The sequence below is a fragment of the Phalacrocorax aristotelis genome, chromosome 5 (genome assembly GCF_949628215.1).
Source record: "Phalacrocorax aristotelis chromosome 5, bGulAri2.1, whole genome shotgun sequence".
Classification (NCBI taxonomy): domain Eukaryota; kingdom Metazoa; phylum Chordata; class Aves; order Suliformes; family Phalacrocoracidae; genus Phalacrocorax; species Phalacrocorax aristotelis.
The window spans coordinates 20,978,144-21,496,129 of NC_134280.1; the positions used below are offsets into that span (position 1 = coordinate 20,978,144).

Genomic DNA, 517,986 nt, shown 5'->3' on the forward strand with positions numbered 1-517,986 from the left:
ACAGGTACCACAATTTGTTTTCATACTAGGATTCTATTCTTCAGGGATTAATAGTGAGAATATATCAAATTGTTGACCCTTTGCAAACAGGCTTCAACATAAATTAATTGTTGTGTAAAAAACTGAATTTAATGTTTACAGGGCAATTTGTCACCGAAATGGAGGCTCAATTAGAGTCTCAATGATTTACTAAAGACATTTTAAACATAATGTCCAAACAATGCTACATAAATTAAACATGATGTAATTGAGTGTAACACTAAGTGGCTCATCACTGTTGATTCATGTGGAAATCACAGAAATTTTACTGATCATTATGCATTCATTCAGTATTAATGTAGATACCATATGTGCTTCCACAGGGATTCTACTATTACTCAGCATTCATTAAGTTTTAATGTACCATTAAAAAGGCATCAAAAGACCAATCTAAAAATACTGCCACAAAGGTAGTTCATTTAAAGAGACTTAGAGAAACATGTTTCACTTTAACATTGCAATACAAAGTAAGTTAATAATGAATCAGCAGAAATAGTTCATGAGAAAACACTGTTTGATTGCAAGCCAGACTAGAAAGACTATTTGAACTAAAGGCAATACATTCTCCCTGTTCTAAATTTCTGGATAGCTACCTGTATTTGTAGGCAAAAGTGCTCATCATGCAAGTACATGGTCTTCATTCAACTGATGCTTTACAGTAACGTTCAGCATAATGATTGACTGTAGTGAAAATATTATTTTAAAACAGGACAGGGAGTATGAATCATGGCCATATTGCTGCTGCATTCAGTTTGGTGGATGGGGATTGAAGGGGGATGAGAAAGCCACAGCAGCGTCAGTAACTTGCTCACAGCTCCCTGTTTTTCCTGCTAGGCCTGGTGTGCATCTGCTAGCAAAATGTTTTTCCAGGCGTGAACTGTAGCGTCTCTCAAGCATTACATTGCTGTAGCTCCTTCCACTCAGGGGCATACTTTCCATCAGAGCCAAGTATCAAGGCCCTAAACACATCCTCCCTTGTCATGTGGGTTTGGCTTCCTGAGCTCAAGGCCAGGCCATTGCAGCTGGTGACCTTGGGAAGAGCTCTTCAGGCAGCTCGGTGGGAAGACAGTAGTCAGGGCTGACCCCTTCCTGGGGAGCTACTCTTGATCTGAGGCTCTAGTGCTTTGTCCCCATTTGAACTACAATTCAGGCTGCATCTATGCCTGTGTCTGGCCATGGACCTGCTGGTCTGCACCCAGAGCCACAAACTTTTCCTCCTGCTATGGACTTGTCTGGTAATCTGGACTCTTGGCTGACCCTGGCTGCTGTCTCTAGGCCTGCCCTCTCCCTCACTCAGGGATGGTGGGACAGGGCCCTGCCCAGCAGGGTTCCTGTGTTACCACACCAGGTTCTGACTTGCCATCCCTTTGGGAGCAACAGATCTTGGTGCTCAGGTGGGAGGTAGCATAAATGTTTGCTTGGCAAGGGGATTTTTTTGTTGTTGTTGCTAAGTTTCTTAATTTCTTAAGTTTCTTAATTTCTTTCTTAATTAATTCTTAATTTGTTGGAATTCTTAAATATTTATGTCTCAATAACTCCCTGGGAAAATTGCTAATGGATGAATTAGAAAGACTAGATGAGTTATTCTAATCAAACTTAGTATGTTGGTAGTGGATTTCCACAGAAATACCTATGAGAAAAATGGACTGAAATATGTAAAGGTGGCACATATTAGCTGCCAAAGCAATCTTATTATTCTAAGTTGAAACTAATGAACAGCTATCACAGTAAACTGAGCACCCTACGTATCATACCCCCAAGTTTTTAAACTCTTGTTCACTGGCCAGAGAACTGACAAGATCATCTGTGAATCAGATTATTACATCTGTGAATAAATAGGACTTAACGAGGTTCTCTTCAGCTGGATATTGAGTACTTTAGAAGCATGACACACAAGCTTCTCTCAAACTTTTGATCTTGTACAGAAGATAGGTGTATCCTGCAGGTGACTCGCTATGGCAAATAGCTGCAAAAGGAGACAGATTTGAAAAATAGATGTGGCTAAGCAAAAATATCCTCAAGATACTGAGAGAAGTGAATTATAAGGCATGCTCAGGCCTATGTCTTTGTTTTGACAAACTTGATGTCTAACAGATAAAGTGTCAAGTGTACAGGTGTCAATGCGTATGGTACAACCCCTTATGTAAAGACATGAGTGGCAAAGAGAGCATGAATGGGGATTGATGAGTTAATGTCTCTTTCAGAAGAAGAATAGGAGAGGATAAAATTAAGCTAGCAAGCGGAAGTTCACCACAAACAAAAAAAGATAGTTCTTCAGATAGTGTGTCATTAAGTTAAGGAACTACTTGTCACACATTACTGTCACCGCTCAAAGTTTACAGGAGTTGAAAGAATGAGGAGCCGAGATCTTGAACAAGACTAAGACTATTAAGTACATAGAAATCATCTTCACTTAGGCATTCTCAGAGCTAAAAATTATTGCAGCTTGAGCATACCTGGGGCAAGTATTATTTTGTGCATTTTATAATCTTATGTTTTTCCCTGGGCATGAATTTTTGATCATTGTACAAAGCCAGGTAACAGGTTAATGAACCTTCAGTTTGACCCAGTAGAGCAATTCTTCCATTATGCTCTAAAGCTGGAACAGACTATTGCTTGAAGATACAATGATTAATCACTTGCCTTGGTGTAGCAACTTTTTTGTGTTGAAACATGGTTATGTCATCCTAATCAGTCTTTTTTTTTTTTTTTTTTTTTTTTTACACTAAACCAACCTCATTCCTTTAATCTTTCTTGACATGTTTTCAAAAGGTCTTATAACTCCGGTTTTATTCTCTCTCGCCCAAATTGCCTTCCACCTTTAGATTATCAATCTAAAGAGTCAGAATTAAATATAAAATATCTGCTGCTTTTAACGATTTGGATTTTTTCCCACTTTCTGAGACAAAATCATCCTGCTGGGTTGCAGCTTGATTCTTGCTATGTTGTTTTTTTCCCACTGATGATCAGGCAACTTACATTTCACATCACCACCAAATTATGTTTTTAAGTTAATGTAGTAGTTAAATGAGAAAAGACTCACCTACTTACTTTTCCCGACAGTGTGGTCTAGCAGACCCTTCCTTACCTCTCTTTTCAGCCTTTTACCTTTAGTGGGCACAAAGCCTTTTACACGTACTGGACTTCCAAACGCACCTGACAGCCTAGAAATTTTTTTTTTTTAAATTCTAATTTTTTAAAAAAGCATTAATAGCAAAAACCATTTGAATAAAAAAAACATAAATCCACCATTTCCAGGTAGAGCCCTGAAGCCATTTCCCCCAAATCTCCCTATTTCAGGGTCCCTTGTCCTGATGGGCCAGCCCCAGGTGAACTCCACACATACAGCTCATGCCTGTGTTTGATGATGGTTTCTGGTAGAGCTCTCTTACACAGCTATGTGTAAGAGAGTTGCCATAGAGTTACCAGCAGCTACACGAACTGTAATGCTCTCCTCTTCCCACCCCTTGGTTATCTTGATAAAGGGAGGCTCAGATAAACAGTGTCTCTATCAGCTTTCTGTCCTCGGCGCTCTGGAGGTGGTTCAGGCATGCCAGCTCCAAGAGCTGGGGCCACCAGCAGCTCAACTGCCTGTTGGCTGTCTCCCAACAGACCTTCTGACCATTCAAGAATTAACCCTAGCAGTACTGCAGCTTTTAATACGCTAATCTTTGAAAGTGAAGCGTCTAGCTATGCAGCTGCCTGTGTGCCCATCTTACTCCCAGTCCTCTACAATTTAAAAAGGAAGTAATCTGCATTCCACTTCCTCAGCCTTTGCTTCACTACTTTGTATCACGTTGGTGCTAGAGTTTAGAATTGCAGCAGCTTGGCATACATACCGTAGGGACTTACTTGCTAGGTACATGTACTTTGTAGCTGCAGGTGTCCCCCGAAGTGATCCACATTTGTGTGGCCAAATACACTTCAGTTTGCAGGACACAAGTGTTTAATTAGCTTTTAGCATTTGAAGAAATGGAATAGTATTTGCTAATGGGATCATTCATGCTGCTTAACCAAACTGACCAACTGCAGCTCTCTCCGCGTTCCTTCCTGTCTCCCAGTTAAACTGTTTCATTTAGAAAACTGCAATCAGCTTAACTATTTTAAAGATGATTTTCACTGTATTTTTGATAAATCAGAGCTATATAAAGCCTTAAGCAACTGTGAAATACATTCGTTTGTCCTTGCTTTACCGCTTCAGATTAAGTGGGACTGTAGCTATCGTGTCTTAGTTCTTGCTCAGGATCACATAGGGGGAAAAAAGGGGGGCGGGGGAGAGTAAACCAACAGGCAGATACACATATATAGCTGGGGGCAAATTATGAAATTCTGAGTCCAACAATATTTTATTATTTTTTCAACTAGAAATATATTAACCATTAGTAAGTACACTAGTGTTTAATATACACCAGCACAAGTACACTAAGTACCCTAGTACTTGCAAATAGCCGCTGTTGGCCAGATTTATTCTTTAACAGCTGTTTCAGCTGTAGGTTCTGTGGACTTAATTCTCCCCCTGTCCTGAGCTGATAGTATGCTTCAAACCCTTTACTCCTCTGGATGTTTCACTATCATATACGCAAGCCCATTCTGTAACATTCCCATTCTTGTAACTGTTCTGTCACTTCTGAAAATTTCCTTGAATAGACTGTACTATAGTGTGTTCTTGTTGCTCTGGCTATGATGATGATATCAACTATCACAGGCCTGTTTCGTACTCAGAGGGAAGACTTTAAACAGGTGTCATTACCCTCTGTGTGATACAGGAGAGGGAGCTGCGTTACTTGTAGCTGGTATTTTGCTTTTTGACTGAGTTACAGATTGGTAATCAGTACTAGAAAACTCTGCTGCATTAAAATTTGCTCATTTATAAAAACAGGACACAAAAGGAGGACTAAGAGCTCTGTTCAGTCACTAGACGTGATAAAATCAGTTCTATACAGGCGGAAACATCAGCTCTCCAGCCATACTCTGTTCTAAGTATACATATTCTCCATACCCAACTTCCCCATGACACTTGCAAGACTTCTACAGCACTTTAATGCCACAGTCTACACCTGACTGATAAATACAAAATAATTATGCACAAACTTCAGTTTCAGCATTTCAAATCATTCCAATCCTTATTTGAAGAAACAACTGGCAGCTGGTAGACTTCTTTAAAGTACTCGCATAACCTGATGTTTTGTCTTTTTAGTTAAAGCTCACTATTTATAATAAATCCCTATGTTCCATGTTTTCCCTTCCCTGCTTCTGTATGAGCTTATTTCAAAATTAAGAAAATTTTCTGATATGTATATTGATGGAGTACTCTTCCCCCCCCCCATTATTACCTGTAGGAATTTAGGTATCTGATACCCACATGAAAATAAGGTACCACTGTGACCATCTAACCCAGTGCAGTGGTAATACTATATAACCTCATGCAGTAATCTCTGCATCAAGCCTACAATTTGTGATCAAATTAAGTCTCAATTCACATACAGAATGTAAATAATGACTAAACCCAAGTTTCTGTGGGAAGTTCCTTTAATGGTTAATTAATTTCTTTCATATTAGTAATGTTGACTTCCTTATGCAAGTTAGAGTGGCACTTATTGTCGCATTAGTGTTAGCAGCACACAATGTTCTTATTTGTAAATGAGAGCAGGCTTGAATTTATATCTTAAAAGTGACCGAAGACAGTTGTAAAGGAGCCATAACTGCTAAAACAGGAACAGCTTAATATTTCAAGAATCACTGACATGGTATAGACATCATCAAGCGCTGTTCTAGTTCATTTAATACGGCAATATCTCTAATCAAAGCCACTGTATACCTTCAGTGACAGTATTGCATTAATGGACAGTGATTAGGTCTACCTAATTATATACTGTTAAACATCTGGGGATCTTTTACACTTAAGACGTTAAAATATTTTAACAATTACAAATTTGTTCAACATTTAACTTCAATATGAAATTCAGATTTTAAAAAAATCCAGAGACTTAAAACTATAAAAAGGTGATGCCCCATTGCTTTGACATTTGCCAAGCATGGCAAGAGCAGAAGCAGAACCCCCTATACCAACAATTGCTCTATTTTTAACCTGAAACTTTGAAGACTGATGGAATATTAAATGAGCATTTCTTCACACAGTGCAAATTCTTACCTTCACAGTAAACTGAGATATAAGAGACTTTACAGATTTACAGTTCACATAACCTAATGCTACTAGATACCACAGCTGCATAGAAATGTGGACAAATCATAAGATTAAATCCATGAGTGTTTGATAGCTATGTAAATACTTTTGAATATTCCACATGGTGATCTATGTCCATTTTTTGCCACTAAATAACAAAGGGAATATGATAATTCATACGTGGCCCATAGTTAGGTATACTATGAAGAGTCATGCCAATCCAATGAAATCAAAGATTAAGGTTTTGAATTTTAGGTATCTCAGTTTATTCTCTCCAATGTAAGGAAGAGGGGAATGGTCCATCAGGAAGTCGTGAGTTTTTTTCCGGAGTTCAACTATATTGATCTTGAAGCTTCCCCTCCCTCACCCCAATCTCCCCCACCACTTGATTCCCACTTTTTACTGAGAGTTGGGTCACTAATACGAATAACAAAACAATGCTGCCTTACTTTTCACATAAGACTAGAGTGTATTCTTCAGAAATGCCTAGTCTTCCACTCTGACTGCATGTTTTCTTCAGCCTCTTTAACTATTTTACTAGTTGCTCTAAGAAGTATTCAAATTACTAAGGAGGAACCTAAGAATTAGCTTCCCACCCTACTCCTGAACTATTTTAAGCATTGTTCAGGAATGCCCATGCACTCATGGAAACTAATGCTTTAGAAATCACCAAGCAGATCATTTGTTGAAACAGAAGACAGTTGTTCTTCACACAAAGCAGCTGATACCAACAAAACAGCTACTAAAAATACACTCATTATACAATCATAAACTGGTACCTAGTAAATGTCACTGGCATTTGTGTATAATAGTATTGGCTGTAGTATGTTATTGGCACAAGACTGTTCTCAACGTTTGAGAAGCTCACAGAGGAATTAGCAACTTATATCCAAACCCAACTCTTCTGGACTCTTTTTGGCACAGCAGTTGTATCTATTTCTGTTGGAGATGACACAGCCCTTGTTATTTCCAGGCCGTAAGTAATACATGCAGTGTCACTCTGAAATAATGATTACCAAAAGATGTAGTTAAAATTTCCTAATAGTTTTAGTGTCCTTTCAAATACAGTTATTTCTCCCTTTCCCAATGCTAAGAGTTCTTTCATTGCTTTATTAGCAAATGCGGAACAACGCCTGTCCTACACAGGATTGCTTTTTCATCATTGCACTGGTTACCTGAATGTGGATCACAAGTTATCACTCTTTCAGAGTTAAGCTTTTCGTTTCTGGTTTGTACCCACACATTCCAAAAATGTACAGTATTTGTAGAACCCTGAAGCCAAAACAGAAAACATAGAATATGAAAGGTGTGGGTAGAAGCAGCACTTCCTATTGTAAGACACTGATGAAGAATACCAAATTCATTCAGCATCTTCCTCTGGGAAGCAAGTGAAGTAATTCCTCAGCTGATAATTTGCCTGTAGAAGATTACTCCTCTGTGCATTAAACTGGGGAGGGGCAGAAATACCCTTCTGCCTGTCCTCACAGAAGTGGTGATTCTCCAGATCAAGAAAAGCTGAACTCCTTTTTCTCTACCTTGTACCTCTCCTCCCTCTTGCCATTAATTTTATGCTCTTAAGTGTCTTGAATAATTTAGGAATAACTAAGTCAATTAACAGTTTGTGGTCTTTCCAGGGTGATGGAGGAGGGGGGAAGGAGGTGTTCATCTACTACTCTTTCACTTAAACACTAGCTGTTGTACTGTTATGTGAATGTGAGGTTTAATACAGCTAAAAAGAGAAAACTACGTCTCTTCCAAATCTGCACCTTTAAGACATATACACACCAAAAATGTTAGCATGTTAAATGCTTATGTTAACAAGCAGAAATAGCTGACAAAAAAATAATGCATCTTTATGTATAACACATTGCAAAATTATCCTGACACACAGTTTCTGTGTTACTTACCATGTTGCATAGTTCTTGCAAGGAAGACAAAACAAAATTAAGTATTTTTAAGAAGTGTAGTATCCCATTACTTGCTAATTTCATGTCATTTTAACAAGGATACCTTCCCTCACAAAGCTACCTAATCAGAAATTTTAAACAAAAGAATCCACCTTACCTGTGATTTTCAATTGGATTGTATAAAATAATCCACATAGAAAGCTTCATTTTCAATTAAAAGCAGTGAAGCATTTCCATTGATATTGCTACAAATTTGCTTAATCAAAGACTTTGTAAGAAATCCATCCATAACAAGTGATGTTTCAGATTCAGCTATGCAGTCAGCAGCAAAGCTGAACAAAACATTGCAGCGTCAGACCGCTCACAGCACCCAGAAACAGTTCTGCCTGTGAAGATGGCAGCTCCAGTGCAAACACACTATTTTGACTTCCACCTCACATTCTGTTAACACAGACACAATTAAATTAAGATGCATCTTCCCTTCTGCAAAGAGCTCTATCTGCTTAGCTACCAACCCATCAACTTAGTCATTTACAGTTACCATTCAATCTAGTTGTAGCTGTCCAACACCGGACAGATGCCCTCTGGCTAAATATTACATTCAAGGATACATACCCTACTGCTTGGCAGCATTTTTTATTTCTATTTACAGAATTCTGTCATTCTGTGTATTAAAATGGGGTTTTAAGCAGCTGTAACTGAAAATGTTTACTTTGGCTGGTAATAGGTGCCCATACAAACTTAAAAGCATTAGCTGCTCTCATGTTATATTCTCATCCTTTACTAAGTATGTGTGATACCATGCCTCTTGGTCAATATCCATGTCATCTTCATGTCTTCCTTGCTCTTACACATCCCCATGTTGTACGCTACAATATGCTAGGGCACAAATCACAAGTAACTGGGAAAAACTACGACACTGATTAGTAAATATACTTCCCCAAAATGGAGACATCCAGGAGTTAAACATCGTTCAGCTGCAAGTAGGAGAGCTCTTGCCTTGGCCTTAAAACCTCTAGTCAACAATCCAAATATTATCTGGTGATGGTCTCCCAGCAAAACTGCTCCCTTATCCAGGTACATCTGTAGTCTTAATTTTATTCTTCTGTAGAATAAATAAAAATTATATCATCTATAATAACTAATGAGATCATTTTTACTATCTCTCTCCTTTTTTCTAGCCCTCCTTTACTTACAAAGTCCTGGAGTCTGAGACCAAGATCCCACTGCGCTACATGGATATCTGCTGCTTCTTCACAGAACTCACGACAGTAAGTCATAATGCACCTTTACTGGGGACCACTATTTTGTCTGCACAAATACACTGACAATCATTTACTGCAATATCCTGACTTTCCTTCCCTAAGCATTTTGACTGCCATTCAAAAGCAACAAGGGGATTGTAAGTGGTGTAGCATAACTAGTTGCCTTCTGTTGGAAGATATCTGTAGTACAGGTTGCCCAAACTGTGAGTATTCTTGGGCCAAAAAAAAGATTCTGTTTTCCCTCATATAAGGCATCCACAACAAAAATCTACTGCTGTCTGACTTGAGCTTGCAGTTGCTAGAAACACTTACCCCTTACTGCAGCAGAAATGTTTTCTTGTTTGAACAATAAACAAACACGTCAAGGTAATCAACAAGAGTTTTTCTAGTAGAATTTAATACAAGAGTATAAGAAAAAAATGTCTTTAGATATACAGTAGCAAGATTTAAAAATGTCTTACGGATATATGTCAGAAGAAGGGGAAGAAAATGTTTTGCTAAACAACATCGCCAGCTTGTAACAGAAAATTGTATTGAAGAGTTTCACAGTACTATTGTGTGTAGACATTTCAGTTACTATCAAGCAGGTTCATTTACGAAGACAAGAAACCCTAAAATTCAAGCAAGGCGGTTTTAGTTTTAATCTCTGTTATGTAAGATGATATTTGCCTTCAGGAGTTCACATCAAAGGGCAAACTACTTTTAACATACAGGACTAAGGAATTTACAGTAGTATAGTTCTGTAGTCAAAACCAAAGAAAAACAACAACAAAGCGAAGTTATTTGATCTTTCCCCAAACCAGCATAACTGGACTCCACCGATTTGATTGAAATAGTGAAGTGTCATGTAGATTTGTATTACCACAGATGGAGATTAAATTAGTCCTAAGTAGTAACTTTAGTCACCTTGGCAGAGAATACAAAGGTTTGAGAAAAAAACATCTAACGCCCTCCCACCCAAAGTAGAAACAAGGAGATTCCTTTCACAATGCAACCTCTCTGCGGCAGTTACAAATCAGCATGTTGTATAGGCATGCTTAAAACATGAACTTCAAGCATCAAAATGAACACAGACACTAAAAATCATTACTCTCCCAGGTTTCTAAGTCTGTCCCTCAAGACACAGTAAAATCTAAAATGTAAGCCCCAGTTAGAAACTGGAAAAAAACCCCTACCTCTTCTACCTCACCATTTTCAAGTGAAGGATGAAGCATTCTTTTGCAATCAGACCATGAAACAGATCTTTTGAACCACCATCTGGGTTCCCCCCACCCTTGAAATTAGCCCTTGATTGGAGGCAAGAGCAAGGTGGAGACGGAAGTGGTAATATACACTGACAGGAGACTAAGATATAGGAGAGAAAATATGAGAGAACAAGGCGTGAACAAACGTTCATCAGCTCTCTTTATGAATTTTTATTTACTAAAATGTTCCTTGGAGGGTTTCAGCATTAAGTTAACACTGTTATTTGTAATCAATAATTGACCCTGTACTAGAAAAGTAATGAGACCTTTTTGAGATTATTGCACAACAACCTGGCAGCAAACCATTAATAACCCTCTGAAATGCACATATAGATCAGTTTCTGAAACTGAGTTACAGAATGTCTCTAAAGTACAAAATAAATACATTGTTAAAGGATAGAAACTAAATACAATTACTTTTATTTAAATCAAGTCCAGCAAGAATATATTTTAATATGGCAAATACCCCAGCACTTGCTGCATGCATCCATAATCTGGCTATTTCATCATGAGCATATTCGTATTTCCACCCCTCTCCCCCAAAAGGTATAGCCTTGACAAGAAATGGAAAATAGATAAAATATAACATGAAGCATTTTCTTTTAATATATATTCCCATTTTGGTATTTAATGCTTAATCTATAAATAGACACTCTCAGACACAAGAATGCTTTTCTAAGTGTGTTATTGTGCTGTTTTAAGATTAAAATATTTTACATGAATAAGTCTGAACCAGTTCATTCTTTAGTCATACCTCCAGTGAAAAAAAAATTATTCTAGTTCATTAAGTATCAAAACTGGAATTTGCATTTTACCAGTAAGTGACTATATGCTGATGACTAGTTTAAAATATATCAAGTTCACAAAAAGTATTGCTTATCTGAGTGCTAAGTAAATACTATGTACATGTAGTCAAAGAGATGAGAAACATCATATAGTGCTACTGTTAAGAAAAGTTTAAGTACTACAAATATTTCCAATAATTTATGTCCTGATTTTTTTGTGTGAGTGCTACCAGGAAAAAATTAAAAGAGATTAAAAAAAAAAACACAAAACTTATCCCAACTACTCTCAGCTGAAGGAACAAAACCATCAATTTTTTAAAGAGAAACAAAGTATTGCAAATAATTAAGATTTTCTACTAATCACAAATTTAATTTAACAAAGTAATATGGAGGCAGCATGTGGTAGATTTAAATTCATACAGTCTGTTAAAGTAACATTGAAAATTAATTATCTAAAATTCTTAGATTGCTTTAAATCTAATTTCAGCATAGTGCTAGATATTGTTCAGTCTTGAAGGCTAAAATCAAGGATTTTTGAATTTCATTCTAATATAAGCAAAGCTCCTCTGCACCTTCTCTTAAACCTTTTTAGCAGCATAGTTGGCTTTACAAAGAGAAAAAGGCAAAATATTACCATAATTTACATATTCTAATAATCTTTCCAAGGCATCAAAGGACCCAGCTTGAAATTCCTATAACAACTGACAAAAATATATTAACATATTCTTGCATTTACACTTTCAAAAATTTGTAGTTAGTATTAAGTTGGCCTATGAAGCAGTAGTAAAGTGCAAAATATTTGGTACAACATCTAGTGATTAGCTTTTGCTTCTGTGGAATACAAATGAGTAAGCCTGGCTCTTCCATTGACAGATATGGTGTTTGACGGAGGACCAACCTGGAGGCAGGGGAAAAAAAGAGGGAAAAAGAAAAAAAATTAAACTAACTTTTCAGATGTTTCTCTCCATAGTATGTTACACAATATTACTTCAAGGAAACAGAAATACTGTTACTTCAGTTAGCATTTTTCTCATCACAGTGAAAGACCACCTATATGTTTTCTGAATAAAACATACATGCTACAAAACTAGAAATATAATAAATTACTTAAAAACATGTTTTATCCTATCTAAAAATTCCATGTATAACTATTCCAAATATGCATAATTCTCTCCAGACCTGGTTGCAAACAATACTTGGAAAAAACATCACTAAACCAAACACTTCTTATTAAATATTGAACACAGCTGATTTCTAACAAAATCTTCTAACAATCCTTTATACCATGGTAATATTTGTTTTATCAGGGGCAAACTATAACTTCTAGATTAGATAGCAAAGACCTGATTTTCAGCGGAGCTGCGTAAACCAAACAACTCCAACTGGAGTTAATGGGAGCTGTGGATGCTCCACAGCCACGCAAACTACATACCACAGCACACAACTGATTAAACACAATGAAAACATTCTGAAGAGAAAGATGGTTAAAAAGAAACCTCATTTGACCCATTTTAGGTAAGTAATTACCGTAAGTAAGGGAGCCCTATTGAACAGAAGATACCAGCAACACAAAAGGCCACAAATCTTGTTACTGCATACTCACAATGTATGAAGTAAAACGGGAAAAAAAAAAATTTAAAGAATTTGGCTAGTGCTGCCAGCGTTTTGGTTTTTTTTTAATTATTCCCGCACAGAGCTGAAAGAAGGAAGAGTACGGTAGGAAGTAAAAGGAGAAGCAACCACCTGACACACCTCTTTCACAATTCAAACATTATTACTCCTTTTACTGAGTGCAGCATGACAGTAGAAGCTATGAGGTAAATGCATTTAAAAAGTCTTTTCAATACTAGAAATCACTTTTGGGTGCTGAGAAGTTATTGGTACAAAATGCTTCATTTCTCTGTTTGTCCTACTACTGCCAGTTCTCCATGTTAAACATAAAATGAAATAATGTTTTCATTAAATTTGCCATAGGCCAAAACACTTTCTGCTGTGAGACATACCTGTACCATACCTGTGCCCTGGGTAAGAGTGAAAAGAACAGCATGTAAAATTTTATGTTTGGCAAAATTTCAGTGGGGGTGTGTGGGGGAGAGGGGCTGTGTGTTTTTTTTTTTTTTAAGCCTGTTTCAGACTTTGGTGTTGCAGAATGCTTTTCTTTATGCTTACAGCATCTTCATTATGATAATTTCTCCTTAAAAAGTAATTTCTCCTCACCTCCAGCCTCAACAGATACTATCCTGAGCAAGAACATCTGCCCACAAAAGAGAAAGGGCGGGGAAAAAGGACTTGAGTCATTATCTCTCTCTTCTTCCCCATGCCATTCTTGTACCTAGACTGGTAAAGACTACATGGGTCAAATCTACCCTAAGAACATTTTTATTAGGAAAGAATTAACCACATAATGAAGTTTTTGTTTTCTTTCTAGTAGAAATAGACTTCTTGAATTTTGAAAAGCACATTATGAACTTTATTTTTTAAAACAGTTAGAAGCTACTGCGCCAACAGCCATGCCCATGCATATTACCCACAGAATCATAAAACAAAGTTCACACACTGTGCAAATTAAATAAAGTTCAGTATTATTCAGAATGTAATTATGCATTAAAGGAAAAAAAACCTTAATAAAAATACATGCAAACAAAATCCAAACAATATTTCTCATAGAACAGATAGATTTGACCTCTAAGTGACACCAAATGATACAGCTTTTGCTTAACCTTATCCTGTTTTTAAAGTGGCTGTGGTTAGTGAGATGTAGTTAAAAGTAATACTACGATGTATTATGTACCACTTTTACTGACCAAAGGTCAAAAACTACTTGAGCATGCTTGTAACCTTTCCGGGAAACTGAATCTTCGTATTCAGCATAGACATGATGGGAGGTCTACAAGTCTCACAGAGGCTGTTGCAGTGCTACGCTGAAACAAAACATTATGTATGAAATGGATTGTTCTAATATCTGACCATCCACTGTGAGATTCTGACCCTCGGGAATCAGAATCAAAGAATTCCATAAAACCCAAAAATAAACCTCACATCTACCCACCACACACCATTTGTTTCTTTCAAGTTTCAAGTGGGAAAGAGAAGAGAAACAAAACCTACTGAATTTCTTTAACCTTCTGCAATGAGAAATTATTCAAAGAATCACAGAATGGTAGGGGTTGGAAGGGACCTCTGGAGATCATCTTGTCCAATCCCCCCCTGCTTGAGCAGGGACACCTAGAGCAGGGGGCACAGGAATGCATCCAGGCAGGTTTTGAATGTCTCCAGGGAAGGAGACTCCACAACCTCCCTGGACAGCCTGTGCCACTGCTCTGGCACCCTCACAGGGAAGAAGTATTTTCTCATATTGAGGTGGAACTTCCTGTGTTCCAAGTTGTGCCCATTGCCCCTTGGCCTGTCGTTGGGCACTATTGAAAAGAGTCCAGTCCTATCGTCCTGACACCCACCCTTCAGATATTTATAGGTATTGATGAGATCCCCCCTCAGTCTTCTCTTCTCCAGGCTGAACAAACCCAGGTGTCTCAGCCCTTCCTCATAAGGGAGATACTCCAGTCCCCTGATCATCTTGGTAGCTCTCTGCTGGACTTGCTCAAGCAGTTCTCTGTCCTTCTTAAACTGGGGGGCCCAAAACTGGACACAGTACTCCAGTTGTGGTCTCACTAGGAGAGAGAAGAGGGGGAGGATAACCTACATCAACCTGCTGGCCACACTCCTTTTAGTGCAGCCCAGGATATCGATGGCCTTCTTGGCCACAAGGGCACAGTGCTGGCTCACGGACAGCTGGTTGTTCACCAGCACTCCCAGGTCCTTCTCAACAGAGCCACTTTCCAGTAAGATCAGCCCCAAACCTGTACCAGTGTGTGGGGTTGTTCCTCCCCAGGTGCAGGACCTTGCAACTTGCTCTTGTTGAATTTCATGAGGTTCTCCTGGGTCCAGCTCTCCAGCCTGTCCAGGTCTCGCTGGATGGCAGCACAGCCTTCTGGTGTATCAGCCACTCCTCCCAGCTTGGTATCATCAGCAAAATTGCTGAGGGTACACTCTGTCCCTTCATCCAGGTCATTGATGTAGAACAGGACTGGGCCCAGCACAGACCCCTGGGGAACACCACTAGTGACAGGCCTCCATCCAGACTCTGCTCCATTGATCACGACCCTCTCAGTTCTGTTTCTGAGCCAGTTCTCTGTCCACCTCACTGTCCACTCATCCAACCCACACTTCCTACACTTCCTTTACGCAGAACGCAAAATACTAATGCTGGGTCAAGAAAGCTTTGTGTAAGACTATCATTAAATTGGCTCATTACAGATTTAAAATAATACAGACTTTTAAAGTGTGCAATGTGTTACCCAGTGAGAGAGGTATTGGTGAATTTTAGGAGACAGAAAAGAAAAAATTAAGCCACAGTTTTAACCTGAGGGGATGGGGAAGATGGTCCTACCAGGACTGTTCACAAAACATTGAGAAATACCTTACTAATGATATCAAACAGCAGCAGGAATCTTGAAGTACATTTGAGCAGAATTAAGGACTTGTGTCTAATAAATAGAAAAATACAACCTTCAGAATTTCTGTGTGTTATCTGCCTGCAACAGATCGCAGCTACTTCAGGCCTAGGGTGAAGTTGCTTAGCACGTGTCTAAAACCATAGCACTTCAAACCATATAAACACAAACAAATAATTGAATGTTCCTGAATTTATGAAGGAGATACTTAATTGATAACTTAGAGGTTTCTAATTCATTTCAGGGAGATTCCTAATTGGACTTAGTACTGTTTGAAATTACGGACATATGAAGCTTTGTGTGTGCATTCACTAGTTTATTCTGCAAAACTGAACAATTTTCCCCACCTCCTTCCCATTGTTGAGGGACCTCCTGGCAGCGCTTTGTGCCAAAGCTAACTGCTTTTAACGTCAGGCATTAATATGGTAATTTTGAAGGAGGTACTATGAGTTTATTGTTATGGATGCAGTGATGAAAACTCACCCTTTTCAATTTGGCAGCAGCTTCTCCAGAGCGGATTGCAGCCAGCAAGCTCTGGTGGATCTGTTCTGGGTCAGAGCGCTGGAACATCATCGTGGTTTGTCTCTTAGTGACAGGGGGTGGGTGGTCAGTAGAAGCACCTGACTGCACCTGACTCTTCTGGTCACTATTCACATTGTTGCCTTTCTATAAAGGGAGGAAGTGGGAGGAAAACAAAAAAAAAAATCCTTTTAATCTGAATTAGTCAAAATGGGAAACTAAGCCAACCTGGCATGAGGTTACATACCAAACTGCCACCGTTCCAGTGTTTGCTTCATTCAAGATTTCAGAGATCAGCCACATTAGCACATAGTTTCTCCCTCAGATAATTATACCAGCAAAATTTTATACCCCCATTCAAGTGTGTTTGTGCCATGATGACTTGAAGGCCAAACTGATCACACTACTCAGAATTAAATTTAAGAAATCATCACACAGAACCATAAAGAACAAATCATAAGCACTCCCAACATAAAAATAGGTATACACAGTATACATGATTCTATTTCATTTACTGTTCTTTGAAGTAGGGGATGCTAATTATGGCAAGAAATAATTATTCCCAATAAGTCCAATGAGGTTATTTTCACTTGAATGTTCCCTGTTTTCCTGTATTTCATTATGATGCTGTGCTACTGCTAGACACCACAAGGTGTTTGCACTGTATGAACACAGTGCTTTCTGATCAGGGAGCAGTTCAGAGACTGGCCTCTAGACTAGTCTCACTAGATGACAGTGGATCAACAGTCAGCCAATATTAGAAGTAAAGTTTACCTTATCCATTAGACTATTTGGTGACCCCCCTGTTATGGTCTGTAAGGAAAGGTTTTTCACTTGAGGCACGGAGGTAGCTGAGGAGAATTCAGCTGCCGAAGCAGCAGAGGAGAGTTCAACAGGACATTCCTCTCTTGGTGCCTGGCTAGTGATTGTACGCGTCTTATTGAATGACTGTGACCTTCTGACTGCAGATGAGACAGCAAGAGCAAAAGGGGATGGTCTCGAACTGGAGTATGGCTTTGGAACTGCAAAAGTTCTTAGAGTTCTTAGGTTCAATGGTGCTGGTGGACCAGAGGGAAAACTTGAAGGTTTACTGTTTTTAACAGGAGAAGTGGAGGATTCAATTTTTTTTCCATCATCAACTTTTTCATCATCTGCTGGAGGAGAGGAACTACTGGTTTTATGTAAAGACAAAGAAGTTGGATCAGGTGATGAGATTTTTTTTTCCATCTCTGTATTTTTAGCTTCATTTTGAACAGAATTAGGAGCACAAACAGTACTTCTGGCAATTGCAGATGTCACGTAATGACCTGAAACTCTTCGTTGCATCTGCAGATAAAAAGAACTAGGCTTCGTTGTAGGACTTAATGCATTTAACTTGTCCTGAGTCTCAGAAGAAGCATTTGTATTATCAAAGCTTAGCATCAGTGGCACACGCTGTTTGGAAGACTCTGTTTCCATCCGATTGCTCTCAGTAGTTATCCCAGCTCCAGATGTCACAACATGTTCAGAAATGCTGTTCACTCTATGCAACAGATCATTTGCTGCTGCAGGTTCATTTTGTGAACCAACCTGTAAATGACCTATACTTTTTGGAAGATGAGGAGTTTCACCTTGCATTATGAATTCTTTGGGGTCTTCATGCTTCAGAGAGTTTTCCAAAGTAGATACCTCTTGATCCTTATAATCTGATGGATGTTCTGATTCCCAGCTCTTTATTATTTCTAAGGATTTTGGAGGCACTATCTTATAAGTAGTCATTCCAATTTTCGGTATGTAATCTCTTGTAATTTCATTAGCGGGCTTGGGTTTAGGTTTGGTGTCCTGTCTATAAAGAGGGGAACCTTTTACAGGAGAGCCGTCTGGAGTTTTTGCAGTTGTTTCTGGTGCAGCAAAGTTACTGCCATTTAGACAAACGTGACTCTGATCTTTTATGGGAATTACTTTTTCATGGGCAACATTTAGTCTCTCAAGATTTTGTTCTGTTGAAGTAACTTCATCCTCTTGTATTCCATGCATCACTTGAAGAAGGGGGTTGTTTGTATCTGTATTGTGTTCAAGGACCAGTCCTCTGATGGTGGATGATTCACAACCCTGAGGAATGATAACTTCTTCCTGTGTAGTCCTTCCCAAGTTGCTATCCAATGGACCTGCCTGGATTGCAACATCCTGAGTTTTTACTGTATCCAAGCTGGTTTGATTTGTTTTCTGATCTTGCTTTTCTGGAATCAGTTGAGGATACTTCCTGTGACTTACAGTGATGTCGTTTTTACATGCCTGGCAGTTTGATGTGTCAGCTTCAAGTTTGTTATTTTCTCTAAAATCTACTGTTCTAGTTTCGGCTATCTGAAGTTCTTTCCCCTCTTCTGTTCTTGGAAGGAGTTTTGTATCACTGTGATCTTTAACTTAAAGAGAGATTCCAAAATTAATACAAATGCCAAAACGATTCAACCACTCCCCCTTACATCACAAAGCCCCACATCCAATGTATTTAATTGCAAGGACTGGCTCCTCAACAATATTAAAATTTTCCTTAACATTTACTTTTCAAAGCTATTTAAAGATATAGAATCATAGAATGATTCAGGTTGGAAAAGACATTTAAGATCAAGTCCAACCACTAACCTCTGCAGGGAGGCCTGGGGGTGTTGGGTTGACAGTTGGACTTGATGATCTTAGAGGTCTTTTCCAACCTTTATGATTCTATGATTCTATGTCCCTGAGCACCACATCTACACGTCTTTTAAATACCTCCAGGGATGGTCACTCAACCACTTCCCTGGGCAGTCTGTTCCAATGCTCGACAATCCTTTTGGTGAAGAAATGTTTCCTGCTGTCCAATCTGAACCTCCCCTGGTGCATCTTGAAGCCATTTTCTCTCATCCTATTGCTTGTTACTTGGGAAAAGAGACTGGCCCCCACCTTGCTACAGCCTCCTTTCAGGTAGTTGTAGAGAACGATAAGGTCTCCCCTCAGCCTCCTCTTCTCCAGACTAAACAACCCCAGCTCCCTCAGCTGCTCATAAAACTCGTGCTCTACACCCTTCACCAGCTTTGTCACCCTTCTCTGGACACGCTCATGCACCTCAATGTCTTTCTTGTAGTGAGGGGCCCAAAACTGAACATAGTATTCAAGGTGTGGCCTCACCAGTGCCGAGTATGGGGGGACTTATCTTCACTTATATATATAAAAAAATATTTTATATATATATACACACACACACACTTCTCTAATATTTCCAAATAATAGTATTCTAACTCAGGTATTCTTCCTTAATTAAGAGGCTACTGGTGCTATGCATCAACTTAATAGAAAAATCTATTATAGAATCATTTAAGAAGTGCTAAAGTATCTCAGTTGATTATATAGACATCAGTGACTCAAGAGCTCAAGGACTATTCAGTATTAAGTTATATGCAATTCTGATTTATTCCACACCTTTGTGGCTTCTCTTCTTTAGTTTTAACATTCTAGATGTTGTCAACTACATCTTATGTATCTGTACAAGGGAACAATTTAAAAACATATGGACAAGAGCAATTTTCCAACTCTATTTTTCCAACTGTTTAGCAGGGCTGATAATTCAATTTTCTACCCCTGGACTAAACACACATAGTCGTCTCCAAAATACAGGAATATTCTGGTCAAATTGTTTTAAATACAATACTGGGAAAAAGTAAAATCTTTAGGAATAATCATTTGGGGTGGTATTTTGCAGAAGGGAAAAAGACGACTCTTCATTTCAAGTATGTTACAAAATGGCAGTTAAAACTAACAGGACTCATGCAATATGTTGCTACAATTTATAAACAGAAGTGCACTGAATATGAAAGGTTATGGAAGGCTTAATATATAAATCTGAAAATCAGTGTCACAAAAGGGTAAAATAGATCAGTCAGGTCACTAAATCCGCTGAAAAGTTTATGATCCATTAGACGCACAGAATGTCGTCATTGCTTTTCAAATCAGCGTGTCACTTTGTTCTATTTGTGTTACAAAATATTTGCATGCAGAAAACTCATGCTAATTTTGTAAGCAGAGAACAACTGACGGCCTCTCCTTCCCTGCTGCAGTGCAGTGCCCACCTCATACCACACAGCAGGATAACCTCTGTGGCCAGCCTTCCCTCTCATCAGCACTGCTCCACCCATACTGCCCTACAACACTGTGATGCAGCTTTGACTACTGCTACAGGAAGTAATAAAAAAATATTAAGACCAAAAACCCCAAACTGCAATCAATTCTTGTCACCTCATCTCAAAAAGGATAAACCAGAGCTAGAGAGAGTATAAAGAAAATAATCTGATATTAGCAGTTCAAGAGTTGACTGCATTGCCTTTTTTTTTTTCTAAAGGAATAGATAAGTTCATCTCTCAACCTTGTTTTCAAGTATTAAAAATGAGTGGGAACTACTCACCATCATTTTTATTTTGATCCGAAACTCTAAGCTTCCTGTCTTTTTCAAATGCAGCTTGCTCACTGCTTATCTTAGTCTGTAGTCCTCTGCAAAGCACAACAGTACATTAAATAAGCTGGTATCATTCATTTCAGTAAACACAAGAAACGATGCAAGAGAACTGGCAATATTCTCCAAACACAGATGGACAAAATAGAATCACTCTGCCAAACATTGGAGTACTCAACAGAAGAGATGATTTTTTTTTAAACAAGAGGAAGTGCTGCTATGATATTTTACCAAAATGACATACAGCTTCACTCTTCTGTGTAAGCAGATGATCAGTTTTCGTTTCCCTTCTCCCCCTCCTTTTGTTTACTCGTGCAGTTTGAACAAGCCCCTTTCCAGTAATAACTCAGTTTCAGTGAGGCTACAACGGTGATGGTTTATCATCCATATAAAAGTGTTCTTAGTGTGCAATGTTCTGACACCCCCAACATTTAAAATGTGTCCTTGATTTTGTCCCCAACATGATATACAGGAGGCTGCATGAGACACTGACTGCATAAGAACGGTACAGTACAGACGTTTCAAAATAGTAATGAAAAATTTTCTGTCCCTTTCAAGAGATACCTTGAGAACCACAAAGAAACATGCATGAAACGTGTTACTTGCATACTAAACATTTTGCAAATGCATACAATTTCTGTCCTCAAATCATGGAGGAAAGAGAACTGCACAAATGCTGAATAAACCCCTCATCATTTTGGGAGAAATATTAAGTTCTTTGCTTAAAAAGGTAAATGGAAAAGGCCAAAATACTTAAAATTGCTCTTTAAAAAACTTACTAGAACTTCAAGCTTACATCTCTGGTTAAGATACTTTTGTCTTCTATAGTTACAAATACTGGCATTATGAAGATTCCAATTAATTGGCCACATCAGATGTATTAGTTGTCAGAGCCAGTGCCTTGAGCTGAAACATCTGCTTTGAATGATAAATTTGAATGATAAATTATCATTTAAAATGATAAATTCCTCAATAACCATCCATCCTCATGTTGCTTGTACAGTCCAAAATATACTGTAAGTGTCCAATAAACCATTAAACAGGAGCATACGCTCTCAAACTTATTGTTGCAAGAAAGTTAAAGCTCGGTCCTGCACTCCATACTCTTGCTTATTATCTCCATTCCCTTGAACACAGCTGAGGGAATGACCTACAAGTATTTGCAACAGGCTGAGCTGTTTTAAACAAAAAAAAAAACCAACGAAGCAACAAACTAAAAGCCACAGAACAGCACAGAGTATCATTAGAGAAATCAGTGGTTTTGGCTGGAATATTACACACATCCCTGATTAAAAAACATTTCTTCACAGTAACTAGATCTTATATAAAAGATCTGAATTATCAAAAGGTTTCCAGAAATATAAAGTCAGAGAAACCCTAGTCCTCGTTCTGGAATCCCTGTGATATTTCAGGAAAGAAAGGATTGCCAAACAGTAAAGTTAGAGCGCAGTGCACGCTAGATGATACTCACTGGGATTATAGGCCATGAAGGGTTATTACAAGTTAGTGGGGGGGAAAAGAAACACCCCCTGGATAACTGGGCAAACTGGCCCAGTAACACAGGTCTGATGATTTGCAAGTTCAAGACAACGTAAAAGTAACATTTGGCTGATCCTCCTCCTCATAGATCCCAGTAGAGCAGACACACCCAAGCAACTGGTACCGTATTTGTCAGAACAGAGCACCAAAGATTTCTGCAAAGCTCCATTTGGCCTTGGACTGACAAAGAGACCCTTGAAATACAAGTCAGAGCTCTCCATACTACCTTGAGAGTTCTTGGCTACTACAGCATTTGCACATTTTGGCTTCAGTACAAGAATTGAAATAGTTCTTTCAATTTAAATTGGGAACAGTAGCTTAGTTGCCCCAGGGAACAGAAAAACAGTGAATTACATTAACACAATGGGACTTCTCTGGACAATCAACATTTATTTCAAGCAGGCACTAACTCATGCTGGAAACCTGCTGAATCAGGTAGTTTAACAAACATGCTGAAGGGCAGCATCACCAGAAAGGAGAGAGAGCAGTTAAGGAAACTAATGTGTTTGTTCGTTAAGAAGGCAGAAGTAACTTGTTTTCCTGAGAGCAGATGGATCAAGTTAGGTCAAGACAACCGGACAACATATAAGGAAAAGACAAAAGAAGAATTAAAACCAAACCAAATATGCAAGCAATAGATAACTGTGCCCAGAAGAACAGAAATGGCCAATCTACCTGTTTTTCCCCAGCTGTAAGAATGAATTTGTAAATTCTCATTTGACTCATCAATCCAAGTTTTTCACAGCATGCTGCTCTAGTAAATATGCTGGGTATTTTAGAGCCAGGTTCAGCTTTTCTAGGGTCTGGCCGTTTGAGCAGTAAGGAAAGTGAGGCTTAAACAGAATAGCCTGCAGAACACTTGTCATTTTTGTTGAAAAGCTTCATGAATTACTGTGCACAGAAGAGCGCTACAATGGAAGCTAAGCATATTAAGCTCATTCTGCTCTCACAATTCTCTATTCTGTGCTCAACAATGAAACAGCACTCTACGTTTTATTTGCCTCCCCCATTCCCTCCCCAATGCTCCTTTCTTTGTCACAAAACGTACTTACTTGCCATCTGTGCTCGTATTTTCTTGTTTTTCTTCCTTGAAGCTTTGTGAGTTGTCTACAGAAACATTGCCAGGAACTGGGGCTGACGAAGCTGGATCATTTTTTTCAGTTTCCAGTGGTACCTCAGCAGAGCTGAAGGCTGCAGTAACCTCTCCTATCCCAGGAGAGGTATTTGTACTTTCACTGTCCTCTCTCTGTTGCACACTCATCTCCTCCCTTTCATCAATTTCTTCTAGGTTGTATTCTGAACTCCTTGCGCCTACACTCACAGAAAGGAAAAAAAACAAACAAACAAAACCCAAAACAATCCATAACTCTCAATGCAGGGTGTAGACACAAAGGCACTGGTGAAATCAGCCTAAGTAGTTTGAAGTAGGAAAACTGAGACCGTTCTTCATAATTCAGGTAAAAAAACAAAATAAAAAACCCCCACAAAACCACCACTGCCAAAACAAAACACCCCCCCGCCGAATCATTCAGAGTTTTCACTTCACATTATTTTCTAGTTCTTTCCAATTCTCTCTCTTTACACGTGAGACTATGCTCATCACCATGCTACTGTCCATCTGTTTCTGCATCTATAAACTACTGTATATTTTCCTTGTTTAACCCAAGTACTGTGTTAGAATAGATCAAAATATATTTAACAATATCGTTATCCTAAGTTTCATGGAGGCAGACAGTTACTTTTACCCAGTTTTCTTAATACTTCTGTTAGCTCTACAATGAGGTTTAAAATACACGGTTCCTTTATATCAGAGTAGTTACGTTAGAAAACTAAAGAGGAAACAAAATCTCATTTTTGCCCATGGCTTGAACAAGTTTGCTCACCACTATCAAAAATTTCCCATAATTATCTTAAGTGTATTAAAACATAGTTAGAAGTGTCTTGTGCAGTACCCTGCGTTACAGCAGAAGTGCACAAAAATAAAGTACATAGACAGTGTTAATCCATAAAAATAATTAAGTTTTCAGCTAGAGCATAGCTAAACTAAAAGGTTTAGTTACTGGATTAGGACACACATAAGTCAGTGTACCTGAAGTTAAACTAATAAATCCACCTATTCTGATTTCCAGAGGGACTAACCAGCTCTAGCTTTGCTTCCCTGCCAGGAATCTTCCTACAACAAGATGATGATTCACATTTTTCAAATACTAGTAAGTAGACCATACAACTAACCTCTTGGCTTTGCATTCTATAACACAAAGAAAATAGTAATTCCATATCTATAGTGCAGTATGGTGCCATGAAAGGCTACTGGCAACAACTGAGCCATACAATTAGTGCACTTTGCCTCACCTGACCAGGGTATTCCTGCCAGCTCTGCATGCACCAATACCTGTTAGGTACAGGCCTTGCACTTGGGCAGTTAGGTTTCAGACTTTTCTAAGCTCTATCAGTAAATTTCCAAGTATAAACCAAGGCTAATAATGAAAACAGAATACTGGCTTAAAGCAAGCAATGCTGGAAAGTAGCAGATCCCGGAGTACGAAAAATCTTAGATTGACTTTTTTTGTACAGACTGGTAACCTACACTGATTCCAGTACTTCTCTAGAAGTACTCTGTTATAGAAACAAAATAGAGGACTGTATATTTTGGAGAAAATCTCAGTACAAAACAGAAACTTTGATTTTTCCAATAGGGTCAGAGTTCAGTAATACCAAAGTTACTCAGTTACAGAACAACTACAAAAGCCAAATATTTTACTATTTAACCCTAGTTTTTTGTATTGCACTCCTGCAATAATGCTTTGTAGTTACACATAAAGCAATGTGATCAATGTGTCATAGCACTGAATGCAGAGGTGATTTAGATCCCCAGGGATAGAGGGGAAGGACTGCAAAGTGGTGCAGGTGAGCTCCCTCCATATGATTTAAGCACAGGTACATACCAATAGGCCTCACTGGTATTAAAGGCACTCCTTAAGAATTTACTACTAGTAAGGGCCTTCTCTTCCTCCTCCCCCCAGACCCTTTCATTTCCATCTAGGGAAAAGTCCTGCCAGCAGCCTAATGCTTTGGGAGATGGTTTTAGTGATTGCAGGCATAAAATCGTACTGCTAAGATAAACATATATGTCACAAGGCACAAACAAAGCATAACAGAATGTGGGCAAACATCAAACCTGCTGAGACTATTTCACAGCCCATAACCAGCTCTCAAGAATATTGTCTCCTTCACTGATGAGAACTATTATGCCATGGGCCTGAGCCATCAACAGCCACAGGAACACAGACTAAGACCTTCAGTCTAAATACTCTGTGGAAACCTGAATTATACAACAGGACTTCTGAAAAGACAAATGGAAGCATTCTGGAGTTGCTGTGGCTTCATGCCCAGCCACTGCTGTCATCCCTGTCACTTTTCCTCTGGAGAGAAGTATAACAAAGGCTGAGTTGTATCTATACTGATCGGATGGAAACTTAGCTTGGGTTGGTAGGAGACATTGCTGACATTCCTGCTACGTGAAAGTGTCCGTTGCTGTGCTAGGAACAGTTCCAAGCTTTGGAGTAGACTAACCTGACCTACAAATGTGTAATACCAAAGAAAAACAACCCCCACACTTTTTCCAAAGTGCTCTACTTCATTTGTCAGCATAATATCAGCCTTGCTTGGAGTTAATTTCAACTTGTGGTTTTTCATGTGTTGCTGGATCTCATTCCAGCTCTGGGCCACCACTGCTGCCGCAGAATAAAGTCTGAATGCATTGGAGACATAAACAACATTTAACAGCCATCCTTCACGTACATCATGCAGTTAACTCCCCAGAGGAGCAGTTCAGATTTTATGACTTGTTTCCAAACCCTCAGTTTAGAATTTTCACATGTAACATATCACTAAGTACTTACAGCAACACTAGCTAAATACTGTTGCCTTATTGCTTATACGCTCTATATGTCAGTACCTATAGAATATAAATTGCATTTTTTGTCTGTCTGTGTATAATTTCTTCTCTATGAACATTAGTCATTGAGTTTTAATTAGCCCTAAGAGAACATTGTTACAACCTACAGGATGACATGAAGACATACCTGATGAGTGACATACCAACTGCAAGTCTCCTTTTAGTCAGTAAGAACACTCTTTGCACACAGAGAATAGGCTGACACTGCTCTGTGAGCTGTTATGCTTGTAAGCACCAAAGCCGGAAAGCCTGACTACATCATACAAATCTGCCAGTGTTTTTGCTCTTGACTATAATCTTTTAAAAGGTTCTTAAGAGATACTGTAACCAGGAAGATTATATCAAGGGATTTGTTTGATGAGAAATTACTTTAAAATCTGTAATTTTTAAATCATTTTTTGAAGCACCGTTTCACTCTCTTCCCTAGGAAAAAAAAAGACTGAGCATTAATTAAACTTTGGGAAGGGGAACAAAAATCATAATTGAGAAAAAAATTGATGTTTGTAATCCCAAATTTTCAAATTAATTATTTCTAAACATTTATTCTAGTAGATGTATGCCTTCAAACTACTTTTGTCAAGGTACAGTCTGTTTTTACACCATGGGAAAACTCATTTCACAACAGAAATGTTGCCTATTCCAAATTATGTACCACAATTCCATTTGATGCACATGTGTCCATTAGCTGTGCACTAGACACCAAACAACATTTATTGAACATTTGCAGTGGTTCGTTATAGGGCAGAAGGTAACGCTGCATTTGCTAAAGCACCAGTGCATAACAGAACGCCTTTGGGAATGCCAGTCACAGCTGAACAAAAACTCACAATACTTCCAGAAGCCTGACAATGAAAGCAGTATTAATCCAAATGGAAGGGACTACTGAGTTTATGTAAAGTTAAATTATGTCCAACTTAGCAATTCAAGAGATATTGAACTATTTTATCTATGCAAAACAATACCAAAATTTGCATAATTTTCAGACCAGGAATAGGACAAGTGTACTATAATTATTTTGCTGCAGGTGAAAATTGATTCTCACAGCATGATGGGCTTTGCTAAAAGAACCCTTTATAAGCAGGCCTCAGGACAGTTTCAGAGGTGCCACCAGGGAGCAGCAGTATCCCGTGAGAAAAAAAAAACAAAACAAAACAAAAAAAGGCAATGAAGCTGTTCTGTGACTTGTCTCTACATTTAAAAAAATGCATTGCATTAACTCTTCAGCAAAGGACACTGCATGAAGACAGCAGCAGCAGAACTAGAGAAAGGAGTAAATCCTAGGGCTCAACACAGACTGTTCTAAGGATGATTACATTTTTCTATTTCTTTCCATTATAGATTAAATTATTCAATTACAAAACTCAAATGCCTCAAGCAGCGGTTCCTCAATCTATGGAAAAGCAAACAAGCCATTTCTATGAAGTTCAGGGCTGTTTATCAATGCAGCACTCAGATATTACAGTGATGGCAAATGCAGAAATTCTAGCATGGATCTACAATCTTAAAAGAAACAAACAAGAAAACAAAAAAAACTTTATTCTAAATCATAGTATGATAACTATGCTCATCATCTTAGACCCATCACATGTAGACAAACCGTTTTCAACACAGAAAAATTAAGTACTAATAAACATCAAGAGCCATTCACTTAGAAGTTTGGGCAATTTACATAAATTGCCCTAAACACAAACTAAGCCCACCTTTTCTGACTACTGGTGGTTTTGGGTTTGTTTTGTTTGTTTGTTTTGGGGTTTTTTTTCCCCCTTTGCCAGAGACCTAGGATGGCAGGTCACTTTCAACTCTTGTTGTGGTACATTTGTGCTCTACCACGCCAACCAATTTGATTGGCATCCCAAATAAAATAGCTGGAAAATTACTTAAGGGTTTCTGTCAACTAGCACAGAAACTTGAGCATTTAAGCCTCATATAATGCCAGTGGCACTCCACATGCTTAGTGTTTATATATTTCATTCTTAGTGAAATGCAAGGAAGTGTTATTTTACCAGACTGCACTGGCACTGATTATTCTAAAAACTTTTAAAATTTTAGAAGACTCCTAGATGCCATGTCTTGTATCTGAACCCTACAGTCTGACGCTTACAAACAACAGTACTTAACAGTGCAAACTGCATAAATTAAAGAAGTATTACGTTCAGCTGCTGAAGAATTGTATTTTAAACAGCTATACTTTTATATATCACATCTTTTCCACAGCACCCATAAATGATTTAATGTATAAAGAACTATTTATGCATGCAGTTTATATTTACATCTTATGTTTTCAAAGGCTGTTCAGATGCAAACCAAAAGGCAGGCATAGATTTGCTCCTACCCCTAGGTTATGCAGGTCAAGGGCAGCACAAGGAGGGGTTCTGAAAACAAGACTAGGCTTTAGCTTTTGAAAGGCTTGTTATGAGGTATAAAAAAACCCACAGAAGTTCTGGCTTGTTCTTGTCTACAACTTCTTGGGAAGGAGGGAAAAAAGGGTGAATGCTTAGTTTATTAAATGTAAAGCACAGAGACCAATACAAAACGTATTGTATGTGTTTCTGTAGACAATAAAGGTAATACATCTTTAGTTTAGGAAGCCATATTTGTACTTCAAAGGAAAAGTTAATTGATCTGAAGCGTTAAAATTAGCTCTATGCTCAGGACACGTTTATAGTACAGTAATTTATTGCTATGAATTATCATAGCTTGCTATGAAGTAGATTTTATCAATGCATTTGGAAAAAGAACCAACCTGTTTCAGACTGCATTTCAGTGGCTCCTTCTTCCACCTTAGTAGGGGCTGATTCTGTTGACTCTGTTACTGCAAGAAGTCAAGTAACAAGCTTTTTTATTGCCTCCCAATTTCTGCACCCACAAAAGTTCTAGATAAAATGTTAAATTGTGAATTCTTCCAAGAAATGCACCTTCTTTTAAGCAACCAGTACTTTTCATATTCCCCTGATATTTTAATCTCACCTCTGAGGTATTGTTGAACCAAAGAGAACTGAATTTTTGTTCAAACACAATTACAAAAGAACAATACAAAACTTTCTCTAAAATTCTTCTTCTCAGCCCATTTCCTATTAAGCCTCCTCTGAGCTAGAGAAGCTAATCTTTTTCTCCCCACCCCAAGCTGTCCATCTGGTTAACTCAAACACAATTGCTGTAAGTTAACCTAACTATAATGAATTTGTTTTTTCTGCCTTTTTTTCTGATCTGCATGCCCTAAAAACTGCCTACTTTCTCACACTACATGAGCCAATCTCATAAAGTATTATTACTACTCCATACAATCTGAAGATGTTTGGCACTTGAGGTTCTTATCTCATAAATTGGTATTTCTTTAATGTTTAGCCAAATTGCCATAATTTCTGTTGCCTCCCAATTAAACAGCATAAAAAGATTACCAGTCTCATTACTGCTTTCACTTTGATCTTCTGGTGCTTTAGAGGGTGGTGAGGGTGCTTTGCGCTTCATCCTCCGTAGAGAGGAGTTCACAGAAGCGGTGTCACTGAGCGGCAGAGAGCCTTTCCGTACTAATCCTGGAGGGGCCTAAAAAAGGAGACAGGGGAGCAAGAAGATTATTAACAAATCAAAGAAAAACAGCAAAATAGCTCTAGTAATTGTTCTCTAAATGTGTTTATAATATACATTAGGGAAAGAGAGACTATATACCTGTTACCAAACGTATTATGTTTCTCATCTTAACTCTTTCAAGTAGTTTTCAAAAGAAAAAAAAAAATTTTCTAAAGAATATATTCACAGAGGTACAAGATACAGCAGTAAAAAATTCAAAAAAATCAGTTGTCACATATAGCATAAAAGAGAATTTACATTCTTTTATGCCTGAAGGCTATTCTACAAGCCCCAAATAATTCTGTTCTAAAAGTAGCTAAAAATCATTGTGGAAAGAAGCTTCAACTACACCCCACTGCAATGACATGACACAACTTCTCCTTCCCCATTCCTTCACCAGCAGTCCTAACTGGGCTGAACAGATAATTTTAAATATGTAAATAAATACATAGGATTTTGTTTCTCTACTTGAAACGCTTGAATTTTATTGAAATTTTTTGAATGCCAGCTTTCAAAACATCTTGGAAAATACAGCTCTCAAAATCATAATACTTACTGAAGTTAAATTGTAGTAAGTTGTAATAGCAATAATTATAATACCTGCTGATGTTAAATTGTAATAATGTTCTCATCATTGTAGCAAAAGACAAAACTTTTTTTTTTACTTCACAGATAATCAAAACCATTAAAAAATGGACAAAGGTTACCTACTGAACACTTTATAGTTTATGACATAGCAGTTCAATTGCATTTTAAATTGTTTTGAAAATACATTCTGTGTCTCAAAAAGACAGTGGCTGTAAATTTGCCTGCCACTCTTAACGGCAGTTTGCCATATGCTAAAGAAGCCTTGTATTTCCACATCTATTAGAATGATAACGTTCAGGACCCCAGCAATAAAGGTGTGTAGTTTGGCATTAGACACAGCTGCCTATTTGTGTAGTAACTCTGATCCCTATCACTTGTCTGCTTGACAATATAATAAAATCCAGCAGTGATGTCCATTTCTTGCTAGAAGGATCCACACAGCAACTGGATGTGGGGTCTTCTTCAGAGAACTTCTCTGTTCTTCAATTAACCAGCCCACTTCACAAAGCAGAGTATCAAGAAACAGAGATGGCATAAATACACCTACAAATTTTTGTTTCATTGATGATCCTTTCAAAAACCATCACTGACAACAGAATTGTTGACCCTGTCAATATACATGGAGTAAGATGCTTATCATTTAGAAAGCTACCAACAAGCAAATACACATCCTACAGTAAGGGGGATATTAAAGACCAAAAGCTAGAGTATTTGATTGTACACAATCAAAATTATAAAGAAAATTACTCACAAGAGGAAAGATACTGGCACAAGATGTCTGTGAAGCAGTGTTTGGCAGCTCTTGTTAGATCTCAGTAGAATACCTGAAGGAATGAACTGAGATGGCAAAAACCATCCTCTGAGCTACCCTGGCATACTCAGTCATCTGTTTTGACCCACCTCGATGTCAGGTATGACAGATCCCTTAGATACTTTACTCCACTGTCAGGAGGGACACTCTTCAAAATATTCACACAATTCTTCTACCTACCACTTTAATGCTGAAGCAAGCAACTCAAGCCTTTTACAGCAAAGCAGGAGTCTGGGTTTTAAGGAGAAAAAACAAAGCACGAGGTGTTCTTTTAAGAACAGCAGAAGATATGGACATAGCATTCCACTCCCAATTAAAAATACTTGCATGCTTGAATAGTTTTTAAGCAAGTCAGTTTCTAGATTAAAATGGCACACAAAAATCATTTTACACTTTTATAGTTTCTTATCCACAGTTCCCAAATAGTCGTGCAACAAAATAATCAATAGTATTCAGCCTCTGAATTTATGCAGGGGGGATGTCAAATATTGTATTATTTCCCCAGATGAGGCTTTTTAAATTGTTGTATCATTTTCCTCCTTGCTGTTGGGCAGTTCTGTTCTTCTCTTTGGTAGCTGCAGCGCCTCTGTTCTGCACAAAGACACTGTTTCTCTGTTCAAAGGTCTGCACCCTCATCCGCTTCACACAGGCTCCCTCAGCTGACTTGGCTGGCACCAAGTTCTGCGCATACTCACTCAGCTAAACAGATGCCACCAGAGTTCCCTCCTGCACAGAAAGAGTATGTGTGTAGGGGGAAATAATGTTCTCAGCATAAGAGCACAAATGCTACTAGAAGATTTTTATAAGCCTTTCTACTGCCCTTTGCATCCAAAGAAACAAATGATTTGCAAAGAGAGATTTTGAGAAAGTACTAAATGTTCCAGTTAAGGTTCAAGTGTTGAACAGATTTTCTCAGGAATTATCAACATATGAATATTAAGAGATTTCAAATCCTAACGAAGGCTGTAATATGAAAACAGTACTTTAAACAGATGGAAAAAATAAAATAACGTTATTAAGACGTATCTGACAAAGTTTTGGAATGTACATCTGGGTATTCATGTGTCATACCAACTGCCAATGATAACCAGTGCTTTATCAGTTACACTTAAAAATCATGTTAGAATCACTAAAGTAATTAACCATGCTTGCGCAGAAACACCAGTAAACTGTCATATCTTGGACGACATATGCAGGAGTTCCAGTTTTAACACTACACACCCCTCATCCTGGAACAAGCAAGGGGGGATATGAAGCCTCAAATGTGCACAGACAAATTTGGCACCAAATCCCACACCACCCCAAGCAAACCCTCGCAGAGGCCAGTGCTTCCCAGGTTCCCGCCTCTGTAAGTAGTGACAGACATGGTGCCTGGCCCTTCTTATCATTTCAAAAAGCAAAGGAAAGGTAATTAAGCCACAGTAATTTTTGCAGCTGGAATGGAAGGCAAAAAAGGAGTACTTGGGAAAGGACGTGGTGGTAGTGGAGCACTTCAGTGTGCAGGAAAGCATACCTCACACCAAGGGGCACTAAATACACACTTTCATACCACCAGTACCCACCTCTCTTGCTCCACAGGTAACTAGGTTTAACAAAAGATATATAGGCGTCTGGGATATCAAAGCACATTGCTAGTCATATTGCTAGTATCTCTTTCCTCCCTTTGTACAAGGATGCAGCAAATATATGACCAAGGAATAACAGGAAAAAAAATTGTATTTGCTCTTACAATGAATAATGCGCTCAATTTCCCTTACATGACTTAAGCTTCCCAAAATACTTAAACTTAGCCAAAGTGCTACTGAGGAAGTAATATACCTCTGACCTACGAGAAAGAAAGGACATACAGGATATATTTGGAGAAACTCAGCTGGTGTTGTTCTGTCCAAACACCCGATATGATTATTCTCTCTTATGATTTATCTATGTACTGGCCAGTACATAAGTAAATACAATAAGGAGACATGGTTATTAATTTGCTATGCTAAAAAATAGATGCATGCAACGTTCACCACCAATTGTGAATATCAAAATCATATCAAATGATCTATGACAAGGTTACCCACCTAGTTAGCCAAGGGAAGCCAGTCGATGTGATCTTTTTGGATTTCAGTAAATCTTTCGATACTGTCTCTCACAGTACCCTCCTGGACAAGATGTCCAGCGTACAGCTGGATAAACACGTAATGCAGCGGGTGAGCAACTGGCTGATGGGTCGGGTCAGAGGGTCATAGTAAATAGGGTTACATTGGGCTGGTGGCCAGTTACTAGTGGGGTTCCGCAGGGGTCCATCTTGGGGCCAGTACTCTTTAACCTCCTTGGAAATGACTTGGATGCAGGACTTGAAGGAATACTAATTAAGTTTGCTGACAACACAGAACTGGGAGGAGCTGTTGACACTCTCGAGGGCAGAGAGGCCCGGCAGAGGGATCTGGACAGACTGGAGAGCTGGGCAATCACCAACCATATGAAGCTGAACATGAGCAAGTGCCAGATTTTGCACCTGGGGCACAGCAACCCTGGATGTACACACAGACTGGGGAACAAGAGGCTGGAGAGCAGCTCTGCAGACAGGGACCTGGGGCTTCTGGTCAATGGCAAGTTGAACATGAGCCAACAGCATGCCCTGGCAGCCAAGAGGGCCCACCGTGTCCTGGGGTGCATCAAGCACTGCATTGCAGCCAGTCGAGGGAGGGGATTGTCCCACCCTACTCTGCGCTGGTGCAGCCTCACCTTGAGTACTGTGTGCAGTTTTGGGCACCAAAGTACATTAAGGATATAAAGCTACTGGAGCGTGTCCAGAGAAGGGCCACAAAGTTGGCGAAGCACTTAGAGGAGAAACCGTATGAGGAGCAGCTAAAAGTCACTTGGTTTGTTCACCCCAGAGAAGAGGAGACTGAGGGGAGACCTCATTGTGGTCAGCAGCTTCTTCACATGGGGAGGAGGAGGGGCAGGCGCTGATCTCTTCTCTCTGGTGACCAATGTTGGGATCCAAGGGAATGGCAGGAAGATGTGCCAGGGGAGGTTTAGCTTGGATATTAGGAAAAGGTTCTTCACCCAGAGGGCGGTGGAGCACTGGGACAGGCTCCCCACAGAGGCAGTCATGGCACCAAGCCTGACGATATTCAAGAAGCACTTGGACAACGCCCTCAGAGACGTGGTGTGAATTTGGGGTTGATCGGTGCAGGGACAGGAGTTGGACTTGATGATCCATGTGGTCCCTTCCAGCCCAGGACATTCTGTGGTTCTATGATCTTCATGCAAACTTCAGCAAGAGCAAACAGGTAGGCCTGAGCATTATCTTCTCCCAGGTAACACTAGCTCTATTCAAGACCTCCCCGGTGTTCATAGTGCTCACTGCATCACTGCCCAACTTTTCCTTTAAAGGGCTGACCATCAAGTTTCACACAACTGAGCCTCTGGTATAACTTCCTAAGTGTGGAACTCATCCCTACCAGAGATCTTAATAAAGCTGTTCCATGACAGTTGCTAATATACCTTTTCAGAAAAAACTGATGGTTTAGTTGCTTCCCACCCTTCTCCCATTCTCCCATCTTCTCCTTCCCTTTCTTTTCTAAGGGGTAGACTGGAGATTTCCATTTCTTTAATACTTAGGGTTGTGTAAATAAAAGCAAGCTATACTTCTACAGTTGAGAAGTCCTACTCATCATTTAAAACTGTCTTGTGACTAAAAATCTCTGCTTATTATTCCTACGCAAACACACAGTTCATGTATGCTCCTTTACAATAAATGAAAACAGCGTATAAAATGAATTCATGGATAAAATTAAGATATCACAGTCTAGTTTTCACAAATATAGCATTAGGAAGAAAATCAGCAGTGGCATTTTGGACATAATCAAATGCTTTTCTTTTAAAAGAAATTGTCTTTTAAAGAAGTGAAAACTGTGAAGATACACATACTGCATTATAAAACAGCACTTCGCAAAAACCCTTGAGAGTCCTCTCAACTTGCAAGTGTATTTGAACTTGCTGGTTCTAAACATACTTCTGGCAAGAGCCATCTTGCCCAAAATTAGAACTGACAAATAAGTGAGGGATTTCAATACTAGAGACTAACTTGCTAATTTCCAGTCTGATTTAACAGAAATTTGCTGGACAAACATTAACTATTTAAGCTTACTAGTCATCTTCCAAGTCCCATATAGAATGAGCAAATCACGCTACGTAATAACTTGTAAAAGCTACACTTACATCCATTGTACTAATTTCTCCCCTAAAAATAGGAAGGTGTAATTCTATAATCACTCTGAAATTGAGGCAGAAAAAATTCCAGCCCTCATACCAGAACATAACTGCTCATACAAAGAAAAAGCAATTTCTTTTTCAAGGGCAAATAAGTGGAGAAACTGTAGGAGGTAAACATTAAAAGCCTTTTTCATACTGTGAGAAATTGGACTACAATACACTGTGAATCTGAAGAAAGACAACAGTGAGAACACTATTCCCTTAAAGTTGGCTCGTTTCACTGCTGTCTGATGTTACTACTTTGGCATGTTTCTATCAAAACCAGGCAAACAGTTTATCCAGGCAAAACCGACATTTCACTTTGTCTTCCTTGTGGATGTTACAAAAGAGATTTGTCCATAATATGGCACATGCAGGTGGTCATCCTGGTACATAAAAGATAGAAAGCATGTATCCAGTCTGCCATATCCAGTTTGCCTGCCATATGAGGATAGGCTGAGAGAACTGGGTTTGTTCAGCCTTGAGAAAAGGAGGCTCAGAGGGGATCTCATCACCATGCACCAGTACTTAAAGGGTAGCTACAAAGAAGATGGAGACTCCCTTTTTACACGGAGTCACATGGAGAGGTCAAGGGGGAAGGGACACAAATTGCTCTTGGGGAGATTCCGACTGGACACCAGAGGGAAATTTTTCACAGTGAGGACAGTCAACTATTGGAATAATCTCCCCAGGGAAGGGGCTGACTCGGCCATGTTGGACACCTTCAAGAGTCATCTGGACAGGGTGCTGGGCCATCTTGTTTAGACTCTGCTCTTCCTAGAAAGGTTGGACTAGATGATCCCTGAGGTCCCTTCCAACCTGAGATTCTGTGAAATAAACTGAAGGGCAGGCTTCAGAACTTAGGCATTCTTAGAAACAATATGATTTGCAAGGAAATGATTCCTTAAGGCAAAAGCAACCCTTCAGAAAAAAAAAAAAGTATATGCTAAGTTTTGTACATTAACTTAATGGAACACTGCAATAACAGTGAAACTCCCAGACATACTAAATAGCTCAGCAAACACACCAATCAGCCTGGTGAGCAACCTGAAAAAGACTTTAAACCCTACCAGCAGGGAACACATTTTCAACAGTGGAGAATAGGAGAGACCAAACTCTTACATTGTTTACAATGAAATAATTGTCATCTGGTGTGACCATTGTACTTGCTGCACTATTGAGAACTGACTTGGATTAAAAGAGTATGAATTGGTCACTTTGGGTTGAGAAAACATTAATGCACATGATGCAGACAATGAAATGCTGTGCAACCATCAAAACTGACTTTATTCTACAATGCTTATACGTTTCATTTCAAATTCTGTATTCAGGATGTCAGTTCTTCAAATAAAGACTGATTCTTACTATGTATTTAAATAGTGCCCAATTTAATTTCTGAAGTTGCAAATCCTGTAAATGACATTTTTATTAATTAAAATTAGTTTACATTGTCCTTCACCTAACACTATGTTTTTAAGGGAACTGTCTCAATAGCTGGAGATACCTTTTGTTTATTTTAGAGACTTCAGTAGGAGCTCTGAGAAACAAGCTTCCAAATCTTCCCCTTGCCAGCATAACTGAAGCAGTGCTCAGCAAAAACAGCAAAAACAAGTATTTGTTGGTTTCTGTTAGCAGTGGAGCCCTATTGCATTTTTTCTGTTCTCCTAGTATGTGCATACAGTTTTGAAAGTCAGGAGTCTGATTCACCCATGTGAAACAGAAACATCTAAGTCGGAAGGGGCCTTTGGAGATCATTTGGTCCAACCTTGTGTTGAACACAAGGTCTTAGATTAGGTTATTGCAGGAGCCTGTCAAGACAGAGCTGAATATTTCTGGTGAGGGAGCTTCTACCACTTCTCTTGATCGACCTACTGCAATGTTCAATTGTTCTCAGAGTGATTAGTTTTCTTCTTTTATCTGAATGGAATTTCTTCTGAAGCAACCAGGGCCCATGGGCCCTCACCCTGTAACTATACATCCTTGTGAGGGGTATACGACTACTTTCCCTGCAATACCTTCTAGATATCAGAAGAATTTGATTAGAATCCATCTGAGCCTTCTTTCTGCTAGAACATTTACATTCTCCAATCTTTAAACATCACAGTAGCCCTCCACTGGACTCTTGCCTGGTTTTGATCTCTATCTTGAACTGAAGGAATCAAATCTGGACAAAGTAGTAAAGGTGTGGCCTAAAAAGTATTGAGTAAACTGGATTCAAGGTGGATCACATAGCCAGACCCTAGCCTGTACTGGTGGCTTGGGATTATTCCATTCTGGACAGAGAATTTCACATGCTTCTTTTTTAAACCTCGTGTAGTTCCAGCCTGTCACTGTATCCCTGAATGGTGGCTCTTCTGGTGACCTACCTCTCCACCCAGTTTGGTGTCAACTTCAAGTTTGTTGAGGGTGCATTCAATTCCATCATCTAGGTTGTTTATGAAAGATACTTAACAGTATTGGCCATACTACTAACTCCTCAGGAGCTCCGCCTGACAACCTGTCTGTCTTTGAGCCATTAACCACCACCATTTGAGCTATTTAGCCAGTTTTTGTCCCACCTTGTGGTTCATCTGTCTAGTCCACAACTTACTAGCTTTTCAACAAAAAATGTTGTGGTAAACTGCGACAAGCACCTTGCTAAAATAATCCTTCATCCTTGGACTTCTGCTTGCCGCTAACTTACAAAAGCCTTTCTTGTTACTCTGCACATCTCCTGCCACTTCAAGCTCCAGGCTTGCCTTTACATTCCTAACTGCATCTCTGCATGTTTCAGAAGTATCTGTGTCTTTCTTTTCGGGAATTGCTCTGTCCCCTTTCCATCCCTCACATGCTTATTTTTGCACTTGAGCTCTCTCAGTAGTACAGTTAAATGGGACTGTTTATTTTTATGCCTACTCCTTTTCCTACTTCAGGGAATGGACCACTCTTGTGCTGCAGGAAGGCTATCTCTGAAAGTATCTCAGCATTCTTCCAAGGAGCAGCTTTATCTTCCAGAAGTCTCTCATAGGATCCCTCCTAAGAGTTCCCTGATCAAGTTGAGCAGTAAGTACAGTGCAGTCCAGTTCATCCATTAGATGATATTTATCAGAAAGCAGATATTAAAGACAAAATATTTTACATGAATTAATAAAATTCAAAGCACAGAGCAAATATTTCCCCACATTTAAGTCCCAAGCTCTGTGTTATCTGATAAATCACTGTGCAATCAAATCAGAATGAAACAGACGTCATCTTAAAGAACACATGCCAAAGGTTTCTAAGGGAGCTGCACAAAGTAGTACAAAATCGAAAATACACACAAAAATATAACTTATTCTGGACTTCTGCCCTTTCTTCATGAGCTATTAGACTTCAGTCAAATCACTTTAGATGAATAAGAAATGTCAGTACAAAATAATAAATCTAAGCAATTTTGTTGAGTGACAGTTCCTAGCCTAGCAGTCACACATTACTGTTAGACATAGTAGGATATTAATAATTTAAAGCATGTCGACATTAATAAATTATTCTCAAAAAATTTGAATTCAATTAAAAGACAAACATGATGAGGTAAAAAAGATCATGACTTCCACCCCCCACCCCCCCAGTTCTTTATGGTAGAATACAGAAAGAAACCTTTGTCTTCTTCAAATGATAAAGCTTTTCAGCAGGACACAATACACAAATTCAGAACTTCTGTTAAACAGTGCTCTCTTGTGGTTCTGTGCATCAATGAAAGAGTAAATCATTGTATAAAGGAAGTCACAGTTTGAAATTTCTTGTCTCCGAGTTTAACACAAAATTAATCCCTCAGACTTGTATATCATTTAGTTCTGAATTTGATTTTTCTAGCATGCCAATAACCTCATTTATTAAAGACTACCTTTAGATACTGCATTCAAAGCAAAGTATGAAATTAAAAAAAAAAAAAAACAAGACAATTTTAGCCTTGATCTCTAATTGGAATTCACAACTGACAATATGTGCAATGCCAAGATAATACTTAATGCATCAATATTCCCAAATTCTGTTGGCAAACTTGCTGTATTGCATGGGATGTATAGGTTACTTAAATATGTAGCCCACATCTCACAGCTTCAAATTAAATACAGCCCTCTTTAAAATAAAACCTTACCTTAACTTGCTGGGAGCACAAGAATGTTAAGACTACTTCCCAAGATTTCCAACTTTTTCTAGTAATATAAAGTAAAGAACTAACCACTCTTCATCACATATAACTAAAACATTTAAAATGACTGGAAATATCAAAACATCAATTACTAGATATGATGAAGTTAAACAATGTTCTTACATTTAAATATATAAAATATTCATTGAAAAAGAACAAAAAGGTGTTCACAATACCAACTTAAGAAGTTGGTTTTGCCTTTTCAGGATACAGCAGCTACTTTGGATACAGGATATAATGTTTAAAACATCTGTTTTAATGCACCTTTCAATTTCTGTAGTTATTTTCGAACTAAAATTTTTAACAGCAAGTCCTACATTTTTGTTTCCCATTTATTTCAAGCCTCGGCAGATATTAACAGGGTTATCAGTATATTATGTCTAAACTTCTTGATTTAAGAGAAATGAAGCAAATGTAACTAACCTGTTCATTCCTATCAAGGCTGTTAGATTTCACAATGTCAGATGCTGGTCTGACTTGGGCTTGTCCAAGTTCCTGGGGAGCACTCCGAGAATTTGGCATAGGCGGTAAGGGAGCTCTCCGTTTCTTCGGCATTTCAGATGGCAGAGTGTTTGAATCATACTGCTTGCTAACAGTGTTAGATCTCGTGATAAATGTTGGCCTTGGCTTGCTCATCAATGGAGTTGCTGGGGCACTGGCAGCCTTGGGGGGTGGGGAACAACAACAACAAAAAAATCCAAGTTACTTATACTGTCTGGAAAACAACCAACAGTACTGATTGCTCAACGTGAATATGCTTCTAGAAGTTTTGCTTATACAAAGTCACATCTTACTTGTTCTCTTTTCTTCTTGCTTCGTTGAAAAAAGCTGAAAAATCCTTTGTTTTCTTTCTCCTTCAGAACATCTAAGTTTTCAGATTGGTAGGAGTCTAAAATAGAAAACAACAGTTTTAAGATGTTATTTATTGCACAGATTATTTCTCCTGCATTCTTACTATTTCACTGTCTGTCATAATCCTCCTGGAAGGATATACAAAACACATCATAAATCACCTCTATTAATAGTTTTTCGAAGTGCTGCAAAATGAACAGGTTTCCTACCATCAATGTTCTTCCTGTCTTTCTCAGAACTCTGAATAGATTAGTTTCAGCTGCTATTAATACCCCCAGCACTTAATCCAGCCCATCCCACTTGTCATATGTTATGGTTCATATCACAAAGCCTGTAAAAAGGAAAAAGAGGATCAGCCTCTCAATTCCTAACAGCTTACATTCGTGGCAAAGTGTGAGGTGGGACAAGTCAGGTGCAAGCCTGCACATGGTATGACTATGGAGAAAGATCACCGAAAGACCCGATAGGTGCTGCACACGTAACTGCATGGCAGTCATAGCAGAGAGAGTCAAGTCCATTCTGGTGTCTTGCAGGATTTATCCTCCTCATGCGGACTCATGCCGATGAACTGTAAATCTAAAGATTGTCTCCTTTTAATTTTTACCAGATTTGACTTTCTTAAAGAAAACCCACTGAATGCAAATGAATTAAGCAACAGAAATCAGTATGGCCACTATGGGGTCTTTGTACAAGTACCAATATAAACATGACTCTAAATTTAACCAATCGATCTGGAGTAAAACTATACAGAAATACTTTTTATATAGCTGGGTATATCCACTCCTGTATTATCATTTTAAATATGCATTTGATAGGACAGAGATAATTACTCATGTCACAGTTAAGCAGATGTTCTAATAGGAGCGGATGGTAATGTCACTTAAGTGCTACAGTTTCACTGCCTAGTTCAGTAAATCGTACCTTGCAAAGACGGTAAATTTAAATCAACGGGTGATGTGGCTACAGGAAGAGAAAAAGAAAGACAGAAAATATGAATCTGACTCAAGGATGCAGTTATAAGTTACAAACACAGAAAGCCAAGCGGAATCTTCAACGTTAAGAAAAAGTAACTGGGTACTTTCTTGAAGTAAAAGGATGGGTATCTTTACTACCTAATGCTATAAGCCATTTAAGAACTTGAGCCTGAAGACATGCAACACAGACTGGAATCTTGTGAATAAGAAGCAAAGAGGAAACCTAGTATATAGAATAGTTTGCTTTGTAAGTTTTGGATTGTCATGTAGTCCAAACTTGGAAAACAAAGACGAAAGTATAACTAAAATATAATCTGAATAAAATAAGATTTGAATTTAAATTCTATTAAGCAAAGGTATACCTCACTATTTACTCCCATAAAGAAAGCCAAAAGTTCAGAGCTTTGAAGTTGTCTGCAAAATTGAAATGCTGAACTACTTTGTGTGAAGAAAACTGAAATATATCTAAATTTCCTAGCAGGGCACTGCCTTGTAGAAAGCATATATGCCCCTGTAGTCTCTCCTAAGGATTTTTGGCTGTTGATTCAAATGAAGCACACGTCATACTGTGCAAGCTCTGCCAGTCTGTAGATGAAAGCAGTAGCCAGACAACAAACAAGACAATGCACTGTGGGCACATGCTGTCCAAGTAACATGTTCAGGCAAGTAAAAATGTGTTGTTTTCCAGTGAAGAAGAGAAAGATATTTCATTTTTGTTTTCTCCACGGTAAAAGGACATATTTTCCAAATCTGTCATTCTCCTGTTCTTCAAGATAACTGGCCTTTGGAAAGTAATTGACAGAACTCTTGAAACTGTAACCACCATACAATAAGGTTACCGTATTTAGGTAAAAGGGAGGGAAAAGATACAAACAAAAAACCCAATAAAAACCTCAACATTTTAGAGCAGAAAACAAGCAAATAGAATAGTGGTCAAGAACAGGAATGAACCAATACTATCACATACTATATTGAGGTAGAATTTCCTGTGAGAAATATCTGAAACAGAACAAACCCCACTGTATAGGATTTTTAATCACAGTACAATAAACCTTTCATGAAAATGACAGGCTTACAGCTGAAGTTAAGACCAGGCGTAGGAGTGTCTGTACAAACATAAGGAAGCTAGTTCAAAGTGTCCCTGTTGGACCACGATTAAAAAGAGAATTATTATTCCTTCACAATCTATAAAATTAGCAAACAGCACTCAGAAATATACATAAACGCCACCAGAATATTCTAACACTTTTTCAATTTTGAAGAATTTTAAAACAAAACTAAATTTATCTTGTCTTTCTATTCTTTTCAGCTCATCACGATTCTATGTCTCTTCCACGAGCTTAGGGAAATACAGTGCTGTTTGGGGAAGGGGTGGGGGAGGGAAAGGAAGGGGCTGCTTTTAAGTGATGATTTGTACTTAGCCACTTTTTCTGGTACCTAACACTTTGTTAGAAAATAAAACCTTTAACAACACTTCTCAAACATAAGTACAGGTAAACTTGTCCCAGTTTCAATTTTGTGGTAGACTAATAAAATATACACTAGTTTGCTAGAAATTCATTATTTCGTAAGTAAAAAAAACCCAACAAAACATACATATTATTGAAATACTAAGTAATTATCTTTTCTATAACTGCAATTTACAAAAATTATCTTACCTCGACTGATATCCATGGCATATAATTCTCTTAGTCCAAGGTCATTAAGAGATTTTGTCACATCAAGGGGTTCTTGAGACTGGTAGTTCTTAAACAGCATAGTGTGCGAAGGATCGAACTCACATTTACTGCTGATAATTGGTATGAGTTCTTGAAGGGGTGAGTGTGGACTAACTCTTACTACTGTCTTCTGTGTCTTCTTGTAGTTTATCACTACCCTTACTGTTTGCTAAAGAGAATAAAGTTCCAATAAATACCAGCACAAGTTCTGAAACAGCTAACATTTTTATAACAGCCTTATAGTAATCACAGGAATTCCCCTTACAGATTCAGTAACATTACAAGAGAAACTAAGAACTCTCTTGCAATTCCCTTCCATACTCAAGAAAAGAACACACGAAACAGTCTGCTCCTCCTTGAGCATCTGTCATTTGCCTGTCCAGCACGGTACACGCCTGGAGCAAGAGGCCCTACTAGCTTACATTAGGTAGCTGTAGAAGTCAGCCAACAAGCCACAAGTGCATGTGTGCACGCATGCAGGATGAAGGTAAAAGGGCAGCAGAAGAGCTCCCCTGGTGCTCTGTAAGTGCTTTGGATAAATTAACAAATGGTATTTTTCTATAGAGCAGACAAAGTGGGAGGGAAAGGTTTAGGAAACACCCAGAAGTTGCTTTAGTACTTCTGAAAGCTCCTGCCTTCTTAAGAGTATATAAAAAATTTCAAGTAACAACAAAAAAGTACAGTATATATTAAAGGAAAATGACCATACAATCGGACATAAATAATCACAGCATAACAGATGGTACAAGTTGATGATTTTCAGTTTGTGGAAGGCTGTATTCAGCCACGCTTCATCTGCAGAATCCATCAAAAGAACAGTAAGGCACAGGATTTTAAATAATATTGTAATGTTTCCTTCTTTCAGCAGCAAAGATGTTTGTTGCAACAAATTGTGATATATTTTACCTAAGAGGATGTTGTCAAGAATGTGGAGCAAGCATTTCACGGGGTGCATGGTGAGAGGATGAGAGGCAACAGGAAAAGCTGAAACAAGAGGCCGAGCTACCAGCTCAGCTTGTTGAATACAACAGTGATTCTAACTTCTTAATACACTTTAATTTTATTTCTCACCTCTGGTATAACTGGAGCAGGTTTCTTCTTATCCATTTGTTTTGGCTTTACAATCACCTTTTCCACTTCAAGCATTCCTACTGGTGTGTTGGGTTTGAATTTAATCTGGCTATTTTCTGCTGATACCAACTCTATCGTATAACTTGATGGATTTAAATGATACTGTGCACAGAGAAAGATCAGCAAGTCCATCATGGGCTTCCTGTAAAAGACAAATGGCATTGTCACAACAGATGACAATTAATCAGGCTATAACAAAACATGCTGCTAAACTTTGAAGCCAAGTCATCCTTTCCCTTCCATAACTAATTACTGCCAGGCAGCAACTTTAAATATCTTCAACATAAAAAAAAAAGGGGGGTGGGGGGGAGACACGACACAAAAAAAACCCACCACTAAAGAAAATGAAACTAGCTTGTACAAAAGTATGTCAGATGCTTGAACAAAGGGGGAAATTTTTGCTTGTGTGAAGTGATGCTTTTCTTGAGGTCAGCAGGGAGTTGTGGATTAGCCACCTCATTTGACATTTAATGGGAACTGTAGCAGTGGTGATAAATGCCCTGCTATTCATTAGGAACAGTCTCCTTCCAAAGCCTGAAATTTTTATATCCATTCTGAGGTTACAAGGGAGTTTATTTTCAGAAATTCTGAGCGTGAGCCATTTGGAGGAAGCAGGAGACATGAAGTCTGAGGAAATCACCTTTCAAGGAGGTCTTGCATTAGGGATCCCAAAATGAGAGCCAGGTGTTTAATATAGACAGAGGGAAAGAAGCTAAACGACAATATAGCTGAATGCCATTTCTTGAGAAGCTCTGTGGGATGCAACAGATGTCCTTTTCACAATGAATTATGGCAAACTGAACTTTTCATGTGTAGTCACTAACTGTATGTGCTTGTTCTCTCAGTGCTCAATGAAGAACATACACTGTTCTGCATTATGATCAGCTGAACACTCCCAGTTGCTACTGGAATAAATTTATTAAAGCTGTACTTTAGACCAAAGGTAAGGAGAGTATCCTAACTTTGCATGTTAGAACAACTGAATAAGGTTATAGTACTATCAGGTCGCTGGAACTGGTCGTTCCTCAATAATTTTTAGAGTTGAAAAATCATCTGTAAGGAGCATTTCGTTTTGATGCCCTTTGCCTCTCAGTTACTGCTACAAACAGGGAAATCTATCACCTGCTCTGTCTCACAAGAATATTAAAATAATTAAGTCTGTGAAGCAATCAAAGGCTATGTTGAAAAGAACACCAAAGTGTCTAAGAGAAAATTGATAGAGGGTTTGGCTGGTATGGCTTTATCAGAAATCTTAAATTTTAGATGTAATCTCGTAACAGATGCTAGTATTCTCATAGCATAGCCAAATGTGGAAATAGAGAGTTCCTACAAAGAGCCATCAAGCTAAGCAGAATTCTAGATAATATAAAGATTGTGAATACATTTATTACGTAGGAAGTTAAACCAGACTTTTCATATGATAAGGTTTTGTAAAAAGAATTAAGAATGACTCAATGTTAGAAATTACTGTGAACACTGTTCCCCCCCCAGCTTTTATTAACCTTAGAATACAATTCCTGTTTTCACTTGGTCTTAAAGAACAAATGTTCCTTAAACAAACTGTCTTTTGATTCCAGTTGTGCTTCTAGAAATCTCTGGTGGACATGCTGCACTTCCAGAAGATGGAAACAGTTTGAAAGCTGACAGCTATAGTTACTGCAGACCTGTTACTTTTCCCACCCCCCTCCCTTTTCCCAGAGGAAAGTTTCTGCCTGCTTCAGTGGCAGGAGAATACTTGCCTCAAGAGACAAAGGCAGGAGGAACAATAAAACCAGAAATGATGTTCCAAGGTGTCAAAAAGCAGCTATCAGATAGTCTGAAGAGGTATAGAAGAATGTAATATACTCCCATGCCTTCATCTAGATGATATGTATCAGCCTGAGGAATACAATGAGAAATGCATTGAGCACTGCAGAAAAATAACTATTCCTCCCTTTTCACATAGCTAAACCAGAGAGTTTATTTCAATTCTTCTCTCGCCTATATCACAACATGCTCTGATTAGAAGAAACGAGGAAGAACTCTATTTCTTGTACTTCTAGTCCATAAAAGAACAAGTATATCCATCTCAGCCCTAATAAGAAAAGACCTGCAAATGCAAATCATGTCATTCCCCATTTCACTGGGGACAGGGCAGGTGAGGGGCGGAGGGAGCCAGAGGAGACAGCAGACACCACTTCTGTAGCGACCCTTCTGGTTATCAGCCTATCCAGTAAGTTACCCATTACTTTTTTTTCTGGTGCATTTTTATAGACTGACTAGCTTTAAAAGCTGCCCTTCCTCTGGCCTTCAGTTATTGGAGAAGAGTAAGAACACCAAAGATGACCAGGACAAGAATTCACAAGCAAAGATCACAGAAAGCCTCCTATGGAAATGCACCACCGTGACAGGAGCAAGCCCTCCTGTTAACCACAGTAACAGGAAGTGACAGAATGATAAGTGAGAAACATAGCTGCTCACAAACAACAGACAGGTACATGCAAATTAGTACATGAAAACAGTGATTCAGTGCAAATTCGCTTTCCATTGGTACTTCCAGAAATAGCATCCTCCAGTCAAGTAGGTTAGACTAAGTCCCCCTTCCACTGGAGGGCAAGACACCCTCAACAACTGCTTTAGACAGATATTCCTACAGCGATACAAAAAGCAATCTTTTTTTGTAATCACATCCTCCAAAACTTGTAAAACTATTTTTTGCTAAAGCCTTCAAAGACTGCAGGTAGAGGAATGTATATATGATGGTAAATTTAGCCACTTCCATAAACAACATTTAGTACAACTCAAGAAGTGGCCATCAACTGCCCCAGAGTACATCATCTGCTTGTCCCCCTTCATCTAGTTTCAGTAAAATCTTTATCTGCAACTTCTTTAACTTCCTCACATCACTGAGTCTTCTGGAAATCTCTGATCATAAATCTATTTACGTATTCCTGCACCCCTTCACCCCTCAACTATTTTCCTCTGGTTATTCCTACCTGGCTAAATAACAATAAAAAGTGGCTAATAGCAGCCTCTCATTACATCACATAATAATTAAACTATGACCTTCACCTAGAATGTATCAAACTGTTATGTTTGTAACCAGCAATAAAAGGTGTCACTTCAAATACCGGATCAAGTGTTTAAAGGAAAAATGCATCAAGTGTCTACAGTCCTTTCCAAAAATGAGGGCTAGAAACTTGCTACTTAAAAAAAGTTTGATATTCTTACATGATCAGACTTTAGGAACAAGGTTTTCCCATCATGAGACTCACAATAAGCACAAATGAACAAACAAAACTCTGTCAGTAACCACCAAAAGTATTCCTAGGTAGGAGATGGAATCAAAAAAAAAAAAAAGAAAGAGAGAGGAAGGGGGAAAGAGCGAAACCTACACAGTTCGGCTGTCTATAAATCTCTGATTACTTCAAGCCTATAGCTTCATGTCCTTTCTTGCAAAAATATTTACTAATCCTATTCTCTAAAGAGAAAAAGAAATTTGTTTTCATGGAGAACAACAAAAAACCACGAACCCCACCCCCCCACCCCTGAATTTGTTACTAACAGATATAAGTAAAATAGGTTTTAAAAAGTAGGGCAACACCACAAAGCTTGTTATTCACTATCCGGCTATACGGACTAAACCAACAATTTATTAAGAGTACCCTAATGACTGAAAATACTCAAGAACGGATCAAATGAAAATTCACAAAGGACTCTAAGAAAACAAATTCAGCAAAGCTATGGCCTAAACATACTAACCTGCAAAACTGACACTCCATTTCCACAGAAAATGCATATCACTATCATTCTGGCCTGTGAAATCTCAAAGTTAATACTGATGCATACAACTGAAACTAATTATTCCATTTTGAAAAACTTTGTCAAACTCTGCATTTCTTCCTCTGGGAAAACAAAAAGCTAACTTAAAATGATCAGGCTGCTAAATAAAATGGTTCTTTCAGCTATTATTTTTTCTTATTTGACTGAAGAATTTTCTGCAGTCCTATGCTGTATTTAGAACGAATGGAGAAGATTCAGAAACTTCACTCTGAAGAACATTTCAATAAAGAAAAAAAAAAAAGCTACACCCATTCCTTCCTCTGAACAGAATACCTTCACTTCCTACAACTCATTGCTCTTACCATGTTTTTCGAGGGTTTTTGTTTCTTTGTTTTTAAACAACTGTTTGCCCCGACCCCCCCTGCAGGAATCCAGATGATAGGAGAGTGGAAATGCCAGTGTCAGATTCTGAACAAATGAACTGAAATCTCTATCACCAACTACTACAAAACACAAACTGGTGTCTAGGCTTAAGTAAAAGAATCTACCCATGCCTGAAGTTTCAGAATGAGGAAGGAGCTATTTCAGTCCTCCTTCCTTTTCTCAGCCTCTCAGATTTTTTGCTTTAGTTGCCCATAGAACAACTCAAGGATCAAAAAATATTCTCGCTTGTAACAAATCTTTTTCTCTAAAAGTCCTTTTGGATTTCGTTCTGATCCTCTTCTGCTTACTTGTACTCACTTGGGATATTTATCTATGTAACATCTTGCTTTGTCCTACACAGCTCTTGCTATCCACTATGCCAAAGCAGGGATCGAACCAAGCCAGCTTCATCTGAGAACAGTAGGGAAGTTTTGTCTAGTAGACTATGACATTTGATAACATGGCTGTACAAAGTCATAGTTCTGCTTTTTCTAGTATGAGATTTAAAAAGGTGTTCTATCCTCGGGGGCTTTGAAGCTGCTCATCTCTGATCATGAACAAGAAAGAGACAAATTAGCAATTTATCTGTTTATGTCATTTCTAGAGTGATCTTGCTTATTTGCCCACAAAACATGACTATCAAGACAGAGCAAAACCAGAAGAAAAGATAGTTTGAAGTATGTTTCACAGCAGACTGCAGGTCCTACCCTCATTCCGAGTGAGCCTAGCAGCACTAATAGAGGTTCTTGTTTGCAAGAGAGTAATTAATGAAATCACATACAGTATCTTGATTAAAACACAAAACGAAAACAAAAAAAACAGTAACTGCGGGATAATAAAACTGACTGGGAAATGTGTGCACTTTCTGATAAGCCTGTGAGGCCTGTCTTGAACACTGAGTAATTATACACAATGTAATTTGACCAAGTGAAGGTACATGCGACATTCTTTTCTGGCACTTTGTTCTGAGCAAAGCAAGATAGAGGGCACACGGTAGTTTTAAGTGTGGTCAAAGGGAATGAAAAGAAGAAAAAGAAGTACCTGACAGTGTACACATGGAGTCTCACATTTAAGAAATTTTAAAAACAGAGGAAGGCACTATATTTGCAGGTGGCAGTATTCCTTGCTATAAACAAGCTAGCAAGAACACTGTAAAGCACCATAGTAGTCACTGATTATTTCAGAAAATTTCTTCTGAGAAATATAGCCTCATATTTAAGTTATCCTGAAAATCACATGGAGTCTGGATGGGGTGGGGGGACAATCCACAGAAGTTCATCGATTGCAGCTCTGGTGAACAAGCTGGTATCTGCTGTCCAAGCAACGACCTCATGAACTCTAGCAAATACAAAGTGTGCAAACAGACCGGAGCCACAAAAGTCTGTCTCTCTCATTAAGAAGTGAAGTAGGTGTAACTACACATTTACATTACCTGCTTCAAATAAAAAAATAAATAAACCAGTCTGCTTGCTTTCAGTAGCAAAGACACTGGTAATACACTAACATGAGAACAATATAATATAGTTTCTTTATTTCAGCTTAGGAAAGCAGCAAACTGGCATCCTAATTGCTCTGATCCATACAAGACCTTGCATAGAAGACTTCTTAGTAGATCTGCTAGGATAATTAATATAACATTTTAAGTCCTAGGATTTATGATTTCAACTCCCCCGTCAATGTTGAGGTCGTTCTGAACTAAAGGTGACTTGAGAGTTATAGGCACAATCTATACTACCAATTAGCAGACTGAAATATGTATTTCAAATTAAAACCAGCTTAAACAAAATATATTTGTTAAAAAAAAGTTTTCCAAAGCTGTAGCTAGACACTATTTCTTTGAAGCATTCTAGATTTTTTTTCTGAAGTGTTGATACCTTTTTTAGGACTCCTAGTAGTCTATAGGTAGTAGTGCTATGCAAGTACCGAACACATGACTTTGTACCCAACTAGGATGCAGGAACTCATCTTTAAGTCTAACAAGGGAAACTTATGTGGGAAAAATCAGCAACTCATCCAAACTAGTATTTTTCTAGAGATTTGCAGTGACTAGAATGAACAACAGGTATGGCTAAGCATCCTGATAGGTGTCATGCAGAATTTCTGAATCTCAAAAACCAATCTTCCCAAAAGGTAGGTAAATGTATACGTTTCCCAAAAATCATAGTAGAATCATAGAATGATTCAGGTTGGAAAAGACCTTTAAGATCATCAAATCCAACTGTCAACCTAGAACTGCCAAGTCTACCACAACACCAGGTCCCTGAGCACCATGTCTACACATCTTTTAAATATCTCCAGAGATGGCCACTCAACCACTTCCCTGGGCAGCCTGTTCCAATGCTCGACAATCCTTTTGGTGAAGAAATGTTTCCTGCTGTCCAATCTAAACCTCCCCTGGCACAACCTAAAGCCATTTCCTCTCATCCTATCATTCATTATTTGGGAGAAGAGACTGGCCCCCACCCTGCTACAGCCTCCTTTCAGGTAGCTGTAGAGAGTGATAAGGTCTCCCCTCAGCCTCCTCTTCTCCAGACTAAATAACCCCAGATCCCTCAGCTACTCCTCATACAACTTGTGCTCTACAGCCCTAACCAGCTTTGCTGCCCTTCTTCAGACACACTCAATGTTCAGGCTTACACAACTCATGTATTTTATGAAGTGATTAAAAGCTGAATGAAGGTTGACGTAAACTGCAGCAAGAAAAGAAAATTAAACAAAAATGTCATTCTATGTAACTTGCCTCCCGTTAACTGTAGTATACTTGATCACATCTCCTGGCAGGACGACTGATAGTTCAATATCTTTATCGATTACATTCTCTTTCGGTTCCATGATGAGGTTGGCTGATGCTGTATCATCAAATGGAGAAACACCAATGGGTTTTGTTTCAGATGGAGGAGGTGGTGCTTTAGATTTTCTTCTGAAATAAATGGATAAAAATTAGAAGTATGTATTTATACATATGTTTCCATACTGGCAAAGTAACAAGTCTCAGAACAAGAATAAATCACACTTAATTCTTTGCATTTGGACTCTGTTATATGCAGGGAAGGGATGAGATAATATTTTAAACATACAATCAGCAGTGATAGAAGATACAACAGGCTAAGGCATCTATCATGTCAAGAAAAAAAAAAAAGCCCAATAAGCATCAAGCCCAAAACAAAAAGGGTTTTTAATATATATTTTAAAAGTATGTTGATTACTTTTTTCTCCCTTGGGTTATGCAAAGGACGCTATTTGTGCATTCTCCAAACAGATTTACTGGATTAGTTTAAACAGAAATACTGTACTATGCAGTATGAAGCCAAATTGCACTGACAGTATGTTCAATATATTTCCTATTTTAATTTTCTCACTATCCTTTCCCATCTTAGTGACAAGCCAGGGTACTCCTGAATGCAAAGAGTGATCACTAAAGTTTCACTTATTTCACTTTAAAAAAAAAATTGAAATGGTATAATGGGGAAACTCTGTATACCTCATAATATATACATGTTACAGTAGATTCTGAAGGCAGGACTTTCACATCCTACAACATACAGTCCACCATCTCCTTTTATTCAAATAGCTTCCCACAGTTCACTGATATTGTCACAAGAAGATACTATTAAGAATTTCACCATTGGAAACAAAACCAAAACACACTGTGGAGACACGTTACCTCATGAGAACTTTTTAATTTCTTATAAACATTCTTTTAAAAGGCTTGAATGGAGCCACATTCAAAGAAAGTTAAAATACATTTCAAACATAATACACAAAGGTTCCAAAAATATGCTTGCAATTTAGATTCCGGAGCTGTATCAAAGTTTGTTTACTTTAAACATAACCAAAGAAATTAACTTCTATAATTGTCCCACAGAATTACAACAAAAGATCTGGCATACAACAATTAGAAACACACATCTTTCTTAGGAAAACAAAGTTTCAAGTCACTCACAATGAAGAACAAACAAGGTCCAGAGCAGAATTGCAAGAGACGACTGTGTAATGAGACTTCACATGACCGATCTGTTGCTGAAAGTGCTTAAGAGTTTTGAACTTCAGAACTATGTGCTGAATAATTAACTATTCACAGCCTCTCAGAGCCAAGCCGGAGTACTCACAGACCTCCAAACACGCTGAATGAGGACTTGAATAACCAACAAAATTTACACCTCCTCTCTGTTCATGTTTTAAATTAGTTCTGATCCACTCTGTGTACAATTCAAGATATGTGGTGTTAGCTGCAAATTTAACTTTGGTCTCTACAGCAACTCGCCTGGGTTGTTTCTGGGTTATGTGAACATTGCAAAATGTATGAATCAAACTTCTTTTTACTCCTCCCCCACCTCTTTTTTTTAATCTCATGATCCCTAGCTTTTATATAACTGCTAAAAATAAATTATTAGCCAATACAGAACATCAATACAACAAAACCTAAAAACTCACCCTATGACATTAATAAAGAAAAAGAATCCAAAGCCAAAGTGAAACAGTACTGCTTTTTCACTCCTATACTCATTCTTACATTGTTAAGCAACTTCAAATGACTGTTAAATGACATTTATTGCAACTAAACTCAGAATTTAATCCTTGAAGACTACATGCCACAGAAAGATCTGTTTGTGAATGCTAGCGGATTCTATTTTCCACTAAGCAGATGAATGCGATTTCATTGCTGGAACTCTCCTATCACTAGAGTGCTCAATCACACACAGCAATAAATGCATGGTCCGCATCGGTGAAATGCAGCTATATTTATACAGCATCTGACTTACACTGTAGAGAGCGAGAACTGTTAAAATACTCCTGTCAGAACTTATATGCAACAGTTATATAGATGAAGTTCCATGTATTTAATAAACACGCACACAGAGACATGTGGGGGTCAGGCAGCCTAATGAGGTCAGCTGAATCCCCACATACACCACTGCAGAGCTGTGCACCCTACCCATCTCTAGCACATCTGCATGCTCTTTACGGTTAGTTATGCTTACATTTCCCACCCCGCAGGAAGGAGGAAAAAATCTCGAAGTATACTTTCTCGTAAGTTCTGCCAAGTTTTTGGCAACCTCTTATTAAAGAACAAGGATCCCTGATACTTTCATTTTCTGTTTCCAGATGCCGTGTCTCTTTCTTCATTTTTCACTAGTCCTCTCCACTCTCATTCTTAGCCCAATGTATTCACATCTGGTCGTACAGCTTTTTTGTTTCTTGAGTTTGTGTTTCTGCCATGCCACAGGAGAGGCTGCCTGGCAGGTAACAGAAGCCCTGTAGTCCCAGCGTCCCACAGCTGGTATTGGGCAGCAAGAACAATTCAAGCTACCATGATTACATCTACAGGTGCAAATCAAAAGTAGCAAATGACATGATGGTGGAAATATGCTTGCAGGGGTAGTTTTAACCTACAAACCCTCCCCTTTTGCACTATGGGGCCTGCAAGAAGCTGACACAGGTGACTTCTCTCACAAAGGCATCCTCCACACACCATTTTATTCAAATACTGAAAAGTAAAATCAGCATTATCCAAGTAACTCCAAGCCTACACCATCATTTCAAACACTTATCCATCAAAAAGAACAAACAAACAAAAGCCCAGTTTTCTCTTGCCTCTTCACTTCTACCAGGTACTCAGCAAACTGGGAGAGATGCTGGTTTTTAATGAACTTGCTAAAAAGACAAAGAGAGTGGTTAAGGTAGTTTCTTCTCCTGAAAAGAAAACCCTTGAATTTTAGTAAGACAAGATAAACCATAACAAAGAGAATAAATTCCTAATCATATAAAAATAACACTTTAGTGGTCAGAAAAAAAGGTGTTCAGTAAACAGTCTCGCTCACAGCACCTTTCATGTTCTGATAGGAGCTAAGCAGACCTGTTCCAATTTTCAAAGTAAACATTAGGAGGAGTTAGAACAACCAAAAACATACTCTTTATTTTCATGGCTACTGTAGTACTAAAGGAAAGCTGTGGGAAGAATCAAAGTACAGCTATTTAACTACGACATAGAGGGAGTTAAAAGAGAAACTTCAAGCAAGACAAAACCTACTTCTACAAAATAAAGTGTCATTGCTCTATCTCAACATATTTCCTGCTTGCCAAAAAAAATAATAGCGTCAGTGATCTGAACGTGTGGAAGCCCTTTTTAAAATAAAGGTCTGGCACAGTAAATAAATAAAGCATCTATTTATTTGATTTTCAAAAAATTCCTGTTAGAAAGTTAGAAGCAGTATATTTTTAGTTATCAGTAACTAGAGAAAGGCACTTTAAAATAATGAGAAATACTTGAACTGACTGTGACCTGGATATTCCAGTTATCACCAACACTTCCTTTCGATAAGGATCACTTTCCACAAGAAACTGGAGAAAAAAAGGAAAAAAAAAAAAAAAAGGAAAAAAGGAAGTCTATCTGCTAGATAGAACAACCAAAGGCTACAGCATAAAAAAAAATTCCACCTCTTCGAATCTTGATATCAAGGAATATTACTGTTTACAGCACTTAACTTCCAGTTCTCAACAAAATTACATGAGACACTATACAAAGACAGCTCAATCGCCCTCTCACTGAAATTATTTTGGATCTAACCTCCAACATTGGAACCGTCTGTCAAGTTTTCTATAGCAATCACCTAGAACAGGAGGGGTTCATAAGGGACCTCACCTCCAATTCAGTCATCTCTTGGGTACTGAAAAAGTTCATTAAACATGGTACAATAAAAATCTTCTACTGCACAACAGGTAGCCTTAAGTTTATGGCTTATCGCACCCTGAAGAACACTGGTTTATACAAAGAGCAACTACACATTTTTCTGTATCAAACATTACTAAATTATATATGCCAAAAGTACCAGCAGCATTTAATTTTATTTTCACTCAAAGTCAGAAAAGGATCTAGCTCTACTAAGATCACGTCACAAGAGGAAAAAGGCCACTGCAATAAAGCTTCTTCTAGAGCTTTTTGTTGCCTTTGACCTCTCAGCCAAAGCAATTATTATAACGCTTTCTCAGTTATTACAATAATGCTGCTCCAGTGCCATGCCGTAATAGCAGGCAGCCGAAACCTTGCACATCATCTGCTCAACCAAGGAACAGCTGAACAAGAGTTCAGGCCTACATTAAGTACATAAATTTGTTTAGTTTACAATGATATATCAGTTTTGGCCAACAGGTATACAAAATATTTAAGCCCCTACTTTCCTCTATAAGCATTCCCAGCCCAATACTCGTCTTTAATACTCACAGAACAAATTTTTCTTCTGCATTAATCAAAGATCATGAAAGTACCAACTTTCCTCCTGTTCATTCCATTCCCTCTTTGGGGATTGCGGTTTCATAGCATCACCACTGCACATCTTCAAGATAAAACACTGCTTGCTAGGAAAAAGCTTGGAGACAACTGCAGCATTACTATCTGATTCTGTTCATCATAGTCCAGCAAATGACTGAAGTTCTCAGTGCAAGTCACTCGAAAAAAATCACTGCTATACGTTTCAGGGTATATGTATCAATAACCTCTTAAAAAAAAAAAAAAAGGAGGAGGGGAAGTATTTCTTAATATATAAGTGTTCAGTAATCCACATTTTAAGTTAGTTTGCAAGTTGGAGCTCCCAAATTGGGACTTGATAATTACATAATCAAACACATGAAAAATGAACTATTTTCAATAGTGTCTATCTACAGGCCAGTCTGAAACACCAGTTTCATCTGCAGTATAATTATGGACGATGTTTTTTGGTTTTTTCCTTTAGTGAAATGCAGCTTTATTTTCATTTTTACTGTTCTTAATCTGAATACTAACAATCTCATTGACATATCTATTCTACATAGAATGTTCTTCTTTTAACCTGAGAACTGGAATACAGAGGTTTTTCTTGTTATAGTAGCTAGAGAGATGTTGTAAAGCCATTCTGCATAACTGTTTGATAGACTGAGATGAAAATACTCAAGAAATAGGACCATTACTCCTCCTACCCCTACCCCCTCCAGCACAGCAAAACAGCCTGTATATGAGCACAGGATTTCTCTTCTATGCATGTGAAGATTTTTTTTCCCTGATCTGATACTTGGCACCTGGTCTCTTAAAGCAGAAAACCCTTCTGCCGGAGATCAGTGAAAACACAGAATTTAGCAATGAATAATGTGTAATAAGGTGTGTATTTGCATTTGAGATTTCATGAAAAATCTGTATTTAAAAACAAAACCTGAACAGCTAACATCCTGCAATATATGAGTTTCTATTTTCCTGTGTACTATTAGCAAAGAGTAGAAAATTCCTGAGTCCCTAAATTACCTGTTCATTGTTATGTGGAAACGTGGCATGGTATCAGTTAAAGTCAACAGTGTCATAGCCCATACAGCTACAACAGCATATGTATGTGTTTCTTGCAAGCACACATCTTAACATTTTGCAATACTTGATGGTAACTCCACTTGCAAGCACATCTCTAAAGTGATATTTATTTCATACACCAACACAAGGTTATCTGTTTTTCTCATTTTCAGAGAGACTTCTCTTTCACATCTTGGATTCACCCATTCCCAGTCTGGTTTCTTCCAGCCCAAGTCAAGCTGACAGATCCAGCCAAGCTGAAGAAAAAGAACAGAATGGAAGTTCTTTGCTTTACACTGCCCAATCAACTGGAACTGTTCTCACAAAAAAGCACCCCACTTTTAGTTTTTTCCAAAACAATAAAAGGCTATTTTATTTATAAGCTGCTAGAGAATCTCCCCCTTAATGACTGTTACACTTAGAAAACAGAATTGAGAACATCACCTGTAACTATCTACACTACACCTTAACCATCTTTCACTGCTGTCCTACCTCTTCCGTACACACACATTTCTAACAAGTTGCTTGGAACAAATTCTAGATTTTTTTTCAGTCACTTAAAGTTTTAGATCAAGAAGTCAAAAGTTATGCGGTAGCTGTATCAAGACACTCTCTGCACAACTGTATTGTTCTTGTGATTCAGCAACTGAATTTAATACCAACTAGTATCTATGTATTTTAATCTTCAGTAAGAACAAGGACTCACAAAATCCTTCTGCCAGAGAAAGTACAGTTGCTCCTATACAACACGTTTTATGTTATTGCACACTCATTGGCAAATTACAGTTCACTGCTTAGATTCTCTGATAAGGGCTTGGAATGGGAAGTCCCTAAATTTACTTACCTTCTGCTACGTTTATAGCTGCATTGTCCCAATTTTAGCTCTAATACCCCTCCAAATAAGGCTGCAAGCCAACAGTCAAATCTAATGGAGAACAATGATTGCAAAAAAGAGTATGCTTTTAAGAGATCCTCCCGATGAAAGCAAACCTCTCAGATAAAGAATGTCAAATAAACAATTCAGAGACTAATGTAACATCTCAGGCCCTCCTTCTATTTTCTTCAGTCACTCTGTCAGTTCTGGATGTTCAGTGCTGGTTTGTCCTAAAGCTGCTACAAAACAGAGTTCGTACCACAACGATCCCGTAGCAGCACTACTACACGGGCACTACGCAGCAGAGGTACGTGAAGTGACCAAGACATTTCCTTGAATCTTTACGACTTGCTAAGCACATAAGGCTATGAAGGCAAACTCCGAGAAGTAACAGTCAACATGTAGATTTTGCTCTTCAAGAACAGGCTTCCCACCTTGAGGTGGGCATAAAGATACAAAAGCGAGGCAACTCCTGAAAACTACCCTTAGTGGTGCCGAGGGTTTACAGCAGAAGCCCGTGCAATGGATCAAGTTAAGTGGTTGCCATTTGAGAACGTGTCCTTTCTTCAGATAAAGATACTGCCTACTGGAACAGCCCATATGTGTTTGGGTCTTGCACTGAGAGACTAACACAAATGAACAGCTGAACAGGGAAAAAGGCTCAGATAAACAACGACCTGCAAGGAGATCAAGAACCAAGCTTGAAATAAACGATAGACTTGAGAAACCAAGCAACCAAGCAAACCAAAAAAACCCAAAATGCTGAAAACGTGAAGGAAAAAACCCAGAAACTGCTTTTCCTGGTCATTGTATATCTGTTGTAAAGACAATTGAACTGAAGAGTCCAGACATCTCACCTCAAACAATTATCAGACACCAAAAGCATCACAACTGCTCCCAGCCTTGACTCACCTTTTTGTAATACATGGAATAGGTATACGATTATTACACTCAGCATGAATCTTTGCCTTTGCTTAAGACCTATGGCTGTATGTATACACCAAACTTCTTTGTTCTTCCCTTCTTACATAAAACAGTCTCTAAATTTTTCTTATGCAAGAAAATGAATGTTAAACACTGAAGGTAGTCTTGAATAATGGCACATTCAACTTTTGCTTTCAATTCCAGCACTACTTGCCAAGAATCTAAAAGAAAGAGTCACAAAACTGATAAAATTGTGTCTTCTTCTGGACATTGAACAGTTTTCACATAACTGCATTTGGATCACAGAAAAGACTCCTCAGCAGTACGTTGCTTTCTTCTCTAATACTGTAATTGTCCATGTTCATCTTGTAATGAAAGTCTTAAAACAATATAGTTCTCTTAATCACAGTCTTTAAGACTAGACAACTTCTGGCACATGACAGAAAGCTATTCCAAAACACTAAGATTTGTTCTGCATATCAGAAGACTTAGAACGTTGTTTTTAAAGTATCAGCAGACCATAACAAGCAGTTTCTAAAGTGGAAACACTTCTTCCCACCCTCTAACTGTATGTCTGAATTTCCTTCTTAGGTCTGTGGTTGATGTTTTTTAAGAAGAGAGACCCACATAGGACTGTAAACATAAAATTCATTTAAGAACTATTCTCATTTCATTCCTAATGGAGCATTTTCACTATGTCTGGCATTCTCACACTAAGATTAACCTGAAAGCATTTAGTATTTATCTAAAGACTTCCACTGAGTCCCTATCTTGCCATCACCTCTACTCCTACCTAAGTCACGCTCAAAGAACAGTCGGCTGTTGCTCATGAAAAGCACCTCTCTCTTTGGTGGAACTTAATAATTCTTAACTGGAGTTTGGCTAGTTGAAATGTCACATTCTATTCATCTTGACTAAGTTCTTACCAAGCACACATGTTTCTACAGAAAATTTGAGTTGCCAGAAGTGCTGCAAAAAAAGGTTACTCAAGTTAGTTTTAACACACTGTAGTATTCTAATATTTATCTTTAGCGTTAAGCAGCCCAAGTATTTGCTGTAACACCCTTATGGCATCTATATTATGTGCCTATCAGCCTGGATACTAGGCTTTCATCTCTAGATCAATATCACTGTTTGATACGCAGTATTTCTCTTTATTTCTACGATAAAAGCACCAGCTGGATGTTAAGATCAAGGTATGGATCAATGAGAGTCAAGCACTGTCCATTCTTAGGTTATCCCTTCAAGCCAGGCTTATGATACATGTAGGACAAAATAAAAGGAAAATACTTGCACCATAGAAAAATATGAGCTTTCAGGTTCTAAACTCATCTGCTTAGTTATTTGGGGAAGATTCTGAGGTTATATTGTATGAGTATTGTGCCTAGCAGGTGGCTCAATATGTACCAAAAATTCCAAAGTCCAGAAACACATTTTAAGTTCAATTTCCAGGTAGAGGAACAAACATGAACAATTTGTAAATCTTTTGTGATAATGGGATATTTCACAGTGCACTTCTCAATACAGATTCCCAAGGCTGAAAGGAGGCCAATATTGCAAGTAATACTGGTATTTAAAAGATGTTACATAAGAATAAGATGGTACTAAAAATGAGACACTGGGTAAATAGCTCTCAACACAAAAACGTGTTGTGCAACTTGATATACCAACTGACATGCCAGGTATGGGTGATAATCTAAGATTATTAATAACCTGGTCTTTGAAGATTATCTCTATGATTTTACTCAATGAGGTTCCAGCAAACAACAAATCATCTGCAGGTGTTCTTTAACTTATGTTTATATTCAGCTGACTGCTACAATGAAAGAAGAAAAAAGAAAAAAATTAGGAAAAAAAAAGGTAAAATACCTACATTTCCACTCTCTTTCCATAAATAAATTGAATCAAGACATGTTTTCAAAGCTCTTGCTAGAGAAAAGCTTTTCCTAGTCAATGGGATATGTGGAACCCCCCCCAACTAGCCTCACAGCTCTGAAGAAAAGAATATTTTTTTAAAAGTCTTATCCTAGAGAGAAATAAATCACAGGACTAGGACAGTAACCATGACAGTAGGTGAAAGCTTAATGGAATCTTTGGATGTCTGGTTCACAGTAAAAGCAAGAAAGCAGCAAATGAATCCTGCAGTTCCCTCCAGACCATTTGGAACAGACACTTGCCCATCTGATTGTCTGTCCCCATGGCAGTGGCAGTCTTGAAAACAGAAGAGACTGTATTTGAGCCATAATTCGTGCAAAGTTTTCTCTTATTACAAGGAGAAATGGGAGATTCAGAGGCAATGTAAACACAAATCTCTATGGTACCGGCATGTTTTTAATTGTGACCCTCTTAGCATTAAAGGGGCACCAACCCCAGTATAAGCTTATGTAACGTAATTAAGTCAAGTAGAAATTTAAAACTTTTCTGGAAAAATGATTCATTCATTGCCAGTCAAAGCCTAATAATAGTTCAAAACTATTATTACAATGACCTTTTCAAGCTCACTTAAAACATATGAAAGACTACCCAACTCCTAAGGCACAGAGAGCCACTGACTTAGTGTTGTCTTACACCATCCAACAAAACATAGTTAGCTCCTCTCTAGGCATAAGAATTGCCTTGCTGTTAGGAAGACAGCCAAGAGTCCAGAATACTAGCAGGCAACAGAGGATTAAAAAATACTTTATGCTATAAATTAGCTTAAAGTTTATTATTATTACTGAGAAATTATAGAAATGTGTTCTGATACAAAAGTTCCACTACAGCACATTCTGTTGTGCCAAAATAAGTATTTATTTTTCTCCTAAGAAAAGAAGTAGACAAAAAAAAAATGCTGTAGTGGAAAATTAGTTCCAACGACGTTAATTCTAAGGAGGTTAAGAACTTAGATTTCTGAAGTAAATAGGACTAACACAAAATAAGAATACAAACTTGGCATGTCCATGTGCAATATATCTCTGCAGTAAGCAGATATTTATATCTATTTGCAACCTTTTCACAAAGTATCAAATGCAAAAAATAACCCAGTTTTACTACCAAAAGAAGGTACAAAAATCTTGAATGAGACTCAAAACTATTAAAACTTCATACGACTCAGCTTTTATTATATTTACAGTTATGAAAACAGCCTGACAGAAAGGAAGGAGAGCAGGGAAAAGAGAAAGCAGTAAATCTGTAACAGTAATTGAGTAATATATAACTGGCTGAATAAACAGGAAAAGAAAACAAAGAGCAGCTTGAACTGAGGGGGGGAGCTTAACCTTTGATACACTAATAAATCTAACAAACGCTTAAAACTCAAGCAAACATATGCCACCTCCACTAGGAACAAACCCTGAAATCTTTTTCAAGAACTGCTATAAAAAGGATGCTCATACAGATGTTTTTCTCCCATGACCAGTATGAAAAGTTCAATTGGAGGCTCTCAAATAGAGCAAAACCTGAATCTGCCCTTCTGGCTGTTAGCTCCTAGCCATAAAAGCAGGTATAACACCACTGTCTTTTCAAAGCTTACAGATGAAACAACTAGCTCTGCTCATGGCTTTTTCAGCTGCTATTCTGAACATCAATAGAGATAAGAATTGTCAATTTATCTGAGCTTTGCTGCTGCTGCTTTTCTCTCCAGTTCAAAATAATGTTTTAGAAGTAACACTGGAGGCAGGTACTGGATGGATTTAGAGGTTGGGAATGGTAAGGAAAAGAAAAGCAGAGCCACACAGTGGCCAAGAAAGAGGCTAATACAGACCCTTCCCTTTTTCTTCATACACACACCTGCCTCAAATATAGGTATGTGGGTGTTGCTGTGGGTGGGTAATAGACAAAATAATGCAGGACAGCAGCTAGGAAGCTCTGCGGTAACAACAGGGAAGTCAAACTTTACTCCCTATGACTTTTAGCTGCTACAAAAGGTTGGGTTCAACTGCGACAGTCCCATTTCCCAGCTGAAGGTTCAGCTACAAGAAGAACAATTAAGCCAAGCACAACGATGTAATTTTGGAAAGCACCGCAGTTAATTCCTGTTTTTTATGCAGGTGTTTGGAACAGAACAAGCTTTCTCCCTTGTAGAAAACTTCAGCTACCAGGAGCCTTCTCTTAGCAGTTAAATCCTTTGGCTACCTAAATTTGGTAAAACTTCAAGAAGTTTTGTACATTTGCACAACCAATAAATAGGAGGATTTAGTAAACTGGAGAACAGACATGATATTAAACATTGGAAAAGAATGGGAAGCAGCGAAAGTTTTCTATCCTGAGCAAGAAGCTTAAAATAAATATACACACACACATATATATACACACAGATGCTATGTGACACATGAAGAATGGACGGAGTTCCTACACAGACAACCATCTCAGCAAACAAGGCATCCAAGTTAATTACAGGAAATAAAATGAAAGAAAAAAGTTACGCTCAGGCTAAGAAATTGTATTAAAACAAGTGTTTTCTTTACTAGATTGCAAGAAAATAATCTTGGCAGTTAACATCCTGAAAGCTAATAAAGAGGCTTCTCCTGAAGTATGAATAGTGTGGCTTTAGTTCCCCAAACAGAAGCACCGAGCATCTCTCCAGCTAACACTCCTTGCAAAACTGAGCAGAAAAGCTTTGAGTACCTACCTGTCAAGAGATTCTTCTGCTCATCTTTCACAGCTTCTTCCTCAACACTCACTCCACTCCCTGCTTCCTCCTCAGCAGGCAAAGTGGGAAACCCTCTTACCTTAAGGAACAGGGCTGCATTTACTACCTCCTCAAATGTCAGTGCTGCTGCTGGAGCCCAAGCCTAATCTCTTACGCACTGTGTGACAGGAGATGGGTGGTATGAAGCACAGCCAGAAGTCCTATTCCAGCTCTTTTCATAGCCACCTCTGCTACTGCTGACAGTGGAAGCTCCCTCCCCTTTGTCCTACTTTAACTTGAACTCCCTCATTGGTTGGCAATTCAGGGCCCCAAATGAATGCTATCATTTCCTCCCCAAACTCATCCCCATCTACACATAAAAGCTGTCATTAGCCCCCTTCTCCGCTTTCTTCTGCACACGCAGAATCCCCCAGATCCATTGCTTACTGGATTCTTGCAACAGGCAAGGAAGAAGGAAGATATTTCTTCAAAGAAAGCTGGCTCCCTGCATGTTGTTGGTAACACCAAAGCTATTTTGGATGACCCATTATTGCCATTAGAAAGCATCTGCTCTTTCTGAAAAAAAGGGTACAGGACTTCAGCTTTAACTATAAAGTAGGAAAAAATTATTTAGAAAAGGGAGAAGCATACTTCTTACTAACATTCATAATTATTATAAATATCAGCAGCAGTCTGCTCAGGGGAATGTAGAGAAACTTTCCTATACAACTATGCTAATGAATAACCTGTTGTAACTACTATACTTCACTCCTGCATGCACCCCCTCATCCTTTTCAACTTTCACTATCGCAAGTTTACACACAGTATTTTTCACTGCCAAGTTTTTAAGATATTAACATATGATTCAGTGCCAGAAGCATACTTGCTTTTACAAGAAGTTCAACTGAACAAGATTTCTTAAATTCTTTCTTTGTTGCTGTAAGCAAAGTGCATCTTGGCTTCGTGCAGTTATTTAGGCATTCATTCTATTTAGGCATTGCAAAATTGTTCGAATGCTTTCCATGGTAAATGAAAGTGATATACAGTATTCAAGGAATACACAGAATACACAGCAAGGACTCTACTATATCAAACACTGAAGGCATTGACTTTTACAAGTTATTACAAACAACAAGTGTTTTTCTTCCAAACAAAACTTTAGATCAAAATCAGATGAAAGAATCAAAGCCAAAGTCTCACAGTCTGCATGAAATAACAATATTCCTCATTTAAAATAACCTCAGTAACTTCATTTAGGCTTCTAGGCCCCAATCATCAACTTAAAGTAAAATATGGAACACTTCTATACCCAGAAACACACAACTCACATTTCAACAGTCTGCCCACATGGATAAATTTACAGGTCTTTATACACCCTCATCTTTGAGCCTGAAACAGGATTAAAAAGAAAGCTTTTGTACCTTTGACTAGAAGAACTACATTACTTTCTCTGAAAACAGGACAACAGACATTAATTATTCTTTCTTTTCACAGACCTATGTTTGAATTCTGACAATTTATGCACTACCCTACACCCAAATTCTGCCTTCGCTCAAAGAGCAATAACTTAAATGCTGCTGCAAATATATAATTATTGGTAAATATGTTTCCTCACAACAGGTATTGGGACAAGTTCAACCAAACAAGCAAGGAAATGCTGTGTAAATACCAACATTTGCATCCTTAGTCTTGCAAAGTATGTGTCACTTTACAAACACTTCCAGAATTCCCATTTACACCAACCAGAACAGTTCTGTGGGTCAAAGTTTTATCCCTGTATAGCAAACAAAATTAGTGTTAGTATGACACTTCCCAGTAAGATAATAGAAAAGTAGTTTAATTGATTTTAGCTGTTCTTCTTCCCTCTCCTTCAGCAGAATGGCTTCAAACAAATACTTCTACTTACCTCCAAGATAACATAGGTTTTTCTTCTCCATTAAAATTGAGTTAATTTCTTTCAATAGCATCTGTAGGTAGAAGGAAGGGAGTGTGTGTGTGCATGGCAAGCTCCCTGTTGTTCCCTTCTGCTACTGGTGACACCAGTAAGCCTACCTATTTATAATCCCACCACCTGACCGAACAGCCTACAGAGTGTATCTAGAGATTTGTATAGCCATTAATCCTGACATATCTACTTCAGCCAATTCAAAAGAGTATTAAGCAGCTTTGTTATGTCTTCTGTGGCTTTATACCAGAAAAAGAATCCAATCCTGTTTTCCACGTCCCTTTTATTTTTGCAAGACAAGTTTAATGGCAAGTTTTAGAATTATGACTCTTCCTTCTCTACATGTTCTTTAGCCTTCCCTATTCCTCTGTAAGATACCCAACTAAACAGTTCAGGTGAGCGAATTTTAGTGATCAGTGGAATACTTAGGCAGGAGAGGCAAATACCCATTTACATCCAGTCAATTTGATCATCAGTACTACCTACAAAATTATTGAAGCTTAAGATCTTAAGAAATCAATTTCACAAACAAAAGTACAACATTTATGCTATCAGGAAAACAAAAAACAACTTTGCAGTCCCTGAAGTGGGATAATTTACAGAAACTTGACCTCATTGTCAATTAAAACCAGAAGCTGCTTAAAAGCAATTCTAAATTCAGTTCTCTCTTCCAAAAGTCAAACCTAATGCATGCAGCCACATGAGGACTGCTTACAGTTAAGTCTGCCCAGGGAATGGGAAGGAATACACTCAACAAACTCTTTTGGGCAAGCGCTATCATCAACGGCAACATCCTGCGGGTTCCTATCATTGGCAAATGTTGCTTCTAGGTCTGTATCGGGCAACATAGTGTGTTGAAGTGCCTTGTGTACCAACTTCAGTGAGAGGATAACATCTGCGTGAGTACTTGTGGGCTAAGTGAACAGCATTACCGACAATGCCTTATCTAGCCTTTCTTACCTGAGAAGTCCTGTCACCAGCATCCATCCCCCATTATGTCAGACAAAACAGAAATCTAAGTCAGTTTTACCTAACGTGTAAGGTTGAATGAAACAGCCAGATGAATCACTGGCTGTGTTCCAAGTCAACTGTACTCTGCAACCAAACCTCAAGGGTTAACAGTATGAAGAATAGAAATCTCTGAAGCAATTTTAATTGCTTTAAAAGCTGGGGACACCGATAATGCAGACACAGACAGATTTGCAGGACTAGACCGACAGCAGTAAAAGTTTCAGTGCAGACAGGGTATCAATGTTGTCTAAAATACCAACACGTTCCCTCTGGCTACTATGGCGTACACAGCAGAAAACATTTGGGAATTCCACTTAGAGACATTAATTACTATCTGGGTCTAAGGGCTGTAGCTAAAAATATTCAATTAATGTTCACAGTAATAAAACCTGATTTTTTTTTTTAGTCCTACTGGTATCTTGCAGTACTAAATTTTACATACTGTTTATCTACCTAGCAATTCCCTTCTTACAGCTTTCACATATTAAGCAGTAAACTTATCACTTAGAAAATAATGTGGTTTTCATTCAGGGAGTTACCAATGGAATTTAATACTACTGACCATGATAAGCAAGTGCCCAAAATTTCAGATAATCTGAAAGGGGAGAAATGAAAGGTTTTCCATTTCTACAGGTATGTACCTGGCTATTTCCCCTGCATCTCACAGAGGTTACTTTTACTTTTTCCCCTACCAATATCACTCAGCATAGGCTACTAATTTTTTTTTCCTAGAACACTTGTGAAAGGTAAAACGGTGAGAATTTTAAAAGATGGGGTATGAGGAAAGCTTAGGCAGGGTATTAGGGGAAAAAAATGCCCTAAAGGAATGGAATTAAAATGTTGTTGGAATTTCTTTAGGATTAGAGTTTTAAAATGCTTCTCATTTTTCCATAAAGTATCTACTTAAACTACTCATCTTGGCATTGCTGTGTTAGCAAATATTCCCTAAAAAGGAAACATCAACTGACCAGTATCAGCAGCAAAAGGAAATACATATGATTGGAAATAAATTCAACGTTTATAATCATTTCTTGTGTGTATGCTTTAAAAGTAGTAAACAGCCTAATTTTGCTAAATACAATGACACTGTAGTGCTAAATAGAAAACACTTTCTAAAGACACCCCTGTATAAGTCATGTTTTTAGTATAGATGTTTCATGCTTTTTAATCTACAGAATTGTTTCCAAGACCAAAAGGATATGAAGCTTGCATATACTAGTGAGGGCAGTAAAACAAAAGCTTCCCAATATTAATTTTTAGATCTTTAATACCCTCAGGTTCATTTGTCTGTGATTACCCAGAGCACTGACTATTTCTGCATTGGGGAAAAAAGCCAAACAAAAAACTCCAAAAGCCCAATAGGCTGTTAGAACAACAGATGTGTATCAATTATCTGCATATGAAAAAGCTGGTCAGAATTATCTGTTTTTTAAAAATTCCCCATAGGGACATATCTGTGAAGTTGAGAACTCTTTGAACCTATTGTCTCTATTGTTAGAAACAAAAGTCTTTTTTTAAAACTATCTGTTATTTCATCTAACCCTGAAATAGTAATGATTATTTTTTTTAAAGTAATATCCATGAGAAACTAAAGTCTGAAAGCAGCAAGAATAGCAGGAAACCTGGATTACTAGACTAAGAATAGGCATTCTTCCAGATTAAATTCCTGCTTTATTAAATACTCCATTTCTTCAGTTGCTTTGTACCTACTGAGATGACATCTCATCTGTGGAGATGGATCAACACAGTCAAGTCTCCAGGGAAAGGGAAAGAGTTTTGTCTATCAAAAAGAACTGGAGAAGAGAGCATAGACAAGAGGCTTCCAAATGGCTTGGAAGCATACCAAGAACTTGTTTTTCTTATGCAAGTCACACATCAACAAGGAAAGTTGATTATAGATTGTATAATCACTCAACATTTAGGGGGACTTAATTATTTTTCCATTTTTTAACATTTGGTTAAAGAATTTTATGCAGCTTCATTAGACAATTCTGTTGCATGTTCTCTTTTCACTTACTTGGAACAGTTAGACCACAAATGGGTACAAGTACAAATGGTAAACTTAAGAACATAAGAGCCGAGAGACCGCATCATTATGTCCCTGATGTGAAAGCCACATCACACCTTTGACCATCCCTGTCGATCCTCCCTCAACCTTCTCCAGTTTTACTATATCCTTTTTGAGATGACAGAGACCAGAACTGTGCACTGTATTGTCGTTATACAGTGGCATACTCATGTTTTCTCTTTTCTTCTCCATTCTTTTACTAATACACATGGCAAACTGATTCGTATTAAATTTAAAGTGAATTTAATCTCATTTTAGTATCCATTTATTTTTGTAAAATCCTTCTGCAAGTCTTCAGAGTCATGACTCCTCTAATTATCAAGAATAACAACTTTTTAATGTCACTGAACTGCCGCCTTACTATTCAGCCACTTTTCTAAATTATTAACATGTTGAACTAAGACTTCCAGAACAGATCCTTGTGGAACTCTGAGATGACCTTCCTTCATCTTCATAGACGACCACTTCTCATACCACTGTTCTGATTTTGGAGCAAATTATTTAGCCATGCAAGGCCTTATGCCACGGTTGTTTAGTTTTCCTAAAAGGCTTTAGGTTAGAGACTAGCAGAAGCCTTTTGAAAAACCAGAAAGACTGCATCAGCTGGCTTTTCCTCATCTGTCTGGTCAGCACAGCACTCTGATTCTTTTTATATTTTTACAGCATTAAGACATTCACATTGTAGATATACTGCTACATCACAAAGTTCCTCATTTTACTGCAGAGAAACACATTTTGTTTGTAAGGTCAGACAACAAATTTATAGTTTGTCTTGAATACTAAGGTAGTACTTAAGAGCCCTCACCAAAGCTGTGCTAGTTGCTGTGCAAATTCAGGACAAAAAGAGAGTGCCTACTCAGAAAACTTCTGGGTACAAAAGGACAAGTCCATATTTTGGGCTGCCTGTCCACACCGTGACTTCCCTGAAACTGCTGCATAACCCCTCTACCTTTCTATCTCAATTACAGCCTTTTATCCTCATTTTCATATCATAGATCACTCCTCTACCTCAAAAAATGTAATATGCAAATATTAGTATATTTTATGGCCTTACTGAGTCATATTTCATCTCAGCTGCTAAGGATCTGCCTCACTATCCCACAGCTGTTACAGCATTTTCTTCTGTGCCAACTCTCTTCTCAAGAGCAATTTTTGTAACTTTTTCAATGAGACCACCACCTTTTTCTCACCTAAGGCTCTATCTGCATTATACTACAAACATTAAGAATCCATAATATTTCTTGGTAAGTGCATAGTAATGTATTACAACTTCCCTTGTTTTTAAGGTCAAACAGAACCACAAATCAAGGGATTTGGGAAAGTTTATATGTGCTAAGCACTGTAGAGGAACCCAAGAGTTAAGGTAAAAGGAGCAGCAAAAACCCCTCCATCTGATGACTGTAAAATGCTTCAATTCATGCTCAATATTCAGAGAAAGAGAGAATACTAACAGATGTTATCCAAAAGTTTTTGTTTACTTAAAACCAAAAAGAAGTGTAAATTGCAAGATGATTCTCAGCTTTTGGGTTTTGGTGATTCAGACATGTTTGAGAAAACATGACACTGAAATTGAGGAGTCATTACCTGCCCAGAAATTACCATTTCAGAAAGTCAGCACCTTTTCCTCCCTGAATACTGAAGTTACAATATAGAAATTGTAAGCTAAACAAAATACATGATTTAAGAGGAAAATGATGGTACTGATACTACAGTGGTGGTACTGCCATGGCACTAGTGGTTGCTGCAAATAAATATCAGAAAGAGACAACTGAGGCTGTAAATTGGGGGATTTTTTTTTCTAATATTTTTTGTGTCAACTTGATATGGCTAGGTAACAGATGGTATATTATCTTTTTCCTGCTTTGACACAATTTAAAAACAAGCTACAGATGGCTATAATGAAATCCTCATTAACACACTTACATTTTCACGGTTTAGTATAGCAATAATTAAACTTCCAGGTCTGGAATTTCCTGTTAGTTAAGTAGTAGTTAGTTTAATAGCCGGAGGAAGTGCACAACCCAAAAAGTTTCCTTATTGTTTTATCATATAATTACTATATTCATATTTCTGGGAAAGCTCTCAAGACAGATTTGATGTCACAGTAAAGGTAACTTTATAACCCTCCCTCTGTTTGTCAAACAACTGCATTATTTTATTTAGCAGAGTGTGTAGGCAGGAAAGCCATGAACAGGCCTCATTCAGCTGCCTTTGGGAAGTTTCAGCTTGTTTTTATTTTAGAGATACCAACTTACAGAATTCTTCAAATACATGTTACACCAAACACTCTACAGAAAAACTAAGATCAACAACTCTTGGTCTATTGCTACAATGTTACCATAAGATCATTGATTCATTTTTAAATCCCAGTTTATAATCCTCCAGAAAAGTTTGAAATAGGACATATGCTTAGCAGCACACCAAGATATCACTAAATCTGGGATCTAGAAAGAGGGAAAAAAAAAAAAAAAAAAGAAAAAAGAATCACCACAAATCTTGTACTCAGGTTATTTCCACAAATGGAAGCTGCTGCTGTTAACACCAACAGGCATAATGCTAGCTGTAAGTTAAACAATATGATTAAAATAGTAGTGAAGGATGTGGTATTCACAGCTAAAAGCCCTCTAGGGTTTAGTAATCCACACACTAGTTACTAACTGATGACACCGCGCCTTCGTTACTGTGTTACTTATGCTAGATTAAAGCTGCAGTGAATAGCCATACCCATGCTCCAGCCATGCCTTCCCTGGGTGGTACAGGCGTATCCCCAGATAACCGATACCTGCGGTGGTGCTATGGCACAAGAAAACTGGTAGCTTGCCAGAACCAGGTCCTAACATATTATTATTGAGTGTTGTTGTTGGGTTTTTTCTTTTTTGAACTGCCACCATCAAAAACCTAAACTGAGAAAATGCTGCACCCTGAGAAAAAGCAGTAACACACCGAGTTACCAGGCAAAGACCAATGGAAACACTGTAGCGCTATTTGAAGAAGTTCAAAAGAGGATAGCTACTGCCAAGCCATCTTGAAAGGAACATAATGTGGAAAATTTGGCTTGTGACTGAAGTTACATAGTTAAAAAGAGACAGTATCCAACTATTTAAAAGCTGTAATGCTAAAAATATCTTTTAAGCCTCCAAACTCTCTTATGACAGAGAGCCACAGGGAAATAAAATTTGGATTTTCTAACAAACACATTATTATTTAACAAACACATTATTATTATGACTGTCCTGTAAGATCCTGGAGCCCTCCCATTTCTTCACAATTTATTTAGAAAACATTAAGGAGAACCGAAACAGTATTATCTTCCTTAACCAGTGGAAGCGGGAGCCACGCACAACAAAGACCTTCTGGAACACTAAATGTCACTACGGGATTCGACCATCAAATGTACCCAAAAACAAACAACTGAAAAAAACCCACAGTGTTTTTGAAGATCTGAGAATTATAGCTCCAGAGTTACCGTGCTTCCTTAAATCACTCTGAGGCCTAGAATGTTAATCAAAAAATGACAGCCAAAATAAAGCTCCCACAGTGATTTTCTTCTGGAAAATCCCATGATTTAATTCAGAAACCTTCAGATCCAGTTTCACATACAAGTTTTCATAATCATATCCATTCCTTGACAGAATAGTCTGTACTTTGATAGATCTTATTATGGCACTGTCACTCTAAGGAATTTAGACGTAGCTTTAATAAGATGTTCAACAAGTTTCTTGTTCTGAATGTTTACACGTAGTGTAATGCTGTTTTTAGAAACCTGTACCTCTGGTCAAGTTCAGTAACACTCACTCTTCTCCCAAAACAAAAAAATAATTGCTGTGTTTCATTGCTAAACAGTTTGTGAAGCAAGGACATCTTGTGTTTGCTTCATCCAGCACTCACTCACTCGTTCTTCAGAACTGCCTACCTGGTGGTGTTGTCTTAGTGTTTTGAGATCCTGTGCTTATAAGATGATAGATTAGAAAGAAGAAAAAGAAAAGAAAAAAAAAAGAACAAAAGCAAACATTAGACTACAGTTATAAACGTTGTCATGCAAGTTTCACGTACTTCCTTAAATGAAGTAAACACAGGATGATGGAAGAAATATACAGTTAAATCACACTGGGATCAATACTAAAATTTGTAATGAAAAGCCTTCCCCTTTTTTAATAATGACATCAAAGAATTAAAATCAGAGTTTGTTTTACAGGAGCTGAAACTGATTTACAGGAGTGCATTCATTCCAAAGGAGTAAGAAGCTGTCTGGGGAGCAAAAGCTCATGGGTGCAAAGATGGTACATGGGAAGGAACATGCCTCAGGTTCCCTGCTGCCTGTAAGACAGGAATGAGGAAGAAAAAAATACAGCATTCTTTCTTACTTAATATGCACACACACAAACTCCTTAATTCACATAAGCACGTATCTTTGAAATCAGTATCACAGACAACTAAACTGGGAGTGTACCACACCAACATCTGGAGGGAGCGGCTAGTCATGCTTGAGGATTCTCTCTTAGCATTCAGAAGAAGAAAGCTCAAATCAACAAAGTTGGGGGAAAAAAAAGAGAGGAAAATATGCCTTCCAAAATACAAGCTTCATTCTAGATATAGCAGAGACAGTATGCTACCATTAACAAAACAGTTTAAAATATTATCTTGGAGATATAAAATATCTCCAAGAAGATCAAACATAACAGGATAACAGGCTAGCACCCTGAAAGTGCTATTTGCGCTGTTACAATTTAAAAAACAAAAAGGTCAAGTTTGGTTTTGTCTGCTTCAAACCATAATTCTAGAGTAATATTCAGAAGTGCAAGGGCTCCAGTCATACTCAACCTCTTCCTCACTTGGGGAATTTACTTTTTTATATTATTTTTAGAAAATCTACACCATAATCCTAGAAAAATGCTCCTGCCATGAGCTGGGGGTGGGGGTGTTGTGGGGGGGGGTGGTTGTGGGGGGATGGTGTGTGTTTTACATTGGTAAAAATTGACATAGAGCATGTTTTGCATTCCACCATTCTACTATTTTGCTGGAACGCCCACTTGAATGCAGAACCCTCCTTGCACTACCTCAACAGTAGCTCACAGGCTCCTTGAAATTGCTACTAGATAAACCAGATATTCTAGAAACTAGGTACAACACCCTGTACTGCATGGGTGGACAGCTCATCACACAGTGCTGTACCACTTGTGCAGGCCGCTCCACTGTGCAATAGTACGAAACAGATACTCAACAAAATTCTGTATGTTAAAACATCCGAAATTCTTAAAAGCTCTTCACAGAGAAGGCCTGTCAGCTTGCTTTTCTACCTACTCAGAAAAGATTAGAAAAGAGGTGATGTAAGTATTCAAGCACTTCTATTTGTGTGGAGTACAAATCCTATCAAGTAAAAAAGCTTACAAAGAACAAAGTGAATGAAAGCAAAAGGAAAGAAGAAATGCCAACAGCTCAGTTTAATGAAGTTGAGTTCTGCTGGACCACAGAGAGACAGACATATTTAGTAAGAGGCCTCTTATGCCACAGTAAGTTCAAAAATGATTCTAGGTGTCTTGTCTTGATGTGCTGCTAAAAAATCATTACATTATTGTAGAGTGATATATCAGCCACAGAACATTTGGTCTACTTACCTGGTATTATCTGATTTAAACTTAGGCATATAATACACCGAGTTTTTATGATTTAGTGTTTTACTTTAGCCCTGTAAACTTCGCAAGCGTTCAACAGAAAGACAAACAGTTACAATAGGTGGCTATTTCTGGCAGGTTTTTTTCCATCAAAGAGCCCAAGTTAGACACAGTATATCACAGAACTGAAGGAACAGCACGTATCAACACTGGGGTTTTTTGTTTGGGGTTTTTGTTGTGTTTTGTTTTCCCCTCCCCTTGTGGGAAGTTTGTAAAAACCAAAAAATGTCTTTTCATAAAGATTCCTAAAAATAGCAAGTTTTATAGATGAGCTCATGTGACAATTTTTTAAATTTTATTTTAAAGAAAAAAGTACCTGTTAAAAAGATACAGAAGGGCATAGAGCACAGTCATGAATTTCACTTTCACAACAGCAAGCACAGAGTTTCTTTCCCAACGAAATAAAGTGCCGTCACAGACACTAACAGGCTTTCACTCACAACACTGAAAGTCTTACCAGAACTTGAGTCACACAGTACAAAATTTTAAAATGTATTTTCTTAAAATAAAATTGAAGTCTTTTTGTGATCTAGGGAATGAAGTGAGACATTTTGCTAGCCAAAGTTCTAATACAGGAAGGACTCAAGCCAGGGCCTGTGATACACAGGAATGTACGTGCATACATACATTTCAATACTCTGTTTTCTGTTTTAAGAAAGAGTATTCAGAATTGTCCATGACTTACATCTGAGTCATTTGAAAAACATCCACTGAATACAACCCAAGATCTAAATTACAATGAAGTTGTTCCTTCCATTGCAATTTATAGCAGCCCGACAAGATCCTGCAACAACTACCTTAAATCACAGACACTTTAGTTTACACATCCCCAATATTGCAGAAGCTGATGTGTGGCAGAAAGAGCAGACAAGCTTCCTAAATAAAGACAAGTAATGAAAAACTTCTCCACTACTTTCCCTTACATCCACTACTGCTACTTTTAGTTGTTCCTACCTGGAAATCCAGGGTTCCAAAAGGACGTATTTAACTGCAAATATTAAACTACTCAAAACAGCTGTATGAAATAATGTACAATCTTTGTTTCTTTTTAAGCCTTTTGTTGATCATTTTGCTTAGATACATACTGCATTTATATCAAACATAATTAAAAAACCGCTACACTTCTTGTCAAGGAACGGAACACTGGAAGAAGAAAACTCTGCATTTTTAATTCTCACTATTTAAGACTTTCCAACTCCACATAATAAAGAGTGCAATCTACTGGTACAGACTGTAGTATCAGATATTTCCACTGCTAGCTTTAAGATTCTGCAAGAACTCAGACCCCACATTCACATGCCTCTCCTTACAGTTTACAAGCAAAATCTGTGAATTCAGAAAAAGAAATGTTTGCCTTCTAGAAAAGGCCAAGTATAATTTCTATAATTAGGACGCAAATGTGAACATAAGCACCTGTTTATCAAAGAAAGCCTGTACATGTTAAATATACAATTTGATACTTACCATGCTCTCACATTTTACGTTTCGGTTACGGAAAACTACAAAGCCCTCAAAGGAGATGTCAAAGCCCAGGTGTCTGAACAGCACATGCGGAGGCTTTGCTAGCCCAGACTCGATTTGTCCCCTTAGTCACTCATCCTGCCTCCACACAGCGCAAGTAGCTCTGGGGCAGGCAGCAAGAGCTCTGTGAAAGCGAGGAAACCAAGGCAGCACGATCAGGCCAACAACAGCAGAGCAATGCAAGCGTGGGAAGTTAATTTCATTAAAATAAATAACTACTTTTGTAGCAAGAAAATACTGAAAGCTCGTTCAAAGCATTACGACACAAACTCTTACAACATTAAAAGCACAAATTTTAAACACTCAAAAATGTAGTCAAACACTCTCCCTGGACTGGAAAGTGAGTGGCAAGTCAGCTTTTGGTATACTGGGGACAGGTGGTGGGCTGTGGAGGTAAACCCAGGGAACTGCTGCTGACATGCCTCCACTGAGCAATGATATTAGTGCTGCCACCTAAGCAGATGGGGCAAGAGAGTTTGCTCTGTTCCCGGCCAGAATGGCAGGAAGAGAGTACAGATAGGTAAAACCCTGCCTTTCATCCAGAGATGTTAGTAAGACTAAGCTGTCTGTGAGGAAGAAAACAGGTTCTGCTCTCCAAGGCAGGCCAGGCAGGTGAAGTGCTGAAAAGTTCCTTCCTGCATGATTGCGTGGCATGAAATATCCTCAACGTTGTATTACTTCCTACACAGGAAAACCACAGTCTTAAACCTGCAGGTACTTACCCCACCAAGATTTGAGTGATTCTTTAAAATGGTGCAAGGCAAAGCACAACATAACCCTCAAAGCATAATTCTGCTTTTAAGAACAAAGTCTAACATCCTTTAATTAGAGTCAACAAAAATGCAGATGTCTTGAATGCAACATAATATCAACTATCTCCATAAGAAATGCTGTGTCTACCTAGACAATCTAATTTTAAAATGAAACCATATTCCTAGAAAACCAACTACCTAGAAATAAACTACATGTATATGTGGCATTGCTGGAACAGATGAGACCAATTAACATTTATTTGCTTTCCAGCTCCAACATGATCTTTACTTTTCAAAGACCCAACCAGCTATTGCTTAGTCATTCGATGCACTAGGTGAATGAACCAGTACTGCTCAGAAACCCTCCTTCTTTCTCCATGCAGGTTTCAGAAGGGACAAATAATGCTGCCTCACAGAAGTCAGGCAAAGAAATGGGCTGTACTATCCTGGTTAGACCAGGTCTGCAGCCCGGAGTACAGAGATTTTAGAAGTTCACAAGTAATCCTCCCACTGGGGATGAGGGAACAGAAATCGGTTAGTTTAAGAGAAGCCATGAAAAAAAAAAGCCACGGGGTGGCACTGCAGGTAGGCTATATTTTGAAACTACTTGGCTCTTTACTCTTTTCCAGGCAAATCAGAGCGTATCTAATCCCACCTGTAGAAAACAGGAGACTGGTTCATTAATTTTTCTTCAAGCATCGTGTTGTCCAGCAACAAAGATCTCTAGAACATAAATCACATCTTAAAAGAGGTACTCTACTGCAGAGATATCAGAGTATTTTATAAATCCATTAAACAGTATTTAAAAGCATAACACAAGAATGCTATTGTAAAGATACTCTAAGAATTGGTAGGTATTTTGGGTGTCAGTTGATTTTGAAATAATTTAAGACAAACTATCCATAAAGCATGTGCATTTTCATACAAAAGCTAAAGAATTTTCTTCGTACCGTAACTTTTTATCAATATTGGGACAGCAAAAACTTCTAAACAGTTCTCTCTTCCTCTGAAAGGAAGAACAGTATCCACTTCTGAGAAAGCAAATGAAAGTCTGTAGAAGTCTTAGTACTGCATTCAACACTATCATGTCCTTTTAAAATATTTTCCTTCTCATGCACAAAAGAATCAGCCATCATTTCATCCAAAATAGAATACTTAGTACAGCAATATTTCAAAGCTATACTTCGGAGTCTATTTAATCTGCTTTGTTGGCTTCCTCTCCCCCAAATTTCAAATCCCTGTCATTTGAGTTAAAAGAAAAAACATTTGCAAGAAAACCTATTCCTGTTCATTTAGTGAAGAAACTGATTTTCAAAGGAGATTTGGAGGTCATCCAGGGTTGCAACAGTTACTTTCTACTTCATAAAACAAAAGGTTCCTTCAAAGTATAAACCTGATATTTCAGTAGATTCTAAACTAACAGACAATATGCACACAACTATTTTAGTCACCTGAAGTCCTAGATCATTTTAAGTTTTCAGTTTGAAAGTATGACCAGCAACAGTCTTCCTTGTCAATGTTTCTAGTAATAAATGAAAATAAGCCAAAAGTTGTATTTTAGTTCAGTTGCATCATACTATAAACTAGAACACTGACTCATCTGCTCTCATTTTTGTTACCCCAGAGAACAAGAATTCTGAAAAACAGAAAGTTTGAACTTCTGTCTGAGGGAATAAAGAGTGGATTGGTAATTGTTCCAACTACCAAGTAACTATAAACCATGCTTTCTGCTGCAAGTTGCTCCTTGTATTTCTTAAACTGTTTGTATATGGAGATTATGCTGTCTAATAGCAAAATAACATTAATATATTGGCAAAGAAGTACACCAGTATAGCAGTGGCTTTAACATTCAATAAGGCAGATGATTATGTAAAAGCACTGATTCCTGAAGCCATACAAATGATATTGGAGCGTATTATTTACCTATTTTGCTGACTCTTACACTAAAGCACTACATTCTAGTAGTTGCAGAACACATGCCTGACAAATACTTAGTTAACAAGCTAGTAACCTGGTAAAATAAATTTATTTTCATGCCAAAAACTCAGTGCCTGGAGTCAGTATTTCTCATGAATCATCTATTTAAATAGAAAAGTATTTAAGACGCCCCCAAAAATCCCACCAACCAACCACAAAACACAGAGGAAAATACTTATTACTGAAAAGATTTAGCTATTATTATTTCCTCTGCTTGGGTTTGGAGAGCAACGGCTTCTGCTGAAGTGTTTGCTTGTAGACACTGTATAACTACGCTTACAACACTTCATACAATAACTTCCCAGTTCATCAATTACATATACTATAATATTGTTTACATATAACTCAACAAGGTCATGTGCTTATGCAACTAATGGAAGTGAGCTCCATCAATTCTAAATAAAATAAACTATTTAAGTTAAAAATAGACACTAGATGCAATCTAATAGAGATTCAAATGTTTTCTGTCCACCTCTATTGCCACCTATACCATTATTAACAGAAAGCTAAACGAAACTGTAACTATTTGGGAAGTAGGTACTTTGCTCATCAAGGCCATACCCTTAAAAGTATGGTCTCCGAGAAAGCTGTGTATAATGAGATACATGGAGGAAGAAACTAGCACATCTTCTGTTTGAGTTCTGTTTTCTTCTGCTTTTTAATTTCCTTAAGGCAGAGAAGTGTTCATGGTTAATTTGTACATATTTTGTACAGGTTTGGAATAATGCCTCAGGATGGCACTAGGAACCCTATGACATTAAATTGCTAATTTTGCTAATCATTTTGCTAACAATCAAATTGCTAATCATAATTTCAAAACTAGCCAATGCATTAAGCTTCCATAGTTGGTCATTAGTAACTTGAACAGCACTTGGTCTGTGATATGGCATTACACACACACCCCCAAGGGGGGAAACGAGGGGGGGGGGGAATCAAATACTACAATTTTAACTCACAAAAACCAAATTCCAAAGAAAGGATTCTGCCAAGCCTAGTCCTTTCTCACCCACTGTAGAACAAAACAAAAGCAAAACAAATATGTTTTCACATCTTGAGTATCTGAGAACTTCATACCTATTTATTTATGGAGATGACTAAGAAGTTCCCTTCATTTTTCAAATATCCCAGAACAGAAGTATTTGTTCAAGAACATAAAGAACAGAAGTTAAACGGCTGCACAGCTTTTGGCACTGCAACGCAAAACATTTATGTCCAATTCCTAACAACTGCAGTGTCACACAATTTTACACTCTTCCTCAAAAGTGCAATCAATATGTAGCCCAAATTGCTATACAACCCACAGGAATTTGGATATAAGAAAACAAATTTAAGAAAAGCAAAACAAAACACCGCACACAACTATTCCTAGCCAGCACTGTGAGACACATACTTACATTCCCATGGAACTTTAACAGTACAAGGAGCACGGCCACATGTTCCCTTGAGGCCATGCACAACTGAACTACTGGACAAAGAACAACTTCTGGTCCCCATCACTTGCAGATACACACAGATCATGGGAACTAATTTTCTCTGGGTCACTTGGCTACACAGCTGTGTGCGCCATTTGTTTTTAGAACACAAATGTCTTTCTTTAAACAAACAACCAATTACTGCAAGATCAAAAAAAATCAGATAGGACAAAAATATTTGTATTGCCAGTATGGTATACTTGACAGCATAAGCTAAAAACATATGTAAAGTTCTTATTTCACTGGACAGTACAAGAGTATCTTATGAGTACAAATTCTACCAAATTAAAAACATAACAGTTTAGAAAGGTGACTATTATCATCAGATCACTCCCAGGAGTCCAAAAACTATTCTGCATAAGTCCCATCACACTATGACAATCTTGTCTCTGTCTCTTGCTGACGTATGACTAAAACTTATGCTAACTTTCTGCGTTTTTCTAGGGGAAACAAATTTATTTTATTGTCTACTTAAAAGGGAGATTCATAACAGCTATCAAGATTATCTGATGGATCAAAAAGGTATTCTCACTCCTGGATTTCTACTCAGTTTTAAAATGTAGCCTGCATACATGAAGACTTCTTCAACAATTTCAGTAGAACTGGGAAGTGAATGAACATAGAGAACGGATGTAATCATGTAACTGTAGCTACCATGGTACAGAAGAGGTTTTGTGCTGAAAGTGCTGGGGCAGCCACAAAGTATGTTTGTTAGACAAACTTGGTCTACTATTGACTCAGACATACAGATAGGAATCAGAGAAATAGGCTACAGCTTTATTCGTCACTTCAGATATGTACAGAGGCCCAAACAAGCTGTGACTTACTGCTAGGAGGTACCAAAATTCACCTGTCAAATTAGGGATTGCAGTAGGTAAAGAGAGAGGAAACAGACCCCATGATTCTGAATGCCTTCATCATCCTCCTCTTCATAAGGTCCACCAATCTTTCACCATCTTCCATATCCAAGGACCAGCCATTGGCTACATAACATCATTGGATCCCACTGCTCATCACAGTATGAACTACTAGACCACACCTTCTAACTACTAACCAACAGCCTGGTTGAATCTGTTTTCTAAACAAAAATTAACATAACTAAATAATGGTTCTTCATAAAACACCTTGCAACAGTGCACTATTACCATGTGTGCAGTCACATGGTTTCTCAAGCTCACCACCATTTCTAGTCTCATAATTCTATTTTCTGCATACTTGCTGATGTGAAACAACAGGGTTGAATAGGGGATACATCTGTCACTGCAACACTGCAGGCTACGTGGAATGTTATTTTAGACTTAAATTTAAGTATGATCCATCAACCTTTAATAATATTCTATACCATTAGCTTTCTGGGGTCAAAGGCAGCTAATAAGGATACCAGGTGGCTGTCAAAAGCAGTGAATCATAATAATGACATAGGCTTCTGCAAAAATTGCAAGACAAATTTTACAGCTAGGCCGAGTCATAATTTCTCTGTCTTTTTACTGGTCTTTTTTAGCCCCAATTACATGGCTACATAACTTTACCACAATTGATGCTAAGTGATGCAGACAAGTGACTGGTAAAGGAGAAAATAGGATCATAGAATCATTTATGCTGGAAAAGACCCTCAAGATCATTTAGTCCAACAACAAACCTAACAGTTGCAAGTCCTCACCTTTTTCACTGGAGAGGTGAAACTGCCTCTTCAGGTTGTCCACTCCTGTTCATATTCTTTTAAGTTTCTTAAATAAGAAAAAGAAGAAAGGAAAATGTCCCCACTTGCTCGTAGAAGGCAAATCCACAACATCCCACTGGGTAACACTGGCTAGAAGTCCCAGCACTCCACACTTCTTACGTGATGTGGCTGGATATGAATAAGAACACATACTGAAACTAGAAATAACAATCTTTCTGCTCTTCTTGAGCTTATGTGAAGCTCCACGCTGTGGTCAATGACAGCTGGAACCACAGATTCCTGAAGAAAAATATGTATATTCAGTGTACTGGTTTGTGTACCTGGAATTCAAGACACTTAGCTAAGGAAAGTGTGTAATCAGAATTAGTTTAGCATTTGGCAGATTATTTCTACTATTGGCAACGACCAACAGTGACAACATATACAACATTGTTATCTGAAAACATGCAGAAGTTTTAAGATTATGCTCTAGAAAACAAAGGAAAGTGCTTGAATCATTGTCTGTGAGTACACATATATGTGTAAGCACATGTAGATCAAAAGAACAACTCAAATGAGTAAACAGTGATTCTGGTAGTATTTGGAGTCAGCTCCTTTCACCTGCAAAACGTACTCTTGCCTATATGCCACAAACAAATATGGATGGATGAATGAATAGCTTAATTTCATCAACACAATGAAACACAATTCCATATATTCACCAAGTCTAAGACTTGGTATTGTTATGTCTGGTCTTCTAACTAGAAGTTAAGATTAGTCTGAGGTCGTAGCAGGAGAGCGCAGTCTCAAGATATACCACAGAACTTCTTTATACAGCCTAAAATTTTTTTTTTTTTTTTTTTTGCTTTTTTTAAACATATACGTACATTGTAAAACTCAAGACAGTAGAAACTGAAATGAGCTCGCTGTTTGCCAAGACAGAGCAGGCCCTTTCTTACGTTTTGGAGAAGGTACATACAAGGTTAGCTGCCTAAGGATCCAGTTACAGGCCTTGGTACCCGTTCTGATTTTATCATGTAGACCTTTCAAAAAATTCTGAATATTTTATAGCCAAATTCCAATCTGAAACTCCCACTCACAGAGCTCAAGGGACGTAAATCATCTCCTTCCTTTCTAGGCATCCTCTGCCTTCAAATGTGACACTGTTATGTTCAAATCAGACCAAATTATCAAGTGTAGATAGTTAAGGTGACATTAAGCAGACAACATTGCAATCTACCCAGTCAATTCTTTGATATTGGCATGCAGTGACCACAAGATGGTTGAGTTTTGGATACTGCAAGGTAAAAGTAGGGCTATACTGTTGGATTACAACCTTGGACATCAAGAGGGCCAACTTTGGCCTCTTCAAAGACCTGCTAGGAGAAATACCATGAGCAAGGCTCTGGAAGGCAGGAGGGTCCCAAGACAGCTGGACAGTATTCAAGAGCCACTTCCTCCGAGCTCAAGATCGGTGCATCCCCAGGAGGGAGAAGTCAGGCAGAGGAGCCAGGAGACCCTCATGGACAAGCAAAGAGCTTCTAGAGAAACTCAGATGGAAGAGGGAGGTGCACAGTATGTGGAAAAAGGCACTGGCCACTTGGGAGGAATATAGGAATATTGTCAGGGTATGCAGAGATGCGACGAGGAAGGCCAAGGCCCACTTGGAATTAAATCTGGCAAGGGATGTCAAAGAAAACAAGAAGGGCTTCTTTAAATACATCAGCAGCAAAAGGAAGACTGCAGATACAGTGGGCCCACTGCTGAACAAGGAGGCACCCTGGCGATGCAGGATGCAGAGAAGGCAGAGTTACTGAATGCCTTCTTTGCTTCAGTCTTTACTGCTAAGGCTGGCCCTCAGGCATCTCAGCCCCCAGAGAAGAGAGGACAAATCTGGAGAAAGGAAGGCTTGACATCAGTTGAGAAGGATTGGGTCAAAGATCACCTATGCAAACTGGATCCTCACAAATCCATGGGCCCCGATGGGATACACTTGCAAGTGCTGAGGGAGTTGGCAGATGTTCTTGCCAAGCCACTCTCCATCATCTTTGAAAGGTCATGGAGGACAGGAGAGGTGCCCGAGGACTGGAGGAAAGCAAATGCCATGCCCATCTTCAGAAAGGGCAAGAAGCAGGGCCTGGGGAACTATAGGCCAGTCAGCCTCACCTCCACCCCTGGAAAGGTGATGGAGCAGTTCATCCTGGAAGTCATCTCCAGGCAGGTAGAGGACAAGAAGGTTATTAGAAACAGTCAACATGGATTCACCAAGGGAAGCTCATGCTTGACCAACCTCACAGCCTTCTGTGATGGTGTGACTGCCTGGGTTGATGAAGGGAGAGCAGTTGATGTTGTCTCTCTTGACTTCAGTAAGGCATTCGACACTGTCTCCCATAGCATCCTCACAGGCAAGCTAAGGAAGTGTGGGCTGGATGAGTGGACAGTGAGGTGGATTGAGAACTGGCTCAGCAACAGAACTCAGAGGGTCGTGATCAATGGAGCAGAGTCTGGATGGAGGCCTGTAACTAGCGGTGCTCTCCAGGGGTCTGTGCTAGGTCCAGCCCTGTTCAACATCATCATCAATGACCTGGATGAAGGGACAGAGTGTACCCTCAGCAAGTTTGCGGATGATACCAAGCTGGGAGGAGTGGCTGATACACCAGAAGGCTGTGCTGCCATCCAGCGAGACCTGGACAGGCTGGAGAGCTGGACCCAGGGGAACCTCATGAAATTCAACAAGAGCAAGTTGCAAGGTCCTGCACCTGGGGAGGAACAACGCTATGCACTGGTACAGGTTTGGGGCTGATCTACTGGAAAGTGGCTCTGTTGAGAAGGACCTGGGAGTGCTGGTGAACAACCAGCTGACCATGAGCCAGCACTGTGCCCTTGTGGCCAAGAAGGCCATCGATATCCTGGGCTGCACTAAAAGGAGTGTCGCCAGCAGGTTGAGGTAGGTTATCATCCCCCTCTTCTCTGCCCTAGTGAGACCACAACTGGAGTACAGTGTCCACTTTCGGGCCCCTCAGTTTAAGGACAGGGAACTGCTTGAGCAAGTCCAGCAGAGAGCTACCAAGATGACCAATGGACTGAAGTATCTCCCTCATGAGGAAAGGCTGAGACACCTGGGTTTGTTCAGCTTGCAGAAGAGAAGACTGAGGGGGAATTTCATCAATACCTATAAATATCTAAAGGGTGGGTGTCAGGACGATAGGACTGGACTCTTTTCAATAGTGCCCAATGACAGGACAAGGGGCAACGGGCACAAGTTGGAACACAGGAAGTTCCACCTCAATATGAGAAAAACTTCTTCCCTGTGAGGGTGCCAGAGCAGTGGCACAGGCTGTCCAGGGAGGTTGTGGAGTCTCCTTCCCTGGAGACATTCAAAACCTGCCTGGATGCGTTCCTGTGCCCCCTGCTCTGGGTGTCCCTGCTCAAGCAGGGGGGTTGGACAAGATGATGTCTAGAGGTCCCTTCCAACCCCTACCATTCTGTGATTCATTCTGTGATATGCCAGTTTTATCCCTCACCAGCCCTCTTTATTTCCAACACAATTATAATAACATAATACAATATGAAGGAACAAACAAAGCAGATCTCAGAGCTACCGCTATTACTTCACTGCATTTGCTGTATGTTAAACTTAAAAGCAAATTGAGTGATCTCTTATACTTACTACCATTTCAGTATTGCACTAATTGCAGCAATAATCTTTGCATCAGCAGACCAATTTAAAATAGAAGTCGGGGTATATAAGCTGGGACTACGAAATGCTACAGTATAATGCAAATATTCTTCCTAAAAGACAATTAGCCAAAACAGATCAGATTAATAAAATTGGCTCTGGTCAGGTTAGAGTACCTTCCAGCAAGTACACTTAAAGTTTTTCTGGTGACAAAGCCAACTTTTAACAACAGGAACCACTGGTCTCCCTGACTATTATGGTTTAAAGCCTTTCATGAAGTACCAGAGACGCTGTGAAAAACATGTTCCTTATGAGGTTTTTTAATCTTTTTATTTACTTCTTTTGACTGAGGATCTTTGCATGTCAAAATGGAGGCTTGATCAGTGAAAAATTTTATCCAAATTTATCAGCTCCTTCTACTTAATTTCTCCTTGATTTAATTCCCAGGATAGCAGTTACTTTTCTGTTAATTGTAAGGTCAAAGAGGACCTCATGGAAGCAATAAGCAGCAGGAACTAAATAAACAGAAGACCGGATCTTTAATGCAAATGTGTTTCCTGAAGGAAAGGAGTCAATCAGTGCAGATAATGTAGTACAGAAGCAGGAAAAAAGTTAAAGTCACATGTTCTAAAACAATCTCTTCAGAAGATTTCTCACTGGAACATAAGTAGCTCTTCAAAACCAGTGCCCTGCTGAGGAACTTACATACTTGCCAAAGTTTAAATTACTAATCAAAAGCAACAGCTATTTTCTTTGTGGATGAAAAGTTTTGATACGTGCTCAAAAATTTAAAGAAATCAAACAAAAAAATCACAATAATGTTCAGGTACAATACAACCTGCACAGTGAAAGCTGTCCGTGTGAGTGTGTAAGTGAGACAAGACCTCCAGAATACATCCTCCTTCATTAGAAGTTTTAAGAAAAATAATACCGGCAGCATAATTAAGAGGCCTCCAGAGTACTGAACCAGTTCAAATAATGCTTAATTCTTTTCATATCCAACATTTACAAGGTCACATCAGGGTAATTCCACAGCATGACTCCTGATAACCACGCTTCTCACCTGTTAAAGAACACCATGCATTTAAATGAAAAGCTAGAAGTTAAAATTTTTCTTTAATGACCACAGGGCATGACTACTTAAAAGTTATATGCATTTTTTTAAAAAATCACTCGTCTACCCTATATCATTACCTACCCTTTTTTGATGAACTACTGCTACAGACACTAAGACATCTGATAACTGACAAACGTGTTTTCAAATAAACTAGTGTCTCACTCCAGAAAAGGTTCTCCCTCCATAGAAATTACATATCTCTCTGTATATAATATGGTATCCTCCCAAGTACATTCAGAGTAACTCTCTCTGTACTACAGAACTCATTGCGTTTCAACAAAAAGATTTCCTACAACTGTTTCATGCAGACAAACAAATTCAAGATTTTGAGACTTCCTCCTGTTCCACCCCTTTGAAAAAGCAGAAAGAAGCAAATTAGTGAGGCCCTGCTTCTTAAGAAATACATCCATTAATTGATACTGGCATACAGTTACATCCCAGTGTTAAATCTAAAGTTATTATATCAGCATTTATGTTAAAAAGTAATGGAAAACGCTCCAATAGGTATCCCCTGAGAGGAGAGCATCTCACCTCCAGTACTTTTGACTGAATAGTTTTCTATGTGTACACTACATAAGTGTGATTTCGAAAGTAGTTCAAACACCAGGAGCGTAGCTTAACCTACTACAACCAGTTCTCTCAACTGCGAAAATATAGGAGTAATGAGTGATGTTCCAGAATAACAGCACTATTTAGCCCCTTAAAGAAGTTGCTATTTCAAATGCACTACCAGCTGAACAACAGGACTGAAATGCCTTTTGGAACATCATATTATAGACGTATTCTTCCTTAGGCATTACAACAACTTGTTACATAAGCCTAAACAGCTCCTGCAACATCCTTCTCTCAGAACTTCAGGGAAATGTAGAAAAGCAATAGTAAATAACAGAAAAGTCATTCTGAATATCAAACTCCATGAAAACTATAAATCTGAAAGATGAATTTATAATTCAGTATAAAGTAAAATCAATATTAAAACAATATTACGTTTATGCTGTAAAGCCTTCAAAAGGATTTTGAGGGCTTTCAAAGGCATTGAAAAATTTCAAAAGGCTTTAAAAAATGCTTTTTTTTTCTTTGAAAGATTCTTTCAAGAGTGAAGCATATCTGCTTTCCCTTACAGTTCTGCATAACTGACTCACCATTGCCACCTTCTCATTTTCTTATCAGACTCTCTGTTCCTCTATCGTGTAGGCATCAGCAGCATAGAGTGTTTTCAAACCTGATTCATGGTCAGGGGTCTTACTGCAGGAGGTTAACTCTGCACTCAAGTGCAAATACTAAGAGGCTGACAACTCTCTACTAACCAGGGTAAACTGCTATGCTAAAAATCACTTTATCAAAATAGACCTGGTTTCGAGGACTTATCCCAAAAAGTTTTCTATAAAAGCACATGTAATATTACAGGAACACGATTTAACCTTTGTCCATATACTTATTGTTGCTCCAGATTCGGCTACTTCTGCCTAAGAGAAACTTACTTATATTTCTTAAGTAACAATCTAGGCTATCCTACAGTGTACTACAGATCTACTGTGGGGATTAGACTAGATGATCTTCAAATGTCCCTTCGAACCCAAACAATTCCGTGATTCTGTGATTTCCCTGAAGATAAAAATAAACTGGTGGAATCCAAAACCAGAGAATTAGTTTGACATGCTTCCTTCCTAAAGGGAGAAAGTGCACTTGGATACAGTGCTCAAAGGCATAAAAAAAAAATTATTTTAAAAACAAAATTAAAGGCAACACCATTCTAGTCAGCATTGAAGAACAGTAGAACAGTACCCTAAATAGGATGTGGAATAAGGGCAGAGACACGCTTTAAAAGACCTTATGAGAATAAACAAAAAACGGCTGGCTTAGCCTGTCAAACAAAAATTTAAAGGGGCTATAAGTGAACTCTTTTTAAAAACAAAAAAAAAAAAAAGACAAGGAAAGGTCAGACACCAGCAAGGGGAGAAAGCCACCTGGCCATTTCCAGATGACATGACTAAGTGGACACAACTTGAACTGGCAGGGTTTAAGAGGCACTGGGGAAACAATCCACATACCCCCTCAGTAAACCACCTTTGGCTTGAATATAGGAAAGGTGTTTTCTATTGTATAATCTAAGGAACCATAAAGAGATAAAAATAACCACATTCTGTTTGTGCTATTGAATAGGGATTAAAATAACTGGCAGTGTTTTAAGTCATGAACTAGAGGTGGATTCACCAGGTCACAACTGGAAAAGGAGAACTGCCCGTCCTTGATAAGCATGGCAATTACCATTCTTTTATATACAGAACTACTCTAAGGGAGTACAGCTTCCTTACACAGCAATAATAGCATATCCTTTGATTTATACAGTAGTCCTCCAGCAATACAACCAACATCCTGTTTTCATCTTAAAGTACAGCTGGGCAGTTGTTTTCAGGCTTTATTTTTCAGAGTTCCTATAACTGAGTCCTTTCCCACTACGAGAAACAGCACCCTCCTATTTAGCAGCACCTTCTCTCCCTGGTTCTTTCCTTCTGAAAATTCTAATATGGTACTTACCTGATCTACAGAGTATATATATGTATACGAAGTGCTCTGAAACAATGCAACTGAAGTTTATAAATATTAACTTTAAAAAGTAACACACTTCTCCCACCCAGGAAGTCCTGTAAAAATGCCCAAGAAAATTCAGAGAAAAAGGATTGTCTTACTTTATGGCTTTCAGAGGAAAGGACAGAAATACTGCTCGAATGATCTAAGCTCTAAGACCTCACCAAGGCCTTAAAATACACACACAAATTCCTGAGATCTGAAACCATCTCTAAGTACTCCCTGGATTTAGAATTTTTCCCAGAGTAAAACAAAGAATCTCTATAAAATGCCTAAAAGAATATATAAAAATTTTATTAGACACCTCTTAGATGATTTTAAGTATTTAATAATTTTGTACCCTGTGTTATCGCAACAGTCAGAATCCAGTATTTTCCACATTCCGACCCATGAAAGTAACCAGCCAAATAGCATTTTGAATTATTTACATGCTCATACTCTGTAACCATGCAGTAACTCATGAACATGCCATTCACATGGTGTCACACTTTAGAAATAGAAGGACCAAGAGTGCTTAACTGTTAACAACTGTACTTGTTCAAAACAGTTTTAGAAGAAATTGTTGCTTCTTGAATACATTAAATCACTAAAAACATAAAATGACAACTCTATTGCTAGTTATATGTACAAGACAGAGACATTTTTTACCAATTTATCTTCAAGCAATTAGTAAGCACCATGCTAGCAGAATGCCAGTGGAAACAAAAAGGCAATATAGGGCAAACTTCTCCAAAATTAGAAACTAATGACCCTGACTCAAGAGCACTAGAGAACCTTGAATTTGTCTATACTGGTCAAAAAAGGCCTGGGGTGGAGGGGGTTGGGGGTGGTGAAGGGGGAAGGATAGGCAAAATTACCACCCACACAGCTATAACAACAGACGCTTCAGACAAGGTGCATGGATCAGAACATCACCTAGACCAGAGCTTCTACTCTTGTCCTTAATGGTAGTACCTATATCAGGAACAAGCTGCAGATAGTTTGTTTGCTAAAATCTCTCTAAAATTTATCCCCATTTCCCCAAACTTAACTGCAGTAGGTCAGTGCTTCACAGAATGTTGTGATAGAACTGAAGTTAACATGCTGAAAAACAGATCAGGTAATCAATCTGGAAGAAAAGTTCATGGGCAGCTATCTACACAGGTGACAGAAGCCCAAGGAGACACAAGCAAGACAGAACTAAAATTTAGCTGCAAACTCTGTGAAATTGAGAAGTTCACCCTCATTCTACCGAGTAAAACTCTTAAGTGCTAGTAACATAAATCCCATCCACCTCTCCCAAGAGCCACATTTTCTCTCTCCCAGTAAGTAAGGGTTGGGTTTCGAATGCCACCCAAAGGAGGAAATCCATGGCGAGAACTCTGGCTTCATATCGGAGAATAGATTCGCGTTGTGGCCAACAGCCATCCAGCTGTTCTTCCAACACACACAAAACAACAATGACCAGAATTTTTTGAATTCTTATTACGTGGATATAAAGTCACTACCATAGTGCTGTTAGCTTAAAAAAGAAAGGCTCTCTTTGGATCCAGAAATTCAAAGTTGACACTTCAAAAACATCCTCAAACTAAAAGAATATCCTAAGGTGAACACAGGCAAGGGAAGAGGGCCTAAAGCAACAAAAACCTTGCCTAACCTTAAAAAGAGAAAAAGGAATTACCTCAGAATTTTGTGATTACAAACAGCTTATCACTGACAACTTCTAACTAAAGAAAAGGACATGAAGCTGCAACAAGAAGCTTACTCTACCAGCTCAACAGCAGAAGCGATCCTACTCAGTTCAGAAGACGACACTGAAACTTCCACCTAGACTGTCCGTAAGGGAGGAAGAGAGGTATGCAATCTCTGTTAATTATTCAACTACTAATAAAAAAAAAAAAAAGGGGGGGTGGGGGCTGGGTTTCAAGAGTGAATCTCCATATCCAGTGCCAGATCTCTGAATGAATCAGTCTTCCTCATAAAGAGCCACCAAACCACTTTTTTTTTTTGCTGCCACTTCACTATTTAACTGAAAAAATTTGTTACTCAAAGCCACAGATAAACACAATGGTACATAATACTGGTACAGCGACATCAGTTTGAGGATGTGATTCACGTTTTCTGACAGGTCCCATTTCCCTGTCAGAAGCCAAAAGTTTTTTACTGGGTTGAGCTTAATGACTGAGTTTTTACAATTTCAACAAATGCTACGCCATGTTTAGCTATCCCCTCCCATCTTACATAAAATATCACATGCTCTTTTACAGACAGGAGATCTTTCTACCACGCTGAGCATTTATTCACATGATACCATAAACTGACTCAAGGAAACACCCTCAGTATATGACCAAGATGTGAAACGTGATGTGGCAGGATGTGGGAAAAGCCAATAACTGTAGATAGAGTTTTCCACATCTCATTGGTTTTTTGTTTTATTTTTAAATGAAAATTTAAAACTCAAAGTGATTACTTCTAATCTTGAAGCTTTTGTTTACATGTAACAGAACTCCTTACATACTCAATCATTTGTTCTTTCTGAGATTATGTTGTTGGCAAATGAACTGCACATTTCGCAGTTAATCAGGGTAGGATTTTACAAGGGTATTTCTATCTTAAGTTGCTAAAGTTCTTCCAAGGGGCTCTGACAAACATTTGTTTACAAAATAAACAACTCAACTCACTGGGCACTTGACTTCCTACTACAGATCTCTGCACCAGAAACAGGAAGAGGCAGCATTGGCTTGTCAGAATATAGACAGATTTCATTCAGCAAATGTGAAAGAGAATCCATTTGTTCTTCTCTAGTGGAGAGAGCATGCAGGACATCTGTCTCTTCTGCAGAGGGGCAGAGTTTTGACTGACACCATATAGATCCTTCCACAAGACCACTCAGTCAGAGTACCACATAATTTTAAAATCTCCATCTACAGTCAACATGTATAAAATACTGCTTGGCATTGTATAGGATGAAATTTCAGCATTTATGTTATGTGTCATTATTTCCAACCATTCTCAATTCTACCACAAAACTTATTCTGGATTAAGTGCTGGCAAGCAGGCTTTTTAAAAAAGATAAAAATAGAAAAAAAAAAAAAAAAAACAGAAAGAAAAAAAAATCCTGTAAACCCGTTAGCTGGCAAGCTCTACATATTGGAGCTACAGAATTCAGGAAAATTTTTTGGTAAGTAAACGCAGGAAGAAAAAAAAAAACGACTGAAGCCTATAAGCAGTATCTTAAAGAACACCATCAGAAATAAAAAAATAAGAACTGATTGATTTGGTTTTGAGTATTTCTAAAACTATCATAGCACCAAATCCCATATTTGTTTTCTAAAATAAATTGTACGTTTTTAAGGTTTCATTTAACATTTACAATTCATTGCATTTCACTCCTTCTCCTTCATTCGAGATTTATGGATAAAGAGACATCACAGCAGTGTATTTTGGGAGGAAGACTGGAAAGTTCGTAACAGTGTTTGGGCAGTGGAAATATGAGAACAGTCAAAGAACGATGCTTAGAAGTAAGACAGAGATTCCAACAGTTCAGACAATGATGTCAGATCCTTACTACTTTTCCAAAATAAGCCGCTTCAGATTCTCTCCTATCCCCCTCACTATTGATAATCAGCTTTGAAGGAGTGCTTAAAAAATGCTTTGGTTTTCCAAACTTTCTAGTTTTTCACTTTGCTTTTCTATAAAAGTGAACAAGCATCGCCTGGTGTGTTGAAACTATTTAAGTAATACTGGGGGGGATATGTGCCCCACACTGCAGAAAAACAATCAAAACAAACCACAAAAGTTACCTAGATTTGAAAATTTTCTTATCCACGTACATATCCCTTGGAAGAAAAACGGCCCCTCTCCCCACCCTCCAAAAACCCAACCAACCAACAAGAAAGAAGAGAAGCACTGAGGAGCTGAAGGACTAAAGACACATGTGACCCAGTTCCATCAGTTCATTTCTACAACAAACATCCTGATAACCTGTCATGCAGAAATCTAATCAAATATATCTAATTCTGAGGAAGGACAGCATATAATACATTAAGTAATTCACTGCTACTGGCCCAACAGAGTCATAAGTACACTCTGACTTAGTTCAAAGGAGAAAAATAATAAAATAAATCCTATTTCATGTCTCCAGCTATCACTGCTGCCTTAAGATCCCCGCTCCAAGTCCTGTGCTGTCTAAGGCATTACTCAACCATAGATAAGCGAGCAGATGAGAATAGCAACTGCGAAGACAGCCAATGACCCCCCTTTAAAGTGCCACACAAAAGGGCCTGGGAAGCCCTTCTCCCCTTAAACCCTGTAGCAAAAATAGTGTCCATGCCCATGTAAACACAAGGGAAGACAATGCATTAAGCTAGGTAAAAGGTGATATATAACATTTAAACACAAAGACGCATTTAGAAAATGGAGAACCTGTAGTTTCAGGATGAGCTCAGGGGAAGGGAAATCAGATACAGGCAGAATGGGACACAGGAAAAAAAAAATAACAGACGGAAGGACCAAGCTGGAGGGCTGGGTTCCTTTTAAATCTCAAAATTCAGAAGAATGCACAAAAAAAAAATCCAAAAATCTAAAAGCAGAAGGACCCTGTGAAAGAGTTTAAGGACAGGGACATACATTGCAGAACAGCTTAACGTAATAGGAGGAAGGAATCTCCTGTCCCCATAAAGGAAGAAAAAAAACCTGAAACACCCAAAACCCAAGTGTTATCTTCAAGAGCGCCTCCCACAGTAAAAGCAGATGGGGAAAGACCACTTTAACTTCTAAATGGTTAAAATCACAATGGTTAAGATGCCTTAGGAATTGTTACAATTCTTCAAAGTCCCTAAGCATGATCTATGGGAAAGGCGTTTTGAAAAGAAGTAGTAGCACATTGAAGTTTAAGATTCCGCAAAACAGGATTTTCTCCAACTAACGAGTACTTTAAAAACTGAATGAGGTAAAAATAGCTCAAGGAAAGCGCCAAGGATGGAATTAGTGAGGCTACTTTGTAGTTTGGGTGGAAGGAGAAGACCAAAATTGCAGGCAAGGGGAAGTGAGAGACCATCAGAGGATACAGAAAAGTTTATGTCTGGAGGCTTCATAAAGTAGATGGAGAAAGCAATAATTCTCAAGTCTGGGAACCTAGGGGCAACTTTCAACACACAGCGGTATCTGACCTTTGAGGAATTAAGTTTCTGAATTAAAAACAAAAAAAGATGAAGCCCAGATTTCTGTCACAGCTTCAATTTCTGATTTTACACAAACTCCTGAAAATCATCAGAAATTCCACTTCTGGAAATTCTACCTACTACACAGTCGCCATCAACTAACGCACGCCTTGTTTGTCTTGCAAACTAAAGAACTAAAAAGACGCCCATCCATCCATGCAAATAACTTCTATGCTCTCAAAGCCAGAATGGTTTCACATTTAATTCTGCACAACATGCATTTTTAATGAAAAGAACAAAAGGTTTAAGTCCGCAGCTAGTAGTGAAGAAAGATGTAATTCATTTTTGCCTGAAGGTGTTACAACCCAGTAGGATGAGCTGTAAACGTTAGTTTTCTCAACTTTGTTACTAACAGACATTTTGGCTCCTCCATTTTTTTTAGGAGATCCAGAGACAAAACATTATTCCTCCCAAGTAAAAAAATGCTTTCAACATTGCTGTGATGACCACAGCTGAACAATAGATACCTCATTAGATTACCTTCCACCTGCAGTATTACATCCAGTTGTTTTCTCAGTCTAGTCTGACAGTACAGGAGGACTGTACTGGGTTTTACAAAGGTCACAAGCAATACAATCATACCTCAACATATGGTAAAACAGTAAATGACAGAACCCAGACTTGACCCACTATTCTTCCCTAATGCCCTTCTAATTACCTTGAGACCTACACACAAAACCTACCGGGGCAATAGTAACACAAAGTTTGCACTGCTACCCTACTGATGCTCCCATATACTGGAACATTCTTATTTAGCTCCCTTTACTCAGCAAAGCTCCCAGCACGTCAAACTGGGGAAAAAAAAACAGTCGCATTGGGTGCAAGAAATAATATAAAACCAATTCATTTTATGAAAATTCTAGAAAAAGCAGTCCCTCCAGGCAACTTTGTCAATAATGTGTTTGTATTATAGGGACAATTGAATGAAAAGATGCTTATGCCTTTCCCACAGCAAAACATTTAAAAGGTATCTGCTAAGAGCCCCTGTACAGAGCCTGAAGGTCTGACATGAAAGCCAGGTAAAATACCAAAAGGGAAAATTAATTCCCAATAGGACACCAAGGCCCATGAAAAGAACATGATTTTTAAAACAATAAATCAACATTCAGGAATATTAAATTGAAAAGAGATTTGACTTTAAAGAAGGATATCCACGTTTCTAATGCTGTTATTTTGAGATGGAATGGTGGGTTGTTTTGGGGTTTTTTATATATTTTTATTTTTTAATTAAGGAAGTATCACTTTTTAGGAGAGACATAGGGCAAAGAAAAACTGTATCATTGTTGGTATTTGAGAGAAATTCAAGCTCACAGCACTTGTTTAGCACAGAGTAGCTGTTTGCATTGTTCGGGGAGGAAGAGAGGTTGGTTTGTCTGTCTGTTTTTAAATAAGACTGATCTATGTTTTCCAAACCAAGTTAACAATTGGTTACTGTTATCTCCAGAACAAAACAAAACTCAAAGAAACGTGCAGAAAGGATTTTTAAAATACAGCTGAGAAAGTACAGCTTGGAAGCTATTTCTTCAATGAAAACCTCTGTAAAACTAAAGCTTCCAACAACACCAATGCTTTCTCACAGAAGAAAGCTTATACCTAGCTAAAAATATTCATATGCTCTATTTTCTTTAACTGAAAATAGCAATCCTGACAACCCCAGTCTTGCAGCACAGTTGACATATATGCAAGCTCCCCAGGGAGACATTTCATACCTAGACTAGGGATCCATCCTTTAACCACCTACAGCACTTTGATCATTTACAACCACCAAAAGATACATATAAATGTATATGCCCCTGCTGTACTGGATAACCTCCTAGCAAATAAAAAACAACTCCAGGAACTCCCGATTCTTTAAAGGTTTCCACTTCTGATGCATAAAAAATGTCCCTTATACTATGAAAAAAAATGCACATTTATCCACCCGTCCATCACCATGCAGATTAAGTCAGAACACATCTACGGGAACTCCCATTAGTAACTGTTTAAGTTTACTTTCATACAAAGAGTTCCATTTTTAATTGTGGTACCTTACCGCGCAGGAGAGACTTCAGGTGAGATCTCAAGTTTTTAACTGCCTGTTACAGCTCAAAACAGCAGGGGGTGGTTTTCCCCCTTGAACTCTCCATTGTCCCATGCTGTACAGTCAGTTTCCTTTTCATTGTGCTAATGCTGGGCATGGCCACAGAACTCTACAGGAGTCTAGGAGCCAACATCTCGGCTTCTTGTGATCCTCTAATGCCCTGACGTCAACCCTCCGAGTTTTAGAGCAGTACATAGTGACAGCAAATGCTCACAGTAAAGAGCAACTCTTTCTCAAACAGCAGGCAGCTACGTGAACTTAAGTCAGAGTAGCAGGTCAGCTGTTGGGGAAGCAAGTGAGAGCCAGGTGAAAAGGAAAGAAAGCACACAAGCAGCTCTGTTTTAACTTGCAAGCAGCCATAAAAGAGATCACCCAGCATTCATCCCTTGTATCTACTCTGTTAACAGAGCAACTCATCGTATTGACTTGTTAATTTCTAGGGGGAAAAAAAAAAATATTTAGTTGAGCAGGCACTAACATTGTTACAACTCCCATGGCTGGCTGGATGATTTGGCATCTGCTGCTCCCCAGCACACATAAAACTGCAACAGTGGCAGCTAGAAACAACAGCAATCAAGCTAGAAAAACTTGCATGCATAAAAACTTTCTTCAAAGCTAGGGTCAAGGAACTCAGAAGCAGTACCGGACTTCATGAAGGAAGACCGATTTAAATGTTGCCAGACTACAGGAGAAACCATTTGTTTGTGACTTTAAAATATTCCTAGTGAGTTAATTCATCTGACAGATGACAGGAATCCTGTAAAGATCTCCAGTTTCCTCTGGAATCTAAGCTTTCGGACCCCTACAGTGGGCTCTCTTCTTCTTCCACCCAACACAGATGCACCTACTCAACATAAACAGTGATCTTCAGGTTTACATTAACACTGCAAAATCTCCTTTAAAGTTCACAAAAAAACATGCAGTAACAATAGAAAGAAAAGAACCTATCCTAAGATAACACCAAAATGTACCTTCCAGTCTCAAGCACTTTTTCCCCCTCACATGCTTTTCATACCTCACTAACAACTAGCTCTCACTTTTCCTTTTCGAAGGATACCATCACACTTAGACAAAGCTTTGAAATCACTCTGCTGATTTCTCTATTTGTGTATTACCATCCCACACATTTTTTCGCCCTAGCATCCACATTCCTCAACCCCCTAATGTTTCCTTGATCTTTTTCCCACAGCAACACACTCCAACAGTGAACATTACCACTGACTACCCGATAGGCACACAGCTATGACTTCAGACTTGATGAAGTTTGAGTAATCAAACCAGCTTTTAAATATAACATTCAGATCATGGCACCACTGTGTCATGCAACTACTTGATGTTGCCTTGCTTAGGGCAGATACATACATTAAAAAGATCAGCATAATCACCTCAAGAAGTATTAGGTGTATCTTCAGAACTCAGTTGGCAAATTAACCCCTGGAATGATTAACATTCAAGTGGCTCCTGATGGGGATCCACCCACAAAGTAGCTAACTCCCTGCTTCAAACATCCAGCAAACTCTATGGTCACAAATTCTTGAAGTTCTTTCCATTTTGTTATTGCTCAGTTAGTTGATCAGGGTCATGGGGGTGAGAAATAAATGAGCTAACTATCATGAAGTCTTCAGTCTAAGAGATAAAGCACATCTAAGATTGGACTACTTGTTAGACCCATGTCAGCCTAACTTCTAGATATCCTAGATAGTGCTACCGTTTAATATCACAAGCACAAAAGCTCTTGCATTTTACATATATATATACACACACAATATACTTATACAATACTGTAGTATACAGAGCTACAGCTATTACCAGCCGCTAATTCACTGCAAGGCAAAAATGTAGTTTTGGCCCTGACTTAAATTTCACCAAACTGAGCAAATTTAGACACACTGCCCGCCCTCCCCCACCCCACCCCACCCCCAGATCTGCTGCTGTGGCTTGGCAACAGAATGCTTGGCTTGAAGCTATCGCTACAGTTTCTGTCCCATCCCACACTCCACAACAGGGAAGACTTTCATTTATACTTGAACAAACCTGTGGCTATGTCACAAACTGACTCAACTGACAACATGAAAGAAAGGAAGAAAGCTTAAATCAGTATTCTAAGCTTGACGCCAGACACTTTTCAACACTGAGCCACAGCTGAAGTCTCCCAAGATCGGTAATCTGAAAAGATTTGATAAAAACTCAACGGTTGCATACACACGAGAAAAGCTAAATTTCTTGTTCTTTCTGAAAACATCTCTCACTTCCTCAGACAGCCCTAACCATGTGGAAAAGACTTCTCTCCTGTTCTTATTAAACTTTTCAAATGCATTCACTAGGCCAAGGTAACAGGGAATGGGAGCACGAACACACAACGAGGAGTGCTTCCCACAGTAAACTAACCAAAGCTCAGTTTGACTCTGCCCTCCCCTAATACAACCATCTCTGCTTTCAGCCCCTGGAGAGCAGCTCTCTCCCCTAAGCATGTTTTCACTAGACACACAAACCAAAGGGGATTTGCGTAGGTAAGGCAGATCAGAAGCTGTTATTTTGAAAGTAAGCATATAACTTTAAATACGATTTAAGGGAACAAATTAAATAATGTAAAATTATCAGAAACTGAATAGAATTTAATTAAACGGTGGACCTCAATGTGCATTCTAATATTTCAAAGGAAATCAATCTTCCATTTACCAAAATCCAAATTTGCTCCAATATTTTAACAGCTTATTAACTTAGAGTACCATTCTTCATGGTAGAAGCCTGTGTCAACTAGTGAAATCTACTTGGTAATGTAAAAATTTATCCACTCCAGGGTATAGGACGGCTATCCAGCAACAGCAGGAAATCTGTGTTTAAGAGGCAGGATACCAACCACAGCCACTTTTTTTTTTTTTTAAGTATTAAACCACACATTTTCCTATCAATCCATAACACAGCCAATACATAAAGCCAATTCAGCACTGTGATGAACAGGAGGAGACTGTGTCAACTGGCCTGGCAGGAGCACGCTGCACATTAAGTGCTGCTCAGACTCGAAGCAAGACAGATGAGCTATAAAATGCCTTAAAAGTAGGTCCAGCCAAGTTTCTTCTGCTACTAGAAGAAACTATGTGTCATGTCCAGCCAGTTACTGGGCACACCTCCTATTCACCGTAATCCAGAAGATTCCAGCCAGTTACTGGGCATGCCTCCTACCCAGCATATAAAAAAAAAAAAATCCAGCAGAGGCTGTTTTTAAAAATCTTTACTGATTTACTTTGATTGTACGGTGAGAATAGCACTGGCACATACCCCTGCATTTTTTTCCCCAAATTCAAGCAAACATTTTTAACCACAACCGGTTTTAGTAAACAATTTTTCAACAAGAAAGCAATCCTGCATGCAAAAATGGTGTCTTTGAGGATATAATTACAGGATCCTTTCCCAAAGCTCATCCCCATAGAACTGATAACAGAATTCCATATTGAAGAGCCACCGATGATTAAGTTATATGTAAGTTCCAAGGCTAAACATACATCAATGCCTGAAAACTTAAAAAACACCCTCAGCACCTCTAGCCTTCTTGGCAGTTCGCATAAATAGACTTTCTAAGCTGTGAAGAGTTACTGGTAATTACACCACATAACTTCAAACAGTAATTTAAGAACACACTTACTGAGGAACAATTTTCAGCTGCAGATTAACAACATTCTCCACCTGGCTAGACAGGTTAAAAAGAAATACAATGCAGTATCATATATTTGGTAATTCGTTTAAAGAAAGTTGTTACTTCAACTTAACTTCTTCCCAGATTGCACAGTGTTTCCTATCATCTCAGAGGGAGAACTGCAGGACTGCTTACTATTCAAAAATGTATCTGGGCAATCATTTTCAGTAACCTGGGAGTTGCAGTTTTTGCTGGTAAATCCAGATTTTTCCTCAAATCCAGTGCTTGGATGAGCAAATGAGATCATCTTCAGGAAATAATAAAGACTGACAATAAAGAATTCTTGTAGTAAGAAGAAAGGAATGGAAAATTGATTTCCTAAGTACCAAATTATATGGGAACAGCTGATAAAAGGCCTGAGAATATATCTGCAGGCCTAACACAAATAAGCACTTCTGTTAGCTACATGTTTTTCAAAACTGAGATGTGAATGCTGACAGATGCTTGAAGTCACATTAAGGGAACAGACTACTTTTCCTGACTTAGAGAAGTCAAGCAGCAGCCAAAATTCAGCATAACCAACAGCTTTACAGCAGGTGATAGGCCCAGAGAAGCTGTCAGAGCAACCAAAATTGTAATTGTCCTTTTTTGCTTGTTTTCATGTTCCTGTAAATATGATGGCCTTCAAGGCGTACTGTTGTAGTCACTTCCTAACCTGGTATTATGCTCTGTTATCATATGCTCAGTCCTTTCAACCGTGCTTACATACCCAAACTCCTAAAAAGGCAGTGATTATCTATACTGTAACTATACACTCTACATCGATCAACAACAGGAAATGTCACTTTTCAACGGCCATACATAAAAGTGGAACTGCCACAAGGCCCTAAGTGAAAAAACACCCCTCCTCTATGAGTCTTCCCGATTCCCTACAGCCACGGTTTCAAGCAGATCTGGTTGATACTGCAAATACCACAAAACATCACCATCAACTGCACCTGTTTATCTTGTATTCACTTGGTCAGAAATTCAATGAATCAATTTTTGCATATAATACGGAAACTTCGAGAACGTCTTGGTGTTAAAATAACCCACACTCACCATGCATTTTGCCCATTCTATTTACAGATAGCTCCAGCAATCTTGTCAGTGTTTTGAATCCCTGCAGTTCCTGCTGAAGTTATTCAGTGAATTGGTTTTCTTCAAACATACCTCACTGCTTAACTCAAAGGGAAGCCCTCCTCCTCCTCCTCCTGATCTACAACGGGGGTACTTAACTGTAAAAACACCTTCTTTAAAGTTTTCTGACAGATTATAAGCAATTCGTCAGAGGAGCCTAACATTTACAAACAAACCCTTTTACTAATCCCGACAGATGCTGATTGTTTGTTGTTTTTTTCCTTCTCCCGTGTGGGCAGTTACCAAAGCCCTTGGAAGCACCCAGCTCCCCACACCGCCGCCACCACTCGCACGCAGAAGCTGACACACGCACACCTCACAAGGGGTAAATTTCGCCATGCCGAGATTTCCCAGAGCAGCCGACCCCGACAGCGAAGCGCTCCCCGACGGGTGCCGCACCGGCGGTGTGTGGCACCCCGCGGCGCGGCGGCGGCAGCCGGACGGCGAGGCCCGCGGGCAGGTCACGGCTCGCCCCTGAGGAAACGGCGCCGGCAAGGGGCGACCGCCCAGCCCGGCGCTGCAGCCGGCAGCCGCTGCTCAGCCAGGATCCGCCGGGGAGGGCGCCGGCCACCGACGGGCTGGTCGCACCCCGCCCGAGGGGAACCAGCCGAGCTGCCGTCGGGTGCAGCGCTCTGTCCGCCCGTTCCCGCCGCTCCGGCAGCCGTTTAACGGTCGCGCTGCTACCTCTGCCCCCCCGTTACCGGCTCGGCCCGGGCGCGGCCGCCCCGCGGAGCTTCCGCCGGGCTCCCGCGCCGCCGAAGCCGGGGGAAGGGGCGCGGGCACCCTCCCGCCGCCGGCTGCCGCCCGAACGCCGCACCTCGCAGCCGGAGGCGCACGGCACGGGCCTCCCCGCTCCGAGCTGCCCCCTTGCACCTCACCTCACCCGGCCTCGGGCACGGCCCGCCGCGACGGCGGCTCCCCCTGTGGAGCCGGGGGGCGGCCCAGGCCTCCCCCTCCGCGGGGAGCCGTGCTTACCCTGCGGGCGGCGGGGCGGCCGCCGGCTGAGCGCTGCCATCCATGCCGGCGGCCGGGAGAGCGCAGGTCGGCTCTCGGGGTCAGGGCGGGCGCAGCCGCTGGGACCCACCCCCGTAGCGCCTCAGCTCGGCTGGGCTGGGCTCAGTTCGGCTCCCCACCTCACCTGCTCGGGGCGGGCTGAGGAAGGCGGCCCCGCTCCGCCGCCCCCGGCGCCACCTTGACCCCGAGCCCAGCCATTCCCCCGCTGTTTACAGCGCGGCCATGGGGCGTCTTCCCGGAGCGGCGGCCCCGGCCACGCACACAGCACCGCTGAGCCGCCTGCGCCTGGGCGGCCGCTCGCTGAGCCGAACCCTGGGCGGAGGTGGGGAAAAAACCCACAAAACGAAAGAAAAACAAAATTAAAAACCCACAACCAACCACACACAAAAAAAAAAGCCAAACAAAAAAAAAACTTCGCGGCGAGAAACTTGAAACGCGGAACCTTCGCGTTCCGCGGGGAAACAGAGGCTCCCTATTCCCGTCCCGGCTCCTCCCTCTCCCGCCGCCTTCCCGCCCCCTCACCCCCGGCTCTCCCGCCAGCGGCTGCCGGACGCCCGCCCGGCGCGGGGGCTCGGCTCCGCTCTGCTCGGCCCCGGCCCCGGCCCCGGCGCCGGGCGCGGGCTGCCAGCGACCAGCGGGGGCAGGGCCGCTCCTCTCGGCTGGAATTTTCCTCTCCCCGAGCGGAGCGTCCCGGCAGCCGCCCCGGGCTCAGCCCATCCCCATTCCAGCCGCCAGGGCGCGGGGCGAAACCCCTGCAGGTGGGGGGAGCCCGGGGGCAGGGGCGGCAGTCGGACCCCGCGGGGGAATCCCGCGCCCTCTGCTCGGCGACCGACGCTCGCTCGCCCCGTGCCCGCCGTCGAGCGCGCCGGGGACTCGTCCCGGGTGCGTTCCTTGAAGTTCCCTTGCAGCCGCCCCCGGCTCCCCCTGCCCCTCACCCCCGGCCGCCGAGCTGGCTGCAGCGCAGCCGGACCCGCTCGTGTCCCGGGTAACCAACCACCGGCGCTGAGCGTGGTTGCAGCTACATCTTCAGTTTGCTCTTTGAGCGTGACGCCACTTCAGCCGTTTCTGTGTGACAAGCTGCTCCTTCGCAATACCTGCTGAGCAGATCTGGCAGTACGTGCTACTTACCCGTGTCAGCCCAGAGCACCTTTCCAGCTGTGTCCTGTAAAATACACGGTAAAATACAACTCTTCATAGAGGTAATGTTTTGGTCAGTGCTTCACAGAAGTCAATCAATAGCCAACGACAAAGCACATAAACCTTTCAATTTTTTTTTTCCGTAGGGAAAAATTAGGGCATTGCAACCTAGGCTAAATGTCCTTTTTCTGACTAGTTCTAAGATTAAATATCTGGAATAAAGTATTATAACTGACTATTACATGTTAATATTATTCATAATATGGACATTGTCTAATATAACACTGTGTATAGCATAATACAGATATTGTACTTTAATAACATTTTTCTTGTCCCTGTATGCCCTTCTCAGTTGTACTGTGCTTCTTCAATAAAGATTTTCTTCTGCTTTCATTTTCTGCTTCTTCAATAGGGATTAAACAACCCTGAAGCTGCTTGTTTTGACAGACCCTAGAGGTTGTTCACACCCTCAGTAACCACATGCCATTTTCAGGCACGCCCCATTAATCTGCTTATGTTTCTTAAATACAAAAATTAATCGCTGATGAGTCAGATGGATTTTCTGTGGTCTGGTTTTCAAAGAGATGGTGTTCAACAAATTGATCAATAAGGAGAATCTCAAGAACAATCCCACTGAAGACCTTATGTAAGTCTCTGTCCCTTTTTCTCTTTTGACAGGCTACTTTCTATTCTCACGCTCCTCAAATTGTTCAGCCACCTCCTAAATTAGGATGAAGGCTGACAAATAATTCCGTTGTATGTTGACTGTTCCTGCAGTAAGGGCAGGGTAACTTTCTGTATTCAGAGCATAGCCTCAGTTTAAGTACAAAAGAACTTCATGCTTCCGACCAGCTACTTCTTGGGCAAAACCATTGACTTCATCTTCTAAACGGTAAAGAAACTCATATGTTGCGAAGGTGTGAGATGATTCAATGCTACAGTGCTGTTTCAACTGAACAGCCATCGTAGCTGATCGTATGTTAGAGTAATTACAAAAACTGGTGTGATGTTGTCATCCCTTCTAACCAACTTCACTGGACCACCAACAGATAAGGAACTGTAGTACCATCCTCTTTAAAATCTCATTTGAAAATTACTATATGCTATAGTCTAATTCTTTTGGCAAGTACTAATGCCATGAAGATTGCAATCTATTGAATAGCTTACATGGGCTAATAATAGAAACTCAGCAATGCCAGGGTAAAAAGTTACATCAGGGAAATAGCCTAAAAAAATTGTTACTGGTGGCAATTTCCAACAGAGACAGGGGAATTATCTATAAAAGCAGTTCACTGACTATTGCCAATCTCACTTAAGAGGGGAGAGGTTATGCTTATCTTCTTATGCTGCCACTACTTTTCGTCAAATCTCGGTGTTAACATGTCTGAAATGCTGAGCACTCGAAACACTGTAGGCTCTAAACTTGAGTGCGTGCGGACAGTGTTCTGCAGTGACAGTTTTATGATGACTAGACTTAAAATAGTGGGTTTTCTGAGATACTGGAGATACCATTTTCCCTAGGGGTCTCAGTTTTTAAAAACAAATTCTAGACCCCTGTGGCACTTTGTTTTTTAACAATAGAAGATCAGTTCTGTGTTTGAGTTTCATAACATGTTTTTTAAAAAGTTCATAACTTTGTCCTGATCTCAAAATGGTGCTCATACAAAGCAAATGTAACTCATACACAATAAACAGAAGGCTGCAAGAAGGAATACCGAGTCAATGGCCTATCAATACACTATTCATGCCTCCCCAATTGAACAGTAAAATAAGGAACATTTAAAGAAAAGTCCCCTAGCTTTTTCAAGCTGATCTGTGAAGATATCATCGTAGCAGTTAACAAAGTGGCAGGTTATTAATTGCACAGTTGCAATAATGTCATCCTTTGTCTGTGGTTTGAGGTAAAACAATCATTTAGCTGGAGGCATTAATCCGCGTGACAAGTCGCCACCCGCTGCACTCAGTGAATGTACTTGGTGCCATTGTATATTCAGTATAAATGTTTGCCGATTAATACCCAGTTCTCATTACTGTTAGCATAACCTTCAAGTTATGCTTGTAGTGAGAACTGTTAATTCCAAATGCTATTTGAAGGAGAACCTCAAACTTAGGTAGAGACGTGGCGTTCCAGGCAGCTTACTAAGTATGGGGTTTTCCTACAAGTTATATTACTAAAAACAAAGTCCTGCTTGTTCTGAAAAAGCAGTAATATCCCATGGCATTTTTCATAACAGTTTGGAGTTGTCCTAGATGGCTTTGGGAAACCCTCCGTGCCTCCACCCGCATGATAGGATAGTGCTGGTGGTTGCTCTCCTCTATTCAAGAGGGTGCCAGACATTCAGAATACAAATATTTTGGGATGAAAGATGCTTTAGAAACGTAATAGACCATATGACTTTCAAACAGGTATACCCATTATTGCCCGTGGTGAAAGCTATTAGAACTGTTAATAGGCCACAGGAGTCTTATGATATTTTTCACTATTGTAAAGGTCCGTTTACAAGGTCTGTCTTTTTAAATGTGTTCATATATGCCAGCGTATTAGTGGCATTTTGTGATTTAAGGCTGTAACCTGAATGCTCCGTTAATGTAAATTTGGACATAGAAAATCATACTGTATCACACAGTAGTTGTTTTGAATAATATTGTGCAATGTAGGTGTGAAATAGAATATGGAACTGAAGGGTGTTTTCCTTGTTAAATTAATTTTATGATGCATAATTAAAATATATTAGAAAGCTGAGCTGTTTTATTCTGCCAGTATAGCAGAGGTGATAAAAATCAGGTTTTTACCCTTATAGTATAGACGTAAAACAAGGAATTATATGACTTTTGCTTTTGTTTAAATGAAAGCTAAATCTGTATGTAATTTTGTCTACAGATCAGGCAATCAGCTTACATCGCATCCTGTTGAACAGTTGCCTTTTCTGTGTTTGCATTCCAGCATGTGGGTGAGGTTTTGGGAAGCATGCACACACATGCATGTAGCCACTGAAAGTATTGCTGTAGGCACAGGGACAGGTTTTTGTGCCCATTTAAGCTGTGTGCTTAATTGAAGAACACTATCCACATCTCATCCATAAATACACCAGAGGAATAGTAAGTATTTTGTTAACACCTTTTTTTCTGAGGAGCTCAGGGAGCATTTTTACATTACGACCATAAAGAACTTAAAATTATTATTTCTATTTCTCATGTTAAATAACCTGGGTGCCTGGAGATTAAGCAATTTGCTAAAAACACAGCTAGTTAACAGCACAACTGGGATGCCACTACTGTATATCACAACTAGTTGTATTCTCTACTTTCATCAGCAGATGATCTTAAAGAAAATTGGATTACAATAAAAAAGGCATCTGCCTGGGTGGATCCTAGATTTTTAAGTACTTGGAAAATTATAAAACCAGTTTTAAAATTAGTAGGCTCCAAATTTGCATCACAGACTTACCAAGTAGGGCACTGATACATAGATTTGCTAAACATCTGAGCGTAAAGACATCCTGTACAATATGTTGATGGTTTCAGTTTATGGTAGGGCTACTGATACTTTTTAAAATTAGAATAGAATAGAATAGAATAGAATAGAATAGAATAGAATAGAATAGAACAGAACAGAACAGAACAGAACAGAACAGTTCAGTTCAGCTGTGAGGGACCTACATCAATCATCTAGTCCAGCCACCTGACCACTTGGACTAGTTGATTGTTGAAGTGCAATGGAGTGTATAAAATAATGATTTGTCTCCTCTTACACAAGGGAAAACTAGAAAATAGTTCATGTTAGGACTGTCCCATCTATGTGACCCAAAGTAATATTAAAACTACCCTACCAGGATTACTATTTAGCCTTTGTGTCCAATGTTATATTTTAATTATTTATATGTATGTCATATCTATGCTGGCCATCTACACAAATACAGGTTTCACCGTGAGAAGGAGATGGATGACATTATTTTAAATTGTAAGCAATGCAGTTGGCTGTTTAACACTTTGGCCTGATAGTTGAACTACAAATATGACTACAAAAGGTACCCCATATACCATCAGATATAGGACTAAGGAATCTTTGCCTTTTATAGAGGGTTTTCCCAATAGTTGCTACTACGTATAATAGTAAATGTGGGGTCAGATCCAAAATATTTTCTTCTTTCATTAATACTGTCGAAACATATTTTGCTCCTAATGTGTACATTATAGGCATTTACTTTCTTAGAGAGACATTGTCCTCTTGGATCATATTTAAGATTAGCACGATCCTACAATCCATTCCCATTGCTACCGTTATGTTTTTACTCCGTTAGTGTTTTATTTTTGCCTTTGGATCATCAAGGTGAATGTTTTACCACACTACATGTCACGATTTGTAAGTTATTTTGCTTGTTGAACAGTATTTTTGGGAATGCATTAAATAACAATTAGTGAGGCATTCATGTGGGATAACTTTGCACTTGAGTAATATTAGATAGCTTCAGATGATGCAGAGTAGTGAGTGATTTAAGATATAAAATCACATATGCCCTGAAGTATCCTGTTGCTATGTTAATTATTTCTTAAAGCAGCTTTGTCTAGTGCTTTCAAATGTTAACCACAATAGTTGCAATGAAGGATAGATAAGAGTGAATTTAAATGTTAATCTTACCTAGGGTTTAGAAGAAACAAGTTCACTAAATTACTATCATGCACTACATTTACAAATTATGAATGTTCATATATAACTCGGAAAGTATGCTGTGCAAAAATCCTCAGCGCTGAAGTCTGTACAGTCTAAGCACTAAAAAACACTTATGAAGAAAACCACCTTTGGAAAAAAATACATTAATATTTGTTCAAGTGATAAATAATGCATTAGCTTACATCTTAATGTATTATAAAATAAGACTACAAGAAACATAATCTCCTTTTTCTATTACAAAAATACACTTAGATCCAAAAGAGATTTAGGAATTTCTTCAACAGAGATACAGAAGAAGTAGCAATAGCTAAGCTATCAGTAGGGGAGTTACCTTAGGTCATGAAAGCTATATTGCTGTGGTTGTACTGTATCATGAAAGCAAGATATATTAGCCCAGGAGAAACTATGCTGCACAAATTTGTATCTCTTGGTACTTTAGCTAGCTCACTCAGAACTATCCTGGGTAACTTTACAGGGCTCAGGCTTTCTGAATAACACAAAATTGAGAGGAGCTGTTGACACTCTCGAGGGCAGAGAGGCCCGGCAGAGGGATCTGGACAGACTGGAGAGCTGGGCAATCACCAACCATATGAAGCTGAACATGAGCAAGTGCCAGATTTTGCACCTGGGGCACAGCAACCCTGGATGTACACACAGACTGGGGAACGAGAGGCTGGAGAGCAGCTCTGCAGACAGGGACCTGGGGCTTCTGGTCAATGGCAAGTTGAACATGAGCCAACAGCATGCCCTGGCAGCCAAGAGGGCCCACCGTGTCCTGGGGTGCATCAAGCACTGCATTGCAGCCGGTCGAGGGAGGGGATTGTCCCACCCTACTCTGCGCTGGTGCAGCCTCACCTTGAGTACTGTGTGCAGTTTTGGGCACCAAAGTACATTAAGGATATAAAGCTACTGGAGCGTGTCCAGAGAAGGGCCACAAAGTTGGCGAAGCGCTTAGAGGAGAAACCGTATGAGGAGCAGCTAAAAGTCACTTGGTTTGTTCACCCCAGAGAAGAGGAGACTGAGGGGAGACCTCATTGTGGTCAGCAGCTTCTTCACATGGGGAGGAGGAGGGGCAGGTGCTGATCTCTTCTCTCTGGTGACCAATGTTGGGATCCAAGGGAATGGCAGGAAGATGTGCCAGGGGAGGTTTAGCTTGGATATTAGGAAAAGGTTCTTCACCCAGAGGGCGGTGGAGCACTGGAACAGGCTCCCCACAGAGGCAGTTATGGCACCAAGCCTGACGATATTCAAGAAGAACTTGGACAACGCCCTCAGAGACGTGGTGTGAATTTGGGGTTGATCGGTGCAGGGACAGGAGTTGGACTTGATGATCCATGTGGTCCCTTCCAACCCAGGACATTCCATGGTTCTATGATTCTATGGACATCCTCTGAGGGACTAGGTACATTTAGGTGGAATCTAGTGCCATATGTTAAGATGCTTTTGAAGCATTGAGAGGGAGTTAAATACTTCACTCGGGTGTTATGAAATGCATGCTCTGATTAGACAACTGAATAAATGGGGAGGAGAGAGGGAAGAGGCACTCCTCCTCTGGAATGCTAACAAAAGAAGAGACATTGCTCTGTGTGCAGCACGCTTATTCAGGTGAGCTTCAGGGACCTACTGCAGGAATGGACCCCACAACAGAGCTCCAAAGAGAAGTATTTATCTTGTCTACTTTAAACACAAGTTGGTACTGAGATGTTCAGCATAGGCAGATCCAAGATAATTCTGGTCACATAGGTGCACGCAGTGAATTCTAGGGATCTGGAGAAATCTGTTTGTCAAAAGAAAAGGCTCATGCCACCTTCAAATGGTGGCAGTTTCAAGAATACCACACTGCACCGAGTTCCATTTGAGTCACACCATAGGCACATAATGCCGCTTCATAGATCCAGAAATGATTAGTGCTCTAAGCTTTTAGACAGCTGGATTTCTTTTACCAATAAACATTTGAATAAAAGTCATGAAGAGACACTTACATAAAGGTTTCAGTCAGAGTACCTGGCCGAGTTTACCAGCTGTGATAGTTTTCACAACCTTTTCAAACATATTTTCTGAGTATGTCAATTATTTCTGTGATTCTAAGAAGCAAGAACGAACACGGATGGGAGCTCAAGGCTGTTTATTACAGCTGAATTTGGCTTTATGTCTAGTATTTGCCTCACTGGGGGAGATGAAACATTGGTTGCAGACATTCTTTGAGGTCTTCAGCTGAAAATTATTATTGATCTGAGTTTGAGAATTTGCATAAATAATTTCAAGTCATTTCAAAGCCCAGCTTTGACTGTTTCTTTTCTGCAGTTTGCTAGTGTCTCCTTACAGAATTACCTCATTAGTGAGCATCTATGTGTAGTCAACACAGCTTGTGCAGACATGTCAAAGACAGTTTGAAACCAGCAGCTCCGTGAAGCTCAGCATGGGTGAACGACTCATTTTCAGAGCCAGATTTCCTGGAGAATGTCGAAGCTTAATTCATTACGTCTTTGGCTATGCTTAGCAGCAGTATGCAGCTCAGGATAGCTCAAGGGTAGCACAAGTATATTCTCTGGTATGTATGCACCAGGATATATATCACTGTATCTGCCCTGGCCCTGTAAACAAAAGATGGTAATTGAACAGCAGTCTCACATATAACAATAAGCCCATGGCAACACAGACTAAGAACATGTCTAGCCTTTGTGTGTGTGGTATAAAAACATAACTTTTATGCATACCTATTTGTTATTGATTTAACAAACTGCAGTGTATATATTCAGCATCTTGAAACACTTCTAATTTAAGCAGTTAAGTTTTAGCTAAGTTTAATTTTATTTAAGTAATGCACGGAGCATTTTCTATTACTAGTTTTCCCATTTTTAAATTGAGGGCTTGTGTCCATACACACTCTTCCTGGAGTCAGAGCTGCTGTTATTTCATTTTTCTTCCCTCTAAACTGCTATGCTGAAGTCATGGCTTACTACCCACTGAGTATGGCATGTATTGGAAAGTTTCATTCTCATCTTGACTCAGTCAGGAGAGGGAAAAAAAGGCTTAACAATCTAGTTTGGTTTTGTTCTGTTTACTATGGCAGAAAAACAAATATAATGATACTTAGAATTCCCACATGCTAATTACTATGTATACATGCAGCAGTTTTCGTTTTACATTGCTTTTTACTATATATTAACATCTATTAATTCACTCTACTTAAGTACTGTGTACTAATCAGAGACAAAGGTTTCATGAAACTGGCCAGATATTTTCATTAAAAATAAAGTAAAAAAATAAACAACCTAGGCTAGAGCTTTAAACGCTCCATGTGGAACCAGCAAACAGAAATGCTCTGAGCTCAACCAGTTTGCCTTGGGCATTAGACCGGATTTAGAAGGCTGTGCAATGTTTTATGCATAGCAGCCCAACTGCACACTTAAAACATTTGAAAAGTCAACTTTTAAGTAGCTCGTTAAAGATATCCTTAACCTTTCACTTTGAAAAGAAAAACCCAATTAAATACAACAAAAAGATTTTGAATGCATCAGTCAGTCCCACTCCATGAACAATGTGTAGCTCCAGTGTCACACGTTTATGCCAGGACAAGTGAAATTGCCACTGTCACTCTGTACTGGAGCCGATGGCCACTCAGCTGCTATAACAGCACTGCAGCTATTTCTGACTTTGTGGAATGGGGCCAATGTTCTTCCCAGAAACACACGTTAGAAAATTAAAAGAGCACCAGTTTTATCTCCCCTATCTCTTCCTGGAGAAGACTGGGCAAGTTAATGGAAAAGAAATCCATCAAGAGTTATTAAATACAAAGCACCATCTCTGGCTCAGGAAGTTCCTGAACCACAGATTGCTTGATGATAGAAATTTGTGGAAGTATATATGCTTTCCCTTCATTCATGGTGTTCCCTCAACCTCCATTTTTGGACGTTGTCTGAGTCAGGATACCAGGCTAGGCAAGACTTTCAGTCTGACATAGAGAGGCCATTCTTATGTTCTGAGGTTCTTTAGATGTATTTGGAGGTCTAACTTTAAAACAGAAAGGCCTCATTTTTTTAATAAAGGTAAAGGAGCTATAGATAGCTGTGGTTTCTTTGAACCTACTGTAATTATTATTTCAAGATTTTGCCTTCAGTCTTATTTTTTTACATTGTAATGCACCACACCTTTCAAGCATTAGGCATTGAAAGAGCTGGTAGAGGCAGGTTGGTGGTATTGGAAGGTAAATTATAGCTCTGCTGAATGGCTTGCTTGGTTTAGAAGCTCTGTGTAAAGTGGCAATGCTGAATGGCCTTATTAACAACTCTGAGGCCAGTGTGTGTGAAAGTGATGGCACTGGGACAAGGAGATGTTTTATCTCTCCCTAGCAGTGTATTAAATGCTTATTGACCTGGTTGAACCTTAAAAGTCAGCCCATTATAGTCAGATACAAGTTCTTGGGCTTCATTCCCGGCTAAGATTCACAAAGATAAACATGTATATACTAATTAAATTCATCTGAGTCTATTTAGGCCAAACAGTTAAAGAGAAAAGCTTGAAACGGTGTTGGGGTGCCCAGATGCAGAAACAGGAGAAAATAAGGGGAAATAAGAGTCACCCTAAATAGTTTGTACTCTTTTATTTTACTACTTATGAAACTGCATTTGAGAAATCAGCAGCTGTAGACTCTGCTCAACATGATAGCAATTTGGGTTGAGTCACACAACCATTTTTCAAGTGAACTAACTCTTGTTTCTTGATTTTACAGACAGAACACTGCTGCATAACCCATTTTAAGTAACTCAAGATGCACCTTATAAAATCTTTTGCCCAAGGACAGAAAATTTTTGAAACATTTAAAGTGAATGATAAGGGACAGGGAGATAAAGCTGCATGATGGCTCAGGACATAGATTCCTGTGAGGGCAGAAGGAAATTGTATTAAAACATAGACTGTGATTATCAACATTAAAAGTAAACTTGACATTTTTCAGCATAAAATATGAAGACTGAGATGAGAGGAAGAGAACCAAGAGGTAAAAATGTCCGTCAAGGCATGGAGGTACAGGACCATGAAGGTACAGGATCAGATTCATGGCATAAGTAAAAATAACATTCTTGGGCTGTACAGATGGTTAACCTTGTATACTGAGACTTTAATCCCCAAGTCACTGTCCTCTCCAGATCAGAGTGACTATTAGACTAGACTATTTGCCATAATTTCTAGCAAATAAACTATTCCTTTTTTTTTTTTTTACTTTTTCAAGGCACTTTTTTTCCACTTCATGTGCCACTAATGAAAAAATACTGAGTCCATAAAAGAAAAGTGCAGTACAGGTTTTGCCATTATTTCATTCTTAGTCAAGAGTGAGAGTTTAATGCTGGTACTCTTCAAGGTCTGCGCTCCAGTGACTTTGATATACTGTCTGAGTCAGGAAATCATGTTTGTTACTGTCCTAATGTATGAAAAGTACAAAAGCAAAACGATACAGCTTCATCAAGCAGCTATCATTCCTAAGTAAACCTGAAAGGTAGTGAATGTGAATCTGGATTCAGGTCTTTCAAACTAAAATGGCAGAGAAAACTAAATTTCTAATTATCCAGACTACTGCAATTTTGGTTGGAATTACTGAATGCAAAATGAAATTATTTTTGCCCATGTTTTTTCAATAAAATAACAGATTTTTAATCCTTCTTATGATAAAAATTACATTGTTACAGAATAAATTTGTAACTGATAATAAGTAAACTCTAGTTCATATTTAAACCCCTGATAGTTAACCTGAATACACCTTTATTCAGTTAACATGATGCTTATGAATTGCAAGAGAGACTAAATATATGTTCTGTTGAAAGCAAAGCAAACAATAAAAGTGAATCTGTTATATTCTAAGAGTCAAGGAGTCACAGAAACATGTATTGCTTCTCCAGGAAAACATCATAGAAATTACTCTCTACAAAGAAGAGAACCTACTCATTCACCAATGCAGAACAGTCAGACACTGCGCATGAACTCCAACTCCAAGGGGAAGATCCTTTGTGATTCTTAGGGGTGAAAATTTACCTGATGTTTCAAGGTTCAAGCATAGGTGTTTTCAAGGTTTTCTACCATTCAGGTTAAGAAGTCTAATTTTTCAAAGGTCACAGATATTCAAGTTCCCATTTCTCATTAAATTAGTTCACAAAAGCAGGTAAAAAACAGGACTTAAATAGGGATCACCTAGATGGGGAATAATGGGGAAGGAGAAATTATCTTAAACAATTTCAAATGTATGTGGAAGCTTTTTCATTTTTTTCTTTATTTTTCCTAATAAATTGTATTATTGCGGACAACATGTACCTTGCTTTATACATGGCATAATACTATATTGTATACTTTTTATTTTATTTAGACTTCCAGTCCTGATGCTACTTACAGCAGTCTTTTCATGCATAGTTTATGACAGAGATTTTAATCAGAAGCCTGTTCACCTGCACGAGGCAGACAGCTGGAAACTGTTGTCCTGCCTTCTGAGTGAATTTGTACCAGGATTTCCATCTGTGCTATATACGTGCCTGGAAGGGTACCAATAACAATTACTGATCATTGCAAGGATCATCCCTAACTGATGGCTCTTTCCATGTAATTTTCTAACACATTGCACAGTTTTCTCTAAGTTCAGAGAAAGATTTGAACCACAGTGCTGAAGGAGAAAAAACAAAAAGCCAGGAGGCAGATTTCAGAGCAACAATTTTGTAATATATTGAAGTTCTATCCTTACACATGTCCATTTTTCTAGTTTTAACTGAGTCTCTCTCGTAACTCCAAATTAAATCACGAGATATATTCTGAAAGTTACTTCTGTGAAAGAATCATAGACATCTGGGGCCTATGATAAGAAAGCACATTGCAACCTTCAGCAAAATATAAAATGGGGGAGAGAGTGAGGGCAGCGTTCAGAATTCGTTATCGCAGCCACTGTAAAGAGAATCTTCTTTTAAGAGCTGTAGCAATTACGTGTAGCTAACTGTTATGAACAGGAACTTAAGTTGTACACTGTTCCTTAAAAAAAAGACTAAAATCATAAAATCACAGAGTGACAGAATAGTAGGGGTTGGAAGGGACCTCTGGAGATCATCTTGTCCAACTCCCCTGCTTGAGCAGGGACACCCAGAGCAGGGGGCACAGGAACGCATCCAGGCAGGTTTTGAATGTCTCCAGGGAAGGAGACTCCACAACCTCCCTGGACAGCCTGTGCCACTGCTCTGGCACCCTCACAGGGAAGAAGTTTTTTCTCATATTGAGGTGGAACTTCCTGTGTTCCAACTTGTGCCCATTGCCCCTTGTCCTGTCATTGGGCACTATTGAAAAGAGTCCAGTCCTATCGTCCTGACACCCACCCTTTAGATATTTAGAGGTATTGATGAAATTCCCCCTCAGTCTTCTCTTCTGCAAGCTGAACAAACCCAGGTGTCTCAGCCCTTCCTCATGAGGGAGATACTCCAGTCCATTGGTCATCTTGGTAGCTCTCTGCTGGACTTGCTCAAGCAGTTCCCTGTCCTTAAACTGAGGGGCCCGAAAGTGGACACTGTACTCCAGTTGTGGTCTCAACAGGGCAGAGAAGAGGGGGATGATAACCTACCTCAACCTGCTGGCGACACTCCTTTTAGTGCAGCCCAGGATATCGATGGCCTTCTTGGCCACAAGGGCACAGTGCTGGCTCATGGTCAGCTGGTTGTTCACCAGCACTCCCAGGTCCTTCTCAACAGAGCCACTTTCCAGTAAGATCAGCTCCAAACCTGTACCAGTGTGTGGGGTTGTTCCTCTCCAGGTGTAGGACGTTGCACTTGCTCTTGTTGAATTTCATGAGGTTCCCCTGGGTCCAGCTCTCCAGCCTGTCCAGGTCTCGCTGGATGGCAGCACAGCCTTCTGGTGTATCAGCCACTCCTCCCAGCTTGGTATCATCCGCAAACTTGCTGAGGGTACACTCTGTCCCTTCATCCAGGTCATTGATGTAGAACAGGACTGGGCCCAGCACAGACCCCTGGGGAACACCACTAGTGACAGGCCTCCATCCAGACTCTGCTCCATTGATCACGACCCTCTCAGTTCTGTTGCTGAGCCAGTTCTCAATCCACCTCACTGTTCACTCATCCAGCCCACACTTCCTTAGCTTGCCTGTGAGGATGCTATGGGAGACAGTGTCGAATGCCTTACTGAAGTCAAGAGAGACAACAACAACTGCTCTCCCTTCATCAACCCAGGCAGTCACACCATCACAGAAGGCTGTGAGGTTGGTCAAGCATGAGCTTCCCTTGGTGAATCCATGTTGACTGTTTCTAATAACCTTCTTGTCCTCTACCTGCCTGGAGATGACCTCCAGGATGAACTGCTCCATCACCTTTCCAGGGATGGAGGTGAGGCTGACTGGCCTATAGTTCCCCAGGCCCTGCTTCTTGCCCTTTCTGAAGATGGGCGTGGCATTTGCTTTCCTCCAGTCCTCGGGCACCTCTCCTGTCCTCCATGACCTTTCAAAGATGATGGAGAGTGGCTTGGCAAGAACATCTGCCAACTCCCTCAGCACTTGCAAGTGTATCCCATCGGGGCCCATGGATTTGTGAGGACCCAGTTTGCATAGGTGATCTTTGACCCAATCCTTCTCAGCTGATGTCAAGCCTTCCTTTCTCCAGATTTGTCCTCTCTTCTCTGGGGGCTGAGATGCCTGAGGGCCAGCCTTAGCAGTAAAGACTGAAGCAAAGAAGGCATTCAGTAACTCTGCCTTTTCTGCATCCTGCATCGCCAGGGCGCCTCCTTGTTCAGCAGTGGGCCCACTGTATCCGCAGTCTTCCTTTTGCTGCTGATGTATTTAAAGAAGCCCTTCTTGTTTTCTTTGACATGCTTTGCCAGATTTAATTCCAAGTGGGCCTTGGCCTTCCTCGTCGCACCTCTGCATACCCTGACAACATTCCTATATTCCTCCCAAGTGGCCAGTGCCTTTTTCCACATACTGTGCGCCTCCCTCTTCCATCTGAGTTTCTCTAGAAGCTCTTTGCTCGTCCATGCGGGTCTCCTGGCTCCTCTGCCTGACTTCTTCCTCCTAGGGATGCAAAATTATGAAGCTTTCTCTGATGACTGTGCAAGTCAGATATCATCTAGGTAAAAAACAAGAGTACAGCACAGAAAAGGACTCCATGTTCAGTATGATATGACAGAGAACACCAGGATTCTGTAATGTGCTTAAATCATGACAACTGTAACTTGATGCTGCAAAGAAGAAAGTTAAATAATATTTCTGAAATCCTTCCATGCAACACAGCTTACTCCTTGTGTTTGGAAAGGGGTACTCCTTTGTCTGGAAAGGCAAACCTGCCTTTCCAGAGATATCTCCAGGTTGCACCAGTTACCAGTGAGTATCACACATTGTAAAATGCCATAGTAGATAGCAATCTGATTAGAACTGTAGCAGTTCATTTGCAAACAGTCTACTTCAGTTACAGATTAACAGAAATTATTTAATTTATTGAAGGAGAAAATTAGTAGCTGGTAAAAGTAAGGTATGGAAAAAGACATGCTGGAAATTAGAGGAAAACCTCAGGACCTGATTGTAGTATATGTTTTAGCTTTTGCATACAGCTTTTCATTTTTATGTGAGAAGTCTCATCAAGACCAAATATACTTTCCAGAGCTTATTAATGGTTTCTCCTTGTCCAATGAAAAAACACGGTGATTTTTCTGACTTGTAGAAGTCACCTGAACACCTCTTAAGTCAGGCCTCAAATTTACATAGTAGGCATGACAAAAATAGGAACTATTTAGAATAGTGGAATTATAATCTAATCTATTAAACTTTTTACGATTGCCACCATGGAACTGGTGGTAAGGGAATGGGGTGGTAATGCCTTTTCCCACTTCTGCTAGAACTCTTACTCCTTGTCTGCTTCAGGATCTACTTCACCAGCAGATCCTGCTTGAATAGTACTTGTGTTTAATCTGCAGTATGTGAAACACAAAAGAGGAATAATAAGATGGGTAGAATCCCCTGCCAGCCTTGCAACAAACAGCAAGTTCCAACAACTCCTCCCGTCCTTCCTTTCACTACCCAGAGGCATACAAAACGCAGGTAACTGTTGCAATTTAATCTCTGTAGCAACATCTGACACAGCAGACCTGAGAGTATTTTTGTATTCCCATACCTAGTGCACTAGGCATCATAAACCTAATTTACTAGAATAACCCATTGTAAGGATGGGGGTATTTTACAGAAAGAGATCTCTGTGTCAGCCAGCAAGAACAACTTTCCTGAATTTCTTCCACCCGGCAATCACTGTAACTCTAGTCACTTTTCAAATTGTAAAAGCTCATAAACTATTTTATTGGAAGTGTGAATACGCAGAAAGGCCTCTCTAGTTAAAATATGGTTGGAAGCAGCAAGTCTTAGCACACCATCTGCGGTGATTGCACTCAAATATTTATTATGTAAGTTCCACTAAGGAATAATCAATAAGCTTTGTCAGAGAGCTGATGAGAGTTCAGAGGAGAAAGCTGTGTGTCAAGCAGCTAGTGACAGTATAAAGAGACTACAGAAATACGTGCATCCAAGGGGAGAGCTGTCAGGCACTTAGAAGTTGGAATATAGCATTCAGTCACTCTCAGTTTCACGAACACGCGCTGGATTATTACATGAAAGGAAACTGCAGTTCTAGCGATGCTGTGTTCTGCAATACAGGTACGTCTGCTGCCAAAGATGACCTTCCTGCCAAGTGCCTTATCCGCATCTCAGTGGCTCAGTGATATACTTCACAGTCAGTTTGACATAATGAATACAGACTTCCTCAGAATATTGTCTTACAGCTTGTGATAAGAATGAATGCCCAGAAGCAGAATGATTAGCCTCTAGAAGAGGCAGAACCTCGTCTTGTTCCTGTTTCTTAAAGCTCTATTCTCAACTGTTACAGACTGCTAACTTTCTAACAGTCATCTCTTCCAGAGCCATCTAAAGATCAACAGCTATCTCATGAATAGGAAGTCAACTGGTCTGTGCTTCAGCTTGTTTCTTCTTGTGCTGAAAACAGCATTGATAACACAGGGGTGTTTTCATTATTGCTGAACAGGGCTTGCACAGAGGCAAGGCCTTTTCTGCTCCTCAGCCCACCCCACCAGCAAGGAGGCTGGGGGTGCACAAGGAGTTGGGAGGGGACACGGCTGGGACAGCTGACCCCAACTGACCCAAGGGATATTCCATACCATATGACGTCATGCTCAGCATATACAGCTGCGGGAAGAAAAAGGGAGGGGGGACACACACGTTCGGAGTGGTGGCGTTTGTCTTCCCAAGTAACTGTTATGTGTGACGGAGCCCTGCTTTCCTGGAGATGGCTGAACAGCAGCCTGCCCATGGGAAGCAGTGAATGAATTCCTTGTTTTGCTTTGCTTGTGTGCGTGGCTTTTGCTTCACCTATTAAACTGTCTTTATCTCAACCCATGATGTTTCTCGCTTTTACACTTCTGATTCTCTCCCCCACCCCACTGGGGGGAAATGAGTGAGCAATTGTGTGGGGCTTAGTTGCTGGCTGGCATTAAACCACGACAGTCCTCTTTGGTGCCCAACGTGGGGCTCAAAGGGTTTGAGAAAGCTACAGATTTGATTGGAATGTGCTAGATGGTATTTGTAGCTGTTATTGCTATTTAGCTATTAATTGGCAGGCTCCTGTGCTTGCCATGGGGCTTGCCTCATTTACTGTATATTAAAGTCTAGTGCTTGTTAGTGGTTGTTTTTTTGTTCTTGCTGCTTGCTCTACTGCTTATCATCTTACTGTGCTGTGCCTGGGAACATTTTGATAACAGCAATGTCCATGTGCCTGGGCTGGCAGATGGCCAGGGCCCAGCTGCTGTTTCTGTGCTGCTGTACTGGACAAGCTGGAACTCCAGTGTGAACTTGAGTTGAAGGGACTGTGACCTGAGGATGAGTCCATGTGGGAGCAGGACACCCCAAAGCGACTGTGGTCATGAATAAGTCCACACTAGAGAAGCAGGTACACCTTGAAGCATCAGTGGCTGTGCATGAGGTCATGCTGGAGCACTGCAAAGCATGTGGCCATGGATAAACCCATGACAGAGCAGATATGCCCCTGGAGGGACTGCAGCCGCAGGTAAGGCCAGGTTGCAATAGGTTTCTTCTGAAGGGACTGTGGCTCCACAGTGGGTAAGGCCACGCTGGAGCAGGTCTATCTCTGAAGGCTTTGTGGCCCATGGAGAAGGCCACACTGGAATAGGCGTACCTCAAAGTGACTTTGACTGGGGATAAGTCTATGCTGCAGTAGGTGTACCCTCGGAGAGACTGTGGCTCATAGATAAGGCTCCACTTGGTGCAGGTATGTCCCTAAGGGACTGCAGTCTGTGGATACATCCAACCTGGAGCAGAGGCAAGGGTAGGAGTTCATTGCAATGTTAAACCCAATGGTCTGGTCCAAAGGGATAAGGGGTGGAGATTGTAATGGAAATACCTTTAAGTTGTTGTAACTCAGGATTAGAGTTGCATGTTATGGGAATTACTATAGTAGAAACCCCCTGTTGCTAGCCAGGCTGGGAGCAAGGAGAGGAGTTCATTGCAATATTAAACACTATAACCTGGCCCAGAAGGACCATGGGGGGAGTTTGTAACAGATATACCTTCAAATTGTTGTAAGCCATGATCTGAGTTGCATGGTATAGGAATTACTCTAGCAGGAACCACCTGAACTAGTGGAGGACAAACATTACAAGAAGCAGTGCAAGTGCAGCAGTGACCTGACCCAAGCTGGCTTTGGTTCCCAGTAACTCCATGCAACACACCACCTCTCCTGTCCTCAGTGACCACCACAACAGATGGAGCCCAAAGTCATTGACACAATGAACACAGTCGACATTTTGTGGACATTTGTCGATGTTTTACAGGCATTTTATAGACTTTTTACAGGGCTGGTCTACAAACTAAGGGAATGATATTTGCGTATTGTATCAAAGGATGGGAAGGGGGGTGGTGGTTAATGAGGTTGTTCTGGGTAGTGTGGTACCAGGGCATGACATAAATGGTATGCAATAAGAAGTGAAGAATGTGCTGGTTTTGCTGGGACGAAGTTAATTTTCTTCCTAGTAGCTACTCTGGGGCCATGTTTTGGATTTGTGCTGAAAGCAGCATTGATAACACAGGGATGTTTTCGTTATTGCTGAACAGGGCTTGCACAGAGGCAAGGCCTTTTCTGCTCCTCAGCCCACCCCACCAGCAAGAAGGCTGGGGGTGCACAAGGAGTTGGGAGGGGACACGGCTGGGACAGCTGACCCAAACTGACCCAAGGGATATTCCATACCATATGACGTCATGCTCAGCATATACAGCTGCGGGAAGAAAAAGGGAGGGGGGACACACACGTTCGGAGTGGTGGCGTTTGTCTTCCCAAGTAACCGCTACATGTGATGGAGCCCTGCTTTCCTGGAGATGGCTGAACAGCAGCCTGCCCATGGGAAGCAGTGAATGAATTCCTTGTTTTGCTTTGCTTGTGTGCGTGGCTTTTGCTTCACCTATTAAACTGTCTTTATCTCAACCCATGATGTTTCTCGCTTTTACACTTCTGATTCTCTCCCCCATCCCACCAGGGGGGAGTGAGTGAGCAGCTGTGTGGGGCTTAGTTGCTGGCTGGGCTTAAACCATGACACTTTTGCAGAGTAATACTGCCCTGCCAGTGTTTATTCAGCAGTTGCCATTGTCTGATACAATGGGCCTGGGTTACCATTTATCAGACCTGTTCTTCCAGCTAGTCCACATTCCTTGCCCTCTCTGCTTCCAGGATGGGGAGATCTTTTATGAAGATACTTCCTGAGCCTCCTAAAGGGGCATGCTCCCTCTTCAAGAAAGCAACAATACTCACTTTCATATGAGATTTAAATCTGAAACAAATGCATTGAAAAAATAATTTTGTATAGCCCTGATATAATGATCTTTTTCCTCTTATGGTTCTTGGTTCCAAGAAAATAAAATACCATTTTCCTACACTCTAGCTTGATTTGATTATGTCTTTTCCAAAATTTTCGTATTTGCAACTTTTGCCGCTCTCTGCAAGTTCAGTGCAGGCTCTGAGGAGTAGCTTTATTGAAAAGGAATATGAGAGTTTTACACTGTGCACAAACTAAGTGTAAAAATTTATTAAAATCTAAAAAGTTAGAAATTACTAAGAACGATAAGTTTAGAAACTTTATAACTAAAATGCAAAAGTAGTTCAGCAAATAAAACGGTATTTTTGTTTATGAAAATTTCTGGCCATCTCTTACAACTCATCTCACAACCACATTTTTCAGCTGTTTCATATTATGCAGCTGTAGGTTCTCAGAGTCTTTACAGAATGCAGGTATGCTCAGTAAACCAAGTACCACAAAGCTCCCCATTCATGCACCCTTAACCGAGATAACCATAAATAATCCTTTGAATTCACTGTCAGCCAGAGAGGAACGATGTACTGAATAGTACGAATGCCCTCTGCAGGTAGAACAAGAAACCGCTATAATTCTGGGATTGATTTCAGTTTGTCTATTAAGTAGGTACTAAATAAACAAGTCTATTTTAGTCCTTATTAGCCTGAACTGACATTGTCCGAAAATTGTAAATGGTACAGTGGTATCTCCCTGATATCACTGATAATCTATCATAGACTTCTCACCAGTCATAAAGGCAGGCTGAGTCTATACTGCTGAATCATATAGGAACATGGAGTAAGACTGAACCCTGCATCCTTGTTCCTCAATGCTGCTTAATTTTTACAAAACTCCTGGAATGATTTGGCCGTACTAGTTAGCATGCTTTCCCCTCCTCTCTGTACAATGCTATCTATGAGCGTTTTACCAGTCCCATGAGCTGCTGCACATCCTTCACACAATTTTAAATACGCCAAGTTGAAAAATATCTCTCTCTCTCTCTCTCTCTCTCACACACAAGTTATGCCTAGAGCCATAGCAGTACTCTATTTCGTCCAGGGGACATCAAGGGCCAGCTGATACATTTTGTGGATATAACTAGTTCTGTGCCATTTGGCCTCTGGTCTAGAGACCTGCCCCCTATCTCTAAAGCCTCCATAACTACTACAAGAACCAGGTTTTGAGATAATCAATACTGCATTTTCCTGAAGGGCCAGTTCAGTGTAGGGGATGCCATATGTTCAGTAGCCCACAAGCATCAGGTGGAAATAGCTTCTTGCTGAAGCTATTATCAAAACAGATGCTAAACCATCAGGCTTCTATAGGCCTGCTCTGAGCCTACTGCTGTCTCTGTCCGCTACATGTTGCTCAAGGTTTCAGAGTCTCTCTTACAGCAATCTCCTATTCTCTACAGAAAACCAGCAGTCAGCAACTACTGCATGCCTGAACTCCATGACATTCTGCCCCATGACCTCCATCTCAGCATATCCATGCTGCTTTTCCAATTGGCTAAGTCTACTGTGGATGAGATCAACAAAAATATAAATATATGCACTCAGAATGATCTCATCCCCTAGCCAAAGATGAATGTGAATAAAGCTGTTTGAAAACTATTATGAATTCAGAGCATGAAACAAAGCTTTTAAATACAGTCTTTACTGGAATAAGAGGACTGATGGACACCATGTGGAGCACAGTAAATGTCATATGCAACAAGAGTAACAAAGAAACAAAACTACTAAAAATCAAAAACAAGAAAGGATGGCAGTGTGACAAAGAAAAATCTATGTCCATGCTTAATTTTAATAGTCACCATCATCCTTGTTATTTCCTAAGGAACTCCTGATCCACTTCCATGAGAGCATGTCCAAAACATCTGGCTTCGGGGTACATTCACTCTAACAAATGGCCTTGATTTTAAGCTGCACATGAGCTGCAGGTCCAGCTTCATCTGCAGTACAGAGTAATAGCAGATTCATAGACTCTGTTTTGCAAGTTTTTCCTGTTTCTAAATTGCATTTTCTCCTTTCTGAAGAATGTATGGGTGGTTTTGTTTTGGAGGGGTTTTTTTGTGTGTGTAGGCACACATATTCTTTCTACTTCCTAAACTCCATTGTAGTGCATACTCTACTTGCGTTTTCCTGGAATTTATGTAACCCAGAATTTATTACTTGTCATATACTTCTGTATATGACAATGTATATGTAATAATCATATACATTAATCGTGAGTTCTGTAGCTGCCTCCACTGATGTGCAAGTAGCACTGCATACATTCCTGGCTGCCAAAGACCAGTCTAATTCATTCTTCCTTCACAAAATCCCATCACCAGTACACCATTTGTCATATTTTTGATTCTTTGTCAAATCTCTCTCTTCTTTCCAGTACAGCTACCTCAAGGCCAATGCTAAGCTTTTACTAGTCAAACAAAACAGCTTAATTAACTTGCCAATACATTTAATTAAAAACAGACTATACACGTTTGGTGGGGTTTACCAAAGCTCCCAAGATAGGTCCCTTTCGACACTCTTGCATAAACTGAAGTGGGTATTAAGGTGTCTGCAAGTGAAATATCTAAGAAAGCAGGCACTGTAAAGTTGCCAGATTTCTAGGTACCTGGGCACATCATTCACAGCACCTAAAATATAGCATGTCAACAGGTTGTCACAGCCGTAGACTGAGACTTAACAGGATGGCAGAGCATGTTAAGTTTACTGCACTTTAACACAGGGCAATGCTTGTTTTGTGAATATGAAATTAACATTGAATTTTCTGATCTGCAGAAGGTTTTATGGTTAATACATTGTGTGTAAAATTTCCAAGGCTCTTAAGATTACTGGCATATCTTTGCAGGGACTTCAAGCAGGGACTTTTTCTATATTTTTTTAATTTAATAACTATCAACTGCAGTTTCCATCACTCCTCCAACTCTCATTACAATTATTCTTAAATCTACAAGGCAAACCAGCTCAGTCTGATTAGGAGAAAAGCCTGAGTTTTAAGATAAAACTGTTAACGTTTGAACTGAAATTAAGATAAATGATGAAATTAAACCCAATGATTATTACTAGAAGAAAACTAGTAAGGATTCAGAGACTGGTTTCCAAGAAGTGTTGGGTATTCTGTTCTTCCCTCCTTATTCACATTTCCATTCAATTAAGAAATATGTGTAATAACCATTCTATAAAGAACAAAAAAGAAAAAAAATTAAGATGTATCATCACAACTCAGTTATGCTGCGATTAATTTCTGAGCACCATCTGCTGGGCTACTTCTAAAACAACAACGAAATTTCTCAACTACTGGTAACATCTAGATATGTACCAGGTCTGTACTGACTTATCACTTATTTTGTTACATATTTATTAAAACTTCCCAGGAGTCATGGCATTATCATCATACTAAAGGAAATAACAGAATTCATGTAATAAGGGAAGGCTATAGAGGAGGTGTGGTGGAAAGTTTAAAATAGCTGCTTTGTGATTAACATAGTTTGAGATAAACCCGTCACAGTGGTTTTAAGCTGAAAAAGTTTCTGAAGTACACTGAAAGTGAAAGCAACTTGGCCACTGTTGTTGTCTTAATGTACCACATGTCATCCCTACCACAACTCTTGTCAGCAAGGAAAGAAGAGATATCATTGCCATCCTCTATTTCTTGCAGATTCTCAGATACTACAGGAAAGAGTTGTAGAGAGATCTACAAAGACAGAACCTCACCCTCAAATATATCATCCTGATTACTTCCTGCTCGCCTCTTGCTCCTAACAACTCAATGCCATCTGTTTTTTTTTGTCCTCCTTCTTACTCTAGTCCAGAAGTAGAAAAACGTAACGTTTTCTCTAGGACAAGGTAATAAGGTGCCATGTTAGGAACCTCAATTCTGACAGGGTTAACTATTAGCAAATCTGGAGCCTTATTCTTTTCTCCTTGTCCCTACAACGCTAAATAAATATTTGTTAATCCTGCACTTACAAAAATATTTTGTAACATAAGAAATGTGTACCTACTTTCTATTAAAGATACCAAATTTATTTCCAGCTTGAATTGCTTTGCAGTGTCTGGTTTAGAAGAGAGCATTCGTATCTTGCCACTTTCTTCTTATGCTTCTGACAAACATACTTAAATACCACACACACATATAATGATGTATTTTTAAAATATAAATTAAATAAAAATTAGTTTCAGTATCAAACTGAAGGTACAATCTTCAAGGTGTAGATATAAAATGCTGGTCCGTTGTTATGCTGAACAGTTATTTAATTTGAGCATTGAATTATTGAATAGTCACTAACAACTGTCCATTGAATTATTAATTTATTCATATTTCCAAATTGCTGTGTCTACTGCCCAGAATATTGTAGTCAATCTGGATATATTCTGTGTAATGGGAATGCAGCACAGACTGGATCCACCTGGCTGGAGAGCAGCTCTGTGGAAAGGGACCTGGGTGTCCTGGTGGACAGGAAGCTCAACATGAGTAAACAGTGTGCTGCTGCGGCCAAAAAGGCCAATAGGATGATGGGTTGCATCAAAAAGGGCATCGCCAGCAGAGATAAAGAAGTCAGTATCCCACTCTACTCAGCACTTGTCAGGCCATGCCTGGAGTCCTGTGTGCAGTTCTGGTCCCCGCTCTACAAAAAAGATGTGGACAGGCTGGAAGGGGTCCAGAGAAGGGCCACCAGGATGATCAGAGGATGGGAAGCTGCCATATGAGGATAGGCTGAGAGAACTGGGTTTGTTCAGCCTTGAGAAAAGGAGGCTCAGAGGGGATCTCATCACCATGCACCAGTACTTGAGGGGTAGCTACAAAGAAGATGGAGACTCCCTTTTTACAAGGAGTCACATGGAGAGGACAAGGGGGAACGGACACAAGTTGCTCTTGGGGAGATTCCGACTGGACACCAGAGGGAAATTTTTTCACATTGAGGACAGTCAACCATTGGAATAATCTCCCCACGGAAGTGGTTGACTCGGCCACATTGGACACCTTCAAGAGTCAGCTGGACAGGGTGCTGGGCCATCTTGTCTAGACTGTGCTCTTCCCAGAAAGGTTGGACTAGATGATCCCTGAGGTCCCTTCCAACCTGTGATTCTGTGAATATTTCACATCACACTGTTGTCAGGGTAAAATCTTGATACCTACAACATTCCAACAAACACTTAAACCTTTTTCCTCTTTTTCACTTTGAAGTAAACAGGACTGCTTCTGCATTTTTAATTAATGATATATGTTCAAGACTGAGACTTTGGAGCCCTGTGAAGGCTCACGAAAATTTAAATCCAAATCGTTAAGACTGGATCAAGATGGTTCTAAAAAGAGAAAGCGCAATGCATTCTTAATACCCCTTAGTAAGTTGCAGGAATCTCAAGGGCAGAGTTTCATTTACAAGAATACTGATAGCAGAGTTAGTCCAAAAGTTAAGATCCTGGAATAACATAAATGGAAGTGTTTCTGCAATTCCTTTAATATTCCCGTTAAGACATTGTTATTGCATTTGCAAAACAGCAGCTTAACAGTTTGCCTAGGGCTCTTTTTTGTTTCTAAAAGGGGTAGGTAGACTATGAGGAAAATATAAACACACTTTTTATTTATCATTGTTTTATAGAGAAGCAAAGTTAACTAAAAATTTTAACACAACCATTTATCTAGTTTCCTGGTTGTATCTGGTTCTCTTCATCTTTTCACACTAACAACATCTTTCTCTTGGGTCACAGCAATATTCTTCATAAACTTGTACCAGTCCCATGATACTCTGTCTAGCGCCTAGTGACATCCTGATGCATGGGACCTGTTGTTTTATAATTCTACATTGGCACCATCCCACTTACTATAGGAAACAGCTAGAAGCCGTTGCACAATTTACTAAATTCATCATAAGCAATAATTGCTTGTACAACATTATCTCAACAATTTTAAAATACAGTCCAACAAAATGCAGTTTACATTGTTAAAATACTGATGTTACAAATACGTTCCAAGTGAGCTCCCAGCTTCTATCTAACTATAGCACAACAAGCACAATGTTGGGGCTTTTTTGGCTCTAGTTTTGGAAGCATTAATAATTTGTTGGGAGCGTTTTTAAATTTTCAACAAAGTTCCTTCCTCAGTTCCAGGAGGCTCCTCTTTTGATGCTCTACTAAAGCTTCAGGATGTTTTTCTTGTTGCATCCTGCTTTAGGTTCCAAGATACAAGCCCTCCTGGAAACCCCCTGCAAGTTTCACAGTCTTACAAGGAAAAAATTACAATAGAATGTCCGTCTAAGGAAGAGCTGCATCTTAATAAAAAGAAGGTGGGAACACACTACCAGCAATAAATAATACAAAGTAGCATGCAACAGAACTTGGAGAATCTTTTAGAGCTAATTCTACTCTAAGTCCACAGTTCTTTACTGTTACAGATTGAATTATGTGTATTAGAGGAAACAGTACTCCTATCTATTAAAGAAGACTTACATTTTAAATGCTTGTATTGACTTCCTGATTCAACTGACATTTAATAACAGCAGATGCTACCAAAGTGAAAGAGTAGTTTCAAGTTTCCTTGCAACTTTCTGCATTTCCCTGACTTTTTAGTCAATAGTTGCAGTGGACTTCAGAGTAGAGAGAGGTGATAAAAAAAATCAGTTCCAAAAGCCTGAAATTTGTTTACAGCAAGCAGAATTGTTAGTATCTTTACCATTGGTATTCTTAGGCAAAACAGGATTGGATACTTGCAGAAAGCAGATAAAAGTATAAATTCTTTATTTAAAATAACAAGCTTCCTGCACCATGTTATCTGTATTTTGCGTGTGGGAGAAATGAAATAGGGTCTCTTGTCCAGTTTCACAATGAGTAACTTCTCCTTGAAGTATAGTGGCATAGGTCTTCAGTGCACCTGCAGCACCTGCAGGATCAACAGCTACACCATTCCCTCTGTCAAAGCTTCTCAAACTCTCATGTGTCTGCCTACAAAGCTAAAATACTGATCCACCTCACCCACTCTCACAGTCCTTCCCTCTTACAGTGCCCTGTAAACCACTTAATGCAATAGACTGGGAACACAGGGCTGAAGGGAGGAATTAGAAGGAAGAAATGATGGATTGCCTCTGCTTTTGTAGCTGAACCTAAATTAAAAATTGGTGGCGCTTCACACCTCTAGGGTCTAGCTCCCCTTCCTCTCTCCAGCATGCTGGTTTAAGACTGCTGCATCCACATGCTCTTCCCACAGTTGGGACAAGTCCAACAGAGCCTACCAGCAATGACTTGATATACCACTGAATATATATTTGCATTTCACCTTTGAGGTCTACCCTTCTTTTATAAAACCTGGATTAAATTACATCTGGTTTCTGAAAGACTGAAAATGTCAATTATCCTATGATAACTGGGTAATTTCACATTTGTCCCACTTCTCCAGGCAGGCTTCATGATGGTTCATGAAGTCTCTGAAAGGACCAGCACACTATAAACTGTGATTTGATAATCAGATTTCTGTGCAAAATGGGCTATACCATAATCTTTTTGTATAGTTTAAAAACTACTGTCTTATTAGAAGAAACAATCTTGTTTTTCATCCCATTGCCTAGTCACTGGATGGGAATAGATTTAATATATGCTGTTAAATATACAAATGGAGTCTAAGAGCATCATTTGTCTCATACTGCAGGCAGACTAGCACCGTTACAAATGTTTGATGTCAGCATACACCATGCTGCTAATTTAAAATGCTGTAAAACACTGTGTTATGGCATTGTCTTATATCTTACCTCCTTCAAAACTTAATTTTAGGGATTTATCTCTTCTCTGGAAGACAGCTAGCTACAAGTCCTGGGAAGGTAATAATCCTTCTGTGAAAACTCATTTTAAGACATCTATTATTCTGTAGTGGGCCAATGCCAAGAATTTTAATGTAAAGAAAAATAGATGGAAAAGACTTCGCACTTCACACATCAGAGCACTAAGCTGGGATATAAAAGGAGCTGATTCAAAAGACAGACAATCCTTTCTGTGAAAAAATAAGCAGAGCAAAGATGGAAAGCGGGACAGCAAATGAACAGAAGTGAGTTACTGTGACCTGAACATTGTTTAAATATGCTCACGTTTTATCACCTCTTTCCAGTTGTTTGTGTTTTTTTTTTTTTTTAAGTTAGTGCCTAGTCAAGTGACTTCTTCAGTTAAACAGCATCGGAAGATATTTGTATTTGCCTCTTCTTAGCTAAGATCTCTTGCAATATGACAGTAAAGAGCCTCAAACTGACCCACTGAAGTTCATTAGAAACATTTTCTCTGATATGTAAAGGTAGGATAAAAGGAAAAAGTTATAAGGGAAAGAATTTTAAATATAAGGCCCTGCAATCATGTAACTTTTTGCCCTGCAGGGGCAAATAATTTAATTATTAATCACTTATGATGAATAATTTTTGTGATAAATCAAATTTATATTTATTAACAATAAATGGCTAAGATTAATAATTATTAATCATCATTTACATTTTATCCAAGCAGTCAGTTTTGGCTTTAAAAGAAAATACTTGTCTTCTGCCCTCAGAATTATCTTTCCAAATGAGTTGAAATGAAAGACCACCAAAATTAAGACAGTTGTCACTTCATCAGCTGTCACGTGGCCCCAGCCATGCCTCTGATGAGCTAATTAATGTTCCAAGAGGGACAGGACTGCCCTGTACTTGAACATATTCTGTATAACAGGCAGGGTACTGCTTTTTTTGCAAGAGTTCTCATGCAGCACTACAAAAACTAGAATAACTGCTAACCACTTTGGGTACATAAATAAGGTCCTTTTCAGAAGAGCCACAAAATGCAGCGAACCAAGTATGGAGATATCTTCTAAGCCTTTTTTCCCCAAAAAATATTTGAATCAAAAATAAAAGCATAGGGACCCTCTGTCACCCAGGGACATATTTATGTTGCTTATTAATGATAGGGGCAAAATACAATGATAAGCAGTACAACATGGCCAAAGTATAATAATTACTGCTTATGTTACTACAGCACATAGGAGGCCCTGTCATCAATCAGGAGCCACTGCACTAAGCAGTATATGAACACAGATAAAAATAAGATAGGCCCTGTCTCTAGAAACAGAAGTAATGAGAGATGCATGCAACATACCACCACAAAAATCTCAGTCAGTCAGTCTTGGCAAGACAGCAATATCACTACTATCAGATTTTCTGCTGCCATCAAGACAAAGGACACCGCTGAAGAGCCAAAGGAAATCAGGAGGTAACTGAAGCAGGTTGCGTGGAATTACTTCAGTACAATGCTTTCTACTTGCCACAGCTGAGTCTGCCAAATGTACTACTTGTGGCAGACATAAGCTTCCCATTGAAAGCTGATTTGCATGATCCCACCTAATGCATGTTTTACCAAATGACATCTGTAATTTATTCCTACAGCGTTGAATAGTCCTTTTAACTTAGTTTCTAGCTTGCTTTTTGTCTTCACCTCATTACTTCAGTACTTGTATGAATTCAGTAAGTCCATGAATTTTACTGGGAATTTCCATCGTTTAGTAGCCATTGTCTCCTCCAGTAAACCACATGCGAAAACTCAGACACTCCTGAAGTTTTCTTGAATGCCTGCTGCATGTGATTTTGGAATTCTATACAACAATTCTGGATTTGCCATATAGTATTTTCTTATGAAGTACCTAGAATCAACATTTAGCTAGGAGGGAACAGGAAAATAAGCAGAAAGAGGAATAATCAAACAATCTAATTCCTTTCCATGAAGAGTTTTGAGTCAAATGTTGAATTTGTACTAAGCATGTACCTGAATCTCATCTTCTTCAACAGCACTGAATGAGAGAAACTGGAAAGCTTCTACTTATTTCCTTCACTGGCCTAAATTCAAATCCTTTACTTTGTAGAATTTATACCAATTCTAAAAAAAAATTCAAACCACAAATGTCGCAACACAGTTTCTAGGCTGAAACTCAAGAACTGCTTTTTAAAATTAGATATTCATGTAACAGAACTACTATAAAAATATAAACCTTCTGTGCATTACCTTTGGGTTTTTTTATTTCTTCCTCCTTCCTGCTATGGGCATGTGTTCAATCTCATGTTTTGCACTCACAATACATTTGTTTAGTCTGCCACTTTTTGCCTTTCTCCCTAACTTCTATTCAGTGTTCACACCAGGCAGAGTCCAAATAAATCCTCACGCTACATTTAATTTTTGTTTGCCACCGAGTCACAAATACTATTTTCTCTACTAAATAAATATCCTTCCCATATCAAATCCAGATAATGTGTATGAAAAATACAGAGAATTATGTCCATTTAGCAAACCTGAGCCACTCTGCCCCCTGCCCCTGTGCTCCACAGAGAAACTTGAGGAGGAAGAAAAATTCTCTAGGGAGTCCACCATAGTACATGGGGTTTGCTCATCTGACAAACTTTCAGAGATAAAATACTTTGTGGATGTGTGGAAGTCTGTGACTAAGAAGAAGCACACTGCTCTCGAAAGTTAGGAACTGTCTGCTTAGCTCCTGTAAGAATAGTAATTGTACATCTGGTGTCCTGAAATGCCTTCTCAGCTGGAGAGAGGAACTTGGAAGAAATAGTGAGTCACACTACCAGCTTTTGATGCAAACCCTGCCAGCGAGCGCTTGTGGAACATTGCTGTTCTCCCTCCGTCTAACTCCATGAAGTCCTGTGACCACAAAGCATTTGGAGTTCCAGCACTCCTTCCACTTTCGTGCACAGCACACCTCTGCTTGAAGTACTATGGCAGTGGTGAGATCCTGCGCTGCTGAGGCCAGTGAGAGCATCCCAATGGATTTTACAAAGCTAGAACAAACCCCAGCCTGCACTGTTAACAAGCCAAGATAAAAAAAAAGACGACACTGAGATGAAAAAAACTTTATCCTACTGAAAAATAAAGCATCAGAGGTTGTGATTTGTTCAGTAGTTAAGCAATGCTAAATTCCTAAATTCCTCTAGCTTACCAACCAAACCTGCTTTATAACTACAAATCTAAAGCATACACTTCAGCACAAAAGTCTGTCCAACAATATAACACAGGTAATAAGTAGGTTTCATTCATTGTCAGTGAGCTGCATTAAAACTGCTAGACTCTAAATTGCTGATTTTGCCTTAATTTTTTAGTCACAGAACAACACTTCCGTTTGAAGCTTAAATTAAGTATATTTGCTAGTAATTCTTTAATGGTTGTACTTTCTTTGCTCTAATGTTTCCTTTTAAGTTTACATATCTTTCTGTTCTATTGAATCAAGACTTACCTACTGTCATATTTATAATAGCTTTATTTTTATATCCTTAAGTGCTTTCTGTATTGCTCTTGATGATAGCTACAACTCTATTTTTGGGAGTCTTAACTGCTTCCAAAAAACATTGATTATCACAATTTTATTATGAAATAAAAAGGTGCTTCTTTCTGTTTTCAGAAGGAAGGTCCTAAGAAAGCATATAGCAGGTTATTATTATTTGCCTTTTCAATAAAGGTAAGCTACACTATGTAATACTGGAAGGGAAGGAACCATAGCTTCTATAAAGCCATTAGCCAAAAAGCACTTCACTTTAAACTCTGGCATCCACGATGTCAGACTTCCCTTTTTCAGTATACTTATGGCTAGGAGAGCCCCCTCAGCAGCTGGCAAAAACACAAATGAAAACAACTGAGCAAATAATTACATGAATGCTATTAGTTTTGGCAAAAGAAACTTCAAAGAGCAAAAGAAGCTTTATCAGCAATAAAAACATTTAACTGACCTTTACTGCCTCAGACTCGATGCTTTTCAAATTCCAGAGCATCACAAAATAATTTTTCTTTAAATCTGCATTTATAAAGCAGAGAAGCATAGAAAGACTTGTCCTTCTACATAAGTACATGTACATAAAGTACATGTAAACATGTTCAATATTGACATTGCCTCAATAGAATCTTTAAGTTGAACAGGCAATACTACAATGCATCGTATAAATTATTTCATTGACCCTCTACAGCAAGGATAGCTTATAATTAATACTTGAAACTGAGTAACATACTTCAATTAAAAAAAAAAAAATCAGAAAAAAAGAACAGAAAAGCTCATGAGAGATTTTTGGTTCTCAGAAAGATATCACCAGCTGTCATGAGGAAATATTATTTAACACCATTTGGCACAGAAGAAAGGGAATCCACCCAGTGACTGCTCACCCACAGCTAAGAAAATCAGCTATTGCTGGATCTAAACTGGTAAAAAATACTCCCCAGGTACCTGGAAAGCAGACAAATTATCACCCTCAAAGTTGACACTATGTAGGGAAATTAAAGCAGAGTAAGACTCCCATGTCTAATAACTTTACAACTTAAAAAGAAACAAGCAAACAAACACCCTCCCCCAAAACCCCCTCCAACAATACTTAAAACATTTCTTATGAAAGCACTGTTTTTTAAAAGTGTGTTATTCTTATGAGTATAATCATCGTCCAGTGACCCTTGCTTAAAGATCCATTTAGCTAGAAGTTTTGAATGAAATAGCTTTGTCATGCAGGATGAACTGGAGACAAACACTATCACTACCTCATTTAGCAGCATAAAAATAGAGTAGCATTATACACCTAGTTGTCAAGGAATGGTTTGAAAAACGATCCACAATGATCACAATCACGCAAAATCTAACTCAAAGTACACAGTTTGATTTGATAACAAAACATATTCAAAATCCCAGCACTGATATAGAGGACACTCATATTACTTACTCTCAACTTCGAATTACTCATATTCTACAGGCATATATGTGTGTGTATATTTTTATATGTACATATATACACATACATATATATATAAAGAATCCTTAATGTTAAATGAATTTTGGAGAACATAACAGATGACCGAAATTTAACAAACCATGACAAAATCAATAGCCATATATTGAAAAGAACTAGAGGACTAGAATGATAAGCAAATTTAGAATGTTTTCTTACAGTGTCTGCCCAAGCTGCACATGCCTGGCAAGACAGCAATATTTCAATCCGGTTTCAGAAATAATAAATAGAATTATAAACATAAGATGTGTTTGTTACACACGTCATTTTCTTTGTCAATCTTGAAATTTTTGCAAAGGCCATTTACTTGAATCTTTCTAAGTTCCCCTGTGTGGATTTATTCATGCAAAGTCTTGTAATTAGAAGACCACAAATTGTAACAGTTACAGTTGAATTGTATCAGTTACAGTTCAGTCAATACAAAATTGCCCTTGACTCAAGGGCCAGTGCAAGGGATGCTTTCAGCACTAAAGGACAGTTATTGCAAAATCAAAGACAGAATCAATACGGGTCTTTCAATTTAACAGCAGAAGTTTAATACACAGAAAGAGACCCAGGCATACTTTTTTTTCAGGACTTCAAAAAAATACCCATACTACAGTGTGCTAATAAATATACAGTAACACATTATAAAATTAATAAAAAATAAATGACAGCAATGAAACACGGGAGATTTTTACATTCCTAAACATTTCATTTATAGCTTTTAAACAGCATTGCAGATTAAGTAAAAAAAAAAAATGCAGCCTTTTTTGATAGGTTTGCAAGTTATTCAAGTAATGTCTATGGAAAGGCACCTCTGAGAATTTGTTTCAACAGCTAAAACTCAAGTCTTATCTGGAAAAGGATGGCAGCATAAAACTAAGTATGTAAATACAGTTATACAGTTTAAAAATCTTAGTGCATATCAAAACATAAAAGCTCTTTGTTCCACACTCCTTTAACTGGCATGTATGGCTTGCTGAGAGGTGTACCTGATCTAATCTGGAGACTGGTGTGCTACCTATGGTGGAAGTGTACTGTTGTGAAAAGAAACATTACTAGGGAAGCAGTAGAACATTTCTTTTCCATGGCTACATTCTTGGGGATACAGGATAGTCAAAACAAACCCAACTGTCATCACTAGCACACCGACAGCAAGAATCAGGCAGGATATGAGGTTATCTGAATGGTTCCATCGCTCTTTGGACAGCTTTAGATAACACGCTGTTGGGATGATAAAAACAAGTGGGGTAGCACTCAGAACTCCCTGTGTGTGGGAAACAACAATAGAGAAAACCCTCATAAGCATATGTATTTAAATGTGAAGCACAAAAACCTACATTTTTAAATGGTTGTGATTAGATTGATGCAACAGTAAAGCCAGAGAATAGAGGCCTTTTCCAGTGTTGCTATATGGAAAACTTTCTTTTCTAAGTCACAAGTAACTTGCAAAAATATCTGTAAAACTACTTGAAATAATTCAGGTTTATTTTTGCTGATACAGAATAATGATTTATGTCGCACGTACTATTAAATCTGATTACCAGAATTTTCTAAGCTTCAGAAATACAGTAAAAGTCGAAACGTAATAGTTCTGCAATACTGCAACTGTCTTAAAATATTTAAGATCATTCCATGTAGGAATCTAGATATAATACTGCCTTAGGAAAAAAAGTAGAAATATCATGTAGCAGTTCAAAGAATTCTGATCAATTTCTACATTTATGACCTGATTTAGGTTGACTTCCCTATGAAAGCAAAGCTCTCAGAGAGTAAACCCCACCCTCATGTTAAAAATTCAGCTCCTCCTTAAATGCTCTCTTAGACAGGGACAGACAAAAAGCACCTGCTTCAACACTTCTTTTATCAATGCTTTTTTTTAGGAAAGCCACTGCAGATTGAAATATGAGTTACATGCCAAAAGAGAACATTTCATGCAGAAATTTTGGTCGTTTACTTTGTCACATACTTGAAGACTATGTTTCAACTTAATTATGGTAAGGTAGTAACACAGCCTGCTGAATATCTTTGCATCAATGTTTGTACAAGCTTTTGTGTATTTGTATGGTAGAGCCTGTTAACACTGATCAGTACAGATATCAAAAATAGGCACATGCACAAAGCATTTCCTTCATAAAAAACAAGACTCTTAAGTAGGTGTAGCAACACGAATCAGCATCCCAGTAAAAGAATAGCACATCAAAATCCCTGGACCCTTGACTCCCATATGATTGAACAGTTTCCCTGGGGAACTACCACAGGGCAAACACAATGGTTTGTGTTTCTTTTAAAATCAGAAAGCAGGGGAAAAGTAAGCAGAGTTGGAGAAACAGCAGCAAATGCCATCTGTGGTGAAGAGCCAGAAGACAGCTCTTCTGCTGGACAGAAAGCTTGCTGAGAAGTCTTTCACAGGGAAAGACTCTGCCTGTTCATTTTTCTCTACTGGTGGATATCAGGGCTGAACAATCTTCTAAGCACAATGATTACAGCCAATTGTCAAATTCTCTCTTAAAAACTCAAAAAACCAAGCCACAAGGTATGAGCTACCCACTGAAATGCCTGGCTATCAACTTCTATTTGTACCTGAATCAAGCTATTGGCTTGACTATTCCGTAATTGCTTTGGCCTCTTTGGGCAAAGATATTGCATTGATGGAATGTTTGCTTTTGAGTGATTATTTTAAAACAATTTCATTCCAAATAGGAATCACACATATTTATCCATTCTAGAAAGAGTTGCTGGCAATTCTCTGGTGTAAATTTATTCTTAACATATTATACCATATAATAAATGTACAACACAGATACATATATAGGTACACATAGTTAATTAAGTTCATTATGCCCGTACTCAGATATTTGGGCAAAATAGGCATGTGTGTACCCATGCACACATTTAAATACTTTTGTTGATGTGTATATATACACACTGGTGAATTTTATGCACGTGTGATGTAAAAAAGAGGGGGGAAAAAGATGGAAAAAAATTACCAACACATACCATGAATGAGAGACTTCAAAGGAACATACATCCTGACCAAACCAATAGGAATATTATTTATTTTGAGCTAGTTATAATTTATAAAGGATTAACTGAGAAGAAACTATGTTGGTAATTATTTTAAATAGAGGGTAGCTGAATAGCTTATCTGAATATTCAGACCTGTTCTATAATATCAGTGCAAGGATGACCTGCTAAATCACTGCTACAAAAGCAGTCATCATAAACTGCAGTGCAGATAAACTGCACTGTGGATCAGAACAGTGTACATGTACCATAATGTACGTACAAGTACAGGTATCATGTAACATAAAGAACAAATCCCTCTTTCCATCAATGAATGGATGGACAGGGATGTAAAAAGGCAATTTAAAAGAATTTCTATAAAGAAGCAAAGGCTGTCCTTAAAAATTCTTCTTTTATATCCTGGAGTACGGTATTTCCACATCTGCTTTATTTATTTATTTTTAATAAATAAATAAGTAAATAAACCTGAAGTTGCAGGTAAACTGTTAAGACAATATCTTAAATGCAGACTGGAATTTTGTTTTACCATTTCATTTGATTAAATGTACATCCTGTGCCAAAACAGACTGACTTCATCTGGTATGTCTACTTTTCTAGCTAGTAGTCTAGGTCTCCAGTAGACTACACGGCAGTTCCAGCCAACCAAAACAAGCAGTTACATAAATGTGTTAGAACTGGGTCAAGTCAATAAGTGCCTTGTGTGGCCTGCCTGGTAAGCTCCGTCTCTGCTATGAGGCAATACCAGACAACAGGAATGTTTACTGGCAAACAAAGCAGTTTCCTCCTAAAAATCATACACTCAGGTTATTAAATTACTCGGTTTTGCTCCCTGTTAAGCCCAAAGCAGGGAAAAATTCAGGTTACTATCTCCATGGTCTCGCTACTACTGGTTCTTTCTTTTGCCCCCTGCCCCTTTGGCACAAGGCAGCCATTAGGATCTGCCCCAGTGTTTAGTAATTTGCCAATTTCATCAGAAGCAGGGATTAGAGAAAGAAGTACTAGATTCAGTCCTGCAATACAGTTAGGATGAGTATTTTAGCGATTTCCACTGCAGTTTAAATATATTTGGTAAGTCACTTCCACTTGCCATATCTCCAGAACTGTTCTAAAAGCCCTCCCCAACCATATGAACTTTACTTCCTGAACTTCCTTTCTCCTTTAATTACACAACTTTGAAGCAGTGAATAATTCCCTTTTTTCCTATTAACAATTCTACTGTGCCAAATTACATAAGATTTTCAGTTGAGCTGCGGATTTTTCAGAGTTCTGTTTCATAAAAAGCTGTTTTATTAAATAAAAGAGTATACACGTTCACTTACATTCAGCTCTAAAACTATTCCAAGGCAATCATACACTAATGATACACCAGTCGCCACAGCAATGATAACTACTGTCACAACAACATGGAAAACTGTTGAGAGGTTCCCATGGAAAAACACATTGGCAATCACCTGAAACAGAATCACAATTTTAAACCTTGATTTTGCTCTTTATGTTAACAAACAGCTTATTCCAAATCTTCTAACCTCAGGAAACTAAAAGATGAGAATACACTAACTGGACTTTACCTACCTTGCTTCAAGAGCACATCTTCATCCACTTTCAGAAATAACTCATAACAACCATTACTAAAATTGCAGAACACTTGCAAAACTGACGTAGTTATACCTGCAGGATTTAGGATATACTTACTTTCTTCTCATTTGCCCACTACAGAATTAAAACCACTTACAATTATTTATTGAACCGATGGATTTCCTAGATGGAGATACTTTTACAAAGCGAAACTAGTAAGCATGATAAATATGCTATTTTTGGCTATTCTCAACACGACAACAATAACATTTATGTCAAACTTGGAATTTTAAGCAGTCCTGATACTATTAAGTAGTTATTAATGTAATATTGGATAGTATAGATATTGGATATAGGATATAGATATTGGATATAGTATTGGATATAGATAATAAATGTAATACATTATATGGCCAGAATCTACACAGTACAACTAATACCTCACACTCATTGCATGCAGCACGATAGGATACACTGATTTTTATTAGAGATCAACTACTAGCTTCAGCTACAATAGATATATTAATATTCATCTCACATTATTAATACATCAACACTGTTAAAGGGAGAATGTAATAAATTCTTACCTCCCTGGTCACAAAACATTCAAGGGGGAAAGTCAGAATTACAGTAACTCCATAACAAAACCTTCCAAATGTAGCAAGGTTGTCATCTCTACAGTAGTTTTCAAATATATCTCCTACAGCACAGCAAAATGTCAATTAGTTTGAACTTCATGTCATTTGCCTATTTGCAAATCGAAGTGTAAATTACTGGAGTAATTAAGACTTTCTGATCCCGTCTCCTGATACACATCAAGAAACTGTAGTTACAGCACAAATTACATCCAGGAAGAACTTTCCCCCAATCCTGCTAGTAACAGTGTTTTTATTTCAAGCAGCACTTACCTTTCAAAAATATTTTAACGCGTAAACATTAGAGTTTGTCATCTGTTATCTTCCCTTAGCACAGATTTTGTACGAGATGCTGGTGTTTGTTTAAATAATTATGTGACAAATTCAGAAAGAAAGCTCGTAAAAGATACATTTCCTTTAAAAATGTAATTCCTAGAACTACAACAATTACACAAGGAAGACCAGGGAGTTACTTCTGGAGAACTACATTTCCCTGACAGTACCTAATCACAGCTGGTGCAGTGAAGAATTTCAAATATTCTGACCCTTAGAGCCCATTATAAACATATGGATTATTACCTAGCAAATCTTTATATATAACAACAAAAGCATTGCTAGAGAATTCAAATCATCATCTTGCATAATGTTTACCACAAAGAATCTGTAATAATGATCTCTCAGGCACAAGAGAGACTGCAAGACAGTAATCAGATTATCTACCAGGTCTTTTCTACCTGATTACTATACTGTCTTATGATTCACTACTTTTAGGAGCACAATGGCACTGAAGAAGCAATAAGGTGTACTTTAGAAAAAACAGCCAAAAGATTTTGACAGGGAAGACATAAGGTAAGACGAAACCTGCTTACAGCAGACTCATATGCTGAGCGATAGCTGCAGTCAGGGCGTTCAATACTTGAAATAGCTACGTGTTTGCACTTAGTCTAGCTACAGTTGCATCTAGGACAGTAAGTTATTCTGCATAAACAGCACTGGAGGCAGGGAAAAGGAGGACAGATCAACCAGTAACCCCCGTCCTACAGTTCCCCTGTTCTCAACTACATCCTCCTGCTCATCAGGAAAGGAAAAAGCTTGGAAGCCTGCTCCTACAATTTGGAAAAGCACTATTAAATAACATAAGCTTGCTTATGAAATGTGTATTTTTCCTGAAGAAGCTGATGCACTGAACAAATTTATACCTTGTTCTTTTGAAAGCACCTTTTCCACTTCAATAAAATGCTGTTAAATAGTATGATGTAACAATGATTATATATATATTCATATACACACAGATGTGACAGTCGGATTAGTTACAGCAGAACAGCCGCTGTAAAGATAGGAAATATCTCCAAGTCAGAGCTAGGATGCTATATTAGCACAAACAGGAAAAGATACAGGAGAATGTACAAAAATACATGCCAGGCACCTTGTAGAAAAATCAAGGCAATTTTTCTTCTTTCTGCTCTCTGCTAGTGGACCATGTAGCTAAAATATAGATGCTTAGAACTCAGAAGTATTTTGATTATGGAGGTATTCACAGGGGACTTTCACTGGTGAGGCTTACACTTGTGAATCTGACACCTATTAGCCTGTAGCTGACATCTTTGTATTCTGGTTTGGTTATTGGGTAACCACAAGGAATGTCCTAACTATTTCTGTCCAAACATAGTATGATTTTGGCATTTTCACAATCACTAAGATAATAACAGCGTGCCAGACAGAAAGGCAGAAATCTAAGGATTACAGCAATCACCAAAATTAAGGGATCAAGCATTTTACCTTCTGTGTATCCTGTAAAAGTCATATATCCACATGCAGCAAACACTATACTGATAACAACAGCGAGTGAGACAGACACATGTGTGACTTGCGACCAGTTCTTTAATGTGGGTTCTTCCAGAGACCCATATATTAAAAAGCTGTTATGGTTGCAGATGAATGCTGAAACACACATAACAGTTAAAGCAAATGTATGAAATCATGCATATATGCATATAAAATAAATGTATGGGGTGAATATTCCAAGGTAGAAGAGACACAGCATAGTTTGAATCCACTCAAATACAGACATTAATCCTGCAATGAGTGGCAAAGATAAATGCCTTGACCTTTTACTTACTTATTTGATGTGGTGAAGGTTTATATTAATGCTGAGATGATTCTGATTACATTAACCTAAAATGCCATGCCTTTTCCAACCCTCCATACACCCATTCCACCTCTGTTCCCTCTTTCTGCACTTTTGCTTAAGAACCCAACAGCAGTTTTGAGGTTGTTGGTTTTTTTTAAATCCACAGAGCCATTTGCTACTTTTACACTTCCTATGACATCCATTTTCAGCAGCAGCAAGGGTTAGGAGGCCTCAGATTATCACAGCGATAACAAGTAGTAATATATCAGATCCTCCAGATAGGAACAGATTTTAGAATGAGGATAATGGAGGCGAGTTGAGACTCACCTGAATAGTTCACTGTGAGAAATGGGAAGCAACAGGCACTCTAGGGAACGTATGCATTGCAGTCTAAGATTTTTCAGTTTGAGGTTATCCAAGAGAATGCAGAATGATCACAGCCTCCCCAGTTTATCAGTTAGTCTAACCCTATTGATGCAGGTGTTTTAAGATGACCTGGACAGTTGAGCTGGATTCATGTGCCACGCCACTGTTTCTGCTACAGTGGCAATAGTCTCTAGGGCCAGATGGGCAATGGATGGGGATATTGTCTTAAACCCATAACAATTAAATTCACCTATAGATGACTCAAAGTCAACTTCATTTTCTTCTAAACAATCTTAACATGAATATAAAACGATGATTATTAAAATATGCAATTTCTAGGTCAAAAATATTAAAGCAATTTCTTACAGTTGATCTGAACATTGAAAATACAAAAAATAATACTTACCAAATGACATCACCCCAACAGCTTGCACTGCATTTGATTTTGCAAATATCCATGCGTTTTCCGATTTGGGTCTAAAACGGATATTTGTTTTAATAGATTATCCTCTTTTCAACTATCAGTTACTAAAAATAATTTAAAATACTATGCAGTAATACAGAATTGCTAGTCAGATCTCCAGAACTCTCTGAAGCAGGCCACAGTGTTCATCAACAATAAGTTGCAACTTGGGAGATATCCTTCTCACCTACCTTGTTTTGATTCAAGTATTTCTGTAATCAGTTTTCAGAGCCAAAAATGTCAGACTGTTTCAGTGACCAGTTTTGTAAATAAACTCTTCAAGTCATCATATACCAACAAACAGCAACAGGGAAGGTAAAAGCTGTTACTGAGTCTGACTAAGGTCATCTCAACCCAAAATCTCTTCTGACTATTTAGAGGCAATTTCTTCCTTTGAATTTGCACATGTATTACATACAGCCTAGAGATTTTTTTCCTAGGCTACAAATCAAATGAGACAGTTTGCCTTTCTTTACACCTGTTCCAATTCTTCCTCATAGTAAAGGAATTCTGCTAGTTCCCAAAGGAGTGATAAAATACAGTGTAAGAGAGTATATGGAGACTTTTATAATCAGGCAAGAATGTAATATTCCCCACATCTGCTCCTCTAAGATATGCCCACAATTTTGGGCCTGTGGTAATTGTAATTCTTAGAGCACCACCACAGAAAACCATCAGCATACTTTGTGAAAAACCACTTGATGCATGAACTGCCTCTCTGAATAAAGAGCCAAAGTGAAGGAAAGGAGAAGGACACAAAACATCTTTTGCCAGAACTACAGTTTGATAAAAATATAAAATTAAATTCACAAGCCAGTTGAACATTATATTTGTAATATTAAAGCACAGGCAAAGGTACAGTACAGAGAAGCTTGCTCTTAAAAAGTTGGCTGCTGCTAACTTTGATTGCTCTGTTTTTATTTAGAGGGAAAGCTGCTGCCACCTGAGGCCTTAACTGTTATTTTCCTACTGCCCTAGAAAGCAGTATGGCACTCATGCCAGCTCTGGGAAGGTAACAATGGCAGCTTTCTCTCTCCCTCTCTCTGGTGCTATCTAGCTGGTTTTGACAGCTGTAGTGGCATATGCTATGCCAGCTTTCATTTCTTTCAAATGTTTAAACTCCACCCCCACCCACTAAAAAAAAAAAAAGAAAAAACCAAGGTGTTCCTGTTTCCCCTTTCAGAACTCATATCTTACAATTTCATGAGAGCTCAAATAGTCATTCCTTCCTTTTCTATATTAAAAAAAAAAATAATTTACAGTCTAATGCTTATTCAGCTCAGACTTAGAGCACCTTTTCTGCTCATAAGCCATGGTTGCTAAGGTTAACTTTGAAGTGAAAAGAACCTGAGCATCAAAATCAAGTTCAGTTTTTTGTCCAGAATATAGAAGGCGAACATCACAACTGTTCCATTCTATAACCACTAGAGGTCAGCTTTGATATCAAACACAAGGAATGAAAACTCATTTTATTTCCCTTTGACAACAGAATTTGTGATAGCCTCCTTACCCCCTTCTCTATTAATTATTAACACTTAGATTATCTAATATCCTATACACCAAAATATTTTTTAAATGCACAGAAATAAAGAATGCTTTTGTCTGAAACATTTAATTTCTGTGAAAATGGTACATCCTGTGCAATAGTATAGCTATAGTATAAGTTCCTAGAAATAGGGGTTTAAAAAAAAGGAATGTAGAAAGCATGTGAATTCCAGTTGAAATATTTTTAATAAAGTGGCCAAATCAATTAAAAAAAAAAAAAAATCACCGAAGCTACTTTTCCCCCTCCACAGTGTTAGCTTATGCACTAGCAATATGTAACAGACCAAAATACAGCTTTGCTCTATGGAAGAACAACAAATCAGATTAGAAGTATTATTTGGGGGAAAAAGAATCCAAGAGAATCAAATCATGTTTATTTAGCAGTGTAAGAAGATAAATTCCTTCAATTCTATTTGCAGAATGGAGGAAGAATTTCAGATCCACAATTTGAACACTACCAGCAGATTGCAATGTCATACAACGCATGTTGGTATAGATGACATATGCAACACTATATGACTATTTCTTACAGTAAGTCATACACTGCTGCATGTCTTTTGAAAACCATTTTCATACTTTGGGGATAGAGGGGTCTCGCATAGATGCAATACATAAACTAAGAATTGAAAGCAACACAGTAAGAAATTAAATTTCTGAGCATTTAGAATGAAAAGTCAAAGCTCTAGAGTTCCCACTATATCAACAACAAATCACCTCCAAAGTCCAGTCTGTGTGACAGAGATTTATGCAAAGCTCCTTGAAAAGGGTGCAGGTGACATTGAAGTGTCTGTATAAAATAAGGCTTCAGACTGGGAAAGAGAAAATTTTGACAGGAAACAGTACCTGATAGTTATGGAAGAGCCATACCGTGAATAATCACTTGAAATGGCTCACAAGACAAAGGGCACCTAATGGCAATATTACAAATGTCAAGGTAAATATACATATACTCATTCATATAAATACATGCGTCTGTGTAGGCAGATGCACACATAGGCTGAGTCTATCTCAAGAATATCAGAATGTGAGACAACACCGTACATATTCTACTTTTTACTTTTTCAATACTGCTGCTGCTGTTCAAGATGGATTTTTTTCCTTTTTTTTAATCTTTTTCTTCTTTGTTTTGAGAAGGACTTTTGCTCTGACCAGTCTGACCTAGATTCTTGTTAGGAGTTGTTTGGGGAAGATTTTAAATGCTGCTGCTGCTATAAGAATAGCAGTAGCTGCAAATATCCCTGGATGACAAAAAGAGCTAGCTGACCGCTTCTCACTCAGTATATGAAAAACACAGGCTATGCCTGCATGAACACAAAGTTTTATTCATGCTAGAGCAGTAGTAGTTAGATGAAACAGAATGAAAGATAACGAAAAAATATGTTTGTGATACTAAATGCAGTTGTTGAGAGCTGTACTGTCTATCATATATATATAAGTTGTAACAAAAAGTAAAAGCTGAGAGGTGATATAACTGAATCTTGGAACAAAAATGGTAAAAGGTCAAACAAAAAGATATTCCAAGGGAGATCTCAGATAGGAAGACGTCTCAGCTGAAAGTAAGACAACAGCAAGACAGACTGACAATTAAAACTGTCTGTAGGAAGGTAGTGAAAAGTAGCAATGAAGAAAGCCTAGAGGTTAAGAAAATAACTCAGTCTTCAGTACACTTAAGGGAAAGTATAGCATAATAAACATGCTAGTGAGTTCAAAAAAGCTTAGAAAATACTAGTGTTTAGCTACATTAGAACAGGGGAAAATGAAAAGAACAAATGAACCAGTCAAATAAGACCTCCAAACAGGGTAAAAGGCATTTCACATTTAGATCACGAGTAAGAGTTGGACAAATTTGTTTGGCAGTCTAAAACCAGCATATCTTCTACTTCTTGTAAAATATTTACAGTGTAATACTCCCCGTCTTAAAAGCCATCCTATGCAAAAATCTTTTCTGTCATTTATGTAGAAATGCTGCCAAATATAATACAGTAGTGCATCAGAAGCAAAACATCTTTAAGGAGGGCAAGAAAAACATATGTCCCTGATCTCAACCCAGTTTGCAGGTACAAACCACTGACTGAAAAAAACCCCAAACCATTACTTTCTAGAGAAGAAGCAAAGTCATAGGTTTGACAGGGGAACTACATGTTGGAAAGGGTGACAGACTTCCATTGTTAGATGCTGACAAAGTTTATAGATGTTGAATATAATTTCAATCAATATAATGGAAAGAAAATGAGTAATGCTTACATCAGCCTTGAATTTTAAATTCAAAGTCACCTTGGTTGTTAAAGAACACAGAAAAGGCAAAGGTATATGTCATTTCCACTTTGTTACAGCTGCTTTAACTCCTCTTTCTTCCTTAATGAACTACTTACCAGTTCTGTAAATATACGGTAGCTTAGGTTTTAATTTTTAATTTCATCACACATTAAACCTTATCTTTGCTTACTACTGGTTTATTTATACGAAGGAAAAAATCAGCTTTCTCCTTTCAAGTTATTTTCCTGAACACTTGGTGTTTCATCCCTGTGATCAGCTGCCAGTTGAGTAATTCTCACATCCTATTTATGTGTAGCAGATGCTCTTGAAGGTTTTCCTAGAGATTTATGTATTATGCAGACACTGACATCATTACATTCTTTCCAAAAGAACACCAAATGAAAATGATCCATCTTTATAAGCTACATAAAATATTGGTTTTTTACAGCAATGAATGTTAGTTTCAGCTTTGAAACATGAAGTTATTTTATGCAGTATTAACATACTGCACATTCACCGTTTGAGATAATTCTAAGCCATTGTTTTTGATCACAGTAGAAAAATACCCAGCTATAAAGCACATAGAAATAAAGTAGAAAACAGATCATCAAAATGTATTTTTATCCAACATCTCAAACTAGTGAGGGTAATCTCTGGGTCCAGAACACTGGATTTTACCTGCAAGTTCATTATGTCCTTCAGGCAACAATAATCATATGGATGAAATAAATCAAAAGGAAAAAAAAAAGGCACCTCAGTTTCATATTTATTGTAAGAGGAAATAAATTAAACCAAGTAATACTTCATTGCAAATATTTTTTTTCCTAAGAACTAACAAGAAAATAACACTCCTGTAATGTCCCTGGACAACCTGCTCCACTCCCAAGGCAACTAAAAAAAAACAAAACAAAATAACTAACCAACACTCCAAGACTTATTGCTAGTTTTCAGCCCAGCTTCAAGAACATCGAATAATTAAAAACAGTAATCATATTTTTGATTCACTGATGGTCTAACACATTGCGGAAGGTTTCTAGGAAAGATAACATTCTCTGTTGTCCAAATAATAGATACAAATTTCAACTAGAATATGAACTGTATTTAAGCAACAAGACATTTTTATAATTCCTGGATAATCTTCTTGTACTTCTCAAAGGGAAGCAATCTTCTCTTTGAAAAATCTAAAGGTAAGTGAAAACTGATTACTACTCAGAGAGTAATTATCAAAGTGGGAAGGTATCTGAATGGGTTTCCCATGGAACCTGGCCTGATTCCAGCACTTTTGAATGTATTCAGCAGTACCTTGAATAATGGAACAAAAAGTAAATCCTTAACTGTACTTATCATGCTTTCTGTTAACACAAGCATGCTAGAGAACAGGGTGAAAAAAGAAAAATCGTAACTATGGTAGTAAATGGAGAAATCATCTGATAAAGCAGCATTCAATTGTGTAATGACAAATTCTACAGTTATGCAGGGGAAAAAATGGCTTCACTAGAACAGAGCAGGGAGGAACAAGCAAAAAAAACCCTCAAACTTCATGAGAGCAGAATAAAAGAAAGAAAAAACTGCCAGCTCACAGTTCTGCAGAGAAGGGCTTGGTGCTTCAGTTATACTGCAAACTCAAGGCACGTCCACAATATCATGTTATTTTCCAAAGAGGCAAACATGTACCTAGGTTACATGAACAGGAGCGTGGCAATCCCCAAAAGATACAGTTGAAAGGGATCTCGAGACACTCTGCATGTAAGATATATCAGTCTTTCTTCTTTGCTCCTCAGTGGGAATACCACAGGCAGCTGGGGTACCACAATATCGCTTTAATTTACAGAGAACTTAAGGCAGCCATTGAGAATGATCAGTAGCACAGGAAATGACACAAAGAGAAACACCAAAGAAACTGTGCTTGTTTAGTCTATAGAAAGGACCATCAAAGAGGGACAAGTTACAGCTCTTTACTTGTGGTTTTTTAAGCATTTGAAAAAGAATGAACAGTTTGCTGTCCGTATCCACTGCGGTTAGGCCAAGAAGCAATCAACATGAAATGCAGTAAAAGAGACACACGATACACATTTGGGAAGAATTTGTAAGACATCCTGTAGGCCATAAAGGAAAGATAATAGATTCAAAACACTTTCTTGCAATATAATTATAAAAACATTGCCACAACACATTCATGTGCACGAAATTGCCTAGAACACTCCAATGTCCAATGGTAAATACTACTTTCAGAGTACGAGTGCTCAAAATCAGTTCTGCATGCTTATATTGTTTTTTCTCAAATGACAGAATAAACTTTTTATTATTGTGTTCTTTTTTCTTTTCATTGTTTGTATTCCATTATTCCATTTTTATTATGCAATCATTGTATAAACAGAAAAAGATATATTCCTGAAACACTATCTATTTTAGGACTGTAAATACAGGCCATCTGACAATAATGGACAAAATTAAAGATTTCTCAAATGACAGACAAGCTTACATGCCTGCTCAGGAGCCACCTGCTATTAGCCATATCACACACAATTTCCAATTAATTTGTAGGGCTTTTGAGGCTTTTTCTAAATTTGCTTATGTGCAATAGAAGAAAAAAAAAGATAAAGTATGTTTTAGCAGTTCATTTTGTTTTAGTGTTAATACAGATTTATTTTTCCAAATATCTGTCTGTCTCAAAACAGCCATGCTCGAAAACTATGCAGATATATGTAACAGTGAAATAACAGATTACATATGATCAAAAATTCACTTTGTGGCAAGTGCAAGAATACTCACACTTGTGGACTGAATGTTACTGTTCTCACCATCACAATAATCAGGATGACAATGGTTAAAATCAGAGAAATAAGAGATACCTGTAAAGGTAAAAACACGAATTCAGTCGGTAAGCTGCTGAAAGGTTGTCCTCTTAGCAGTATAATGTACTTTTTTTTCCCCTAAATAATAATTAACAACCAAGTAAAGTTCTAGATATCACATGTCAAATATTTATAGTTAGAAAACTTGTCCTATATCATCATCTTTTAATTCGTTATTCTTTGAGTAACTAACCAATTGCAGCTATTTGTCTAATTTTAAGTGATAGTTCCATTTAAACATTTCTAATCAAAGGTGCTCAGCATTTCAAGATCTGGCCTATGTCACCCAGTGCTTTACAGGATTTGAGTTTTACTAGCAGTAGATGGAAAAACTCCAGCAATTCATATGGAGACCAAAGTTTTGCTTAAGCTATTCCAAGTCTTCTTATATTTCTTGGGACAGAAGACAGTCTGAATTTCTAAAATATTTAACATGCTTTGGCCAGATGTAATTGAGTTCAAATACATTAAGTTATGACTGGCACTTATTTTCTAACAGCACACAGAAAAGTAAACCAAAAACCAGCTGCTATTATGATTTACCTTTCCCAGTTTTGCTATGTCTCGATATAAAGATATAGGCAAGGTAAAGATGATGGTGCTAAGAAAAATTATGAAGTGACGGTCAGTAAGCATGTTCCCTGGTCCAACTAAAGCAAAAAAAGAAAAGAATTTATTTGTCTAAGGGACTGACATGAGGAACAGATTAGTTACATGTAAAAGGCTAGGTGTAACAAACTCTGATGTTGACCAGGCTTTTACCCCATTTATTCAAGCTAAGTAACACTGAAATAAAGACTAGGCATTAACTAACAGTGAGGAAGCCGTACACAGCATGTGCATAATCACAAGAATTCAGCAAATTCAAGCCAAATGCGTAACATATGGGACATATTATACCAGACTTTGGAAGTCTGGCATTTCTACATATAGATCACTACTAATTTCTTTCATCATGCCTGGGTCAATGTTGGCAGACTGCAAGTAAAACATTTTACTACTTCTTTCTACCATTTACGCTTCTGGATTTTTTTGGCACTGAGTGTTATCATCAATTACTGTGCAGTTGAAGATAAGCAAATTCTTAAAGAAAGGTCCTAAAATAAGTTAATTTGAGGTTTCTTTTGAGCACCTCCTTTCTTGCTGTCAGCTGGCTTCCACTTGCAAAATACAGATTACCATGAGAAGGCAACAATAATGTTATCATATTCCCTGCAATAAGTGGGATTTATGTGTACAACTGGTGGGTGGTTTTTTTTCAAGCCAATGACAAAATAAAACATATCTCAGTTTCAGTCAAGCTACCATGAATCACGGGTTTGCATGGAAGCTTGATGAATAATTATGGCTGGAAAGCAACTGGCAATTGACAGGGAAAGTCTGTGTTCAGTTCCATCTATTCTTTGGGAGATTATAATGCTTTCCCACCTCTTTCTACCAGCCAGGTGAAAAGATGTGCTATGTGAAAAAGACTTAAAAAAAAAAACCAACCCCAAACAATGCAAAAAACCACTCATACAAATACGCTTCCAGTACTTAACTTGAACAATATTTAAGAGTAATTTAGAAGCAAAATAACAGGTAGGACTTCAGATTGATGGGATGCTAAACCCTAAGTACTTACACTATATTCCTATCCAATACATTTTCCCTGTTCTGAACTTTTTAAATGCATCTTACCTCCAGGAATTCTCTGAAAAACTTTAGTTAAAGTGTCTCCTGTTATTATGTTGTAACTGATCATAGCTTAAAGAAAATGAAATTTTCTGTTAGTACAAGTCAAATGAAATATTTGATAAACGTTTAAAACACATATTTTGTAGACTTCAGGATTATGCCACTATCCCTTTTGTATGAATTCTGGCGAACACCAACAACTTCTATGTTTCAGGTTTAAAATAAACTAAATAAAATTCTTTAACACCCCCCTCTTTTCATTTCACTTTTTTTTTTTAACAGATACAACCTAAGCAAGAATCCAGTCTAATAAGCAAGGCCATTGTGCTGACTTGCCATATAAACTTACTTTAGAAGAGGAGAAAATGTTTTTTAAAAATATTTGTTTCTAACAGCAATTCTTTGCCAGTTTATTTGCAAATTCTTGTTTCTATTTAACAAAGTTCCTGTGTGAGTCTAATAATCAGTCCTGCAATCAAATGCACAGGACTTCCTAGCTTATGCAAAAAGTTAGCAAAATCTTTAAACCAGAAGAAAGGAGGAAAAAACAGATTAAGATACCAGATATGAACTCCCATTCCTTCCTCCATTAATATGAACTATGGCCTTAACATTCATATTTTATTCTTATCTTATTCTACACTACAAGTGTGTATATGTTTTCAAGGGTGTGTATAAATACACACAAAAAATATTTATATACTTACGTGATCTTCACCATTTAGACAGCGCACATAGAAGTACTGATCTTAACTAATGCACAATTTCACAACAGTGACTATTTATAAGCCATTAACACTACTTAAAGAAATAAATTCAAGCACATACATATATATATAATCAGTTCCATGGCAAGGACCGAGATCTTTACAGTTCTTTTCCATATTCTCTATGAAGTAGCAATTACGCTCTTTTTAAGTCGTGTGTAACGTTGTTACATGCAGTAACAGTAACTTGAGTCCCTTAAAAATATCACCTACCTGTACTGAATTCAGACTGATTATTCATGAAGTAGGAATTCTGAGCAGGGACTGTGCGGTCACCAAGTCCAGACTCTTGGTGTCTCAAGTCACTACTTCTTGCAGCCCCATGTGTGAAAATATCATAGCATCATAAAATGCCCTGAGTTGGAAGGGACCTGCAAGGATCATAGAGTCCAACCTCTGTCCCTGCATAAGACAGCCCTAAAATTCACATCATGTGTCTGAGGGCGATGTCCAATTATTTAAGGTTTTATTTAAATACGTTACTACTGTAGGGGACAGATTCAGAATATCACTTTATTTTAAGCTTCCAGTCTAATTAATTCCCTCCCAGATTATACCTGTTTGGTCTTTTACTATTGCTTCTTCAAAGAGGTCTTGACTGCCCAATTTCCTAGTACCTCATTGGGTATGAGGCTGAATCAATGCTTTTGAAGAGCAATAACAGTACCTAATATTCAAGCAAGATCTGATCAGTGGCTTCTCCAGTGACAGTAATACTACATCTTTGGAAAAAATACCAATTTAATATACTCCTGAAGTCATATCTTCCTTTTGTTTCAGGCACATCAGATCCATGCTCTGTTACTCATTCTAGAACAGAATCTCTTCTCTCTTATTTCCCATAGTTACTTTTGTCATTAATTTTTAAATGTGTGATCATGATTTTCTCTGCTGTTACATTTCAGTTCATTTCCACTACTCTGGTGCTCCAATTCATTCAATTCCTCCTCAGTCATTCTTCAGAACACGCCAAGTAATTTTTAATTATTTTTTTTTTTTAATAGGAAAGAGGCATATACAGTATATTCTTTACAGAGTTCTTAACATTTAAGCAGTGCAGGAATGAGGTACTGTGAAAAAGCTTGTTATTTAAAAAACTTAAACATTTATATTTTATGTGATCTTACCAATAAATGGATATAAAAATTGAAGAGTTGAAAGAATTAGATAACCTACAAGACCGTACGTTTTTCTGACCAGCTCTTGATAGGTGTTGGTATTGGAGAGGTTCCCTCCTTTGATCAGTAATATAATGGAATAATCTGTTAAAATATAAAAGTACTGTTAAGACAGTATGAACCAACTTGTGGTTGGTTACTGCTCAACGTTTCCACTCCTTAAAAAAATGTCTGTAAAACGGAAACAGTGGCACTGGGAAGCACAGGGATAAAAAAAAAATCTCAAAGAATCTCAAATCCACCAAAACCAGGATAATTCATTGTAATTCAGGATTATATTGGAAGGAAATTCCAGCTTTCCCCATTAGGGACTGCAGAAACAGACTAATTTTCTTCAGTTGCCAGTATGGTCAAAGGGAATGAGAACTGCCACAAGCACCAAGAAAGGAAAATTCAGTTAATAGTGCAGAGAGGTCCTGAATGGATGGAGCATTTGATTGTACCCTGAAAGGGGGTAAAATGTGAGGACTGCCCATGTCATGGTGCTGGAACTCTCAATCACTTTACTCAGCTACTTATCTGAATTTGTGAAAGAGAAAGCCTGGTTAGTATTTTGTGTGTTCTCCACTGTTTACAAAAAAAAAAAAATTTTATTGGAGACTTAAAATAAATCATGCGCAGAGTGGTTTATCTGGAAAATCATGAAGCAATGTCCCTTGAGACAGAGCTGATGTCACAGGGTGATGCCACCATTGAACCTCAACTTTTTATCAAGAACAGTTCAAAATATTGCTGTTAAGTCAAGCTATGCTTTAGTATTCATTTGAGCACCATGGGATTTTCCAGTCCAATTAGTTACAGCACAAAATTTATTACCTTAGCGCAGATGTCTTGACAGATAGTAGCTAGACCTCGTCTATTCCTCATCTGGCTTTCACTTAGCTTGTAGCCTATGCTGCAATAGGAACAGTTCCTTTCTGTGAACAGTATTGGTGTTTATTATCTTCTGGGAATGACTAAAATGATGACATTTTCACAGTCTTTACAAAAGAGATTTCTACCATTTGTTAATGTGAAAGCCAAAGAGCATATGCAATTCTTACACAATATATACGCACTTAAATTGTAATTGGGAGCAGACAAAAGCAGAGTGAAGTGTTCATTATCAATTATGTTGCATACTGAGCTGATTTTGTACAAGAAATATTAAGTCTTTGTAGCAAGGGATCTTAGACCCACAAAACTTGAAAAAGATTTATTGTTAAATAATGTAAAATTGTATATGTCTCTCAATCTAGGACTATACCCAGTATTATTCAAAAACATCCCCCAAAAAGAAACACAGTGACAATTGCTAAATAACAGCTGTTTGGCAATTATTCAGTAAAAACTACAGAAAATAAATGTTAATATTACATACTTAACCTGTACTCTAAATGCTGCAAGTCAAAAAGTTGTAACTATAGTTATAATTTGATTGTGTAAGATATATTGAGCCACGTCTTTAACATAATAAAAAGCTGAATTTACTTCACAGGTTCTGGGCCTATGGCCATTAAGTCTTCAAAATACTTAGAAATGCAAAGGACAAATCAGATTTCCTACAGAAAAGTTACTGAAATTTCTGAGCTATGTTTATCATATGGTTTCATTAATGTATTTTGCCATCAGCCATAGACAAAATTTTCCATTCATAAAGAACACATTCCTTGTTATACTGTTTGCCATTCAAACCTTGATCATTTATTCAGACCCTTAAATGGTATTTTAAACAATTAAAAGCATCAACTGCTGCTCAGCATCAGGTAACAGAATTTGTGTCATTCATGTTAACTTGGTTTATTGTTTTAAGACATGAAACCACAGAGTCTTTTCAAAGATTCTCCTTTGATGCCAATGGATTTACTTATGTTTATTTAACATGTGATTCCAAAACTTGCCCCTTTTTGAAGGTAAATCAATTTTTTTCTGATGAATGATAATTAAATAAAATATTCAAAATCATAGTACAACCAAAGGTTTTAATTCTGTGACATATTTAAAAAAGGTGACATACAACCTGCTCAAGGATCAGTTTCTTAATTAGGGTAAAGGCAGTGGACTAAAACAGGTAACTATGAGGCACAAATAATGGCTATTCTTCCAAATGTCACCTTGACCTAGTCTAAGAAATTAGGCTTTACGAAAATAAAATGCACACAAAAAGCAGCTTTATATGTTGCACAGTATAATTCTCAACTTTTACTAATCTGCTCAAGGGATTAGTGAGGTAAGAGAAAAAAATTGTCATTTTATTTGTCATAGATGTGTCTGTTTAAGGTATTGTTAAGCTCAAGATCAGCTAAACATTGCAAGACTAATTTTCACTTTACAACAGAAACTGCTTTTAGAGTACCTGTGATACAGGCAACCCCAAATAAAAGCAGTACTCCTAGTGGAAAACCAGCTTCCTTCATTGAATATGGCAATCCTGTAAATAAGAAAAGGAGAGATTACAGAACCACCTTTCCAAATACTTATTTGTAACGACCAAAATAAAGAAATAATCAGATTTAAATGCTACTGATCTCCCAAATTGGACCAGCACACTTAATAACCTCAGAAAGATAATTTTTAGTGGACAAAGTGTTGCCTAGGTGTGAAGTCCAGTCAGCACCTGCCCAACCAGCTCTCTTTGATGATTAAAGCAAAGAGGCTGTAGGGTATTTATCACTGAGAGACATGATCTCAGCTGACACTTCTGCATTTTTGCAGAGTAAACAAATAAAAATAGAGAAAAATCTTTAGGAACAGCAGTAGAAAGTAAGATGACACTGTTATTCCCCAAACTGGATAGTCATGTATGTAAAAACAAGGCTGAACACACAGGGTAGTGAAGAAAAGTATACTTACCTATAATGCCTGATCCTATGATAGAGTTGATAATGTTAAATCCAGCTGAAGCCAGATCACTGTTTCCTCCTTTACTCCTGGGCTTACTAACAAGGGCTGTTTGGTCATTTGTTTCTACCTGTTTCAGGAAGACAATGATAACATTATACATGAGAAAAACAGATGAGAACAAGGATTTTACAGAGTCTATTCAAGATCAAAAAAATTTTCATAGACTTAGATTTGTAGAAGTATTTTGATAACTAAATCCTATTTTTTTTCAGTGAGAAATCAAAGCGGTGTTAAGCATCTAATTCCTGTATAAGTCTGACCGATAATCTTCTGTAATTAATTCTTCTCTGAAAAAAAGTGGAAGTACAGAAATGTATATAAACTCAGAAGTAGGCTGTTAAACAAAGAGCTTTTAAGTCATGTTCCAAAGGCAGAAATGCGAATTAAGTGTTTTTGAAAATATTTTGGCTAATGCAACTGGTCAGTAAAAATAGGCCCCTGAATCAAGGGAATGGAATCAATTTCAAGAATTACCAGTAACGCATGCCAACATCTGAAGATTCTCTAATTCAAGGTTTTATCCAGCATTTTAAGTATTTCTGTGTCATCCAACGATTTAGTTCATTATGAACAGTTAATGACACTATAACATTGGCTAGTCCCAGAAAGTTTATGTGGGAAAGTCTGGTACAAACCAAAGGTCAAAGTACAATTAGTAGCCAGTAGCTTAAAAATTAAAGTTCTTATCCTCAAAGAGCATTTCTTCATAAGCATGTAGTGGTCCTCTCCTCAGATCACCACTCTGCTGTCAGACAACGTTTTAGAATCATTCATCAGAAAGCCAGTATTTTAAATGAAGTTGTGTAATTCAAAAAGAGGAACATGCATTTAATGAAGAAAATGCCCACCTGTGTTCTACAAAAGCAAAATGTTGTGTACTTACCATGAAAACTACTATTTCATCTAAGCACTAAGTCATCTTTAGATAGTGGTATAAGTGGACAAGCATAACAGCACCTCAAGGAGGGCTACATATTTAAGTGGAAGCTTTCGTCCTCAAGCATTACTAACATAAGAGTAACACGGACTCAGATCAACAGCCAGTATAGCCTGGTATCCCATTTCTAAGAGTGGCCATAGAAGGCACCTAGGGAACAGTATAAGAACATAATAACATTATAACATATATATGTATAATAAGTATAAGAACATAATAACATAGATAGTTAGCAAATAACTTTCCTGTCCCAGCTTTCATTAGCTTGCATATCTGGACTTCCCAAAGCAGATATGTTCTTGGTACATTACATCCTTTAATGGATTGCTTTTCAAATTTGCCCTATTTTGAAGCCAAGTTTTTTTTAAGCACCTGCAATGTCATGTGGCAATGAATGCCACATATTAATTATACATCATATGAAGAGATGGGTACTCTTCTGTGTTCTGAATCTACCATTAAATATTTCCACTTGCTGTCGGAAAAAAAATTTTGTATTATCTTAAACCAATCACTGTTTCCTACTTACCCTTGCCATATCACATGCAGTTTTATACTTAACATTCCTCTTCAGCTGTTTCTCATCTAGACTTACAGGTGCTACATTTAATTTCACCATTTCTTTGAGCAGCAGAAGAATCACTGTCATTCTCTCCTGAAAGTTTAATGCTCTCTACTACTTACAGCACAGTACATGTCAAATTGCACTGAACTAGAACAGTCCAGTTCCCTCTTTTCAGTTGTTTTAAGAAAATGAACACCATGTACATTGTACATTCAACAACTCTGTCGTGAACCCTGGTCCCTTCCCCTCCTGGAAGGGACACATTTGAATTGGCAAAAAGGATGAGCAAGGGCAACAGAAATTGTGATACAGGTGAAATGGCTCCCGTGTGAAGCCTAGCGCTCCTGAAGGTGCACTTCAACTGCAGACAGGGAGGGAATGCCTGCTGGGAGGCAGGCTAGCGAGCTATGCAACAGGGAAAGCTACCGAAGAGGTGAATGGGATGCATTTGCCTCTGGTAGGATCCTCTCCCAGAGACCGCCTGCAGGCCATAAGACAGCCAAGGGCCACCTGCTAACGTATCGACAGCGGCGGGCGCACCTGGAGATGGGGTGCTCAAGTTCTGGTCCTCAAGCGAGACTGAATTTTAGCTGTGCCAAGCAGCTACAGTTCCCCTACCTCACAAGAATACGGCCCCTCAGATTGCATTTTTTTTTTCTTCCTGCGTGGTACCTATGAGTTTTTCTTCCTCATACGAATTAGGGGGAAACCGAACAGAGATGGAAAATCTGTAGCTGCTGTCAGCTCGTCAGCGCAGCCGGGCTGAAGCGGCGACCGGCCCGGGACGCTTCACGCAGCTGGTCGCTGTAAAGCCTGCCAAAATCGCCCGCCGTGCCCCTCAGACTCTCACACCCCCCAAACGACGACGGGCCGAAGAGAGTGAAGAGAAGTCGGGTGCGTGTCGGCGGGCTTGCCGAGCCGCGGAGGGCCTCCCGCCTCGCCCACGCCCGCCGCCGTTCGCCTCAGCCCCCGTACCTGGTGAGCCGCGGCCGGCAGCGGCTCCGGCGCGCCGCGCTCCATCACCGGCTGCCGCGGGGGAGGCGCGGCCCTTCCCTCACAGCGCCGCCGAGCTGCTGCGGGCTGGCCCTGCTGCCGGAGCCCCGGCAGCCCCGGGAGAGGCCGGGGAGGGAGCCAAGGGCGCGGCAGGCAGGCTCTCCCGCTCCTCCCGGGCGGGCGGTGGCGCAGGCTCGGAGGGGTCCCGCGGCACCTCCGCGGGTTCTGGAAAGGCGTGGGTTTATGGGCCGGGCTCACCCGCGCCCTGCCCGGCACCGCGTCTGCACCGAGACCTGTTGAATCGGGGCGAGGTGCTGGGAGGAGTCGCCGCCTCGGGGCTGTGAGGGGGCGGCGGCCCTTCCTCTGGCCCGTTGTTCGTCTGGAGCTGGCCGGAAAGTAAGGGTTTCTGCCTTCTGTTTATGAGATCCCGAGTTTACAAAATACCTGCTTATCCTGAATGCACGAGGAAAGCTTTCTCTGTGAGATGTGCACCGAAAACAGGCTGCAATGTCATAGTCGCTTATTCGTTGTTCTTTTTCAATACCGATGTTACTTGCGAGGACTAGCTACTGCAGTCATCGCTTTTTCCTTTTCAGGGAGGGCAAGCTACTGTAGAGTGCTAAGTCAGCTAAACGGGAATCATTTAGGTAAAGACCATGCTGGGGTTGCAGTGAAAATAAAGGAAAAGGCCAAATTAATTAAAAGATGCAAAATTACAGTGCTGGAGTTTCAGAGTCTGTAGGTACCTCAGTTATTTTGAGCTGAGACCAGGCAGTCTCTAGCAGCAACATGCTTTGTAAACATAGAACAAGCCACACAAAGAAATGCACATCTTAAAAACATGTATGAATTAGTAAGCAATAATAAAAAGTTGGAGATGGTCATTAATTTTGTGAAGTGTTACTGGATGTAAAATTTAGGGCCTACAAGAGTCAAAGAATAACTTCAGGAACTTACTCCAAGTACTGTGAAGGGCCCCATCAATAGAACAGAGACCCAAAATTCTTAACAGGATTAAATCATTATGGGAAAACAACTAAATAGCAGAAAAAAATAGAGCATGCTAATTTCCTTTCTATAGTCTCAAGAACTCTTATATTTGATAATACTTTGCTAGGGTAAACTGCAGTGGTTAAAGGAGTACATATGCCGTGCATCAGTAATTTTGTCCTTAAAGATCTCTGATGCATATGATTTAATAAGGAGAACAAAGTGCACATAAAGAGCGTATATGACATTTTTATTCAATAGCTTAAGCACATTAGCTTCAGCTCCTTCAAAGAAAATCTCTAATCAACTCCATGACAGGCTACAAGCTCACATGTATTCTTGTGTGACCAGTCAGATGACATGACTCAGCAGAGAAAATTTTAAAGGCCTAAGGTGCAGAGAAAGTTCCTGTCCTTTGGTAGCAACGTTATTTTTTTTTCCTTTGGACTGTACAAAGAATTCTGTGTAAAAACAGGGAATTAAGCTGTTTTAATGCAGAGTGTAATAAAGCATATATTAGGTTTTAATGACAGTATTCTACCAGATTCTCTATGTTTAAGTACTGTAGCAACTTGGTAGCAACAAAGCCTTTTTATCTAACACCCACATGGTTTAGAATAGTCCCTTTGAGTTCTGCAATTTTGCTTTAATTCCAGTTTGGAGTGTTTATTTGTTACCTCAGAAAATAATTTTTGTTTTGTGCAAACACTTTTTCCTGCGTGTCCTTGCTATTAATCAGATAATTTGCATCAACTAAATGCCTGAAGAATATAAGTCAAGCTCCCACTATGCATCTCTTATATGTGAGGGGGATGGTGCCTGAATGTGGCACCTACTTATTTAAGATTCCTAGAATTTTACTTGTATTGGTCATACTGGAGCGATTTGGAGCAGTGTTTGTAAACTTAAAAGCATTAACTCAGTATACTAGCAGTGAATTAGGGAAAGGAACTGGCACTTCCTAAAAGGTTGTGTAGAGGGCCTTTTTCCTGTACTATGACAGTAGTCTTTGATCACTTGGATTGCTCTGTGTTCCTTGCTGTGCTTTGGGATGCGGTTATTGTATGAAAAGCTTAATACTGGTTTTAATCTTAGCAATGAGACTAGTAGTACATTATGAATAAAATTACAGGGTGCACTGAAAGTCCATAATCCAGTGTTTGCATTATGTTCTTTGGGAGTTTGCTGCAGGACAGTTTGTACGCTTGTGTACTTCTGTAGTTGTGGTAGAAGGCTAAGCTTTGAAGGATGCCAACACGGTTCAACCACAGAGGTAGGGCAATTATAAAAAAAAAAAAAAAGGAGGCATCTTCCAAAAAGAAGAACACAAGGAAATATGTGTCCAAAAAAGGAAACAGAAAGGATCATAAATCTTTGTGAAATGTGGAAACCCATTAAGGCAGGCTAAAATGGGTTAGGCCAACAACCAGCAAAGACGAATCGATATTAGCAACTTTAGTATTTATGAGCAGAAATCCTGCCAGACAATCCTGAGGATCCACAGAGAATCAAGGTTGGGTGGGAAGAGCAATCATGATAAAACCAGAACAGAGAAAGGAAGGAGGGTTTTTTGTTCACTGGAGAGTATCTTGGGAAGAATTCCGCAGCAGAACTCTTCCTGTATGGAGGACCAGACAGAGAATGTGCCTTAAACTGAATTATCAATGGAGTGAACAGAAAAGATAAGCAATAATGATTTGGGATGATCAGATGTATTAATCTTGGAATCCTAAATTAATTTGTAGCTGTGGAAAGGGCAGTGCTAAGTTTTTGCTTAATATCGGTGGTGCCAAGTGGTATTGGAAAATGGTGAATATGGCACATATACAACTGTCTAAAAGGACTTTGGGAATGATCCAGAAAACTACATATCAATATGTTTGACATCTCCACAAGGTAGTAGAATCTATAATAAATAATAGGATGAGATGGCACTGAGCTTTGTTGGCAGTGTTTTGTGGAGAAGCCTGCACCGTTGCAGCTTTTGCTTTGGTGGTGTTACTGCTTGAGAACTAAAGTTCTCAATGCCAAGAAAAACACTGTTGTCTTTTACAAGCATTAAATATATTAAAACAAACAAGGCTATAAACTCTTTGTGTACCCAAAGGATGTGGTCTAGATCATCTGAAAACATGAGATAAAAGATGCAAGAAAGATTAGACACAAAGCAGGCCTAGAAAAAGAAAAGCCACATGATGCAAATTGACAAACATAAGATATTTAATTTCCTTTTATCTCTTTCTGAAAATGAATGAATAAAATGGGGAAAAAATAGCATTTTTGGTAGGGGATTGTTATAATCACATGACACTTTAATGTCAGACTTGTTAGTCCTCCCTGAAAAGGTCAGTAACCTTTCACTTTTTAAGTGTCTTTGTCCACGAGGCAAACATATTAAAAAAGAACTACTGTTCTCAGCAGTAAATTAATTTAGCTGTAAGATACCTAACAGTCTGCCAGTAGGAGTGATTGTGGGCGACTTTTAAAAAAGATGTTGCTGAGAAATGAGCCTTTGTGATGTGTCTGAGCAAGCTGGAATGAAAACTGCCCAGCTTAATCAGGCACCCCTGCAAGGATGGTCAGGACTACAGGGGAATGCAACCTCCTAGTGTTACAGCTGTAAGGACTCAGTCCGCTTGTGTTGCTTAGTTGACCAGCTTAATAAACACCAAGCATGTGGTCTCCATGAAAAGTGTATAGAGCATTAAAGAAACTACTTAAAAGAATTATGGTTTGAGGAAAAATTTGTTTACACTCTAAAAGTTCTAACCTGGCCTTCATAAGAACTTGCAGTCCTTGTGAAGTTAATGGACAAATCAAGCTGGAAGCTACCAGTATAGCTTTTCCTCTCCTGTGGGTTGTCTGTTTCAGAGAAACATAGTCTTTAAGATATAGGTGATAAATCTTGTGCAGGCAGTGTTAGTAACCTTTTGTTGATGTTTCTTATTGTGGATCCTGAGTTTTCAGTCTTCTGTGATAACAAAAATTTTCTGCTTCATGTATAACATGTCCTGCACAGTTGTGGTCAAAAGAAGCACCTGGAGGGGGAAAAAAAAATCTTGAACTGCAACTGGATCTGCCTTACTAGTTGGTTGTGATAAATATGCTATTTATTTAATTTAAACCCCGCACAAACCCAGCTAAATAAGATAATTTGAAGTTTTACATATGAATTTTTCTTATGGCAAGTTTTTGAAATTTAAATGCATAATTTCTCTCCAACTCATTAATTCGTGGGATCTGTGTCTGTGCAAATCAAAACTAAAATTCTTCTGGTTCAAAATAGTCCCAGTGACGACCAGAAGGCAGGCATGCTGATGTGGGATGGCTGTACTAAGAACTCCTGTCTGTGACTGGGAACTGCTTTGCTTTGTTACACCCTGTAACTTTACAGGTAAACTCTATGAGCCCAAAAAGAACCAGTTATCTGCTTTCCTACATGTTTCATTCACCTTTCTTGGAACTTTGACTTTTTTCTCCCTTTTGTGTACTTCTGAATCCCAGTAGCTCTACTGTTGATTATTTACTAAAATTGAGGAAGTAAATAAGATAATAAATAGTTGCTTCATATTCTGATGACTCTAAGTGAACAGAATGTGAGTGCAGCTAACTGTGCTTATACTTAGCTAAAGGTTTAGGACTGAAGTTAGCATCACACTTTTACCTGCTGGACCACCTGCATTGGAGGAGGGGAGGGGAAGAGAAGCTGGAAACAGAAGCCAGTTATGTCTACTTGATTATTTACCTGGGTATGAGTTAGAATTTGTGTGAGGAGAAGTTGTAAGAGCTGTGATTTGCTTAAAGTGTTGATGTAGCAGGTCTGGATATCTCCTTTTTTGCTCCTTGACCAGATTTGAAAGGGTAGGAGAAAGCAGGCCAAGTGTGGCCGTTCACCGCTTTCATCCTCAGTCTTAATAGACCTGACTTTCTTACAAATCGTAACAGCAGTAGTGAACTGTTATGCCATGTCTCAAACTTGTTGCCTATGTAAAGATACAATATAGTACGGTTATCAAAGTTATGTTATTAATGTAGGTGTAAATCTTTCTCAGGGGTTGTTCCACCTGGCTAATTCCCTCTGCATCTGAGTGTTTGGTACATAGATCTCTGTAAATTGTGAGAAAGATTAAAGATATTGACTAATATATGAGAAACTTTATTTTCATACCCCTACACTATGATCCTGAACATACGAAGGAGGGCATTCAGGGCACTAATTTAACGGTACAAAGTTTGCAAACTTTATTTACTAGGGCTATTGGGTTATAGGAAAGTTTGATATTTCTACAGTTCTAGTGTAGAACTTAATATAAAATCTGCAAGTGGGGAAAAAGCACCCTAAAAACGGGTACTTTGAACTCTGAACTGGTTGTGAAACTTTCACAGACAGAACTTTTCAACAAATGCCTAAAACCTATCACATGTTACTTACAGGAATGCAGAAAATATCTGAGGGAAGAGAAAATATAAAAAAATCTTCCCCTCTCTTCCTATCCCCCCGGGTATGTGTGCCAGCTTTCACTGAGCCTGGAGCCAGGAATGTGGAAGAATAAGCTCTATAGTTGGGTAGGATTGAGCAAGGCATAAGAGAGAAACAGGGTCTGTCTGTACCCTTGAGAACTTGATAAATTGGGATGAAGTTGGGGAACATTTGGAAGAGTGTTGGGATTGATAAGTTACATTCTGCAAAGACAAACTGGTGAGGCAAAGTGTCAATCAGTTCAGAATTTCTTTTCTTCCTCTTTACTTTGCTATTTCACCCAAAATTATCAGTTTTATCTGGAGCTGGAAGTAAATGGTAACAGGCGCTGTTTTCCACAAACCAGCCAGGTTTGTAGAAAAGGAATGTTCTTGAGAATACTTTTACAGTTTCTTCTGCAATTGTTTTGGTCTCAGAAGCCAAGATAAGATTTTCTTCAGTGTTTTCAGCCAGGTCTACCAAAAAAGTATGAACAAACTATCTCAATATGCCTCATATATAGCGGATAAATTTTTATGCTGGTAGCTGGTAGGGAAAGCTGACTAGTTGTCAGGAAAAAATATTGGAACAATAATAATTCATGAAGGCATATAAGAACTGATTTATGTAGCTGCCTGAAGCTGTCACCATAATAAAGCCAGCTTACTCAGTTATGTCGCTCTGTGCCCCTTCAGTGTTGACTAAATGCAGACAATGGTATTTGGCTACAGCCTTGCGTTAAGTAGGCTGGCTTACCCTGCTTCTGCATTAGAGGCTTCAGCTTTTAATATCTACTATATTTTTCCTCTTATTCTGGTTCTTACAGTTTTATTGTATAACAATCTGTTCTTCTTCAAATGTGTTTATGTTACTGTAAGCCCTTAACATCAGAATTATGTTTTTCCTAGATGGTAGAGATTGTGTCCTGATAACGTTCAAAGGAATTGTAATGTACAGTGTATATCATAGGTTGCTTACTGAGTGTGCAATAGCAGATAAATGGGTGTTGTCATCAGGAGTTGAAGTGTGGGATCTTCAGACTTTTTATTTAAAATTCTCTTCTGACTACCACATTATAGACATTAAAAAAATACTACTATAGAATAATTTAAATGAAAGAATATAGACATAATGAAGACAAGTACGAGACCTGGAGGCAAGAGAGTAAGGTGTAAGTGACTGACAACATGCTAGCCAGAAGCCAGCCTGAAGGCATTTAGTGCTCAGAGTATGAAAGGTAAGGGCACAAAGACATGTTGGCAGGCATATATATTTATGTATAAAGGGTGTTTTGGTGAGGTGTGCTAAATTTCTTTGCTACGTGCATAGTTTTGATTTATGCTGAGTGTAATGGCATTGTAGTTACCAGTCAGTGAGCTTAATTGCTTCAATTCTCTTTCTGAACTGCAGCAGAAGCAGGTGATACTGCAAGTGCTGGTACTCTGCTGGATGTTTGTGATTCACTGATGATGTGAGCACATGTGCAATGCTAAAGCTTTTACTGTGGTATTTCTCCAGTGCCTTAACAGATCCTATACTGAAATAAAATGAGTTGCTTTGGTTACTACTTACGTGCTTTTGTTTTCAGAGGATTAAAATTGGTGTTACTGTACTAATTTCTGTTACTAGTGCTGTGTTTTCTGAGGTGGATGGTGAACTGAATGTATACTTGTAGTAGCTTAAAAAATGCCTTTAATATGATAAGCTGTGGTCTCATTTAGAAAACTGAGGTCGATTTACTCAGTATTTTTCTTGTGGTTAAGAACACAATATACTTTGAGTATAAAAAGGCTCTTTTTCCTCATATTTTGATATGCATATCCCTTGTATCCCTAATACACAGTATTAATTCTTTCCCGGAGTTCTTTGCTACTGTTTTTAATTGCTCTTTGCAGAGCTGAGCAGTTCTTACTCAGCTATGTACTCATACAGGTAATTTCTGAGCTCCATTGTGATGAACTCTCCCAGCAAGGGTTAAGGAGCACAGCTTTTTGCTGGGCCTTGGAACCATGCATTACCGCAGTCCTCCATGCTTCCGCTGCAAATTCCCATGAAAGCCTCTGTATTGTTAAGATAAAATGTTGTCAGTCGCTCGTAAACGACGTGCTTTGTCCTGCAGGCACTAGGGGGCAATATCTGACTTCTTTTAGTTGTGTACTGCAAGCCGCTGTCGACGTGTGGCTCTTACTGTAGGTGGTGTCTGGTAAGCACTGAAATCAGTGTCAGGATTCGTACTTACTTCAGTTACTGCTTGTACAGGCCCTAGTGGAAAGGTTTTCTACAAATACAGTGACAATTGAAAACAAAGGGTGAAAACAGTGCCTGAACTCAGAATGCATTGTGGGCATTTTGTTATGCTCGATTTGTCACGGAGGGAAGATAAAATCAAGTGATACTGTTCCAATTCTTTTTCTCAAAAGACAGTGTCATATTATCAAAACATGACAAAAATTAAGTCCAGTAAGTGATAATTGTGTCAGAGATTAGTCAAATTCATTCTGTATTTTGTTGGCTTGTTCGTAACAGTCTCGGTATCTTGGTATTCCTTACAACTGTTTGTCTATTTATGAGCGTTGATCATTTTCCAACTCATGTTTCTTTGTTTCTATGCAGAGGGTGAGGAGTTAAGATGTTGCAAATCTGATGAAGAAAGTTGGTGTATGAGTCAAGCTACGTATTTAAGATGTTTACAGTGTAAAATGTTAAAGACAGTAAACAGATTATAGTTTATGATGTACCAAGTGACCAAACATTTTTGCTATGATTTTGGAAACTGTAAACTCCCCATAAGATTTTGCTTGTTTGTTATTTTAAAATCTGATTTATGCGTAGGATATTAATGATGAAAACTTGGACAAAGTTAAGTCAATGGTGTAACTTCTAAATGCTCTGTGGTATTGTATCAATATAGCATAAGAGCTAACAAATTACATACACCTGTAGGATGTAATGGATTGTTTTGTTATGCTGCTTGTGTGTTTTTGTTACTTGTGTAACTGACAGAATTGTTCATATGTGTAAAGCCCTGTGGTAGGTTCTACAGTAATGCAGGTTTGCTGGGGGTTAGTAAGTAAAAAACTGGTGTGTTTTGAGGACTAGAAGAACAGGTAGTTTTTGTTTTGCCAGAAGGGCTAGCAAGGGGAAGGAGGAAAGAGGGAGAAAAGTAGAAATGGGCTGTGGGAAGTGATGATTTTAAAATGGTAGGACAAAAATAAGTAGGAGGCAATTGGACTTGTCAAATGCTGTTTTGCTAATGACTTCCTTGCCATTTAGTTTCTCCTTTGGTTGTATTTGCAGACTCTCAGGTTCTTTCAGAAATATTTTCTGATTTGTCACTCGTAACATTTTATCTTAGGTGATAAAGCGCTTCCCAATCACCATTCAATTTATAATCATACCTGATTGCTCATTTTAACCCTAAATGAATACATTTCATTGTGAAAGACAGCCAAGAAGTTTTTGGCAACAGTTCTTGATTTTATTTTAGAGTGAGTTTGAAGAGCTTCATGCAAATATGGTTTCTTTATTTTTTCATTATTATAAATAAAGAGAACTGAAGAAAGAGGGAGGGGTCTCAAGAGGGGGGAAAAAAGTCGCTAGTAGATTTCCAATGTGTTTAACATTCATTTAACATTCAGTGAAAGAGTAGATCTCTTTCATAGTATCTGCTTGGCATGATCCAAGGGATTTGGTTAACATATAGAGAGCAATGTTTAGTCAGGTGTGCCCCTGCTGTTATATAGGGGCTCCACGTAATCCAATACAGAGATTTTTTTACAAATCTCTCTTCTGTGTCAAAGCATAAATGACAGATGGTATCAGTGACACCATAGTTCTGTCTCCTGCTTGAAAATAGGCTTGCTGTCAATTAATTCAGACTAGGAGTGAATCGAATTTGGTTATCTATTTTTTTCCTGATTAGTTAATACTTAGTGTTTTTAGCATTTCTGACTTGTTAGTTTGTTAACATTTGGCAGAATGACCGGGGCTCCTACCAGTTAGGGTAGTATGATGAATTAGATCAAATCAAAAAGTTGCATTCAGCATTCCGTTTAATTAGTATTATGGAATAGCAGTAAGAATATGTAGCAATATTTTCCAAAACACTGAAAGAATTAGGAACAAGAATGTTTGTATTTTCAGAGAGGTATTCCTGACTTCAGCATAGTCTTCTCTTATGATGTTTAACATGCAGTATGCTTTCTCTGTGCATGAATTCCCTATTGCTAAAATGAGGCTAATGATATTTTCCATTTTACAGAACAAATGAAGAAAATGCCATTAATATTTTTCCTCAGATGTTAATGTGATAGATACTATAGAAAATGCTATAAGAAAGCAACAACCACAAAAAACTGTTAGCTTTATTTGAATTTGAAAAAGCGTATTTTCCGTTAGAAGTTAAAGAAAAATTCCCTTATAGCAGTGAGCTGAATTTATTTCACTTTTCATCCAAATGGAGAGTGACTTATGTAGGAAGAAATCTGAGAGAAGTTAGAAGTTGCTAATGTGGAGACTGCATGAAGTCACTAAAAAGGAAAGCTATGTAGGAAGAGCCTATAATTTTCATGCCTATCTTTGGACTTGGATTAATGCCCAGAATAGTGACAAATACAGCATCACTGGGGAAAGACTAAGAATCATCTCCATTGGCAATAACAACTAACTAAAGGATAACTGCATACAGCTATAACAATAAAGTATTTGCTAATAAACCCAAACTTTTGCTATTTTCAGTACAGATAACTGACAAGAGACTTTTTTAACACTCAAAGTAGTATTTTCAATGGGAGGAGGAGAAGGAAATGTTGATAAGTGTGTTTGTGCAACTGTGTGAATATATGCATGATATATATATACACCATACCTATTTTCAACAGACAAATTCAGCTGAAGGTACTACAAAATATCATCTTCCTCTCAGGCCAAAACCACACTTTCTCTAGGCGAGTTATTGAAGAGGCATCTTTTTGAAGAGCTTGGCGTACAAGCTGCATAATTTACCCACAAACATCTCTTTGGTAGAAACAAGGGGTGGCATGTAATATGGCAGTTATATTTATTTAATTTGTTCCCTCTGTCATTTAATCCTCTTTGTTTAAAAGAACAAAAAGTACATACAGATACACTCTGGTTTACATGCTAAGTACTTCCCCACACATTTCAATCCTGTATTGCTGTTATTGCTATCCCTTCAGAAGCCTGAATTTACCCTCTGCTCCTCAAGAAATGTTGCCTTACCTGCTCCCCCATTTCTTCCTTCCTTCAGAAGACCTACAGAAAACCTCTTTGTGCTGTCTGAATTGGTAATACCATTGGAGAAATTGGGTAATGGACTTTTCTGGCCATCTTTGGAGCCTGAGGGAGTAACAGTGGTCCCTGTAGTTCTCACCTCCCTTAATCAAAATTTAAATCATCCTTTCTGTCTGGTTTGGGGGTAGAGTATTTGTGACTGTAAGGTGCAGTGGCTCTGACTACCTTTTGGAAGGGTTTAGGAAAGTGAGGCTCTGGCAAAATAACAAAAAGGGGGTCAAATGGAGCAAAATGGAAGTATTTCGAAATGAATAACTGCATAAATTATTTTTAAGTTTTGTTGTTGTTGTTGTTTGGGGTTTGTTTTTTTTGTTTGTTTTAAATCTGGTTGTATATATGGAAAAGGGAAGCAGGGTCATACCAGCTAGGTCTGTGTATGGAACACATGTTGCTATAGTACTGCATGAACAGAAATTCCCCTTGTGTACTGAGATATTAGTTCTATTAAGTTGGGTGTTTTGGCTTCCTTGTAGCGCTTTTAAAGCGTGGTCTAAAAGGCATGTAGAATTTTAAGAAATCCACTGCTAATATTAGCCAAAAAGCATCCTGAAACAAGACATGGCATTTGAACAGTAGACATACTTCCCTTATCGAATGGAGGATTTACTTACAGAGATGTCAGCTTTGAAGTACTCCTGCTGCTGTAGGGTTCTCTGACCTTATGACTTTCCTAATTTCTGACCATAGTTACTGTCTTAGGAAAGGGATGAATTATAGATGACAGAGGGTCTGTTCAGGTTGGGTCTATGTTGAAAGACCAGCTGACTTCACTAAATCCAGTTCATGTTTAGTATAACAAAGGTAGCCTTTCAACACCTCTTCCTTTATTATATGAAAGTATGCTAATGTAAACATGTAGCTAAAGTTAGATACATTGTTTTTTAAAGTCCACGTATATACTGCACTTTTTTCCTAGTGAATATAAAATTTGATTGTCACTATTGAAACAATTGCATTTTCTATAAAGAATTCCAGTCTTACCTCCTCTATTTGGGGCACTCCCTACTGTGCACGTGGAGTAAAATTCAGTAAAATATAGTAAAAAATTTGAGTAAAATATAGTAAATATGAAGTTTTAAAATAAAAAACAGCGTTTATGTTTACAGTAATAATTTTCACTATGTGGTTAAGTATTTTAGGCAATTAAACATATCTGCCATGCTTTTACATATAAAGAGGCAGTATTTAAGACAAAACCAGAGGTATATATGCATATATATTTTTTTATACTGGAACCAAATCTTAATAGGTACCTGGCTTAGTACTAGCTGGCAAAGACACCTACTTTTGGGCTGAAAGTCTGCAGTAACTCAAGCTGGTGACATTGCTGGGGAGGTAAAGACATGTTTTAAATATTAACTGATGTGAAATATCTTGCTGAAGCCTGTTGTTGATATATATTCTTCAGCAACAACAAGTCTGTTTGCAAGCAGAAATAGGAACATGTGATGATGCAGCTAAGCAAAATACAGTTCTCCATATTATGTGCGGTTGCTAGGGCTATAAACCTATCAGTGATATCTCATTTTAGGAGTTCAGAGAATGAATAATAGTTCTATGACTAACTATTAATGATATGGAGTGAAAAAGCAGCACTGTTGGGTAACAGAAGGTAGAATCATTTTACTATATGCAGCGATGAACATTACCTCACACAAACAGTACAGCCTTGAAGTAGGGTGGGTGGAGGTGCAGCTGAGTGGGAAGCAGAAAAGAGGATTGAGAGAATATGATTTATGGGTGAGAAATACAATCCTGTAAATAAATTTTAACATTAGAAATTTAACACTAGAGATGCTGCAGACTGGTCTTTGAGTTTCCAGATGCTCCCTGCTTTCAATTTTGGATTCATGACATTGTTACTTCCACAGCAACCATTAATGACATTGCGGAAAGTACTGCAGCTAGAGTTTCCATTGTTAGATATAGTTATGGATTAGTGCTATTGTAGTTCAAACTCAAAAATTGATCCTCCATCAGTTCCTTCCTTGCTTTGTGTTTTTACTAACATAACATAAGCGAAAGCTAGCTGAACAGCCTTGCTCAGGCTTTCCAAATGTTGATTTCCTGGCATAACAGTAGAGATATCATATTATTTAAATGCTTTTAAAGATGATTTTAAGATTACTGGTGCTACCTTAAGAATATAAGCACAACTCATTCTAAAATCGGAAATGGCGGCATAATCCAGGTAGTGGCCAGCAGGTTATTGGTACAGTTAACCAGATTTAGTTCAGAAGTGCACTAATGTGGTCACAGTCATTATAAGCAGGATAAGCATAGATCTGCTTAAAGGCAAGAAACACACATTGCTGCAAAGGAGTTTAATTTCTTGATTCCTGTTACAGCCAAGAGATGGAACTGCATAATGAGTTACAGCAGGTTATTTCCACTTAAAATCAAAATACTTTTTTTCCATGATTATTCTATGGATAGTTATTATTGAACCATAATATGGTATTAAAAGCTTGTCTGACTACTTTCTCTTCTGTCAGTTTTATTTGCAAAATAAATATTTACTAGTCCTGATCTACAGAGTCAGTACAGAAAAAAAACGCTTGCAGGTGTGTTAAATCCATTTTTCTTGCTGAATCTTCCAGCAGCAGCAAATTAAGGCCAAGGATTTCTCTCCCATATATGCAACTGCTATGTCACTCCTTTCCCATTATGCATCTCTGTATTGAAGAAACTGCATACTATTGAAACGAGTCATCTGGAGCTATTGCATTACCACACTAGCTCACAAGAGCGCAGTGTAGGGGCAGGCTGAAGGGATGTCGCAGCTAAGAGTTGAAACATAATTGATATAGTAAATCTAATTTTAGGTGGAAAAGGCTCAACGGTTTCTTTACGAATAATGAGAAACAGACTTAAAGTTATCTTAGTAGGTATTATAGATGAGCAGTATTCTTTTTAGTGTTATTTTTTATCTGTCTCTAATTTGTTTTGTGTATGTATTGTATACAAATATTTTTTAAAAAAAGTTAATTCATTCCTTTTTTTCTTCTCAAATTGTAAGACATTTCAGTCACAATTTCCATAGATATTTTGCAGCTATCTGGGTGTTCCACTAAATTACATTTTTTTAAATTGTTGTTTAAGGATCTAAGCAAATATTTATTTTACTGAAGATGAACATAATCTACAAAGCAAATATCTAACATTATATATTTTAAAACCATTTTCTTGTGGGCTTTGTTTTGAATAGCTGTTTCTGAGAATTCTACTTTCTTTAAAATAACAGCAGCTTTTGTATGTACAGCATTTTAAGGTGTGAAGTCATTTAATTAAGTACGGCAACACAACTAGTATCTATATAGATAGGTATAAATAATTTGAGTGGGAAGAAAATAACACCCAGCTAGATACATGTGCAAAATGCTTGCTACAGTATTGATCACATCACGTAACATCTATAAATAGCAAGGAATCAATTTATACAATATGAATCTAGTTATTGGGCAACCTTGCCTCCAGAAGTATGGCTCACACACTTACTTTTACCCTGCTGACTGCATACATTGGACACAACTAAATGAAATTCTCTATGCCTTGAGCTAGATGAAGGACATTTTGAGTAGTATATCTTTGATAGCAGAACTCTGCTTAGTATTGTAGAAGCTGACTTAGTCTCAGTTTGGTCCTTCCTGAGCTGCCTGACAGCACTTAATGCATGGAGGATTTAAAAAAAAAAAAAAAATTTTTACAGGATATTTCTTGGACCAGTGTGTGGTGTTGGTGATTGTTTTTGGTGGTAGTTTTGTTGGGTTTTTGTGTTTGGTTTTTTTTGTGTGTATTTTTTTTTGTTTGGGGGTTGTTTTGAGGTGTGGGTTGTTTTTGGTTTTGTTTTTTTTTATATTGAGCTTACCTTTAGACTTATTTGGGCATGAGATGGAGTCAAAACTCCAGTGACATAGATGGTGTTGGAGCATCTGAACTTACCTGTTCAGCCTTGAGAAAAGGAGGCTCAGAGGGGATCTCATCACCGTGTACCAGTACTTGAGGGGTAGTTACAAAGAAGATGGAGACTCCCTTTTTACACGGATTCACATGGAGAGGACAAGGGGGAACGGACACAAATTGCTCTTGGGGAGATTCCGATTGGACACCAGAGGGAGATTTTTTCACAGTGAGGACAGTCACCCATTGGAATAATCTCCCCAGGGAAGTGGTTGTCTCGGCCACATTGGACACCTTCAAGAGTCAGCTGGACAGGGTGCTGAGCCATCTTGTCTAGACTGTGCTCTTCCTAGAAAGGTTGGACTAGATGATCCCTGAGGTCCCTTCCAACCTGTGATTCTGTGAAAATCCTGATAACGGAAATCTGATATCAATAACTTGGAGTATTCCTCTGGATAATGGTCTTAAAATACATCAGCAACTGTGCATGAACTAAATAAGCTAAAATGTGGAATTATGAATAGTTTGATCTCATGGCAAGGGTCCTGTAGCCTATAGAGATGGAATTCAAGCATGTTCCCCATATGTTGTACTAGCAGTTCTAAGTAGAAAAAGTGGTTTGTGACAGAATTTAACAGCAGCTTTGCTTTCAGAAGAAAAGGGTCTTACAATTTTGGCTTCCTGTTTTGATGCTAATATGAAAAAGAAAATCCAGCGTAACCTCCTTATGTAATACAAGGCCAATAACAGTAGAAATAATGATAATGTTTTAGCTTTTATATGCTGCCCATCATCTGAGATGTTTGTTTTCAAACACTTTTACTCTGCTTCCAGATCTGTATGTGTTTATGGAGACCTAGTTCTGTCAAAATGGAAATGGTGATAAAATATGCATGGTATTGTTAATAGTGTAAAGATAACAGAGTATAAAAATGTATTTAGAAATTAGTGCCACAGATTGAGGGCAAAGTGACTTAAACCTGTCTTTAGCTAGTCTCTATTTTAAATCCATGTGCTCTTAGGCTTTGTAGTACTCAGATTTCCTCTCCATTTTGCTGCAGAAAGTTCTTTTGGCTGCAGATGGTTAAACAGAAAAACTACTTGCAAGTTATTTAATTGATAGCATGTGTATTAATTTTTATGCAATTTGTTGAACCAAGGAAAAATATAGGTAATGCATTTGAAGAAAACACACCAACGTTCCTATGTTAATTGCTGAAGAATAATGTTATAGCACAAAGTTCAGTTGGAGGCAAGTCACTAATTGGTGCATACCCCAGTGATTGATACCGGGACCAGTACTGTTTTCAACCTTTTTGTTAATAACCTGGTGATGGGGCAGAGTGCACCCTCAGCAAATCTGCAGACAATACCGAAATGGTGAGGAGTTACTACACCATGCTATGCACCAAGTGGTTGTGCTACCATTCAGAGGGACCTGGACAGGCTGGATAATTGGGCAGAGAGGAATCTCATGATGTTCAACAAGGGGCAGTGCCAAGTCCTGCCGGTACACGCTGAGAGCCAAGTAGCTGGCAAGCGGCTCTGCAGAGTGGGATTTTGGGGTCCTTGTGGATAATAAGTTGAACATGAGCCAGCAAAGTGCCCTCACAGCAAAGAAAGCCAATAAGCATCCTGGGCTGCGTTAGGAAGAGTACTGCCAGCAGGTTGAGGCAAGTCATCCTTTTCCTCTGTATTCAGCATTGGTGAGGTTATATCTGGAGTACCATGTCCACTTCTGGGCTCACCAATATGAGAAATATGTGGAATTCCTGTAGTGAGTCCATAGAAGGACCACAAAAATCATCAAGGGATTGGAGCATCTGTCATATGAAGAGAGGCTGAGAGAACTGGGACTTTGTTGAAGAGAAGGCTTAGCTGGGATGTTATGTGTAAAGTAACTGCTGGGAAAGAATGAAGAAGGGAGCTAGATTCTTGTCAGTAGTGCCTACTGATAGAAGTGGCAAAGGGCACATATTAAAACACTTGAAATTCCATCTGATATACAGAAAAAACATTTTTACTGTGAGGATGGTCAAACACTGGAATGGTTTGCCTGCAGAGGTTATGGAGTCTCCAACTGTGAAGATATTCAAAAGCCATCTGGAAATGGTCCTGCACAACCTGGTCTGGGTGATCCTGCTAGTGCAAGAGGGTTGGACTAGGTGATCTCAAGAGGTCCCTTTTGAACCCAAATGATTCTGTGATTTCTCTTCCCTTCAGATGATATGGCAGGGAAAAAAAGAATCGCAATGGCTGTATATGTACATAAATGTCAGGCAGTTGTGCTTAATGAGACTGAAATGTGGAAAGAAGCTGTTGTGGAATCCATCACTGAAGCAGCAATGAGTCCTGTGCTCATGTGCTTCCCCATAAACTTATTGAATTGTGCTTAGAGCAGTGGATTCTAGTATCTTTCCCACCATGACTTTACTGCTCCATATAGATCCATGAAACACATTTCCCAGTTTCAGTTTTCATAGGTCCAGGTTGTCAGCTGTTGATGGGAAATATTCATCTGGCACTGAGGTGTGACAGTGAAAAGAAAGATTGGCCTAATAAAATGTTTGCACAACATGATTTTCACTTAATATAAGCAACTTTGATGGAAACATTTACAGGCAATCTGAGATTTAATGCATTGAGAAATTAAAAACTGAGAACTATACTAGTCCTAACAGCTAGGTGGCCACTATAACATGATTTCTTTGCTTCCAAACCATTAGATCACAAGTTGTCTCTTTTTCAGATTTTAAAGGCCCATTCTTACAGAGATAGGTAAAAACCTATAGTAAACATAATTTGTTAAATGTTTTTATTCATCAGTGCCAACTCGGATAAGATTTTATGGTGTATGAAAATTTTTATCTAAAAACCTGATTTTTACCATTATATTTATTAAAAATGCTTTTACTCTTTTTGCTAAGCTTTTCTGCCTAGTTGTAAGCATGTATAAAGTGTCAGTTTTCTGCTATAGTAGATAGAAATTTTCTGCACTTGTAATCCAGTGCCAGTGGTGCAGCTACTGGCAGCAGATAATGTTTTAAGCATTTGCATCAGTGAGCACATTTTACAGGCACTTTGAGCTATCCTGCCATGCATTTGAAGGAAACATTGTGTCTCTCTTGACCACAAATTGCATTTACTTGTAGATCTCCATTTCATAAAATATAAGAAGATGTTCAGTTTCTGCCAAATTCAGTTTTGAGTTTTAAAGTCTCTCTTCTTAAGCTGAAAGGCATTTTGAATCAGGAAAATTCTTCTTGCTTTCCTGCCAAAATATTAGGTGAAATATGGGAGACAAATATTTGGGGGGGAAGGGGGACACAGACGTGGAGAGAGCTGGAGAATGGTTTTAAGGAAAAACCATGATATGGTGTAGAAACTAAGAAATCCGTTTAGTTTGTGCAAGCAGCTGAAAACAATAATTTATAGTGCAATGGAATGTTCGCCTCTGCAGACATAGAGGTCCTAATGTATAAAATTCCCTGTGTATCTTGGTGCAGCCAGGTCTTTAGTGTACTGGGATCAACACTCTTGATTCTAGTTTCTAAATTTGCTATGAGTGATTAGCAAGACTTTCAGAAACTAGAAACTTAGTGGACTGCTGAGCAACAAACTCATGTTCAGAATTTTGATCAGTATGGAATTTAACTAGATTCAAATCTGTAAACTATTCTATAAACTTAGTAAGATTTCAGTCATCTAGTTCACCCTTCGATAGTTGTGTCCCATTTCAGTACAGTTAATACTGAAATGTGTATCGAATGAATCTTTCATTTTCTCCAGAAATAGTCTGCATTCACAAATAGGTAGAATTCAAACCTAGAAATTGATGGAAACCAAATATTGCTTTTTCTTCAAAGGATAATTTTGACTCCCCCTCCCCCCCCCTCCTTTTTTTTTTTAATTAAATTACTCAGACTCACTCTCCTTTACTGTCCCAGTAGGTACTGCATCATGAATAGTGAAGTTCTGGCAGGTCCAGTGCTGAGTGCCATTCACCATCTTCTATTAAAACTGACAAGGAACAAATATATGCGGAAAGGAGGAGTTTAAGGATATGTAGACGTGATGCAGTTCATTATGTGCTTCAGCAGAGTAAGTTAATTTTGCTTTATTTTCAGAGGCTATCATTAATAACTTTTTTTACAGAGACTTTTTAAACTGTGTGCAAGCAGCAATTTTCAGGCCTAAGAAGCAGAAAAAAAAGGATTGTTAGCCTGGAGAGGAGGAAGTGGGTAAGTTGGAATTCTGTGAATTCCTGGAGTATGTTAAAATTTAGGCAGTGGTTTTTGTCCTGTATTAGGGTGCTGTTGCAGAATGTTTTGGTTTTTTAACTGTCCCTGTCAGATAACTCTGTATATAACATGGTGCTTTTTGTTTATGATGATTTATTCTTTGAAAAACACCCAATATATTGTTCTGAACATTGATTTTATTTCACTCTAAAAAGACCTAGCTGCCCTTTCAGTAAGTCAGCAGACAGATTACCCTTCCTGTGGATACTGATATGTACGTAAAATCTTAAAATGGTTGGCTATATAGTCATGTAAATAAAATAGAGGGAAAAGGCACTTACCTGGGAGGAAGTGAAGTATATAAGCAGTCAGAAAATTTCATGAAGAAACTGTTCCCCTTTTTAGTATTGAGTTCATTTAAATACATTGAGTGAATAGATCTTGTAAACCTATTTACAGTGGGCAAGCATCCTTCTTGTAGGAAACAGAATTTAGGTATAACAGGAATGAAACACTGTTGTCAATGTAGCTTTGTTCTATTTGCTGCAGTAGGGTAACTAACTAGAAAGGTAAGGGCATACCAGGACAATACAAATTGTAAAGATTTTTCAACATTTAATTATTAATTTCTTTCCTTGTTAGTTCAATTATTTTTTAGATGATGTCATATGAAAATATTTCAGTTAGGTTATTGTTTAATGCTGTAATTTAATTAAATGTTTTGTTGCTATTAATTACTAAATTTGCTGACCTTCCCAAAAGGGTTATCTGCTTCTTAAAGGGCAGCAGCATTTTTTGATTCACAAAATCATGAACGTAAAAATGCACAATAAGAACATAACAGAATATTTTTGCAGATGTCCCCACAGTAAACCAGAATTTAAATATTTTTTAAACGTACTAAAATTTATTTGCATAAAATTCTGAAAGTGCATCTGAAACAGTGGCCAAATAATATAAAGCTTTTATAAATTATCAGAAGTACTATAAAGTTGTATTTGATGATAATATAGACATTATATGTTACAAAAAGTGCATTGTTTGTGTTGAAGTTGGGGAGGAGACAGTTAGATTTGAAATCTCTGTAGAACTTCTGTTCTAACTTAATTCAAATTATGTTAAGCCCATAGTGTATTAACATAGATTTTGAATTGTGTTTTGGGTTTTTACCATTTTTACCTCGTCTTCCAATGAAGTAATTTAACCTAACTGGAAAATAAGGGATTTTTTTTTCTCCTGTGTGATTTAGGAATATTGGGAGGAAATATTTAACATAACTATGAAAACTTTCTTTACTAAATTCATTTTTATTTTGTCTCTGTCATTCAAAGATGCAATAATAATAAGAAACATAGCTTTTTGAAGTCTTGCTGATTCAGAATTTTTTTTCCTGATACTAAGGTATTCTATTAATAGCGAGTCAGTCAGACTTCTCACATATTTTCCCTGTAGTGCTAAACCATGGATGATTAGGTGGAGAAATCCTTCAAATTTTCTTTGTAGTTCTCAATTTCAGGATAGAATATTGTTTATTCCACCTCCACCATGATAGCAAAGGATAATATACTTCTAATAAGGTTATAATACTGTTACAGCTTACTTAGGGACTTTTTACTCAGATCTTGCAAAATGTGAATCTTTTTGTAAACTTTTTCCATGGGTCGATTTTCCCATACACCATATTTATAACAGTCTGCATCTAACTCAGCTTGGTTTTAGATATATTAGTGTGACTCAAGGACATACCTAGCCAAATGTATTGCATCATGTATGTATCTAAGGTGGTTTTCAAAGGAAACTTATTAAAAAATACTTTTTTCTGCTGAATGAAAACCAATAAATGATAAGACCAAAAGCCCTGGACAGATAAATGAGTCTTCCTTTCAAGACTGGGAGCTGTAGAGGTAATTTTTAGCTATATCCTCCATCTGTTTTAGTTGATACCTTTTCAGAAATGTTCTATAAATAATTAAAAATAAATATATACCCAGTGTTTTGCAGCTCTGTTGCTGGTGTTACATATATTGTGCACCCTGTTTTATTGCTATTTTTTAATCCCTTTACCACTGTGTTTTGGATAACGTGAATTTCCGTGTTTATAAATCTGAGGCATCCTTCCTATTTTGAAAAATTTATGTCTACAGACTTTGAAAAGAAATGCTTAATCACTTTCCCTTTTAAATGTCCCCTATCTATTTAGTGATTTCTACATTATTGTCCAGGAAACCAGGTGAAAGAGAGGCAAATTTTCAGCATCACTCTTATTATCACTGAAAAAAGGCTGATAAGAATTATTTCCATTCTCTGTTATGATTATCTGAAGGAATTTCTTTCTTGTCTCAGAAATTTCTGAAACTAGTGGGTGATTTAAATCATTAATAGTGAATAGAAGAAAGGTATTTGAAATAGGTCATCTTTGAATTGTATCTTTTGCAACTTCAGGTTCTTGAATTAGGAAGAAAAAGTCTGTTCAAAGTATCATTTAAAGGCACAAGAAATGTTTGATTAATGTTGAAACAATAAAGAATTATTTGTAGAGTCTAATTTCTTATTTATATGCTAAAAATGAGATACTTGGAGATTAGGACTCTGAAACAATATTTTGTGTCTGCTTTTTAGAGTATTTTTCTTCTTTATCAGGTTGATTACAGGTACCAGTCAAATCTAAAATATGGGCATTAGAATTAGTTCCCATGTACTTTGAAATTATTAAGCTAAAATGTTATAGTAGTACGCACCCTGGAGGATGGAGAATGTGACCAAATAGTCATTCAGCCCTAGAGGTACTTAGTGTTTCTTTCTACATGTAAAATTTCCAGTTCAGCATTTTTAAAGCAGCACATCACATCAGCATTAAAAAAAAGTGTGAGCTGTTTCTGAGAGATCAGTGGGTAGAGTTCAAAGATAAAAGTATAGCTGGTGGTGGTTGAGGGCAAAGAAGGGAGAAGGCAGTGCTAAATATCCTGTCAGCTTTTACCTTTATAATGTGTCCTAATAATTTAGAAATAATATGATCATGATGCAAAACTTAGGTTTTTTCTTAAATATTAAAACAATCACAATTTAGCGAGTTTTTAGTACACAGCAACTAAACAAATGGCTTTCCATGGTTTTGTGTGCCATGTAATGTAGTCTAGTGGCATCAGAAGTTTACAGGTTGGTGTCTTAGAATGGTTGGTGATTGCTTTCCCCTCTTCATAGAGCACTAGTGGTCTGTTTTTATTCTGCTAACCCTGTATCTAAGCCTGTCTCCCCTCTCTCCATGTCCTGTAGGGCTTGTAAGGTTCCAGTTCTAGGAAGATTTATTTGTGTAATGCTATATGAAAGTAAGGGAGTTTTTGTGTGCTGTACACTTGAGAAACCTCAAGATTAACTTGCATAAAATTTATGGAGCTGCCAAGCATCATTAAAATTTATAACATATCTTTTTTTCTTATAGCTAGGTACTACTTTTAGATTGGGCTCTTACACTCCTGAAGTTACTTAAGTCAGTTGTTTGTTTTAAAAAGGTGCATTTCCTTTTGGAAATTCTGAGTTTATAAAGTAAAGAATTTTAGGATTTAACTGCTTGTCACTTAAGTTAAAGAGGTCTGATTTAATTTTTTTTTTAATGGAGCAAGATCTGTTCACCTCCTCATATCTGTTTTTTTCAGTACCTTAAATCTTTGCAAAATCTTTTGCTTTCCTTGAGAAATAGCATCTGTATGTGAAATTAGTATGTATCATATGACTTGTGATGCCTTTTTTCTTTCCTCAGGACCTTCTAATTTTTTGTCAAACTGAGTTTTGTCATGTAGATTTTTAATAGACATGCCTAATGTTTATACTCTGAAAATGAAAGTATTAGTAAAGTTGCTGTCTCCAGACTGTAGCAGAAAGTGAGTGTTCACCTGCTAAAGTTCCCAGCTCTAATGTAAAGAGAACAGGGAGAAAATAAAAGGATCATGTCAACAATCTGTCAGCTAACCCAGTAAACAGAGATGGAAATGTCAGCAGCTTATCTGCCAGGAGGGATGAATTACTTGTCTCCCTGTCTGGGGAGAATCAGGATAGAGCGAACTGGCTTGCCAGACCATCTGCCCAGAGGTGCTGCCCTAAAAGGAAAACAGTCTGCTGGTTAATAGGTTCCAGGATGCTAACCTGTAATCTTGTCTCAGGTGGTAACGTAAGCAAATGAATTACGTAAGAGAATGAGGGAACAGTAGAAAGCAGAAGAAATCCAAACATAACTCACACTAAGGCAGAATTCTTCAATAAAAAGAAGTATGTGATTCAAAGAAATATCTTTTAAGATACAAAGCTGTACTAACAGTGAAAAGGATATTGGAATCGGGCAATGTGAATTCCAGTGTATGTAATTTCAGGTGATGAGAGTACAGTGAATCGAAGGGGAAGTTTGTATATATTTTTTTAAATGTCTAATTCTTGTTACTTCCTATTTCTTGAATGGGTTTTGATTCTAGTAATAATTCTAATAGCTTCTGCTTATGAGATTAAAAGAAGGTATATAAAGCATACTTAAAGAGGTGATTTTACAGAGCTGTAGCTCAAACTTTTTGTATGCAAGTATTCTATAAGAATTCCGAGATTCTGTATTAGGCTTTGCATCTCTTACTAGATTGTGATATTGAAGAGAATAGCATGCAAATCGTATTACCTCATAACACTTTACTTAAAAATGTGAAAGGCATCTCTTGGGCATGTAAGAATATGTAGATCATAATCACATTGCTTCAGTATTCAGTCGAATAAATTAATTAGTATGGGAAGTAGAGTTTCCACTCTTCATTCTTTAAGATCTAAAATTGTTCCTTGAATCTTTTTTTTTTCCTGATAACTTTCAGTTTGTTAACTATTTTCTTCTCAAGTCAGTATGCCAGAATGTGATGCAAGACCATGTTTCAGCCTATGATAAAGGTGCCTATGTTTCTGTTGGCCAATTGGCCAAACCCAGCCACACAGGTTCTGAATGGGAATGCTCCATTGTGTCAGTAACTTTTGGTTTACATTTACCTTTGGATACCTGTAATTTATGTAGATATAAGTGATTTCAGACCCTGTACAGGGTTTTTAATAGTACTGGTTTGGTTTGGTTTGGTTTGGTTTGGGTTTTTTTTTGTCTCAGAATGTCATATAAGCCTATTAAAAGTCTTCTGCAAGGCATTTGATGTCAACACAGTTACTTTGATCAAATAAACCTGCATTCAGAAAGGGGTGGTGTTTGGCAAGACTTAGTTCTAAAGCTGTTCTGACGCTCATCAGCTGTTCTAGCATCTCTAATTCTAAACTGATTGCAGTCTTTACCTTCCATTCTATGATTTTACCCAGGATCAGTGTTGAAATATCCACTGTATATTTACATAGCTATTCTCTTTCATCCTTTGAAAATACTTTATATTAGTCAGAGAAAAAGGTCAAAGAAGGTTGTAATTAAAAATAAAGAAATCGGGGACAATTCAAAGAGTGAATTTAAGAGAGATATAAGGATCAGAAAGGACATAAATGTGCAGGGAGGAAATACTAATATTGACATTTTCGCACTAATGACAACCTCAGTCTCTATTCTTCTATGTACTTTTACTGCACCTGAGATCAGATATTTATATAGTCAGATAATTTATTTGTATATTGAATGATCTTTGAGCTTTTAAATGTAATTTCACAAAAAATGGCAACATATACTTAATTTTAGAGATTTAATTTCCTGTGACTGATCTGTTTTCCATCCTTAATCTTTAATTTATCAGTTATTTCTTTTATGAATTCCATAGTCTATGGAAATAGAAATCTTCAGCATTCATAGTATCATGTGCTTGTCTGTAAGATGCCAGATTTTGTCATCGAAATAGCTTGTGTAAGTACTGGCATTTGGACTGTTAATGCAGAGTGAAGTAAAGAAGGTACATAACAGTGTTGGCCAAAGGTCTGAAGCTCTGTAGAGGAGCTGATAACAAAATACAGTCCTGACTTCAGCATTTGTGCTTTAACTAAAAAGCCATCCTTTGGAGCAGTGACAGGGTTGGAGCGGAATTTACTCAGAATGGTTTGCTAGTATAACATACAATAAGCGCTGGCACCTTTGTCTTCCAGAACATTTTTCAGGACACTGAGGAGTATAAATTACTCAGGTTCTTTAGCTTCCATGAAAAATGGATGCTGTAATGCCCCTTGGTCCTTTGACAGTTTTTCCTGTATTTCCCTGTGTTTGCCTGGTTTACAAGCTCTTTGGAACAGAGATACTTTTGGCTTGTGCATTGCTTTTCAGCTTGTAATAAGTAACAGGTTCAATAAATAACAGTAAATCCATCCTGAAATACACAGTTAAATAGTAACAGATGCAAATGCCATGAAAAAAATTAGAAATAGAAGAATACAGGAATAAGTTTTCCTATGTAAATACTTAGTGATGTTTAAAAGTCACCTTTCATGTAGTGTTTTTCTGCTGCAAGTCAAGTGCCTGGATTTTTAATGAATTCCATACAAAAGCATACAGGTCACTTTGCTCATCAACTCAGAGCTTATTTCATACTTGGAGAATGTTCTGCAGAATTACATTACATGGTTTATGATTTGAAAGGAAGTACCCACTCAAGTGTCCTGAAACGTGTACCTCTACTGTTCTTGTATATTTCTGCCTATGTTTTAGTATCTTCCTGTGATCTGTTTTATTCTTAAAGAACATGACTGTTAATTATTACTGTTATTTTGAATTCTGATGTGACTTTGTATTGAGTATTAGTTAACGCATAGATGTTTTTTCACAGAAATTCAAGGAAAATAAGTTTGTTCATTCACACTTGTTTAAATTTTAATTGCCTTTTCAAGTAACAAACAAGCTTCAAGCTAAGACTTGCAGATGTTGAAAACTAGGTCATCTTGTTTATGCACAAACTCTGCTTGCTGTACTGCAGAGTGATGGTCTATAAAAACAAATTAGAAGGATTTTCCTAGGATTAGGCAAGTCAGTAAGAATGTTAGAGTATCCTTATTGTATCCTGCCATGAACTAAAGATTATTTTTTATTAGTTATTCACCTGTTATAACTCTGTTTTTTACTTACTTTGATTTAATTAACTATCAGACTCTGGATGAGTAATTCTTAAGGAATTTTTTCACTAAAAATGTAACCCACTGGTACTTAACCAGGATTGATCCAGTGCTTTCCATAATTTGGTGTCCTTTGAAGGATAACGTTACACAGGACTGGTCACAGTGAAGAGAATAGGATCATGCCTGATTACATAGATTACATGTGATGACATGAAGCTGTTTCCTTCCTTCACCTCGTGTTAGTCATACCACATCCTCAGTAAGCCATTCAGTTTACTAAAGTGACGCATAAACACGCTAATAGTTCTTGTCTTCACTGCAAAACCTTATTATTTAACCATTAGTCAGAAGTGGTAAAATGCTGACATCACAACTGGTTATATGCAGACTAAACATGAAAATGCTGTTTAACGTCATGGTGGCAGTTTATACTTAGCTTGTACTGTTTTTTAGATTTGAGCTGGCATTTCCTAAGAGAGAGTAAAAATTTCAGAATCACATGTGGTAAATTAGGGTAAACACTCATAAAGCATAGTGAGATTTTTGACAATTTTGCTCCCCCCTATTTATGCTGCCTACAGCCAGTATCATCAGTGAATTGATTCTAATGAGTTAAAACGCAACCTGGTTTCCTAATGAAGACATACTTGCAGTTCAGTTATGGGTTTTTTTTCTGAGTCTCTTGCCTTTTTATGGCAGTAACAAGAAAGATATTAAGAAAGTTTTATCAGATTTCAGTGCTTTTTATGTCAGCTTGGTAAATAGCACAATAGCTTCATTTACCCTTGATAGTTTCCAGTCTTGCTCAGAACACAAATGCAAAGTTTCATGGGAACTGGAAGAGTTAATGTTTTATTGGTCTTAAGTTTTCCATATTATGTCAGACTCTGTAAATTAGTAGAATGCTCATGCTAAAATCTGTATTAATGCCAACCTAAGAGACTGAGTGTTTGTCACTGTGATGTACCTTTCTTTTGCATTTGTCACTTTTTTATTACTCAGAAACAGTATAAGAATAGATATACTAGAATCTTACTGTAGTGCTTGGTAGGTTGAGTGTATTGTCCACATGAAAGGCTTATTATCTCTTTCCATTCCACTGCCTCCTCCAGGCCTGTCTGCTTCTGTTTTAGAAACACATCAATATATGTAAATAGAAGATCTTGTGCAATTTGTGATTTATTTTAGCGATTCCTTCACTTTCTGATAGCATGTGGGATTCGCTCAAAGCAGTAGCACTTTAAACTCAGTGGGGTGATGGAACAGAAAGGGGGAAGTTGGTTTTGTTGTTTAGAACATGGCTTCACTTGGAAAATTTATTTTATTATTTAAGAATAAATTCTCAAAAATGACTAGGCTAGGTTGATAGTGTTCTGTTTTTCTGTTTTTCACTGGATTACTGTGTTTTTAACAAAACTTTTTTTTTTTCATGGCAAATGGCTATCTCCTTTAAAACTAAATAACTAAAACCTGAAAAAGGTCCTGTTTTCATCTGAAATTTTGTGTTTCAATGTAATACTGTAGTAAGTAAATAATTAGCATTTTTGATGCCACTGCTTTCACTTTTCTTTGACTTTACTACATAGTCTGCTTTGCATACTGAATCTTACTCTCCCTTCTTTCCCCCCACTTCACCATGAGGGAAGAAATAATATTTCCTAGTTATTTTATTCATCACTCCTTTACAGATCAAGTCATATTACAAAGAAAAGCTTAAGGCTCGAGGCAAAGAGCATATTCAGTAGCAGTTATGTGACTCAACTGTCCGAGGATTAAAACAGAATTTAACCCTTGCTAGAATTTTTTCAAAGTTTTAACCTGTCATGTCTTTTATTCATTTATGCACAAACCTCAGTTGCATCACTGGAGTAACTATGCAATGCAGTCTGTGCAAATGCCATAAAGTAATTAGATAGGATGTGTAAAGTGGGGCAATAATCTCTTCATCTCATTGTCTCATTCTGAAATATTAAAACAACTACACAGAAGTTTCTGATAATACTGACTGTGTATGTCAGTCATATCTATCAGATGCTAGATTGGAATTGTAGGTACAGGTGATATCTTTTCTTGGAACATTTAGTAGAGTTGGCAAAGTCATATTTGGTCACAGAAGCCTGTTTTTCAGATCTGAAATAGAAACAACAAAGTTCAAAATTAAATACTGTTGAGAATAATTGGTCTCAGATTATATGAGAAAGCAGATAGCTGCTTCCTATGGAGGGAGGCTATAAGCAGGGAAAAGAGGTGTCAAGGTGATCATTTACTTGGGGAGAGTGATAGGTAAATTATAGCCTGTGGGACAAGAATATGTTTCAGTCAGAGTCAGTAGAGAAGCCAGAAATAACTTAGCTTGACCTTCAATTTCTGTTTCTGGAATTTGAATTTGGAAGGGAAGGGAAACAAACAGAACAGCACAACTTAGTGAATGATCTACTTAAGTTTACTCGATTTCCAATCTGAGCAAATGTAATATACATAAGAAGCACTGAAGCAACAATACTATTTCAGTGCGATTTTAAAGGCATTTTCTTCAGAGGAGGTTTGCAGTTGATCAAGTTGACCTGAAACATCTTTTCAGGCATTGCGTGTTAATTTTTTTCAAATAAAATACAAGACTGTTGAACAGGCTGGGAGTTTTGTTTGGGTTTTTTTACTGTTCTGGCAGAGATATTCTTGATGGCTTTTGTCTTGCTTGCTTTAGAGACTATGTGTCATGAGTATGTATATCGCACGTGGGCCCCTTGAAGTTCTTTGAAATCAAAGTAGTTAATAGTTAACGACAGTGTATTAGATGTTGCACTGTAATTCTTACTGCTGACTCTATTTACAGAATATCTGTTTTCTGAGCTAAAACCAGCTGACAGCATGAACCATCTTGGTTTTTCCTTTCCATATTTATTCCATATTATTTATTCCTTTTCTCAGATATTCATGGTGTATTGTAAAAGGCATTAAATTTAAGTGTCATTTACAGTGTTCTGTTTTGATACTGCTGTTCAAATTTTACTAGTGTCATTACACTGGCTTGTTCATGGCTGATTTTGTTTCAAATTTTTTTTTCATCAGTTTCATACCTTTTTCTCCTTTTTTTTTTTTTTTTTTAAGTTAAAAGAATGATGTTTTCCTAAATAGCTTGCCGACTCTGTGTGCCAGATGTTGTCAAGGATATTGTCTCTACAATATGTCTACTATATTTCAGAAGCTGTTTGGGAGAAGGATCTGGTATTTTTGTAGATCAACAGTGTTAGAACTCTACTGAAACTGCAGTATCTCTTGATCAAAATGCATCCATGAGGTATACAGTATGATTCCCTGATTTGTATAGCATTGGCTCAATAATATTTGCAGAAGAAGAAAACATAGTGCCTACCTATTTTGGAGGTTATTTCTCTTCCTTTGATTCATACAGAACTGAACTTACTACCTGTTTGCCATGGCAACTATCTCTTGATAAACCTGTTGCCTTATCGGTGTGAGTCACTCTTGACAGGTGTGATCCAACTTGTCCTAAACAGTGTAGAAACATCCTTACACTCTGACGGGTAGGCATGAGGCACGCTCACATGTAGGTGGCAAGGGGAACGGAATCCCGATGTTCAGGTTAGAGATTCAGATTTAATGTCTGTTTTGACCATGGGAAGACATCCATAAAATCTCTAGTACCCATAAAGGAGACATTGTTGTCACCTTTGTCTGTAATACTGCTGAATCCTTATATATGAAATTCTCTAAGCTGCATTTTGTATATGTGTATATATAATACATGCACATAATAAGGAAAGACAAAGTTATAGATAACTGAAGAAACTTATTTAATTTTATATTCGGTGTCATTGTGCAAAGCATTTTTAGACTATATTTATATTCAGATATCACACTAAAATCAGTGTAGGATGCCATGACTGGTTCAGAGATATGGTAAGAACTTTTATTCAAAATCACATCCCATATGTAGAATTTGGATTTGTAAACAATACTTAATTTTATCATGAACTAAAGTCATGATAGTCTTGGTAGTGCTTGGCAGTAATTCCCCTGAAAGATTAGTAGCTCAAAATCCATGTCTTAGTCTTGTGACAGACTTCCATTTCTGATGACATTTAACTAAAATAAAGCAGTGCCCCATGATGTAACTGGTACAACACTCACAAAGTGTAGCAGAAATAATCCAGGTGTATTGTACAAATAAATTGCAAAATTATACTTTTTTTTGCTGTATCTGTGTCATACCTGAATTGGTATATCTCTTACAGTACTTTCTTTTGAAAAGTGGGAAAAGATGTGCTCGTCTTTGACCTGATGGGTATAACAATTTTTTGAATGGGTAAGGCAGAATTTTGACACAACAGGCTACCAGGCTAGTCTGCTATGAAAGTATTTAATGTCATCACCAAATCAAGCATATTGGCCTATCCCACCCGCTTCTCCAAATCCGCTAGACTGGAGGTGAGAGGTGACCCAAAAGATCTGCTGATCTTTTCCCTGTGACATAATTTTTATGCCCAACTGGACTCATTTAAGGACCCAAAACCAGCTGCATATCTGCAATATCTTCTTGTCTGTCTGCTGCTGGGATTGTTATCTTTATTGGGGTAAACAGGCAAAAATCTCTGTACGCTTTTTTCTCAGCCTGAAGATACACCCCAAATGTTCATTACAGAATGATATATTTTTTTATTTTCCATAGCATTTTTTTTTGTTTGGAGGGATGTAATGAACTATCAAGCCATACTTTCTATTGCTTTTCTTCAACCTTTTTCTCACTTGGTTGAGGAAAATTTTGCTTTAGCTAGCCCATGAAGTTTCCCGATTTCTAATCCAAGTGTGCTGGTTTTGGCTGGGATAGAGTTAATTTCCTTCCTAGTAGCTACTCTGGGGCCATGTTTTGGATTTGTGCTGAAAACAGTCTTGATAACACTGTTATCAAGGGGTGTTTTCGTTATTGCTGAGCAATGATTACACAGAGGCAAAGCCTTTTCTGCTTCTCACCCCTCCCCACCAGCAAGGAGGCTGGGGGTGCACAAGAAAGTGGGAGGGGACACGGCTGGGACAGCTGACCCCAACTGACCCAAGGGATATTCCATACCATATGACATCATGCTCAGCATACAAAGCTGAGGGAAGAAGAAGAAGGAAGGAAGGGGACGCACAGAGTGATGGCGTTCGTCTTCCCAAGTAACCGCTACATGTGATGGAGCCCTGCTTTCCTGGAGATGGCTGAACAGCAGCCTGCCCATGGGAAGCAGTGAATGAATTCCTTCTTTTGCTTTGCTTGTGTGTGGCTTTTGCTGTACCTATTAAACTGTCTTTATCTCAACCCATGAGTTTTCTCACTTTTACCCTTCTGATTCTCTCCCCCATCCCACTGCTAGGTTTTTATTCCATTTCATGTGAAAGAGATGACAACTTTTCTTGACTGATCTCTCTTCCTGTGTTTGGAAGAAAGTCTGATTTGCTTTTTTTTTCTTTTTTGAATTACACTGATTTATGATGTTGTTAAGTCATGATTTATAACTATATTGTTATTTTTTCAGGGTGACCAAGAATCTAACCTAGCGTGTCTAGGCCCAACTAGAATTAGTACTATATCTTGGGCAATATTGCTCTGTGTTTGCCTCTTTAGGTCATACAATACTTATTGTGTATGTCTTGTCTGCCAGATGGTAGACTGTATTTGTATGTCCCATTTTTCATTCTGAAATCTTTTACTGTCTGCTCTTAGGCAGTTAACGTACAAATACAAGATACTAGTTTGTCTGTAGTGAACTGTATAGTAGGTATTAAAAAACAGTGTATTGTGGTATGTACCCACAAGATGGCAGATTAACTTTAGCATATGTGACCTTCAGCATTTGCTGAATTTTGTTTTTAGACATGAAGGCTTAATGTTTTATTGATGCCAGAAAGCCTCTGCCTGCCTGTTAAATGGGCATACGTCGGAAAGAGAGTCACTATAGGTAAAGTGCATAACTACATCCCCTTTTTCAGTGGTAAGGTTTATTCAGAATCAAACCAATAACATCTGAGAGCACTGAACCACTCTTTTCATTCTTCTTGACTTCATCAAAACTGTCTTCTCTGCTAACTATTTGAAAGATAAATGTTTACTGTTTACAAATGATGTAGTAAAGGATGGAAAAACATCTCCCACACTGTCTTCCACACTGAAAGAAGTCATCCACAGCGATGGGAAAGCCAGCACATGTGAGTTGGTCCATAGGGACCTCTAGGTGTCCAGTAGCTCCTGCTGATTTAGGGAAATAGAGGTCCAACCCAATTCTGCAGCGCAGCCTCTGGAAAATCTACATGTGGTCTCTGAGAGTAAATCTAAACTACAAGACACAGAATTCTGCAGCTTGCCCTCTAGGCCTCGCCCTCCAGTCGTTCCAGGTTCCAGGGAACCTGTTGAACACTGAAAATCCTTACCAGCCTGTATTTCCTTCCTGAGACAGGAGATAGTCACTATGTCTTGCCCAGTGTGAGGTCAAGCTAAGGTAGGGGCATGCACCCACCCCTGAGAGCTGTGAGGTGCTGCCCAATTCTACAATGTACACAAAACTGATGGGATAAGAAGTTTCTCTGTTCCCATTCTGTTTAGGCTGTCTCCTATCAGTGGCTGGATACATTTCGCCTGCTTATTTCATCATTTATATTGTTTACTTCTTCCGTTCACTGAGTGGTACCATGATAGTAGTTTAGCCAGTTTCTCTGTGATTTTTGGTCAGCTGATGGTTAGAGTCTCGTGAACTGGTAAAATGCTGCAAGCTGGGCACTGGTAGCTGCAGGCAAACAGAATGTAATAATCTGTGTGCATACCCCCTGAAATAAAAACAATGTGTAGTAACAGTTGCAGCCCACTGTAAAATCTGTTTCTGTAATGCCTGAATTTTAGAATTCTGGACATAAAGCATCCCTTTTAGGATTTTATGCTCAAAACTGCATTTTGAAGAACGTGAAACATGTCCATTCATGTAAATTTTCAAGCCACTGTTTGTTTTATTAATTCATTTTCATGACCCTTTATTAATAAATCTGGAACTTTCTTCAGATTTTATACTTTTAAAACTACTTTAGTTTTCTTTGGTTTCTGTTAGGATCAGGTTATTTGGTAACATGCTGTGTGCATTCAGCAGCAGGAAAGCAAAGCTTTGTATTCTGGCTCATCGCTTCAGTTGCAGGGGCAGACAGGTGGTGATGTCCTGTCACCATGACTACATACAGCCCTTAGGGAGGGCTCTTGTGAGACGATAGTAATTCCTGAAGGGGGGGAAGGGCATAAAGATATACTCCTCCTAGCTGTGGGTTCTTTTGTGTGGGTTGCACTTGATTACATGCCTACCCTGTCACATGCTTGTGTGCTCCCTGAAACGCAGGAACCGGAAAGAATACATCACCGCAGACAGTATGACGGGGCTGCTCATATTTACCATTTAAAGTCTTTACATGGATTAGAAAGGCAGGACTATTGCAGTCAGACTGCCTGAGCTTCTGTATTGTATTGACCATAAGTTTTGCCCGAGTCAGGCACTTCAGAAGGAAAGGTATACCTGTGCTGAAATTAAAGCAGGTTAATATGGCAGCAGTTTAGGGCACTAGTCTGAATGAGAAGGGAGGGCTCTGTGGCTGTGACCACATCTAGTGACAGAAAGTAGACATGCCTTGGTGGGAAATGTTAATGAGAGTAAATGGAAAAAGACCTTCAGCTTTATCTTCCCTGAGTGTGTTCCAGAAATTTAGGTAAATAAGAAGCTGGACTGTGCCTAGCACACACAGACCACCAGCTTTTGCTTGAGAAAGAGGTCTGATAGCATTTTCAGTGATTAAATGTGGTTTGACCTTGTTGATGTCATAGCTGAAAAACAGGATTGCATCATCTTCGGCTTCAGATTCGAGTGGCTCAAAAAGTGCCACCTAGTGAATTGCTGGTATTTTCCCCCTACATGCTTTTCTGTATGTAAAAGAATATGCAGAAAAGACTCCACCTAATACTTCCCTGAAGCATGTAAGTCCCCGTGGTGAGTGAATGAGAGCTACCACCTGGATCTTAGTTTCCCAAGGGAAGAGATTCTGTGTATGTTTTTCAGTGCTGTGGAGGAGTGCAGGAGCAGCAAGGAGCAGCGGAGAATGATTGGTCGCCTTTGTATTCCATCTTCAGATGCAGCCTTTCCTTGAGTCTGCTGTTTGCTCCTAATGATTTGGGAACAGAAAGAAGCAGTGACCTAGAAAATATAGAAGTATTATTTTAATATAAAATATTTACAATCGCTAGCTTCAGATAGACAAATTGTGCAGAACGATGAATTTGGAGCAGCCATGCTAGTAAACTGCATTGTCTTCCAAAATTGTCAGTTACATATTTTAACCCGAAGTACAACAAGGAGCATTCTTATATGTACTTACAATCTGTAAAATAAAAGTAGAATGGTCAGAACAAGAAATATAGGCTTGCAAAATCACTTTGAAAATTTACTAGCCTAGCCATCAAATTGCCCTGCCTGCTCTATTGACAACTAAGTAGCATAAATCACCCAGCTAAAAAACATTACTTTTTCTAATAAAACAATGGGGGGCTTTGTATTTCGGTTACCTACTAAGTTTTAGGACTTGTTCTTGCATGCTGATCAGAATGACATCCAAAGTGTCAACATCAGAGTTCTAATGAACTCAAATCACAGTATGCAAAAAGGCTATAATCATGTTGGGTCTGGTAATTGAGAATTCCCCTATAGGGCTGTCTACTGGAGCCCTACAGTAAGGAGTACCCCTTAAGGCTCTTTGCACTCAGTGTATATTTCCATGTATATGGCCAGCAAGTGGGATGTTGCTTCATGTCCCCATTTTTCTGCTGTGTATCAACAACCCAGAGGGCATGGACAGAGGATGCAGGGAATTTAAATACCACTGCTGCCTTTCCACATTTCCTGTTGCACAACTGGGATGAACCAGATAATTTGTTCTCATTCTTGGGAAGAAAAGGGGGGAAAAAAAAAAAGTGTGCTAAATGGAGCAGTTACAGGTTTTTATGTCTAAAACATATAATTGAAAATACATGTGTAAATTAAGCATTTAGAAATATAGACTCTGGGTTAAAATGCTGCATTACGAAACTAAGAAAACACTAAAATAAAAATCATTGCTTGTCCTCATTTTTGCACAAACTCTGCAACACATAAATTAAGGATGTGCCTGGTGCAGATGGGAGATGTTAGTAACATCCTTTCTACACAGTGCACATTCATGGAAGCAGCATATGCTCTGCCAGTTTTGTCCCTTGTCACTTTCAGTTTGAAAAGAATGTGCTGTTCCCTGGTGCCTGGAGTTGCAGTAGCAAAATCCCGTCCAAAGAATAAATGATACCTATGATACATGTCCCACATGTTAGGATCTGACTATGCCAATCATAGCTACCATCCCTTTTTGCTTCTGTATCTTTTTGTGCTTATGTATTTCATTTAATGTTTCTTAGTTGAGAGAGAGGATTTATACAGCTTTTCTGTTGCATACTTTCACGTGCTTCTCAGATCTTTCTCTGCTTATTTGCATGAAGAGGTAGTATAAGGCCTTTGGTATTCAGCAGAGACAAAAATCTGTTATTTTTTCTGGGTCAATCAATTTCCTTCCTTAGATCAGAGCTGGGATCTCTGAAGTATACACCAGAACTGAGCTTCCTGGAGAGTCGTGAAATTAGACCCATCACTGTCATCCCCTTGTAATAGCAACAAGAGAAAAATGTGAGGATGTGTAAATTTTTGTGACTGTTGAACTCAGTCAATCAGTTCCAGTTCTCTGGGAAAGAAACTCATAATACAACCACTTACAGTGTTTGTGTGGCATAGTTAAAAAACCTGTGCATGTTATCTTTGAATATAGCTGCTATTATATGGCATGTTATTAAACCGCTTTTCGTTTGCTGGATTTGATATCACTGCATTAGACTGAGGGAAAAAACAGCATGACCCACTTTGATTTAGGATGGCCGATTTCACCCATTAAGACTGTACTTGGCTTGTACTTTGCTATAAGCACATACCTGGGGCTATGCCTTCTGAAAGCGAACCCAACATTTCTACATTAGGAGACTGGTGGGGTGGAGTGTTTGTGATCCATGTACAGGCTGTGAGAGTTTTAGAATGAAAGGTAGATACCCCTCTGATACTCAAATTCTCATGAGAGGCTTAGAGTTTTATAAAAAACACCAGGAATTCAATGTAAGGTCTGGTAAACACTTTTTGTATTTTTTTTTTACATCTTTCCTAATGGAACAAAGAATACCTTTTAGGTCTGATACCATTTTTCCCCTTACTCCTTAATGCAGGTTATGAGAAAAAATATTAGATGGCTTTTGTTATGCAGGAAATGTACTTGAAGTGTAGAATGCTTGGGAAGGGATGCCTGCTTTTACTGCTATAAATTGTTCATGATACGTCTTTTCTTATATGCATCAAACATAGCACTTGCTGCAAAGATGCATGTGATTTGTCTTCTCTCCTGAGAGATGGTAATTGGCTTCAGTTTACTTAGGCTACTTCAGTGCAATTTATTTTCTTAGCTTAGCTGAGGCTCATGTTGCAGCATGTTTTCTTCTATGAGGGTGAAGTATTTAATTTGTAAAGTGGTGGAGAGTATGTGTTGCATTACAAAGACAAAGCACATCCCTGCTTTGTGGTGTTTCGTGGAAACAGATCACTGCACTCCACCATCCCCCTTTACCTTATCCTCTCTTGTTATGAAATTGTACATGAACTAATCATGATCTTTAGAAAACACCCATTGTAACTAGCTCAGTAATTGGAACACATGACTAATGAAATGTGGTTACTCTTTGCTTTGTCTATTTATAATGAATTATTTCTGTGGTTTTCAGCCTCAGTCACGTGGTGTAATATTTCTCTTTTCTGAGTCTTATTCCTGTCTGGATAACAAAAAGTTCTTCAAACAGGCAACAAATAGAAAATAATGAAAACTTATTTTAAGTATAAGCTTTTATTGTTAGCTCAGTGGTATTTTTTTCTGCTCAGATTTCTATATGGTTTTTCAAATTTATCTGTCTAGGTGAACAGCTACAGAGATGAACATAAAAATCACAACAAACGGCACTTCAAAAGAGTTAAGCTCTTCAATGTAGAAACATTCACACAATTGTAACAATTCATGTAGCAATAATAACGGTGTAACATATAAGTCGTACACAGGAGATGAACCCTTTTGAGTTAGGGCTTTCTTGATTTTATTAATTCCCATCATAGTTTTACCTTCTAAATGATTGATGATTTTTTTTCCCCAATAAGGTACGGTAAGCAATTAATAATGAACTAAGGAGTGCTGAGTACCCACAATTTACTTTAATGGATTAATGAATTTCACAGTAAATACATTTGACTACTGGGGATCCTAGCTTGCCCTAATGGCAGTCCCACTTATCGTTTTTGTGGCCAGTCTGCTCCTTCTTGGAGGAAATGGCGGGGGTTTTGCCACCACACACTCAGCTTTCCTCCTTTGGTAAAGTACTTCAGTGCTGAATTAGCTTCAGTTAATTCTGCAAGCTCATTACTCTTTTATGACTGTGCACATGTTAGTACTGCTGCATTAGCTCATGTGAGGCACCAGGACTTCTGGGAACACTTGCTCGGGAAAAACATTAAGCTGTGCTGCCCTATGAATTAATTTGCAATGTACTGAATAAGAATATGTCTCCTTTCTGGGCACCCATGTGAAAATTTTTTGATCCAAAAACTCATTAAATAAAAGCAGCACGTAATGAACTTACACTATGAGAGTGACCTAGCTTTACTGTCAGCATTACTAATACTCTCGTTTTGGCAATGCATGACAGGTAAAACGTTTAATACATAGTGGAAGGCATTTTGTCTGTGGTTGGACACATTGAAAATTCACCTATTCATGGACATGGATCAGTATAGTCATACAACGACGATTTTAGTAGCCAGTAAGGGATATTCCTATGCTGACTAGAAACTGTGGAGAGGAACTAGAAGCATAATGTGGTAGCAGTATAAAACCATGCTTGACTGGGATAATCATCACTGCTGGTTTGCTTAGTAGCATGTAGGGAGTTCTTTCAAGTGGCAATTCTGTTGAAATGCTGTGGAAACATAGGAGAGGAGTGTGTAAAGTCAGATTTAAATTTTCCAAAGTGTATTGATTCCTGTGGAAAAAGGAATAGGTAGAAGGGAAGAAGTTCACAGAAGCAGCAAAGGGTAATAAGGAGGACGTACATGCCCTCAAAGCAGTGAGCCTATTCCAGTGCACATTAAACCAAGACCCTCAGCCATTCCTGCTGATCCAGGCTGAAAGTATTGTCAATGTTTTCCCAGATACAGTCCTTGGTAATGAAGATGGGTATAGTAATCTTACTTTTACAGAGTACTGTAAGAGACTCCAGGTTCCTGAAAATGAATGCTGAACTGTCATTCCTCATCAGAATGCTTGACAACCTGTTCACAGAGCAGAAGCTCTGCAGATTTTAGGTGCTGTTTTGAACAGGTAGTATGAATAGGTATGAGTAAAACACAATTGTTAGATGTGAAGTCCAGGACCAAAGAAGCAGAAAAGCTCCAAAAGCCTCTGGAAGTAAATTGAATCATTTATGAGGTCAGATAAGGTAGTCACAGGAGTGGTGGAATAAATAATGTACATAACTTTGACTTCAAGTGTTTTCATATTGACATTAACACAATATGATCAGAGGATCCTCTAATTTGGGTCTGGAGGCCAGGTACTTGTAAGGGTGCCTAGACAACTGTGGAAGGCCATGTCTTGAGCTTTAACCCCGTATTCTAAGAGGGCCAGGGACCGGCTCCAGGAAATAATGGTATGAGCAGGCTAGACAATTCAGTGTGTTCTTGGTAAGGCATTGTTTGTGGTCTAGGTAAAGCCATTTCTGTAAGAAAATATGGCTTCCCTATTGCATGGTATACTACCTCAGACACTCTGCTGCAGCGATTGCTGATGGTCATCATATTTGAGATCTTAATAGACTGTAGTGTTAGAATATTCCATCTGTTATTTCATGGCTACCCAAGCAATTTACTATTTGACAAAAATATGGCTAGTATGGTGTAATATCCAGAGATTAAGAAAACACTAAAAACATGCCAGTAAGCAAAGTCCAGAAGTATTCTACTTACTGCTAATTTGAAAATATATTTTTAATTCAGTAAGATAATACTGTGTTTCAATGTACTCTATCTTTCTGTCCTTGAACTGCATGAAGACATCCTTTGTAAGTCAGAAGTTACTGTGTAACATTCAGATATTATGACTATGAACACTACTTAGCTGAATTTCAGTGCAGTCCCTTTCCTGTGAGATCAAGTGAAATGTTATTTATTACCTTTGAGAATTACTGGAATAAAAGGAATCTCTGTACAATGAAAACCAACTTCTATCTGTTTGCAATGAGCCCTCTAGCTGGACATTATACAGGACCAAACAGACAAACTTTGCTGGAGAGTGATTTTGCATATTTAAGTGTTGTAAAGCGAAGGCAGCTTTGGTAGCAGTAATGCGGCAACCTAAAACAATACCTTAGATAATGAGCAGTGCCTTCATGGTTCAGAAAGGCTCTTGAGGGTTGACAGAAAGGTTTTGGGGCAGAATGTGTAGATGTCCTGTGTAATCCCCAGACAGTATGCTGGTGAAAAAGAAGTAAAAATCAATGGGGTGTGGTCAAAGTTCTTAGATTTTTTTTTTTAAAATTGTTTTACATAAAAAAACTTAAAAGGTGAAGAATAAGGTATTTAGCTCCAGTGATAAAGAAAGCATTGTTTATTTGTACCAAAGCCAGTTTTTATCTCGCTTTAACCAACAAAAGGACAGAGACAAAGAAAAATAAATACAATAAAAAATGAAATATTTATTTTTTGGCTCATTTGTAATATTGTTTACGTTGTTTATGATAACAGTTTCCTGCATGCATTTCACCAACACATTACAAGTCAAAAGCATTTGTAAAAGAAAGATTCCACATTTAATGTAAGCTTGTGTATGAAACACAAATGTCCTGATGTCTTTGATTATACAAATGTGCCATTTTGTTCTTGGGAAATATTGCAGATCCTATTTGTACAAGTCTAGTGCAGCGTGATTCAAAAAGAATAAGAATAGGCTATGTAAACAGACACTGCAAGATAGCAAGGATTTGATGAACAATGAGACTATCTTGGAATTTCTGATGCAAACAGCGCTAGAAATTCGCACGTTCCGCTAATACTTTCCTTGCTATGTCCTGTTATCAGATATAACTATTTGGAAACAAGCTGGGTTCCAGATTTACACAATTTACTTCACATCGAAATATATGCAAATATAATATTAAAACAAGATAGTCTACAAATACTCACTTTTTTTCTCATAGTGTGATGATGCCAGTTTGAAATTACCATGGTTAGAAAGTAAGCCAAGTGAATGAGGAAAGAAATATAAGAAACAGTGATCTAAACTTGAAGACACTTTTCTTATATACAAAACTTGCCAAACGGTATTTCTTTACATTATTTATATATGCTAACCACATTTCCAACAGGTTAAACAGTTTGCAATATGGCCTGTACAGTCTGATTCTACACCATATAGTAGCCACTTCAAATTTAAAATGCAAAACTAAAGAAGCTCATAAATAGCTGCAAACTATTGCTTAATGATTTGAAAGAATGAGGTCTGGTTGGACAATTTGATTCACTTGACCACTGACACATGGCTTCCTATAGTGGAGACTGTGGACAGTGGAAGGAGCAAGATACAGCAGCAAAAGCATTGACATGCGTCAGTGATACTCTCCAAACTACCTATAACAACACAGAATACAGCATGTCCTGTTGAGCTTTTGCAAATTACCCATACTGTGGTACGTATCTGATGCAATTCAATGTGGCAAAGCCATTTAATACTATGCTCAAATATGCACAACAGTATAGCGTTAATATTTACATGGAAAAGGGTATTTTATTGATTGATTGGATGTTGGCCATAATGAGAGAAGATAGTAACTAAAGAACGGTCTAGGCAAAAAGTTGAGCTGTTTAAAAAAAAAGAAAATGAAAGGACTCCCAGGTATATTTTGGTGAAGCTATTTTTCCAGTGCAGAAACTGCACAATATTTTTTAAGCTGTGACTATTTTAACAAAAACAAGAACTTGTTCATGTTTCATGATTTGCATAAAAATAAGTCGTTGCAGATTCCTGTAAATTAGAAGAGACTTTCCAGGCACATTAATCTGGGCGCACAAAATCTGGATGCAGCCATACAAGTAGTTAGAATGCTTCAAATTTAAGAGCAACCATGAAACATGGAAGTTCTTAAAATCTTTAGGTTTGTGCAATGTCATATTTTTATTTACGTGTGATTGACAAGTGCAGCATGCCTATGCAAATCACTTCTAGCTGTACATTATAGAGAATCTGAGAGTAGAACACCTGGTCCTCATACCTCTTTCCCCAACATAAAACCTATTACAAAAATAGTCACATATAATAGTAAACAACTGGTGAATTAAAAAATGATAAATACACTAATACTGATTTTGTAAAAATATGACAAATGTAGCAGTTGCATTACAAACAGTGAAGAGAATTACTGTTCTATGTGTTTTGCAGTATGTGAAACACAAAAAAGGATCGCTTTGCACTCATTTCATGCTCCGTGTTATCTGTGGAGCCATTTTTCCCCTCATTCTTAGCAGTGTCAGCTGTAGTGAAAACAGTAACCTCTTGTCAAGTTTGTTACCCTGATTCACAGAGTCACAGTTTGATGATGAAGGTTCACTGTTTTGTTATAGGCACTGACCTTAAGTATATATATAATGTATATATACGCACACACACACGCGCGCGCACACACACACACACATATATATGTGTAAAAACTGTCAGTTTGGCATAAACCTCCTGCAGGAGTCCAGGTGATGCTTCATTCTCAAAGGCTGTAAACAAGTTGTCCCACAGCAGAATTCTTAGATCTTTATTTTTTGTTTTCCCTGACATCTTTACCTTTGTAGTTCTTTTCTGCTTTATCTTTTTCATATTTTTCTTTTTCTGGCTTTGTGACACTGTCATAAGAAGGTGGGGAGGTTGTAGAAGAACTCTCATCTGTTTTTTCTGGAGTGGAGTTCCCATTTAGTTTATCAATAATTATCTCTTTTATAACTGGTCCATCTCCTTCTTTGTTTTTATTTCTCTTATATATACTGGATACCTTTTTAACTTTTTGCCTTAAAAGGTAATGCCTGTAAGCACGCTGAATAATGACAGCAGACACTTCCTCCTGTTTTCGTTTTAATGTGGTTGTAATCGGTTCATAGGAGACTTTGGAAGGATTGGCTGCCATAAACCGATCTTCCATCTGTATTCTGAGGGCGTCCATCTCCCCACTTTCCCCCAAAACACGCTTTGTGAAAGCAAACAAGATGTCAAGGCAGTGAATTCTGTCACCGCTTACCATGGGCAGATCCATTGCAATAAGCTGGACTTTGTTTGGTTTTGCTATAAGAAGAGGAGGATCTAGCGAAGCTGCAAAATCTGATAGTTTACTGTATTCTATGAATTGTGTTGCATCGGGATCAAACTTCTCCCAGACTTCATAGAACATCTCAAAGTCATCCTCACTCAAGGGTTCAGCGCTTTCCTCAGTAGCAACACTGAAGTTCTCCAAAATCACAGCAATGTACATGTTCACCACTACCAGGAATGATATGATAATGTAGCTGACAAAGAAGAAAATCCCAACTGAAGGGTTGCCACAGTCACCTTTCACGGAGCTCCCAGGGTGGTCTTTAAGGGGGTCACAGTCCGGCTCCCCACTGTTAAGAATTGGGGCTAGCAAACCGTCCCAGCCAGCCGATGTGGTAATTTGAAATAGGCAGATCATGCTGTTGCCAAACGTTTCAAAGTTGAACATGTCATCTATACCAACTTCCCTCTTAACATAGGCAAAGTTGGACATGCCAAATATCGCATAGATAAACATGACCAGGAACAGCAGCAGACCAATGTTGAACAAAGCAGGAAGAGACATCATCAAAGCAAAAAGCAGAGTGCGGATTCCCTTAGCGCCTTTAATGAGACGCAGGATTCGACCGATTCTGGCAAGTCGGATGACTCTGAATAGTGTGGGGGATACAAAGTATTTCTCAATCATCTCAGCTAAGAACATACCTAGAGAAAAAAAGTGAATATTTAAAATAAAATTTTAAATTTATTCATTCATTAGCTATAGAAAGATTTATTTATTGCTGTCTCCAAAACAATCAGTATAGGGAGTCTGTATTATAGCAAAACATCATACAAGTAACTACATTTTATTGAAATCTGTTATTAAGGTGAAAACACCTTCCTTATGTTGAAGTGCTATCTGGGAGAAGGGGCATAAGTAAAAGAAAGAAGATGACTACTTCAAGGTAGCTAGTGTCTGTCTAAGCTTTCAGTTATTCCTAAAAAAGCCTGGAAAGAGAAGTTTCTGTCTTAGATATAATTGGTTCTTGAAGCTCAGCCTATTACCACTGTCTTTTATGGAAGACTATCTTCACTTAATTTCTGCAAATTAGTGATTTTTTTAATTGTTTTACCTGAGGACCGGCACTGTATCAGCACAGCCTCTCTCAAGGGTATCATTCCTTAAGTTTTGTTACAGAACTTATTTGCACCTTGGAAAGTCATTAGCTTTTAGTTGGCAGAAATATAAATATTGACCAAGACCTTAGTTAGGAAAAGCAATTAAAAATCTCACCCCCTCTACATAGTTTTCAGTTTTAGTACTGAAAGCAAATTTGTGGTTAGTTTGCATATACCACTAACCATTCCTTTTTATATGTTAATGTAACGTGGCAAATACTTCCTTTATGTCTTTTGATGTGGAAGATGACAGTGAATGTAACGGGAGAGATAAAAATCTTATACGCAACATTTCATATATTGTATGCTATAAAGTATGAAGATCTGAATCTACATGTAAGTCATAGGAAACAGAGAATTTCATATTCAGTATCATAACATTCTTGAAACAAATGTTCCCTTTTCCTTCCACTTGTTCTTTCAAGAAAGGGAATTGTTCTTACCTACTATGGAGAGAATCACTACCACAAAATCAAAAATATTCCAGCCTATAGTGAAGTAGTAATGGCGAAGTGAAATCAGTTTCAGGACACATTCTCCAGTGAAAAGGATGATGAACACAAGGTTAATCCGGGATAAAATTGTTTCCATTTCTTTACTCTGGTCATCTGTTTCCACCATCATTGTGACCATGTTAAGGCAAATGAGTATCATGATGCTGATGTCAAATACTTGTTTGGTTACAAAATCAAAGACCATGCCTTGGAATTTGTTCTGCAAAAGCAAAGATGGAATACAGTTTATACTCTGGAAATATTTGTCTTTACAAATGCCACATGGGAAAGCAAGTCCCTAGAAGATTTAGGATTGCAGAGCAAGACCCATTCACAATACATCTGTTAATATTCACCAAACCCTTGCTGGCTTGTGTCTTATCTTGTCGGAGCAGATCAGGAAATGTACCACTGTTGGCTGAAGGGATGGGAAGGGGAACAATGCAATAATAATAGTAATAACATTGAAAATCTATATTATTGGTGTAAAAAGGTGGTATAACTTGATACCCAGCAAGAGTAACAGCCAAATAGAAACTATTTTTCTTATCTATATTCTTAGCTGGTTTTAGAGTACTAACCCCCAGAGATGTCTCTGTCTTCATTAAACTGCTTGTACTTGGTGAGATCATTGGACTGCTGAAGTTGCATGTCTCAAACACACCATGGCTGCAATATCCTAGTTTTCCTTTAGTACTTAGCTGAATGTTTATTGTCATATGTATCTCCTTAAAAAGACTATTTTTAACCACTCAGCGCATCAGGTGCAACAAGTATAGTATTTTTTTCCAAACGTTGTTGGAATTCAGTAAATAGCAGAGTAGTTTCTTAGAGACAAATTTATCCTAGTTTATGCTTTACTCCCTAGGGCATTCTTTTTTTCTGTAAGATTATCTGCATCTGTCTGTCTTTTTCACATTAGGCGACCACTGCCCCCTTCTGTCTTCAGCAGCAAGGGCCAGTGCATCCCCATTTCCTTCAAATTCTCTGGGAGGAGAAAAAATGGAAAATGAAGTTTATCAGTGGGTAACAGGAATCAATAAATGATCCAGTCAGCCATACTTTTCTAGGACTTAGGTAAAGAATGATGAAATTTACCACATTAACCTTATTCAGTCCTACAGCTCATACTTCAGAGTGTATGTTTTTAAACGAAACACGAATGATCTAGTCCACTGAATTGAAAAAAAAAATGGACAAATTTGCCTTTACAAGAAAATAAATGGAAAAAAATATTACCTTTCCAGACATATAACCTCCTCTTGTTGGCTAAAAACATATTCCCAAATGAGTATTTAATATGGGGGTATTGAAATCATATCACTCTTACCACTGGCCTCGGTATAGGTTTCTGTGGCTTTTTGGATCCCAGTTTTTTCATTGCATTGTAATATTTCTTCTGCTCTTCTGTCATAAATATATCCTGACCTCCAAAGTAAAGAAATAATATCAAAACTAATTACTATCATGTCTACACATACAACACTTAACTACAGTATCTCTCTCTGTAATATAATATTACTTTTATATTTGATTTATATACAAAAGTGATTTTTTATGTATTTATGGTGTGGATGTTCATAGGCATTCCTAACACACAAAAATTCCCCTTACTGGTGTGTTGTCAGGCTGACGGTTGAGATTTTCCGGTGTCTTCTTGCTCACTTTTGTAGATATGGCTAAAATGGTTCTGATCTGATCATCTATACTGATGCTGTTAAATAACTTGCTGATTAGGATATGCTTAGTGCAGAGGCGCCTGACTGGTGCCTTATATGCCCTAAATTCTAGACAGGCTTTTAGGATTACAGTTTAGCCAACTCTAGAAGTGGGGTAACTTTGAGGGACAAGTTGTGTCAAGAGAGAGTATTTGGGTCTAATCTGTGGGTTTTAATGACAGCAAAAAAAAATAATCACCTTTGACACAGACTTAAGAACAGTAATCCAAATCATGCCATAGCAAATTATTAATTAAACCAGCACTGGAACCTTGACTAACTTAAATTAGCCTTTGTTTGCAGATGCAAATGCTGCCAGTCAGATATGCAACCGACTGAATTTCAGTATAAATTGTGAAACAAAATGTCAGAGTTACTGTTTGCTAAATTGGATATCAAAGCCCAAAGCAGGGCATAAGTGACAGAAATTGAGGAAGAAGTCCCAGATGTGTTTATGACTCTCTTAAGAAGCTAAAGAATATTTTCACAAGGAAAAATTTCTGCAGGTCACAACTGACTTTTACTGTGGATTCTTTTTGGTACTGCTGCTTTTTATTTGGTAATTGGATAAAAGCAAATCATATGAAAATGCTTTTTCACAGCATACAAAGATTTAGAATGATCCTGACATTCTAGGTCTTTTTGGCAGTGGAAGGTTAAGAATCGTGAGCATTCAAAATATTTTAAATGTAATTATTTGTATTTTTAAAGTTATTTTAAATAAAACTACATGCATTATCAGTATGATTATTTTAAACATACCCGTATGTTAAATGTATACTGAAAAAATATCCTTGCTTTTATACCTTTGCTTTACTATTGCTAATAAATTGTAGATTTTTTTATTTGTGTCTAAGCAGCTCAACTCGTTTCTTACGAAAGTGTTAGAAAAATAGAGCTCTTTTGTACACATTTTTACTTGTATCTTTAAGCCTATTCATATGAGTTCTATTGGACTTACTCTTAACCCCCTGTTCAATCAGTTTGCAGAACTATTATCTATTGTATGAACACAGTGCCATATTGTATCTTCATCAAGTGTCAACAGTCTATAAGAGTAATTAAAATTAATTTATCTTAATTCTTTAAAGTTAATTTTAAAAGAAACTCTTCCATGGCAGACAATATTGCATCTAATCAAAAGAATAATGCACAGTCCCTTTTTACTCTTGCATTTTAGCTCACTCAATTCGCAAATTATTATGAACCAACCGATGATTTGTCCCTCTTTGCTTGTCGAAATGCTGAAATGTAAAGGTTATATCACATCCACAGATTTAACACAGATGATGTAAAAAAAAAGAGACATTTTTATTCAAGGACTTGAAATAACTTTAAATTTTTATTAGCTTTACATAAATCAGTTATTAATTAATTACAGCTAATAATTTATAGCACTATGGAAACAAATACTTATCTTCTTTTTTTGTTGGTTGAAGTTGTCTATAATGACACCAATGAAAAGGTTCAAGGTAAAGAATGATCCAAATATGATAAAGATGACAAAATAAAGATACATATACAAGTTGTCCTCATACTTAGGTTGATCTTCTACCTGCAAGATATTATAAATTTAATTACCCATGAGAATGGTAGATGTAAAAAATAATGTATATAATTTATGAATAGGTATATGCTATCTCAGCTAAAAAAGCTTAAACTGCACTCAGTTACTAAAAAGACCCAACATGTCCGTTCCAATCAATATTTGGAGAACTGGAAGCTGAAAGAATGATTACTCATTTGGAATTTTAAAGTAAATATGCACTCAGATATGTTTATGAATGTACATATACACAAAGTTCCTTCTATAGATGGAAGAAGCAATGTGGGATTAAGAGCAGTCATACTTAAAATTTTAACACCACAAATCTAAGTATTTTTTATTGTGTTCAGTATATTGTCATGCAACAGAATCAATCAATTTCACTATTACCTAAATCTCTCTGGAACTCTTTTGGTCTTACATGAGTGTTACGTCCAGAACGGATGCTTTCAATAAATTTCTAGTGAGTATATGTTTTGTGAAATCCGTTAAATTGATGCAAATTTCTAAGGAGGATTTTGTTAATATCTCAGTTCTTCTAGATAATACATCTCAACTCCTGCACCTCTAGCGCACAATGTGCTAGAGTGTAGAAATGCTGAAGTCAATGAAACAGAATATGTTACTCTGGGAGACAAACATCACTGTGTGATGTTGGATATCATTAATGTGACTCTAACCTAGGTTGTATAGAACTAGTTCAGGCATCTGTGTTGCACGTTTTTGTACAAGGTAAACATAGTTTTAGTTTTGTAACCAAGTTAAAATTCTAATCCTGAGAAAATTCAATTGTCAACCTTAAAATCTAATTGCACTTAAATAGCTAGATAACATAAGTGCTCAACCTAAAGAAAAAATGAAATGTACAGTTACAAATTATAAAACAAGATTAATATATTCAATATATAATAATTACATTATATAATCTTAAATTAATTCATACTCATTATTACCAAAGGAAGTGGTTAAAGACATCTTATTTCTTTCATTAACGTTAGCTTTTGCAAAAGAAGTTAAGTTACTTTAATTTATTTGGCTAAACAGAAAGAAGTGGGATTAATTATTTCCACTACAAATTCTAAGATTCATGAAGTTACATAAAAGTTCCTTTCTAGATTAAATGTATCTGGAATGAATATGTATTGGTGCTGATTATAAATCTTAGTATTATTGTATGTGTAGCTATTTAAATTCTATATTCTGTACATATATCAGAATATAACCAAGCCTTACACTTACATCTCGTGAATCAACAGCAGCATACATAATATCCATCCATCCTTTGAAAGTAGCCTAGAAATAAAATACAGTTGTTTATCTTCCTATATAAATTCATAATGTGGAAAATAACTAGGTCACAGCATTTGGACCCTGACTTTTAATAAAATCAATCTAAATGTATAAACCACATCTAATAACACAGGCATAATTAAATATTTTTCACAATAATACTAGTTTTTTGACAATTTTTTTTAAGGTATTCAAAAAATATTAAAAATCAGGGTCTGAAGGTCTCAGCCAGGGCACAGTGTGTTTGGAGCTGCAGATACTTACTTTGCAGATGAAGAATGGTAGACTCAGATTGACATTAATGCTGAAGATGTTCAGGTAGAATCTACTAGAATCACTCATGGTGACAGACATTTTATCAAGTTTACAGCATAAATTGGAGTCAGCAATGCAATTTCTGGACAGATACCAACATGCTTATGAATGACTTTGCTATGGCTAAACTGTCATGGTATTTTTAGAAATGTTTTAATCCCACATAAATAAAAGGAATGGACTCTGCTCATTTTAAAAATATACATTGGTTCTTGAGGGATAAGATTTACAGAGGACCAAAAAGTGAACTGTGAAAGAGCTGTGATTAACTTTTTTAAAACTTTGGGCTGAGTTCCTATAGAGACTTTGTCTGGGTAGAATAAAGAGTAAAAAAAGAGCTGCCATCATTGGTCTAAGGAGGTGATTTTCATGGACATGGAATGTCCACTTTCAGAGGAACATCAAGGGTTTGTTGTGGCATGATAGTTTAAGGTGTGAGTGCCTGCTCACTAGCCAGATTTTCCAAGCTTCGCCAGAAAAAAAGAAGCTAAAGAAAAAAAAAGAGAAAAGAAAGAAAAAAAGAGAAAAAAAAGAGCTAAAAAAGCCTATGAAATGAAGAGATAAAAAGCATCTCTCCTGAGGAGATTCAGGAGAGGAACTATCCCAAGGAGTATATTTACATCTGTGGTTGCCAGAAGTGAGCTCTGGTAGTTTGGTACAGCTGCTAGTTTTCACTGCAGAAAATTTGCACTCCAGGAGTGTTCACATCCTCTTGAAACTTGCAGTGCAATACAGATTTACTAAGAAGGTATGCTTGGAGCCAGGCTTCATAGATCCTCTGGCTCAGTTGACAATTGACAGCTATTTGGTGCACTTTGCATAGCACCATTAGAAGAGGAGCAGAGTTTGATAAGAGCAATAAATACAAAAAAGTGGAAGGAGAACCAGGAAGTGGAACGAACAACGAAGGACTTGTTGTGGATGTGACAGTTGGGGGTAGCCTTGGCTGCAGTGACCACAAGATGGTGGAGTTCACGATCCTGTGTGGTAGAAACAGGGCGAAAAGTCAGATTACAACCTTGGACTTCAAGAGGGCCAACTCTGGCCTCTTCAAAGACCTGCTAGGAGAAATCCCATGGGATAGGGCTCTGGAAGGCAAGGGGGTCCAAGAAAGCTGGTCAATATTCAAGGACCACTTCCTCCAAGCTCAAGACTGGTGCATCCCCAGGAGGAAGAAGTCAGGCAGAGGAGCCAGGAGACCCGCATGGACGAGCAAAGAGCTTCTAGAGAAATTCAAATGGAAGCGGGAGGTGCACAGTATGTGGAAAAAGGCACTGGCCACTTGGGAGGAATATAGGAATGTTGTCAGGGTATGCAGAGATGCGACAAGGAAGGCCAAGGCCCACTTGGAATTAAATCTGGCAAGGGATGTCAAAGAAAACAAGAAGGGCTTCTTCAAATACATCAGCAGCAAAAGGAAGACTGCGGATACAGTGGGCCCACTGCTGAACAAGGAGGCGCCCTGGCGATGCAGGATGCAGAGAAGGCAGAGTTACTGAATGCCTTCTTTGCTTCAGTCTTTACTGCTAAGGCTGGCCCTCAGGCATCTCAGCCCCCAGAGAAGAGAGGACAAATCTGGAGAAAGGAAGGCTTGCCATCGAATTGGGTCAAAGATCACCTATGCAAACTGGATCCTTACAAATCCATAGGCCCTGATGGGATGCACCCACGAGTGCTGAGGGAGTTGGCAAATGATCTTGCTGAGCCACTCTTCATCATCTTTGAAAGGTCATGGAGGACAGGATAGGTGCCCGAGGACTGGAGGAAAGTAAATGCCATGCCCATCTTCAAAAAGGGCAAGAAGGAGGATCTGGGGAACTATAGGCCAGTCAGCCTCACCTCCATCCCTGGAAAGGTGATGGAGCAGTTCATCCTGGAGGTCATCTCCAGGCATGTGGAGGAAAAGGTTATCAGAAACAGTCAACATGGATTCACCAAGGGAAGCTCATGCTTGACCAACCTGATAGCCTTCTATGGTGGCGTGACTGGCTGGGTCAATGAAGGGAGGGCAGTGGACATCGTCTATCTTGACTTCAGTAAGGCGTTTGACGCTGTCTCCTATAACATCCTCACAGGCAAGCTAAGAAGTGTGGGTTGGATGAGCGGACAGTGAGGTGGTCAGAGAACTGGCTCAACAACAGAACTCAGAGGGTTGTGATCAACGGAGCAGAGTCTGGATGGAGGCCTGTCACTAGTGGTGTTCCCCAGGGGTCTGTACCGGGTCCAGTTCTGTTCTACATATTCATTAATGACCTGGATGAAGGGACAGAGTGTAACCTCAGGAAGGTCGCTGATGATACCAAGCTGGGAGGAGTGACTGATAGGCTGGAAGGCTGTGCTGCCATCCAGCGAGACCTGGACGGGCTGGAGACAACTGTTGCACAACAAATGCAAGGTCCTGCATGTGGGGAGGAACAACCCCATGCACCGGTACAGGCTGGGGGCTGAACTACTGGAAAGCGGCTCTGTTGAGAAGGACCTGGGAGTGCTGGTGGATGACAAGGACAACGAGTTGACCATGAGCCAGCACTGTGCCCTTGTGGCCAAGAAGGCCAACAATATCCTGTGCTGCACTAAAAGGGGTGTGGCCAGCAGGTTGATGTAGGTTATCCTCCCCCTTTGCTCTGCCCTAGCGAGACCATGTTTGGAGTACTGTGTCCAGTTTTGGGCCCCCCAGTTTAAGAAGGACAGGGAACTGCTTGAGCAAGTCCAGCGGAGAGCTACCAAGATGACCAATGGACTGGAGTATCTCCCTTATGAGGAAGGGCTGAGAGACTTGGGTTTGTTCAGCCTGGAAAAGAGAAGACTGAGAGGGAATCTCATCAATGCTTATAAATAACTAAAGGGTGGGTGTCAAGAGGATGGGGCTGGACTCTTCAGTAGTGCCCAATGACAGGACATGGGGCAACGGGGGCACAAGTTGGAACACAGGAAGTTCCAGCTAACCATGAGAAAAAACTTCTTTCCTGTGAGGGTGCCAGAGCAGTGACACAGGCTGCCCAGGGAGGTTGTGGAGTCTCCTTCCCTGGACACATTCAAAACATGCTTGGATGTAGTCCTGTGCCCCCTGCTCTGGGTGTCCCTGCTCAAGCACGGGGGTTGGAAAAGACGATCTCCAGAGGTGCTTTCCAACCCCTACCATTCTATGATTCTGTGAGAATGTTAATGGAGACAGTCAGCTGAGGAGGTGACATGATACATGCTCAAGGATCCCTTAACCTCTGCAGGAAAAGTAAAGGGCAGAAGGGAATATCTGAAAAGGAAAATAATGAAAAATCAGAATAAAAAGAAATAAAGAAAGAGAAGAACGAAAGGTCCACAGTAGTGATGTAGTAATTAAAGACCAACAGTTTCTGGATGGGTGACATGAATGACATTCAGACACAGCTTCAAGAGACTAGAAGTTTTCCTTATACATCTTCAGAGGCAAGTATTGGTAATAAGATGGCTTACTTTAATCTCTAGTACAGGGTTAGCAATGAGATCTGAAGACAGAGAATTACAATCATCATTCAGTACTACTACTCAGCACATGAGAGTCACATTGCCTTTAGAGGCAAAACATTTTAAGCCAGGTAGTTAATTTGGGAATCAGGGTCATCTAGGAATACTGACCTGCTCTGGGATAGAAGGGACAAGAATATAATTCTTAGATAACTTGGTGATGCCAGAGCAGTAACACTCCTGTGACATTTCTGACATCTTTTCATACAGTGAAGCTGTATGTCAAGTTATAGACAAGCGATTTGACAGAGCTCAATCATCTAAGCATAACTGCTTGCTTTCTTGCTTGTGTTTTGGGTCAGTTATCAGCAATCAGAAGCTCCATGCTAAGCCAAGGAGCCTGTAAAAAGCTAAGGCCTTTACTCCTCTGGCATAAGTAAAAGGTATGCCTGGTACCTAGAACAAAGACGTTTCTATATCACAGTGCACAGGAAAAGGACTTGAAGGCAAAATACAATTTACAGAATTTGTCTAAGTAGCAGTAATTAATATAATGAATATGCCATGCAATACAGTAACATCTAATACTTCACAAGTAACATAATATTTATTTAGAATATGATAATGACTTTAACAAGCGTTAATGCAATATGGTAGTTGTAAATCTTTTTTTGTGATAAGTATTTTACATTTTCCTATTTTACCCACAATTTAATGTCTTTCTAGTTTCAGGTACTTCTTAATGAAACACATTTATTTTAGTAGCAATTAGTGTTTATCTGCAAACATCAAGAGAAAGTGTTACATGATTAATCAGACCTACTACTCAATTAGGATCTGTCTATCAGTAACTATCCATATTCTTCCCATGGACAGCTCCTACTTCTCTCAGAGGATTTCAGAACTCTTACACAAGTATTATGATGATAAAGAATTGTCTCCATGCTACATGAAACATTGGGTGCCCCGATCTCAGATCTTGCATTATTTATGATTCCTTTCCCTCAACTCACTTCCAGATCTTGAAATCAAGCTCCTATTAAACAAATATCTGCACTGCAAACACCAGGTTGATAAATTTTTATTTTTACCATCTAACTTATGAACTGGTTCCTTAAATGAGCATAGACATTGAAAAGAGTCCCCTCTACCTTGACCAGGCTGTTGACAAAAGGAAAATTATTTCATAGTGCCAAAAGTGCCTAGATTAATGGATTTTGACTGTGAAAGATGTTGCTGTGGATGTGTAATGATACCCAGGAACAGATTATGTGGGAGGCATTGGTGGAAGTTGCTCGTTTCAGACCAGACAGTCAGTTAGGGTGTCTGGCCTCTTTTAAGTTGCTGTCTGCCCTCCTGTCTTACAAGAGAACTGAGCTCATAAAGGAGAGACCTTTTTAATAATTAGAGGGAACTATGAGCCTTCTCCGCCATAGCAAGACTAATGAAATGCATTCCTGAAGTTTATATTGTGCACCACTAAAAAGATTCTTGTACCTGTTCACTTACTATTTTCACATTATTATCATGATGAGAATGGATTCCCTAGCCTTGGAATGGAAAGTTACTCTACTATCATTAACACAACAATTACAGGTCACAATGCAATTGAGTTGTGTAAGCTGTACATCATTGCTATGAAGAAATTATTCCACTACTTAACAGCCTCAGCTTGCCCATTTTTCCTAGACTTCTTTGCAAAGAGCAAAAAGAAAATATATAAATTTACTTACTACTTGAAGCAGAGCAAGATATCCAGCTCCTACGTTATCAAAGTTTACTTTCACATTTTTCCATCGGGCACTTCGATTGTTTTTTATGAGCTCTTCACACTGAGTATAATTGTTGACATCACTGACATCAAACATCTCACCAGTTGTGGTGTTGACACAGTGATAGAATTTGCCAGCAAACAGATTTACTCCCATGATGCTGAAGATGAGCCAAAATATAAGACATACCAGCAATACATTCATGATAGATGGAATTGCTCCTACAAGGGCATTTACAACCACCTAGTGTACAAATTAGACAAAATAGCCGCTTAGTTTATGAACAGAAAAATAAAAATATTTTAGAAATGTTAAAACAGTATTGAAATGGAATGGACAGTTAAAATATTACCTTCAAAATGTAAGGGGGAAACATTATTTAAGGTTCAATAAAAACACTAATGAGTTTGCAAAAAGCAAGAAATAAAATTATATGGAAACCAAGACAATGCAAAAGTCTGAAAAAAACTCCAAAAGCAAAAGAAAACCTGTTAGTAGCAAGATGGATTCTTAGAATTTGAGTGCTCTAGAGAAAAAGAGAGAAATAAATGTTAAATTCCAACAATACAAATCAAAATCTATAAATAGAAAATAAACCAGAAAAAGATCAAAGAATGATGATGTGGAAGACTGAATAAAAATGTCTGATTTTAAAACTATCATTACCGATTATTTTATTCTCAGAAACTTTACGTATATATCGGCACCAGTGTATTTTAGCATCTACATACAATGTAACATAATTAAGCACATCTTATTTAGTTTTTATTAACAGCATCTGCTAGAAGCCTTGGTTTCAAATTGCCTGGCTCACTATAGTTGCTCTTACACTTATCTGTTAGGAGGTTTTTTTAATTGGCTGCATTTAATACAATTGAACTACTCTATATGGGCAAGTGGCAGTAAAAGATCAGCTGAAATCCCTCGACAAAAATTTTCTTTTACTTTCTTATTGTGATTGCACTAAAAGAAAGCTGCAGATATTCCGACAATAATTTTGTGCCGAAGCAGCAGAGACTGCAGTAGTTTTTTGTGTATGGTTTTGAAAATAGTAGTATTTTTCAGTTCACTAATTTGGCTGAAAGTAGTCTAAGATCAATAGAGGTTTTGCCCATTTATTACACAGGGACTTATGTGTTGTTTGCGATGCAAATCACAAAAACATAGAGGTGATGGCAATGTGCCACAGGACACACTTCCCTATGCTGGCTAGCATGGCCACCTTCAGAATATCAGCAGCATCAACCCAGACAGGAAGCACATTCTATTTGGAAACCTAAGACCTATGACCAAACTATAAACCTGTATTGCAGCACCTGGGTATCTTGAGGTGAAAGATTAAAACGATATTTCTCCATAACATTACCTTGTTAATTTTTTATGCATCGGTTTTCCAGGAAATGGCATAGTCTGCATTTTCAGCAGACAGCTTGTAATAGTTTTGGATGGGGGGGATGGGACTGGGGTTTGGAAGAATATGAAAATAATAATTTCCTCAACAGGAAGAATTTAGCTGCATAGGAGAGGTAAGATGGCAGCAGATGCATACCTATGAAGTAAAGGATACTAGCTGAGAAAATTATTTCCCATCTCTTCCCTTCTATACTTCTAACCGCTTCCTTATTTCAGGTATCTGTTCAGAGATCCTTTCCCTAATATTACAGCATTTATTGTGGGATATTTTTCCCCAGGCAGGTAGACAGGGAACCACAGGGAGACTTTGGTTTCTGGTGTGTCACTGTTGTCAGCTTCTTCACCGTTTGTTTTGTTTTGTTTTGTTTTGTTTTGTTTTGTTTTGTTTTGTTTTGTTTTGTTTTCCAGCTAATCCTGTTCCATCCTGAACCACTGACAAACTAACAGAGGATAGAAGTTAGCTACAGAAATTTATAAAATAAAGTTCCCCGCTAAACTAGAGAAAAACCCAACCCTCTGTTTTAAAATTTCTTATGCCCTTTTACTTTTCTCTGTAGGTCCACAAATTGATGGAAATTTTAAGTCAGGGACCTGGGATAGCACAACTATGCAGCAGTGAGCAGGCAAATTTAATGAGCTCAAGGTCTAATCTCCAAATGTGAGCTGTACACATCTTGTGTATAAGGACATGTTGGAAGGCCTTTTTTCACACACTTTTTTGCATGCATTCCCATTCTGGAGTTCTTTGCAGAAGGCATGAGTGTTACACTTCTGCATTAATTTTTGTATGCATACATTCAATCAGACTCATTCATTTTATCTCACCCTCATTCCTTCAAATCGTGACAAGGCTCTTAAAGGTCTTAAAGCTCTTAATGTCCGAAGGGATTTAATGGCACCAAGTTCAGAATAGCCCAAAGCATTGGCTATTAAACTAACCAATGAGACCTATAAAAATACAGAAAAAATATTATTAAAATTGTTCTACACTTTTTAAAAAAAAGAATACAGATTCAGTAAACAGAAAGATCAACAGTGACAAAAGGAAAAACACCGTTCTTGCTTACAGTGACATTGGATGCCGCACCCCACAATTTTCATACTTGCTGGAAAGGCAAGAGGTCATATGAAGGCACATTTGAAAAAGGAATATATGCTATTAAGTGTCTATTATAGTTGGATAGGGTTTAACAGTCAGATGGAAGCACACTGCTGGTAAAGGATAAAATTTTCAGAAATATTTAAAGACAACATAGCCATACTTTCAGCAGCTTAATTAAGGTTCAACCTTCCAAGAATTTAAAATTCTGAATACATTAGGATAGTTTATTAACTACTGGCAATATTATTTATATCTATAATCACTAATAATATGCTAAATAATGTAGCATTTAATTAGGTTTTGTTATAAATATTTCTTCTAAGTCAAACACTCAGTTCATAGCAACAATAGCCAGGGTATCTATGAAATATATGTTGACAGAGCTGGCACTTTCTCACTTGCCTGGCAACTCTCTCAATATTCCTTTTTCTCTTTTAAATACAGGAAAATATTATGGGATAGATACTAACAGATGCTAGCATTATAAGAGTAAGTGCTTTATTATCTACAGCAGTAGTGAGCTCCTGATTCACGTTACTGGGACTTTATTATAAGCCGATCCACTTCAGGAAGGAGCAATTAATTTGCTTCTTAAATAGAACTGAATTTTAAACAGTGTTAATGCAAAATAATTTAATTTACTTACTTTGAGCAGTTTTGGAGATGGGAGTGGGGAAATAGCATACCTTACTCATATTTTATTCAGTTCTACCACTAAAGCATAGAAGACACATGAATGAACATAGGCATATTTCAGGCTTTCAAAAACCCCCTCAAATGTTCATTTCTGTAACTCAGTCTCGAGAGTTCTTCAAATAATTGGCTGTACGGAAATAGGCACACACTGATAATGGTGGTAAGATTTTGCCCATTTTATGAAAGAACAATTACGTGAATCACAAACACAAGAGTTACAAGATCATGTCTCAAAAGCACAATCTGAGAGCAGATAGAAATCAGTTATTCATTACTATGTTGCTATGTAAATTTTTCTAACAGAAAGTAGTATTTTAGTTAATTCATATCAGGAAAGGCTTATTCTAGTGCTGTAATGGGTGAATTTATAAATGAACTTGCTGTGATTTATAAGCATATTAAGAAGAAAATCTTATTTTTTGTAGTCTGTAACTGAAGTCTGTTCACTTACAAGGGACATTGTTTCTGCCATTACATTAATTATTGTCATTAATTGCTATTAATAATTGTCATTAATACAATTTATTTGTCCTGTGATTCTACAGTGAGAGTTCTTTTTTATCCTTAGCCACTCTTAATATTTTAGAGATAACAGGAAGTCTTGTTATCTCTGTAAAAAAAACCCACAAACATTTATTTATATATTATTTATAAATGATAATAAAAATATTTGTAAAATAATAAAATAAATTATCTGTATTTTAATAGAATATTCATTGATTCACTCACATCAACAAGATACGCAGACATGACAATAAACTGTAGTGTAAAGACAGCACATCTTACAGATTATTCATAATCTATGAAATATATATTAAAAAAATCAGTCTCTCACTGGGAGAGCAAGACATCTCTTTCAAAACTGAACTCATATTAATGGCTTCTTCATTTTATACGTCTCTCCCCAAACTAGCACTGTGCCTTAGCTATCTTTCGCAAACAAGACTCCACACAAGCTAGTTACATAGCTGTAGCTCCTGTAGCTTGTGTGGCACTGTGTATATTGACAGATTTTGGGTTCTGATTGCAAGTCATTCTCCAGCCTCGACTGTGCTTTCCATTTCAACTTAATTGCAGCTTTCTTACCATGGTGCTAGTGCTCTTACATCATAAACCTGAAGTTATTTCACAGAGAAATACTTCACCTATTGTAAACAACACATTTTCCTCTGAAGGACAGTTCAAATGAGAGTCAAAGTTTTGCTTGGAATTCTATTATATTAATTCTATTGTATATACAGCATAAGTATAGACAGCTCTTCTGTACTGTTCTGGTTTTCTCAATCTTCTTAGCTTGGACTTCTGTCATCTGTTGTACCTGTTTTGTTGCTAGTAGGTGAGAAAATAAATATCTCTGTACACTAATAAATAAATTTATTTCTTTTGAGACAGGAATGCATGCAGATGCAGTAATTTTAAGAAATTAAAATGAACCCAAAATGGTGGAAAGAATTTTTACATTCATCTCCTAAAACTAGAGGGTTGTGTGTCCACATTTTTATGTATGGATCTTCTAATGTGGACTATCTGTTGCAAAAAATGTTTCAAAACATAGCATTCACAATTAGCCCTGCTTGAGATCTTCGGTCAGGGTTGCCATCTGAGCCAGATCATTGGTCATACAGCTCCACATTGACTTTATTTCTATTTAGGCCCAAAATTTTAATCCATATGAATTCTGTGTTACTTGCTGAGGTGGCTAATATTCGTGATTTGATTCCAGGTCCTCAGTGGCATACGGCCCTCCTCACTTCCAACATTGCTTATCCTATCTGATAAATGTGTTTGAACTAATTTATCAGATTGTGATTTTGGGTAGATAAGGCACTCCACCCAAATATCTGCTCCTAGCTACAGATATTGTTGCATCCAGCAGAAGAGTGGGGCAGAGAGATGGTATGATAAGGTCTTAAACTGAGGTAGCCAGATGTACCAGGAGTCATCTGCCATGGCTGTCAACTGACAGAGCTGAAGATTGCCATTTCTTTGTGTAATTATTGAAATCTAATTTGGTCACAGTCACTGAGAGCAACTATGGCTATTTCTCACAGTGAGAGACTCAGGTATGTAAGATATTGAAGGTCAAAACCCTAAAGGACTGTCAGTTTTTACTCCTGAATAATTTTAGAGGATGGAATTAAACAATTTGGTTAATGTTAGTCACTTCTTATGAAGAAGGGCTCACTGGTCTTCTCACTGGGAGAATGCCACTGAATCACACCTCTTTAAACTGCCTGTTAAAGCAGTGTAGACTCTCTGCTTTTCTATAGGAAGATGAGTTCATATATTTCTTTCAAGTGGTGTCTGGTGGTGCTAAAGGAATTGCTGAATTAGCCTTAGGCACACTAAGACTTTTTTTTACCGCTTTCTGGAACATTGAATATAATTCTTCAAAAGTAGAAGGTTCCAATCTCATTTAGTCATGCTTTTGTTTATAAAATTAAAAATTATGGGTAAAAATTTGTCAAAATAAGCTGCTTTATTTATGATGATGTTCTTTGTAATTCTGAGAGCCTGCTCAGATAACAGCATCTCTGAGGCTAAACTATTATTAAGAAACCATGGAGTATGGCTTAGAATAATCTCTTTAGGTTTATGTTACAAAAAGAATTATTAAAACATGAGTTGTAGTTTATCTAAAAAAAAAAATCTATTCTTAACATAATCCCGGAAGGGAGCATCTGTCTTCTGCATTAACATCCTCTTAAGAAAATCATTCACACAGCTCCATTCTAGTGCAGATTTTCAGGACACAGCTAGTGATTAACGGTACAACAACACTAACTTGGGCAGGTTAAAAAAAGAGGAGGTCTTCCATTTTGAGATATGGGCCAATCTAGCTAGTTTTTTTTTCCTCTGGTAGTCATAAATCCAATACATTTCTGTTACATATTCATAAGGAAAAAGTATTTATTCTCAAGATATAGGTTAGCTTGGGCAGAAATGACTATAAATGCACATTTGCCCTGAGATGCCATCTCTCAGTTCCACACTGAGGACATGTACAGCCAATGAAATGGGTCAGATAATGTGTGAAGGCAAGAGACCAAAATATTCTGGGAGTAAAACCAGCTTTGATCCCTTCTGACAACATAAGCAAGGCCTTTGCACAGAAGTATATCACAGCAGGGAAGGCAGCCAAGAAACCTTGTATTCTCTTCTATCATAAACCCTGCCAAGTCATAGCTGATTTAGCTATTGCTAATTGTCAGCCCATTAAAACTAATTAATTTTTAGACCAAATAGCCACTGTCTTTCTGTTTTACTAAAAATGATGACAGGATAGTTTTGGGGGATGAAGTTCAGAGAACTCAGATGAAATCTGGACCAAATGTATTGTTTCACTTGCAAAGCTGCAATGTTTGTAGAAGAAACTTGCACTATGTAGTATATTATTTGCTAAGGAATAAGGTAGTATTATCAGAGTCCATTAAAAATAGCATGTATCAAAATAATTATTTTCCTCATAAAATCTTAAGTTTGATACATCCTGGCAATGAAATTATTAACCATGAAGAATGAACAAACTGATGGCCAGCCATCCTTTTCCTTATGGCATATAAACGTACATTAAATAACACATCCAGATCACTGCAGGCTATTACTAATGCAGTATAACTCTACAATGTGAATTATTTTTGTATGTTAATAAGAAGATTACTTATTAGTAATGATTTTTACAACATAATGGACTTTACTATAGTGAATTTTACAATATTAAAGACGGTGTACTTACATCAACAATCAGGAAGTCCAGCCAGCACCAGGCATTAGTAAAATATATTTGAAAACCATACGCTACCCATTTTAAAAGCATTTCCAAAATGAAAATATATGTAAAAACTTTGTCAGCATATTCCAGCATAGTCTTGATAGTTTTGCGCTGTTCAATATATATATCTTCAAAAGCCTATGAAAAAATATATTCAGGCATTACTAATATTTCACAGAACATATATGATAAAAATAAGGAATAAATAATAAAAAAAAAAGTAGGTCAGAGCTAGTCTTCCCCCTTGCTCTTCTGCATCCTCTTAATGCACATATTTCCCATACGACAAAATGGAGCAACTTTATGTATTCTGCCCTGTTTGAGGTTGAGTGTATATATATCCTATTTTCCTAACGAATAAAGAAATAAACTCAAAGCATGAGTTTTCATCCACTGTGATATTAAGAAACTTTCACATACACACACAGAAAAACCCCTTTCCTACACAAAATCTGTTCCAGATACGTATGATCCATTCTGGAAGGCAGTTAGGGAGATTACATTTCTATGCTCCATCAATCAAATTTATGTCTAAAAGTCAAATTAAAGAGCAATGTATCTGCTAGAATGTACACTATGCACATTGATACTGTAGCAAATGTTCAACTTGAGTAAAGCTGGAAAGGTGGGTAATGAAATCTTGTTTGAAAGTGGTAGGTTTAATTTGCTGTCGCACTCTTCCCTATCTCCTGCCTCCAAAAAAGAAACAGAATGAAGTAATTTTTCCATTTTTTGTATGGTCTTTCGTAAGCAGAATCCAAGAAGCAGCTGAGCCAGGAAGGGATTAAGGAATTAAAATATTATATTTAGCTATATATTAACAGCCACCAATGGTCCTTTGTACTCAAATTGGCAAGCAAATTAAATTTTGAGTAGCTATGCTGGCTTAAATAAAAATTTGCCAGCTTTGCCATGGTAAACCAAAAGTATCACTAAAAAAGCACATGTGAAATTTAAAAAACTTTTTCAAGTTTGTACCAAGTTTCATTCCATCCTGAACTGATGGAATGCAGGTATTTTTATACAGCTCCAAGCAGAACAAGTCTTTCTGAAGCAAATTTGAATTTTGCTGTTGCTTCCAAGGAGATATCTAAATGTTTCAGCATCTGCAATTTTTTTCTACTTACTAGTGCTCCACTGCTGAGGAGAATCATGAAGACAATGAAAGTCTCAAACCAGTTGTGCTCAACTATGCTGTAGCAGGTTTTTCTAAGATTCCACCAAATTTTTCCTTTGCCATCCTCTATACTTACTTGACAACATGGAAATTTCTGCACACAACCTGCATTAGATTAGGAGGTATTAGAATCCAAAAGCAAATTATTTCAAAGTCAATATTTACTGTGGTATCAACATTGTTAGAAGCTTTAACAAATGCTATAATAATTTTTTTTTTTAAATTAAAGACTGGAATCCGCTTTTATAGGATGCTGAATATCTGAATTTAGATAAGTAATTTGGAGAGAAAACAGACAACAGTAGGCATAATTATGAGTAAACTCAATCCAAGAAACATTGATATTTTTGACCGTTGGCATGTAGCTGTTCCATTTGTTGATGGAGTCACACAAAAATTAATTTGTTCCAAATTTCAAGGGCCCTTTCAAATAACTGAAATGAATTTAAGAATAGGAAAGTTAATGAAGTTTCTTAGTTACAAGTTGTATGCAGTGGCCAGGCAGATAAAGTTACTCAAAGCCTAGGGAAACCTTGTTTTGTCATCTGATTTCCAGCATTATAGGCTAAGAGTGTTTTCTTTTGATTGTTGAGGTCATGAAGGTCCACTGGATTTGAAAGTCTCAAGAACTTAAATATGCCTAGTAATAACGCATTTTACTAATACATCACTTAAGTCAACAGTTATTCTACAACCTTCTGTAAAACAGGCTTCTGGTTCAAGAGCTTCTTCACTTTCAATTTCTGCTTGCTCGCCCTCTCCAGGAGGAGCAATATCAACTGTGCTGCCTTCTGATGAACTCGATGCATTTAGTTTCTGCAAGTAAAGTTCCACAGAACAATTTTTTCTCATTAGATACATACTCTGTAAAAAATGATACTGAATCAAATCATGCCAGTCTCTGACTTTTGAAGAACGCTGAATTTATACTGATAAATATTCTTCACAATAAGTAAAAACATAGTAATGACAGGTACATTGTATGGTTCTGTTTCCCAGTTTATCTTCTCATAGGGAACAATTTAACATAATCTGGCTACTAACCTGATCCATGTATAAGACTTCTGAAGTATTCTCAGTAGTATTATAACTGGAGAGCTTGCATGTACCACACTCTTGAGTTACTTCACTTTTTTTACTATACTGGATTACACTGAAAATGTGTCTTATTTTTTCCAGTGAAATGATCTAACAGAAAGCTCCACGTATATCTTCATGTCCACTACAGATACAGATGGTGCTTTCACAAACATACACCATATCTGGATTAAGAAGTTGTAAATTTAATGGCATTTAATGGCAAATTTCTGTACAGTTTAATTTTTGCAGAAAGCACAAATTACCAGATCCGAAATACCTTCTTTGCATTCCAGTCTCTGTGCATATTGGGAGACCTCCTGAGGTCCTTTCCATCCCAATTTTTTCTGTCATTCTACTACTTTTGTGTACAGTGAAATACTATAGTCCTTACTATAGTAAAAGCACTTCTAGATCTGAAAACTGCAACAACTGGAGAGTGATATAAAGCAACTGAAATTAAATAACTTTTTACCAAGTACATTGAAATTTGGATCAGGTCAAGCTGTTTATCAGTCATGCAAGACTGCCCATAATTTTGTCCTTTTAAGAATGCATATTTTGAAAGGACAAACCTGCTAAAGATGTACACAACTAATGCAATAATTGGACACAGAGTTTGCAACTTGTTTTCAGTTGTCAGTACTGTTTGTGTCTTTAATTGCTTTCATCCAAAATACATTCTCTTTTACTGTGAAATAAGGCTTGTAATCAGAAAGCAGCATTTAAAAAAGCATGGCAGTGAAATACTTCTGGATTATACCATGTAGCAGTAATACATAGGAATTTTGAGGGGGTTCTAGAATGCATGTCTAACTTAAATACTTTAAGTTGTACAGGCACTGATATAACAAAAGGGCATTTGGTCACAGGCTGGATTTGTGTTTTCAGCTAAGTAGATCCAGTCATACCCTTTGACCTATATGAAGACCTTTCTAGACAAATTTTTTGAGAGGATGATTAATACCAATTACTTTTCACATTCAGTTTTCAAGATAGTGACATTTTTAGAATATGGAAAAAATACTGTTCAGGTGATTTGAATGATTTTGCAACAAATAATAAACAATAACTTTTTAAAGAGGCACTTCCATGCATTCTATTCTTCAGAGACACTGCTGCAAATTAGAACTAGTTACTTAACTCTTCAGTTAAAACCCAGTCCCTTCAGGAAAGCATATTGGGAGCTAAGGGCTATTTTTCTGCCAGAAATTAAGTAAATGGCACATATATCTTTATCTAGTTTGGTTTCCTCATATTCAACTCTTACATGAGATGAATGAAATTTAAAAAAAAAATTCATGTTGGGTGATGGATCGTTTCAGGGTTACGTTTCAAGAAGCTGCCCTTCACACACACATGCAAATGCATTGTAACCAAAAATAAAGGATAATAGAGAAGATTTCTGATGAGCACACAGGTATGAGTTTGAAAACTATTCTTTCTCATTTTAAATATCATGATCTGTCATACACGCAAAATCGTGCTGACAAATGTGAAAAGATTTGGATAGATACATTGAGATTTAGATGCTTCCAGCATTTGATTTTTGCTTAGTAAATGTTTTTCATACTGCACTTCCTCAATGATTTCTAAAATTTATATATGTAAAATAGCTACAGCCATATTGCCTCTAAGTGGAATAATTTTATTACTGGTCATGTAGATCAGTAAGTCTGAAATAAAATATTGTGTACTTCATATAGTAACAATATTTTAAACTTTGCTTTCTATATTATATTTACAGACCAAAATACACATTAAAGTACACTATATTAAGCATTACTAGCACACCACCTTATTATCCACACATAAGGCTTTCTTCTAAAAAGGAAATAAGTTTTGTGAATTAACTCTCTTATTATATATCATTGTAATACAAAAAATACGTCTGAAACCTGTCACTGAAATTATAGGCAGTTTCTTCATTAAATATAAACCAAATATTGTGAAAATAATTATTTGTCACATTCAAGTTAGGAAAATGAAAATTCATGCCTGATCCATCATCATTAAATCAATTAGTGACTTAACAGTAGCAAGATAAAGGTTCATAGTAAGTGTCAATTATTAACCTATGTGAGTGCCAATTAAAAGGCAGTCAATTTTTTAACTGCGTCTTCCCATGTAAACTCTGTTGCAGGTAGTCCTGTCAGCATAGTTGCTAAAAACCAAGTGATAGAAGTGCAATTTATAATCAGTACAAACAAAACCTACTATAATTCTCTTCATTATTTTTCAAATAATCTCAAACAATTACATTATTAAAAAAACCCCATTAAGTTAATAAAACTCCACTTCTTTGCTTCAAGACCCGAAATTAGGAAAGAACAATTGCATTTTAAATAAGGTGACTTTAATGATTTTTTTTTTCTAGCAATAAAACTAATAAAACTAATCAGAAACTCAAGATACGGGATGGATTAACACAATCTTCTTTTCACCTCATAAATGTGGTTATCAGCCTCTAGAACACGCCATGCCCTGTAAATACTTATTTGCATCTTCAGTAATATCACATTTTCCTTTACAAGGATACATTTGAAAGCAATTGCTTATGATGCAGCATTCTCAAGGCCTGAATCAGCAAAACAACATGCTTGACTAGAGCAGAAGCCTGAGCAATACTGTGGAAATCACACACAAAAATAAAATAAAAAACAAGACTACCTCAATGGGATTATATTTTTCTAGAAAATAGTGTTGTAAATATTATCGTGTATAACATATATGTGTATAACTTAAAAAAATGCTTCATTACCAACCCAAATACTTGGTTAATATATGTATAATCAGCCTCTGTACTATCCTTTCGGAGCAGTGCATCTCTTTTCAACAGCTTAGATCATTAAAACAAGCTTTGACCAACAGCATGTTAATGTGCCCATTTACAAGAAAATGCATTCACTTAAGACCCAGTCTTGCTCTCATTTGATTTTATTCTAGATTTCAATAAGAGCAAGAGCAGGCTACTAAAATTTTAAGCTTTACAAACGGCTTCATGATTCAAGTGACAGTAAAATAAAGGGATTCAGCCATTACAAATTGCCTTTAGTAATTCAGCCATGTGTTTTTATCCTCTGAATCTTGAAAGCTGCACTGTAATTGAATGATAAAATATAAAATAATGGGGATCAATGATTCCAAAGTGATTCTAAACTGACTTGAAATCCCAGATCTTATGATATTTGACTTTTATATAGTATTAAGAAAACCACTTTTAAAACCTCTTTCCTTAGAGTTTTATTTGATGTTTGAAGCATATCTTGGTTTAAAATGTAATCAGTAAAATCTGAGAATTTTCAGAATACACACCAATATTAATTTCTTTTGTCATCTCTGGGCAATTTATACTACAATTTAATATAGGTAGACCATACTACGCTATAATCAATGGTACAAAATGAACCATTGGTAAGCCTTTTGAAGCCAGTAAGACTGCCTGAAGGAAACAGCTTTAAATCCTGCTAAAGGTCTGAAATCTCAATCCCAACAAGATTTTGATGCCTAGTTTAGAAGGATGATTTGACCTCCTTATTTCTTTTAACTTTGGCTCCTGTGCAATATTTGCTGCTGTTATTCCTGAAAGCTCTGCCAATTCTCAATCAATGGAGATTATACTTGCCTACAAAGAAAAAAACCCTAGGGTAAATACACATGGAATTTTATAAAAATTATGCCAACTACTCCATAGTCTTTCTAATTTACACCAGATCTCCCAACTCAGTCACAGACTGCTATTGTGGAACACATTCCAAAATACCACTATTTATGAAGGAATTTAAAGTTTAGAGAGTATTTGTAAAATGCTTTGCTTTGAGAGTTTTTTAAGGGGGGTTATTTGCTAAGCATAATTTTATCAATTATGAAACTGTTTGCTCTGCCTACAGTCTATAAAACTCAAGATATGCACTGCCCAAACGAATACAGAATGTAGTTTGTAGCATCTTGAAGATTTGCATTACAGTGCATTGTAGATTTAAAAGCATAATGGTGTAATTTTTATGCAAGTAGCTACTGCAATAGTTTGTTATTCATTAAGAAGCTGAAGTTGTGGCAGTAATTACATAAATCACTTAACACATTTCATTAAATATTTACATTTATAAGGGCTGAATCAAAAAGGGTTGTTTTTATTTTTTAAAAACTGTGCATGCTCCCTTTTTCTTTGGCCTCTTTAACATATAACATTCCAGTACTTTTATGATCCATACTTCGAAACCTGTAGAGCATGCAGTTATTGCTAAAGACTGTATTAAAATATCCAGAAAAATAATTAGCAGAGTTAAAAAATGTATGTCGGGGTTGCCAGTCCCGCCTGACCATGCTGTGATGTGAGTCCCATGACTCAGCAGAGAGCAGCTGTGCATGTTTCTACTATCTTGCAATGGATAGGGAAGGTACATAGCTGAATAGCATGCAGGCCAGTCAAAATCCATTAAAAAGTGATTATATATATATATACATATATATGTATAACTTGCTTAGGTAACCTGTGTGAAAGTGGTGACACGTTGCTCTACCTGGTTAAAAAGCACCAGAGCTGCATTCTTGATTGCTCCAGCTTGGTTTTACCCCTGTGAGAAGTAAGAATGGTAGGTAGTGAAGTTCAAGACACAGGTTCTCTAGTTTTCCTCTTTTTGGAATCTCTAATTCAAACATGGCTTTAACACAATTAAAGCATAATTATTAAATATTTTATGATCAGCTGGCAAAAAGGGAGATACATACCACCTGAAATGTTGAACAAACTTTTCTGCAGAACTTGTTAGTTTATTTTAGAGAAATAAGAAATGCAGAAGCTAGACCTAGTAATCCATACCTGTAATTGTGATTCATAAATAAAAATACAACGAATTAAGTTAATACAGACATGGTTAGCAGATTTGGGAAGTATTCCAGTATTTATATAGTGCTTAATGCATATTAATGAAAATTTTAAGGTTTTTTTTTAATGTTCTAGTCTTCATTTAACTGAATATGTGATTATCTCTTTTATTTGCAAAAAATGTACATACAGTAAGCAAAATACTTTGAAGATGTATGTCTTCCCATTCCTTCTTCATCCTCTAATAATGGTGGTAGAACCTATAAATCTCAATGAAAATAAACCTCCTTAATTTCTGTTCAAATTAAATGTGATGAAGTATCATATTGTGTACATTTCTAGTTTAGCATTAGTATGCTATATACTTCTGACTGTATAACCTCTCTCTAATTGTTTCAAAAGAGGTTTGGATCAGTGTCTGGGCAGTGGCCCATCAATGTATCCAGAGAGATAGTTTCGTTCATTAGTTATCCTCAGCTAGTCCATAACTTAAAGAATATGTAACTTTTCTAAGATACTGTCCCAGAATCAGTCAATTTTAGAAAAGTGGAATTTAGCTCGCTGGATATTTTAAAAGAAACATGATTTTAAAAAAATCATCCAACAAATTGATCAAGTCACTACTGGGTATGTTTTGGCTGAGAAATTTATTGAAGCCCAATGGCAATGCTTAACTTTGGGAATGCAGTAAGTGTGTGCCAGTCTTTCTACTTCATGTTGTCACAAAGGCACTAGTGAAGCCATTCAGAAAACTGAACTTATTCCTTGTTTTGAAAATTCAGTGGATTAGATGATGAAGGGTATTTTTAATTTTATGAAAACCATCTGTTGTAATTCCAGAAGTTAATTGAGCAGCCTTACTTCTCCAGAGTGAATTTGTACTTACTGTACATATATTATAAACAGAAATGCTTTCAGAATTCTGAATGGTAGAGGCCTGTAAGAATGTCTGTTTCTTTAGTTGTGAAATAAGCTTTTCCATAACTGATGGATATCTTTGAAATTACTTTTCCATGTTGAAATCCAAAACTTTATTCATAAAGCTGTGATTCAGATATAGTGAACAATTGTTAAGTGGTACAGAAATACAATAGTCAGAACACTTATGTTTGGTAAGATGAACATAGTCAATTCATTTAACTGATTTGCAGGCATGACTTATAATAGAAACAGCATCCACAATACTAACTTTAAAAACCACCAAATTACACCCCTTTAGTTACGTCTAATTTTCTTATTATCTTCAAAGTTAATTAGTTACTCGAGTTTTTTCTTTTCAGAGCAGAAATCTGTTATTTATGATGTTTTTTTCATTGGATATTGCACCCCTATTTTCTGATAGTAGATATTTTAAAAATCCTCCTTCAAAGTATCAATAAAAAGTTTGCTTCTTTCAGGTACTTTCAGCCAACTATTACTCTAAAGCAGTAGGTAAATTTAAATCTAATAAATGTTATTATGTTTCATCCAGATGAAGACTTCCCCAAATTTCTAGTGATTTGTATTAGAGAGATCTTCTTTAGGTCTGGAACTTGCAACCAGGTTCCAGAACAGATTCTGGCAGATTTGGGAAGCTATTAACTAGCAAGTTAACAGGAATGTGTTTTCACAAAAAGGGGGTGGGGGAGGAAGAACCAGCCTTCCAAAAGGAACTTGGTGGCTGGAGTTATTTTGTACCATACTACATCTTATAATAAAAATAGGACAAATTACAATTTGTTCCTCACTCACCTGCCGTTACAATTTCTGTAGTAATTACCTGCTCTTGGCGTATCCCTCAGGGGCACACAGCCGCTGCCCCACTTCTAGCACGACCTGTTACTTCTGACAGACTTGAAATAATCATTCTGCTCTTAACATCAGTGACAGTCAGTAAGACACCAGAAAAAAATGGCTCATTTTACAGTTCCTGTGCAGACCTAGTTTCTCACAGCTCTGTTGTTAAATACGTTATTAAAGGGGATACCTGCTGAGGGTATTTTAAGGGCTAAGTACTGCCATGGTTAAGGCAGGGAAAGTTCTGCCCCATCTTTTACCCCTCCTTTTGCATACCAGGCCTTCTCCTAGCAGGAATGTTGTCTCAGTGGTATCACTTGAGAGGTAAAATAAAGCAAATGATGGTGTACTGTTCTACAGAGGTAACTTAAGCACTGCGCCAGTATACTCTTTATCTTCCTCAAAAGACAATCAGAAGGCAGCAAAAGATTCAACAGTACTGTTGACTTGATAGTAGAAGATTGGGAATCTTCGCAAATTCCTGCCACATGTCAGAGCATCTGCTCATATATTACCAAAGCAGGTGGATTTTTATACACAGAATGAAAACCCCACTTTATCCTTTCTCTAAAAATCATCCAGAAGGAATGGAATAATTAATCCAGAACAAAAACTGCAATTAATATAGAATTCACAATTGTCAGGGCACTGATAAAAAATTCCTGTCTTATTAGATACTGTTCACAATATGCACACTTGCACTGTTTGAATACATGTCAAACAGTTAAATGCTGGACAGTTGTGTGTGAGCAGAACTTGAGGGAAGCCATGTTGGTCCAGCTTCACAGTGGTAGTGATTGTTACATTCTATGGAAATCTTGAGGCTCCACAGAAGTCCTAAACTTATCCTATCCCTGTTGAAAATTTCTCCACGAGTTCTTAATATAAACACCATCCGTCATTTACTGGTGGATTTCCCAGAGTCACCTGAAATTTTCACTTCCAAATTGCTTATACAGACTTTTGGATTTGGTTTCGCTTCCTGAAGACATACGGATACATCTAAAGCCAGTAACTAAAGGCAAAATCCCTCTTGATTTACTATGGTCCTGAAACTTCAGGATGGCCTTAGAGGAAAAAAGCATGATGCCTGAACCAAGCAAAGATGGGAATGAATGGAGCAATTGACTTGTGAAAGTCACCTTGAAATCAGTATCATTCAGAACTTCTCAGCACAACAAGGGCTTTTACTCCATTTTCCTGGGTTATACTTACATCATATATTCACTCAGAAAGCAGAAGAGTTTCTGCCTTTGCATTGAATTTTGTTTTGACCTCAGCTGTTCTGATACAATATATGGCTGTACACTGTAAACTGAACGATTCAATCTATCTTAAAGAAGAAATAAACAAATAAAGCCTATGGGATGATGTTATTTAACTTACAGCACTCCAGTGACATGCCTTATCATATAGACCCACAAGCACTGTAGCAGAGACAGTGGTAAATACTGACAGGGGATCAGGAGCCAGGTGTGGATGGGAACTTCCCAAGCCAGCTCTGCTGCTGAGGCTAACATGTCATGTAACCACACATTTAGCATCCGCACAGCTTATAAGCCTCCCGACTTCCTAATGCATATTACAAACTTATTAAAAAGTAAGATATTCAGAATATTTTTAGACATGTAACTTCATAAGATGGAGTTACTTGGAAGGCACTCGTCACCGTATTTATCAAAACTAACCACAAAGAAAGCAGAAACTTTATAGTAAAATGTCATTTTAAAGAACATTAGAATATATGAAAAGACTTAGAAGACTTTGCTAAAGGTTCATTGGAAAAGACAATTAACTTTTATTAGATCAGCTTATGTGAAAAATACGTAACTCTCAGACCCAGAGTCACTCTGAAACTTTTTTTTTATACTAGTTGATCTCATAAATTATATCACTTCACACTTCCTGTATCTCTCATATTCTTTAATTGTCATGGATAAGTACTACTGCTAAACTATCTTACACATCTGCATTGAAAATGTTTGTCTCATAACTGAGCAACTCAGATGACAGAGCATCTTGCTCTTACTCTTACAATTGTTATGCAGAGTAACCTTCTTTGCAGTTGCGAATAAACACACACTCTTTATGTTCCTTTATGTTCTTCAGCAAAAAGACCATGCTATGATTAACTGAATCATGGCTACACATTTATGTTATGTGGTATAGTTTGGTATTGCTGAGGAATACAGTGTGATTTGCAAATATGGCAGCTATACAGCTATGATACTGCCATGAATGCAGGGCTTCTTTATAGAAGAGCTTTCTTTATGGTAAACAAATCCTTTTGTATTAATGAGTTATCACACAACATCGTAGCTTCTAATCTAATTGAAAACATATTTCTTCATGGTTCCTGATACCTTAAACTTCACAGTTCCTACATTCTAAAGGCACTGAATATAATTATATTCTGTTAATGCATCTATTACATTGTCATTGATCATTATTCCAACATACAAAGTCTTCCTTGAATACCGTTATCACCTTTCATGATCACTTCTGGTATTTAAGCCACTCATATTTTGAGGCACACGGCTTCTGGTTTTTAGACCAACTTCTGCCTCTTTGCACAATAACAGCATAAGGCTTTCAGGTCAACTGTTTCCACATGCATCTATATTACAAGATTATTCTGCTCTCCAGGATAACTTGAGGTACTGTTTTACCATGACATTTATTGGTATCTGGATTACTTCAATTCAGCCAGCCATAGTCTCTGAACACAAAATGTGTATGAATATTACTCACAAAACTTTTTAGATAATCCAGAACACATCACTGGTCTATGATGCCTCGGGGTTCATTTCTAGAACTACCCTAAATATAGAAGAAAATACTTTTTCTCCACTTATATTTGATTGGGTATGCAAAGCTGTATACCCTTGATTGTTCCTTAGCCTTCTACGATACTCTTATTCCATAAATCCTGACGGCGTTATAGGTACTACAGAAAGAATGCTTTATGAAATATGTGCTAGTCCTAAAACCTCATTAAATTGTGAAAGAAATAATAATATTTAAAATGATACATCTTCCAAATGCTAACAAACCAAGTATTAAAAATGTAAACTCTAAGGATCCCCTAGTAGCACATCATGTAGGGTATTTTTCTCTTGAATTATAGTTACATAAAATAATGAAATAGAAAATATATTTACATGGGATAAGTCAGTTTTTAAACAATTCTAAATATGTAATTAATAAATATGTAATGCATGACTACAATTTAATTGTTAAGATATGAAAAATCCTACCTGTTTGCTTTCTTCCATATCAGATTCGCTGCTAAATTCTTCTGTATTTAAATTTTCAAAATCTGATTCTCCAACTGCAATTGGCACTGTCACAGTGAGGCCTGGGTTGTTTATGAATGACATGTAATCGTTTTCATCAATTATGTATTTTTCCACACTGCTGCCTGTGCCTACGCCACTGGTGGTTCCATTCCCGTCTTTAAGATGATTCAGATCTTTGCTTATTTCAACAGCAGTATGATTTGAAATGCAGCTGTCTTTCTTGTTTAGCTCTTCAAGTGCTTTGATTTCCTCTAAAGCTTTCTGCTTTCTAATGAAGGCTTTTTGGATGAACTCCTGTATCTTTTTTTTGACATAATCTATTCCCTTCTGAATCCTTGCCACAGCAATCTGGAGATTGTTCATTTCATTATCATCGTCAGTAGCAGCAAGATTGTCTGAACTAAATGAGCTCAGCAGCAAGGCCAGAAATAGGTTCAGTACCTAAAAGATGAGAGAATACAGCTGTATAGTAAATACATACATATAAGAACTGAGTATTTTTACATGATACTGTCAAATCGCACCCATTGTTTTGAAAAACAGCTTTCACTAATTTTAGACAACCATATAGCACCTTAAATTACAAAAGATTTCCTCACTTGTTTTGATCAGTATTCACTTAGCAGGTTACTGATCATAAATCATGCTCTGCATGTTTCTGCTGATACAATGTCAAGATTGTAAGGTCATGTAAATGACAACGATACTAACATTTTAAAATCATGTTAAAATATATCACTAAAGGAAGAGAATTTTGGCATGTAAGGAAATACAGTTTTTAGGCATATCAGAATGAACTGCAAAGATTAACAGTAAAAGACAATTTAAAGTAAAAGTGTAAATGGTGCATTCGAGTTATAATCCTGATTTCTAAGAAAATCTCACCAATTCAATATTTATCAATTGAGCCTTTGGCATTTTAACTTGTCAGCTTGAATTAAAATGTTTCTGTAACAGTTTCTTCTATAACTTTGAGTTAGAAGTTTTCAAACACATTTTTAGTGTTGATGTCCAACCACTCTGTGTTTTGTTTTTGGATTTTACATCTAAACAGGCCAAAAAGTTCAGTACTTAAATTCAAGATATTCTACATAAGAGCAGCTACATTATACTTTATTTTTATTAAGTCAGTACTGTTAGTGCCAGAATTAGATGTAATGGGTGTAGGAAAATCTCTTTGATTTTTTTTCTCTGAAGAAGCAGCTGCCCAGGACCTGGTGCAGCATAAGCTTTATTTTAAGACTAGTTAGGAAGATATTTGGATTTAAACAGCGTCTCAAATTAGCTGCTGCGGTCCCATGATAGGGTGTTTGATTTGACACTTTGGTGTATTCCTAAATTCCTGGACCCGTAGTAAGAGTACTTCAGTGCATAGAAATGAGTGAAAATGGGGAGAAGGGAATCATCATATGTTTTTACCAGAAATCTAGCACATTCAGATTTATTTTTTAATTCTAAAGAAGTACGACAAGCATTCTCATTGTCCAGCTGTAAGTTATGTACATTTTGCATCAGAGTCAATGTTTGAAACTGTTCATCACGTACCACTAGGTTTCCAATCACCATGACCAGCATGAAAACAATAAGGCACATGGTTTGGCCTGCAACCTCCATGCAGTCCCACATCGTTTCTATCCATTCTCCACACAACACTCGAAACACAATCAGGAAAGAGTGGAAGAAGTCATGCATGTGCCAGCGTGGAAGTACACAGTCACTGGAGATCTTGCAGACACATTCCTTGTAGCTTTTCCCAAACAGCTGCATCCCAACCACAGCAAAAATGAACACAATGATGGCCAGCACCAGGGTCAGATTCCCCAGAGCCCCCACTGAGTTGCCAATAATCTTAATCAGCATATTTAGAGTTGGCCAAGATTTTGCTAACTTAAAAACTCGAAGCTGAAAAACAAAAACGCAGGAATCATTAGAGTTAGTTAAGAAATAGAAGCTCGGTCTGAGATGGTTAGCAGAGCATATCAGTTTCTGTAGATTAATTTGTTCTTCAGTAGGAACATACTATTATTTCAATGAAAGCAGGGAACATGAAGTATTTGCCTAAACTGCAGTGTTCAGCATTTCATCTTAGTGATGCACATAGAAAAAAACCCATAACTTGTCTTTGTATCACATTTGATTTTAATATTTTTAAACATCCACTTACAGATGATTACTGAAAAATTCTTAAAGACATTTTAGAAGTTTGTACTCTTTTCACCACCTTCATTACACCCTCTTTGCTGGCTTGGTTCCACATTCCCCTCAGCACCACATTAGGTCTTCTAGGCCTAGTTAGAGGACAATTTTTGAAGCGACAATTTGATGCTGATATTGTGATGCCCATTCCAATCATAAACACTAAGTTAAAAATAACATTCAGTAACCAAACTATGGTATGTGAAGTCGGGTACCATTGCAACTGGTGCTAATAAACTAAGTCACTAGTTCCTGCTCTATATATTAGGGAATAAGCTAGGTTTTCAAGTAGTGTGGTAACTATTAGTAATACAGACTTTTAAATCATTAATCTTGTACCTCCAGTAAACATACCTATCAATTAGTTTGTGTGCAATACTAATTGCTGTAAAAAAGACATTTCTAGTAGAAGCTTAATAACATTTCATTTTGTTATCCTAAAGTCAGATTGTTGTAACTCTTTGTTATATGTAATGGAGTTATTAAATGTTTTTTCTCGGTGCCCATTAAAATAAATGTGAAGAGAGGAACTACTTAGGGGCTTTATGAGTAGCACAAAGTAATGTTCACAATATAAAGACTAAAAATGTTATGATTCCTTATGATGATACCGATATGTATGTTTTTACAGATATTCAGCTTTGATGAATGTTAATGAAATCAGTATAATGAAGAGTTACGAAATTCTCAAAAGGTAGCAGGTAGTCTTATGCCAGGAAAGGATATCAGTATGGTAGGATATCAATGGGATAATTTGATACCAAAAGTTGTCATAGGATATAAACTGACAAACACCTTAAACTTGTACTTATGTGGCTTGCAAATCAGGTATATATGAAAAAATAGTGAGAGCCATTTAAGTATATATCTTTACAGTACTGGTAATTGTTACAGATGTCAGCATATTTTTTTTGAGACAACTGCATGAAAATATTTAATTATCAAGGTACTTACCAATCTGAATGACCGAAGAACAGATAATCCTTCAACATTTGCAAGACCAAGCTCCATTAAACTAAGGCTAACGATAATACCATCAAAAATATTCCAGCCTTCTTGGAAATAATAATAAGGGTCCATGGCAATTATCTTTAGTACCATTTCTGCTGTAAATATCCCAGTGAATACCTAAAAAAAAGGTCATTAATAGTTGAGTTGTTATGAGAAATTTATATACCTGAGTAAATTTTTCTAATCCAGTTTGATTTCTCATACCTGTTACTTGCACCTGTTACTATAAAAACCAGCTGATTGCTATCTCCAAATGGCATCTAAGTATTTCTAAACACCAAAACCCGATAATTAAAAACAAATTACTAAATCAGGACATATACAGGAGGGCAGAGGTTTGATAAACCTATAAAAAGCTATTCACCCATCAGCAGCTCAGCTCCAGTTCATGTTTGGCTGATACATGCTGGACTGTCAATCCAGCAGACGGTGTAATATGATCCAGTGTTTGCAGTGCTGTTTCTAGAAGTTAGTTCCAGAAAAACAAAAGAAGACTTGACAGCAATTTTTATTCCTTGCTCCCAGTCTAAACAGAAGTGTTAGAAGAAATTCTCTAAGGTCAGACTCTCTAAGGACAGACTTTCTCGAGGTCTGTCTTTTAGGTCAGAGTTGAAGAGTATGGGTGGAATAGAAAGGGGAAGCTCGAGTTTCTTGCACTGGGCTTTTTGTGAGGATACAGAGGTTTCACGCACAGCTACTGTTCTGTGTGATAGCTATTTCCTTTTGGGAAAAAAACTTCATGGTGATAATGTTCTTTGAAATATCTGGAAGTGCCAAATGTGAAATTATCAATGCTTCTTAGTGTTTCAAAGTCCAGAATTTAATCCAACACTTTTTTGCAAATGAGTAGTGATCAGTGGTTTGTGCAGCATAATAAAGAAGTTTTGGAGCATAATGCAAAACCACTAAAAACATATGAATAATCTGCACAACACCAAAAGATTATTCTAGATGATCCAAATGTCTACTAAACTGCACCAATGTACTCTGCCATTGCCTTGTGATAGTTCTTTATCCAGCTTGTTCTCAGTCTTGCTACGGCAAGTTTTATGGAAGTCAAGCTGACTTTTTACAATGCTACATAGCTACACTCATGATCACCTTTTAATTTAAGAAGATTAGGAGGTGGAGATAATGCTGTGGAAATATTCACCATTGCTGGAGTGTAAATATTAACATTTTTACAAGTGTGTATTTTTGAGAAATAGAAATACAGCAAGAAACACTATACTATTAAATTGATATATGAGAGATGTTGCCATATAATCAGAAGAATGTAACAAGTATTACTATATGTGGTAACGAGAACACAACAAAGAAGATTATTCTTGACAAAACTGTCAAATTTGTCAAAATAATTGAAAAAAAGTAATAACAAACTTTTCATTTTAAAATATTTCCTTCACAAAATAACCCATTCCATCATGAGTATAGCTGCATCCCCAAATACATAAAAATACATTTTAATAGCAGTAAGCTGAAATTTTCTTGTAATTACTTAGGACTTTAGAACACTGAATGAATTTTTGTATTATGAAAATGAATCATTGAATTTTAGAACTATTTCTTCCTTCTCATTGAAATGCTACAGAAAAGGCAGAGTCATATTTATCATATTTAATTTATCCTCAAACAGACCGTGATGTCACAAGCAAAAAGTAAATTAATATATTTTGAATGGAAATCACAAAGTTAAGGTTAATGCATTAATATAGTGAGGAACAGAGAAATTAATTTAAACCAGCAGGAATAGTATTCACTGCATAACTATAGTCCTAATTAAGAATATTGGATTGTTACAAAGGTAGTTAAAATTATGACTGTTGCTAGCTTAGAGTGAAAAAAATAAAAATATGAGATGGGAAAAGGCGGAAGACATTGTAAGTATAAACGGTTAGAGAGAAATAATTCTAACAATAAGACAGACCAACATTTTAAAATACAATATTCTGTCATCTGCGTTTAATATAAGAATATGCCAGCAACTAGTTCTTTGTCCAGGAGAGAGGAAACTGTAATGCACACAAGAAGATGTAGGTAGTAAGTTGAATTTTAGTTCTATGTTTAAAAAAAGTCATACGCCAGTGCATATAAGGAAAATGTTTAGACTTTAAAACATACCCTGACTGAGAAATATATTACTGCTCTATTTAAATATTAGTGGACTTTTCAAAACTAATCTTTTTGAGTGATTAGTTCAGAATACTTGGTTGGTTTTGATTTTTAAGACTGCATGCTGTCTGAGTCAATCCAGACCTCTCCTGTGTAAACTATTGGTAGTTATGTGAGCTGACAAAAAAATTAAAAATTTATGAATCTTCTTCTGAAACAAACACTTGCAAGGTTCAGTCCTCTGCTTCCTGAGCTTTAGAAGCAAATGGAGAGAAACAGATGAGAACATTTAAGTATTATGCCATGTTTAGGTATCTGTTCAGAAAAGGAATTACACGTAACCCTAAATCTCTGTATCAGGTTAAAATTTGGAAAGGCATCACTATAAACTTAAAGATACAAGGTGCTTTTTGTTAGAGAATAAACAATTAGCTTCTAGTTTATTAAGTATTTTTTAGTTACCTAAAGTGGCATGGACATACTGCTAACAAGACATATGCCTTTCTTGGAAATATACTTTCACTGTAGCGTAAGTGAAAAAAATTCAACGAGAAATTCTGACACCTGAATATTTCATCAATTTCTTACGGAAGTAAAATATTTTCTGTGATGAAATATCAGTACCATGGTAAAACTTAATAATCTACCTTAACATTTTAAAGAAAAAACCCAAGGTAGACCTCAAGAAATCTGGTAATCCAGTGAAGACTGCACTTCCACATTTGTTCAGTTATTTATTAAAATAGTAGTTACAAAATAGATTCATGAAAGTTAAAGGCTCCAGCAAAAATCACTTTATCTATGAAGATCACCTACACAGTTTCTAAACTGATTACAAAAACCAAACCTGGAATAAATTTAAAACCAATGCAATGCATTTATGCATTTTTTCTTTTAGAAACGGGTATTTTTACACCAAGTAGTGCACAATAAACCACTTACCAGGTTCCCCACAGAAAGGACACTGCTAAACTGTTCTGTCATTGGGTAATGTTCCATGGCCATAAATAAGGTGTTTAAAACAATGCAAATAGTTATCGCAAGATCAACAAATGGATCCATCACAACTAAATTGACAATGTGTTTTACTTTTAACCATGGACTCCAGCAATCCCAGATCAAGAAAGTATTTGCAAATCTGTACCAGCATGGTGGGCATTTCTGTCTGGATTCTTCAAGCTCTGAAAAAAAAAACAAACCACAGACCAAAAAAAAACAACAACCAAATAATGAATATTCCAATTAAAGCCTCTGAAGTTCTTGTTTAAAATAGGTAAAAAGTTTAAATCATTCAAATAAACAGCTCACACTAACACTGGATTTCCCTCACCTATGTTTAGCCATTGTAAAGTTAAGCATCTAATTTATTTAAGCTCCTCTACAACCAGTGGACAGTGAAGTTACTCTAAAGACTGAATCATCTCAGACATCTATCTAAAGAGAAAAATGTGTTTGTCTCTTTCCCATGACTGTAGGGAGATTCTAGAATTTAGTTTAGGTTAGTGCACTTGCTTGCAGCAGATGTCTTAATTTTAAATGTTAAAATATTAAAAGTTAACACGACTCCATCATCAGTGAGCTGATGTATATAAATTGTGTTATTCATAAAACATACAATTTTTGTGTTAAGTATGTAACATGCACATGTATTTTGATTTGAGCTACTAAAATTATTATATTTGCTACTACACTGTACAACCACAATATCAGGTAAATGACTCAGTGCACATACCTATCATTGCTTATTTGAATCAATACTTTTGATATAGAGAATGCCTGTTTTCTTATTTTAAAAATTATAATTTGACTTTGAAAATGTTTGTAGAGTTGCAGTGACTATCAATTCAGCAACAGAACAACAATGTTAGTATTAGCAGAACAACTCCGCTCTCAATTAGAATCTTTACAAACTATTTTTTCTTCCATTTCACTGTCAATATTGTCAAAGTTACAGAAGAATAGTAACTTCTACTGAGTTAATAATAGCAAGGATGAATGTTTAATGTGATGGGATGTTTGAAGACAGCCTGGAAGGAAGATTGATATTTGCCTAAGTGAGAAATACTTAGAGTACAAAATATGTAAGAAACCGTGTAAGAAATGGCCACAACAGTTTCGATAAAACTTCTGCATGGTGGCATAAACCCAAATCTGAAATTTGCGTTTTCAGGCATCCCTTAGAGCACAGGAAGGTCTTCATCATCATGACACTTATGGGTGATTCTGCTAAAATAGCAAACATGCTGTTTTACGGTATTTGCTAATAATGATTTAGTGCTAAACTCTATACTTCGAGGACCAGTGGTTTTATTTTTGCCTCTAATATTGTCCTATATGGGTGGAATTACAAGAAGTTAAAAGGTCAGTTGCCACAGCTCAAATTCATTGAAACTAACAAGCTCTCCATTACATCAGACTGTAGCCTCCAGGCAGAAAAGTGTATTGTAAGTAGCGAAAGTCCTCTATAATCTTTATAAACCATAACAAAGACAGTGCTTCCAAAGGAATAGGTGGATTGGGTGGAATAATCACATTTCTGAAAATGTAACTCAGAATGCTGAGAGGTAGGATGGGACTGTCCTTGAACAGAAGTGGCCACTCACACTGCATGCTGAGTTGGCACAGAAGACTCCATTGCTTGTACTTAGCAACTTCTGAAATAACAGAAACCAGATGTGGTGTATTGGGTTTGCGTGGCAAGGTTTGGTAGTGGCGGGGCTACAGGGGTGGCTTCTGTGAGAAGCTGCTAGAAGCCTCCCCCATGTCTGACTGAGCCAGCGCCAGCCGGCTCCGAGATGGACCCACCACTGGCCAAGGCTGAGCTTATCAGTGACAGTGGTAGCGCCTCTGGGATGACATATTTAAGAAGGGGAAAACAAAACAAAACAAAAAAAACTGCACAATTGCAGCTGGAGAGAGGAGTGAGAACATGAGAGGAACAACCCTGCAGAGACCCAGGTCAGTGAAGAAGGAAGGGGAGGAGGTGCTCTGGGTGCCAGAGCAGAGATTCCCCTGCAGTCCATGATGAAGACCATGGTGAGGCAGGCTGTGCCCCTGCAGCCCATGGAGGTTAACGGTGGATCGGATATCCACTTGCAGCCCATGGAGGACCCCAAGCTGGAGCAGGTGGATGACCAAAGGAGGCTGTGACCCCGTAGGAAGCCCACGCTGGAGCAGGTTCCTGGCAGGACCTGTGGGCCCATGGAGGGAGGAGCCCACACTGGAGCAGGTTTGCTGGCAGGATATGTGACCCTGTGGGGGACCCACGCTGGAGCAGTCTGCTCCTGAAGGACTGCAGCCCTTGGAAGGGACCCACACCGGAGCAGTTTGTGAAGAACTGTAGCCCATGGGAAGGACCCACGTTGGAGAAGCGCATGGAGGACTGTGTCCCATGGGAGGGACCCCACACTGGAGCAGGGGAAGAGTGTGAGGACTCCTCCTCCTGAGGAGGAAGGAGCAGCAGAAACAATGTGTGATGAACCGGCCACAACCCCCATTCCCTGTCCTGCTGGGGGGAGGAGGTAGAGAAAAATTGGGAGTGAAGTTAAGCCCAAGAAGATGGGAGGGGTGGGTGGAAAGTGTTTTAAGATTTGGCTTTATTTCTCATTACCTTACTCTGCTTTCATTAATAAATTTCCCCAAGTCGTATCTTTTGCCTGTGATGGTAACTGCTGAGTGATCCCCCCTGTCCTTATATCAACCCACAAGCTTGTCATTATATTTTCTCTCCTGTGTTCTGCTGAGGATGGGGAGTGATAGAGTGGCTTTGGTGGGCACCTGGTGTCCAGCCAGGGTCAACCCACCACATGTGGGTAGGAGGTGACTATCAGGATGATATAGTTTACATTGACACGTTTTTTCTGGCCAGGATAATAGAAGGACAAACTATTCAGCTGGAGGAAGAGAGCTGCACCCTCTAAGGAGATATCCTCTCTACCTGGGAGGAGAACAAAGAATTGCAGACCAAGAATCAAGACGTACCAACAGTTCACATTTGCACTAAAGAAAGATACGTGTTTGTGAGAATGGTTTGTGAATGCTTTTAGGAGAAAATAGGCAATATAAGCCTTATATTTCTGACTACAATTAGTTTGAGATTAGTTTGTTTATCTGAGAGCAAAGGGCTTCAGAACTCACTTTAAAAAGTAGATTCTGATTCTGACTTAAAGTAACCTTAAGAACACTGAAAATTTTCTTGGTAATTTCTTGACCTTTTAGAATATGTGTTGTAGGACAGCCACAGGGATTGTCTGACTATAACAGCTGTCACACTGTGCCAGTATCCAGCAGATAGATTATCCAGCAGATAAGCTTATAAAAATATTATAATGGCATATGTATGAAGCGTGAGTTTCCATTAAATAAGCAAAACAATTCCAACAATGTATGCTTTTTCATATAGTAAATATAGAAATTTTTTATCTTTGATATACTTACCTAAGAAAGTTTAAGAAGTGCTTAAGGAAGGCGGTTCCTGTGCATTGGCATGTGTTGATTACAGATTGTTGTTTTCGTTAAAGCTACCTTTTTCATCCCCATTTCCTGGATTTTAAGTCTATAGGAGATGACGGTTCTAGCACATCACTGCCTTTATCATAGCAATTCCTGTGTATCTTAACTGATTTTTCCTGTTGATGTCTTATAGGAAGAAAATCCCTGTATTGTCTGTTTGGGGCTGTGGCAGTCCCCTAGCTATGATTGTTTTGTCTCTGTTAGTCCACTCAACAGAGTAATATTTTGGAAGGTGTCAGGAAAAAGAAACGACTAAGCATTTAGAATGTGTACATGATCTTAGGAAAGCTCAAAAGCCTTTTGTGTCTGATATTCAGAGATTTCACATGTCCAGTTTTACACCTACAAAGGAAATTATGTAAATAATTGCTCTGTACATGTAGTTAGAGAAATGCACTGAACTGCCTGTGAGATAAAATGCATCAAATACCTTCCATTGTATTTGTAAGTATGCTGGCTATACTCATTGCCCTTTGTCTTGCAACAGAATCTTCCAGCATTTCCATGGAAATTTGATAAGAACTCAGTCTTCTTTTTCTTATTTCTGTTTCTGTAGTGGTGCCCTGTAAATTAAATACTGAGGAATTAAACCGTCATTTTCAACAGCCAATTAACAATATTTACTGTATAAATATTGTAGTGATAATCAAAATCAGCTTTGTGCAGCATACCAGACTTTTCTTACACACTGAAGGTTTCTATTCCCGCAGGAAATTCTTTGTTCTTTATTGAGGAACTAAGTGGGAATTTTGTACAGTTCTACAAATAATCAACTGTGGGACCAAAGGTGGTTCTCATTTAAATGGATGAGTGAACAAAATTTTTGCTACGTATCTTTTTGCTAGTGATTAACATTATTCTTTCAAGAAAAAAATGATCAAAGTTGAAACCTGTCACCTTAATTTCCAGCAGCTAGTCATGTTAAATAAGTGCAAGTACACAAAAAGTGAACTATAATTTAAGAAAGTAAATTTGATACAAGAAACATCATTATAATTGTAGGAATTCATTACCTCTCTAATACTATGTGCTGCATTCCTAACCCAGTACATGCAGTTGGAAAATTTTATATGAAAAAGAAATCACATCTTATTTAATATTTCTTCTTCCTAATTCTCAACCACCACAATGCTCATACAGAATTTGTGATATATTCTTGCAATGAATATGCAAGTCCTCTCTGTTTTGTACGGCTTCTAATTACCTTTTCAAAGCAATAATACCCAGCCTAACATGTCACTACTCTGTAGCATGTAGATGTCCTTAGAGTTGCTTTGCTTTTCCTCCAGAGTGTGGCCTAGGTATCTAAACACATGAGTGGGATTAAAAAGTTCCTAAATCTTGGTTCCTGCTCTGCCACTGATTCTGTGATTCATGGAAACCACTCACTCTTTTTCTCATTATTCTGTCCCCATACAGAAAAGGAATAAAAATTCCTCAGAACTCATAAGGGATTTCAAGGTTATCTTTGTGTGAAGATGAAAACCTATTTTTGAGCATTCACTTGTGCTACTTCTTTAGAGAATACTCTTGAGTTAAATGGCTAAATCTTTTTTTCAAGTGAATGTATATCTGAAATAGAACCTCTAAGGTAATTTGATTGAATTTCTGGTATGAAGGTCTATATCAAGATAGGAGAGAAACAAAAATAAAGAGAAATATGTAACAGTAGTAATGAAATCTCAATACTTATTTATAATATTTTTCAATTTAAATACAGTGCTGTTATAGCCACCAAAATACCACACTGAATCCATATTAAAAGAATATGTATGAAAAAGCTTGATTTTTTTAAAGTTTGAAAGAACATCTGAGCTTACAGAAGTCTGAAACTGAGACTGAAGTGTAATGTAACTGCAAAGCTACATAGGAATTGTACATATTTTTCTCATGAAAGTTATGAGAAAAATTTTTTCAAGATAAATTCTGTAGAGGGTATTTCTATTAACTATCATGGGAGCAGTAACTGCATTCTGCTTAATTTTGCAGGTGTTTTCCTATACGTATTTCCAAGTTATATCCTTAGTTATATATCAAATGTCTACCTTTGTTGATGAGGTGGAACTATACAAATTAAATACAATTTATGTTTTCTTCTATATATGTGCTGATCTCTTGCTGAAGACAAGGCAAATATAATACTGTCCTGAGGCTCAGACATATGAGATTGAGGACTTTTTTTCCCCTTATGTTCTGTTATTTAGAAACTATTGCAAGTCTGTTCTCACAGCTCTAAGAAATGATAAGGCATACAGAAGTAAGCAGTACAAAAAAATTCCGTGCCTGAACCAAACTGGTTTACTTATAATTACCTCTGGTATAAGCTGACCAGTAGGTGAAGTTAGAGTTGAAGGTCCTCCAACCAAGGAAACTACTCCATTGCAATCCACAGTGCTGTGCATCTTCCCGTTTACTGGAAGGGCTGGTACCATTCTAGATGACACACTCGTCTGACTGATGTTACTGTTGCGCCGTTCTCCATGTCGATTTGGAACAAAGAGAGAATCTCTTCTGCTCTCATTGTCTTCAAGAGTGCTGTGCTCATCATCAGCAAAGTCATTTTCAGATCCTATATCCTTTGCTCGACCTCTGAAGCTGAAAATGCTTGTTTTGCTGTTGCGCCTTGGTGAGAACAGGGAACCACGAATGCTTAGCAAAGACTGTAAAAGATTTAAAACAAACCAAAACAGTACAGCATTAGAACTAAAGTTCTAAGTTCATGGCTTTTCAAAGAATACTTACAGTGCTGGAGGAAGAATAGTAACTTTTTTCTTCAATAGTATCAGTGTGTCCATTAAGGAATGTGCTCATTAGGGGATCTGAAGTAGAGGGGGAATATTCTTTTTAATGTAATGTAGCAGGTTAGAGGACAAGTTGTGCAGAAGTCGTAAGTAAGTTAGTTTTGAGGAAAGAAGGCAGGTTGAATTGATATGGACCTGTGACTCTGCTGGAGACAGTTCTTAACATCACTGTCAAGGTTTTGCAGGTATTTGTCTTTTATTCCTTCTTCTATTACAACAGCGCTAAAAATCTTTTACTCTTCTTGCCGTCTTCATCCCCTGGATTCCTAGGGATAACAACTGATAACGCTCACTGATCATTGTTTTGTATTCTATTTGCTAGAGGCAGAAGTGGTCTTAGGTTTGGTAGTCTACATCGATGTAAAGAAATTGTCTGCCGTCTTCACAATAGGCTCAATAGTGTGGGAACAACATATATATACTATTTATGCAGTACTATAGAAGACAGAGGCAACAGGTTGGGGAAGCTCTGGAGGTAGAGCATGAACATGACTAGTAGCGCTCTTGGACATAGCACTCTGGGGGCTATAGCAGGCTGCCCACCTACCAGAAGGGTCTACTTGGCCATCAGGCTTCTCAGAGCAAGCATTCACCAGGGACACAGTTACCTAAAGATATCCTCTTACAAATGAGAAAAATAAATCAGTGGTTGTTGGTAATTCATCTTTTAATTACAGTAGAAGCTAGTTAATGGAATGTTCTTCTCCCTTGCTACATATTTTATTAACAGCATTCATGAATAAATAAAATGATTACTAATTGTGGGAAAAAGAAACCCTGTGCTAAGCTTTCTTCAATTCTGCATTTGTACAAATCTTCCCACCTTGGTACATCAAAAACCTGGTTTGAGATGATTCTCAATTTTTCACTAGTTTTGCAGGTGGAAAGTGCTCATATGTAATAGCAGTGGTTTTTATCCCAGGATAATTAAAGTGAAAGTGAAAACTGCACTACAATATATAAGCCTATATTAATACTGTGAAAACCAAACACTGAAACTATACATACATCAATCCCTATGTAACCCTGCATATGCATACTCAGATTTATACATGCACACACATAATGTGTGTGCTGAACTGGTAGTACTGCCTGTTATAAAGGCTGGCAGGTTTTTACCATTGTGAGATGCTTTTTTTTTTCTCTTACAGCTATACCAAATTTTAATAATTTGGTCTGAAATTTTCTATGCTGGCTGTCAGCCTCAGGCTGAGTGACTTGAAGAATATCAGCCAAATGGCTTTGCTCACCCATTTATGCAAACTTGGCTGGAGAAAAAGTACTGTTTTTCTTATCCTGAAAGACAATTTTATCTAAAAAAAAGCTCTAGCTGCTATAGAGCATGACACTGATGTCTGACAAAGTGGTAAACTAATTACTGCACCCTTTGTACATTTCTTTGTAAATGTATTTGGCCAACCTACAGTTCTTCAAAAAATCACACGCTCACTAGGTTTCGTCTGACTACCACTGCTACCCTTGTTTTTTTAGAGAATGTTTCCATGGCTGCTGTGTTTTGTTTGTAGTCCAATCTTTCCAATATGTGTTATCATGCTCTGAGCACAGCTAAATGGATCAGGCTCCTCAGGGATTTGGGAGGAGTAATGCCTGCTCTGCAAATTCCTGCTGGATTAAGACAAAAGATATAAGCCAAAATGGCTGCAATTCTAACACACGTGGAGGCAGAAATATATGTGTCCACATGCTCCTGGGAAGTAAGGTCTGAAAGGAAAGCTTGTCTTTTCTTGCAGGCTGCATCATTCATTTGCACATGGAATATTGTGTCAAAGGACAAAACTTCTACAGGGGCTGACTGGGCAGATTATCTCCCCTTACCACTCTGCTGCGTCGTTTCATGCTCTGCCACCCTGTTTCACCAGGGAGCTAACTGGATGGCTACAAGACAAATCAGCTCTTCCTTTACCAGTTCTACTGCCTGTAATCCTTCCACTCTTGTGGCAGCTCAGTTTTATTTGTTATATACAAGCAGCCCTTGCCCTGAAACATTTTTACAACTGCAAAAACAATTACCAAGACAGTCTTTAATTAGTAAACAATCCTCAATTAGATTATTTGCTTGATACAATTGTCTTTGTATTTTAAAATTTTAAATTAATTAAAATATGATTTCAGATTGTCACTTATTTCCTGCCTGCTGTGTAATTCATGATGTCTCAAGATGAGCTGTTTCCTGTCTATTTCACCATTTCCTTCTTTTCTTTCAAATCTAAGACGTATATAATATTTGTTTTAACTTGACTTTAACAGATTTTAATTATTTATTCGGCACTGTGAATTCACATTATTTTTAATGTTACCAAAAGTAATTTGAAATGCCTTGCTTTCCTAAGCTTCTTAAGTTTCTGCAGAAGTTTCACAGTTCTTCATGACAATTGACAGGACGTAAGCTTTCTGAGAGTTTCAGAGTATGAACAAATACATGCAACCATGTTTTCCTGTATGTTAATAAAGCTACAGAAAGTTTATTATGTATGGAATTCTGTCTTAAATTCTCCTTCTCTTAGTATACATGCTTCTGTATTAAGTACTTTTTCCGTGCACCAAAAAGTGTATTTAATATAAACATAATATACTCCTTAATCAGTCTCTTCACCTGAAGTATATAAAAGAGCATCAGGAATTTAGACTAGACAACGGAGAGGCCTATTATCAAGCTCAGGACTAGCAGCCAGAAATTCCTTTCTACTCAGACTCTGTCAGTGACTCTTTAGCATTGTCAAGTCACTCGCCATCCTTACCTATGAAGTATGGACACATATATATGGGGGGCAGGGCTGTGCAGTCTAAGATGAGATCTTCAGCTGCAGCTCCTTTGTATCAGCCTGACTCAAAGCCCATTCCAATTAATGAAAGACTTTTTAGAGCAACTTTGACCCAAAACTAATAGTACATTTTATTAGATTGGAAATACACTTTTACAATATTACTCAAAGGAGTTGAGATAGACTTAATGATTAGTTTTTCTTACATTTTATGTATTTCTTATCCAGAGAACAACCTGGTCATTCTTCTTAATTACAATAAACATTCTTTCACTTCCTTAGAAATGCAAATGTGTTCTTTTTCAGACCAGGCATCATCTCTTATATTTGACTAATTACTGAATCTTTGTCCCAAATCAAGCTTTCCTCCCCTCAGTGCATATATTTCAGTATGAAGTGTTTCTGCCACTGAATCTCATATTTTATATGAGTCTGTAAAATAACACACTTGGTATGAACATTAAATAAGATAAACATTGTTAGTTAAACAGGGGTAGTAATGGTAGGTAAATGTCATCTATTGGCTGAGACCAGACAGGATCATTTTGAAGAGATGCATTTTGAGTGATTTTTCCACAAATACACTTACTGTGTGTACACTTGAAATAAGCAAAGGATTCATTAAGCAAGAGAAGAGATCCTTTGATTTAAGGGAGTAGAGCTTTGAAGGTTGGACAAAATTATTTCCAGGTGTCCTTCCTAAACTATTTTTTCTATGATTGCAATGATTGTCCATCTTGTATAATGAATTTCTAATGAAAAAGGAGAGTATGACTAAAATCTTATAAGCCCAAACGATCCCTATATAGTTTGTCTTTATTGTGGAGTACTAGAGCTACTTTTCTCATAATCTACTATTTAAGGAAGCTAATTAAGGAAAACAATAGAAACTAATGGTGGTGTGGAATTTCCTATGCAGGGTATTTTCATGATGTGGTCTGCTAAAAAAACCATACATATTTGTATAGTTTTGAAATGGATGAAGAACAGAGAACCTATGGTTTGTTAATGCAAATATGAGAGTACTATATCAAAGAGCCTTTGATTCTTTCTCCAGTCTACCAGATACATCTTCAGAAATACATTTTCAGAAACATTTTAATGATGTTTACAATTATCCTTGGTAGGTTCTTTTTATCCCTTTGCTAATAGAATGGGTCAAACCATATCAAACTGTAACACTGTTAACGTGCTACCACTTGATTTCTCCTACACTCACGTTTTACATAACTTCCAATATGTAAAGCTGCTGTAATGTCAGTCAAAACCAAATTGAGTAGATGTACATGATTTAATAAAAAAGAGTGCTGTACCTGGTGAGGAGATGTGAACCTTTTTTCATATGTCAGTTGACTTCCTTCTGTGGAGAAGCGGAAACTTTTCCTTCTGATACTGTCCTCTGACTCGGACTTGGGGAACTTATCAATATCTCCTTTGTCCTCTGCTTCAGACATTTCTTTCTGTCTTCTTTTTTTCCTTCTGTTTCTTCTTTCTTTAGCACTCTTCGAGCTCAACTTTGATGCTTCTGAAGAACTTTCCAAGAGTTCTCCTAATCCCCCTACACCACTGAAATCTCTTGATGCAACTGATGCTGCTGCTACTGCTGCTGTTGCCTGTCAGATTATAAAGCAAGGTATTCTTAGTAGACCAAAAATGAATAATTTTATAGGCTTTTATCAACTGTTTTTATTATCACTGTGGTAATACTGCTGGTTGTACACCCCTGAGTATCCAAATATACACAAACAAATTGAACTGAAGATAAACTATTGTGTTGTATAACTCCTCACAGTTTAGTAGCATGAGCTACTTGAAGCATTAACTTCAGCAGACCAATAACATTACTATTCCACTATTCCTTAAAGTCTTGCTGCAGAAGACACTGATCTAAAATTCAGGTAGTCAGAAAAGTATAAACATGGTGCTTTTTCATGTATTTCAGACCTGCTTCCCCATTTTCTCTCGAGAAAAGCCCCACATCATGCTCTACTTAGGCTGATTCTGAGTCCTTACAGAGAAAACTAATCCCTAATATCCACCATATAAGTTAATGCATCATAATCCAACTAGCAGCCTACAAGTAGTTGAATCCAGGCTCGCCTCACTGTTTTCACAGCAAGGACACTCCCCTTACTTTCATTCTACCTTCACTGGCAACAGACACACCCTCTAGATGTGTCTTCCAGCCCTAACTGCCTCTTCATGTTTCCGCCCCCCACGTTTCCCTCTGTAACAGCACTCTAGGTCTTTGTTATAGATACAGAAACGTACATTTATTGCCTGTTGCTGCTGTGGCCATAAAGAAGAAAAAGTTTAGGTTTCTCCTGTGATGAAATGGGATGAGATGACTTACTGGAGTGAAGAGCCATCCAAAAACTTGGGACCAGTATCTTCAACTACAGTGGTCAGCCTACCTGATTTGGTTCATTAAGGAAACTGGTTCATTTAGTCATCAAATAAAGGACTAATTGAGAGTGTCTCTAGTACTCTTCCTAGAAAGAATTGTCTGGGAGATTGCTATGAAATTCTGCATTGGAAAATATGTTTGGGAAGTTGATAGGCTGCTGTGAGCTTACAAAAAGGGTGGTGTGATAAACGGCAAGAGACTACGGTTATATAACAAAGATGACTAGTGATTATCCGGCAAAACATATTATATTCAATGCCAAGTATTTCAGGAATTGTGAGATATCTCTTCCCAGTGGGAAAGGATAGTTTGAAAGATCACAGTATGAATTAATGGCTTTCTGCACCACAATATACAACCCATGCTATATAAGTTGACTTGATACAGACTTTTTCTGCTAATTGGAGTATAAAAAGGATTCTGAAGTGTTTATTAATTAAAAAAAAGTGATACTTAAAATTTTGTCGTACTAATTTCAGAATTTAGTTCTTTAAATGCTCTAACAGAAACAAAGGCAGCAGATACTGAGTCATCACCCATCCACTTCATAATACTAACACCAAAGGTCAAACAAGTGGAGCAATCCAAAGACCACCGTGATGACGTAGGTTTGCGAACGAATAGGTTCAGCATCAAGGGAGTGAAGAGATGGGTCCCACACTCATTTCCATCTCGGCAACCAATTCAGCAGCTCAGTGATCCACCTTGTAATGCATACTTTCTGCTAATATTTTAATGTACAAAGGGATCTTGGCTGTAATACTGCTTTTCTTATAATAAATTGAGTGGGCATTCATTTTAAAAAGTAATGACTTTCTAGGCCCTTTATCCAATCTTCCTTGTAGTCTCTGTTTCATATGGTTCTATTTTTCTTCCTAATCCTGGATCAGCTTTGTCTCTATTTCCACTCTTAAAAAGAAAAACATCTACATAAGCGTCGTCTTATCTAGATCTTATCTAGATATCTTTTGATATAATGTAATTTAGTGCCTTTTATGAATGAAAATATAATTTTTTTAAAAAAAGTGCTCTGCTGATATTTGACTTGTTTTTATTTTTAATTTTGCGGAATTCTGCTTTTTCTTTAGTGATTTGGAAGAGATAAGGTTTAATGACTAAAATAGACACATGCTAATTCGATTTCACAGGTCATGCATAAAGCTTTCTTCTCAAGAAAAAGATGGAGAGTTTTAATTTCTATTAGCACCTTACAGAATCATTCTAACTTAGTGAAAGTATCTGCAAAATACTACTAAATCTATAATTTCATAGAAGATTCTAATTTGCTAGCATTTTATAAACATAGTCCTGTTGAAAATTAGTATATGCTAGATGAAAAGCAATAGATAATCAGTCCAGAAATCAGACAGATGTCTGACTCTTAGAGCTGAATTCCTGCATGTATTTTACTTTCAGATAAGAAAACCGCACACGAAAATATCTATTAAAATGTCTTTTTCTCATAAAACTTTAAATAATTTTCTTCTCTTTTCAAAGAAAACAAAGATAACTTTAAAAGAATTCTGAAGTAATATCTTTGTTACAAATATTGCCAGTCTGTTCCAACTTTATATAACGTTCTGACTGACTTCACTGTGCTTGAATTAGGGATATGCTTAAATACCTTACTGGATAGAAACCTAAAAGAACACTGACTACAATTCTTCTCTCTATTTTCTGAATACTGGGGAAGAACTATTAAGTGCAGCAAGCCTGGAAATTTCACTCAGAATATAAACCAGAAGCAATGTCACTAGACTTTCTTCATGCTGTTCATAAGACCTGTAAAATAAAAGCATCATGAACTATCCTACTTAAAGTCAGGTTCCTAGGATACAATTATCACAAATATTTTACTGTTACACCTTTTTGGTAAACTTAGTAGTGTTCTTTTCTGTACCATGAGCTTGCTTTTTTTTGCTATTTATTTGGTTAGTTCCTGATTTTCATTGGCTATTTCCACTTTTATAACTTGCATGGTAGACAAGACTTTTTTCTTTCTGTAATTCATTGCACAGCTTATACATGTTCTAATTCATAGGTTATTATCCTTGCCTTCAGAATAAGGCTGTTCAGAAAGTACAGTTTCCATCATTACCTGAGCTTCTTCTTGTTGCTTCTTCAGTTGTTCCAGCATCTGTTGAAATTCTGCCTCTTTCTGCTCTGCTTCTTCCATGGTTGCTTGATTCTGTTCTTCATAGGCCATGGCGACCACAGCCAAGATCAAGTTGATGAGGTAGAAAGAGCCCAGAAAGATGACCAGAACAAAAAATATCATGTATGTCTTCCCAGCAGCACGTAGTGTCTAGGGAGTAGAAAGCATATCTATACATTACTCCACCACTTACCATTGTTACTGCAACAGCATTATGCTTTTAGCTCATGTACAAATAAGCCTATTTATAACTTTGTATGTCACCTAAAGTTTACTTTTTATGTCATAAAAATTTCTTACCAGCTGATACAGGTTCTCCCAGAAGTCCTGAGTCATTAGCCGAAATAGTGACAAAAAAGCCCAACTGAAGGTGTCAAAACTCGTGTAGCCATAGTTGGGGTTTCTACCAGCTTTCACACATATATATCCCTCTGGACACTGCCTATGTGAAAACCAAACAGGAGGCACTTAGTCATAACTTTTATTTCCTTCTAGAACATATTTATTATCATTTGGAACAATGTGCATTATTTTTTTCCACAGCAAGTCAATGAATTAGAATTAAATTCATTCAGAAAAAAAAAGTCCTAAGAAATGAACTAATAAGAGAGTAAATGAAAAATACCCCTTCCATCGTTCACTGGTTGAAATGACCTAGATATTTAAATTCTTCTCGGTTACATTTTGCAAATAGAATCTTTATTCCAGATGAATAATTTCCTGGCAGAAATAATTGCTAAAATGTTGTTAAGGTTACAGACAGATTAAACAATATTATTAGCTAAATCCAATTGTTCAGTTAAGGATCTCCTGCATAATGCCGAGAAGTTTTTTTTAATAAGCTTCTTCACTGTTGCCAGGTAGGTTTCGGAGTTCAGCTAACAGTTCTAGGCTTACAACTGGCACAGGTGTATGGCAGAATTTCCCAGTAACGAAAAAGTGTCAGGCTTGAAAAAAAGGATTCAGACTTGAACTATGAAGTCACTGCTGTGCTTTCTTAATATTTTACGTATTCTCTTTCTCAGTTCTACCCTTTGCTTTCATCCTATGTTCTTCAATCAATACATCTCCAAAAAAGACTTTACAGGAGTTCAAATTTTATCACTAATGCCAACATCATTTTCCAATCAAGCAGGACAAAAAGCTATTAATGAGTATTTTGTTTAGCCAGAGAGTGAAATATTTTGACTTAAGTAAGAAATCATTGTTTAGCAGCAAAACTGTAAATTCTGTAACACTGCTGAATATGGACTTGCAACTGCTATGGATAGGTTTCATGTTATTGCTTTTTCTACGGAACATAACAGAGGATTTTTGAAAGGGTCTTACCCTGCATCAGAGCTATTACCACAAAGTAGGGCATCTTTTTGTCCTTCCAAAATGTAAAAATGAGCTGTGTAGAAAGCATTAGAAATATACATGAATAAATCAATCGGACATGAAAGTACTACAAACTAAAATAAAAATAAATTGTAATAAAATCAAAGTCACTATCTGCTGATCGCTCTGTAGTTTGTTTAGGAACCCTTTGGTTATTGTACTTGTTTATTATATGTAATTGATCTTTGTCAGTCAGTGACTGTAAGCAGAAATATAAACTGTTTAATATTCTTTGTTCACAAATATATTAAAAATAGATACATCAGTCATTCTTACTTTCATCCTCAATGTAATCCTTCCAGTTAAATGTGCTCACTGTCATATTAACAAATGTACCATTTTCATCCATTGTGCTATTAAAGTAGGAAATAACAGTTGTTTCAAAAGTAGAATTGTCTGGAGGCCACTGCAGGCATTTATTCCTCAAGTTGCCCATGAACAGCTGCAGCCCTATTAGTGCAAATACACTCAGACAAAACACAGTCAGGATCATAACATCCGAGAGCTTCTTCACAGACTGAATTAGGGCTCCTACAATAGTCTTTAGGCCTGCAAAGAGAAAAGTTCCATAGATTTATCAAAGAGTATCTTTGCCCTTCCCATATAATTAAGATGTCATGCAGACACTTGAAAGAAATTATTTTTTATTTCTCAAAAAGTAAAGCTTCATGAGCAGCCTCAGAGCTTGTGAAGATGAATGAAAGAAAAAGATTCCTTTTTATGAATATGCAATGTACATATATTCCAATAAATAACATCTAATGTTATTCTCAAGCAGGAAATTTTATCAATCGTGCTTTCCTGTTACAGATTTTACTTCTTAATTTTGCTATGCATTTAATGTTCTGCCAATAATTCACTTTCCAGTTAGTATTAAATATGACTTCACAATAGCATGAAGATATTATGAGACAGAATTGCAAGTAATTTGTCGGAAAAAAAATCATTTGTGTTCGATAAATTTTCCTGTGCAATATTTATCACCTTTATGGTAGCTTTTTTGTAGTTACTTGGTTGCCCTTTTAAGACTAATGTCAATTTTACGTGGTAAAATAAAGGAAAAAATTCAAAATCAAGAAAGCCATAGCGCTAAAGCTTTTTTAATGTAAAAGAGACAACTTGTCATAATAAAATGTGGAAAAACAAAGCAAAATAACCCATAGGCCTCATATTTTATGTTTCATGCAAGAATCTGTTAAACTCAAAGGCTGATTTTGCAAAATAAAAGAAGCTAATGCTGAAAAGGCAAAGAATCATAATCCGTGCTTATGATCCATGCCTTTTTTTTTTTTTTTTTTTTTGCAACACGAGCAGTGAACAGCAAGACTCATGCTCAAAAGAAGTGAATTAAACTTCAATGGAACAAAAGTCAGCCTCGGTGTTTAACCTCGCTCTCACCTGGAATGACTGATATTGTTTTCAAAGCTCGGAGAACTCTGAATGTTCTCAACGCTGAGACATTGCCCAGGTCCACAAACTCTGTCACATATCTGTAATAGGGGAGTTCACACACAAACACAATGACAGCACACAAATAACAGTTGGAGATACAAGGGGCCTAACACCTTACACCAACTACTTCTTACCTGGAATTACAGAAATAGTTTTCAAAGCTCTCAATACTCTGAAAGTTCGAAGAGCTGAAACATTGCCTAGGTTTACAAATTCTGTTACATACCTGTAGGATTAAATCACAGTTATTCAGAATTGAGGCAGAGCTTATACTAATTATGTGGGTCTTCAAAACCTCTGTGGCAATATTAGCAATCATACTTCAAAATTTACCTGTCTCTTCACTACACCTTGCTTTTAAAATTATTTATTTTCCTCAATTTTGCTTAAATGTCATTGAAGTGAAACTCACTGATTTGTATTTCAACAGCTATGTAAACTAATTAGCTTGTAATAGGACGGTGACATGAAATCAAAGGAATGGCTTCCATTCTGGTGAGCAGGAAAACGTAGGACATGAAATTAGTGTCCCTCAGCAGTAATTACACTAGCAGCTGACAGTCTGTGCTGGCTCCTGCCATATTTTACCTTGATTTATGAGTACTAATATGTGTGATACGGTGTCTAAACTTCACAGGTTGCGGAAATTAAATCCTTAAAAACCAATATATTTATTATAATAATATTTGCCACTAATTTCATGCCCTAAAAGCTTAAAAAGTTCTTGAACCACTTACGCCATTAAAATGACACTGAAGTCAAGCCAGTTCCACGGGTCTCGCAGAAAAGTAAAACCTTCTAAGCAGAAGCCTCTTGCAAGAATTTTGATAAGTGATTCAAAGGTATAAATTCCAGTGAAGGTGTACCTGAAAAGTATCAAAGCAGGAATAACGGATTTTTGCATCATTATGCTATAGACTGTGTCATTCTTTATCAAAGATGTCTTACAAGAAAAGAAAAAGTATTTAGAAGGAGGAAATCATTAATGTAACTTGTCCCAAACACTTAAGAATGTAATCATTGTTCAGTAGATGAAATTTTAACCTGAAACATATGTACTATTCATTTTCTAAAAGGTTGATTTAATCCCAGTTTTTGTGCTTTCAAATAACTTCAGGTTCCAGTATTTATAGATACATTTCGGATTTTGATATTTATATGTACGTTCTCTGGCACTACAGGGCTGCCTCTTTGCTTGCATTCACAAGTCAGGTGTATGTCTAAATGTTACAAAAAATGAATAATTTTTTTTTATTTAAAAATCAGAGTGTTTTGTGAAAATAATGTCTGGATAATGACTATACTCATGCCTATAAACCAGGTTTATTTCATAAATAATCACTGAATATAAGAAAGCATGCCCAGAGTGTTATTCTTGAAGATGTGGAGCATGATTACCGATTTACCTGGTGTGGCAACAACCACTCATTTAAAATCATAGAATAGTCAGTTACAACCAGCATAATGCAGGGACTTCCTGAGACCCATGTGGGTCTGTGTGGCCCTCCAAAGTAAAGGCAATCTACCTACAGACCCTACTGCTCTCCTTTAAGACTCTCAGCAACCCTAACAAGCCATAGTCACTGTTGAGCGTACTGGGAATGGGTGAACACTAGTGCAGTTTCTAGATATAGCATACAGAGTAAGATCCCTTAATGCAGCGAAATAAATAAATAGAAATCAATAATGGCTATTGGAGAACGTGAGGGAGTGAAAGAAACTACAAGTGGCTAGAATTAGGTTTTTCATTAGTAGTATTACTTCAAAGAACAGAATATTTTAAAGAAAAACGTGTATCTGTATTTTGTTAGAGAACAAACATGCATGTATAACCATGAACAAGAAAAAGAAACAGAGATACTCTGTCATTTCCTTACTTCAGTAAGTTCTTTGTTTCTCCTTCATAGGTAAGGCCCTTTCCTCAGTGGTTTGAGCTTCTTGCACCTTGGGTGTTGTGTGTCCTTGCTGTGGATGGCACTTGTGAGTTCACATCAGTGAGCCACGATGGATGTCCCACTGTGCTAAGATCATGGATACTCAAGCAATATATGGCTGGCCTCACCAGTGGCGTGCCACAATTTTACTGCACATTGAATTTCTGGAGCTCGTTTTCCAATTTACAGCTCAGAACACCCAAGGACAAGAGCTCGTGTTTGTAGAATTCAGACATTCCTCAGACACAATTTTAAAGACCAAGGCATTACTCTTAAACCATTTAAATTATTCAGGAGGAATCCAGAAAGACATTGATGATCTCATGGAATCTGATTCTTCATGACTCTGGAAAAGCCCATTCTGACATGCAACTTTCAAAATTTCCTTCTTGTTTGGAGCCACATGTAGTAAAAATGAAGAATTAAAAATGTTTAACTTACTCTACATTCTTTGTCCAGTCCGGGGGGTTACTCATGGTCATAAATACACAGTTGGTCAAAATAGTGCACATGATAAGCATGCTGAATAATGTAGATTATAGTCAAGGGATGTAACACAGAAAAACATGACAGTTTCATAGCACTGAAATAATTAAAAACATTAAGTGTATAAAAATATGTACAAAAAAGGTGAGATTAAATAAAATCTGAAAATAAAGCTTTGCATGTAATTTTATCTATTTTAAATGGTATGCCATCTGGCATGTTATAGTGCACTTACTGTAAAACAATGCATTACTTTTATAATTGTGGCAGGTTTAGGATTTAAATGAAACTTAAACACATCCTTAAGCCTGTAAAAATATGAAGTGGGTACCGAAACGCTGTTACTCATTGAAGCCAGGGGGATCATTCTAAAAGATCGTTAGGCAAAGGTAGGTTGTTTACGCCCAAGTTGTTCTTTGGACATGACTGAAATACATTTGAAAATATTTTCTTTTATTCTGACCTGGATCTTTTATAGGACACCCACCCCAATGCTGAAAACACAATGCTGAAAAAGTATGCCTGAAAAAGCAGCTCTTTGCTCACGCTCTTTTGTCCTTGCTAAGTGAGTCTAGTTCATGAATGGTACTACTGGTCTTGGTAAAAGTGTGACCTTAGATATGTTCAAGTGCAATGGTTTGTTACTAATTTGGCTTTAGCTGCAGGGCTTAATATGGGATCAGGTCTCCTTTTGTATATAAAGCCTGATATTTAAACTCTGACAGCTTTAGGTGGTTCAGTAGAGAATTCTCTTGGTAGGAATGAAGATCATACTGCAATTTACATGTGATATTGCTGCTTTTTAAGTGTGATCAGCATATGTTTAGTTAGCATAATAAACCCACATGGACTTAATTAGTATATCCATATAAAAAGTATTATTTCATTAATTATAAAGTTTTAAACTACAATCCTTAAATCAACATTAAGAAAAAAGGATATGAATGTACCAAAATCTTGATAGCAATTTTTCTGATGGGATTAAAAGGAGTTAAAATGTACAAGGCAGATGTGGCACTGAATCGGAAAATTGCCTTTCCCTTATTCAGTACTATGAAAGTCTGCAAAAAAGAAATACAAAATTAAAATACGGTGTTGACTTCATAAATGCCTTTACCTCCTTCTAAACGATTCCATTTTCCGCATAGGACGTTCAAGTTCCATTCTACAGTCTACCTGTGGTAGGAAAATAACTGATTTCTATGAATACAGTGGATTAAGCCTTCCACAGCCAGTTTTCCAATGTGCTACATTTCCCAGCACGTGGACTGAATTCCGATATTATTAAAATTGGTAAGAATTATCAGTACCAATGTCAGTTCATCAGTAGTAGCAAAATGTGACATTTCATTACTAAAACATTTTCAATTTTATTTAATGATGATTAAAGTCAGAGTTACAAATTAATGAAATACATTCTACCTTGTGAGCAAACACTAACAAAACCAAAACAACAAATGGGTAATTCTAAATGCCAGTTTGTATTTGGAATAAATACTTGACAGAATTATATACATATATACGGTGACAAGGACAAATATCTGTCACTAAACAATTAACAATAATTTTAAAATACTTTTGCTTTCATTTTAGATTTTTAAACACTGCCAATATAAATTATATGTATCTTCTAAAAATGTTTCCGCAAAAAAATAAAGAGTATATCGCCAGCTGACATCATTCTGAGCAGTCTGAGACAAACACACACCAGAATTTGGCATCTTATCACAACAAATTTTTTATTTAAAAAAATACTGTGGTTTTTTTTAACAATATGCTCTTATTTTCCTTATATGTGAGCACCAAAATTAAGTAGTTATTGTCTTTTGAAATTTGACCTGATAAAGCTACAGTTCGTGTTCACTTTCATTCTGTTCCTGTTGGTGGTCATCGCCTAAGTGTTTTCATTTTTATTCCAAGTGTATTTGTGTGTGAGGTTTACTTGCATCTTTGGTGCTGTTTGAAATTTCTTCAGGACATGACTATTCATTCCTTTTGCTCTTTGTCAATGGTAATGGCTCTGCTTTGTGCTACCATAATAGAGTCTTTGTTATGCTCTCAGCAGAGCTATATAGTATCACTGTTCTCCATGTTGATTTCCATTCTCTGTAAAAACTTGGCTGTGATTATAAAAATGCTGCCCTCTCTGTGGCCTTTACTGCCTATCTGGTCTGCCATTCCTGGGAGAAAAAGCAAACCTCCCTACAGTGGGAGAGAAGACAGGTAAAGGAGTGTTGCCTGTTCACAGAATAACATCAAGCGTAGCATTGAGAATGACAGAGAGCGAACTTGCACTCACTGGCATTTCTCTCTGCCCTACAGTTCATCACCCAGCTAGAAATGGTGGCAAGATGTTGCCTGTCCCAAGGTCACCGCTGCAGCAGAGCCTGAAGACAGACTCCAATTCACATACGTTTTTCCCTGCATTGACAAGTCAATGACTGAGAGCAGTTTCTGCTATAAACTGGAGGAAGGATGACTAATTCTAGTTCATCATTTAAGATGTCCATTTGTTTTCTGTTGAGCACATTAGGCTGGTACGTAACATAAGTACAGATGTCACTCGTGACAAAAGATTTGCTAATTACTCTCACAGACTAACAAGCCCACCAGTAGCCTGAGTTCTTACTTTTGTTCCAAAAAATCTGACTACAATTTCTGATCCCTGGAGGTTAGAAAGTATATTTCAGTACTTCTCAGGTTTTTTGATACTTCAGTTGTAGAAGACTTGTTTAGAGAACTTTAGTCCTGAACTTATATATGCACCTTTATGCCTGAATTATTTTGCGGCTAGTCAAGAAAAGGGCTTAGTGCACACGATTCTATTGTAAGTGAGAATCTGTACGGAACTGTTGATATAACCAAAACCATATAAGTGAAAATAACCCTTGGCAACACTCCCTCTCTGAGCTTTCATTTCTTTAAATTTCCTTAATAATGTTAATACTTGTATTATCTATAGCACTGTTTATTTAACTTTGGCAACTGTTAGGTTATGCAACTACACATGGATTCTGCCTTATTTTCCATTCCTATTACTGAAGCCATAATTTTAAACACAAGTTTTGCAAACCAAAGCCAACCACAAGTTTAGCCACAAAATTGACAGCACTGTTGGCATGATTTTTCCTAACAAAATAACTCTCTTTACAGTTTAAAATAGTTTATGTCTTTTTTTTTTTTTATAGTTGCTCAACATCCACATTCTTATCTGGATGGTAGCCTGGAATGCCTCAAGCTGCCACCAAAGCAACTGTGTCCGTTTCCTTCTCTGTTTCAGAAAGATGAGGAAAGACAATCCCAAGCACTTGCCCATAAAACACCTTCCACATTTTTGAATTTCTGATTATTATCCACTGTTTCATCTTCCTTCACGTTCCTTACCCACAACACTTTGCAGGTCTATCATAAACTGGGAGAACATCTTCATGCTGCTAAAGGAGCATGCAGAAACAAGCGCACAGATTACAGAGGAGAACCTGCTCTTACTATCAGCTGTACCTTTTACTAATCGGCGCAGGACATACGGTATTTTTAACTATTCCAAGGCTGGACTATTTCAGATCCTGGAATAATTTAACAGAGTCTGCAACTAATCCCAGCGATATGCAAATACGCTTGTTTGTTCCTTGTCTTTCTCTTAAGTCGTATAAAGGTAGTCTGTTTCCAGACTCTATGTATCATTGCAACAAGACCAAAAACCATATACTTTACTGCAGAACCTGACTTTTAAAAAGGTCAAGGGGCAAACTTTTTACTTGGATGGATTTGTTTGAACTAACCTTTCTATCTCCAAATCCCTGGTTTGCGGATCATGTGAAAATGTGGACTTCGTATGACTGTGCAAATCAGAAGGGGAGTTTAAATTCTTCATGAAGCATGACTATGACATTAATGGTCCAACTGTGTTTATAGCCTCACACACATAACTCAGGAACATTACTTTTCTCTCAGAACACCTAACTCTTTGCTCTGCTCTTTCTGCATAAAAACTCTGTTAGTCTTCAGAACAACAAAACTGGTTTTTTTTTCAATTTTTCTCAAAACCTAGCTTTTCTGTGGTGTCTGCCAGAAAATTCTAATTGACAGCTGTTGACAGAGAGCTATCATAGCAATCCGAAGCACCTCAAGCAATAGTTTTCACTGTGGTAGTTTTATATGACCCAAGATTTACAAAGAGTCTCTACATGCTACAGATATATATAGATAGATATTTTATACATATATAGATATACGTTTACATATGTTACATAGCTATAACAGAAGCTAAGAATACAGTTACAGTCCTTTATCTCACCAAATTGGATGGATGCTACAACCATCTCCACTGCAAAATCATGCTTGGAACACTTCGTTCATCATATCCAGTCTCACTGCTACATGGAAATCTGGAAAATTCAGTCACGTTCTCAAGTTCAGGCAAGCTCAAGGAAGCTATATATTCCTTACACTAAGGTAAATAACAGTAACTCAACGGAAGCTGAAGGATTCACAAGATAGAAGAGCATAAATTAGTTCTGCTAGATGAAAGGATGTTTCTCTATATTTAGTGGCTTGATGGCTCTAACCATCATATTTTGTGATTAAACTTTTCTAATGTAGAGAATTATATTCTATTTTGTACAAAAGATTATTCACTCACTTTTTTATTGATATAATATGGGTCCAGGTCTTCCAAAGGTTCAGATACCATTCCTGGAGGTATGTCACCATAAATAAATGGCAGTGTCTTTCCTGCCTCCAAGTCACTGTTTGGTTTTGGACCATTTTCATCATCATCATCTGTATGTTCTTGCTTAGGCTTTTTAGCTTTTTCTTCTGCAGAACGCTTTTCAATAGCGGTGAGAGAATCTCTAGTAAAATAGCGGAAGCTTTCAGGTCCTGGTGGTACCAGCAGTGCCTGTGCCATGTTTTCATCCTGCAAATTTAATTACTTTTAGCCTCTTGCATAAGAATGACCTATAAAATAAAATAAGATAATTTAGGAAAACTAGATTGTAACAACAGAAAAAAAACCCAACATTTGCTCGGAAATGCTTTCCAGGCCTGAAATAGAAGCAGCATATTTCAAAGCTAAATAAAAGTTAAAAGCAACTGCTCAGAATTAATTTAGATATTTTATAAATTATTTTGCAGCTTTTTCCTGCTGGTCCAGAAAAATACACTGCTTCTGCCCACAAACACTGCTTTGCCTATGTTCTTAGACTCTCCCAGTTAGAGCAAAATACTAATACAAGCTTTTTAACAGTATATCTTCTTTTAACAGCAAGTATAAATGCATATTCTATGAAGTGCTCTTGAAAATTGTAAACCTATATTTTACGAGTTAATACATTTTATCTCCCTGTATTTTTTCAAGTATCAGTAATCCAACTTCATAAAAGTAAATACTTTCATTAAATGAAAAAGAAGGTTTTGTACGATTAATGCTGTTTAAATACAGCAACTGAATTATGGGAGGAATGAGCATAATTCTTTTTTACTGACAGTTTACTGTGCTGAAGGTTAATGTTAGATACCGAAGTAGGTTAGGTTGCACTCACTGTGAGCTGTGAATCAAAATCACAAGCCTTTCAAGTAAAAAGGAAAGAGGATGTACAATCAAGACCATGTGGGAAAAGAATGGTGCTCCTGATTTTTTGCAAGGCAAGTGTCATAATATTATTTCAGACTAAAACTGGTTTGAAATTTAAGTCTGGTTCCCTATGAATGTCTTTGGTGCCAGTGCTGGCTGAGGTAGTCCCTGCTGCTTTTTTCCAGCTCTCTGAGCCAGTCTCCATTGTACAACACGTCTCTTTTTATGAAGCCTTGCGGTGCATCGGCTGAAAGTAATGTTCTTTACTTTCTTCCAGGTCCTTCTGCAGCAGGACCAGTTGCCTAAACTGATGCACCGCACAGCATGGTGGAGAGGTTTGGAAAGGCTGGAGAGGGGAGGGAATGGCAGAAGGAAGGCAGATCTGGTTAAGGAGCAGTGCCACCAAGTAAGAAATGATAGCCTTATTTGATGTCTGCTTTGCAAAAGTTTGTGGCATAGTGTAGTAACAACTTTAATTATGAAAACCAATTTTTAAGAGAGTTTCAGTGCCTGAAATGAGTTCTAATTGTGTTTTCTGTGCATGATGCTAAGTACCCTTCCCTGTGCTACCTCATGGATATGCAACAACTGTATTCTGGAGTTGCCACATCCAGATTTGAAACATACTATTGTATTCATTTGCATTCATTCAATAGCCTTCCTCCCAAAGCTTCTTGCCTGTCCTGAGTAGTTTGTAGAAATTGCACATGTGCGCGCGCGCACAGACACAAAGTGCCACAATAATGATCTTATGAAATAATGGATTCTTTTTCAAATGAGACCCCCAAAAATCCAATCCTGCACAAAGGTAGAGGGGGATGTTAAAAAGTACTTGAAGAATCTACAATAGAAAACTGGAGGAAATAAATGAGACTACATGTTCTTAAATCTGAATTACCAATCCAATGACATGGTGGGTAAACCTGCTCCTGTGCCCCCTCAAGTCTTCATCTCTGGAATGGGTTCACAGCACAGCACCAGTGTGTACAATCATCACCGATACCACTGAAAGAATTTAGTCAGTAGGTTATAGCACCAAGCATCTAAAAAACACAAGACCAGAACCGAGGTACCTGACCATACATTCATAAATAAAATATACTGTAATGTGGACATGGAGAAAGCTTTTCTCAGGGAATAGCCTGGAGAACGATGAGTTAATGTAATGTGTAGAATCACAGAGATCCTGGAGGGGCTGGAGGTACTGACGCAGTATAAATTGAAAAATAAATTGTTAAATCAGCCAGAGCCTCCAGCAGGCAACCTTATCACATGTTGCTATACTGAAACTTCTGCTACTGATTTTTAGTTTGTACAAGATGGAGGCCTTTGCTGATCCTTGCTTTTTATTAGTGTAACTCACTATTATAAGGATCCTAAACTCAAAATTGTCCTTTATTTGCGAATTAAAAGCATACACCTTCTCTGGATACAGTCCACTCTCCTTTCATTATTGCTTTTGCCCATCCAGGATTAATAAACTAAGAGACATTTGAGGTTTCCCTTCGGTCTTTCTGAATAATCGATTCCTTTATTACACATTTTACAGGTCTGTGATTCAAGCTGTTGACCTAGGTGCCTTTTCTATGAACCTAGTCTTAAAAGGTGCACCCTCCTAGAGTCAACGGTGGGTCCATCTTCTCTTTATAGTTCAGTGCATTTCATTAGGCTGCTTTTCATCCATTAACAGTTATGCTTATGAATGCTATAACAAAATATATTGTCCTCACTAGAAATACATGTATTTGTGTTGCTAGATGTCCACAAAGGGGCCAGTGAATGACTGGGAAAAGTAATAGTAGCAGACTCACTGTATTTCTCAAACTGTCATAAAATATGCTTTAAAAAAGTTTTCTTGAGAAGTTGGAAACCCCACTTGAGTCCTGCCTCCACTACAGTCTAGTGTAGTTATATCTTTCCTGGGTGCACTATTACACAGTAAGTTGTTTCCTCTGCTAAATATACCCCAAGTGTTTTCATTCAGATTACAGAGCTTAATAGAACAACACACAAATATGTGCTGGATTACTGTTGCTATACATGCAGTAGTTCAATAGAACAATGAAACAAAAGTAATTCTTCTGTTCCCTGCACTGAGGCCTGAACAAGCTCTTAGCAACCCTTGAATTATGAACCACTAGGTTTTTAGTAATTGCTTCCTTCTTCTTCCTTCACTGGTTTTAAAATTGCTTGTTATCCTCTGACTAAACTGCCAGGACATGAATGATACTGGGCAGAATTCAGACAAAGAATTCTGTCTATCTAATAATTTCAGAATAGCTTTCATTAAAAAACTGTCTTTAAAGGAGTAGTCTGAAAAATGCATGTAAGATCTGAGTGGTCCAGGCCCGTCAGTACCTGATGCTGCTCAGCAAAAAGCATTTCAAGTATTTGAAGTACAATTTGGGCCTAGATACCATATGTACAATGGTCTACAGTTCAATAGATTTCATTAGAAAAAATAAGCTCCAGTTTATTAAAGACATACTTTTGCTAAAAATCTGTTTAGTTGTATTTGAGCATTGCATTCCATAAATCCTTATCCAGTTTTCCTTCAGTTCCTTCCTTTCAATAATAAGATTGAGCAATAAACACTATCCATATGTTCTTAATTTTATGTATATTTCAGTTAATTATATTATGTCTATGGATAACTTGTTAAATTTTATTTTTAAATATAATTATCTTCTCATCATTTACACAGAAGATGACTCAGAACGTGAAATATCTGTGCTAATCTGTCAAATTGATTTCTGTCTGTTTCTGGAAAAGCCAGGAGAAGTGGCCTGAAGTATCTATTCTTATGATACCTTAAATCAGGCAAATAGTAAAAGTGAAAGTATGAGCATAATAACCAGGCAGATACTATGATTATGTATTTAAATCATCAGGTTATCTAACAGGTTATTTGCATTCTGCAGTAACCAATCCACATATTCCCTTCAAAATTTTCAAGGTGGAGAAATAACAAATCTTGCAGTTTCTTACAGGCTGTTTTTTTGCTTTTACAACATTGGCATCAGAATTCGTTTCCTGCTAAAACCTTGAAAAAGCTGACTACCAAGATTTTTATTCCATTAAAACTGAAATGCTGGCACACAAACATGTATTTGATTAGAGTTGGGATAAGCACAAGGCTAGCAAATGGAATCCATAAAATGATCAAATACCATAATTTTCTTATGCTAATCGTTTATTTGAGAGGCTGTAATTTGGGAATAATGTCTTCCTATGTGCCAGGCACAGCAATAGCCTCTCAGATGCTAAAATCTGGGTTAAAAACTCTGCTCTAAACCTCTAGTGTTAATAAGACTAGCACTCTCACATTAGGCCAGTAAAGATATTTTTCCAAATCAAAAAGGTGGGGCTCCCGTCGTAGGAGAGATGGAAACAGGAGGGCTAGTGGCAGTACTTCAGCATCAGCTAGAGATGACCTTCTGCAGCTTTAGGAGTAAAAAGTGTAGCTGTTGTGTGCTGATGTCATCAGAAAACTACCTCAATGCAAACTACACCTGTCCTGAGGTACAGGACACTGTCTTGAAATAAGGGAGTACAGAGGGAGTGCATGCAGGAAGAGTCTAAAGAAATGAGTCATCCTAACTCCCTCTCTTAGGATTAGGGAAGTTGTTTTGCAAAATTCAGGCATTATTCTTCTGGCAGTGAAGACAAATTGTTTAAGTTACTGTGTTCTGATCAAATTCCAAATTGAGTAATGCTGCATTCAATTGATCCTAAAAATAAAAGAATGGATAAATATTAATTTGTTGTGAGGATAATCTAAAATGAAATATTTTTATTGAAATTTCTCATGGCATTTGTGCACAGAGGATAATTTGACAAAGAAAAACCTATCCTCCTATCTGATGAAATGCTCTGAAGTATTTTTTTACAGTTACAGATTATTATCTTTTTATAACTGACATTTACCTTGTTTTTTCTGGCATCTTTACACTATTTTTACTGCTTTAAAAATAATTGAATAAGAAACTGAACTCAAAAAGAAAAAAAAGCCCAAAATGTCACTGCTGTAATTCCAAGTGGTAAATGCAATGTAAGACAGAGTTAACTGAGATATCTAAAGAAATATCCAGTCAAAACTATCCATGGGTCTTAAACCAAGGAATCCATAAACGTTGGTTCCACAAAAGTAGGTATTTTCAAGGAAAGGAGTGACTTCCTCAAAGCTGCAAACAGCCTCCAGCATTTAACACCTGCTCAGAATCTGCACCTTCTTTAAACTACTGTAATCTACTAATTTAAACTATGATGTGTTTGCAGGTTCTAACTGACTAATATATAGAATTTGCTTTTCTTTTTTCTATTCCTTCCAACATTTATCATTCTATTGTGTCATTTTCCTTAGACTATAATTTATCTGTAGCAATGACTATAATTTTTGTCTGGATTTGTAGAGTCAGCCTCAGTAGCCGGTAGGCATTAGAGTTACATAACTATTCAAAATAAAAACAATGAAATCACCACCAGATATTTATTAATAAAATTAACAAATCAAAGAAGACAAAAATACTTACTTGCTATGATAAGATGAAATCCGCTAATAAGAGTATGTAACAGAAATAATGTTTACTTAATAAAACCTTACTTTAAAAAGATTTAGAATGGGAGTGATAAGTGTCTGAATATGAATTGACAGTTCACTTTGGCTGAAACCTGTCCAAAGAACAGTAAATACAGGAAACATTAATGAAGTAATACCAATGTGCTCTTTCAGGGATGTTACATGCAATTTTATTTAATGTCCTCATTAATGACTTGCAGTAAGATGTGAAAGCACGTTAACTTAATCTTAACCCCAACCTCAACAGAAGAAAGTACTGTAAGAGTTTGGAAATCTAAGCAAAATATAGTGCGTGAGGTTCAATCTGACTGGTGAAAGACTAGGCAGGTGGGAAAACACTCAAAACAGATTAGATTAGAGACTGGAAAGCAATCTCAGACCTGTCTGAAATATCTAGAAACTGCTTCTCGGGATACCTTTGCACACTACTCTCTCTCACCAAGACATTGCTATTAATAGTCTTTCCCCCAACTTATTTGCCTGTTTATGCCCACTGCCATTCCACACACATCTCTTTTCTTCCCTCTCTACCTCACTGCAACATTTCCTTTTGAATTAATTTGTTCCTATCTCTCCTCTCCTCCTACCTAGAGGTGGAAATAGTGGCTTATGATTCTTACATCAAGGCTAACGCATGCTGCACCTAGTAAACTGGAGTAATCAAAAAAAAGGTATGTTATGTAAAGAAATAAACTTGGATTCCTCACATAAGTACCTTCAAGTTGTAGAACCCTCAAAATAAATTATTTTACTTATTTACTTATAAAAATTGACAAAAACCTCTAGGAATTCTTTATATGCAGGGCTGCCTCATATTTTCTTTAACACCATAAATTGCCTCTGAGAAGGTGTAAAAAGAAATCAAGTGTGAATACTTGAACTATTGGAGAAACCTGAAGAAGGCTGTGCTGGTTTTGGCTGTGATAGAGTTAATTTTCTTCCTAGTAGCTACTCTGGGGCCATGTTTTGGATTTGTGCTAAAAACATCATTGATAACACAGGGGTGTTTTCATTATTGCTGAGCAGGGCTTGCACAGAGGCAAGGCCTTTTCTGCTTCTCACCCCACCCCACCAGCAAGGAGGCTGGGGGTGCACAAGGAGTTGGGAGGGGACACAGCCGGGACAGCTGACCCAAACTGACCCAAGGGATATTCCATACCATATGACGTCATGCTCAGCATATACAGCTGCGGGAAGAAGGAGGAAGCGAGGGATATTCAGAGTAATGGTGCTTCCCAAGTAACTGTTACGTGTGATGGAGCCCTGCTTTCCTGGAGATGGCTGAACACCTGCCTGCCCATGGGAAGTAGTGAATGAGTTCCTTGTTTTGCTTTGCTTGTGAGCGCAGCTTTTGCTTTACCTATTAAATTGTCTTTATCTCAACCCAAGAGTTTTCTCACTTTTATCCTTCTGATTCCCTCCCCCATGCCATTGGGAGGGAGTGAGCAAGCGGCTGTGTGGGGCTTAGTTGCTGGCTGGGGTTAAATCACGACAAAGGCCAAATGAAAACCATATGGAATTTAAAAGGAAGAGGAAGGGTCACTTTCTTAGCCCATCAATCTAGTTGAAATACAGTTTGTAAATACCTACCAATGTTAAACATCCTTACATTCTAATGGAAAATAGCTACAATACATGTAACACAAATTTCTACATCTAACCTCATTAAAGACATTAGTATTATTTTCCCACTGATATTTTAGTGAAGATATATGGCACTATAAAAAATGGCCATCTTATGAAGTGAAACATTATTTCTGGCTGAGAGGAAAAGATGTTCTTACCTTTATTTTTCTAAGAAACACCAAATCTCAGAACTAGCCACTGGATCTTTTGCTACTATAAAAAGAAAAAAGCTGCATTTCTAGCAGAAAATGGAATTGGTAAGCAAAGTTTCTCCTTGGGAGATGAAGCTTCTTCAAGACTGAAGTTTCTTCAAGACTCTCTCATTCTTTGTTCCTATGCCCAAAGCTTCTTAAAATTAATTGCAGTAGACTAAGTACGTATTCACAGACATGTTTTTCCAACCTAAGAGAAAAGAGATGTAGGAGAAGCAGGATGGAACATGAGTTAGTCCACAAAACTAACACAGACCAAAAGTACATTTAAGAATATCCTTTAAGTGACATGAGTTTCAAATATTCCATTTATTCTTTTACCTGCATGCTTTAACTAAAAGGGAAAAAATGTGTCTTGCTGAGCTTTCTGCATGACTAGTGCAGTCTTTAGTAGACACACGATAACTGTGCCCAGGCTAACAGGAGCGTTCTTATCTGTCACTTAGGGAACTGCACAGTGTATCATAACTCCCACTTGGAATTACTCTCTTTAACCAGGATCAGAAGTTAATTGAGTCTATATTTGCATGAAAACATGCAGATACTTCAACAATGCAGATACTACAACAGATACTGTTGGTATAAATGTTTTTCTTTGTGTGACAAAATTTTTCCTCTATCTCAAGCAAGGTAACAGGAGAAAAAGGTAATTTCTTCTCCAGGTTCTTCAGTTTAAATATTGCATCATTACAAGAGCTGACCAAAGGTTGGCTATGGCTTCCTCAGCCTTCAAAGCTTTAATAACCTGAGTATCTAGTTCATTACATCTAAATAGTCTACTTACAGCTTGCAAACTTCAGTCTTCAGCCATTGAGGTTGAGATGAGATGTCTTTCAGACATTTTTTCTCATTTGAACTAGATATATTTCTGGCTCTTCTCGTACTTTTTATGTTGTACTTTGCTTCTATTCCTAGAGAAGAAAAGAAAAAGACAACCCTCTATTTTAGGTCTCTGCTTCTGCCAAAGCAGCCCCTAATAATGTTTGTCTCCAAATGTAGTGAGAATGAGCAGCCCTGTAGAAACCCTGTAGGTAAAATAAAGAAAATCTGTGTAGACACAGATTGGGTCAAAGAGAACATAGAAGGTGGGAAAACAGAAAATGAAAGCTTTCTACTAGGCTGCTGCTTCTTTCATGTATAAAGATAGATCTCCAAGTACTCCTACAGAAGACACTTAAAACACTAACCTAGAATTTACCTAGTACTAGTTACTGTTAATCTAGAAATACATTTTCACAAAGATACAATAAGCAATACCACAGTTAGAGCTTCTAGTTGTTTAATAATGTAACGTAAAGACATTCCAATGATTGCTAACAGAAAACTCTTTCAATGTCCTGGTCATTTTGAGTAAGCGACTGACTCAGCACAACTTACTGTGGTGAGTCAGTACTGGAGAGGCTCCACTGAAGACATCTGAAAGCTGTGTCTCCTGTACTACCCTCAGGGGATCATGACTCTGATACTGCCACCAATGATACTTATCCACCAACGCATATTTTCCACTGAATGCAGCTTTCCCTGGGGGTACATAGGGGATTTCCCCATCCCTTTGCCTATTGGGTATGTCTGGATTCTGCCCCTGCAGTAGCATTGTGGCTGAAATCTGATCTCATGGTCAGATACAGTGCAAATAAGCAAAATGTGTAAGTAAGTGCTGTTGCTTGCAGGCTTTAAAATAATACACAGGGGATGCTATGGCTTCCTAGTAAAAGACTAATCACTAATACTAAGCATTCATGTGACATTTATTTTTAAAAGAGGGGGTGTAACTTCTATCCAGTTAATAAAATAATTGCCAGTTTGCAAAATATTGAGAAAATAATCTTTAATATGTGTTAAGGAATTAATCTTTACTGTGAAAAATGTTAATAACGCTAGCAGTGCAGGTAACTTCAATAAATCTGTATTTCGAATTAGAGCACAAGGCAGTCACAGAGAACCTTTTTTCACATGTAACCCTACCACCTAGTATCCATCTCCCTATTTATTATAACCTATGTATGTTGGCACTGGCTGTATCTCCAATAGATAAGGGATGCAGCTTTGTATCTACTAATGCTATACCTTGCAATAGTATAGTAGTATCAATGGTAGTCACAGCAACAACTGAAGCAAGGAGGTTGGAAAAATTGTGAGCCCTTTGTCCTGAATTTATAATAGGGCTAGGCCACGTCAGAGTCATTTCATTACAGAATTTCAATTATTAACTCACATCATGTTGTTTTAAGCATCTTTTTGCTGTATCATGCAGATATTTGCAATACATTGAAAAAAATGTTTTACTTTTTTTTTGATCTTCTGCTTTGGTTCTCACCCCAAGACTACAAATTTTCATAGGTAGGTCCGGCTTTTACAGTTTTACTGTAGCTGAATTATTATTACTGTAAAGAATTATTTTGGCTGATATCATGTTGATTAAAATTGTTTTTATTTGGGGCGGATTACCCTGATCCAGCTTCCAAGAGTAAATCATAGGTAAAATCTCAGGTCTCGTCAGAGGTGATTCCTGACAGACAGACTATATATATTCTTTCCTGTGGGACTCTTTCATGAACTCGTCTGCCTACACAGTATCAGCATTTATTTTAAGACTGATTGGAATATCCTTCAAATTCTGAGACATGATACTGATACAAAAAAAAGTTTCAAACTACATCCGCATGCACTTGAGCTCCCTTTCAATGTAATGATGAGCTGGAAAAGATAGTTGCATAGTATTCTCACATTGTCCCACATCAAAAGGTGTTGATTCCATCTGAAATGTGATTTAGAAAAAAATGGGGTTATTCAAAATTAGACACTCTTATAAAGACCATTACGGGCTGATACATTAGTGATGGCTTCAACTAAATGAAATCTCATGTTAGAGACAAATGCCAGACAATGAATAGAAACCTTGGGCAACTATAAGGATATCTGAAGTGTTAAGTATTATAAAAACCTTAATGCAATTTTAGATTAACAAGAAACAGCATTTTCCATAAAACTACATGTCCAGATTCATAACTATTTGTTGCATGTTCTCCATACTCTAGTTTTAACTAATTCCTAATCCTTTTTATACTAAAAATTTAAATGTGCTGACAAGTGAAACACTGGAATGTACACCAGTATCCACTGTGGATGTGTTAAAGAAGTCACAATAAAATATCAGTTAGCAATATCTAAATATATCACAGTATCAACTTTGCTTTGTTATAAAATAGAAAGCGCTGTTTGTAAAGTAACACTCTTTTCTAAATTTTTCTATGTAAACTTATGAAAATACATTTGCAACACAAAATACTGCTTCTGAACCTAAAAAGAAATAACAAACTAAACTCAGAAAATTAACTGAATCATTAAGAACCATGCAGCTGGAACACTTACTTTCCCAGTCTTACTAAGCCCCAGAAACTAATCAATACAAAATATGAAAGAATAAACTTTGTATAGCACAAGATTAATGGATTGTATTTAGACTTCGACAGTTGTCTAGGAAACTGAAAGGGAAAAAATCGGAACTTCTGGCTGAGAGGCTTACACACAATTCTTTGCTGAATGTGATCGTTACTACACAAGGAAGAAAATGCACAGGAAGTCAACATGAAAATAGGGTGCTTTATACCTGTGGTTTAACACAGCCTATGAAAAACGTACATCGATTTTTCAAGGCATTCATTCAGGCATCATGGAAGTGCCTAATAGAACTTAACCAAGCCCTAAGTTTGGAATATTTTCTGAATGGATTATGGAAGTAAGATTTTGATCTAGTCACTATATGTGTGTAATAAATCCAAAGGAGCACAGCTTATGAGGTACTAGTTCTACCACCTCTTTAAAAGGTATCTCTTGTAATGTTGAAATTTAAGTGTATCAACTAAATATTGTATTAATTAGAGGTCTTTACATTTAACTAATATGCACTACAGAATGATAGCTAGTGTTATAGCAGCTACCAGAATGCTAGTATTCTTCCTACTGTAACAAACTAAAGCAACTTGATATGTAGGAAATACACGGCAGGTAACTTAGACTGGTGTTAGTAAAAACCTTTCAGGAAGACTTCTTTAATACTCAGTTACAACTTAAGACATTCCTTTCTAACACAAGTTGAATTTTTTTTTATATTGCTTTTTGGTCTGAAATCCTGTCTCAGGTCAGACTTTTTCATGTGAACATTTTGGCCTCAAATATTAGTGACAGGTTTTTCTTCAGACATTTCATCTGAATGAAAGTAAACATTAGAACTGCCATCTCTATTCTTTCAGTTCAATCTGACCTTGGACTCTTGGGCCTTTTTGAGATTAACTGCTTATTTCTGCCTTCAGGTTTATTTCACTTAGACCTAAAATAACATTATAAATAGGTTGTCTTTCTTACTGTAAACACTAGCACTTTTACTTTCTTCTGCTGTAGACAAGTTTTACCGATGATTGGGCCTTAAGCTGAAATAAAGTAAAACATTTTTTTTAAAAATGATTCAAAGCTCTTTGTGATGAGTGGAATTTGCTTTGCTCCTTGATACGGTGCAAGAGCGCAAGTTAGGCATATGCCTCTGCTCATCATATAAATGTGCTCTCTCTCTGTTTAACATAAAAGTTATCACAGAAAACTTGAATTTTTGGACATAGTTTAGATTTAGGGAATTCTTTTATCTAAAAAGTGCTTTTCAATGGAGAACACACTCAAATATCTGTCCAAATAAGAACAATTTATCTGTGGTTAAAAATATCTCTGACTGTGAAGTTAGGTTAACTTTTATAAAATGTATAGGGCTTCTTCATTCCTATGAGATAATGTCCTAATTTTGTAGTCTTCCAGCTTGATCCTTATCACTTAATCACTACACAATCACATAGCCATTCAAATGTAAATGCTCTTAACACTGGTAACTGTAGAGAAATCTCAGTGCTCAAGGAAATCATGTTGGTATCATGTTAACTGCTTCTGAGAAAAAAAATCCTGTGGTTTTACATGGGACAGGAAATTCACCTTCAGGTTTCCAAGATCACCACACATATATTTCAAATATGAATAAAAAGGGATAAAAATATTCTTGTATCAAAGTCTTGGTACAGTTACATGGTTGTACTTTGTGACTGGCTTTTGAAAAGTCGGTGAGTGTTGTTTGCTAAGTTGTTTGCTTTCATTTTAACATCTGAAGATTTCTGATATGGACATATTTAAAATTAGACCAAGAACTTTGATTTTCTGAGAGTATATTTTTAACCAACATAAATCTGGAATTCCTCAGTGTGTCCAAATATTAAAAGATAGTACAATAGCATGTAACAAAGGGCAGACTTTTCAGGACACTTGAACCAAAGTAGGCATGAATTTGGGACAGGTGGGCCCAAATTCAGTCAACATGGGCTCCAGAAACCTCTATTCCTATCCCAGGAATACCAGACAGTCAAAGGACATGGTTTACGAAAAATGATGGCACTTTTTTCCTCAATGAAAACAGTAGCCAGGCCACATAGTGCTATATTGCCCTATATAAAAGGTACTATTTTTCCTGTGAACAATTAATTTACGTTTATTCCTTGCTTATTTTAATTCTTCATTAGCATTTCTGCAGTGGTTTTGAATACAAACTTGTAACTTCTTAGAAACATATATATAAACATACAAAATGATATTTTATGGTTAAGCAGATCATGCAACAATTTGTGCTAGACCCAATTTTCACACACACACAAAAAAGGAAGTTTCTCGCTTTATATTGTTTTTCAGATAAGTTATGCTAAAGGACCAGAAACATTGCTCCCCTCTCATATTAAAAAGAAGGGCCTGATATTAAATAAGCAATGCCTAATTTAAGTGGAAATCATCTATAAATGGAAATTGCCTCCTATGTATTTCTAGCCAAAGATCTTCCTGTTAAGTGGTTATACTGGGGTATAGTAAAGAGGATCACAGAGACAATCATACTGACACCCTTCCAAGCTATTTTCCATATTAGCATCTGTGATATCTTTTCGCATTTACTACTGTCCCTCATACTTTCATTCAGGAAATCCTGCAAAGAAATATGAGGATGTGCCTGATGCAGTGCAGGTACAGGGTGTCAGCTCTATGTGCTGTTCAACTAACCTATAGATATGTAGTAACTTCAACACATGTGAAACACATCAGCTTTGCTGAGCAGGTAGCTCAACAGTACGGCATGTATGCAATCGATGTATCTGGGATGGGCCAGACTCACTGCATACGGACTACACAGTCAATATATGCATATTCCAGACATGATCATTTGATAAGGATATATGGCATCCAGCAAGTTGACAGATCAAGTCAGGAATCCAGAGAAATAGCAGGAAAAACAATTCCAGGTTGCAAAAAAGACCTGTGCACATGGTAGCTCTAGGATTACACTTGCCTAAGTAAAACTACTCAGTAAGACATCAATAACAATAAAGAATGAGAATTACTAGACAAATAACTAATCGGAGCATGAATAACCTTTTCCTTAGGGTTTTCACATGTGAAAGAGCCTCATAAAATCTTAAGTCCTTTAATTAAATTTTAACTTTTTAGTTGCTCTTTTTACTGTAAAACACATTCCTTGATCTGTCTTGGTAGAGTAAGTGAACAGTAATTTTTTGTAGGAAGACCTTACCAAGACTGGTGACCACTTTAAAGTTTAGCAACAATTTGAAATGACAGTTTTGGGGTGGGTTGGCTGGTGCTTTTAGTTTGTTCTTGTTTGGTTGGTTGAGTTTTATTTTTGTCATGGAAAGAAAATTTTGGGATGGATAATGAACAAATGAGAGACCAGATACTTTTGAGACCTAGAATTTAACTTGCTTACTCCTGCTTAGGATTACAATGATACTACCCACACATTATGGTTACTCAAGAGCATATGGTGCTCCTACTCTGTATTTATATCTCAAAGTAATGCAGTCCCTGCCTGAGCTGCTCTTATCACTAGTCCCTCTGCTTTACCTCATCATAAGAGAAGGAAAAATCAAGCAATAACACTATCACAATAATAAACTAGGCATTCCAGTTGTCCATAAAGAAAATTCTGATGAAAGCAGATGAACTGGTTGTAAGATACCAGCTCCAATATCGATGTCCTATGGGAGGACAGTCAATACCAAACTCAGAGGTGCCGTTGGCAATGTGCCTCAGAGCTTTTAATCAGGAGTGGTAGCTGTAATGAGTAACAGCAGCTTTTCACTGAAGAGGATGCAGTTTCCTACAGATGGATTTTATGGTGGTTGATACTTGATTTGATGGGCTAACTGAAGCCACAGCTCAGAGTGTGTATGTTTGTTCTGTACGCAGTCTGAACTAGTGAGCATCAATTTCATTATGATATTTTAAACCTTTTATTTATTCAAGTGAGGATGATAAACAATATTCCCTGCAAATGGCAACAGTGTATATTGCCAATTAACAGCTATAAGGTAAAAAAAATATTGAAAAGTTACACTGAGTAGCAAATAGGCTGATTAGACTTTTGAAAGTTGAGTTTCTAACTTCTAACTAGAACTTCTGATGAAGAACAGAGTAGCTGTAACTTCCTGAAAATAGCAATTTTCAGTGTTCAACAAATAGATCATCTTAACAAATAAAGTACCAAATATCAGAAACCTGCATTTATTTACCCTTAGGTTTAACTCAAGCAGAGTTCAAGCAATTTTTTCATCTGTAACCTTATGGCAAGAGCAGCAAATGGGTAAGAAGGGCCATGATTTTCGCTTTAGAGAACAAGGTCACAACTTTCTTGCCTTGTACAAAGAACTCTCTTAGTATCTGCTGTTCTCTGACCCATCAAAAGTTGTGGGGCTCCAGCAATGTAATTAATATATACCATACAGGTAGCAAATTACACAGGGCTGAGAACAGCAGCAGCAGAAGAAAATGGATACCATCAGTCAGGAAGTTCCATCTTACATCCCACTATCCTTTTGCTTCTAAAATCCTTAGTCTTCTGAGGGCAAATAAATTTATCTCCACATCTAATCTTCATAAGGTACAAGTTAACTCACCTAATGGTATCTAATGGAGAAAGAGAGGTGAAACCACAAAATGTGTCATCGGCATATTGATTAAAACCCCCATACTATCTATCCTTTCTCCTTTCCCTTGATCTCTCCCCACTCCAAGTTACCTGATAATAAAGAGAAATGACCAAATTCCCACTCTGACAGAATCTGAGAGGGTACAGGGGAATTGTTTTATGTTGTCCAATGAAAACATGTAAGTCTCTACCTCTGCTAGCATCTAGTATTATCTAAACAGAACTTTACAATACCAAGCTTAATTGGCACCGCTAAGAAAATCAGCATGGGCTTTTAACTTCTGCTCATTAGAGGGAAAAAATCACAAGCTAACACCAGAAGCATAATTTCTATAAATATCAAGTCCTAATAAACAACATATCTGTTTAACAGGTGCTATGAAGCTTCAAATCACTGCAGCAGCCCACATTCTAAACAATCTTTCCTCCCAAAATGGAGGTGTGTAAGAGAGCAAAAATTAAATATTAAACTGATAGAGTTAAAAAGTCTTCTTCTGAAACTATTTTCCTGACAAATCAATTATGAAAGCACCAACATGATGTGTTTTTAAAACAAACATCATCATCATTATTATTTATTTATTTTGAAGTTACACAAGGACACCACAGGCACACTGATTTGGCACCATAAAAAATACAAATTTAAAACTTCATGCTTTCATATCACTCTTTCAGGTACAGGCCTCACTTGCTACTCTGAGTACCACCTGAGATCCAATCCTGCTTTCTTTTTCTTATATGGATTGAGATGGTGATTTGTAAACAGTAGGCTCTTTATTCTGTTGTATGGGGTTTTGGCATTTTTTTTTCTACTCTTTTCTCTTGGAAATAATTTTCAAATTAATACTATGATAACATGTATAGTTTTAATGTGAATGTGTGTCTGTAGAACCACTACTGAAAAAGAATTCACATATCAAAGTGATCTTCAATAGATTTTTTTTACCTTTAATAACTGACTGCTTTAATTATTACCAATAACAATGAATGAGACAATAGATAAATGGAGAATAACATGAAATATAATAATTCTTGTGCTGATTTCTTCAAAAAGTCCTATTAAGAAGCATATATTAAGCTAGACAGTAATGTTACAGAGAAAATGAGAACTGTAGCAGTGTGGACCTCTGGTTAATTAACAGTTGGTGAGCCCACTCTCTCATACACAGAGACACACAGCCATGCAAAAAATCACACAGAAAGAAAATATTTCCTTACATATCTTTTACAAAATCTAGCTAATAAGGAGATTTCTTCAAATATCATATATATACCTTGAAAATAGCAGTAACAAACCACATAGATTTTATTCCTGGACCATCAGAATCTGAGATGCTCAGAATCTTATCAGACCTGGTGTTCCTGAGTCTGAATATCAGTAGATTTTCTTCTTAGGAAACAAGGTCACTCCTATAAAATGCTAGGAATTAATTTAGTATACCTTGATTATAAAATGATTTGATTTTGTAAGTAAGACTACTGCATCACAACATTACATTAAGAGTAAGAGGCCAGATATCAGATTTAACGAGGTTAAAATAAAAAAATCACACCACCATCACAATCAGTCAGTACAAAATGGCTTTGAATTCCCCATTCCATTTTTGACTGTACCTTAACAGCAAACCAGACGATACAATCCAATTCTGAAATGTGGAAAAGATCATATTGCTAAGATTTATTATGGGTACAATTAAATGTTTTGCTGGCTTACCTGATTGAAAGAGAATGACAAATCACTGCAAAGCCCAGCATCCAAAAATAATGTGATAATATGTGTCTCCTCCTGAAATAGTCCAGATTTCCATCCACAAAGCCTTACAAATTAATTACAATTTCTGTTTTCTCAGTGGAAAAGAAAACACAGAGACCTTTCCAGAATCCTCTCTGATTCTGCCTCCGCTTCCTGTTCTCAGCCTCACTCTATGGTACCCAACATATATCAGAAAACAGCTTATTAGGAGAAGGGGGGGTGAAGGGTGGGGGAATGGAGGGGGAGAAGTGAAAAAAATGCAGCACCTAACGTGGCAGCTCCACCTACTGGTAAAGATAATGAATACGTACAAAGCATCAGTTCATGAGGCATCTTTATCCCAGTTTATTCTGACCTACACTTCAAACAGCTCCTTTGTATTAAGTTCCTCCAGGCAAGAAGCAGAACAGACCAACAAAACCACACTGATTATTGAATAACCCCTTTAAAGACTTTTTCTTAAAATAACTAAATTCAAAAACAGTTGTCTATATCCATTCAGCAGAGGATTTTGCTTTAAATGTGCTGTTTCCTTTAAAAATGCATGGGAAGAGAGGAATGTGTGAATAAGGCAGCATAGACACTGCACCGCTAACCGATATATGCTGAACTTGCTGATTATCTTGTAACGTCTTATTCGTTAAATACTACCATGCATTATTGGCATCGTGCTAATTTCTCTTATGTGCATAAAATATACTATGCTTATGTAAAACAAAGCTCAAAGTCTTCACCTTAGACAGGATGCCTGGACCTGTGCAGATTTACATCTGGTTACCTAGGATTCCTCTGGCCATCCTGGGGAAAATTACTAGAGCAGTGGCTCCAACATCACCTGGTCCATGGGCAACATTATTGAGTGAATAATGTGCTTCAGACAACATATTATTTTGTCCTGCATGTCAGCTTGAGGAGTGCTGTGTCTGTGGAAAGCAAGATGCAGAAACACTGAGCAATGTCAGCCAGTGTGTGCAATATATTGACTCATAGCCTTGGGTTAGAGACCACTACAGTTCCCAGCTAATTTAAAATCAAGCTACCAGCTTTGTTCCGGCATGTGGGATTTAATGAACAAATGTTATTTCACAAAACAAGAAAAAACGTAGAAGAGACAATGAATATTTTGCTATCTGGTAGCTCCTGTATTTTCTCTAAGTACCTCTTAAGTGGTGGCTAGAGATAGCCCCGTTCTCTGTCCCACTGGTCACATACTCTGTTGTGGAAGCGGGGACTCCAGGACAGGCAGCACATAGCCAGCCTAACGGCGCTACCAAATCATAACCACACAAAGCAGCAGTAGTGGTAACAACTGCCTACAAGTGATGCCCCTTATCTCTAATATCAGCTAGATAGCGCTATTTAAATTAGCATACTTAAACCACAATCCTTAAACATTTGTGTTAATTTGTGAGTAGTTCTGTTGATTTCAGTTAAGCTTGCTGCGTGCTTGACAGATATAAATTCCAAATTCCCGAATTTGGCTAACAACAGCAAACAGAAATACATTTTCAGAGGACGCGTGTATTCTCCATGTACAGAATAATCTCTGTACATTAAGTGAAAGAGAAGTTCCCCAAGCTTGCAAATGCAGCTGCATTACTTTCCTTGTTTGTTTTTGTAAAACTGGGGCACATGGGGACACTCCTGATCACACTGTTCAAGCAAATCCCCCCTTTCATTTCAAAGAGATTTGAGGGTGTGAACATATACCACAGTTTTATAAGGGAAAAAAAAAAAGATTTGTTCTCCATTTGATTTCAGCATTTACATTTTCAGACTTTCAGAAGTTAAGATGAAATGTATTTTTAATAAAAATGTTCATTGTCTCTAAAGCATTGGGTTTACTTTCATAGGATTATGTTAATTTAGCAAACCCATGAATGAACAGAAGCTGATGTCTTCATTTTAAACTGCTTAGGAACATTGCTTTGCAACCATATTGTGTTTTGAAAATCAAACCAGTCCTTGGATAGGACTTTCATTTGCTTACATGCTGCATTTCTTTCATTTATTATTTTAAATCGTACACATTTTTCTTAGTGGTCTTTGGAACACTGATTTAAACAGTTCAATTATCGACCCTCACACTAAAAAAACAAAATCCAGAAAAGAAAAGTTTTGTTCGTAAAAATGATCATGCTACACAAAGTCATGGTAAACACTCATATGAATATGGCTCACGTATGGCTCATATTCTTTTTTAATCAATGTACCGTGTTGCCTGTATAGCGATTCAAATTCATTGAAACCAGTCAGGGGCTTTGATTTACTGAAACAGAGTTTGAACCATGTTCTTAAGAATTCCTTAGCACTTTTTAAATCTATCAGTGGAACAACAGGGTGGAAACAATTAACTATGCAATATACATAAATATGCATTTCTACTACAAATACATCAAACCATCTATATGGAACAAACGCCCCACACACCCCTAAATTTTTAAACATGAAAGTTGCATTAAAAAAAAGACCTTTCATCACAGATCTATATAAGATGTATATATGAAATACACGCTATGTATATGAAATGTACACAAATTGTGTACACAAAATCTCTCTCCCTCCATTCATCTGCCTCACTAGCTCCCACTGAACAGTGAACTGCCAGATCTGAAAAGCAGAAGTGGTCATTTAAAAGACAACAACAGACTGCTTTGGCAGAAGCCATTTGTAACAATATAAGCCTGGCACTTGTTTCAATTTAAATTATTAATACAACTTTTAATGAATTATCACTGAAAGTTCATTTCAGAAATTACATTTTAAAATATAACTTGAAAAGCCCTGACATTTCTAAATAATGTTTGTCTGGGAATCCTGCCCCAGGTGCAGTTATGCTCTAAGTAAAGCAAAGCTCTTCAGTCACTTTTGACTAAACAGCTGAAACAGAAATGTTGAAGTATCTTAGTTGCAAAGAGAAAAATAATTCTGAAGTGTTAAACATGAATGAATATAGCCCGTGTGAGGTCTCATATAAGGGCAAGCCCTGTACAAAGCTCACATGTAACTTCGCAACAATGCAGTCATCAGCTTGTTTTAACATCAATATTTGATTTTATTAATACCATTATTTTTGGACAATAATTCTCTTCAGTAATTCTCAGGCACTTTTGTGAACACTATACATTACACTGCTCATAATTTGTCAAATTAACACATACTTAAAAGTACCAAAATAGAAGACATGCTTTCATATCTATTCCTTTGACTACTTACCTGTATTAGCCTTTGAAAGGAACCTAAATTGCAGTATTTAGCTAAGTGTGATGGATCTGACTTTAATTCAAGGTCAAGACTGGCTGATCTAAGTGTATAAACGTATTTTTCTACCTTTGGTTTCTTTATTTTTTTCTTCTTTTTGTCTCTAGAGTGCAGAAAAAAATCATGCTTTTAATAAATTTTGTAGAGTTACTAGATTTTAGTTACTAAATTTTAGAATTACTAAAGCATATTTACAAGCCATGGACCTGCCATAGTGGCTTTCCAGCTAATAATCTGCACTTTTACTTCAGAATCTACTTTTACCTGACTCCCACTTAGGGTGGTAAGCAAAATTTAGGGAAGGCAATACACTCAACTGCAGTGGAAGAATCTGGTCTAACATTTAAGGAAGACCGGTGGTAGGCTTGCAAAGCAGTTCGACAATTTCTTTTTATTCAAAAACTCGTAGGTTGCACATGGAGAATTTAAAAACTGGGAAAGAAAATACGAAATGTGGCTAGTGGTCAAATGCTACAGAACAGGACTGCAGAACTTCCCGGGGTAAAGAGGAGCCTGAGGATATGCCTCAACTCCACATCCTTGCTGCATCATCAGTAATAACATAATATTCTGTTTGTATAGGATCACTTAAAAATATAAGGACTTCATAGTAACTTAAGCCCTTAACTGCTAAAATATTTTAACAGGCCATAGACCATGCTATCTGAAAAACTATCTGCTTTAAGGTATTCATAATAGTATCATAATAAAGATATGTGATTGGCAGTCTGTATTTTAATGGTTTCAACTTTCAATAATAATACAAAATTATTTTAACATTAATGTTACTAAATAATAGTTAGCTCCCTCCTATTCTTGGAGAAAAGCAATACAAAGGCCATACCCAAATGGCCTCAGACAATGTGGTCCCAATAATTCCATCGTTTTAGTAAAAATGAATTAAAAATAAGTCTCAAAGCATAAACCACCCCAATGACCTTCCATAAGTGCCTAAGTGCTTACAAAATAATGGCCTCTAGCTACAACTTTCCCATCATTCAGATGAACTACAATCACAATTATAAAATTGTTGAGTTGAACAAAATGTACACAACAATCACAGCTTAGAGATGTCTTGAAATATTCACATTATATACACAGTGTACCTATATACACAGACACTTGGAGTATATATAGAGGAGTAGGGATCTTGTGTACCTACATTCTGAATAAATAAGATCATGTGAGATTGATACCTGTTTAGTCCAGTGGTCTAAACATGGCCATACCACAGGCTTCTAAATTCAAGATAATTAGCAGCAGACGACAGTAAAATAAAACTGGTCAATAAAAAGACTTTTTTCGTATGCCAGTGATCCCCAAGCTAGAGGTGGGTCAGCTGGCACACTACCTGGTTGCAGGAGTTTCACAACCAACTTGGCACTGTTAATTACTTAGCGAGAGAGTTGGTGAGAAGTTCCGTAGGTTAACTGGAAAGATGTAGTTTTGCCACCATATATGTGCTAGATCTTTCTATCCTCCAGCATGTAGCAGGCACTGCATCTGCTGCTACAGAAGTAGTTTAGGAATTTCTGGGTGCTAGGAGCAATAGTCCTTCTAATCTTGTTCATTTTGCTTGACAGGGCTTTTTATGTCTATTTTGACATAAGACAGGAGAGTCTTAGAAGGCAACTAATTCATAAGGAAATACTTTTTTGCATGACATATAATATACCTTAAGAACTTACAGATATACAGGCCAACAGCCTAGGAGGATTCAGAAAAACGCTAGATATTTATGTGGGCAATAAGAGTTAGAAGAGGGAGCAGGTGCTGACTCAGATAATAAGGCTTCTGTATCTAAGTCTTGCAAGCTTCTTACATAACGTCCAGAACAAAAGGTATGTCTGTATCTCAGTTCCTCATCTATGGAATGGGGATAATAATTCCTGACTTCAGAAGCGGCTATTAAATTAATTTTGTTAGCCAACTGTGCTGTAGAGAGCAAGAGTGAAGAAGTATTTTAATATTCCCTGCAATGTCCAAAGAGGCCACCCAGGCATAGGAAGCTATTATTTTAGGCACTATATTCACAAGACACAGACCATGTTCAAAAGATTCTACTATATACATGACAAGACAAATAAACAAAGATGAAATGCAAGCAAGCAGTTTCAGAGTGAGCAAATACAATTTCAGATAGACAGATCTTAAGAGGTGGACAAATGAATTAAATGATACCTCAGCAACGAGTGCAGTAGTGCTCTCAGAGCTAGTAACAAAATCTAATAGCGTTCTCCCAGGACACCTATAAACACAGAGATTGCATTCATATGTTTTCATTCCATTTATTGCTACTGAGTCATGTGGTTTAATTGGTCAGATGAAAGGTAATCATCACTTGGAGAGAGGGGAGGTTTTGTTAAGTGAACCTCAAGTTATGATTTATTTATTTGCTAGTCTTCTAAAGCTGGAATGCCTAGAAGAATTGCTCTGTTTAATAACATATGCTTGCCCAGTTGATTTTGCATTACAAAGTTTCTCTGCATCTCACAGTACGCCTAGCAGTTATCTGCACTGAAAATAGTACCTTTATAATTAAATAGCGAAAATATACTACACTGGGATAGATGATACAAAATTTCAAACAATTGACTCTAATATGCTAAAGAAAAATAACTTTACCTTGATCTGCTTTTGGCCAAGAATGTTAAAGATACAGAACATGTAAACTGTTTGGTGCATTGAAACGTGAAGTAAGCATGAGTTAATGCCTTAGTGGTTCTCACTATAGGCATACTAATGTCTCAGAGAGCAAAAGTGGAAGTGATATGTACTTTCAAAAACTGTTGTACACATTCCTCTTCAAATCTGTCTTCACCGTTGGTCATGAAAAGTGACTTCAGTGTTAGCCCCAGGCAGGCAAGAAATGACTGGCTTCACATTTTTAAAATATTATGAATGGGATTTAAAATATTCCCTTCTTCAGAAGTAATTATCAAGACCAAATAGTTTTCATTACATAGAAAAATGTTCAGAAATCTTTTAAATTCCAAAGCTATCTTTCTTCTTAGGTGGAGGTAAAAAAACTGGCAGCCTGTACAAATGCACCTCAGATGCAAAGATTTTAAATATGAAGGAAACGTAACAAAATGAAAAGATTGCTGATGTTTAGCAGCCACCAGCATAATTTCTATTAAAGTAACTCTGGAGCAGGGAAAAAAATAGGCCTCATGTTTAGGATCATCATAAAGTTCAGTTTCACTTCAATGAGTAATTTGCAAAGGTGACTCTCAGACTTTAAAGGCAAGAATGATAGGCTTTAGGATTTCATCAAAACTAAATAACAAAGGCTGATAACTTTTGATTCAGATCAATTTATGTCTTTTAATAAGACAACACATCAAGGAACCATGAGCCTTCACTCTGCAGACCTGTCTTTTGCCTTAGCAATTTACAGATTCAGTTCTAGAGTTTGAGAGTTAAGAGATTTATGGATTTAAAAAAACAATAAAAAGACAAAAAAGGAAAAGTAAGAGTTCTAAATATGTGAATTAGCGATTTCTTTGAGGCATGTAAAGGACAGGCACAGATAAGCGTCTGCTGGCCAGAACAGCTACTGGCATTGCTCCTTAGGCTTAACATCCCATGCGCTGTGGAAACTGGAGTTTGACCTTTTGCTCCATCTCTTCTGGGTAAATGTTTTTGCATGATTTAATAGAATGGCTAGTTTTTATGCAGATGACTCTTAGCCATGCTCTGAGAGGCAAAGAGAAATTTCTGGTAGAAATGAGCTCCATCAGCATGGTTGAATAAGCAGAAAGATCCTTCTAGCTATCCTAGTTTTAAGACACACAAAAAAATCAGAAAATGAGATTTGTTCAATGGATATTTGTTTTCATTCCTATATAATTACTATTAATATGATTAATAAAACCATGAATGAACCATGTTTGCAGGTGTTGTTGGAGAGCTTTGGTAGATTTAGAATCAGCTCTGAGAGATTTACTGGAATTTGCTGATTCTCACAGTGCTCTTCTGAATTTTTCGTAGAAAAACTCTATTTTCTCACATACTTGTAACTGGGCAAGTTTGTGCAACTGAAAAATGTAGCTTTTATAAGAAAATGTAAACTTAGAAAATTCTTGTGAATTTCAGCAGGTGGGGGTTTTTTTGTCTTTGACTTATTACGGCATTTTATTATGGTATATGAGAGATATTGGCTGGCTGGCCGAGCCCAGAGAGTTACGGTGAATGGAATTAAATCCAGCTGGCGGCCGATCACAAGCAGGGTTGCCCAGGGCTCAGTTTTGCGGCCAGTCTTGTTTAGTATCTTTATCAATAACCTGGATGAGCAGATAAAGTGCACTCTCAGTAAGTTTGCAGATGACTCCAAATTGGGCAGGAGTGTTGATCTGCTTGAGGGTAGGAAGGATCTGCAGAGGGACCTGGACAGGCTGGATTGATGGCCCAAGGTCAACTGTATGAGATTTCACAAGGCCAAGTGCCGGGTCCTGCACTTTGGTCACAACAACCCCATGCAACACTACAGGCTTGGGAAAGAGTGGCTGGAAAGCTGCCCGGTGGAGAAGCACACAAGGATTCTGGTTGACAGCTGGCTGAACATGAGCCAGCAGTGTGCCCAGGTGGCTAAGGTGGCCAACAGCATCCTGGCTTGTATCAGGAATAGTGTGGCCAGCAGGACTACAGAAGCAATCGTGCCCCTGTACTTGGCACTGGTGAGGCCACACCTCAAATCCTGTGCTCAGTTTTGGGCCCCTCAGTGCAAGAAAGACATTGAGGTGTTGGAGCGTGTCCAGAGGCAGGCAACAAAGCTGGTGAAGGGTCTGGAGAACAAGTCTTATGAGGAGCAGCTGAGGGAACTGGGGTTGTTTAGTCTGGAGAAGAGGAGGCAGAGGGGAGACCTTATCACTATCTACAACTACCTGAAAGGAGGTTGTAGTGAGGTGGGTGTTGGTCTCTTCTCCCAAGTTACTGTTGACAGGGTGAGAGGAAATGGCCTCAAGTTGTGCCAGGGGAAGTTTAGATTAGATATTAGGAAAAATTGCTTTAGTGAAAGAGCAGTCAGGCATTGGAACAGGCTGCCCAGAGAGGTGGTGGAGTCGCCATCCCTGGAGGTGTTCAAAAAACATGTAGCCATGCACTTCAGGGCACGGTTTAGGAGACATGGTAGTGTCGGGTTGATGGTTGGACATGATGATCCTAGAGGTCTTTTCCAACCTTAATGATTCTATGATTCTATATTATCGTATCTCATTTTTATTGTACTCTTCACAGTGGATACAGAAAAGCAAAGCTAGCTTTGCCAGTGATCTTTACTATTGAGATGTAATTATCATATACCTACAGATTAAAGAAGTGAGAGAGTCATAGACTGTAGAAGGATTAAGATTACGGGGGGCGGGGGGGGGGGGAGGAACCAACAGAATAAAGGCTTCTCTGAGTTTGGGAGAGAGAAAATAGTGTTTCTAATGGAGCTGAAATGCATGATTCTTCCCAGTACTCTTTGAACTAAATGGTTACTTTACCACTAAAAATTAGATACTAGAATTACTGTAAGTAATAAAGATTAATACAATCTCCAAATCTTTTGTAATATTTTTATCTTACTAAATATTTTGGACTTTCCTAATTCAGATGATCTTGATTTTTTTTAGATAGCATATAAATTCTTGTTTGGTTTATGAAGTAGGTTGAAGTAATACTTTGCATTTTAATGTTACATACAATGAAATGATTGTTTTGTGAAAAGTACATTCAAGAAGTGACTTAAATGAAGTAGGATTTAGAATATCAACTTCACCAATTTAGGCCTATATAAGGCCTATACTAATTCATGGTGCATTTCCATAATTATACAAAGTTGTCAAAGTATATTCAAACGTATTTAAGGTTGCATGCACTTGGGAATCTGGGCATTTTGAAGTGCAAGTTCCTCCTGGACGGCCAAGACGCGCTTCAGCACCACGGACAGCGCCCGCCCTCTCCGTTTGCGCGCGGCTGTCAAAGGTCGTCAAAACGGTCTATACTTTCCAGTAAAATCCTTGTCGAGGTATAAATATTATTTTTTTAATATAAAATAGTATTCTAGAGCAAAATTTCCTGAAAAAACCGACAAATTAGAGTGTATTTTTTTTGTGACGATAGGATTTCTAAAATGCCTAGCCCATGCTCACACAATAGGTATTTCAACATACTATTATCATTACTTGAATTATTTTAGTATTTTGGAGCTGTCATAGTCCAGTATCCCACTGTAGGGCTTGAACAAGCATAGAAATTCATCTTTCTCCTGAATAACTGACACTCCAAGGGTTTGTGATAACTGTGATCAATGGTTTAAGCTGATAAAGTATGAGTTGCTACTGAAAGGGACAGTCTCTCCAGCAACACTCCTATGTTGATGTTATTGATTTTTGTGATGAGTTAGATCCTGGATCCTAATTAAAAATTCCATGGTTTTCATCTAGATCCAGTCCTAGTTAACTCTTGCACTCTTTCTTCCCCCAGTCCCCACGTTTTGGTGCAATGAAGTTTTCCTGCACAGCTGAGAATTGCTGAGCCAGCCCTGCATGCAGGTGACTGGCAGCTGTTTGATGTGACAGAGCCGGTGTAAGTGATAGAAAACTTTTAAGGAAGCAGAGAGATAAAAGCAGACACACTCAACTACACAGTATTCCAGTGTAAGGCATCCTTTAGTAACTCCAACACTGCTATCATGGGGGTTGTGGCTAAAGACAGCTGGGGTGAGGCAGTCAACTTGCATATTAGTGTGTTATAGCTAATAGTATCCAGAGTACCAAACAGCAGTTCCAGGATGCTATAAAATACAGGAGAGGGCTTCAGATGAAAATAAGTAATACAGATCACCATAAAAACTCTTTACTGAGCAATAACATAATAGTCCTAGCTAAATCCAAGTATCCATTCCGTTTGTCTTATGTAACTTTTTTAACCTCTGGCTCTCAATGAAGATGTTAATGTGGTTTATATTTCGCAGAAAAAAATAATAATATGGGGAAAAAAGCAGGCACTCAGTGTCTACTATTTCATACTGGTGAGTTAAGAATAAAGACTTAATTCCTTATTTTTAAACATAATGTGCATTAGTACATAGAAAATAAAGATATCTGATAATTATTTGTATACAGATGTATCAAAATACTTCATTAATAAAATAAAACGTTATGCAGTTTAAACCTCAAACCCGTTTTAAAAATTATGTAAGCATTTATTAGTCCTAACCTATTTGCTGTATTTTAAAGCTGTATAATCAACGGCTAATATGCGATTTAAAACTAAAATACAGTTGTTTTGATAGGGTGTTAAGAATCCAGCTGAGCTCATTTCCTTGCCAGTAGGTGGAGCTAGCACGTAATATGCTGCCTCCTTGTTTCCTCCCCCTCATCTCTTTCCCCCCCTCCTCTTTCTTTCCCCCCACAACCAATTTTCTGATCGATGCTGGAATTCAAAGAGTGAATCTCGGAACAGGAAGCGGGCGAAGAGACTACAGAATACTGCAGAGGTTCCTTTGTTGCTTTGATGTGGAGGTTCTTTCTTCATTTCTTTCCTGTTTCATTTCAGTAAAATTAAGAGTTTACAAGCTTCTTTGCCCAGGAATCTGAACCTGCAGTAGAAGGAGCCTCATCATCTACAAGTGTATGGATATTTCTTATGCCATGATTTGTAATTCCCTTTCAATCAGGTAAGACAACATGATATTTAATTAAAATGCTCTAGGCAACAAATTCCAGTTGTTTTGTACCAAGAGTCTTCTCTTGTGGTGCCACACCTAGTTTTCAATTAATATTAATAGAGCAAGAGGAGAGGAAATAATAGCCATCTTTGCCACTGCATGGATTTTTCATAGTATTACATTAAGTCTTAGCACAATAATAATAATAAAAAATGTTCTTTTGAGTTCTCTGGTCCTATGGGTTTTTAAAGATTGTATGTTTATAATTAGAATTACTTTTAAGTTTGTCTTTTTATCCTAATTGTGGTGATTTGTTGCTGCTGTTTTGAAGTGGTCATCCACAAGTGTTTTCTTTTTCTACTGGAGGTTATATTGGTGCTGTATCCAGAATACAAATTGGAGGGTATTTTAAAGCATATTAATACATCCCTGACATTGCCCAGTTTAAATGTAGAAATGTGCTGTTGCTTCTTTATAGCATCTTCAGTCAGAAGCTTTCTTTACTTCCCAAATTCACCATTTTTTTCCTGTGAGGTATAGGAGATTTAGAGGATTCTCCCTTCCCTCATCTCCCAAAACAGCCTCTCCCGGATGGAAGGCAGAATGGAGGGCTTGTCTGTGACTAAACATGGTTTTGCACTACTGCAAATATCATATGAAACATATGTGTTCTGTGAATTTTTATATATACATAGAAAAGAATGACTTTTTATTGTAAAAACCTCATTCCATATTGCATGAGAAAGAAAACTATTCTTTTCATCATTTTTTTTTAAGATGCATGATACACACAGGGAGAGACAGCAGAATGACTCAGGAGGTGGGAAGCTCATACAGCACCCCCTGACTCTTTTTTTCAAATCTTCTGGGTTTTTTCTTACCTTCCCTTAATTACAGCAATGATTTATTTAGTGAGGCAAAACAACATAGAAATGCATTGACTTACACAGTCACAGAGCAGAGAAAGGGCTCGGTAGCCAACATGTGAGAAAAAAGAATGTGTGATTAATTTAAATGCATTTTGCTTCTATTTTAAGGTGGTAAATAGGAAAGCACTGAATCAAAATTTTCACACACCTGTGTATGGTAAACTTTTTTTTTAGCAATGATTAGTGAAGTAACACAACATTGCCTGTTGGGATTTGAATGCTAGATGCTGCCTTGGCTTTAGATGATTCTTTAGATATATGTGAAACGTTAAGAAGGTTCACACGCATTCTTGCCATCTATGCATGTTGCCTGCTTAGATGTATTTTTCTGATCAATGTTTACAATATATATATGGGTATGGCTCAGCCGTTGTAGTGCCTTCAATAGATGGTAAAGGATCATCTGTTCTTGAACGGATCTGGAGAAAAGATGAATAATTGTGTCCAACTGACCTGCAGTTTCCTCCAGTGAAAAATACATTCAATAAATGATGCTCTCTTATTTCTGTAGGCCCCAATTCAACAACAAACAGGCATGTCAATGGGATGACTCACATTCTTAACATTAGGCAAGTGGATAAGTATCTGGCTCTGTTCTCTTCATTTTTAAACTGCACCAATGTTTAGGGAGATAATAACTTTTTTTTAATTGCAGAGATTTTGCGAGGTTCATAAAATGCAGTTAGTAGGCCAAACTAGCATATAGATTCAAAGACAGGCTATAGATTTACTCTTACCTTTAAAATATGAAAAGAAAATCCACTGAGTTGTTACAAGCCTTAAAGGAAAACACTGAAGTTGAATTCTTACAGATTTTAAGTACACTAATTATGAACATTAATCTTTGGGAAATACAAACACATAAATAGCCATATCATATCAAAGCATGATCCCATTACCTTTCAGCAGAATAGCTAAAGTGGGATGTTTCTGGAGGACTTGATGAGATAGTTGACCCTAAAAGAAAGCTCACCCTCCCTGCCTTTTGTGCAACTTAATTTTAGGGGATCTTTACGCCTTCTTGTTATTCTTGCTCATCTGAATTACTCTAATTGAAGTGTACTCTGTACACATATATGCATCGGATCTCCACAGCAGAGACCAGCAGACCCACTCTGCAGCCAGAGCAAGAGCCCAGCAGCAGTTATGCTGCCAGCGCTGCTTGCTCAAGTTCTTCATCACAGACCTTGATGACTGGATTTGCTGGGTCACTACCTGCAGCCCTGCTCTACCCTTGAGTAGCCCCTAAACTCTCCCCCCGAGGGACAGAGAGGACACTGAAATCTAAGATAGCCTATCTGCTTGGATGGTGCTGGGCACCAACGAATGCAACCGTAATCCCTCCTTATGCATGCAGCCCTTGGATGGAGCACAAAAGTAACAAGTGAGGTTTTTACTGTGTTGCTTCCATTGTTTTAAAGACATGCACACACTCACACCTTCTCCAGAGGACAAGGTGGATCCTTTGCAGCAGCAGACCTGGTGCTGTACTCCCCCCAGATTGGGAGCAACCTCTCACCATATGAGCCCCCCATATCCTCTCTTTGCCCTCGGCCCTAGCTTGCTGAGTGGGCGTCAGGGAGCTCGGAGGCCTCCTTTCTAGAGGCTTCCTGAAGCCACTCGAAAAAATCCATTTCTTGTCCCTCCTCTCCTCTCGCTGACACCTACCAGTCTGCGAAATGCTGGCTTAAAAGACAGTTCTGCCAATGGTGACCTGAATCTCCTGTTCTTATTTTCTTAGAAAAACAAATAATGTACTTGATTTTAAAGAGGTGTTGATGAGGGGAGGCAAATGATGTTGTGAATCACTAAATACCATAATGATAAGAATAATTTAAAAAGCTAAGGAGGAATTAATTCTGTAATCACTGAATGTTTGGGAAGATATGCAGTAAAGAAGGTTTTGGACCAAAATACTGAAAGAGGACAATTTAAAGTAACACTGAATAACTATATTCATGTTATTCAGTTTAAATTCCTGTTGTTTCCCAGCTTGCAACTTTACCTCTCTTACTTTTGCTCCTGAACCTACTACTGTTCCTTCTTCTACCCTTATCTCCAATTTAAGTGAGGCTGCTTCCTCTTTCTCCCTCTTACTGGTTTGGGACCAGAAGAAGGGCTTTGCTTCTGCTCCTGGTTTCAACATTTGATGCCTCAGCAGCTACCTTTTTCAATTGCACTGAAGGGGCTGTAAATGCTAGACAGAAACACTCAACTCGTGGCAGCTCTGGAAGTATTTATTACAAGCCGCTAAGAAGCTTTTTCTGAGCATATTTAGAAATTATTTTAGAGAAATGCTGAATGGCCAGATTTCAATAAATTTAAACAGGAGCAACAAAACGCAAACTCTTATACTGCCTGAACAGCCTACTTGACAAAATTTAAAGTAAAAAGATTGTAGCAAAAGTTCTCAGAAACTAGGGCTGGAAATACATTTTAATGCTGCAGTATTATCAACATACCCATTAAATAATCACAAAAATAGTTTTTAATCTTCCTTTTAAAAAACCCAACCACATAGATTAATTGTTCTTTCCTTTTTGATTTGAAACTTGTATATTAGTGAAATAACACTTTCTAACCTTTCCCAACAAGCAGACCGCAAATGTACTACTTCTATTAAATGGTGCAGTTTTTGTTTTTATAAGCATTAAAGCTGAAAGAAATAAGAAGTATCATGAGGACGCATTGTCAAGTTAAGCTTTTCTTTCTAACTTCATTGAAAGAAGTATCTCACTATTTATAGTGTCATTAGAGAAAGAAATTAGGATAACGCCAACACCACAAACATTCAGTCTCAACAATTAAGGTTTAGCAAAGATGAAAGCACTGGAAAGAGATTCTTATGATGGGAACTATTAAGCAAACAAAACTGGCAGCTCCATTCATGCTATATAGAAAAAAGTTTTTTTAAAAAAATCAGCAATACTTATTTTTTAGGTGTCCCTAGCTGAAGTTCAGTGATTGTTTCTATATGAAGTTTTCTTGGGTTTTTTTTGTAATTGTAATTGTAGTTGCTTCTTGATTCTTAGCTCAGCTTTCCTTAAAATGGGCAGAATCTGATTTTGGCCAGATTAATTCTTCTTTTGACCAGCTAATGCCAGCCAGTTCACACTCATCATCTTTCCAGAGATCCTCACAGGTACGTCCCATTATGTGGTGAAAATACAGACTTCCACCATCAAGAAAGAGGACCACATTCGATATAATAATGATTGCTCTATGCAGTGTTTAGTTACCTTACTTGGACAAACTGATAACCTAACATTAGCAGACAATGCATTTTAGGATGATGGATGTCCAGGTTTTGAACATACAGCAAGCAGTCTTCTCGTGGTCTAACATGGACCTGTCATAGGACAGGAGATGCCTGAATTTTATGCCATATGGTACTGCTTAAATGGAGTTGTACAACTCTTGAGTACATTTAGAAGATGTCAGATGACCCACTCCGGCCAAAAAAAATTGGGTACTATTCAACCCTGCGGTAAAAGGCATGACTGCAGTAGGTTAGCCATCTCGGCTTAGTCGTTCGGTTTCAAAGGTAGTGTATGTGCTTTAGTTACAAACCCACTTGATTATTTTGGCTACTCCTTTGGCCTGCCAGCCTATCACTCCATAGCTTTCCAGCCACTGGTACCAAGCTAACTAAATTAAACCTATTATTTTTCCATATATACTGCTGTCATTCCTCTGACAGCAGTGCAAATTTTGCTTTAGTTAAATTATTACCAGCAGGCATTCAGAGTGGGACAGAAACAGTCTTCCTGTTTGAATGGGTGTCATTTAAATGTTTTTTTTTTTTTCCCTATACCATCCCCACCATGTCTCACCCTCAGTGTAACTGCAAAAATCCTCAGGAGAATGTGACCTCAGTGTAGTTTTGTTTGATGATAAAGTAAATTACAAACTCTGAAATTAGGAGACTGACTCAAGTTCTCTAAAGCAATACACCAAGTTCTAGACTCACCCATTTGTCTTGGTGTGATCACAGATACATTAGAAGCCAGTTTCCACATATGCATACAAAATGGAATCAGATGAATGCAGGAAAAAATTGAGTTTCTGATCTCGAGAAGAATAGTAGCAGGAGTTTAATGCATCGTAAACTGCATCCTGACAAAGCAAGGTCAGAAAGAAGTGTCCTTTTCCTTGACAAGGTGGTCTGAACTCCTGTGGTCTGCATTTGCTGTTTAAAAATAAATTCCATAAACAGGTGCTGACAAAAGAAGGCTGAAGTAGCACCTGAGTATCTAAGCAGACCACGTGCTTATAAGGAAGCGTACAGCAAATTTCTATACAACCACAACTATTATGAAATGAGAACTCTGCCCAGGATATTTGAAATTTGACAGCCTATCTCTAAGTATACTCGTATTTTGTTTATTAGTAAATATTTGTACCAAATGCAAACCAGTGGAAAATCCTACCTCTTGGGCCACAAGGCAAGCTTTGTTAGATCAGTTTTCCCCACTGGAAGTCTCTGGAGAGGTTATTCTAACTGGGACTGTGGCATGCAAGGTCATATCATAAGAGTATAACAGGTGTATTTGTAGAGTGTGTGAGCTCCATATGTTTTCTCTTTACTGAGAGTCAATAATGAAACCATGGAAACTGAAAGCTAAGGACTGATACCGGGCAGAATGAAAAAATCTTCCGTCTGTAGTTGCGTTAACCTGAGATTGAGACTTCAGTGATGGCTGCACAAACATCCTGATGGCAAATGCATTTGCACGGGTTAGATTCTGCAGTGCAGGGGCAGGTTTCCATTTTGTACAACGGGAAGTACCACAAAAGTGCTGACGATAGACAGTCTCCTAGGTACCATGATAATACTACTGAAAAATTCTCCTAGTGAAGCAATGAGAATATGTTGTGAAAATACCAGGTTGCAGGATGAGCTAACATTTTATTTTAATTTGCCTTCTGGAAAATTCTAATAGACAAAATGGAAAGTGCCCAATTTTACTGACAGAAGCAACGGTAAGATGCAAATCTTAGAGTTATTAAGGAAATAAATTTGATTTAGGAAGCAATAGACTCTAAGTGTAACTGGGTCGCATTTTTGAGGGTCACTTTTCATTAGAATAATATTTTACATCTTGCAAACAGTTTGCTTTTGTAGTTTTGTTGGCTAAACACATGCAACAGTCAGAACATTTTCAAGAGTTATTGTTTCAAATTATTTACAATATTTTCAGTTAGTTAACATTTAAAGCACTCCACAGCCTTTAAAACATTTGTGACTGTAAAAAGATATTTGCGCTTTTGCCAGCTGTAGTTTTTATGAATTACACGATCTTTGATCTGAAGCAAAGCTTTGGCCCTTTAAGCCAAGCTGAAGGCAGGTTAGCCTTCACACAGAGAAATCTGTTACTCCACTCCACCAGTACCCTTCAGGAAAAAAAAGCTATTACATTTGAATGTAAGCCTCGGGGTATGAAGATGATGACCTTCAATATTATATAGGTTACTTGGGTGCTATTACTCATGCTGATATCTTGCTCTGTGGAGCGGCAGAGGCTGGGAACCCAGAAGCATTCTCCATTGCTGGGAAAGGGGTTATATTGCTTTTCTCGGTATTGACCTCACTTCCAAATTAGTTTAAGGATTCACACATTCTCAGAATAATCTGTCCTTACTGAGAAAGATGATGGATATGATGCAGAAATTGAGTAAGCTGGTATAAATGTTGTGAAGATGGGCAAACAGCTCTGAAACTATGATAAGGAAAGGAAATATCCCCTGGGAACCTAGAGAAGAGAGATTTATGGGGGAAATCGAATGTGGGGGGAAGGGGGAAGAGAAATTTTAGGAGGGTATGCAAATTCAGTTCATACTAGAATCCATTGTAAAAACACATTTTAATATTTGCATCCATGTTTCTGTATGGAGGTGAGCAGTGTGGGGTGCATGGCTCCAGTGGGAAGATCTCCTTGCAGTGGTACAGCTCCAGGTCGCAGGTGATAGCGTGAGCAAGGAACACTTGTGAGAACTCTTTGGGGAGCTCTTGTATTCACTCTAATCAGAACCTGTTTTGCTGGCTCAAACATAGTGGGAAAGGAAAAACTCTCCTGAGGAGGTTTTCAACATCTGCTCCCTTGCTTTATTCACATGTGCCAACAAATACAAATGGAATATGCTCAAAGAAAATTTACAGTTAGGAAATTAATCCAAACTGGAGTAAATAGTCAAACTCCACTGAAAAAGTCTCAGTTCTAAATCACCCAGTTATAATGGGCTGCAGCTGTATTTTAGCCTAGACTTTTGTAGATGATCCTGAGCAATCCTTCTTTTCCTCATAGTTATAAAGTGATACTGTAACGAACAAGTCTACTCTTTTTTTTTTTTAAACTACCTTGAAACTGAATCTACTTTTTCAAAGACAGTGGCTGAACTTTACAGCTGTTGGTTCTTTGTGGTTTAATAAGTTTTTCCCCTCTTATGAAAAAATTCAGGAGCTCAAATAGATTAGTTTGGGCAGATATATGGCGTAACTGTTCAGCTTTCAATTTCTGGCACATTCTCACGCTTAAAAGAAATGGCACAGAAGTTTTCTTAACATGGCTACCCAATGATGTCCAAGTATAAAACAAGACACCCCTTTTATTGCAGTAATACTTTGCCATCAGGTAACTTACTAAGGGATTCTTATGAATTTGGCATTCTGAAAAGGTGTGTTCCCACTGATGCTCATGCTAAATCAGGGGACTGCTATAAGCCATACTGTGCATAAAGTCAGAATAAACACTCGTAATGATCTCCTCTGATCCTACATTTATGAATCTTTGTTGCTCCCTCAGGCCTTTCAAGTTTCTTGATGGAATAGTGATATTACCTTTCTGCTCTTACTTACCTGTATATGTCTGCCATATACACTTTGTCCCTCAGGATAATTTGATCCATAAACATATCTTTATAGTGTTCAGAATATTCTCAATTAATGCCTTGAGATGAGTTAGGTTATCAGGACACTATAAAAGGCAAGCAGAAACTGGGCCTGGCAAGCTGTTTCAGGCTGGTTTTTTTAAATGGCATTTCTATTTAATTGTGGGCCAATTAACTATTCAGTTTCCTTTCAGATAAAAAAAATCTTCTGAATTTAATACAGAGTTGTTTAATGCTTCTTAATGTTGTATATCTGACTGAGCTTTTCATTACCAAGAGAAACGAACATGCTGGTCACGTCACCAGGGAGTAGTGGTGATGCTTCTTGTCTTCCTTTGCACGGGAGGCAGGGCGGGACGAAGCTGTAGCTCTTAAGTTTTCTAACGATTCCTGTACAATGGTTTGGGAAATGCTATGTACCCACTTGGCTGTGTTCTGCACAAGTCACCAACTATATGATTCATCATGGGATCTAATTTCATGCTGTTTTGTTTAATTTTTCCTTTTTGGTTGCCAAATTTTGAATATACATCCAGCCTTATGTGCCTCACACTGGTGACATCTTCATGTAAGACGTCCTTGCTCAACTGTAGAGATGCCTGTAGTGTGATGTTTTGGACAGTTGGCAGAACTGTAATAAATCATAACTATTAAAATTACGGTAATATATGCGCTAAGTACTAAACAGGAATATTAAGTTCTCACCCTGCCTCTGTTATTGTGTATCATTATGCAAACCACATACATTTTCATATGTCATTCTGCTTCCAAAACCACACGTGGTTCTGTTTCTCAAAATGTAAAGTGGGAATAATGTTAACAGGTGCAAAATAAGTGGCTGATATTTAATAAAGAGGAGTAGGAGTACCACTAAATATTTCACACTTCAAGAATTGCATTAAAAGTATGTTTGTAAGTGGCGGAGTTGAGCAGTCAGTTATGGGACACTGAATTAAGGCTGTCTTTACGTTCTGGAAATCAGACCCATGATACGTAGCCACCTGTGAAAAGAGCAATTAGAGTGACTTGCCTCCCATCATATCCGAGTTCTGAGTAGGATTCACTTCATCTCTCTCCCTTTACAGTCAGTGGAGAGAAACAGGCACTTGCAGGGCACAACTTGCCTTGTCCTAAGGTAGATACCTAAAATGGGTCAGAAGAATCACCCTTTAGAGGACCCATTTTTTCCTCCAGTGAATATGAACAGAGTTCAGATTGGCGTAGATGCAGATGCCCACAGATACGGACATCTGATGCCAGGGAAGGTGAATCCTACTTGAGACAGAAGGGAGAGGTAACATCCACTTCTCCAAGACAGCAAACAGACCTTACACAAAGGACACTACTTTTTGCCCCCGTAGTTATTATCCTTTTTCCCCTTCCCACTAGTCACTTCTCCCAATCTACGTGCAGCAGCAATGAATCAAGGAAGTCTCAAAAACAAATCTCGCTGCTTTAAAGAGCTTGTCCATATTGGGAGCTACAGAAGACAGTGAGTGGTGTATTATAGTATCTACTGACAAATAGACCAGAAGTGAGGCAGATCTCAATTCTAGCATATGCTGTCATTTGAGTCCTTCTTCCTGCAGTAATAGGTGTGTTTTATGGGAGCATTTGTACACAATTTTAGGGAGACCATACTCATACCCATATGAACGATTAGGAGTTATTGACTGTATATTTACACGTACTTCACAGACCTCTAAACTTGTCATCTTCATAGATCTCTATAAACTCATTTTCAGATCTTATTGTCCATCCTTCCAATTAACTCCAGTTCAGTTATCTCAGCTTCTTATTCCTTTTCTTGTCCATTCAGTCCAAGCCATTTTGCTTTGTCCTATCTCCGCTTGCCCCATTATACTGTCCCCCCCCCTTACCCCTTTACCTTTTCCTTTACTTTTTCCCAGCCTGGTCTCTGGTGAGGTCAAACTGATCAACCTAGATGATTTTCTTGGTCATAAGAAAGCCTTTGAGCTTTTCTTGTTTCTCCAAGCAGCCTCCAGGACTTCTACAACTAATTTTGAGACAATCTCTTTATCCATGCAGACAGTTCTTCTGCCTATCGCTTCCCTGGATGATTTTTCTGCTGCCAGTCTTTGATCTCAGATATGTCTCCCTTTTTTCCTACCTCCCTTTTTCCTTCTGTAACTCCTTCTGTGGTTTTTGTTTTGGCTTTTTGTTGTTGTGGTGGTTTTGTTTGTTGTTTTTTTTTTTTTAATAACCAATGCATAGGATCATTAAGACCCCAAAGACTAAAGCATTCCCACTCTTACGTTGGCACTGTCCACAGAGACACAGACTTCAGCTGCAGGAAAATCCCCTCAGCTGGACACTGAAAAGCATTATCTCTGGAATTCACACCTTTAAACCTCTGGTTTGTCCTTCCCAATATATGCAAACTAATTTTTCAAAATTTTTCAAGCCTGAGCAAATATTATAAATATCACTGCAACAGAAAAGTCCAAAATTCAAAATGCTGCCCTGCAAAAAGTTCTGTAAGACTTCATATTCATGCTTTGAAAATTAGCAGCTACAAAATTTTAGATAAATACATATCCAGCTTTTTCTTGGAAACAGTTGCATCAGTTGAGCTGAAGCTTCCCTCCAAAAATCAGCCTGAGGCAAAAATGGGAAATTTTAGTCCCAGCGCTTGAAGTTTGGCATAATCAAGCAAGGGAAAGGAAGGGGAAGAGGGGAGGGGGGACAGGTCAGGCATCTCAGTAATAAACAGTACCACCAGCCCCATCTGTAACTATCATGAAACATGGCAACCTGTAGCTAGTAGCTGGCTTGGACCCATCTGCACTCTGTCCCTAAGGATATAGTAACAACTGCTAACCCATAAACAATTATAAGACTAAAAGAATACTTAAAAGTAAATATGGCACCTCATCTATGGCTTAATTTCCAGAATCGCTGAAACCACTTTGCTTCTGGCTCATTTGAAGTGGCACTTCCCTGCAACAAAGCCAGCTCTTCCATTCCAGTAGCAAAGGGAATCTGGGGGAGACAATACATGCGGAAAGGAGCTGTGCTTTTTAGTTGTGTTTCTGCTGTTTCTATCTGCTCTGGAGACCTTGGTATGTTTCCAAGTGCAGCTGCCTAGTAGGACATGCAGGTAGGGGCATGAGTAGTGCTGATGAGGAAACACAGTCTGTGGCATCCTGCCCTTGGAGACGGATGGATACCCAGGGAGTTAATGCTTCTTTCAAGCTGCATTAACTCCTGCAGGATCCCCTTGGCAGCTGGTACTGTGCAGCTGCAGGGAGCCTGTCAGCGGCAGCACAGTTCCTGGGGGAAAATTCTCATATGTTATCCATGGAGATGATTGTTTCCCCCATGTGGGATGGTCCTCACGCTTTCCATATCTATTGTGTGTTGGTGTTAGAAATAAGTTCCTAAGAGGCAGTTGTGTTTATTACTAATAAATTATCTTTGCAATTGCAGGCCTATTTAGAGAACACTCTGTTCAGATTTGGATTCTCTTTATTTTGCAAAGTTACGAATCAGACATGTACTTCCTGATGCTCTTGCATATACCAAACCTAAACTCAGGGTTCTTTGGCATGTGGTGGAGGAAGTGTTGGTGTGGTTTTTTTTTCCTTAAAAACATACCAACAGCTTGAAATAAGGACATCTTTTAAAAACGGAGATGATGTAAAAACTGTCCCAGCACCCCACTCTCCATGTCTGTTTCTATGGTTTTAGTCACCATTTCTTATTTAAATAAAAAAAACCCCAAACCCAGCCACCCCCACATGAAGAATGGGAACTGGCTGACTGCAGACAGTAAGCAACATGGCTGGCTATCCCAGTACGGATGGTAAATTTACAGAAGGAGGGATGATGATGATGCCTGCTTCCTTCCCGCCTTGGTGGTAAAGCCTGGACTTGGCACCATCCCTGCTCGGCTCCTGGGACAGACGGGACCCCGTTGACGGGGGCTCCGGGCTGGGGCCGGCCCAGGGCCTCGGCTGCTCCCCGCTCTTGGCTCTGAAAGGCGGATTCACCTCACCGCCGCCGCGGGCGTCCGCCCTTCCACGACTGCCTCTCTGTAGCCCCGCTGGTACCTACCCTACGCTCAATGACTGCTCTTTTCCGCCCCTCCTGCTTCTCCCGCGTGATTAGACGGGCAGGGGAAGCTTTCCTTCTGGAAAAAATCATCTGCCTGCGGCAGGTTTTACCGGGGAGCCTCCGCAACCCGCGGGCGGCGGCGGCGCTCCCCCTGCGCTGCGCTGTCTGCCAGGCCGCAGCGCGGGTGCCGCAGCCGCCGGGCCGGTTGCTAGGCAACCCTCCCCCCCGCTCCCCTCGGCGCCGCCATTGCAGAGCCGCGTCCCTTCACAACCCCGCAGCTCCCCGGCCACCTCCCAGCCGGCTTTTGACTGGGTGGTGTCGCCTCGAGCGACATCGGGCTGCCCGTCTTCCCTTGTTGTAGCCCGGTGTAGCAACGGGACGTGGCGAGTCCAGGGCGGGGGTTCGGCCGCCGCACTAAGGCGTCCGGGAGCGGGCTGGGGCGGCGGCACCGCGGGTGGGCTCGGCGCTGCGTCCACCGCTCCGCCCTGTCTTCCCCCTGTCTTCCCCCTACCTTCTCCCTCGGCTCGCCGCAGCGCCCGGGTGAGCTGCCGGTTGGGTCTGCGGGCTTGGAAGGGGCAGGGGGACGTGTTTTGGGGTCGAAGTGGAAGCTGGTTGGAGCAGCTGAGTGAGGTGGAGGGGTCCTGGGCCCTTTGTCCTTGACTTGAGGGGAGTTCGGCCCAGCTTCGCTGCCAGAGCCTGATCTGGGCTTACGCAAGCAATAACTGAAGAAGTCACGGTTTTGTTCATAGGTTGTGTTTGCAACAGAAGTCATGAAGAGGCTGTAAAAGTAGAAACGCATTTTCCATGATCACCTGCCAGGTTCAGAATCATGATTTATTTTTGTTCGTTCAAAATCATTGGGTAGTTGTTAGGGAGATATTAAAATCTCCCATCTACCTGGTGTCTTTTATCCAAAAGGGTATAAATTTTTTGTGACTGAACTTTCTGTAGCCATGCTGTAGTTAAGATTAATAGAGATTTCATTCTAAACGTCTTTACATAATGCCCATACTGGGAATGTTTAACTCAGGGTTCTGGTTTGTCAGGGAAGAAATCACAGCATGTTTTATTAACAGCATAAGTAGTCAGCACATTCTCCTATTCAGGCATCTGGAAATATCTATCTCATCCCATACATATGGCACTTCTGTTATCGTTACATCTTTGAATTGTATAGTCGCTCTCCCCACACAAACACACTAAAAATGGATATATCTCAAGCCTGACACTTACTTATGCAAGAATGTACTTGTGGGGATACATTTCTCACGACGGGTATCAAGGCAGAGCGATTTGCTGAAAAGCCCACCTCAGCTAGATGGCTGAAAGGCCTTAATCATTTAACCAGCTTCATTAGGGATTTCGTGAATGCTCTTCTCCATTACTTTGTTTCCCACTTTGCTGTTTGTTTGGGGGACTGCCAGTGTATTTCTTTTTCTGTAAAGGGAAACTTGAACTGTTGTTTTGAATTTTTCTCAGGTGTGAATTGCCCTTGTTTGTTCCTCTGGTCATGGAACACCAGAAGAGGTCATCTGAGTCTGGCTGAAAGCTTATTTCACTGTATACAAAAAAACATTAAGAACAGTATTTTTATCAAGTGAAAAAACCAAATTGTCTCATGCTAGAAAGAAGGACTTAAGAGCCTCTTATGTGGGAAAACAAATAGCTTTTTTTGTTCATTCACTGACAGCAATTGTTCAGAGACCTTTTCTGATGAAAGAGGAAAATGGAGTATGTAACTATAACCAAATGCAGGTCGTTGTCAGTTATTGGCTAACAGTAAGTAAAGATAACAATCAACTGATTGTCACCAATGTATTTTTCATACTTCCTTGGAGTACATCTTGCCATAGCCCTATGGGCAGTACCCTCAAATCCATTTTAAAGAGGGTGAGAAAATTGATTTGAAGGAACTACCAAACTTTCCCAACAGAGGCCTTCGTACACCTGTCTCCACATTAGGTGATCCTGATACTGTCCTGATGTCACTGTCCCAGTTGAAAGGCAGAGGATGATCCTGGTCACCACCTGGTTTTGGAAGAGCAGTCCTGAGCCTGCTGTAATGGAATGCTAGCCCAGTTTGATCCCTAGATTTGCTAGTGTTTGGGCATTTTAATAAACCTTTTTGCTTTTTTATCCTACCTATACTGGGTTCTGCACCAGGTACAGGATCTGTGCTAATATTTGTTGACTGTGCAATTGTTAGAGCTCTGTTCAGCTCCAGCATTCAAGCACTGAAGATCCACTTATTCGTACTCTGGCACCTTAAGCCCTATTGAGCTTTGCAATTAGGAGAAGCACTAAAATTTGGAAGACGCTAGATAGTCAGCTAGTCCTCTGCACTTTAAATGTGAGGAGACATATTAAGCCTCTTAACTTCTTTTCTGTAGTGTGATGGATCAGCTCTTTGATCTATCTGAAATCTGGCCACTTAGTTTTCAGCCAGACCAGTAAGCTGATCTAGCTACAATGCAGAGCTGCAGAAGTGCTCAAGCCAGCAGAGCGGGAAATGACCAGGGCAAGAGTGGGTCCCTTCTGACAGCACCACCTCATATTGGCTTAAGATTTTCAGAAACTGCATTTTCAAAGGTGACTTACTAGCTATACATCCATTTAAAATGTTGGACAATGTGTAGGAAGCTGTATTTTTATATAGCTCTTCTAAGAGCCGTTCGGAAAAATTTGTTGTATAGAAACACCTACTGTTCAAATCTCCCAATTCAGCACATAGATACTGTATGAAGAGACCTCTGTCAGAGCTCTGACTACAGAACATACAGTGCAGCACAGTATGAAACACACAAACCTCAAGCACAGGAAAATTGATTTTTATTTTGTGTCTACTGATGTCAGCAGTGCAGTGGTGAGACCATAAATCTTAGCAGAGATACTACACCAGCGGTAAACCTTCCACCTACAGACAGGGCAATCACATGTTGTACAATCTTTCATGCAGTGCCATTAGGTGCTGACACATCCAGAAGGGCTATAGCCCTTGGAGGCAGGACAAGGGTTTTCCCAGCATTTATTTTAGCCATGTGTAGGACTAGCAGTGATGTGAGTTGTGAGTAAGAGAACAGACTATGAAATGGCTCTTTTAAACTTGATTGTTTTAATTTCTTTTTGTCAGACTAGTGGAAAAGCAAAATACTGGAAAGAGAGGGAGGTGACTTAAAGAGAAACTGGGGGCAGATCTCTCCTATTCCACACCAATGCTTCCATAGGCACTCTCGTCTCTTTCTCTGTAAAGAAGTCCTTGGGACTTTCCAGCATGTGATGTCACTTTTTTCTATCCTGCACCCCACTGACTCTCCAAGAACTTTCTCAGCCAACAGTGACTGAAATCAAAACCCCTTTCTTTTCTGCTTCTCTATATATAAACAATGAGCTCTTGCTCCCTTGAGGCATGGGGAGAAACACAACAGCCTGAGCAGCACAAGACAATGAGAAACCTACTCTTACTAAGACTCTAAAACTGTGAAAGCCTGTTACAAATTTCTTGACTCATCTTGATCAGTTTTGCTACAAATCTCACACTCATCACCAGTCTTGCTTTGTACAAGGCCTAGCCTTTCTTAAAGCCCTTGAATTATTGTGGTGTGTCTACTGTGTTCATTCTCTATTTTCACTGGTAAAAGGTTCTCCTAACAAATCCCTCTTGCTGCAATTTAACCCCACATGCTCTTTGCCTATATGCCAGATAAAAAGAAAACAAATTCTTCCTCCTCCTTGGAGAAGCTTTCTAGACATATAAAGACTGTCATTGTGTCTTCCATCAATCTTTTCAAAGTAAAATTAAGACAGGAAGAACTCAAATAAATCCCACAATTCCTTGGATGTTTTCTCATAAGTTTTGTTTTTATTGCTGTGGTCTGAATTCTTTCCAGGTGGCCCCCATATTTTCTGAAATGTAGTACCCAAGTTGGGCATACTGCTCCAAATAGAAGAGTAAAAGGTCATTTCACAAGCTTATACATCCCAAGTACTTGCCCCTTTTCTTTTTTTTTGAGACCATTTTGTTATTCATCAGGACATTTTAAATTCTAATACTGTCCTCCTGTTCACCTGTAACCCTTCCAGTTTCATGTTATCTGCAAAGGTAGCAAACCTGTTTTTCAGTCATCTAGATCTCCATGAATAATTTAGTAGTATAGTGGGTGTTTTAAGTAGCATGGAGAGAAGAGGTGACAAGAATTTCTTTAGATTCAGTGTATTTGATTAAATGTATACTATTTATGAGAAGAAAAAGCTTCCTTTTCCCTATTCTACCCCCTTTGCTCTTTGCATGCAAAAAATACTATTTAATTTTAGCACATAAACTTTGGATTTTTTTTAAGCTTAAAGTTCTTAGAGTAGTATTAACATATTTTTCAAACTACAGCAAAGACCACAGTAACCTATACTTTGTTCAAAGTTGCTCATCACCATTTTAATTTTGGGACAGATTTTATTTAAAATTTAATTAATTGTTTCAGCAAAGAAAGTGGAAATATGCCAATGTGATTTGCTCCTATCACAAAGTTGGGAGGCACTGTCAAAGAAGGAGCAAGCTATTATGCAGAAAGGACTAGATGAGCTTGGTGACTGGTGTTAGTGGAATGAGATGAAATTCAGACCTATAAATGAAAAGCCATGCACTTAGGGGCAATTGTAATATAGTACAGGAACACAAGCTGGAGAGTAAAAGGATCACAGAACCACAGAACGATGGCAAGTTGCCACTTGTGCATTTTAATGCTCCTCTTTAACATTGAACAAAGTCAGTTAATTTTTACAGTTTTCTGAGGAGAAGCTGGTAATCTGTTTTCCTTCTGATTTTACTCATCAGGATTGTCTGTAGATGAAGGGTTCCTAGGCAGCCAGGAAAAGACTAAGAAGTTTCTCTCTGCTCTGTCCTGTCCTGTCAAAAATCATTCACCCTCAGGTAGAGTTTCTTTGCATATGACACTGAACACTTCCTGAACTCTATTCCTTATATGGGCCATGAGTGTTTTGCCCAATGATTAAAAACCAAAGTCCACTTCAAGCTTTCAGATGTGCCATAGTAGTGGGAAAGTGGATACCACTGGTGAGAAAATTATTCATAAAATGTACCCATGGCTGTAGGGAGGAAGTTAGACATCAGTTGGAAGTTAACTGTTGCCAGAATTACTGTTATTGTGCGTTTATATTTTAGGTAAATTCTAACATGTTTGAATGATAGTTTTTAAATGTAGATTATGTTGGATTGATTTTTGATTGATATTTACTATTTGATTTGATAATTTCCCCTTCATATCTCAACTAATTTTTATCTGTTGCATTTACTCTAGCTATATAGTATCTAATTATTTTAATATCTTTTAAGGATTGTTACTAGTTTCTCTAGATGCACTACTGGGATCCTCACTTTAGAAGTATGTGTATTTCTATTTCAGACTGCAAAGATCACATTGCATTTCCTGCCTATTCTGTCTCTCTAAAATACTTGTTTTTTCACCTTACAGCCTAGTAAGACCGTAGACCCAAGCATCTAAGGCAATGAGATTAAGTGTCCCACTGGCTATATTCTTTTTGTCTTTACTTTTCACTCTCCTTCCTAACAGTATGCACGTAGATTGTATAGCACTCGTGGAAAACAAATTGAGATCTTAGATAATTTCAGACCCATATAATATGAAATAAATAATCAGACACTTTAATAAACTATGAATGGCAGAATGAAGCTCCTTTTCCATATTGTGTGAATTAGCCCAGCTTTTTAGGTATTTGGGTTATTGTAACTTTCATAAGAAGCTGCATAAACACATATGTACATATCCACACAGATAATCAAAATACTTTCATAGTTAGAAGCTCCTTTACCCCTTCTATGAATCTGTGTTGTCTCATAATCCTCTTATTTTGAGACTGCAGAGCAGCTCCAAGTAAACCACAGTCCTAATTAAAGCCAGCCAGAAGTTTTAATCCAAAGCTTTTTAACAACAACAACAACAAAATTGTTACATGGAATTGTTTGCAAAATTTCTATTGATTTCATTGAATTATTTGTGAAATCAGAAAACCTGATAAAAGATTTTCTAAAAAGGCTTTTAACATTATTTTAAAACATTGTGTAATGTTTACATGATTCAAAACAAAATCAATACTTCTGATGTGGTTAAATAATATTTCTCATTTGATGCATTTTTTCTTAGTTGCTGAAAAATTCAAACCCACTATTTTGATCCAGTCGAACTGTTCATTCTCTCACCACAGTTACCAAAGAACTAAATCACCAATACTTGTCCCTCTCCTCATTCCACAGTGGTATTTCTTCAGCTACTGTATTCTTTCCTTCTCCAACCTTTCTCGCTTTAGAGTGACCCTTTGCTTTTTATTACTTTTCACAGCTCCTTTAGTCCTCTTTGCAGCTGAAGGAAAGGAGATGGCAGAGGGTCAGAAGTAAATGACTGCCTGAAGGTCTGAATCTATAAACCCAGGAATGTGTTGCTTGAAAAGTTTGAAAGAGATTTGGCTAAGTGTGGGAGTAGGAGGGAAGGGCAGAAGGTCAGTGGTGGGGAAAGAGGGAGGCTAAAAAAAGTGATGTTAGTGCAGCGGTAAAAGAAGTCTGAAAATCAGTAAGCATAGAAAATACAGAGAAAGCAGGAGAGTGAAGAGAATTAGGATGGCATTTAGGTGGAGTGGTGCCTGAAGATGATGATTTGCCACATAGGAGGGGCTTAGAGTGCTCCTGATCATCTAGTACAGTAAGCACTGAAAACTGCCATCCTTCCCTCTCATTGCTGTCTTTCCTGGATTTAGAAAGAATACACGTCAAATACATTGTATAAATTTATTTAGAACACTAATAGAAGCCATAGTTTAAAATAATCCACACTGCCAGTAATCCAGTCTCAGCAACTGCTTTGGTTGTACACTGTCTGTGCAACCTCCATTTTTCTATTTCTCTTACTTTGCTATCCCTCCTACTTTCTTTCTGTGTCACCTTCACAGTTTCGACAGCTATGGTCTCATCAGCAGTAGCTGCTATATATTCAAAAGAAATTTTGAGAATCCTGAGACCTGGCTGGTTATATAAAATCGAGTATTTTAGTCCCAGAGTCTCAGTTTAAGCAAGTGTTCGAGCATGCAAAAATTCTTTACCATATCTGACAAGAATTTATGGATATATATCAGTACCATCTAGTGGCAATAAGAGTTATAGCACTTCGTAGGCTTGCACAGGAAATGCCAGATTTTACTTCAATAACCAGGATCCTTCAGCAGGAAGTTAGGTGTGGTCTTAGAAGGAGAATTTGAAAAAAAAAAAAATAAAAAAAAAAAAATGGAAAAAGACATGATGGAATTTTAGCTGCAGGCTTCCTTGGTGCCATTCCAAACCCACATAAGTGCAAGATTCTTCACTGGTAACAAAATTTTAATTCTTTCCTGCAGTATTAAAACAGGATTGTGCCTTTTTTTTTTTTAACTGTCATTGACAATAAAACCTAACAGGATTCTGCAGCACGACCACTTTCATTTTCCTAATTAACCCTTCTGCTGCTACTAGTCAGTGGAGCTTCCAGCAGCAGTTTGCTACAGACCGTCCGTGATGGAATGCACCAGGTGCATTTGCCTGCAATGGAAGAGCATGCTCGTAGGGAAACCTGCAGGAGTTGGGATGTGTGTGGATGTCTGTGTAGGTGTAAATGGCTATAGGCATATGCGAGAAGAGAGGAGAAAGCATCGTGCTGCAGTTTATTTAGCAGGCTTCAAAAATATGAATTTGTTGCAGCTGTCCTGGAGTTTGTGCATTTAGTGAGACAGTAAAATAGGATCATGCTGACTGTATTCTAACTATTGTATTGTTTTAATTTGATAATTGTTTCTTGGGTGTATTGTCTTATCAGAAGTTGTTACTTTTTATTGTGTTTGCTGTATTTTTCATGTGCTTACTCAGGAGAAGGGCTCTTGAGAAAAATTCTTGAAGGCTACACCAGAGATCCCATTTAGGATTTCAGATCAAAGTATTTGCATTGGGAATATTTTCCACTTGTTCTTTTTAACTGAACTGCCTGGAGAAATTAAGAAGAGATGGTTCAGCTCTTGTTAGTGAAAATTGTGGGGAAAAAAAATACACAAATGATACGGTATCAGTTGTAAAAGATCTAAGCGTAGTATGTAATGATTAAAGATCATTTTTGTTTAATTCAGCAATTCTTCCAGTGCACAGTGTGTTGCCAGGCAGGGGATCTGAATACAGGTGCTTATGCCTGAATCTTGTTTCCTGAGCTGGCAGCTCTGCAAAGGCCGCATATTTGTACCCGAAGAGTGCTTTCAACTGATCCCTCTGGCCTTACATGGCAGTAGTGAATTCTAGGAGTCATTTCTGGTCCTTCTAGCTAGATGGAAGGTTGGTTCAAGGTGTAGCTTTCAGGATAATAAGGAGGTGAATTGTCTGGTGTCTCACTCCTCGACACCGAACCAGAAACACTTCAGAACTGTTAATTCCTCACAATGAACATGGTGGAAAATATCTCCTAGTTTATTCACTGGAATGGATGGTGTTACTCTTGATAAAGGCAAGAAGATGTTATTATATTGTATATGACTTTTTTTTTTTTAATACAGTCTATAGAATTGGCCATCTATCATCACAAGCACACAGTGAATTTTAAAATAAATGTTTTAAGAATTGTTACCTTCAAGACAACTCTTAAGAGGCCAGCTGCAAAGGAAAATGGTATGTCTTCGGATAAAACAAATGAAAAAATCCATTTCACAGCAGCCTCCTCTTGGATGATAATTACTGAATTTAACAAGGTGTCCCACAGAAAATTCTGTGAAGGTATATTCCTTTACATTGTTCGTAGCTATTTGTGTTGCTCTAAATTTTTTCTATGTTTTCTATATTTTTAGCACTTTTTTATGAGAGAGGCTAAACAGAAATTAAGAGGTGCAGGATGAAAAGATGGCACAATCAGTGCTGGTACCACCAGGACCTGACAGCTTCCGCTATTTCACAAGAGAATCACTTGCAGCTATTGAGCAGCGTGTCAATGAAGAAAAAGCTAAAAAATCCAAGCAAGAACGCAAAGATGATGATGATGAAGATGGTCCAAAACCCAATAGCGACTTGGAGGCAGGAAAGACACTGCCATTTATTTATGGCGACATACCTCCAGGAATGGTGTCCGAACCCTTGGAAGACCTGGACCCATATTATATCAATAAAAAAGTGAGTGTGTTGTATATGTCTGTCAGACTTCAGTCTTTTCAGACTAAAATACAAGAACCCTCTCACAGACATAGTATTTTCAGTATTTTGGACCCAGTCTTTGCATATAATACATTCCCCCAGCAGCTGATTTCATTGGCAGAATTCTCAGTTGTAAGAACAGAAGTTAGTAATCCAAGTTTGTGGGACCTGGTCTGTAGGTAGAGATGCATGTAGATTTATTTTAATATACCTGGTATTTTACTAAAATTTGTAAAACTGTCAGTGTTTTGCACACAGGAGAATTGAAGAAGTAGCACAGGGGTTATCTTTAGAATTATTATCTTATTAATTGCTGTATTATAGATGTGAAAGGAGCAGAGCTTTGCTGGGAAACCCATCTCAAAGGTAGCTAGACACCTGCTCACTAGATTTCTTCACTGTCACGTGGAAAGCCTAGGTTACATTCTGTTGTTGCTGGGAAGGATAGGGAAGTATGTTAAGGTAATTTCTCTGGATATGCCAAAGATCTTCCTCTTCCATTTTGTACTCTATAGAGGCATTGTATATCCAACTTAGTCTGGGTGAAAAAATATTCATATCCAGATTTGTATTGTTCTTTGTTTGTTATCAAAGAGGAGGTGTTTAATAAATGCAAATAAATAAGAGGAGGTCGACAGAATGTTATGTAATTTTAAAAAAATATTTTATAGAGGTGTTAATTTTTTTAAAAATAAAACGACTTATTTTCTTTTTGTTTAAAGTAACAACAACAAATGTTGTGGCCAAGCACAAAAGTGCTGAACTTTACACTTTTGACCAGATGGCCTTGGGTTTCCTCCAGAATTCCAGTCCCTCAGATTTTGGCATCATATGTTTTGCACCATCATATTCTACCAGTAAAGAAGAAATTACTGATACTTTTTCTTATTTTTGTGCCTTCATAATTTTTTTCTTGTGCTTTCTTTTCTTTCCTGTGGAAATTAGCTAGTGAATATAAACGAATTTGGAAAAACCCATGAAAGCAAAAAAAACTACTTCAAAGGAAAAGGACAAAAATCCCCAAGAATTGTGGAGTCAGACTTGAACTAAGTAAAAATGTACAAATGGAGATATTTCCTGAAAGAATTAGGGGTATGCCTCATCACTAATACGTTGAAACAATAACAATGGAGGCATACCATGTAAACAGAGAGAACAGCTTTAAAAAAATCATCTGTACCTTAAGTGTTAACTGCAGAATTTCTAAAACTCAATTCAAGCAATGGAGAATCGTGAGTTCAATTTGAAAACAGTTTTCAATTAAATATCATGTTCTGCTCCCTCTACTCAAATGAGTTATCTTGTTGAAGTCTGGAAGTAAGGCAAATAGAATCTGGGTCAAAGTGCTGATCCCTTTCCTTCCTTCTTTCCCAGTTTTGCAGTAGTAAGTATCTAAATTCAGTGCTGGAAATCTTGAAGTTAGTACGCATATTATCATGCTTTGGAAACTAGAAAAGTAATTCTGTGATTAACTGTGGACACGAAGTAAAATCCTGCTGAACTGCTTGTTCCTGATAGAGAAATTCATAGCAGTTGTCTTGATCTTTTCCAAAAGCATAGTGGTTTCTAGTGGGAGATGTAAGACTCCAAACTATATGTGCGTTGCCATCATAATTTCTCCTGTTATTTCTCTTGGTGTTCTTTGCATGTCTTTGAACATCCTTGATTAATTCGGTCAGGCCTCATTTCAATTTTTTAATATGCCTTGATGACTCAGCATTGTACAAATGATGCTTCATCAGAGGTTTTGTCAGAATAAAGGGAACACAAAACATTTGAAAAACTCTGATTTGAGGGCAGATTTTCTTGAACTCCAGGAAGAACAGTAATAGAGTTGAAAAGCAGTGGTAGCAAAGATAGTACGTTACAGACCAATCCTTTCTCCTCTACAATAAAGGACCAAAGCATGGCTTGAGAATCAACAGGTATCTGGGGATGCAAGTATGTTCAGTTTGGAAGAGCTGAAATGTATTATTTCAGTCAGGGGGAGGCATTGTGTTTTCAGGATTTCAGCTGCTGGTTTTGGCACACCTGCTCAGAAAGTAAAGTGTAATCTTTACAAATGCTGCCCTCTGATTCCAGCTGAGACAGATCATGGCTACTGGCAGTGCTCCAGGTTTGCATGGCTTGTGTTCCCTTTGGGCTTTTTAGGGCTGCCACAAAGCTAGTTAGACCCGCTTACCTTCAATGACCATGAGCTTTCATCCATGTGTAGAAGGAAAAGACGATAGAAATAGATAGGAGTTTTCCCAAATGCATGGAAATCTAAATAATTTCAAAATTTACTGCATGTGAAATAAAGGCTTTATTCCGCTTTATTTCCCAGGTTTTAAGAAAACTATTACATTTATAAATGCTTTTTTTAATGTTGTCAATATGCATGAGTTATTGCTGAAACTGTGGAGGGACAGTGAAAATACATGAATTATTGAATTCTGTATTAGGTAAAGCATGACATAAGAAAAATAGAATTGCAGGCATGAAACTCTCACAAGAAGTAGTTAAAAAGAGAAGCAATATGTTATTCTTTTCTTAGAGTACAGCAAAAACTATCCAGTACATTAGTGTTATGTTAAAAAGGTAGTTATTGAATACTCTAGATTTCATTATTTTCATGAAGACCACTCTTGAAATTTAGATCACTTTGTAGTACTAATGTTGTAGTACTTTGATGTGATCATTAATGCTGGCTGTTTAATTTGGGGAATGTTGAAGTTTTAATGGCTCTCATATTTTCTAAAGTTACGTACCTCAGTCTATATATTATAAGGTACAAAAAGGATAGTAATTATTCAAATATTGAGTACATTTGTGCCTTATATACCTGTCTTTGTTTTCTAGCTAGCAATATCAGGATTACTTACCATTTCTAAATACACATTCAAATGTTTTCATGCAATTATATTCATGGTGATTTTGGCTGGACTCTACTATGTGTGAACTAGACAAGGGTATTGTGATTCTGGGGGAGGTGTAAATGGAAGAAGAGTTTGACCAAATATGATTAATGATGAAATGAAGATGATTCTGGGTTTGAACTTGTAACTTGTTTGTGACTTGCTATCTTTTAAAGGCTATTTTTCATTCTATGTTTCTTTTTCCAGACCTTTATAGTATTGAATAAAGGGAAGGCAATATTCCGATTCAGTGCCACCTCTGCCCTGTACATGTTAACTCCTTTCAATCCTCTTAGAAAAATAGCTATTAAGATTTTGGTACATTCATATCCTTTTCAAGTGGTTAGTCTAAAACTATAGTGAACGAGATGGTACTTAGTATTTAAATCAGTCTCTGGCACATGTCCCAGGATCAATATGATCTATAGTGCTTTGTCTTTCTCTCTACTATTTCAGTCTTCTGTTCTTTTTCTTATTCCCTTTTTATGTTTGTGTTCATTGCTGGATCTTAATATAGTAATATCAGAAGCCAGACAACCAGTCATCGTCCTTTGCAATTTCTTCATGTGTCTTTCTTCTTCCCCCAACCATTTTTCCCTTCCCTCTTATTTTTTTCCTATAATCATCACATCTTTTTTCCATCTTTTCCCCTCCTCCACATTTTTCATAAACTGCAGATATATTGCTCAAAATACTTTCAGTTCTTCACTGGCACTCTGTTAAAAATCCAATCTTTGATCCCATGTTTGTGCTTGCATGAATATTTAGTGAAAATAGGGTTTTGTTATTTCTTTGCATTTTCTGATTCAGATCACAATTGCAGATGTATAAGTTGATAAAACAGCTTAGGTTTCTTGTTTTATTATACATTCTCAATCCTATATGTATCTTACATGTCTATTTTATTTCTTGATCATTCTTGCATTATGCACCCATAATCCTGTAGAGGTTTTGAGTCTTCAAGAACATTATGAGAGTTCCACATCGCAGTTAGAGATTTACAAAGCTAAATTACCGTAATTACTTATCTGTTATTTTGCTGCTTTCACTGTTTTGATAGCTGGCTACAGCAGGCATGCCACTGGTCTGATCCCAAATGCTGATATGAGCAGTAAGGGCATTGACTTCAGCAAGTCTGGCTACTTAAGGAAAAAATACAAATGTTTGCACGCTTACATTTTACAAGAGTCTAACATGAGCACACTGAAAGCAGTGTTGTGTAGCATTACATATAGGGATCCTAAGACCATGTACAATAAATCTCAAAAGGATTTTTTAAAATCTTGGTATAATGGAAGTCTGATAATTACAATGGTTGTGATGTGTTGGATATTGTTATCAATGGCTAGCCTACAAATGACTTAAGAATCAATCATGACACTACATAGCCTGTTTTGTATTTGCTTGCTAGAGGTGTCACTACAAATAATTATTTGTCAGTTATATGACACTTCTTAGCATGTTAGAGAGCATTATTCAATTACATGGAATAATGGAAGATCATGGAACTGAGATGGTGGTGAAGAGATAGAGTCACCAAAGTCCAACATTAAAAAACGTTTAAAATTGTGGGAAGGTATATTCTGGTTGTTACTCTACTGATGAAAGAATAGTGAGGATGTGCAACTCTGACAGGACATTTCTTCAAAAAAGAATTTTGAAAGCCTGCGTAAAGTACAGGCTTGTGAAACACTCTTACAACACGTTATTTTTTATGGCTTTAAAAATACCTCTCTTTCTCTTCTGCTCTGTTCATATATGAATTATATAGTGAGAAGCTGGATTCTGAGTAAAGGATTTGAAATGTATTTACTGAACGGAAAACCCAAAGAATTTTTGAGTGTAGTGCCACAGTCCCTTGACAGTTCAGAAGGCAGAGGTATTTACTGTCGTTTGAAGTTTTTTTCATTAATGTAGACATGCAAAGAAGACTTTGTGAGGGGAACCTCACAGTACCTCCCGCCCCATTATACTCGGATTGCTATTTAGGAACACCGTGTGAAGCTGCATTTTAGTTACAGAAGCTAGAGCTCTTCTCAAAAGCGCTTTGTCCTTTCTAGTTTTAGGTGATGGTGCCATCATGTGGACATTTTGTGCATTAGCTGTGTGGTTTTAATTTCCGTGTTTGTATTTTCATTTCTGAGATGTCATCAGTCTTGAGAGTGAAAGGTGGTAGATCCAGACTTGGATCTTATGGCTTGGACTTGTTCTGGAATTCTTTTTAAATTTCTTTTTTATGCCTTTCCCTCCACCAACATTTGTATTACAAAAGCCATATATAAACAGTAATAAAATAATTTTCTCCCTAAAATTTCCCTGTGCACTCTCCTACTATGTAATAACTAGATTTCAATATATGTATTATAATGATAAGAAAAATGTTGAAATGTTGATACATGCCAAATTTTATGGTGAAACATAAAAAAAAGAAGTGAAGAAAATGTATTTTTTACTCTTTCATATGCATGAAGTAGATCAGATTTGTCTAGATCATCCAAAACAAATGCTTTTTATGTTTTTCCACCAAATTAGAAGCTACTACTTCAAACTTTCACATTTTTATTCAAAAGAAAAAATCATCTAAGGCCTTAAAATTAAGGGTTGGGGTTTTTAAAATATCTTTCAGATTTTCTAATTTGTAGTATGTGATTGTTCTCTTTTAGCTATAAAGCAGTGACTGTGGAAGCTTTAATGTATTCAGGGCTTTTCCCTGAGTGTTAACAGAGCAGTGGAGGGATAAATAGCTCCTGATAGTGGAACTCTGCCAAAGCAGCATGTTATTTGATACTCTTTTTATGAGATTTTCTGGCTTATATTCCTTAACTCTTAACCTACATTATTCAGCATGCTTATCATGTGCACTATTTTGACCAACTGTGTATTTATGACCATGAGTAACCCTCCTGAGTGGACAAAGAATGTAGAGTAAGTTAAATGGATTTTCTTTGAATAATATTCAGTAATCTGAAATAAACCACTGTAAATTAATTTATACTAGGATGGCATCCACTGGCAGCAGCTGCCTTGTTGGCATATCCCTTCAACAGCTACTCTGATGCTCATTTCTTCTGTGTAATATTAAATACATATATTTCACAACACTTGCCTCGTTACAAGTTGTTCAATGTCCATGCTCTGTTTGCAGTACTAGATGGGGAATGTAAGAAGAGAAGCTAGTCTTATGACCATGCAGAAAAGTTGATTATAAATATTTTCCACTGCATTCTATGTTACATCTGTGCAAGAATGTGGGGAAATACACATTTGCATTTCTATTGCAATAACCGTTACAGATAAAAGGATAGTCTAATGGATGGCTATGTTCATCATAGTGCAGCTTTCCTTTACCAAAGACAGTGCAACAATGGAAAGCTTGCATAAAAAATAAGCTATTAAAAAAGTGCTTAAGTGGTAGGCTATTCTTCCCATAGGAAGAGATAAGGTCCAATATGATGTCGACTACCTGGTGCTGATATACAATTGGTGCATATTTTGTATATTTCCAAGGCTGTAGACCACCACAGTGTGAAACACTGCTCTTCATGATGCTTCATTTTGCAATAGCATTCTATGCTTCTCCTTATTCTTCATTCCTTACTGCTTTGGATGATATGTACCTGTTTAATCTTCAGTAATCAAAAGTGAAATCAAAATAATAGGGCTGTTAAAGTCAGTGGCATTCTCATTTTGAGTTCAATACGAATACACATGAATTCAGGATGTCTAGTATGTAGTAAATACTTATGAATAAAGATAGCTAGCTTGAATGTTTCTTGAAGTCATTATATTATGCCTTTTGGATATACAACAGAAGTCCTTCTCATCTGTTGAATAAAGTGTGCAGGAAAGAAATTTTTAGTTTAGTAATTGAACTGAAAAAATTCACATTGGAAAACTGGTTCCAGGCTGGTCAAGCATGAAAAACTTTCAAGCCTTTTAAGCAGTTTAATTTGAATACTTTCCCATTAAAGATGTAAATGAAACTTAAGTTCAAGATGACATCATTTGGAGATAGAAAATTGAAATTATTCAGAATGACAGAATTAAATATTTTTACTTCTTACATTTCAACGACATTTTTTGGTCAAAAGGAGTAGCTGAATTTTACTGGCATTTGTAAATATTTTTGGTTGTTCTTGCACATAATTTTGCACCTGAAAGCACTCATTTCGTTCCAGTACTATGCCTGTCTTGCTGAAGGTGAAGTACTGGATACACATACTCTGTAACGAAGTCAATGTGGATGAGGGTTGGCACATTGCCAGTTCATGGTACTAAGCAACGTTTCAGCATAAAAATAACACTGACGAATGAGATTTTTAGTCTGGAAGCAGCTTCTGAAATCTTAACATAATCCATCTATCTTTTTGGTTGTAACATGGATTCAGACTGGACATAAACATGCACCAACGAAGTAACCAGGAATTTTGGAACAGTCTTACTGAAATAGATTATAGAATTTGAACTTAAGCTATGGGTTGTCATTCAGACTTGCAGTCATAATTTGATTTCTCCTTCTTCCTTATGAGATAAATTCTGCAGATGTTTAAAGTTGGTTGTAATTTCCATTAAATTCTTATGCCACTTAAAGAAAAGGAGATGAGAATAAAGCAACTAGAGAGCATAACATGTAATGGTAACATGTATGTGTTCCTATAAACTGTCTTGCATATTTTCCTCAGATACACATTCACTGGAATTTATACCTTTGAATCACTTATTAAAATTCTTGCAAGGGGCTTCTGTTTAGAAGATTTTACATTTCTTCGAGACCCGTGGAATTGGCTAGATTTCACTGTCATTACATTTGCGTAAGTCGTCTACTTTTCTCTTTTTTTAAATCTTTCTGATAGCATGAAATTAGTGACTAAAAATTGCCTCATATTTTGTCAGCCAGAACATTTGGAGCCTGGACTTCCTGCAGTTTCAATATGTTTCTTCTACCTCTTTTACACATTTTAGTATTTCTAACTAAGCATGTGCTGCAGAGGCCAGCATGGTGTGCCAGCCCATTAGGATTGTGAATGCCATCAACCTGAACTGTTCATATCCTGTCTCCTTTCTGCATACCAGAATTAAAGGAATCCTTTTGACCAAATTAGGTTTCAACATCAAGTCAGTGTGGTTTATGTTGATAAAACTTAATTTAATTCTATGGTCAGAAGCATATTTATAACACAGGCAAAATACAGTGAACGGTGAAGAGGTCTTGTTCAAAGACCCAAGCAAACAGGATAAAATCTGCCTCAATTCTGAGTAACTGTGATTTAATCCTACAGGTATGTAACAGAATTTGTAAACCTAGGCAATGTTTCAGCTCTTCGAACTTTCAGAGTATTGAGAGCTTTGAAAACTATTTCTGTAATTCCAGGTAAGAAGTAGTTGGTGTAAGGTGTTAGGCCCCTTGTATCTCCAACTGTTATTTGTGTGCTGTCATTGTGTTTGTGTGTGAACTCCCCTATTACAGATATGTGACAGAGTTTGTGGACCTGGGCAATGTCTCAGCGTTGAGAACATTCAGAGTTCTCCGAGCTTTGAAAACAATATCAGTCATTCCAGGTGAGAGCGAGGTTAAACACCGAGGCTGACTTTTGTTCAACAAAGGCTGTACTCACGTTTTTAAGCATACGCCTTGTTTGTGACACAATGTAAACAAAATAAAAAAAACAGGAATCAAGACATGTAATTTTATTTAAATTGATTCTTGCTTTTCTTATGTTAGTTGTATTTTCTTTTCAAAAAAATCAGCCTTTGAGTTTAACAAATTCTTGCATGAGATATTTGCAGTAAACAGCCTATGTGATTTGCATCTTATGACATCAAGCTTTCCTTTACATGTTTTAAATATAAGTTAATTTTAAGCTTTCAAACTGATGCAAATTTTATCATTTATTGCAGGCACTTGATATAGCATCTTAATTCAGTTTTAAGTCACGTATAAAAAATTAAATTCTAAAGGATAGCATGGGCCGTGCATGGGGTATTGTTTTAAAGATGTCTTTCTTCTCCAAACCATCACCCCTCTTACATTGTTACAAGATCATTATGAGGATATCATTCAAATATGCACTTCTAATGCCTTTATAATGGGTTTACTAATGCAGAATACTTTTAAAAAGGTTCATATAAGAAAGGTTTGGGCAAGAAGGATCAGCAAAAGCAAACCATGCTTTTCTATGTAGGGTGGAGATATAGCATGAATAATAGAATAACTTATTTTGGCATAAACAATGTCTTTGGTATTATCTACTTTTTATTTCTGTACACTGTAGAATAAAGCATAAACTTACAGCTTTTCATTCATCTTCACAAGAAATAAGGCTTCTCATGAAAATTATTGTAGCACAAGTATTAGACTCATTTAGTTGTCATTTTGCATGAAATCTTTATATTGTCAGGAAAACTCACATGATTTTTTTTGTGTGTTTAGTATCTGTTTAGCATCATAATAAAAATCTTTTTTCTTTGCAGGCTTGAAGACCATCGTGGGAGCCCTAATTCAGTCTGTGAAGAAGCTCTCGGATGTTATGATCCTGACTGTGTTTTGTCTGAGTGTATTTGCACTAATAGGGCTGCAGCTGTTCATGGGCAACTTGAGGAATAAATGCCTGCAGTGGCCTCCAGACAATTCTACTTTTGAAACAACTGTTATTTCCTACTTTAATAGTTCTATAGGTGAAAATGGTACATTTATTAATACAACAATGACAACATTTAACTGGGATGAGTACATTGAAGACAGAAGTAAGTTAATTATATCATCTACGTTGATTTTCTGGAATATTTTTAAACACAAAATTTTAAAATTCAGATAGAACTACTCTGAACATATCTATAGTATATTGCTATTCTGTCTATCACAATGGTAAATAGCTTCAGTCTCTCCTGTTTATCTATTCAGTCTCTCCTATTTATTTTAGTGTAATTAGGGTTTTAACTTTGTAATCAGGTTTGTTTTATAAAGTCTGTATAGGTGTTGCAACTGATGCCTGTATCACTGAAAGTGAGGAAGCCTCAGTTTAACAGCTAAATGCTTTCGGATCCAAGTCTCGTTGTCTTATAATCTTTTAATATACTTATCGTCTCAGCATGCTTGTAATACAGAAATGTCACCTTGGAGAAGATTTTGGATGATAACCTATTCTTAAAAACATCTGAAAAACAGGTTCCATTCCATTCCACTTTAGCTGCTTCTGGTACTACATTACACAAATAGGATGTTTTTTCTAAATATCTGACCTAAATTTTCCTCATTTCAGTTTTAATATGTTACAACTTCTGTGGACTTAGAACAAAGATGATCATAGACTACTTTATATTAGTCTTTATGATCTTTTAAAACTTATCTTCTCTATGTCTGGTCTTTTCTAAACTAAGAAAGCCTGTTTTCTATTTTGCATTTTCTATACCTATTCTCACTTTTTTTTTTTATTCTTTCCCATTAGTCTGGGATTTTGTTTTTTCCTTTTTGTTTGGGTTTTTTGTTTTGGTTTTTGTTTGGGTTTCATTTTGTTTTAAAATGAGATGCTCAAATCTGGTACTTACTCCTCTAATAAAGGTACAAATTAGAAGCAATTACCTCATATGCCATATATGGAACATTCCCATTAACACATCTCAAAATTACATAATTTTTATATCTGCATCCTATTGTTGATTCAGAGTCAACTTGCGGTCGTGACAGTCACTGCATCTTTTTAGAAGCAGTAGCTGTGGCCAGATCCTGTCTATTTTGCATTTATGTATTTGATTTTGCCTTGTCAACTGTAGCATTTCCACTTGTCTCTGTTGAAATAAATCCAATTGCTTTTGGACCAGCTTGTCAGTTTGTAAAGGTCATTCTAAATTTCAATCATCTTCTCTCCTAGCTTGATGTCTTCAGAATACTTGATGCATTTTTTCTATTATTTCATGTCTTGAGTTGGTTATGAAACTTGTTATGAAAACCGTGTATAGCACAGATCCCTGGAGGATCTTCGGAAAGATGCCCTTGTGAATTGACATTGGGCCACTGGCAACTGCTCTCTGAGAATCTGTTTTCAAGTATTTTGTGATGATTCCATCCAGAACGTATCTCCTTTACTTGCTTATGAAAGTGTCATGTAGGACTTGTACCCATGACTGTTGTCTTGTTACTAAGTTGGCAGGAGGCGGGAATAGTTTTATATATGGCATATTTTTTATAAACTCATATTGACTACTTTTATTACTTTATCATTCTCATCTTTGTATTGAAAAAATTATTATCGAAATGTTTTCCAAACTAGTGGGCTGAGAGTTGAGAGTTGAGCTGACCGGATAGTTTAACTGGATCCTCTGCTTACCAGAGGAGCTGTGCCACATAAGAATGTGAATTAGGCCCACAGACAATTTTGAAAATCCAGCTTGGTGCCTATCTGCATCTTTACCCTTTTTAAGCTTATTAAGTAGGGGTTAGATCTCTAATGGGGCATGGCTATGTGACCACTGCAATGTCTGAAAATCCACTGTTTTCTTATCTGATATCTGAGAATAGATTGCAGATGCATAAATTATGCACATAATCTCTCTCTCTTTAAAATAAGCAGATTTTATGCTGTCTTTATTGTATACTGGTGGTGACAAAGTAGAAGCAGTCAATAGGAACTGGTTGCAATTCCCTGCTTGTCTCTTTAGCATTAGCCCTTGGTTAGTTCATGCCAGCTAAGCTAGTCCATGCCAGCTGGCAGTGAATCTCAAGGAACCATCTGCTTCCTGGGAACAGCCAGAACATACCTAATTTTGGCAACTTTAGCTTAATATGCCACCTGACCCAAAAATCTCCACTAGAGATTCCCATTTTACCAGAAGAATCCCAAACTAGGAATTGATGGCAAATTGGTTTTCCCTTTCTGCCTCAAAGCAGAACAAAGAAAAGAAAAGAATGCATGGGGACTTTTAAGACTTCCATCTCTTTAAATTTTCTTTTACCTCATTTTAGTAGTTAGCCTATTAACAAAATACATATAGATACTTCAAGTACATTCCTCTGCTATAGAATTTGGTATAGTAATTTTTTATAATGTACAATAAAAGCTTGGTTTCTCCCTCAGCTGCTCAAGATCCAGTTAGCAGTTTCTTGTGCACGCTGTGTTGTGTTTTTATGCTGAAAAAATGTCAGTACTTTTTCAAGTAATATTTGGATAAAATAGTATGTAATGAATAGTTATAAATTAATAACACTAAATGGTATATATCAAAATGCATGAACAAAGGTAGGAAATTGCCCTTATCCTTTGTCTCATTTTCCTGGTATTTGTTCACTCATTTGCTGACATACACAATTTGGTAATCTACCCATTGTATCTTATTCATTTGGGTAGGTTACTGAGAATTAGCTGTACAACTACCTTTCTGTTTTCTAAAGAAAGGTCAACTTCAAGACTATTGAAAGTCACTTTCCTGTCAAAACAGTATTTTCCCTGCTTTTTCATTCCTAATCATTATATATTGCAAAACTGTTCGTTAGCTCTGCTTATTTTTTTAAAGTGTAAAAGCCTATATCATTGCTCAGTTTCCACTAGGTATAAATTATGTCTTTCTCATCACCTTTTTAATTTACTTTTTTTTTTTTTTAAAACAGATCATTTTTACTTCTTGGAAGGACAAAATGATGCTCTGCTATGTGGCAATAGCTCAGATGCAGGGTAAGAAAACGGTCATCATTTTTCATTAGGCATCAAGAAAAAATAATTAGCTACTTCAAATAGCTCAGGTGGTCAACTTTAGTATCAGCTGTACTGTAGAGCTGCAAATTACCGATGTTTTGCAATTGAAGCTATACCTAAATATAACCATCTATGTGATTTGAGTTTACACAGGCGCTTTCTTCAGCATCTTAGGCTAATTTTGCAAAGGTAACCACATGAACGCTATGTGCATAAATGTTGCTGCCAGCTTGCCGACAACTGTTTATCATCAGTCACGCCAGTTAACATTCTTCTCTTGTCCTGGTGAAGATGTGTTGATATGACAAATTGTGGAGAAGGGTAGATTGCTATTAGTTATATTATTAAAGCATTGAAATATCATTAGGAAATGAAATTAAAAATTGAAAACCAATAAGACATGTATTTGTATCTTAGGCATGCAGAATAAAATTTTACTTGTTCATAATTTCATTAGCAACTGGTACTCCTGAACAATTTTGTGATTTACTATAGCATATCGTAATTTAGACTAGTTGCTAAAAATAGCATTTCCTCTTCTTTTGTAGTCAATGTCCAGAAGGATATATATGTGTGAAAGCTGGTAGAAACCCCAACTATGGCTACACAAGTTTTGATACATTCAGTTGGGCATTCTTGTCACTGTTTCGATTGATGACTCAGGACTTTTGGGAGAATCTTTACCAGCTGGTGAGGACTTATTAAAATAAACAGCACCATCACCAATGCCATTACTACATAGTACTTGCATAGTTATTTTCATTCATATGTCCCTAAGGCCTTTGGGACAGAAATCATCTTTTATTTCATATATGTAAGCTGTCTAAAACAATAGAGGCCTTGTTCATGAATTAGGTTCCCATGTGCTACTCAAATACATAATAAGAAATAGCTGCTATTTTATGAAGGTGGTTAAGCATTATTGCTTCTTTTCACAAAGGAATAAATGGACTTAAGTTGTTAAAGCTTCTTACCCAAACATGCTGTAAACAGATGCTAGTTAAATTGATTCGCAGTCTAGTACAAATGCGTTGTCTTTGAAAAAGTTCCATCTTGTCCCTGAACTACACATACCCATAACCTGAAGGACAGTGATGATGCAACATGACATTTTGTATACTGCACTGTCTTTGTGGCATTGTAGTTTGGGACTGATGAGACAAGAAGGTAAGATGCTGGTTAGTGGCCCCACTACTGTTAGAGTTAAAGGCTATAATACAGATGTATAGTGGGGGCAGCAACTGCTACTACAGATTCTCATTGGTAGAAGTTCCAAACTATTCAAGCTACAGAATCTTATTTACCTTGACCACAGTAGATGCAAAACTTGGATTTTTGTACATGTAGACAGGGTATAATACTATTTGTATATGGAAAAGGTAACTAAATAATCTTGTGCTAACACAAAGCAACCTCATAATGTATTTCTAGAGTATAACACAGGTGCTACATATTATGCAACAGTATTTATAAGTCTACTAAAAATGTATATTCTCTCTTTTTCCCCAGACACTACGTGCTGCTGGGAAAACATACATGATATTTTTTGTTTTGGTCATTTTCCTGGGTTCTTTCTACCTGATTAACTTGATCCTGGCTGTGGTTGCCATGGCCTATGAAGAACAAAATCAAGCAACCATGGAAGAAGCAGAACAGAAAGAAGCAGAATTTCAGCAAATGCTAGAACAACTGAAAAAGCAGCAGGAAGAAGCTCAGGTACGGTAAAGTAAAGCAAAGTAAAATTCCTTCTTCCATTCATGATAGCGATTGGATGCTTTATGTCAACATATGAGAATAATTTTACTCCCCTACTCCTAACAATATGTTATTTCCAGTCTTATAAATTCCTTAGTTTTGCAAACAGTCTTTAATGTTTTCCATTGCACTGTTTCTGCTGGCTTGAGTGAACCTGTTAATTTGTGACAAAAATGATAACCAATAAGCTAAAATACTGGATTTTCAAATTGGAGATGGAAATAATCTTTTTTACTGAGCACTTGCACAAGTTGCCCAGAGTGCTTGTAGAATCACCAGACTTGGAGATAAACAAAAGCCATCTGGACATGGTCCTGGGCAACCTGCTTTAGGTGACCCTGTCTGTGCCGCGGAGTTGGACACAATGACCTCCAGGGGTTCCTTTCCAACCTCAACCATTCTGTGAAAAGGAGATGGTGATGTGGGGGAAAAAAACCCAGGAATTCTGCTTATTTAAGAAAGAGAAGCAAAACTACTGTAGGTGCTGTGAGAGAAATGTTTGCTTCAGCAGCGTTTTGCTTTTTCTACTCCTTCCCCAGCTCTCACAGCAGAAAGCCATAGTGTTCCAGTTTTAAAGAACACTGGAAAAAGTGGAGAAACTGGAGAAAATGTTTCTGTGGTACAGACATCATCATTACATACTGCTTTGGAATTCCTTTTCATTTTTTGAAGACTGTGAAATCTTTAGTAGGATAATTGATAATGTCTGCTTGGCATGTGGCCACATAGAGCAGAAGCTGAACTATGTCTTCCATGTAAGCACATGACTAAAATCAGCAATAGGGTTTTTTTGGTTGGTTGGTTGGTTTGTTGGTTTGTGTTTTTTTTTTTACTGGTACATAAATATTAATAAAATGGTCCACAAATGTTTGAAAATAGGTCTCTAATAGTCTGCAGTTTATATCAAATCTCTGATTATGATTTGCAAAACTGAGATAAACAATGTTACACCAGATCTTTAATAGACTAGAAAGTATTCAAAATCCTGCAAAATTGTGTAAAAAAGTGTTGCTTCCTGTTAAAAGGGATTTTTCATGTTGTTGTGCCTTGATTCCTTACTTTTACATAGTATTTCAGGTGAAAAATTCATTGCAACATATTGCTCCAATTTAAAACAGATGCTGCTAACTTGGTTCTCTGACAGCACAGTTCTCCCTTGGGCTGCTTTAACTCCTGGTTTATGGAGCAGTGCCAAATTATGGTTCCTGTGGTATTTCACAAATTATACTTATGATATCCTGGGTTCAGTGAAGTGGAATCATTGCTTTTATTTCAAAATCACTATTTTTTAAAGAATGGCAATGAATTTAAAACAGTCAGTGGTGTGTGTTTGTATAAATGTTGTAAATTGCATATGTGCTTGTATGTATAGGCAGCGGCAGCAGCTGCAGCAGCTGACTCAAGAGATTATAGTGGAGTAGGTGGAGTAGGTGGATTCTCCGAAAGTTCTTCTGAGGCATCAAAACTGAGCTCAAAGAGTGCTAAAGAGAGGAGGAATAGAAGAAAGAAAAAAAAGCAAAAAGAACAATCTGAAGTCGAGGAGAAGGATGGGGAAGAATTCCACAAATCTGAATCAGAGGACAGCATCAAAAGGAAAGGTTTCCGATTTTCCATTGAGGGGAATAGACTGACATACGAAAAGAGATTCTCTTCCCCACACCAGGTACCATAGTATTATTACCTCTTAAATGCCTTTGTTGTCTACTCATCGTATTAAAAAAAAACCTGTAATTTGGTCAGTTCTTGCAAAAGACACTACAGATTCTTTAATATCTTAAATCAAAGTATAACCAAGTTAATACTTTCAGCCAAAGATGAAACTGTAAGAATTTGAGAGATTTTGGTTTTAGTGTGAATTTATGTGTGAAAAATCAAACTACTGCGTATTAATTAAAATGAGTTGTATGTCAAGTTTCGTAATGAAAATGGACCTATCTCCCCATCAAGATGGATGTATTCAGCATGACCAGTGGCTTCAAAATTTGGTGCATACATACAAAGGAATTTCATGGTTTAAATGAGAAAAGTACTAAATTTGGGATGCAAAAAACCCAGTAGAAATTGCCTAAATGTTCATGTGAAATCTGATAAATTAATTGATGTGAGACCATTAATTGTGTTATCTTAAAGAAGGTGGAAGTATCTGTGGCAATGTCTCCTTGCATGTGTTCTCTTACATTGAAACACCAGTGACTCAGAGTGCCATCTGCATCTCCCTTCCAGACATTTATTTCATTTGATAGTTTTGTTATGTTATCCCTTCTACAGTTTTCAGAGCTCCTCTTCATTTGCCCACCTCCAACTCTCCCCTCAGAACTTCCAAGTCCAGGTCTCGTACCCATTCTGTCCTTCCTCTGCCCCTTTGTGTGCCTCTATGCTTCTTCCTTTTATCCCCACCTTCTTGATTCTCCCCAGTCTTTATGACTTGTTTTCTCCCTCTTTTTAGTCACTATTACTCAATTAATTCATTCCTTTTAATCCTGTTCTATTACTGTCTCTGGTAAGCCTATTTCATCCCTAAATAGATCATGAGCATCCATATTCGCTTCATGTATCACTTCCTCCAGCTCCCATTCTCAAAGAAGCTCAGACCTCTTCATCCAATATTTTATTAAGGACTGACCTCCTTAGACCAGACTATGGTAGCAATATAATGTTTCTAGCTTCCTATTTCTGCCAATTTAATTCCTCCTTCCTCTTACTTCTTAACGTGCTTTCTTTTTTAGTAGTACTGCATCCTTCCTTCCCCCCCCACCCCCCGGTCTGCCACTGTTTTATGTTGTTAACTGTCTAAATAGTCTCTGTAAGACTTCATTGCTGAATTTAGTTAGTTCATGATTCATTCTGTTCCTTATAAGTTTTCACACCTATATTCATTGACTTCAACTTCATGTTGAAGACCCATTTGATCCCCTAGGTGCATATTCTTGCTTGTGTCTTCATTCAATCTGCAGCCTTTTTCAACAGCAGCTCAATTCACCCATCTTGTAAGAAATGAAACATTCCTCATACAACTTGCTCCTCTTACCTTTTCATCTCCAGGTTCATTTACAGCTGTTTACTATGATGGTGTAGTAATCCCCTCCCCTCTGGTTTTCCAGCCCTAGTTCCTTTTCACTCTGGACTCTAGCCACTAAACAGAAATTCCACTCACCAGTTTTTAATACCATTTTCCCAGGCAAAACTCAGGTTTCTATCTCATCTTTGACATTTCCCGTGACATTTCACTTGCCTTCAATGTAACTGACCATTATGTTCTTCTTGAAAACTTATTCTTCCTAACATTCATGATTTCATCTCCTCTCAATTTTCCTGGTTTAGTTGTACTTTAGAAGATCCTTCTACGCCTTTGACAGTTTTCTAAGGGATTTCCACAAGGCCCTTTGCTAGTTCCCTTCTCTCTCTCTTTTTAAATTTTTTTTTAACTCTACTCTGGACCCACAATTGTGAATCATTTTTAACTTAGACCTTTTTCCATGTCCCAATTACTGCTGTATTCATCAAGAATGTTGTTGCAAACCTATCTCATTGCTTTTACCTAATCTGCTAGTAAACATATTTACCTAAAGATATTTTTTAATACCATAAAACATATGTGCCTAAAGTTCTTCCCAACCCACCTTGTCTACTTACAGTAAACAAGTCAAGTCCCAGCTTTGACTGACCCATGCCAGCATGCATAACCTCCTGTTAAATTTTCAAACTTTCTCTGAGCTCTTTCTGGTATGCTGCCCCTCATGCTTGGAAGAAGCTCCCATGAGTTTCCACAGAACACTTCATTGCTTTCCTCAAATCCCTCTTTAAAACTCTCTTTTACCATGCTGCCTACAGAAAGCTTGACAGGGAAGTGACTTCAGGTGAGCTAAGACCACTGTTTATCATACCCATCAATTTTGCCTCCTTGTATTCCCTCTCTTTTTGTATCCATCTGTTGTGTTACACTTAGATGATAAGTTCCTTGCAGAGTGCTTTTTTTGTTCTGCATTTTGCAATCCTTAGAACAATGGGGCTCAGGTCCATAAAGCTATGTTGCAGAAGAGAAACAAAGTCACTGCTTTGTTATGTGTCATCTTTGCTATTCATATAGCTCTTGGATGAAATCAGCTAATCAATCAAGTCAAGACAATTACTGATATGAATTAAAGTTAAGAACATGTATAATTATTTGCAAGATTAGAGCATTATTTTGACTTTGATCCTGAAAAAGATCCTCCCATAGCAGAACATTTACTCACATGGGTAAACCAACGAAGATTAGTGAGACTGTTCATACAAAATTGCAGGCATATCTTTGCATATTCAGGATAACTAAGACTTTAAAAAATAAATAAAAACCTTATTGTGGCCTACTTGACTAGTATCTGGAAAAAAAAAATGTTTTTTAAACTAGGAGGTGTTTGGGAGCTACCTCTGTGTGCAGACTGAGTCACAGGAAATTTGCCTAAAATTTTATTTACTCAGCCTGTCAGACTAATGCCAACCTGGGGTAGTGTCTAGATGTGCTTACTCAGTTTATGAACAGTTGGTAATAAAACAGGCAGAATGGCAGAGGAAACAATTCTGTCTAGCAGTTTCTTTTAGTCTAATTAAACCAATTGATTTCATATATCCAAAGTATTAAAATAACTAGTCTTTGTCTGTCACTTACGTGCTCTTTGTTTACTATCCAAAAGGGAGTGTACTGGGGCGGGAGGGGGGACTGCACCAGTTCATTTCTCTGTAGATGATCTTACCCTTTAAGACATATTAACACTGTGGTTTTTTCCCCTGTACAAAAACGTTATATTTAAAAGGATTTTCATCTGATAATAATTGTTTTTATTTGCCTGCAGTCTTTGCTGAGCATTCGCGGCTCCCTGTTTTCCCCAAGGCGCAATAGCAGGACAAGTCTTTTCAGCTTCAGAGGTCGAGCAAAGGATGTAGGATCAGAAAATGACTTTGCTGATGATGAGCACAGCACTTTTGAAGACAATGAGAGCAGAAGAGATTCTCTCTTTGTTCCTCATAGACATGGTGAACGGCGCAACAGTAACATTAGTCAGGCCAGTAGGTCATCCAGGACAGTACCTCCACTTCCAGCAAATGGGAAGATGCACAGCACTGTGGATTGCAATGGAGTAGTTTCTTTAGTCGGTGGGCCGCCAGCTCTGACGTCACCTACTGGACAGCTTCTGCCAGAGGTGATGATTGATAAAGCAGCCACTGCTAGCAATGTAAGGAAGTCTGCAATAGTTCAGGCATGATGTCCTCTCCCTGTGTGATCAGCTACTGTTTCTACAAATTGCAGTCACTTGGGAGTGATTCCCTTTCTGGCCAAGCTGCAAATGCTCCTTTCATATATTCCAGTTATAAGCTAAAGTAGAAACTGAAAATATATGCTAATTTACTGAGAATTAACCAAAAAGCATAGTAAATCATTGAATAAATGTAGAATGTATAGTCTTATAGCTATTGATTCATCATGCTAACTGAAGACTTAACTGGAAGATTCTGTATCTGTATACCAGACAGGATGTAAAAATTACAAAAAAAATTTAAATCTATTATATTTACTGAATGGAATATATTAAATGAGTATTTAACTTTCAACTGACCTTATATGAAACTTTTCATATAACACTGATAGTACAACTTACATGGTGGTAGTGTTTCTATCATGTTGTTATTTTTTCTAGTTTTTTAAATAATGTCAACATTATTAAATATTTTTTCTTCTGTTATGTTTGAAAATGTGTGCTAGGAAATTGATAATTTATTCTAAATCAAGTGTCATCTTTAAAAAATGCACTTACTCTTTGTGCTTTTACTGCTAGCCGTGTGGGCTGTGCATTTTCATGTTTAGAAAACTACTTCACTACCTAATTAGAAAGATATTTATGGCAGAGCTCATTGACAAGCATTGTGGAACTTTTTATAGTCTAAAAACTGTTTATAGTCTAAAATCTGTTTTAATGTCTCAGTCCCGTTTCAGCAAAATACTTAAAAACATGTGCTTTAAGCACAAGAGCAATCGTACTGATATATTTGACTATTTGCTGTATACAAAGTTAGGCATATGTTAGTCTATTGCAAAACCATGGCATAAATGGAGCACAGTGCAGGACAGTAGTGTGTTTTAAGCCATTATGCTTTTATAATCCTTTACAGTGTTATTCTTATTAAATAAACAATCGATAGGCTATTTTATCAGTGTTTTATTTTCAGGGTACTACTACAGAAACGGACATGAGAAAGAGACGGTCTAGTTCTTATCATGTTCCTATGGACTACCTAACAGATCCTAGTGCAAGGCAAAGAGCAATGAGTATAGCCAGCATGCTTACAAACACAATGGAAGGTAGGTAACACAGAATTTTTGTATGACAATGCCATAAAGAGCTATTAAATGTATGATACATTAAGTAGTAGTGATGTTTTAAGGCAGCTGTTTCAGCCTAAAGGGTACAGGCAAGATGAGATTTGTACACAGAGGTAGTATTTCTTTCAAAGATGGACGGATATATTTGGAAAAGCAGTCAAACTTTCAATATACTAATGTGTTTGAGGTAGAAGCAGCAAACTTTCAAGTTAAATACAAGCAGAAAGCAATTGATCAATGCAGTGTTTCTCTAGAGAAGTTATGTTTTGGGGTAAAAGCTCTTTTTAGATTTCTGAAATGGCTATGCTTCTTGCAGTAGAAAAATCCCCTTCTCCTTGTTTACCAGAAAACATGTTTCACAAAGGAAGGCTCATGTTGTTCTTTCTGTAAGGCTAAATACAATTAATCTGAATCATGGAATTAAGCAACTACTTGTAAGAAAGGGCAAAACATTATTTTGAGGCTTAAATGACTATGTCCAAAATAGCAAACAGGAAGGTAATAATGAGCAGTTTTGCACATGTGGACCATAATACTGTCTAAATAGTTGTCTGACTTCAGGTTTGTTCTACATGTTTATCTTTCATGAGGAAAATGTTAAATATTTTATTCATTCTATGTATAGAATCATAGAATGGTTTGGATTGGAAGGGACCTTAAAGATCACAGAATCACAGAATGGTAGGGGTTGGAAGGGACCTCTGGAGATCATCTAGTTTCAACTCCCCTGCTTGAGCAGGGACACCTTCCACTAGACCAGGTTGCTCAAAGCCTCGTCCAACCTGGCCTTGAACACTTCCAGCAAGCGGCATCTACAACTTCTCTGGGAAACCTGTTCCATATCTCACCACCCTCACAGTAAAGAACTCCTTCCTAACATCTAATCTAAATCTACCCTCTTTCAGTTTAAAACTGTTATCCCTTGTCCTACCACTACACTCCTCGATAAAGAATCCCTCCCCATCTTTCCCGTAGGCTCCCTTTAAGTACCGGAGGCTGCTATAAGGTCTCCCTGGAGCCTTCTCTTCTCTACGGTAAACCAACCCAACTGTCTCAGCCTGTCCTCATATGGGAGGCGCTCCAGCACCCTGATCATCTTCGTGGTCCTCCTCTGGACCACTCTAACAGGTCCGTGTCTTTCTTATGCTAGGGACCCTAGAGCTGAACACAGTGCTCCAGGTGGGGTCTCATGAGAGCAGAGTGGGGGGGGAGAATCATCTCCCTTGACCTGCTGGCCATGTTTCTTTTGATGCAGCCTAGGATGAGATTGGCTTTCTGGGCTGTGAGTACACATTGCTGGCTCATATTCAGTTTTTCATCCACCAGTACCCGCAAGTCTTTCTCCACAGGGCTGCTCTTAATCCACTCATTGCCCAAACTGTATGCCAGATTACTAAGAGAAATTTCTATTTTGCATCCTATGTAGCATTTCTTTCTGAATGGTTATTTTATCTATTGAATATTCAGTATTCTTTTTACATCAAATTTAAAACATAGTGGGACAGATTAGTTTAATTGTAATTTCTTTTGACTGACAGTAGTCTCGGTTTCAAAAGATCTACAGTATCAACACAGCTTATCAACAGTACCTTGGAAAACAGCATTGAGGCCTCAGGGAAATACCCAGGTGACACTGCAACAGAGAAATATGTTTAAAATGTTATTTTCATTTTTCTTTCTAGAACTGGAAGAATCCAGACAGAAGTGCCCACCATGCTGGTATAAATTTGCTAACACTTGCTTGATTTGGGACTGCTGTACTCCTTGGCTGAAAGTCAAACATATTGTAAATTTGATTGTGATGGACCCATTTGTTGATCTGGCTATTACCATCTGCATTGTCCTAAACACCCTGTTCATGGCCATGGAGCACTATCCAATGACAGAACAGTTTAGTGGTGTGCTTTCAGTAGGAAACCTTGTAAGTCTTTCATGATGTACCATGTATGTCAAATGCATTTTTCTTAAATAGTTCTCCTGTCTCCTTTGTACATATGTTTAAAAGAAAATGTTGACGAGATACTTATAGGCTTGGGATGGTTGAATTTAAATTTAAGCTGTACTGAATCTCTCTGTGTTGACATCTGTGGATTTTGCCACTCTTGCTTTATGAAGCAAAAGAGTAAGGTTTGTTGAGTCAATATGCATTTTGATTTTTAAAACCTTCAGCTTCTGTCATTGTATTTATACACGCATATTAGCAGGCTAGAAAATGGGAAAAAACTTATTTTTCCCATTTAGCTATTTTTCTTTGGAAACCAAACATTGTGATGCATATGTAAGCTTCAAATCTGAATTTAATTCCTAGCCCCAGTGTATGGCAATGTAGAGAAGCTATTCAGATTTGTCATGGATTGCTTGCTGAAGATGTAACTTACCAAAAGTTGATACCATTAGTTTTATTTTTTTAAATATTTTCTCATTAAACTGGGGTAAGAAACTGTATTTTCCTTGCAGGTGTTTACTGGAATTTTCACAGCAGAAATGTTTCTCAAGATAATTGCCATGGATCCTTATTATTATTTCCAAGAGGGCTGGAATATTTTTGATGGTTTTATTGTGAGTCTTAGTTTAATGGAGCTTGGCCTTGCAAATGTAGAAGGATTATCTGTCCTTCGATCATTCCGACTGGTAAATATACTAATAAAATAACGTTTCTATGTTATATTTTTGTATTTCTGCATTATGTTGTGCATTTTTCATTTCTACATTATATATTTGGCTAAGACAGAAGATCTCTTCATAACAACTTACAAAATACTAAACTGCATACTCACTAGATGGCTTGTATTTATTATGTCAAGTTTGTTTTACATATTGCCTTAGTAACGTCTCTTTCTTCTTCAAGACATTGTCAACATCAGTTCTGTTCTTGCAGTGAGTGTACTTTAAGGATTAACTTTTTTTTAATAGTAGTATCTGTTAGAGTATTTTTCTCTCTATGGGAGGGAATAAAAAAATGCAAGAGCCACAGGCCCTTATTAACTCTGACTGAAGATTAGTACATCACTTCAAAATAATGGATTATTTAATAAGAGTTTATTGACAGGCTTGGCTGATATACTTCCATTACCAGTTTCCTTACATGGTTAGTTTTAGAAGAGAGTAGTGTTAAGATTTTTCTTCTGTTAGAGATTTTTCGTCACTACCAGCCTTCTCCTTACCATCCTCTGCAAAGATCCATCCACTAACAGCTCTTCTGTTTGGAAGTTGGAAGTTACTACAGTATCTGTTATTAGATATCTCTGTCATGAATAGGAACTTCAAAAACCTTGGTCTTGCTGAAGACTAGGGTAGCATGCAAGTTGATGTTCAAATCCTCTTCTGAAAAGACCTACACAGTAAGAGCCATGAAGCTAGAGTTCCTAGCCATCAGGCTCAACTTTTGCCTTAAATAAAGCAAAAAATATTTAACTTAAATAAAAGTTAAATAAACCCCCTTTAAAAAAAGAAGGGGGCATACAGAGAACCATTTGCTGGTTCTCTGTAAAGCATCATATAGTATTTTGCCCAAAGTCTAATACTAGTCTGGATTGATGTCTCCCTCAGTAATAGAATGCTGTTTTTAACGTTGCATCTATATATTTTATTTATGTCTCATCCAATGAAATAATATTTAGATTTAGATCCCTTTTAGTATTCTCCCCTTTCAATTGTCTGAACACCTTCCGTATCTTTCCAAGTAATTTCTTTGTCTGTTTCACATTGTACTTTAATATAACACTTCCCTTTTCTGTTTTTCTCAATGTTGTATGACAATTTTTTTAAGACACGTTTTGCTTATTTCAGATGACAGAAAAGCTATTGTTAAAGATACTTGCAAGTGACCTGTATACCTGTCATTAACAACTCTAGCTTGTTTCTCTTTCTAGGAAAACCATCTCTTCCATCTCTCTGCCAGTTAAGATGAAAGAGATCTGGATGTGTCTATACACCTACAAACCTGTTAAACTGATCACATTTCATATGTGCTGGTTTATTTTTAGTAATATTGTCCTAGAGTTAACTAAAGGAGAAATATTGTTTTGTCCAACTTGTCCAACAAGTCCAGCTTGTTTATAGATATCTAAAGTCACCAAAAGAGGCAAAGTCTGAATTGGAGATTTTGTAATGATTGCAATGTAATTGAAGTGAGCACAGAGTCAGTATTTTTGACTTCTTATGACTTCAATCAGGACTTAACACTGCTGATGTCCAGTATTGTATAAAGAACTGGGAACATAAATTTTGTGACTAAAGTTTCCAAAGCTTACAAGGGACGTGATTTAGACACAGGGTAACTGAAATATAAAATGTATAACAATAATTTCATTACAATTAGTAACATGAATAACTGTATGCTATTCTGTTTTGCAGCTTCGAGTTTTCAAATTGGCAAAGTCTTGGCCAACTCTAAATATGCTGATTAAAATTATTGGCAACTCAGTGGGGGCTCTGGGGAATCTCACCCTGGTGCTGGCCATCATTGTGTTCATTTTCGCTGTGGTTGGGATGCAGCTGTTTGGGAAAAGCTACAAGGAATGTGTCTGCAAGATCTCCAGTGACTGTGAACTTCCACGCTGGCACATGCATGACTTCTTCCACTCTTTCCTGATTGTGTTTCGAGTGTTGTGTGGAGAATGGATAGAAACGATGTGGGACTGCATGGAGGTTGCAGGCCAAACTATGTGCCTTACGGTCTTCATGATGGTCATGGTGATTGGAAACCTAGTGGTACGTAATCAGTGGGGATTTTTTTTTTAAACTATTAGAACATATTTCCTATTTTTCGTGATTTAGATATCAGAGATGAAGGCTGGAGAAGTACTTTAGGAGTTCATGTAATTCATTTGCCCTTTCTCTAAACCACGTTCAAATATACCTTGATCATTTATGAAAAATGTTTGTCTACCTCTTCTTTATATCTTCAGTAAGCTTATAACCTCTTTAGCAAGGTCAGTGCTGAATTATGCTTATAGTTAAAAATGCTCTTTAAAAAAACACCTAACTTAACTAACAGCCTTAACTAACCTTTTACAGCTAATTAAACTGACTGGTCTCAACAGTGATGGAAAACAGTTGGTCTTCATGACAAGATTTATATTACTTAAAGGCTTACTGTTTCCACTTGCAGGCTTTTCTTTCTGAAGCAAAATGAGCCTAGCTGTTCAATTCTTTCTCATAAGTGATGATTTCTAAACTACTTATCCCTTTTGCTACTTGCCTCTGAATTCCTACCAAGCAGCATTTTGGATAGAGACTCAAGTACCAAATAACGTGGAACAACTACACTTCCGTGTCTTACACCCAACGTTCCTTGTGATACATCCCCAAATGACACAGGAAATTTCTGTACCAGCATTGCTTTCCTGATGCAACCTATATGACCTTTTCTGCAGTGCTTCCACCTTGCCAGTTTTAACACTACCTGTACATGTACTTTTCATTTTTCATAACCAACATTTCAACACTAGTACTTCAGAATTAGACACCATATTGATTTTGATTCATTCCACGAATTTACGATGGTTATGCCTAATTGCAGTTCCTTCTTGCTGAGTGCTAGCATCCCTTCTCTTTTTGGTATCATCCACAAATTTTATAAATATGCTTATCCACAGGCATAAATGCCAAGGTTAACTGGGCTAATGCGAGCCTTTTTGGTATACCTTCTAAAATATTCTGCAAGTTTGGATGGGCAGAATTGGCAAATATAATTTAAATATGATTTTTAATCAGTTTTGCACATAGTCTGTCATAATTACATAGTCCAAATTTCTCATGTACGTTTGTAAAATGTCATGCAAGAAAGTCTTCAATAGTTTCCTAAAATTGAGGTGTATCGCATCTGTGGACTCTCTTGTCTCTTAGCTAGTTTTCCTGCCCAAAACAGAAATAGACTGATACTTTCTTAGCAAATATATGTTTATTATATTCTGAATTAGAGACACTGAAACTATGGTCTCTTGAACTGTAGAAGACTGGAGTCTGCCTGCATTCCTCTCAGCTATGAACACTACACCAGATGTAGTTCCCTAAATTACTACATCATGTTGTATCCTGCCTCCTTATGTCATTCTCCATTTTGAGGAGCAGACCTGCGCTACTTCCGATGTGGAGGAGAAAGCCAAGGAACAGCTCAGATTTTCACCTATATTAGTCAAGTGAAACAAACTAAAAATGTTTTTGGCAAGTTATAATAAAATATGGGGGGCAGGTATTATGGACTAGAAGGTATAGCAGGAAGGTGAGTTGAAATAAAGTGCTAGCTGTGAAATAAAAATTATGTCATATTGAACAACCCATAATGGAATTCCTTTTATGACTTAAAAATAAGAGATCCAGTATATTTTCTCCTTACTGTCTTTTAGGTACTCAACCTCTTTTTGGCCTTGCTGCTGAGCTCATTTAGTTCAGACAACCTTGCTGCTACAGACGATGATAATGAAATGAACAATCTACAGATTGCTGTGGCAAGGATTCAGAAAGGCATAGATTATGTGAAGAGGAAAGTGCGTGAATTCATCCAAAAAGCCTTTGTCAGAAAGCAGAAAGTTTTAGATGAAATCAAACCTCTTGAAGACCTAAACAACAAAAAAGACAGCTGTATTTCCAACCACACAATAGTAGAAATAGGTAAAAACCTTGCCTATCTTAAAGAAGGGAATGGAACTACCAGTGGCATAGGCAGCAGCGTGGAAAAATATGTTGTTGATGAAAGTGATTACATGTCATTCATAAACAACCCAAGTCTCACTGTGACAGTGCCAATTGCTGTTGGGGAATCAGATTTTGAAAATTTAAATACAGAGGAGTTCAGCAGTGAGTCAGACCTGGAAGAAAGCAAAGAGGTAAGACTATTCCTATATTTAAAATACTCTGATGCATTTCCTTTTTCCCTAAGGTTGCTAGTGTTGAATTCAAATCTCTATTTCATTTCTGTATAACAGCGTATACAAACTTGTAATGGTATTTAAGAAAAATTGTTGTAAGGTTGCAGGTTTTGAATGAGACGGTAGTACAGTGTTGCATTTATTTATTTATTTCAAGATGCACAAGACAATCTTAAAAGAAAGTTAATACTTCTATTTTATTTAGTTAAATCATTAACAAGAAAATTAACCAATTTTATAACCCTGGATACCAAAAGTCCTACAAAAAGTGTGTGCGGGGGTGCATTTCCTCCATGCTTATTTCATCAGTGGAATTTATTTACTCTCCTGTCTGCTTTCTGGAGTGCCTCCTGTCAAATTTAACCTTTTTGATATAGTCAAAATACATGTAGATACATCATAAGTACATTTGAATACTAGACCAACATCACTAAATAATTTCATATAAATCACTAATGATCTGTCTGGTAGTAGGAGAACCACTGAAGAAATGAAGTAATGGTCTTATGGTAAAAATGTTGTGAAGCTTTAGATCGCAATATAAGATCACTTCATATGGCTACCCATTGTCATTTTTAAAGCTTTAAGATATTTGAATCTGTTACCTACTGTGACTGGAATAAAATGTACCTCTTTCTGGCACAATGTGGTGCCAAATGGACAAATCCAAGCTAGCACTTAGTGAGGTACAGTGGATGCCAAAGCCATTATTTTTATGTTAATCCAGTGCTCTGTCCTGAACAATTGCAGATGGTGGAGGCACACTGCCTCCCGAGGACTAAGTCTATGCTGTGCTTAGTACCGAAGCTAGTTCGTTCAGAATTACCATGGATATTTTTTAACAGTACTGCATGCTATGGTGTAGACATAAACTAACATAAAAGTTTTCATAAGTCATTTCCTCATGCTTAAATCTGAGGGTATAAATATGGATAAGATTCTAGTAATTCTTACCCTGAGATCCTTTTTTGTACAGACTGCATCACACAGTTACATTTTCTTGTTTCTTATCAGAAATGTCTTTATTGTTCTAAAAATATTTCTTTTTTGCAGATTGTTTGTATTAGTATTTATCTTACTCTTCAAACAATGACTTGGGTGTAGAACAAAGCAGAAGTTGTAGTTTAACCTTTAATTGCTCTTTGTAAAAAGAGGGTGATTATATGAAAGTTTCTTGGTCTGAACGTAGGATTTTGGTTGATTCTGATCTATCTTTGTACATAGGATAAGAAAAGGAATCTTCTTCAGGCACCTTTACACCACACAGGGCTAGTGCATTGTTTTGTCCTTCCATTCTTCTGCTGTTCCATTGTTCTATCATCCCATTGTTAACTGTTTCAAAACTTACTGCTGCCAAAGGAGCAGCAAATTCTACTGCTAATCTGGTCAAGCTCCACCTATCAGTGAGATCATCCATAATGATTGCATATGACAGTAATGGCACAGATTATCTTTCTGTCTTTTTGTAAATCATGTAGTTTCTTGATATAGGCCTGGTCCTTCTAGGTTTGTCCTTTTTTCTCCCAGCTAATCATGTTAAAGCCCATCTATCACTTTCAGTCTTTTCCCTGCTTAGCAGCTAGCAGTAGCCAGAGGATGTAGTGAAAGTTTGGGAATAAAGTGTCTTAAGTTAAAGTTCAGTACTAAGAAACAGAATACTTTGGACTTCTTCATCACAAAAAAAATTTATTGCTATCTTGGTGGAGTAACAAATACTTATCTGTCATCCTGTATTTGTCTGTAAAGTTAGTATACGATTTATGTAATTTTCAAAGGTGCTGCCAACCTAAACCTATAATTTTTCATAAAACATTCTAAATACCTCAGTTGGAACATGTGAAGAAGATACTGTTAGTTTATTCTGCAGATACACTGTAACTGGCAATGATGCTTCAGATGATCTTACTGTATGAATGATACTAAAAAATTCTTCTGACACAGATACAGTCTGAGATATTGACTGTGAAGTCCCAGTACAATCAGAAGTATGCACTCAGGAAAACTCTTCTCTCTTCAATTCTTATTTTGAACTCCCACCCATATTCAATTAATTTTGATAATGATACTGATTTAGATACTACCACTACTCATGGTAGTAGTAAACCATGTTTTAAATTGCCCTATATACTTTTCCTGTGCTTGTTCTTTTTTAAAGGGTATGAAGCTATGTACATATTAACTAAAGTTTTATCAAAATAGATTATAGCTCCAATAATTTTTAATTGGCAACTTCTCTGCAAAAAGTAATTTGGAAGTGTAATTGGATTCTGCTAATTTAAATACTATATGCATTAAAAGGACTGAGAAAGAAGTAATTTAAGTATTTTCATTAGTGATTATTAGATTAATTAGCTGCTGAAGTCTGTTTTAAAAAAATGTAATCACAGGACTGTTCTGTACTAGAGGAGTATTCTCCATTTCTTATGCTGAAGCTACAACTGCTGTGCAGAAAATAATTTGTGATTCACTGAACAGTGGTAGTAAGAAGGAACATGGCTTTTGGTAGTGCCTAATGATTAAGGCATCTGTTTTGAGAAGTAAATCTTTCCCTGCTGCAAAATCTGTTTATAATTTTTTAACAGTCAATAGTCAGTGGCTAAAATGCAGAAACTACCTTGAAATAGGGACCAAAAACTGAATTTCCTATGTGAATTCCCTGATCACCATCATTCCCCCTTTTGCTTCTTTTTATAGTCCATTCAGCCTTTAACTATTTACCACACAAGAGCATTATGTTGGTGGAAGAGATGGAGGATGTACCTTATTCAAACCTATAGGCTGGTGGTTACCAGGACTGAGTATAACCACAGTGACAATGGTGCATCTATTTCTTAATTGTAAAACAGGATGGTATGACTGCTGACTGTCTTCATTAGCCAAATCTTTCCTTTTCCCAATGGAAGGACCCAAACTGGGTTATTCCACAAGGTGACAAAAATATTGGTTTGAATTCCTATAGGGAAAATTTTAAGTGGATTATCCCACCTTTGAGACATGGGCTCCAGTCATTAAGCTTCCACCATAAAAGAAAGGCTTTCTTTTCCAGATACAATATTTAAAAGATAACAGCGTCCTCACTCCTCACTGCATTCTTGGTGGCACTTAATCCTGTAAATGTGTGTGTTAATCATGCTTCAGGAACTACAAATTGATCAGGTGATAAGACAAAGAATGACCTTGACTGGTCAAGCCTGAAACTCTTCTGAGCATTTTCAGGATGAAAATTTCTTACTCTTGCAGAAACTGGAGGTGAAAAATTGAAGGGAAATGTTTACAAATTTCAAGAACCTTTAAGAGAGACACAGAAGTTAAGCAAAGACGTTGTGAGAATATTTATCATTTAAGAGCCTAAATTTCAAATAGATTTTAATCACAAAAGTGCATTTTTTAGTCTTAATCCTAGTTCCTAGTTTTCACTGGATAATTCTTGTCCACCATGGTTTTTGATATACAGAAGAGTGATGCCTTATTAGTCACAGCACCAACACTCTTGCCATAAAAATGATCCATAGCAAAAGAAGGCATTTTTTTAAATTAAAAAAGTTACTACAAATGGCTTTTTGTTCAAGGCTTACTCTTTTTTGTCATGCCATAACGTGCTTTGCATTTCTGCCCTCATATTTTCCCATTTTTATGACTCTGCTGTTGCTGACTGTTGATCTGCCAGTCACTTCATTGCTTATACCACAAATTAAAAGAGCTGAAGTTAGAAAATGCCACCAAACCGTGTTCAGTTAGCAGTACCCCAAGTGAAAGCCACCATAGGCATCCATGTACTGTGAGAACACTCTGCACAAGATAGCCAGATGCTATTGAGTGTGTGTTTGTGTGCATTTGCTTTTCTCTATGTATACGCATACATACATGTATTCACTGTGGTATAGGGAAATAAGCTGAATTTCTACAAAGTAATTATAATTTATTAGCAAGTTTTAATTAAGTATATTAATTTTTGGTGAATTCTGTATTACAACATACATGTTTTCCAGTATTTTGATGGAAATATTAACTAGATTATGACTTTCTAGAAACAATGCATACAATATTGTACATGCTAGATGATGTGAATTTACAAGGAATTTCCTAGAAACCTAAACTAGAATTAATTACGAGAACATTGTGTTTATAAGAGTGGTAGTGGGGTAATACAATATAATAAGGGAATTAGGGAACAAATCCTAAATAAAACTTTACCATGGAAGTAGGGCCATTAACAAATATAGGGCCACTGTGCTGAGTCTGTTGTCCTATACGTAAAAGTCTGTGGACCTGAGCTGCATTACTGCTATCCAGCATAGAAGCTATAAAAATATTTTCTCCTTTTTAGGTCCCTAAGTACTACAGGGATGTTTTACATAGACAAATTCATAATGCACGTATAGCTATGTAATAATTAGATTTTTATACTAAGTGTAGCTTTTAGGCTAGTAATGACACCAAGATATACCAAGTTACAAGATATTTTTAAATGCCTTGAAAAATATGAGAACTCCTAATGCTGTTGCAGACACCTTAATAATGTATATTTTACTTTAAGCAGTATTCAGTGCAAAAAAGCAGAGGTGCTGTGTCCTGAACTTCATTTCCTACCATTCTTACTTCTCACAGGAGTAGAACCAAGCTGGATCAGTCAAGCGGGCAGCTCTGGTGCCTTTTAGCGAGGCAGAGCATCGTATCACCAATTTTACACAGGTTACCTAAGCAAGTTATACATCTATATGTATATACTATATAATCACTTTTTAACTGATATTGACTGGCCTGCATGCTCTTCAGCTATGATCCTGTCCCATCCATTGCAATAAAGTACAAACATGCACAGCTGCTCTCTGCCGAGTCACGGGACTCACATCACAGCATGGTAGGGCGAGATTGGCGGCCCCAATATTTCTGTGATTCAGATGCTATACTTTCCATTATATTTTAATAGTATTTTGCAGTGCATGCCATGTACCTTTCCCAATCTTGATGGTAAAGTTTTCAGGATTCTGTTTCTGAAGGGCTTTCTTTCCTATTGAAGGAAGACAGAATATGTAACATGTAAGTTACGTTTCTCACCAGAATCTTATGTAAGTCTGTCTGTAAATTGTGTTGATAATGAAAGACTGCTAGCTGTTTTGAAAACTTCCATACTATTGTATTTCAGCTTATAATGGAGGTAACTTGCAAACTCATTAGTCATGTTTATTTTTCACAATTTGTTTCTTAGAAATGCTTTTCTTCAGTACTTGTGTAAGTATTTAGTTATTCTGGAGATTAATATGGAGTACTTGAAGCAACATTAAGCACGAAATTAATTTAATTTCCACATTCAAAGCATGTGACCATCATTTGGTTAAAAAAGCTTCTACAGAACTGGTATTTGGCTGGTCAAACATTCAGAGATCAGTTCTGGTCTTTCTTATGCCCACGCTTAGAGGTGTAGAGGTGCAAAGAGGAAACTGATATCAAGATCTGGCCTAATTCAGTCTTAACATAGCTCTTTAATTTATGCTTACAAATTGACTACCTACACAAACATGTAAAATTGTCTGCCTTGAGAGACTTAAACTTATTCTCATCTTATCAGTAATACATGAAGTTCAGCAGTCTAGTGAATAAGCTACTGATTTTGGACTGAAAGGTCCCCAGCTTCAGTATGATTTACATCTCACCTGTTAAACATTACTATAATATTTAGAACTGCTGCTTTCAGTTTGGTAATTGCCCCCTATCCCTTAAGTCACTGTGTTCAGCCAGACAGAGAGAGGACAGGGAATCCTCTGTATCATGCGTCCTGTCAGCCCGTTGGCCTGTGTCAGGGAAGGTAGTGTGAGATTCCAGTAGTCTATCTCTGACTCGCACTCCCTGATACTCCTCAACCTCCTCACCTCATCATCACAGAATTGTTTTTGCTTAGATTTGCAGGTTTGTTTTTTTTTTAACTGATAGAATTATTATGCCTATAAGCATTAGAAAGAATGACATCCAGATTCCACTTAATTGTACTAGTGGAACTACTAATGATATTTACCACTTGGTTGATTTTATAGGTGAAAAAGACTGGACAAGTTTAGGTATAATATTGCCATTTATATCACAGAACATCTCATTTTCATACTGAGAGCCACACAGCACTGAGAAAATAAAAACTATAATTTCCATTATTTAACATTTTCAAAGCTATTTGGGAGGAAAGAAAATTAAAAGCAAAATCAAAATGGTGGTTTCTTTCAGTGCCATTTTCCTGCTTCTGTCTGTTCTTCTCTTTGCTCCTTCAGTCCCAAAAATTATGATTTCAACAGCTATTATTAGTGGCATCCTGGCCAATCATGAAATTTTAGGCTTTGTTAAAAATGTTAAACTAAGAGCTGTTCAGCTACTCTCACATAATAATTGGAAACAAAGAAAGAAAGAAGTGTTAGAAGCTCAAAGTGGCCTGGCTGTAAGTGAAGCAGAATTGTATGAATCTATGAGATGTTGTTGAGGTTCAGAAAGTAATTATGTCAAAAAATTCCTGACCTAATCTTGGCTGCTGCTTTTTGCAATGCTCATCTGATAGGCAAGCTGCTTTCCACTTTCAGTTTCTATCTTGAAAGCTAAACTAAAATCTGTATCTCCTACTGTACTGTAGTGCTGACTAAAGCATGACTGGCAATGCTGTTAGTAGATGTGATGTAAAAGATATATAAATCCCATGATCATCAGTATATTGCTGCTTTAGAACCATGTAAGTACTTTTGTCCCCTTATTGTCGTCTGTGAAAAGGAGGTAGAGGATGTACATTCTGAGGTTCTAAGAAGTAGATTTTTCTGAGAATAATTTCCTTAGCATACTATTCAGAAAATATCTAGCAGCGTAACCTTGAAGAGCAACTAATACTTGACCCTGATAAATCTTATAATCTGGGTGACTGAATACTTTTGAAACCTAGAGCCATGGTATAGAAAAGGTTTAAGGACTGACTATTACATCAAAGATAATGTTTGGGTTTGATGATTATCTTGTTTCTACAGGCTCTTTCTTTTTTAAAAAAGCTGTACACATGTTAAGTATATAGCATTGCCTAAATACAGTTTTTGTAGTGCTGATGAGCAGAGAAGAATTTATCAGGTACAAAGGTAACTGTTAAGGTAAAGAACTGGGACATATGCTACATACCTAACATATCAGGGTCTGCATTTAGGGGTAGTCCAGCTATCCATCTGGATTCCATATGTTTGAACACTGGCAAGTCACAATAAGTGGTAGAAAAAATATTCCTATGTATTAAAGCATATGGACAAAACAAAATCAGCAACAACAGGGTCCATTCCCAGGTGATTTTGTGTTGAATACATAGAAATCAATCCAGCATCCCCGGGTCAGTTGCTTTATATCAGAGCAGAAGTTTGCTGTGGAAGTATGTGCTTGTTACTGAAAAGTTTTCCTAGCATACTGAAGTTACTTGATTTGCTAAAAATATTGAGGTGTTGTATTAGAAAACCTTCCTAGCTGTTTGTAATGCATACTAAATTTTATAAATATTGTACAGAATGCCATGTAATAAGTTCAATGTCAAAAATAACAAAGAAACAATGAAAGAAGTAATTTCTGTTGAAATTTTTAAAATTTTTCTTCCTCAAATGATACTGAATTGAATTTATTGAATAATTTGCATAATATGCTTCTTCATATACTGATCAGGTTGGAGTTAAATTCAAGTAAAATAGAACAGCATGCTAAAGAAACACCCTGTTATATCAACAACAGAAGAGTAACTGAAGTCTCGGTGGAATAAGACATTTAATTGTTGTGTTGCAAGTATCAACTGCTGTTGATTCAGTTTAGGATTCTTCTGTTTAGCTTAACTCCTGTGATTATTATTACAGCTCTTTAAAAGAAGCATACCAGATTTTCAGTGAGAAGAGACTTGTAAGATACAGCTCACCATACATACTGCCCCACATAAATAAAGATGTCTTTCTGATGTTCCTGACAATTGGCTGTTCTACTGTATCATTTTCTACCTTTTCTACCTGATCTTTTTGATCTCTTCTTATAGTGGATATCTCCAATCTTCCATCCTGAGTTAACTGTTATGCTTATGCAATTTCCATAATAGGAATTCATTACCCCTTCTTAAAATTAACATGTGCCAATTAAACTGAGTAATATCTGAGTTACTGAACTCCTCATTTTCCTGTAAAAGAATGGACAGTAGGTCTTTCAAACTTATGGTTTAACCAGTTCATAATTTTTGTTTGCTCTGCTACTACTACAGCATTCTGCTAGAAATGCTGTCCAGCTCGGAATGATGCAAGCAACATTTTAAGAAAACTCTACATAATACAGTCACTTCTCAGTTTAAGAAATATTTTACTTTATTGTATTGATAAACATTAGTTTTTAACACCATATAGAAATTTTTTTGAATGTACCTTGCATTTATGTTATTTCTGGCCTTTCTTCAAACTGATGATTGACTTCCACTGATTTTTAAATGCTGTGGTCCTTATTTGAGGACTACAGTATTTATCCCATAATTTCCAGTTTCTCCATTTTAGAGGCAGTATTCCACAATGACGAAACTGCCATGCATTATTTGTAATTTGGATATGTTGCAATGAGAAATTTGTAAATTATAATCTGCAGAAAAGTGTGCATCCATCTCTTTGTACATTGGACCTAACCTCATAGGTGCTAAAGCTCATGCACAAACATGAGCATGAATATGTAAGCTGGGATTTTAAAAGAAACATAAAGGAAATGGGTGTGCAGATATCACTGAAATTACATGCATAATATACTCTACAATAAATGTTTCCATCTGTTTGGTCTTCCTCTAAAATGTGGGGTATAACGTACCATGGTACACAGAAATTGAAGTTAAGCCTATGTCAAAATCACAATGCGATATATTGTCAGTGTGATTTGGCAAAATCAGAGTGGGGGAGAAAGGAATTAATATTTTTGCTTGAAGAATATACTCAATATTGTCTGCAATGTAAAATTCCATTAAAGCCTTATGGTACTTTCTGTATTCACATACTAATATATTTTACTTTTCCTTTACAAAAAAGACTGTATAGAATTTGGAGCTTCTCAAACATGTTTTAAAGGAATAATGCCTCTAACTTATGTTTTATGTGTCAGCAAAGATATGTCTTTAATGTTGCCATGGACATTCTCTCTGTGTAATATTAATTCCCTATAGATTGTATTCTAAATCTGCTTACATCATTCCCTTTATAAAATTAGCTACTTATCAATGCAGCCATTTTACTGATGTTATACTCCACATAGTGATAACATTAGAAGAGTCATAGAATGCCGTGATCAAACTACTTTTACTTATTATAGTACTCATATTTGTCTGTTGCCAACATAATGTAATGGCATGAAAGAATAATTTTGAAAATTTGGATTATATTATCAGTATGATGCACTGGTGCAGTATTGTTTTATGACATTATTGTTTTAAAAGCATTTGCTTTCAGTTCTCCAAAAAGAAAGATTTTTGGAGGCTTTTATAGTGATTGGGCACGTATGCGTACTGTACCCAAGTAATAAGTAGTTTCAAAATGCACAATAAATTCAGAAAATGCATTGGCAAGTGAGAATGCAAAATATCAGCTACTGCTCTTAATGTGCTGCTCTTTTGGAAATAAAGAGACTTAAACTATCCTGTACAACTCATAACATGTGTTTTCATGTCAACGATAATGAAAAGTTCATATTCAAACTTTTTAGATTTTACAGGCTTGATAGAATAACATTTACTTGAGACATGAAAATACATCTGTGCAGCTTGCTGTTGGTTTGGTCATGACGTTGGAAAATCATTTGTATTAACACATGCTATCTGAAGTGTAACCTAAAATGCAGCCACATGATTGGAATAATTAAACAGTACAAAGTGTGGAAGGCACCCATTTCTAACTTACTGAAATTTCATTTCAGAATTGTTATATGTGGCTCAGAATAGTAGTCTAATAATTTCAGCAATTCCTTGTATGAAAATATAAAAATATTTTCAATAGGGAAAATGCACGTGATGTAGTTTCTAATCTTGTGACCTCACCTGTAGTAGAGCAATTTGGCATTATAGATTGTAGACAGAATTTATTTTAATGTTGGAGCACGGAATACATGCAAAATATTTTGGAATGCATTTCAATCATTAACTTCTATTCAAAATAAACAAAATTGAAAAAAATAATTATGTGGGGTTTCATTCACAGAAATTAAACGCATCCAGTTCTTCAGAAGGCAGCACAGTTGATATTGGACTACCTCCAGAAGGGGAACAGCCAGAAGCAGAACCTGAAGAAGCCCTGGAACCAGAGGCTTGTTTTACAGAAGGTAGGCACAGCAAAATATATGCAGGGTAATTAGACCTAACTGTGTTGATTTGGGCTGGATTCTGTTTTTATTACAAATCAAGAAGCAGCTTTGTGATTATAGTTGTATTTTCTGTTTGTATTAGTAACTCCTTCAGAGGTACTGCCGTAGACATATTGTTCTTGTGTGCCCTCTCTCTCCTTGGAAGGTTTTATAAGACTTACAAAGCTTTAACTTCAAATATTGGAATGAAAATCCTGAAATAGGAGATACTTATTCACAAGCAGCTATTGCGTTAGTACCGAAATAAGCCAAATGACTTCTGTTCATTGTGATTCCTAATAAATATTTACCTTATTCTGACATCCTAAAATTTATTATTGCACTTAGGTTGTGTGCGGAGATTCAAATGCTGTCAAGTCAGTGTAGAAGATGGGAAAGGGAAAATCTGGTGGAATCTTAGGAAAACCTGCTATAAGATTGTTGAACACAACTGGTTTGAGACCTTCATTGTCTTCATGATTCTTCTCAGCAGTGGTGCTCTGGTAAATTCAATGTGGAACTATTGTGTCTATTTTAAGCAGCAAGCATTTAGAATTACAGTTAATTATGTAGCTGCAGGTAAACATACCAGAATTTAATATCCAAATCATAAATGTTATAATGTTGACATATATCAACAAATATTTGGCCTGTATTGTAGGATACCTAAGAGTTTGATCACAGGCTATGAAACAAATTGTTTGGCAAGTTCAAAATGTAGTGTCGATGGAAATAAAAAATTAGTTATATCAGACTGGTATTCACATGTCTTCATGTGATAATTTTTTTTGTCTTATACACACTTAAACAACATCTGAGCTAGGAACTTATCAACAGCAACTTCTTCATAGCAGGAGCAAAATATAGTGTACTTGCTACACTTGGGTCAATGCACTGTCAATATAGACATTTTCTTTTGAAAAGAGAGTTATTAATCTCTGTTCAGGATTGCTTTGCAGGTTGATGTGCATAGTTTGGTTTCAATTATTAGTTCCTCAAAAATTCTGTATCACAGTGTCATTATTGAATCCCTCATATAATTTTAATGAAAAGTTGTAGCTACCACAAAGGAAATCTTTATGTCAATAAGCCATTGCTCTCCATGGAAAAGAATGAAAATGAGATTTGGATTACAGTATTACAGTAAGTTTCATGGATCACTATTCAGTGCAGCTGAAAGCTGAATATTGTGTTTGGACCCAGCTTTATGAAAAGACAACAGTGTGGAGTGAAAGAAAAAGTTGTGCTTGAGGGAAAGATATATGCCTTATAATCACATATGTTTTTCCAGTTCAAATTTTTTCTTGGCTACTATGTACCACACTGCAAGACATTTAATTATATCTTCAAAAATCTTTTTCCCAGGCATTTGAAGACATATACATAGAGCAACGTAAAACTATCAAGACCATGCTGGAATATGCTGACAAAGTTTTTACTTATATCTTCATTCTGGAAATGCTTTTAAAATGGGTGGCTTATGGCTTTCAAACCTATTTCACTAATGCCTGGTGCTGGCTGGACTTCCTGATTGTTGATGTATGTATTCTTTTTCATGTCCTCTTTGACTGGCTCTAAAAATCAGAATACTGTCTTTTCAGGATAAGCTTTCTGTTCTATTTGATGGAAACTATTTTAAAACTATTGTTGTGGATGCTTTTTAATTCTGTTCAGAAAAAAATATTTTTATATACTTACTACCCTAGAGATGATTTGTTGATATTCTCTAGTTTTATGAAGTTGTAGTTTTTTATTGTAATGATGCTTTTTACTGGTTTTTTTTCTCAGTGTGGAAAGGATGCTGTTCATCTTCTTTAGTTTTTATTGTATATGGAATTTAAATATTACAAAGCAATTTCTTTAAAGGTTTCTAACATTCTAATACATCACTGTAAATGTCCTGTCACTCACTCTGTGTAATATGAAAGGACAATACTGCTGGGAACTCTCAGTTCCATTGTACTATTCAGTACTTTTGCACTTTTCACTGTATCATATGGGCGACCTTAAAGAGACACTTGGAGAACTGTAGGTGAGCTCCCATAGAATGGGTTCTCAAATGATTTTCAAAAGGCTGCACCACCAAGGAGCTGATACACATTGTCTGAAGGAAACCTAGTGAGAAGTACATTATAATTTCAAGTTTACATACTCAACAATGTATGCACAGTACTGGGTAGCATAAAGGGAAGTCTACAGATCTTCAACCATAGAGCAGACATTCATTTCCCTTCCATCCCCAATAGCCTGACTACATCTGTCTGTGCTAACAGGGTACCTCTCAGTTCCACACAGGTAATTTCCATGGAATGCAAGGTAAGGATGTGTCTTTAGTCACTTGTTCGCTCATTCTGAAAGGCAGTAGAATTCCATAGAAATCACTATGTGTCTCCCTAAAACTACAATGACATGATATACCATGAAGTCTTGACTATACAGAGCTTGGGAAACATTATAATGTTTAAATGCATACCAGCATTGTAGATCCTGTGATAAAACATGACTATATGCACACTTAGTGTTCTGTGCTTGAGTATCTACCCTCGTAAAACATTTATTGGCTCAGTCATCAGATGTTTAAATTACTATGACCAGCAGAGCTTTACAGAGACCCCACAGGCAACACCTTACACTGTCATTATAGTTTTATTGTATTTATCAACAATATCCAATTATTAATCAATAATCTGCGGTTTAGTTACTTCTGTGAGCTTTAGAAATAACTTTATTAGTTTTTCACGGCAACATTACTCTGATGCAGTTTTTTTCATGGAGAAGAATAATCTCTGAAGCATTTTTTTTTTAATCTCTAGTTGGAGGATTGAGATAACAAAGCAAAAAGATTAATGTGGAAATGAAAGAATTAAGAGAGAACAGGAAGGATGGAAGGGAAGGGCATTAAATGGAAGGAAATAGAAGATGGTTTGGGGTTTTTTTTTTCTTTACTAGGGCCACTCCTTCCCAATGGTTTACTATAAATACATTTCTAAGGATTATTGATGAAAGATAATTGTATTATTTATTTTACAGCTATTGTAGTTTATTTACCCATCTGCCTGCAGACCAGACCAGCGTTATGCGATCCAGAATTGATGAAGTGGTTAAAGGAGTCACAGGGAATGTAATGAAGTGTGGATATGCCTAACAATGAAGCTCTACCATTGTCTAACAAACAGTTGCTTATCAGTCTTGGTTAGTCTGGTTAAATCTGAACAGCACTGGTAGCTATGGCTGTTGAATGAAGTTTTCTGGACACTAGAAAGTTATATTTGACCAAAGGCCAGGTCTGGATGTGGCTTTTGAGAGCTTTTACATTCTCATCAGGTTCTGAAGATACCATGGGAAGTCCTGACCTGAACTGACCATTCCAATTCATCCAACTTTTGGGAGTTTTCTTTTTGCATGTGACTTCATTTTTCTTTAAATACCACCAAATGTTGACCGGTTTATGTGAATTTAGAAGGCATTTTTATACCATTCTACCAACATGATTTAATCAACAGGTACCTAGAATATACTTTTATTCTACTTTGCCTGATTTGAAAGATCTTTTTGCATTATAGAGGGATTTCTGGAGAAAGAGGTCCATCCTTGAATCTTCTTGAGAAGTTCAGGGTACACATCATTCCCACCATATGTATTGAAAGGATATACAAGATGAATGAGCAATATTGCCTTTCTGTTTTTGTGTAGGTCTCTTTGGTTAGCTTAACAGCTAATGCCTTGGGCTACTCAGAACTTGGTGCGATTAAATCCCTTAGGACACTAAGAGCTTTGAGACCTCTAAGAGCCTTGTCGCGATTTGAAGGGATGAGGGTAAGACAAAATGAAAGAATCTGAAATAATGCATGCATACACAGGAACAATGCATGCAGAATAATCAACAGCAAATCCATGCAGAAATGCTACACTACCATCCTATATATCTTACATTTATCACTAACATATAAGCAAAAGGCTTCATCTGCTTATATGAATTCATGTGTTATTGCACACATTGTTATACTTATTTAGGCTCCTTGGCCTTTCATGCTATTTCATGTTTTCCTGGAGGGCCCAAGGATTTATCAACTGCATGGATCTATGCAATGTTACTACAAAACCAAATTTATCCCATACAGATAAATCCTGCTATGGTCAGAACAGTTTTTAAAAACATTACTTTCTCATAAAAGTGTGTGCATATACACACACATATATTTTCACGTGTATTTCATGCAAGTATAGAATATCATGCATAGTCTATCAAATATATTCTAACCTACAATTCTGTAAATATTAATTGGGAATTTCTGTTACAATTTAAAAGTTTCATAATGAATTTCTGTGTTAATAAGTAAATCGACATCATTAAAATACCATCTGTCTTTCAGATCAGGGCTGTTGCATTCTGTTTAAGACAACTTTTCTAGTGTATCAAAGATAGAGCTGGCTTTATGACTTCTGACCTAAACTGGTTGCTTACTGCTTTCCATATTGATTTTTAAATGTTGGTTATAATCTATAGACCACTAAGCAGCCTGAAAACATATCAGAAGACTTTTGCTGACAAAGTTGGATGTAGTTGAGAAGTTGCTGTCCCCAGCTGTTATCAGCATATCAGCTGAGACACTCAGCTGCCCGCCTGGGCTCTCAGTCTATTTTAGTGCAAAGTCAGATTGATTAGTTTAGATCAATTCTTTAGTGCACTGAAATGGACAAAGACCTTATGTATTCTGCTATGACATGAAAGCTCTAGAAATGTTTCTCTTAGGGGCAGTAGTCAGCAACTGGAGATGGTAGATATTTCTAGCTCCAGTCACAAGAAGATGTCTGACTTACACCTTCAGGGTCCATCTGTCTGCCTTAGACATATTGCCATAGATCTCATCAGCAGATGCACCTCAGCTGAAACCCTACTGCTGTAATTAAAAGGGATCCTTGTGTGAGCTCCCTACTGCAATCACTGATCTTTGGCACCCCTGGTTATAAGCTGATTAGCAAATTTATGTCAACTAAAAATTGGTGAGCTTCTGAAGAAAATGTGATGCTCTATGTGTGTAGAAAGTAAAAGACTTCAACTAAAAAGGAAACAGGATTTGATGAAAGGTTATAATTAAAAATAGAAAATAACACTTCCTCGCCTCCAACAAGGCAAGTGTCTCTCGAGCTTTGCTGAAGCAAACTGGAAAATTTGGGATGTTTATATCAGATATAAGGCCTGTATAAAACCTCAATAGTATCTCACTAAAAACACATTACCTGTTGTTTTTTTATGAGAATAATTAGCAAAAAACAATACAAAATGCTACAAATTTCATATGCATAGTAAATTGCTTAAGTCGCAATTTAATGTGGCAAGGAAAAAACAATCACTTTTCTCATGAAGGTTTATGGGTAAATGTCAATCCCATAACTTCCATGTTGGTGTAAACTTTACCTACTAATTTGATCCTGATATGCTAACTGTATCCCTTTGTAAAATACCCAGATAACGAGGAGATTTATGACTTTAGCAAAAGATATAATAAAAAGTAGTGGATGACTTTAGATAACTTCAAACTAGAAATCCAACCTATATTTTTATTAGTTAGGCAATTAACCATTGAAATTTTCCTATGCATATAATGAATTTTGCCTTATTTAAAGTAATTAATTTCTGGCTTAATGCCTTTAAAGATACAGGAGCTCAAGTTGGTGAAGAAATTAGCATGAGAAGATTTTAAGGTTTGATACATAGAAATTCAAGATGTCTGTTCCTAACATAGTAATTTCATTGGTGTTTAACATCTATAAATTGAAAATATGACAATATAGGATGGCGCACATATTTGCACAGGCACTTAAAATTACTTTCAGTGGGCATGATACTTCCTCTATACAAGCAAGAAATTCCATTCTACACATCTAGAATTTTTAGTCCACCATACTATATTCTAGGATCAGGACTTGTGCTTGCCCAAATAATTAATAGAAAACATTGCCCCTGTGGGAAACATGATGTTTCCTCTGCATCTTCCCTACTATTGCTAGGGGAAATACACTTCAATTTGCACTTGGGACTTGATTAAAGTAGCCTGTGGGAGTATAATTAATCTGTCTATGCTCTGTCCCAAGCAGTATCGCTCACTGCTATATGGTGCTAGGCACATACTACCTTTTTTTTTTAACCAGTAAAAACCTTTTAATGTCTTTCTAACACTTTTCCTACTTTCACTTCTTGTCAGCCCTTGCCCTCTTTTTTCACTCCCCTATTACCAATGGAAGCTAAGAGGTGTCTGGATCAATGTTTTCAGTTATGCTCAACAGCATGTTTTGAGTGCCTTCAAATGATTCATATTATAAGCTGGTCCTGCTATTGCTTCAGGACTCAGACTAAAAGCAGAGAAAGTAGGTCAGCTGTGGAAATACAGCAATTAAAGGAAGAAGAACATGACTGGACCTGCAGCTGTAGCAGAAAGAAGAACAGAATTCTCGGGTGTAATGAGAGGGAAAGCTCGAGGACAAATATTTTCACTTCATTAACTGTCCCTTTGTATCATAGTAATTATTCCTGATGGATGATATTATTACATTTAAGAAATCTACTTATATTTTTAAGTAGAAGAATTGAGACAACTTTAAATAAAAATAATGTAAAAATAGTAACTAACATGTATTCGAAAAATATTCCCAAACTGGGAAAAAATTATGCCGGTATTTATTGTTCCAGTCAAACTTCCCACTAAAATCAGTGAGTTAATGAATTTCCAATTTAAACTAATTAGGCATTATTATTAAACTACTCATTCGTTTAGGTCAAAGTACTCCTTGTGGCCTTCCACAGTCATGTCATTGTCAAAGCTGAGAGTACAGGTCTGTCAACATAAGACAGCACTGTAGAAGTAGTCAGAAGATTTATCCTTTAGTCAGGGAATCCTCTCTGCCAGGCTGATGAGTGATAAATTGCTATATTATTTTTGCTTATTGATTTATAATAGGTATTGCTAAGGAGATTTTTAGTATGAGTGAGAAACTATTTTGATTTTTTTTTTTATTTCCCTATGAGAAATAAACACTTATTACAACATGTGATGTAAAATATGTGGCAAAAATAAAGTATGGAAGCTTTGGACTTCATCCGCCATTCTGTGCTTTTATAGAGTCATCGAGAAATTTACATTGAAAGGAACCTCATTTGGTCCAGCTCCTAAATTTAACCTAACAACTTCATTCAAGTCCTATAGGATCTCAAATATTGTCCAAAGTATGTACCACCCTAAAGAGGTGTTGCTTTGGCAGGAATGGAGCTGTGAAAGTAAAACATGTATTTCTCCTTTCCTTCAGCCCAAGTCTGCTATATGGTATGCACGGTGGTGGTTCATCACCTCTAACATTCAAAGGTTTTATCTTCTGTCCCATAAAATGGGAAGGAATGAAATGTGATCTACCTAGGCAACTAATTTTACAAGTAATTGACTCTATGGAACCTGTTAAGTGTAGATATAAATGTAATGCCAAAATATTTTACAGGCTTAAGCTACGTATTTGTATTTCAAATACAAACAAATAGCATAGTGTGCTAGAGGATCTGTTGTAGTACCTACATCATATAAACTAAATGAATTATAAATTATCTCATCTATGTAATACCTAATGTCCCGCATTTTTAAAACAAATTCTTCATGAGGTTCTAAGGATCTGTTTCAGTTGTTTTGCCAAAATTAGCAGTGATGCTCCGTAGTTATTAAACTTCATATTGTTAGACTCACAAACACATTTAAAATAGGAGATAACTAATTTAGCAGTTCATCAATTTAATCATTAAATAAATAATTCTCATTCATAATGGACCTACTTTCTCCCTAATTTTATTTTCTTTACTATTTTATTTTCATTCTGGCATGTCTTTAATCATTGTTCATCATCATACCTGAACTCATTTGCATATTTTTCTTTCCTGAAGCCTGATTTTCTGCAAAATTCACTTGGAAATTAAACCAAGTCTCTTCCTTCTTCAAGTCTTATTTATCTGCCACTTGTCTAAACACTACCAGCTTTTCTGTGTTCAGATACTCAGCTTATTTCCTGGTCTGAACATGTCTACATTTCTGGTTTTATATATAACTGCCCAAATGAATATGCCTACATCCTTGAGTTTTCTTTTATTTAAAGGAAGTCTTAAAATTACTTTCAATTAAAAATTTGCTCAGTAATATTGATTTGGACCATTTACCCAATAAACATGTAATAGAAAAATTTTGTTGTGTTTGATGTGAACAGTCATTAGAAATATTATGGTTTTGCAGACATACATTAAGTAAATATTCTAAAAAGAATTAATAAAAGCTAATTATTTTTTTGTTTAGGTTTTTTTTTAGTTTATCTTGTTCTTTTTTCCATTCTTTAAAGTTACCGTTTGCTACTGTTTGTATGTTTTTCCTTCTAATTATGTTGATATTTTGTCTTTTCCCTGTACTGCTTTTCTTACTTGTTACTCTCAACAATTAAAGAAGTGTAACACAGACATTGGAATTAAAATAGAGTGTTGCATTTAAGAAAGGCTGACGAAGAATTTGTAACATGCTGGTGCCTGCGTTCTTACGCCGTCTCTCTTTGGTTTCATTTGTACTCTAGGTGGTTGTGAATGCCCTCTTAGGAGCAATTCCATCCATTATGAATGTGCTTCTTGTTTGCCTTATATTCTGGCTGATCTTCAGTATCATGGGAGTAAATCTATTTGCTGGGAAATTTTACTACTGTGTTAACACTACAACTGATGAGAGATTTGATATCAGGCAAATCAACAACTATAGTCAATGTGAGGAGCTCATAAAAAACAATGAAACAGCCCGATGGAAGAATGTGAAGGTTAACTTTGATAATGTAGGCCTTGGTTATCTTTCTCTGCTTCAGGTGGTAAGTCACCCCTCCTTAATTTCTATTTCTATATCTCTATTGTTTACTTGTAACAGTAAGAAGTAATTTTTCATAGTTTCTTTCATTTAGAAATCTTGTCTTTCACTTCTTAGTTTGGAATTATAAATTCCATGACTCTACAGAAATAATACAAAGAGTAGAGGCTATGCTGACTATGAGAAAAAACACATAATTCAAACCTAATTCACCTTAGCTGCACTGAATCTATCTCAAATGCACCTGCTTTGCTCATACACAGCAAATAACTTTTTTATCAGATATTACTCATAATTGATAAATATTCTTAATAAATTCTGTCCCCTTTATACTCAGATATTAGAATTTACTTGCAATTCTCATATATCAATAAAGCATAAAATAAAACTGAAGGCAAGAGCCACCTATTAACATTGCACTGTGCTGGTGTTTATGATGAGTGCTAAACACATTTAGTCTTCAGCTCTTACACAATGTTTCTGACAAGCCATCTTCCAGGAAAAGCATGAGGTAAACACCAGTGTTCTGTTTATAGGCTACATTTAAAGGCTGGATGGATATCATGTATGCAGCTGTGGATTCTCGTAATGTAAGTATAGTCCCTTGACTCCATTTGTTTTGATTGTATGAGCTCCAAGATTTAAGAAAGTAATTTTAACATATTTCAGAAATAACCATAAAAATGAGGGAACAAGGAGTTATTATAGTTTTGTAGTTAAAGAAAATGGAAACCATAAGGAAAATACATGAGACAAAGAAAGCAGAGGAGCAGCCCTAAAGCATTCCATGTTCTCTATGGTGCAGTTGGACCAAAATTCCTCAATTCCACAGCAAACTTAATTATTGCCACAAAATGTCTTTTCCTCCTCTCATTATGTGCATTGAGGCGTTGTTTACATTTGGAAACATACCAATACACAGCTTAGAGATTATTTTTTGTAATGCTGCTCTTTTTTTTATAGTTGAGACTTTCACTGTGCTCTGCAAGCTGCCTGACTCCTTTCTTCAGGGCACAGTTCTTATTCTTAACTTGGCCCATGCATTTTCTTATCCTTTTGCCTTCCCCTTACTCCCTTGGTGCAAGCTGTCCTCTAGTTCCAAGTAGACAACTGAATAAACTATACTGGTAAAGCTACAGTATAGTAGCTTTTTATTAAGTTACACTCACAGTGGGAGGCCTGTTGTAGTACAGTAAATATGCATAGCTGTACCAAGAAAATATGCTTACTCTAAACATGGCTTGGATGCCCTTCCTCCATAATCTAGGGCAGTTTCCTATGTGCCTATAGCAGTGAAAGCTCCACAAGCCCACACCAGGGGCCTCCCACGAGATACACAGTGAAGTTTGCAGCTTTATGAGCTGGTGTTTCTGCTTGTCTATAGACTCAGACAGTGGTACTATACTAGTTTAAATCAATTGTGCCTTCAGTATTCTACATTCATATAGGCCAGTTATATTTGTAAAAATGAAGTATCAAGTTTGATAGCAAAGCTCTTTGTCAAGAATGTAACTTCATAGAATGAAGTTCAGTGGGATGAGTATCTGGGAGCCTGATCATAAGAAGTGAGATCAGAGTGAGAGTGCCCTAAGTGCTATCCAGCAGATATTTGATTCTGTGCTCACAGTTAAACTAAGGCTTAGTTTCTATGCCTTTTTGGCAGGTTTTGGATCAGCCGAAGTATGAAGATAACCTGTACATGTATCTTTACTTTGTCATCTTTATCATCTTTGGATCATTCTTTACCTTGAACCTTTTCATTGGTGTCATCATAGACAATTTCAACCAGCAGAAAAAGAAGATAAGTATTTCATCATTATTCTGAAAAGAAAGCTAAAAAAAAATTGCTTATTTTTAGTCCACAGACAATAACTTTATTCATAAAATATTATTTTTTCATTTTATGATTGTCATAGTTTAACCCCAGCCGGCAACTAAGCACCACACAGCTGCTCACTCACTCCCCCCTGGTGGGATGGAGGAGAGAATCAGAAGAGTAAAAGTGAGAAAACTCATGGGTTAAGATAAAGACAGTTTAATAGGTAAAGCAAAAGCTACACACACAAGCAAGGCAAAACAAGGAATTCATTCACTACTTCCCATCAGCAGGCAGGTGTTCAGCCGTCTCCAGGAAAGCAGGGCTCCATCACACATAATGGTTACTTGGGAAGACAAATGCCATCACTCCGAATGTGTATGTCCCACCTTCCTCCTTCTTCCCCCAGCTGTATATGCTGAGCATGACGTCATATGGTATGGAATATCCCTTGGGTCAGTTTGGGTCAGCTGTCCCGGCTGTGTCCCCTCCCAACTTCTTGTGCACCCCCAGCCTCCTTGCTGGTGGGGTGGGCTGAGGAGCAGAAAAGAAAGGCCTTGCCTCTGTGCAAGCCCTGCTCAGCAATAACGAAAACATCCCTGTGTTATCAAGACTGTTTTCAGCACAAACCCAAAACATGACCCCAGAGTAGCTACTAGGAAGAAAACTAACTTTGTCCCAGCGAAAACCAGCACAATGATAAATTAATGTGTGCTCTGCATATTAAATACATTAAATTATTAAAGCTTACAATTTGGCTTCATGAGGGTTCGATGGACAAGTGACAACATATTTCTGTCCATGGTTAGTGAAATACCCAATGTCATCTTTATAAAGATGTGGATTTGGGGCTGGAGTCTATAATAGACCCATAAAAAAGCTAACCATTGAAATAGCTAAATGTAGTTGTAAAAAACTCTTAGCTATACTACCTTCATGTCTCAGAGCTCAGCAGTGTAGATTTCTGAACTCTAATAATAAACGTAGTATTATCTTTATTTGTACTCTCTTCAGTCTTTGTATTTTGTCAACACTACCTCAAAATCAGTGTTTCAGCTGCAGAACTTAACTAAAGTATCTGGCTACACACAGTGTTATTGGAGTAGTGGAAATGCTGTTGGAACCACGTGCTGAAATGGGTTGAGATGGAGAGAAATTGGTTTTCTTTTCTACTCGTTCCACATAGTAGTTCCAGGATCTCCTGCTTCAATTCCTGCCCCAGTGGAGGGAGAATAAGAGGCTGTGAAATATGACCGTCTGGATACCTTCTAATTTGCCTTTGGTATCATAGATGCCAGTTCTGAAATTTTACCAATATTTACTCTAAAGGAAAAACAAGAGAAAGGGATTGGAATATTTTATTAGTCTGTGTCTCTGTAATAACTGATGGAATTTAGCAGAAAAAAAGAAAAAGCACCTCTCCCCAGTGAAAAGCAGAGGTCTACCACAAACAATGCAAGCTCAAGAGCCTCTCAAAAAAAAATTCCTAAACATTAAGAATGGAATATGTAAACCAGTTCTTCTGTTACCTAAGTACCAAGAATCATGATAAAAGGGGATTTTTGTGTCTGTCCTAACTTTTCCCACAGATGAGAATGTGACCATGAGTGATTATTAATCCTCAGTATCTTTGTTTGTAAGTAATTAATAGAGATATAATTGTAACCAGTTTTTGTCTCTCTGGTTTACTTTGGAGGTCAAGACATTTTTATGACAGAAGAACAGAAGAAATACTACAATGCAATGAAAAAATTGGGTTCAAAGAAACCACAAAAGCCTATACCTCGACCAGCAGTAAGAATAAAAATCTTTTCTGTTATTTTTACATTTTTTTAAAAATGGGATTGTTTCAATTATGCCTTAGGCTGAATTAAGTTGTAAGCTAAAAAACCAAGGTATATAAAAAAGCCTTATTCATCTGAAATCCTTTTTTTTTTGGTCTTTTGTAGTTTGAATATGGCGGACTCTTCCCTTTCCTTTTCCCCTCACATTTTCTCTCTGCTGATGGCAATGACATTTTATGTGGCATTTTTTCAAAACACTGGTTTGACTAGAACAACTGAATGTGTCAGTGTGTTTGTCAAAATATGTGAAAGCCGTAGGGCACAGGCTTTTTCAGTCAGCGAGGAGGACTATGAAACTGCTGTATGGGGGCAAGTTACTATATCATTGCCTGAAAAATCCTTTTGCTCTGCACATTTCTGTTGCACAATCCATCAATTGGTTTGCTCTCCTCAGCAGGGCTACCCTAGCAATACAGAGTAGGGTTTGGCTGGGGCAGAGAGTGATTCCAGCTCTGCAGTTCTACACTGAATTGTGGAACCTGCTCAGTGGCCAGTCCAGCGATAAGTACATTCTCTATAGCTGAAAAATGAAAGATATTGTTTTAAAGGTTATTTTGGTGGCATAAAGAGCACTGACCTCAAGGCTTGAAAACTTTATCAGGTTTCTGGCAAATTAAGTGCTATTAACTCTCTGCCTGCTCACAGCCTGCCCCCACCCCGCCCCCGCTTAGTTTTTTTCAATTTTTGCCAAGCTAAGCATTTAGTCAGTGTCACAAAAGGTTACAGGGAACTGGTTCAGGGTGGCAAAGTCTCCTTTGCAACTTTAAAAAAAATGCACCATATGTATTTTGAAATCATCCCTTTAATGTTTATAAATACAGTAGTTGAATTTCTGTTTAATTTGTGTTTATGTGTACAAACTGGAAAATTCATAAAAATGGAGGACTTAATGGAAGACTTGAAACCCCCTTCATACTATACTTAAATGATTCGTAGCAATTTCATAAAGGAAATTTTACCCAATGTGTATCATAATGAATCTTATTTTTCCCCCCCCAGAACAAATTCCAAGGCATGGTCTTTGATTTTGTAACAAAACAAGCATTTGATATCAGTATCATGATACTTATCTGCCTTAACATGGTCACGATGATGGTAGAAACAGATGATCAGAGTGAAGACATGGAAAACATTTTGTATTGGATTAACCTGGTGTTTATTGTACTTTTCACTGGAGAATGTGTCCTGAAATTGATTTCACTTCGCCATTACTACTTCACTATAGGCTGGAATATTTTTGATTTTGTGGTTGTCATTCTCTCCATAGTAGGTAAGAACAATTTGCTTTTATGAAATGGCTAATGAAACTGTAGAAACGGAAACATTTTTGGCATGTAAAGTCTATTTAAATTTTGCTTCAACATTGTCAATAGAAAATCTGGCCAAAATTTTTCTTTCTTCCGATTTCATGTTATCCATAAAATAGTTATTTTATGGTATATGGTAAGAAATTTTTTAGCAATAGGTTTCACACGCCCTCACTTTTCTATTAGTTGAAATTAGATCTTTATTCTGAATTCAGTAGAAATTCCTCAGCATCGAAACAAACCCATACATGAAAGGCAATTTTGATATAAACTAACAGTGGCAGTTGCAGGAGAAGAGTCCAGCAATCCAAAATCCAAGAGCAAAATCTGTGTGGGTTTGTTGTTAGACTAGCCTGCAAGCACCCCAGACAGCAGGGTAAAACCCTCAGCTTCAGTTTTGTTTGATCCTGAGAGGTTTCATGCCGGAGCTAGAGTAACCAGTTGGAGAAGCAAAGCTGAAGCAGATGTAGTCATAAATATATGGCTCTGCTAATCTTTGCTTTATCTAGAGCAGAACACCTGAATGAGCTTGAGTGAAAATTCTGCCATTTTAACTTCTCAGAACTCCTTATTATGCAAACTGGTTTTGCCATTTTTGTATGGGAATGGGATGTAGTTATTTTTCTGCTTTGAGGCACATAATATAACGCTCAGTTCTTCTACTCTTCAGTGAGTTCCAAGAAGCCTTTTTATTATAGTTTGTTTATATTTGGAATTGCTGTGTCATTAATACTAAACTTGTGGTTAGTTATTTTATGTGTGAATAATAAGTTGCGGTTTTCCTCAACCATACATCTTTTCTTTGAATACCATAACTTGATTACGTGGTATTTGAATACTACTAGAAATATAATCTTTCTTCAGATTAACTGAGATTACTTTTTTACAGTTAAACAGAAAGCTATTCTTCTGGTCTCAGCATTTGCTAGTCTACACACACTAGTTATCAGTTTTTCCTAAAATAGATTGATGTGTATTTGTGTGTCTGTTTGCATATGTAGTAATAAAATTAATACTTAGAAATGTCATTGACGCAGTTTTTCATTATGCTGCAAATTACTTCGGAACTTCTGTTGGGATTTATGGGTTTACAAAGCATACCAAACTATAAAGGTTTTGTAAAAACAACTGAATCACTAATTTCTAAAATCTGTTCAAATATCCTATTCTTCTTAAAGTTCTACAATGTTTGTAGGATAAATCGTTTGGAGTGGATTTTAAATGTAATAATATTCTTTACTTGTTTAACTTGTTTTTCAATAGGTATGTTCTTAGCTGAGATGATTGAGAAATACTTTGTATCCCCCACACTATTCAGAGTCATCCGACTTGCCAGAATCGGTCGAATCCTGCGTCTCATTAAAGGCGCTAAGGGAATCCGCACTCTGCTTTTTGCTTTGATGATGTCTCTTCCTGCTTTGTTCAACATTGGTCTGCTGCTGTTCCTGGTCATGTTTATCTATGCGATATTTGGCATGTCCAACTTTGCCTATGTTAAGAGGGAAGTTGGTATAGATGACATGTTCAACTTTGAAACGTTTGGCAACAGCATGATCTGCCTATTTCAAATTACCACATCGGCTGGCTGGGACGGTTTGCTAGCCCCAATTCTTAACAGTGGGGAGCCGGACTGTGACCCCCTTAAAGACCACCCTGGGAGCTCCGTGAAAGGTGACTGCGGCAACCCTTCAGTTGGGATTTTCTTCTTTGTCAGCTACATTATAATTTCATTTCTGGTAGTGGTGAACATGTACATTGCTGTGATTTTGGAGAACTTCAGTGTTGCTACTGAGGAAAGCGCTGAACCCTTGAGTGAGGATGACTTTGAGATGTTCTATGAAGTCTGGGAGAAGTTTGATCCCGATGCAACACAATTCATAGAGTTCAGTAAACTATCAGATTTTGCAGCTTCGCTAGATCCTCCTCTTCTTATAGCAAAACCAAACAAAGTCCAGCTTATTGCAATGGATCTGCCCATGGTAAGCGGTGACAGAATTCACTGCCTTGACATCTTGTTTGCTTTCACAAAGCGTGTTTTGGGGGAAAGTGGGGAGATGGACGCCCTCAGAATACAGATGGAAGATCGGTTTATGGCAGCCAATCCTTCCAAAGTCTCCTATGAACCGATTACAACCACATTAAAACGAAAACAGGAGGAAGTGTCTGCTGTCATTATTCAGCGTGCTTTCAGACGTCATCTTTTAAGGCAAAAAGTCAAAAAAGTTTCATGTATATTTAATCAGGATAAAGGTAAAGATGAGGATGATCTGCCCATGAAAGAAGATATGATTATGGATAAACTGAATGAGAACTCAACACCAGAAAAAACAGATATGACCCCTTCCACAACCTCCCCACCATCCTATGATAGTGTAACAAAGCCAGACAAGGATAAATATGAAAAAGACAAATCAGAAAAAGAAGATAAAGGTAAAGACAGCAAGGAAAGTAAAAAGTAACACAGAATTCTGTTTGTGATAAACTGTTTACAGCCTGAGAAAGTATGTATTTGTGTCAACAGGACTCCTGTAGGAGGTACATGCCAAACTGACAGTTTTTACATATATAAATATATATATAATTATATATATATATATAGAAGGTCAGTGCCTATAACAAGACAGTGACCCCTCGTCATCAGACTGCAGCTCTGTAAAACAGGGTAACATCTTGACAGGAGGTTGTTGTTTTTATAACCAGCTGACACTGCTGAAGAGAAGATAAAATGGCCAATTAGACTGTAGGGACCAGTTAAAAAAAAAGGTGCGAACCTATGAATCTCTGTGTTTAACATGAAACACACAGTACAAAAATTGTATCCACTGTTTGCATTTCAACAGCCACATTTGCCATATTTTTACAAAAATCAGTGTTGGTGAACTTATCATTTTTTAATTCACAGGTTGTTTACTATTATATGTGACTATTTTTGTAAATGGGTTTTATGTTGGGGAAGGGGGTATGAGAACCAGGTGTTCTACTCTCGGATTCTCTATAATGTACAGACAGAAGTGATTTGCATGAAGGCATGCTGCACTTGTAGTTCATGCATGGAAAAACATGACGTCGCACAAAGCAGCAGAGTCTGACTACTTCCATGTTTCAGGGTGGCTCTATATTTTGAGGTGCTTAATAACAGTATCCATCCAGTATCTCATCCAGACAAATCTTAATGTGCCTGTAAAGTCCCATAGAGTCTACAATAATAGAACAGATGTTTTATTTTTTCATAAGTCATTTAACTGTAGTTGAATGAACTCTGCATTAAAAAGTATACCGAGGGACATAGAGTCCATTTTTAAGCATTCTTCTGTAGAAAACAGCTTACCTGAACTTAGGAAATTGACTTTACCAAAAACCTGTAAAACTTAAGGATTATGAAGTTGTTCTGCTTCACCCTGCAGTATCGTTTAGCCATCTTCTGCTCTCGGCAAGGTTGACATTGTATGTGTTGATTAAAAAAGTACCGTCTATGTAAATAGTTATTTTATCCCGTGGTGCATGTTTGAGCAAACAAATAATGACCTGTGCACAATATTTATTGCATCAAATATGTACCACAATAAGTGTAGTTTGCAAGCTTTCAACAGCTAATATGAAGTATTCTGTACCATTATAGATAGTTTGGAAGCTATCACTGATGCATGTTTATCTTGCCTTTGCTGCTGTAATTTTACTCCTTCCACTGTTAAAAGTCTAATATGGGAAGCCATATCTCAGTGGTTAAGTGAAACAAATTGTTCAATCAGTCATCATTCTTTCATGACATCAAGCAATAGTTTGCAGCTATTTAAGAGCTTCTTGCTTTGCATTCTAAAATTTTAAGTGAATACTGTACGGTGTATAGTCAGACTGTACAGGATAGGTTGCAAACTGCTTAATCTGTTGAAAAATACATGGATAGAATTTTCTAAGAAAAATATAAATACTGTAAAAAATACCATTTTATTTTATTTTTCAGCGTTTTGTACATAAAATAAGAAATGAGAATTATCTTCAGGTTGATGTCACTGTCACTTTTGTTACTTTCTATCCATAGCACTTTTTAATTCAAGACCTTCACAAAATAAGAAACAAAGGAAAGAATGGGGTAGCTTTAGGTTTCTGCTTTTTTATTAGTACTGTATTTTTGCACACATTTTAATGTGAAATAAGTTTCAAACTGAGTCCAAAATGCACTTGCTTCCAAATAGATATAACTTGTAATGGAAATGTGGTGGGGAAGATTTGTTTAAAATTCTAGCACTGCCTGCATCAGAAGTTTCAAGGTAGTCTTTTTATTCATGAAATCTTTACCAGTGTTTGTTTACATAGACTATTCTTATTCTTGTTGATTCATGCTGCACTAGAACTGTTCTAAATATAATATGGGATCCACAATGTTTTTTTTCCACAGGAATTAAATAGCAAACTTGTATAACTGATCACATCAGGACATTTTGTGTTTCTTACACAAGCAAAAATTCGATGTTGACTCCTCCTTTTACAAAAATATTGACTTATGTGTCGGTGAACTGCATGCAGGAAAATGCTATTACCATAAAGAACAGTAAACCACATTACAGTTGAGCCAAAAGAATAAAGACTTCATTTTTTATTGTATTTGTTCTGTCTTTGTTTTCATCACTAAAGCCTATTGGCTACCAAGGGGTGCTATGAAAATAAAATATGAATCTAAAAAATGTTAGAAATAGAGAGTAATGATTAAAACTCATTATAATAACAGATTTGCAAAAAGTAAAAAATTGAAACCTTGTGTTTCAGAAAGGTCTCTAGTATGATTTGCACTTACACTTTAGGTTATTAAACCTATTTAAAACTATTCTATAGTAGGCTAATGTTTAAATGTACGTGATGCTTAAACCCCTTTTCGTGTCAGGCATTCTGAGACAACTAAAAAAACAGATGTTAAAGAAACTCTCTAGCTATCAAGGCTGCAAACCAGTATGTGTAATTTCAATTCTATTTTACATTTGAAGTGAATAACTATTTCTGTATTATAAGAAAAATGTTGTTTGCTATGTATTTTGTAAAATATTTTTCATTTACTATTTTGCTTTAAGACATGAGAGGTAAAAGTCAGCAGAACCTTTGCTGGAAGTTTTGGTAAAGCTTCAAATTTGTAGGGGTTTTTTAATCTTAGGGTGCTGAATGCAATGATAATGTGAAAAATACTAAACTTTAAAATTCTGTGGTGAATTTACAGACAGTACTTTCCACTGTCAGGGAGCCGGCATACACATCTACTGATGGATACATGACCATGGAAGGGCTGATACCAAAATGCAGAAGGTAGGTGTAGAACAGGCATTGCAAGAGTGGTGGCAGTGGAGCTGAGAAGAATTTTGAATTTTGGGGAAATACAAGTATTTGTTGCGTCAGTCTTGTCCTGCAAATTACCTAATCCATCTCCACTTTACAGAATCCCTAATGAGATGCTTGGAAGTATCTTGGAAAAATGCCTGGTATCAAAGTATTTCTTTTTCCCCTAGCAGGTCTTCCTATATTTTGAGGCACAAAGCAGTTTCCTGAAAAATTGAAGGACAAGAAATTGTCATTAGGCTGTCTTTTGGCCATGACATATTACTATCTTCCCAATGTATTAAAACTGAGATTTCATTTACATCGTTGCAAAGTCATTGATGATCCTGTAAAAAATGCTAAAATTGGTTCTGAATAAAATAGCGTTTGTGACACTGAAAGCCAAATTTTTAGGTAGAAATCATGTTGGAATGCTATTTCAAAAAAGAAATTTTCTCTGTTGCAAATGTAAAGTAATACCTTGAAGGTAGGATACACTGAACGAGTTAAAAGCTAAGGAAAACATTCACAAACTCTGCTAATCACAAATATGCCCACTCGTGTCTCTGCAGAGCATCAGGAAAACCAGACATGCCCAATCATGGATGTAGTATGTTAGTCCTAGCCTTGGGTGCAGACCCCACACTGGGAGAAACGCTTCCAAACGGAGCAGTAGGGTAGTGGTGCTCGTCAACCCTTCCCTCAAGAGTTTTCAACTACTAATGGCCTGTTGAGATAGTGTTTACTCCAAACATGAGTATTGCTATACTAATGTAGCAAGCTGTTAGGCCACAGGGTTGCAAACAGATTTTTTTACCTCTGCCTATAAAAAAGAATTGTCAGGGTTCGGTCTGAGATATGGAGGGATAAGAGAATCTGAATTTCTGTAATTTAAGCACCAAAGTTACGGCTGGCTGTTGGTTTTGCGGAGGGAAAGGTATTGAAGAAAATGCAAATACAGATATATTTGTCTGAATTAGACCATTCAGAGAATAATCAGTATGCTTCTTGCAGGGATTTATACTTAACAGAAGACTAGTACAATTAAAAAAAAAAAAAAAACAACCCAAAACTGACAAGCAGGTATGCTTTAGTTTGGGTCGTGTCCCCCCGTTTTTTTCTTTACATATTTGTAGACTTATTAAAAACCACTGCTAACACACTGAAAACCCGTTAGGCACATGTTTATTCACCACAGCAACCTGCATTTTACCCACCCGGTTACAGAAGGCCCCGGGCCGCACTGAGGTACGCCAGGAGCGAGGGCTGCAGGAGCCCCCCTCCCCGCCCCGCTCCGCCCCGCCCCGCCCCGCCCCGCTCCGCTCCGCCCCGCCCCGCTCCGCCCTTCCCCGCGGCTCCTGGGCCGCGCGGGCGCCCTCTCCGCCGGCCCGCCTCGGCGCGCGGCACCCCTCAGGCGAGCGGCACCGGGCGGGCGGCGGCCGCCGGCCCCTCCTCCCCGCTGCCCGCCGGGAGGCAGGTCCCGCCGCCGGGCCGAGGCACAGCGCCGCCCCCCGGCCGCTCCGCCCGCTGCGCCGCGGCCAGCGCCGCCCTGTTCTCCGCTCGGACGGCGAGGGCGGCGCGGCACGGAGCGGCGCGCGGGGGCCGCCTCCCGGGCGGGCAGGTAGCGAGCGTCCGCTCCCGGCCCGGCCGCCGACCAGTGCCTCGGGACCCGCCTCTGTAGCCGCCGGGGACAGGTAAGGGGCAGCGCGGGGAAAGGCGGGCCGGCGGCGGGCGGTGAGGGCGGGCCGAGGGCTGCGGGTGTCCTGGGGGAGGCGGCGAGCTCCGGGCCAGCGGCGGCCCCGGCCCGGCGGCAGGTGAGGGTGGCGCGGGGGAGCAGCGGCCTTCGGGAGCCGCTCGGTGTCGGTGTCACCCGGCCCCGGAGCTCGGGGAGCGCCGCAGGCAGGGCCGGGCCGGGCCCGCCGCTGGCGATGGAGGGCAGTGGCCGGGCGTCCCCGTTACGTGGGTCACTCCTGACTGCCGGCGTCGAAGCGGTTAACCCGGGCAGCGGCAGGATTAGCCGAAATGTCAGATTTTCAGGTGAGGACCCGTAAGCGCGTTGGGTGCCTCTAACCGCAGAGGCGCACCCGTTGTTAGCCCAGGAGCTGGCGGCTCTTAGTGAGGAAGAGACGAACTCTACTAGTGCTTCGGTTTTTAAGTTGTCCAGAGAGAGCATTTGCCTGCAAATCAAAGATTTACTTGGCTTCTCGCCTATAAAACTGCTCTTCCTGGTGTTTCTGACGCTTGAGGTGTACAGGGGTGAGGCGAGGTGGCCTCTGGCACCCCTTGCTGTGGGTTTTAGCCGTCCCCAGGCGCTACAGGTGCCCCAGCACCTTCGCTCCCAGCTGCACCCAGCGGGTTGGGGTCCCGTGGTGGAAGTGGGTCTGCCGTGCTGTGCCAGACTGGGGAACGGGAGTGCTGGCGTGCAGGTGGGTGCCCAAGCCTGCCCGCCTTGCTGCGCGGGTGGTGGCAGCCAGCCTAGCCACAGCTGTCCGCTGGGATAGCAGAATAAATGGGAAACTTCTCATGGGTTTCCTGTGCATTCTGGGGTTCTGGATAAACCCTGTGCTGCTGCCAGACTGCGCTAGTCCTGTGTGAGAAACTACGTTCTGAATCCGCTTAGAGCGGCAAACTCTGGAGCAACAGCTACTACCAGCCCTTTCTTTCCCTGAAACATTTTCTGGGCTAAGTAGGCAGGAAAGACTAACTGTTGGGCAGGGGCAGTGGCTGGCACAGACTGGTAGAGCTAAAGAACAAACAGGTTGCTTCAGGATGAAAGGCATGCTCAGTTTCCCGTGTTCTTTCACTCGTACTGGTGAATTGTACCTGCCTGACTTCACAGTGTTCTGAATGAGGGTGTGTTTTACTGGGGGAAGACTTGTTATCTGAAGTCCACCAAAATGGTTGCACATCTACATTTGTTACCGTTGTTTCATCAGTGTACAAAGTGGAGAATGGATTTTTTTGTACATAGTATGTGTGGGAAAAATAAACCTCTAAGAAGTTTGTATATGTTGCTATTTTGACTCTGGGAAGTGGTAAATAAAGACACAAGGGCAAAGATGCCAGAGTGACTCCAGGACTTCTGTGCTGTTCAGTCCTGTCAGAGGAAAGCAAGCTGGAGGACTTGATCTCTTTAAAATTTACTCTAAAGAAGTTTGCCCTTTCTGTATGCCTGTTCTTATCTGTGGTTGTTGGTTTAGTATATTTTTATGTTTATTTTATGAAGTGTAGTTCAGGCGAGCCCAGCAACATACCTCATTAGCTGGGGGCAAGTCACTAAACGTTATCTATCATTTGTTTAAGATAGAGAATGTAATAAAGAGCAGGAAAACCAGAGAACACTCAGAGGTTGTTTCTGTTTATCTTTGTGAGTAAGCATCCCTTATTTTAAAATGTCCTTAGATACCTTAGCTCTTTAGATCTATCTAGCTTCTTATCATTAAAAAACCAGAACTTTCTGTAGCGTGTGGTGTAAGTTTGGTTGAACCTAGAGAAATTTATTTGTAATTTGAGTTAGGTAGTCTCAGATTTCTGGAATGTAAAGCACTTGAATGTAGGCTGACTCCTTCATTCTGTGGGGACCCTTACCTGTGTAATACACTGAGAAGTGATTGCAGCATCTGATGTTACCTTATTGTGAATTTATCGCTGTTACCTGTCTTGTCTCTTACTGTTCAGGTTTTTGGTTTCTGTCAAGTCATTCTGATGATAATTTAAAATTATTTCTTGACTCTGATGGTACAGCAATGGCTGGGGGTGGAAGTAAGCGATAAGCAATTGCAGGAGGCTGTAATTGTGTTGTTAGAACACACATCCACTATTGTAAATTGTACTTTGGAAAAAAATGGCCTGTAGAGAGGCGACCGATCAGAAAGCAGCCTGGTTTGGTATTTGTCACACTGGTAGTACAGGAGTAGAAGTAGCAGCTTGCATTAACCACAGACAAGTGTCACAGCACTAATGTAATACATCGACCTGTTTGTTCAAAGTGGAGAGGGGGGTGAATGGGGCTGAACTGCGGTGTGGCTTTTCTAAACAGCTAAATACAAATAGTAGAATCTTGTATGGGTTGTTGTTGGTGACTATTTTAGAGAGACAGTGAGCCAGAGGAAAAGGAGAGTTGGATGTCCCTGGCAGCGAAGACATCTGCCTAATGTTTGTATGAATCTGAGAAATGCAAAGCATCAGTGTTACTGAAATAATGACTTGTTAAATAGATGCAGTGTTAAGTGAAGGACTGATATATGCATATGAAATTATCTAGAAAGTTAAATATTGTGTTATTTTCCTATTTGTACTATACTTTGTTGTGTTATATTAGTTACTTTCTTAGTCCACAGCCCTCTTACCTCACCAGTCACCTCTGGGGAAAAGACACTTGTATTCCTGCTGAATCTAAAAACTTGTCAAATGAGTAATGCCACACTATTATGAATATAAAATTGTACCTTTAAAAGTATTGCATAGTTAACTGTTTCACTTTTGTAAATTGCTTGACTTCTTGAGCCCAGTTTAAATTCATTTGCAATTTTTGCAAGCCATAATAAAGATGCAGATACTACACTACACACCCCATCATTCTTTCTACTTATTCCTTTGACAGGTAAAAAAACCCGTCTGTTGCATTTCCCAGCTGAGTAGAGTTTTCACTAGAAGTGCCTTCCATTGCTCTGAATATTCTCAGTTATTTGATGGTTTCTCCAAGCATTTCACAAGACCTGTGCAGTTCTGTGCCAGGGCATGCAGGCTAGGTCAAAAAGGAGAGTGGGCATGGCTAACTTGTAGACAGCTGCCCTAATCTGTGTTCCAGTGAGGGGGATAAAATGAAGAGTCAATCAAAACTGACTGGTTCTAGTGGTACTACATTCTGTATAACTAATTGTAAATGCATTATCTAATGATCTGTAAATAAACTGACCTTTCTTTTCAATGTGTCTAAGGCAGGAGCCTGACACCCCTGGTAGAAGTGGAGGGCGACAAAAGCTTAGATAAGAGGGCAATATACATTGGGATGAATTGGGGCTCAGAATCATGACACGTCACCCATCCTGCCGAAGACAATTACCACTGGTCTTTACTGAGGTGGACAGGCCACCTATACTTAACCCGGGAAAGGAACATGGATAATTTTATATATGTTCAAAAAATGGCTGCCCTTATTGGCATTCCAGGGAACAGGATGAAATAAAGACTTAATCAAAACTAATTGGTTTCAATGGTACTAGGTTCTGTATAATGTCTTGTCTGATAAGCAAGTGTTGTTAGAACAGATAAAAAAAAAGTATGTATTTAAGAACAGATAAAAAAGAATGTATTTCCTAATTAACAGTTCCGCAGAGCCATCTGGAACCATGAACCAGTCTGCAGCTAAGACTTGGACTTAGTTTCCAAGGTTTCATTTTAAAGTAGTTTGTCATAATCTGATACCTAAGTAGTTAGAGTGATAAAGGAAAAATGTATTTTGTTAAAAGAAAAAAGTATTTAAAAATGTATATATTGAGACTGCTTTGACATGCAAAAGCAATTTTTGCAGATACTGTTCTACAAAACTGTTTTCTCCAGGGTTCTTCCCAACTTTGTTGTGTTACAAGTCAGCATATGCACTAGGGGTCACATCACGTTGGCAGCATTTCTATGTAGTACTTTTCATGTGGTGTTCTCAGAGACATTTTATATCATATACATATTTGACAGGAAAATAAATCTAGCACTTCTATATGATTATAATGGGGTGCTGAAGAGGGTATGTTTGGTAGTATGACTTCCATGTTACTACGTGGACCCTTTGATCAGCGTGCTGGGTTTTTTATTCACACTTCTGGGAACTGTTTGTGTTCAAGTGGGAGTTGCACGACTCTAGGTTTGACACTGATTTTTCACTTTGCTTTGAAGCGCCGACAGCTTTCTCAAAAGGATATTCTATTTTAGTAATCAAATATTACTTTTTGTTACCTGTCGAGAACACAGATACAAAGGGCAAATTGCATGTATAACTAACCTTGGAGTATTGTTTTAAACAACTGCATTATAAATCTTGCTTTATACAGTCTCTTATGCAATATTTTTTGTGTGCTTTTTAAGTGCTTTAGTCTTTTTTTTTTTCTTTTTGAAATATCTTTTTATTGTCCTTTGTGTAGATGGATGGAGTAACGTAAATTAGTGTGTACTTCATACCAAGTATATCTGGAAAAGACATATATACAAGTTGGTATTCTTACATTGTATATAGTACATCTTAAACACTAATTGCTTAGCTTATTTTGTATAATATATATATGATCAGGTTTTAGTGAAAATTTGCTAAATATTTGTGGAAGGAGAGTTTGGAAGTAAGATTTGAGGAATTATTTTGTTTTCAGATTGAAAATACCCAAGCATTTTTGATACAAAAACCTGGACTACTGGTAATTTCCCAGCAGACATGTTTCTGTTACAGCCTTGCTATGTCATGACTGGCATTTTTTTTTTTCAGTTCCCATGGCAACGAGGGTTTTTGATCTACAAAGCATTATACTGTATATGGTTTGAGGGGGTATCAATTCTCTTTATTACAAAAGAAATTTTGATCCATGAAAGCTGATCAGGCACCCTGCTGCCACCCCCTCCTGTCCCCCCTTAATAATATGTGTTTTGCCCATAAGATTACATGTAAATGTGAATTCCTATTTGACAAGAATACAGTTACCTGTTCTAATTTTTGACATAGTATAAGAGATGGTGGAAAACTTGTAAAAGCTTACTGTAGTGATAGCATGGAAAATGTGTCATCTTCCAGGTGGAGTCTTGACAAGCAGGAGGCTATTGTATATGCATATAAATTTTTAATGTGTATATATTGGTGAACATTGTAGCTATGTATAAAAATTAATGAGAGTTAAAGTTACTCAGGATTTGCATTGGCTTCTGCTAATGTTTGCTTTGGCTTGGATTTGTTTCCAAGATGCATTCATAACATATTTACTTTTTCAGTGGACTTACACATTTTAACTAAAGAACCTCAAAGTAGTGTACCTGATTCACAAACTAAAATTTGTTAACAGTGGCAATAATCTTGATTAGTTTCGTGTTTGTGTCTATCCCACACCTTCTCAGATGAATACATGGGTGGTATGGGATGTCTGGGATGTATCCTCAACCAAATAGTTGTAGGAGAAGTCTTGGTAGAGTAAATGTGCTTAAGGCATGGGCCATTTTTTCTAAATTAGATAGGTCTTCTCTTTGAGCACTTGTTCCTCCTCCCTCCCCCCCTCTCCCTCCCCCAAAGCCAATTCAGATTTGTTGAGTGATGTAGTTACTGAAACAAACAGCAGCAATTACTGTTTATGTTGTAAAAGCCTCTGAAGAGTACATCCAAGAAAGATATCTTCGTGACATCTGAAAGGCAATTTAGAGATGTATTAAAAACAACTTTGGACAGTGCAGTCTGCTGCCAGTGGCCTGCTGGTCTTCATGCGGTTTGGGCTGGGAGACCTCTGTCTGCCCCTGCCACAATCACCATGCACACATGTAAGATTGTTTTGGAATCACGAAAACAAAAAAACACCACGCTGTTCTTTGCAACTGAAGCTACTCATCCAAAGACATGCAGTTCTGCTGGGGGTGTATTTTACAGGGGTAGGGCAACCTACCATTTAGGTAATAACTTCACCCAAATACCTGTTTGTAAAACACTCTTCACTAGTGCTATCGCCTGTCTACATCATAGCTGTGACAAAATAACTTGCATATACATGAGGGAGAAATTGAGTTTCACACCCTTACCCAAAGTGAATACTTTGGATGCACTGGAGTGTGTAACAGTATCAGTGTTTCAAGTAGATGCTTTGCTAGAAGTTCTGAAATGACAATTTTTTTTTCTTTGCACCCCCCCTATTCCCCCAGTGGTCTCTAGGAGATGGATGGAACACGGTAGGCACGTATAGTTTAGACCTCTGTGTCACCCTTCTTGTGAAGAACAACTTTCAAGTCAGTTTAGTGCTAATGTTGAAAAAAAGCTTGTAGCCTGCAGTTGTTTATCATTCAGAATGCTCTGTGTGATTCTGGAGCATCCTTATGTTTGGGAATTCAAGAAGATCAAGGTATGAAAGCTGGAATTTTGAACATGAGTCTGCAAAGATTTACAACTGCTGATAGCATCTGGCAGTGTATTGCATACCACCTACTCCCCCACCTCCCAGCATAACATCAACCCATTTGTAAGAGTGTGAAGGTTTATTTTGATATCTGTTTTTCTGGATTTGCTTGTAATACTAGGCAGTGCAGTTTTTCAGTGAATAATTTGTCCAGTACCCCCTGAAAATTCAAGAGAAATTGCTAGCTTGGGCTTTATGCTTGAGAAATCTGCAAAGTTTAGGAGAAGGGGTCGCTTAAACGCAATTAAAGAAAATTAAGAGTTGTGAGTTGCAATGTCAGATATTTTCCATTGCATATGGAGAGGATGTGGGGCTGGTGATTCTGCATGAAGCTGGATGAATAGGTCAAACAGCTAGCTTCTACATCTGAGGCACATTAGGAGTGACAATGCGATGACATAATCAGTGACCCCAGATTGTTCTCAGCTATAAATCCTCTGGTTGCAGCCTCCACTGTTCCTCAGCATGTGCCGTTCATGTTTAAGGCTTTTCAGATCATCTCCATCACCATCTGCTACATAATGGAAACGAAACAATTGTGCTGTGTGTGCAGCCAGCTGACTCCCTGAGTGGAGATGGAGGTTTGCAAAATACATTTTATCTCTAAGACTTGTTTGTCTGGTTGGTCTCATTGACACACTATGGACTAGTCGCTAGGCTGTCGTTATGGATGAGGATTAAAACGAGGTAGTGACTCATTTACAGGGACATCCACGTTTTTTTGAGCAGGTCAGGTACTGCAGACTATATGCGTGTTCATATGCTTGTGTACAAGAAATACTGCACATCCTAATGCCTTCCTAATTAGAAGGGAAACATAGTCCATATGTGAAACATCTTGTCAGCATGAATATATTGGTAACATTTGTCCTGCATGGGCAATGAGAAAATAAGCAACAGGATTTCTTAACTGCAAGTATTCACTAGGTGTCAGTGCATGATCACACAGAACTGATGCTCTCTGAGAAGTTTTTTTGATTGTGGGACCTCCTTTATGAATAGGAATTTTAAAGAAAACTCCTACTTTTGTCTCTAAAATGTAAGGTGGATTAAAATTAAGAATAACTAATGACTAAAAGTAATGAATTCAGTCTTGTTTTTAGGAGCAGTCTGATAAAAATATTGAGTTTTAAAAAACCTGACAAGTTTTGTGCTTAATAAAGGTAGTTCAAAGACATAGAATAGCCGCTGTGTTGATCAGGATCTGGCTTTCTTGTCAATATCTAGTACATCACTGATCATACTGTGTCACTAGAATGAAATATAATGTTTATAGTATATCTTGTAATGCTTGCCTCTCGATATTAGATTCTTTTTGTTTTAAGCAGATAGAAATTAATAATATTTATCCTAATTGTAGTGATGGATGATTAGGGAATGTATCTTCTCAATCCGTATAGTGATCAGCATTCATCTAGAACTCGAAATTGTTGCAAAATATGGTTTTTTTTTTTTGTCTTGTGCAGTTCTCACTTTCATGTATATTAATAGGTTGAAATAGCACGAAGTTACTCACTTGATAAATGTAAATATTTGAAATGTCTCTCCTATATCTTTGAGTTTGTACTGAACTTTTCCTATTGTATTTTAATCCATAGCACTTAGTGAATGGTAAAAACATTTACATGTTACCCTTTTACATCTAATTTATTTACAAGGAGGCCTTTTTTAGGACTATTTGCTGGTACCCTAAGGGAAGTGTCAATAGCGATGCTAATAGATGAGAGAAGTTAGTTTGGTTACAAATACACACTTTTTCACTCATGCTTAATGCTATATTGCTACATATTCACTATGTAGCAGGAACACTGATGTGATTGTTCCATGGCGACCTTCTGTATTTTCCCTATTGTTGTAGCTGTATAAGAGGACTATCTTTGGTGCCATCTTTGTTTATTCATGCCACTTAACTGTCAGATAATATCTATTTGATCATCAAAGGCATATTTTTTCACCTGTGTCCCTCCGGTTACATCATGCAATGACATTTAAGCACTGTATCTCTCATCATGGGACACAGCTACCTGCCTGGTCAGATTTTAAGACAAATTCTGTTCGAGCTTGTAAAAGAAGGTCCACAAGAGGTACAACAGGAAAACTGTAGAAATTAAAATAGACCACTGTCTAATATACACCTCTTTTACACAGACGTACTGAATATAAACACATATAACAAGTTCTAAATATAGAAGAGCTTGAGTGACTTCTCATTGCCTATGAGTCTCTTACTGTGTGTCTAGGAACACTGAATGAAAGCCCATTCTCCAGCTTCAGTTGCTCATTAACTTCACCAGAATTATTATATATTCACAAGGATGCAAAAGAGAGCAGATTTCGTCACTGTCTTAAAAATTTTTCTTAACCAAGGCTTAACAATTTATGTATAAGAAATACTGATTTTTATTTTTGATGACCATTTTGGGATTCTTCCAGGACCTCTCTTCAGAAGCTGATCTGTCTGGAAGGAGACAAAATTTTAAAATAATTTGTTGATGCTTCCTTACTATTCTCCTGCTTTTCATTGCCAACCGTGACATTCTGTTGATATGGTTCCTTTCAGAGAATCCCACGTTGGAAGGGACCTCAGGGATCATCTAGTCCAACCTTTCTGGGAAGAGCAGAGTCTAGACAAGATGGCCCAGCACCCTGTCCAGACGACTCTTGGAAGTGTCCAGTGTGGCCGAGTCAACCACTTCCCCAGGGAGATTATTCCAATGGGTGACTGTCCTCGCTGTGAAATACTTCCCTCTCATGTCCAATCGGAATCTCCCCAAGAGCAACTTGCGTCCATTCCCCCTTGTCCTCTCCATGTGACTCCATGTAAAAAGGGAGTCTCCATCTTCTTTGTAGCTACCCCGTAAGTACTGGTACACGGTGATGAGATCCCCTCCAAGCCTCCTTTTCTCAAGGCTGAACAAACCCAGTTCTCCCAGCCTATCCTCATATGACAGGCTTCCCAGTCCTTTGATCATCCTGGTGGCCCTTCTCTGGACCCCTTCCAGCCTGTCCACATCTTTTTTTATGTAGCGGGGCCAGAACTGCACACAGTACTCCAGGTGTGGCCTGACAAGCGCTGAGTAGAGCGGTATAATGACTTCTTTCTCTCTGCTGATGATGCCCTTTTTGATGCAACCCAGCATCCTGTTGGCCTTTTTGGCCACAGCAGCACACTGTTTGCTCATGTTGAGCTTCCTGTCCACCAGGCCCCCCAGGTCCCTTTCCACAGAGCTGCTCTCCAGCCAGGTGGATCCCAGTCTGTGCTGCACTCCTGGGTTGTGTTTTCCCAGGTGCAAGATCAGGGAAAGAACTTAGAAGTTCTTGATTCTGCTAAGTGTTTTCTTGCAGGCCTACTGCTGCACTGAGGTGTTTAAAAAACCATTTGTAACTTGGGAAATCAATTTGATGGTTCTCTGCAGCTGCAACTTTTAAAGTAATAGATACTGTGTTTTTAGCATAGAAAATAGAGCTTGTGTCTGTGCAAAATATGCAAGAGAAATTCAATCATCCTCCATTTTGCTGGGGTTTCTACCTTCCTGAAATGGACATCCTAGCACAGTAGGGTGTCTGAATTTTTGAGCTTCATTCAAGTATAGGCAGCTGCGGGCGCTGAGAATCCATAGCACTGATCCCTCTTCTGTGGGTGGACTCTTAATGTAATAGGATTTTCTCTTTTACCCGTATCGTAGCTGAGAGTGCTTCCCAAGAAAGTGAGACTTGATTACTGTGCTTTCCTCAACCTGGATGTGTTCATATGCACACCTGCATCTTCCAGAAATGTACCATAATTGACAAGCTATGAAATAATTTGGGGAAGATAGTGCTTTAATCAGGGGTTTATGTTTTCTTTTGGGTGATATTGGACGAAAAGGGGCGTAACACTTTAACATAATATTCAGTTGTGTGGTGGGATATCTGATCTTTCTTGTTCAAAAGATTTGGAAATAGGGACTAGATTCCTGTTCCCTCTCAAGTGAGTGCTCTCTTGTAGAATTCTTTTTGTGAATCTATGTGAAGATGTAGGTGGATTGTTTGTAGAATGCTGTTTTCTTTGGTGCACCTGAAGTTCATGTCACTTGGGGAACGAGCACATTTTAATTACCAGCAAAATTATGCATCGCTGTTTTGAACTTCACCTTAGCTGTGGCAGGGCAAAAAGGTAAATAATGGCTTTTCTTGTTGCAAGGACCATGACAAATAAGGCACCTGCTGAATTTCTAAAGAGGCAACTGATCTTTCATGTAATTTCTTTAGAGGTTTTTCCCTTTTTTTAAAAAAACAGCTCTACTGCTTACAAACGTTATATTTATTTACTTTTAATTCAGTAGCTTAACTTAATCCTGTGCTGGTCATCTGTTTAGATTAAATATCTTTAATGTTTGTTGCATATATGATTGTGACTTTTACCTTAAGGAGCCAATTGTGGTTTTAAAAAAAATACATACTAGAAAAAAACATAAATGGAACAGGTCAAAGAATGGCTCCCAGAAAGCAGTAGTATTGAAAGGTTGGTAAGTACTAGTTAGTTATATGTCCTTACTGGCTGGACATGATTTCCTCAGATGCTATCTTTCCCTGTCTGTTCTGGCAAGCTGTGCGTTGGCAGCACTGGGGAAAAACAGTAAGTATGATCCAACTTCGATCATGATGTAGCCTTGTGAGCTGCCCAGTAATGTATGTGGACTGACTGTGGGCAATCTCCCAATATTAACTGTGCAATCAATATGTGAGGCTGAGGACAGGGTAGCTGTAGACTCACGCGTGAAGCTGGGCGGGTGGAGAGGGCAGAAAGTTGTAGGGAAAAACCAGATTAAGAGGGCTAGGACACTGCATATGGTTGAAATCAGGATGGTAGCGCGCAGGGCAAAATTTATCAAATATAAATTGATTTTTAAATAATAAAATTGGCTTCTAAATTTTTTTTCTTTGAAAAATGAGAGATGCCCACAATGCTAACTTGGGGTCAGCATCAAATGTTTGGGGGAAATGTTATTTGGTATTATCCCTGTTCTTAATGTTTTTCTACCTTTCCTGTGTGAATTAGACATTCGTAACTAACTGCAGTATGGCTGCATATTTGGTTTGTGTTTTCGGACTTTTTATTATGTGGTAGTGCTCTCTGCAATGAAGATTTCTGAAAGAACTACTAAAGACTGTCAAAAAAGGAAAAATATGTTATCTGTTTATTTAAATGTTGTTGGAATTCTAGTAAATACACACACATGCACATATGATCTCTCAAATAAAATTTCAAGCATCTTTTCTAGGTTCAGTAACAACATCTGCAGGAATCAGTTACCATGAGCATTCCATGTAAACCATGCTTGCTTTTGAATAGGAAATTTTTGATCCCATGGCAGAAATATAGGTATTGAAGACTGATGTTTTAGTTCCTTCATCAACAAAATCCCTTACTCATGGTCCTAAAAGAGTGGGGAGGGGGACAGAATATATTGTATACTTGCCATGTATGGCGTTTGGTATTTATTAAAGTAATTATTAATAAAAACTAAAATCTCTAGGCAACCTGGAACACGTGGAAGCATGTTTTTTCTTTTTTTTTTCTCTCAGCATCCTTATGCATAATTGCCAGCTAGGCCAGAACTGGCTTGACTCAAAATCAGCTTGTAGATTTCATCAGGTTGGTGTATTAGTAGAAGGAGGAGGAATATAAATAAAAGAAGAAACCTGTCTAACCTGCAATATAAGCAGAAAGAAAAAGAACCCGTATTAATCTTTCAGGTACTCAGCTGTGGTGACTAAGTGAGATCTCATAAGGTGCCCGTCATAGCAATGAAAAGTGGTATTCCTCACTGACTTAGCTGTCAGTCTGTGTTCTTCCAAAAGGGGTGGTACCTCATCTTTTCTCTTAGTGTGCCGTGCCAGCAGTATGCTCCTCCCTGGAGCAGATATGCCTGAAAACCAAGAATTTTTTTTTTCCCGGTTAATAAAACTGGGTTAGTAAACTTGTTCATGGTTGAAAAGAAACTTGTTTTAAAAGTCTGATGTTCTGGGCTTGTGTACTGTTACTTATTTATGGGAAGTTGATTCCTGATTTTGGGAAGAACTTACCTGGCTTAGCTCTTGGTATGTAAATAATTAGAATTCAAATAATTTCCATGCTAGAAAGCTGCTTTATAAGATAGTCACAGATGAATTACTGGAAATACGTATATACTCTCGTGCAGAATTTCTTTGCTTACCTTTTCTCTTTTGTGTCATGTATTATTCTACGTTTGATTTCACTGAAGGCAGATTACTCTTGAGTTGATTGAAGGAATATAAATGGATGTCAGTAAGTGGGTGGGAGTCTGGAGAAGCTAAAATTTATGTAACTTGCATTTCTAAGAAGTGAAAATCAGTCTGCCTTGAATTAGTTCCTTGATTTTGCCCAGAGATTTGTTTGTAACTGTTTTATAACAAAACAAACACTGTTCAGCACAGCTGCTTCAGAGGCAGCAGAGTCTTCTAGGCTCTATTAAAGAGTAAAAATGTACAAATGCTGTGGTAAAGTAATCCTATTTTTCTTTCCTGAAGCAGTTTCGATTTTCAAACTATAGGATGATGTGTTTTCACTGTGCATCACCCATAATTATCCAGCTTCTTCTCCAACCCGAACAGTCATCCCTTCAGGCTTCATTAAATGCAGTCAGTAGGGCATTGAAGCCAATATAGCTTGTTATATGGCTTCTGCATTTTAATATGTTGCTATTTCTGACTGTGGGTTCTGGTGTGTTCAGAGACTCATGCAAACTGTATCACACACATCCTATTTGATAGCTTCTCACTAAACCTTGGACTACTCGAATCCTACTTGCATTGAGAGATTTTTTAAGGCTAGTAGATAATGACGTCTGTCCACCATTTGTGAGAAAGAAACCTCAATTCTCCACTTGTTTTCAGTCATAAATCATATGTAATTTCCTTGCAATAGCAGCAGCTTCAAATTAAGGAAACCTTAGTCTGGATTTCATAATCAAACGTCAGTGGGTTCCAGTTCTTTTCACCATGCAGGATATTTCCAGGCAGCAGCCCTGAGTGCACACCATTAAGTAAAACATAGTTCATTTGTCACTTTCTTCTTTTTTCTCTATCAGTGTGTACTCTGTTTGGGGACCATGTTGGCACATTTTTTAATGACACTGGATGCTGAGTTGCTGCATGGAATTGGCAGGAGCTGTGAAATTCAGGTAACTGTCTTGCTGCCTGTCCATCCTTCTTCAAGATTCTTCCCACAGACATGTAGGGTGCTGAGAAACAAGGTGTTACAATGTCTCTCTCCATTCAGGAGATCTAGCACATCTAATGTGTGGAATGTGATGTATCTTCCTTTGATCTTGCTAGCAGAACAGTGAATAAGATCCTTACTTCTAGACTGCGTGTGAGAAATTTGTTCTGACTCCCTAGTGACAATCTTTCAGGAGAGCAATTACGCTGTAGGAGATCTGACATCTTCCAGCTCTAATAGGTGAGGTGTTAGCTCTTTTGCTTCTGAGCTGGACAGTAGCCACTGTTTTTCTTAGGCAAATGCCCTATCCTTCAGTCAGTAGCCTGGTGAACTCTCTCAAATGTCTGCCTGTAGCATTTGTTCAATATCAAGCTCCAGTATGTTAGAGCTGATCTCACTCTTGACAGAATAGATCTACAGTAATGGAGGACTATGTGACCAACTCTTGCAAAGTTACATAACCTGAGGCTAACTGCTGGGAGTCGCACGCTGTATGAATGAATGCCTGTGTGGATTATTGAGCGGAGATCGAGAAATATGCTACTTACCAGTAATCGGAGTTCTTTGAGAGTGCAAGTACCTTTTGCCCCTGGCCATCGTTTCCCTTTCCTTCTTTCCTACTTGCAAAGATTTGCATTTCAGAAGAAACTGAAATGGTGCAGAAGGTGCTACCCAGTATCCTGAACATGAGAGCAGGCAGGAAATCAGCACATCCTATAGACTGCAGAAAGAAAAAGTGGGTCTAGTCTTGAAGTGAATGTACGTGTGAACCATAGGGAACTCCAGTTACCGATGAGCTCTCATCCCTGTCTCACTATATACTTATTTTTTTCTTTTTCAAACTGAAATAAAGGCCACTAACAGAAAACTGGATGCAAAACATAAATCAAGGATCCTCTTTGATACTGAATGCTGTTGCAAACAGTTTTTAGTAGTGATTTAGCTTTAAAGAATTTTAACTCCTCTGTCTTTAAATACTTCATGGTTCTAGTAAGGAAACTGGTATGTGCACTAAAGAAGCAAGTATGGACCAGATACAGGATAGAATAAGAGAGAGAGAGGAAAATAATCTAATAAAATAGAAGAGCTGCAAATATCTTTTATTAAAACAAGTACAAAAAGTATAAGGCCTACAGGGAAAGGTCAGTAGACTACTGATAGAGCCTACCAAGGGAGGGGAGTAGAACTAACTCACTCAGCTAAAGGAAGAGGCTTTCAGCAGATATCATGGGAAGGATCATGTTTACTTTTAGCAGTGTATGTCCTGAAATACAAGATATTTGTTTGAGGTTCTAATTGTTTACTAAGCTGTGTCCATTCATCTTTACAATCAGGGTTGTCTAAAGTGTTAAGATAAACAGACATTTCATTTATTGTTTGCGGTATCCCTGAGTGTGGAAATGTGTATGGTTTAATCATCATCATAAATAACTTGTACTATATGAGTGTCATTTTGCTTGTCTCCCGTGGGTCTGTGCAGCACCTTTCAACTTTGTGTCTACCATAGCTTACGGTTAACTCTGGATTGGGAAGTAAAAATCTTGACTGATAAGCCTGGATGTTACAAAGAACTGTGAGTTGTAAGTGAAACCTGAACCGGGATCCGTGAATGGCTTGTAATGAACCAAACCAAGTCAGGAGCTGCCTTCAGCCAGATGGCATAGCTATATAGATTTAGTCAAAGGACACTGGCAGCCTTGCAGTTTCTGATTTCAGCTTACTTATATTCTTTTAATTTACTTGGTCAGTACCATTATATGGTAAGGCAGAGTGAATTACTGAGGTGTAACTTATATATTCTTTGTAAATGTTTTCTCAGAAGCCAGGGCAGCAGGCCGCTTGGAAAGGCAAGTGGGCCAGAAGCTGAGGGAAGCCCAGCAGTACCGAGTGGGTCAGGCCTGGGGTGGCTGCCAGGCTGAGCCAGGAGCCCAGGGTTGTGGGCTACAGTGGAGAGGCATGCTTGAGGGCCCCAAGGCAGGCGGTCAGGTCTGTGGCCAGCCTCAGCCTCAGGGTCTGGCCTGGCCAGGCCTGGGCACGGCTGCAGCAGAGTGGTAGCACAGCTCGGGCGGGGGCCGAGGGCAAGAGGCTGGATTTTAAAAGCAGCGGGGCTGCTGCTCCCTCACCCTTTCAAGGCCACCGGCTATGCTATCTGTACATTGGCCTTGTGCCCAGGCAGCCAGACCCGGACAGCCTCAGCACCCTGACATACTAGCAGAAGTGAATTTCATATATTTAAAATGTATTTATCAAGTAAATGACTTCACTAATTTTTGATGTGCAAAGCGGGACAAATTTCACAAGGGCTGTCTGAATGTTACGTAGAATTCTGAAGCAACTGGCTTAGGTTACATTTCTGTAGGTTACAGAGATTGCACAGACACTACTGCTGGGGCGGCTTGTGTGCACAGGGCTTGCAAAGCGCAGGGGCAACATCAGCCTACTTAATGATAATCACGTTTTGTAGCAAAGCTATTTGTTTTATTTTGGAAACACTGACTCTATTAGAGTTGCTTCATTCTGGGACTATTTTAGAGGTGTTGGGGTTCTCGTTGTTAACGTTGAATCCTCTCTTCATAGCAGATTTTGCAAGGCATTCTGATTTACTTGTTTGCCCATTTCTCTATGATTAGTTATTCTAATTAGTGCTTCAGGGCTGGAAGAGTGTTGCACCTTGCATTTGTATTGAAAAGTTTTTTATTAAATACAGTAATGAGACTACAATACTGTATATGTGTGCATGTATCTCAGCAGTCAGGCTGGTTGAGAGATGCAGCCTTGGTGCTCAGTTCCAAATTTCTTTCTGCAGATAAAAAAGAAAATATAGTTGACAATGTCTTCCAGCCAGTCACTTACAAGGGCAAAGTGCCTGTTTAGATTTTCCTCAGTGTCCCCCACAGTTCCTTCCCACTAAAGAAAATTGTATTGATTGTCTGCATTTGAAACCTAATAGTTATTTTAGTTTTTTAATGCTTGCAGGAATAGATTTCTGTTTTTCTAGGCATCTAGGAAGAAGTTTTATGTTAAACTGAGGTTACTTGGTTAAAAAGACACCTACTGTACTTGTTAAGACAGAATCTGAATGTTATGCACAGGATCCACTGGCAGTTCTTTATGATAAGACTGACAACTAATTTTTCCAGAAGCTAAAACAGCTATTACTTTATAGTGAAAGTATGCTAATTGGTATAGTCTTGCTGTGGTTAAAGATCAATAATTCAGTGAAGAGGATAGATGCTCTTACTTAAAGGAATTCACAGTTAATTTTATTGGAAAGCCATAGCTGAAGATTGAAATTTGTAAACACAGAGGTTATTTGTCAGCTTCTGCTGTGTAACATTTTCCTTTCAAGGGGAAATCCTGGAGTACAAGTTCTGTAATGTGCCAGTAAACATCACCTTAGCTAAGACTGAAGACTCATTTGTGATTCTGACTTTAATTAAACTGTCATAAAATAAATCTGATGCTGTTGGCTTTAGCTGAGCTGATACCTGCTTTATATAGATATATAAAAAATAAAAATTCCCTGATCTTGGAAAACATTTCTTCAAATGGATTTAAGAGGCTACCAGTAGACTTATATATTTGAGGCACACGAATTGAAAATTGTTGACAGAGTCATTTTTTTGCATTTGAATTCTTACTTAGGTAGAAAGTTTTGTGTGGACAAAGTTCACGGAGCCCACTGAATTTTGACTACTGTATTATAAATACAGTAAAATAAATAATATGCATGAATTATACAGGTAGAGCTTTATATAGGTAGAACTTCAAGAAGCAGTATCTAATAATTACTCTTTCAGGTGTTTTATAAATACTGCCTGAAACAGAAGGAAAAATTATTTAGTAGGAAATTACTGGCATCCATCTCTGAATTATTCTAATCTGCATTGAGATTTCAGTTTCTTGCTTTCTATAAAAGCACCACTGTTTTGATAATCACAAAATTTCTTAAATACACAGCAGCACCCTTCACTGAAGATCTGGATAGCAGAGTCAGTCTCAAAGAATGTATACAGGCAATAACTATGTTCCTACAGCTGTTCGCTTGCTTTTTTCCTTACAAAAAGGAGCTAAAAGGGAGAATTGCTCTTTACTGGTGGAGCTGAAGATTATTAACAGAGAGACGTATTTTCTTCTTGTCTTTAAATTTTGTCACTACCTTTCAGGAGAGAGCATCCTCAGTGATTACTAAGTAGCTCATTAAAACTGTTTTTTAGCTGTGCTTTCTTGTTTTGTTTTCTTCTTGCTATTTACCCGTTTTGCTAGCATGCAGATGGGGGTGGGGAGTGGGAAATAAGGGAGAGAGCATGTTCCAGAGGATGCCAGGATGACTTCAGTTATTGGATGACTGCTGTCTGATGGATGGAAAAAGGAGGAGTAAACCTTTCAGTCTGCACTGACGGAGCTGAAACACAGAAACCCGATTTGCAGGTAAGGGTGAAAAAATTGCTGTTCTGAATAGCTATTCTTGATCCTTGCCACAACATTTCTTGGCTGTAGAAAATGCATGTGCAAGCATCTTATTATTTGTTCCTCATTAATTGCTTTGAGGCAGCTTTTCAGGTTGTTATTTCTCCAGCCTAGGAGGTTTCAGCCGATGAGAGATCCACAGACAGCGAAATCATAAGCATGCCTAATGCTGACAACTTTCTCATGTGACAGTATAGGCAGTGCATCTCATTGATGCTGAAGTTGTTCAGTAAGCTGTAGAAAGAGAGGTCTTTTGTGTGATGGAAATACTTGCCATTGAAAATACAGCCTATGCTACCAGCAGGATAGTAGTGCTGAAAAATCTAAAAATGTTTTCTTTTAGTTTGGATAGGAAAAGGACTTACAAATGAACTGCTAAAACAGTATCTGTTTTATTTAGTATTGAACATACAGTAAGAACAGCTCCTCAGAGCAACTCTTAAAGGGTTTTTGTGGATTTTTGCATTATTTTTAGGTTTGGAATGAATGTGGCTTATAATTCAGTCATAAAAGTATCTTTGTCATAAAGAAAAAACATGATGCATATAATTAAATTATGTTTACAAGACAGATAAATCATGTAGTACCTAAAGCAGTTACGTACCAGTTTTAATAAACTGTTGAAATAGCTTGCATGGAACCTGTTTTGCGGAGTTCACGTGTTAGCAGCTGCTAGTTCACGGGCGCTGGGGATGGCAAGTAGCAAATAACTTGCTTGGTACTGAAAATAGATTGTTCATCAAGTGCATTATTTGAGGATGTAGGACCACAGGCAGAAGTCCTGGCCCCACTGAAAGACTTGGGGATTTTGATATTGGCCTCACTGGGGCAACGATTTCAATGTGTCAGCTCTGTATTGACTTATTTCTGTGTTTGTGCAAATGTGCAGCAAATAATTGTTATACTACAGGACCCTGTTCTAGTCTGAAGCAGAAATCTTCATTGAAATGAACGAACTGTGATTAGAAATTGTTGCCAATGTATAGGTGTGACTTTTAAAGCAATCAGACATTTGAATTACTTCACATTAGTGATGGAAATAGCACTACGGTGGTAAGTAATTTGTTTTAGAGAAGAGATTAAAATAACCACATATAGTTGAGTATCTGCAGTAGCTCCTTAGGATAATTAAGTAACTGCTATATATTTCTAATGTGACCTTTTTTCCTGGAATTTCTGGAAGTTAATTATAATATATTAATGAGAAATATCTAATCTATAAGCAATTATCAGTATATACGTTTTTATGGAAGCAGTTCCTTTTTAAAATAGCGTAAAGCAGTTGTTAATTCTCACGACACATGTCCATGTCTCTTGAATTGTGTATTTTAAATTAATCCATTGATAGAAAACCTGGGAATGTTGTTTTGTGAACAAATAGTTTTTAATTAGTTAATTGTTCATCTTTATACTATATTGAAAATATAACAATGGGATTATTTAGTTGTCACAGTCCACTTATATGGCACTGAAATAAAGGAAAAGATTAGACGCTTTCTGCTTGGTTTGAGAGTATATAGTCATAAAATATATTTATAAAACTAAAATACTGCAATTTAGTTTTAATAGATTTCAGAGATTAAAAGCAGTAAATATGTGTATCCATTTTTGTTGTGTTCACTGAGAGTGACTGCCCTTAGAGCAGACCCAAAATTGTTAAAAAGTGATGTTATTAAAGAAAAACTGGACCAGGTCAATAACACTGAGTACTAAAGAGGACTGGAAGAACCTTTGTCCTCTGTCCACTTATTTAGGCACCTTACCAGCTGCAAGCATCTGGAGTGGTGTCCTTTTCTCCTAGCTGTTTCTTCAGAGAATGGAGCCTGATACGTTTGCTAAACAACCAATCAATTGGAAAAATTAATAACTTACAGCAAATATTGTGATTCACAAAATTATTCTAAAAGACTGATAAACTGTATCTCTCTTTGTACTGGAATGGGAACGCTGGTAAATAATACTGGAAAATGGATGAGTTGCATCCTAACATTTGTTATTCATAGGGAATAAATATCTATCTAAAAGTATAAGCACAACTTTTAAATTACAATCTCAAATCTATGTATTCCACTCACTTTTCTTTTCCCTCTCAAATGAGGAATCTGACTCAAAGCAGCTCAAAACAGAGAGGAGCTGATGAAAATAGAGATCTAGTTCCACATGTATTTAAATTATTCTGTCTCCTTGGAAACGCTGCTGCTGCAGATGGATTTGGCTTTTGGTGGCTAAAAATATCTACTGCTTTGTACAGCACGAAAGATACTGAATAAAACTACTGTGGTGTCTCTAGTTTTAAAGTTCCCTAGTGATTCAGGTATTTTACGTGAACTACAGATTTGCATTTTCTGTCCAATATTCTCTATCAGCTGCTGCCAGCACTCACCAGCTCGGTGGAAATGAGATAAGCTCATTAGCCTTGGTTGCAGACCCTACCAAGAAGGGAGCATGTGAGTAGGAGGTAGGATAGCTGAAGGGTTTGAAAGCAGGGGAAAAGTTGGGGAAAAAAGTTCATGGTGGTGCTGCAGGTATGTGTTGTGCAGTATTTGAGGATACAGGCTTATTCCCAGTGAAGTCAATGGTAGGAAGAGTATGCTTAAGCCCTGCCTTTGGAAGTTAACAGTTCGTAAATAAAAGGTGGTCTTTTTCTCTTACCTATTACAGATTCTTTAGTGAACACTTCCTTAGCAATTGTATGTCTAGGTGATTTAAATATCACACAAACCACTCTAGGACAAAAATTAAATTACCTTAAACAAAAGCCCAAACCTAAATTACTAAAGAACTTGTTCTAAGCAAGAAATAGCATTACATTACTTAGCATTACTAAGCAATGTCATCCTTTAAAGAATTAATTCTTTTCAATTAAGGAAGGGTAGCCACTGGGTGTGGGTTTGGGGTTATTTTTGGTCCAGTTTTTATTTATACACTCCACATATCACAACTTCTTTTGTTGTTAGCTGGTATTCAGTAAATATGAAAAATACCATTTCTACTTTTTTTTTCTCACTCGATTTCCATTGGATGGCTTCCTGCTTGTGCCCAGAGAACGGAACAAATGACAAACACTTCCTCAGTGCTGCATGGTGGGCTAAATGTACCTCTTATTTTGTTGGTATATATGTGATTTGTTGTAGCATAGATCAAAATTGCTGATTAATTTTCCATTATTGAATGAGGCATTTTTCTGTTCTGCAGTGTCTCAAAGGCAACATTAAAATATTACAAGGTATCATTATAAATATAAATAACTAATCCTCTGCAAATTAATATTAAAATCCATTTTTAGCTGACAACAAATACCAAAGGTCATTTAAAGTAAATACTTGGATACTTGGTTTTGATTAATTGAAATGAGTAAGAAGAAAGGATCTGGTATCTTTCGTTCTATAAGAAACTATTACCATCTTAATAAAACAGATTATTAAATGGATTATAGAAACTTTTCTGTGAGGAGAGTAAAATCTAATCATAGCAGGCCTTCTTATTTAGAATAATTTGTTTTGTATTAAGATGAACAAACCTGGGTTGCTTTAATTTTAAAGACCTCTTTCCTATAGTATGTAATTCAAGATTCCACGGAGAAAATCAGTACATCTAAACATTGTTTGAGGAAGTAAAGGTGGGATAAGTTGCTGGAAGTAGCATCTGTATATTTTACAGTGTTATTCAAGTTATGCCAATTTGACATGAATCCTTTGATTTCAGGATACAGAAGCAGAAGATCTCATCTGCTAAAAATAGTAATGAGAAAGTTTGAACATTGCCTGTCATTAAGTCTAGGTTGTGGAAGATAGAGATAACATGGAGATAACATGGAGAAAGTACTGCTTTTTTGTTTTGGTTTGGTTTTTTTTATAGTAAGTTGCAGGCAGATGAGCTGAGGTGTCTGCCAGGCTAGGTGTTTCCACAATTTTCAGCAGTATTTGCTCATTCCTGGAGAGAGATTCTGTGCTATACAGCTAATATCAGACCACATAGGTGAAGATAGACTATCTTGCCACATTTGGCACTCTCCAAAAAAAAACCCCAAACTATCTATTGTTTCTAAACTCTAATCTCCTAAAAATAGACTTTTTTAATCTTGTCACATAGAAGTAGTATCATTGTCAATAATTATGGCAAGAGCAATGTATGAAGGATTTGGTCCTGTGTTATCTAAAATTTGCATGTTTGTTCCCCTGTCTCCCCTCAGACACATGTGTACACCCCTCCATATAAAAAATTAAGCCAGAATAATTAGCTCCTGTCTTTTCAGATAAAAGAGGAAAACCCAGTTCAGAGTTACTTCTGCAAGTATGTTCCAATACATTTTTCCTGTCGCAAGTTCATATTGCGCTTCTTGGAGTTCAGATGGTCTGGTTGTGGGGTGTTGGATTTTTTTTGTTTTGTGTTTTTTGTTTGTTTGTTTTTTGAAACTCTGTTAAACACTACAAATTTCAGAGGAGAGAATGGCTAACCCTGTGTCAAGATGCAGAGATCATGGGGCAGAAGGGGAGACCTGTTGAATTCATGATCTCTGCTGGCTTTGATGGCAATGATGAAGGAGCAGCCAGGCTGTGTGTTAAATAGCATGCAACAGAAGCTAAGTAGCATGTATCAGGGCTGTAGGGATGTGGAGGCCTCTTTGACATATAGCAATCTTGACCATTCTGTACTCTGGCAGGAGCATACTGAGGCATACAAGGTATCCTACCAGGTTGTGCAGTTCTGCAGACAGTGCAGAAGATGGATGTTCATGAAAGAACAGTATGGAGGATCAGTACTAAAATTGTACAAAGACAGGTCATAGTGTGCCAATAAATATTAGTACCTGGGCTAATCTGAGCAAAACTTATATTAAAGACCACTTATTTCCAGCACTCTAAGTTGATGGCATTTCCAATCTCCACCACAGAGCTGGACCCTACTGCCATTCTTATAGCTTAGAGCAAAATAATGCAAAGCCACTGTGCCAAAAGCATTCCAAAAACACTACTGACAGTCTCAGAACCTCACGCAGTTGATGGGGAAGGACTAAGTAAGCCAAATGTTCCTATGCCCTTTTGCAAAAAGGTGAACTAAGGATGTGTTGCTAGTATGCTATCTTCCATTGACTGGTGCTCCCATCACCTGCATGCTCACTGTTCTCTAAAAGGCTGTATGTCTATAGAAGTCAGTAGGACTGGTGGCAGTGTTTTTCTGTTTTCACATTTCAATTTTATGAAAATTTGTGACATTTCCTGGCCAGAGCTGTGCTGGAATCAGTGCTGCAATACAGCGTAAAATGGAGGAAGTCTTTTCTGGAAGCCCACATATAAACTTAAAAATGTCTTCTGGGATGCATATACTTCTGTAGTGGGGGCCAAATTCATGGCACTGGGTTTTGGGTGGTTTGGTGGCTTGTTTGTTTGTTTGTTTGTTTGTTTTTTTATTTTGTTTTGGTTTTTTTGTGTGTTGGTTGTTGGTTTTTTTTCCTCCTTCAAAGATAAGCAAGAGAAAATCTTCTACAGAGATTTTGGGTGAAGAGATTTTACTTGACTAAATTTCATCAGCAAAGCTTAAAACCTAGAAGTGCAAATACCAGTTCTCCAGCAATGTTACCTGAAAACTTTGAAAGGCCTTCATGACAGGCCAGACTAAGTGTTCTAGATTACTTAGATGAAGGTTAGGCATTATGAACCTGAGTTTGAGACCTAGCCGCAGCATGACCTTCTCCTGAATCTCCTGTTTGACTCTAGGACTCAGCATCACTTATGGATCTTGCACTCTTGTAGAAGCAGTTCTTGCTGCAGCAAGCTTAGAAAATTGATGTAAATGAAACACAAGCTCAAATTAAACAGCTTGTGTGGGCAAATTTCCCCTTGACAGGAAGGCCCTCTTGCTGAACACCCTTCTGCCAGGTTATGCCTTTGTCATTGGAGTCCTGGATGCCTTGTTGAATTACCATTGCTTCTTACTCATCTCATTCTGCTCTCTGGGGATCATGCTGAGAGAAGATTTACTAGAACTAGCCTAGAATTTTCTTCTGTTGGCTGAATTATATGAGCATTTCATTTAACAGTTGTCATCAGTCGATGTATTTAAGAATTGAACTCAGGCATCACAAGGTCATTTCACTACTGCTGTATGCAGCAGTTTTATAGTTGGATGGTAGGGATATTTACATACTTGGTGCATGTAGGACTTTGAGATGCTTCTGGAGGACGAAGGGAGCCAGATCTACCACCATTGCATCTGTACTGCCTGTAGAGTCAGGACGTGAGCGTATGCCAATGTCCCTTCTGCATTTTAAATTCATTGCCAGTGGAGCTAGTTGACATGTGTTAGAGTGTACAACAATATGTAGGCAGTCTAGAAGATCAGTGGATTAGTACTCAAGTGTGAAATGAGGAGTGCTGTGAAGTGATGGTATAGAAACCCTGCAAAGACAGACCTGGCAGGATTTCGCTTGCAATGCCAGAACAGATTCCCCAGGTTGAATAGCGCAGCCTTATCTTGCAGGGTTTACTTAGCGCTATGGATTTAGCTAGAATGAAGCAAACAAGCAGAGAAAGACTTCTCCTAGTTCATGTCTGTGTAACTTGACTGCTGCTGTAAGCACAAATTTATAAGTAAGATTATACTAATGGTATTTCCTGTGCCTATACAGAGCAGTCTCTTAAGTGAATTAGCTTGCTATGTGTTTTTAATTTTTACAGATTGTAGTTGTGAAACTATCAGAGCCTACCTCTGGCAACTGGTACTTGTGATTAGAGCTGCCAAATACTGCAAAACATGTATTGCAAACATTAATTTGAATTCTGAACAGCTGTTTGATTCATGTTCATGTACCTCTGTTGTTCACTGTTTGCAAGCATTCATGCAAATGGATTTTTGTCTGCATTAATGCAGTCCTTTATATGAATAGTCATTTTCACAAGCAAATTATATTCTTTGTGTGAGTGATGTTGTCACTGTAGATGCTTTTGGTTTTGCCTCTTTCCACCCCTCCTCCCCCCCCCATTTAAAACTGTCAGTTACACAAAGAGCGAAACAGTTAAGTGCAATATGTGGAACCAAGCAACAACTTGCTTAGTTCATGACCATCTCTACTGCTGACGTTTATTCAGTAGATAAGAAAAGTGTCTTTTAAAAAGTCAAGCTTTGTTTGCAAGCTAAGAAAAAGACCTGAATTCAAAAAGAATATTAATCACAACAAATAATCCAAACATCTCTGCTTGTGAGCATCAATATTCATGATATAACTGTGAAATTATTTGTCAAGTCTCCCTAGCATGTTATAGTACACGCTGACTGGCCAGTGGGTGGGAGTTGTTTGTGATGAGGACTTTGGAGTGATGTTTTATGTGTAACATCTGTTTTCTGCATCCTCCTGTTCGGTTTGCTGTCATTTGCATAGAAGTGGTTTTTGCTCGGAAGCAAATCTGTATTGATCCTACAGACTTTCTAAGAGACAAGGCAAAACAGAGTGACTCATAGGTCAAGTCTTTGATGCCTGCCTTTTTATATTTTTTTGTTTTTGTTTTCAGATAAGAATTTTTATGCAGGTAGATTGTATCATGGTGTGTGAACAGTTCTCAAGAAGGAATTAGTACAAAATAAGGTTTCATAAATGAATGAAAGAAACAATTGGATTCCCCCTGCCCCTCCCCCCCCCCGCGCAGGTGTGTTCTTGAACTTTCTTATGTTTTTCCTGAGCTTTGGTCAATAGAGCAAAGCCTCACTACAGGATTCAGTTAAAGAGTGGGGATATATATAATCTGAGGCAGGGTCCTAGTTTATTATTTCATAACTGTTGTGTTATTCTTACTGCATAGGGTACATACTTGATGTTTATATCTTCACAGCTATGCTCCATACCTGTTCACTTTCCGATGTGATGATGTATGAGCTGTATACTATAGTGCTGAATTGTGCAAAACAGTCATATATCTGAAGATTTTGACTAGCATGAAAATGTCTGGATTTATCTTTGTCTCTGCATGAAGATTTTTGTCAATTCCCTATTTCCATAGAGCAGCTTGTTGTCTTGTTAGTATCTTTTAGCACATTTCAAACCAACAGCTGAAGTGCAAGTTAGGAGAAATGCTTTTACCTCTCTCTAGTGCCTCTTCAATGTGGTCCTGCTGCTTTTGTTTTGTGGATTATTTTTTTGTTTTACTTTTTCTGTCCATGGGTGTCAGTGAAACACCAAGGATATGGCAACTTAATGATAGGTTTTGTAAAGCAAGTTTGGCAGTGTATGTTATGGAGAAGAAGCTTCTCCTGGGAGCACAGGTACACTGTCACCCCTTCCCTTCACTCACTCAGCTCATTTTGGGCTTTTTCACTGGGATTTGGAGATACCCACTTTCTAAAGGACTGCTGCAATTAGATTGTTACCATGGTTTTCTAAAATTTCCAGCCTTTTCAGAGAAAATCAATACAGCCAGGCTTTGACATTATTTTACTTTGTAGGTTCCAGGTAGTATTGTGACTGTTTTAAAAATATATATATATCCCTCCCACCCCTTACATGGGATTTTTGTCTTCTAGTAATAACATGCTGCCTCTGAACTTTTTAAATGTATGGTACCTGCCAATTATCGGGCATCGTAGCAAGGCAAAGCTGGTTGCCATGGAGCTTTGAGGACTTGCTTTGCCAGTCAGCATACCTGCAGCTAGAGAACTGGTTAAATGATGTCTTTGTGGCAGTAGTTTCTTCAGGGTGGAGGAGAAATAGGAAAGAAAGGAGGAAAAATGGGTGAGGGTTGTTTAAGAAAGATAGATCCTTCTCCCAGCCCACATCTATCATATGCTTCTTTTGTGGCAAGTTGCCATTTCCTTTGAAGAATCCTTAACTGTGTCAGGCAATCGGTGTTGAACCTAGAGCTCACAATGTGTGTAGCTTATTTTCCTTGCTTTAATACTGTTCCCTCTGCTTCAACTTTGTTTTGCTTTGCTGTGGATTAATGCCACATTAGCATGGTGAGGCACATGGCAGAGGATGTATCACATCACTGTGCAGGCATTTTTTGTTGTGAAGGATCCATCAACAAACAGGAAAGCTTCCAGTGCCTGCTTGTTACTCAGTTGTGTGAATCAGCAGGATGCTGCTCCAAATCGATCTTAGCTGCTAGACAGCTATTTAATAATTATCCAGAAGGGTCTGTTTCTAATTGAACTGCTCAAGCCAACTTTCTCCCTTTTTCACCTAAAGTGACAGTTTGATGTAGCAGGTCTCTAACTGTAGCTGGTGGTCGTTTTTCAGACTTTGCTTCTGAAGGCTGGACCTCATGGGTGTCCTATTGGAAGTCCAAGAATATTGACATACCACTACTCTGTGTTTGTCTTAGTTGTGTGATGTTGTTTGGTTGCTATAGTCAGTCATGGACTTTTGTGTACTGGTTTCTGTGCAGAAATATGCACGTTTGCTCATTTTTCTTCAGAATATACATATTGTCATAGTACTTCTGTGTGTTTGAGATTATTCCCATCCTAAATGATGTAGTCTTGCATGCCAGAAGTGGCTTTTGTGTTAGTAAAATTGTACCGCTGTGTAGTTACATCACCCTTACGATTACCCTTATGTTACTCTTACTCGTATCAGATACGAGGTTTGTTTTTTGTTTTACTTTCCATTCATGTATTGAAAATTTGACTTGTGTCTTTGGTGCCTTGTCTCCTAAACACGTAGGGTCCTCAGTTCAGATGACACCGGATTTGGATTTCTATGTGACAATTGCTTCAGTTTCATTCCCCAAAATCTGAAAATAACTGATTGTCATAGCTGTGGTACAGAAAGAAAAATGATAATTCAATTTGAGTTCCATGATTCCAGACTTAAGGAACCTTTAGAAATATCACAAACTTTGTGGCCTCATTGCTGTTAGAAGTTTGACTGTTGCTTATTCCTGTTGGTCTCTGACTTCTACTGGGGTATATCATGTCATCAATAGAGAGTGCAAAATAATGCTTTCATAAATGGTATTGGGTTGTGTGTCACCATGCTTATCTCCTGATTCCTGGAGATGTGAATCTGGCTCAGGTACTACAGGATGCCGATGTAAACAAGGCGTGGGCTGAATGTATCAGATGGAACATGCCTCATGCGCTACAGTGCAGATGTGCCTTTTTCTGAACAAATATTGGCTTATGGAGCGGCAGCTGTTTTTACAGATGTTATTCTAAAGGGATCTCCTGCTGGTACAGAGTGTGTACAGTTTTAGATACTCTTTAATCTACCTCTGATAGCCAAGCTCTTGAGTAATGGAAGTGTCTCCTTTCCCCTGTGTAGCATTTTCCTGGGGCGACTTGATAGCAGAGAGACTAGAATCAACAGATCTCAGGCAAGTGGCAACACCTAAATTTTATCACAACTACTTTGTCAAACAACCTTCTTGATAATCTTCCTGGAAGAGATTCAGAACAAAAATTGTGCAACAGTGGTACTAAATATATATAATGGATAGCTAAGGCTTCTTTATGTGTTGTGGTGATACTTGGGTTCTGCAGTATTCCTGTACCTCCTAGCTTATCTTGATCAGCCAGCTGGGTGGTAGAGCTAACCTGTATGCCACTTTCAAGGCTCCTGGGAATCATTTGTTATGGTTCATTACATAAACCCTCCTAATGAAATGGCTTTGCTGCTACCATGTTGTGACTCTTGGTGCAAATGTAGGCTATGCTAAATGCAAACAAATTTAAAACCCTTTGGTAGGAAAAATACTTGTTTCTGCTACTAGCTGTAAACGGTTCTGGCTATTGAGATTCTCACTGTCTGCAACGACTTTACTGATGTGCAAGATCCATGTTAGTCATCTAGTCACTGTGTTGGTATGCTTGCAGAAGTCAATGTCTGACAAAAGGGCTTTTGTCTGGAAATCATCTCAGGGTATGAAATTACTTCTTGCTCTCTGATGGTCTGCTCACTAGTGATGGTTGTGGCTCTTTCGTTTGCCTTGCAGTGCAGTTATGACTGAGGTTCTTTGGACCTGGAACTTTATGACTCCTGTAGCCACAATTTTAATGGGCTCAGATCTGGATTTGACCTCACTCTCACTTGTATGATAAGCTCTTTGTCAACCCATTTCTCACTCTCTTCACATAGATGTTTGAGTGTAAGCATTTCCTTTCTCACACTCCAGCTGCTGCTTTACCCTCTTCTGCAGTCAAGCTATAATCCTGTGGTTTTGATATTGCAGGCTGTTGCCATGGAAATAATGGTGATTTCACAATTTCAGTGCTGTAAGCGCTGCAGGAGGCAATGGAAAAGGTAGTTGGCAAGAGATACAGCGAAGACATGGGGAATGGTTCAGAGGAGTTGTTTCTGAACCTGTTTGGGGTGGGGACTCTTCCCCCTCTCTATTATTGTGGATTTTCAATGTGTGTTTTGTTCTTTTTTTTTCTCTCTCTCTCTTTTCAAATGTGATTTTTTATTAAAGGTTGATGCTTGACAATTTCATGTATTCTTATATTTTTTTTGCAAAGGTTATGATGAAATGATGCTAAATACTCCTTTCCTTGTCCTTAGAATAACAATACAATGCTTTCTTTGCAGTTTATAGTAATCCATTTTTGGACAAAAGGGCAAAAGTTGAGATATAAGCACGTTCTGTTTAAGTCATGTCTTGAGCTTGAAGAACCACCCTTTCAGGAAAACAGCTTTTTCATAAATAGTAAAACAAGCTGAGAACATCATGACAGGCATATGCATTTAAAGCTGCCTGTGGGACTGACAGTATTAAAACCTAATATATTCGTTATTTAATTTTTAGTGTGCTCTGCATACAAACAAGTTTGGTGCTGAAGATCATCTTATGCAGCATCTGTTCTTAGCATTATGTCATGATTCCACATCTATACTGAAATCTTGTCTCTGAATTAGACACATCCATAAAGGCAGAATGAAATTTAGTGGAGGAAATCAGCTTTGTTTATAAAATGAATTGAATTGGCAATTTAACAAGCTGAAGGCAAGTGGCATTCAGAAGAATGAGAATTTTTGATACTGTATGCTTGAAAGCATCAAACAGCAGCCCTTTTTCCCCAGCTATTTACAGCAATGTTTCACTGATCAGGGTAGTCAGAGAGTACATGTTATCTGTAACTTTTAAATTAAGATCTTAAAATTAGTTTTCAGTCTTCAGTAAGATGTAATCAGTAATGATGGTGACAGTAAACTTTAAGATCTCTTTTAATTAAAGATAAAGAAAAAATTGCTTCAGCCTATCATTAAAAATGATCTAGGAATTGCTTTAAAAATATTTTTATCTTCTTCTGTTTGGTATTCCATAAATGGAGATAAGAAGATCAGCTGTTATGTATGAAAGGGAAACACTAAGGAATGTTCAGTGTGACTCAGGCCTTGTTGGGCAATGCTATTAGGAAGCCAAGTTCATAAGGATAGATTCGGTCCCTTGATACTTTACTTGTGTGAATGGAAATAGTCTACATGTGTGCCAGTACTTAAATCTGAATTTCACAACAGCTCTGCAAGAAAATTCTGCATAGATTAGAATGACAAAATGAGCCAGAACTGTGTTTGGAGGGCCTGGCCTGAAAAGATGCTAAATATCTCATGCTCTCAAATCTAATTGAGAATATGGGCACTTGACAGTACTGCATATTACACAAATCAGACCTTTAAAATAAATCAAAAGAGAGAATATTTTATTTCTGAACTATATTAGTGAATGCTGAATTTTTTTTGTCATGTAATGTTTCTTGGTGCCAAGTAAGCTTGTGTTGTATAAAGGTGCAGTTCTACTGAATTATATTGCATTACATACACACTTTATTCTTGGCCTAAATCTATTGCATAATTGAAATATTTAGATTTTATTTAGGCATGAGATTGTTATAGAATTTTGTCTGTGCTGGTAGAATACAGGTAGTGTTTACCTTCTGTCATAAGAAGAAAAGACTGCCCGTAAGAAAGTCAGTGGGATGATGAATATACTGACGATAAGTGTATTTGACTCCTTCCTGGAAAAGTTCTTTAAAACTCTTGATAAGCTGCTATTTAGCTACAGGTGGCAGTACCTGACTGATACATAAACTCCCCCATGATAAATAAATTGGAAGACCTGGACAGCAGGCAGGTGTTTCAGGGCCTTATCTCTTCTGTTCCTGTTACAGGTGCATATGACAGCACTGCAGTGATGAGTGGAATTTTAAAGAGGAAGTTTGAAGAAGTTGATGGCTCCTCACCTTGTTCCTGTGTGTGGGAATCAGACGATGACATTTCTAGCAGTGAAAGCGCTGACAGTGGAAGTAATGTCCATCCATCCACTTCTAATAATTTTACTCGTAAGTACTAAAGTAGTGTATAAGGCACGATACTCCTTTTCATACAAGATAAGAAAGGTTCATTTTACTTAGAAAAAAATACAGTGTAGGCTATCTGCTTTTATTTTGAAGGATTTTTCTGTTTTGTTACATTTAAATGTTGACACTGTGAGGAAGTACTTTTTTTAAGAACAATTTCCTCTGGTAGTTGTTGTTTATGGAAAAATTAATATGTCAGTGAGTTTCAGAGGAAACTCCACTCATATAATTTACTTCTAGATAGCATGATATGTTTTAAGTGTATAGGAGGACATCTTCCATTTTGGGTGATGCTCTGAGGCAAGAGAGAAAATCAGCAATAGCAAAGCTCGAAGGCCGGTGCTTCTGCTCGACCATATCTATTCAGAGTTGAGAGTAGCCTAGAGAGTCTGTGACAGAATAGCTGATTCTTCTGATGATTCATCCTGCCACCTAAACCAATGCAACCACACAAACCTCAGTTCTTCTCTTCCATGCATTACAGGAGTAAACAGAGGAAGAAATGTGTAATTCTCCTTGAGAAAGATGTGAGATTCATATTTGGTGTCTCCATGAGACATTTGAACAGAAGTCCTTTTCTTGTTCCCACTAGCTGAACATGAATAGTTAATTTACAGCATATTTTTCTTTTGACCTTTTATGTTGAGGCTACCAGTTACTAAACTCACATAATTTGTGAAATCTACATAAAGCCGTATATCTCCAGTAAACCATGTGTGTAAATGAGTAGCAGTAAGTGATCTGAACTTTATCTGACAATTCATATATAGCAGCTACAAGGGTGTTTCCAATTATTTTTTTTAATTGTCTGTCTAATAAAGCTAGGCTAGAGCTATTTCTGAATTACAGCTGGCAGTAGTTCCTTATCTGAAAAGGAAAAAAAGCTCCCCTGGGTAAAGGACACTTGTGTACCACCTTCTCTTTGAGTGGACTTTTCAAAAGCACACTGAAGACCCCATGTTCAGCTGAAGGTGGTGGTGAAGGGATTGTACTGCACCTCGAGGGGGCACCACGGGACACTGTCCTGAAACCTGTCCTGCTTAACATCTTTATCCATCACCTGAAGGAGGTGACAGAACGACTTGCATCAAGTTTGCAGAGAACCACATTGAGGGGAACAGTTGATGCCCTTAAGGGAAAAGCTACCATTCAGAAGGACCTGGGCAGGCTGGGGGAATGGGCTGACAGGAGACACAAAATTCGGCAACGACAAATGCAGAGTTGCGTGCCTGTGAATGAAGAGCCCCTTGCAACGATACGGGCTGGGAGGTGACTGGCTGGAGAGCAGCTGTGCAGAAAAGGCACTGGAGTCTTGGCGGACAGGCAGCAAGGTGAAGGTGAGCCAGCAGTGTGCCCTGGCAGCCAAGAAGGGCAACAGCCTCCTGGGCTGCATGAACAGAAGCACAGCTAGCAGAGCGAGGGAAGCAACCATCCCCCCTCAGCTCAGCACTCATTAGACTGTACCTAGAATACTGTGCCCAGGTTTGGCCTCCCCAGTACAAGAAAGCCATTGATAAAGCGGAGCAAGTTCAGCAGAAGAGGAGAGGCTGAGGGACATGGCGTTGTTCAGCCTGCAGAAGGGAAGGCTGTGTGAGGAGTTGGTAGAAACCATGCAGTACCTATGAGGAGCTTACGCAGAATGCAGGCCGGTTCTTCCCAGTGGTCTGTGATGGGAGGATGAGGGTCAATGGATGTAGGTTGAAATGAGAGATATTCTGATTCAGTGTAAGGACAAACTTTTCACCATGAGGACAGCCAAGCACTGGAACACTGTTGCCCAGAGAGGCTGTGTAGTCTCTGTCCTTGCAGGTTCTCAAGACCTGACTGGCTAAAGCTGTGAGCTGCCTGCTCCGATATCTTAGCTGACCTTGCTTTGAGCAGGAGGTTGGACTAGTGACCTGCTGAAGTCCTTTCCAGCCTGAATTATTTTGTGGTTTTATGGCTTGTGTGCATCAGAGATTCAGAGAGCGCTGAAGTAGCACTGTTCTTGTTACAGAACTGGGCTTGCTGGTAAGCTGAGAGTGATAGCAGCAAGTCTGTGTCCAGAAGCAGTTTGTACAGTGCTGTGAAACCTCAACTAGACTGCTTTTGGGTCTGCTCTGATAAGTCTGTAGGGACCTGATTTGCTTTGTCAATTTACTAGCTCAAGTCTCTGCTAGCTCTGGGATCTGTTTGCTGCTTTCCACTGTCAAATGTGTGTGTACAGCCTGCGTTCTGACTGAGACTTTCAGTTTTGCTGCCTCACCTCTGAGTGCAGATGGCAGCCAGTGCTGAGTGGTTTTGGAAAGTCCAGGTTTTCTGTAGGCTTCTTGCTGAATTTAGCATGCTAGTGGGAAGAACAAAGACTGGGATGATTTGAGAGACAGGTAGATTTGAGATATTCCCTCCCCCTCCCCAACTCATTACCCTGCTTTGTGTTTGAGGCTCTTGCTGTTGGCTCTTGAACTTGAACTCTCCAAATTTAGCAATGGGATTTTCAGCCTGGAATTTCTTCCACTTGGCAGTCTGCCAGTGCTTTTGTCTACTGAATAGGCTGCAGGGCATGATGCAGATACATTTATTTTGCTTAGCTTTCATTTGTTTTCCATTTTTATGTGTTTTTTGGTTTGGGTTTTTTTTGTGGTGTGTCCCCCCACCTTCATCGTTTCATTCTTGATAAAGCCACAATCTATTTGCTCATGTTTCTGTAGGCAATGGCAGTACTTTTAAATGCAGCTCAGTCTAGGTAAGTACTTTTAAGATTTTTGTGGAAAAAAAAAAAAAACAACAAAAAACCAAAAACCAAACCCCAAAACTTCCCTGACTGCTGCAACAGCAGACTTCATAAATCACAAAGTAAATAAACCAGTTCAAGTGTTTTCGTAAAGCAGAAATAAACATCAAAGATTGACTTTAAGGCGCTTGGCTCTCCGTAGTTGAATCTTGTACAATTTAGTGGTGTCAAAATAGAAGCCATATCTACTTCTTTTTACAGTGATGTTTTTTTATATAAGGTGGTGAAGAATCAGACCTGCAGCCCAGGAAAATGTAATATTTACATGAAGTAAATTAGCTGAGGAACTTCTGGCTATTTTCCTGTTTGTTACCTCACTGAAAATGTGGCAATTCCTATATAACAGTTTTATTTTACTAGCACCCATTGTTTTTTGGAAGTACACTTTTATGTTTTTCTGGGGAGAATGGGTTTATTGGAGTGATTACTGCAACAGATTACTACTTACTAAAGGTTTTTCAGAGCATCTGGAAGTGCATGTTTTTGTATTTAACTCATTTCTTTTCAGTCAGATACCGGTAGTATTGGTTTTCAGATGGCTGTCCTCTGTTGTTTTCTGTTAGTTATCAGCTACTGCAAAAAACCAAATGGCAAATTTATTAACAGTCCAAAATTTCTAAAACTAAAATGGAAATCAATAAGAATATTTGCAAATAAAGATTATTTGTGTGAGAAAGTTGCAGGATTGGGTTGCATAAAGTATGGATACGGGGAAACACAAGAAAACATGCCTTGCTGTTGCAGACAACTATATCCTCACTAGCATATGGTATATGCGTAAGAGCAGGCTTTTAGAGTATATAAGACATGTTTGCTCTAGCCTCATCTGAGATCAGTGTCAAATTCTTTCCTCCTTAGCCCACTTTATGCAGTAATGTGTTTATTCTGTACACATGTTCCTTGAAGTCTGGGCTCCTACTGTGTGCCCAAAGCCACTCTGCTTTTTAGAAAAATCTAAAAAGATTTGTGTAAATTCTCTTCACTCTTCTTTATCAATACATGTGCAGATCCACTGCCTCTCCAAGGGCCTGCTGAGACACACAACAGCAATCTAAAAAATATTCTATTATGCCATGAGCTCCAGTAATCCCTGTCAGTACACACGTAATTGTCAGTACACGTAATTATTTGTGATAGTGGAATGTAGTATTATAACAGTATTTTATAAGCTGCACATAGATTAAGACTGTTGTAAATAATTAATACTCAATATTTTACATTATTCTTTATATTTATTTTCCTGTGGAAGCGTGTTTTATTCAAAATTAAGAGTTGGGTATATCCAAATCAGTTCAGTGATTACAGTAACATTACATTGCTTTTCATTTCCTGAATGGCATCCATGGAAATCGATGTGCTTTTTAAAATACATATAGGTCTGTGTGCGTGTGTACGTATGTGCATATATTTATAACTTGAAAAAAGCATAACTATATATGTATCTATATATGTAACTTGAAAAGGCATATATATGGGAGTACATATATATGTACAAATCCAGTGATTGTGGTAATGGCATACAGAAATGTTGAGTGATGTTTCAAATGTAAAGCTTGTGCCATAACGCCACAGAATTGAAAAGTAAGAAGCTACAGGGTTTTACACATATTGTTGAGTAGGGTCCCAGTCGTTGTAGCTGAAGAAATATATCTCTCTCTCCTCCCCCTAAGGTTTAGGGATTTGTGTGAATCAGGCACTTATTTTCTAGTAAGAAGCCTGCACAATATATGCAGGAAACAAATTAATACATGGTGGTGTTAAGGAGAGGTGATTTCTGGTGGTTTCTTTGTTCCTTGAAGTAAGTTTACTATTGCACTCGTGGATTGTTTGTTAATCATTTTACCGGAATCAGGGTTTCACTTGGTTTTAAATCAGAACTTTTTTCTCAACTCATGGTTAGGGAAGTTGACAGGTGAACTTTTGCTGGTCCAAACTTCATCTCGGGTGCAACTGGAGAGTTTCTCTAATTTATGTTGAATGGTACAAATGTTCTGCTGAAGCATGTTACAGACCAGCTATGATCACCCTGCCATTAAATAAAATTCTTAAGCAAGGTGGTGGAGGTGTGTCAGTGAAGTTGTTTTAACAGGTCTGGAAACTGCTAGATACAGTCATGATAAGGCCGTATTTAAGATAATTCAAGGAAAGCATAGGGAATACCAGTACCTGTTTGCTTTCTATTAAAAATATATGTACCTACTTACTTGAAAGAATAAAGCTACAGAGTGAAAATATGTCTTAAGGAAACTAACGGGAAACCAAAAAAAAAGTTCCTTAAATTTCTCCATAAAACTCAATTCAGGGTTCTCAGGGTTTTGTTTTTTTTAAAGATCTGAATACTTCTACATTCGCATTGCTGCTTTTCATATTATTGATGGTTAAGCTACTTAGTTTGCTCACCTGCAGTTTGGCAAGCCCAACAATACTCCTGTGTATTGTGTTTATTTTCTTTTCAGCAGGATGGTCTCTGCGTAAAGGGCAAATGGTTGCAGTGAGCCAGTCCTCTCAGTGATTATGAAGTGTCAAGGGATTCCAGTAAAAGGCAGGACGAACTCTGTGTGGAGTTGGTCTGTGATTTGGCTCTGGGAGACAGAGTGAAAGGCTGACATTGCCTTTGTTAGGCAAGTGTAGGGTTTTATTTTACTGAGTTTCATGTTGTAGGGAAAGAATGTGAAATAACGTTTGGCGTGGAGCTGGACCACCTTGGGTTGGGGCAGAGGCCTGCAGATTATAACTCTTTTTCTGAACAGCATATCTAAGAGACAGAAACTAATGGCAATACAGATTTTTAGAGAGATTTGCCTCAGTTTAGAATGTCAAAAATGGGATCTCAGGAATGCTGAGAACACTGACCAAAGGTCCCTCCAGGGTATCTCAAATATGTAATCAAAGAAATTCAGTCCCCTTAAGTGGACTTAAGCTTGTACCGAATGTTCTGGGAAGAGTCTGTCAGCTGTTAATGTAGCCAATGTATAGAGCAGGAATAATAAATACTGTTACTTTCCAGACTCTGGATTATTAAAAACAGTAATAATACCTGTTGTTAAAAGATTATTCTTTGTTAGATTTGGGGAATTGCCTGAATCCCTAGTTAAATTCACTGAAGCATTTCCAGCATGAAAACCTGAGCCACCAGACATTTTCCATTATCCTGTTGTTATGTCATGACTGACTTCAGTTTTTACAGTTTCTATGACAACCATGATTTTTGATTGGTAAAGAATAAAGTGCTAAAATATTTTTTTGGACTGTACGGTATTTTTCCATCAAAGGAATAGAGTGAAAACATCAAGATGCTTTTTGCTAATCAGTATTGTAATTGATTTGCTGCCTAAATGTGGATACCGGTTTGTGGCAGACCCCACATACACTAATTTTTCAGATAGAACGGATGAGAAAATAGCCCTATTACAGTTGCCAAATAACTTTCTGGAAAACTAACAATAACTTGAACTTACAGTTTGAGACATTCTTATTTTTCAAATCACGTAGATATTTACATTCCCATATTAACCCTTAAAGAAATGTACTTATTAAGACATAGCTCAAAGCAACACATCGGGTTGTCTTCTGAGATTCTTTGGCAATTTTTCCAAGTCATCAGCAAAAATGGTACTTGGACTAATGATGGAATTTCATCAGGTGGGAGTCAACAAAAAAAAAAAAAAGAGAGGAACAAGAATGTGATCAATGGATTATAAGAGAACAGAGCAGTCAGAATGCACAGGTGAACAATGAATGCTTACTGGGGAAATACAGAGGGGAGCTAATAAAGAGCTGATCAAGGTGGGAAGGCAGCTTGACTGTGTCATGTGTGAAGGAAAAGAGGGAAGGAGGTTGTTCTCTGAGACAAGAGGAGCTTGACAAGCATTAGGGTGTTTTCCAGTAAGAGCAAGAAAGCAGTGGTAACAGATTTCACTTGGTAAATATGTCAGTTTGCAGAAAGGGCTACAGATTGGCTGGCTCATAACTGGGAAAAGAGGGAGGGCTAATGAACAGAATGAGAATGAGCCTGTTTATCAAGATCAAAGGAATTTAATGCTCCAGCAGTTTGCAAATTCTTAGTCAGTGAAAGTGACTCATCTTCTTTCACTACATCGATGTGTGTGGAACATATTTCAAAAACATGTTAGAAAATTACTGGGAAATGTTGATTGTGGTTCTATAGCACTTCCAGATCTGTTCTGAATTTATTAGTTAGAGAAAAGCACCTTGCACTAAGAATGCATGTATAAACCCTGGTCCATTCTCAGGAGTATGTACTGTCAGCGGGTCTGGAACCATCCTTTGCAGACAAATCTGTGATCCCTAGTTCAGTATGGCACTAACATGATGTGTGAAATGATACTTGCTGATCAGATCTTGTCTGTGAGATTTGCTAAAAATTAAACATGACGGTTGGATTTTGTCCGTGATTTGTGATGCAGAATGAAATTGGATTAACAATTTGAGTAGTATACCAGACTGAGTCTTAGCTACTAGTTTTAGACTTTTTATAGTCGTTAATGTTTTAGATGCCATTACAATATACCAAATAATTTTAATAACTTTACAGTCTACAGACGTAGAATATGAAGTTTGGTTTTTCTCACCTGTGACATGTGCATGCAATTTTAGAAACACAAAATCATGACAGTGGCTTTCTTGACAAAGCCTTTAAAATCCTTTCAGAAGTTCTTTTCAGCTAACTTCTAGCTTGGATTTAAACTAGTCTTACGCAACATCCTTTTCTGGAGAAACCATAAGGTTGGGATGTAGATGGGCTTTAATTTAGTGAAGGCTTGCTCCATGGTCTTTTGCAAATAATATCAAAATTTTAAAATGTGTTTCTAATTGTAAAAACCTTAAATATCTTGGGTACTAAAAGTAGCCGTCCTGCTCTTCAGACGTGAAGAAACATGACATTTGGATACCAGGGAAAGCTGTGGGTGGCCTGATACCATTATGTTAGCTTCTGTAGGGAAATCATTGATGAATCAAATCATAAAGAAGGGAAAAATGGATTTTTCTGTTACCAGTTTATAACTTCTAATAGCTTCACTTTTGTCTGAAAAAACTTTTTCATGCTTGCTTTCTGAAGATTCCTCTATGCTACCACTAGCTTTTATTCCTAGTGAGAGTCCCAATGGCCCTTCAGCAGTTTGAATTTGCTTCATGTGCTCTTACAAAGCAAATGAAGCTTCAGAAATACTCTTATAATATGCTCTCTTCTTATCTAGTGCCATGTGTTGTTTCATGCGTTTTAATACATATTCTGTGTTGTGTACTGGTTTACAGGTTTTTTTTTTTTCACTACGGGTCTTTAAGGATGGCTTTAAAGATGTTTTGGAATTTAAAACCAAGTTAGAATTAGTGTTTTTAATAAATTATTTTGTATTACTGTCCATTACTATAAACTTTATAACTAATTTCAGTGTGTACCACCCTCAGTACCTGAGCCACTGATTAGTGTTTTCTCCTTGCTGAGCTCAGCTCTGCTCTGCTGTTCTTTGCTCCCACAAGCAATTGGTTTAGCAGTAGGCATGACTGAGGGGAGTTAATACCAGGAGGATAGCAACATAAAGGCACAGTTTCTACTGGTAGCGGATCTTCTTTTAGAGGTTCCTTCCATCCAGTGGCCTGTTCCTGCTCAAAGATATATTTTTTTCCCCTATCAGCTGATACAGCTTCTAAATCTGTTGTTTTTGTGACTGTGCTGTAGTAGAACTTAAATCTCTAGCAGTGAGCTAGGTACAGCCTTCTGTGTCCTTTGTTTTTTTGGTGTGGGATTTTGTTTTGGTTTGGGGTTTTTTGTTTGGTTTTGGTGGTGTGGTTTTTTTTTTTGACTAGCAAGTTGTGCTTGCAAAGCAGAATTAAGAAGGATGAACTTCAGAGTTTTATCTTTTCTTGGGCCTGTGTTTTGAGTATTATAAGCCTTCAGTGATAGAGAGTCCTATATTCTGACTTTCATTATGTCATTTGTATTGTACTAAGGCTTTTTGGCCCTATTGAGCCTAGACTTGGATGCTTAAAATGAAGGCCTGTACCTGCATACAGAAAATATAGACAGAATTCCTCAAATAATTTACAGTCTTATAAGACAGCAAGCATATTGAGTAAATGTAGAACTGGGAGGAATGGATCCACAGAAATTACTGACCCATGAGCAAAAAATTAAAAAACTTTGATCAAAACGTTGGGGGGGGGGGGAGAAGTATTCTGCCTTCTGGAGGCTGTATTGGTGTCTTGCTTTCTTCTTCCCCTGTAGACCAGCTTCCTCTCTCATATGTTTGCGGAGAGATTCTGGTGCTCATGGCAGTCCACTGGTGTGCACCAAGCATGAAGCATATTGAAGATCTTTATCCTTACAGGAATATAAGGAAAGAGAGTATCAATCCTTTCCAAAATACCGTACTGACATTTTCAGCAGCTCTTGTTAGGAGAATACATAAAAACTATTATTTCTTTGGAATTTGCCAATTCAGTGAAGTAAAACCAGTTACACAGATTATTTGATCTGATGGAAACCAGACAGCTTTCTCAAACTTTCTCCATTCCATGACAGCTTGTCCGTTGACTTCCCAGCAATCGTGCTGTGGTGTCTTTTGTTCATCTGACAGTGGTTTTGAGCTTGCAGGATTTCGAAGCAAGTGAGGAGACATGATTCATCACTGATGATATTCAACACTATTATTATTCTTCTGTTCACTAAGTATGTACCACTTTTGGTGTTTTCATTGTTTATGTGAAAATAGGTAAGTAGCTGGTTTAGACTGAACTCATATAATAGTGAAAAGACTCTGTTCTAAAGGGGGAAACTGGTTAGCAGTTGTCAAGGACATTGCCTTGTCCTGTTATTTCCCACTGCACTATCAAAGCCAATTAGAGTCTTCTTGTAATGTGGAGTCTTTTGTATTTTAATGAATTCATCATCAACTATGTATGCCCCAGAGTAACACTGGTGAGAAAGGGATTTTCACCATCAGACTGAAGACTATACCATTTCCTCCCAAGTGAGGCTTTAACTGTTGTTACTCATTGCTCCAGCCTTGTTACATGACTGGGTTTCACTGTGTGCTTGTGTGCAAAATAATATGCCAACCCATTAACTCCCACTTGGTATATTGAGTACATTCACTGCATTGCAGAACTCACTGTCTGCTTATCAGAGACAGCTTAACGTAATGCGAGTGCTTTCTGAACTTGTGTGTTACTGATACACCAGAAGGCTGTGCTGTCGTTCAGTGAGACCCGGGCAGGCTGGAGAGCTGGGCCCAGGGGAACCTCATGAAATTCAACAAGAGCAAGTGCAAGGTCCTGCACCTGGGGAGGAACAACCCCATGCACCAGTACAGGCTGGGAGCTGAACTACTGGAAAGCAGCTCTGTTGAGAAGGACCTTGGAGTGCTGGTGGACAACAAGCTGACCGTGAGCCAGCACTGAGCCCTTGTGGCCAAGAAGGCCAACGGGGTACCCTAGGGTGCAGTAAAAGGTGTGGTCAGCAGATCGAGGTACCTTATCCTCCCCCTTTCTTCTGCCCTAATGAGGCCACATCTGGAGTGCCGTGTCCAGTTCTGGGCTTCCCAACTGCAGAAAGACAGGGAACTGCTGGAGAGAGTCCAGCAGAGAGCTATGACGATGATCAGGGGACTGGAGCATCTCTTTTATGAGGAAAGGCTGAAGAAACCTCAGTTTGTTCAGCCTGGAGAAGACTGAGGGGGGATCTTATCAGTGCTTATAAATATCTGAGGGGCGAGTGTCAAGAGGATGGGACTGGACTCTTTTCAGTGGTGCCCAACGACAGGCCAAGGGGCAATGGGCACAAGTTGGAACACAGGAAGTTCCACCTCAATATGAGAAAAAACTTCTTTCCTGTGAGGGTGCCAGAGCAGTGGCACAGGCTGCCCAGGGAGGGTGTGGAGTCTCCTTCCCTGGAGACATTCAAAACCCGCCTAGACACGTTCCTGTGCCCCCTGCTCAAGCAGGAGGGTTGGACAAGGTGATCTCCAGAGGTCCCTTCCAACCTCTACCATTCTGTGATTGATTCTGATTGATGTTTGGTGGGTTGCTTTGTATAAATATTTTTCTTATTTTCAGCTTCTTGTCAAGTTGTTCGTCTCCATTTTGGAGAATCCAGGCTTGAGATGCAGACAAAGAGTAGATTTTTAGTACTGAAACTGAGGGTTTTTTTGTGTGTTTCCAACTGGTTAGCTGAGTAGTTTATGAACATAAGGACATTAGGGGATACTTTTGAAAATGTTAAAGCAGAAGTTATGTTTGGAAATAAACTAATGGCAATTCCAAGCACTTCTTTAGCTCTTTCTTCTTTTAACTGAGGCATGGCTGCATTTGTAAATCATATGCTAGCAAAGAGAGCAGCCATAGGCAGTGGTCATCTCTAGAGCTATAGTTCAGCAGTGGTTGCTATGGAAACTGTAGGTGACCTACATTTTACCAAAAAGTGATAAATTTTCTATGATGATTTGTTGTTGTTTTTCTTAAATTAAGCACAACTATTAATTTCTACTACTGTTTATCATCTTTTACACATTGTTTTTCTCAAGTAGTATTCTTACTTTTGAGTGATTAGTGTGAGTGGGCACAAAAATCTTGGAGCAGAGATACCATTTCCTTGTTACACTACTATTTGAAATTAGTAGAAATTGTTACCTTTGCTGTCATGTCTAATTGTATGTTCTCAGGAAGAATGTAACACAACTTAATTACAGTGTGTGTTATAATAATGCATTATTTATATAGCTACCAGTGTATGGTATATAATGGCTTGCAGTGGAAAGGCTCATTCTTTTGAATTTATGTATTTGATTAACATTACAAGTCAGTAGGCTACTGTATGAATGAAGTTACTCAAACTGTTGGACTTTGAGTAAGCATCAAAAATGCTTCTGGCTTTAGTAAATTCAGCTTGTTGTTGCCTTTAAGGAAGTGAGAATATTCTCAAAACATGAGAATATACGGCAGACATCATTAGAGAAAAGAGATGAAGAAGAACAATGTGTGATATTTTGAATAAAGCTAGAGTTGGCATGTTAAATATATATTTCTCTCAATGAGATTAACACAGATGGGTAAGTGTTGGGCTAGAGCATATGCCTAATGAAGTCATTAAATGTTGTGATTTATTGAGAACTTTGGGTTACAGATGAGCCAGGCCTGGGCTTTCAGAAAATTTTATTAAAACAGGTTCTCAGAGAAAGGATTTACATTTAATGTTTATTTGGGTGGCTTTGTTAGTGTTTAGAAAAAAAACCCTGTTCTACTTTGGATTGTTTATTGTACTTTGTTGTGTGAAGGAATCTTCAGTTTCACAGAAATTAGGGACAGAGAAAAGCTAAAATACAGACTTGTTTGGGACCAAATATATTTTCCCTCACTACTTTGTGTACCACCTGCTGATTACTGAAGTGTCTCTCTCATAGCCATCAGAATTTATCATGACATTTGGTGGGACTACTAGAGGCTGAGGTGGAACTACACAGATTCATAACTGCCCATATTTGCAGTCCTTCCTCACTGTTCACATGTACAAGATCATATGCGTCCTGCAACTGATAATGGAACCACATCCTGATTTCTCCTATACTTCCCACTGTCTCTTCTCTGCCCACATATTCTTTGGTAGCCCTGTTTATTGCTCTGAAGTCTATACAGCCTGCTCAGTTTGATATATACTGCATGGCATGCTACACTCCAGCACTTCAGTCATGTGCTATTAGATCAGCTACCAACTCATTTATTTGCTTACCTTAAAAAAAAAAAAAAACCCAACATTTTTTGTTTACCTTCATTCTTGCTCTAGAAAGCTCGAGTTGTACGCACTGTGTCCATCTACCTGCAATGTAGCAAGTCGAATTGGCAAGAAATATTAATTACTTGTGTAGAACAACCAGTATTAAATGCTTTTGGGAGTTGATGTAGTTTGCCTTTATGATGCAGACTTCAATTATTACCTAAACATCCTGTATCAAGATCAAAACTTTTGTTTTCCCAAATTATTCGATCCTAAAAAATCTTAAGCATGCATGCCTTAAATAGAGAATGGCGCAATAGCAAGCATTGCACCACTGATGCTTAAGGTCATAGCAAAGACAGCGGGTAGGAGCTGTATGCCCAGAGAGGCATGGCCTGTGCTGAAGGAGGATATGAAAATTGCCAGAGATGTAACTGGAGTCTGTAGCAAAGCTTCTTTGTAATCACATCATTATGAACTCACTGTGAGCACAAAATATCTTCCAGGCATATTTGAAGTGTGTCTCTACTGCTTCTGGCCATAAGCCTTTCTCCAGCTGTGCTCAATTTTCAGTGTCACAGAGAAGGTGAAAAATGATCAATCAAACCGAAGAAACCAGATTCTACATTCAGAAATGCTGAAATGAATATTCCTTTCTGATCTTCTGCAAGTTACGTTGAAATACTGAACCAAGATAAGATTTTGACATTATTTTAAAGCAGGATAACAAGTGTTAAGGGCTGGAATAGAAAAAGCCAGAACTGTTGCTGGCTTATGCCACCAGTCATAGAATCATAGAATCATTAAGGTTGGAAGACACCTCTAGGATCATCAAGTCCAACCGTCAACCCAACACTACCATGTCTCCTAAACCATGCCCTGAAGTGCCACATCTACATGTCTTTTAAATATCTCCAGGGATGGCGACTCCACCACCTCTCTGGGAAGCCTGTTCCAATGCCTGACCACTCTTTCAGTAAAGAAGTTTTTCCTAATATCCAATCTAAAGCTCCCCTGGTGCAGCTTGAAGCCGTTTCCTCTCATTCTATCACCAGTGACCTGGGAGAAGAGACCGAGACCAACACCCACCTCACTACAGCCTCCTTTCAGGTAGTTGTAAGGAGTTGTAGATATGGTCTCCCCTCAGCCTCCTCTCCTCCAGACTAAACAACCCCAGTTCCCTCAGCCGCTTCTCGTAAGACTTGCTCTCCAGACCCTTCACCAGCTTCACTGTCCATCTCTGAACACACTCCAGCAACTTGATGCCCTTCTTGTACTGAGGGGCCCAAAACTGGACACAGTATTCAAGGTTCGGCCTCACCAGTGTCGAGTACAGGGGCATGTTCACTTCCCTACTCCTGCTGGCCACACTAGTCCTGACACAAGCCAGGATGCTGGTACAAGCCAGTCCCTTCTCCCTTTACCACAGCCATGTCCTCAAGTGTACAGTATGGATCAAATTTTTTTTTTCCAAAACCAATATCAAAAATGTCTTTTAGAAAGATATCAAATTTGCTTTAAGGACTTCAACAGATGGCAAGTCTGTCACCTGCCTTGGTAAGCAGGATTAATGTTTAATTGTCCTTGCTGTTACTGAATTTTGTTCTGTGCAGTGAAAAGACAGGGAGGTTTGCAGACTCCCTGTTGTGTCAGAGCAGAAGTAGCTCATGTACCAGAAACCAAATGTGCATACTGGCTATGTGCTTAAAGGTTGTATGATTGTTTTTACTCTAAAGTCAGGTCTGTTCTTCTGAAATACAAAACACTTTAAAAGTTAGTCAATAATTGTTTGCAATAATTAAATATTTTGGTAAAATAACTGATGTGGCTTACTCATACATGTGACTCAAATGCCTGATCTGACTTTTTTTTCCCCTAATATGGTAATTGGTTTTATAGCAAACAAACTGAATTTTCTGTTTATTCTGTGAGTGTGCATAAGGCGTTGCTAATACTTTAATAGAAATTCTAAAAGTTTGTTGGTATCATTTTAACAGTAATGGACATTAATTTCATTTTTTTAAGGACAGATTAAGGAAATGACTACAGACTGAAAATATGATTTCAGAGGTCTAAAAATCTCCTGAGAGAAACTGGCGTTCTTTGAGATCACAAGGTCAGTAGTACAGTAGTAGTTATTCATGTGCATATATCTATACAGTTATGCAGGCCAAATTTCAGTTTTGTACCGTTTGATGGTACAAAACATGATGTTATATTTTACATCTCTGCAGAGATTTTATTAGCAATTTTAGAACACCATTAGTGAAAAATTCCAATTTCCAGCTGCAACTTTTGTTTAAAAATCCTTAAAATTCTTGCTAAAAGCTATCGGATTAGTGTACATTAGCAGCTTCCAATGTAATTAGATTTATACAGGTAAAACGTTCCTAATTTGTTTCCTCTGTAAATGAGTCAATATTGCATATTTGTGTCTGTCTTTACTTGCTTTCAAAAGTACAAGCTGTTTAATAATTTGGAAAAGGAAACACAAAGTTATCTGAAGAGGTACTACCAAAGCTTGTAATTTAATTTGTCACGTCATGATGTGACTTATTTTTCCAAAGACTTGAAATCATGGATAAGACTTACTGAACCCCAAGGAGCTGGCCAACACATATCAAGCAGTGTGTTCAGAGAACTGTGTATAATCAGTATAATAGTTTAGTAACATCACAAAGTAATTTAAAATGCTTAGTAAATAGCAAGAAAATGATGATAGCATCTTCTTTTGGATAATGTGTTCAAAATTTATTCTGAGTTTTGCTCGGATACTGGAAAACGTAATTGTTATCTTCTAGGTGTGTGTTATTAGAATGTTATTTTTAAATGTTGCCTGTTTTAATGAAGGAAAAATCAGAAAGCACACGTATCACTTCTATCCTGAAGGGTCTCTTTGAGTTATGGGTTAACCATGACATGAATGCAAAAATTAAACCTGCTTTTCATGAACGACTGTGGGTCTAAACATAGTACTATGCTGCTTATGTACAGCATCATGGGGATGTGCACATATAGGGCAATATTCCATGACCACCGAGTTACTGATCTCTTTTTCCTGTTTACCTTGTTGAATGTATTTATAGCCTGACTCAAATGAACTTTTTATATGACTTCTTTCTACCTCATCTGGATTGTCCTTATCACACATTGCTGAAGGCAGTTGGCAGTTGATTCTCTTTGGTAGCTTAAGCCTTATGTTAGATTGTGTCTGATTTTTATTATCTGATGTGCTTCTACAGTGAAGAGGAGGATGCATGCTGCTTAATGAAGGCCCACTTGGCCCAACTTTCCTCATCTTTAGTGTAAAAGTAAAGGAGAATTTATTAGGCTTTTTGTGTAAGATTCATTTAAGAAATCATAACACTTGAAATGGAAATATTTTTCTCTTGCTATACTTAAATGACGTGAAGTCTGTTCCTCTTACTTGTGTGCTTACCATGCAGTAAGGTAGAACTCTAATAAAAAAAAACCAAACACCCGGAAAACAGTACTGCTGACTTAAGAGGTGCTCCATTAAGTTAGATTGGTAAATGCTGCAGAAAAACTTTCCAAATGATCCTTGGTGTTGCCATTGCTCCACTGCTGGGTGCAATTAAAAATGTGATTTAGCAAGGCAATAGACCAATATTCCTTTAGTGGCTGCATCAGAGAGGGGGGTTGTGGGGAATTTTCAAGTACCAAGTAATTTACATTAAGGCAAGCTGAATAGCTCACTGCTAATTTGTGCCCTTCTCCAGACAGATGGAATATATATGTAAAATTTTGCAAAAATCTTCAGAATCATGTTATGTTTGTGTTGCAGTATAATAATAGCTTCAGTTGTTTTTGAATTATGGCATATAAATAAGTCTTGCAACAGAAGGCTTAATCATATAGTCATTATTGAAGAAAAACTTTTGAAAAAGAGGCTTAGTATGTATATGATAATGCTGTATAGGTAGCTTTCTTTTCAGGGTTCTGGTGATTTGTTCTCCCTCCCCCCCTCCCTCCCCTGACTTCATTAACTCTTAATGGGTTTTAGAGATCGGGGGAGGCTTGGCCAGGACTCACTAGCAATAACAAATCTGTGAAGATGTTTGGCAATTAATAGATGTGCAAACATATGGAATCCTTTGCATCGTCCCTCCAGAGCATGACACTGCTGATCACCAAAACCAATGCACTAAGGTCTGTTCTGTCAACAAACTGTAACATAATTTTATATTAAAATTAATTTTAATTCAAATATTTAATATTTACATAAAAGGCATAATATAATAAGGTTTCTTAAAAGCACATTATTTAGGAATCTAAGCCTCAATTTTAATACAATGAAGGGTTGCCATTCATTTGTGTACTTTTATAAAATTTCTGTAAAATAACATTTTGTCACATTGTTCAGCCTTTTCTGGGTAAGAGTAATATTTTAAAGCTCAAAGCTACTCTAAAGGAACCACTGTTTAACACAACCTCAGTTTACTGGGTAATAATTGCCCTGATCTTGGTTATCATATTTTAACATTTATTGTTTCATTGAAAATAGAACTAAGAAAAAAAGAAATCCTGCAAAGCAACCTAGACCAAATGCAAGCAGTGGAACTATTTGTGAAATGCAGTTGCACATGACAAATAGACCCCATGCTACCATGTTACGTGGAAAATCTGTGTCACAGACTCAGTGAGTGGAACTTTTGGAGCCACTTGCAAAACATTTACAAAGAAAGAAAGATTGTATCTGCTTTTGTGCAGGTAATATTCAGGAGAGCCTTTCACTCACTGCCAAATCTGTGGATAAAGAAAAGGACCTTAAGCAGCTCCCATAAAGGAGCCCCTGATTCTTGTAGCAGCCTGGACTCCTAGTCCTCCTGCCTGCTACTAACACACAGCCACTGGGTATAGGAGTTTGTATTCTCATGCGCTGCCATGAATAAACATTTAGATAAGATGATAACTTTCTCCCTCCTGTTTTCCTGATTCTCACAATAATGCATAAAAGAGGAGAGCATATGATTCTTGACCTACCATGTGATTTCATAAGAGTCTTAGACTTGTTTGAAAATTGCCTTTTTAATAAATAAAATGCTTCATTTATTTCAGTAAGCATGAAAACGTGTCAGATTTCTGGAATTAATTTCTTAGATGTCTAAATCATACTGAACTTGGAAAACTTGTTACAGTTGTACCTGAAATTCTGGGTCACCATTGGACACTGGAAGACAGTTACTGCCTACTACTAATTCCTGGTTATATCATCTATTGTAATCCTGCAGTGTGAAGCCAAGGTTTTGCCATAGAGTTCTGATTTGAGATGTGGAGGAAGGATAAGAGATCGCAGCCCCTCCCTGCTTTTCCGTCTGGTACTTGGAATTAGGTTTCTGGACTATGTAAGAGATCAGTTGAAAGGGGTTTCCTTTTCAAGGTGTTATTTAGTAAATGACATAAGTAACCTGTCTAATACCTGAGATAATAGCATAAGTAAATAACATGATGACAGAAATTATCTATTTTTTTATGTTTTTTTTTCTCCTTGCCCTTCCTTTTGTGAAGGTGAGTTTTGTTCTATGTGCTTTTCAAATGGCAGGTTGACTGCTGTAGCTAATTCACAGGAATAAGCAAATTCTAAAACAAGGACAAACTGGGAAAATTAATAATTTAACCTCAGATAGGTGGGATCTGCACAGAATTACAATGAGAAGGTTTTGCAAAGGCTTTTGTGTTAACCAGTTAAGTTTAAAGTAGCGTTAGAAGTGCTTATTCTGCAGTTGTTTCACGACAGACTACAGTCTGCCAGTTCAAGCGTCTTGTCACTTCTGTGCCTTCTTCCTCAGGCAGTAAACTGTCTTTTCGCTGCTTTGTGGACACCCCCTCTACACCTCCCGTCCCACAGTGTCACAACAGTCTCCACTTAATTTCTCCCTGTGGATCAGCCCTCGTCAGAATTGTCAACAGTCATCACAGCCTCAAAAGAGCAAGTGTATTAAGGTATATGCTTTGATGCATCAAGCAAAGCCATTTTTCCATTTCTGGAGTGGTTTCCCCTCTCTGTATGTTACTGTATTTGAATTGCTTTCAGTTACAGGACAGACAAATGATAGAAATTTCTGCATACCTGTAAGATTACAAATACAATTCTGATGAAACAGGTTTTGTCTCTGCCATACATGAGAGAGGAATTGCTAGCTGATAACAGTTCTGCTTATAGGGTTTTTGTGGGGGGTTTGTTTGTTTGTTTGTTTAGTTTTGGGTTTGGTTTTTTTTCTTCCATGTCCAGACACAAGGTTCTTGTCCACCATTTATCTCCACACCCCAATCTCTGGATAACAAAGTGGGGAAAGGGGAGAAAAAAACTCAAAAAAAACCCAGCCAAACCCCAAAACAAAAACCAAACCAAACCCCGTCTACAACTCTTGAAATGACACTGCATTTACAAAGTCTGAATGATGATGGGGGTGAAAAATGTACATATTGAAATCTGAATCCACTGTCTTAAATGGGGGGGAGCGGAGAGACAGCATAAATCACTAATCTAATTGTGCTGGAACAGCTGCCCAGATACAGCAACTGTGAAATCTGTAGTAGAAACCTGATTAAATTGTTTTTTAACCACTGTGTCATCTAACTAGCTCTATGTGCTGTATCACAGTATGTGGATCCGGTGGCTGCTTTAATACATTTTAGCTGGTGGGGATAAACACCTTTGACAGTTACTGCACAAATGCAGTATATACGTTCTCTTTAGTGGCGCTGGTGTGGTGCTAGCATGTGTACTCGTTTAGCACAGGAGAGCTGTGAGACATGTAGAGATTTACCAGAGGCTGTAAATTTCTGAAGGGGATGATCCCCACTATCACAGATGCAACAGTTTTCCCATGCCAGGATCCATAAAACTACAGGACAACTGAACAGAGGATGTTTCAGGAACAAAAGGCATAGTCTTAGTTTTTAAAAGGACGTAATTTAATTTTATGTGATGGTGCCTGCATTTTAATGCATAGCATAATAAAGCCTGAACCCTTTGGCTGAGGTCAGCCAATCTACTAGTGTCTTCTTTTAGGAGTAGTTAAGCATATAAAGAAAAGCTCTTCCCTTAAACATTTTCCAGTGGTTCAGTACAAGAGTTTTTAATCAAAAATCACCATATATGGGAACTTGAAAGATTTATATGACTATAAAGTCCCTCATAGTATTTTCCTACCTAGAAGTTAGAAATGCAGAATAAAAAGATAAAAAGGCATGTGTCCCATGTTACAACTCTGAGAACAACGGCTGTGAAATTTCTCTCATAATACAGTGGCTTGTAATGTAGGTTGTGGGGCTGTGGTTTCCATTCTGAGGGTTTTGCTCAGATACCAGTATTAGCTGAAAACAAATTATTCACTGGGGATGTTAAAACCCAGTATTTAGAGAGCAAAATTAATTATATGTATTGTACTTATTATGTAAGCTAAACAAATGCATGAGTTGTCCATTTCAAGACTGGGAACCAGTTTAAAAATCCTAAGTAATTCCACTGGAGAAGGTGTGCATTATGTAAAGAAAAAGCCCTTTTGTAGTATCTTTAGCCTTTTGTCTATGAAGATACGTTTTTTGTTGATAATATGATGTGGTGTTTGAAATGAGACATGGGGACTTCAGAGACTTGTGTTCTAGGCTCTAGAGTTTCCTTTCTTTGGTAATTTGAAGAATTCATTAAATAAATCTGGCCAGGAGAGATTAAAGCCCTCCTTTAGCAAGGTGCTTAAGTTGTATTCATGCTTAATGGGAATAACTGTGCTGGGACCCTTGTTTTTTAAAATCTGTTCTCATTCAAATGGGGCCTTAAAGATCCAACCATCTAAAGTTACAGAATAGATGTTTAAGGATACTGATGAACAAAATAAAAAAGTATATTATTCACACTTAAATATTTTAACAATCTATTTCACCCTACCTCTGTTTCTTCATCACCATCCCTATTATCATTTTAATTGTTTGAAAAGCATTATATTTCAGTGGTCCAGTTCAGTACTTAAGTCCTAGACACATTCTTGTTATTTCTGATCCATCAAGAGTACCCAACAGCTCCTTTATTTTCTTTATAGCAGTCTAATGAGGTCAGGAAGGTCAGAAGAAACTAGCAAAGAAAGGTCAGAATGGCTTATGCATGGATCCTTTCTGTAGGCTGATATTCAGCATGCTGGGAATGGGTCAGGCTCTACTGTTTGGATTGTGCAGTGAAATAATGACATGACCAATTTGACAAGTAGTCTTCATTATCCGTTCCCACAGAATGTATTTCCTCGACTAGAGCAATTAGTAGGGATTATCTCTGAGAAGAGAAATAAATGGCTTTTAACTACCTTGTGTGTACTAAAATAATGCTAGATGACTTAAATTTTCCTGTCTGAAGAATTTTTTTTCTTACAAATTCAAGTGACAGGATATCACCCTGCATCAGAAGAAAGAGTACTTTCCCATTCACTTGCTGCAATTACTTAGAAATAGAATTGTAAAATTCATATCAGGCTTAAATTTTCAGACTTGCCACTATAATTTTCCTTTTTTTTTCTTTACTTTGTTATTGACAGCAGTGCAAAATAACTCCTGATTAATTTTCTTCCTCTAATTATTTTGACTTGTTCAATGAGACAGATTCTCTCTAACTGGTGGTCTTGAAGTGTACTTTTTACTTTTAATCAGTAAGAGCGTAATTGTGGGGTAAGTAACAATAAGATGTTGGAATTTTTCTTTTTTCATATGGAGAAGCTAGGCATGGAACAGTTAAAACTGCTTGAGGTCTCTCAAAATTATGCATTAAAAATGGCTTTCAGGATTTTAACTGTTTATGGAAACTGATTTCATGTCTCTTGCTAGTCCAACGCTAGCAGTTAGACATGTTCTCCATTTTACAATCCAGAGAAAAGTTCTGAAATATAACCATTATTTAAAGTATTAATAACACCTGTATAGGGGAAAAATAAGTTGTGTAGCAATTAATAAGTGCTTGGTAGTTTCTTTGTAATACTTCTCTAATAAGAATGCATGCTATTTATGGCTAGTTTTTGTTCCTACTGTTGAATTGTACGCAATCAGGCTATGTCTTAAGAGTCCTCATTCATTACCCACTGTCTAGTAAAAATTCCCCTACATTGTATTTGACATTTAATGTATATGTGGGCCTCTGAATTTTTGGCTTTCTTTTTTGAAGACTTGGCTTTGGCTGATGATTGAGTGTTGGATAGAGGTTTCCAGTGCTCCCACCACTAGCAGTGTCACCTTGTTTGTATGCTTAGATTGAACGAAACACTAGATGTGCAGACAGGCAGGAATTCTCACCCCAGTTCTGGTTCAGGCTAGATTTGACTCTGCTGTCAGCGTGGCTAGTATTTTGGGTTTTGGCTTTCTACACCCCCATCCATAGTAGTCTGAGGTCACTGGCATCTTTTCACCAAATCCTGATTTTGTGTATCAAAGCAATACCTTTTGTATTTTCCATTATTTGCTCAGCGCACATTACCCTTTGTGAATTTTGCCTCTGAGTTTGCTGGAGGGTTTGGATGCAAGGGAATAGCTTCTTATTACTTCTTTTTTAATGGATAGAGTTATGTTCCTAGCAAATATTGGCAGTGTCACAGTATGGTATTTTTGGTATTCTCATTCATTTACTTTACTCTCTCATTCAGTTACTTTAGGACCTATGTGCCTTATTTTCTGCATCTATACATTAGATACAAATGTATGTCCTAGATCTCAAAAGAAACATTTTGGCCTCATCTTCCACAACCCATTCCAAGAATTTACCATATTTCATCTTCTGAAATGTTGGCTTATCTGTGCTTTTTTCCACTCCTGGTTCTTCTATTCCTCTAATTGCTACTAGATTTATTTTTAAAAAGGCACTTTGTTTTTCTTTCCCTATCCTACAACTTTCTATACAGTTATATTTTTAGTGGACTTTTCATTTCCATCTGTATTTTTTCTGGCTAACTGGGGGGGTGGGGGCAGGGGAGTTCATTTATGATGTCTGTGCTAACAATAGCTATATCCCTGTGAGTTTTACTATGATAGTTTTCCAGTGAGCAGTTTGTCTCTCCTCCAAGATAGTTAACTGAACTCAGCTGTGAAGCAAAAAAATCTTACGCAAACTTTTTAGCATTTTCCATCTCAAGTATCACTAAACCCTGGCTATAACAAAAGCTTTTTTACTGTGTTCTCATGTATATCTAATGCTGCTTCAAAGGTGATGTTACTTTGGCCTGCTGATGCATCTCTTTGTATCCCCTATAGCATTGCACACTTTTTTACTGTCATAAATGTATATTCTTTGCCTCTACCTCTTGAAATAGAGGCAAGGTCTTGGTCTTTTCCTCTCCACTTACCTATCAGTGTTCATTTATATTGGTAACTTTTAAAATTTTCAGCTCCCATGCTGATTCTAATGTTTTGGAGCAGTTCCTGCAAATGTACTTCACTGGTTTTTAAATTATTTTGTAAAACTCACCTTTATCATTATGTGTATAAAATTTTCAGTTGGCATGTAAAATTAGCTGTTACGAGACAACAAGTGATATCTCTGTTTTCTCTGCAATCCTAGCTCTTTGAATCCACCTGCTTGACATTTAAGGTATTTAGCTTCTAAGGTCAGAATCAGACAGACTTTTAAGGCTATATATTAAGCTATGTATAGCTTTTAAGGCTGTTAATTCTGTCATTATTGTGGTATGATAATCTAAGGATAACCACCAGGCAAGGTTTGTGGGGAAATTAGCATTTTTAAAATTAGATTAACTTCTACAGTTAGAAAAATAGACAGGCTTTTGTGGGCATGACCGCTCTCTCGTGTCCTCAAAGGGTTCAGTTTTCCTAGTCATCTCAGCTTGTCTACTGAAAGATACTGCTTTTCTCTGCAAACTCTGCCTCTGTCATTGCTTGGCACACTGAATGTCATGGCAAAGCTAGCAATTGTTGATCTGAGTCTGTTCCAGTATAATTTTGAATGTAATTTTCTTAAGAGTTGTTTGTAACTGCAGGAAAAGAATAAGATGATCAGTACAGAGTATGTAGTAATCTGCTGTTTTAAATACGTTACAAGCTAAATATGACAACTTTTCAGGAATTCTCACAGTACTGGACATAATGAGAAAACTGCAGGATACAAAATGCACAGTTATGAACTCATTGCCATTGTAAATGACACGAAATAGATTTTCTACATGTAAATGGGGCTACTCTTCTCTCTCAATCCAAGATGTCCAGGGCACTGAGAATATCTTTTGCTCTGAAAAAGTAAAACAGTTGGCCCTGGCAAGTCTTTATACTTGAAATCTTAAATGGCTGACATTTGTGTTTACAGTCCTGGAGACTTAAGCACTACTGACAGCAGACTTGGGGCAGAAGAAGAGCAGTTCCAGACAGGCAGCTAGATCAGTGGTAGGGCCACTGAAATCTGCCCACCTCAGGAGGTGGAATGAGACAGCCAAGGACATTGACTTCCTGCTCTTCAGTCACAGAACTGGTGAGCTCCTCTATGAGCTTGGAGCTGTTGATCTGGTAAAAGTCTGTTAACAGCAAACGTCAGCTTGCACTTTGGCTGTAACCTGGAAGGTCAAAACAGATACATTGACTACACTCTTTCTAAATATCTGACAAGCTAGTATTATCTCCACTTATTATAGTAGAAATGAACAGGGTCCTCATGTTTCTAAAAGGAAAAATATTGTGACAGAGAATATTATCCTCAGTGCTTAAAGATGCTGGGCCAAAGGAATAAATCTGCTTAAGAAACCACATTCAATGCAGGATGCCGACAATCACACTTGAGGTAGTAATTGCTTCTCTTCTGCAGCATAGGAAACTGTCAGACGATGCAACTTCCTGTCAGGTGATATTAGTGGTCCCTACAGTCCAAGTTTTGTCTGTGCCATAAACTGGTGAGCCTTTGAATATAATCCTGGTTGGAAGTCTTATTTAGTTTTTTAATCTATTCAGTGGAAAAGATGTTGACTAATGATTTAAAGGGGGGGACGGGACACTTTATTCTACTGAAAGTGAACCAACACAACACAAGAGGCTGAAAACCTGCAGTCTTTAGGGACCGTAGCTTGACATCGTGAACCCATGGCTGTTGTACTTAAGTCAGGGTAATAAGTATATCTACTTAATACTGTGAACAAAAATCTATTTGGAACATAAGTCCTGAAGCTGGTAGGTATGAAGCAGTGTAATTAAAAAAAATTATGAAGATTTCTGAGTTTCTGAAATGCTGAAATCTTGGAAGATGTTTGGGCTATAAAACAGTCACTTGATTACCACTCTGGAAAAGAACTACCAAACTTGAGCATGCTGCAGAAATGTTGATCCTTGCACAGTTTCAGGACACGTGACTACTGCAGTTATCCATCATACTCTTGGCAAGATAGACCACAGTGTGTCTTTGAACACCAGCTGAAAACTGTGTAATCAAATTGCAAGTCATCAGTCCATTTTGGTCATTGAAGTAATGGATTTATACCAGTGCATCCTAGATCTGTCCACTGATTTGCTGATATGAATGTGGTTATTTAAATATTGCTAATCAGTGACCTTCCTATATGAAAGAAATGGCAGTCAGTGATCCTTAGAAAGCATATTTCTGAATTGGAGGGGCTTCCTTCCTGAAGTTTTAGAACATTAGAATGACATAGTAAAAAGTTTGCTGTAAGAGTATAGTGGTTCAGGTTTTAACTTGATGAAAATCTCTTTATATATGCTATGAAATTTTAGGATGCTAAAGTATGTGACAGGATTTTTCATTTAATTTATTTAACACTGATTTCAGGGGAAGTAAAATCATTACTGTGTTCTTAGGGTATGAGGAGGGGAATCTCCTGCAAAATACTTTGTTTTCTTAATATAGTCTGCTGTCGTGGAACATATGGTGGAAAAATGTGTTGTGCTCTGCTGGTAGGGAAGACTCAACATAAGCAATAAAAGTCCCAATGCTGTGCTGATGTTATCAGTGATGATGGTACCCAAGCAAAGAAGTAAATAAAAATTATTTTCAGGCTCTGCTGGGATACACATAAGGGAAAGAAATCAATGCTGGCCAAATGGAAATGGACAGAATTATTAAAGGGGAACCAGTTTCTAGGCTTTAAAGGTTTCTTGAAACAGTGAAAAGTTACCAATCAACCCAGAATTCAGTGTCCTATTACGCTTTAAATGACAAATCTAAGGTGGTATGTGCAGTCTACAAAGGTGGGAATAAGTGTTGCAGTGCATTCACTTCATGTGGAATGAGATCCTAAAATGATGTTTAGCAATTCAAGGCAGACATTTTAGAATTTAGATATCTTCTTGTCTATAAGAATAAAATTCCACTATGTATTTTATTCTAAGTATTGCACTGAAAATGTCTTGCGTTTTAAGTTGGGATGCTTCATAAACTACTAATTGCTATATAATATAAAACATTGTTTATGTTGCTGCTTAGATCTGTCTATGTGTCTATTATATTTTTATGTCTGTGTCTGCTTAAATTAAAATACTTCTGCTTGTGTTAGACAGGAACAAATTCAATAATTTTAATAATGAAAGATTCGTCTTCTAGTGGAAGATAAAAACTAAGCAGCTTGTTTGCTCCACTGTGGAAAGCATGAAAGTGGGGAATGTGGCAACGCTGGTTACGGTGGTGCTTTAAGAAGTTTTGTTGACAACAAGTCCGGTAAGGAAAGATTCCTTACTGCTATCTGCTTCCTCCTGACAGGATTTTACTCCTGTTTCAACTGCATTGACTCAGTAAACTTCTTTTTGGTTTACTGTGGTACAAGGGGGACTAGGAGAACCAAATTGTTGGAGAAAAAGAAAATACTAGCTATCATGCTTGCTTCAAATACCTCTTTATTTATTTTTTAGCTTTTTGCTGATCAACAGTCAAGTGAAATTTGTAAGTTGGAAAATGGTACTATGAGAAAAGGTGTGCTTAGTAATGAAGCAAGACTAAAGGGATGGAGTAGGGAGTATGTCAGTTAATTAAAACCAGAAAAGCACCTTTGTTTCTTCTGTTTGTCTTGCAGTTTTTAACTGCACCAAGCATAGGTCTGTGTAGTTCCGAATTACTCCCCGGCATGGATCATGTTGCTATGTCTGAGCTGTCATGGAAACTGGCTGGAGCAAAGCTGGCTTATGAAGCACATACAAGACAGCACAGGCAATCTTTCTTCTTCAAGTATCTGCCGCTTTCTAGGTCATTTTTTTTTTCCTTTTTTAACAAGTTAACAAGCAGTTTGCTCTTTAAAATAGAACTTATTTTGTTTTATTGGAGAAACTCTGTTTTGCTGGATCTTGCATGCGGCCAGTGATGGCTGTATGAAGCATTACAACAACACAAAATAAATTACTTTCATTATTCACATCGTCTAACGCAACAACAGTCAAGAGATTCTTTTGCTGCTTGCTATACACCTCTTAGTACATTAATTTGCGTGCCCAAGTTAGTATGTTCTGTGGTTTTGGTAGTTGACCAGCAGTTTTGAGAAAGGCTGTGAAAAGAGAAAGAAACCCTGTGTGTTTACTAAAGGGGAGTATTTTTGTTTGCATGTAGTAACTCTTCTAATGCATTGTACTATTCAGTGGTATTTTCTGAAAGGAAATGCACTTTCCTCTGAGATACCACCCTGGAGAGAAGGTTTGTTTTATCTTAGAAAAATGCAGGTATTGTAAGATATAGAAAGAATGTATTATTTAAAAATGAGGTTGTTTTCAAGAGCTGTTGTGCTACAAATCATGAGGAAGTGGTGTGCGGTTGTATGCCTCCTAGTATGTGTAAAGAGAAGTCCCTATTACTCTGTGGGTGCTTTGTACCACCTGATTTAGGAAGTTGCTCCTCGTCAAGGAGCTACTTTTTAAAGAGTCAGACAGAAAGGAAACTATACATGGCAGATGTGCCAGAAGTTAGGAGGGAAGGGTGCCACTGACAGCCTTATATTGACATGGTAGGCGTCACTGTATGAAGTTTGGAGATGAGATTGCTATGGTACCAGAAATCAGAAGAGCTTCTCACAGGCCTGCCCTTCAGTTATAAGCTGCTTTCTCTGTCCATCTGTTGAGCTGAGGATGTCTTCTTACCTTTCAAATAGATTTTGTTTGTTTTCCTGCATTTCACAGACTAGACTCTTATTTCAAAATATGGTTGTACTTCTTTGTTAAAAATGTCATTTAGGAATGAGTAAGCCTTTCATATTTGTGTAATTCAGGAACCCAAAGTATGTTATTCTTTCTGGCAGGCTACTGAAATCCATCAAGCCCCAGTATTTGGAACTAAGTAGTTAATGTGGCACTACTTCATGGTAGTTTAGCTGTGGCTGTGATGTATCCAGAGAAAGCAAGACATTTCGGGCCAGAATGAGGAAATATTTGATTAAAGTATATTTGGTCTGGAAAGAAATATGTGGGATTAATACTTAAGATTTCCTACCCCAGTGTTACTGACAGTAACTTCAGATTGAGAGCTTTAATTAATATGACACCCTTTTCTCTCATAGATATGAATTCTTGATTCTGTAGAACAACTCCTGTAATGGTAGAGTTCCATGGAAAGTTTGCAGCTATGGCTCATCCTGAGCTTAAATTAGAGGAGTTAAAATGAGCAAGGCTTTTAGATGTTACCAAAGGAGTGTTCATAGTCCATCTACTTCCAAACCCGAAAGCCAATGCTGAGGCATTTGGAGTTGCTGCTGCTGCAGCTCACAAAACGCAAACCATGACATGCAAACCATGCCGTTTCTTAAGAGCTGGAGTAGAGCATGTGTGGTGCGCTGAACGTGTTTCATAAATCCTGGACTTGAGATCTGTTTTGGTGCTAGACTGCAAAAGAGAGTTTCAGCAGTTTCTTTTTCTCGGCCAGTGTGGAAGTTGTTACATTTCTGGTGTATTTGGAGAAACAGGAGCTCTTGCATTTTATTGCAAGGTACAGGATTCAGCCCTTCAGAATAACGAGGCATTGGGTGCAAGTTCTTCCCTTTTGTTCCATGAAATCCAACGGTGCTGTCCCAATAATTCATATCTGATTCATTCAATTGTGATAGAGGATACTGAACAGCAGATTAAGCTCAATACCCACCAAAATAACTTCATTGTATAAGGTGGGAATGATTTGAAGTTCAAATCATAGGCTTAGTCTGTTTTGTGACATACGGCTGGTTTTGGGTTGTTCTGGATTTTTTTGGGGGCATTTGTTTTTGTTTTGGGTTTTTTGTTTGTTTTTAATTCTGTGGAGGATTTGTATTTCAGTGCATATAACCCGTGTAAAAGTACTCAAGTTTAAATGCATATAGGGTAGAATAGACCAGGCTTTACATAATTATTCCTTACTCATGATGGAGATGATTCAGAGTCTGAATTTCCTTAGCAGTGCCCTTTTGCCGTAGCTTCTGTGGAATGGGAAAACACAAGAATGTTCCTGTGAATTGCTGTTCCTACAAAGCAGATGTGGGATCTGACAGTTTACCCTGATTTACAGTTTGTTCTTGATTCTGTTTTCATTTGGATTCACAAGGAACCTTGTGAAGAGAGAGCACTTGTTTACATCGACTCCCGTGGGAGACTTTGTGTGGAAGAGACTACTAAGCTTTTGTTTCAGAGAGGTGAATTTGGATTCTCCTGAAGAAGTCCTGTCTGTTACAGGAGGGGGTACCAGAAAATATTGTCTCATTTGGAGCTCTTCCTACTATGGAGTGACAAGGGAGGTCTGGGTTCTGGCTACTGTGAAACTCTTAAGTGGTCTTTAACTTGCTTCATGGTGGTAAAAAGACGCTTCCTCAGTAGTATGTTTGGGCAGAAATTCAACAAAATGGCTCTGACACAGACTTCCTTCTATTTAACCTGTAAGAAGAGAGTATGGGGTGGAATATTTTATTTAGCTGCCTAAAAATGCCAAGTCTGAATTAGGAAATCCCAAATTCCACTGTGGAGGATTGAGGCTTCCCTCCTCCCAGCCTTGAAGAACTGATTAACTGAGGCTGCCTTTTGTACAGCATGAAGACTGCTTGCTGCTATTGTCTCCTGCAGAAGCAGCACTTTCCTGCTAACTGGTTTAACTGTATCGTGTCCTTGAACATGTTTTCCTCTAACGTCCTTTCAGGATTTGAGAAGTGGTCCATAGTGTATATAACAACATCCAGAAAATGTGACGATAATACTCTCTTCCTGCTCAGTTTTTGTTCTTTCCATCTGTCAAACATTTGGTTTTTCTTTTTTTCCTTTAGTGCTACTGCAGCAAAAATGCCTGCCTTTTGTTTATGTCTTCCTACACTAGCGTTGTGACATCATCAATGATATCGCCAGGGGAAAAAAATATGCATAGCTGTAGCTAAACCAGCTGTTCGTTAGCAAACCATCTAGTCTGCTTTCGTTTCTTCTCATTAATGTATACACGGTAGCGTTTCTTGCTTAAGAGATGTAGAAGGTTCTCAGCCACGAACCATCTGCTCAGCCCATGTCTTTGGGTAGATAAAAATGGTGGCACTTCAAAATACACTCATTCTTGATAAAGGAATTTTTTATTAAACAAAATGAACATGAGTCTAGAAGATATTAATCACTGGATTTAGTGGTGTGTAATTCTGAATCCTTTACTACCTGTGTTTTATAATTCAGTGTAATCATAGAGACTGCATATCAACTGTTAGAAAACCTTAATAATATACGATGAGCAAGATGCCGAGAACAATAAAGAAATGGGGAGTTTTGTCATGGATTTGCATGATGACACAGTAAAGCGCGTGAATCTCTGTTCGTCACGCTTGTCCCTTCTTCCATGCAAATCAGTGGCAAAACTTCCACAGGACCAGAATAATGCCAACAATGAGCAACAAGCTGTCATTTATTCTAATGAGGGAGATCTTAAATAGAATAAGTAGGTATTTCATTTGTGGAATGTTAATGAGAAAACAGTTTCTTTTTGCCACTTACATTTTCAAAATGCTATGAATTATTCTGTAGATAATTGACTAGTTCATAGAATAGCTGCATCTTTGCAATGTTAATATTATGGTTAATTATGTGTTCAGTAACAGTTTTCAGGGTAGGGAACAGATATTAATTTATTGTCACTAGCTGTATGTTAAGAGTTTTAAATCAGAATGTTCTGGGAATTAATTCTGCAGTAGGAGGTAACTACCTCAAAATATTCCAAAATGGATCCCTGATACTGATAAGTAACAAAAATCATAAAATATTTATCTTTTTATGTAAGTACCTTTGTAATTTTCAGTGTTGATATTCACTTATTTGAGTATAAAATACTTAGGTAAATATTAAGTTTTCAACCAATATAAAATATTATTTAAATTTACAATTATGTGTTTTTAAAAACCCCATCAAAACCCAAACCAACCAAATGCTTCTCCTCCCTCCCCCCAAAAAAAACCCAAAACCCCCCAAACAAACCCTACAACCCCCAAACTGAGTACCACCAGCAGCTATCATCAAGAATAGATTAGGCTTCATTGTACTACATAGTTTGTTATTTGGATTTGAGGCTAATCCTTGCTCAAATGGCCAATTCTTATTCACCTGGGAAGTCTCACTGAAACCAGCAAAACTAATTTTATGACCAAAGATTACAGGATAATGCCCTTGACTGATGCAAATTTAAATCAAGGGGCTGCTATTTAGGAACAATTTTTCATTCAGAAGCTTGTCCTCTCAGTAAAGGATAAACACTGGCAGATTAAGTGTTGGCAAAATATTACCTCTTCAGAATATTAATTTCCGTGTGCGCTGTATGTGTAGCGATGCAGACAATGCACAGTTTTTGCCAGTCCCGCAAGGAAAAAATACTTTTAACAACTCTCTTGAATTTCTACTTGAACCTGTACAATGGGAGTAATAATAGTAATAATAATTAAAAGAAAAAGTTGAGGGTATTTCCATAACAACTGCTGTCTTAATGAGGTAAAGAGCTCTAGAATTTGTTATTCCTTCCTCATAGTAGACCTCAGCTGATAAAAATATCCATAGCCGGTGAAATCAGTGGCATGCCTGGCTTTCTCAGACAAAACTCCCATGTGATCACACAGGCAGCCTCAGTGAGCCTGAAGCTGCTCAGCAAGCAGTAGGTAATGAGTCTTTGTGCAGAGCGAAGCTCTTGTGGCTGAACAATAAAGCATATGGTACCAGCAATAAAACACAGGGCTGGGAAACTTAAGAAGATTCTGCTGCAACTAGGAAGACAGTGAATATGTCAAACGTTATAAAATGATGATCAGTCTGGTTTGGTTCCTAATTAATAAAAACAGTGCATGGATTGGAAAAACAACAATTTGAACAGGTCAGTTGTTTTATAGATTCTTCACGCACTTCAGTATTTTAAATATAAGCTGGGTTTTTACTATTTCCTTATTATTAGTGGAGCCAGGGTGTTTTGTGTTTTGTAAGATGGGATTGGAAGGATGCACATCAGTGCGATACCAGGCTGAATAAATTGTGTAAGTTCTGTGATCAGATTCATTGTAAAAATGTTTTTGCTATTTTTCCTATGCAATTCAGACTTCAGTTGTGCATGAAAAACTGGACAGCAAGAAAAAATAGATTTATGCTAGATGGATCATTTACCAATATCATAAAATATTTAGTAACAACAATCTATTATTCTGCTATGTATTCGAGACTAATTTGTTCTCAGTAGGAAATCTGTAGTGTCTGTGTTTGCTTGAAAAGACTATAACATTGGAGCATTTCAAACTGTGCACTTGCATTTGTGGTTTTTTTCCTCCACATTTTTCTTGGATAATCTTGAGAGTGGTGTTTTGTGTTATTTTCAATGCAATTGTATACACACAGGAATGATACATTCTAACCTTCTGCATTTATTTCACTCTAATATTAATGCAGAATATGTTGTTATTTTTCAAGCAAGTATTCATTTCCTATAGTAGTTCTTAGTTAAGTATTATATGATGCTTTGTTTTTGGAAAACTGGCCCCAAAGATTTGAGCGGCCTGTGTTTGCCTGGCGCAGGAGAGATGTTTAATTCCTCTGTCATGTCACATCCCATAGAAATTAACCGTGTAAAAGTTTTTATCCATAAATCTCTTTATGGTAGTGTTTTTCTTTCCTCTCCAGCGCTCAGATGTCATGAACTAGATGTGTCAGTAATGCCTCAAAGAAATAGATCTGTTGATTTTTGGAGAATACTCCAGCAGAAAGGAGGTTGAGCCCTTGAAAAGCGGTCGGGGAGATAAACAGAAAATAAAACGGAGGATGTCACGTTCATGTGAACTTGCGATTGCAACCGAGGCATATTCTTGATCGATCCCCCTTTGCACAGTTGGAGCGCAGTTATTTTGCCCCTGTGCGCCCAGGGGCCGTGCCTGCCGGAGCCGCCGCCGGCCCCAGCGCCCGGCGGTGCGTGGGGGGCTGGGTGCGGCGCTCCCCGCGCGTGGGGCCGGCTGGGGGGCGGGCGCGGGACTGTGGCCGTGTCGTCCTGCCGCTTTGCCATTGTGTCTGCGCGTGATGCTAATTTACGTGGGTGAGTGGAAACAAGCTGTGCATAAATTAGACCTGGCGCTTTCCCCCCAACTCCCTGCCTTCTTTAATTGAAGGAAAAATAAAAAAAAAAGAAAAAAAACGGGCGGGGGGGGGAGGAAAAGGAAGCTCGGGCTGCGGCTGCAGCGCCGGGGGGTGGGGGGGGGGAAATGCGGGTCTCCTTGGAAACGGCCGCGGCGGGCTGGCTATCGCCGAGTTCGGGCGGTGGGCGGCGGTAACAGCGGTCGCTGCCGCCGGGCACGGGGGTGGGGGTGGGGGTGGGAGGGGAGCGCGCGCGCCTGCCCTTGCGGGCCGTCGTTTCGGCGGGTTGTGCCCGGCATGCCCTGCGGTGGGGGCGGGCCCATGTAAATGAGGGGGCGGGACGGGCGCTGTGGCGGTGCCCGGCGCTGTCTGCAGGTACCGGTGGGGAGCGGCGGCGCTCGGGCCGCGCCCGCGGAGTTGCGCCTGCTGCGGCGGCGACCCTCGGCTGAGGCGGTGACGGGTGCGGAGCGCCGCGGCTCGGGCCGCGCGGGGCAGCGGTACGGTGCGGGGCAGGGGCTCCCCTGGCGGACATCCGCGCTGGCTCCGCCGTGGCGGGGGTGCTCAGCCCGCGCTTCCGCAGCCAGGAGTTTGGTGTCGCTTCAAGTGCGAAATTTTCCAGTTACAAACGTTACTAAAAACCAAGTGAGGGTGCTTCGCAGTCACCGTAGTAAAGCATTTCTCCTGTAAAAAGTAATGCTATAGAAAAAAACCATAGTTTAGCATCTCTCTGAAAACAGGATTGTTTTGCGGTTCGGGCAACAGATTTGAAAGGATGTGTTAGAGTACCTGTTTCGTCATACTTCTTATATGCAACTAGCAGTTTGTGCGACGGACAGCACTGGTAAAATTGTAGTAATGCCTGGAGGATTTACCATCACATTGGATGAAATAAACCGAACGTGTTGCTTCACTAATTTAAACGGAGAAGATAAAGCAGCATAGAGTCATGCAATTATATAATTACCTTATTTGTCTAAAATGTGTACAGCAGACTTTAGGTTTATGAGGCAGTTAGGTACTTAGAGTAAGTAGGTACTCAAATAAATTTAATAGTGTGCACTAAAATAACAACAGGAACAGCCTTATGGAGCGGCATTCTCACTGTTGTAATGAATCGCAACTTTGAAATACACCTGCCTTTTCCATATATGCACACAGGAAACAAAAAAGCAAACATTTTTCCTGTGGATCAGACACTTTATGTTCTGAAGCACTCCCAGTATAAAGTTAATCAAAGAACTTTAAAGAGAAAATCCAAAGAATTTCTGAAGCAAACAGGTGTTCTGTGTTGCTGCCAAGTTGTGGTAATTCTGAAATATGCTTTTTTCCCTATCTAAACTCTGTTGAAAGTATGGTTTGTATAATCATCTTGTGCTGCAATTTGAATGCTGGATGTTGAGCTCCTTTAAGCATCGTAAATAGAACCAAACCTTTCTGCATGCATCAGACATTTTGGACACAGAGACATAATTCTGATCATCTGTATTACTGAAGCTCATTCAGTGTTAATTCTCCTAGTCTTAATTTACTTCTAGATCCAAGGAGCCCGAGTCTGATACTCGGTAATGTTTTGGTTTGAGCATGCACAATGTTTATTGTGTATCTTAGATATTTGGTCTCATTTACCAGAAAGAGGAGTTTACTTTTATTGAAAAATTTATTGATTTGGACAGATGCAATAGTTAAATAATAAAGTTTAAGTTTAATATTAATTGAAGACATATATGTCGAGGTTTAGGGTACATAATGGTAAATGTTTGGAAAATTGTTCCAAAGCTTAAATGTTTTCCACAGAACAGCAACAGATGATTCTGTCATCTGAAACTTTTACTTGCTCTTAAAAGGTACTTCTAGTAACCGAACCTTGAAATTTAGGGTTCTTTTTCCTCCCTGAACAAGCAGGTGGAAGATGATGCTGAAGCAAGGCAGGTATAGTCTATTGCAAGATTGATAATGCTGTCTGAAAAATATATTTACACGTAGTGTAAGTATGTGTCTTTGTCCTTGTTCTGAGCTGGCTACAATGCTGAGAAAAGCTGGATTATAAACATGCCACTCCCTTAGAAAAGCATCACCAAACACCATCACATCTTTAAATCTTGATGCTATTTCAAGCCCTATCGGTGAGTTTTGATCACTATTGCTTCATTGCTCTTTTGTAGGTTTTTTTTGACCCTGAAAAAGGGATTGAGTATAGGTAAAAGACAGCTATCACTCATCTACAAATGCACACAAGCCAAAAATATTTACTGCATTAAAACAGCTCTGGGATAAATAGCACGGCTTTAATTTCTCCACTTCTCCACAAGTATGGATACAGTATTCTAGTGAAACCTGTGATAAACGGGAGTTGTGAATAATTGCTAACAAAAAAAAAATCTAGAAAATTGCGGGCTTTTTCTCTTTCAGATTTACATATAATTCTCTCCAACATCTCCCCTTTCTCTAGTCTTATCCCCCACCCTGCAGAAAACTTGGCATTTCTAGGACTTCTGCTTCAGTTCTCCATCGCTTCACGTCTTTTTTCTCCGCACAATGAAACAGGGAAAATGGGAAAAAGAACATAAATGTGTGTCACCATAAAAATCTGGTGGAAAATCTGCTTAATATGTAAGTTGTCTAAAAGTGAAGTTAGGGGTAAAAGGAGGAGGGGCTGCTTGAGTTTTTCAGGTTTTTGTATGTTTAAATGCAAAAATAGAAGCAAGGCTATGTCAAAATGCGTTGGACAACTTGCACTTAGGCTTTCTGATGAAAAGGTAGATGGCTTTTGGTTACTACTTCATAAATAATTTCATGAAATATTTAACTTGATGGCCTGATTCAGTTTGGGGCTGATTAGTATCCTGCTCTTTCATAACAAATAGGGATTTGCATATTTGTTTTATTGTCTAGTGTGAAGTAGGAAATATGGGCTATATTGTATGGAGCCTGACCCTCATCAGTCTTTCTAAGGGATGTGGGCGGGAACTAGAACATCATTTACTGATTGTAGCTTCACCATCCCGTGTAGTGCTTGGATTTTGATGCGGAAATGCAATCAAGTGATAGCGTTATGTAGGGTAAGGCTGCAGAGTAAATAAGTCTCTGCGGTAATTGTAGCTTTCATTAGCATGCTGCCCCTTCGAGGGTAGTGAGAGGAATTTGAGGTCATGTTACATTTCATTTCATACTGGTACATCATTTCTGTGTGTGCCTATAAATAAGTCATGTTTTCTATCCGTGCTGCAAATCAGGATAAATCGGTCTGCGTTGAGCTCGATGCTGCTGCAGCTGTTCTGGTGTCAGTGGCTCAGCTAGCTGGTCCAGAGCTGGCCCCGGGGATCTGCGGCACCCTGCAACAGAAGTGCTGCCTGCTGAAAGCAGCAACCGCTGTGGCACGAGCACCGAGGTGTGGAAGGAAAGACCGACAGACCAGCACCTGGGCTTATGTTTCCCTGCTGGGGGTCACAGCTTGGGGAGGAGGGCTGCTTTTTCAAACCCGTCTCCCTGGGCTGCCTGTGAGTGGGGGCCAGGGCTCCTCCGATACCCATGGGCATCTCCCACCTGAGGAGCAGCTGGCTGGTACTTCTGGAAGGGTGAAATAGGCTGGTATTGCGGTGACTTCAGGAGGAGGTTGGAGTTTTTTGAATAGGGATCTGAATTGGATAATGAACTTCTCAGTGATTTAAAATCTGTTCTTTATTACAGTTGAACAGGCTCCTTTTAATGTAGCATGAATATGTTATAAAAGCAAGCAGGATTGCAGATGTTTTCAGTTGCACTTCCTAAGCGATAGTAATCTCTGGTAAATGCTATTCGTGTGAGAGTGAAAGGGTAAACAAAAAATCTTGAGAGCCACAAAATTTATTTATTCATTGTTTTTAGCGTGGATAACAAATGACAGCACTGCTTACTCCCAACGTGAGCTGTGACAGCTGAGCAGGCTAGTCTCAAGCAAACATTTTTTCTTCAAGTATTTTATTATTGGGGGGGAAGCCCCATGACTCTTGGGGGATTTAGAGTGCTTGCAGAGCTGCCATTGTTTTGCTCTCTTGTAGTACCAGAGTCTATACTGAACCATTCAGTTTCAGGGTAGCTCAAGGTTTAGCTTTGTAGCTTTCAATTAAGTTGCTCAATTGTTTACCATAATGCCCTCCTCACCCGCTCTTATTTCTAAACAAACATCTTTTAACAATACAATGGAAAAGTGAAAATTGCAGAGTATTAACCTTTTCAGCTCCCCTGGAAAAGATAGAACAATTACAGATTTGGTAAAGCAAAATATCATAAAATATGTCAGATAAAAAAAAATACCGTGGATTGAAAGAGGAAGCCACGTACCTTCACAGCAATGCTTTTCAGGAGAGCGTAGGGCAGATAATTAATTTTGTCCCAGCAGAGTTATCTGACTGAATTGTCGTTGAATGGTCATAAGGTGCTTACAAGTCAGGTAATGCTATGGGAATGGGCTAGCCGCTTAGTTTCGATTCATCACTGTCTTGGTGACAAGAGTGCCTTGGGAATTGGATGAGTACATGCTTGTTACTAGATCTGCAGCTCTTTTGTCAGCCTTCTGCAAGAGTTTTCAGCTTTGAATTATAAAGTGAACTCAAAGGGATTTTTAGACACGGTTATTGTGATGCCAAGTCAGTACAGCCATAAACTCCAAATTTTCTAAAGAAGATATTAAAGTATTACAAAAAAGAGGATCAATGTTCAATTTTAACACAATCAGGATCTAATTTTAGGTCAGTCTTACTGTGGTCTGTAGCTTTACGCATTCATGTTGTGATGACACCATATACCCTTCCCTTGTGTGCCTTTGTGTCGAGTATACAAAGGTGCACGTGCAGAGGTGGGGACCTATGTGTAATTTTTGCTGGCTGAAAGTATGAAGTTACTGTTGGAAAGATTGGCTGTAATAGAATACGTGCTTTAAAAATCCTACCATTTTGAGGTGGTTAGTTATTGAAATGACTGAGAAGATTACTGGCTTACAGAGAAATGTTTTCATTTATTGATTACACATATTTTGTCTCTCCATAAAAGTCAACCATCTCATTCTGTGATGCTATGGTCACTAAATTTGGGAATTTTAAATCTGATCTTTTTAACTGATTTCTTAAGGAAATTAGGTTTATGCAGTTATGCTTTCTCAATGCCTGTCGTATAATCTGATGTCTACCATGTTTTCCTTATTAGTTTTTTTAACCTGTTCCCTCATTTCAGCTGAGCTTGAAAGAGAAGTAATAGATCTTCTTCAAGTATTGTGCAAATGGGTGGTGAGATAGAAAAGAGAGAGACTGTTTGTTCACACCAGTGAAAGAAAACTTGCACTATGACTAAATCCCTGATTATCAAAGTAACCACATCGAGCAATACATTAAACACTGCAACACTGGGGAAGACCATCAGTGAACTAAACTCCCTACTGTGCCCCAGGTAATCCCATCCAGATGATGCAAATCTATAAAAAATCAAGTTCCGTTCATTTCTCAGAAAATTCTGTTTTTAGACTTGAAATTAAATTCTGCTTATATTTTCTAGCTGGTAACTAAGTAGCTTATTTATACCATGCCGTATTCTTAGAAGAGAAGGTGAATTGTCAGCACTCTACATGTGTGTCAGTGGCAGGAGGAATCTTATCAGTTGTTGTATTGTATAAATTCACTATTTCCTGCATTCAGTAATTTGTTGTGCATCATATGGGTTTTTTTGGGTGAATTTCTCCCATCAGTGTTTATTGTTGAAACATTATTGTTGCTAAAAATCTTCAGGGTTTTTAAAATAAGCATATTGTTTTTTTCAGTTGAACAGATACACCATGTATGGTGAAAAGTCAAAAAGCAAATAATAGAAGCAAATATTAATTTTACATTTTTTATTTTTAAGTGTCACTTTTTGTGGGCCTGAATGCCTACTTAGGACTGTCATGGGTGCACATTAAATCCACAGATTGTAACGTTATGTGTTGGTTGTGTATTGTCCTTGATTGAGATAGAAGGCTTGAATTATTATAGCCATAAAGCTATTTTTGAAGATTATAGTTTCAAAACGTTACAGCCTTCCGGTAGATATTAATAATTTATATTTTTCAGTACAAATAGTTTTATTGGATCTATTCTCCAGGGAGAAAGATGCACTTAAACATCTTTTTACTAATTTTGGCTTCACCCGAGGCTAAGCCTTGAAGGAAGTCATGATTCTACTCTCATGCTGTGGAGCTATATTCATTCCATTGGTGGCAATTGAATGTTGGCTCCTGCTTGCCAAAACTGTTTTTGTTTATAGTGGCCTATTTCATACGCTCTTCCTCAAATACTTCTCCTAAAGAAAGTAACAGGTTTTCTGGTATTTTTGAGCTGCTCTTTAGTTTCTACCATTTTCTTTGAGCTTCCTGGTAGAAAAAAGCCACAGAGTAACCTCCTCAAGAAGTGTTTTGGGTTACCAGAGATGCCAGTCTATCACCAAGTTGCTACTAATTGCTGTGCCAAATATTTACTTGGTGTCTTAAAAACGTGTACAGCCCTGTGAGGGTATTAAAGACTTGGGTTAATGATGTTCTTTCTAATTTTAACATTTATTACAAACATAAAAACAAGATGTTATGGGAGATTTTTTATGGTTTTGGTGTTTAAAAAAAGAAAAGAAAAAGGAAAAAATACAAAGCCCATCAACCTAAAATCTTATGATTGGTTGCTTGTAAGTTGTTGGATGCAAAGAACCAAGCTCACACTGTAAGTTTTAAATGGCTTGTTACTGAAGTTGTCAGAGCATGATCCAACGGTTGTAGTATCAGAGGCACCGCACCAGTTTCTGTCTTCTCCCTCACTGAAAACCTGGACGCTCCTGGAGCTCCCAGGTCTGTGTCAGTGCTTGCATAGGCATAGGAGAAGGTATTCCTGCAGATGTGCCTTTTCTTGGGTGGATGTGACAAGGCAAAGGCATTGGGTTGGACAAAATCATCTGCCAAGCTGGAATTTGAATGCTGAATTAAGGAGAGGAAAGTTGAAACAGTCTCCATTAGGGAACGTGCTGAGCATGCCTATTGTATAATGCTGCAGCAATACTAAAACGCAAATGGCTGCTGGCTGTGCACAGGCAGTTCTTTAATAACTTTGGATTTGGTGCATAATAAGCTAAGACTATTTTTTCATGCTATCCATGCAATGATTTCTTATTAACAATATTTAAGGCATAGTAAACATGTATACATAACTAAATTTTACCAGTGTGTGACAAAAGAAAACCTGCTAGCAGAGCAACAAAATTTGCAGAGCTAAGCTATGAACAATTGGCAAGTAGCATAATTTTTGCAATCATACGACCCTTTACTGCGTCGTTATTATGATATCCAAAGCAATGTATATTTACACTTTAGAGATGCCTGTTGAAGCTAAGAATACCTTTCACAACGGTACTGCAAATGGTCTAACTGTATTAAGGCAGTATCCTGCTGCACAAATTAGCTCTGCTGAGAAGCTGGGTATATTAGTACAACTGATCTGTTTCTGCTGATTGTGCTGGCTTGTTCAAAGTGAGCTGAGCTAATGCAAATCCTTAGCTCTATGTTCAGATACATAGCATAGATGAATACCTACTGCATGATAACACTCAACTTCAAAGACACACATATTGTTTTGTATCTTCTTATCTTCTCCTTTATAACTGGCCTCCAGTGATCATGACAGTGCATGGCTTTGTGATTGCATTTATATTTCTCTTAAACAGTGAAGGAAACTTGAAACTTACTGTTTTTGGATCAGAGTCCAACTTCTGTAGAAAAGGAGGTTTTTTTTAAAACCTTTTACTTAAGCCTTCAATCCCTTCTCATCTTGTTTTCTCTCTCCAATTTTACCTCTTTCATTGTGCTGTCATTCAGTCCTTATAGTCATTCTCAAAAACTGACTAGTTTAAGCAATTTTTCACGTGTTTAGGCACACCTTTGATGTTTGAGAGGTGCCTCCACTAAAAATTTCCAGGCTTTTCCTTAAAGTTCCTGGGAGTGAGAGTGCTTTTCAACCACTGTGGTTGCAAGTGTTTTTAAAATTAAAATTATTTTTTAACACAGATAAAGCATTTTGTCTCTTTCACTTTTAAAATATTTTTACCAAGTTTAAACATACAGGAAGGTATGTATGAAACTTGCAAAGGAGATGAGAGAAAATGGGAAAAAAGTGCGAGAATAAGAGCAATCTCTTCATGTTCCCCTTTCCAGAAGAACATATTTAGAGGTCAGAATAGCCAGCATAATTGATTCCTGCCAGAGGCAGTATGAATTTATATCTTTGCCCTTGACTTGACTTTTAGCCTATATTATTTAGCCATGTAAATTGTAGTAGCCACTTCTTTTGACCACCCCCTTGGCAGTCTCATTGTTGACACTTACACTTCACTTCCTCCGCATTTGAAGTCATGATGGCTGGGAAATATTTTCCAAAGACAGCATGTAGGCTACGACTAAATACTCTGTCATTCTAATTTCTAGTGTTAATGCTTTCTCAATTAAAGCAAGCATTGTGTAGTGTAAGATATATTTCCTCATAGGGAAGTTCTGACTAAATATTTAAATTGTGATCTTGACATTACATTAGCTGTGATATGCAAACTTAATGTTTTAAAGATGTAATTAAGGGTGTTAAGAGAGCTGAGTTGATTTTAAGCTGGCCAGAGATAAATTAAAGGAAACAAATTGCCTTTTATTGAAGGGGAGAGGGATCAATGTTCAGAAAAAGAGTTTTGAAAATAAACAGGCCAAGCTATCATTCCCCTAGAGATCATATTACTTAATACATCTGCTTTGTTTTTCAAACAGAGGTCCAGTAACATAGTGTGGGGAGGAGCATGTGTTCCCTAGCAGTGTCGAGATGGCTGTAAAATGCCCTGTCTTTCCAACAACTCTTAGCAGAAATACCTTTTTTTTTTTTTTTTTTTTTTTTAAAATCTAGTAAGGATAGGCTGTGGTCATTGAGGACCACAGGTCTTTTTAGTTCTGAGTAAAGTTTCAGGGTTAGTCCCTGAAAGGAACTAACTAAAAAATAAGAAGAAAGGCAATTAGATGTTAGATGCTTGAGCATTAAATGTTTTAATCCCCAACATCCAGGTGGTTACCGTTCAGCATGGAACCACAGCTCAGCTGTTTGCTGTCGAAGCTCCCCATGCTCCACAGTCACAGTCCAGTGCCTGCTCCTGAAGGCAGGCACATAAACCTTCCCTTTCAGAACAGAGCATAGGTCACTCTTCCTCTTAAAACATCTTTCCTGTAAAGATGTGCTGCTGCGTGGGTTTCCTGCAATTTACACCGTAGTTTAACAGCTAAGGAACTCATCAGGGTGCTGGAGAGCTGAATCTGTTGTTCAGTAATTGCTGCCTCTAAGCTATAGCTTAGCAGAGAGCACCCTAGTCCTTTGTTTAGGTGGAGACCTTTTCACTGGATGGAAAATAATGCCAAGATTCATAGTCCAAAGAGAGTGTGCACAGGTGCCGAGTGCTATACTGTATTAACCAGCCTTCGGGTACACAAATAGTCACTCATGGGTTTGGGCCTGGCCCGTCCTTTCTGTCCCTTTTCCCTCTCAACATGCTCTGCATTCATACTGTGTTTTCATTTTGTTCTTAGGCACCTTGCTTGGAAGAACACCAAGTTTCAGGCACCCAGGGAGACCTGAAGTTGTTCAGGCATCTCAAATCTCTGTAACTTCTGGGTATGTGCAGAAGGGGCCTTTGTGCTAGGGCAACTTCGAAGTGAGAAGGCGAGACCCTGAAAAAGCTCACATGCCTTTGAAGAAGGCAGCTTGGTGGCAGATGGGCAGAGCCTTCTAGGAAAGGGGCTTTGATTTGGGGACAGGTCAAAGACAAGGGCATTGGAGTAATTTAAAAGTTACTGCTTTCTCAATCGAAAGCAGCTGTTTCTCAGTCAGCAGACAGTAATCAACCATTTGTATGCTCCTGTGCCCTTGCAGGGGGCAGACGGAGCAGGTGTAATTGCTACTGGTGGTGGCTGGACTGTGTTGCGTGGCAACATGTACCTGTTGAGACTGCAGATCACACCCCCTGCTTTTGTTTTCTGGCCCTAGGGAATCTGGCACCAGTTCCCAGAGCAGACTCAAGATGGCTGTATCAGGGACCAGTGCTCCCTGTACGTTACTCTCAAGAGTTGGATACCTCCTGATGGGGATCCACGTTTTGTTCTGGGAATTATTAACTCGGAATTGTGAAGAATCTGTTTGTATAGTAACTGAGTGCACAAGCGTTTTCAGACCTGCCCAGTTTTTTTGTTCACTTTCTCTTCCTTGTTCTGGCTGATGAACACTTTAGTTACCACATTAAAAGCAGAATAGTGTCAGCAAGAGGCTACGCTGCTTTGGGGACTTCCCCACAGGCAGGCTGTTAAGGGTCGCACAGGGGTGAGGTTGAGAACGTAGGCAGTAACATGCCCGGTGCTTTCCGGCAACTGCAGCGGTCGGACGGTCTCCTCAGCTTTGGGGTAGGTAACTCGATGCTGCAGTTCCATTTGTGTCTCCCATTGCTGTTCCTTCCCTCACACTCCCTCAAGTATAAAGGCATTTCCTAATTCCATACAGGGTCAGCAGATGCACTGTATCTCCCTTGTAATATAATCACTGTTGGCAATTGAAACGGAAATATCACTATAAAACAGCAAGAGGACCTCAGTGACTTCTCTTTATCTATTTCCACTTTGTGGGGAGTACCTGTATGTGTGGAGTTCTATCTAGTACACCATGCTGCTAGGCAGTGGCATGCTTCTGCTGCAGTTTATTGTCCAAAACATTGTAAAGACCGAAACTGCTGTGATTTTGAAGGATCTGTGGCTATGGTTTCAGGAGATGTGTTTTGTTGTGGCTTTTTTCCCCCAATAAACTAATAAACTAATATGAAACTTGTTGCCTCAGGAGAGCTAGTCAAATGAATTTATAAGAGGCTGTGCACTGTCGTATAGCAACATTTCAGCCTTATGCTTAGGGGAAATTGACTGCAAGGGTGAGGAAGCAGAGCCATGTATCTGCAGTGGTTGTGGCTGGATTTCTCATCCCATTGCTTTCCGCTGAAGCGTTAAATACTGACTGCTGCTGGAGAGAGGATATTAAACTTGGTGCAATCACGTATGTGCTTCTCAGAGCTTTTGCTTCCTAAGAGGTGAATGAACTCCCTTATTACGAAAGTTGTGTTCTAGTCCATGTGATTAAATATTATAAAAATGTTGTATAATGTATCACAATTTCCAGTTTTGACTTATAAAGGCAAGTTTAAACCTGCCCATAAGTCCCTCCTGCTGTGCTTAGGAGCTGGCAGGCAATGTAAAATGCTTTGTCAGCAAAGAAAAACAAGTAATTAGAACTTTCTGTTGCACTGGGATGAAACCATGGTATTCTTGCCACTTCAGTCCCATGATTTCCTATAGGCACACTTAAGTGTTTTTGCTAAATTATGCTTTTGAATTAGTTCTAGGGACTCTGTAACCTGGTGAGCCCATCAAGTTTTTTAAAATTTTTTTTTTGTAGCTCTCAACTTCATATACTCATTCTTATCCTGTTCTAGTTTCATATGAGGCCGAAAGTTGGTTGCAAAGCTTTTCACACTGTCACTTTTTTTTTTTTTTTTTCCTCTGGAAGGAAGCTGGTGTTGGGGTGTGAAGGGAGCTATAAGATATATAGGAGCCATTGAAACTACTTGGTACTAGATCAAGTGTGAGCAAAGATACCAGAGGAGCTACTGAAGTGTTGTGCTTGCAGGATCAGAACATAGCAGCTACATCACTGAGACTACCTGTATATTAATTAAAAAGATAAAAAAGATGCACGCTAAGGACAGCATCCTCTGGCTTCTGCTGCCAAGTGGCAGGGTACGGTTCTTGTCCACAGTGGCTAAACTGTCAGCCTTCTGCCAAAACCCAGGTGCCCTCGTCCAGCCTTTCTGCTGGGAATGGTTCTGGCACCTGCTTCATCCTATGTTATCCAGGGGAGTGCGAGGTGGCCTGGGCCAAAACTCTGAAATGTGCTAATTGTTAAACAGTATGGCCAGTACTGGAGTCTCTGCCTTAACCTTGTCGTACTTACTAGTAGTCATTTAGCCCAGCATATGTTAGCTTCCTGACAGTTTTACTTGTTTTCAAACATATAACCGTAGAAATGTTGGTTGGAAGGGGGCTCCGGAGGTTGTCTAGTCCAACTTCCTGGATGGAGCAGAATGCAGCTGGCTCAGAATTAATGAGTCCTAAGGGTAGCTGCAGGGATTTAAAAAGTTCTGTTTCAGTGAGGAATGCAATTTTTCTTTTCCTTGCTTTCAGTGAGATTTGGCAGGACCCTGTGCTAAGTCCATAGCACTAGGTTGTGTGTCCTACTCGGTGAGTCTAGCATATCATCAATCCTAGACAAACTTTCTGCCTGGGTAAGTACGAGCACTGCTTGCCTCTGCAGTGCTGTAGGCGGCATGGTGGCAGCTGCGCGTCCTCTGAACAAGCTCCAGCTGTCCTTGATCTCTCCTCAGTTAGTTATGGGTAGACTTTCTCCTTAATTATGTGCAGTTCATGTTATATTCTACCTCTGCTGCTAAATTTCTGCTTGATACTTTGCTTTATAATCTTCTACTCAACCTCAGGAGTGTATTGGGCATCTCATTTCTTAATGCGGGAAGGAGAGAGTTTGGGAGGCAATTGGTGTCTCTGACTGGAGTGGGGAATTTCTGAATTGCAGGCATTTATTGAGCACTAAATTGGTATATGGTCTTTGTGACTTCATTGTCTTTTATCTGTCCGTAATATTGGAATTATCAGATGGATTTCTTCTAGGGGTGATGTGAACACTGATTCAATTGTGTATATTTGGCAACGGGAACTGTAGCATTCAACATTATTTCTTCTTATTTAATTAGATCCCTGATTGTGAACATTTCTTCCACCCGTGGCAGCCAAGGGAGGGACCAAGTGAGGGTGTTTGAAAAGAAACTCCAATTTTTTCCTGTTGGAAATTCAACAGCATAACCTAGACATCAGGGATGCTGTTGACATCAAAAGGGGAAAAGTACCCTGAAAGCAATCTGTTACACATTATTCTAGCAAAAATAACCATTTCCATACATGTCAAGATAGAGTATGACCTCTGTTTTTTTTTCTTTCCAATGGCTTCATTGTCTCCTAATTAATTATATCTAATTTCTTACTAAATGTTTATTCAAGACCAGAAGTGGCAACATATTGGTACTTCTAGGTAAAAATTACTTTGGAGATTATGACTGCATATCCTGCAGCTGGATGTTTCAGTGCCTCATTGCTTCTGTTCCTGTTACAGGTGCATGTGACAGCATTGCAGCGATGAGTGGAATTTTAAAGAGGAAGTTTGAAGAAGTTGATGGCTCCTCACCTTGTTCCTCTGTGCGAGAATCAGACGATGACATTTCTAGCAGTGAAAGTGCTGACAGTGGTGATAGTGTCAATCCATCCACTTCTAATCATTTTACCCGTAAGTACTGAAGTTATGTATCTAAAGAATTCTTCCTGTTCCTCAAAATAAAATTTATGGTTAGATAAACATGATGATTTTAAATTGAACAGATGATAAAGTGGACTCTGTGGTGTTCAGTTTGTGGCTTGCTCAGAATGACTTAGCAAACTTGCACTGTTTTGCCTTCTTGTTAGCTACATAAAACTATATGTCACTGTAAAAATTTGAAGTCAGTTGGAAGCCCCTACCTATTAGCTATCTGAATTATGTAGCTGTTTGTAGTTAACATTGGGAATTGTTTTTAAGATATTTCAAACAGGTACTGTAGGGAAGGTTCTGTATTTTCCCCAGATAAGTGTAGTGCAGCTGTCAGCTGTCAGCAGTATTGTATTGGTGAGAGTTCTTCTCCAAAGAAAACAATAAGCTTTCTATTATTTGGAATTGAGGAACATTGTATATGGGACACATTATTGCAATAGTTTCTATTTTTCATGGTAGGGGAGGTTGTCTCTGTACTAGGCAACGGTTTTGTGTACAGATAAGAATTTCATTTTAAATTAGCAAAACTATGTGTGCAGTGTATATATCTAGGAAGAATGAATTTACAGTTTATATTTGTAGTTAATTATATTTGTTTGAGGTGGCTATACTGTTTTAGTAGTGATCTGCATGTGTTAAAAAGCAGGGGTTTGCCTCCTTCAACTCTGCATATATATCTCCCCACTGGAGTTAGTAGCTATAAAGCTGTTTTATTAAGACCATGGGCCAAGGACTAGGTGAGTCTCCTCGTCACTGCCCATACACAATGTGATCCTTGTATCTATATGGTCTAGACTGTGCCTAGAAATCATGTTTGTAGCATGTGATATGAATGTTTATATAACTGATTCGTCTATCAAATGCTGCTGTGCAGTTTAAGCTATGGTTTGGATGTGAGGGTCCAAATCATCTTTGCTCTAGTATGGAATACTCCTGTGCAAAGGGTTACACAGGCACAACTTTTCAAATCTGTTAATATGTAATAATCTTGATGTGGTGTATTATATCTAAGATGCAGTATTAGTAGGGGACCTATTTTATTAAAATGCCGCAAAGGAGTAGGTGACCCAGTAAATCTCTTTGGTAATATTAAGAAATAGCTTGGTGACAATATTATTCTGGTCTTTTAACTTTTGCATCTGTTTAAGGACTTAGATGATTATTCATCATAGACTGAAAGCAGTCCTTTTACATCAGTCATTGCCACCTGCATAGAAGACAGCAATTTTATTGTGAATACACAGATAATACAAAGAAGGCTCGTAATTCAGGGTTGAAACTCGGAAGTTGCAATACATGCGTGTAACAATAAGCTTTGATTGTAGTTGACACAATAAATAATTCAGGTTTTGAATAAAATCTTGAATAAAATCACCAACAATGCAGAAAAGGCAGAGGTCCTCAACACCTCCTTCACCTCTGTCTTTACCAACACTGTTGGGTCCCAGGCTTTGGGAACAGAATTGCCGATTGATCCAAACACCAACCCACCATCAGTGAAGGAAGAGTTAGTATATGAATTACTACAGGAGCTTGACCCCTAGAAATCTATGGCCCCTGACAACATCCACCCGAGGGTGTTGAGAGAGCTGGCTGACATTATTGCAAGGCCACTCTCCATAATCTTCGAGAAGTCATGGAGAACGGGGATGTCCCCGAGGACTGGAGGAAGGCAAATGTTACCCCTACCTACAAGAAGGGCTCGAGGGAGGATCTGGGTAACTGTAGGCCCATCAGCCTTACTTCAATCCCTGGGAAAGTTATGGAATGAATCCTCCTGGGGGCCATCACAAGTCAAATGAAGCAGATGATTGGGAAAAGCCAACATGGCTTCACCAAAGGCAGATTGTGCTTGACAAACCTGGTGGCCTTCTATGACAAAGTGACTTGCCTGGTTGACATGGGGCGGGCAGTGGACATTGTCTACCTAGACTTCTCCAAGGCCTTTGATATGGTCCCCCACAGTCTCCTGCTGGAGAAATTAATGCGTTATGGCCTAGACAAGTGGTCTGTGCAGTGGGTGGGGAATTAGCTGACAGGCTGCACCCAAAGGGTGGTGGTAAATAGCTCCTTTTCCAAGTGGCAACCTGTCACAAGCGGTGTCCCTCAGGGATCGCTGTTGGGCCCAATGTTATTCAATATCTTTATAAGTGATCTGGATAACAGCATCAAGTGTAGCCTGATGAAGTTCGCTGATGACACCAAATTGAGTGGGGAGGTAGGCACTCCAGAAGGGAGAGCTGCTCTGCAGGGAGATCTGGATAGGCTGGAAGAGTGGGCCAGCAAGAACCTTATGAATTTCAACAAGGACAAGTGTAAGGTCATGCACCTGGGAAAACATAATCTGGGAGCGCAGCACAGACTGGGATCCACCTGGCTGGAGAGCAGCTCTGTGGAAAGGGACCTGGGGGTCCTGGTGGACAGGAAGCTCAAAATGAGCGAACAGTGTGCTGCTGCGGCCAAGAAAGCCAACAGGATGCTGGGTTGCATCAAAAAGGGCATCACCAGCAGAGATAAAGAAATCATTATCCCGCTCTACTCAGTGCTTGTCAGGCCACACCTGGAGTCCTGTGTACATTTCTGGTCCCCGCTCTACAAAAAGGATGTGGACAGGCTGGAAGGGGTCCAGAGAAGGGCCACCAGGATGATCAAAGGACTGGGAAGCCTGGCATACGAGGACAGGCTGGGAGAACTAGGTTTGTTCAGCCTTGAGAAAAGGAGGCTCAGAGGGGATCTCGTCACCGTGTACCAGTACTTAACGGGGTAGCTACAAAGAAGATGGAGACTCCCTTTTTACACGGAGTCACATGGAGAGGACAAGGGGGAATGGACACAAGTTGCTCTTGGGGAGATTCCGATTGGACATGAGAGGGAAATTTTCCACATTGAGGACAGTCACCCATTGGAATAATCTCCCTGGGGAAGTGGTTGACTCGGCCACATTGGACACTTTCAAGAGTCAGCTGGACAGGGTGCTGGGCCATCTTGTCTGGACTCTGCTCTTCCCAGAAAGGTTGGACTAGATGATCCCTGAGATCCCTTCCAACCTGTGATTCTGTGATTTCAGTGTTATGATTAATGATCCATATAACTGAGATATTTGTGGCCAGAGTAGTAAATGTTCACCTGTGCGCACAATCTTGCACACACATATATAGAAATTGTACATTTCATATTTTTAAAATACATATGTATATCAGTTGGCAATACAGGAACAGAAAGATTAAATTGTTTGCATGTGCATTGGTACTACTTTTTAAAAAGTACTGTTTCCAATATAGCTGCAGCAGCCTAAATTCCAATAAATCAATACAGAATACTCCCGGTATTATATATGGCTAGTTTGGGAATAAAAAAATTGAAGAGGTGTCCTTGGTGCTGCATTTGAATAGGCAAAGTTCAAGGTCCTCAAGGAAAAGACTTCTGGAGACTAGTTTCTATGCCACTGGAATGTGGCATCTTTCAGTCTCTTTAACATTCTGCTTTGCTCTTACTGTAATGCAGCGTACTTGCAGGAGCTTGATAAAGGTGATAATTTTTTATTGGTAAGAAAATAGAGGATGTTGATGCTCAGATGAAGTATAGCATAGAAAGGTGGTTTTATCCCTACCTAATTATTTGCATCTTGCAGCCAGAGTCTCTTCCAGTGCACATGATTATTTTGTAACTTTACCAAGGACACTCCATGTTTCACATGATGGGGAAGTCAGATGTTGTTAATTTATTGTTAAAATACTGCAAGTGAGATTTTGCACCACCTTCTTCTTTCTTAATGTTAAAGCGTATCAGCCAGTTACATGTTTACACAATTGACGTCTACCAATTGAGCAGTATTAGAAAAATCACTTAGCTAGCCTTAGGCACTTCTGCTATATTTAAAAGCAACTCTGCACTAAAAAGGTGAGTCTTAATGATGATGTGTGATAGTAAAAGTATGTGTTTGCAATAAAAATTCATCATATTTATATTTAAGATAAATACATAGGAGTGAAGATACTTATCAAATGCTGAAAAATATTTTTAACTTGATAACTGACTACCTCTAGAAAAAAGAGGGGGTTTGTTGAGATTGAATTTTAATTTTGTTTTATCCTTCTCATATTTTCTTGAGTCACCATATGCTTTGATTCTGGAAAGAATGATGTAATTGGACAGTTCCTGAACTTTTTATACATGCAGGATTTGTTTATATTTTGGTTTGTATCAGTTGGCTGACATCAGTTGTGTGTGATGTTGGATGCTCTTCAGGACAGGAGCACTTTTCTTTGTATGTACTTAGAGTTGTGGTTTGTTTTTTTTAAACTACTAGATTATTTATACAATATTATTTGAAAACGTGTATTTTGAATTCTAGGAAGTGATAAAAAATGAACTGATCTTACAGAGGTACTTGGGCCCTGTCTTGTCAAAGCAGAATATGTGGAAATTGTCAATGTTCATATCGCATGAATCATAGAACCATAGAATGGTTTGGGTTGTAAGGGGCCTTTAAAGGTCATCTAGTCCCAACTCCCCTGCACTGGGCAGGGCATCAACTAGATCAGGTTGCTCAGAGTCCCATCCAACCTGACCTTGAATGTTTCTAGGGATGGGGCATCTACCACCTCTCTGGGTGACCTGTTCCAGAGTTTCACCACTCTCATTGTAAAACATTTTTTCCTTATATCCAGTCTAAATCTACCCTCCTTTAGTTTAAAACCATTACCTCTTGTCCTGTCACAATAGGCCTTGCTAAAGAGGTTGCCCCCATCCTGCCGCTCTCTAAGTGCTGAAAAGCTGCAATAAGGTCCCCCCACAGCCTTCTCTTCTCCAGGCTGAACAACCCAACTCTCTCAGCCTGTCCTTGTAGAAGAGGTGCTCCAGCCCTTGGATAATTTTTGTGGCCTCCTCTGGACCCGCTCCAACAGTTCCATGTCCTCCTTGTGCTGAGGGCTCCAGAGCTGGATGCTGTACTCCAGGTGGGGTCCACCAGAGCGGAATAGAGGGGCAGAATCACTTCCCCCAACCTGCTGGCCACGCTTCTTTTGATGCAGCCCAGGATACGGTTGGCCTTCTGGGCTGCAAGCGCACATTGTTGGCTCATGTCTGGCTTTTTGTCCACCAGTACCCCCAAATCCTTCTCTGTGGGGCTGTTCTCAATCCCTTCATTCCCTAGCCTGTATCAATACTGGGGGTTGCCCAGACCTAGGCGCAGGAGCTTGCACTTGGCCTTGTTGAACCTCATGAGGTTCGCATGGGCCCACCACTCCAGCTTGTCTAGGTCTCTTTGGATGACATCCCATCCTTCTGGCGTGTCAGCTGCACCGCTCAGCTTGGTGTCATCTGCAAACTTGCTGAGGGTGCACTCAATGCCACTATGTCATTGATGAAAATATTCAACAGTACTGGTCCCCGTATGGACCCTTGAGGGATGCCACTCGTCGCTGGTCTCCATCTGGACATTGACCACTACCCTCTGAATGCAACCATCCAACCAATTCGTTATCCACCGAACAGTCCACCCGTCAAATCTGTTTCTCCTTAGTTTAGAGAGAAGGATGCTGTGGGGGACCGTGTCAAAGGCCTTACAGAAGTCCATATAGATGATATCCATAGCTCTTCCCTTGTCCACTGATGTAGTCTCTCCATCATAGGAGGCCACTAGGTTGGTCAGGCAGGACTTGCCCTTGGTGAAGCCTCTCTGGCTGCCTCGAATCACCTCCCTGTCCTCCATGTGCCTTAGCATAGCTTCTAGGAGGATCTGTTCCATGATCTTCCCAGGCACAGAGGTGTCAGCCAGTCCCAGACTGACAGGTCAGTAGTTCCCTGGGTCCTCCTTTCTACGCTTTTTGAAGATGGGCACAATGTTTCCCTTCTTCCAGTCCCCAGGGACTTCACCTGACTGCCATGACTTTTCAAATATCATGGAGAGTGACTTGGCAACTACATCAGCCAATTCCCTCAGGACTCTGCGAGGCAGCTCGTCAGGTCCCATAGACTTGTGTATGTCCAGCTCCTCAGGCGGTCATGAACCTGATCTTCCCTTACAGTGGGGGTGACTTTATCCCCCTGGCCTCCATCCTGTAGTCCATTGACTTGGGAGGGGTGAGGAGAGAGGTTACCAGTGAAGACTGAGTCAAAAAAATTGTTGAGTACCTCAGCCTTCTCCTCGTCTTACAAGTGAATACAGGTGTCTTACACAGCTAAGTGATGCTCACTTGAAAACTACATGCAGATGTGTTGTACAGTAACAAAACTGTTAACAGTGTACCTTGAAAGATGCTCTGTTTATTCTTTAAACACGTTAATCTCCCAAAGTAAAAGGTAAGACCTCTCCTGTGTTGAATATTTGAATCTGTACTTTTAAGGGCATATGGAAAGGAAGAGTTCTCTGAGACTTTTTCAATAAACAGACTGAAAAGAGAGAGTGCAGAAGAAAGGCTGGCCAGATTCCTTTCCTCTGTTACATGCTTGAGCACATCCTTGATGGAGCTTATCTTTCTAAGCCATTTCCTGCCACTTGGTACCATTTTCTTTTCTCTTTTGTGAGACACTGTCAGATCCTGTGTACTGTCTTCCTTCTGGTCTGTTTTCATATAAGTAAATCTGAAGTTCAGTATGAACTCCTTTTACTGACTTGAAATGTGTGGGTTGTGGGTTACCTGTACTCAACACCAAGATCTGTATGTTAATTCTTTAACTGAGCTTTAAAAAAAGCCTAACATGGCCCTCTAAGTCTTATTTTTCCTTTCTAATTGATTTGACAAAGAGATAATTTTTTAATCACTTGTAGCTACAACTTGTTCAGTGCTTCAGCAAGCAGGCAGTTTGCGTATAAATCAATCTAGAATAGCTGATGCATCTCAGTATTTACACAACCCTTGAAATAATATGCTTTGGGTCAGATAAATAAGAACTTTTCAGCTATCCTGCTCCATTAGCCTTAAAGGTCAGTTTAGTCTGCCAGCTAAATGAGGCACATGCTACTGGGGATCATTCAGGTGGGGCAGAACCACCAGAAGATAGCTTTGATCTCAACAATTAACCCTGTAGTGTGATGGCAGAAAATACATGACTGAGATGTCAATAAGTGGTACCCGTTGTAACTATTACAGAGGGGTAAGTGCAGAGTTTCTTTAACAATACAGCCATTGAAATAAATGAAGACAGCAACAACAACAACAAAAGAACCAACACCAAACCTGAAAACCCCAAAACAACAGCCCCCCAAAAGTCTAAAAACAAATAACCAAAACCCCAAAACAAAACCCAAAACCCTAGTCTAAGTTTCAGGCATCTTTTTCTGAGTCAGGAAGTGAAATTACAGTCTATAAAGCATAGGCAACTGTTACCAGAATCATAACCAAAAAGTAAGTGTAGTATTTTCTTGGTCAGGTATGTGTATATATATATTTGCACATATTAAAAATCTCTTATCAAATGGTGATGGAGAGTGCCTTCATTGCCATTGGCAGATATACTCCCTACCATCTTTTTAACTTATTTTTCTCACTCTATTGAGGACATTTCAGTTTGATTCAGCAAGCCATTAGTCACACTGCAGATTTGCCTTAATGGATGCCAAAGTGTGTTACTAACCAGTCCACGTACCTGTCCCATTTCATGGCCCCTACTCCATATCAGAAAGAGGGATGTTCAGCTTCAAGTAGCAGTCTAAGCATGCATATACAGTATTAGTCAAGACTAAGAATATTTTTTCCCTTTGCCCTTAGAGGTACATGGAATTCAAGGTGGGAGCACACCTGATGCTTGATCTATTTTTATAATTTTTTTAAAAATATGCAAATTTAAGTTGCAGAATTACATGCAACTGAAAGACCTGGGAAGATCTCATCAAGTTCTGTCTTTTGAACTTTGGTGCTGGTAAAAACTCCCCAAACCGCATTAATCACAGCCTCGTCTCTTAAGAAATCTACTTTGAGTAACTGCTGCTTTCCTCTGCCATTTCAGCTCAAGTGCAGTGTAGCTGAAACTTTCAGAGTAATGCCTTTATTGCAGAGGCTTCTCTTCTTCCCCTGCAGAGGCAGGTGAAATCTCCAGTACCAGCTCATATGACAAGGTGGTCATCAGGAGGTAGAACCGTTGCGCAGTCTAGTTGATATACTCCATCAGTTAGCTGTAGCTTGCCATTGACATTGCCACTGTCTTTAGCAATGTGGTGCTGCAGCCAGCTGTAATCATCGGTCCTGTCATTCTGCTAATTAGGGTACTGTGTTTAGGAGTATTGGGTGCCTTAGGTTCATTATGGAAGTGGCTGGTCAGTAAGGGTTCTGAGACAACCTTTCGGTCTCTAAATGCTGTTGCCATCTTTTGGTTTTACCATTAAAGATAAGGAGGAATTTGAAAATACAAATACATGCCCACTGCACTTCTTTCCACATGCCCTTAAAAGTCTTGTTTTGAATATTCTAGAGTTGCTAATGTGTTGAGATTGTCTCATCTGTGTGGCCATGCAGAACTTGGAAGAAGGTATCAAATCTTTTGAAATCCTTAGGAAGGTCTAGCTTCTCTTAAGTTATCTTTATGTGAAGGATAAAGTTTTATTTGCTGTGAGGTCAATAGCACAAGGCATTACCTGAGTTTTGAGCTTAAGCTGTGTGTTTAATTGCTGGTTAATGATAGAAATCTAAATGAGTTAAAGTGGTGATGCTGACTTATTATGGGAAAACACTTAGAAGGTGTAGCTAAATGCAGGCATTCTTTTTTTCGTGGCATCTTGCAGTTATTTATATTGCTTACAACCTGGCTTGGAATTCACTTGTTAGTGAGGAATATGTTCTTGTCGTCATTTGTTGACTCGTGTTATGAAATGCAAAACAGGTTGAGAGACTGATTTTAAAATAAGTTGGCTTATCTGGGCAAGAAATGCAAAGAAGTTCAATTAAATATATTTAAATGTCTTTGCTCAAATACTCATACAGAATGACAGGGCAGGGTATGCTGTGACAGGATCTTGCCTGCTGTCTTTCATCTAGAGTAAAGACTGCTGTAGAGGGAGTTTTAAAAAAAATGTTAAGGGGGGTTTGGAGGTAGGCTCCCACTGGTTTTTAGAAGGATTTGTGCAGCTAATTCTATTTCTTTATCTTTGAAAAGTTTGCTCTATAAATTACTGCATTTCATAGACTATATAAACAGAGGGTCAGTTTTGCCTTACATTACGTTTTTGTTGGCTTAGACAACATGTAAAGAAAAATTTTTTGTTGAAGATGTTCATGACATATGCAAAGTATGTTTGCAAATGGAAAGTCACGGGCAGCTAAATGGGTAGCTGTATTTGTATCAAATGGCTGTTCACAGAAGTAACCCATAAGATGGAACAAAGAATTGCCTGTAGTGTTTTAGGAGAGTTCAGCAAATATAGTTGTTACACATGGGTGTTCCTGCAAGGACCCATGGTAGTGGTTTTCCTCCTTACACTGTTCGAAGCTGGGGCCAAGGTCAGAAATAATAATCTACAAAACAGAAGCTGGCATTTGGAGTAAATGGTGAGGCAGAGAGCAGTTACCTGTCTCCCCTTCTCCCTGCGGGCTGATTTTATTTGCAGAATGGAGAAACTGGACTAGTATGATGAAAGTCACACAGAAGCATTCTGGAGATAGAGTGTGCTGAGGAAGTAAACTTAAAGCTTTCACTGAAATTTTAGCAGTAGATTTCCATCTTTCAGCATGCATCCCAAGAATTTAACATTTCTGAGATTTTTAGACAAAACCCTGACAATGAGGTAAAATGTTTAACTAGAGCACAAATGAAAAACCTCTCCTATTCATGTCAAACTTGTCTGTGAGCTAGTATTTTTCAAAAATCTTTTCAAATGTGACATCAATAAATGTCGCATTAGGCAAGTATTGCCACTGAGCCCCTCCTGTGAGGTGAATTTAGCTTTGGTGCTTCACTTGCAAAGAAAGTACCAGGAGGATGGAGCAAAGAAATGCTACTAGTGTAGGTGTTGCCGTTCCACAGCGTTGTCCCTGTCCTAATTTCCACTACTCAATTTACACCTTTCTGAGTATGCAGTTTCGTTCAAGACTTCCAGGTTCAAATGTATTTCAGAAAAATGCCTCCCTGCCCTCAAGCCCACATGTTTCTGTGGAAGGGTATACTGTATGTCACAGCATTTCCTCTTCATGTGCACTTCTAGCATGTAAGAAAAGTGTTTCGTCATTAAGGGTTTACAGTTTGTAAATGTAGTGTATGGAAACTTGTAGAAAAGTATCTTTTGGGAGGCAGTGGGATGGAAGGAGAGGTAGGAGACAGAGGTAGAAGCAATTTCTGGAATATGACCTTTTCCCAAGTTTTTGTTTTGTATGAAGATAGCGAAGCAAGCTGGCTTTTATAAATGATGTTCTGACCTGGATTACCATGATGGATTAGGCATTGCTGCTCTGTGGTGTTAGACTTGATGAAACACTACGTGGGAAAGCCATGGAGCAGGTGGAGAATAGTGTTAATCCTTCTTGCCATAGTGGTTTATATGGCACTAAGAGTATGTAAAAAGCAGACAAATGGGTGGTAGAGTATAAGAAAAGCAGCATTTCCTCCGATCTGAGATAGAGCTTTAATCCAAAAGGCTGCTTCATAAATGTTTTTTCCAGCCTTTTGAAATTTTCATGTGCCTAAGATATTTCTGTGCTGGTGACAATGAATTACTTTGCCCTCATTGATGCAAGAGTGCTAGTAATCTACCGGGTAGCCATATGGTTCACATTTATTTTAATGTGGCTTTGACATGAGGAGAATAGCTGAGACAGCAGAAGAAAGTGCTTATGTCTTGGCCTTCAGCCAGAACTGAGATTATTTATGTTTTGTAATCAAAGAACTACCAGTTTTCTCAGTAAAAAATATTTGAAAAACATGACGGGCTTAAGATGTCAGTCCTATCAGGATTTTGTAGAACTAGGAAGTAGGCTTTGCATTTTATAGACTGATACAGCTGCAGCGGGATCTCTTCCCAGGTGGGGGGGGCGTCTGGATTCTGTTTTGGCCTGCTAAACACGCAGAAGGAAATGCTCTTTCTCTGGTTTCACACTGCTGCGGCTCCACAGCCCAGAGAGCTAAATGAGGATGTTCAAAGGCGAACAAGAAGTGCAGATGTATAGTATGTGATACATATAGATTACATGTATGCGAGAGCAGTTCAGGAAAACTTTGTTTCAGTCTGCCAGCACATTGTTGCTGTTGCTTGCCTATTTAATCAGTTAGAATTTATTCATAAATAAATGGCAGTGAATTGTTTCTCATAAGGATACACTGGACCACTAGTGTAAATATTGGGTTTTCCCTTTGGAAAATTACTTTTCTTGGGATTTGGGAGTTGGATGGGCCCATGTTGACATCTGTTACCAAGACATGACAAATATATTATAAATACATATGATAAAACCTGAATTTTTCGAATGTGGAAAGATTTGGGGGGTTGTGCTTTGATTTTTCACAAATTCGCAAATAGATAAATAATGGTTATTCTCAGAGGAGAGGAGAAAGCAGAAGATGCAGCTTGAGGTGGAGAAGGAAGGGGCACTAGAAGGAGCTGCAGAACTCCATACCAACTGTGGGAGAAGGCAGTGGCTGGGGATGGTGGGTACAGATGGCACCCGCCAGTGCCTTCCCCCGACGCCTCTCTGGGCTGTGGGCACTCCTAGCTTGGTTGGTGTCCGTGGGTGGGAAGGGCTAGCAGATAAACGGCCCCATGTGCCGAGGTCAGTAGAAACCTCCTCTGCTTCCAGCTTTCCACTCTATACTTTGAAAATACCTTGGAATGGGGTAGGGAAAAGAAAGAAGAGCGCACAATTTCAGAACTTAGAGAGCTGCTGATACATACCTTTGAAAAACCTGTGGAAAATGAGCTAGTAATAAAAGCCTTCAGTCTCCCAATAATACATAAAATGAAAAATAAATTTTACTTGCAGTACAGAAGGTAAGTGCAAAAAATCTTATAATGATGCGCCTGTTGGTAGGAATAAGGTGGTGGCAACCATTATTTAAAACTAACTTAGCAGGACTTGGTGGTTTCTTCCATATAACTACACCACTAAGGAGACAGTCTCTAACCAGAGTGTTCTAGTTACATTAAAATATATTATGAAAATATTGACACTGGTTTGTTACAAGTCTGTGTTGCTACATCTTTCTTCACCCTTGTCTATTCACACATTACTCTAGACATATATTTAAACTTTTCTGCCATATAAATAGCTTAATTATCTTTTATTAACTGTTGATGAACAAAGGCCCTGCTTTATTCTCTAACCTCATGCAACTTGAATGGCTCTGATTTTTTTTCTTTTGCCTTCTTCGTCTTTTTCCAAACCCAGAAAGTATTTCCTCACTTGCTATGTTTGGTGACAGAAGTCCAGCACAGGTCAATGCTTTGTACAACACACTTCAGCCAGGATGAATCTGACAGGGAAGTTTTATTGTCAGACTGCTATTCCTAATATTTGCCCTTCTCCCATTAATCGTCATTGTGATTGAGATTTATGTGACACAGCAGCCAAAGCGAGAAAGAACGCAGCCATAGAAGCTATTTTACAGAACAGTTTTATTTTTCAGGCTATTGTTATTTTCATGAAAGCTGTATTGGTTTTTACATTGATACATTCTTCTGTTTTGACTTTAAAGTTTCATTTTTAGAGTATCTTTGAAAAATGAATTAGTGGGGCCTCCTATTTCGTGCAGACATATGGGACACCCTGTGTCTGGAAAAATCCATGTAATGCACTTGATGAAGTACCTGTAAGCTTGAAAAAAAATATAAGGAACACTTAGTCTTTCTGGAAGAGGTTCCATAAACCATCTTGTCTGCCATTACTGTTAGCCACTGGGTGATAAAAATTGTACTTTTTGGTTTGATGGATAAAATCTTACCACTTCAAATCACAACCATTTTAATAACAATTATGGTAATAAAAGTTATGACTTAGTGTCCCAATGTAGGAGGTGGTCCTCAACTATGTGTATAATTTACCACGTACGGGAACAACCATAATGATGTTTGTGTGTTTAGTCTATTTTTAATCTTATGACAATTGATCTCCCCTGTGTTTTGTAAACCACAGATTGGGCAAGACAGATTTACCGAGTCAGTGCTTAATCTGTGTAATCTGGAGGGTGGTGGTGTGGGAGGGTGGTAATATGTAGAAAAGGGTTGTCTTGAATTAGATAAAGCTTGTTTCATGTCACTGTGCAGCCTTGTGAATAAATCACTGAAATCTCAATTTCTTGAATGACTGCTGAACAGTTATCTCTGTTCTCTAGTACAGTCGATGACTGAAAAATGACCTTACTGAAATATTGAAAACCGAAGAGCTATAATAAAAAAACTTTATATTTAGCATTTCGGCATTACACCATTCTGCAGGTCTCTGGCTCACCGTACACGTGTTCTTAAATCTTTGAAACCTTAAGAGATTCCGTTAGGTTCAATAGCCAGAGAAGAGCGTAAACTAGGCATCGTGCGCAAAGAGAAATGGCAGAAATATCATATGTAGTCATGAAATAAATGATAACTGCTGTGGATAAAGAGAATCGTTATGAGGGAGAGAGATTAATAACTGAGAAAAAGATTAATAAACGCATCCTATTGTGTATGTGTGCAGGCATGAACAAAGGTAGCAAAAGGGTAAGCACGGAGAGCAGAGTGTGTTTCCAGGTTGTGTTAACCATGCTCGGGCTAAACAGTTGTTTGCTATTAAAAGTTTTCCTATAGCTCTTTTGGCATCACCTTTAGGATATTTGTTTACAGACAGTTGCCAGTTTAGCCATAAGTGGTCTGCAGTGCAGATGACCTGTGCTGTGGCTGTTAGCTCGGGTCAGGTGCTGCATGGATGGGGCTGTGCTGTGTCCAAATACAGCCCTGAATCTGCAGCAGCTGCTTTTGCATGGCAAGGAGCAGATAAGCCTACAGGACCTGACTTGACGCCGTGAGGAGGCAGGCCAGCTGCAAGCAGGTTGTTAACTTGGGCTCTGCCCTGCTAAACCCAGAAACTGAGCCACTCAAATGTCACGTGCCAAAATTCAAAATTTCAGCAGTTGATATTATTTCAGATGAGGAATTCTGACAGGCCTGTTTGAAGATATCTGTGTCTGAAGACCTTGTTCAGATATAGTGACCTTTTCTAAGAGATAGTTCTGTAGCGGTAATTACATTCTTATTGGTATCATCTTTCCCTCTGATAATAGATATATTTTACACATTACAGGAGTTATGTATCTGTCAAAAATATTTAGTTCCATATAATCTTGAAATATGGAACTAAAAATTATATTAATTGTTTAAATACATGAGGATGGAGTATTTTTTTCATGCCATGGAATATATCAAACTTTTATTATATAAATGTATTAAAGATCATGTGTGATCCATAGGACAGTTTTAGGTGATGGTGAATATTCCTGTTCCCTCTGGCATCCTTGCTTGCCATGAACTGCTAGACCCAAGATGGTGTCACTCATTATCAAAAACCACCTTCGAGTTCCCGTTCACAGTGTGTGTCCAGCAGCTGCTAAAACAACACATCTCTGCCTAGCAGACTCTGCCTGGAGTCAGTATCACCCTTTCTGTGCAGAGCAGATGATAGTGGCATCCACTGATACCTTGTTGCACAGGCAGATGGTGTGTAAATACTTTTTTGAGACCAGCCAAGCAAGGAAGCCCTTACTAGGTCTCTTGTGGAAAAGTGTGATGTTTACACTCTCTTTGGATAAATTTTTAGGTTATGAGCTTTTGTTTCCCTGCAAAACCTTTGAAACTGACTCCAGAGAGGCATGCAAGCCTTGCACAGTCTGTGTCCCTCATTCCGAAAAGAGCTTACTAATTGATTAACGTCAGTAAATTTTGTCTGGGCATATGTTCATGCTTTCCGATATATCAGAAAATATGTATTTTGTATGTCCTTCTGCTCTGTCTTGATTTAAGCAGTATCTTTAGCAGTAATTACAACCAATTTGAATGTACTATTTAAGGTACAGTGCATGCAAAATAACATACGTCCTGGCTTTTGATAAGATGATCTGGGAATCTGAGTTCTGGTTGGCTTGAAGCAAAAGGGCTGAATGAGTTATAGAGCACTTTGTCCCTGATGTTGGAAGATGTTCAACATTTCTTCAATATCTAATAATAATTTTTTCTGAGGTCACATTAAGGCAGCCCCTCTGCTCAGAGATTTTAGGAAGTATAGCAGAGCAAGAACATAGTGCCTTTGCGGTGCCGACTGTGCTTCCTTTCGTGTCCTTGGTTACTGAGGCAGTCACAATTCTCCAGTCTGCTCACTGACATCTTCACTCTATGCTTTGGGATAATCAAATAAAATCCTGTAATCTTTTGCAGTTCCTGCCTGATCTGTTCTTGTAAACAACATTCTCATAAATATTAATATATTCTGACTACTTCCTAGCAGTAGCATAGAAGAGATGACTACAGAGTTATTCACAGAGCCTTAGCTCTTCCCTTTAATGAGCTCTTGGGTGAAACTGAAGCAAACCCCAAAGATAGGATGCGTTTCAAAAAAAAAAAAAAAGTGTAATCTGAAGGCTCTAAATGTTTACATGCTTGTTTACTTATACAGATTATCATATAATTTGCCTGACTCAGAACTATAACATTAATAAATAAAGCCATGAACCTCAATGACATTTACAACAAATGCGTGTCAGCTCTCATGCTGTCTTCAATACAGTTTATGCAACTGTGCTGGATTTAAAGTGCTGGTGGTGTTGCAGTTACAGTATGCCAGCATTTTCTGGAAGTTCAGCTTAATTCTATTTTAGCACAGGGTTTTGTCAGTGATATATTAAAAAACCACAAACAACTTCGATGGTGTGGCATTGATAATTTAATTACTAAAAGTGATAAGAACTAGAAAAAAGTTTAAAAAATGCATTAATGGGTACTTTAAGACAGGTCATGACAACAACAGCCTTACAGAGAGAGGCACCTGACCAACCTTTTAGGCATAAATGTACAGCAATGTATGAAATTCATGTTCTAAATTTTGATAGCACACACATGGACACCCTCACCCCTCCCCCAAAATCCACATAGTGGGAAAGCTCATTCATGTAATCTAGTTTTTATCATAGGTTACATTCTTCTTTTCAGCTGGAAATAATTAGATTGCAAAGGCTTCTGCCTAGCTTCATTTAACTATTAATATTAATGTGTCGTGTGTGAATAAAACTTAAGGTTGATCTATAGAAGGTAGTATGATTCTTTGTGCATAGAAAGTAGTATGAAAGTAGTATCTCTTCCATAAAGAGATTGACAGATGTAAAAGAATGGAAGCATTTTTATTGCATCATTTGGTATTCCTGCCAGTAAGCAGCCACGTCAGGAGTTCCGTAGCTGAGGTCTAAAATGAATTACTATAAATGTAGACCTTATGTGGTAGATATTGAAGTTTACAGATGAAAATTCAAAGGCCTTCGCTAGCTTGTGCGATTTACAGACACAATTACCTTCTATTTCCTCCTGAAGCGCATAATAACGTTCTATCTTTTCTTTCCTTTAATGTTTTACTGTAGTTTTAACTCTCATTCCATTTGTGGCTGGTCCTTTTACTTGGTAAAAAAGCTGCTTCCCCTTCAGTATATTTGTTCAGTTTATGTGTATAATAAACCATAGTTTAAGCTGCTTATTAGTATTTAGGAAAAATAATACTATTTCAATATTTTACTGAGCCCTAAATAGTTTTATGATTATGTCAGTAGGTCTGTAATTTGGTTACAGGACTATATTTTCTGATATACTTGTTTTTTATATAGTTAGGTAGATGATGCTATTTTTCTGGACTGAATTACTCCATGTAAAAGTTTGGGGTTTTTACATTTGTGGTGGTTAACATTTCACTGCATAATAATATTAGAGAATGAGCTATGTTTTAACTGCGACAATAAACCAGACCTGGTACAAAACCGAGGCTGAAGGCCACGTGCTTCCAATCTCTAGAGACGGCGCAATTTTAGATTAGCAGTGTAAGTCATGTTGCTCTTACTGCTTTTATAGAATGGTTCCAAGCCTTTCAGGAGTGGTCAGGCACCTTCTAAATCATTTTACTGCCTGAATTCTGGCACTTAGGTCTCTCATGCACACCTGCCCGGTTGTTGCCTATAAACTGTAAACTGCAGTGGAACGAATTATTTTCTACATTTTCAACAACCTGTTGCCATTTTGCAATAAATCAAATAAATCAGGCTGTTCGTCTTAAAAATCAAGGAGTGTCCCTTAGCTTCCTCTAACATTCGTGTCTCTTGGTTTTTTTTTTAATTTATTTTATTTTTTTTTATTTTGCTCTAAAAGCTCACCACTGTTACCAGTGAGAAACCGATAGATCAGTATCATTGGAAGGAGTTACTAAATATCTGTAGAAAAAAGAACAATATCTAACAGTTAAAATTTGGCATTTATTTTTAAATCCATTTCGTTTGATACTGCATATATATGTAAGAAAAACTGAGCATGAGCGTGAGGGGAATCAGAAGAGAAATAGGAAAGACTAGATTTAATTTTTTTGTCAAAATTCTACACGTTAGAATATATATATGTACATACACATGCATGTATGTGGTGCTTGGCGGCAGAAAGGATGAAGGTAAAGAAAAAGGAAGTGGTTCTGATTGTCAGTCAGCATTATTCCTATATTAATCTCTGATGATGACAATATGAATTTCTGAGACGATCTGAAACACTAAATATAGTGCCTTTATAGTTTTTCTAACACTAATTTCTCACATTTTGGATTAGAATAGATAGGAATCGTTTCTGCCAGTGTGATTCAGTGCTTTAAAGATGTAGTTATACATCTCTACAGCTAAGCCTTGCTGACAGAATAGTAACGGTGTATATAGACCTCTGAGGGAGGTGGGTCTCCTGGTCTCACTGCTGTCATATGCGACGTTGTTTTGTTCGCAGGGTTTTGAAGAGGAGCAAGTCAGTGGATCACTGTCTCTGAGGTGACACTGTGAAAGAAGTTCCTTTTGCTGGGATTTATTTGCTTCCTTGGTAAAAGGATAAAACATTTTCATAATGCTATGGGAAAACACAACTCTCCTGGCCAAGAATTTCTCTTCTAAAGTAGACAATAGTGTTCATGATTGCAGTGGTGTGTAATGACTTCTAGGTTTGCATATATGGTAAATACTTCTAATATTATCTCCTCATTTAGACTGCACACATCTGAGCTTTAGTGTGTACATAGGTATTGTTAAGGTAAATGTAACTATGCAAGTGACGCATGTGCTATCTCACTGCAAGTTATCATTCATTTGTAATCTGCATCTGTTCTAGCCTCTTCAATCCTGAAGAGAGAGAAGCGGAAGAGAACAAAAAATGTCCATTTTAACTGTGTTACTGTGTATTACTTCACGAGAAGGCAAGGCTTCACCAGCGTTCCCAGCCAAGGGGGAAGCACGCTGGGAATGTCTACTCGCCACAACAGCGTGCGCCAATACACACTGGGAGAGTTTGCGATGGAACAGGAGAGGCTTCACCGAGAGATGTTAAGAGAGCATCTAAGGGAGGAGAAACTCAATTCTCTAAAATTAAAGGTAAAAATTATTCAAGATTTTGATCCCTGCCTTATTTATTTAAATGAGCAGTGTCAGAGCTATATGGGCCTGATGTGTGTGTTCTAAACAAAGCCATTTCCTTTCCATCATTCCATTTTCAATCGAAACAACGTCGGTTTTATCTTTTTTTATTTTACTGAAGTCATATTTTTGTTTGGTTATTACCAAGTGGTGCCATAGCTCTTTTTGATGTGTACCTCAAAGTACTTTAAAGGGACGTTATTGTTTACTCTCTGTTTTCTACAGAGAGGAGAACAAAGGCAGAGGGTGGTAGAAGTTAGCCTTGAACTGGGTGTCCAGCAGAAGTCTGGAAGTGCCTGGAAGAGAATGAGTCTTCTGAGCCCTTGTACAGTGCCCTGTTAGACAAGGGAATGGTAACACCCTAAGTACAGAAGGTGAAACAGCTTATTTTCTTGGCCAACTTGAGTGAATTTGGCAAGAAGTAAGAAACAGTAATACTAAAAACATTTTCTTTTTTCAGTGTACTAATGTCTACAATCGTATGTCTTTAATGTTTCACCAAAGGATGTCTGTGTTAAAGAAGAAATGTGTCAGAACTATGGGATAAATCAGTTTAGCTGGTCAGAAAAATCTTGGCTACAGTTTTGAAGGTATCTTTAAATATAGGAGAGGAAAGAAACTGTACTTGAGAATAGAGAAGGGGTTTGTGTTCTTGGAAGTGTCCCTTCTGCCTCTTTAAAACTGGTGGCAAACTTCAGGTTTTGCTTTGTTTTTGTAGTGGATGAAACACTTCCTGTATAATGGCTTGTGATATATGTATTTGGGGCTCTTTTTCAGATGAATCCTCTAATTCAAAGTGAACAATATTTAGAATTGTAACCGAACTGCTGTGCTCCATAGCCCCTTCTTCTGTGATATATTTGTTTCAGATATTACTACAGTTGTCCAGAGTAAACTGGCACCCTCCAAATTTAAGAAATGCCTTTTAGCATTTTTCTCATAGAATGTACTACATTCATGAGTTCTGTCTCTGAACTCTTGAAGAAGTGTGCATGACCCTTATTATAATAGTTATTTCAGTCTCCTAATAGTTTTTTATTTGAATAGCTAAATAGATTCTTAAATAGTTCATAAAATTTGATCTATCATAATGAAAACAAACGAACATAAAACCCCTCAGGACAAAGGCAAATTAAAAATGGGTATTTGGACAGGTTTGAAACCAAAGGCTAGAGTGTTAGTGACTTACCACTAGGTAGAGATGATACCTCTCAACATCTCGCATCACAAGATCTTCAGAGCATCAAATGCGAGTTGAGCTGTGTCAGTGTACCCAGTGTCTGTGTTAGATCCCTTGGCTGGCCTCCAGGAATCAGCTCAAAGAGAGGACTTCCCAGTGGAGTGAGTCACGAATAGTAAGGCATGCAAATATTTCATTTTTCCCTTTCTTTTTGTAGCTAGAAAGTAAATCAAGAAAAATCACAGATCCTATTTACCTCTAAAGATTGGATGAGGCCTTTTAGCCTTCATCTGTATGAGTAGAGCTTGGCTCTTTGTGCTTTCTTAATTCTTCTCTTGGCTGGGATGGACCTCCTTTCTTCATTAACTTCACTCCAGCCCACTTTTTTGGGGCCATAGACTACTTTCTGCTCCTCTTCCAAATACGTGTTCTTCCATCTCCCCAGTCACTTGAGTGGATGATAATCTTTACTGTGACTGTTAAGTTCATGCAAAGCCTCTTCACCTGAGAAAACATTATGAGTAAGCACAATAAATTAGCTGGAAGTGTCGTTATAGCTTACTCATAATATCTCCTCAAATTAAGATCTATTAAAACAGTGAGCATGACCCTAATGATGTTAAGGCTCCTGGGTCTGTGGACACAGTTGGTTTCCTCTGTGGGAAATTGTAAGGAATAATTTCCAGCTAGGGCAAGCAAAGATGTGTCTAACCTAAATTTCTCACATTTTACAGAGCTGGAGTGAATTTCACCCAAAGGCTTCACATATTCATTGGCCCTTGCCTTGTTCTGTTGTTATGACAATGACCTTTAGCTTTATGAGTGAAATTTTACCCATCTACATATCAAGTTTAATTCAGATGAGCAATATTATGACAATCAAGAGCACGTAATGTTCCCCTGAAGTTGTGTATTGGAAAATGTATTTGATGATCCTTGATAATCTTCTTCCCTCCATAGTTATCCAATTACTTGTTTGAGAAATGTTCAGATCTTTCATTTTATTAATTCATTTGTTAATTCATTTAATTTCATTAATTCATTGAGAAAAAAAAAAAATCAGAGGCAACAACATGGAAGTCATCCAGCAAAGCAGTCAGGAGCTAAGGTGCTTTGAAATGACAGACTGCTGTCTAATCCCACTTGATGCCCAGGCACTTGAATTTACAGCCCCCGCTGGGTGCATACAGTATTCGGCACGTGACTGGGGTCCATTCCTTAATGCTCCACCGCTGTGTAGCAAAGCAGTTAAGACCTGCAGGAGGAGGAGGAGAAATACATGGCAGATTTGCTATGGTTCTATGGGTCCCTTTGTATGCTGAGCGCTACAGCATTCACCTCATGGGTAAGAGCCCTGAAACTTAAGTTTTATTAAATAGTAATTGAATAAATGACTAAAATGATTACAGAAGCAGGGATTAGAATTCTTCCCCTTCCCCAGTTTCAGACTTAAATTCTGATAGGCAGTTAAATAACAGTGATCTGCTTAAGGAGTGTTTTGAGCCTTGTGTATTTAAAACTAGAGAAATCAGAAGTCTTAGGTAGGTCAGTCTCCTATTATACTAAAAAAAAAAGAAAGCAAATAAACATAAATACACTATACTGAGTTGTACCTAGCTAACAAAAATTGAAAAATATAAAAAAATCAAGGATGCCATTCCGGATTTGAACATTCAGTTCAATGTTCAAATTGTACAGTGGCGTATTCCGTCCCACTGGCTTCAGACAGCTAATTCAAGATCCATTTAATTACTCTGTGGATTTACCTGTGTCTCACCGTAGATTATACAGAAAAAGGATGACTTCTAATGTTGTCCTTCCTACCTTGCTGAACTAATACATTGAAATACCTGGTGTAAATAATCTCTCCATTGCCCCAGGGCCAGGCAGAACTGATTAAGGAGCCATTACCCCCCCTTTTCCTAACCACTGTAATCTGAGAGAAGTTTGAGAGGACATTTTGAAAATGCCTGCATTTAAGATGAAGAGAGAGCTGGAGAGAGCTGGAAGTATGTGCACAGAAAGGGATTTGAATGTTACAGGGTTAACAGACTTGTAAATAAGCTGAAACATGAAGTAAAATTAAGGCACTAAACTCTGAAGGCTGCCGTTAGGGAGAAAAATTGAGAATACATTGAAAAGAGAAGGAGACAATAATGCCTCTAAAGCAGAGTTGTGGAAGTGGCAGAACACCTCTGCATGAACTAAATACGGTGCTGAATTGCTAAGAAGGGATGTTTACTGATCTTGGGAGAATTTTCCTTTGTGCAGTGTAATGCGTGTACGCGCACTGCAAGTAAGGACTACCAGTTGCGACGCTGAGACTCTCCTCCTTCAAAGGGAGGGGTAATGCTTTTAACCTGACTTTACCAGTCAGGAGTAATCAGGATTTTTTTCCTGTGACTGTCTTACGCAGTTGCCACAAACACAAAACTGCAATTACAGAAAAGTGGAAGCAGTCAGTAGGAGTTCACTGTCGAGTAATTCAGTAATGCCATAAATGACAGTTACAGTCCAAAAGATTGTGGAAAGGACAAACTGTTAGTATAAATGGGGAAATGAAACAGTTGGGAATATAATAAAAGTAGAGATAGTGGAATGGGTAAGATTCAGGACTGCTTTCTTACACATAATAAGAAGCATAGCTAGGTGGAGATGAGAGGGAGTTACCTTTACAGTGATAATGGTTAAATGTCTAAACACTGAAATGCAGAAGAAACAGGCAACGGCAGGTATGACTTCAGTATTTCCTCTGTATGTAAAACTGGTGCCTAAAACTTTAGTTGGGATAACAGGTCAAGCTGAAATTTTCTGCAAGTAAATAAGGCAAAACAGAGAATTTGAATGGCTTTTTTTCTATAGGTAAGAAACATTCAAATTACATTCACTGGGGGCCATTTTTCTGAGGTCATGGTAACGGCTATGATGAAAACTGTTAATGCAAATGAGACTTGAAACTTCACCGGTGCATAGTTATCGCATAGTTGTACCATGTTTGATTTACAAAAGCATAAGAGCATGTTCTTGGCTAGTGTAGATCAGTGACCTCATCAACAGAGAACATTACATAGAGCTGATGAACACTGGGAATCTTCTGCTTGTTTGTTTTTCCATTTTAAGCAAAATCATCTCATAGAACAATAATACAAGAAAAAGGATTTATTATTTGACAAACCATGTAACTGCACTTTCTTCATGTTTGCTATGTAGTACGATGCTCAATCCGAGTAACCTGAGATTGAGAAAATATAATTTTTGTAGTGAGTGTCATCTTTTGTTTTTTACCATTTTGATATTCTTTTGATTCTCAAGTGATTTTCTCTGTAGAAGAATTTTTATAAACCCTGTAGTTGTGTTATCTGTCAGGTCTAACCAGTGAGCTCTACCATGGATGGGGATATTAACCTTCCTTCAGTGCACTAAATTTATTTTTTCTTTTCTCCTTGAATATGAACGCCCCTTTCTGTATGAGATGGGTTACAGGAGTATGATACAGATGTGTGCTGTCTTATGAAGGTGGCACTGGATGTTTGTGCTTGATGTTCATGGCCATTTAATTTTGAAACTGTTTTTGAAAGGGTTGAGAGCTAGGCTATACATAGGTAATAATGTAGTGCCAGGACGCTTGTATCTGTAGAGGCTCAAAAATCCATATCCCTAGGAAGGGAGCATGAATCCTCTAAAACCTTTCTCAAGATCTTCCACAAGAGATTAACAACTAACCTCCTTTTTTTCAAAGTTTATTCATTCATTCGCTACCTAAGAATAACCTTAGTGAAGCACTAAAATGTATGACAACACAAAGCGAAATGGGTTATTCTCAGGACCAAAGAGGACTAGAACGAACTTCAGAAGAGCTATTTGCCTCAGCTATGAAATACATTGCAAATAAGCAGGAAGTAACGAGGGTAGAAAGGAGCCAAAATCGGGTGATTTCCAGGTTTAAAACTGTCAACTCAAGAAGCAAATCCAGGCATCTGCCCAAATGATTAAGTGGAAATACTGCTTTGGGACCTCAGCAGTACAGACATAAAACAACCTGTCAGGATAAAGAGGAACAGGATAGCAAATAGTACATAAAATAGACCGTTTTACAAATCTGTGATGCATCGTAATCTGAAACAGTGCTGGTGGTATCATAAAAGGGATATTGAGAATTTCAAAGACCCCAGAGACAGGAACTAGAATCTATTAAGGGCTCAAAAATTACCTTACGAAACAATATAGAGAAGCGTAGGATTTTAGAAAGGCATGAGATCTGGCAAGCAATGCCAAATGATAAAGGACAGGAAGAACAGCTAAGAAATTAGAAATGTAGGAAAAAAATTTGCTTCATGACAAACATGAAACTAAAAACATGTATTTAATTCACACGTTAAATGTGAAAGAACTGCCTTTTCACCCCAACTGTAATCATATTCTGGAACTTCCCGGCAGTCATGCAGCATCTTTACACACAGCTTTCCACATTCATTATGCATTATACGTCTTCATATCTATGGCACATCTGTGTGAACAGAGTTTAAGGACTTCATTAATGGTTGTATGCAACAGATGACAAAGAATGGTACAGTGGAATCTGAAGAAGCTAATACGCTGACACTGGATGACATTTCTGATGATGATATTGATCTGGACAACACTGAAGTAGACGAGTACTTCTTTCTGCAACCCCTGCCAACAAAAAAGCGAAGGGCATTGCTGCGAGCTTCTGGAGTGAAGAAGATTGATGTGGAAGAAAAACACGAGCTGCGGGCCATCCGTCTGTCCAGAGAGGATTGTGGTTGTGACTGCCGTGTGTTCTGTGATCCCGAAACTTGCACTTGCAGTCTTGCAGGCATAAAATGCCAGGTAAATGTCTATATTACTGTTGCCATTTAACTGTTGTGGCGGGTGGGGGCAGGGTGTGCGCACACACGCGTGTACATTTTGTTGTTGAAGTTGTAACTACTGGGAATTAATTAAGTTAATTGTTAAGCGGTAAGACTTGTGGCTATCAAACCAGTGTTTTAAGGCCAAATTTAAGAGCATACAGTCTGTAATACAAACAACCTCTTAAACATCTTTATTTTATGATTGGTTTAGGCACGTACATTGTTTAGTATGTTTTTTTTTTTTGTTCTTATACAAATATCCTGCTCCTCGTATTCCCCTTTGGCCTTCATCTAAATACACAGATGCAGACAACAGAAGAATCAGTAGCCCGCAGATTTCAGAGGGGATATTGTGTTTTATTTTAGAGACAATTCACATACTGTCCAAAGGTGAATTATAGTCCAAACTCGGTGAGAAACAATAAATGAAGCTCTGAGGTACCATCTTTATTTTAACATGCATGATACTTAAAATGCATGCATGATAAACTCGCATGTAGGCAATAAAAAATATATCTGCTAATACAGCAGGTACCTTTTCCTCTGCAGACTGAAAAGGTATTTCATATTGTACATTCACAGTGTCCAATGTACGGCTGTAAATGTCCCAAAATGGTCCCTAAAAGATGTTTTATACTAATTCTCCTGAGTCGCTGTTATGCAGCTTAGTTGACTTCTTGAATGCATTTTTCATCATTTCTTAAATCCAAGCTAAACTTTCTGTGCTATTCTAAATAATACATCCCCTTTGCTGTTCCCGTTTCCATCTTCGCACGTGGGGAAGATGATGTACTAGGTTGTGCTGTATGGTCCTCCTCTGCATCGTATGTGATTTTTAGCTATTATAGCGTAGATTAAAGCCATAGATGTTAAGCTATCTAACTGAACTGTTGGACTTGTGGAGTTGGTCGCATTTTTAGAAATTTAAGATGGCTATTATTAGATACCTAAGTTCTGCCCACAGTCAGTTGAGCTTACAATGTTGCACCTACAATTGACTGGAATATCTTTTAAAATGTACTTGAGTTTTTATTGCTACTATCTGTGGTCAGGTATCCCAATCGGCAACTTTATAAAGGTTTTTGTATATATAACTCATTTTGTTTCAGTAGGTTTCTAGTTTCCATGATCGTTGTTAAATTTTAAAACTCTCTCTGGTAATGCTTTTGCCTGGATTTGAGCACAACATGACATAAAGCTGTAGAACAGAAAAACTACCTATTTTTTGTTTTGCCACATAACACACTCACCTATGGAATAGGAACATATTTTGTCTAGTGTGCAGCACTGTTACATGTATGGGACTGACATGTTCCTGTCAGTCATGCTAAATTCCAGGGCTAACGCTCTGAATTATTGGTAGCCTCATCTGTACTTACAAGTACTTCTCAAGGTGACTCCCACTTCACTATTGTATTTCTCTAGGCTGATATCACCAGGCTTGTGCTTCATATTGTTAATCTGTACTCTTTTTTTTTTTTTTTTTAAAAGGTGGATCGTATGTCTTTTCCATGCGGTTGCACTAAAGAAGGGTGTAGCAATACAGCAGGTAGAATTGAATTTAATCCTATCCGTGTACGGACTCACTTTTTGCACACAATAATGAAACTTGAATTGGAGAAAAATAGAGAGCAGCAAGTTCCAGCACTAAATGGCTGCCACAGTGAGATAAGTGCACACACTAGTTCTATGAGTCCAGGACCCCATCCGGTCGAATATTCAATTGCAGAAAATTTTGAGATTGAAAGTGAACCTCCGGCTGCGGTTATGCATTCTCAGTCAGCTGAGGACTTGGACTGCCCAGGGGAAGAGGAGGAAGAGGAAGATGGGAGTAGCTTTTGTAGTGGAGTTACAGATTCTAGCACACAGAGTTTAGCCCCTAGCGAATCAGATGATGATGAAGAGGAAGAGGAAGATGAGGAGGAAGATGAGGAGGAAGAAAAAGCAGATGATTTTGTAGAAAGCATGGGCTCCCATGCTGATATGGTGCCTCTTCCTTCTGTCCTTTGCTACTCTGATGGAACTGCTGTGCATGAAAACCACTCTAAAAATGCCTCATACTATACTAACTCTTCGAATCTGTATTACCAAATAGAGAACCATGTTGCTGGCACTGCTAACCAGATCGGTGAGACTTACTCAGAAAGGGATGCTGTCAAGAACGGTAGTCTTTCTCTGGTGCCTTACAACATGACTTCAGAACAGTTTGTTGACTACACACGGCAATCAGAGGAAACTTTTAGCAGCCCTCATTACCCTTCTGCAAACCCCTCAGTGATTGTTTGCTGCTCATCTTCTGAAGGTGATAGCAGTGCGCCGTGTAACAGTTTGTACGCTGAGCATAGGCCAAGTCACCCCCAAGTGGAATTTCACTCGTACTTGAAAGGTCCTGCTCAAGATGGCTTTGTTTCAGCTTTGAATGGCGACAGTCGTGTACAAGAGCACCCTGCTGAGAATTCCCTAAACCTCCCAGAAAAGAGCAGACTGCATGAAGAGTGCATCAAATCACCAGTGGTAGAAACGGTACCCGTTTAATATTAAAATTATTCTAGGACTGACTTCCTGTATTAAAATGCACTCACACTGGGTTTCCTAGAATCTTACTTTTTTAAGAGGTAGACAACACTTGGACTGTGGTCAATGTTCCAGACACAGTTTGTTTTCTCAAGCTACACTGGCAGTGGTATTGCACAAAAACAGTTCATGTAAAAATTTAAATAAAAATAATCAAACTGTCTTTTGATAACAATAAAACACGTAAGTAAAAAACACAGCCAACATATTTCAAAGTAGCCTACCTATCAAAGTATGTGAAACCTGCCAAGCTATCTGAATCAAAGCTTCGTGTTTTTGATTGTCGGGCCTGTGCAAGATTGTTAAAAATGATACTTTGAAATAATCATGTTTAGAGTCCTAATTTTCAACATATCTGAAAAGGTGGTAAGTTTAATGTAAAAGTAACTACTGTACAAAAAGGTTTTAATTGTTCTGTACTGTATGTATTTTATTTATGGTAGCTTAGTACTCATGTTTTGATAAACATGAACAGCATGTTCATTTGAGCAGAAGATCCATAGCTAGTTACAACGAGCATGTCCACTTTTCATCTGGAGTACCATGTATTCTTTCTTTTTTTTTTTTTTTTTTTTTCCAACTACCATTTCTGGTAAATTACCTTTAAATCCATTTTTAGAGTGTACTATTTTCTCTTTTACCGTTCTTGACAAACAGAAGAGTCAGAAAGGGGGCATTTACATCTTCTAGAAAGGTGAAAGGTAGACAATCCTCCATCAAAATTAAAATCAGTGGCATTCCAGAGCTAGTACTCCCTCCCCAAAGAAAAACGATCTTGTATATAATGGCAAAGCAGGAGCTTAAGCTTGCACAGCACCTTTTAGCCCAACAAACATTCAGATACTTATGCACTTTAGTGCCATTTTGCAGTACTGTATTAACTGAGGGAACTGTGAACTATTTTGGAGAAATGCCATAGCTCCAGACTCTGAGGTGTATGTAAGATCTTAAAATTCACTGTAACAAAACCTGTATGTTTTTCCTAAGCCAGTTTATGAATATGTCAGTAGGTAATTTATGAAAGCAGAGTCTTGCTGATCAAAGTTTAAATTAAGCATGGGGAAAAAAATGTGGACGTGTCCAGATTTCCTAAATATTTAGCAGTTTTTATGAACTATGAGTCTGGCTTTTGTGGACTTCTGATCATACCTCAAATCTACAGAGTCATTCCGTCTAATTAGTGAACAGTAGATTCAGTGAGGAAACACAGCTTCAGAAATTTTATATCTGCTAAAGTTTGCAAGCAAAATCGCACGTGCATCATACGGATATCCATTACCTTGTGCTCCACTTGTTTTTAAATGAAATAGGAATTAAAATACCTGCTGCAATTCAACCTTTAATTTATTAACCTATGTTGCATTCTTCTAGAAGAGGAGGTGTAGGAACCTGCTTTTCTCTACACTGATAATTCTGCAGTGCTTTATTTTGATTCACAAACCTATTTTAACATTTTTGTCTTATACTGAAATTTTATTTATTGTACATCAAGTGGGTTGAAGCGTAGACCTGTCTTGTTTGTCAAAATAAGGATCAGCATCTTAGTCTTTATTTGTGTCAAATCTAGGTGGTTAACAGTATGCATGTAAACACAGTGTATATTTTAGCTCTGTAACAGTGACGCTCTGGTTAGAAGCTCTTTAAAACATCATGTACAGTACTCCAGTAGAAAAACTGCCAGATTTAAAATATGCTTTAAAAAAACCCAATAAGCTGACTTAATTGTATTTATATGAAATCTGGTCAAAGTGATTACTCATTTTTATGCTAAATTAGCAACATATTTTTACTCCATGTAGTAGCTGGAAAGGTTTTTTTTTTTTCACTTGTTTCTCTAAGAGGTTGTGTTTTATTTGAACTGCATTGAAAAGTCCTAGTACTCTAGGGCGTAGATCCCACACTTGCCACGTATTCCATCTGCTGGGAAAGCGCAGTCGTGTTGGTTATCTGGCTCAGCAGTTCCTTAGCCTCTGTTCCTCTTACTCATAGAACACTCTAGTCTCTTTCTCTAAAGGCTGAGTAGCCAGGTAAGTTCATGGACTCTTCAATTCCATATAGCAAATACCCATCTTTATTTTTTGAAGAGAAACATGTTTTAGTTCATAAAAAAGTTCTGCATCTAAGAATAATATTATTCTGTTCAAGATATTCTGTGGGCAAATGTAACAAGTCTTTGTGTACGTAGGCGTCTTGCATTAACAGCAGGCTTAACTCTGGCACTCTCACTCAACACCAGCACCAAAAGCACAAATCCCTTCTACTTGAGCTGGGACAGCAGCTGTGAATCAGTAGCAGCTTTTTAACCTCAGAGTGAGTTGGCTACTGGAGGATCATGCACACTTGACCAGGGTATTTCTCTCAGGGGAAAGTTAAATGAAATATTTTGTTTCATTATTTACCCCCCCTTACTGAGCAATAAGAAATTATTTTCTTGGCTCCTGTGCTTTCACATGAAAAATATATTTAATAATACTGGGAGCACAGTAAGCAATTAACTTTAAAAAAATGCATCTCGGCTAGCTAAAATACTGAGATAATGGTTATTTAATATTTCCATTGGCACAGGCTTCAGACCCCAGGCCTCCTTACTATTAGCATCTGAGTACTTAGAAGTGTATGTTGGCTGCCACTGGGGCAGCGGGGTGGACACAGCTAAATTCTCTAACGCTTGCAGCATAGGGTAACAAGCAGTAGCTTGTAATAGATAGGGTAGGGGAGGCAGTGTCTGTATAAAGCACTTGCTCTACACTATTTTCCCTTGCTTGCAGTAGCTAATTCCTGGGAGTCACAACGTAAAACGTGCAAAAATAAAGCTAAATCATGTAATGGAAAATTTTTTAATGTTATTTTCTGGCTGGTGTATAATAATATAGGATGTGTCCCATTTCCCAGTTGGTTAATATTCATATTGATAACCAGTCTGTTCATTTTGGAGTAAGCTTATTTCTGCGTGATAGAAGTATTACGTTACTAAATGACAAACAGCAGCATTTGCTTCTGTATCGATACGGAGTATCGTGTGTGGAAGTATTTACTGATAGTTGTATCAGCCGTATTTTTGAAGATGTCTGGCTACTGATAATCACTTCTAAGCAGCCAGGTAATAAGTTGGTAGGTAGTTTACGATTACACTATGTAGTTGAGAATAAAAGCATTTCCCTCTCAAAACAGAATTTTCACACGGAAGACCACTAGAACAGCACCTAAAACTGGATGCCTTTTTGCCTAATATGTGAGCTTTGCCTCTCTTGGAAAAAAATGCATTGGTAAAGTTTATATATAAAGCTTTAACTGATGTTATACATAAAATTAGAACTTTTCTGGCAAAATCACAGCAATTGCAGTTGTTTCCTAAGAGCTATAACTCATGTCCACTGGACCATTCTTTAGAAACTTTTACTGACGAGCTTTTAGTTTTTTAATATTCCTTTCATTTTTAAAATAATAAATCTTTGAGCTGTATGCCTTTTACATCAGAAAGTTCTAGATTTGTAAAGTTTTACTAATTTTCATTTACCTAACTTCCTGCGAGTGAATCCTAGTTTGAGTTGACATTTATTTATTTTAAGGCCATTGATTACACTATCTTAGTAACCATCACTTGCAATAAATGGGGTTCAGCCTGCTCACTGATGGGTTAACTGAGTCAGTTAACGATGGGATCCTGCCTTTTGTCTAAATTCAGCAGAAATTGTATGAAGTATGCATGGTGATGTTACTCACCGGCTTGCTCACTGATCCAGATCCAGTTTCTAATCTTATCTGCATGTTTTATTTCAGTAAACGTGCTAACGATCACGTAGCATTCCCTGCCTCGCAACTGGAAGGGTATCTTCCGATAACTAGCAACACAGCTAGTTTGTTAAAGACTGTATACATACATTTGTTCGCAAAACAGAACATATATTATGTTTTTTAATACTTCAGATGTCCCTGACTCTTTGATAGAAATGTGATGTACTGGATCTGAGAGTATTGGGCTCAGACAGCGGAGACCTGGGTTCTGTTGGCTTTGCCTTTGCCCTGCTGCATCACTTCCATTCTCTGTGCTTTGTTTGTAAGGTACTTGGAGATATTGTGATTAAAAAAACCCCAAACCCATAGAACAGGCAAATGCCCCTCCCTCCCCCCCCCCCCCATTTTTTTGGCTTCATAACTAAATTTTTGTATTGCAAAGTCACTTTCCCAATAAAGCCCAATCCAGCTCAGAAGTGACTAGAAGTTTTGTCACTAACATGGAACACAGCAAAAACAAGCTCCCCTTTCCAATCACCAGGTTAATGAGCAGAAATTTAACAATAGATTTCACAGTGAAAAATAGAACAAAAGCTGTGTTGGATATATGACATTGATGTCTCGCGTGCTTAACATTTGAGCAGCAAGAATGGAGTTGCCCTGCAACACCATACTTGGTAGCAACAGGCAGTCTTATTCCCCTGCATGTTATTGGTTTTGCCAGCTGAATTCTCTCAGCTGAAACTCCTTGTCGAGGCTGCTCCTGTAACAAAGCGGGTGCCCTTACTCAGAGCTAAAGCAAGAGAGACCCTTGATATTGCTTTAAAAGGTATTTGCTAAATAAGAAACTCCCATGTTACAGTTCATGAGCTGTATAAACTCACGTTCATTGTGCCAGTTGTTTAATTTCCTGAAGCAGTCAGGAACAGGGACAGAAGATGATGATATGGAAAATCCTTAAGTGTTTAGGGGTGTTACGCTTTCCCACTGGGGCTAAAGAGTAATTCTGTCATCTACTTTATTATGGTTGCAGAACATCTGATGTAAAATACTTAGAAAAACTAGAATTAACTCAGAGAATATATTCTATAGAATTTATTTCTAAAATGTTAAATCTGATTGCTATTTTTTTAAAATGGTAGAAAGCTACTGTTATTTTCAAAACAGAATCTAGTTCATTAATGTGTTCCTTGGTATGAGAAATCTCAACATTTACCTTTTCAATGTTTCGAAATTTTAAAAAAATATTCCTTACTTTTGCTGTTCTCTGTAATTGCTGTCCATGTGCAAATTATTAATTGTCCATTTTCTCCAAGTGTGAAGTCCAAAGCGCGAACATCATGAAGCGATGAACAAGTGCGGTTTAGTTGTAAAGATGTCTGAGTGAACACACGCTTGAGTTCTTCATAAGTGCTTCCTGTTCACTGTCTCTTCCCACTCCTAAATCCAAGGCAGCTTTTAATTTTTTTTGCGAATAAATGTGCCAGAGTGTTGTTTGCACTTAAGGATGAAAGTTATAACACCTTTGAGAACTTTCTCCTACCCTTATAGCTGATACCAAGAATTTTACTTTTTATAAGAACATCCAATTCATGAAACATCTGTTTTGCAACCTTAGTCTTTTCTTTTTAATTCCTTCCTCCCTTCATCTTAGTGCCTGGGAAAGGTCTGTTGTAGAGGAAGGCTTTTCATTAAAATCAGGCACGAGAGCAACTCTAGTGTCCTCTGCTAAAAGAGTGCCTTTTATTTTGCACTTAACACTAGCATGGAGATAGATCAGAACCGTGGTCAAAAATAGTCCCCCTTTGGCTCTAAATATGAGGGAGCAATTCCAGTGGGGGGCTATAGGCACTCCCTTTCCATACACACAAACAGGAAGGAAACTACCCCACAGGCTGCAGAGATGTGGTAGAGGATCCTCGTCGTCTCCCGAGGCATGCAGATCCAGGGAAAGTGTGTCATTCTTGATACAGCACAGCCCAGTACAGGTTGAACATCCAAGAACAGGGAAAGCAGAAAACCATCACCTAGGGGAAGAAAGTTTCCTTCAAACTACTGGGTTTTTTTCTTTAATATGAGTAAGAAATAATACATTAAAACCACCCTCTTATAAATAGAAGTGAATGAGATCTTAAAAAGGAAAAGTTAAAATGTCTGTTGCTCTACTGCTGTATAGTCTTTGTGGTTAGGAGGATACCTGCTACACAGAAGGTCCTGCTGACTGGAGAACTGTATTCATGATGCTCTGTATTGCTGCTTCTCAGTTGAGAAGATGATGGTCCTTCATCCAAGGCTGGGGTAGAGGCAAACTTCATTTATTTACCCACTTATCTTAATTTGGATCTTGGCAATGACACTTTTGTTTTACTTAAGTATTTTATGAATGAATGTCAAGTAGAACCAAGTCAAAAGAAGTTTACTGTATGTGTTTGGTCTTCTCTAACTGCGCACTTTTCCAACAAGCCATGAAGACTGGATTAGCTTTTCTCCATGGATAGGAAAAATGGTGGAAGATACAAATGACCACCACTGTGCTAACACAAGGATCAAGATAATCCTTTGTCTTGAGGCCTGGAGCGAGTGAGGGGAGAATAGAAAGGGCAATTTAAAGAAAAAGAAGGATGAAGGCAAGAGGTAGAGTGATGAGGACAATTTTTTGTTCTAAAGGGCAAAAGAAAACATATTTTTTTAAAAAAAAGGAAGGGGAAAAAAGGGAAATTAAGCTAGCCCCAGAGCAAGGATGGAAAAGTATATGCTTGTTCAGTACACGCTTGGGCATGTCAGATCATACTATTAATTCTAGATTAGATCATACTATTAATACATTTTAAAACAAACATGAACTCAGTAAATATCAGGAAATGTCATTTTTTCCGTACCAGTTTTGTACAGGTGGATATTAAATGATTTATCCAAAAGCATGGGGTAAGAACTACAACACCCTAAAAACATTGCTGCCCTGTCCTTTCTTTGCCTATGTCAGCTGCAGAGTCGTGTTCAGTATCATTTTAGTTAACGCTGCGCCCAGGCACATGTCCTAATATAGCCTGGTTCGCAGATAACGAGGCTCTAAAAGCAAAGAAGAAATAGGTGTCCTTTTTATTAGCATTTTAGCTTGGGAGTTTCAAATGAGGCAGTACATTATGGCGGCTACTTATTTTTGATTTCCCTACCTTAAACTTTTTAAAGATGTTCTTAATCCAACCCAAAATGTCATTCCTAAGGGTGAAGGTCAGCCATGCTGGGGTACTGGGGGATCACTGTAAAGAACCAGCCATCCCATTTGTGAGTCTCTCATATACAGATTGAGCATGAGTTTTCAGCTTCTTGAAAACATTGCGTTATCGTGTGCACTGGCAGCTGGTTCTCTTAAAAAAAACAGAAGCACGCTGGTTTTTCTCAAATCGTTTCACGCGAATACCATGACTTTGGTTCTCACATAACAATGCCCATTTAACCAATGCTTAACAACTGGGCCCTTCTTTTAATTGACTGGTTGTAGGCACTTCTGTGGAAATACGTCTGAAGTGTATTTTGTGAAACATGTTTAAAAAGTGTTTGATGTAAAATAAGCGCTAGACATTTAACAGTGCAAAAATAGTCAAAAATCTGTAGATTACGAATCTGTTCTGAAGAGCCTCAGCCTGTAATACTGTCTTAGTAAAGTCGATCTTTTAAGTTAAGTTGCATTCTGGTGTAATAAACTTTTACAAATAAAATTATTAATACAAATGTACTGGTTAATACCTGTTAACAAAAAAAGTGGCAGTTGGTTATTTTGTTTCCATCTACAGCTAATAGACAGGGATTTTGTTAAAAACACAAACCCAACACTTTCTAAATTTTTTTTTCTGTTTATTTCTCATTGTTTTAACAACTACCAGCTACATAACATTGACACTGTCTAGTCCAGCCCTGTCTTTCAGGAGGTTCATCTCTCTCTCTGTGTATATACATATATTTCCTCATAAGAATATAAAACTGCTTTTGAAATTTTTGTTGGCAAGTGGTAAATAATACACCGCAGCTTGGATTCAAAAGCACTTAAGTTGCTGGTCTTTCAGACATGTAACCCGTTCAAATGGGACTAGTAAAAATGTGGTGTAATTGCAGCCGTTTGTTTAAAATTTCTACATCGCTTCTAACTTCACTAATTTTTGAGCAAAAATAATTATGTTAAGTACTTAACATTTTCTATTACAGATGATCTTGCATACTAGAATTCTGGAGATCTCAACAGTAAAGCAACATATTTAATTTTAAACTGAAGAAGTGAAGGGAAAGAAAGTTCGTCTTAAAATCTGTACATGGAAATAATTTTAAGCTTCATGAACTGCACATTTCCTTCATTTCCTTCTTTCTTTTTTCAACAAGTTGTAACATCAAAGATGCCAAAGGGTAATATAAGCTACAATAATATTCAACAGAACTTAACCTAGACCTTATGTTGTAATAATTTATTCAAATTAACTGTAATCTTCTGTATTTATATTTTCGGTATTTATTATGAATGAGACGGAATTTGATGTATTTATTGTCGCTTATTACTGCAGTGTATATATTACAAAAAATGAGCATTTTTAAGTCTTAAAATTAGGTTTTTTGTTAATTAGTGGCACTTGTATCGGCTGTATTTTTATTATCTATTGTACAATATATATTGTCCATTTGTTTGCAATGAAGTAAAACAGGTTTCTACGTTACATCATGGCTGCCAGTGCGTTGTGCATCTTATTTCTACTCTGCAGTCACTAGACATTCCTCTCATCTATCAGCCAGGATTAGTACAGCACCTCCTCCCTCAGACCTGCAGAACCTCTAAAGATGCTCTGTGACATTTTAGGCATTTCTTCCATTCCTTATAGCCCGATAGCATAAGGAGAAACAGTTTTGGTGTTTGTTTGCTTTAATTTAATCACCATATAAATATTAGGCAAATGAACAGAAATGCCTTGTTAGGTATATCTGTTTGCCCTGTAACACTACTACTGCCAACGCCTTGGCCAGTGGAATAAACTACATGATTCATCTGCACCTGTCATGGCGAATTTAATACTAAATTTTGGTTGTAAGTTAAAGAACCGTTTCCAACAACTGTTGGAAAAAATTCTGCAACAGCTCTCTCTGGTGGACAAGTTGCAGTAACTTTATACAACGAATCATTTCAGTGGTGCATAAAGCATACTGTTACATTTCAGGACAACTGCTTAACTATTTTGAAAACTGCTGAGCAACATCGCTACATTATGAAAATCAAAACCACAGATCTTCGCCATCTTTTTATTCTGATATCTTTTAAAATTGAGCTGTACATCTGTAAAAGGTAAGTTATTCTTAAGTGTGCATTAATGACAAATTACATGTGGCTACAGTATTTGTAGCTCCAAAAACTGACAAAGATCAGATGTTGTTCTCTAGAGTATAAAAATAAAAGTTCTCACCGGATTTAAGGTAGCATTTGTTTTTAATTTGTTAGGAGTTACACAGAATGGAAGAGATGAACGTCTGCTCTCAGACTGCTTTTTGCACTGCCATGAACCGGTTAACCGTGCTGTTCCAGGGCTTGCTAAGCCATACTGGCACAAAAAATTTTGTAAAACAACTTTCAGCACTGGTGTGCTAATTGGAGACAACAGGATACCAGTTCAGAAGTAAGAAGACTTAACACTAAGGTTCAGTTTTAAGTTGATCTATTAATAGTACTCGTGTAATTCTATACTCACACTAGTGCAAATCAGCAATTGCTCTTGAGGGTGATGAAACAAAATCCTCAGGTACAGTGAGCTGGCGAAGACCCACTGCAGTTAACAGTGCCATTACCAGGTAGAGCCATGAAGGACCAGTGGGGCCTCTTGTTCAGGGGCAGGTGCAGCCCAGAGCCACAGGCCCTGAAGTCCCAGGACATTTAGGACCTGCTTTGTCCTGCTGGGCGTAAGGCTGAGCTGTCCTTGCCTGAAATCAAGCCTTCTTCAGCACTTGGGATTACCTCCCTGGATGTGTAAGAGAGCATGGCGAGGTGGAGTTTAACACCAATGCTAGCTTTTCTGGCAACCTTCAGTAGTATACATAGCAATCTGATTGACTGATGTATGAGTTTTTACATGCTGTATATGTAATAGTATTTCTTTTTTTTCCCCTTCATGGGGGGAAGAGAGCATAATACCATTGCTGAAAGTGCTTTAAATTAAAAAAAAAACAAAGGCAGTAAAAGAGCCAGAGAACCACCTGCAACAAACTCTGATTTTCAGCATGCCACTTACGTGAATGATAACATCCAGAAGAGCTGTAGGTAATGAGACACACCTGGAAGATGTCTTGCTTCTTAGACATGCAATTCAGCATTGATTTTCTTTTTTTTCTTTTAGATCTTCCGTTTGGTTTATTATCTTAGAAGGGAGTAAAGGGTTATGATTTACATGTTTCAGTGTGTACTATGACCATGATGCCTGCAGGACAAATGAAGATATTTGCTGAAGGAACAAAGCTAAATATTTTCAATAGACATGTCAGCAGAAATTTTCTGCTAATGAGAGAGAAAGTAGTTCTGGAAAGAGGTTGACATGATACAAAGTAGAGTGTAGCCCAAGGGAAAATTCAACTAATTTTAAACTAGTTGAGGTATGACGATACAGCACTCTGGATTATTTTCACTATAAATGAGTTATTTCTCTTATGTCATTACTAAGTGCTTTGGATTATGCAGCAATATTTCTTGGTTTCTGATACTAAAAACGGGATTTAGCTTGCATGAGCTTTTGTTTGTATGGCTTAATTTTATATGCACACCACAAAATGCACTATGTAGGCGGACTACAGAAACCATTTTTATTTCTACATTTGTGTTTAACTGGTTTGAGTGCTACAAGCTGTGAATGATGGCAAACCAGCCTTTGTGGAAGAGATCTTCCACTTACACTGGAAATCACCACGCAAAAAACATTTTTAGTTCTATTTCTTCTAGCATTTCCTCTGGGCTTTTTTCTTCCCTTGGGACTCCAGTCCCACAAAGTATTTGAAATGCACACTAGAGCCTCACGTTACCTTTTTTGGCCATGTCTCTGCCTCTTCCTTCCCTTTCACATCAAAGTCACAGGCTGCCCCTCATCTTGCTTGGCCTTTGCATGGCTCCATTTTTCCCCAAACCCCACCTTTCCTGCTCCAAGTTGCTGCCAACAATTAGAGTTGCTTCTGCTTTAGCTCATGGCAGAGCTAAAGCAGAAGCTCAGCTTTTAGGCAGGCCCAGCCAACCCACAGAAACCAATTTTTGTTCCACAGCCAGCAAAAACATTGCAAGTCTACACTTTAACCACAGGACTTGAATAAGTCAGTTGGTGGCCTTCACATCTTAATTTCCAGTTATCTAGGCAGGGAGGTAGTAGCCGTGATTTGCCCTGAGCTCACTAGCTTTCCCTTATTCCTTTTCCTCTCTCGTTTCACATTCCAGTCCCTTTTGAAAATATACATGAGCTCTTGGATTAACGGTTGGGCAAGTATATTCAATGAATGTTTCCTGGTCCTAGAGTAGCACAGTTCAACAGTTTGGGTAAGTAAGTGTTCTGTGTCATTGTGAACTGCAGTCCCCTGCTAAATTACAAATCTTATCTCATAGAAATCATAATTTCAAAGCAAAGGCTAATACTACAACAAAGGATTTTATTTAGATGCAAGGTAATCTATGTGGACAAATGTTATTTTACTGAACAGCCTTTAGAAGCAATTATACCAATGAGTGACAAAAATGGATATAATTGTCTTCCTTGGCAACAGACCCAGTAGCTAGCAGCATGTCAGCTGGCCAGTTACCAGTCACAAGGCATGCGATGATTTCTCTTATAGCATACCTGTTGTTGACCACCTATCTTTTTCCTGACAGCACTGCATGTTTGAAGTACAGGTTTAGCCAAATGCAGAAAAAAGTAGCTAGACTTTTCAGACCTATATAATCTAGGAGGCACTGAGGCACTCCAAAAGAATCACTAATTCAGTGAACTTTGGTGAAAGTCATCATTAAGAAACCTCAGCAGCACTTCATGATTCTAAACTTGGAGCTCTTCCTTAGAGGGCCCTGTGTGAATGCCATTTCTGACAATACTCTTCCTACCACAGATTCCATATTCCTTACTACTTCACTTTTCCATCTTTTCCTCAAACTCTCACTTGCACTGCTGTCCCACACTCCCTCCTAGAGGAACCTGTCCCCTACTTTCCTTGCTTTTCCTCCCCCGTCTCTTCTTTCTCCCTACCCTTTCTCATAGTCACTTTCCAAGTCCGCTCGGTCCTTGACTTAACCACCCAGCATTCTGCCTTTGGCACTGCTTTCCAACATTATGTTCCTGTCCTTCAGGCTCCATCAGTTTTTCCTTGCATCAGATGGGCAGAAGGCCCCTTTTTCTCAATATTTGAATGTGCCAGAAAATTATTTTCCTTATACACAAATTAACACCTGCTAGGTGTAACCTACCTTCCTTCTGCAGCCGTCCTCACCAGCCATTTGCACACAGCACAGACTGTATTACATCATGCAAGTTACTTCGTTATTCTTACTTTAGTCATTTACTAGTCTGAAATGTTTCTCCATCTCCTACACATTACCCAGGAATCACTGCTAGTTGCAGTGGTTTCAGGCCTCAGTCATAGTGACCAAACCTGGATGGAAATTTGACTATGTATAGCTGTAGCACTGCTAAGTTTCACACACCACAAATTCACCTAAGCAGATCATTCTTTCTGCAACTGCATTGCCAAGACATTACCAAGCATACTATTGTTTGATACTGGACTGTTACACATTGAGCCATGTGTCTGTTGTACTGCATTTCAGACTGCTAGAGACTAACACCTTTCTGCTTATTTTGAGCCAAAAAAAGAGCTAAGAAAAGAAGGGAAACAAAATTGGTGATAACAGAAGACTAGGGAGGACAGCTCTCCCAAGTCCCCACTTCAGGACCTGAATTTTCTTCCACTTAACTTGTCTCTTTCCTGGAAAAATTCCATTCTCTTTGCTGTTACCCTTTCAATCACCCAACCCTTCACACTACTGCAGGCATTCCCTTCTTACACCAGACATTACTATATGTATTTCTCCTTCATGAACCCAAGCATCAGATACTCCTTCCTGGAGGTTCAACACCTACCAACTTTATCCACAATATTTAAGACTTTACTGGCAAGGCAGGATTTACCTTTGGCTGTCTTTAGAGTCTAGAATATTAGGTACAAAATTATAACTTAGCACATAAAGTATTCCATTCTGTAGGCTTGAAAAAAACACAATAATCGCAACTGATTAAGAAGCTGTGAAAACCTTTAGCCTTACCTCAACATGACAGCTGGAGTTGGTCAAGATGAACAAGAGAGAAAGAATAATGATTTGTACAACCAAAGGGTTTTTACCGAAATTGTACTGGCTTCAGAGAACATCCAGTGAAACATCAGGAGAAAGAACCAGTGTTTCTTGCTAATTCATCATATATGTTTATTAGCTGAGATGTTTAAGCTCTGCAAAGCAATCCCATCAACTACGCTAACTAGGGACAGAGGTCCTGTCATGAGAAAGTAAATTCTAATGAGCCAAAAAAACCTCTTGAGTGTCACATATGTATCAAACTATGGCTGTTGAGTCCTGGAAACCCTGTCTGGCTGTCTCACCTTTCATAGGCTACTATTTCTGAAGGGGGGGGGGGGGGGAAGAAGGAAAAGAAGGCACTTAAGCCTCTGAAATTATGCTACTGCATATATCCAGTGGCACCAACATTCTGGCTGACTTCTGGAACAGAGTTAAGAAGAAAACAGATACTGAGAATTTAAAAATCAGGTTATCTTTGCATTTAAACTGACGTAAGCGACCAGGAAAACCATCCTCATTATAGCAGTGGCTTCCTTTTGCCCCAAAATAGGTGGATTAATAAGATTACTCATGGTAAAGAGAAGAAGGCAGAAACAGTTATGACCAGTTAAAAGTTGGGAGGTTAAAGGGACTGTCAGGAGGGAAGGAAAAAAAGCTAGTCGGATAGTCACATTCAAAAGAGGAACTAGTTCATTCTCATCCCTCTTTACACACTTTGGAGCAGCCTAACAGCAACAACATACTACTAGCAGCAGTTTGTATCACCACTTTTGAGTTGTGCTGAGTGAACTTACTGCAGTCCAGAATTCAGCCATTTAATGAAGGGAGACAGTTCTCTAGGCACTACCTGAAAGACTGAGAGGATCCTTTCGAAACCCACCAAATCGGAATGAATTTCATATTCCAAACATGTCGTCTAACCTGCCTCAATCAGGTAGGCCACATCATAGTGCCTCAGCCATCGGTGGATATCTTCCACAATTCTTACCTTAGGACAAGCAAGTCCAACTGAACTGAGAATAAAATGTCACACACAATATCTGGGAATATAATATTTTAGGGTGGTGTATTTGTTTAGATGTCTTTATCCCTAGGAAATTCTCCATTCTTAGCAAAAAGCTTTCCTCATGTTTTGTGCAGTCTAGGACAATGCAGCATGAGAAATACACCATGCAGAGAGCACAGGAATTTTAAAAAACTAAACTGTAACAACTAGCCATTCTAATGTGCATCATTTAAGCATAAATACTTAATGAATTATTATATAATAACTATTATTAAATGAAGTGTGTGAAAAGTAGATCAAATACTTATCAAAAAAGGGAAGCTAGGATTAAAGTGGCAAAGTCACATCAGCTGTCTTCTAGTTCAGTTGCAGACAGAAACAATACCAAATGAGAATAAATGTATTTCATTTAAAAAAAAAATTTAAAAATTTCAGTTTTAATTCCAGCTTGGTTTTGGTATTGCCCTGAGCTCTAATCCAGAGAGAAGGAAAATAATGATTTGACATGGAAGCCATAGATTAAAATGAGGAAAAAGAAAACTAAATTTGGAACGGGGGGGCCAGGGCAAAAAACCACCACCCTACAAAATTAAAATATTAAGTGAAAAAGGATACTATTTGAAATGTCTATCTCTGAGATCAATTTTTTGTAGCATAGCTGGCTTTAGTAGTAAATGCCACTTCAGCAACATAAATGTTATTCATGAAACAGTTTTTATTCCTTACTCACAAGCTTTTTTGTTCCTAAACTCCTCTATCCTATGTAACAGATGCAGTACCTGTCAGAAAATACAGCATTTCTACTTTTTATTTTGCACAAAGAGCTTTGTAATTTCCTAGCTTTTCAGTGTGTGAATATAACATTGATCTGATTCTAAACAAGTTTTAAATGCAATTTCCCATCATAAAACCGATCAACCACAACCCCCACCATGTAAAACTACTTCATGAGGAAGAGGGTTGGGTAGAAATATGACATTCACTTTTTAGGGGATTTTACTTTTGTTTGCCAAGCTTGGGAACACCAGTGTGTAATTTTAGTGTCTGTATGGAATGCTGTGCAGTTTTAAATCATTGTATCCATTCCCACCAAAAAATGAAGGGCACCCAGCCTAGACAGCGATATTTCCAATACAGCTCTTTCCCCATCCATCTAGCTCCTTCCTATTCTGATTTTCTTTTCCTCTTCTAGTTTCCAACCCTTTGATAATGCTTTACTTTCGAAAGGTTTTTTATTCCTTTTTTATTTTTTTTTTTTAAAAAAAGTAAACTTGTATTAATTTCTTCCCCAGACTGGGGAGAAACTGAACAAGAGATGCTGAAGTTATTATTGCAACCCCTTATAAAATATAAATTCAAGCTAATGTTTACATTATAAAGGACAGAGTCAGATGATGTAGTTAACTTTAAAAATATACTTTTCAAAAACTTTTTAAGAGGGCAACCTAAAGTGAAGGGTTAATGTTTATAATGCAGCAAAGCTTTTTAATAAATTTTTTTTAAAAAAATATCATAATATTAAACTACTACTTGAAATGTTATTGTATTATTGACACAAGTGCAGTTTTGGACAGTACATTTTAGCATTGAAATCCCTACTTGAAGAATTCAGGAGGTACATTAAAAAACAGAAAAGATTACTTGTCCTTTCCCTGGAATGTTTGATAGAAAGCACAACCCTAAAGGAGGTCCGTGCACAAGAAATTCAAAGGACTGCCTATAGTTCTGACGGCTCAACTTAAATTAAAGACAATTTTAAAGCACAGAATAAGTCTTCCCCTTCCACAGGTAGAACTGAACACAAAATAAAATAACTAGGTGACCTGCTATACCTAATCTTTGTAGAAAACAGAGTGACAAGTACATATATTGCTATATCTGCTATAATATGGTCTTAAGTTAACAACTAGAAACAAAAAAATGGCAGCGTGGAACTCCTCTAGCACTGAACTCATGCTCATGAAGAGATTCCTACCTCCAGTCGCAACAAACCCCTTGTTTCCTTGCAATTTACATTCTGTGCAAGTTTTCAATGTCACCTCTAAAAAGAAAAACTGGTAGTGAGTAGATAAATGATGTTGCATAGATGCAAATTCCAATCTGATAAGTCTGTAAGAGAAATGGGTTGCACGAAGAAATTACCCTCTAGTGGTGTTAAAAATAATATAATGCATTTGCTGTATAACACGAACTAGGAACTAAAAGAATTCCCAGAATCACAGGTTGGAAGGGACTTCGGGGATCATCTAGACCAACCTTTCAATTCCACTTAAACAGTTATGCTAAATACCTTTTCTTCTAGAACAGGTTCCTTGAACACTCGCTTTCCATTTCATACCTGGGGGTCAACACAGCACAGCTGCTATGTAATCTCCCATCCTCTATTCATGTTTGTTGAACAGCTTTCTCATTGACCTGCATCCTATTTTATCTCAACTCCTCCAGTCTGTCAAGAGCATTTGTTGCCCTTCCAATATTTGATCTGCAAAAGTAATAAGAATACTTTGTGTGCCATCATTGAATTATGGAAATATTCATCAGAGGGCACAGGCAGGTCTTGGTGCAATGCCATTCAATACAGCCTTCCAGTTTCACAGTGGCATTAATAACCCCTCCCAGTACAGTCTTTTCAACAATTTAGATCCACACTGTAGCAAGTTATTTTAAATCATACAGGTTTAACTTTATCGGATATTCTCACAGATGACACCAAAAGCCTTACAGAAGCCATGGCATGATTATCAAGCCAGAAAAATAAAGTAGCTTAAGTTCATGCTTTTGAAAAATTCTTACTGGACTTGCTTATTCACTTCTCTTTTAGCGACTTTGTGACTCTTAGAGACTTAGAACTACTGAAAAGATTTCTTCTAGCTTTTCTTCAGAGACTGAACTCATTAGTCAGATACTGTTAAATTAACCAAAGATAAGCTCTCTCCCCCATTGGAAATAAAAAAAACCCACATCACCCATCCACCCACCCACCCACCACCAGACTCTATAGCTAAATTACCATTTATCTGTAATGATATTATTTAGTTACCAGGACAAAAGGACAAATATCATATAAGTGTATTTTGTCCTATTCAACCTTTAATACCCACCCCTTCAAACTTATTCTCAGCTTTATACTTGATCATGCAGCCAAATAGTTTTGTCTTCACTTTAAAAATTTGAATTTTCTTTCCTTTTGGCACCCATGACTTTTTTCTTAATCTCCTTCCTCTTACAAGTACAGTACTTAAAGAAATACTAAGCATTTCCTAAAATACTAAATGTTTCTAGCAGCATCTAACTAGGCCTGATCTTATGGCTCAACTTATCACTGTTATTTTTTATATATTTTGTGTATATTGAAAAATAATAAGAAAATGCATATTTTCTTCCATTTAAATAGATGTTCAACACAATTCTTTTCACAACCTGCAAAGTCTAAGTACCTTTTTACCTTTGATGTTTCCCACCCCTACTTAATAACAATACTGGCACTTTCAGACAACACTAAGTATTTTCCTTGTCTTTAGTCTGCTGCTTCCTTCCCTTCCTAGAAGTTTATTATTTTATTTTCATGGCCATTTTCCTCCCATAACACATGCAGATTTAAAGTTATTTTTAAACCCCCATAATTTTCATAAACCAATTAAGTCTTGTCAAAATCAGAATATAAAATTTTATTATGAAATAGTTTACCTTATTAAAGTGCAATTTAATGTGACCTTTGATGCTTTAAGGGTGGGATCATTTATCTCATATTCATACCCTGAAGTAGACATCTTCAAGTAAGTGTAAATCTCTGATCCTGAAGAGGGTATTTCTTGTGCAGAAGAGCTACCCTCACTAAAGAAGGCCTGAAATAATCACAAGTCAGAAAATGGGCATGATTGGTGATTGCGATGGAAGACTAACTGGAGGGTGTTAACAACTGTGCACCCGGTAAAATAACCGAAGAAAAAGCCAACAGTATGCTTGGCTACAAAAAAAGAAGCGTGGCCAGCAGGTCGAGGGAAGTGATTCTGCCCCTCTACTCCACTCTGGTCAGACCCCACCTGGAGTACGGCATCCAGCTCTGGGGTCCTCAGCACAGGAAGGATATATGGAATCATTGGAGTAGGTCCAGAGGAGGGCCACAAAAATGATCCAAGGGTTTGAACACCTCCCGTAAGACGACAGGCTGAAAGAGTTGGGGTTGTTCAGCCTGGAGAAGAGAAGGCTGTGGGGGAGACCTTATTGCAGCCTTGCAGTACTTGAAGTACATAAAGAAAGATGGGGACAGAATTTTTCATAGGGCCTGCTGTGATAGGGCAAGTGGTAATGGTTTTAAACTAAAAGATGGCAGATTTAGACTAGATATAAGGAAGAAATTTTACATGATGAGGGTGGTGAAACACTGAAACAGGTTGCCCAGAGAGTTGGTAGATGTCCTATCCCTGGAAACATTCAAGGTCAGGTTGGACAGGGTCCTGAGCAACCTGATCTAGTTGAAGATGTCCCTGCTCACTGCAGGGGGATTGGACTAGATGACCTCTAAAGGTCCCTTCCAACCCAAACTATTCTATGACATGTATTTTTAAATACTTAATCAAAGGAAGACTATTTATGAAGTCATAGTTCTACACGATCTATTGAAATATACTTGTGGATGTTTACAAGAATACAATATTTCATTAAAAGAGCTAGCAGAATAGTAAGGAAGGTCTCATTTGGACAGACAAAATTGAGGTCAGTCCTTTGTAAAAGGGGAAACAGCAACAACAAGAAAAAAAACCAAACCAACGGGCAAGTGTTTGCACAGGAGATTATGTACAGATAGTATTAGAAACCTGTTTGGTAAGCATTGTGTAAATCTCTAAAAGACAGGAAAAAAGGTGGGTTTAGTAGATAACATGTAATTTAAAAGCAATAATGAACAAAATTCTGAAAAAATGTGTTAATGTTCAGCAGCTCAAAAATCTATTACAACTTTGCCATAAATTTTAAAGTTCATGAAATATAAAAAAACCTATAAAGTTTTAGCTAAAAAGAGATTAATATCAGAATAAGCAGATTTTCCATGAAAATAATCACACATACATATTTCAGTGAGAATTATTTTTTTTCTTCTACAAAAGAAGAATTGACATGCTAAAAGCTGAGCATAGTGTGGTAGCCTATTTGGCTTTAACCAGAAAAAGATATATTTAATTTTTCAAGTGATGGAACTTAAAAAATACTGAGAAAAGTTCACTGAGTAAATTAAATGATTAAAACCAAAAAAAGTAGTCAACCAATTGAGCATAAAAATATACATATAAAGCATCTTGGTTTTCAGAGAGTATACAATGATTTCTTGAAACTCTACAGAGAAAACTAGTCGTCTTCAGAAGTACTTACAATTTGTGGAAAAACAATATACATATGGTCCCCAAGGTGAAGGGGGACTATAGAATCCATGAATCAGTGGTCAACATATAACGTCTTACCACAGAAACATTGTAAACATTTTTCTTAATTGAGGCCTCAACCATCTTTGGTATAATAGACTCCTAGGGAATCTCTGATGACACATTTTATATTTTATATTCAACTTAAATAAGAGGGAAAAGAAACTGTTTAAACATTTTGCATTTAAAGTATGCACCACTTAAAAATGCAGTATACATAAATGATCATAATTTAGAATGGATCTTTTAATAAAATGCTCCTGGCCTATAAATATCAAATCTTAATTGTTCTGGCCAAAGATCCACTTCTGGAAGGGGTCTGATGGATTACAGGATGCCAAACTCGGATGTTCTCCATTTCCAGTAAGGCACATATGTAGTGCTGCATTGTACAAAGTTTCATCCTAAAGCGGGTAAAGGAGGGAAGAAGAAAAAAAAAAAAACAGGAAGTGAACAAACAATGAGCATGTTATTTCCCAAGTTTTTCCCAAGTTCATTGTTGTTAAAAAGAGTGGGGACATACAGGTAGTGCAGAGGAAGGGCTAGCAAACCAATATGAACAGTACGCAACTGTCAACTTGGTTTTTTAGGACAGTTTTTAGAAAATATTTTAAAAGACACAAACCATTTAGATTGACTTCCAGGTGGATGCCCAGACACATGTGCTAAAGGATATAAACTCTTTTTGTAAGTGACATTTCTACTTTACATTTAAAATAGTGACATCATCAAGTTTTGATCTGGTATCTGAAAAGCTGAAGTTATCTACACTTTCCTCCCTGAAATAAACTTACTCCTTTTTGGCTTCAGAGTTATGTTTCATTGGAGTTTTCTCTTTTATTGGAAATCAAAAGTTAACTCATATAAAAGATGACTGATAAGATGCCAATTCACTTGCACAATCTAAATACCTTTTGATGCAGCCATTGCTCTTCTCCAACAGCAAAGGTTTTCTGGCCTTTGTAGTTACATTCGCGAAGCTGCACAGGTCCTTTAGAAGCATGCAGACAAAGCTCCTTCTGAATGTTATGTCGAATTTCATGGTGTGCAGAATATTCAAAGTACTATTTAAATAATTTTTTAAAATTTCAGTAAATGAATACAAACAAAAGTATTAAACTATATTAAGCCTTTTGTTATCCAACAATCTGAGACTGTAATTTTTCTGATTTTTAGCACACACACTTTAAGAGGGTTTACAAAACTAAAAGCATTTTTTTAATATTAAAGCAATGGAATATATTTAGACGTATTTAAATGTATAAACTGCAAATGACATTTGGTGCATATGCATCATGATTCAAGATCTCACTGTTTGCTCCTCCAGGAATCATTAATAATTCAAGGAGACAAACTGAAGAGACAGTTGCATGGATAACTTAAGTTTTGGCATTTCTTAACTTTAAAAATTTTTATTCAATTTTTGTTGCTGGATTTTGTTTGTTCTTAAAGCAACCAAGAAAAAATATTGTCACACGAACAATCCTGATTGCCATACATCAGCTTTTGCTGCTTGATCTAAACAATAAATGCTAATAAGATGATGATAGCCATTAGGAAAGTAATACAAGCATGTATTTGGTAAGTGAATTTTACCATTATTTCCTAACAGCAGAGTACTTTTAAAGCTCAGGAATCCTAGGCTATAATTCAAGTCTTCACAGGGTTTTCATTCTAACAGTCACAGCTGTCCTTTTATACCTCTTGTCCCACCCTATCATCCTGGTCTCTTCCTTTTCTCCCTTGTTAAACAGCAGAGTTCCTATCACTACCTCCCATTACCACTGTTTCTTGGCTCCATATGTCAGCCTACTTCACTGTATCTTTCCTTTGACTGTTAAGACCAGGCTCAGTTAGCTCCCTGTCACTTTCAACTATCTGTCCAATTGGTCAGCTTCCACCTCCTCACTGCCTTGGCATCAATGGGAATAGCACTGAGGGACAAACAGGCATCTCACTCTTAAGTCCCTGTGCCCAACAGATACTGATAGGAGTACTGATAGGACCTGCTTAGTCACTTAGCTCTCAGACGTAGTAATTTACTTTAAAACTGTTAATCTGACTTAACCTGTTCTGATTTATCTTTTGAACTCCAAAATCTGTGAACCCTGAAAATACAACTTGAAAGCTAGGGTTAAAACTTCATTAATTTTGGATATTGAGATACTATTGACATGACACGTACCCAGCCCCAGAATATTCTATAAAGGGAGAATGACAAACAACTGATGTATAATTCTGAAAACTAGGTTCTCTCTTTCACTCCCTGCTCCTACCTCAAATATAGGGACGAAGAGGACAGGTAGCATGGAAAATTTCACCCTACACTGCTGATGTCTGGTAAAGAACACAATACAACTGAAAATAGAGTATTATAATGAGAAGGGTTAAATAAGAAAATACGCACATCTTGTGAGCATTACCAGCAGAACCTGTATTCAGGTCTCTGAAGGCTGGCATTTAAAGGGATATTTTATGGCAGGAGGAAAACCAAAAAACACGCTTGAAAGCATAGTTTTAGTACAGTCCAAGAAAATTTAGAGAGACATGAAAACAGAAGCATATAATGTCTTGGTATAGAGTTACCAGGTTAATGACTGTGACAATGTGAAAAGGCTAATATAGTATTAATCTACAACTGAATAAAAAAAAATTCAGTACTGTAAGAAGCTAATGTAACAAAGTAGTTGTTAATCTGGACAGTGTTCCACCCCCCACAAAATTTCATTAGGAAAGCATCAGCTAGCTAGGATCATGTGTCTGAGTTTTCAGAGTGCCATCAATGGATGGCTTTTAAAAGTGAGGATTTTATTTAAAAAAAAAATAAAAAATTACAAGTATGTTCTGGCAAAAACTTTTAAATCTTTGTTGACCTTTAGTTATCAAGGATCTACAGTTATTAAACTTTATTCCTCAAATAACTCTTTAAGGCAACAGAGAAGTGTTCTTTTCTGGGCAGGAAATGATATGTTACTTTTATTAGTATTACTGTACTGTCTGAAGAATTCACTATCTGACATTATTGCAAGTCATACTGTAGAAGAAACAGAGCACCATTGCTGCCTCCAAAAGCTATGCATCAGAGAGAGCTCTTGGACAAATTCAGTCATATCATTCACTTGCATTAGCCAGTACAGGATAGACCACTTTGACCTCACACTATGAGGCTGCAAGCATGATAGAGAAGGTGGCTCGGGCCTGGCCACGTGGTCTCCCGTTGGCCGGATTCCCACCAACATCTTCCTTGACAGTGCGAGTCCTGGTGGCAGAGAAAGAAGCAACAGGAGGAAGCATAAGGAAAGGAAGAATTAAGAAGACAACACTTACAAGAAAGTAGTAAGGGTAGGATGAAAAGGTTTTGCACAGAAAGGAGAGATAAGTGAAGCAGTGCAATTGTGTTAAAAACCTGAATCTGTATGCTGAACAGAAAATGTTAGAAATGGGACACAACGTGAAGAGCAGTATGAAATTTTCCTTGAGCAATATAGAGGAATTAATTCTTAAATAAAAAAAAAAAAGAAGAGAGAAAAATTGCAATTAAAAATTAGTCAATTTCTCTAAAATAAATGAAAAGCTTTAATATGGTAAAGTTACAGCTGAACACATCATAAAAATCAGGTATCAAATATTTTACCTGATTTCCTCCAAGTCCATGACAAGAATACATAATCAGTGGTTTGCCACCGTGGTTATTTTCACCAACATCCAGACACATTTGGTTACCTATGTTTTTTAACTAAAGAAAGGGTGTTATCAGGAGGGTGGGGGAAAGAAAAAAAAAAGCTTAGTGGGGGTGCCAAAATATTAAACTTAACAACAATGACGGCTGTTGGTTTATTTTTACTTTCTGCTATGCTCAAATCTAAAAGTCCTGGTCTCTCCGAGTTAATCTTTTCTAACCAAAAGCCTAGTGACTACATTATGGTTGGCTACAGCCACACACCATGAATTATTAGGCTACTGCTACACAAGGTTACTGTTATTCAAATTATAATTTGAACAGATACACAAAATATTAAAAAAAATTGAGGAATGGGAAGTGATAAACATTCACATTCACCTCAAGCTAAGAATTATTAGTTGTTTAATATTTAGCTGGTTTAGCAATGCAATGACTAAGAAATTATTCAGCAGAGGAAATGCAGTGGTCATTAAAAAAATTTATGTATAACTATAGACACACATTTCCTCATCATAAACCTAATTCTGAGAAGCAAACAGCTGTCCAGTTTTCCTCATTAACAGAACTAAAAATTCTCTCAGACTTCTTACTATACAAAGCTAAATTTACCTTGATAATTCAGGAAATCTCTCAGTACTGGCTTAGTACTTTTGTGTCATTTTAACTGTTAGGGATGGGCAGAACGTTGCTTATCTTAGCAAGTTGCAAAACCCCATTAAGCAAGGCAACTGTTAGTTATTAAGAAGCTTTGCTTAAATTTCACATCACCATCGACAAAGCTATAAAATATTCAAATAGCAAGGTTTGCAGAAGAGATTCTTTGTCCAAAGTAGTGACAGAAAACCCTAGAGCAATTAATGCTAGCTGAAATGTAAATGCTATGGCTAAGGCAGCACAAAAGATTAGCAAATTTCCTGGATTATGGAAGACTATAGAAAATAAACTTACATATCCAGAAAACAAAGGATTCAGGTCTGGCACATATGCTTCTGGATAAACATTACGGAGATACCAGGTAAAATTTTTACACTGCAGGCGCTGCCTTAAATCAAGTCTCTTTGAGATGTCCCCAAATGTCTTCTGTCAGAGGAAAGGAAGTAAGGAAGAGAAATATACTAATGTTACTAATATCAATTTTGTACATATAAATCTATGATACTCTATATTGTAGCATTAAACAAGTTGGTTTTTTTTAATACCATACTACTACCATTACTGCTGTTTGTTTTTCAGGATCATAACACTACTGACATCCTGCCTGCAGCATTTCAAAGGACATGCAAGAAAAATACATTGCAACATGGAAAGACCAGAAGCATCCTTAGTCCCAAGAGGGTTTTAACACAGTGCCATGAAATGGGAAAGTACAAACAAGACCATACTGATGACAGCTATAAAGCTAACAGATCTCACTAAAGAGAGTGAGCTGAAGTAATGAATTGGATTAATTAAATAATTAGCATAATAACCTGTACAATGCAGAATCTCCCAGACAAAAGTCAGTCGTCTAGCTGCTAAACGTGCTTAGGAAATCTAATGCTACTAGTCATATAATAATCACAAAATTTTATCATAAAAACTGAGAAATAACAGCTTCTCAAAGAAAACTCTAGATTCCAGCTGGGGAAGGACCAAAGTTCCAGAAAACTTACAGAAATAAACCAACACCCAAACCCCCTGAATTTAACTGAAGTTTTTAAGCAGATAGAGACAGGATGGATATCTATCATTGAATAAGCTTTATTCTGCAGCTAACGAACAACAAAAGCTACTTTTAAAGTAAAAATACTAAGCAACTTGAGACTAATGAGACATTGTGTTTCTCACTCCAAGTTAGTTTGCATTTTCTGTGCTCAGTAGCTTTACACTCATGCTCTTCTGGCAGTTCCAGTAGCTGTTCAATGCAAACAACCCAGGATTTTAGAGAACGTATGAAAAAAACCCTACCAATCAAAAAAAGCCACCACACAAAACAACACTATCACTGCCCAAACATATAAGTTTTTCATGTTTATCGGGGCCAAAACATTAAGCAAACTGAGCTCAGTCTTTTCATTTAAGTAACTAGAATCCTTACATACTTTGTCAATAAATAACTTTTGCTCACCAAAACTTTCAACGCAGCAAGTGTGATTTCTAATACCACCACCACCACCTACTTGTTTCACAATTTTTGCTGCCTCAGTGTTTCTTCGGTAAAAAATTTCTTTATATTCATCCATCCAGACTTCTGCAAGGCGGACTTGATTACGCGTGATCACTTGAGTACCTTTTGGGAAAGTGTGAGGACTCTTGCTGCGAAAGACATGGCCAACAACAGAGCAAGGCATGATCTCCAACTGTCCACCACATTGCCATACCTAATAATAACATTTTTTGCGTAAGTGCACTTCAATTAGAATTAAGGGGGTGGAAAAAAATTCAGCAATGTTACTGTTCACCAGAAAAAAACCCAAACCACTAGTAAGAGTGCATGTATCAGGCATATCACAAGTGAATTTCCTAATCAGGTAGACTATGGAAATGTACATTTCAGCTATCAACCCTAAAAGCATTTAAAAAAAAAAAAATTAGTTCAATTAGCATGCTTGTATTTTATTTCATAGGTCATTAGTAATTTTCCATGTCCTAGTTGGCCTATTCAGCAAAGTAGTCAAGATCTAATACTAATTTGTCCTCAAAAACCCTGTACCCTGTAAGTATCGAGATCACTGCTAATTAAGTAGCTAAACTTACTCTGAAAGACATTTCTATATTTTCACCTCCCCATATTTCCATTTCTTCATCATAGCTTCCAATGCGTTCGAAGTAATCTTTTGATATTGAAAAGAGACCTCCAGCAAAAGTAGGTGTTCTGCAAAAAGAGAAATTTACTGAGGAAGACACAATTCAAATAGATAGTTTTTTTTTTAAATATAGATGTAAAGACATGGTATAACTGTTCTAGGAGGTTTCCATGCATTTGTCAGCGTTTCACTACATTGATACATTTTCCTGGCATAGATACTTCAAGCAATTAAATCTGCTCACATCAAGTCTCCTTTGTCAGTTATTAACAACCGGTTTAGACTAATGGCCACTGGTATAAAACACAGCATCAGGAGAAATAGCATATTTTCCCTGTATGTATCAAGCAAAGTTACTCCTGGCTCCAGACAAGTAACCTGTCTGCTGCCAAAGCACGTACCATTATCATCGAATGCACCACAGTAACAGTCTAGTATTTTGGTGCTCTGAACTTTTGTTGTGATCCTTTCAAGACTGATGAATGAATGAGGAGCCAGAATCTGTGGTACTGTCTCTGAAAAGAACTGTTTATAATCGCCCTCTCCCCTCTCCTTGCTGATGAAAAAAATGTAGAAATTGCTTATTATGTTTCTAGTGTATGTAGGAAAAAAAAGGGTAATGCAGAGCAATGACTGTCCTAAGACGACTATGTTTTTACAGGTTTAAAAAACAACAATGTGGTTCTTAAAGAAAGTATTACAAAAACCACCCAAGATCCTAAGACTTCTGATACTCATCTGAAAAAAAGTAGTTCATTTACAAACCTCTGTTCATAACAAAAACCCCGAAAACCGAAGGATTTAAAATATTATTCAAATTGTTTACCTAATTGGATAGGTTTCATCTTTTCTTCTTTTATTTTCATGTTTAGGAAGAGACTCCCATCCAAATGACAAACTCCAATCAAAATTGCCTCTGTTGTGGTTATGCCCATAAGGAGATGGTTTACTGAATTCAAAAGTATTGAGATCTATGGAAGCAATATCAGGGCTTACAACAGCAACAGGGTTCTCAGCTATTCTTGCCAATAATGGCTCTAACCAGCCATAAAAGCATTCACCTATGGAGAAAATGGGAACAAGCACTGAATTTTTACTTGGCTATAAAGTAGTACACAGGGAATATTTTAACATGCCCACAGCAAGCCAACATGCGCTGCTTTTCGATACACTGCTAAATATACTTTCAATAACAGAAAATAGCAATAGGAAAGATAATACATTGCTAATGTTCATAATTCATAAAAAATACACAATGTTAAATCAAAGATAACAGTGTTATAAACCAGACCTGGCATAGTTACAGGTTACACTTACAATGAGCATCCAGAAAGGTAAGGGTCTCTCCTGTTGCTGCTGAAGCTCCCAACAACCGTGCAGTGATTAGACCTTTTCTTTCCTTTTGACGGACTACTTTAACTATCTGAAATTGTTTCACGTATTCATCTAGTTTATCATGCAAGTATTCTAGAAAGATAAATCAGTTTTAGGATATTCAGGGTATATACATGCCACTGCCTAAAATTTTACATTACTAAACAAAGAGGATAAACAATTGACACTAATCCCAGGAATGACCTCAATATCAAAGCAGTAAACAATTCCTGATTGTTGAACATTATTTTCTGGGACTGAGTTTTGTTGGGGGTGGGGGCATAGGAAAAGGTGACCAGCAGAGAACAGGGGATGGAACACTAAAAAAAATTCAGAAAGAGAAAGGACATGTGCTAGTTCATCTCTTCTGCAGTATTAACAGTTTGAATACCAATTCAAAATCCATTTTCAGAGTAAACTGATCACGTACCTACTTACTCAAGTTATCTGCAGAACATGCAAATTTTTTCCTTAACGATGGCACATTTTACACGCAGTTAACAAAGGCTACAATATTTACAACAGCAACAGAAGCTATACAAAAAAGTCTTTAAATGTGCAAAATTTGAGAAACTAACCCACATCTCTCATTAAACACCCCACACCATCTTCTTTCTTCTGCCCATCCTTAGCACTAAACTGTATTACTGAACATACTTCACATCTAAGTGTGTTAGTATACTAAATTCAGACTTGCAGAAAGTGTAAATACATTAATATAAGCATGTATGTATAGACATGTTCATCTCAAGTTAAGCATATAAAGTTTTTTGAACTTGCATTTGTGATCACAATCAAGATAAATTCAATTTTTTTCGGCAGTCAGCTTGAGTACTGAAGATTATTTTTCCAATAAATAATTTTACTTTCTAGGAAAGACATTGTCCTTCATATTAATGAAATTAGTTTCCATGAAGACAATCACTATGATAAAATGCAAATTGCTACAAACATTGGCCGATTTATCCTTGGATACTTTGTTCTATGAACTGTAATTGGTTTGAAGCACAAATTACAGAGCTACTTGTCATGCAACCAGTTATGCCGTTTAAGCAGCACTAGAATTGGAATAAGCAGAAATGGGGTTTAAAAACCTTTTAGAGGACAGGAATTTCATATGTGACTACCTTATGAAAAAAAGACGGGCAAGAACTATTATATAGAAGAAGAAAGGAACATACCCACTTAGAATACTATTATACATGTTAATAGTGGTAAAGAGATATCCCCTTTAACCAATTTATCTGCAATCCTAACATCTGAAATCATTTAAAAAAAAAAAAAAAGAGGGAAAATAGAAAGACTTCTTACCATCTACACTGGCATCATCCACCAAAATAATCTCCTTTAGCAGTATGGCAGGAGATGTATACATCACGCTGTGAACAGTCCTGAGCAGAGTGGACCATGCTTCATTATGAAAAACTATTATAATACTTGTGGTTGGCAATGGCGGGCAACGCTTAAACCTTTGTTCAATGCATCTACAGATTAAAGAGTGTCAAATGTTACAAAAATGGACAAAAAGTTTTGACTCAAACCCTTAAAAGAAACCCCTCTCTTTCTAGTACAAAGCCTTATAAATATGGACATTAAGTATTTCATTTTCTTCACTTTCAATCCCAGTTTTGGCATGCAAAGGCAGGTGCTCCAACTGGAGAAGCTGTACAAAGTATTTTTAAAAAAAATATGATGAATAAGAACTCCAGTTGAACAACTGACTCAGTTCCGCTTCTCTCACAAACATTTGAGTATGTTTCACATAGCACCCAGGTCATCTTCGGGAAAAAAGTATGTTATTCTATTGAGACCAGCAGATACTGAGCTGCAAAACCAGACTTTAAGTCATCATTACTGTTGAAACCCCAAAATACAAAAGAATATTTATTAGAAAAATGCAAATTTTGCAGAGTAAAAATAGAACAGATCTAATTCAGAACTTAAAGATTTTGTAGAAATGTCGTATTAGGCAGCATATCCAATTCAAGGGAAACAATTTTAAGGTCACAGTTTTTCAAGACTGATGTATTCTGAACATAACTTTAAATCCAATGCAAGTCAAGATGACAACACTTCTGTATTCATAAGCTGCACACTTTCTATTTATTGCCTGTCTTTAGAGTCTGGAAGACTCCCCAAGGTAATTATCACAGCCACTGCCTCACAAAATACACAGGCGAAAACTCACCAGTTACACTCTAGCAAAGGTTATTGTGAGCTACACCACGTGTAATGTGACATTCATACTACCAGCAGGAACTCGTAAGGTCAGTCACTTCTGACACAGAAAGCTAAGAACATATAATCTGACACTGACAGACTGCTCATAACAAAATCCTACTCTACCCAAGTCCTACAGTCTTCATTAATAAAATTTTTCAATACTACAAGATTGCTGAGATGTTCTTTGCCTTATTCAAAAGTTTACAATTCCTAATTTACTGAATTACGCTGGTGGTTTTATTAACACTGAATACTTTAAAAAAAGAAAAAAGGTGGGTGGAGATGGTGTTTACATTGGGAAAAAGTTTAAACCTAAGCAAAACAGCAGGCTTCCAGAAAGTCACTCAGAAATTGTAGCTTAAAGGCAAAAGCTGAAAACCTTATTTAAAGATAGTTACTTTGAATTCAAAACCATGAAAGAAGTGAGCCTTTTTAAACATTCTTGGGTTTGGCACTGTGCATCTTTATGTACAGCCAATCATTATGTATAGCTAGGAGACCTTCCTAAACTCTTATCACCTAATGCTGAACTCAAATCACTTTGCAATCTGCATTTCTGACAAGTTTTTCAACTATCAGAACACACACATTTCAACATACTCAGGAGGTCGGGTGTCTGGTCCAAGATCTCGGTGTAAAGAAATCCTATCACTTGCAAATGCATTAAAACAGTGTTTTTCTTCTCCATGCTGTTTTTCTTTCTGTTCTTCTGAATTTAAGTTGATAGTTTTAAATGCTTTACCAGAAGCTCCAGGAGCATTAGGATCTTGAAGGGGTCGATCGAGAAAAGGTTTTAGTTCCACTGCAGTATAGTGTCCTGGCAAACAGTGTCTCTCTCCAGGAATCTTAGTTTGCCTAACGGGTGCTTTTATCTGCATTTTTGGCTTTGCCCCTTTGATATTATTCATAGCATTTAACATGAAACCTAATACATGGCTTTTCTTTCCAACAACTGGCTTAATCCCTGCTTCATCTTTGAAGTCTTGAACACCCACTTCTCTTTGTAATAAAAATAAAAATACCAGAAACACAAACACAATAATGCTAAATTTCCAAAGTTTCCAGTGAAAAAATAATTTCTTAAATAGTTTAGGTGTTTTTTTCAAAGCCATTCTAGTTTTAAAAAATTATCACAAGACAAAAGTTTCTGTGGATGATGATCTTCAAATAGGTCACAGCATTTCTTGAAATTACAACACCTGTAAATTAAAACAAAAAGTATAAATTTATACATCTAGTATATTCAACAACGTAAAACCACAAGAAATTAATAGGCAGGAATTAACTCACAATTCCCAACTGTCAAACATTATGTGTCCATCACTTAAAGATAGGTCAAACCTAACTATAACATACCCAAGATGCACCTCCCTTGTTTTTTTTTTTTTAAATATGCTTCAAATAGAAGAACAAGAAAGCAGGCTTATCACTAAGAATAAAATACTATTTCTACACGATGCCACTACTTCACATTAATTTTCTTCTAAATCTTAAAAATTAAGTTGTCTAAAATTGGAGGAAGGTATTGTTTTAAGTCTTCTAGGAGCAGGGAATTTTAGTTCAATGATGAGATAAGAAGGAAAACTGATTAAATCAATATGGTAAGTTCAGGTTGCATGAAAAAGATCTACATAAAAAGTGAGCTATAAAGACAAGAAGGACTTCTCACTCAACTTATTTCAACAATTTGGAAATTTCCGATATTTAAAAAAAATATCAATTTCAAGATTAGATTTAAGTAATCAGACTTCAAAGTGGGAAATGTTTAGATTTAGTTATCTAGCATACATGCTCAATGCAGGTTTAAAGCAAGTAATTTGAAGTGGGTTAATTTATCCTGAGGATCATCTGCATCTACATCATCACGTCATTCACATCATCACAATCATTCTGTATATTTTTTCATTCACTTGTACTGCATTTTCTGGCATGTGCTGCTGCAACTCATCAAGAGAACATGTCAAAGAGCTTTCCTCTTTCAGGAACCCTGCCACTTTTTTTCACAGACAATTTTTTTCACAAACGAGCAATTATTCAGCCGCTTTCAAAGATGGGGAACTATGAAAAACATTTGAGGACTACAAGAATCCAAATCATTTGAATTAAATTCTCTCTGAAAAATTGGCAGTTTACAAGAAGTGGGAAAATAGCAACCAGCCTAAATTCAAAACACAGCTTTATTTTTGTGGGAGTTGCATGTATGTGAACTGAGAAAAGAAATAAACGACATCTAGTTAAAAGCCACAGTTAATTCCCACTTGCTAACTACTGACCACAGAATTGCAAAAAAACCCCTAGTTTTCTATTTCTTCTTTTGAAATACAAATAGATTTTCCATTTCTTAATTGGAGTAATATATACTCAGGAAGAGATATAACTTATAGAAAACAGAAGACAACTTCAGCTGGTTTCCTTCAAGAATTTGCAGGATAAGTTAGACACCTGGACTTAACATCATAGTTTATGTCAAAGCTTATGTCAGCTTTATTTAATAAACTTATACATTCAAACCACAGTAGTTTTACCATAGAACTATTGTTATAAGAATGCAGAAGAGAAGCTCATTACAGCATTGCCATATAGATACTAAAAGGTACCAAAAATGTGCTCCACAGGGCTCAAAAAAAATTCCAAGAAAATCCATTAAAAAAAAAAAACTTCTCGCTCACACATTATTGTCCCATTTTTCTTTAGTGCTGAAAAATTTGTACTACAATACTGATACTTACACACTGCAAGACTGAGAATAAAGATTTTCTTTCCTGGTGAAAGGGTTGCAACCAATTTACCAAACTGTCAGATTAAAAAATGCCTTGTTTTCTCACAATGTCTGATGGGTTGATTTTGGCTGGCTGCCAGACACCAACCAGCCACTCTCTCACTCCCCCTCCTCAGCATGACAGCAGGGAGAAAATAAGATGGAAAAGCACATGGGTCAAGATAAGGACAGTGTGATCACTTACCAATTACTGTCAGGGAGCAAACAGACTTGAGGATGATGAATTTAATTTATTGCCAATTAAAAAATAGAGTAGGATGGTGAGAAACAAAGCCAAAACTAAAACCACCTCCCCACGCTCATCTTCACTCATTCATTCCCAACTCTTCTACCTCCTTTCTCCCAAGTGGTGTAGAGGGGATGGAGTACGAGGGTTTCTGGTCAACTTGGAACAATCTCTGCCGCTCCTTCCTCTTCACACTTTTCCCCTGCTCCAACATGGGTTCTCTCCATGAGGTACAGTACTTCAGCAAAAACTGCTCCAGCGTGCGTCATCCACGGGGCACAGTTCCTGCCAAGATTTTGCTCCTGCTTGGGCTCTCCATGGGCTGAAGCTTCCTTCAGGGCATATCCACCTGCTCAGCCATGGGGTCCCGCACAGACTGCAATGTGGATACCTGCTTTGCCATGGTCCTCCATGGGCAGCAGAGAAATACCTTTTTAACCATAGTCTTCTTCATGGGCTGCAGGGGAATATCTGATCCAGTGTCTGGAACAACTCCTCCCTTCCTCCTTCACTGACCTTGGTGTCTGCAGTGTTGTTTCTCCCATATTTTTCTCACTCCTCTCTCTTCACAGCTTCTGTGCAGCATTTTTTACCCTTTCTTAAATGTGTTACCACAGAGGCACAACCTGCTACACCAGGTGGCTCAGCTTTGGCCAGCAGTGGGTCTGTTTTAGAGCTGACTGGAACCAGCTGTGTCCAGCATGGGGGGCAGCCCCTGGTCTCTTCTCACAGAGGCCACCCCTGCAGTCACCCCTGCCTCCCAACTTTGCCATGTAAATGCAATACACAATGTAAAACACTGAGCATATATACAGATCAGCACCCCACAAGATGACTGTAAACTACCATTGCTAAATCTGCAGGGGCTCTGCCTGAGCCTACAGCCTCTGCAACCTGTTAACCAGGAAGGTTTTTGTAACACCATAAAAAAGAAAATCACATTACTGTTTCTCAGTGCACCATGCATAAGCATAAGTATTAGCAAGCCTTAAAGCTTAGGAATCAATAAGCAATATATCTTCCTCAAATAGAAAAAAGAAAACACCTTTTTTTAAATTTGAGGTACTTAATATTATGAGAGAGGTCTGGCAACTTCTGTATCTCACCAGCAGTCATTAGGCATAGTCAATCAGGCAAACACCTGGGGAGGGGGGCATTAGCACTGGTTAGCTGGTTGATTTCTTTCCAAACACTGTTGCCCTCAAATTTCTTTTATATCACTAAACAAGCGACAATGTTCTCAAAATTCCTCTAGGTCTCTTCTTCTTGGCAAAGAGACTTAAATTTGTCCATGACAAGAGAAAGATTAAGCATTAGTGAACACGATGGTATAAGATATGTCATGAAAATGGAGGTTGAAGTTAATTCTATATAGCAACATTAACTCTTTTACACTGAAATAATGCTTAAATTTGAGAACTTAACCAGTATTTGAGTCAAATATTTACAACTGTCTCTTTCTGTGTTAATGAGCTGGCATGGGACTACTCAGAAAAGGCAGAAAAATTACATGGTATGGCTACATATCTGTTATCTGCCTGAGTACCAGAGAAATTAATTGTTAATTTAGTTAAGAGTTGAAGTCGCAGTTGTCAGATTTCCATTGTCCATCTTCAGCATTTCAATTAATGCAGCAATATTTACTTACGCTAAGCTCATTATGTCATAATTTTTAAAATAGTTTTATGTTTACTACATTAACTTCGGCTTCATTGTCTCCAGCAACAAAAAGGAGAAACGGACTAAAAAATACAAAAGATTTCTTCCACAGATTTTTAGCGCATACTTCAGACTTTTGCTGCAGCTGGCTTTGATGCTGACACACTAACCTATTCTTCACAAAACATCAGAACTACATATGTACATTTTAACAAAAACTTAAACTACATTATTGTTATTTTTATTGGGGATTATTTCCTGCACAAATTGAGCATGTACAAGTCCTTAGAATACTCATGATCAATACAACACAATAGTCAAGATATCTGTAAGTCAAAATAACCAGAATCTAAAATCCATCCAGAATACTTCTTGTACTACCTGAGTTTTGTGTACATCTGTCTTCAGACGAACAAGGCATTAAAGACTATAATAAACAGATCTAATGAGCAACCAAGAACATACAGCAATTTATTCAGCATTTAGTTTCCTGTGTAACGGTATTCACTTTTATCTGCATACACTTTGACAACCTATTGCCTGTACTGGATACACCTGACTCGGCTCCTGAGGTCTAACCACAGCAGGCTGCCTCAACACACAGGTGAAATGTGTCTGTCCATAGAAATGAAAAGACAACTCACCTGAGTTAAGTGGGCTGTTCAAGCAGTGCAACACAACTTAACCCTTTCAATGTGGATTAGTACACTCCAGTAGCACACATGGCAGCATACTGTGCACAGAAATAAGTGCAAGGGATGTTTCTTTTTCAGAGAAAGGATCAAGTGAAAGCTACTGGGATAGTATTTGCCACAGAAGTGGACAAACACAGGCTCGTTTGCCACCAACGTACAGCGAACTCCGATACAGCCAAATACCGAGTGGAGTTTTATTGACAAAATCTTTTAGAGGGACGCTGCTTACAGTAAGAGAAGAACTCTTTGTCATACAAACATAACAGTTTCCAGAACACAGACTACATTGTCCTAAGAGCTTTTGTCATGAAAGCTGTATCTTCCTTAGGGTTTTTACCAGGATAATTTTGTAGTCAGAAATACAATCTTTATTTCCCACAAATGCCTCACACATTTTTATAGCACAGCAACGTCAGTAAGCACAGACCAAGCTACTGTTCCATCCTCCAGGATATGTGGAAGAAATATGTGGCATGATTAAACTCCCTGAGGTGACTCTTTAGCAAAGTGTTTAATCTTCTATTCATTAGTGTTATTTTCACTAATAGTAGTCTGGATTCTTACAGCACTTTGAAATAATTAGCCCTAAACACCAGAAGTTGGATTTTAGGGATTTTTTTTTTTAAGAAGAAAATAACCAGAAAACTAATATGTACTACAAAAGTCTTCTAAAAAGTGCCAAAAAGCAGCTGCCACACTGCTTCAAACCACATCACATGGGTTGTGTGTGAATTCAATACACAGTCTATGTTACATTATGCCACCCACTAACTCTGATGTCAGGCTGTCTGCAAAAACTCTGGCTTACAAGCAAGCCTCACTACAGTAGCCAACAACTCTGACTTTTTATTAGCTTGGTGTGAACAATACTGTAGACAATAATTTAAAAAAAAAAAACATTAAAATGTCAAGATAAGCCAAATGAACAGAAATTCTTTCAGACTATACCAGCAGGAGAAATTTATTGGGATTAATATCAACAATATACTTGATCTCAGTTTTTTGAGTAAAACTGTTTTAAAATCAATTTCTCTTTTATCAGAATTATAAACAGCCCTTTAATGTTTCATGAGAATGCTGGTTATGGAACATAAAAAAAAAACAAAAAAACAAAAAACACCAAACCCAAACAAACCCCATCCAGAAAAACAACCCCACACCAAAACCCGAAATACTAAATAAAAAAATACTTAAGAAAAAGTAACTTTAAAAGACAAAAATAGGGAAAAAACCCTTAAGAATTATTCTGATCACAACTATTTAACTACACAACTTTGTTTCACCCTTAATCTAATTTATTGTGTAACTCCAGAATCACAGTCTCATTAAAAAGCTCACCTATTTTTTCTTATTATCTAAGTATACAACAATCCCTTCATCAAGACCTTAATGTTCCCTTAATCCGAAAGAGGGTGTGTGAACAGAAACGCTGAACAAATTGTTTAGGAAAAAAGATCAGACACTCATGATCAACTGTTCCTACCAAATTAGCAAAGGTCTGCCAAAGATACACGATTACATAAGTTGGGATACTTTACCTAGAAGAAGTGCTACTTTCACGACTGCTATTTCTGAATCTAAAATTCTAGACAGGGCATTCTGTTTTCTTTGCATGAATACCAATGCAGATGCTACTAGAACATTAGCTACTGAACTAATAATTTTCATAAGTGATATTCTAATCTTCTACCACCATGGAAATTGAGTTTGCTCTACGGGGCGGGGGTGGGGGGGTGGAGGGAAGCAGAAATCAAATCACTGAACAAACCCAATTCCATTTCCTAGAAGTACATCCCAGAACACCTATTTGCACTGCCACCTCTTGTGATAGACTAAGAAATGTCCAATTTGGAGTGAACTTTTCATACCGATTTAGCTGAATATGGAATATGAAGGCTGTCCACACAATCAAGACCATTCAAAAGCACTTCAGACCTTGGGGAAAATGAAAACAGTTGCTTAAGTTTACCAAACTGTGCTACTGTTTACAAGAATTTTAGCACTAGGCTTAAGTAAAGGAACAAATTTTAAAATGGAATGTACAGAGGTTGAATATTAAGTCTTCATGTGAAAAGGAGAAACAGAATCAGCTGGCCAGTTTCTGTCTCTACACTTACAACATAAGATACTTGCCGATCTGTTCAACTAAGAATTGCGACTGAATACACCCCTAGATAGGGTGCACACACCTAAAAGAAACAGAGATTTACAAACCCCAGATACTGTTCCTCTGGGTACATTCTTTGAAGCTCAGCCAGTGGAAATGTGGTTCTACTCCTGAAAAAAAGTTGTAAAAGGAATACTGAACACACTCAGTTCCTGAGTCTTAGTTTTAGAAACACTAAGGGCATAGATTATTCTAGCAAAGACCAGATGCAGTCTGCCCCAGTACAGAAAAATCAGAAGCTATAAGTGGATGATAACACAATAGGCTAAAGAAATTCAGAGCAGCAGCAGCAGCCGAGAACACCTAGCTGGAATACAATTTTGTAAATATCTTCTTCAGTGGCTTATTTGAGATTAAAAAATAAATACATCACACGCCCCACCATATTCTAGTGGAAGTGCTTCCAAAAAGAGCACTACTACTGTTTTTCTACAGCAAAGCACTGTACATGATAAGCAGAGGTAGATAGTTCCTTGTGACAATAGATACTATATTAAAATACACAGTAACCATATACTACAAAAAATATTTAGGGCCTAATTTTACAGTCCCGGGACTACAAACATGCACTGCATGCAGCTTAATTTTAAATTTCACTCAACTCTGTAGCTTCCTTTTCCCGATTGTAGAAATGTTTCTAAGACAGCAAAAGCATCTGAGTATTAAATGCAGGGCTTGAAATCACAGGTTTACACCCTAATTGGCCTTAAACTTTTAAGTTGTTTAAATGATGACTGTAAAGCAAAGCAAGTCTCTTCATGGATTTTTTTTTTTTTTGAGATTTACTGAGGTTTATTGGATCAGTGACTGCTAAACTAATCCTTGTCAGAATCTACCAAAAGTGTCTTTGCTTTCCTCCTCTCCCCACTTGACTGGTTCTTCTCTAGCTACATTTCACTGCTGAATAATCCTACCTAATAACAATTAGTCATTTGACTATAAAGCTTAATTACTAGGTCACTGTCAGGAGTTTTGCAACATGATTTCTCTGTTTGTAAGCAGAACTATTTCCTATAGTACACAATATCAGTGAATCTTAGGAAAAATCAGACAATAGTAAGACACACAGCAAATAAATAAAATCTTGATTTACACAAGTGGACAAAATTTAGCACTTCATGATCTAGAAACTTGAGGCACTTTCAAATCACTAGAAGATAAGCACCGAAATGAGCAAATTAGGAAGACAAACTGGCAGGCACCTGATCAGCAATTCATATGACGAACATGATTCACTACGTTGATTCCAAAGAAAGGGGAAGCAGTGCACTAGCTACGAGCTCTTGGAACAGGCAGACCAGGCAACAAATTTATGCAAAGCAAAAATGGAGATCTTAAAGCAACGCAGTTTCTCACCTAGAAGTGCATACTTTGGGGAAATGGCACAGAGAGGGAAATTATAGCTTGTTCCTATTTTAACAGAATTGGAGATATCCAGACTACCGCTGGTATCACCCCACCCAAAAAAAGGGGCAAAGTTAAATGGCAATAGCAGTTAAGAGGTAGAGGAAAACTGGTCTTCTGCTCCTTCCCGCAGTGCAACGAAAACAGTAATTTGGGCTCTCTGTAACTAACTTTTTACTTTGCTATGTTATTGAGAAGCCTTGAGACGATAGTAACAGATGCCAAACTGACCAGGCCACTGAGTAAACCTAGTTAAAAAAAGAAACCAAAAGCCAGAAGTTGGCTGTTCCATCTCAGTCTTTAACTCTGCACTTGGCTCAGCAGCACGGCACTGGCTTTAGTCAAGCTGAAATAGATCAATTCATTTTATAGTTTTTTAACAGAGATATTGTTTTGTAACAGAAGACTAACATGTAAAACACTACAGAGATGCATACATAAGATTAGTATTTCCAGCAAGATATTATTTAACCAATAAAAACATTTATTAATAAATACCTCTTTATAAAAGCATATTTCACACGAAGTTAAAAACAAAAAAAAACAGCACCACCATGAAACTAAGGTTCTCTATGTTACAATTCATTTTCCAGTTTTCCAGAGCCAAGAAAATGTACCCTAGCCTGCTCTGTAGAAGTACGACTAACAAACTGCCGGAAAAAAAGAGACTATCTAGTAACTTAAAAGCACGTCATATAGGATGAAATATACCAGAGGAAGCTGGCAACGTACACAAAGAGCCTATCACCCTGCTGTTATCACATGAATGCGGCGCTGCGGACAAACACTCGGGCGGGATCAGCGTGCGGCAAGAGACACCTCCCTCGATCAATACTTTGGTTTGGACAGTGCACCCGGCCGGCGCCGGCGCTTCCCGGAGCCCTGTTTGCCCAGCTGCCAGGCAGCAGCGCCCTTCTCGGCAGCCCGAGCTCCTCGCCCCGCTTCGCGTCTGCCCGGAGCGGGGCTGGGCTGCCCCCGGGGCCGGCTGCGTCGGTCGGTCTCGAGGGGACCGTGCGTAGCGCGCGTGAGAACGTGTGTGACTATGTGTGGCTGCGGGGGGAGGGGGGAGGGCTAGCGTGTGAAGGGGCGGCTGAGGAAGGGAGCCTCCGGGCAGGCCCCAGCCCCACCTCTGCCCCAGGACCTCTCCCTCGTGTCGCGATTCCCTCCCGCCTGTCGCGCTCCCACCGCCGCGCCGGGCGCGCCCGGAGAGCTGGCGGTAACGGAGGAGAAGCGGCACCGGGCGCTGCCCCCGCCGCCGGCCGCGGCCCCTGGGGCAGAAGGAGCGGCGCCGCGCGCGGGCTGCGAAAGTCAGCAGGGACTCCCCCCACCCCACCCCCCCCCCCCCCGGGGGGCTCCCCCACTCACCTCGTCCGGCGGGAGGAAGAGGAAGGCGCTGCCCGCGCAAGCGGCCGCAGGCACAGGGGGAGCCCGGCGCCCCCCGCCGGGCTGCCGCGGCTTCCGCTCAGCGGCCGCCAGGTGCGCGCGGGCGGCCGGCCCTGCGCCTGCGCACTGCCCCGCCCTCACCTGGCGCCCAGGTGCGCGAGGCGGAGGCTGCAGCCAGCGGGCTGCGGAGGCCGCGGGGTGGGGAGGGAGGCTGCCTGTGAGGGTGCGCGCGCCGTCCGGGGCCCCGCGCTGGGGAGCAAGCCCTGGCCGGTGGACGGACGGAGGGAGAAACGGACCGACGGACGACCCCCGGCGGCGGGGGCGTGAGGGGACAGGGGTCCGCGGCGGCAGCACCGCCCGCAGGCTGCGGCGGGAGGAGCGCCAGAACGCCCCACTCATCCCTCCGCGCCTTCTGCACCCGGGGAACAATGTCATATTTAGACAATTACATAATGCGCACCGCAGCGGGGCACGGCCGTCTATACGTGCTTTAAGATACAAGTTACAGACTGCATTTTAAGCAGCACCGCAGGGTACTGTGATTTTTTCCTTCAATTACCTACGCGTTATGTTGCATAGGATGGGGTTGACCAAGCACCCCCGGTTCACGTTGCTGGGAAACAGAACACAAAATCCCTTAGAGGTGAGATCAGAGTTTGAGAGAAAAGATATCACACTGAGTTCCCTTCCTTTACAAGGCAAAGTTTCCCACAGGGATAGATATAACTTTTATTTAAAAAAAAAAAAAAAAAAGGCATGGTTTAATTTTGGGGAGAAAAAAAAAGTAATAATCCCCCAAAGTTTGCTTCTAACTTCCCTTAATATAGTATAGGGACACCTTTTCTTTCCTCTTTCAAATAAAAGTAGCACAATTACAGTTCTCAGCCCAGCCCTTCAGAGTTGATTTCTTTCGGCTTGTCAAACAGGAGGTAGCTAAATTTGCTCAGCAAATATGAGGTGAGTTGGCAGTCATTAATGCTGATTCTACAGCAGTGAAAAAAATGTTAATACAGTATTTTATGATGGAATTCATCTTCCTCATGGACACTTAGTGAAGATTTAGACCAGAATTAATCACAATTAACATGTTCTGGTATTTCTAGCACGTTAAAATCCTTCTTCATGCCTTTGAAAGTTGAGGTCTGAACTGTAGCAAGTACTAAGTCACCTGAGCATGCATAGCCAACATTCAACTTCTCATAGCACAAAATTCACAGAAGGCAAATTTCTAGTGTGAACATTTTAAAAGCTGTTTTCTAGAATAAAGCCTGCAATAACAGGCATACCGACTCCTTTTAGCAAGCACCATGTCCTATAACTACCAAACCAAGTTTTAGCAGACATAAAAGCATGTGATTTTTGCAGTAATGGCCTGATTCTAAACATTAAGGCAGGTTACTTTCTGAGTTCACTGAAAGATGAAGCAAGAGGTAAACCCACAGTGTGACTGAAGCCAGAAATCAAAATCACAGTTGTAAGGTGCCCAAACTGACCAAATAGTGATCTTATTTTAAAAGTAGCATAGTCACAAGCTGATGGAGAAGTACTTGCTAGTGAAATTTTCCCTTAATTTCTTTTCCTAATTTTTCCTGTTCATAAATTGTATAGGGAACACTAATGAGTTCTTTATGGTGAACTTCCAAAGAGCCAGAATCTACCTCCGCTATCGAAAGACCCCTGAAATGTCTCCAGTGCCACTTTCAAAGATAATTAGTTCAGAAAATTTTCAAGAAATTCTCTAACTATAAACTGTTTAAACTATTATGTTTATAAAGCTACTCATCTAATGGCTAACATTAAGGTCTAGGTTACTGAACCAGAGTTGCCTGATTTATGAGCCTTTCTGAAAACTGCTGTAGCTGCATTTGAGAAATGACTTGCAATAGTGAAACCCAGTCCGAAAATGGGAAAAAACTGCAAATTACTTCTAGTCTGTTTCTCTGTAAGAGTCTTGCTAGTTTAGTTATTTTTGCTAATTATACTAATTATTTTACCTAATGAGACTTTCTAGACCATCCTTCCAGTATCGGTACAAATCAAAAAAAAAAAAACAACCCAAAAACCAGAACAGTAGAGAATTAAAGGTATTTAGTACACTGTTACCAAAAATGTTTGCATATCCTCAAGAAGATATGCTAGGCATTCTGCACCTGCAGGGGAAAGGGGGACAAGAGAAGAGAGGAAGAGACACCTATGGCTTACGTTGCTATAGTCACAAGATGCTTAGATTTCTAGTTTCAATGAATGAATCAATAGAAACCGCAGCTTCACTCTCCTCTTTTATTCACCAAAGGCAAAACTGGAAGATGGGTTGCTAAGCAACACCACACTGAAGACTGCAGCTCTTTGAAATTAGCATTAGTGACTCCCCTCCATCCTAGGAGTCTCTTCCATTCAAAACCATTTCTTAAGACAGGCACTAAAAAAAAAAAAAAAAAAAGCTACCAGGACATGCATTTTTAAAAACAAGAATCAGTAAAAGCAGAAGGAAAACCAAAATTAACACACTCAATTAGTTGGAGTAGAGAGAAATAAAACAAAGCCATTCCTTCTACAGGGGAAGTAAAAAAAGATTTAGTAAGGACAGGAAAACTTAAATTGGCTTATATAAACTAAAAGGGAAATGGAATGGCCATTTATTTCTTCTGGGAATCCTCTACTAAAGCAAATTTTTCTCTAAAGGTATATTTATAGCCACTTTTTTTTTTTTAATACTGAAATCCAAAGATGTGCCTCATTTGCACTCTTCTAATGACCTCATCCATAAAAAGACACTAGTGGTGAGATATACTCAAGATGCCTAATAGGGAATTCAGAAATCTTTTACCTGCATGCTATACAAATAAAGCTCTTCACCAAAAGTTAGCCATGAAAAGCTCAAAGTCTCAGTTCAGTTTCTATCAAGTAATTTCTGTATCTTGTCATTGTCATGACCTAATCTGGTACCCATCTTATGAGAACATAACGTGCATCTTATGCTCATGATTAAAACAAAGTAGATAACGTAGATTAGTTGTACAATTTTTGAAAGCATTTTGCATGTATTGATATAAACCCACCTATTTTTTACTCTAGACTTCAGCTAAATGTTATTCCAACGCTACTGAGGAAGCAAAACCACATTGATCCTGTATGAATAGGGCTGTATACAAAGAAATGCTGTTTTACTAGAAACTGACTTGATAAGGCCTATGTACTTATTCTTTTAGCCGGGGGGCAGGGGGGTGGGGGTGTGGGGGGTGTGGGGGTGAGGGGGGGTGACAAAACCCGAACCATCATAGTTTAAGAATTCAGCCTACTGATCCCCACAGCCCAGTTCCCTCATAGTTCCCCCCAGCCTCAGTATTTTCCAGATCCTTCTATGTTCCTCTTTCCATTCCCATAACATTGTTTTTTTTCCCCAACATCCTAAATCTTCTTTCTCAGAGCTCTACCGCACTACACAACTTGCAGGCAAAGAACAGGGAGCCTGTACTGTGTCTGGTACAGTTATGTGAAGGGATAAGGCTATAGCATAAATGTCAATGTTCCCTAGGGAAGGAGAGGCCACTTATTTGGGTCTTTTCTCAATTCTAATATTCACACAAATCTTGTAGAAGCGTTATAGTCCTGAGACACACCTATTAATTTTAGTTTAGCTGACCAATGGCTCAAAAATT

The 517,986-nt window shown here is 38.0% G+C and overlaps 6 protein-coding genes across 23 annotated transcripts; 2 read left to right on the plus strand and 4 right to left on the minus strand.

The window, feature by feature from the left end:
• Positions 1 to 11,042: 11,042 nt before the first annotated feature.
• On the minus strand, positions 11,043 to 102,640 carry COBLL1 (cordon-bleu WH2 repeat protein like 1). 9 transcript variants are annotated; one of them, XM_075093331.1, is made up of 14 exons: positions 102,069 to 102,640; positions 51,396 to 51,575; positions 44,411 to 44,612; positions 43,280 to 43,508; positions 41,569 to 41,607; positions 40,590 to 40,684; positions 40,219 to 40,458; positions 29,812 to 29,956; positions 29,157 to 29,225; positions 23,508 to 23,766; positions 20,869 to 20,954; positions 17,229 to 18,856; positions 16,419 to 16,601; positions 11,043 to 12,322 (listed from the first exon to the last, which is right to left on the minus strand). In XM_075093331.1, exons 1-14 carry the CDS (start codon positions 102,140 to 102,142, stop codon positions 12,236 to 12,238), a joined length of 3,516 nt encoding a protein of 1,171 aa, XP_074949432.1. In that variant the 5' UTR covers positions 102,143 to 102,640; the 3' UTR covers positions 11,043 to 12,235. The 9 variants fall into 9 exon arrangements, with proteins under 9 accessions (XP_074949432.1, XP_074949427.1, XP_074949428.1 ...); XM_075093326.1 differs by lacking the exon at positions 102,069 to 102,640 and adding an exon at positions 101,906 to 102,032; XM_075093327.1 differs by lacking the exon at positions 102,069 to 102,640 and adding an exon at positions 101,906 to 101,964 and having other exon boundaries at positions 51,396 to 51,572.
• A 32,733-nt stretch (positions 102,641 to 135,373) lies between these two features.
• SLC38A11 (solute carrier family 38 member 11) lies at positions 135,374 to 155,282 on the minus strand. Its single transcript, XM_075093336.1, has 10 exons — positions 155,208 to 155,282; positions 152,822 to 152,956; positions 150,931 to 150,996; positions 149,794 to 149,900; positions 149,168 to 149,247; positions 142,538 to 142,608; positions 141,414 to 141,575; positions 139,587 to 139,699; positions 138,744 to 138,875; positions 135,374 to 135,664 (listed from the first exon to the last, which is right to left on the minus strand). The coding sequence occupies exons 1-10, from the start codon at positions 155,266 to 155,268 to the stop codon at positions 135,419 to 135,421; spliced, it is 1,173 nt and encodes a 390-aa protein (XP_074949437.1). The 5' UTR covers positions 155,269 to 155,282; the 3' UTR covers positions 135,374 to 135,418.
• Positions 155,283 to 198,062: 42,780 nt separating this feature from the next.
• On the minus strand, positions 198,063 to 278,710 carry LOC142057402 (sodium channel protein type 2 subunit alpha-like). Its single transcript, XM_075093337.1, has 29 exons — positions 278,509 to 278,710; positions 269,559 to 269,685; positions 268,721 to 268,964; positions 261,425 to 261,741; positions 257,725 to 257,843; positions 256,738 to 256,827; positions 255,100 to 255,228; positions 254,309 to 254,400; positions 253,187 to 253,459; positions 252,860 to 252,923; positions 251,831 to 251,972; positions 251,474 to 251,680; positions 248,282 to 248,581; positions 243,697 to 244,044; positions 241,815 to 241,947; positions 237,815 to 238,053; positions 234,704 to 234,877; positions 233,099 to 233,455; positions 231,512 to 231,994; positions 221,269 to 221,389; positions 220,524 to 220,678; positions 219,361 to 219,534; positions 214,652 to 214,774; positions 212,375 to 212,656; positions 206,832 to 206,885; positions 205,464 to 205,601; positions 203,659 to 203,763; positions 202,278 to 202,548; positions 198,063 to 201,378 (listed from the first exon to the last, which is right to left on the minus strand). The coding sequence occupies exons 4-29, from the start codon at positions 261,689 to 261,691 to the stop codon at positions 200,186 to 200,188; spliced, it is 6,033 nt and encodes a 2,010-aa protein (XP_074949438.1). The 5' UTR covers positions 261,692 to 261,741; positions 268,721 to 268,964; positions 269,559 to 269,685; positions 278,509 to 278,710; the 3' UTR covers positions 198,063 to 200,185.
• Positions 278,711 to 289,201: 10,491 nt separating this feature from the next.
• On the plus strand, positions 289,202 to 366,933 carry LOC142057403 (sodium channel protein type 2 subunit alpha-like). Of its 5 annotated transcripts, XM_075093342.1 has the most exons (27): positions 289,202 to 289,474; positions 310,240 to 310,558; positions 313,684 to 313,802; positions 316,312 to 316,401; positions 318,159 to 318,287; positions 318,944 to 319,035; positions 319,948 to 320,220; positions 323,078 to 323,141; positions 323,711 to 323,852; positions 324,672 to 324,878; positions 326,290 to 326,580; positions 329,750 to 330,130; positions 331,122 to 331,254; positions 332,958 to 333,196; positions 333,733 to 333,906; positions 335,632 to 335,988; positions 337,626 to 338,105; positions 348,350 to 348,470; positions 348,840 to 348,994; positions 349,857 to 350,030; positions 352,185 to 352,307; positions 357,087 to 357,368; positions 357,901 to 357,954; positions 359,028 to 359,165; positions 360,870 to 360,974; positions 362,024 to 362,294; positions 363,595 to 366,933. In XM_075093342.1, the coding sequence occupies exons 2-27, from the start codon at positions 310,292 to 310,294 to the stop codon at positions 364,788 to 364,790; spliced, it is 6,057 nt and encodes a 2,018-aa protein (XP_074949443.1). In that variant the 5' UTR covers positions 289,202 to 289,474; positions 310,240 to 310,291; the 3' UTR covers positions 364,791 to 366,933. The 5 variants fall into 5 exon arrangements, with proteins under 5 accessions (XP_074949443.1, XP_074949440.1, XP_074949442.1 ...); XM_075093339.1 differs by lacking the exons at positions 289,202 to 289,474; positions 310,240 to 310,558; positions 313,684 to 313,802; positions 318,944 to 319,035 and adding an exon at positions 318,756 to 318,847; XM_075093341.1 differs by lacking the exons at positions 289,202 to 289,474; positions 310,240 to 310,558; positions 313,684 to 313,802; positions 318,944 to 319,035 and adding an exon at positions 318,756 to 318,847 and having other exon boundaries at positions 329,750 to 330,097.
• Positions 366,934 to 369,207: 2,274 nt separating this feature from the next.
• On the plus strand, positions 369,208 to 482,518 carry CSRNP3 (cysteine and serine rich nuclear protein 3). 4 transcript variants are annotated; one of them, XM_075093344.1, is made up of 7 exons: positions 369,208 to 369,326; positions 400,558 to 400,728; positions 447,044 to 447,214; positions 465,516 to 465,775; positions 471,552 to 471,848; positions 473,363 to 474,394; positions 482,384 to 482,518. In XM_075093344.1, the coding sequence occupies exons 2-7, from the start codon at positions 400,581 to 400,583 to the stop codon at positions 482,435 to 482,437; spliced, it is 1,962 nt and encodes a 653-aa protein (XP_074949445.1). In that variant the 5' UTR covers positions 369,208 to 369,326; positions 400,558 to 400,580; the 3' UTR covers positions 482,438 to 482,518. The 4 variants fall into 4 exon arrangements, with proteins under 4 accessions (XP_074949445.1, XP_074949446.1, XP_074949447.1 ...); XM_075093345.1 differs by lacking the exon at positions 482,384 to 482,518 and having other exon boundaries at positions 473,363 to 476,142; XM_075093346.1 differs by lacking the exons at positions 369,208 to 369,326; positions 400,558 to 400,728 and adding an exon at positions 415,284 to 415,365.
• A 9,660-nt stretch (positions 482,519 to 492,178) lies between these two features.
• GALNT3 (polypeptide N-acetylgalactosaminyltransferase 3) lies at positions 492,179 to 514,455 on the minus strand. 3 transcript variants are annotated; one of them, XM_075093349.1, is made up of 11 exons: positions 514,310 to 514,455; positions 504,615 to 505,213; positions 503,103 to 503,275; positions 501,735 to 501,884; positions 501,244 to 501,478; positions 500,368 to 500,485; positions 499,791 to 499,991; positions 498,580 to 498,711; positions 497,584 to 497,685; positions 494,861 to 495,013; positions 492,179 to 494,353 (listed from the first exon to the last, which is right to left on the minus strand). In XM_075093349.1, the coding sequence occupies exons 2-11, from the start codon at positions 505,124 to 505,126 to the stop codon at positions 494,231 to 494,233; spliced, it is 1,899 nt and encodes a 632-aa protein (XP_074949450.1). In that variant the 5' UTR covers positions 505,127 to 505,213; positions 514,310 to 514,455; the 3' UTR covers positions 492,179 to 494,230. The 3 variants fall into 3 exon arrangements, with proteins under 3 accessions (XP_074949450.1, XP_074949451.1, XP_074949452.1); XM_075093350.1 differs by lacking the exon at positions 514,310 to 514,455 and adding an exon at positions 507,126 to 508,555; XM_075093351.1 differs by having other exon boundaries at positions 492,181 to 494,353; positions 494,861 to 494,940.
• Between the last annotated feature and the right edge of the window lie 3,531 nt (positions 514,456 to 517,986).

What these genes read in the sequence shown, in the direction of transcription:
- COBLL1 (XM_075093331.1), bottom strand. Translation starts at nt 102,142, where the DNA reads ATGGCTGGGCTCGGGGTCAAGGTGGCGCCGGGGGCGGCGGAGCGGGGC. An exon ending in AATACGAGCACAGATGGCAA is followed by an intron (nt 20,955 to 23,507) that starts GTAAGTACGTTT and finishes TGTGCTTTGCAG; the next exon opens with AGGACTACAGACTAAGATAA. An exon ending in CAAATAGTCTAATGGATAAG is followed by an intron (nt 16,602 to 17,228) that starts GTAAACTTTACT and finishes CTCCCTTTATAG; the next exon opens with AAAGGCAACAATGTGAATAG.
- SLC38A11 (XM_075093336.1), bottom strand. Translation starts at nt 155,268, where the DNA reads ATGAAGGAAGCTGGTTTTCCACTAGGAGTACTGCTTTTATTTGGGGTT. An exon ending in ACATAGCAAAACTGGGAAAG is followed by an intron (nt 149,248 to 149,793) that starts GTAAATCATAAT and finishes TTACCTTTACAG; the next exon opens with GTATCTCTTATTTCTCTGAT. An exon ending in AATGTTTTGTGACCAGGGAG is followed by an intron (nt 138,876 to 139,586) that starts GTAAGAATTTAT and finishes ATTCTGTTTCAG; the next exon opens with GTGATTGCCAATGTGTTTTT.
- LOC142057402 (XM_075093337.1), bottom strand. Translation starts at nt 261,691, where the DNA reads ATGGCACAGGCACTGCTGGTACCACCAGGACCTGAAAGCTTCCGCTAT. An exon ending in AACAATATCAGTCATTCCAG is followed by an intron (nt 253,460 to 254,308) that starts GTGAGAGCGAGG and finishes TTCTCTTTGCAG; the next exon opens with GCCTAAAGACTATTGTAGGA. An exon ending in AGCAACAAGAAGAAGCTCAG is followed by an intron (nt 248,582 to 251,473) that starts GTAATGATGGAA and finishes ATAATCTGACAG; the next exon opens with GCAACAGCAGCAGTAGCAGC.
- LOC142057403 (XM_075093342.1), top strand. Translation starts at nt 310,292, where the DNA reads ATGGCACAATCAGTGCTGGTACCACCAGGACCTGACAGCTTCCGCTAT. An exon ending in CATATTATATCAATAAAAAA is followed by an intron (nt 310,559 to 313,683) that starts GTGAGTGTGTTG and finishes TTCTTTTTCCAG; the next exon opens with ACCTTTATAGTATTGAATAA. An exon ending in AGCAGCAGGAAGAAGCTCAG is followed by an intron (nt 324,879 to 326,289) that starts GTACGGTAAAGT and finishes TTGTATGTATAG; the next exon opens with GCAGCGGCAGCAGCTGCAGC.
- CSRNP3 (XM_075093344.1), top strand. Translation starts at nt 400,581, where the DNA reads ATGAGTGGAATTTTAAAGAGGAAGTTTGAAGAAGTTGATGGCTCCTCA. An exon ending in CACTTCTAATCATTTTACCC is followed by an intron (nt 447,215 to 465,515) that starts GTAAGTACTGAA and finishes CATCTGTTCTAG; the next exon opens with CCTCTTCAATCCTGAAGAGA. An exon ending in AATCACCAGTGGTAGAAACG is followed by an intron (nt 474,395 to 482,383) that starts GTACCCGTTTAA and finishes TTTCTATTACAG; the next exon opens with ATGATCTTGCATACTAGAAT.
- GALNT3 (XM_075093349.1), bottom strand. Translation starts at nt 505,126, where the DNA reads ATGGCTTTGAAAAAAACACCTAAACTATTTAAGAAATTATTTTTTCAC. An exon ending in TACCTTTCTGGATGCTCATT is followed by an intron (nt 501,479 to 501,734) that starts GTAAGTGTAACC and finishes TTTTCTCCATAG; the next exon opens with GTGAATGCTTTTATGGCTGG. An exon ending in ATATAGAAATGTCTTTCAGA is followed by an intron (nt 499,992 to 500,367) that starts GTAAGTTTAGCT and finishes TGTTATTATTAG; the next exon opens with GTATGGCAATGTGGTGGACA.